Source organism: Podarcis vaucheri (genome assembly GCF_965113315.1).
Source record: "Podarcis vaucheri genome assembly, chromosome: 2".
Lineage (NCBI taxonomy): Eukaryota > Metazoa > Chordata > Lepidosauria > Squamata > Lacertidae > Podarcis > Podarcis vaucheri.
This window is the reverse complement of record NC_138760.1, coordinates 90,301,201-90,771,495: the sequence shown is the minus strand read 5'-3', so window position 1 is coordinate 90,771,495 and position 470,295 is coordinate 90,301,201. Positions and strand designations below refer to the sequence as shown.

At 42.9% G+C, this 470,295-nt stretch overlaps 6 protein-coding genes and 1 long non-coding RNA gene across 21 annotated transcripts; 3 read left to right on the top strand and 4 right to left on the bottom strand.

The window, feature by feature from the left end:
* Positions 1 to 10,257: 10,257 nt before the first annotated feature.
* CHCHD6 (coiled-coil-helix-coiled-coil-helix domain containing 6) lies at positions 10,258 to 206,002 on the bottom strand. 6 transcript variants are annotated; one of them, XM_082210660.1, is made up of 9 exons: positions 205,782 to 205,997; positions 201,337 to 201,460; positions 199,267 to 199,336; positions 198,420 to 198,564; positions 139,203 to 139,223; positions 135,015 to 135,098; positions 94,865 to 94,935; positions 70,021 to 70,156; positions 10,674 to 10,838 (listed from the first exon to the last, which is right to left on the bottom strand). In XM_082210660.1, the coding sequence occupies exons 1-9, from the start codon at positions 205,869 to 205,871 to the stop codon at positions 10,815 to 10,817; spliced, it is 765 nt and encodes a 254-aa protein (XP_082066786.1). In that variant the 5' UTR covers positions 205,872 to 205,997; the 3' UTR covers positions 10,674 to 10,814. The 6 variants fall into 6 exon arrangements, with proteins under 6 accessions (XP_082066784.1, XP_082066785.1, XP_082066788.1 ...); XM_082210658.1 differs by lacking the exon at positions 70,021 to 70,156 and having other exon boundaries at positions 10,258 to 10,838; positions 205,782 to 206,002; XM_082210661.1 differs by lacking the exon at positions 139,203 to 139,223 and having other exon boundaries at positions 205,782 to 205,994.
* A 7,794-nt stretch (positions 206,003 to 213,796) lies between these two features.
* On the bottom strand, positions 213,797 to 239,166 carry TPRA1 (transmembrane protein adipocyte associated 1). Its single transcript, XM_082210408.1, has 11 exons — positions 238,539 to 239,166; positions 230,361 to 230,563; positions 230,097 to 230,229; positions 226,233 to 226,319; positions 224,692 to 224,764; positions 223,443 to 223,522; positions 222,093 to 222,203; positions 221,832 to 221,892; positions 220,817 to 220,919; positions 216,760 to 216,840; positions 213,797 to 214,650 (listed from the first exon to the last, which is right to left on the bottom strand). The coding sequence occupies exons 2-11, from the start codon at positions 230,549 to 230,551 to the stop codon at positions 214,416 to 214,418; spliced, it is 1,155 nt and encodes a 384-aa protein (XP_082066534.1). The 5' UTR covers positions 230,552 to 230,563; positions 238,539 to 239,166; the 3' UTR covers positions 213,797 to 214,415.
* Positions 239,167 to 240,852: 1,686 nt separating this feature from the next.
* MCM2 (minichromosome maintenance complex component 2) lies at positions 240,853 to 259,017 on the top strand. The gene is made up of 16 exons (XM_082209429.1): positions 240,853 to 240,983; positions 241,681 to 241,868; positions 243,307 to 243,482; positions 245,252 to 245,512; positions 245,966 to 246,185; positions 248,106 to 248,313; positions 249,260 to 249,394; positions 250,152 to 250,343; positions 251,188 to 251,281; positions 251,829 to 252,079; positions 253,541 to 253,667; positions 253,908 to 254,020; positions 254,330 to 254,572; positions 255,938 to 256,120; positions 256,900 to 257,055; positions 257,946 to 259,017. Exons 1-16 carry the CDS (start codon positions 240,978 to 240,980, stop codon positions 258,054 to 258,056), a joined length of 2,664 nt encoding a protein of 887 aa, XP_082065555.1. The 5' UTR covers positions 240,853 to 240,977; the 3' UTR covers positions 258,057 to 259,017.
* A 6,927-nt stretch (positions 259,018 to 265,944) lies between these two features.
* Positions 265,945 to 322,379, top strand: PODXL2 (podocalyxin like 2). Of its 3 annotated transcripts, none has more exons than XM_082209754.1 (8): positions 265,945 to 266,372; positions 291,139 to 291,429; positions 299,789 to 300,714; positions 303,798 to 303,872; positions 309,943 to 310,099; positions 313,726 to 313,787; positions 315,587 to 315,766; positions 315,941 to 322,379. In XM_082209754.1, the coding sequence occupies exons 1-8, from the start codon at positions 266,321 to 266,323 to the stop codon at positions 316,148 to 316,150; spliced, it is 1,953 nt and encodes a 650-aa protein (XP_082065880.1). In that variant the 5' UTR covers positions 265,945 to 266,320; the 3' UTR covers positions 316,151 to 322,379. The 3 variants fall into 3 exon arrangements, with proteins under 3 accessions (XP_082065880.1, XP_082065881.1, XP_082065882.1); XM_082209755.1 differs by lacking the exon at positions 265,945 to 266,372 and adding an exon at positions 281,008 to 281,088; XM_082209756.1 differs by lacking the exon at positions 265,945 to 266,372 and adding an exon at positions 281,273 to 281,297.
* On the bottom strand, positions 291,918 to 297,455 carry LOC309525570. The gene is made up of 3 exons (XR_014216429.1): positions 297,374 to 297,455; positions 295,769 to 295,815; positions 291,918 to 292,030 (listed from the first exon to the last, which is right to left on the bottom strand). It is a non-coding gene; the product is annotated as an uncharacterized lncRNA (long non-coding RNA).
* A 914-nt stretch (positions 322,380 to 323,293) lies between the features above and the next one.
* Positions 323,294 to 361,960, top strand: ABTB1 (ankyrin repeat and BTB domain containing 1). The gene is made up of 12 exons (XM_082210228.1): positions 323,294 to 323,558; positions 326,141 to 326,203; positions 327,726 to 327,781; positions 331,489 to 331,633; positions 332,819 to 332,978; positions 334,007 to 334,052; positions 335,753 to 335,869; positions 346,247 to 346,362; positions 351,207 to 351,305; positions 352,035 to 352,202; positions 356,799 to 356,999; positions 359,023 to 361,960. Exons 1-12 carry the CDS (start codon positions 323,503 to 323,505, stop codon positions 359,227 to 359,229), a joined length of 1,434 nt encoding a protein of 477 aa, XP_082066354.1. The 5' UTR covers positions 323,294 to 323,502; the 3' UTR covers positions 359,230 to 361,960.
* An 18,609-nt stretch (positions 361,961 to 380,569) lies between these two features.
* MGLL (monoglyceride lipase) lies at positions 380,570 to 456,676 on the bottom strand. 8 transcript variants are annotated; one of them, XM_082210534.1, is made up of 8 exons: positions 456,392 to 456,674; positions 454,631 to 454,769; positions 435,678 to 435,784; positions 401,772 to 401,908; positions 396,864 to 396,974; positions 394,048 to 394,137; positions 386,799 to 387,014; positions 380,570 to 385,478 (listed from the first exon to the last, which is right to left on the bottom strand). In XM_082210534.1, the coding sequence occupies exons 2-8, from the start codon at positions 454,753 to 454,755 to the stop codon at positions 385,353 to 385,355; spliced, it is 912 nt and encodes a 303-aa protein (XP_082066660.1). In that variant the 5' UTR covers positions 454,756 to 454,769; positions 456,392 to 456,674; the 3' UTR covers positions 380,570 to 385,352. The 8 variants fall into 8 exon arrangements, with proteins under 8 accessions (XP_082066660.1, XP_082066661.1, XP_082066659.1 ...); XM_082210535.1 differs by lacking the exon at positions 456,392 to 456,674 and adding an exon at positions 455,909 to 456,031; XM_082210533.1 differs by lacking the exon at positions 456,392 to 456,674 and adding an exon at positions 455,378 to 455,888.
* Positions 456,677 to 470,295: the final 13,619 nt, after the last annotated feature.

Here is a 470,295-nt window from a genome sequence, read left to right as displayed (position 1 = left end):
CCCTGTTTACTCACTTTATAGTGGTCATAACAAGGAACCCATTAAAATTAATAGCTGTGCTTATTTTTAATGCTGTTTTGCTAATTCTGCCTTACTGTAGCACTCCCCTTTTGTCTAAGATAAAAACCAACTTCAGTTTTATAATGCCCATGCAGCAAATAAGAGGAATGGCTCGGTTGTGCTCCCTTAAAATAAATGGGAAGGGCAGAAGTCTCTGGGAATCCTGCAATGAGCATACCATTCTAGCATTGCAGGGGTTATGCTCGTAATCCATATATTGCTGTTATCAAGGGAATGGCACTGGACGTATTGCCACCCCCCTCATTCTAAGTCTTGCCCATTAATGGATTTTTGTGTGTGCCTTTTGTTTTGAGATCACCTGGAGCCACCTAGCACACCAGGTCAGCAAAGAAGGTCCTAGGCCAAATTTGGCCTTCTGGGGACTGCCATGAGGTTCCCAATTGTTATCAACCTAACCAAAGGCAAAATATGGGTTTGGATTACAGTGCCATGTCAGGCCAGATAACATTGCAGCAGGACATGGTGGGATATTGGAACTTTGACTTGACAACTTCCATCTTTTTCTCATCTTGGCCTTCTGGCGAAACTCACTGGAGATCAGGAATTTACACGAAACTATTTTCCCCCTTCCTTTTCAGTATTGTTGTGCAACTAGCTAGCCACAGACTGCCAACCACAGCTCTCTCACACAAAATCTCAATCTCAACTCTATTTTAGCACTAATGTTTCTGAACTTCATCACTTTCTGTCTGTTGAAGCTACTGATGCCTGTGAGCCTAGAAACCAAGTCACTTAGATCCATATTCTTCACTTTACATATCAGTACCAGTTAAGGATCTGTCCTTTTTATCTCAAAAAGGTGGTGCCGTTATGACAACTGTACTTCTCCAGGCAATGATTGACCTTTTGCTTGGCTTCCCAATTAGCTGACACATGTAAGAGCAGCCCTGTTGAATCAAGCCTAGTCTACCACCCTGTTCTCAAAGTTGGACAGCAGATACCCATGGAAAGCCTGTAAACAGGACACAAGTGCAACTAGTGGTGGCTGGTGCATTAGAGCAGGGGTTTTCAACCAGTGTGCCGTGGGTGCCTTGAATGATGATCAGGGGTGCCACGGGCAACACTGGGCTCTGTCCCTCTTACTTTCCTTCCCTCCCTCCTCTGATGCCGTCTCATGTCTTTGCCTCCCAAAGGCTTACACAGCTGTTTATTGCAGCAGCCCTGGCTACAAGCTCTGCAGGCAAATGGTGCCTCTGGGAGCAGGGGAGTTCCGAGGTGGGGGCGGGGCGGTCTGCCCCGGGTGCCATTCCAAAGGGGTGTGTGACAAAATGCTCGCCCCCAATTGGCTGCACCCCCGGGGCGCATGCCACTCGCTGTGCACCCCCCGGGACGTGCGCCACACCCCCGCGGGCGGCGCGTTACACCCCCTGGGTGAGGGCCACTCCGGATACCAGAGTAGGTTGCTCTTCCTCTGTCTGGGAGGCATCTCTCTTTGGAGGGGCAGCTCAGAGACCAGGGACGGCAGCAGTAGCTGCCTGGGACTCCCAAGGAAAGGGGAGAGGAGGCTGAGGGAAGGGTGTTGAAAAAAGGGTGATAGGCTGCCAGCTCTGCAGGCAAGGGGTGACATATTCAGAAGGATGCTGCCTCTGATCTTGGAGAGAGTAAATAGCCAGCATGACTAGTAGCCAGTGGTAACCTTATTCTCTATGAATTCATCCAATCTCCCTTTAAAGCCATCCAAGTTGGTGGCCATTGTGAAATCTTGTGGTAGCCAATTCTACTATGTACTGTGTGAAAAAAGTATTTTATTTCCCTCCTCCAGGTTACTCAGCACACTCTCTCTCTCTGTGTGTGTGTGTGTGTGTGTGTGTGTGTGTGTGTGTGTGTTTGCCAGTAGATGCCAATACGGAGCAAAGAAACAGATAATGTGATCACGTGGAACAAGAGTAGACATTAAAGCATACATGGGAGCATTCACCATGTGGAAGTGGCTGGGGTGCAGGTAAACTAATGCTTGGCACAGCTTTGAGTTACTTATAAACACATCAGCAATCAGTTGTCCTGAGGTGCAACTCTTCAGCGGATATTGTGCAGCCTATTCCTATGCAAGCAACTGCAGTTTAGAGATAAGATTGCAATGTTGTAATTACTGAGAGGTGTGTGTGTGTGTGCTGTGAGAGAAGGGCATAAATAACCTTAATTTATCCTCTTTTACAAAAGACTTGTTTAGGTGTTATAGCATTCAGTCTGGTACTTTGTCATTCTAGCATGACAGAAAAATCATGAGAAATCCGACCAAGCAGTGTAACTTGTGAACAAGCCCATTGCGGGTTTCATTTATTTTCCTCTGCAGAATTTAATTGCTTTGTAAACAAATGTTTCATTGTTATGGTGTTTCAAAGGCGATAATTTAGCAAAGGAAGGTTTGTGCAGACATTAGAGGGAGTCAATTGCTATGCTAATAAGGAACTCTACCCACAGGAGTGGTGAGAGTTGCCTGCAATTAAGTGAATTAGAGCACTGAAATTCCATTCAATCTGCTGGCTTCTTAAACTGCACTAAGCAGGGGCAATGTAATTGAATGAAAATTACTACAGAAAACTTTTTTTTATATTTTGGGGGTATGTGCTTAGACTGGGAGCATCATAGGCTGCACTGGAACTAGCTCAGTTTCATATGTCAATTCAGGGTGCTGCTGAAATTTGAGAGCCCAAAGGCCACCACTGGCTATTGTCAGGCTGCTGCCTAGAGCAAACAGCTTGGGCCTATTCCCCCACCCCAGATTGTTGTTCAATATGCCTATTTCTAGTCCAGGTTAAAGTGTTGGTGCTTCTTCCCTTTAAAAACCCCAAATGGCCTCCCTCCCAAGTAGTTTGACATATGAGGCTCTGCTCCAAATTCGCTTGCAAACAGGTAGTTACCAGGAGCAGGTGTTTTCCCCAATGCAGTGCAATCTCTGTTGGGTGCCCTCCCAAAGAAAGCCCACCTGTGCTGTTTTAGACTCCATTTTATCTATTTATACTATATTTATATAATTTATACCCAACCTTTCCTCCCAAAGGAGCTCAGGGCAGCACTTCCAGACGGTTGCTTTTTTGCAGGTGGTGTTCAGTTGCATGCCAACAAATTCAGGTTGTGTAAATACAGTGGATTTCTTGATGTTGCATAGTAAGTACACACACACACACACACACACACACAGCTGTGAATTGGATCTTTTATTATTACAAAAGTGACAGGGAAATGCATTAAAAAGGGTGAGATAACAACGATTTGACCTGATGTCACATAACATTCCAATCAAAAGGAAAGGTCAATAAACAGCTGAGGATGTACAACCTCCCTGCAAATGTTGTACAAACAAATCAGGATGAATGCCCAATAAACTGGTTGCCTGGAAGGGACAGAGAAGCCATTAGCACTGGCCGAAGGGTGGCTTGGATTGTTTCATTTCTTCTGCATTTTGTGTTGGAGTTGTTTTCTCCCCCTTTGAACTGCTGTTGCTTTAGTCATTTTTTTCCGTTATATGATTTCTTTCCACCACCGCCCCGTCCATATTATGCTGCTGCTTTCTTTACTGTTCTTTATTATTTGTAATTACACTTTTATTGTTGTGATTTTTCTTTTGGTTGTACGTCACTTCGGTTTCATTTGAAGAGGAGAGGGGCAGGTTTTCTTTTTAAAACGCCAAACAATAGTGTGGATGCGTTTTACAGTACTTGAGACACAAAAGGGCATGCAAGCACAAAGAGGAAGAAGTGGTGGTCAAATAACTGTGTATTTATTCTTTTTAAAGAAAAAGTTGTTGTTGTTGTTTAGTCGTTTCCGACTCTTCGTGACCCCATGGACCAGAGCATGCCAGGCACTCCTGTCTTCCACTGCCTCCCGCAGTTTGGTCAAACTCATGCTGGTAGCTTCAAGAACACTGTCCAACCATCTCGTCCTCTGTCGTCCCCTTCTCCTTGATCTTTCCCAACATCAGGGTCTTTCCCAGGGAGTCTTCTCTTCTCATGAGGTGGCCAAAGTATTGGAGCCTCAGTTTCAGGATCTGTCCTTCCAGTGAGCATTCAGGGCTGATTTCCTTAAGAATGGATATGTTTGATCTTCTTGCAGTCCATCGGACTCTCAAGAGTCTCCTCCAGCACCATAATTCAAAAGCATCAATTCTTGCCTCCCCTAATCCCACCAACTGACTTCTGCCTTTTAGTTTGTTTAAGAGTTAGTTTGTTTTTCAATCCAGCAAGTGTCAGATTACTGCTGTACTGGCTAATAATGAAGAAGATCCTTCTGCCACAGGGGAATGGTCCTAAGCACACTGAAGGCAAGTTCCAGTTTAGAGCGAGTGTGTAAGTCTAGGGTGCAAGACAGCAATAGGTAGGCTGACATACTTCCCTTACATATTAAAAGCTGCAACGTTTATAGACGGATGCGTGTTATTTAACAGGTACATTTCTGCTAGTGGGGGGGGGGTAGAGAGACTGAATGGGAATGCGTGGAGACTGTACTTTGTGTCAGTCACTGTGACAAGTCATCACACCAGCCTATGGATCTGCTCATGAGAGGGGGCTGAGCTCCTGCTGCTACCGCTACTCGGCTGAAGCTCAGCCCATTTTAAACACTTATTGTGTTGCAGGCAAGTACTTTTTAACCACTTCAGATATAAAAACAACACCATGGATACCTCAAAAACACAAAGCAGGGAGAAAAAAGAACTCTGGCTAGGAAAAGAGAACACAGCATGAGACTAGGGGATCCAGCCAACTGTAAAATGGGAAATGTCTCTTCTTTCCACCCTCCAACTCCAGCTACACACACACACACACACACACACACACACACACACACACACCCCTCTCTGAAAATTACAGACACACTCAAAAATTGCCGCCTTCTTCTCCAACACAGCAGAGCTGCTAAACAGCCAGAATGCAAAGTTTTTTGTTTGTTTGTTTTTCAAAAAGCATCTTACACAATTGCACATGAAATATTAACAAGAGGCAATTAGTTGTCTATGACTGCAAAAGGATCTAGTTGAGATTTCTGCATTGCAGGGGTTTGGACTGGATGACCCTTGGGGATCCCTCCCAACTCTACAATAATGTAATTCTTTAGGTCATAGCTTAGTGGCTGAGCACATGTTTTATGTGCAAAAGGTTCCCCATTCAACCCCCGTGTCTCTAGGTAGGGCTGGGAGAGACTCCTGCCTAAAATCCTGGAGAGCCTCTGCCAGCCAGGGCAGCATAGCTGCCAACGTTTCCCTTTTTTAAAGGGAAATTCCCTTATTCCGAATAGGATTCCTCGCAAGAAAAGGGGAAAGTTGACAGCTATGCAGGGCAGATGACACAGGGCTACATGGACCAATGGTCTGATAAGGCAGCTTCATGCATTCCTGCGCTTACAGTGCTATGTGCTTCCTGCTTCGTCCTTGGTGGTCTTTAATACTGTGCTGTTCACGTGTGCCTTTGGGTTGGCATGACGTCTGGCACGGACTATTAATTGCTGCTCTTAAATGGTTTGCTGCTATTTTGGGTGAATAGCTGCTGCTTTAGGCTGTGGGTTTTAAAATTTTGTATTTGCATTAAGTGTTGGCTGCTTTGTGGGTTTTTAAAATGAAAAGCTGGGATTAACATGTGTTAAATAAGTTTTTTTAAAGAAAAATGAAAGAAAAGAACAGATAATTTACTAGGGTGTGCACTCAACAACTCTGATCAGGGGCAGATGTGTGGTAAAAATAATAAGTCCTCAGTACTTGACAGGACAATATAAATTAACAGCTTACCAAGTGGATAGACACACACTGTGAGTGGTTACTTCCTGGTGTATTGTCATCCGTATGGATACAGTTTCTGCATCTTACTCAAACTGTTTTTTAAAATTTCAATCAGTTCTTTGTTTATCACGCTGGGGAACTTCTAAACTGTTGTGTTTAAATTAAATTCTGTGGGCCATTGTTTTCAATGAACTAAACCAGGCTTTGCCAACCTGATGCCCTCCAGATGTTTTGGACTGCAATTCCCAGCTTGCACCGGCTGGCGCTGCTGGGAGTTGTAGTCTAAAACACATGACAGCATCAGGTTGGCAAAGGCTGAACTAAACTGCCTGATTTATGTGATCCGGCCAGAGGCACATGACGAGCTCACATCTGCACCACTTCGGACTACAGGGAGTAGAATAATGCAGAGTGGTTCAGTCTTCCTTGTTTGTAAACAAAAGTCTCCCCAACCAATAGGAAGCTAGTATGTCAGGAACTGGCTGCTTGCTGACAGGCTGGACTCACAACAACAACAACAACAACAACAACAATTTATTTATATCCCGCCCTCCCCAGCCGAAGCCAGGCTCAGGGCGGCTAACAACAATAAAATAATACAACATTCTAAAACCATTTCATTAAAATTAATTCAACTCAAATTAATGGCAACCATTAGGCTAAAGTTCTATGAAGATTGCCAAAGGAGGGAGTCAGGCTGTGCCCTGACCAAAGGCCTGGTGGAACAGCTCTGTCTTGTAGGCCCTGCGGAAAGATGTCAAGTCCCGCAGGGCCCTAGTCTCTTGTGACAGAGCGTTCTACCAGATTGGAGCCACAGCCGAAAAAGCCCTGGCTCTAATTGAGGCCAGCCTAACCTCTCTGTGGCCTGGGACCTTCAGAATGTTTTTGTCTGTAGACTGTAAGTTCCTCTGTGGGACATACCAGGACATACCAGGACTTCCCACTCCTGAAAGCACCAGCAGAACAATTTGCCAACCAGGATTGTGCAGTTCTATAAGGCAGCTTCCTATGTTCCTAGCAAAAACATTAAAATAAATGGAGATGACAGGATTGAACCTGGGGTCTTCTGCTCGCCAAACCGTTCTGCTACTGACCTATGTCAGTTACTTTCCTGCAGATGAAAGTAAAGTGGGGTGGGGGGAGAGTGAGGGCTGCTGCAAGAGGAAGCATCCAACAGCAGAGGAGGCAGCTGCGTCCAAACATTGGCCTTGGGAAAATGCAGCTAATCAGTTCTGATTAATCAGATCTCAGTTTTTAATTTGCAACAAGATCCCTGATCAGTTAATCACACGGATTAATCTATCCATGGTTTGAGATCCACTTAAATGTATAGATAAAATGCCCTCACACATATATGGGTATTTACCTGTGCAATACGTAGAAGTTGGTTATTCAAGCATACATACTATTCTGCTGCAGTTGAGCATCTCTGTGGAAATTGAACAAGCCATCTCAAGAGAGATAGCTAAAACGTTGGCTGTTAGGTGAAATTGAGAAGAGGAAGCCACAGCTGGATTTACAGTCCTGCAGTGTGCCATTTTGTGCAGATGGAAGCCAAACCAACTGCCATCCCTTTGGTTCCAGTGTGAAAGAAGGTCTCTCACTTCTCTCTCTGTATTTCTTCAGGCTGACGTGCAGGTCTGTCCTCGAGGTTATTTTCATGGGTGCTTCAATCAATTAGTATCAGTTGTAGCTGCAATTACACCCTGGGGATATCTATCCATCACTGCATTGTGATCCGAATTATCTGAGGTGCTCAAGAGTTGAAATTGCAATTTATTGTTAGAACCCAATTCGGGCTCCACCCTCAAGACTGGAGCAGCCTGGAGACAAGACAAGGAGCTGGGGTCCAGGCATTCACCAAAGACTAAGTGCCAAGGAGGAAAATTAAATGGTGCCCTCCCATTAATTTGTGTTAATTCAACTATCTGGGTGCTAAAGGCTTTGTCCTCGGTATCCACCAACATAGCCTGTCTAGGGGGTGAGACATAAATCAGGCCTATGATGAACACAGTATATTTCAGAATTTTTTTCCTAAGCTTGCAAAAAAAAAAAAATCTTTTAGCTGAATATGTTGAAGCTCGGACCCTATGCATGTGTGCAAACAATGCACTCTGCAGCTGAGTTGTGCAGCAGGGTAGAGGGACTTGTGACTTCTCTCTCCCTCTCTCTTGAGAATGCCCCATGCCATTTCTGGGTTAGTACACTGAGGATGGATTGAACTAACAAAACCTTCCGAGGCCTTTAGTTTATGTGCCGATTCCGCATGATGTATCCCTTTCATATCCAAGACTTGTACTATGTTGTTGCAATTTTGCGTGCAGAGGCAACCTAACTGAGCATGTTTCTGTTCAGGCTGACTGTATTTCAATTATGCTCCCCTTCCAAGATTTCCAATTAGCCAGGCCCTTGGTGACAAAGAGCATGTGCAACCCTTTATTGAAGGGAGCTGTGTCACTGAGTTCCTTGGAGGCTGATGCTCTGATCACGACTGGGGCAGTGGTGCGCTTTGGGCACACCTTGCCCTTTTTTAGTCTGAACTGGGCTACATTTGAGGTTTTTATACCTAGATTAGACTCTTCTCCCATGCCCCCTCCTCCCCACTCTATTGAATTGGGTTCATTTTCTGAACGATCACATCTGTTTATGTTCCACAGACACCTGCATATCTTGAGATGACAGCAGCTCCTTGAATGCTGTAATCAGTTATTTCTCAACAGAGGAATTGCCAATTTGGTAAATAAAGCTCATTATATAAAGAACATGGAAAATGTATTACACTTGCCTGAGGGGGAAATTGTCAAAGGCAGCCAGATAAAGCAGCCCTGGCATCCTAATCCTTGCAATTTACAGCTGCTAAAATGCAAACTGTAGGTCAAAGCCGGCTTGGGCAGGGAGGGACAAAGGTAGGGGATGCAACTCCTTTTTAAAGCGAGGGAGCTGCGAAGGGACGTTGCCTCCCAACAGTGTTGTTGGAAAAGCGGAATATTGAATCAAGCATTCCTCTGCGCCACAGGTGGGCAACCTGCAGACCTTGACCCAGTTTCATGATGCACTCGGCTTAATTGAACGTGGGCCACAAGGAGGGCTAAATGAGGGGAAAGGAAGTACCAGAAAGAGAGAGAGAAATAAAGAGAGACGGCATCTTTCTGTTTCCAGGGCAAGAGTGAGCAGTCGTCAATATATATATATATATATATATATATATATAGTGGCTAGTATTCATAAGCAAGTCACGCCAAGAATGGAGGCAAGTTTATTTGCACCCACTGTGCCAGAATACCTGTTGCATTATTTTTGGTGCTTTAACAATGCAACCATATTCCTGTTTACTCTGGAGCATTTCCAACTTTGTTCCATAGGGATTGCTCTCTAGTCAGGGTGTTTGGGGTGCAGCCCTAGGATTCTACTGCACTTGTACGTCTCCTTCTGGTAACTGCTGCAGGCAAGCTAGTGCCAAACGTATTGCTCTGCTTTCCTTTGGGCCACATCAGCAACGCTGGGCAGCCCAGAACCAGGGATGGAGGAAAGGGGTGCGGTGGGTGCAGGCTGCCCTGGGTGCTACCACTGAGTGTGTGACAAAATGCCGGATGGCACTCAACGCAGGGCCTGCAGCGCACCCACGTAGTGGCTTGGGCATGCGCAGGCTCCGCGCTGCCCAAACAATCTGCCCGCTCCCCCACTCCCCAGCTATAGGGTGGCTGAGTGGGAGGAGGCAGGCAGACTCTGGAGGCCCCACGGTGCGCCCTACCCCGGGGTGCGCAGCCCCAGGCACCCGAGTGGCTTCCTCCACCGCTGCCCAGGACCTCCATACACATTGCCCAAGCTTGCGCCCCAGGAAGGTCACTTTGGTTTGACTTCTCCCCTAGAGGTACACTCCATTGTTTCTCGAGACAGGCAAAATGCCAGCTGCTACCACCAATGTATTAGCTAGTTTAAAGCCACCAGAAACAGGTATTACAGGCTAGAAAAGGTGGTTACAAAGCGAATGCAGTGGCACTAGTAAGAGCTGTCTAGCTATCCCTGGTTGGATTAGAGATACTCACTGCCAAACTGTTGGGGATGTCTTGGTTCCTGCGAAGGAAAGTTGCTTTACTCCAGCGATTTCTGAACTTCTTACAGGCAGCATGGAGGGGACAGGAAGCAGCACAGAGAAAGTTGCTGCAAGGGGTACAAAGTTCTGCTGAATTAAACAGCGTCGAGCCTTTCTGCTGTTTGACTTGCCACACCTAGCTCTCTCTTCCAGCCAGGACGTCTGCACTTCTCCACCTAATCCAGAGCTATCCATCCACCTCCTGGCATGAAACAAATGAGATTTTTAATTTACCAACAGCGTCTGGAAGAGTTTCAGTTCTCGACAATGACTGGAAGGCGGTCAAGTCTGACAGTCGGGGCAGCATAAAGGAGGGAAGAGAAGGGGGTTACTCTCAAACTTTTGGATCAGAAAACAACTGTCAGCACACAGCAGCCATTAAACACATTTTTATTGTTCTTAGGAGGAAGCTTGAGAGGGGAAGGCAGGAATGTCTCTGTTAGTGTCAAACATACAATCACACCTGCTTGAGTCAGTATTAACTCAATATACACAGGCTCTGGCATTTCCTTAGATTCCTTGTTTTGAAGGACAAAGGCAATGTCTTATAAAATACAGAGTAACAGTGAAACAAAAAACTTAACAGGCTTTTTTTTAAATAAAAAAATGGAGGCTTATCACTCATGTCCCCCACTAGAAACGAGATCTATTCATGGGAATTCTTCTCTCAGTGGAAGAGAGATAATGATGGCGGCGTCATACATTACGCAGAGCATAGCTTTCCCTCCAAACGCAGGGTCCTTCCCCCTCAAGTCCAAATCCATCAATTAAGACTGATACATGCAGGCATCTGGATATGGATTCATGGTGATTTTGTGGACCACCATGGACAGAAGGCACTCATTTGCATCAGCATGACTCCAAAAGAATGCTGGGCTTCTAAGAGCTTCTGTGGTCCCCTGCTTTCTGCACTTTGCCAGCAGCTGGGCTTTAATCGAAGTGGACCAACAGTTCCTGAGAAAAGAGAAATGAAGAAGAGGAGGTGCATCATTACTTATTCAGCTGCTGAGTGAACCATGTAGCAAAAAATGACTTCCAAAAAGATTATGGAAGAGCAATCTCAAAATCTGTTGGTTTTCCTTTTAAGAAAACATGTTGTCCTTTAAATTTGTGACAACAATTGGGATTTTTGCATATTTAGAGATTTCAGGCAAAAAGAATATCAACTGGCACATCTCAACAAATAATTTTTTTCTGACTTAAAACTGCCTGTATAGATCTAGTGATGAGATATGTTGAAGTTTACATGCAATTTGGTGAAAAACAAACCACAACTCCATCACAGAATTATCAGACAACAAGTACCAGTCCCTAAAGATGAATGAAAACAAGGTCAACCCCTGGCTTCCTAATCTGTAGCTCATATCCCAAAAGGTTTCTGTGTACAAAAGCTTCAGTTCATGGCACTATCAATCAGTAGAAGCTGCTCCCGATGGAAGCTTGATAAAATTACTTCTAGGCACAACATGTTGTGGATGGAATAATTGCTACTTTCCCTCTCCCTAAAAATGCATGTTGAGCTCCTGAAGGTTATGAGACCGGCGCTGCTTGGAAGCTGAAATGCTTTCAGTTCAAGGCTTGTTACAAACTACAAAGTCTACTGAAGTGAGGTTGACTGCAGCTGCATGGCATGAAGACTTTGTCCAAACTTTTTGCCTTGATTTCACCAATCCTGAGAAGATTGGGTCAAGAATCCACCCTACAAACAACTCCTTTCCTTGATTTCAACAGCAATGAAGACCTCTTTCTTCAATAGTATAACAAAACCTACCAGGATTCCAAAGAGCTATGTTACACAATATTCCCAACCTGCCTTGCCCTGAAAGAGGCAACAATTCAGACATACATAATATTAAACCCCAGATTAGCATTACATGTGCAAGCATGTCCCCTTCCCCATTCGTGGCACTTACTTTATAGTCCTCCCATGCCAGTCAAAAACCATTTTAAAAAATCGCAAGCTTTTTAGAAGCAAATTTAATTCTGCTGTTTTATGCTGCTTTTATGATTTTGTGGCTTTTAGCTTATATTATTTTTGTTTCTTTATTTTAATTTATATTCATTTTGTAAACTGCCCTGGGAATGTAATATAATAATAAAAACCAATCAAGAAAAATGCAGGCCATTTCTCCAGCAGCTTTATTGGAGAAGGTGTAATTTGCTTTTTTGCTATTTTTCCTGCGCACAACAGATGCAAATGGACACCTTGTCAAGCTGGCCATTGTGACAATTTCAACTGCTGTACCTTGCTTGCTACTAAAATGGGTTAAGCAGCGGAGCCTCCATACAAATCCTTCAACTCAATGGAGTACTGCTGCTTTCAGAACAGTATTATGTAAAATCGTCCCAGGGTTAGGCACATTATACATGTAGAAGGGCATAATAAGACGACATGCCACTTGTCACAACACTGCCAAGTTCTCTGCTATTTCTCCAGCATTTGTGGACTGTGTGATGCCCACCTTCACCCCCCACACTGTTCAGATGAGCAGTAGCGATGCTGCTGTCAGGAGGGTAGCCTCATGGCACCATGGCCAAACATGCTAGTGGTTAAGGATTGCTCTTGGCAGAAGACTATTTTATGGCACAGCCACATGAACTAGAGATGCTTGCCTACATTTTGATGAAAAACAATAGCCACAAAATCCATGATTAAGACTGGCGAGCAGCTACCTTAACAGTCAAGGGCTTAAGAGGCTCTGGCCATGGAGCCAACTTGCCTCTTAAGTGGGCAGGATTGATGCTACTTTTTAAAGAAGAATTTCCCTAGGCTATACTTGATCTGTAGAACAATTACTTTTCCTTCTCCAGTGCTGCTAACCTTTCTTCTCCAAGCCAACAGACACACTCGCAAGCAATTACAAATCCGCCCCCCTTGATATCTGCTAATCGTAAGCTGAATAACCCCTGCTTTCTTGGGAAGGTATGTCCCCTGCAAAAAAAGGGAATGCTATTTAGTGAATTGGGGTGTGTGCATGTGAATTATAAGCTTATATTTGAATAGGAGGCAAGGGAGGGTTTTTTTCTTCTTCTTTTCAAGGAGGAAAGCTAGCCGGGGTTGGCACAACCTACCCTGCAGCATCCCCTGGAGAGTAGGCAGAGACTGGAGCATGGGGCTTTGGGGATAAGAAAGTCAGGACTCTGGCTTCCTGAGAGGAGGGATTAAAGGAGACAAAACAGGAAAAAGGCAGGGGGGGCCTACGGGACAGGAGGGGATACTAAAACAGGAGACTGGAATGCTAAACAACCAGAGGCATGATGATACAGAATTCCTGCCACAGGATTGATAGGGCAGTCATAGGGAGTAAAAGTGAGCACTGCGAGCCAATTCACACAGCCACCCTAAGTCCAGACTGCAAGGTGCCAGTGGGGATTTCTTAAGAGCTATCCTCAAGAGCTGAAACAACTGTTGAAAGGGGCACCTTTGTTCTTGCCAGAGCAACATTAATGGCCAAAGAGAAGTGCATGTTTGGTGATTGCCAAATAGATCTGGGGCATAACCAGGCATTAGCACACACCCTGATCTTCTGCTCCTCCTAAACTACAAGGGTAAGTTTGTCTATTAAAGAAGACAGCTGAGGTATGGCCAAGGTGTGTGTGTCCCCGTCTTGTTTCCTACAGTCACCTGCAGAACAAAGCCAAAGGAGTTAAGGGTCATGTGCAGGGTGCCCACCAGAGCAGACTCCTGATAACCCACTTCTATTCAAAGATACCAGCGGCATGAGACACCAGAGCAACACTATACAGCGGTAGCTTGGCCCAACTCTGATGGACTGTGAGCACCATGTGTGGAGGTAGAAAGTGGAGCCAGCAGGAAAGTATTCCACCACTGCACCAAGTTTCTCCTTAAGACCTCTGATCAACGGTATGGCTGTGGTCTTCTCTCTAGTATCAAGTTTCATATGTGCTGCGAAAGGTTTTCTATGGAGGGGTGCTCCATAGTCTATATCTCTGGCTGCAATCTGAAGTGGTCTGTAGTCTGGCTACATGTTTAATACCTCAAGTGAGGGCTATCCATAATGTGCAGTTCTGTGCAAAATTCCACTCACACATAAAAATAAATAAAATTAAAGCAGCCACAGGAACAAGAATCTTGAATACTCTGTCTGTGGTGAAACAGAGAGAGATCCTGATTATTTTCCTTCCCGCTATTGCCCCTCAGCTGCTTTTCCCTCTACAAGGGAAAAAGATACAGCTCTTCCTATCATTTTACCCCAAAAAGAAAAGCCGTTCTGGGGTGAATTTTAGCTAGAAAACACCCCTCCTCACCCTACTGGTCCTCTACTTAAGATTACAGGCTCCCTCAGCCAATTTTTACTTTTAAAAAAAGCATGTAGAAATCTGTAGACAACTGCTTGAAAGGCAGTTTGGGCCCAAGTACCAGCCCAGAGAGGCCTACAGTTAAAAAAAAAATCACTTGGATCACAGAACTGAATCCAAGCAGACATGCAATATGCAAAAGGTCTTGGCTTTGTCTTGTCAAGCATGGATTGCCCTAAATGCATGAATGTTGTTTTGCCTGAGGTTGTGGTGATTTGGACGCCTGGAGGCATTCTTAAGTGAAAGAATCAACATACCTTATAGCCGTTATTTCAGCACATGGCGTGCATGTTCACCACAGAATGATTTCCACCTCCCTCTCATCCCAATGCAAGGATGCAATTCTATTGCTCTGAAGTCTGGGACCTGACTTTCACTCTTACTGTAACTTCTCAGCACAAGGCAACCTCTAGTACATCAGGCCACAAATGGGAGCTCAAGCAAATTAGATGGAGAACGCCAGCCGGACCCGGTGCTGGTTCTGTTGGTTCTTTGTGTTCCGAATGGCATAGAGGCCACCAGTTATAAGAGATGAGTCAGGATGCACTGTGACTTAACAAGGGGGGGGGGTGTCTCCCCATCCTACTGCTTTCACTTGCTCTGGGGCATAAAAAGACTAGAGCAATACCGTTTCCTTGTCACCTGTACTTTACAGAATAATTCACATCATCTGCTAATCTTTAGCTATTCTGAGCCTCACCTGTTTGTTCATGCATTATAACATATTGATTTACCTGGGACAATTGCTCTGATCACCGTTATCACCCAGAGAGAGCCTAAATCATTAGCCCATTCATAGGAAGTGTTTTTCACCAATTGCGAGCCTCCGCAATTCTGGAAAACTGTTAAAGAAAGACACCCAAGCCTGGACCCCAGTTCTCTCCCAAAGTGGCCTCTTCCAATGACTCATTGTAATGAACAAAACCTCTATTATGGACGCAAGCTGGAAAGCACTGGGGAAGAAAAGAATGAACATAATTCTGCAAAGGGTCACCACTGAGAAGATGACTGCTAATTAACATTGGCATCAATACTAAGGCTGTTTTTTGCTAAATTAATGTTAATTGCATTTAATCTTGCTTTCACCATTAAATGAAAGAACCAGGCTACAATAGCATGAAGATCTCACCTATGTCGAGCAGTGGATTTTATTATTATTATTTACAAAAAAATAAAATAGTGAAACTGTTTCTCTTACAAATCCATATTCCATATGTTCCCACTTTTAAAGAGCAGCAAGGGATTCTTTAGCATTTTCAATGTACAAACTACTTACAGAACCCTGTGTGGTAGGACATCAATGTTTTTATTTTACAATTGTAATAAAAGCCCAAGGTCAACCCATGAGCCCAGAGCCAAACAAGAATAGGCACTGAAATCTCCTTCTCTTGTCCACACCAGTTGCAAAGAACTTTACTGGAAGAATTCAAGGGCACATTTTTTCACTGATCTGTCAGCACAAGCATTTTTGCTTCCCGGACAGAATTATCTCCTCTCTCCTCCTCCTGTTCACTGTTCTGGGGGTTATCTTGACCCTCCAGAGTGGATTTGGGGGAGGTTTGGGGGTCTGTGGGAGGAGGGGCAAAAAGCCTCATTGTGTTAGTGGGAGCCCTTGCACTGATTTCTGCTGGCGTGGCAGGTTAGTTGGTTTGTGCAATTAAAGTGGGTTACAGGGTTCAGCCTTGCTAGTATAACAATTTATTTATTTATTTAATTTAATATTTCAATTTATATACTGCCCTTTAGCAAAAGATCTCAGGGAGGTGTACAACAATAGAATCACATTACAAAGCATTAATGATAAAAACATAGTAAAAAGCATACTTACAGGCAGCTCAATAGTAAAATAATCTTAATAATAACAGTCTTCTCTCCCCCCCCCACTTTATTCCTCTTCATCCGCCATAGGCATGGGTAAAGAGGAATGCTTTTGCCTGATGTCTAAAGACATGTAATCATGGTGCCAGGTAAGCACCACCCACTAGCATAGGAGCCACCACTGAAAAGGCCCATTCTCTTGTTGCCACCTTCTGGATCTCTCTGAGAGGGGAGACATAGAGAAGGGCGTCAGATGACTAGCACAGGGTCTGGGTCAGTTTCTATGGGGAGAGGCTTTATAGGTTAGCACCAGCACTTTGAACTGGGCCTGGAAACTAATCGGCAGCCAGTGCAGTTGTGCCAGGATTGGTGTTTAAGCTCAAACTGTTTTGTTCTAGTGAGCAATCTGGCCATTGCATTTTGCATCAAATGTACAAGATTGTTTCTGAACCGTCTTTAGAGGCAGCCCCATGTATAATGCACAGCAGTAATCTAACCTAGAGATTACAGAAATTAGGCTATCCCTGTCCCCAGATAGGGGAGTAGCTAGACCACCAGCCGAAGCTGGCAGAAGGCACTCTGGGCCAACAAGGCCACCTGGGCCTCAAGTGACAGGAGTGTATCCAGGAGACCCTCAAGCTACGTACCTGCTCCTTAAGAGGGTGTGTAACCCCCTTGAGAGCAGGCAATCTTCCACCTATCCGGTCTAGGGAACCACCCACTAACAGTGCCTCGTGTCTTATCTGGCTGGAGCTTCAGTTTATTGGCTCTCATCCAATCCATTACCGAGGCAAGACACTGGTCCAGCTCATCCACTACTACTGCACTTAAAAAAAAAAAGAATTTGGAATTTCTGTGGTTTGGAAAGGAAAGAGGAAACACAATGAAAACTGTAGGATGCATAAATGACATGTAAACACCCTGCAAGCAAATCAGGGTGCAGGATGAATGCTCACTGTCATATTAATGCCCTGCAAACAAATCAGAATCAATGTTCAATAAAGGCAGGATCTAAGCTCTGTAAGCTTTGTGCAAGCAAATCAGGCTGAATTCTCAATAAATAAGTTGCCTGAACTATTCCGCATTCTTCTACAAATGCACAACATAAACACCACCACCACCTAGCTCACTGGAATAGAAATAGTTTATAAAGCAGAAGAGAAAACTTTGACTATACCTTCCTGGTGCAACTGGATTAACCTCTACTCTTTTGCGAGTCCTCCTGGACCCCAGGAGGGATAAAGGAATCCAGTTGGTACATGATGTTTTCTAAAGTGGAATAATGAAAACCTGCACAGATTCCACTCTAGTTTTAAGGGGATTAAAATGGGCTTTAGTAGTGTTTATGACTAAGAACTCTGCTAGCAGCAACAATGAAAGAATACTCTCCTTTCCAAAAGTGAAAACCAACAGAAATTCAACCAGCAGCACAACAGAATCCCATTTATACAAAATGTAACCTAAAATAAGTTACAGAGAAAAGGGCAAGCAGAAATAGTGGGTGTGCAAAATACTACACATGCCACCTCTCTCTGTATCTGTTCACACAGGTGTTTGCAGCTTCAGAAAATGGAGACTGGAAGATGGTAGCCTTCCAAAGACCTAGAAGCATTCAAGTTGGACAACGACTGTCTGAAGTGGGGAGTGCTTCCTTAACCAATGAAGGGTAACAAAGCTAGTGCACTCGTCCTCGCTGCCTACCTGGAATAGAATTTAGAGAATGATGGCCATAATGAATCCCTGTATGTGTCCTCTGGAATGTGTGCCGATATCCAGAAGGTTCTGTTTGGATGGGAAGGCAATGTGTGTCTCCACCTGAATGTTGTCTATCAAGGGCCTTCTCCTGCTCATCTTCCTGAGTAGGAGCAGGGCTACAGTCTTGAACTGGCTTCCCCTTTTCTCCCATGCCCTCATTTACATGAAAGTGAGGGGGCCCATGTAAAAATAAATGGAAATGGGACCCCCGCCCCCACAAATTCTAGATCCCAAGTCCTGAATTCATTATATAGTAGCAACAGTGGAAGAAAATATTAGAATCACTTTAAATAGTCCCTTAAAAACTCCTCCCCTATTACATTTGAGTTACCCTGTTAAATTTGCTAGTCTGCTCAGTTAGTCTCTGTGTAAACATATTTGAAAGTCTCATGTGTTTCGTTTCTTGGCTCTTGCTTCATTTAAATTTCTGAACCTTGAAGCAAGACCAGCCATTTTTGCTCTTCAAACTCATCTAGTGAATGCACTGGCTCTGGCAGCGGGGGTGGGGGGTGGGGAAGAGATAGTCTCGAAGAGGAATATCCTTGGAAGATGTTCCTAATTCTATTTCTGCTCCGTGATATAGTGAAATTTCACCCAGAAGTATTATGAGCTCGACTGCCTTTATTTGTTTAACAGTTCACATTTTCATTAAGCTGTTGCCATTCGGCAGCCAGTAATTTTATTTGTATGATAGCCGTATTCATCTCGTGCCTACAGGTGCTGATGTTGCTCTCTCTCTCCTCCTTGGCAGAAAGGGAGCGTGCCGGCAAATGTGGAAGCAATATGAATCTGAGAGAGATCATCCATCTGTAGGTACCCAAGAAAGAGGACCGTCAATATGAGCAAGATGGCAGCCCCAGGCTCTGCCCTTTGGGTGAATTTACATATTGTATGAAGAAAACTAATTTTTACTGTGCAAGCGAAGCCACCAGAACAAATGTTTTCTCTAAGTGGACTTAACTACATCAGGCCACTGTTGAAATCTTCATTCAGCTCCACAGGCCTAGCAACTGAACTGCTTAAGCACATTTCTCCCTCCCAATCTGACATACCCCAAACACAGAAGAACAGCATAAAAATAGGGAATGTGAGTCAAACTGCCGTGCCTGCCAGTGCTCCAACTTCCTGCCTGACGTGCCCTGAGAGAGGAGAGCCAGCCTAGGACAGGACTGCAGCAGACTGATGCTGTCAGGATTACAATGTGAGCAAGATGACAAACTGGGTTAGTGCTAAGATTAAACACCCTCTCTTTATGAAGAAACACACAAGCTACACTTCTGAAACAAATGTCTCTCAGTAAAGATTTTGACATGTAGAGTTTCTTTTTAAAGATACGGGTGCAGTACGGCAAGTCACACCAAATGTCTGGAGATACGTGAGTTATGACATGGATACGTCTTTGAAAAAAGCCTTTTGAACTTTGAAGCTGTTCCTGGAGTTCTTTTACTGGCCTTCTCTCATCATCATCACATTTGCATGTACTTTCCAAATCAGGCATGATTGAAAAATGCCCAATATCTCTTAAAAGTAAGTAGGCACAGTTTTCACCTTCTGAATAAGGCAACCTCGGGTTACATATGCTTCAGGTTACATACGCTTCAGGTTACAGACTCTGCTAACCCAGAAATAGTACCTGAGGTTAAGAACTTTGCTTCAGGATGAGAACAGAAATCGTGCTTCAGCGGCGTGGCAGCAGCAGGAAGCCCCATTAGCTAAAGTGGTGCTTCAGATTAAGAACAGTTTCAGGTTAAGAACAGACCTCTGGAACGAATTAAGTACTTAACCCGAGGTACCACTGTAATGCCAAAGAGCAATGACAGACAAGGAGGAACCGACAGGTTTAAGTCAGAGTCAGGCCAGAGGCTCAGGAGGCCGGCCCCTGCATCTGACACCAAAGTGCAAAACGACAATTTTAATGGCTTACTATGAAGGACGAACAAGAAGGATTGTAAAGTACCTAACGCAAGAAGAGAACCATCTAAATGAAAATGAACAGTAAGCAGCAGCTTCTACAGTGCAGGAAGATGGGAAGAAACATATTCACAATCCGCAATATAATCACACAGTCCTCTCACAAAGACCCTAGCCATTGCAGAGAACAACTAGTTTCCACTCCTCGATACAGGTGCAAATTTCTTTTCTGTGGTGAATAACGAACCACTTACGTGCAATCATATGCAATACAACTAAAAATAATAATGGAGACAGAAAGAGAAGGGGAGGCAGGGAGGCAGCCTTGAATAAAATGCTAAGCAAATGGGAGAGAATGCAGTGCCAAACCTACAGCAAGATAACCAGTTCTCTGTTTTCTCAAAACATACAAGGACCCCCAAGCTTCTTCCCAGCACTAACACCTCTTATTCCACTTGCAGTTATTCCATCCCCTCATGCCAGCCTAGACCTGGACACTGACTCCTTGAAGGATGAACTGGACCTTCCACTGACTGAAGACTTGGGGGGCAGGTAGAGTCCATGTCACCAGCCTAGTCCAGGGAGGAAGAGTCTTCCCAGGGCTGCTTTCAGGGACCACTGGGATGGGTCTGAGTCCAAGTGTAAGGCAAAGAGCCCCTGGGGCAGTCAATGGATAGGTTAGGCCATCCCCTGGCTCTTCAGACCATACTGTGCATAGAGTGTTTGTTGCGTAGTGGTCAGAGTGTTGGGCTAGGAACTGGCAAACCAAGGTTCAAATCCTTACTTGGCCAAGAAACTCACTTGAGCAAAAGGCTCAAGCTTGGGTTGCTGGCCCACAACAAAGTATGGACCTAAGAGCGCAAAGTTGCCATGCAACTGAGCAAAAGACTCCTTATGAGGAAGGTCTCTCAGATCATCCTTAAACATCGGCACCTGGGATTATGTGTGGCTTGGGAGGACAGGCTATGTCAGTCCTTACTTTGAGCTTGCCAGTTGCTGCAACTACACATCTCCCTTACTCACTTCACCTCCATTGCCAACCCCTGGATCTTCAGCTGCTACCCTTGGATCACGTTTTGGACTCCGACCAGATACTCATGCCTGACCCTGCACAAGAGAGGGTCTTCACTTCCTTGTGTGCGGTCTTCGCTTCCTTGGACCCTACCGTCTTGGGCAGACCCACTGAATACACCTGATGGAGCAGAAGACATCCCTAGTTTTGTAGCGTATTACCTTCCCCAACTGCTTGGATCAACCATGCAGGTAAGTAATCACTCATAGTCATCTCCTCTTTTCCTTGATTTCAAGCCACTAATTAGAGAAGCATGACTTGGTAGAAACTGGCAGCCATTAGTCTAGGAACAGTCTTTTAGAAACAAGACCGGAGGTTAGTTGCTTAGTTTGAACAGTTTAAAATACACAAAGAAAGACTTCTTTAAAAACAACAACCCACAGTTTTTATAAATGTGCTGCATTTGTATCTTCTGGACTTGGCTTGGAAAGATTTTTCTTCCTCCTTTTTTGACAAATGGTACTAGTTGCTTCTTGTAATTTCCTTCACTATGCAGCATATGTCTGTTTGTGATAGATACCAGCACAACTGCTTGGGTGTCCAGTTATCTGCCAGAAAAGTATTGTTTCTTTGGAACCAAGTCATACTGAAGCAAGAGCCCCAGAGGCAGAGAGAAGGAAGGGAGGCAAGGAAGTTGTCAGCTGGGAATATATCAATGCTACTGATTGAAAGTCTCTACCAAAAAACAGGCCCCACAGTCAGTTTTCGATTCATCCTTTCTGCATCCCTGCCATTCCTAAAGCACCGCTTACCTAGAATGCTTAATATTTCCTCACTCAGTTTTCTAGAAAGTATTTAACAACTTAAAACTACTGACAAAGCCCTTTCTCAGGCAGTATGGGAGCCATGTCCCAATGGTGCAATCCCATGTGGCTGTGGTGCACATTGGAACAATGCCTTAAAAATGGGGGGAGGGAAAAGCTCATCTTCCTTCCCAGGTAAATTACAATTGGATGAGGGATGTCATTGTGACTGGGCCTGCTAATGAGTTTCTGGCACTCACACATGTAGTCTAGGGGGATCTAGGGGGTCTCTGTCACCGCTTGAATGCCATTTACTATTTTGAATCAAGATGGCTGACTGACTATAGCCAGTCAATGGAAATCTTGCTAATCTCCCTCAGTTGATTATTGGATTTGGTACAGTCTGGGATGTAGTTCTCATTTAATGTCTCTCACATCAAAGACAAGTAACTAGGGGAGAATCTAAATCAGATCATTTTTATGCTATTTGGTGTAAATTTTTGATATACGTCAATACAAGAGAAACGGAACGTAGGCCTCCAGTGGTTCAATTAAGCTTGTGGAAGGGATATATTTTAGAAGATTAGAATGAAGTGATTTCTCAATGCCTTGGATTGTGATTTATTTATTTAAAAAAGATGCATCACATGAATTAATGTAGGGTTTTATCTTCCCTCTCCTTCCCCTGCCTTCTATCCCTGGTAGTTTTCCTTTCCCCTCTTTTGTATCAATATGTTTGATGTTGTTTGCATTTTGTCTTTATTTTAAAAATTAATAAAGTTTTTTTTTATGAAAAGAGAGATGGCTAACTAAAATGTGACTTTGGCATGGTTTCACTCAGTATTTTGCATAGGTTTGAATGCCACTCAATATATTGTTGCCAAACTCAGCACAAGGGTTTTTTTTTGTTTTGTTTTTTGGTGGGGGGGGGTCTTCATTGATAACTGAATCAAGATAGCAGACTAAAGATGACTTTGGTGTGATTTCACTTGATTTTTGGTGTGAGAGATCCAAACTCACAAATTACACTATCTGTGTGTAAGCAACCATATATCCTAAAAGACATCACAGTCTCTGCTGTCCCTCATTCCAAGGAAACCAAACCCTGGGTAAGTGCCTGGAACCTTACAATGCTGAAAGATTGGGGTGGCGCACAACACATGGGGGGCAACAGCACTGGAAAGAGTGAACAGACCAATATCATATGCATAGGCAAACTTGCATTAAGCAAAACAGAATCAAATTCAACTTGTACAACTGGGCGAGTTCAGCAAGGCAGCATCAGCATCAACACCACATGAAAGCGATCAGCAGTGATCACATTTCATTTCCAAGTATACAGGAGTGCAACCTTCTCTTCTAGCCCCACAGTTTCATCTTGAGCTGTGTTGTCTGGTGTTCATATCACAAGCTGACAAGATATGCCTGCTTCATTTCTGTCCTTGACTACATACTTGTGGGTGAAGACTTTTCTTTCAGCAAGATACAGGGACAATCAGGACAAGTGATAAGATTAAATGAGAACAAATGAAAAATGCAATTCACCCACCCACTCTGGAAAATGTCTCAGAAGTGAAATGCAAGCAAATTTAGACTGTTTAGGAGGAGCTGAAATTCCTCCTTTAGATCAAGTATTTTCCCAGCCCTGGGCGGGACAAGGAGAATCAGCACAAAAATGATGTTGATGTAGTTATTTTGTGGCCTTGCCCCTATTTTTAAATCTGTGTTTTAAAACACCTTTTAAAAATATGTAATTGTTTCAACCAGCTGATATTGACCTTGAACCACTGGAAAGAGGAAAGCAGACATTTAGATATTTTAATAACCTCACAAGTTCTGATGGATAAAATGAAGGCAGGATAATGAAGCCCAATGAGTCTCAGCCAAGGGCAGAAAGCACTGACTCCCCCCCTCTCATCTAAATAATCTTCCACTCCTGTGCCTAAATACCTACATTAACTTATATAACTACTGCCTTCATCAAGGAGAATAGGCACCTGGAAATTCCTGCTTCTTTTTAAAAGACTAATGATAGTGCTAGTTACACTCCCAAACTTAAACAAGATGAGGCATTCAGAATCTTGTGTTTCTGTTCGCTGCTACTAAAAGTGGAATAGAGTGTCTGAATGGAAACTTCCACAGACGGTTTTCCATTCAGTCTTGTGACATGACATGGGGAATGTTAACTCCCACGCTGAAGAATAAAGCAAGCAAGCATGTGGCTTCAAAATACTTATTGTTTTGAAAGATCTAATTTTGTGTTAATTCAAGAGTACATTAATCATTAAATGAGGCAAAAATTACCCTTGTTAACTAATGCAACTCCCTCCCCCCCTTACTTCAAGTCAATTAGCTTCTATCGCTGGAAGTCTCACCATTCTCCTGCATTCTTACCCAGTCTTTGGATCACACCACAATAGTAGTGTTGACAACTGATACTGAAATACCCTTCTGAAGTGTGTGCATGCATGTCACTTACGGACTCATTGTTAAAATCCGTGTTTATGGAAGACAATCTTACTCGGCTACAAGTGATCGCCAAAGAAGATGATCTATAGTTGCAAAGAGATCTCTTCCCGTCATTCCTCGTGTCGTTATGATAGGCGTTTTAGAGGAAAAGCTTGAGAAGAACCTAAAATGGATCCAAATCCTACAAACGCATCCAACGGAAAACTCGGCATTTGCGATTCAGCAAACTGCAACAGTGCTAGAATCAATCTAAGCTTTGCCTTGAACTCACTGGGAAATAAGTTACTTTGCCATAGCTTCTCATCTGTAAAATGGGAATAAAAAGGACACAGGGAGTGTCAGTGCTGCAGATAAGTTCAGAATATTGAGTGAGTGAGTATTTACAACAGATCTCTATATATGTACCAGAAATCACTGTGAGAAGGGAAGAGAAGAGAAGAAGGATGTTACACTATTTGGCAAAGTCCGAAGCTCCGTTCCCACCACCTGCTTGTAAAGGCAAGTTCAAGGATGGCCTTGAATGGATCTCCTTGGTTTCCAAACCCACTATGCCAAGGGTGTTACTAACTGGGGGCTCTCGGCAGGAGGCCTTGAATTACAGCAATCAAGGCTGACGGCATTGGAATAAGCAAGTCTCTGCTTTTTCATTGGTCTGCAAAGAAAATAATCAGAACACTGCCACCCTCCCTGCAAAGCAACCTACCCAACACAAAGAGGACAAGGCAGCTATTTGATTCAGAAAGCCTTTTTCATTTGTCCCACTCCACTTACTGTGGCGTTGGTCCAGACAACTTGCTCCCCCTTTCATGTGCGCCGCGGTGGCCGTTTCTCTAGAGCTGCCCGTCATTTCCTTATCAAGCAGGAAGAATGAAGGATCACTAGAGACACGACTCAGCCACACTGAGATTTCGCTCTCTCAGTGGGCTGTAAATGCCCCTATAATGTTGGCTTTTTAAATATTGTGCTATTATTACCCGCAGCTGCCATTCAGTCTGCAGAGAATAAAGCACAGGGGCTTTCAAGGCCCACACAATAACACTGTGCATTTGCCAGCAATTGGGCCACCGTGTATCAGCTATATTGGAAACCTTTATGTTGTGGGAGTCTGGCTGTGTATGTCCATGTGTGTGCGTGCAATACAGGCAGGTGAGTAATAGCGCCTATGAATGTGGGAGTTATTTTAGGAATGTGTGCCTAGGTATCTGGCTATGCGAATATGCGTTCTAATGAATACTTGCAAATACATCTCGGTGTGAACACATGCATGTGTGTACACCCACAGCTCTGGAACTTTTCAAAAGGGTATTCAGTGAAGTAGACGTCACTGAATCTACCTATCTAGTTGCTAGTATCATGGTGTACTCAACAGTGGTGCAGCTGTTACAGAGATCAGGTGCCCAGGAAGTGCCTTCCCTTACTATGGATATTGGCAGGACGATACTTGCTGCCTCTTTGGGCTCCAACCAATGTGCAGATATCGGCAGCATATGTTTTGTAACCACAGACTTTGATTCAGATCGTGTTTTGCTCCAGCACCAGATTAAAGCACTCTAGTGGAGTACTCGGGAATCCCAGGGATAGAGGAAGGCGTTGAAAAGTCTATATGAGTAATCATGACTGGAGGCCAAATCATCACATGCGGTGCAGCATGGGAAAGATATATCCAGGGACTTCAGGTGTCTCTCAAGATTCATTTCTGCAGAAGAGAAAGATTTAATCTATGCTTGGTAGCTATCAGTGAGCTTGGTCAAGGAAGTGATTTTGGTGGGATACAGAGCCCAATGCCCTTCTGCCAGAGAATGTATTATAAAGTTAGGGTATGGCACAATCTTTCACAAGTGTGAAAGAGAAGGGAATGGGTAAGCTGCATTTATTTACAGCCATTGGCTAGTGTAGCACCACCTCAAGAGTCTTCCTACCATATATAATGAAAGAAACCAATGTCACCTTAGCTGGTTTCCCCATTACTATATTCACTATGTCAAAGTCATCCTCTGCTCTGTAGTCTATCTCAGAGAAATGGATTCTCTAGCCCCAAGCAACAGCAGCAGCTGCACCTCCGTAGGAAAAGGTAAACAAAAATGCCACATTAGTTTTCCTGATGACTTAAATATATTCACAGAGCAATATACTCCTAATCCATCAAGCTTCCTAAGCGCTGACCATTTAAAAAGAACTCTTTAATTGCTTTTACAAAACATGAACAAACGTATCCTCTCAATCCTCTAGTGAGCTACTGGAGCTCAGATATAGCAATACATGCATAAGATGCCAAGCTAGAAATTAATGCACCACTTTAGAAATGGAAAAACGAAGTCAGAGGTGAACTAATTTTCCCAGGATCAAACAATAAATCAGAGACCTAGTAAATGCTTCAGCCAAGGTCTCCTGACATCTAGGTTTGTGCCTCAACCACAAAGACCATCTTTTCCTTTTCAATTGTTCTTCCTTCCTTGCCTGCATTTACACATTCCGGTTGCAAACTCCCTTCTGCTCCCAATACACATCAAATAGCACCTCTTCCTTTCTATAGTGCTCAAAGCTTTCACTGTGAAAGCTTCCACAGTGTCAATTAATTAACAAACAGATGTGACACTGTGCATCTACACCTCATTAGCAGCCACACTTTCTGGGCACCCTGAGACCTCTTTCTCTCACCAACCCACCAGTCTCCCTGGCCTGTCCATCAGTTTATTATGTGCCTTATGTCACCCTCTCCTTCCTCAGACAATGAAGCTACAGAGATTTTTAAGAAGTGAAAAGCAACTGTGAGGATCGCTCTTTACACAGCGCTGTTACTTAACATCAAAACATGGTCTTGGTCCGTCAGGCCATGAGGGCTGGTAATGCAAAACATTCAGCACATTTTCAGAGATAATACCAAAGAACTTTCAGATATTTATTAGAATTCTGTCTTGGCCTTCACATATGCAGTAGACTTGGTACATAGGAATATGTGGGATAATGGCTGCAATATACACAGTATACAAGTGCCTCTTGCACAGATGTGGAAGAATCACTCTGAACCCACGTTCACCAGGCTAATATTATGTTCAATCCCATTCGCTGTTAAAAAAAAATGTTTCAGTCACAGATCTACAATAAAGTACTCAACGTGATGCATGAAACAATAAAGAAACAATCTGGGGCATCACACAGTCCATAAAAACAGACAAACTAGCAGCAGGTCATTTTAAAACAAGACCATGCAGTAATATCAGCACTGTCCTACAAAAAGCCTGGGTAAATGGAAAAGGTTTGAGGATGGCAACAGAAGGCATATATGGTGTGGGGATACATGTGTCTCCCATACAGGGACGTTCAGGAGACAGAAGCTAGGGCTGGAAAAGGCCTGCTCTGCATCTCTACAGACTTCACTGCTGGAAGGCCGAGCCGAGCCTAGTTAGTTTACCTAAATGACCAGGAACGAAGGGAGACATGGAAGAAATCATCCCCTTAGGTAGCAGGTCCTAGGGAGAACAAGCACATCTAAATTCAGGTCCCAAACTAGGCTGATAGTGAGTGCAAATGAATCAAAATGAGGGTGAATACTCTTTTTTATTTGCATTTGCCAACAGAAAGGTTGCCGCTTTCTGTGCAAGTTGAAACTTCTGAACCACTTTCAAGGTTATTTATTTATTATTTACAGTGGTGCCTCGCAAGACGAAAAGAATTCGTTCCGCGAGTCTTTTCGTCTTACGATGTTTTTCGTCTTGCGAAGCACGGCCCGTCGCAAGAGGTTTTCGTCTTGCGAAGCAAGCCCATAGGGAAATTCGTCTAGCGAAGCAATGCAAAAACGGAAAACCCTTTCGTCTAGCGAGTTTTTCGTCTTGCGAGGCATTCGTCTTGCGGGGCACCACTGTACATTTTTATACCATCTTCCAAGGCTCTTGTGCTGGCCCCGGGGGTAAGGTACCGTGAGTGTAGCAGAGTCCACACGAAGAGGGGCGAGGTCCGATGCAGAGAGCCGGGCGGGGAACAGGAACACTGGAACAGAAGGCTGAGCAGGTAACAGGAATGCCGGATGGTCAGGAACAGGAGGCCGAGCAGGGAACAGGAGTACTGGATAGTCAGGAACAGGAAGCCGAGCAGGGGACAGGAGTACCGGATAGTCAGGAACAGGAGGCCGAGCAGGGATCAAGAACACAGGAAGGTCCATAGCCAACAACGATGTTGCTCCCGCAACCTGGGGCCGGCCTGACTGGGCTTTTATCCTCTTCTAAGGTCAGGGGCGGTCCCGACCCCCAGGAGCCCCGCCTCCTCTGGCCTTAAGGCGAGCACTCCTCCTGGGGGCAACCAGTTCCCTTCGCCTCTCTGCCCTAAGCCTCTGCAGATCAGGAGAGGCCGAAGGGTTACTGGGCCCTGGAGAAGGCTCACCTGTGGCCACTGAGTCATCAAGCCCCTCTGGGGCCAGAAGGGCTTCACCTGGGGCCAGCTCCTGATGCACTGCCACAGGTGCAGGCTCCTCAGCATCTAGGCCTTGCCCCAGTTCAGCCGGCCCTGGAGGCGGGGACTCCTGTGAAGGCTGGGATTCCTCTGTTTCATCCTCCGAATCGGAATCCCAGGCCATCACAGCTCTCAAGGTGGTGTGAATGGTTCTCCTCCTCCCGATTTCATTTCGTCCTCACAACAACGCTGTGAGGTAGGCTAGGCTATGAGATGGTCACTGGCCCAAGGTCACCCAGGGAGCTTCATGACTGAGTGAAGATACTAACCTTGCTCTCCCAGGTCCCAGCCCAACACTCTGACCATTAGCCTCAAGGGCATTACATTATAAAGCCCTCTCTGTAACCTTCTAGCGGTTTGACTGGGTTCCAACAACAACTCCCATCATTCCTAGCCATTGGCCATGCGTGTTAGGGCTGATGGAAGCTGTAGTACAGCAACATTTGGAGAACTGAAGGCGCTCAAATGCATGGATTATGGGAGCAAATAAGAGTCAAGGGGCAAAGGTTGACCCTTGTTTGCATTTAAGGGGAAAGCGGTGCAAATACCAGTTCCCATGACACTTCCCACTGGGCTGTAGCAGCCACAAGTCCCTGCAATGTAATATTTTCATTTAGAGACGGATAAAGGCAGAAGGCAGAAGTTAAACAACTTGTTCAAGGTCACCAGGCAAGCATGTAGCAGAGTCAGGAATCTCTAAACAGCCAGATAACTCTCTCCCCTTGAAACACAGACACAGAAGTTTAAACTGCTTATCCAGGTGTGCAGAGCTGCTGAATTCCACACAGCTCCAGTGAGCAGCAATTATTCTCGCTGGTGGCTCATTTGTGCTAAAAGGTATAAAAACCAAAAGCCTTTCACAGTGCAAATGCTTTCAACGAGATGCAAATAGGAACAGGGATTTCACATCTGGGTTAAGTCGCCACCTTCCACACATCCCATTTTGTCTGTCGACTTCCAAATTACCCACGATCCATTGACAATTTTAGTCTCTTCCCCCAAGAGGCAGAGATTAAGTAGGAATCGCTATGCAGAAATGCTGTCTTGTCTGAGTATGCTTGCTCTCCAGCAAGAGGAGCTTCCAGACTGCCTCCCTCCCCCATCTCTTTAAGAACCAAGGTGGGTTTTGAAAGTGGCTTTTACTGAAAGCAAGGTGGAGGGGGGAGAAGAGGATGAGCTGGGGAGGATGTGGCAGAGGAAGGAACAGGAGCGACGGAGAGAGAAAGCAGGAGCATGTCAAGCGTGTAGGTACTGCAAGGCAGGAAGCTTATCTAGAATGGCTTTCAAATCCATACCGCAAACCATGCTGTGTCTTTTATCGAACTAATTTTGTGCCTGGAGAATGGAGACTTGCACTTCGGGTCCATGCACTAATGCAAATGAGATTTGAAGGGAGGAGAAAAATACACGCACACAGACACACACCGAAGCTAGTATGTAAATATTAATTTAACAATCTACTTGACAATGCCTCAGCTGATTCTATAAATAGCTGCTTTATTAAAAAGGTGATGCTCAAGGCAGCTAAACCTGATTCCCGTTCCCACAATTCCCTGTGCCATCGTGTTTCCATTGTTCCTGGAGACACAGTCTCTCACTGCATGCTGTTTTATCCCCCTCCCAGCACCTGCAGAGTCGAGAGCTCATACCTACAGTACAATGCATATTTATAGAGCCCCTTTGCAAGGCAAGAACCCTGAGGTGCTATGCAGACAATGGCTCACAGAACTCAATTACAGGAGTAAGACAACAATTGGGGTGGAGGAGAAGCAAGTCCACCACTTAATCTGGTTTAAACACAACTAGCAAGGGAGCTGGCTGGTCTGATGTCAATACAGGTTCAACAGTTTGGGGAGCTACTCACTTCAAGGCTACATTTGCAAAGTGTGCCTTAGCAAGGTACAATAAGAAATCACCATCAAGGAAAACGGTTCCAAAAACATGGTGGGTGAAGTGAGGCAAAATAGCCAGAAGCTTGATCACGGGATCATATTACAGGCAACTCCCCATTTATGCAGGGGTTACAATCCAAGGCATCGCACATTTAAGTGAAATCACATATACTGAGAACACCACTGCAAATACCCTCTAAACCAGGGGTCAGCAAACTTTTTTAGCAGGGGGCCAGTCCACTGTCCCTCAGACCTTGGGGGGGGGGGGCTGGACTATATGGGGGGGGTGATGCAAGAGCATCACACGCTCCGGTGGCTGCTTACCTGTGTCTTACGAGTGGCAGGGGCTGGCGGCGGGGGGGGGGAGGGCGGCACAATGAGCAGAGCGCCAAAGGGCTCCAGAGAGGGGCTGCTTAAAATGGCAGCCGCTCAAGCACTGCTGCTGCTGGCACCAACAAAGCCCAGCCCCTTTCCTCCTCTAGGCAGGGTGGAGAGAAGCCAGGAGGAGGGAGGGAGGATGCGCTGGCGGTGCCGCCGTGTGAGGGAGAGGAAAAGAACACATGCGCTAGCAAACCACGCGGTGATTCACGGACCGTCTACAGGCCGTATCCAGAAGGCAATTGGGCCTGATCCGGCCCACGGGCCTTAGTTTGCCTACCCATGCTCTACACCTCTGGAAACCCTTGGAAAACCCTTGAAAAAAACAAAACTCCACTAAACTCCACCACTATCACTCCCTCCAAACCTCTTTGCTCAAACTCTAGCTCTCTACACGCCTCAAAGGTCGGTGCAAAGGCTCCTGGGATTTGTAGACACTATTTTCATTTTCAGACACATTTTTTGCCATTTCCACACTCTTTTAGGGCTGTTTTTGCCCCTTTTTGTGCCACTTCTGGGTCGGCGGCAATGCGGTTGTGTGCGTGCCTTGAATGCGCAGAAACGGGGAGTCACCTGTCATGTCACCAGTGTACTAGTCTGGTACCAACGCTGTCAAAAATATCAGCATTCAATTAGTTGTCCAAAATGGAAGCTGCAGCTTCACCTACTAGTCATTTTAACATGATGACAAAACATAAGTGTACTGGACAAAAATAAATACCTGAATGCTGACAACAGACTGAGAGTTTACCAGTGTCCCTAGCATGTGGAAATGAACATGGGATGACGGGCTCATCGTAGGGAAGGCCTGTAGCTCCATGGTAGAGCATTTGCTTTACTTGCAAAAGGTTCCAGGTTCAGTCCCCATTAGTTCCAAGCAGGGCTGGGGAAAAACTGCCTGTCTGAAACAATGGAGAGGTGTTACTAGTCATCGTAGACTGTGCTGAGCTAGATGGATTTCAGTAGCCTGGCTCAATATGAGGCAGCTTCTTGTGTTCCTGAACAGAGAAAGGTGGAGCCTGGTGTGATTGCACAGTAGAAGAGGGTAATCTGTCCAACAGGTGAAGTAGGGCAAAACTTAATGAAAGCCTGGAATCGTCAGGGTGCATGAAAAACAAAGACTGCTGGAAAGTAATGTTGGGACTAAGGAAGGAAGATCCAACAGCAAAGTGAATTTAAAGGCAAAGCAGGAAACCAAGGTGCTAAAACGAGAAAATCGAAAAAGCCAGATCACAAGAATTTTACAGCTACCTATTGATCGGAAAAATAGAAAGAGCTGACACATAGAAACAATCTCCAGAGAAACAGGGATAGCTTTGCACAGGATAATTCCAAGACAGGTATCTATCCTTTGGGGTACTGTCCCATGAATGTAACTGGTTAGAGTGTATGTGTAGCTTGGGTCATTTGAATACAGGCATCATACACTTAAGATGTATCTAGTCCCAGAAATCTACCTTATGCAGATGCATCCTTAATATGTGGCTGGGGTGAGCCAGAACCTAAAAACAATTGGGAGTGAAGAGAAGATGCCTCTATTATGTTCCGGCTCCCATTTATCTTGGAGCCATGCTCACTCCAAAATGTGCCAATATATTTTTTAAAAATGAAAAAGTATTACTCATTATATTTCTAAACATCATGCATTATTTAGTTAATACAATAATTGATTCAGATATAGCCTTAACATTACGTGATTGTGATGCCTGTAACTACTTAACAAAAAATATCTCCAGTATTACTTGATGCATTAAGAATATGTAAAAAATATTTTATTTGGACGGGGGGGGGGGGATAGAAAGACTCCGCAATGATAAGCTATAGTGTAAACACAAATGTAACTATCTGTCCCAAAGAGTTTTGAGCTTTCAAAATTTAAAAGGTAAGAAGCAGGGGGAGGGGGATAACTTGCAATGCTGTGTGTTGAAAGCCTAGAGAGCACAACAGATAGAATAAAAAATGGTTCAGAAAATGCCATTTATTATACCAGAGGAGACTGAAGGGTGGCAAGCTTTCAATAGTAGTAGTAGTAGTAGTAGTAGTAGTAATAATAATAATAATAATAATAATAATAATAATAATAATAATAATTTATTTGTACCCCACCCATCTGTCTGGGTTTCCCCAGCCACTCTAACTTAACAGAGTTCCTCATCAGGATTAAGCTCACAGGCACTGTCCAACTAGGATGATCAGACTCCAGCAAAATGGCTAGGAGGACTCCTAGTGACATTATAGGATGTGATGTAGTATGTAAATGGAAGCAAAAGCTGAGCAGTTGAGTAGGCAAATCAGTATCTGCAAATGACCTTGCTTGTGTTTTGCATTATTTATGCAATGGGAACTGGAGTTTTGCCAAGCAAGATAAAAACCAAAAGCTGCATAGTGAGAAATTCTCAGGACTTTAAGGGGCAAGGAAATCCTGCAGGCATCCTAGGCAGGTCTACAGTTTTTATCGCATTAAAGTAAAAGAGATCAATTATTCTCCATAGTCGACACGAACATAAACACGAAGTAATGCACTTCACCGTTGCATTTGCTATGCTATTTATTCCAATAAAAGCCTTCATAAAGCGAACAGCAAAAGACTGTCGCCACAGCAAGGAAACCTCCATAGGAGCTCTGCAATTAAGGACAGCACAGGTGATTGAACAAGCTGCCAAGAGAATGGCTTTCCCTAGGAAGACTCAAGAAATAAGTTAACAGAGCAACCCTATGCACTTTTACTAGGAAGTCAGCTAAATTGTGGGGATCATTCCCAGGTTTTTCATGCAAAGGACTGTAGTCTAATGCTCTTCCACAAATGGCACAATATTGAGGATAAGCCTGTGCAAATTTTAACCCTAACAATTTCAGAATGGTTCTTTCCAATCATTACATGCAGCACTGCACATCATCCCTTCCTCCTCCCCTCCCCCCTTTATAATACTGCTTATTTTGAACATGTTCATCCAACTATATATCCAGTAACTTTAAATTTGGACAGTAGCACAAAAAAAGTCAGGAAAAGCTTGCATCTTCCTAGTTCCCGGAACGTAGTCGGACCGAACTTTGCTTTCTGAGGCAGAATAAATCCTTTATCCTGCAGGTTTCTTTCTACCTGGACAGGCAGCCATCCTCGTGGCTTGCAGACTCTGCTGTGCTACACGGAACAAGTTCAAGAAAGGCCCACATCATATGGGAGCAGAGACAAGGCTAAAATCCTTCAGCTCAGGTATGAAAAGATCAAAGTACTGGATGGGCCCCTCTTCTCTCAATGGATGCACTGACTTTTTTTATCAATGGAAAAACCAATTAAAGTTGATAAAGACACATTCACTGCTGATTTTCCTTACTGCCCACTACTCTGTGCTAGAATAATGGATAGTATTCTGCCTATGGGTGTATTTTTCTAAGATCTGTCAGTTCTGACAGCATTTTGGCACCTGAATAACTCAAGATTTATGCCAAGGGTCTAGGAACACACCATTTCTCAGTAGATGATGGGTACATTTTTCAGCAGGGCTTCCCTAATTAAAGAAATAGAGAGAGATAGGGATCAGATTGATAGGTTTTGCAGTCAGATATTTCACGCTCAATTTGATGAAATATAAATCACTCACAGAACGTCTCTTAACATGCACAAGTGGAAGAAAAGCCGTACTGTGAGGGGAAGAGGGTGCCGGAATATAGCAATGGGGTCCAAACAATCTGTCACAGCAAGTTGTTTCCAACTTTTATCTACAGAAAGCTCTGGGCAAGAGATGCTTGGGCAGCTTGTTTGTCACAACAGCGAAAAGGAAGGCAGCAACTAGAAATGTTGGGTTGCAGGTAGCCTGGCCCAAGCAGCTTACTTGGCTTGTTCAACACAGGCAAGGAAATGGCAAAAATGCTGAAAAGAGCAGAACACTGTTGCGTCTTAGAATTCTTTTGGCAGATTAAGGCGCATATTTAGGCAATATGGGATTGCACAAGAGAACATGGGTGCTGTATTCAGAGCTATAAGCATTTTAGATTTTAGAAGGCCTTAAACAGCTCAGGACCGCAAAACCTCAAGGACTGCCTCTCTCCATATGAACCTCCCCAGACCCTGAGTTCATCCTCTGAAGCCCTTTTTCATATGCCTCTTCAACGAGGAGTCTGGAGGGTGGCAACACCAGACGGGGCCTTTTCTGCAGTGGCTCCCCATTTGTGGAATGCTCTCCCCAGGGAGGCTCGCCTGGTTCCTTCGTTATACACGAAAGGCGGGTTATTGTTTTGGCCTTGTTCTCATTATGTATTCTCTGTTTTTATCTTGTATTTTAATGTTGTGAACCGCTCTGAGACCTACGGATGAAGGCTGGTATAGAAATAACAACAACAACAACAACAACAACAACAACAACAACAAGGCATACAATTTAGCATATAGCTCTTCATTCTGAATACAGTGGTACCTCAGGTTAAGTACTTAATTCGTTCAAGAGGTCCATACTTAACCCGAAACTGTTCTTAACCTAAATCACCACTTTAGCTAATGGGGCCTCCTGCTGCTGCCACGCCGCTGGAGCACGATTTCTGTTCTCATCCTGAACCAAAGTTCTTAACCTGAGGTACTATTTCTGGGTTAGCGGAGTCTGTAACCTGAAGCGTATGTACCACTGTACAATGCTATACAGTATGCTCTTAACCTGTTGGATTTGTCTGATATAGAACTGATGATATGAAGCCAGCTCCACCTTCCTCCATCCATTACATAGGGTAATACACAGAAGCATGGTGACCCATCTTTTCCGCAAGGCCAAGAAGGCTACCGGCGTGTTCCTGAGCTTGAGATTTGGGGCAGTGTGCCTGTGTTACCTGATAAGGTACCAGTCATCATGACTGGATCTGAAGTATCCCCCTCCCCAAACTCTGGCAGCAAGCCAGTATTGAGGAAAGGATGGCTATACTCTCTACCGATTGTTACGCAGCAGGGATTTCAAATTATTAGGGCCCTACACTGAAGTGTAATTAGCATAAAAGTTAATTCAACCCTGGGGTAGATGTATACATTAGTTGTTTTTGTCACTAATTAGCTACCTCTTTAATTGTGCAGGGAAGGTAGGTCAAGACCTGTCCTAAATGCTGACTGTTAGAATAAGTAGACAGTGATACAGGATGTGCTGCAAACTATGGCAAAGCTGAGTGCCAAAACCCCAAGTGCTGTTTAAATTCCTCAGAAAACACCTAAGCAGTATGGTCTATTTTTATTTATGTATATGCAACATATACATATCCCGTTGGTCACATATGTTACCAAGGAACTTGGCCTGTCGTATTATGTATGCCCCTAGCAGCTTCATTCTGAAACTTCCAGAATTTGGCCCAGGAAAATACTTAAACATACATGAAAAGAAATGTGCTAATTTGATTTATACTTTTGCACTCCCAAAAGTGCAAAAACTTAGATCCCAATTGTATGCAAACTTTAGGAAACTTAGATCCCAATCAGTTTCATTCCTGGCCTAGATTGTTCCAAGTCAGCTTCTCCTTTCCTAATCTTCATATTTGTCTTTCTGCTTTATACTCTGATTAGTAGGGCCTGAGAGGCGCAAAGGACATGTACCATCCATGATTGCATGAATAGTTCCCTGCAATATTATTTACTTATTGCATTTACATCCCACCTTTCTCTCCAAGGAGCTGAAGGTGGCATCCATGATTCTCCCCCTCCTTATTTAATCTCCACAACAACCTTGCGAGGTATGTTAGAATGAGAGATAGTGACATGCTGAGGGTCAACCAGTAAGCTTCACTGGATTTGAACTCTGGTCTCCAAGGTCCTAGTCCGACACTCTAACCACTGCATCACACTGGCTATCCTGAGACAGATGTGGGTGACTGGCAAATGTTATCAGCATACATGCTTTCCCCCTTATATATGGAAGCAATGCAGGCAATTCCTCACTTGCATGGGAGTTGCATTCCTGGCCGCTGCGAGTGTCAGTGGGACATGCGTAAGTCTGCCCTGCCCCATTCCATTCCCGCTCTGCCCCCTTACAGTGCTGAAACAGGCACGCCAATCGCATATGAGTGTGGAGTTGCTTGTATTCATGTAGGAAAATACAGTATTTTTTGCTCCATAAGGCGCACCGGACCATAGGGCGCACCTAGTTTTTAGAGGGGGGAAATCAAGGGGGGGGGACTTATTTTCCCCCCAGCCCCAAAGAGCAGCAATCTATCCCTGCCGGGGGGGTTGCGCACGACTATGGCACAAGCCAAGACAGCGAGCGAGATCCCTGCTGGAGGGGCTGCATGCGGCTATCCCTGAAGCCTGGAGAGCGAGAGGGGTCAGTGTGCACTGATGCCTCTCACTCTCCAGGTTTCAGCGAAAGCAACGCAAAGCCTCTGGAGCTTCAGAGGCTTCGCGTTGCTATCGCTGAAGCCAAGGAGTCTGCATTCGCTCCATAGGACGCACACACATTTCCCCTTAATTTTTGGAGGGGGGAAAAGTGCGTCCTATAGAGCGAAAAATACAGTAACTGTGAAATGGCAATCATTTGCACCACAACTGGGGAAGGGCTGTATCTCAGTGGGAGAACATCTACATCACAAGCAAAGGGTGCCAGGTTCAATCCCTGTCATCTCCAGGTAGGGCTGGGAGAGATCCCGGTCCAAAATCCTGGATTGCTGCTGCCAGTCATTATGAACAATTCTAAGCTAGAATTCTGGCTCAGTAGACAGCAGATTCCTATGTTATGTTAACTGCAGGGGCAACTTCTGGTGGCAATGGCTAGCCTTAATTTCTGTGCACACACTCACCCCCTGTCCACAATTCATCAAGTGGATTTCACATTTTAATTGATGGAATTATTTTTAAACTTGTTACCTGACCTAAACATTTCAGATCCAGGAAAGCCAGGAACAGAAATAAATCTACAAATAAGTAAGTTAATATCTTTTAGGCTGAGGTCAGAATTACCAGCACCCCAGTCTGTGTTCAGACCACCCAATAATCTCAGAGGCAGAGAGAGAAATTCACAGCACAATTTGCTTGGGAAGAGGGATGGGGTAGGGTGGGGGGAAGCTAGCCTCAAGAGCTATAAAAATGAAATGGAACAATTACAATGCAGACCGATGGGGATGCAAAAAGCACTAAGCTTTCAGGCACGGAGAGGTTAAAACAATTATTTGAACAGCTGGGAAAATTAAAATGGTAAAATAATAGCTACCCTTCAAAAATGCTACAGATGCAAAGAGACTCTTCAATGAATAACTGATAAAGAGGAAAAAACATTTTACAGGAAAACCATTTCATGCATGAAGGTCGAACAAGTAACAGCTTCTCTGATGTACCTGGGTTTTCAGACTTTCTACATGATATGCAGGATCTGGAGGTGCTAATACCATAACCTTCAACCTCTCCAGGTCAATCACAGGAGGTCTACAGTACACTAAAAACTAGACATTCTGGTAGGAGCTGGAAACCTTTACTTTTTATGAGGCAGATTCAACATGCATGCTCACTTTCCCACACCAACCCTTGCACACTAATCTGGATGCATGGTAAGAGGCTGTTTAATTACTTTTAATGGAGCAAGGAGGGGCCCATTATTTAAACACACACACACACACACACATTTCGCATGCAAGGCATGGAAACGGAATGGATACACTTCAAAGGGACAAATTCAATCTGATAAAATCTGCACAGCCAATACTATACATTTCTGTATGTGTGTGGGGTGAATCAAAAGAGGTTTCCATATACAATAGCAATAACATGCAACTTGCCTGCTATTTCAAGGGATCTGGGCCTGGGAGAACTAAAAAGGGCACTGACCACATGCCATTCTATTCATACAGAGAACGGCTCCTATTTCAAAACTGCTCGGTGAGGATGTTATTTTATTTATTTAAATCCACAACTGTACTAGAGAGGAACATGGGAAGCTGCTTTAAACCAAGCTATACCCCTTGTCCACCTATCTCAGTACTGTCTATGCTGACTGACAGTGGCTCTCCAGGGTTTCAGGCAAGAGTCTTTCCCCCCTCCTTCCTGGAGACACCGGGGCTGAATGTGGAGTTGTTTGCATGGATAGCATGTTGTAGCAGTGAGTTACAGCCCATCCTCTGCGGTGGCAGCAGAGACTGGCACAATATATTAGCAGCAGTAACAGATGTTTATAGAAACTTCAGAGAGGTCAAAGCACCTCAACTACATCATCTCACTAATCAACCTTACAACTGCCTTGTAAGATGGGTCAATACTATCACCTCCATATGGATGCCATCCTTTGCCTCCTCTGACAGGAATAATTAAATCTTGGCTTGTCGGTGAGTTAATTCAGATTCCCACCCAAAAGGATACAAGCTGCCAGTTCCAGATTCAAAGCGTGAAACTCCACCTCCATAGAATCATAGAGTTGGAAGGGACCCAAGGGTCATCTAGTCCAACCCCCTGCAATGCAGGAATCTCAGCTAAAGCATCCATGACAGATGGCCATCCAACCTCTGCATGAAATCCAAGAAGTTCCCCCTCAGACTCCAGAGCATTCAGCTAGTACAAACCTTGTGGGCTGCCAATTTTTTATTTTCAAAAGTTTTAGATCATTTTCTTTAATATTTCTCCTCTTGGGGTGAAGAAGAAGAAGAAGAAGAAGAAGAAGAAGAAGAAGAAGAAGAAGAAGAAGAAGAAGTGTTGCCATTGTTGTTGATGTTGTGGTTGTTGTTGTTGTTGTTATTAATCCCACCCATCTGGCTGGGTTTCCCCAGCCACTCTGGGCAGCAGTCATAGTTAAAATGACAGAATATAATATCAAAACTGTATACACACACATAGTAGAAACTGTCAAAGCTTAGCAATGAAAGTATAGCTATACAGGATAGAAATTATTCAGAATTTCTTTTTCTTTTTAAAATATCTTTTCCAGGAGAACTAAAGAGGAAAGAACTCCAAAATGGCGCTCTCTCCAGTGGCCGCCCACCTCGCACCCCAAGTGGCAAGGGCAGGTGGAAGGGTATCCAAAGATTAACTTAGTATATGAAAAGGTTTGTGTGGGGAAAAGTCATTCCTTCACCTACCTGGCTCCCAAACTGTATAGAGCTTTAAAGGCAAGACTTTGAATTGTGCCTGAAAACCCAACATCCCAGAGTTCATCTTTCCTTGTAATTTTATATCTACAAATTACAGAGCAGACTGAGAAAGCAAGTGAACTAGAGATTCCTTTGTATTTAGGCTATTTTTGTGGAACAATTTTTCTTTCTGCCTGCAAACTCTTATCTCTAATCAAAGCACCTTCTGCCCAAGTTTTGTTACAGTGTAAGGTTCTTAGGTAAGCTGGTGGAAAATAGGCCACCTGAGAGTGGAACTTGGGCTCTTTTCAGCTGTGGATTTTGTTCTAGTTTTTGGAAAGAAACTGCTTACAAAGGGCACCAGTGTGCAGTAAAGAGCCAGTGTGGTGTAGTGGTTAAGAGCGGTAGCCACGTAATCTGGGAAACCGGGTTCGCGTCTCCGCTCCTCCACATGCAGCTGCTGGGTGACCTTGGGCCAGTCACACTTCTGTGAAGTCTCTCAGCCCCACTCACCTCACAGAGTGTTTGTTGTGGGGGAGGAAGGGAAAGGAGAATGTTAGCCGCTTTGAGACTCCTGAAGGGGAGTGAAAGGCGGGATATCAAATCCAAACTCTTCTTCTTCTTCTAAAGGCTAAAGTATTGGACTAGGACCTGGGAGATTGGTCCTCACTCTCCACAAAGCTCCCTGGGTGACCTTGGGCCAGTCACTATCTCTCAGCCTAATCTACCTCACAGGGTTATTGTGAGGATAAAATGGGAAGGGGAGAACCATGCACACCACTTTGAGCTCCTTGGAAGAAATGGTGGTATATAATTGTAATAAATAATAATAACAACAACTAAGACTGTGAATATTAAGTGTTGGTGTGAAATCTGTGTCAAACAAACCCAAATTCTGCTAGCTGTCTTTTCTCCACCACCGAAGATTTCACCTAGCATTGTCCTGAAATCTGCTTGAAGACTGCATGTTAATAGTAATTCTGCACATTAGTTCTGCACATATATGTAATTCCTGTGCTTGCATGGTACTGTGATGAAATGCACATAGTCTTGCAAAAAGGTCTCGCAGCATGGTCTGAATGCAACTAACGTTGCAATGCAAAGCTGGTCTGGTCAGTGTCTGTATGGGAGACGGCCTGGGAACTCTATTCCATCAAGTTCCATGATGAAAGAAATGTGAGATATAAAGGATTCTGTCCAATGTTAATCATACTCAGAGAAGACCCACTGAAATTCATGGACAGAAATGGCTTAGGTAAATTAATTTCAGTGATTCTACACCAAATATAACTTAGTTGGAAACAACTCAAAGGATTTAAAATAGAATATTACAGCAATCTCTCTCTCTGATCTTGCAGTCAAAGAATGATAGCCTAATGAGAACAGATCACTGGGAATTTCATAGCAGACTCTCTAAGTCTGCTCTAAAAGCATGCAGAACAAGCATAGTATTTCTGCTGTCCCCAAATCCACAGAAGGCATCTCAAATGGTCTGAGTTAAGGCTTTGCCATATTTTGCAAGAGTCAAAACATTGGAATCTTCCTAAATTACAATTTGTATATTTACATTCAGCCAAATTGAAACCTATTCTGCATGTTAATGCAATTTATTCATGACATTATATCCCACTTTTCCTCCAAAGAACTCAAGCTGTACACAGTTCTCCCCCTTCCCATTTAATACGCACAACAACCCTATGAGGAAGGTTAGGCTAATGCAGTGAGGATACTTTTCTTACGCGTTGTAAAATGTTGCACGGATCCACCATGCAGCACTGAACAAGGGCCCTGCTGCTGGGGAATAAACACATGGTTTCTGGAGTTGCCAACCCAGATTTGGTCATCTGATCAAACTATATATGACAAATGGATGATGATGATTTAATCTTAGTTGCATGGTACACAATCAGCCCAATAACTAGGGAACACAACTGTGTTACTACTAGCCATCTTTAGTGCACACAGCCCTTTTCTTTGCATTAACTAGGAGGACAACAAAGGCATAACAGGTGTTTTACTGCTTCCAACATGGCACACATTTTAAAGTTTTAAAATTTATTCACTAGGACTAGAAACTTACCGTCGAAAAGACTGATTTGCATCCAGTGTAGTGCTAAGAAACTGCCCCATCAGCGCCAGGATTTACTCATGTGATGATGCTTCTCCCCCTGCGCAACCCTAAATTTGTTCTGGGGTTTTCCCCAATTATCCAAAGCAGATCTGGAGAAGGCATGGCAGGGAGTCGTATTGCACAAACGTTAATCCTTGCGCTGATGGGATGGTTACTAAGAGCTACACTGGATACAAGTGATTATCTCCCCATCCAACATGCCCATAATTTCAACCATAATTTTTATGAACAGGGTGCACAGAAGAATGGAAGGCAACCTTAACGCACAAGAATGCAAATAAAAACTTCAGCCGTTGTAAGCGACCCAGTGCCCCTGTTCTTATGGATTTTTTGATATAAAGATGGGCAATGTATTCACCCCATGGATATTATATATATGGGTATAAAGAGGATGGAGGCTCAATAAGGCATCTGGCCAAATTGGTTACTGTGTTGCAAAACAGAACACTCTGAACAACAACACGTTGGCTAACGATATACTGACAATATTCTTATAACACTATAATATATCAAAATTCATAAACAGAAGACATATAATATGTGCGTGGAGTCACAAACTAATAAGAATCAGATAAATAACCAGGAATGGTGGGATTGGTAAATCACTGTCAAGGATCACTGAAATAGAGGCAGAATGCCTTTCCACAGTCAATATCCTATCCAAAATGTAGTTGGAAGTAAGTTGGAGCATGGTGGTGCTATGGGCACAACACTACAAATGTGAGATGATGGGTGCTCCAAACATTGCAATAGGGTGCTCCAAGCACAGCAGCAGATAGAACAGTTCTTCCAGGATAATGAACTGTTTCAATGATAAACCAGCAAATTAATAGTCCCCAAAGGTACATCAAATGGCCATGGATCAGCCATCACTCAAAAGTGTAGTAAGCTGACTACACTTACTACACCTCTGTTTATGAATTTTGATACAGTATAGTGTTATAAAAATATTGGCAGTATATTATTAGCTGATGTGTTGCTTGTTGTTGTTCAGAGTGTTCATTTTTTATATATAATATTTTTATTGGTTTTTACACATATTTTCTAGCATAACATTTCATAAACATCAAATCAAATATTTGGCTATCACAATCTAAGACTTCCTTCAACCTCGTCTATTGGTTTTCTATAATCATTTCTAATTCTACATTTTATTACTATAATTATTGCTATAAATCCAAATCCTAAATAAACTCCTACTTAATCCCTTTTGCAGTAATCTATATAATTCTCCTCACAAAACTTCTTGTAGCCCTACAAGTGATGTCAATTGATTACAATTGTCTTTCAGATACATCATGCACTTCTTCCAGTCCTTCAGGAAAGTCTGGTCCCGCTGGTTCTGAATTTCCCCCATTAATCTCGCCAACTCGGCATAGTCCCTCAATTTTGTTTGCCACTCTTCTTTCATCGGTATGTCTTCCTGTTTCCATCGTTCGGCTAAAAGTATTCTTGCTGCAGTAGTCGCATATAAAAACAGTTTTTTTTTAATCATTCTTGGGTATTTCTGTACCCATGATGCCAAGTAGAAGAGTTTCTGGGGTTTTTTTTTCAAATGTATATTTCAATATTTTAAAATTTTCATTATAAATCATTTCCCAGAAGTCTTTTTCTTTTTTACATTCCCACCACATGTGATAAAATGCGTGCTCAATTTGGTTACTGAGCATGAGGATGAGGAAATCCTGCTGCAAAAAGGACTATAAAGAGCTACAGTGGCAATGAAGGAGGATACCAGAACAAGGTGAAAGCTACCCATGGAAACATGCCTGGAGAAGGTGAGTTCTGTTCTCGGTCCTCACATATAAAAAACCACTCTCTCTCAGCCTTAGTCCCTCCTGCCCAGAGTGGCTGGGACAACTCAGTCAGATGGGCATCATATGAATATAATGATGACAACTACAGCAACTTAACACTACTACTACCACCACCGACTACTAATATAACAACTACTACTTATTATTATTAACAAGCATTGCTTCTTTTTGTGTGCTCGTTTACATTAGGCATGGGAGGGATGAAAAATTATACACGGTGTTCTCCTGATCCAGAGTTCAGAAATTTCTTTGCAGGGAGGTTCTCCTCAGCCCCTAAGGAAACAGAAGCCTCCTCTTTCCAAACTGCCAGCGATGTGTCAGTTCTAATGTCAGCCTCCACACAGATATATCAATGAAAGGCAGAAAAGGAAAAAGGAGCAGAAAGGGCAGGACAGGGAGAGAGGAGATATAGAGAGAGGAGGATGGCAGGTGAAGTGCAAAGGACAGCAGAGGCGTAAACAAACAGAGGGGGAAACAGTGCACTGCGCTTGAAAATAAGTTGGAAAATCTGCAATGCAGAATGCAAATCAGTGACCCTGGAAAAAAAAAGTGGCCCATTTCAGTGCTCTGGCAAAATGCTGCAACATCAAGGTAGAGGGAAGTGATAGAATTATGATGCCTGGTACATCATTCTAGAGTTTTCAGCACATTTTTTATGTTTTATGGAGTCATGATGTTCTCTATACAACATACTAGGGTTGCAGTCTCTAAGGGATGTATGGTGACCCCAATTACCATCCATCAATGTATTTTAAGGATACTGACTAAATGACTCTTTTCTTCACTGGAAAGGACAATTTGGGATATTTATACTGCTAGAGAATAAACCAAAATACTTTCCGTTCCATGTGTTCAGCTATCATCACAAGGATTTAGGTTTATGAATATTCTCCTCCTCCCTCTCTGCACACCCCCAGTCATGGATTGTCTCAGTTAAGACAACATGTCTCAACAACAAGCTACCAAGAAACTGACATTTAGCTGACAGCTAGCTGTGAATCGTGCTGATCAGCAGGAAAAGGTGCTCTGCCCTGCTACAATCAGCAACTACACTGGTTTTTGCTGGTTCCAAATGCATACATCACCCGAGCATGAAATAATGAGGCCGGACACCCTATGAAGGGCATAGGGTGGCCGCTTTCAGAGGCCGCTTTCAACCCATCAACATCTTTCCTCTTAACACAATGAACACTGGCAGGGTGGCTCATATTTCATAAAACAAAAAAGCTCCCAAGGTCGGGTTTTGGAAAGATCAGCAACAGTTTACACCAGGCATCCCCAAACTCAGCCCTCCAGATGTTTTGAGACTACAGTTCCCATCATCCCTGAGCACTGGTCCTGTTAGCTAGGGATGATGGGAGTTGTAGTCCCAAAACATTTGGAGGTCCGAGTTTGGGGGTGCCTGGCTTACACAGAAGGAAATGGCTGGTCATAAACAGTCATTAAAAACAAATGAAACAGGATCTGGAAAAGAAGAACAATGAATTGCCATATTTTTAAAAGAGCGAGGCAAGAAGATGTTTGAGTCCTCTCTCCTCCCCTCTCCCATGCACACCAGGATCTATATTTTCTACAGCTCCATTGATCTTAGTTTATTTGGTGGGAACAAAGATTTATCTTGGTCAAAGCTACAACAGATGAGTAGAAAAAGTGGTAGTGATAACAGAGAAGAAACCCAGGCTTTTTGCTCTGCTATCACTACCTCTTTTTTCTATCCATCTATAGAAGTGACCAAATTGTCTCCTCATCCCAAACCTGGGAAAACCTCCAGTGATGATACTGTGACTTGCATGCCTTAAGATAAACTAGCATTTTTTGGTGGGAAGATCACCTGCTGGCCCACTCTATCTCCTTGCAACCCATTCAGCCAGGGATTTACTTCCACGCAAAGGGAGAGCCAGCTAAAATTCTACAGGAAAATTACAGCTCTTCAAGAATCTAGTATAACCAAACTACCATAAAAACCAATCAGCGCTAGAAGAATAAAATAATTGATCATAAATTCAGGTGAAATGCTGGGCATAAACTTGCAGTGTTATTATATCTATTATAGACAAATGGATAATTCATTTTTCTTGATATCCATGCCCTCTTCCATGTACCTGGATGAAGAGAATGTAGTGGCTATACTGAAACTTCAAAGAATCCCTACTGGATTATATTATTAGGGCAACTTCAGAGATTAACTATTTCATTTCTGCAGCACGCACATATTTCCTTTTGAGAGTAAGCTACTCCTGCATGCTCCCACAAGGATAAAAAAAATATTGTAACTATCACATACTCCCATGATTACCGGGGAGCACAAAAGATGCTGCCTTTGAAAACTCAAAAGTGGCACCCAACCAATTATTATTTTTATATGTCTGGGAGAACACAAGCAGTCACCCTGTATCCTGGAACCACCTGCACCGGCTATTTAATGATTGCTTTGGGATGCTGGAAAAACACACACATTACCACTCAAAATTCAAGTAGTACGCCAATGCAGTTTAACAATAAACTACAACCGGAGGAAAGCAGATCCTAAACAGGTTGGGACATACCGTAACTGGTATTAGTTATAGTAGTTCTGTGTTACTTGTGCAGGCTGCTTAGACCTTTTTGCTGACTCAGGGACATCTGTGTGAGACTTTGGCATTTTGGAAAAAATCATAACATCAGAATAACAACAACATCACAAAGGATGTGACGTTATAGGTAGTGCTGGAATCAGGGGCACCATCTAGGGAGGCTGAGGGGCCAAGCCCCTCCCCCAATTTTCAAGGACGGGGCCAGTCCCCTCAATATTCCATGGCGTTGTGTTCCTTTGGCGATCATTGCTCTGGTGTGTCCCTTTGATGGCAGTGAACTGAGGTAAGGTGGCAGGCGATGAGGGGGTGAAGGATGCTGAGCCGAGATAGCCTGGGAGGTGGCACAAAAAAATGTGGGGCGCAACTTGGTTCCTCTGGCTGGAATGTTTCAAAGGAAGGGGCTAAAATGTGTTAGATAAGCAGTTGTGACGCTTCCCCCGACACCTGAGATATTACGTATATCCATGGTCTATATCTGACATAGGTTTGTCTATGTAAAGAGTGAAATTGATTCAAAAGGTAGAATATTCAATCTAGCATAGCTAACTCTTCTTCACATGGATTCATCTGGCTGAAGGACACAGGATCCTGGCCAACAGCTCTTAGCTGGTAAGCCATGAACTTTATTCCAAAAGGACAGGATGCTAGGACACTCAGAAGTTAGATCATGCTAGGGAACTCAGAAATGCTGTTTAGCAATTAGATGAGGATATGAAATAATAAACTCTTACTGACTGCTTTGTCAGTGCAATTCCTATGATATTCTTATGCCATTTTCAATCTATATTATTTCCTAGGTACTATATTACTATCTTACATTACATTACCTTTCAGTATGTTGATTCAAGGTTCAGAATATCATTAGCTTTTGTATGAAGAGAATAATATGCCTTACTTTAAGTACTGTACACCTATAAACGGACTGGTTTGTGTCTCTTACAGTCCTGAGTCTGTGGCCTTTTATCACTGGTTACGCTTTACTTCCAGTCTCATTGGGCTGCTAAATTAGGAAATCTGAATCCAGATTAGATGACTGAATTAACACCACAGAAGTACATATGTAAAGTATAGTGTGGAGGTGTATAACTAAGAGATCCAACAAATAGTTCCAGGCATAATAACAAAGTAGGGGCTTATTTTGTGGAATGCTCAACATGAGGGCTCCAACCCACTGAAAAACACACACACACAAACACCGCAGGCCAAATTGATATGCAAGCTCTCTATGAGCCCCTTCTATGCAACTTGGCACTGTGGCTCTGTTTACACTAGAGCCATGTTAACTACTGCTATGCCAGCCACAGAGCTGTTTATGGGACTTTTTAGTTTAGAGAAAAGGCAAATAAGAAGCAACACGATAGAAGTTTATAAAATTATGCATGACATGGCGAGGGCATCCAGTGAAGCTGAATGCTGGAAGATTCAAGGCAGATAAAAGTACTTCATGCCGCACATAGTCAAACTCGCTTCCCCATGAGGCAGTGACGGCCACCAACTTAGATGGCTTTAAAAGAGGATTAGACAAATTCATGGAGGGCTATCCATGGCTACTAGCCAGGATTGCTATGCTCTACCATCACAGTAAAGATAAAGGTAAAGGACCTCTGACAGTTAAGTCTAGTCGCAGACGACTCTGGGGTTGCGGCGCTCATCTCGCTTTACAGGCCGAGGGAGCCGGTGTTTGTTCGCAGAGTTTTTCCGGGTCATGTGGCCAGCATGACTAAGCAGCGCACAGAAGCACCGTTTACCTTCCTGCCAGAGCGCTACCTATTTATCTACTTGCACTTTTGGGTGTGCTTTCGAACGGCTAGGCTGACAGGAGCTGGGACTGAGCAACGGGAGCTCACCCCGTTGTGGGGGTTTGAACCGCCAACATTCTGATCGGCAAGCCCAAGAGGCTCAGTGGTTTAGACCACAGTGCCACCAGCGTCCCGCCACCATCACAGTAGGAGGCAGTTGCTGGTATTCCAACAAGTACCAGTTGCTGGAAACCATGGGAAGGGAGAGGGCTCTTTGTGCTCATGTTCTGTTCCCTGGTTTCCCACAGGCATCTGGTTCTCCACTTTGAGGACAGGAAGCTGAACTAGATGGGCCATTGGCCTGATCCAGCAGGCTATTCTTGAGTTCTTATGTTATTGCATGGTGCAAAATGGATGCAAGTGCCATCATTATGTTAGCTGTAAAATTAAAATTATTGTCCAAAGCTGAGACAATGAAACCCTTGTACCAATTCTCCTATGGCTGCTAAATGCCATTAAAAAGCACACTGATTTTTTTTTAATGTGAGCAGGTTTTAACCTACCTAGGTGATAGGTACTATCACAATGCTACTTGCCCGCATTAAGGCCTGCTGATAAGTTCACTGTATTTCCAAAACTGGGTCAAAAAGTGGGACATGCTTCTGTAAGTGTGGGATGTGGCAATACCAGAGCCATACATCCCTATGTGAAATACAAAAGTTCGTTCTAGGGCAGCTGCATGTATCCCTAGCAGCCTGTGAAGTTGTAAAATGAGAGCAAATAAAATAAAGATGACACTGTCATGGGTAGGAAACAATGTGAAGGGAATTAAGCAGAATTAAAACACACCACCAGCGAGGCTATTTTGAATTAAGAAAGCACAGCATGCCAGAGGCAGTTAACATCTTGCTATTTTTGAACTTCAATTTTGTTCAGTTTGCTTATATTTTTCCACAGAGAACATTCAAATCCCTAGAAAGGGAAATGGGAGGCTCAGCAGGCTGCAAGGATGCAAGCATCTGAAGCCCATCAATTCACTGGAAGAAATCTGGCTGGAGATCATTTATTTTTTGACAGCTATGGACATGTTCTCAGAGAAGTTAATAGTAAACCCCAGCTTGGAAATCTGGTTGGAAGTGGCACATGGCATAATAACTGAATGGGCAATAGAGAAGAAATCTCCTATTTTCTAGTCAGTCAGTCCTCCAAGCCAAGTCAGTCCTCCAAGGACATGCTGTGCATTGTGGGGAGCAAAGGAAACTGAAAACCCAGTGATTGTGTTTTATACTCTAATGGATCACCTTCCATCAGAATTAAATCCAGTCTTTTAAGAGATGCGGCAGTCAAGTTCTTTTAATTAAAACAGTTGCAGGAACATCCACCGTAGATGAATGTTTTGAAGGATATTGAATCACCTGCTAGCTCAGAAAGTCTCCTCAGTAAGAAAAATAACAAAAACCTAAGAAAAACAAAAATCAATTTCTCTGTTTTGGTCAGGGTTTACCCAGTATGGCCTTTTTGTCCTGGTTATGTGACCCAGTAGATGATCTGCTTGATGAACTAAACTGACTTGCTCCTTGGGGATGATGGAATGGACTGATAGTCTGAGTGGAAAAATTCAGAGCCAGATGGGTAGAAGGTAATTTTAGTGACAGAAAGATAAGCTTGCAGAGAAAAAGGAAAAGCTTAAAGGACAGAAGCAATGGAGCTGAGGTTTTATAGGGATAAACATGATGTTTAATTGAGGAAAATAGAAGGTAACAAAGTCTTCAATGCATAATTTTTAGCCATTGTCTAAGAAGCCACCCTGCATAGCATCTTGCTGGCAATTTGCTACACCACTCTCTTCAAATTAGTCTATGATCTTAAAAAGAACATCACTTTACATAGTGATTTGCACATTGCACAGATATAACACCTTATTTTAAAATATTTACTTTCTTTACATTCCTTTGCACTCCAACTCAATCACCACACAGATAAACCAATCCTTTGCAAAGACGTCAATGCATATTACAGCATTAGGTTACTAAAGACTCTGCATCAGAAGTTTGGTTTCTTTTCTGAAAGGTATTAAGTTCACATCCTAGCATGTGGGCAGAATTGCAAGTAAAGTATCAGAACACTTTGCATTCATTATGGTTCTTTCACAGGTCCTAAAAGCACTCTAGAAAGTGCCCTGCTGAAGGTCACAGAAAGGCAACAGAGCCAGCTCAATGGTTGTACATACCAGCCCGTGGGGGCTTATCACCTACCTCAAATCTTTGTATACCTGCATCTGAAGAATTTTAACGTTAACTTAGAGGAATGTTACTTGAGGGTAGTCCAAGAGGATGCAGCTAAGAGTAACAGCATGAAGCTACTTAGGGAAATGTCAGAGGACTGTTAGAAAATACCTCCTAGACAGCAGTTCATTTGGGTGGTTCAGCAGTGTCATAAAGTGCTGGAGGACTCCACTACAGAGATGCAGTCAGAGAAACACAGATGTGTATCTTCTAACTAGAGGAGGGAGAGCCACCAAGAGAACGTCATCACAGATTCTCCAGGAAAACACAAATGTTTGGGCTATGCTATGGTTTAAAGTGCCTGGGAGGATAGGAGGGCTGACGAGCTGACATTGCCATATGGGAAACTTAGAACATGACTACCAGTCTCCCTGGATTTCCAATAGGCACCTGGTCATCCACTGTGAGAACAGGATGCTGGACTAGATGGGTCACTAGCCTGATCCTGCAGGCTTTTCTTACGTTCTTAAGACAAGCCACCCAACTGCTAGTGGGCTACCCCATTGGCTGGTGCTGGAGCACAGTGTTACTATCTGTTCCAGGGTGGTGCTCTCTAAGTGACTGAAGAATGCCCATGCTTAGTGAAATCAAGATCAATTCAGAAATGGATGTAGTTCTTCTGCAACAGTGAAGAAAAGTTACAATTAATACAATCTAATGGGATAATTATGGAAATGAACATTTTTGGAATGGCTTAAGAACAGCTAGCCACTTCCTAAACAGTACCCCAAAGAGAAATTGATATGAATCAATAACCAAAGAGTTTAAAGCCTTTTTATAATCCCTTAACACAAGCTGGCCTATCTGCTTGGAAAGCTGAAGCTTTCAGATGTGAGAGAAAGGGGAAGACAGATATTCCAGCAAACAATTTTGCAGAGGCCTCTCAAGAGGTGAACTATGAATTCAGCATATTTCCAATTTCTATTTCTTGTGTTACAGGGACTTAAGAAGCTTGGATGCTGCTTTCTGGAGTTATAGCAGAATTTAGCTTCATTTTACAAGAGCAGTAATAACAATAGGCTGAACACTGCAGGGCTATGTTCAAATATCAAGGAAAGGTAATGCCATTTCGGCACTGAACTTGTGCTTCTAAAAGTATAGTTGATACCAGCAAAAAAAAACCCACCCTGGAATCTGGGGTTATTTAATATATATAAAGACAACAAGAGGCCTGCAATGTTCAGGATGGACTGAAAGCTGTTTCTGGGGAGAAGCAGGAGAAACTGCCAGGTAACCACTACTATGACTTCTCCAATTCTGCCCTTAGCTACAGTGTAGGAGAATTGACATTTCTTCTTGTGGATGGGTGGGTGATGAAGCTGGGGGGGGGGCAACAGGCATGTACAGCAGAGATGAATATTTGGGTTCTTCTTGCCATGAAAAGCACTGTAGCAATAGATAGAACAAATAAAAAAGGCTCTGTGGGCAGGCAATCTATTGTTTCCTGCCTGTAGCAACATAATAAACTATCTGCTGAAGGCTGGAATTCATAGCAAAGGAATGGTGAACCTGTGGCCTGACTCCAGATACTTAGGGATATGAATGGTTTCCAGATAGCTTTGGGATATTTTTTTAACTGATTGTTCTGTTGAAAAGCTTGCTGACTCCTGGAATAGGGAATCCAAGTGGTTGGAATCAACTGAATCTGAGGGCTGGCGGAAGCCTGGTAGGCTTGTACAGACTAAAGCCTGGTAGGGACTAAAGCCCCTGCTAGGTACAATAATTCCTGAGCTAGACCATCTCCAGATAAGACAAATTCTTGGAGGATAAAGCTATCAGTGGCTGATAGTCACAATGACTATGCTCTGATTCCATGGCTGGAGGCAGTATGCTTCTGAATACCAGTTGCTGGAAACTAGGAGAGGGGAGTGCTCTTGTGTTTGGGTCCTGCTTGTGGGATTCCCCCAGGCATCTGGGTGCCCACTGTGAGAACAGGAGGCTGGACTAGATGGGCCATTGGCCTGATCCAGCAGGCTCTTCTTATGTTTTTAATTGTTTCACTTGTTGAACTGCCCTTAATAAATTTCTCCTAAAGTTAAATCAAAATATACTCTTATGTAACTTAAAACCCACTAGATCTAGTCCTGGGGACAGTTGAAAACAAGTCCTGCCCTTCTCTATACAAAAGCTCATCAGATACTGGAAATGTGCTATCATGTTTTCCGTCGGTTTACTCTTCTCCAGGCTAAACATACCCGGTTCCTTTACCCATTTCTCATGGGAATGGTTTCCCATATCCCTGACCTGAGCTCCTAGGCATTCTTTCCCCTGTGGCTTCACAAGGGGTTGAGGGCAATGAGGCAGCACGGATGACAACAGGGAAAGGAATGCAAATTTGCCTAAACTGGAACCAGGCTTGGATCTTGCAGCTGGTTAGGGTGGGGAGTGGGAGGCATGTTTCACTTCCTTTTGACTATCAGGAAAAAAAGGAGAAAATTTTCCTTTTGAAGGCTGGCTGCAGGTGAGGGCAGGTCAACTAAACAGCCTGCCTCCAATCCTGTTCCTTTCCCCCCTCCCCATCACTTGCTCCAAGAAGCAGGCAGGAAGAGAGACCTCACTTCCATCTCACTGGCGCTGCCCCAGTGGACTGGCAGGTGTGGACCGGAAGAACAGTCACAGCTCAAAGCAAGGCTCACAGGAGCAGAGTTAGCAGAGAGAATGGGGTGCTGGCAGGTCTTTCAAGGGCTCAAGCCAGTGGCAGAGCTTCATGCTCTGGCACAGGGGGGGGCGGAGAGCAGGGGGGTGGCGTGCTGCCTGTGGGGGCGTAGTGCCCAGCATGGGGGGGCATGAGCCGCGATGGCACCCCATTGGGATCATGGTGCCAGGGGTGGTGCGCTCCCCCCATCCGCCTCTTCCTCCACCAGTGGCTCAAACCCTCCCATCCGGAATGTGCCTGCAGCTATGACCTGAGTGGAGGTGCTGGAAACTCATGGTCAATCTGATCAGATATGGCTTAGGTTTATGCCACAGCAGAGAGCTCAGCAAAGAAATCTTACTTCTCTGCCACCATGGCATCTGCACAATATCATCATCCAGCTGATCTTATTGTGGGTGGTCAAGATCAAGGGTCTCCCTCAGGGGAGTGACCCCAAGCAGTCTTTATGGCAGTCTTTGCTTGCAAAAACCAGCATAAGAAAATGAATTATCTGTGCTCCACATGGATTGTGCAATGCATTTGCAGAGCATTTGTTTGGACAGGTTAATAATATTGCTATGCTGGGTTATGGAAACACTAGGCCTCTGCAAGGCTTAGCAATAGAGAAGAAAATGAAGAACTCATGCCTCCAGCTTCGTGAATGCAGCAGCCATTTCCATTTTAAGTAGGCCAGCATTTTACTCTTGGACATGCCTCATATATTAAGATGGCAGTTTATGTCCTTCCAGGCAGCTCCATATTTTTCGTTTATCCATCGATGAACATCAGGGCATATAAAAAGCTTTTGCGTATGGACTGATTGGAGATGCTTAGGACCTAGGAGTCTCTGCCTTCAAGAATTAAACACTAACCCATCCCCAGCTCTCCATCCTTTACAATAATCCCACAATGCGGATTATTTTCACCTCTGCAAATAAACAGGCCAGGAGAACGCCTGGGTACAGTTAATCCAGTAATGCTCTCCTCAGTGTTTATGACTAAATAAACAGCAGCTGCTTGCTGCTTGCGGCCTCTTCACTCATTCCCTTGTGGGGGGGCCATTTATTGAGTCATAAACTCCTCCAATAGTGTTATCACCACAATGTTTGCCCAAATATAGGGCGGAAGGAGGAGAGGGGGGGGGGAAACTCAACAACTTAAGAATCCACAGAAAGCTGACAGCAAAGTTCATCTAAATAATCATATTGCAGTACCTACCCAGAAGCAATAAGGTCAAACCTATGGGTAGATGATGCCCCAAAACAAATTGCCCTAGGAAAGGACCATTTTTTAATGTATCGTGTTTTGCTTACTTTTTTATATGACCCTCTTAGCAAACACATGCAAACAGGGTATGCTGAAATTCATTATCTACAAGCGAACTTCCTAAAGCCAGCGTGTGAGGAGCAAATAGTATGCTGGAAACTTCCCAAAGTAACCTTTCCATACTGAAGGATCCAGGTTCAATCCCCAGCATCTCAAGGTAAAAGTACCCCAGATAGCAGATGATGTGAGACTCCCTCTGTCTGACGTGCCACTGCCAGTCAGAGGGCTAGAAGGACAAACAGCATGACTATGACCTGGCATAGCCAGCTCCCAGAGTTGATTTATAACCAACAGGCCAGACTTGCTGTTTCCTTATTGACCCAAAATCTTCTAAAAACCTTCCAAACTCATGAAGCTGCTCAGCTCCTTTATGGCAGAGCTGGGGAATCTGTGGCCCTCCAGATGTTGTTTGCTTCTAATTGTGTCCCATCAGCCCAAGCCAGCATGGCCAATGGTTAGCGATGATAAAAGTTGTCATCCAACAACATCTGGAGGGCCACAGAACTTTAAGAGATCTACTGTGTTTTTGTTAGAGATCAGGTGCTTCGGCTGTGATATTTTCTATGAGGAAACCACTCTAATTGTAAGAAAACTGAGTAAAGTATCACATTTGATGATGACACATACGTGTAGTCTATTTCAACGCACAGAATTACACAAGGAAGCTTCACTGAAATATACCCTTCCAGAGCTTGTGCACAAAACACACATGCACTGAAAGAGACACACAAGCAATCAAACATCATGAGCTAAACTAGGTTATCATGCCTTTTCCTACCCTGTAATGTTTTCTCCATATAGCAAAATCTACAGCGCAATTAAAATCAAAAGTGCGATCAGTAGCCAAGATGAACTTAAAAATCTTATATGGCAGGCATCAAGAACAAGCAAGAGCCAAGGTAAGAAATGTGCAAGATCTGAAGGAGAGTCAAAGTTGCTAGAGTGTGTTGACATTATACAGTAAGAAATGTCTGTGAGTTGTTCTACTGTACTAACCAGCTATTTAACAGTTGCTATTTTTGAGTCTTACTAGATTCGTCTTGAGGAATGTGATTTCAGAGCGAAAATTCATAACATTGGTTGGAATAGTCATTTCCTCAGAGAGTGAAATAGATGGTTGGGTGGTCAGGCTCTGATGTTGACAATTTAGTCCCTGTGACTCAGCCCAGACAGGTGGCTTTGGATTCCGATTATAAACTTATATAAATCTTATGTGGGGACAATATTGATAGCAACTTGCTACTTCTATCTACTTGCTCATATCTCCTTATCTCGTTGGAGGAAAACGTGGCATATAAATATAACATATTAATAAATAATTTTTTCAATGCTAACCAAGTAGTTGGCAGTTTCTATTTAGTGAGCATAGGGATTTTATTTGAGAGATGGCATGCACACAAGCATACTTTTGCAAGGTTCTTGCTGTTACATTTTGTTACAGTCAGAGAAAGGAGGAAGGGCGTTGGTGGAATGATGGTCTTTGATAGACAGCTTCAGGTCAAAGAGGTAGAGTAATGCTCTTATTTTAAACCACTTCCAGAAAGATTTATTCTGCAGAGTCTTCCTTAGTCTGACAGAACAGAAAGTCACAAAATTTTAAAACAAAACTGCAGCTGTGCAAATTATGCAAGCATACAAATTGCAACAAAATCTATTCAAGACTGCCCAATTTGCATAATTCAATAGAAAGCCTATTTGGGGCTTTGGTTACAGAATTTGCGATTTTCAGAGCAGAACTCCAAGAGCTTTTATCAACAATCTGGGCTTATTACTCTGAAATTAACTATCTTTTTTGCACAGTGTGGGTGTTTCTCATGTATGGCTTTAAAAAGGTTGCATTTAAATATTACATATTACAAGCACTAAATTAGCTATATGCATTCTGGTCAACACAGGGAGAAATCCAAACAAGATAAAAGTGACTGCCAATGAAGTCATATTACAAACCTTAATGACTCTTTCCTCGTTACAAAAGATGGAACACAGAGGGGTAGGGATTGAGCCCTTAAATGGATCCATATTTACATAGATGGACTCGGGACCATATGCTAAAGGAGTATTCTAAACCACACACCTGCCCCATCCACACTTGTAAGGTACTACCCCAAATCCTGTGATAATACTGTATGATGTTCTACTCACAAGTGGTAGATTCAAGAGAAGGGGTGGCGGCTTTTCACTCCTGTTAAATAAAAGCTAGTGAGGTTTGCATCGTATCTCAGGAGAGGAAGAATGCACAGCATCCAAAAGGTATGAGTACTGAGGGTGTTGAAAATACAGACAAGAGAATAACAGCAAGAGGGAACAGTGGTTGGAGAAGTGCTTTCTCTGTGTCATCTTATTTTAACAGGACCTGCTTAACGCATGGCAACACTGGCAGAGGATGTTTCCAGGAGCCTCAGGGCACCAATAGAGACAAACAGAAAATTGTGAGCAGAATTTCCCAATGTGGTTTTCTTTACATTAAAAGCAGCTGTGGATGTCTGTGGCTCTCACCTGTGGCTCCTAGAAGCTATCAGCACGGAACAGCGGCCAAACCAGGTGAGGGTAGCCACTGGGTCTCAAACCCTCAGTGAGTTATGGACTTCCCCTGCCTGCAAAGACAGGCTCCGACAAGATTGAGCAGACAAGAACAAGTGGGTCAAATGGTTAAGAAGGTAGTTTGTGCATGTCCTGTAGAGGAAAGTGAGGGGCAGATGGGGCTCGCCACCCTAGGAAGGTAACCCATGTAGGAGAAGGAAAACTCTAATCCGGGCATAGGCAAACTCGGTCCTCCAAATATTTTGGGACTACAACTCCCATCATCCCTAGCTAACAGGACCAGTGGTCAGGGATGATGGGAGTTGTAGTCCCAAAACATCTGGAGTGCCAAGTTTGCCTATGCCTGCTCTAATCCCAAACCTCTGCTGCCTTGCAGTTATACTCATTCATGAGAAAGGCTTTGGGTGTGAAACCTGAGGAAAAATCTGTACCTGCTGGCTTATGGGACATCCTTGGGAGAAGAAAAGGCTAAGGAGTAAACTCTACACAAATCAAGAGTCCCTAAAATGGTTGGATTGCATCCTGTGCACCTCCTTTCAGCACCTCCAGCAGCCAAGCTGATGTCACATGTATTGCTCTGCTTTCCTTTGGTCCACATCAGAAAGGCTATCTTGTTCTCTGGGCAAGCCAGAGCGTCCATACACACTGCCCAGGCTTGCGCCCCAGGAAGGTCACTTTGGTGCTGCTAACACAGCAAAAGCAATGCAGGAGGCAACAGCTAAACGTTACCCGTCTCTGCAGCCACAGCAGGCGCTGTGATTGTCCAGCAGTTTGACTTCATACCCGGAGGTGCACTCAGTTGTCTTCTGAGGCAGACGGATGCCAACAATGCTTGAGGGGGAAAGAGATACTTGGATCCACACTGGGAGTGGTAGATCTGCATCGTGCCTAGGTGAGGAAATGCGTATTTTCCCTATGTGAGGAAAACACACTGGCAACTTTAATGGACAAAAAGAGCTGATGAAGAAATTTCATCTGCAAAAATGCTAACATGAAGGCCCTAACAGCAACTTACTGGCAATGATCAAAAAGCTTGACCAAGTGCTACATACTAGTATACCTTTGGCTGCTTGTGAAGACTTTTACGGCTTTGGCTATCCAGTTCTCTATTATTAAGAGTTTATTCACATGTTGGCTATTGATAGCTCTGCTTTTAATTACTTCAACTTTATAAACAAGAGGAAAGTTGCCTAAGAATAGGAACACAGATAAAAATCCTGTTCCTTTTAACAACAGGACAGGGAATGCAAGATGAGAGAAGAACAGTGGATGATGGGGTAAATGTGTATGAGTGTGTATATATAAAATCTTACACACCTTATCTACTTTTTCTTAACATTTTAATATTTTAAATCACCCTTCCATGTGTCAATATTATTTTCTATTAGAATAATTTGTATTCACATCATTTGATGGGCTTCGATATATAATTGCAATTAATGCCAGCTAGCTGATTCTTTATTATGATTTATATCCCAACCTATACCAAGATTGAGGGGACATACTAATTACAGCATCTTAAAAAGCAGAGACATTACCTTACCAACAAAGGTCCGTATAGTTAAAGCCATGGTCTTCCCAGTAGTGATGTATGGAAGTGAGAGCTGGACCATAAAGAAGGCTGATCGCCGAAGAATTGATGCTTTTGAGTTATGGTCTGAGGAGACTCTTGAGAGTCCCATGGACTGCAAGAACATCAAACGTATCCATTCTTAAGGAAATCAGCCCTGAGTGCTCACTGGAAGGACAAATCGTGAAGCTGAAGCTCCAATACTTTGGCCATCTCATGAGAAGAGAAGACTCCCTGGAAAAGACCCTGATGCTGGGAAAGATGGAGGGCAGAAGGAGAAGGGGACGACAGAGGACGAGATGGTTGGACAGTGTTCTCAAAGCTACAAACATGAGTCTGACCAAACTGCGGGAGGCAGTGGAAGACAGGAGTGCCTGGCGTGTTCTGGTCCATGGGGTCACGAAGAGTCGGACATGACTAAACAAATAAACAACAACAACACTAATTGCTAGTTAAAGTGAGATGAATCTCTCGCCCCAAAATGTACACAATCTAAATTAGATGGGTATGTGGGGATTTATAAATTGTATGTAAAATCCATATTATTTCCCCTTATTCACTGGCTTCCAGTTGCCACATCTAACTCACATCACTGTTTTGGGGATGGGGAGAGGAGGAAGTGTATACTTATTATTTATCTTAGACACACATATTTCCCTTTTTGGTATCCAAGGAACACATTAAGTGAAATTCTGATGCCCCCCGTTGGCAGGAAAGAAAATACTGGGGGGAAGATTGTAGCATCAACTTTCTATCCTAATTGCCGACAAGCTGTGGTACACTCCTGATAAATCTTGCAGTCAATAAACTACAGATAATTTGAAAAGCTACAAAAGAAGCAGCACCTCCTACAGCAGCACTATTATCCTAGCTTTTATTTAGACCTAAGAGCAGCAATTTTTGTGCTTGTGTCTGAAATCCGGCAGATATGAAACCAAACCCCAAAGACAACAAAGAAACCCCCAAACAACAAAGAAACCCCAAACAAAGCAGTGAAGTTAGTAGAGATAGTTAGAGAATCATAGAATTGTAGAGTTGGAAGGGACTCAGAGGGCCGTTTAGTCCAACCCCCTGCAATTGTATTCAACAAGATAACTGCAAACTCATGTTCTTGGCAAGGTTCTTAGAAGTAGAAGTAGATGGAAATGGGCAATATGAGCCTGATTCACATGAACCTCCATGTACATTAAGGACCATCTTGCCTCCCATCTTGCCTCCAAGCCTACATCACATCCATGTCTTGAACTGTGATCATCTCCCCACATTGGATGGATGGATGAAGAAATGATAGACTCATGGATAGGGTCTAGGGATGTGGCACTCCTTGCATCTAACCTACGTCCAATATTAAATCCAATGCATGTACACAAAGCCAGTCTGAAGGTAAGAAGTATATCCAGGGGTTGAGAAGGGGCACAAAACTTCTGCATTACATACAGAACCTACAACATGGATGGCAAATCTGCAGCACTCCAAATGTTCCTGAATTCCAACTACTTTCATCCCTGACTGCTGGCCATGCTGGCTGGAGCTGATGGGAGTGGGAATCCAACAATATTTGGAGGGTCAGATGTTTCCTGTTCCCTACTCTATATACGTTGTTCTGCTTAAATTAAGTGGTTAGTTTCAAAGTTACTGGATTAAATGGAACTCTGAATTTGACTCTCCACATGAAAGTAATTTGCCTGTCTTTGGGCAAGAGGCAATATTCACATTCACAAATTTGGATTCCTTAAGAAACAGCCAAATGAAACATAGACTTCAGATTTCATTACATATTTCTGTCCTATCTGATTTCATTACCACTTTCCACCCTAAGGTCAAACCAGCTTACTATGACATCTACAGGAACCATACATCACCCTGTCAAAACTGATACAGCAAGTCCTTTCAAACATAGTGTTGTAGTTGAGCCAGACTCTCCCACACTTATAATGTCAAACAGGATTTGTGTTTCTTTGGGTGTTCACCTTAGGTTTAAAGGACTTCTTTGGCTATCCCACTGAATCACCAAGCTGAAGACCAAAGCCAATCCTGCTACCTTCAGAGCCCATGCTACTAGTTTATTCTTTTAGTCAGCTGACTTAATCCTTGTTCTTGGGCTTGCATCTAGTGGACTGTAAAAAATGTAAGAAACATCCTTGTCCCAAGACATAGACTCATGCATGTCCACCTATGGACACTGCCAGATCCTAAAGGCCCATGATTTGCAGCGAACAGTAGAGTAGTCGTGATGGACCGAAATGAATTTTGAGAATTCGAAGTCATTGCCATCTTTGCCTTCAAGGAAATAAATTCCTTCGTTGGGACACCACTACAGATAAGCCGCTACACAAAAAGATACACACATTGGTGGGACCACATGTATGACCCTCTGCTGATCTTATGGCTGAGGTTGGCTGGCATGGAGAGAGGTGCTTCATCAAATACTTAGGCCCTAAATTGTTTCAGATTGTGAGCATCCTGGACAATATACTTCAGGTAAGATCTAATCAAAGAGTAATACCATTACATATCATAATCTGGACAACATATTTCTGTTACTGTAATTTAGAATTGCCTTAGTTTCTCTCTCTCTCTCTCTCGTTTTGCTGCTGACTCATGCTTAGCTTGTGATTTACAAAGCCTCTTTTTACATGTACTGTGATCATGTCAAGGGTCATTTAATATTTATTTGTGCATCTGATTCTTCCTAGACAAATGTAGAATTTTACAATTATCTCTGTTGAAATTCAGGTTGTTAGTTTTGATGCAGTTCTTTATCCAGGCAAGACAACCCTGGATAATTTTTCTGCCTAATGTGTTAGCTGCTCCACACACATTAGTGTCATTTGTAAATCTGTTGAGCATCCCTTCAAGCCCTTTGTCTAAGTCATTTATAGAGATGTTAAACATACAGGGCCCAGGACATTATCTAATAATAATAATAACAACAACAACAACAACAACAACAACAACAAAATTATTTAAACCCCGCCCTCCCCAGCCAAGATCAGGCTCAGGGCGGCTAACATCAGGTATAAAAACAATTGATTAACTTAAAATGCAGCTGCATTTCAGTGGAAGCCCAGATGAAAAACGGTTTGGGGGGAGAAAACGTCAAATCTTCACCAAGGCCAAGTATCCAGACTGGTCCTACATGGGCCAGAAAAAAGCCAGGGAAGGCCCCAAATAGGGGTTCCATCACAGAAGGAAAAAGAAAGAGGAGGAGGGTATCAGGCTGATTCCAAGCCTAAGGCCAGGCAGTACAATTCTGTCTTACAGGCTGTGAAGAAAGAAATCAGATCCCGCAGGGCCCTGGTCTCATGAGAGAGCATTCCACCAGGATGGAGTGTTGCTATTTATGGACCTTAAGGTCCTCCACGGGGCATACCAGGAGAGACGGTCATATCTCTGTAATTTTCTGAAAAGCCTTGATTAGCACTGTTTGGGTACTGTCTACCTACCAGCTACAAATCCACCTAACAGTAGCATCATATTTTTAACAACTTGTCACAAAGAGTATCACTGGGGACCTTGTTGAAAGCTGTGCTAAAATCAAGATATACTATATCCAGAGCATTCCCCTGCTCTACTAGGCAATAAATCAATCAAAAAAGGAGTTAAAGTAATCTTGCATGAATTAAAAAAACATTATTTTTCATAAATGTACACAAATTGCTTAATGATCTGTTCTAGAAACTGTCCAAGTATCACTGTCAAACTGAACAGTTGGTGGTTGCCTGGATTTTGTTTTCCCCTTTTTGGAAATCGGGAACATTTGCTTCCCTCCAGCTGCATGGCACTCCACTGTCCTCAAATAATTTTCAAGAATTATAGACAAAGGCTCCGAGATTACAGATGCCAGTTCCTTTACATCCTAGAATACAATTTTTCAGGCCCTGAAGAATTAGGATTCATTTTGAGAGGACATGCACTCTTGTACCAACTCTGTCTGTCATCACTATAACTCCTTCCCTTCACCATCTGATTTATTTATTTTTGCCAGATTAAGAACAGTTTCCCTCATGAGAGAAAACTGGGACATAGTAGGAGCTCAATAGTTCTATCTTGTCATCTACCCTGTAACATTTCTCCACCATCTCCTCTCCTGACCAGACTGTCACCTGGCCTATACATCTGGGACACTCCCAATGTGCTCAGATTCCTTTAGATCAGGGGTCAGCAAACTTTTTCAGCAGGGGGCCAGTCCACTGTCCCTCAGACTTAGTGGGGGGCCGGACTATATTTTTTTTGGGGGGGAATGAACAAATTCCTATGCCCCACAAATAACCCAGAGATGCATTTTAAATAAAAGCACACATTCTACTCATGTAAAAACACACTGATTCCCGGACTGATCGCGGGCCGGATTTAGAAGGCGATTGGGCCAAATTCGGCCCCCGGGCCTTAGTTTGCCTACCCATGCTATAGATAAACTCACTTAAACCAGATTTACATTATCCAACATAGAACAGACAGACATTTCATTAACATATTCTATTTTTCCACCACTAATATGATATTCAAACAATATTATTTGAATCCACAACAGTAGGAGATGCCACAAAACACTCAGGATTTTTGAGCTCCATTTGAATTAAATCAAAACGAGGGGAAAATTGTCTTCTTGATGACACTGATTAAGTCTCCGTTCCTACTGAAATCCACCCACTCACAGCAGAGATTGCTAACGCCGGTTTAAAGGTGAGTGTGTGAAAGTGGGGAGGGAGAGGAACTAGAATAGGACTGTTGCCTTTACTTCTCCTTCCCTCTCCCTTCTGCCATCTTGACAGATTTTGCTTCCCACAAACCTATCATCGCAGATGGTAGGATGGCCCAGGAAACCTGCCACAAGTTTTTGAATAGTAGGAGAAAAGAAGGAATTCATGGCATATTTTTGGCTCCTTGAAATGGCAGGTTGTGTGTTCAGCTCTGAATTTCGTGGTCTTTTGTGGCATCCCTGCAAAGAATGCATCTGATCTCACCCAGTTACCTGCTCAATAGTAGCCACTAAGGGAGGAAAAACAGAATCCAAAACAACAAAAGGTTTTCCTGCCATCTTGCTGTCCCCTACAGTAAATCAGTATGAAATGCCCTTCAATATAACATCCTTCTACTAGTTTTGTTGGAAGTGGGGTGGGGAGGGCTCCAGCAGGGTTTATGGTACATGAACTAGCCTAGCCTAGGAGTTGAAGTGTGTGTGTGTGTGTGTGTGTGTGTGTGTGTGTGTGTGTATCCTCTTCAAGTTAATAGGATATTTCAGTGCCCTCTGCTGTTACCAGTCACTCAGCTTCCAATTTACTCTATAATAATGTCAGGTTGGGGCTTCAGGCTGGCTGGCAGCTTCCCAGCCCCCTTTCTCAAATGGGTTGGAGCGGCAGCCTGCGAATATGCAGAAGTTTAATGCAATCTGTCTTCTTTGGTAATCACATTCCTCCTGTACTGTGTGCTATAAAGATGTATTGGTAAATGCATTTGCTAAAGATATACTTCCAAAAGAGAAAGTGGGGGGGGAGGCTACAAGCCTGATTTACAGGAGCGAAGGCTTGCATATCGGAGGTTTGGCAAGGGATGAGGCGAGTTCTGCTTGGGGGGAAAGGATTGTTCAACAGCAATGCAGAGCCTGCTTTACTTTAAAGTCATGGAAGAAAAAGAAAAGCACACGTTTGGGGAGCTGGGGACTTCAGAAGATACCAGAGAAAAGCCCTTTCCCTGGCAGCCTTAACCTTGCTGATTTGCAGACATACAAAGACCTTCTTTGTAAACAGGAAGGGGGGAAATCCACCAGGACTTGCAACAGCATTTGAGCTAATATATCCTGACAATTTCCCCATCTCCTTCTGTCGGGGCTTCTTCTGGGAGCTGGTTGGCAGTTTGCTTCATGTTATACTTAAATCAGGCATACAGCTCCCCCCACCTCTCACAAATTTAATGGAAAGGAAAAAGGTTCTCTTCAGACACCCTGAGCCTCTCTCCCTGTCACGTGACTGCCCCCACCCCAACGAAATCACCTGAACCTGCCTGCAAGCACATGTCTCTTCTTTGTAAAGCTGAAGTCCCATGATCCATGACAGGCTCCAAGGAAAGGCTTGGTCAGCCTGCCATCATACACCGAATCAGATTATGCTCTAAACCTTTCTTCTCCTGCACACTGGAAACTTCACAGAATAGTTTAAATCCTTCACCAGCCTGAGATTATTGTAATGCTTATGGGAGATACATTCTGTGCTCCTGGTCTATGCAATCCAAAGTGCCCGAAATAAGGTCGATTTCAGGCTAATCCATCCCAGGCTTTTACTATGACTATTTGATATGGGAATATGAATTAAGATTGCTTTGGCTGTGTCTCTGCACTGGAACTGAGACACTGAATCCTCCAGTCTAATTTTGAAACATCTACTCTCAGGATCACATCATATGCATTTTTTTTCTGACAGAGAAATTAATCTTTGCACTGGGAAAACACATGCACCTTTTAGTATGTGCATAGCACTGCAAGCATCTTTCAGCTGTGCTGGAGTGGAGGATGTGAGATCAGGACACCTACCTCGTTGTTTGTGGATACAAAACCAAAAGACACTTATAACACCATGCATAGGAGACAAAGTTCACGTATCACGAGAATGCTAGCAAAGGCAATCTATTTCCCAAAAGATAAGGAGCCCTGTGGCATCTGAAAATAACTAAGCTTATTACCAAGGCTCCCAGAATTCTGGGACCCAATGCCCATCTTTGCATGTCATGTTAGTAACTGGGCCTCAATGAACTGAAGCACAAATTGGACTAGAATCGCCTCACCTCTTCTCTTCCTGTACAGCTGGGAGGACTTCTGCCAAGTTTAGTTTTCACTTTTAAAGAATTTTGGCTTGGTGTTACATGTGAACCATGAACCGGACTTCCGGGGTGGCGCCATCGGCAATGGCGGACTCCCTCTGAATTGGAGGGACTAGCTCCGCGTGAAACGGGTCTTTTCCGCTACGGTGAAGCAGGGACCCTTTAAAAAATCACAGGCGGACGAAGCCTGTGACCATGGGACTCGGCGGGCACCCGTAGCGCCCCCCAACCCGCAAAGGAACCCACTAACGGGCTCCGAAGTGAAGAGGGGGAAGTGGCGCGGTGCTGTGAGTCAACTGCTATTTCCGTGGAGCGAAGCCGCACAGCCGTTGCCGGAGAGTGCTGCCTTTTTCCTGGGACAATTTGGCTTCTAAAATAAGCACCCGTGAGTACTTAAACTTTGAACAATTGGACTTTAAATAAGGACTTGCGAGCAGAAAGGAATTGGACTTTAAAATTTTACTTCAAATTGGTACTGAAACGGGAAGGTCTAAACAGGAAGTCAGCCTTCTGTTTCTTTGTAGACAGAATAAAGCAAAGACAACGTAAACTAGAGCTCAGAAAATCGCTTCTAAAGGATTGGCTTTCATCATTTAAAATTGTTGAACCCCCCCTTCGGCAGCAGGAGAAGAAGGGGGATCTTTTCTGGACTGTTTAAACCTGCAGAAGTGAGTTTAAAGTAAAGTAATTTTCCATCGTCCTGATCCTGGAGCGGGGTGTCAGGTCTGACGTTTGAAGCTCATTGACCAGAGACAAACACTTTTGACAGATAGCTAAAAGAAGAGAAACATAGTGATTCCATTGTTTCCTTTCGCACCTTAAAGGAACAAATATTGACAAAATATCTGAAAAAAGGAAACTCTGTTGCTAGACCTGTCTTTAAAAGAAAGATCAAATAGAAGTTTTCCCCCCTAGAGGGAGACTGTGAAACTGTAACCAACTCCTGGGAGCTGGCAGCTGTTACAGATTACAATTGTGGGAATAGACATCTGACCTTCAGGACAATGTATTCAGAAGCACTGTTGTGTGCTTTCTATAAAACAAATGCCCTACTGGAACAGCTACATGAGAAGACGAATTTGAATGCTGATTCGATTAGAAATTTTGAGCAGGCAGTGGGAAATTTTGAACAGGCAGTGGGAAAATATGTGGAGTCCACCCAGGAATTAAATCAGGAGTGTGCCCTGACAGAACAGGCCCAACAGGAATATGAACTTTTGGATTTGACAAATGAACTTGGAAAAAGCCAGATTTGGAAAGAAAAAGTTTGGTTTGGTCTGGAAATGGGGGGATGGATAGACCCTCCTATGCAGGGATGTTTGGACTTTTCAAGTCTGGCAATGGGCAGTGAGATGTTTGGGATTGTGGGGGCTCTCAATTTTGGAGGGATTTTGAAACATGTCTTTAAATACCACATGGAATTTAGTGTCGATTATGGAAAAGGGGCTGATCTGTCGAGAAGGGTCAAAAATATTGTTAAGCTGGAGTTCCCACGAGTGAAACGAGCAGGAGACAAGGGAAAATACAGTTACAAATATGAAGAAGAGCTGTGGAAGGGACATGGAAGAGACTTAAGGGCCTCGGATATTAGGATACCAGGTTAATGCGCCAGATCGATGGGATAATGAGGACTGACAAAACCCGGGACCAGGAGGAAGGGACGCTGGATGAAGATTGGATTTGTTTTTATTTCCTTTTTTCATTACTAGGACTGTTTTACAAAATTGATGAATGTTAGAAAAAGGTTGGAATGAAATTACTTGGCTTTAGTAAAAATGTTTAAAGAATTATGCAAGAATATTATGGTTATGAGAAGTTGGTAAAAATAAGATTTAAGTTTTAAGTTTCAAGGTTTTTTATAGTAAGATAAGATTAAAATAGTTTAAGGTAATGTAATGACAGAATATTATGAAATATGGAAAGGATTTGCTGTGACAATTAACAATCAGGATACAAGGAAGGGGAGGAGGAGGAGGTCAAGGAAAGACGGTAATGATAGTTGAGGAGTTGAGAATAATGGATTTGTTTTTAAATGTTTTTAAATGTTTGTGGTGTATTTTTGTTTTTTCCCCCCTCTCTTATTTTGAATTTGTATATGTATGGTTGGAAGTGGCTTGTTTTTTCCTTTTTCTACTTTGTTTTTCTTTTGTAACTTTAAAAAAAAATTCCCAATAAATATCATTTTAAAAAAAACCATGTGAACCATGAACCTTGGTCCAGAACAAACTGTGGCTAGCTTAGCAAACCAGCTCTTTATAACAATTGTTTAAGCATACCTTATATCAGGCATAGGCGTGCTCTGGTCCATGGGGTCACGAAGAGTTGGACACGACTAAACGACTAAACAACAACAACATATCAGGCATGGCCAAACTTGGCCCTTCAGCTGTTTTGGGACTACAATTCCCATCATCTCTGACCACTGGTCCTGTTAGCTAGGGATGATGGGAGCTGTAGTCCCAAAATGTCTGGAGGGCCAGGTTTGGCCATGCCTGCCATATATGATAAATAGTCCTCCTGTTCACAGTGTAATATCACTAACCCACACCATGACATCATCCCACACATCATTTGATTGTGGGAGCAGTGAAGCACACATCATCAAGGCAAACACAGGGTGATATTGTGCATGTGGGGGGCGAGGGAAGCACATGACATGGGGCATGGTGGTTAAAAATCAATAACTTAAACAATTTAAATTATTCTTTTCTTTTAAATTTCAGCTTTCATATGGTTCTTTAAAATTAAATGGTTTAATATGAAATTCAAACTTAAGGCCAACATGTAAGTCCCAGTTTTGTGTTTTTAAACTTTGGCTAATAAAAACCAGAAGCAAACTGTGATGTGATATCCCGATTCTTTAATTAATGATTTATATTATAGCTTGATACTGCAAGTCAGAAGCTAGCAAGCCATAGCAGGTACTAGAATTGGTGTGATTCCTCCTTGTACCCATTGCATTCCAATTTTACATCCAAATACCAGAGATTCAGAAGGTGTTGAGTTCTGAAATATTAATATTTGTGACTTACCAAACAGCATAGATATTCCACCTCATGGAAAAACACTATTTTGCTCAATAGCCTTGCTTCTAGACCCCAGGTAGATCTCAATGTTGTGCATGATTACTTGAAAGCAAGTTTCATTTTATTCAGCGAGACGTATTTTCAATAAGGGTGCATAGGATTAAAAGCATAGTCTTCAAGTATGTGATCTCTTTGGAAGTGTACAATACCTTATCTATAAACAGATATAATTTAGGCATGTGGCTTCATGGCTTTATGTTACTAGTTTCATTTGGTTGCTGTGTGTATTAATTGCACACATTAAAAATGCATGAGTTTCAAAAAGGGAAATTTGATTTAAACTGATAATTTAAATTGGTCTTTTTTCTTGGTAGTTTAAGCCATGATTTAAAGCTTGATTTAAAATCAAATCCCCATGACAATGGGCTGTTTTTTTCAGCGTAAGTCATGCCCAATATAATGTCCAGTTCCCTCATAAAACCAGAAGGTTGTTGGCTCTGTGGGTAAAGTTGCATAATTGGAAACTCATATTATCCTAAGAAGCAAACCATTTGGTCTTTATTAAAGGATATCCTATTATCACAGCAACAGCAAAAAGACCCATTCCCTTTGGAGACACAGAGACAATTATAGAGTACCAAAGCTGATCAATGCTATGTTCTAATGATTATATATATATATATATATATATATATATATATATATATATATATATATATATTTGCTTTCGTAGATTTTCACGGGTATAGGAATGCAGGTTTTGGTGTCTTCGGGTGTCTTCCCGTGTAAGAGTCTCTGTTCCAGTAACAAGAAGCCGAAAACACCAGCCTGAAGATGACGAGTGAGACCTCGTCGAAACGTCGCCCAGACACCCCGACTCTTACACGGGAAGACACCCGAAGACACCAAAACCTGCATATATATATATATATATATATATATATATATATATATATATGAATGAGAGAAACTGTGTGTTTGCAAGATAAAGGGCATGTTGAAGAATGCACAAGTCCAAGCAAAACCCAATAGCAGCTGGTTTAATAATATCAAATGTCGGCCAATTTGCCAAAACCATTCAAAGTAGAAATTATCAAATGAACAGGTCATAACTTTAAGCAGCAAATGAAGTACTGATTTTGGTTCCAGGCCAAAATTAAAGACCAAATGTGAAGCTCACTGAGTAGCCTCGAGTAAGACTGTATCTTCTTGGCTTAATTTACTTCAAAGGGCTACTGTAAGGATGGACAGAACAAGACTTATTAAGTTTCAGAGTGGTACAGAAGCTATTAATAATACAAGCTTGCTATCAGCAGCTTATTCCATGAATGAAAGCAGTTCTCTGTGACAGCCAATACTTTCAGTACCTCAAGCTTTCATGTGATTGTCAAGACTACAGTGACCCAGTAGTCTGTATGAAACGCTTAAACCAGTTTATTTTAAACTATGGTTTAATGTGCACAAGTGCTTTGCTCCTCTCCTACTTCTGATTGCACCACACAAGGGAGGAAACGAGAGCAAAACAAACCACATACTAACCTGGGCTTGTGGTTTACTTTGTCCAAACACATCAGAAGAAGTGACTCAGGGTTTACTCCCCCAGCCCCACCGGGAAAAGGCAGGAATAGGGGGAAAGCAAAGCATACCTGTATATTAAACAATAATTTATTATAAATTATGGTTTAATTTGTATGCAACCATATCCAGTATGTAAATCAACCCTCCAATTATCAGTGCTTGGAGCTGCAGGAAGATTTGGCTCAGGGAAAGGCCTTCTGATTGACCATGCCCACACCAGTAATAAGAAAAGAATATTCACCTGGAGTAAAAGTGAATCTGGCAGGGAAAATGTAGTTACCTTTTGTGCTAGCCTAACACAACGCTGATACTCCTTGACCAACTCTGAACAGTTGAGGACTTGGTGTTTGTTTTCACCGTAGCATGTCAGGATTGCTGCCTGAAGGTTGGCACATATAGGTTGTGTGTTTCTCCGCCTGTAGGGACAAAGAAAGAAAGAGAGCCTTGTGACTGTCCCAGCTCATCAGTGCAACCCAAAAAATGGTGCTGGCGATGCGAGTGCCATTGGTTCAGCCTCACTCTGGACAATCCAGAGTTCCCTCTTTTTAACCTGCAGCAGGCTCACTGGCTAGGCCCTAGCTTCAAACCTGGAGATCCCTGGTTCAAGCTCTGGCATGCCTATGTCCATAGCAGTGATGAGCAACATGTCTCCTCCTCCTCCATATACATACCATGTTACCGAAGGGCCATAGCTCAGTGGCAGAGAACATACTTTGCAACAGAGAAGGACCCAGGTTCAGTTCCTGACATCTCCAGTTTAAAAGAATTTTCTGGAACTGGGAAGGCTTCTGCCAGAGACCTTAGGCTAGAGAGAAGCAGCAGGCAGAACAGACCTGCTACCAGGCTAGTAAGGACCAGTAGTCCAACTCAGTATAAGGCAGCTTCATATGTTCACATACACTTACACTGCTAATCCCTTCCTCTTGATAAATAAGAAAATCCCCCCAAAAAGATTCTATCATACAAAAGGGTGTCAGATTCCTGAGTGGACATGCTACTGTCCCAATGCAACATCATAAGCAGCAGAGAGAACTCAAAGCTGAAATTGTTGATCTAACAAAAACAGGCAACTTGTCCCTCAGGTAAGCCCCCATACCTGAGGCCTAGATGGTAGCCAATGTTTTTTTCAAAAGGGATTGGAGGGGCAGGGTGGGGATTCTGGAAATTGCAGGTCAGTTAGTTTAATGCCTGTCCCAGGAAAAACTAGTGGAAAGTTTGGTCAAATATAAAACAACCACGCATATAGAAGAACAAGTCTTCCTGTTCCTATTTTATCTGTAAGCTGACTTGAGTCCCTGTCAGGGAAAAAGGTGTGGTATAAATAACTATATAATAATATATTTAAAACAAAACAAAACAAAACCCTGAAGCAGAGCCAGCAAGGCTTCTGCAGTGGCAAGTCCTGTCTCATTGACATATTACAGTTCTTTTGAGACCGTAAACAAGCATATAGATGGAGGTGATCAAGTTGATATTAGTGTACAGTGGTACCTTGGATTACAAACGCTTCAGGTTAACCCAGAAGTAGTACCTCGGGTTAAGAACTTTACTTCAGGATGAGAACAGAAATCGTGTGGCGGTGGTGCAATGGCAGCAGGAGGTCCCATTAGCTAAAGTAGTACCTCAGGTTAAGAACAGTTTCAGGTTAAGAACGGACCTCTGGAACGAATTAAGTTCTTAACCAGACGTACCACTGTATTTCAAATGGAGGGATAAAAGGTGGACCCACCCAAGCATCAATATTAGGACATGTGCTTTTAAACCTATTCACAAACTATCTAGAGTTAGGGGGTGAGCAGTAAAGTAGCCAAGATTGCAGTAGACACCAGATTATTCAGGGTTGTTAACACAGAAAGAGATTGCAAAGAGCTCCAAAGGACCTTTCCAAACTGGCGGCTCGTCCACACTTCACTTGTCCCGTGCCTAGAAAGCATGGATCCTGCCACTTTCCCTGGGAAAACCCACTCTTTAATGCTGAATGTTTGCTCTGATTCAGTGGTAGAAAGCAGGTTTTCCTTGGGGGAAGCAGCAGGGCAAGCTGAGGTGTAGACGTACCCCGAGTGAATGGGCAGCAAAATGGTAAATGTAATTCAGTGGAAACAAGTGTATAGCAAGACATGGTGGCGCAAAACAAATCTTAATTTTACATATACGCTCATGGGGTCTGAGCTGGTGGTGACTGACCAGGAATGAAACCTTGGGATTACAGTAGATAGCTTGATGAATACGTCAACCCAGAGTGTGGCAGCTGCGAAAAGTGTGAATTCCATTGTAGGAATCATTAGGAAAGGAACAGTAACAAACTTATAACTGTAAGGTGGGTGGGAGGTCACCCCTAAGCAGCAGCCCCCCAAAACTGGAGGGAGCTCATCTTTTTCCACAGGGATAAAATACTATGAAATACCTTCCAGAACCTTGGAACAGGAAAGAACTTAACAAGGAGCTTCAGAAACTCATAAGGTTGGCATTTTGTTCTGTCGCTGAAATTTTAATATCGTTCTAATCATCCGAATGAGCCCCCTGGAAACAATACCAAACAGAACTAGGTCAGGAAATACCACAAAATCCCTCAATTCATTGGGAAAGTTAAGACTCTTAAAATTAGGTTTTTAACTCAGAAAGTTTGTTTTAAAAATCTAGCAGAACATTTTATAACTTCAATAGAAGCTGGGAATGTGATGTTTAATGTCAAGGTCAATGATACTGCCCCTATTCTATAACCATCTGATTTGTGATCTAGCCTGATAATCTGTAAGATACAAATGGTTCTCTTTTTGCTCTTAGCCTGGGCTTCACCCACCTGTTATCCGAGAGATAAGCTTCAACTAGAAGTAAATTTCTCTCTCCTACCCTCCCTCTCTCCTTCTGAGAGCTCTTTCACCCAAAGTATTCAGTCCTCTGACATTTTGTGCTTGGAAACTTAAGAGCAGGAGTCAGCAAACTTTTTCAGCACGGGGCTGGTCCACCATCCCTCAGACCATGTGGTGAGCCGGACTATTTTTTTTTGGGGGGGGGAGGGTGAACGAATTCCTATGTCCCACAAGTAACCCAGAGATGCATTTTAAATACAGGACACATTCTACTCATGTAAAAACACGCTGGTTCCCGGACTGTCCATGTGCCGGATTTAGAAGGCGTTTGGGCCGGATCCAGCCCCTAGTTTGCCTACCCATGCTTAAGACAGTAGTTAAAAGCTGGAATGTCTTCTTTAAAGCTTACCTAGCTTACTATGACTTTTGTGTGGCAGAGACTTTGGATTGTATCCAACACTACATGCGCTGAGTTCCATTTGTGCAACAGGATTTCTCCCTTCTCTTCCAAGGCACCCTCAACATCTATTCCAGAGTGTCCTCCAAACTTCTGGAGGAGATTTTGAGGGTGTGCAGGGGGTTGCAGGGAGAGGAGAGGGCTTTCAGCTGCACTAGTAGAAGTTGCAGTGGAAGAAAGGCAGCACTGGAATGCAAGCGCTTGCTTCAGTCATCATGTGCTTCTGCAGCCTTAAGGGTTACTACTGCAACATGCAGCAGTGGGACATCTATGGGGAAGTTATATTTGATCTGTAATGCTGATAGCTTTACATCTGTTGCAGTCATGAAGGGAGTTTCTGCTTTGCAAGTTTCTAGTTTGTCCTTTCTGGTCTCCTGTAGAATCTTGCAGACTCTGTATAGAACATGGCAGTTAAGGTTGTTGAGAGAGACTCATAGTCTTCCTACATTCAATGCATTCCAACATCTAAGCCACTTCACAATAATAAGGGCAGTGATGGCAAAAGGATGAAGGACTGTTCCAGTTCCTGAGCTTGACATCCCCCTGCTGTAGTGCCTCCACCTTCTGATCGCAACTCATCAGAAAATCAAGCAAACATTCACCTGCCAGACATGGCTTCATTCTGTCCTCCATAGGCATGGAAGCTACTAACCCATTTTTCTTTTGGTTGCAAACAGGCCTTGTCATTGTTATGTACAGTGGTGCCCCGCAAGACGAATGCCTCGCAAGACGGAAAACCCGCTAGACGAAAGGGTGTTCCGTTTTTGAGCTGCTTCGCAAGACAATTTTCACTATGGGCTTGCTTTGCAAGACGAAAACGTTTTGCGAGTGTTCCGATTTTTCCCCTCCCCCCCTTTTCTAAGCCGCTAAGCCGCTAATAGACTTTTAGCCGCTAATCCGCTAAGCCTTTAATAGCCGCTAAGCCTTTAATAGCCACTAAACCGCTAATAGCACTAAGCCGCTAATAGGGTTGCTTCGCAAGACGAAAAAACCGCTAGACGAAGAGACTCGTGGAACGGATTAATTTCGTCTTGCGAGGCACCACTGTAGTAATGAAGGACCATGAGCTCCTTTTGACTAAATATTGTGTGGTTTTAATGAAATCAGAGTTGGGAGGTGCCCAGTGAACCACCTAATCCAATATCCTGCCCAACGAGCCACCTAATCTATTCTGATGCTAGTTGTGTAGATCTGCTATACTGCTTTGTGCTTTAACAGGAGCCGGTAAAACACCTGCCAAGGTTGAGTTATACACATCCTTCCATTTTGTATAACTCAGATCTGTCAACAGAGCACTCTTTCTCAAGCTCCCATCTTGCCTGTTTGGAGGCCATCTTGGCAGCAGCATCCATGTGTTGGTCATAAGTGATGCTGACATCCTAAACATCAGTTTTGGATGGAATACCTTTTTGCCCCACACACCATGGCTCTCAAGGGAAAGGGCTTTTGGCAGGATTTTCCTTCCACCCAGTGACTGACCACCCATTTAGCATTTCCTTATGAAAAAGTAAAACATCCATGTCAGACCAGGCACATTCTGTTCATCCCAATCCTCGTTACAAAGCTTCAGAAGTAGAAGTGCAGGTCACCTGAGTTTCTGCTGGTGATGCTTTTGTTTCTTCTCTGCTATCAAGCAGAAAGGAAGATTGAGATCCTAAATGGTAAAATCTTCCCTTCCTCTTGTTACCAAGTCAGCTAAATCAGGATTTTGCGTTTATTTTATTCAATGCTATTCTATAAACAGATATTAAGTCTTCATTTATTTAGTAATTGCTTTATATTGCCCTTAAGGAATATAGGATCATGAGCCACTGTGGCCACTCAGAATGGCTTGGGCAACCCAGTCAGATGGATGGGGTATAAGTAAAGAACAACAACAATGTAGATTTAGAGCTACATAGTTCAAATCCCTATTTAGCAATGAAGTTCACTGTGGGACCTGAGGTAAATCACTTTTTCTCTGCTTAATCTGGCTCTTTCGGCTGTTGCAAGAATAAAAAAGTGGCAACCACATGCATGCTACATTGATATCCTTGGCAGAAGAGCAGGATGCAAAGGTGACAAAATATAAGGAAGAGGTTGTGCCTTCATGGATCTACAGGTTTCTTACTGTCAGCCACCCCTTGAGATAAGCACAGAGCAAAAAAGTGGTCTCACTGCATTTTGATACACCGAGTTACCAAATCCTGAAATCCTCCCTCCCTCTCTCCACACATTCCCTTTATTTAATAAACGAAATCTCATCAACTTATCCTTCTTCTATTATCACTGCTGACATCAATCTGATAATATTGGCTTGGCGTGGAATCATGCTATTATATGTCCTCCTGATATTTAATTTAAGAGAAACGTCTGCAGTGGGGTGAATATGTGAAGCAAGCTTTTTATTACTGGCAGCAGTAAGGACGGTGGGAGTGAATTAGACATTCATCTTAGTCAGGGCCAATGTAGTTTTTTTCTCTTTTTTAACCCTCTCCTGAATGCTTAGTGGGGACAGGTAATGGCAAGTCTAGCAAAGGGCTGCATTCATTTTTCTCAGATGATTTGTCTTGCTGCATAGATTTAAAATGCGGGGAGGTAGCACAAAGCACCTTGGAAGTGAAAGCAAGAATCTTCACAATCAATTCCCAACTACTGCATATTTGGAAGTGCTAGTCAGATGGTTCTATCAATCAAGAGCATGTCGCTTCATCCCAACATACACAGAGGCAGCCTGTATTTGCAATTTCTGGCTAAAACTAATTTGTGGCAACCACGTTTTACAAGAAGAGGAGCCAAGATGCAGCCACAAGACAGAGCAACAGTTGCTTGCCAGAAATTCTGCCAATTGTGCTTGGCTGGCTGCCTGCTATGGAAAAGAAATCTTGGATTTGGGAATAGGAGACAGGGTGGGGAGGGGAGGAGAGAAGTGCCAGCTCCATCAGGAATAAAAGCCCGAGGGTGTTCAGCACAAAGGAGGGCTAGACTGAAAGAACACTTAGCAAGGGCTTTTTTAAATTTAGATTTGTAGAGGACAGCCTACAGAAGTGCTGTTAATTATGGCTGAAGGATACAGCGTTTTGACACATCTCCAAGGAAGGGAACTCCTGTGATGAGCACAGGCCATGGGGTGGCAAACATTATGGGTGGGATTGCTCATCACTGGGAGGTTATGCTCTGTGGTATGCAAAAGGGAGTCTTACACAGGCAGGGATTTAATAATGCCTTAGTGCAGGGGTGCCCAAACATTTTTCAAAGAGGGCCAGATTTGATGGAAGTGAACATGCATGAGGGCTGACCAAAGTTGAGCTTTTTTTTTAGGATTGAAGAGCTTTTGGGGGGATGTCCCCCCAAGGTTTATTGACCTTTTTAAAGGATTTGACAGCAATAAATGAGTGAACTGCCACAGGGGCCTGATAAAACCGGCCGGAGGGCCGAATTGGGCCCCAAAGCAGACTTTGGATATGCCTGCCTTAAGAACTAGCACAAAATAACCCATATATAAAACACAGTACTTGTTGCTTCTTGTTATGTGTTACACCCACACCCACACACACAACACGGTACTTGTTGGTTCTAGCTCCTGAAAACTCTATCTTAAAAGACCTCCAACCCCTTTGCCACCATCTATTTCCCGAATTCTTCCGTTGTCCCCCTGTTGTTGTCTTTTTATAATATAGCATTCATCAAGAATACAAACAACAATTAATGGATACCGGTCACCAGCTACACGGCGAAATGAGGTGGAAAATAATAGCAGCATGCTAAAATTGTACCTTGGCTTCAGGATCAGTGCTACAAATTTTTCCACCTCTCTGACTTCCTCCTCTATCATATCTATATCTATATCGGGGGAGGCAGCCTCGCCTGCACAATAAGCGATAAAAAGAAGGGCGCTGCTGCTGCTGGGCTTTTCTTCGCGGGCTTTCTGCTGGGGGGCGGGGCAGGCGAGGCGGAGAGTGCTCTGCACATGCTCAGGAGACCCCTTAGCCCACAATAAACACCCTCCCCCCCGGACCCTGAGGAGGCAGCCCAGCCTCTCTTGGCGGCTCCCCACCTGCGCCGCTCCCGGACGAGGCTCCGCCGTTCTCATCCACAGGCATCGCACCGCCGCTTCCGACTCGCGCCGGGTTTCGAACACCTCGCAGCGCTTCCGGCGGAGTGGGCAGGGGAGGGGGGAAACCGCGCGCTTTCCAAATATCACGAGATAAAAGCGGCGGCTTCGTGTGAAACTGCCGAGACAACAACAAATCCCTAGACTGGTGGCCGGCGGCGGCTACACGGGCCACATGACGAGGTCTGGCGGGCCGGATTCGGCCCGCGGGCCTTGTGTTTGACAACCGTGCCTTAGTGCATGACCTTGTTGTACATACTCTTGCCACACAGTCAGAGCTCTCCGTTCTGTAAACTGTTCTAACTGTATACCTGATAAATGGAGCTCAATCTCCATTGACCTGAATACTTGCACTCGTAAGAAAAGAGGCTGGAAACTTGGTTTTCATATGTAGTGTCACTTACTTTTTTTTCTACTTGCAGCATGACTAATCATAAACTAGAACTGCATGTGCAGCAGTTAAGCAGGGCTCTGAAAGGAAAGCATTGTACCCTAATACCTCATGGCAAAAGCAGCCACATCTCTCAGTCTTTCAGCACAGCAGGAACTGCAACAAGTGTTGTTCATACATATGGGTGAGGAGAGAAGTAGCCAGTTACAAATGATCAATAAATCAGTGCCTGTTTTCTGAACTGTTTCCAAAGCCAATATTTTTTCAAAGGCATTTTTGTTGTTCAGAAAAGATGTCAGAAGTTCTGTATGAATTTCAAAATATGTAGGTGCCAGCTCTAGAATGTAGGTCTAGATGTCCCTTGGGAGACACTGGGCTTCGAAACTGGACAAGGGCTTCACGGTGTTCTTCAAGTAAAGCAAAATAATCAACTGAGGGACCTAAAGGTTAATGGATTTTCAGGGGCCCAGTCATTCAATTCCTTGATTCTGTACTAAGATATAAACACTCAGAGTGAAGGACAACTAAGGACATCATATGCAGGAACAAGGAAACCCCATGAACGAAAAACCAGGTTTTCGTTAACAAATTATGTATTAAGTAATGAGATCGTGCACAAGATAGGGGTGATGCCTTTGGAAGTCTGTGGGAACAATCAACTGAGAAAAGTCTCCTTCACCATTTGAGTGCATTTAGATGGAAGCTTTCTGGTATTTCCAACTAAGCAATGTTGGGGAAGGGGGCAATCTTCTCTCTATCCCCATCCCTTTGTTCAGTCACTGATCCCCTGCTGGTCCATAGCGTTTCTTAAAGGTAAAGGTACCCCTGCCCGTACGGGCCAGTCTTGACAGACTCTAGGGTTGTGCGCCCATCTCACTCAAGAGGCCGGGGGCCAGCGCTGTCCGGAGACACTTCCGGGTCACGTGGCCAGCGTGACATCGCTGCTCTGGCGAGCCAGAGCCGCACACGGAAACGCCGTTTACCTTCCCGCTAGTAAGCGGTCCCTATTTATCTACTTGCACCCGGGAGTGCTTTCGAACTGCTAGGTTGGCAGGCGCTGGGACCGAATGACGGGAGCGCACCCCGCCGCGGGGATTCGAACCGCCGACCTTTCGATCGGCAAGCCCTAGGCGCTGAGGCTTTTACCCACAGCGCCACCCGCGTCCCTATAGTGTTTCTTACACAATACCTTTTTGAGGTAGGAAAAAAAGTGTCAACTGTCAATGCATGACAAATGCCAATGAGTCTAGTTTGTCATTTGGTGAAACTAGTGTGATTATTGGTCAAATTCTGCCACACACACGTGACAAAATAGACATATGCATTTGTTGCATACTACAAGTGAAGCTGGCAAACTGTTTCCCAGCACATGGCAGAAGTGTTATCAGTGTGATGCTGCCTTAAGTGGTAAAAAAAGATGAGGGGGCTTTCTTTCATTACGACTACATAAGTGTTCTAGGGCTGAGTCTAATACTGAAATCAGGTTGCAGGTGAAGCCCTATAAACAAGGCTCATGAAATATTTAGCTGGATGCAAGACAAGATAGAAGACAATCCAAACTGTTTCCATGAACTGCTAATCACTGGCAATTCTGACAGCAAAACAGTGAATGCTCTATGCTAGTGTTTCTCAACTCGGGTCCCCACATGTTATTGAACCACAACTCCCATCATTCCTGACCACTGGCTAAGCTAACTTACATGGTGGGCTTGTAGTCCAAAAACATCGGGGGACCCAAGGTTGAAGAACATTGCATAGTATATAGCATCTCAGAGACACTTTGATGTTCCGTGGTAGAGATAACTCTGCAGGTAAACTCTGTTTAGAAATGTGCTCTTTTCATATCTTCCCAAGAGACTGCATCACCTGGAAACTAAGTGTAAATGGGGATGTAAAAAATTCAGCAGCTGTTGCAAAAAGAAAGCCTCAAAGAGAAACTTGATTCACAGCTCTTCTTGATTCAGCACTAATTTAATGTAGAGACTGCAATGGACCTTGTCATAATACTTGACAAAGGCTATAGAGCAGACGAACCTTTTGTTCCTCATTATGCAAAGTTAAAGATAGAAGCGTGTCAGCACCCTTCTTCCCAAGAGTCTCCCAACTGGGCAAAAAGAGTCCATTAGCAATCACTGTTGGTATAAAAGCAAAGCTGAATGCTACAAGAAAGTCTTTATTTTCATTTTGACACAGAATTAAAATTCCTATCTGTAGACATTCATGCAGCAGTTCAAAACTGGCAGGATTCCTACATTCTTATATTCTTAAGAGGAAAAGAAAACTGAAGCTTATTTATTTTTATGCCATAACAGCATTAACAGAATCTCTCTACAGGTCTACAAGCATCACATATTATTTAAGCCAAAAACAGTAAGTTCCTAAGGCTGACTAGCAAAGATGAGAGACCTAAAGTTAGCAACAATATGGACTCAAACTACGTTGGAAGTCAAATAGGAGTGAGTCAGAAACTTGTTGTTTGAGAGAACAGTCTGAATCACAGAAGGAAGTTGGCTAAAATTCCACAAAGCAGAGAAGAAAAACAATATAGCAAGCAAGGAGACAAATGGCAGAGACATCCTGAAGACTGTTTGGTTGAGGCATAAGCTTTCATTGCCAATAGCCTACTTTGGCACTTGTGTCTGGGAAGGCACACATGACAGAGGCTGAGGTACACTGGATGATGCATCAAGTTAACAAGCCACAAACTAAAGGGAGCAACACCACATCTTTTGGACAGAGTACTAAATAGGAACATGATGCACATGTTTGTAAGGAGGAATGGAGTGAGCAGTCACATCAGTGCTATTTTCACCGTGTTCTCTTATAATGGCAATGGCAGAACTGAGTACCAGTGAGTTCTGGCTGGAAAAAAGCCCTGAAGTCACTGTGGATGAAACTGAACATTAGTCCTATAAATGCCATTGGCAAAGCATAGACCACCTCCTCACCTCAGCAAGATACATTAAACAATTCAAAATGCATACTTAAGGGTGGATGCCCTCTTCGCTGCATGGTTTTCAGGTGTATCTGGACACTCCTCTCCAGAAGAGGGATGGCCACTGGGATATACATGCAACACCATGTTGATGGTCTGCATCTGTAGGTGATGCACATTTCAATGTGGATCCTGTTTAAGCTGTGGTTCCTGATCTGGTAAATTAAAGTTATATAGAAGCTTGCTTCTGTGAAATGAACTAGCCCTTAGCTGAACTAGCACGCTTGTATTGTTGCACTGTGCTGGTAGTTTCCTTTCCTACCAGCATAGCATGATAAAACAAGAGCATCTGCTGCGCTGTCTTGGAAGGGAACCTATGTATTTGTGGGCAACTTACACCCATGAGGAGGGACAACTTCCACATGTGCTGCGTCAGGAAGATTCTGGGAATCACATGGCAGGGCAGAGTCTCAAACAAAGATGTGCTCTCCCAAGCCCACTTTCCCAGCAAGTTCACACTTCTATCTCAGCGATGTCTACTCTGGCTTGGTCATGTACACAGAATGGCAGGATCCCCAAGGATGTGTTTTATAGGGAGCACCGGGCCTGTTGGTGTACCAACTCTGTGTTACAAAGATGCCTGCAAACTTGACGTGAAGGCTGGCAACAGTGATCCCTGCTGCATGGGAATCCCTGGCAGATGACCGCAGCACCTGGAGACAAGACAGTCAAGTGATTCATGCACAGCAGTGACCAGAGGAAGAATGACCACTGAAAGAAGAAACCTCATGGTGCACCTGTAGCAGCTAAGCTGGATGATTTCATCTGCCCCAGACGTAATTAAAATATGCCTCTTGCATATTGGTTTTTACAGCCATAGCAGGTGGTGTATTTCTCCAATGGTTTGACTTTACCCCCGAAGGCACACTCTTCCATTCTCTCTGGAGACAGACAGTTGGTAGTCTAACATTTTTAGCTTCTCCTCAGAAACCCCTATCCCCGCCCCCTCACAAAAAATCTTTACTCCCGACCATTCAACAAAGTTCTAGGGAAGAGGTATCAGGCTGGCAAAACTGTATTTTGGGATTGCAGGCTGCTAGTACTGCCTGCTGTGTACTTGTTTCTATTTAGCCTCCTCCAACACTCTCCTCTCAAAAGGAAGCTGGCATTGAAAAAGGGCCATCGGTTTGGAGAGGAGAGGAATGAAAACATATTCAAAGAGAGAAAATATACATTTAAAAACAGACTTAGAATGTAATTGTTTAATTTAACAAACGGTACCTGCACCCAGGTAAATCCAAGGATTTTTCTCCTGTTGTCACTGACTTTGGCAACCAGACCCAGCCCATACAGGAAGATAACTCTTTCAACAGGAAAAGAAACTATGTAATATCACAGTGGGTTACACTTCTGGACTTTTAGAAACGCCTCTCACGTTTCAGTTTTGCCAGTCTAGACCAGGATCTAGAGCACGAGTATTCTCCACAAAATAAATAGCATTTTCACAAGTCAGCACAGGGCTCAAGAGATGAACACAGAAGACTAATCCAAATGCACTACATCCAGCAAGTCTTGGCATGCTGAGTTCAGACTGAAGATTACCATTTGGGGTAGGGAATCAAGAGCTTTCAAAAACTATATATCACACATTATTTTACCTAGCAGTAGGCTGCCAGAATCCCAGATCTTACTTGCCAACACTCCTAGAAGCTTACTAATGACATTTAGATTTTTTTGTGGCAGAGGGAGTGGCAAATAGCAGTGCTAAATCTGAGCTGGATCCCCAAAATGAATAATTGGTACTTCTGATTATATACTTCTTGGCTAGCCTGAAAGGCTTTATTTGTTGACCGAAAGAAATAGTTGATCACAGAACCAAGATACTATTTTCCTCAAGAAGAAAAGATAGGTTCTAATTCAGCCAATTACATAGCACCTGCACAGTTCCATAGGGATAGCTACTCAAGAAAGTCATGTCATCTTGACAAGGAAATCTTCAGGGATACTGTCCAGGAAGTCATAATTTTTCTAGCAAAATTTCTCTGTTAAAAGCCTCATGACTTACCTTTGATCTTCCATCCGCTTTAACCCTGCCCCTTGTGGGGGGGGAAAAATCACCCTCCATAACAGAAGCTGTACCCATGCAAACAGAGGGTATAATTGAAAAGCATAAATACCATTACTGTTCAAAACAGCAAACAATGCCCTTGAAACCAGTTATTGCTGAATTAATGACCAAATTGTTAAGAATGTTACCTCAGCTTTGCCTTGGGCTGCTAATTAACCAACAGTCCATTAATTCCCTGGTAACAAGAGGTTTCTCAGGCCTTATTGCTTTTGACATCTTTAATTTTGCCATTCCTTTTGGAAAGCATTCCCACGATGATTCCAGCTTCAACATCAACCTTCAGCATCACCACAACTACACCCCATCTGTAAAATGCATCCACTGGGGGAAGAAAGCTGTGCAGGAAAGCGAAGGGCTAGCATACAAGGGCAGTTTTAAAACACAGCTTACTAAACAGCCCTGAAAGGAAGAATTCCCAACATAAACTACTTTTCTGCTGCATAACGTCCAAACCGGTACATTCTACAGGGACCAGGATGTGGTCTGAATTTTTTTTTCGTCTACATGAGCCACAGTAAACTTCCACTTCTCCTTAGTGGTTTTCACAATTTTTGATGTCATTTTTCAGTGCAAAATATATTTACTTTACACAGTGTCTATCTCTAACTCAGAAGACCTACCAAGCCATGTTCACGGTGGCCTTCATGAGGTGCCATAAGAGTGACCTGTTTGTACAATGCACCCTCTTTGTCATTTGTAATCCACAGCTGCAACCTTCAACTCAAATCACATCAATGGTACAAACACAGGGTGCAGGCGTTATTTGACAAACTGGGATGATAAGTATTCAGAATAGTAGCAGGTGTTAGGGCATGTAGCACAGGCGGAAATTACAGCAGTTTAGCAGGAACATGCTTTCTAGAAATACTTCACTGGGGCAATGCCTGTGTATGGATGGAGAAGCATTCCCCAGAAGAGTGACTGGGTTATGTTTAGGCACTTGCACGTCTAAAAATGTGCAGATTCCAAAGTGCTCACTCATGCATTGGTATCCCAGCATGCAATGTTAGGGGAGAGACTTATTCCTATTGTGGCATGGGCTGGGTGTTAGAGAAACACTTTAGTTCTGCAAGGCTCAAGGGACGCTGAAGCCAAATATAGAGACTGCAGTGGTTGAAGTGCTGCACAACTGCAAACTTTGTTTTAATATGGCTTGCAGCACTGCAACGTTTTGAGGACTGAGGCTGAAGTGTGAAAATAGGTAAGCAATAAAACATGTAAATCATCCATTTGCTTTCTTGCCTTGGCGAATGGTTCAAGGTAGTCCATCTGTGACCGGAAAACATCACGCTAGTCCACCTCACTATCCCCAAAATTGTTATCTATCATATCTAAGGTGCAAAAACTACTCTTTGTTTTTGAGAATTTCAAACAGAAATATGTTCTTGGTGGTGCAACAGTAGACCCCCTTTTCAGTGTTTTTACCCCCCTGTTATGGCCTATAATAACCCTTGGTTGGGTTGGACCAGGAAGATCTACTTCATTCCTAAATGACCATTACTTAAGTATAAAAGTAAAGCTCATATTATGGAATTAGCTGTGTTTCAAAGTTTGGTCACATATTGTGGCCAAATTATATACCGTATTTTTTGCTCTATAAGACTCACCTTTTCCCTCTTAAAAAGTAAGGGGAAATGTGTGTGCGTCTTATGGAGTGAATGCAGGCTGCGCAGCTATCCCAGAAGCCAGAACAGCAAGAGGGATTGCCGCGCAGCGATCCCTCTTGCTGTTCTGGCTTCTGAGATTCAGAATATTTTTTTTCTTGTTTTCCTCCTCCAAAAACTAGAAGAAGAAGAGTTTGGATTTGATATCCCACTTTATCACTACCCGAAGGAGTCTCAAAGCAGCTAACATTCTCCTTTCCCTTCCTCCCCCACAACAAACACTTTGTGAGGTGAGTGGGGCTGAGACTTCAAAGAAGTGTGACTGGCCCAAGGTCACCCAGCAGCTGCGGAGGAGCGGAGACGCGAACCCAGTTCCCCAGATTACGAGACTACCGCTCTTAACCACTACACCACACTGGCTCTCTAGGTGCGCCTTGTGGTCTGGTGCGTCTTATAGAGCGAAAAATACGGTATTTCCAAGGTATAAAATATCATTCGGGAAAAGCCTGATTTTTCTGAAGTATTCACAGGCAGATATTTTTCTCTTTGTGAACTGAAGTCTTATTTCCCTATCAGAAATTTCCCAGATATTTCACTCCCCTTACAGTCTTGTTGGATACATGATGTTTATCCAGCCTAGTATTTAAGAACTCACCTGGCAGTCACAGGCAAGAAGGAACTGCTTGCAGGCAAGTAAGCAGGTTGGCAGAGGAGGGGCAGAATATACCATATTTTTCGTCCTATAGGACGCACTGGCCCATAGGATGCACCTAGTTTTTTGGGGGGAAATAAAGGGAAAAAATTCATTCCCCCCCCCCCAGCCGCGGATGTCTGCCCGAAGCGCAGGGCTGCCTAGGCTGCGGATATCTGCCTGAAGCGCGGGGCGCGCTGCTTCAGCGCGCCTCACTCTCTGGGCAGCAGGCTGCTATCCGCAGCCTAGGGAGCCCTGCGGGAACTCCCGCGGGCTCCCCAGGCTTGCTGATAGTTTCCTGAAGCCTGGAGAGCGAGAGGGGTCGGTGCGCACCGACCCCTCTCGCTCTCCACGCTTCAGCGAAAGCCTGCACTCGCCCCATAGGACGCACACAGATTTCCCCTTCATTTTTGGAGGGGAAAAAGTGCGTCCTATAGGGCGAAAAATACGGTATTACCCCCCCCCCCGCTCTGCCCAGCACAGAGAGCAAGGAGGCTGGCAAAGGAGGGAGGAAGCCCCTTTGTCTGCACCCAACACAGAAATGCAGTAAGCTCCACTCCTCCCAGAAGACAAGGGTTTTGCCTTTTTGGCAGGAGAGAAACTCATGTAGGCTTATTAACAAGACACTTTCCCAAGGCACACTTTGGTTAATGCTACTGAGACATCTGAACTATCCTTAAATAGGGAGGTGTTTTTTTCCCTTTTTTCTTTTAAGACTCTTAGGCTTCTCTACTTCTTGAGGCTCCTCTTCAGTTGTGACATTCCGGCTGCAGGATGGTGGCAACCATCAAATGAATTTCTATAGAACAATTTTTTGTTTGTTTGTTTGTTTGTTTAAGGTCATTTTTATATAGATCACTAATACATAAAGTTTCAGAGTTGTAAACAATGTAATAGAAAAGGATATAACGCAACAGAAATAAAACCTACAAATGTCTCTACGAAATCAAATAAAAAGGCAGCATTGATACTCCTAGGTTTGTCTGAATAAAAACATGCACTGGAAAAGCCAATTTCCTGGCACATGTCAAACATCAATGTCCATGTTAGTTAAAAAAAAAAATCAATCCACTAGTTAGTCTAAAAATATGATTTTATCAACTACCTCCTATACCTCCTCTTGCCAGTGCCATGTATTGTGTATCAGAATACTGCTCACCTCCTCAAAATACACTATGAGAAGAATCCATTTTACATTTCTTGTAAGTAACCTCCAGTAGGAGCTATTTTCCTGGAGCAATGAAGGCCATAATATTTGAGGCTTCATGAGACAGATGGAAAAGAAATCTCTTTTTACATACATCCAAGCAATTTTTTCATAAGTGACATTTTTGGATACTCTCAGATCCCAAAGAACAAAATTCTTCTTCTACTCTCTCTCTCTTTCAACCATCTACGGCAGGGTTAGTAGTACACAAGGGTACTTTTTCAGTAGTAGAAATCAGCCATAATTCACTTTTTCAGCTTCATAACCTATCAAGGAGCCTTTTACCTTATGCCTGTGTGTTAAAAGTCTGTGCAATTTTCCTTTCTGTAAAAAGCCCATGGGGATACATACCACATGCCAGTTTCTCCAACATAATAATTTTAAATACTCACGCCTATTAAGTTTAAGGATCCTACAATCATTAAATGGAACTCAGAGATATGGGATCCCATATGGAGTAAATCTCTCTGGCAGCCTATTCACTGGAACGCTGCCTTGGATTCAAGGCTGATCTCTAGTGGGACAATAAGATAAAGGGCATTCTTTAAATGAACATTGATAAAAAGTGCACAGAGTGAGTAACACCCTCAGCCAGGCATGCAAACAACAGAGCTCTTGGTAAACAGCTTCAGAAGCTCATAAAAAGGAGTCAGGTCTCCCAGGAAAGTTATCTTTTAACAACTTTCTAATCCTCCGAACACCATCATGCTTGTGTAGCTTTACGCTTTAGAGAAAGTGTCATATCCCAACACCACACTCCTTCTTGGTGCTACCATTAATAATAATAATAATAATAATAATAATAATAATGACAATAGTGTCAAATTTCACAAAAGAAAGTTTTAAACCAGCCTTTAGAGGATACATCAGGAACACCTGCACTAAGCCTCAGCATCTTCACTGATTTTCCCTTCACTCCCGCCCTGCCACCCCTTAACAGATTCAGAGACTGTAAAAACATTTAATCCTCAGACACTAATCTAAATGTAACACTCAAAAGAAGACAAAGACGATGCAGAAGGAGGAAAAAATTGGCCACTGCCTTTTGGGAGTCTCGCTTTATCCCAGGAGCGAGCGCATTAATAGAGCTTGGAATGAAATGCCATTTTATTCCCTGTAGCGGGGAGGGGATTAACAAGTTGTCTTCTCTAAACCTAGTCTGCGTCATGGCTCTCTGAGCAGCGAGAAAAGGACAGGGAGTGAAGTAAAAGGTGGGGAGCACTGGCCTTTTATTTACACGCATCTCCTTTTGTGGATGATCACTGATGTGAAGAGTTTGCTAAACAGTGGAATGTGTGCAAGCGTGCGGTGTGCGTCTAGATCTAAGTCCCCAGCCTTTAATTCCACTGGCTGACACGTACACATACAAAATAACGCAGCCTTTGTAATAAAATAAAGCAGGCAATGCATTTTGTGGCGGTTCTCCAAGCCAACACAACATGCGCAGAACGAGGGCACAACAAGGAAGGTGGCAAAAGAGCTGCTAGTTTTCCAAGCTCTGATCAGTAAGGCTCCTGTTGCTAGGCGGCTCTTTGCTGGGAAAGACAGAGGGCTGGGTAATATCCAGCACAGAATGAAAGAGGAAATGTAGCAGGGAGGATATTTCTTAATGTGCTGCCAGCAGTTCAGATGTGAGAACGAACAGTCAAGTCACAGTGGATTGATCACCTCTGGGTCAATACTGATACCCTCCCTCCAGGTGAGGCCACAGGATGAAACACCTACCACTGCTTTGCTATGTCGCTTGGCACAAACCAGTTCATCCCCTTTCCTGTACAGATTTCCTCTCTTCTGAGAAAAAAAGAGCCAGACTTGTCCACTAACCTCAAAGGAACATTTTTTATTGTGTGGCCTTGTTAGTGAAGTTCCGCACAACACTCTGAAATGTTGAAGTGCTGTCATAAATACCAGTTAGCATTATTCATTCAGAGGAAATAAAAAGCCCTTTAATGCACTAGGCCACTTGTGCCAGAGCTGCAGATGGTCGAGAGGACGAGAAAATGAATGGAAAGGGATGCAACAGAAGCTTAGCAATGCCAAGGAAACAGCCTCCATAATTCGTGCTTCTTCTACTCATGCTGCCATTTGGTTTCTGAAAAGCAGGAGCTGCTGCTCGCAGCAGAGAAAATTCTGTGTCTCCGGCTTATCCAAACACAGCAAATGACACGCATAAAAGATGGTGTCTGGCAGAAGGTGACAAAAAACGGAAACACCTTCAATGTATATATGTAAGGGAAGGAATGAGGGTCTCGTTCTAGTAATTCACCATGAGTAATGGCAAGTGGGTGGTAACACTAGAACTGGAGAGAGAGGAAATCAATTTCCTATCACACTTTTTGTAAAAACAGCTGTGTTTATGTGAACTGAGCATAAGGCTGAGAGATAGCTCCAACTTTTCCACGGAACAAGAGACACACAGAGGGCAATTCGGTGAGCCCTTTACACTAGTACAATCTTGGAAAAACCAGTGGGATACACTATTTTAATGAGTCAGCTATAGACATCTAAGAGCCGGGTTACACTATGAGTTATCCTGAGACAGCAGCTCCTGAACGGCACTTGCTGTTTACACTTTGAAGAAGTGACTCATAAGCTGAAGAAAATTTAAAGACAGAGTCAACAAGACCAGAGGGTTTTGACTCAAATCAAGTTAATCAAAGTGTAAAGTGATGATGTAAACAGCAGCCAAGTTACGATCTGTGGTAGGTGCAGGGTGGAGTTCTCTATGACCCATCAGCAACTCTACGCAGTTAGTAAAAGCATCCAGGAACTCCTTGGCTACCAAAGAAGAGCACATAACAGAATTAATCAAGCCTGACATTTGCTATTCTCAGTCTGAATAAGTCAGACAATGGTGAGGCAATACTTAAGCATGGCCACTTCCGTAAAGTGCTCTCCAGTCCAAACAGTATTATCAGATGGTTAAGACAGGGTTTAATATTGTGCCTTGTGCCAGATTACTACTTTCCATATTTGAAGGTGTGTGTCAAAAGGTAAGAAAATGTGCATGCTGACAGCGCTTCACAAGTAATGAGCAATAACAAGATGTGCCTGTTAAGTCCTACGGATTTGCATCTCAATAATTCACCTAAGGATGGGGAGGAGAAAGCTGCTTGCTCACTTGACCCTGCCTAAATTGTGCACAGAAGTCAGGATACACTCAAGGATGCCAAACTAGGATTTCCAACCCTGGCATTGTTTAACGACAATAAGCATTGATACGGCTCTTTTTGAATGTTCAAAGTGCTTTACAAACATATGCTTTATTAATCTTTACAACAAATCTGCAAGGTAGACCAGTATTACCACTGCTGTATTCACCCGGGGAGTGGAGACAAAAGAGAGTGACTTGCCTAAGGGCAACCACCTACCGAGTCCATAGCAGAGCATGAGACTTTTAATCACAGGGTTGTGGGTTCGACCTCCACATTGGTCAAAAATTCCTGCATTGAAGGGTGTTGGACTAGATCACCCTTCGGGTCCCTTCCAACTCTGTGAGTCAATTCTGTGACTTCCTGACTCATGGGTCTCTCAAAGCTCATACTCTTGGTCACCACTCCATCTTAAATTAGAATTTCCCTCTCCCTCAAATGTAAAACTCGCCTGTTCATAACAATGAAAAAACCATTCCCCATAGAATATAAAAAGAGCCTGCTGGACCAGATGTCTGTGGGAAACCCACAAGCAGGACCCAATCACAAGAGCCCTCTCTCCTCCTATGGCTCCTAGTCCCTGGTCTTCGGAAGAGCTACTGCCCCTGACCGTGGAGGCAGAGCACAGCAATCATGGTCAGTAGCCACTGATAGCCATATCCCTCCATGGATTTGTCTAATCTTCTTTTGAAGTCATCCAAGTTGATGGCCATCACTGCCTCTTGCGGGAGCGAGTGCCACACTTTAACTATATGGTGTGTGAAGAGTCCTTTCTTTTATCCGTTCCAAATCTTCCAACATTCAGCTTCATTGGGTTGTCCACAAATTTTAGTGTTATGAGAGAAGGAGGAAAGCATTTCTCTCTCCACCTTTTCCATGGCATGCATAATTTTATATAAACATACTTCTATCTTAGCACCTCTTATTCACCTTTTATCTAAACTCCACTCCCCGTATCATTTTGGTTGCCCTTTTCTGAACCTTCTCCAACTCTACCATGTCCTTTTCGAGGTGAGATAACCAGAACTGAGGACAGTATTCTAAATGTGGTCACAATACAGATTTGTATAACAGCATTATGAACGATCCACCTGCTGCTGCACACTGGGTCAATGTCTTCGTCAAGCTATCCACTATGACTCCTAGGTCTCCTTTCTGGTCAGTCACCCCCAGCTCAGGCCCTTTAGGTGTATAAGTGGAGGAGGGGAGCTTTTTTTGCACCAAATCTCTTTCGCCTGCAGCTTCTTTCTTTGTAGGAGAAAGATGTGCAAAGTAACAGCTATCTTCGGTAAGTCAACTGCCAAAACCCCACACAAAGGCCTCAGTGGGGCACCATCTGGAAATATAATGATGGAATTAAAGAATGAGTTGGCAGTGCAAAACAATGAAGTGAGAATAATTACAATGTGGTATTAAGTAAAATGGAAAGCATTGTTCAGGGGCACGTAGTAGAGAAGGAGCATGTAACAACTTCAGCCAAAAACAAATAGAGCAGGGTGCGGCGGAGGATGCTTCCTAAAACCTTGCTTGAAATATTCTGGCTAAAACCACCAGGATGGAATTAACAGCAGTCTTGACTTTTTGAAGAATGCCTCATAATACAAGAGGCGAATGTGTGCCGCTGGTCCCTATCCAGTAAAAAATGTGGAGGGATAGGATGAAGCCCCAAAAGGAATGCACTGAAGATAAAGGAAATATTGGCACAACTAAAAACAAGACATATAGGACACAACCGCTGATCTTAATCTCTTCCTGCAGGAAATCCCAAAGAACCTGCATATTTCTAATTATTGCTTTCTTGCCAACTAGAAACATAGTTCTGGAAACATATTTGGCTTTGATATCATCTTCCTGTGTTCTAAGACAACTGAAGAAAAGGCTGTCATAACTTAATTACTGCTTTCCAACTTTTGAAATATTTATTCCAACAGCAACTTATTTCTAAGAGAATGTACTCTACAAATATATGCAGCATGTTGGCAACTCTGTTTTTGTTGTTGTTTGCTTGGTTTGGTTTTTTTTTTTTTTTATGGAACAGCAACATGCCCATGCCTGTTGACAGTTGTTGCAGCAAACTCAAAAGTGAGACTTTTAAGAAGTCAGCACCAATAAGCAGCAAATGCAGTACAAGTAGTAGACATATACCACGCTGCAACCTTCCACATTATTGTTTGTCTGTATGGGAAACCTGTCCACTTCTGCTTTATGAGACATATTGCCCAAAGTGTCCCAGGTTCCATATATATATATATATATATATATATATTTGCTTTCGTATTTCTAGGATAGGATAGCTCCGCCAGTAGACTTGTAATCTCATGGTCATGGGTTCGAGTCTCATGTTGGGGAAAAAAATTCCAGCGTGATTGAGGGTTAGGCAAGGTGACCCTCAGAGTCCCTTCCAATTCTACCATTCTATGATTCTGAATGTATAAAACAAAGCATGCCATTACGCCATATAAGAATAGAGTGCTCCGTTATAGATCCCATTTAGTTATCCAGCATCGAGATCCAATGCATTCCGAGAAGAACAGATCAATAACAAAATGTTCTGCCTTCTACTTATTGTTCCAAATAAAAGTGTACTGCAGTGGCATTAGCATACCAGTGTCTTTCTTATCAGCAAAAGAAACAAAATCATGTCATATTGCATAAAAATAATCAATTTGTGACTGGCCTCTAAGAATTCAAAACTGATGTGTTACCTTTTCCATTACTACAACATAGCATAGCTTTTCCCCTACCAATTACCCATTTTTAAGGCAGGCATGTTTCCAATGCTGGGATGCGGTGAGCCATGCTGCCACAAGCACAAACTAAACTACCTCTTGGGGGGAGAATCTGAGTTTACATCAGAAAACAAAGAGAACAACCTTAATATTGGACCCACTGCTGCTATGTGCTTTGTAATGTTACCAATCTCTTTTAGGAAGTCTTTCCAAAACCTTTCTACCACTGGGTCAATATGTTGCCAATATGTTCCTTTTGAACTGTCACCTCTCCAACTATCTGCTGATCCCTTCCCCATCATTCTTGCTGGTTGAACCAGAATGTATCATCACTTTTGTAGTATTTTTTTTGAAAGTTATCACTTGTATGAGCAGATAATGCCCCCCCCCCAAAAAATGGGCTCTTGTGTATCATTTCGCCTATATCTGTCTTTTCCATGGATTTGATATTTCTTAATCTGATCATAGTAACATCTATCTAGAGGTAGTTTATTTTTGAGACCATGCCATTGAAGCTTTTCTTAACAGCCAGGTAAACCTTTCAAATGGTATTACTGTCCTGGTGGCCTGCTTTTTAGTAAGATGCCTTTGGGATTAATAGAGGTATTTAATAGATGTTTTTGTGATAAAATGTCAAGCATCATGCAGTTCTAGCCAATCTGCTGGTGTATCTTGTAATTTGTGCCTCATTTTGTCTTCTGACAGGGGTCTTCCTTACAAAATAATAATAATCTCCTAATCAATATAGTTCCTGCACCTTCCATCTTGCAAAGCATTTTTCTTTTTTATCTTAGCTATATTCCCAAATATATTCCAACTTAGAACGGATAAGCAGCTAACTCCTAAACTACAGAGGTCAACTCATCTTTGTTAATTGGTCTTCAGTGCCCATTATTTTCTGATCTTTCCTGGGAGGAAATCATCAAAGCCCTCTCAATGCAAGGAGCTGAGAAGGCAGCTCCCTAAGCATCATCTCTTACGCCTTGGAGATTCAAAGTCTTCTCTAGACTGCTCTGCAACACCCATACTCTCATGTAACCTGTGGAAAACCCAGGAGAAGCCTTCTGTGCCAAATTTTAAATGCCTGCTGAAAACTATCTGACTTTTGTCATCACTCCCCCTGGGTATCTCATCGTAGTATTCGGTTGCTTACTAGTGTGGATTATTATATCTGCTCTAGCATTGTCAACAAAAAAGAATCCTCGAAAGGAAGAATTCATTTGTTTATTAAAACATGGGGAATACTATGCTAGACATCTCCATCCTATAAATGGATTTAGAATATGAAACATGTATTAAAGTGACAAAAAGGAGGCATAAAATATCATATACATATTGGCTTAAAGATAAAAATACTATTTTAAGAAATGTAGCACATGCTCTGTTAATTAACACCTAACGTCTAATTTGTCATCATTTATTTGCCTGTTGCACAAAAAAGCAACTCTTAATCATCTAATTGATATATTTGCTTCAAGGGCCATTGCACACAATATGGCCCAATTATACACATTTTCTAATGCAGGTACATTTTGCAGGTTGCCTCAGCCAACTGGGAGCGCCTCGCAATGTGTCAGAAGCATGTTAAAATGCATGTTTCTTTCAAGCACTATATATTATTGACTTTTGTGTATATGCTAAACATGCACAATGTACTGCAATTCTTATGCATTGTCCTTTAAATTTCACGGAATGTATTAACTTAACCCTTCCGTTTACGAAAGAAGAAGAAGAGTTTGGATTTGATATCCCGCCTTTCACTCCCTTAAGGGATTCTCAAAGCGGCTCACATTCTCCTTTCCCTTCCTCCCCCACAACAAACACTCTGTGAGGTGAGTGGGGCTGAGAGACTTCAGAGAAGTGGGACTAGCCCAAGGTCACCCAGCAGCTGCATGTGGAGGAGCGGAGACGCGAACCCGGTTCCCTAGAGCCTAGATTACGAGACTACCGCTCTTAACCACTACACCACACTGGCTCACAAAGCAGTGTGTGTGTGTGTGTGTGTGTGTGTGTGTGTGTGAAGGTAAAGGGACCCCTGACCATTAGGTCCAGTCGTGGACGACTCTGGGGTTGCGGTGCTCATCTCACTTTATTGGCCGAGGGAGCCGGCGTACAGCTTCCAGGTCATGTGGCCAGTATGACTAAGCCGCTTCTGGCGAACCAGAGCAGCGCATGAAAACGCCGTTTACCTTCCCACCACAGCAGTACCTATTTATCTACTTGCACTTTGAAGTGCTTTCAAACTGCTAGGTTGGCAGGAGCAGGGACCAAGCAACGGGAGCTCACCCCATCGCGGGGATTCGAACCGCCGGCCTTCTGATCGACAAGCCCTAGGCTCTGTGGTTTAACCCACAGCGCCACCCGCATCCCACACACACACACACACACACACACCAATAGCTATTTGGCTTATAGGGTAAATGTAGATTTCAATGCTTCAGGGCTTCCTATAGCTCAGGTCATGTTCATATACTCCTCCTTAACTCTAAGAGAAATGCCTCCCTGACTGCAGCAACATACTTTCCCCATATGGCAACTACAAGAATATTTGTATTTCTGGTCTGTCAGACTTGGCTCCTATCAGGTTTGGGACAGGGTAGAAAGCAAAGTTGAGGAAGGAGCTAAAGCCAGGCAATGGACAGAGCTGCACAATCCTGGCCTAAGATGGAGCAGAACCCCTGTCCTTCTAATGTGTGAGGAAGTGTGACCTGGATGCACAGTATCTACTCTGCTCTACTATGACACTTCTTGGCTGGTTTCCATGTAATTCCCTGCTTTGGCCAAAACTTGGTCAAAAAAACTTAAGAAAGAAACTTAAAAACTTAAGAATGCAAAGTGAATCCCCCTCAGGACCACATTGAGCCAGCTCCTTCTGGAAAAATAATATTGTTTTTAATCTGTCAATGGGATAACAATTGCATTCTTACCTGATCTGATCTTCTGCATTGGTAACTGCCTCATTGTATTGATCCAAGGTCATCTTGTAGATTTCAGAATTCTGAAAGTTTAAAAAGGCATCACCCAGCATTACAAATTAATGTTTGTTAAGCAGCATAGTCCAGTACAAAGGCTCTTAAACTGATAAAGGCAAGCGAGACATATGCTATACATTAAAGCACCAAAAGGGAGGGGTAACAGGGATGAAAATGCTTGCAAAAATAAAGGATTCTGAAGCTCATCATCATCATTTATACCCTACAGATAAAATAATAGCTAAAAACAAACCAGTGAGCTTCACCATGTATGATTTCATACATGAGTGAGAATATTGCACTGAGTGAGAATGAGCAAATTAGCAGCACACCTCCAATCCAAAGAAAATATACTCAAGAATTGGGTTTTCAGGTATATGGGAAAAGTTCTCCTAGCAACTGCTGGTGCCCTTCTGAGAGATAAGCTTCAAGCTTGGAGATCCACAGGTCTGGCAAGGGCAACGTCAACCAGTCATTATTGTAAAGGTATAAATAACCAAATCAGAAACAGAAAAGGCAGGTTAATTGAAAAGCAAGTATCCAAACATTAGCCTTTTTCAAAATAAAAAAAATTCCTTCCAGTAGCACCTTAAAGACCAACTAAGTTAGTTCTTGGTATGAGCTTTCGTGTGCATGCACACTTCTTCAGATACACTGAAACAGAAGTTGCCAGATCCTTCTACCTATCTGTAACATTAGCCTTTTTATAAGTCAGGGTTGGGGAAAAGGATCCAGTCCATAGGATGGATTGATGGGTGGAGCTGCCCATTAATCGCCTGACATCACAATAGTATCAGGTGACCCAAAGTAAAAATGTTCCTGTGTGGTACAGCTCAAATTTAATGAGACAACACAAAGAAATTTTTGCACTTACATCAAGCCATACTCTGAGGGTTTGCCGGGAGTGAAACATACCTGCTCTGGACAGCAATCACACCAGAACTTGCTGTCAATGTCGATCAGCTGATCAGCGCTGACAGCAAGCCTCACTCACAAAAAATATTTGGGATCACACTTTAAGGTTCCCAATTGTTCCTTTGGAGCAGCAGGGTGTGGTTTGTGAAAACAGCCTCATGGGCCAAATTTGACCCAAAAGCCAAAGATTTTACACCCCTGTTATAAACAATCTCTTGACAGCATCCTACATTTACTTTGATTAAACTCCACCTGAACTCAGACACCACAGCAACTTTTCAAATATAGTAACTTCACTTTGTGAAGTAAAGCAATGTATGAGATTTTATCCAATTCAGGAGAAAGCTGATCTTCCCTAGCCTTCAGAAATAAGTCTTAAGACTGCAAATAATGCACAAGATATTCATTGCTTTATACTTCAGCTGTAAACTGGGACTAAAGTTGTATGCCCCAGGCACTATGCAACCTAAACAACTTTGAACAATTATTTCATTCCACCAACCCACTGGGGAAAGGAATCATTTCCCAACTATATTGTCTACCCTTCCCTTATTTCTTTAATACTAAAATGGGGGGGGGGGGAGAGAGATTTTGGAGAAGAACTAGAGGAACAACTTTGGAATTGTTTTTTTTGTTTGGATCTGTCTCAAATAGGAATTGAGAAAATGCTCTAAACATACACCGCTGGTATATGTGCCCAACAAGATTGAATAAAATTAACAGCAATACATCCAAACTCCGCTGGTGGGAATGCACTTTGAGGTGTTTTTGAGGAGACCCAACGGCATTTTATGCTGTCTAGTGGGGAGCAATGAGTGTAAAATAAATTCTCTCACCTGGTGGCAGTGAGAGGTTTAACAGGAAGGAAGAGCAGACAGAGGGGTACACTCTTGGCTGGAACTCCCTTCCTCCCCGCATCGTAAGATGCAGAGAAGATGGGGTGTCATAACACCATCATACTCAATGGGCTGGTAATGTTCTTTACAAGGCTCTTGTGAGGAGAAAAATGGAAAGAAAACAAATCATGTACACCACCCTAGCTTCTTGAAGGAAAGGTGCAAGACAAATGTGAGAATGAAGTCCTATTAAAGAACAGTTCCACACATACAGCAAATTGTGCTTGTTATGGATTATCTGCAGCAAATATACAGTGTACATGACAGGCGCACATCCCAAAATATCCAGATATAAACACTGATGAACCTTGGCCCAAACATGATTGTCACATAAAGCATGGAACGATTCCTAGCCCTTTCATCTATGCAACATAAGCAAATGGCATATGGACACATTTCCTCTGTAAACTTGCTGATTAACAGTGAGAGGCTAAATAGATAAACACAAATCTAAATAATCAATTCAAATAAAACAGTGTGTGACAGAAATTTTTTACTGTGTAATTCCCTTTCTGGAGGATCCTTGCCCTTTTCAGATTGTATCATGATTCTCTCTGGTGTTATTTTCCTTCCATTTCCTCAGGACAGCAGCTGAAACAAAGTTTTATTCCTGCATTTACTTTTATCCTCCAGCAATGTCTAGCCACAAAGCTTAGGGAAAATGGAACTTAAACAGAAAAAAGACCACTCGTTATGCGTACAATCTTGCCCCTTCTCAGATAGATTTGTATTTCTGTGCACTTCCCTACCACTTTCCTTGCAGAGTTCATAAATTAACAGGTTCATATAAGCATGCTTTGATATTCCTTTCAAATTTGCTATATGAAAGCATCATTGTTAGATGTATCTTTATGCATGACACAAAGAAGCCCAGCAGGGAATTGTTTTCACAGGTTTGCAATAAAAAAAAACTCTTTCAGGAACTGACAAATTGCAGATGAGGCTTCACCTCAAAATGTCAGCTATCTGTCAGTCTGTCTGTCTATCTCAGTGTTTCCCAAACTTTTTTGGGCAACGGCACACCTGTTTACTGAAAAAAAATCTCGCGGCACACCACCATTAAAGCCCCGCCCCGTGACATCAGCGCGCAGCGTCACACCGGGAGGGACGCACGAAAGTGAAAGTTTTTTCCCTCCCCCTTGCCGGGGAACCTCCAAGCTTTGGGGGTGGGAGGAGGCAGCAGAGCGAGGGACTGAGGGACGGCGGCAACTGAGGCGGCGGCTGTTGTGGTGGTGGCGGCGATAGCGGGCGGAGGAGGGGGCGGCGGCGGGGCTTGAGGAGCCGTCGCCGGGAGTTGCTGCTGCTGCTGTTGCTGCTGCTGCCCGGACATGCCGGCCTCCTCCTCCTCCGCTGTCTTGCGCTCCTCCGTTTTGCACGCGCTGCCCCGCCGCTCGGCACCACCACCGCGGAGCCGCCCCCGGCTCGACGCGGATCCTCGCCGCCACCGCCTCTCACCGCCCGACTCGCCCGCCTCCCTCCCACGGCACACCAGCCAATGTCTCACGGCACAGTAGTGTGCCGCGGAACACCGGTTGGGAAACACTGGTCTATCTATCGATGTGTGTTACATAATGGTTAATTTTATTTCACTTTAGAACTTTAAAACACTCTGTCCCCTCCCTCTCTCAGGTCACCAGCTTGGAATGCAGATTTTAATAGCACCTTCCCTCCCACCTGCACTGCACAGCCCTGCAACTCCCTGCTGTTCCTCACTTGCCTCTGAAAAACCCAAAGACCTGTGCCTCCATTAATTAAAATTGCCATTAAAAATTAAATATTGTGAATAAGTAGGTGTGAGCATTATCTCCATGGGTTTCATAAATCTCACTGTTTCTCCAATTACTTCTCAAGCAATTTTCATATTTCATACTGTCTGATTTCTCATAGGACCTGGATTTGCAAGATCAAAACGATGACAAAAAGTAGAAAAAAGCAAGCAAGTGCGGAAGGTAGCAAAATGAAACATTTTGCAGGCAACAGGAAGGAGCCCCATCAAATTCTATTAGCCAGCAGTGATCTGCAACGAAGGAGCAGCAGGGATGGAAAATAAGAACAAATATGTTGTACATAAGGCTCAACATGAAGCTGGGATTTAACCCTAACCCTAAGACTGAAAACAGAAAAAGAAATTGATTAACAGGGATGTTTTCCAGGTGTGTTTTATAAAATGATTACAGAAGAATCTTTGGCTATAGTAAACACATCAACAAGAGGGCAGTACTTTAGTGACAAGTTTGTTAAAAAAAACATGCACACAAGGCTATCACCATGTATTTATCCTGCACAAGTCTCAGTTAACTTTCCATCAGCTACTCAAAACAACATGATAAAATCAAAGTTCACTATCAAAACCCCAATACAATGCAATACAGTACAAAGCTACAACTTAAAAGTCAGAATTAAACTTCTTACTTTCAACAATAAAAAGAAATACAGGCTAGAGTGTCTTACAAAAACTGATTAGAGTCTAGTGGAACAAAAGTAGTTGTAATGGCTGGCAAGTCTGTTTTGGGAGTGTGTTTCCACTCCCTACCAAGAATGTCCTACTCTATTGCATTAGCAGATTGTGCCCTCCCTTCAAGTAACTTGAAGAGCATATTTTCATCCTTGGTTCTAAGAACACAGGATACAATTTCTCCACGAAGACCTTCTTTGTGCACTTTCCTGTTTGCTCCTCAAAGCTGTGGAACAGCTTTGCCCTCTGTAAACACCAAGGCAGGCTTCTCTGTCAAACAGCTCCACTTCTACAAAACTTCTACTTGGAGAAGGAAACTGAGCTTCACCTTTCCTTCACCATTACCAGTTAAGCTTCCCTTTAAGACCAGGAGCTTCCTAGACACCATACTGGCCACAGAAGTCCTTCCTTGAAACTTGTAGTCCATAGAGCAACCAGTTAGGAAGAGGCCTCAATAAGTCTTTAGTTGGATTTTAATCATTTATCTTAAGTGTGTCTATGCGATTTCCCTTCGGACTTGGGACTACAGATTTCAAGCATGGTTAGCTGCTCGTCAACTTTGCTAATAACTTCCAGCAGATAAGTCTGAAATAAACTGAGAGATCTAAGGACCAGCCAGTTGATTATAAGTGTCAGATATTGAATACAAGGCCTGAAATCTGAGATTATAGGCATGTGCTTAATTTTATGTTTTTTTCTAAGCAAACTCTTATTAGCATAAATTTACAGGAGCAGAAGGAAAAGGATTTGATGTCCAGGATTTTATAGCAATTCATATGCTGCCATTTTAATGAACGCTGGAGCGGCTCCGAAGTCTGAATACACAGCAAAAATGCAATGTGTGAAGTAGCAATGCACTGATTTCACCTACTGAGAGGCACGCACGCTGTATTCTTCCTGTAGGCAGCTGTTGGAGCAAATTTTCCATCTGGAAAAAAACTGCACTTAACATCAGGCACTTTTAAAAAGTGTTATGAAAATAGTGAGTAACTGCAGTGTTTCATATAAGGTGGGAAAGCTGTGACCAGTCCTGCATTATGCTGTGCAGATATGTGCCCCCCCCCAAGAAATATAACTGATATTTTGGATGGGGAATGCCAAAAATACACAAGCTATGTAGGACATATGCCTGTTCAGTTCTGTAACATGAATGAATTATGGGAGAAACTTTATAGGGGGTGGGTGGGGGGCTGGATTAAATCCTCAAACCCCACCTCCAGCTCTCCTCAGCTTTAGGCAAAGTATGCAATTCAAGGATCATTTAATCATCATTGAGGGGCTGGACTTTAGGTACCTTACAATTCTGTAGAATCTGTGATTCTATGGAACAGGAGATACGTGGAACTACTTTTCCAGCTCATCACAAAGGCTGCTTCATTTCACTTGCCTAAACTACACATTGGTCTAGGTGAGATATAAGATGCCTGACTGAAAAACACGGAAGAGAAAGACAAAAACCAGAAATTAATCATTTTTAGGAAAGGTCCTTTCCTGGTGTTAAAACAGCAGCAAGGGGAGTGGAGGTGAAAATACCTCAACAACCATATTAGGCTGAGAACTGGGTCAATGGATCAAAAGCTGCTTCCTTGTTTGTTTTTTAAAGAAAAGCAGAACAATCGCAGGTTATATTGAGGTATGTTGACATGGCAGTGCCTAGAACCTTGTCAGTGGTCATAGCGCTGAAAGATACAAAGAGGATTAATGGCTGTTGAAACATTGCCAGCCTAGATGAATGCTAGCGATCCCCGTGATGAAACAGAGCAGACCAACAGAGGAGGCCTTGACAAATGCTGCAGATGACAGCTGCAGGATTACATGGTGCAATCTGCCTAGCACCTGACAGGAGCATCACTTAGAATCCCTCCTCCCTTGTCGCTGCAAGTTCTCTCCTGCGTTCAGAACGGGAGCCCATATCCTGCTGGAAGGAATGTGCATCCCACAATGCATGTCAAAAGGCAATAACACCACATTTTTCGCACCATGCAACAAAACAAAAGGGAAAAGGCAGCAAAAGGAAAGGGGATTGAGCACCGGCTACCTCTGTCGCGAGACTCTCCTGTAAGGGTTTTTTGGGCCGCCTGGTAATAACCAGGGCTATTTAAATTGGAAATTAAGAGCCCTTATGACCTTGTACAGCTGTCGCTCTCTTCCACTTTGACACGGAAAACTAGTGGGATAAATATAGCAGTATTTCAGGAAACACAAATATCATTCATTGAAAAACAAAGCTAGGACAAAGCCTCAGCAGCAGCAAATGCAAAATGCAGCTGCCATTATCCTTTTGGGGTGCCTACTGCAAGGAGGATTTGTGTTCAAATTCCAGAGGACTAACTAGGCTTATCCATTTGTTATTTCAATGTGCTGTTTGCCTCTTGCAGTCATATAAAGTTTAATTTTAAAAAACTAAAAAAAAATCCACAGCAACATGGGAACCTGCGTATGCATCCTAAACCTCCTTGATGATTTTCAGTTAATCGGTTAAGATGCGCAATATGACGAACCTCTACAATGTAGCTTTCTGGACAAATTACATGTTGGAATCACTCCCCGCGTTCACTAATGTTTTAGAACACAATCCCGTGCCTTGAGTATCCTGAACACAAGGGAGTTTCTACCCATTTATAATACGTTGATGATTCTGTTGATTTTATATCAAAAGTGTGTGTAAATAAACATTTCAAAGCTGTGAAATAAGGCTCTCAAGGCAGTTATTATTGGTATTAAATGTAATTTATACCAAGTCTCTCAATGTAGCTATTATTAACAACAGTAATTCATCTAGAATTGTTAAAATGCAGTATGCTTTACAATCACTAACTCCCATAAAGAATCTGGTGTGCGTATTATTACTACTCACTTGCAGCTGAGGAACTTGGCCAAGATCATGACTTGACCAAGAAGGCTTGGTTCAACATTCAAGCACAGGCCTGACAAACTTGACCTCTGAAGCCAAGCATGGCCCAGCAGCTATAGATGCTTAACAGTTTCCCTCTTCACTTTTTCAGGCTCACAAATGCAAAGTCAGGAGGTTTAGCAAGCCCTTCATGGGCCCCCACACCAAGCTGGCTGGGCTGAGATCAGCTTGATGGGTCATAAGTTGTGCAAGCCTGCAATCTGTGCTTCTACAACCGTGGTTCCCAACATGGGGCACATGCCCCACGGGGGGGCAGTTTGATTTTTAAGGGGGGCAATTTGAGAATGAGTTATCAACAGTGAATTTTTCTGCATTTCTTATACTTCTAGGGGCCTCATATATAGTGTATAAATATATATTGTGACATACACATTTTTAAAGTGACCAACTGCTTTCCATGAACTGCTTTCCATAAAATCAGCTTGTTTAGACCACGTTAATGGCCTTTTAGGCTTCTTCCATGTGAACAGGAGTTCACTTTTTGAATAATAAGAATTATATGTCATGGGGGGATCAGGATTTTAGAGATGCTTAGGTGGTGCATGGCCAAAAAAAGGTTGGGAACCACTGTTCTACAAGTACTCCAGTGTGGTAATGCTCACTACTATTCTGATTTCCTTGTCCTTTTTAGACCATCCCTTTCCCTACTCTGGGAGCCATTTCAAGGACTCTAGAGCTAAAACTCAGTTTGTTCTTTGATGCAAGTGGACGAAATGGAGTGTACTAGAGTGAAGAAAGAAGGGTAGAGCTGTTAGATTTCCACATATTTTCTGAACAATGCTATTCAGGGTCAGCTTGACCTCAAGCATCAAAAGATCAGTTACTTAAGGTATTTGCACAAGACCTTTTATACAGTTATTTCTCAGTGCGGTTCACTATCTAGCAGCACCTACCCACAAGCTAGAAACAATTCTCATTTCTCTTCAAACTGGCACATTCAGTGCAGCTGCCACACATGCAACCTGGGATTGGACGAGGGTGCAGGTACTAGTTTTAAAAATTTGTGGATGTCATTTATTTAAGTCATGCAACACATGCGGACATTTTCTGCAGTGATAATTGGACCAAATCTAGTTCCCCTGTCTAACCAGATCGCTAATTTAGTAAGCTCAGAGGGATGTCTGAAGCCAGATGTTGCTAGAGGCTTCATACTTCTCTTTGGGGTGCTCTAGAGGTATGTGCCCCCAAATGGCTATCTCCAAAGTTCTTATACTCTCTGTTATTTTATTCCCTAGCATAAATTGGGTATTGCTGAAGATTATGTCGCTGGGTAAGTTGGCTGTTATTTAGCAGCAGCAGCAGCAACCACAACATAGCCATTACGATTTCTAAATGAAGTCCTGGTAGCCCTGTTCAGGCATGGGCTTACCCATCCCCTCCCTCCTTCAATGCATGCAGTGAAGCCAAGTGTGGAATGTGACCATTCTGCTCATTCCCTCGTCAATAAACTGCAAAACCATAAATGCTGAATTAGAATTCACTTCAGAGAAGAGAGAGATAGCTGCAATGCTAGGAGAAAAAGGGGTATGTCTCTCTGGGTGAAATCTTTTCACATTTCCTGATTCATGAAAGGGGACAGCAGCAGAATAAGAGCCCCCTAAATCAGAATTGGTGTTTGGTACTAGCAGGAGGATAAGAACAATATCTACAATGGATGAGTAGCAAAAGTAGAGGAGGACATAAAACACAGAGGTGCATGGTGGTGATGAATACTCACCAGGAGCAGAGGAAACCAAGTTCTACATTACAGGCATCCAGATAAGCGAAAAAACCTGTGACCAACTGCTTTCCATGATGGGCTGTGAGCAGAAGTAGAACACAAAAGTTCCCAGACTGTGGCATGCCCCTTCCTACTGTAGAATCCAGGAGTAAGGGGAAATCCAACCTCTTTCCAGCACCCCACCCAATTCTCCAGCAGACGTACTGAATAAACTACTGACCTTTCTGACTGCACAGGTGGACAGCAGAAAAGGGTTTACCATTTTACTGTCAGTTGTGCAAGCCACCAACACCATCAAAGGTGAAATTACATCCAGTTGCTCTGAATATAACCGGTTATAATTGACTTCTTGATCTGAGAATGTTGTAACTGGAATTTTTTCATTCCCGTTTAGCAAAAATGAACCCAATAATGATATCTAACATATTGACAGCAGCAAAATTGATGCTAAAAACCTGAGGGGGCGGGGTTTGAAATAAAAGTACACAGAAGTGCACAGCCCAATGATAAAAATTAATAATATCATGAGGTTGAGAGACAGTATACCAGGATCCTAAATTTGTGAAAGTCCTTTTACTAAATATTAGAGAAGAGATTAATAGGTATTCATGCTTTAGTACTCTTAACAATTTAACTACTTTAGCTTTAATAATTCTGTATATACTATATATGAAGTTCTGATGTGAAATATATAGAGTATTTACTATCCTGCTGATCTTGTATTTAAACAACATCCATATTCCTGCTCCTTCCTCACTTTGTACAAATGTGGCCTAAAACCTTTAGGGGGTGAGGAACTTGAAACACTACTGTTGCAATAAGAATTGTTTTACAACTCTCCGTTAATTTTTTTGTACATTTTAAATGCAGCTTTTAAAACATTTAGACTTATTTATTTTTATGAACATGGTGCCTTCAAGGACACAGAAACACAAAGCTGTACAAAATACAATAGTTGACAGAGGATCAACACTTGAAATGTTAAAAATCCAGCTCCACCCCCAACATGCCTACAAAAGCCAGCAATGTTTTGTGAACAATGGCAATTCATGATGGATCAAGGAAGAAAAGGAGCTGTATGTCATTCTATTAATTATTCTGAAGTCAGGCACACACCGTTTGTCAATGCCTGCATTAAAGAAGGGTAGGTAACATCTCAAACAGGGGTGGGGAACCTGTGGTCCCCCAGATGTTGTTGAACTTATATCTCCCATCCCCATTGACTATGCTATCTAAGGCTGGTGGGAGTTGGACAGCAAGAACATCTAGACCAGAGCTTTTCAAACTGTGTGTCACAGTATGTAGGTGTGTTGCGTGAACGCTCTCCATGCTGGAAAGGGGTTAGTTTAACGTCCAGTTTGCTAGCAAAACTGAATTACTGTGTCGCGAAATGATGTATGTCTAAAAAGTGTGTCACCAACATGGACAATTTGGAAAGCTCTGATCTAGAGAGCCATGGTTTCCCCCATCCTTGATCTTAGAAAGTGGAAACAAAGGGAATGAAAGATAACTCAAATGTGTGAGGAATACACGAAGAGACAGCTGAGCACAAGGCCAGCTAACATTAGGAAAGAGAATAAGAAGGAAACTATTTAAAGTGATTGTTAAAAAGTAAACCATGGCCCAAAGTGCCATCCACCCCGCTTCATTTTTATTATCCAGACGACTGCAAATTACTGAGTTGTGCAGCACCCAGCCAGTCAAGCTTTGCTAAATAACCCTGGTAAGGGCAGGGCTGAATGAGAAACAGCCAAACAAACAATTATGAGATGTCCCAGACAAGATCAAGGGAAATGTGGCAAACCTTCCAGGTTATACATGCAGCCTGTTACAGTTTCCCCTCAGCACACCGGCAAAGCGGCAAGCACTGCTTCTAAAACTTCTGATATTCAAAGGCTCATTTGGTTGACAGGAAGCCTGTGGATTTGTGGACAGATTGTCACACAAACTGTCAAGTTTTTAGAGAAATGATCAGACCTTCTTTTGCCTGCGTTACGGAGCACATCAAAGGCACATAAGACAAACCAGACGCAGACTGCATGGATCTAACTGGGAGGTGGGTGTACATATTCAGAACAGGGTGGTGTGCAACAGAGGAGTAAGACAAAGAGTTTTGAGGGGGCTCTGTAGAAACATGAGTAATAAGGGCTGAAAGTTCCAGAAACTTGACAGATTCAGGCAGCCACTTCCATATCTCTCTCTCTCTCTCTCTCTCTCTCTCTCTCTCACACACACACACACACACACACACACACACACTCGCCGAGGGCAAAGAAAATAAAATTATAAATGAAGCAATTTATTTTTTTCACTACTTCTTGATTCCTTACAGCTATGTGGGAAGATAACTTCTCTGTCAGGAAAAAGTGTTCTCTCTCTCTCTCTCTCTCTCTCACACACACACACACACACACATACACTGCAAGTGCTTTTTTCCCATTCACTCTGCTGTGGGGGGAAAACATGGCCTAGAACAGTGATTTCACTGGTGAGCGCAGCTTGGATGTTGGGTCAACAGAACATGAGGTGTTCAAAAGAGTCTCATTAGAAGGATGGGAGGAATTGAAAGCCTGCCTCGGATCAGGAAGTATTCTGTCAGCTGGACTCCTTACTCAAATGCTTGGGGATGGCTAGATAACTGGTCACTTCTAGGATGCGAGAGCCAAAATTCATGGGATGCTCCCCATACGCACTGGAGCATTGGCTATTATACATAAAACAGCTGCTATGCAGAAACCATTTTAAAATGGCCTGCTGTGAAAATTGCTGTGATCCAGCCAAGCCATTCATGTGCAGCAGACGGCCATGCGACTGGGCAATTTTCTTTACATTACTGCAAAGCTGTAAGAGATTGGAGGGGTGGGGATAGGGAGCTGCAACACAGAGAGAGAAAGAAAGCTTGCTGCATAGGAGGGAGCTGCCATGGGGGGCAATTTAAAATTAGCCTCCATGGGGCATTACATTGTATGTGCTATGTGAGCGAAGAAATCATTTGGAACCAGTGGGTTCCAAAACTCCCTGGCATACTTTGGGATAAATGCTAGGAGGAATTTGGGCTCTGCCTCCTGGCCCTTGGAAATTCTAACCAGGCAAAATGGAAATCCAGCATTCCCTTGAACAAAACTCCTGTCTCAAACAGAAAGGTACTTCATCCACAGAAGCAAGGGACTCGTTTAAACAAAAGAAATATAGCAACATCTTCATATTGACCATTCTCAGTAAATTTCTGGCTTCTGCAACAAGCTGGAAGGATGGAACAAGGACTCTTTGAATAACAATACTTTTCTCCCCTCTCCTTCTCCTGCACGCCTCCTAAACCCATTCTGGAAGTTCCCAAGGGTGTGTGCATAATGTTGTGTGAGTGGACCTTGTTCCATGGACCTTGTTCCATGCATTCAACTGAATCCTGTCCACTGCATCAAGGAGGCAGAAAACACACTCTTTAGCCCATATAAATTTTCTCCTGAAAGTTTTGCTCTCAGACTTTGAATGCCAAACTCTGTGAATGCACCAAAAGCCTTCTCCTGGGTTGGCTCGTACAATAATTTCCCAGACCCTTAAAACTGAGATACAAAATAAAATAAATGTGAAGAATATTTTTACATTGACAAATTAACAAAGCCTCAAATTCTGATACTGGCTATTAGACAAACAAAACAGTCATTCTTGAACAGCAGGCACCATTCCATTTATTGATTCTACTATGCATTTTGTTTCGACTGAAGTATGTGAAAAGCAAATTGACAAGAAACTAGTTAAAAGAAAATTGCATGCAAGCTAGCTCTTTTTAGAACTTTACCCCCATCCTCTCTCAGTCATTCTTCCAACATGGCAATTATGAATACACTTGGATTCAAAATAATTAGCGCTTTCTAAGCTCTGGGGTTCAGCACTGAATTAGGCAAAAATATCCCAAGATCCTCTTCCACTACCTGAAAGACATGTCTTCAGCTGTAACAATACCATATGACTTCTCAATTCTGTTTCATGCAGCTGTACTTGCATTCCTTATAGTGTACTTACAGTGGTACCTCGGTTTACAAACTTAATCCATTCTGGAAGTCTGTTCTTAAACCGAAACTGTTCTTAAACCGAGGAGCACTTTCCCTAATGAGGCTTCCTGCCACTGGTGCCCTTCCAGCATTCGGATTCCATTCTTAGACTGAGGTAAGTTCACAAACCGGGACACTACTTCTGGTTTTGCGGAGTTCTTAAACCGAATCGTTCATAAACAGGACTGTTCTTAAACTGAGGTACCACTGTACTTGGCGTCATCTGCTTTTGTAATGCCTCTTTATCTAACACATATTAGCTTTTTTCTTGTGTCATTACCTGCTAGGTTACCCCAAGACAGCACTGTTGATCCTTGGAATGTGTACATGAGGTCTTCATGTTGATTCCAATTTTGATAATCTTTTTAAATTGAGTAAGTTTCATTGAACTCAATGGGATTTACTTATAAGGATTTACTTACACATAAGGTTGTGCTGAACTAAATATTTTCCTATTGAAGTGACAAAATAACATGATATGCGTGTGTGTGTGTGTGTGTGTGTGTGTGTATATATATATATGCAGGTTTTGGTGTCTTCGGGTGTCTTCCCGTGTAAGAGTCGGGGTGTCTGGGCGACGTTTCGACGAGGTCTCACTCGTCATCTTCAGGCTGGTGCTTTCGGCTTCTTGTTACTGGAACAGAGCAGAATCTGGTGTTTGAGTTCCTATAAATACTGTTGAGGGGTGTGGTGTATAGCCTCCAACGTTCTGGGCAGGGAGGAAGTTCCTAGATTAGTGTGCCTTTTCTTCTTTTGTTCCTTAATTACTTGAGGGATATCTTGGGTGATTTCATGAGTGATATTCTGAATACCACTGGGTGGGTCATTAAGTGTAGATTAGTTGCTAAAGCTTTCGTGTCTTGACCTCTTGAGCTTGTGAAGAGTTTTTCTGAGAAGATGGCTGTGCTGCATTTAGTTGTGCTCTGGCTTGGCTTCGTGTATAGGGGCGAGCTGTGATTTTGTGCCTTGTGCCAGCCAGATCTGTGTAGGGATTGCAGGGGGGTGCAGCATCCACAAGAGAATAATCATGGAAGCCATCGAGATAGAGAAACACCCTCACAACATGAACAAGCGTGACGACACGTCCCGCCTGCCAGACATCTGGAAATTAGCCCTCCCCACAAAAACCGACACCAGAACCAGAGGCACACAGAACGCCGTCACCAATCAACCACACCAGACCCAAACCCAGACCCTCTCCACAGACATATTACAGACTCCATCCAGTAGCCAAACTATAGTGGCACCTCCGGATGCTGCACCCCCCTGCAATCCCTACACAGATCTGGCTGGCACAAGGCACAAAATCACAGCTCGCCCCTATACACGAAGCCAAGCCAGAGCACAACTAAATGCAGCACAGCCATCTTCTCAGAAAAACTCTTCACAAGCTCAAGAGGTCAAGACACGAAAGCTTTAGCAACTAATCTACACTTAATGACCCACCCAGTGGTATTCAGAATATCACTCATGAAATCACCCAAGATATCCCTCAAGTAATTAAGGAACAAAAGAAGAAAAGGCACACTAATCTAGGAACTTCCTCCCTGCCCAGAACGTTGGAGGCTATACACCACACCCCTCAACAGTATTTATAGGAACTCAAACACCAGATTCTGCTCTGTTCCAGTAACAAGAAGCCGAAAGCACCAGCCTGAAGATGACGAGTGAGACCTCGTCGAAACGTCGCCCAGACACCCCGACTCTTACACGGGAAGACACCCGAAGACACCAAAACCTGCATTCCTGTACCCGTGAAAATCTACGAAAGCACACACACACACATATATATATATATATATATATATATATATATATATATATATATAATCCCCATCTTGCTGGGGTGGGTAAAGGAATTCAAACCAGGCAAGGAAAGAGTTGGGCAAAAGAGGCATGAGGAGACAATGAGCTCTGGCCACATGATGCAACAAACCCATCTATGGACAGAGTTATAGGGTTCACAGAAGAATGGGATCCATATTGTGCTGCCACCTGATTCCTTTTCATCCTTTTCATCCTGGGATAGTTAGCATTGGGATTTATCCTAAACCACAGCTGTGTTCTGAGAAAGTGCTGAAGATTAGCTGCATGCTGAAAATTCATATAAAAAATTAGGTTGACAGGAAGGCAAAAATCCAGACAAAGCCTGTAGGATGCATTCTTTTGGGGACAGAACTTGTCTTGTGAATCTAACATTGCAGAAAAAATGAAAGTGTGATCAGGGCAACCCCATTATAATAAATGTGTTATAAATAATGGCAAAAGGTGAACTAGTTTATATTTTTATCTGACAGCTATTTTTGGAAAGTTAAGTGGAAACAGAACCATCAGAATTAAATGATTTAAAATAGTATTTTCTGTGTCTGACCACCAAATCTTTCTCTGTATCACAGGTATTCCCTCTTCTTCTTTGATTCAATGTTTAGATTCTAACTAACTTACTCTAATAGCAATGAGACAAAGAGATTTTTTGCTGCTAGCACAAGCATGAAAATTTCCATTCAAAAAGCCAAGAGCACAGAAATTACAGCAGCCTATCAGATCAAGGAGAAACACACACATGCATATATACACACACACAAGGAATAGTGTTATTGAGATGTAACCACAGAGTGATTATGCAAATCAGACACCCACAGCTGGAGTTCAGACAATTGCATAACTGAGGAGGAAATCCGCAATCATGCAGTCAAGCTGAGACAGTTCCATCACTGAACATTGTTATTGCAATCTCATTGCAAAAGAATATTGTTATTGCAGGACATCATCAGTGGTCATGGATCCTTTTGATTCACCACATATTCTGTTTTACACAGAGAAAAAATGCAGAGCAAACTGAAAAAAGTCTTCTAAGGAGACTAAATGCAAATAGTTTAACTGTACTTTATATTTTAATACATTTAAACAGAAAATTCCTATAGAATTTAAAAACAAACAAACAAACTCATTTCCCAAGGACATCCTAAGAGCATGAACAGAAGACGACAGCAAGACAAACAGTCATAGCAGAGACACAAATTCAAGCTAAACACACCACCCTATGAAGAATGTAATTTTCCCTCTACACTCAGAAGTCTCATCTCCCATAGCAAAGGATACTTTATACAGGAAGCGGCTGAACTCAGCCCTAGGGTGAAACAAGGAAGGTGTGAAGCTATTAAAAGCACCTACTATTGTTGCTTTAAAAAATATACGTACACGAAGCTTCAGATGATAAATAATTTGAAAAGGAAGGCAATGCATTTTTTGTGTTTTTAAATCTAATAGTGCAAAGCAAATGGTGTCAACCTGCCAAGGTTCTTAAACCTGAAACTGTCCATGCATAGAAGAGGAAGGAAGTGCAGCCTTGACAAACCCTTGCCCATTGGTCCATTGGTCCCTTAGACACCTTCCTTTCTTGCTTGAGCTGGGGTGAGAAGGATTCTATTTTTGCCCTGCAACAGGTGATGCAGCACCCACTTGCAACCTGCCACTGTGCCCCAGAACAATTCAAAGGTATGGGACTGCCTCCATTACAAGGGCACATATGAAGGTATTCCTGAGCACTGTTCTAAAGTTTGGAAACCCCTCCGTTTAGAAACTAACCAAAGCTTAAACATGTAAGCACTTGCCCATTGACATTGGCTTTTGATGGTAAGAGGATGGTGCTAGTATGATGTGGAGAGGAGGGGGTAGTTGCTGGAGTTCATAATCTTACACATTTTATTTATTTCACAAAATTTATATACTGCTTTATCGTAAAAAACAACCCAACAACCTCTAAGCATTTACAAAAATATAAAATATTAAAATGATCAGCTAAAACAATTGCAAGCAGGTACTTAAAAATGTTCAGAGATGTTTAAAATCAAGAGTAGCTAAAAATAAATTTTACGTCCTGCAGAATCTGACTTTAGCCTTCAGGCTTTTTATTTCATATATTTACAGAATTTTTCTCTCACCTCTCCTCACTTCTGACACCAATGAAGGCTAAACTTCCGAGTTCACTTATCCCCTTGATAAGCTTATAAAACTGTCATTTACCCCGGCCCAAATTCTTAGGAATGTAAATGAAATAAAGTCAACAACTATCAATATATAATCAACATTTATTAAACATGGATCACCATCACTAAAAATAATAAAATGTGAAAAGGAAGTAAAAGAAGTGAGAATAATAATAATACCATGTGACCTGACTGGGAAATGGGCATGGTTTGGGGGAAATTGCTTTGTGGGCCAAGACTTGCCTATGGCCCCTGGTCTTGCTGGAAGGATAGATTGTATGTCATAGGAGCCCTGCTGGATGAGGACAAAGGCCCAACTAGTCTAGCATCTTGTCCCCACAGTGGCCAACCAGATGGATATGGGAAGCCTGCAAGTGGGACCTGTCTTCTTCTATTTCCACATTCCTCTTTAATGGCTCTCAGTCCATTCTCTTTGTTGGGAAACTTCCAGGTACTCAATGCTCAGCTGTATTTTGGTATACCTGTATCTACCCAGTGAACCATATTATTTCCTCTGCAAGTACATATATGTGTGCTCACACATATAGAATGACTGGGGTCTGTTTGTTTCACACTATACCTGCTATGATTAGAGCAGCCAATATGTTCTGCACACAAGGCAAGTGATTGATATTCAAAGTTTCCCAATAGCAGGACACATGGTGTGGTTCTGCCATCTGAAAATCCTGTTCTATACAACTGAAGACTTTTAGATGTGCCCAAGGACAAGCGGGGCCAGAGGGGAGAGGCAAGCAATTCATCTGTCCCCATTTTTTAACATTCACATGCCAGTTTGTCCTGTTCAGAAGCGGTTTCACAGAATCTCATCCCTTCTGCTTCTTTCACAAAATTATGGGAAAACCTTGAAATCCCAGATATCAACTGGAAGTCAGCCAACCTACACTGCAGAGATGCAACCTGAAAGAGAGGCGAAGAGTACTGCGGCTTCAAGAATGCTCAAATTTTGTACCCAGTTATTCGCTGCGGTATAGCCCAGTTTTCATAGCAGACTTTGTCAAGCCATAATGTACAAATGGAAAGAAAGTTGGGAGGTTATTTTTCAAGCAGCGTATTTCTTTAGGCTTTTCTTTAGTACAATATATATCAAACTATTGGACCGACAGCCAAAAACAGTGTGAGATTCCAAGAAACAAGGTGGCACTAATGCTGTCACATTAGATCCTGAAGCTGTTGATACTCATGTTGAAGAAGTGATGATGATATATATAATCACTTTCATACAACATATTTAGCACTTCTTCTCAGTGTGGCTTACAGCCAAATAACCTTCTGGTATACAAATTTCAAGACAGTTCAACAAACAACCTTTTCAAAATGCTAAGAGCCCATCTTCTGCGAGTTTCAGGAGTGTTGCTTTTTGAAACTACGTCCTCGTTCTAAATTGAAAATACTTTGACAGCATGTTTTATTGTTACTCTTGTATTTCTACTATCTTACAGTACCCTAGCCTGGGGGCAGGTGATCCTTCAGATAACTGGGATCTGAATTGTTTAGGGTTTTAAAGGTCAAAATTTACACTTCTAATTTAGTCCAGAAACAAGAATGTAGACAATGCAATTGGCACATGATATGTACAAAATGATCGAAACACATGAGCAACTGGTTGCATTCTGCACTGGTTGAAGTTTCTAGACTGTTTTTAAAGGCTGCCCTGTCATAGCATTATAGTACTTTGGATGTAACTAGGGTGTGTATAACCAAATCATGGTTCGCTTTCTCCAGAGAGGGTTGGAGCTGGTGAATCAGTCAAGGATAAAGAAGTTACTGAATGTAGCCCTATTCAAAACCAGTTGCAAGCCTTGATCTAAATAGGCAATCTTCCCAGTCACTAGTACTTCCATTTTATCTGGTGTAAGTTTCAGCCTCCAGACAGTGATACAAAATCTCCACCACATTCCTATGATTAGTAAATAGAAATGAGAGGTAGAGCTGTCTGTCATCCACATGTTGATGACTTCAGACCAATCCTTCTGGATGCTAAAGATCATGGGGGATAATGCCAATTGGAGTGGAGAAATTCCCCATGAAGACCTTTTGAGACCTGATCCTCCATGAAGCATTAGAGATATCGCAACCCTGTGCCTTCAAGCCCCACTTCAGAAATGGGCTCAGAGGAATGCCATCGTTGATTAAACGAAAAGCCTGCTTTCCTTTTGGGTGAAGACAGAGGATAAGCAGGTGTTGAGCAGTTCCATCTTCTCTCTGTCACCCAATAGCATTTCTCCATCTTCTCCATGTGGAGGACCTACTACTTGCTTGTTCTTCCTCTTGCTTCGAGCATAGCCAAATAAACCTTTATTATTATTTTAAACCTCTCTTGCAAGCTCAAGCTCATTCTGAGCTTTGGCCTGCCTGACCTTCTCCTTGCAACTGTTGGATACTGGTGTATACTTTTCCTTTATGATTTCACATTTCTTCCATTTCTTATACATGTGCTTCTTACATCTCAGCTCATCTGTCAGTTCCTTATGCAGCCACACTGGTTTCTTTAGATGTCTCCCACTTTTCTTTCTTGTTAGAACTGGCTGAATTTCACTCAATTTCAATACTTCACTTTTAAGAAACTCCCATTTATCTTGGACTCCTTCTCTTCGAGTACTTCCAACCATGGAATCTCACCCAGTAGTTCCTTTAGCTTTCTGCAATCAGCCTTCCTAAAGTGTGAATCAGATTACAGTGGTACCTCAGGTTAAGTATTTAATTTGTTCTGGAGGTCCGTTCTTAAACTGAAACTGTTCTTAACCTGAAGCACCACTTTAGCTAATGGGGCCTCCTGCTGCTGCCGCACTACCGGAGCACGATTTCTGTTCTCATCCTGAAGCAAAGTTCTTAACCCAAGGTACTATTTCTGGGTTAGTGGAGTCTGTAAACTGAAGCGTATGTAACCCGAGGTACCACTGTATACTCCACTTTCCCTTGCCTCTGTATAACGAAACCCAAGAGAGCATGATCACTTCATCCCAAGGTTCCCAGTACTTCCACTTTGTTGATCAATACCTCCCTGTTGGTAAGGAACAGGTCCAACAGAGATGATCCTCTTGTTGCTTCTTCCACCTTCTGACAAATGAAACTGTCAGCAAGGCAACTAATGAATTTGTTGGACCTTAACATTTTTGGAAGTTTGCATTCCAACAAATATTGGGGTAGTTGAAATCTCCCATGACTCCCATTTCTGAAGGTTTGGTAATCTGCTCTAGGAAGGCATCATCCATGTCTTCAGTCTGGCTTGAAGGTCTATAGCAGACACAGTAAGTTCACTGTTGTTTCCCTCTCCTACAATCCCTGCCCCCATACTCTCAATCTGCCTTCCATGGCCAAGTCATTGATCTCTTCACAAGTGTACACATTCTTCACATATAATGCTACTCTTCCGCCTTTCCTGTCTGGAGAAAAGCAAGCATGAAGTCAGGCTGGATCTGCTTATTTTCCAGCTGAAAATGTCAAGATTAAAATACTTCACTCACTCCTCCAGGAATTATTTGCCTCCGTAAAACTGCCACTCCAACAAAGACTGGATATCAAGGGAGAACAACAAAGACACAGCTCATACTAGGATATCCAAGAAGGCTCATTTACATGAAAGACAAGGGGCTAACAATTAAAGGCTGAAGGAGGCAAAACCCCAAAGTGATTCTGGAGAATTCAGAGACAGGAGAGGAGATTAGAAAGCATAAAAACAAAGTAAATCATGGGACATCAGAGTGATGAATTAAAAGGCCAACATCCTTCAAACCTTTGCAGCAAAGGAGCTACAACATACAAGCCTACCCAAAGAGATAAACAAATAATACTGTAAGCCATGAAAGTTATATCCCTTACTTCTTCCCCACCATGTTAAAAACTGGCCAGCTGTAAATAGCTCAATTTGCCTAATCAAAGACCACACATACTGTATAAAAGCCCATTAGTTCACAACCACACAAGACACCTTCTGTGAAGGCAACAGGGCCACCTTTTTTCAGATCTGAAGCACCTTTGGCATGATGACATGATGTTCCACTAAGTCTTTTTAATCATTAGAATTGTAACTAATTAGGAAATATCTGATCCAAAATGTTAAGTTTCATTCATTTTGTGGTTGTCAGAACAATCTGTACCAGTTGCAAAAGGACAGGGAAGTTATGGCATTCCCCTTTGCAGCACCTGGGCAGCGCTGTAAAGAGAAGAATTTGGAAGGGCCACATAGCAATGCCCATGATGATGGAACAAGGGTAACCCTGTGCTCCCAAAAGTCATATACTGTATAGAGGTGTAAATAGGATAAACTCTTATCCCTTACTCCATGATTGGAACTTAACATGGGAATACAGATGAAGGACCCATGTCATTTAGGTCCTGATTGTTTCCATTTCCTCAATAAAGAGTCAAGGACATGGCCTGTAGGCTACTAAGTGGCATGTCCAAACAGACAGACCTTTAGACAAGAGTAGGAGCATACAGAGAAGATGAAAACGCTGTGCCATGTTAAACCTGTCGTTTTCTTACAGCACTAAGCAAGAGAATGGGGAGAATGTACTGGGGAACAGAGGACAAGGGAAGTCCCCAGCTGAGTTAAAAGCATCACCTGACAACTGATGAGGCAAGGTTCACCATTTAGCAGACCATGAGCTTCATTTTGATGATCCAAGGTAAAAAGAGAGCAAACACTGACACTCATCTGGAGGCCACAGCTAATTACAAGAGACAGGAGCTTTGTGAGGAGTTTATACAAGACTGTACAAATCATCCAGCGTGGGGAGCCCGTACAAATCTTACTTGTTTTTAGATTTGATTCTTCCCACAACTAATACTGTGGAATTAAGCTATTTGTAGCACTATCATTTGGAACAGGAACAACAACAATGTTCAGATGCCACTGGGTCTGACTTTGTGTGGTGACAGGCATGCTTGCAGGAAGCAAGTGCTTGGCTGGTTAGCTGCCCAAGTTGCAGCTATCATACTGCAGGCTTGTTGCCACTGATGTGTCTCCTGTTGCTTTCACAGGCTTTATTTATAGAAAACCGGAGGGGAAAAGGGGGGGGGGAGATGGAAGTGTTGAGGACTATAGCCCTTACAGATGTTCAAACAGGGCTCAATGAATGCATGTGGGTGGGTGGGTGGAGGACAACCTGCCATTGCAATGCTGCTCCCTGCTCCCACACTTTCATTGAGTACTGTTTGAACATCTGAAAGGCATTCCAGAATCTCAAACCAGACATCCCGGAAAGGAATGTGGAGGGAGGATGGAATGTGGGAGTTGCATTGCTCATGCCACTAAACTCCAAGGCACCTGCACCTAATCCATCCACACAGGTAAAATGGAAAGCAGCTGAGTTCATGGCTCAAATGAGTTGTAAGCAAAGCAGAGATCGGCCTGTCCATTTTGTTGCTACATGAATAATGGTCCTAAACAAGTCATGGGTTGCCCTGCTTTGATGAAACATGTTGTTTAGAGTGACATTTGGGGCTGTTTCTGTTTGAATTGGGGGGAGGGGAAATTGCATGCTTTTGCCTCCCATCCCACTCCTCCGATTATCCAGCTCTAACCTATAGGTTACATTGCTGTTGCTTACTGTCCTTCGCCTGCTGCCAGCCTTGCACAGATTTTGTGTGACTACCAGGGTAGTGAGCTTCACTGCCAATTCTGCTTTCAGGTTCCATACACGGGCCTAAACCATTTTACTAGACGCCAATGCTTTATTCCGGATGCAGTATCACCTCAAAAAGGTGATGAAAGTGGGAGAGCATCCTTACGTCAAGTTAACAATAGCATTCTGTGTGTGAATTTCTCCTTCCCTCATCACGTTTAGAAGCTGTAATATTATCTGCTGTTGTGCTCTCAAACCAGTGTTGTCAGATACATCTTGCTCCTTAGCCACTACTGTCATTTCTCTACTTCTTGTAGAGTAGTTGTGTGTCATCATGTCTATTTATATAAACTGAGGTTTGCTCTATACAGTTTACTTCAATAGCTGTCATTATAATGTTATGTGGGAAATACCATGACATACTCAATTGGAAGTGGTAAAACACAGTAAATTCTGGAATCATCTGCAGTTTTAAACAATCTGAAGCTCTGCTTAACACCATCTATATATTGCTAGGGGAAAAGAGGGAGCAAGAATTCTTCAGCTTGGCTTACTTGTAAAGGCCAAGGGATCATGATCAGCCGTGGCCCAATTCGCTGAGCTGGTAACACCATAGTTTTATATCACCTGTTTTACAGATATAACAGATGTCCTAGTTGACCTTCTTTGATTTTTTTAATGTGATGGAGTAACTCTCCCTAATCTTCTCATGTGAATAAAGACACAAGTGATGTTGCCAAAGTTCTTAGTTACCTGGTTCAACATATGACTTGGCCTTGCCATAATGCTCAGCTGTACGGCTTGCTTCCCTTGCCCTTGCACGGAAGAAGACCCTTTTCCAGTGGCCAGTTACCTGGGATTGCAAAACCAAAGAGACGCACACTCAGGCCTCTTCCACCAACTTGGTGACCTATATCCACTTGGAGGCTGCATCCCTGCCTCCCAGGAAGAAGATAGTGTGAAGGGAGAGGCACGTGACCCCACCAATCAGACAGCGATGGAACAGCTCCTCCAGTAATAGGTCTCTTCTTCCCTCCCCATTCCTTTTCCTTTCTTTATTATGCATGTTAGATTGTGGGCCTGGTAAGCAGGAGTGGGAAGAGAAAGGGGACTTATTCCCTTTTCCTTCCACCCTGGGTTTCCAAACAGCAAGAAGGAAGAAGTGTGTCGCTGTCACGTTCTTCAAAACTTTTTATTAGAGGTCGTCAGGCTCCAGCATGTTGAGCAACCTCTGTAAAAAAAAAACCCACGCTGAAAACAACAGGGACCTAATCCTTTCATCCCACCTTTGAGCATCCTGGTTGGTCTTCCCCCATATCAGGTGATGCAAATCAACACAATGTCTTTCCTTTAAAAAAAGGAAAAAAGGGGGAGAGAGGGCACACTGCGTCAAGAGTCCTATATGGGGCACAGCATTCTCGGAAACAAAGACTGTTAAGTGTTTGCAACTTTCCTTCACACCCACCCTGTTGAAAAGAACAAAAAGGAAAGTCATTGTGGGTGAATGTAACTGACAAGGGTGTTTGATGGGGTGGGGGCCTGCCCCATGTCTTCAGTGGCACCTCTGTAAACACCCAAGCACGGAGCTACCACACCACACCACTTTGCAACAATGCTAAGTTTATTCCACAAACAAATCTACGATTATTTCATTCACACTCCAAGTACTATTCCTGCTTTGCACTAAGGTGTCTAAACCAGGAGAATGAATATGCTATGAAACTCAGGCAATTTTCCCTTCAGTATATAAGCACCAAATGCTTCTTCGCACTAATCACGCAGACCAAAAGGGAAGCAAACACTTTAGTTGCTGTTTGCATAGAAGCTGTTTGTAATTTGATGTAATACACTGTACATCAGTCAACACAGTACTTAATACTGAGCATACACACACAGGCAACAAGAGGCAGGCAGCAATGACATCTAGCGCATTTTATTTACCCTAATATAAATGTTCTTTGAGTTCATCAAATTACCAATCAATTTCACTCATCTTTGAAAGCAGGTGCAGTGAGGTATATTAACAACGAAACTTTACAAGCTTTTAGTGAAACAGCCATTAATGGGGAAATCAAGCAGAGAGCTTTGAAAGCCAGTGAAAGCCAAGCCAATGGTAGAACACAGCAGTCTTTCCCAGCAGACATGGTGACTAAGTGGAGGGGGCAGGGGGAGAACTAAAATTGCTTAATACAACTGCTCCTGGACACTGACACAACTTTTGAAACTAATGCAAGAGAGATTGTCATGCATGGCAATAGAAAAATATTGGCAAAAGCAAAGCTGAGAAAGCAATATTGAGCTGTGGGAGCAACTCTACAATTAAGATGTGTCACATACTGTTAAAAACATGAAAATTCTATCCCTTATCGATTGGTCCTATACTATCATTTTTTAAAAACGGAGGATAAATGGCCAAGTGATACCAGCTTAAAAACTGCAGGCAGTATTTCCTATTTGTTCTTTACCCAATGGTTACGGAAACAGACCACCACCAGCATAGCCAATCCTTTGCCCCCCAAGACCCTCTCTATAAAGAGTTGGAGGGCCTTAACAGCATGGAATAATTTCTCAAAATTGAGCTGAGTTACCTTGAACAAGCTTTTGTAACCTGAAAAATATAGCTGCCAGTGCTCTGGCTGTAACTCACTGACTAAGACAATCTGCAGGAGTGTCCTTGGTCATTCCCTGAGCTGGCGAGGCTCACTGGGCAATAACAAGAAACCAAGCCCATAATGTCATTGGCAAGTACCGTGGAAGATTCTGCTGATAAGAGAGTCAGCAGGCACCATCTTTTTCAACACCCAAGGAAAACCTTTGTTCCTTCAAGCTTATTCAGGTATCTATTTATTTATTTACATTTTTATAAGACCCTTCAATCCAACGATCACAGGGTGGTCAACAACATAAAAATACAAAATGAAAAACACAAAATACATAACAAAAACAAAAGGGAAACAGACCAATAACCCACCCCCAACATATTTAAAAGGCCATAGAATGTTACTCAGCCAACGCCTGGTTGACAAGAAATGTATGTAATGAAGGTGAGCCTCTTGGGGAGAGCATCCCACATATGGGGAGCCACTGCAGAAAAGGCCCATTCTCAGGTTGCCACCTTCTGGACCTCTCATGGAGGAGGCACACAAAGAAGCGCCCTCAGATGATGGCCTCAGGGTCTGTTCATATGGGAGGAGGCAGTCCTAGAGGTATTGTGGTCCTGAGCCATTTAAGGGTTTTATAGGTCAAAACCAGCACTTTTAAATGGGCCCAGAAACTACCGTATTTTTTGCCCTATAGGACGCACTTTTTCCTCTTCAAAAATGAAGGGGAAATGTGTGTGCGTCCTATGGGGCGAATACAGGCTTTCACTGAAGCCTGGAAAGCGAGAGGGGTCGGTGCACACCAACCCCTCTTGCTCTCCAGGCTTCATGAAGCCCTGTGCAACCCTAGGGAGCCTGGCATGAAGCCGCACCGGGCTCCGGAGGGTTGCGCAGAGCTGCATGCACTCCGAAGCCTAAAGAGCGCTCCTGGGCTTCGCGCAGCTCTCCGCAAGCCTGGGGAGACCGGCGCAGCTCCCTAGGCTTGCGGATAGCAGGCTGTTCTGGGGGCTGGGGTCGGGGGAAGCTCGGGCTTCCCCCGCACCAGCCCCGTGCCTGGGGGGGGAATAAATTTTTCCCCTCAATTTCCCCCCCCCCAAAAAAAACTAGGTGCGCCCTATGGGGCGAAAAATACAGTAAGCAGCAGTCAGGCCAGGATTGGTGTAATATGTTCAAACCTATTGTGCTAGTGAGAAAGCATCCTTCCATAATATAGTTAGCTGACTTCAGATTTTAACTTTTCATATGGTTTGTGTGTGCTTGTATATATAGTAATAGTAATAATAAAAATTATTACCCACCCTTCACTCTGAGGTCCTAGGACAGGTTAGAAGATTAAAAGACAAAGTTACAAAACAATATTAAAACCATTTAAAAACAATTCAAAATTATAGAAATAAGGTGGGTTCTAAAAATATACATCTCAAGGGTCAAAACCAAGGGCAAATCACTGTTATTTTATGGTATTTAAATATTTTTTTTAAAAAAAATGAATAAATAAACCTGTCCTGATGTGCAATGAGTACATTGAAATTTAGAACAGGGATTGGAGTTCTGTTAGAAAATGTTTTTTTTTTTTATAATGATTTTTATTGCATTTTTTTCCAAATTACAGATAAAACAGAAAAAAGAAATAACATAAAGAGTAGAAAGAAAGAAAAAAACAGAAAATCACAACCATTTCAACAACTTATTTCAGATTTCCATCGGACTTCCCCACATCTCCCACATAGTGCATTCTTGACAATAAAGTTATCAGCAAATTATAACCTTATTTCGTGTGTTTCTTTGTATTTTCAATTGCAGTTTAAGTTTAAATCTCTTATTTTCCATTTACTCTAAAAATATAACATATTGTCATTTTTACCCATTTAAACTTTGATTCTTTCATAAATATTAACCAATTTCATAAATAATTAAACTTTCGTTGCTGGGGCTAACATTCCAAGTCATACGGCATCTTAAGATTCATATAACTTATAATACTTTTGCAGATAGTCTTTGAATTTTTTCCAGTCCTCCTCCATTGCCTCTTCTCCCAAATCTCGGATCCTTGCAGTCATCTCGGCTAGTACCATGTAGTTCATCAATTGCGTCTGCCAGTCCTCCAGTGTGGGCAAATCTTGGGTCTTCCAGTGCTTAGCGATAAGGATTCTTGCTGCTGTTGTAGCATACATAAAAAAGATTCTATCCTTTTTTAACACCTTCTGGCCGACGATGCCCAGAAGGAAGGCCTCCGGTTTCTTGGGAAAGGTGTACTTAAACACCTTTTTTAACTCGTTATAGATCATTTCCCAGAAGGCCTTCAATCTTGGACAAGTCCACCAAAGGTGAAAGAATGTCCCCTCAGCTTCCTTACATTTCCAACATTTATTATCGGACAAATGGTATATCTTAGCCAGCTTGACCGGGGTCATGTACCACCTGTATACCATTTTCATAATATTTTCTTTCAGAGCATTACATGCAGTAAACTTCATACCGGTGGTCCATAACCTCTCCCAGTCCTCTGACATGATATTATAACCAATGTCCTGAGCCCATTTTATCATCGCTGATTTAACTGTCTCATCCTGAGTGTTCCATTTAAGCAGCAAGTTATACATTCTCGATAATAACTTGGTCTTTGGTTCTAACAATTCTGTCTCAAGTTTCGATTTTTCCACCTGGAATCCTGTTTTTTTGTCTAGCTTAAAAACCTCATTAATTTGGGCATAGTGTAACCAATTTTGCACCTTATCCTTTAATTTTTCAAAGCTCTGCAACCTCCAATTACCTCCAATGTTTTCTATTATTTCCCAATATTTCGGCCAGTAGGCCTCCATATTGGGTTTTTTCCGAGCCTTGGCCTCTATTGGTGATATCCACCTCGGAGTTTTGCTTTCCAATAAGTCTTTGTATTTTTTCCAGACCATATATATTGCTTTTCTGACAATATGGTTTTTAAACATTCCGTGTGTTTTTCCCTTGTCATACCACAGATACGCATGCCAACCTAGCGAATTATTAAAGCCTTCCAGATCTAGGACATCAGTGTTTTCTAATAGAATCCAATCTTTCATCCAGCAGAAGGCCGCAGCTTCATAATATAACCTTAAGTCTGGCAGGGCAAACCCCCCTCTCTCCTTTGCATCAGTTAGTATTTTAAACTTTATTCGGGGCTTTTTGCCCTGCCAGACAAACTTAGAGATGTCCTTCTGCCACTTTCCAAAACATTCCACTCTGTCCACAATCTGCAAGGCTTGAAACAAAAACAACATTTTTGGCAAAACGTTCATTTTTATAGCTGCAATTCGGCCTAACAAGGATAGTTTCAATCTTGACCAGATTTCTAGGTCTTTTTTAACTTCTGACCAACATTTCTCATAGTTATCTTTAAATAAGTTCAAGTTCTTAGAAGACAGATTGACCCCCAGGTACTTCACTTTTTTGACAATGTTTAGTTCTGTTTCCTTCTGAAACCCCTCTGTTTCAGTAGCTGTCAAATTTTTCCCTAACACCTTAGTTTTTTGTTTGTTCAACTTAAAACCCGCCACCCGACCAAATTTCTGAATCAATTCCAAAACTCTTTTTGTACTAGATTCTGGCTCCTGTAATGTTAGAACCAAGTCATCTGCAAATGCTTTCAGTTTATATTGTTTCGCTCCGACCCATATTCCTTGTACCTGCCGATCCTTCCTTATCATGTTCAGCAAAACCTCCAGGACTGAAATAAACAATAAAGGGGAAAGGGGGCACCCCTGACGTGTTCCTTTTTCAATATGAAGTTCTTCTGTCACCACATTATTCACTATCAACTTAGCTTTTTGTTCTGAATAGATTGCTTCTATTCCATTCTCAAACCCCCTTCCCACTCCCATCCCTTCCAAATTTTTCTTCATAAATTTCCAAGAAATGTTGTCAAAGGCCTTCTCCGCATCAATAAAAATTAACACTGCTTTAGTGTTAATATTTGTTTGTAAGAGTTCCAGAATATCGATAATATTCCTAGTGTTATCAAACAAATGTCTACCTGGGAGAAAGCCAGCTTGGTCCTTATGGATTACTTCATTTAATACTTTTTTAAATCTATTTGCCAAAATGTCTGCAAATATTTTGTAATCCACGTTTAGGAGTGAGATGGGACGATAGTTCTTAAGTTGAGTCTTTTCAGTTTCCACTTTAGGTATCAGTGTGATGAATGCTTCTTTCCACGTATCTGGTGCCCTCCCTCCCCCCATAATCTGGTTGCAAACCTCCATTAATGGTTGTATCAAGTAGTCTTTTAACATCCTGTAGTACTTGGAGGTAAGTCCATCAGGGCCTGTTAGAAAATGTTTTAAACCAAAATTGGTCTTTCATGCAAAAAGAACAAGCAATCATTTTATACACCATACCTCATTAATGGACTCAAGACATCATAGCCTATTTTATGGAGACAAGTAATCAGAAGCTTTACTAATGTGCATAAAAATAAGAAAAAGCTGAATTGAAAAGCTCACATATATGATCACAGACCTTAGTAAAGACAGAATCCTGCAGAACTCCCAAACTCCATGGCACTAAACAGCACTCCCCCAACTCTATGTCCTAGGACCAACTTTCTTAAGACTGGCGCCACCAGGGATCAATTTAATCAGTATCAGCAAAAAAAGCAGAGAACCTGCAAATAGTTAACAGTGGATGCTTACCATGTACCAGATGAACCTGTGACTGGTCTGGGAACTCCCCAGCCCAGGGAAGTTCTAATTGTTCATTGAAATACATGTTCATTGACAATAAGGTTTTGATCAATGATACAATGTAGAAAGATTTTTTTTTCATTGCTCCTCTTGTACTCATCTTAGAATTACCAAGAACTTCCTCTTTTTCAAGACAAAATGTCCCCTTTCGCCAAAAGAAGAACGCTCAGACCATCTTTCCTAGGAACTTCTTGTGATTAAATGTTTCACTTTTTTTACCACCTCTAAGGTGCTAATTTAGTTTTGCTTTCCAGATAAATTTCCCTTGTGCTCCTTTATACTGCAAAGCATGACTCTGCAAGGATTTCACAGGTAGAACACCAGAATGACATCTCACAAGTCGGGTAGGACCCTGTGTGAGTATATTATGAAATGAAAGAGCCCATAAGCTACTGACTAATAATGATTGAGATTCAGCAGTCTCATTAAACTGGATAGAACTTACATTTGAGCTTACATGCATAGGACTGAGCTTTTAGCAACCAGCACATCCCCTGTAGCCATATCTGGTACATCCACAAATTATACTGTACAATACCTAAAAAACTTTTCTCAGTGCATTCAAACAGTGTTGTTGGTAAATGGTATTAACTGCACTCTAATTCTTAGTAGCCTATGAACATAAGCCTTGGGGGTCCTCTCTCAGCATAAATGATCTGCTGTTTCATCTGTGCAGCATGCTCAAATTTGAAAAATATTTTGAATGGAAGTCTTTGTGCATTACAAGGCTGATACAGCAGATGGTCTCAATATTTTCCTACAACAAGTATCAGCATCTGCTTACCTTCAGGCCCAACCTCCATCTTTCATTCTAGGAGAAGTGAGAATGGGATTACCCAGTTTCAGGAGATGAATTTGTGTTCAAAATTCAAAATGGGCGCAGTCAGGCACCAAGGATTACAAGGCCTGACATCTGGGGATTCCTTGCAAGCTTCCCTAGACCTCAAGCATCCTGAATCCCTTGTGAACTATTTATTTATGGCATTTATGTACCGCTCTTAAGGCATAACTACCTCCCATAGCAGTTTATGAACACTTTAAAACAAACAAAAATAAATCCATACACAATAAAATCAAACCATTAATCACTCCTTTGGGCCTACCATAGATTTGATTGTTTTATATTCTGTCTCCTCCACAGTCAAGTGGAATTTGTATAATGAGTAAGCCACCAAAACTCAGACAAATTTGCGCTGAATACTCTTTTTCTACCTTAGTGGGCCCCAACCAAGGAAGATTGTCAGGTTGAACATGGGACACTTCAAGGCCATATTTCATTTGCTTAGGTGGCTATTAGAAGGAAAACAGGACAGTAATATATCCCTTGGTGCCCAGCTGCTAACAGGGCTGCCAACCTCTCTCCTGCCCTGTCTCCACATTAGAGTCCCTATACATGACAGGCAGGAAAGCAGCAGCTGAAGGTTTCTCCCTCATCAGTACATGTCCATAGTGAGCAAATGTTCAGCTACTGAACTTCTTCCTATTATGCTGCAGCTAAAGAGACAAGCACCCTGACAGAAATCAAGAGAGTTAGCAATCCTAGTCACCATAAATTAATTGTATCACTAAATCAAGCTATAGGTACAGGCAGCACAAATAGCCCCAGATGGTTCAGTGTCTAAAGAGGGGTTCAGCATTCCCATTAAAAAGCCCTTTTAATTATTTTCTGCCCACTACCCAGATTCTAGAAAGACAGCAGGCATTTTAAAATACAAAGAGAAATATGAACAGACGTCACTGAAAGTGCCTTCTTGCGATGAAATATTATAAGCTTTTTTAAACAACAACATTGTGTAAGAAAGGTAAAACTGCAAAGAGTGTTTATTGGAACTGCTCTGCTTGCCTTGATTGCCCAGAATGGTCTATACCTGCTTGTCTAGACCCTATAAAATCGGCAGCCACTCCAGTATTTGTCCCCTCTTGTTCGGAAAAAAAGAAAATCTGTGTATTTTTAAAAAGAAACATCTAAGTGTAAACATCTAAGGGACGCGGGTGGCGCTGTGGGTTAAAGCCTCAGCGCCTAGGGCTTGCCGATCGAAAGGTCGGCGGTTCGAATCCCCGCGGCGGGGTGCGCTCCCGCTGCTCGGTCCCAGCGCCTGCCAACCTAGCAGTTCGAAAGCACCCCCGGGTGCAAGTAGATAAATAGGTACCGCTTACCAGCGGGAAGGTAAACGGCGTTCCGTGTGCTGCGCTGGCTCGCCAGATGCAGCTTTGTCACGCTGGCCACGTGACCCGGAAGTGTCTCCGGACAGCGCTGGCCCCCGGCCTATAGATGTGAGATGGGCGCACAAACCCCAGAGTCTGACAAGACTGGCCCGTTCGGGCAGGGGTACCTTTACCTTTACCTTTAAGTGTAGATTTGCCTTCATAAATTACAGTATTTGTAAATAAGAGAATAAGTTTGAAGCGTTGTTGTTTTTTATTTTAAAAATACACATATCTTGAGGGAGTCAACAGCTGCAGGCCTTAATTTGCATCTATATTCAGATTCAGAACCTTTCCCCCAACATATTAAAATAGATGAAGTATCTATATTGAAAACTGCCTCTGAGCATGTGCCAAGTACCCTTCCCTCATTATTAAATAATTACAGCTTGCTCCAACACATGCAGCATTAAGGTGCAGTGTGCATTGCATAGCTTCCTGGAATACCTTAGCCCTGGGACTCATCTTTTTCTTCAGAAATGAAGCACCATCACCAAGTAGCTAGCAGTATGATTCAGAAGCATTTGCAACCACAAAATCATTCACAAAAGATCATTCTACCCACAGAATAGGTAGAAGAATCAAATGTTTTCCTAAGGAAGCTAAGGCATTTCCCAAGTGCTATCAGTTAGATCAGACATGCACAAATTTGCCCCAATTTAGCGGGGGGGCCCTCCCCCCAAAAAAATTAGAGCCCCTTTAGGTAGTGTATACTAGATTTGTTTAAACAAGCCTTAATACAGAAGCATTAATTTTCAAGGGAATGCTAAACCCCTAAATGCACTCAACTCTACTTGCTATGCTATCTCTGCAGATTATCTAACTCCTCAAGAGATACTGCTTTTAACCTATAAACTGTGTGATTTTTCCCCTCTCTGCAGATTAATTAGTTGCTTTTAATGTATATCCTTTTTTCATCTCAACATGAAAAATGTACCTGCTTTTAGGCAATATACTTTTATTATGTGATGATTAGGGTTTCCTGGTCCTAATTAGCATGTTAACAATGTCACCTTGGCATTTGCTAATTCAATTTAGGTTTACCTAATATCCCACCCTTCAGCACTTTCACATTAGCAACTTTTGGTCTTGACAGCTCCAAAACAAGAGCAAAGGAATAGCACTGGTAACTCTCCCTCTCCAATCGCACTCAAATATACACACTTCCAGAGAAATAAATCAGGGAGTACAGAACGCCGTCTGACACACAATAGGAACGTTACTCCATAAGTATATTCGTTTTTATCTTATTTAAAGCTTTTTTATACTGCCCTTCATAAATATATGTCCCAGGAAGATTAAGTACACCAACCAGTGGCAATAATAGGCAGCTGTTATTCCACCTCCATCCTTTACAGGAATTAATTCCAGGGATGGTATATTCTAGTGGTAATTGTTTATATGTGTGTGTTGCTTTATGTAGCAAGATTCATAGGTTGTTTATTTAAAAAAAAAAATCTGAGGTTTATGTAAAATGGTATAAAAATATTCTTTAAAATAATGATTAAAACACACTTTTAGAACAAGAGACATACAAGTTACCAAAATATCTATGAAATCAACCATAACAATATATACATAGTAACATTAAATGTTTTTTTCTAAATAAGTATATATGGTGCTATTTCTTTAACCACCAGTGAGAAGTCAGCGTCCTTTTTAGTTATGGCAACACTTTTACAGATATGGAAAGTCCAGCTATGACTACTACAGCCGATCACTTACTGCAGTGCATGACTGGGAATATACTGTACTTCCAAGAGAAATGAATACTGGCCATGTGCCACCAGAGTTAATGCCACTGTCAAAAGCAACATAACAGAGGCCTTTGGATGGTACCAAACAGCAAGGTTAACTGGAGTGTGTAACCAATTGGAAGAGATTTTTGATCTATTGAAAATACACCACAGGACCCTCTTGTAACATTCAGAAGCAACTGATACAACAACAAAGTATTTTCTAATCCACCAACTTTGGAAATGCAAGTTTACTTTCTGTGAACAACTGAAAAGAGGTTCTCTCCATGGGCATGCAACTGTTCAGTTATTTGTAGCAGGCTATGCCTCCAAATAAATATTCCCACTGACAAAATGAGACAAGATCAGCCTCTCTGCAATACATCTTTTCTTTTGGCACACTGTGACCAGTAGTAACTGGATGATCCTGCATTGGAGGGTAGATAACTAAATGGTATAGCCGTATCTTAAAACTCTGATGACATAAGGACTGTTTGGGACCTCCATAAAAGATACCGTACCTCTGCTAGCAACCAATGTTCTCATCCCTGACACAGAGGCAGGTGGATCACATAAATGAGGCATTATAGGCTCAAACTGTGATCCAAGTCCACTGAAGAAGAAATTCCAAGAAGCAAACATCCCACTGACCAATCAACATTATGAGTAAGCTAAATAAACAAGGACCACATGCACAGTGACTGAGCAGGACAGCAGACTGCATTGTAGGCCAATCATGAGGCATAAAGCTAGACTGGAATAGTAAAGGTAAAGGACCCCTGGATGGTTAAGTCCAGTCATATTTGTCTATGTGATGTGGCACTCACTTCCGCTTTCAGACCGAGGGAGCAGGCGTTTGTCCACAGACAGCTTCCCGGGTCATGTGGCCAGCATGACTAAACCGCTTCTGGCGCAAAGAGACACCGTGACGGAAACCAGAGCACACAGAAACGCCATTCACCTTCCCACCACAGCAGTACCTATTTATCTACTTGCACTGGCGTGCTTTCGAACTGCTAGGTTGGCAGGAGCTGGGACACAGCAACAGGAGCTCAAACCATCATGTGGAATCGAACCGCCAACCTTCCAATCAGCAAGCCCAAGAGGCTCAGTGGTTTAGACCAGGAATAGTACAGGAATAGTAGGTAGGGAGGAAATGGTACTTCACCTCTCCTCTATCTTACACTTTGAGAACTGTGGCACTAGGTGCACCCACTGGGATGATTTCTGAAGGGCATTTTCTAAATGGACCTATGAAACCAATGTCCTCTGGCCAGGAGAACACAAGAACCCCCCTTTTGGATCAAGCCCAAGGCCCCTTTGGTCCAGCACTCTCTTCTCACTGTGACCAACAAGATGACCACGGGAAGCCAGCAAGCAGTGATCTCAATGTCCTAATGGCCTCCTGAAAAAACAGCTAAGTCTTTATCGGTAAACAGGCAACAAGCATCATGTGTGTATTAAGAGAGTTAAGAAAGTTGGGAGGGAGTGTAGTTGAGGCCTCAGTCTCATAGGCAGCAATTTATGTGAAAACAACATCCTCTGAAACGAATAAGCTTGCATATTATAACTGGAGGACAACCTTGATAATCCACGTGGACAGGGGTCAGAGCCAAATCAGTGCCTTAGAAACAGCACAGATGGGGTAAGGGGGAGACTGTTCTTGGAGAGGTTGATCTGGGCCTCTCATTTTCACATTGAATCACCACCTTGCTTTTCGCCCCCCATCCAACTTTCCCCAAATGCCCTGAAGAGTCTAACTTTGTAATTCCAGAACATCCATCCGTGACAATCCATCCAAACAACAGCTGTGCAGAAGTTTCCCCCTCAACTTGTCTCCCACTAAATCTCATTAAAAAAAAAAAAAGATTTTAAAAGTTCTAAAGCAATGACTACAGAAGGGAAAAAAGTCAAGGTCTGTGTGTATTCAAGAAATGAAAGCAGAATTATATAAAAGCAGCAGCTAATATAAAAGATTGTTCGGTGCTGCGTTTTCCATCTTTCCAACCATTATAGGAATAAAATTATCCATGGAGAAGATCGAAAATCTTTTTCAAAACTAATACAATTAAGCTTTATTACACTGTTTCAAGTACATTTCTTTCCTCTGCCAGCCCCCTCCATCTCCAACTCTAATCTAAGCTCATTCTACGACAGTTGGAAGCATTCTTCTATTTTATTACCAGCAAAATGTTGGTGTTTAAGGGTCAGAAAACTATCTAGTGCCATAAAATGATGAAACAAAACCTGCCCTTAATATTGACTTCCTATCGTGCACAGGCGACTGGGAGAAAGGGAGAAAATATCTTTCAACAACATGCAGTGGAGCTGAGGGTTTAAAATACCAGCTCCTGCAGCTAGAACATCTATTAATCTTGTTTTAAAAGCCTAATTACAGCCCAATTCCAGGTATGTTTCCTTAGAAATAAGACACACTGAATTCAGTGGGATTTACTCTCAAATGAAACGTGTGTAAGGATTGCAGCTTTGGATTTGCAGAGAAAACACAACTGGGAAGGGGGAAAGTAAGATATTTAAAAATAAACAAGCAACAATTCTGTATACATTCTCTCTGTAGCCAATAAACAACGGATACATACATAAATATTACCAGTCATTTCCACTTTAAGAAATACAAATATATAGAGAGAAGCACATTTAGAGGAGGAGAAATTATATATATATATATAAATCCCTTGCTTGTGAACATATGGACAACTGCGATAATTAGAGTGGATGACTGGTGGATTGTTTGAGATTTCATTGCACAATCCCCATGAAACATAAATGGAATTTAAACGCAAGCAGCAGCGTTGGGCAGTAGCTTAAATCGTTCTTTTTTAAAATTAATTACACAGATTAGATGTAGCTAAGTGTGCAAAGGCAACTTGCTATGAATATGTTTTGCCGAAAATAAAATGGAAATGGTGGCACTTGGAAAGAGGTCTGCCTTTTTTCTACAGACTAAAATTGCATGGTACTCTGAGCTACTGTCAACCAGATTTATTTCTCCATCTAGCCCAGGATTGTCTATGCTGACTGGTAGCAGCTCTCTTGGGTTCTTGGCAGAGGTCTTTCCTATCACAGACTACTTGAGATCTTTCTTATTGGAGATGCGAAGGGCTAAATCTGTGATCATCATCTGCACAACATTCAAAATGTGCTCTATGGTCCTTCTGTTAACGCTATGGTTGCCAAAGTAACACAACATACCAATGCACAAAACCCACTGTTCTTGGGACATTTCAGATGCATGTAATGAACGTCTGCAGCACTCCTGCGTCTCCAACACTATCCTGCTGTATAATCACTGTAAACTGAAAGTTAAACCAGAACAAAGCAGGAGGGGGAGGCCTCTGGTAGTAGAGCAACACTGTTTTATACTTTGGACAGAGTAGCTAGGGAAACCCAGACAGATGGGTGGGGTATAAATAATAAAATTGGTATTATTAGTAGTATCCGCCCTTGCCAAAAGAAGTCCACCTACCACTGACTCCAGCCCATCATCAAACTGACTAAATCAATCTGGGACTGGGGCTAAGAAAGCCATACAACTAAAACACTTGGTGGAAGTTATTAAGCATGACAGCATTTGCAAGTTAAAAGACCATGTTGCACAAGTACAGTGGTACCTTGGTTTATGAACTTCATCCGTTCCGGAAGTCTGTTCTTAAACCAAAGTGTTCTTAAACCAAAGTGTGCTTTCCCATAGCAGCAGGGGACTCAATTTACAAATGGAACACACTCAACAGGAAGCGAAACATGTTCTGCTTCCAAGGCAAAGCTCACAAACCAAAACACCTACTTCTGGGTTGGAAGGGTTCTTAATCCAAGTTGTTCATCAACTAAGCTGTTCTTAAACCAAGGTACCACTGTATTGAATTGAAATAATCATGAGTTGTGAATTACCTGTAACAACAAACCTCACAGATCTTGCAACCATATCACACTCTACTCAACTAGGCTATGCACATTATCACATTTCACAGCTGTTTGAGTAAGGCAGACAAAAAGGTTACATGAATGAAGCACATGGTTGGTGTGATTCTTTGTCACTGCATCAACAACAGAGATGATGCCTTCCCCTTCTCTTGGTATAAGCAGTGGCTGCCCCTACCAGTTCTGAGGCTGCCTTTCTTGAAGTCCCAGGTAAACTGGCTATATGTCTAGATCATGGATTCTCAAACTTTCTACCCCCACCCCCAGGGTGCAGTTGAGATTGCTGAAAATTACTGAGGCCCACCAGTCACAAATCTGTGGTGCAGGGGCAGAACCAGTCACAAAATGTGCCTTGGCTAAACCCCATGTTTTAGCAGAACAGTGTAACTTGTTGCTAGTTTCTTAACCACAGTCTGGTCTTCTTTTTGAGCTTCTTGGGCTCCTCCCTCCTCTTCTTCATTTATGCCTGTGTCATAAACATATGACATTTTGGATTCAGAACACAACCAGAGTTGTATGCCATACTTTGTGGGTTTGGATACTGCCTCATTTGACAACTTCCTCTGGATGGCAATAACGGTTCATCAGTTGAAACCTTCTCATATGGCACAAAGCATTGTGGGAGAATCTTGGTAAGCATATCCTAAAGGTCATGTACAGAGGCAGGCTTGTCTCCAACACTAGTGGTTCAGGATGGAAGCAGATCATCAAGTCTGAGGACTTTATTAATTCTTCTGAAAGTGGCCAGTGACATTGGCACTGTGCTCTGGAAAGTGTTGAGGGCAACCCTCAACAAGACATTATGTGAAGCTCTTTCCATGAACAGAGGAAAGTGGTCAACTAAAACATCTTTGCCTGAGAGTAGTTATTAAGTCTGGCCACTTGCTGAGGTAAGAGTGCAGGTTGCTTGCAAGCATTTGCAGATGCAATTGGGCTCACAGTGACCACAAAAGCTGAATTAGTCAGCTTTCTGCAAAATGCTAGCTATGATGAAAAAAGTTCCAATTCAATTTTGCTGGTTCTAACTGGAAAAAAAGTTTGAGAAATCAGGTTTGTAAAGGGGTTTTGTATACCTATGGAGGTACTATTGACCTCTAATACAGTTTGCAGTGATATTAAAGAAAGAGTGTAATTTGTCTATTATGAAAATAGACATAATATTGTTTTTCACCCTCTACTCCTTTTCTCACAATAAATGGAAAGAAAAGACTGGCTAAGCTTCTGAAGACATGATGAGAAACAAATTTAAACAGCATTCGCTAGGCTAAGGACACTTCTCTTAGCACCTTGTGTACCTGGTTTCTGAGTTGTGTCAGTCAGTTTAATAGGGGTAGAATAGAACTGAAAAGCCATTCAGAATAAAAACATCAAAATGTCATTAAATTAAGAAAGGGTGCCTCTAAACCACCACATAGCAAATCACACCTCGCCATACTGAGAACTACCTGGAGCATAGGTTGTGGAAGACTGACATTTGGGTACATTTCACCCCACCTTTATAAACATTAAGTACCCACTTTCAAAAAACAGAAACAACACCCCCCCCAAATTCAGAGGTACCAAGCCTGTCAAGAGATTTAATTGCTTTAAAATTATGGAATATTATTCTTCACACATTTTTAAAGCTATTGTGAGCATTGCTTCATTTAGCTAGGAATTGAAAAGAACACATTAGTTCCTAAGAAATAATGTGGTTGCTCCAATTCTTATGCCATCAATTTTTAAAACTCATCCTGGTAAACAATTAAACAGAAATGCAAACCACACATTCAGGGGAGAGATTCAAATCCCTAAATGGATTTCCAAAGGTCATTTTAGGCTGAAAAGATGCTTGATGGTATCTCTTTAAATCATGTTCATTTCAAAGGCTTATCTAGCAAAGGAGCAGACAACATTTTGCAGCAACACACTTTGATCTGTTGGTTTCCCAAGAGATAAATTAATAATAACAACTTTAATTCATATGTATGGAATGATCTGAGGTTATTTTCACAGGGTTTTTTTTTTAAATCCACAGATTTTTTTTAACAAAGGGAATTTTTAAAAGGTGACATAGCTTTCAACCAAACCCATAGTATGGGGTCGGGGTGGGGGACTATGAATTATAAACGAGGTGGCTTTTTTAAATAATAATAAAAAAGAAAATCATCCAGTTAAAAACCAATTATCCTTTAAAATGTGAGCTGCTTAAAAGGTTCAGCTTGTGAAGCAGTTTAACAGTGTGATGAGGAGGAGGCCTCAACAGATACATAATAGGGGCTGGCAGTCCCAGGTTTCAGCACAATGGTTCTCATTTCTCTTCTCTGCTGATCCACTCAGATAGATGTCTGATCTTGTTAGCATTCAGCCACTGCAAATAAAAGACAACACTGCCTCACCTTCTTCTCAATGTGGGCCAACTGCTCCTTATAGAAGGTGCCTCTCCTCTTCAGTTCTTCATCCTTCCACTGCAGTTCCTGGGACTGCAAGGAAATACAAAACAAGGTGTTCACAAAAGAGAAGGAAGGAAGGAAGGAAGGAAGGAAGGAAGGAAGGAAGGAAGGAGATAGCCATGGATGGGGGAAGGCTTGGGATAGGGTATAGATTGAAAGCAATTCCAATATGCCACACCACACCAGAATGCTTGCAAGGCAAATGTCGTTTATCTCCGAATGAATTATTTCAGCTTGACATACTATTTAATGCTTTCATTTTCTGTGCCTCATAATGAAAAGGTTGCCAAGATAAATACTCTTGAGGTGCTTCGACCTGGAGTGACCAGATGTCTCTACCATGCTTACAGCAAGTAGAACTGCTAGAGCACAATGAAGTTTTAGAGTCTTGGACTAGTACAGGGTATGTACCATCTCAGACTGCAGGTTGGAGGCTTCCATGTCTGAATGCTTTCTACATTTTAAGAAAGAAACCAGGACCTAGATAGGTGATGAGATGCATACCCACTTAGCTTCAAACCCTAGATCACTGGGGGCTCCCAAATCATTGTCAGGAACCAAAGATGCACCGATGAGCTTCCAACTAAGAATCCTGCAGGTGCCAGATATCACTTTGAACTCCACAGGGCACCTTCTAGGCTTTCCTCCTGTTCACCACCCCACCATTCCTTAGCTGCATAATAATCAGGAGGTTCAGAGCGAAATTGAGAATAGTGATAAGGGCCCCAGAACTCAGATTGCACTGTCACAACAGGACACATGAATCATTGCCTAAAGCATGTAGGCCAATGATAAGGGAGGGGGCTATGACAGATGTAACATAAAATGAATTGCTATCCCTCCCCCTCTCCAGAACTGGCTCTGATTAAGCAGCCCAGTCAGAAGTGTTCCCTGTGGGCTCAGAGCTGTCATTTTATGGCCAGCTGCCATCCCAAGGAAAAGAAATAACAGAGAATAATAGAAATCTGAAAATGCAAGTTGTCAGTCTTTTCCTTCTCCATTTTTCTCTGGTGGAAGACAAACCATGGGGTCACAGAGAGTTGGCATTTGACCAGTCAACAATTTTGCCTAGCCAAATCCCTATAAGCAGAGAGGATGTTGAACATGCTAAGAGGAGGATGCTTCACAGGTAAGTAAATCCTGTTCTTACCAACACCAGAACCCAGCAACCTCACTTCAATTGCCATGCACACATGATGCCATCAAGGATACAGCTAGCAGTTAATTCAAATAAAGCACCAGGCACATGTATAGCTTTAGAGCACAGGTAGGTCGCATGGAGCCCCTAGCCCAATTTAATGTGAGTGGAAAGGAGGAGAAAACAAAGGAAAAGGTGGTAGCAGAAATGAGTAATAAAGGATGGCAGAAAAGGAACACTGGAGAGATAGAAAGTGGGGTAACCCATCTGTCTTTGGCTCTGTCTTTTCCCACTACTGACCCCGGTCCCACTGGCATGCTGCCCCTGGCAGATATCCCCTGAGGCAATGGGGCCCTACATAGTAAGAAGGTTGTCTACCCCTACTTTAGACCATGTTTGTTTGACTAACATGTCCAATGAGGCTTTTCAAAACCAATTAAAATTAGGCTGGCAAATTCTTCTTTCTACTTCCCACTTCCTCCCAGATCAGGATAATTAAAAGGTACACCCCCAGGCCGTAGCAAACAGGGAAAGCAGAAGCTTTCTGCTTCTGATTCCCATCCTGAGCAACATACTTTGATTCTTCCAGCTACTATGGGAGAGACCGAAGTACATCCTCACATGCCTTCCTTTGGTGTGAGAAAGAGTTGCTATGAAAGATGAATATCCTTAACTTTAATACATACTAATCACAGCTTTTCCTCAGGATTTAATGAAGCAACAAGAGACTAACATCGTATGCAAAGCTTCCATTCCTGACCGATGAAGATCTAAAACAGAGAACCTGAAATGGTTGGAGTATTGACAAAGCAATGCCAGAATATTGCTGCTCAGCCTTCCCACTAGCCCAATAGTATGACTTCCATTATAGATTAGAGGTGGTAGAGGGAGGGAGGGAAAAGTTCTTGCAACTTTAAGACTTGTTCTCAATAACATGTTCATTTCAAAATGATACTCATGAGAGAGCTAAGGCAGAAAGGAAAATGAACCTCAAAACATTCTGCTCAGCTTAAAAAGATGCTTTTGGTTTTTAACTTCACCTCCAGCTGTTATTACTGCGAACTGAAATACGCATTGTTGTTATGCTTGAAATATGTATTGGTAAACCCAGAGAGGGTGTCATTTGAAATATCACCATATCAAACATTACAAAACTGGGTTAGGCAATCAGGGACATTTTGTATGAATACAGGGTATTTATTAAGAGCTCACTTTATCCTGCTACTTATTCCCCACCTGAAGTCAGAAGCCCTGTGATGTCCCAAAGCAAGCTGGCTTCTGTGAAAATTGCAATTTCAGAGAGTATGGACACCACAGGTAGCCAACAAAGTTTCAGACACTGCGAGTAAAATGCTTATACCAGCAGAAAAAAATGAGAATGTGATAGGGAAATGTTACATACCAATTCTAATTAGAAAGTTTCCAGTCTCCTTCTACAGCTTCCTGTGTACTCCCCGCCCTTTCCAAAAAGAGCTGAATCCTGCCCCTAACAGGGCCGGCCCACTCATGAGGCAAGGTGAGGTGATTGCTTCAGGCAGCTGGATGTATGGGGGTGGCAGATCCCTTGTTCCTGATGTAGATCTTCACATACCCCTTCTTCTCTGACAGGGAGGAGGGCGCCATTTTGTGGTTCGCCTCAGGTGCCAAAATGCCTCGGGCTGGTCTTAGGTCCTGGACAATATGGGGTAGGTTGTGGGTATGTGCGTAAGAGAAAGGAGCGGATTGGAAACTTCTGTGAATTTCCTTAAGTTATCTACCTCTAGGACTCAGTTCTGATTTGGGGTAATTTCCCCTTATCCCAGCACCCTCCTACACTCCATCCCATATTCTTCAGGAACAGGCTCTGAACCCTCCAGAGAAGGTTTTTTTGTTTGTTTTGTTTTTTTGAAGGGGGGACACAAGTAGCTGCAGGAGGAAAGAGGTGATGGAAAATATTCCTGCTGTTAAGTTATCTTAAGATCCAAGTCAACAGAGCTTGTTGGATGATCAAAGACAAAGCCACCAGTATATTATAGAATGGGATTTGCTCACAGGGTAAATCAATTAAATTATGATGAAACTATAGTCTTGATTTATTTATTTATTTATTTTTATACTGAGCATGTACAGAATATCTCTTCATCTCTACTGAGTACTCACAACAGACAGCACCCATTTGATTAGTTCCATCTGTTCTTCTATTTCTTAAATTTTCCCTTGGCAATAATGCTTGTCAGTAGTATATTGTGCTACGTCTGGCCCATTTAGAAAATAATGACTAGCTAGCAGTACAAAACTAGACCCAGTCTGTAGACCTGTCTGCTGGGTTACCAGACTGTCCTCTGCATCAGGAGAGCTAGAAATCTGTCTTTTAAAAAGGATGCTAAATAAATTCCAAACTTGCAAGGTACACAAAGTGAATATGGTTCTTGGCACACAAGGCTGAAAGAAGGCAGAGGACTACAAATAAGGATTACACTCCATTAGTTTGCTTTTTGCCCTTCAGAAGTATTTGATAGACTTCTCACTTATTACACCAGGCTTCTCAGGCCTGCCAAGTCTTTCTAAAGTTCTTTGTCTTCTCTATTTCCCATCAGCATAATTCATTTAGGTCTCCAAACCATTTTGAAAGAAAGAAGAAAAAGGAAGATTTTACTACAGGGTAAGGGAGCACCAAATGAGTTCTGAACAACCAGCCACCAAGACAACTTTATATTCCATTCATTCCATTCAGTTACCTGAAGGTTTGGCTGGTCAACCCATCTTATCAAGTTTGGTACCAGCAGCTGCAAGTATCACTATACCCCTCAAAACTTACAGAAAATATTTTATGAATAAAATGTGATTTTCTGGCTTAACATCTTTTTAAATTGTAAAGACAAAAAATAAAGCCGTGCATCAGCAATGACAATTGTATATGTGTAGTAACGACGTGATACTCTGTTATTTCTTTACTTTATCTAGCAGCTAATCCAAAGGGGAAGATTATATGCATGCAGGGGAGAACAGGAGCTTACCCAGGCATCCAAATCCACAGGCTGAGCAACAGAGTGAAGGAAGAGAGAAAGGGAAGAGAGAACAAGTCAGTGATTTATGGAGAACACCTATTGCTATACAATAAAGCTCTTAATAGGACCCCCACACGAGAGGAAAGTGTATTTTTAAAATGACAAGCATTTTAAACAATGACGTCAAGTCTCCCTGTTGCTACTGTCCTGTAAGTGAATGCCAAAAAAAATACGACTGAGATGGGTGGGTGGGAAGGCAATCTCAAGGAATGATTCTTCATATCAGTAGAGCACACTCTAAGCAAAGGTAGGTACCTTGGAGTCATACAAGGCACTGCACACTCTTACAGAGACCAACAAAGGCATCTGAAACTGGGGGTCATGATATGTATACTAAAAAAAAATAGGCACAGCATGGGGGGCAGGGGGGAGAGAGTACCAGGGTGATTTCCCTGGGTGCAAAAAAAATTAGGGGCACGTCTCTGCAGCTGCCGCCCCAACCAGAGGTGCTTCCCATCCCACCCACCCGCTCACCTGAGCAGCATACCGAGGAGCTGGGAAAGTCGAGTCCCTTGCATCCCTTAGCTGCGTGGCGTCCCTTGGCCGGACAGCAAGTCTTAGGGAGGTGGCAGTGCCCCAGCTTGAGGAAGCATGAACACATGTCCTGCTGCTGCTCTGCAGCTCTGTCCGGCGGCAGCAGCAGTGCCACATGGAGGCACCAGTAAGGGGATGCAATACTTGCCTTACCCTGGGTGCTGGCAACCCATGCTACACCACTGGCCAGAAGGCGTGATGCTTCCAATTTCCCCAAGACAACTTGTTTTTCCCCTGCCCAAGGTTGGCTTTACAATGATAATCGAAATATATGAGGAGGGTGAGGAGGAAGAGGAGGAAGGTAAAAGGACAAACCTAAAGCTGGAAGGAACCCTGAAATTGTCCACTCCAACTACTTGCAATTCCAGGACACCCTGGGCTTGTAAGCCTCCTCAGAAAGAAGTGATTGTCTACTAGGAAGGAGAGTCCATAGCCTCTTTTGACTACCCTGCTCAACTAACTTCTGGAGTAGAAAAACATTTCTGGATAATACATCTAAGGGTACAATCCTATGCACACTTACCTGGAAGAAATTCCCATTGAACCCAATGGTGCTTGCTTCTGAGCAGACATGTATTACACTACTGTATAGGTATGTATTGCTGCAAATTGAAGCCATCAGTCCCTGCTCTGTCCTCGTAAGCAGCTGCTTTCCTACTTCTCTACCACAGCCTTTTGCTGAAAATGGGACATGTCTCTGCAAAAAACTTCTCTGCAAAAAAACTTCTCCCTAAAAGGCCAGTTCACACTAGCAAACTCTTGCACAAGACTGTGCAATTACACCAGCACACAGTGTTGGGGGATGAGTGCTCAGGCCCCTGGGCTTTCACTTGTAGGATGCCTCAGGGTTCCATTCTCTCCCCCATGCTTTTTAATATCTATATGAAGCCGCTGGGAGAGATCATCAGGGGGTTTGGGCTGGGTGTTCATCAGTATGCAGATGATACCCAGCTCTACCTCTCTTTTAAATCAGAACCAGTGAGGGCAGTGAAGGCCCTGTGGGAGTGCCTGGAGGCAGTTGGAGGATGGATGGCAGCTAACAGATTGAGGTTGAATCCTGACAAGACAGAAGTACTGTTTCTGGGGGACAGGAGGCGGGCAGGTGTGGGGGACTCCCTGGTCCTGAATGGGGTAACTGTGCCTCTGAAGGACCAGGTGCACAGCCTGGGAGTCATTTTGGACTCACAGCTGTCCATGGAGGCGCAGGTTAATTTTGTGTCCAGGGCGGCTGTCTACCAGCTCCATCTGGTTCGCAGGCTGAGACCCTACCTACCTGCGGACTGTCTCGCCAGAGTGGTGCATGCTCTAGTTATCTCCCGCTTGGACTACTGCAATGCACTCTACGTGGGGCTACCTTTGAAGGTGACCCGGAAACTGCAATTAATCTAGAATGCGTCAGCTAGACTGGCGACTGGGAGTGGCCGCCGGGACCACATAACACCGGTCCTGAGAGATCTGCAATGGCTCCCAGTACGTTTCCAAGCACAATTCAAAGTGTTGGTGCTGACCTTTAAAGCCCTAAATGGTCTCTGTCCTGTATACCTGAAGGAGCGTCTCCACCCCCATTGTTCTGCCCGGACACCGAGATCCATCACCGAGGGCCTTCTGGCGGTTCCCTCATTGCGAGAAGTGAGGTTACAGGGAACCAGGCAGAGGGCCTTCTCGGTAGTGGTGCCCGCCCTGTAGAACACCCTCCCTTCAGATGTGAAGGAAATAAGCAGCTATCTTCTTTTTAAAAGACATCTGAAGGCAGCCCTGTTTAGGGAAGTTTTTAATATTTAATGCTGTATTGTTTTTAATACTTGATTGGAAGCCGCCCAGAGTGGCTGGGAAAACTCAGCCAGATGGGCGGGGTATAAATAATAAATTATTATTATTATTATTATTAGTAGTAGTAGTAGTAGTATAGTATAAACCAAGTACACGGTTTCCAGCAAATGTGATCATGGAAATGGCAGCCAGCTCCCCACAGTTCAAAGCAGCCTTTCTTCACACAGATAGTCAAGGAGGAGTGTGTGTGTGTGTGTGTGTGTAGTAGTAGTAGTAGTAGTAGTAGCTTCAAGGTGAAGACCCAGTTGTTTCACTAGTATGATTCCTTCTGGAGCTGTGCTGGAGGTTTTTTTTACTTAATAGGGTGATCCTTGTTCTAGCTAGACGTACATTATACAGCCAGACCAATGCCAAGCTGTTTTCCTCTCTCCCTTTTCTTAGCAAGCAGATTATTTAAGGACTTCACAGTGAAGCCACACAGACTGCAGGGAGCTCAGTCTGCTCACAAAAATAAACTGCAACACACACACACACACACACACACACACACACACACACTTATTATTATTATTATTTTGACTTAAGCAATAACCCAGCAGCAGCAGAGTAAGTACAAGACAATAAACATCTCTCATACCCATAAACTTCCTGGCTTCAGACTGAGGTGTTTATGAGGAAGCCAGCGCACTCATTTGTTGTCAAGGGCCGCTGAGTCTCCCATACTTCTTGGGGCTACACTGGCTTGGCAGCCTATTCTTTAAGTGGTAACTTCTTCTGAGGTCTGGCCTTTATTATCGTGATTATTTATCTGAAGGGGGTCCGGTGAGGTGGGACGAATGTTCTTGTTGGCCATAGTTCAGAGCTGAAGCTGACAGAGAGACAGAAAACGGCTCCCCATTTATATGAGTTGCTGTCATTTTAAACAGCACAGATAAGTTACCCAAGGAGGTGGAAGGATTATGTGAAATTGGCTGCACATTGCCTGCCTAACCTCCTGCCCCCTCTTGCCAGTGCCCTGGATGGAATTAAATGTCTACAGGTCAGGCAGGTGAGCCAATTTCCTCCCTCCTCTAGGAGAACAAGGATAAGACTGTCATTAGCCCCCAACAGCACACCACACATGCAGCATGTTCGCTGGCAATCAATAACTTGATCATGACAACAGTCTGGTTCAAGCAATGCTTTCTCTCTGCAGTAGACTGCAAATACAGGTAGAGAGAGAAAGCATTGTTTGAAACAGACATACGCTATATTTATTCACAGCCACAGTATGTGTGTGTGTGTGTGTGTGTGTGTGTACAATCAGATGTCAGCATGACAGGCGATAAAGTCAGAAAGTACTATGGATGGCATATTTACAAAGGAAATGCTCTATCTCCAGTGAATCATCGATCTCAGGCTAGGATGACTATAGGCAACACTTTACCAAATGGTAATCTACTACAGTGTTCATATATTGGCCTTTCGGCAAGCTGGTTCTACTGAACAATGAGGAAAATTCTACCAGACTTTCCTGCAGCTGTTCAGAAATCCAGGGGAGTGGTAATACTCTCCACAACATTGGGAAAGGTGTTACATTAAAACGGCTTACTGTGTAGTAGCAGTTGGCTGGCATCTGTCTGTCTCAGGGACAATGGAGTGTGCCTTTGGGGGTGAAGTCAAACCATTGGAGAATAGTAAATTACTACTTGGGAAGTGGTAACTATATTCACCCTTAGCCTGCCACATACAGCTGTTATTCTGCTTGAACTACACCACCCGTTCTTCCATCCACACAAATTTGTTTTGTGTAAATACTGATTCTTTAAATCACAGTGCTCATAGCTGGCTCAGAAAATGGGATATTTGAACTCTTTTTTAAAAAATAAGAAGAATGGGATCTCTCTAGATTATTCATAAAACGAAACAGTTCATGATTCTTCATTTGTTATAGTTATTACATAAATACTAAAGCCTCATTTTCTAAAGCTGTAGGCTCACACCTTCCACAGAGAATAAAATTAGAGGGCAATAAAAATGGAAGAACCTTATTAAAGAGATTAGGTGTAAAAGAACACAATATATTGCGAGAAAAAGCCAAAGGATACTGATTAAAGGACAATATAAGGAGGCAAACATTACAGAGGGGTTTCATTGCCATTATTATTCAGAAGGCACAATGTCCAAGCTGCATTAACTAATATTGACTGATAACACATTCAGAGAAGCAAGTGTTGGTTTTCAAGCTTAAGTTGCTTGGCTAAGAGTAAAACACCATTTTCTTTTTTTATTCTCTGCCGAAACAGACATGGCTTTCAACTCTGCCAGTACTTGAGCCATATAATAACTCCTGGCCAAACAGTGCTAAAGCAAATAGTACAAAATCAACTTTTCAACAAGCATTGTAGGGAGACATTACAGCAAACCATACTAAGGGAGACTTATTCCTGTATGGTCTGTGAAAGGGGGGGGGGGACAGCAACCCAAGAACAGCTTGATTTTGGCTGCAAAAGGTCACTAATACCATAATATTTTTAAATGTTGGGTGTGACTTTAAAAATGATTTTAAAGGGCTGTAACTCAGTGGTAGAGCACATGTTTGGTATGCCAAACTGCCCAGGTTCAATCACCAGCATCTCCAAATAGGGCTAGGAGAGACCCCCTGCCTGACATCTTGGAAGGTCACTGCCAGTCAGTGTAGACAATATTGAGCTAGATTGACCAGTGGTCCAATTCTATATAGGGTAGCTTCCTGTGTCTCTTTATAGTTAACAATCATTTCCCAAAGGATAAAATGATGGAATAAATGCCTTATACTTCAATGTCCACTTGAAGCAAACTCTTAACACATATGGGATGCGGTCAGAAATGTGTGAACATGGCAGCTTCCTCGTCCTGAGCCTGAGCGTTATTTTCAGCATTATGCAGAGGTAAACTCAAGTTTGCCACTAAGTGTGTACTAAATGGAGTGGCAGCCAATCACACATTCCTGTCAAGCATACCGGTATAATATATGAGTTTTGCAAGCACATTTATCACAGTTACTCTTCCCACTTTTTCAGAGGTACACTTAAAAGTATCTTCAGTTTACCAACCAAAAAAATGAGATGTCACCATTGATAGACCAAAGAAACGAAGGGAGAGCAGCAGGAGGAGAACAAGAAGAAACAACAACTCTAGGTGAATTTTGGAGTCACTATAAAGTAACTTGTATTAGATAATTGCTGCTAGAGGGGTGTCCCAAAGGAAGAATTTCTGCCAAAACTGTGCTGGGTCTGGCATAAACCATCTTTCTAGCACCTAGACATTTTTCTTCTTTATTTGTCTGATCTGTAGGTTCCCACATTAAAAAATGTGATGTATGAAGTCACATGTGAAAAGGCAGAATAGATGTTTAACAAAATTCTATTGGTAAACTGACATTTTTGCATTAGGTTGGCATTGTTATCCCAAGCAATAGTATCTCCATTCCTCCCAATATGGAAGCTGCTCAATGATCCCAATAAATTTTGCTTAACTGTCCCAAGTTCAATTGCAATTCATCAGAGATGGGATGATCAAATATTGCACAGAATCAGTCTGATCCAGTATAGGGATATGAGTGTGTTTTACACATAAAATGTTAGCGTGCCTGCCTTCAGGTTGAACAGGAGTTGGTCATGCTGGCTGGGGCTCGTAGGAATGGAGAACTTCATTTTCACAAATGAAATTTAAGCTTGTTTAGTCATGCAGGACTTTTGAAACCACACACACCAGTGACCTGACCTATACTATACACTAATCCCTTTGGCAGAAGTGATGAAGTGCTCCTACCCCTTACTGAGAAGCAGTACCCCCAGGGTGAGCAGGGGGTCATCGATTAGTGCTTCTCTCACCCCCATTTCAGCTTGATGGCAGCAGCTGGTAGGGGACCTGAAATGTGCTATATGATTACCTTTATTCAGACAGCAGCTTCCACTTCTTGTTCCAGCCGGGCTTGTGTGCTGGAGAACCTTACCATAGAGGGGCTAATCCCACAGCCAAGGAAACACAGCTCCATGGGACACAGGGCGGTGCTCTCTTCCACACAGAGAAAGGGTCAGCAGAAGACAACACACTGAAGACTGGCATAGTACAAATTTAGAAGAATGGAGGGGAAGTTCACAGTATCCCTGAGTAGCTCCCAAAACTTCTAAGCGAAAGCATCAGAAGTATCTGTGTCACACCAGACTACCTGTGGGTCAGACCTCATTTCCTAGATAAGGGAAGATTGGGGTGTTTTCTTTTCTTCATGAAAAATTTACATAGCCCAAGGTGTTTCTATGGTGATGTGTATTAGAGAACTTCAAAGCTGCAACTAGGTCCTTATTTTCTAGGTCTCTTTCCTTTTCCCCTTCACTGTCAAATACTTTTTCTGTAATGGGAGACTGAAGCCAGCATCAGTATTAAATGTAACAGGAAGCAGAGATGCAGCCACTTCAGCTGACAAGAGGAAGAAGCAGGGAGAGAAGGAGCCGACAGCAGTAGGATCAATTTTGGAGAACGGCTCTGGTGAAAATTGCCCATTCCAATGTATCCCCAATGTATACATTTTTATAAACACTGTAGATGAAAAGCTGCAGTAAAGATCTGTTCTCCTTTGTGATTCAAGGGCAACAACACTCCTAATACTTCTGTAGTGCCTGCAAATAGGCTTGCTTTGCCCAAAGCTGATACTGTTACTTTTGTGGTGAATGAAGACTGGCTGAAATGCCTTACAAAACACCAAAATAAACCAGACCCTCATGGTTTTCTTTAAACATTTAACCCCCATTAAAGGGGTCTCCCTTTCCCTTCTTCCAACTCTTGAAAACAAACGCCTGTCAACAAGAGAAATACTAAAGGCCTTAAAATCGAGAGAGAGAGAGAGAGAGAGAGAGAGAGAGAGAGAGAGACCAAGCAATGCAGAATATTGCCTAAGGCCTTCAGATGCCAACAGCTGCTACACTGAAAAATTCAGGCAAGTCACTCTCATTCCAGAATTTTTGTACTTTTCCTATATATACTGTTCCTATTACAGTCAGTTCCACAGACCCATGGGGTTGCCTTCAACTTTAAAACAAAGGCCCTCTGGAAATATATATTCCCACCCCACACAGAAACGTGCCCCAGATTGTACCTATGAATTGAGCATGGAAGCCCAAGTTCATATACACAGTCCTTTCCTGGCCTTCCAAGCTGTATGGCCAAACCAGGAGATACCCATGATTAATTGCTGGACTTCCCTGACCATGAGAGATAAATCACTTGCTCGATCAGGAAAAATCTCCATAGGATTTCTCCATTCAATAATTAAATATCTCCCTACAATAAGTGGAAGAGAAAAGTGAACAAATGAGCATGAGGCCTATTCTTTGTTTTTTGTTTTGTTTTTCTTCCTGGTGATGAGATCTTTTGAACAGGGATCATCTTGTTATTGTTAATATTAATCATTACTATTAGCAGTCATGGGGAAAGTTGGTGAAAACTTCCAACTAATTGAAGTTAAAAGTTAGCAGTCGTTTAACTTAGCTCAAGTTAATTTTAAAGCTAAATATATCCCATCTCAAGTAGTTTAAAACTCAAGATAACAAAAGGGTGGCTAGATAAAAGCTGATTTGTGAAAACAGCGTAAAACACAGTGAGTTGCCTAGTAGGATCATTATTCATTTCCAAATGGAGTGAGTAGGTTTCTTTGCCATATGCCCACAGAAGCACAATAACCTACTTGAACTTGCCTGGTTCACCTGAAAACATTATACGTGCACAAAGAAAGTTAGCATGTCAGAGAGATGGGTTCTGCTCCTATTTCTCCCTACACCACATTAATAAATAAAATAAAATAAATAATAATAATAATAATAATTATTATTATTATTATTATCATCATCATCATCATCATCATCATTTATACCCCGCCCATCTAGCTGGGTTTCCCCAGCCACTCCAGGTGGTTTCCAACAAAATACTAAAATACAATAGTCTGTTAAACATTAAAAGCTTCCCTAAACAGGGCTGCCTTCAGATGTCTTCTAAAAGTCTGGTAGTTGTTTTTCTCTTTGACATCTGGTGGGAGAGCGTTCCACAGGACAGGTGCCACTACCGAGAAGGCCCTCTGCGTGGTTCCCTGTAACATGATAGAACTCTCCTACATGGAAGCACAAATTACTCTTACACTTCTTAAAATATTGAGTCTAGGTACAGCATAATAATTAGTAAAATAGAAAGCTGCTTTATACCATCCAACTCTAACTTGCCTACACTAACTGGCAGTAGCTCTCCAGGATTCAGGCAAGGGTCTTTCCCAGCCCTAGATGAAGATGCTGGGGACTAAACCTGGGACCTTCTCCATGCACTCTATTGCAGAGCTAAGGCCTCTCCTCTAGTTATTATATTAATGGTACAAACACTATTAAAATGGTATATTATGACTATACTGGCACAATAGGAAGAATGAATCTCAATCTCTCTCCCTCTCCCTCTCTCTGACACCCCTCCTTCCAATGCAACATTATATACGTAATTGCTGTTTTCCTGTTCTGATACTTCAGGTACTAGCAATTCCCAAGCCCAAGACTCTAGAGAAGGAAGCCCGGTGGTATAATCCACTACAACAAATCCTCGGTTTTTGCCAAACTAGCTATCATAAGATTAGAAATCTAATTTCTCTTCATTTATGAGGCTTCTCACAAGCACTCTTGGGGTCTGAAGAGAACGCACTCAGCTTTGGGGCTACAGTTTAATAAAGGGCAATATGGTTTTATTATCTGCAGTGCCTGGGTAAGGAAATCCTATGAAATCTTCAGAGATCATGGCTCTGCATTACTTCTTGTTCTCTGGAGTTGTAGTTATCTCCTCTCCTGCTGCAAGGTCACACTGCAGGCTGAAACCTGTCCTTTAAACCATCACCACCACCACCACACATACAAATCAGAGCTCTACTGCCTATTGCCTCAAGGAATCCTATTGTTTTACTACTGGTTTTCTGAATGCCTTTAACTGCATGGCACTTCTAGTCTGCCAATCCTTTCCAGCTGGCCTTCAGAGAGTGTCTACTTTCTCCCTCCATGACCTCCACAGCATTTTCTGCTGCTCACTGTGGCTTTTGACACCTCAGCCCTGCCCTGACTGCTACACTCTGTTACAATACTGCGTACATACCTGTACTGCGCTTAGATGTTCCTGAGAAGCCTGATTCAGCTGCAACTCTGCACGTGCCCTGAAACTATGTGTCTGTTTAGCTGCGCTTTGAGCAAAAGTGTGATTCAATTGCAATCTAACAGAGAAAGCAACACTGGTTTAAGTAGAATACTCTATGGTAGAAGCAGTTATGGTATGGGACAGAATGTAAGTGCCAACCTAATTAGTCCCCAGAACCTTTGCAGTGTCCTGTGAAAGAATACACTCCTATTAACTCTCAAGGGCTTCCACTGGCAAACATCCTCCACCAGTAATTGGATTAAGTCTACATTTGCATTTCCTTGGAAACCCCCTCACAATGGACAACTGAGTTTTGATTAGCCAGAGACCCCCTGTGACCTCCCGGCCACTCTGTAATGGAAGACTTCTATTAATGTCTGGTAACAATTCAGTATCTGAATTACTTAGCGTTCAGTGACCCTTTTCATCTAGTCCCATAATCCTTGTATAGAATACCACTCTTCAGGAAGTATCTTCCCTGTAACTGGACATTGTGTTAATACCCAAACTGTTGAGTATTTTCAAATTCTCTAGAAGGCTGTGCCATACCTCTCTTTTCTTCAAGCCTACTCTAACTCGGTGGATGCCTGCAGCAGCAAGCCTTTTCTCAGCAGTGTTTGTTATTCTCTTCAGGATTTGTCAGGAACCTTGCAGAAAGCCTGTGTTAGCCCAAAAGGAAAGCCTTTTCTATTTTGGGACTCTAGTAGAAGGGTTCTAAGGAACCCAGGATGAGCACTGTGGTTTGGCTCAAAAGCCACCTTATCGCTCATACTGCCCTGCCCTGATCCTGTCAGGTACATTTTGAGTAAGAAGAGGTAGATAGCTGTATCTGCAAACTGTAAGGGACCCACCACTCACTCACTGAAAAGCTGTCAGGAACTCTAAGCTCACTGCCAGAATGCGGCAGCTAGACTGGTGACTGGGAGTGGCTGCCGGGACCACATAACACCGGTCCTGAGAGATCTGCATTGGCTCCCAGTACGTTTCCAAGCACAATTCAAAGTGTTGGTGCTGACCTTTAAAGCCCTAAACGGCCTCGGTCCAGTATACCTGAAGGAGCGTCTCCACCCCCATTGTTCTGCCCGGACACTGAGATCCAACACCGAGGGCCTTCTGGCAGATCCCTCATTGCGAGAAGTGAGGTTACAGGGAACCAGGCAGAGGGCCTTCTCGGTAGTGGTGCCCGCCCTGTGGAACACCCTCCCTTCAGATGTGAAGGAAATAAGCAGCTATCTTCTTTTTAAAAGACATCTGAAGGCAGCCCTGTTTAGGGAAGTTTTTAATATTTAATGCTGTATTGTTTTTAATACTTGATTGGAAGCCGCCCAGATATAATATATTATTATTATTATTATTATTATTATTATTATTATTATTATTGATGGGCCATCACAGGTCACTCAGGAAAGTGCTTCTCTTACTCTAACTTCCTTGGACAGGTAATTATTAGCATCTTGCTTCACCCGCCTACTTTTAGTTTCCTATTTCCCTAATCTCACTTTCTTTCAACCCGCCCATTATTCAAACCTCAGGTAATTTGCATTACTGCTTTTCCCCCTGATGGGTTTAGGCTGGTTTGACAACTCTGCTGGTTCCCTGGTTCCCACTCCATTTAAAGCCACTCCTGAGTTTGGGTTGCCTGTGTAAATTGTGGCTACTAACCATTTTCTTATTTTATATTTCTGTACTGTGGCTTCAAGCAGCAAAGCCATTTTACTCAGTGTACACACCATGTTATGTAAACAAACACTATATATTCATTGACATTAACCGTTGTTGGTTCTTGCTAATTCTCCCAAGGAAGCAAGACAGTACTGGCATTTCTAGGTTCAAAATGGGCCCCTTTGATAGCAGGGGCAAGACACATGTTTACATTTACATGAGAACAAAGTCCCGAGGAGATTAAAATGCAGAAGGTACAACTGCGTTGACATTTACCTTGCTTAAAACTGGTGAAAGTGTTGCTTCACATGGCCTAGACTGCAGCTCTATTTGGTCCTCTTTTCCTGTTTCTAATGTGCATTATCTTCTCTGAATGTTCACACAACTTTTGAGCCCCTTAATACTACTACTACTACTACTACTAATAATAATAATAATAATAATAATAATAATCACTCAAAATGCATCAGTGAAGGGGCTGTTCCTTTTCTGCCCTCTTAAGACCAAGTGTTTCTGGTTCTGTTACTGTGCACTTGTTCAAATAAACAAAGAATGTAAGAAGAGACAGACAGAAAACTGGCCACTGGGGTCCTACACAATCCACTCTACCCACAGGTAACATTATTTCCAGCCACACACATTTCTGTAATATAATAAATATGCCACTCTTCAAATACTAACAGCCTGAAGACTACACATTGCATTTCTTTTCACTGCAGAGCTTCAAATCTACTCAGCCGCACCGTGAACACTTCAGGGAAGGTCTGTGACTTCACTGCTAATGCCATTTACTTCTTGTATGGTCGAGCTGAGCCCAAACATGCAATTTGGCAACCTTTATTTCTACATTTGCTCCCCAGTCCTGACTTTTAGCATTTCAAAATAGTCCTTAGTGTTTGCTACCAACACAGTGTGGTTCTTACAGGGACTGTTCACTAGGGACTTGGATTCTTGCACCTGGGGTCTTGCTTCCAACTGTGCATTTTCAGACACAGTGCCTTAGTTCTTGGCTGAGTGCATTATCAACTCCCCGCTAACCTCTGATCATAAGGAAATGCTGCAAGGAAACATCTTTTAATGAAGCTAAATGTATCCTAATGAAGTCACAATGAGTGTAGATTCAGCAAGGAGCGGATTGCAGGCAGCTGTAGAGCCACAATCTTATTTTTACAATGTGTTCTCCAGGGCATGCTTGTATCAAGTGAAACTTGCAAATCTATGTCACTGCCAGCAAAATTTTGATTTCCATTTGATAGCACAATTTGCAAACAGCAGTTTTCCATGTTATGCGAGTGCTTAACATTTTTAACAGCTACAAGAATTCGATGCCAATTTATGTTTGCTGGGAGATGTACAATTTCTCCTGTACACAGTAGCACAGATTAGGGTCTGAGGAAAGTGGTTTGGGATGACTGCAAAGCAGAACTGTTCCAAGATCACTGTCAACTATGGCAACACATAATTAAACAGCAGCAGCAGCTGCAAAAAAACCCAAAAAACAAAACCTCACCCCATCCAATTCTTAGCTTGGTTAAGAAGAAATGTTACTACAGTAGTTAGCTTCAAATCACTCGGTGGGTTAACTCCACAAGTCCATGGAAAAACCCTAAAGAGCAAAAAAACACCAAAAAACAAAACCTCACCCCATCCAATTCTTAGCTTCAAGTAGCTAGCTTCAAATCACTCAGTGGGTTAACTCCACAAGTCCACACAAAAACCCTAAAGAGTAAAAAATATATACAGATCCTTAACATGGGTCAATGATAAACACACCTGGGATAAAAAAATTATTTGAAAACATAAATAGGGTATTTCTTTTAAAATCTGATAGAGGAAGGCCTCTTGATTGCAGCTTTTCTTTTTCAGTGAATATATCTGGATCTAAACATGGCATGAAAGCTCAAATTAAACCCCTACATTTATTATAGTGGGCACTATTTATAACATAGCTACATAATTTCCCTCTAATTACAGTTGGGGCTCATAGGTATACACTCACTACACACAGACACAGTTCTCTTCCCATGAGCTGCTTTTGTTCCTTGCAACTCTCACACAGTCAATAACAGCCACTGCAGGTACGTTCCAATTGATGTATTGTTGAAAGACGTTTACCGAAGGGACAAATACAAGGATCCTGCCTACATACGTGTTCCTTTGGGTTCCTGTTTGTAAGAGGTACAAGGAAGTCCTTATGCCGTGATTGGCATAACCTGCTAACTCGGATATAAGGCAGGATTCTTGACCACAGGAGGGGATTCTAAGTGTGTTCAGTTGAGCACACTTAGAATTCCCCTTCAGACCTTTCCTCTCAATGTAAGAAGGTCTGAAGTGGGTGTATCCCTCCCTCCTCCACACTTTTTGGCCTACATGAATTCAGGAGAACTGCTGAAATATGGCAAGCATAATGCCTAAATCTGAATTAAGCTCCTGCGTGATCATCCAGGAAGTGTTGGTGCTGACCTTTAAAGCCCTAAATGGCCTCAACCCAGTATACCTGAAGGAGCGTCTCCACCCCCATCGTTCAGCCCGGACACTGAGGTCCAGCTCCGGGGGCAACCCAGTAAAATGGGCTGGGTACAAATAATAAAATTAAAATTATTATTATCTAGGTCTATGGTTTAAAAAGGCAGCAAAAGAAACAAAACACTTGATGGAATTTGGGAGTGAATTGAAGCAAGGGGGGGGGACCCTGAGGTGGCACAGGATGTGTAACATTAGCAAAGCAGTCTCTCTTATTTTTGGCTTCAACCATTTCATAAATTACACTCATCTACTAAATAAGCAATTCAAAAGAGGGGCTCCTCTATGAAAGGTGCCCAACTTTTCCTGAAAAGAGTGAGGACAACAACAGAACCTGCAGAGAGTAGGCCTAGACATTAACAGATTCAGTGGAAGGAAGTTTTAAAAAATCATGAGTTGAGATGATGTTATAAGCAAAAGAACTTTAAAGGACTGAAGTAGCACAAGAATTAAGAGAATAACAAATACATCAAAATAAAGCTATCACGTCTCAGAAAATGCACTAAGTTGTTCAGTGGTCAGTGTACAATACTTATTATTGAGGGCAAGAGAAAGACTTCCTCATAGATACAAATGACAATAGTACACTGGTCACAATAACTCCACAAACCTTCTTTCAGTCACCCTGAGTGTGACATTACATTTGTCTCAAAATGACAGCATCATGAGAAAATACATGAAAGACTAATTAGTTAGTTTAGCCTCAGGTCATTAGTGACTGAATTGTTGCCATATGATAAATGTTGTGTGGCCTGTTCAAAGTAAGTAGGAAGATGTATTTCCGTTTGTTATGAACAGGTGCCCACATCAAAACAACCATTACCACATCAGAAATCTTCGCTAAAAGCCCTGTGGAACTCACACTCGCTGGAAAATTTGTTTCAACTCAACTTTCAACTAATGAAAGACCACAGTTCTGCTCTCAAAAGCGGAAGGCAGCCTGCCCTTGGTCACCGAGCCATACAGCTTGGGTACATGCCGTATCATCTAACCACAAACTGTTAAAAGTTTAGTTTAAGCAAGGCTTTTAAATACATGGACAACCTCAGTTTGCGAGCTTTTGTGGTATGTTTAGTTCGCCAAGAGATCACACTGACCTTTCTAATGGAAAAGAATGAAAAGACTCTACTAACCTAGCTTCTGGACAGGTAGCTCCTAGAACTATTAATCATTGCTCTTCTGCTGTATGTTTGCAAGTAGAATTGTAATTGTCTTTGCACACAAACGGGGATAGTGCCCTTTTTCTGTATGTTCATCCCACCAGTTGGTGTGACATTAGCTGGAAAGATCCAACTCAGCTCAGCACACACATTCAAGATAAGCTTTACACTGAGCACCATTCCTCTGCTTAAGGCCTTACTACTCACTTCTTATTCTGTTTAATTTTTAAGATCAATTTTTGATTTAGTGCTAAAATGCTTTCCTGGCTGTAATATTTTCAAGATGCTAAAAATATTACTTAAATACAACTTAGGTTAAAATAATGCTGTGGTTCTAAAGTTCTAATTAAAGGGAGAATTAAAACGGTGCCTACTGCAACCATTATAGCAAATTTGGACCAAGCTACAATACATTCATCCGCCTGATACGTTGCCTGCCCTCTGTCACACCCTTGTAAAAGGATTAAATAGTAGCACTAAGGGCATCTATGCCTGAGATGACTGTGCTACCCATCTGGAAAAAGGCAAGACTTGCTGTGAGCTGAGAAAAGACGGAAGGCAGGGCAGGAAAACAATGTTCAGATAATAATGCCAAGTGGGTGCCTCACAAAGAGTGAATAAATGAACCAGAGCAATTCCACACTTTCTTTGGTATGGTAGCACCCTGAGGAGGGGCAAGAAATGCTGGATTTAAAACTCCCTTTAAAAAAAAACGCCAGTACTACCCTTATCTCTGAACAGTTTGTTCATCTGAATTTTACTAGGGTAGTGTGTATTCTCACCAAAAAGAGCAATTTAGAGGTTATTTATGGAGGTGTGCCTCATTTCTGTTCACACCTTCTTTATGTACATTTCCTACTTCCCTCACAATGATTAGTAAAGTGTTTCCCACTTTCAAGAGAGACAAAATACAAGAATGAGCAGACGTTCTTTCCTTTTTTTAAAGCTTTTTTTTTTAGTTTCTGCATACGAAAACAAACAAACAGAAACAATATTCAAGACAACGAGTCAGGGTAATTTACATTATCATTGTGCAAGCTTGATGCAGAGAAGAGTAGGGCTACAGCAGCCATGACTGGCAGACAGAGATGATCATAAGCAGACATGGAGATGGAGTAGGCCCTCTTTTGGCAATGTTCCCATGAGCAGACGTACACATCAACACATTTGCTTCTCTCCACTTAACCTTTCTCTTCATAAGAATAGTACAGGAGTCTTCTAAAGCGTGTTAAAAGTTTGTTAAATTGAAACAGCTATTAAAACGAGTGTGGTCAGAGACTGTTGATATTGCAGAGTCCTTTGCACAACGGAATGATGAACAGTACGTGCCACATGCTTAATGTTGCTTTATTTTCAGTTCAAAGTGGAGAAATTACAAACATGCATCTTGCCTCTGCGGGAGCAGAGAAGCAACCGTCCTTCTCCTCGGAATGAAGAACACCGAGAGAACAGTGAAAAACAGGAAACCAGTGTACGTCACATCCAGCTTCCCATTCCCGTGGGAAAACCCAACAGTACTCTGACTGTGGAATGTAAACATTGTCTTGTGACAAGCACTTCGCTGCACAGTGAAGGAAGCAGAAACCAACATCCTCCCCCTTTCTGTGAACATCACTGGGCAGCGTGTTCGTACAACATCAGTACAAACCCAACTTCTGTACCTAGGTACAGTGTTGATCCCTTGAGACAATCTTGGACAATACATCAGCAGGAATTTCATTACCTGGCATATAGGACACCGTTACGAGTCCCTTCTGAATATGTTCTCTAGCATGTTGCACCTTCAATTGCAAGTGCTTCGTGCTTTGCTTACAACCTTCCGAATTCTGCAAAGCCAAACATGCTTTGTTGTCCTGGTAAACCTGGATTGGACATTTGACAGGAATTTTCATGTCTTTGCACAATTGTAACAACCATTCACAATCCTTAAGTGAATAAGACAGTGCATTCAGTTCAGCTTCACAAGTACTTAAGCTAATTGTTGTTTGCTTCTTGCATGACCAATCAAATAGACCCTGATTGTACATGTAGCAAACTCCAGACGTACTTTTCCTGTCTGTAGTGTCACTTCCAAAACTTGCATCTGCAAAAATCTCAAGACCACCAGACTTCTGATTGTTAAATCTCAGTCTGTAATGCATAGTGCCTTTCAAATAGCGTGCTATGCGTTTCAGAGCTTTCCAATCCTTAACAGTAGGATTGTTGACTTGTCTGCTTAGCAAATTACAGCTAACAGCAATGTCAGGTCTTGAACATCTGGCAATGAAGTTTAGCTTGCCTAGCACACTTCTGTACAGTGTAGTGTCAGAAAATGCTTCTTCAGTGTCTTCTACCTGATAACCTGTTGTCATCGGTGTGTCTACAGGGTTAGCATCCATCAGGTTCAGTTTGCTTAACACATCAGCAATTTTCCGTGACTGGTGTACTAGAATGTTACCACTTTGATCTTTCTCTATTTCCAGAGATAGGTAGTTGTTTACCTCACCAAGATCTTTCATGTCAAAGTGCTCTTTCAGTTGAGCTAGGGCATTATTGTACATTGTGACATCTTTCCAAAAGAATAAAATATCATCAACATAAAACAAACAGTACAGCTTCTTTTGCCCCTCCTCTTTGACAAACACACATGGATCAGCTTTCCCTTGCTGAAAACCTAGAGAAAACAATGCTTCAGTGAGTTTTGTGTGCCAACACCGTGCACTTTGTTTGAGACCATAAAGGGACTTTTTCAGAGCACAAACAAATCCTTGTTTTACCTGTACGCCATCAGGTGGAAGCATATAAAGTGATTCACCTAGAGATCCGTACAAAAACGCTGTATTCACATCGTGGTGACTAATGTGTAGATTCTCCTCTGCAGCTAGCTTGAGCATAAGCCTGATGCTCTCATATCTCACAGTGGGTGAGTAGGTCTCATGATAGTCTTCACCTGGTACCTGTGCAAAACCTCTGGCTACCAATCTGGCTTTGTGTCTGACTATCTTGCCATTTTGATCAGTCTTCGCTTTGAAGACCCATTTGCTTCCAAGCAGTTTCATTCCTGGAACTACTGGAACTAGCTCCCAAGTTTTGTTCCTTTCTAAGGAATCAAGCTCAGCCTTCATGGCATTTAACCATGGCTCAGCTTCCTTAGAATCCAAATCCTGGATTTCTTGGAAACTTGAAGGTTCAAATACCTTCTTGGAGCTTTTAACAGCTGCTACTGCTGTCTTAGCAAATTCATCAGCAAATCTCTTTGGAGGTCTGCCTTTTGTGGCTCTTTGTGACCTGCGAATCAGCCTTTGGTCTTCAACACTCTCCTCTTCCTTCTTAGGAGAAAAGTGACCTATTGTGAACAATGGTTCTTCCAATTCCTGATCAGAGCTTTCAGAGGGTCGCATAGAAGCTTTCGCACTCTTGAAATCCTCTGAATTATCCGATTCAGTTTCAGACTCAGAATCAGAACCTTCATCAGTGGGTGTGGGTTGTTGTTGCTTATCCTCAGTCTCATCACTGTCATCAGGATAACATTGAAAAATTCCCACGTTCTCCCCCCACTTGGCATTGTACTCAACACTTCTTGTGAGCTTAATTGTCTTAGAGTCAGTCATCATTATTCTGTAAGAACCTTTCTGATAACCTAGAAAGATACCATGCAATCCACGTTTGCCTAACTTGGAGCTTTGTGGCGAGTGAATCCACATGTCAGAACCAAAAATTTTCATGTGTTTGATGTATGGTTTCTTGCCAAACATCTTCTCATAGGGGGTACAACCAATCGCTGAAGATAACCTGCGATTGTAACTGTAAATAAAACACGAGAGAGCTTCGGCCCAATAACTCTCTGGAAGATTGGCATCATGCAGCAAGGTTTTTAACCCTTGAAGCAATGTCTGATTTGCCCTTTCGCAAAGTCCATTCTGCCATGGCGAGCGAGGACTGGACAAATCGTGTTGAATTCCTTTCTCAGTCAGAAAAGCTTCAAACTGCTGAGAAGTGTATTCTCCCCCGCGATCTGTGAAAAGAATTTTTATCTTCTTACCATGCACATTTTCCAACCAAGCACAGAATTCCTTGAACCTTGGAAAAGCCTCTGATTTCTGCTTGAGATTGTACACGTAAATATATCTAGAAAATGCATCAATGAGAACCATGAAGAACCTATTTCCACCCAAAGAGGGCGATAGTGGACCAACTAAATCAGCATTAACAACCTGGTATGGTTCTGTAGCTTGCCTACTAGACACCTTACCTTTCGCAGCCATTTTTACCTTGTTTGCTGCGCATGCCTTGCACTTCATGTGGTACCTGCAGGGTTTTATAGTCATACCTTCAACCAAGGCAGGCATTTTAGATACTGCCTCAAAATGCAAATGACCAAATTTCCTGTGAAAATCATGAATACATCCTGCATGCAAACTTTTGTTAGAACCTGCAATGCAACAAGTATCATTCTGCACAACATCATCATAATACAAAACAAACAAACGATCAACACATTCAGCATGCAAAACATAATCGTCTTTCTTTGTGATGGTGCATTTCTTGTTCTTGAAGGAAACGTCAATGTTCCGTTCATTCAGCTGCATCACACTTAGAAGATTGTGTGTGGCATCTGGAACATAAAGTACATCCTGTATCTCTAAGTCCAAACTGTGAAGAACAACAGTTCCGTAGCCTTGACTGGGGATCGTGTGGTCATCCGCCTGGTGAATCGCACCTTCCTGCGGTGTAAAAGACACGAACAGTCTCTTATCGTTGCACATGTGGTGGGTAGCTGCTGAATCAACAACGAAGAAAGATCTAGACGTCTTCTGGACCTTTGCGACGTTTGGAGTGAAGCGTGAGACCATTGCCTTGTGCTGCGTTGTCCTGGACACCGGACCTTTGCCTTTGCTTTGGCCTTTTCCACGCGATGAACTTCCGCTGCGCTGCTCTGTCTTGGCCCTGGGATATCTGCATTCCCTCTTCATATGGCCTAGACGTCCACACGAGTAGCATTTCACTGCCTTCAAAGCTTTGGTGCCCTCTGGTGGTTCCACTGCACTCTGGGATGACGTCTGTGAAGACTCCCCCTTATCCATGCAGCTAGCACCCCGGCGATCTGCTTCATTCTGGATCACGGCAGTAACATAGGCTACTGTGAGCTGAGCAGTTGGTTGAACAGCAATCTGAGTGGCAACGGACTCCCAACTTGGACCCAAAGAATGTAGTATCATAAAGGAATACACAGCCTCTGGAAAGTTGAGTCCTCTCTGTTGCAACTCATGTCTCAGATTCTGCATCTCCATCAGGTGTGTACGCACATCTCCACCTTCAGCAAGAGCCATACCATGCAGCTTGGCATAGTAGTGCATTGAGGAACCAGCTTCTGTCCTCAAGTGAGCCTCTCTTAAAGTGTTCCAAATTTCTTTGGCTGTGGTCTTTCCATGCAACAGACAGAGCTCTTCTGGGGATACTATCAATGTAAGTGTTCCCCTTGCTTTGGAATCCTTAGTAGCCCATTCAGCTGTAATTGGAGCTGGGGGGTTGTCTGTAATAACATTAAACAGACCCTCTTTCCGCAGAACAGCCTCTGCATAAAGTACCCACTCCGTGTAATTCTTCTTATTGAGCTTAGGAATCCCAAAAGCATCAACCAGCTTTGCATTATCCATCATTGCTGCTTTAAATAAGCTGCGTCACATGTACAGCAGCTTCCAAAAGCACTGTAAAAGTTACTTTCGCTTTTCCAGCCATCCAAGCCTTAAACTAGAAGCTGGCAGGCTGCCCGGAGCATGAGCACATACCTTCATCAATCAAACTTGACGCGCAGAGCAGATAACGCGATCCGTTCCTCTGTTCCTCTGCCGGCATTCCGACTCGACTGCTGGAGTCTTTAATCCTCAGTTTGATTTACGTTTTTCTGGGCCCATAACCAAAATGTTGATATTGCAGAGTCCTTTGCACAACGGAATGATGAACAGTACGTGCCACATGCTTAATGTTGCTTTATTTTCAGTTCAAAGTGGAGAAATTACAAACATGCATCTTGCCTCTGCGGGAGCAGAGAAGCAACCGTCCTTCTCCTCGGAATGAAGAACACCGAGAGAACAGTGAAAAACAGGAAACCAGTGTACGTCACATCCAGCTTCCCATTCCCGTGGGAAAACCCAACAGTACTCTGACTGTGGAATGTAAACATTGTCTTGTGACAAGCACTTCGTTGCACAGTGAAGGAAGCAGAAACCAACAGAGACAACGAGAGAATGAAGTTCGCAGCGCTAATACTGCTAACTCTATAGGAGCATTATTGTTGTTTAGTCGTTTAGTTGTGTCCGACTCTTTGTGACCCCATGGACCAGAGCACGCCAGGCACTCCTGTCTTCCACTGCCGCCCAGAGTTTCGTCAAATTCATGTTGGTAGCTTCTATAACACTGTCCAACCATCTCATCCTCTGTCGTCCCCTTCTCCTTGTGCCCTCAATCTTACCCAACATCAGGGTCTTTTCCAGGGAGTCTTCTCTTCTCATGAGGTGGCCAAAGTATTGGAGCCTCAGCTTCAGGATCTGTCCTTCCAGTGAGCACTTAGGGCTCTGATTTCCTTCAGAATGGATGTTTGATCTTTTTGCAGTCAATGGGACTCTCCAGAGTCTCCTCCAGAACCACAATTGAAAAGAATCAATTCTCCAGCGATCAGCTTTCTCTGTGGTCCAGCTCTCACTTCCATACATCACTACTGGGAAGACCACAGCTTTAACTATACGGATCTTTGTTGACAAGGTAATGTCTCTGCTTTTTGAGATGCTGTCTAGGTTTGTCATTGCTTTTCTCCCAAGAAGCAGGCGTCTTTTAATTTCGTGACTGCTGTCACCATCTGCTGTGATCATGGAGCCCTCTAAGAAGATAAAATCTGTTGCTGCTTCCATTTCTTCCCCTTCTGTTTGCTAGGTGATGGGACAAATGGCCATGATTTTAGTTTCATTGATGTTGAGCTTCAGACCATATTTTGCGCTCTCCTCTTTCACCCTCATTAAGAGGTTCTTTAATTCCTCCTCCCTATAGGAGCAAACATACAGCTAAACTGGAATGTATAAAAGCATGCATGCATGCATGTTGCTAAACTGGAAACAAGAACATGGGAAACTGTCTTATACAGAGAGAGACCACTGTCTATCTGACCCATCGTTGCTAACACAGACTAGCAACAGTTTTCCAGGGCTCCATGCCCTATCTAGAGATGCCAAGGATTGATCCTGGGATGTTCTGGGTGTAAAGTATGTGTGCTGTCACTGAGCCACAGTCCTTCCCTGTACTGGATAGTGGTCCTTTTATGGGTGGGGGTACGAAGTCTGCGTCAGAACAACAAAGATAATAGATATAAGGAGGTGAAGGCGGGGGACGGGACCTGTGTGGTTGTACACAATAAATGTGGAGCATGAAAGACTGCTTTTGAAGACTAACATTCACAGTTTGCTAATTAATAAAGAGCCATATTTTACTACACAGCTCCTCTGAGACTCTCATGAGAGAATGCCTCACATATCAAAACTACCTTAAAATTAAAAGGCTTTAAAGGCTCACCTTCTTCACTCTCTAAATATACATGATCAAAAGCAGACCCACTTAAAGAATTAACACTCTTTATTTTCCATTTTCTGCTAGTGCTGGAACATCCTCCCCACATAAACAACTTAACTCTTTGCCTTGAGATATTAAAGCTTTGCCTTATCTTTACCAACCACCTCATGTTGCCCTGATCTGTGGCTGTATCAGCCTTCTGCCCCAATACGTTCTTTTGAATCAATCTCCCCAGGCAACTTCTGGCACAGCTCTAAGCTCTCTCCCTTCCCATCTCGCTCTTCTTTCCCTCACTAATTTTGTGTGTTCAGAACTGTGAAGCACAAAATTAGACATTTCAAATTAAGAGGTGGGGGTGGCAGAAGGAGAAAGGAAAAAGAAAGTGAGGGAACCTTATTAAATCAACATTAGCACCAATAGAAAGCCTTCAAAAGTGAAACTTAAATTGCAAAATATTACTTGCTTCTGCAATGCCCTTTTCATGCTGGCACAAAGGAAAGGAAACAAACCCAAGCAATGATTATTAGCAAGAGCCTTTCCCATTACAGCAAAGCTTGTCTTGAACCTAGAAAATTAGGAATTGCTAGGTCTGCTCCAAACTGGTTTTTTGTCCTTTTAGCAAGTCTCTTTCTTCAGTGTAATGGAACTTTTATTTCTGAAGGGCTTACTAAAGGTAGCTTAAAGGTTCTCTAGATTTTTTAAAAAAGGTTCTAGATATAGCTCCTGCAACTGCAAAAAACACACACCATGAGGATGCTATGATAACTGCTCAGAATTCTATCACCATTCTTTGCCTTTATATGATGCTACAGAAAATATTGGTGGATATCTATTGTATCTGTCATTATATGCATATGTGAATGGATGCAATTAAGAGAAATTATAATTTCTAATCTTTGAAGTGATTTTTCAGATCTGACTCATTAAAGGAAGAGTAGTATATAACTTAAATACTTAAAATTAATTACCCATACCCTTTTGTCTGGGAACCAACAAATGCATTTGATGATATCACCCAGGAATCCTTGCACATGCACAAACACAAATCGCAGCAAACCACCAAGATAAAAAGACCCCTGAACTTCCCCCACAAATAAATGTTGTTAATGGAAGACCACAGTCCACTTTAACAAAAGCACACAAAGAGTCTTATCAGAAACCCAGAGGTCCTGCATTGCCCTTACCTTGACCAAATAACTTGGGCAGTCCTTATTGTCAGATGTTTTGCTGCTTTTTTAAGTGGATAATATTCTGCACTGACTGTAGTGATTTGCCTAGACATGTAGAGAGCTTTGAATAAACTCCTATTGCTATACTGCTACAGCCTGCAGAGCACATCATTATAATGCAGGGAAGAAAAACTGGGTTGTCTAACAATGACCCCAGCAGAAGCTGCAGAAGAGAACGCCCCACAGAAACTGCTGCAGCAAATGTTCCAAACATGATTTGGTGAAAATCAGAGACGAGGAACAACAAACTGAAAGCAGTCATCACGCTGCACAGGGTGACATACGAGAGGAATACAGTGGTACTTCTGGTTAAGAACTTAATTCATTCTGGAATTCTGGAAGTCCATTCTTAACCTGAAACTGTTCTTAACCTGAAGTACCACTTTAGCTAATGGGGCTTCCCGCTGCCGCCACCGCCACGCGATTTCTGTTCTCATCCTTAAGCAAAGTTCTTAACCCAAGGTACTATTTCTGGGTTAGCGGACTCTGTAACCTGAAGCATCTGTAACCTGAAGCGCCTGTAACCCAAGGTACCACTGTATAGGGAAATGCAAGGAAGAATTCAGGGAATGAGGGTACACTCAGCACACATCTACTACCATTTTAAGCAGTTTAGACAAGTATTTTAAAAAGGCTTTCTTCTGACTTGCTTCCTGTATTATCATTCGGGGGGGGGGGGGAATTGTCATTCTTCCCCAACATAGAAGCCCTGTTCCTTCAGGTGCACCTAAGATGACATCCCACTTGCAACAGTGACCAGTCAGATGCCTCCAAGAAACCCAGAAGAAGGGCACAAAGACAGAAGCCCTCCTTTGTCTCCTGTGATTGGTACTCAGAACTATACTGCCTCTGTCTGGGCCATGGAAGTTCCACTTAGTTGTTATGGCTAATAGCCACTGACAGACCTGTTCTCATTGAATCTGTCTACTGCAGTTAATGGCCCTCACCACACTGGGTGGCAGGGAATTCCACAGCGTGACTCAATCTGACTGTCAAAAATGTTACCTTGAAAGTGCTCTCACATGTAAAGATGAGGTAAAAAATGAAAAGACGCAGGTTCTATTACTGACAAAAAGAGCGCCATTACGCTTCATCAACAGTAATTAAAGCACAAAAACACTTTAATTAAGCTCTACCAGAAAGAAAGAACAGCGTATTTTGATGGGGGGCGGGGAATGTTACAGCAAGCCTCCTTGAATACAGCAGCATTAACTAAAAAGCATCATGCAAGAAAACCTTGTGTTCCTCCCCAAAAATTTCATTCTCACAGTGGATGGTGGCTTAACTTGGTCAGGGCAGCTAGACTGTTGCCCTCCAAATCTTACTAAACTCCACCTCCCACCCTCTCTGACCACTGGACATGTTGGGTTGGGGTTGGTGGGCGTTGAGGTCCTGCATATCACTCAGCTTAGAAAGCTCTGCTTTGAAGAATGAGGATCCAAATGTCTTTTGCCACCCATCTGCCAGAGGAAAGCAGACATATCAGGGTCTAGGGAATGAGATCCCACAAACATGTTGAATTACAGGATCTGGATACAACAAAACATCAGGCATTTCCCTATTTTGCTATTAAAATGGATGCTCCCTTGGCACATGTGCTTTGGTGTATGAAGGAATGGCAATATTACTGCCAAATCCTCTGTCTACTCACCTCAGAATGCCAAAGTCTGGTAGGGTCCTGACTGCATTAAAGTCTTGATCAAAGGTCAAAATCTGCTATCAAATTAAAGGCCACTTCTGCACCTGCCCAGCAAACAAACAGGCAATCTTGCCTCTAACCTAGGGTTTGAGCTCAGGTCATCTTAAAATGCCTGCTGTTAGCTTGATTTACACACTGCACAGTCATGTAAATCATTTTGCCTGATCCGGAGCATACAAATTTGCCAACAGTAGCATGAAGAACATCCAGCGATGCCTTTTAAATGCATTAAACTGGTTTAATTAAATACAGAGTGTTGAGTCTATAGAATGTGTGTGTGTGTGTGTGTGTGTGTGTGTGTGTGTGTGTGTGCGCGCACACACACACACACACACACAGAGCGAATGGTGGGTGGGTGAGAGACAGAGTGAATAAGCCACATTCTCTGTGTGAAAAAAAATCTGGTGACTTTTCACAGGTTTCCACTTGTGTTGAGCTTATTTGCCAAGCTCCTGCATTCAGACAACTCAATACTCATGATAAACAGGCACTAAGCTTATGTAAACAGCCTTACCTAGAAATGGCCAGTGCGCCTCTGAATGTCTGACATAGTACTGAATGCAAGGGTTTGGAGTAAGAACAATTCGTCATTGAGCTAATAAGGCTGAAATGTCAGGCAGACAAAAGAACTGGACTGTTCACCTAATAAAGAACTACATTTTCAGCCTTAATGCAGTCCTCAGACCTCTTTTAAACCAAGTCAGAAGGTCTGAAACCATAATTAATTTAGAAGTCATAAAATGGACTACGTATCAGTGTTCCTTGAGAACATCAATCTAAACTAAAAACTAAACTTGTCGTCTTCTCTCATTCAGCAAACACTGCCTTCATTTAGATCCAAAAGTTCTGTTCAGGCTGGAAGATTAAAATGTTTTCCTGATATTTGCTAACTTCACATCACATTCAGTTGTTCTGAAGGGGGAATCACTAACAAAGAAGAGTAACTAGTATTTACCAATGTAAATCACTTTCTTGTGGATGAGTAGGACACACAATAATAGATTTAGTTTCCACAGTAACTGAGACAACACACATTTTGGGAGGGTATTTCAGTATAGATTGACTTTTTTGGTTAACTCAATCTAAACGGATAAGGAGACATATCAGGTGGCCAAATCACCAGCCCTCCTGCCAGTATCTTTATGTAATTTTCATGTACGAGCATCCATAACGGTACTGGCAAACTGAATGCATGGGAAACCTTTGCAGGTGACCTGTCAATGTGGCCTAATTCAACTGTACTGGGAGGGAACCTAAAAACCATCCCACATATACACAAAGGCTGTGTGAATTAGTCCACATACTCTCCTGTCCTGTTTCTGAAAACTCTCTGAATCCTCAATAGTGTATGAATCACACATAGACTTGTTGGCACAAGCCAAATGGGCATGTGAATGAAACCCCCCTCCCCCAGCATGCTGGTTACATAGGAAACACACATTTCATGGACATGGCACAGGCATAATTCTAAAGCTTTCCTGGCTGAAGCTGATGGGAGTTGTAGCCCAACAACCTCTGGACAACTCTAGCTTGGCAAAGGCAGGCCTGGAGAGATTAAACTGTCAAACTTGCTGTTGAAGATGTTAATAAGCTACAAAATGTCCCTCAACTTTCCAGAACACCTGTTTAAAAGTTTCCAGAAGTGGTAGCTACACAACTCAACAATTCTCCAGGCTAAGTACTTCCAGAGAGCTGTCAATGTTTCCTGTGATAACAAGTATTCACAAAGTGCTGACCATATATACAAACTGAATTGATTCATTCTTAAGAAAGGAGGAGCACAAGACTTTCTGCAACCAATTCATAAGGTTGTATTGTATATTGTATATTTCCGTGTCTGAGTAAGCTGGAGAACAAAAGTTTTACAAAGCTGAGTAAGCTGGAGAAAAACAGTTTGACAAAACAAAGTTTCATTAACTCTAGAAATATTTTGCAATGGGGGGGGGGGAGAGAAGAAGGCAGTTTATCAATCTATGCCCTAGAAGGTGTTAAACAAAGTCACCACCACAAAAATAAAACGAAGTGCACCACTGAGTTTGCCACAAAAACTAGAAAGCGCTTTTCTTTTCAAACATCACCCAGTCCTGCTTTTTGCATGCCATCTGCCAGTTCCTTACAATTGTTGTCCTTCCATAATGTGCCTGGCTTCATTCTCATATATACATCTGCCCAAGGGATGAAGGGATTATGCAGCCATAGAAGAGAACATACCACAATGCAGCCTTGAAAAATACACATATCATTTATTTCTAAAGCCATCCATATTTGATCTACATGAAAGCATTTTTTAAAATATTGAATAGTTGAGGGGGAGATATAGCAATATTAGAAAAGTTTGTACATTATACACCCTATTTTTTGTACTTTATACTATGAGACAGCCTTGCCATCGCTGATTTAAACAGACTATAGCCCAATCAAAGAAAGCAATAACCCCCACACCCCAACTTCAATACTAAAATGGCTCAGGAGGTCTATGATCCAACTGCTCAAATCACAAAGCCAAAATTTAACACCAACCTTTTAAACAATCACAATAAATCAATTATTCATATGCTACACTCAGCTATACTAGGATGCAACTGCTGATTGCAATGGGAGTTCTAAAATGATGGGTGCATCATCTTGAATTTCATAGCCCTACCCTTTATGCCAGGAGTGGGTAGCCTTTCTTTTGCTGTTGAGGGCCTCATTCTTTCAAGGGTAACCTCTTAGGGGACACATATTAGCAGCAGGCAGGACTACCCCAAAATTAGTTGGCGTCACACCTTTTTCTTTCTTTCTTTCTTTCTTTCTTTCTTTCTTTCTTTCTGCCTTCCCGTTTTTCAAATTTCTCTTTCCTTGCCACCCGCATGAAAACAGTCTGTCTTATATTATGCTAATATATTAAGCCCTTCATAAGTGGTAAGGCTAGAAAAAGGGAAGATGATGCTCCACAGTATTTTAGAAGGACCATGGCTATCAGGAGATGCATTTCAATAAATATCTAAGAGATTAGACAATAAAGCCAGAAATCATAAGAAGGAGGCGGGATTCTTTTAAGGTAGCAGGTGTTGTAAACAGGGAAAGCTATCCACTCTCTTAGGCAGCTTTTCAGATTTTGGCAGCAGGGTCCATGAAGAAACTTTAAGTTGGGGGAGGAAAAAAGGGCTCTTGAGAAGGATACATATAACATAAAGAAGACCATACACACACACACACACACACACACACACACATATAGTGGGTAGCTAGTTTGAGAAGAATTCAATTCATCATGCTAAGGCTTTATTTCATTTTGCTGGTATCCCTGAAGTGGGGCAAGCCCAGCAGTCTAACAGCCCCTCATTCTGTTTAGTTCTTCAGGCAGCAAATCGGGAATTAATGTTCACGAGTTCTGATGAGTGACATAATTGCAATTTAAAAAGGGCAATTAATCATCAGCCATGCTGCTGGCTGCCTTGTCAGACTGTGATATTCTCTCATTCTGTGAACGTCCACACACACATGCACACACACACACACGGAGCAAACAAAAGACCTGCTTTCTCTCTGTGTCTGCACAGTACGGTCCCCTTGCCACAATTTAGAACTTTCTACAAAAAGGCAAAGCATGCCTGCCTGCCTGCCGTTTCCTCCATCTGCTGCCCTTGGCCCTCTAAAGTGCAAACCATTAGCACTGGTGAATGAGTGGCAGAGAATTCACAGACGTTACTGGCTCACACAAATATTTTACTAGCCTGCTACTGCACATATGTGTTAGCCATTTGTGAAACAGTGATAGCTCCCCACTGCACCCCCAGCCAATCTTGTAATTTATAAAAAGGCTTTCCTGATTGGATGCCTACAATAAATCCTTACTCCACTAGGGTGACCAGGAAGGTGGCTATCTACAAGCTAGGACTAACATGTTGTATGGGATCAATTCCAATCTGTTACCTCCGAGGATGTGGACAGGCTGCTGGGACGAGTGAAACCGACCACCTGTCTCCTTGCCCATCCTGGCTTATAAAAGTGAGCCAGGAAGGGCTGGGCAATGGGCTCCGTGGGGTGGCGAATTCTCATCATTTCACTCAATACACTTCAAAACATCCCTTCTCCTGAAACTACTTTCTCCTGATGCTCTAGATATGCCTATCCCTACTTTGGATTATAGCATTTTTGGGAAACTACTACTTTTTGGCCCCTCACTACTACTTACAAGCCTGCACACAACAAGTATCCTCCCCCCCCCAGGTCCCCACAGTGGCAAAAAGTATACTGAGGCTACCCACCCAACACATCATCTTATTTTCTCCATGAACTATTTATTATTATTATTATTATTATTATTATTATTATTATTATTATTATTGGTTTACAAAGCTATGCACAATGTCTCTTTTTTCAAGTTACATTTTCGACAGGTGAGTTTCATTTGTTGGGACATTAGGGTTACATTAGGAAGAAAAGGGGTGGAGGGGGCCATGGTGGGTGGGGGTGGGGCCGGGAGGCGATGTTTCTATTTTACTTAATGCATGTGTGGGGTTTTATGTCAGCGTCACCTGTGCGGGTTCTCTTTACTATTCGCTTGTGTTCCTTTGGTGGTGAGAGGTTGCGGTTGGCCTAGGGTGTGGTTGTTTGCTTGTGAATGGCTGTGGTGAACTTTATTTTTGTGTGTGAGTGGGATGAGTGGGTGTTTTGGACCAGGTTAGCCATATTGATTCGTATGCTGCTGGTGGATTCTTGTCGTTGTCTTGTTGGGCTGTGTATGTGATAAAGGGGAGCCATATTGGGATGAAGGCATCGTCTTCTATTTATCCCCATGTCAGTTTCAGTTTATTGGTTAATTTTTCTAGTAGGGCTGTTTCGCATACTATTGCTATTCTTAAGCAGCAGCAAAAAGTTACCAGGAGGAAACGAAGAGAAAGGCTCGTTCTGCTACAGTAGCAGATGTTGCCATGTATCTTCTTTGTGGACATTCAATTTTTAAAAATGTCTGAAGCCACAACTGCAGAGTATTTGTGGAGGGAATCACAAGGAACACTTTACCATTAAGTAGCCTGTCATTTTAATGATAGTTCTGTACTGCATTAACGGGTATTTTTAATGTCTTTGTATTTGTACACCACCCTGATACCTTATGAGGAGGTGGCAAACAAATACTTTTGTAAATAAACTGTGCAGTTTCTTTGCTCAAGCCAATAACTTATTAACAAACAAGACAGACAGAGGAAGGAGATGAAGTATTTGTGTTGCCGGGAAGGGAACGGGAGGCACACACAAATCAGACAGAATAAGCTATGCACATTTTTCCACCCAAACTCTCTGGCTGTCCTTTGGAAGCTTCTACTTCCTCTCAGATGATATACTGGTCTGAGGTTGTGGTCTAAAGCATGGAAAGGAAACCTGTGGTCTTCCAGTTGTTGCTAAACCACAACTCCCACCATCCCTGACTATTGGGCATGTTGATTGGGGCTAATGGGAGCAGGAGTTCAACAACATCTGGAGGGTCACAGGTTTCCCATCCATGATCTAAAAGCACATGAGACTGCCACTTTACTGAAGCTAAGCAGATCTGGGTCTGCTTCCCTGGTAAGTGTGCATATGTGGTGCCAGAGGTCAGATTGTACACTCTGGTGAATACTTAGGAGTGCAGCATGCCCCCATTTTGTGAAAATGTGTACATAAAAGGAGATAAAAGATTAGCAGAGGGAAGTTCATCATAGTACTCTTTAAGTTCTATCCCACAAAGGTTTGGAAACTAGTCTCCATCGTGAGCCTCCTGGGTTTTCGAAGCAATCACAGAGATGCTGCACCCAGATGGAGTGACTCAAGCCGACAGCTGTGCTAAATGTCAAGGTTAGCTGTTGGCCAACCAGTCTGGGAGCTTTTAAAGAACAAAAAAAATATGCCTCCCATTCCTCCAAAATAAGAAAAGAAGTGGCAGCAACAGATTCATACCTGACGGGCACTCTTCACATTCATTCTCTTCAACAACTGTGGTAGAACAGGGAGGTAAAGAGGCTTTATCTGTACTCCTCAGCTTTCTATAAACACTTAGAAATATATAATCACTTCCATTTGTCAATCTAAATCTGCTTTATAACAGATTAAAGGAGTCAGAAGCTCCAGAAGCTTCCCTGTTCTACAGACAGATACACACAAAATCAGAATGAACTGTGTCTCTTAAGCTATAACCATATCCAGAGGAAAAAGGGGGGGAAACCATGGTTATTGAGTCTCTGTTAATTCAGGAAGTACAAGACTTTCTTCTATGATTCCTCCCTAGATTAAGACATTCATAAAAATTAAACTTCTTCATTCTCTACTCTTTAGATTCACTACAGCAGAGACCACAACATTTCCTCTTAACCTGAACATTTCATTAGCCTGAACAAAAAAATTACTTAATGGAACCTTGTAAGGTTTGTTTCAAAACAACTCTTTATTGCAACTCTGTGCAGATGATTAGATGAAGGAGCTTATCAACACATGGAAGGGGATTATGCCTACTAGTTCCAACCCTGACCTCCATATGTTAATTCTGTACAGAGCCTTTTGATGTATAGGATGTATTCACTCGTATGGTGTGAACTATATGGTGCCCCTTTCCTCATATAGTTCAAGGTGGCTTATAAGAATAGGAAAAACACACAAACATAATAAAAACTGCAATATATAAAAGAAACAACCGCAATAAGAGCTTGCAATAAAACAGTCTAAAAGCAACAGCACTCAAAATCATAAAAACATAATAAAAACCATAGCAAAAACAAACAAACAAAGAAGGCTTAAATATAATTACGGTGGGCAGCAGCTGGGAAGGGTAGAAGCCAATAAGGTTTTTTAAAAAACCAAACGTTTTCAGATGGGGAGTTGCAAAGAATCCCTTGACCCAACCAAATATGGGTTTGGGACAATAGCAGATGATCCTGATAAGCAGGCAGGGTTGTACAGGAGAAGGCAGTTCATCAGACACTATGGTGCCAGACTGGAAACCAACAGAGAGCCAGTGCCATCATTTCAGCACTGTGGTGACCTGGCTGTATTTGCACAAGTTCTCTTCATGCAATCTCCATTTTTCAGGGTACTGATGACACATGTACACTTTGCATAGAGTCTATACTGCATAGCTGATCATTGGATAATTGTCAGGATTCAGACCTGTAGATGTGTTCCTACTCACCCTTCTTGTGCATTTAGTCACCTGCAGTCAAATGTTTTCTGGGGGACAAAGGATAAGGAGGCTGACTGCAGAGTCCTTTCAGAAACAAAAACATCCTGAGCCTCTTTTTTTCCTAGAAAGCATCTGGCCCTTCCTTTTAAAAATGCACATTTGTCCTATCCCGCATCATTCTGGATTACAGGAATCGTCTGAACATCTTCTTATACAAGCTGACACCTCTTTCTCCAGTACTCTTACCTATGTAATTATCACTAGCTAAGGGTCTCATCAGAAACATCTGAATATAAGCCCTCCAGTGGGATTTGTAAAGGAATATTTAGGGTGCATGTATGGTATCAACTATTTGCAGTCAGGTATAAAAGAACACCAAAATCCTCCGATTTAATCTTGGATTTGCACCAGTTCATAAGGCTGGGCAGCATCCCCAAAGACTCCACTATGATCCATCAGCAACAGTATCAACAGAATTTTTATTTAATTTGCATCCCGCCTTTCAGTTCCAAAGATCCCCCCAAGGTGACTAACGCTGTAAAACCAAAACAATTTAAAAACATCAAAACATCAATAAGAGCAGAGAGCAAGAGCTAAAATCCAGAACAATAAAACAGCATCCAATTGTCCAGCAGAAGCCTTACAAAAAAAAAGAAATGTTTTCCTTGCAGCTTGCCTATCATGAACATTACATTTTCAAGCATTTCTCTGGATTAGACAAATAGGATGGAAAACCATTTTACAGCATTGTTATGCTTCTACAGCCTCCCGATTTCTGCAATTTCAGTCTCTTTTTCTAATGGCACTCCTCTGCCACTCTCTAACTGTTCTCTGCAGCATTGTTCGATAAATGTTTTCCCTTGCCCTTTCCTAATCCTTCTTCATTCTACACTGCACTAGTAGCATTTAACATGAGACCCTCCCCATTGCCTGTGTACATCAATCAGCAACTGACTAGGAATTGGGGTAAAGCCCAAAGTGTGGCAATGTTAGTGCATGCTTATCTCTGCCGAACCATCCTGCACAAGAGACAAACCTTCCTCAGGGGGCTGTGCTACTGTGTGATAATTAAAGCAAGACGACTGTCGTGGCTGTAGATAATTATGCAGTAGTGAAATTACTTAATGGAATAATAGAAATTAAATCAAACATTTTATCTTAGAAAGAGGATTTAGCACTTATATACTAAGGTGCCAGGTGGACAATCCTGAACATTCCAGTGCTCCGCTGATAGAACTACCCAGGTTGAACAAACTCCTTCTACGCCACAAAATCTAGAATGAGTAAGGGATGCAGCTTGTGACAAAAAGGTTCCAATCTAGTAACTGTTTAAAGATCCGAGTCTCCATAACAAGATGAAGGCCTAATCTGTATGGAACATTTTTTTCAACTGAAAGATTTAGTAAGATTTTAAATACAAGATTTTAAAAAGACAAAGATATACAGCAAATCATTCTAACTCACACTCACAAATAAACACACAGGAGATGGTGTAACTGACTAAACTGACGTTTAGGTCCCTTGCTTCTGGTGTAAAGATCCACTGTCCCCCCACATTATGCTACTGGTTAGAATTCCCTTGGCTAATCAGGGTGATGTCTATCCAGCGCTATATAGACTCATCAAAGATATACACAATTAACTTCTCCATATTGATACTTGCTCAACAAAGCACTTGCAGAGAACATGCATGACAAGCCTTGTAGTCATGCCTGTAGTCTTCTCAACGCTCCAAATTGCACACACATAATACAAGGAATTAAAAACAAGGATGAGGACTCTGGGTTCTACTTTGAGTGCGCTATGTGACATGCTAAGAAGACATGGTGAGTTGACCACATGGCAAACACAGACAGCTTCCAGTATAGCCAGGCTCTTATCTATTACCAGTTAAACAACTATTTTGATTCCATGTATATAGTGACAGAGTGGGTCCTTTTATCATTCAGATCCAAGAATGTCTGCAGGCTTGAAAGCTGAACGCCTTCATGGCCTGCAAGATTAAATGCAATGTTCAATATGCCTGTAGCTCATTTTTGATAAAATAAAAAGTGGATGCATAACCCTTAGAAGTAACATGGATGAACATTCCTGCATGATAGATAGAGATAGATAGATGATAGATAGATGATAGATAGATAGATAGATAGATAGATAGATAGATAGATGATGTTGAAATGCTTCTAACCAATAAAGCCCTAAATTATCTTGAGAAACTAGTGGAGTGGTTCACATTGTTTCAGGGCTCTGGACCTGTATTGAGTCTGGGGAGGGAGCAGCCAGGCTGACTGGAAATGATGGGGGTTGTTATATAGTTGGGTGCATAATAATGATTTGTTTTAAAGTTTTGTGTATTTTACCGTTTGATAACAACCTTGGGTGCCCCGTTTGGGATGAAAGGCAAGCTAAAAACAAACAGTGGATAATACGCAGGTGGCTTAAAGCCTTCTCTTCCATCAAATCCGTTTTATTCTTCTCTTTTCCAAAATAATCACACCTGAACTTGCCCCCTTTCCCTTTTGCTCTCATCAAGATCAGCTCTCAACAGGGTTTGCCGGCTTGTTAAAAAGGAGGACTCTCAAGGTCAGTCAGAATTTATAAGGCAGCCATTTCATCTTTCCTGCCTCTCTGGCTAGTTTCCTCCATAAAAGCTGCTGAATGCTGGAGATTCTGCTGGGCTTGAAAGGCCTGCCAACACTAAGGCCAATTAAGAGTTTTTAGGACGCTGCACATTAGGGTTATTATAGGCGACAGTTATGCAGCCAGAATTAATCTTAGCTAAACCTTTCAAGTGCTTTCCCTAACTCTGCTTTCCCTTTCCAGCAGAAGAGATACCGTAAGACAGTAAGAAGATAGACCTTTTCCCCAAAGTAGCCCAGATCCAGTCACACAAAACAGCCACGTCTCCCCCAGCTAATATCTTTAGGGGAGGATAAAGTTTACAGCAGCTACAACACAAAAGACTCTTGGGTGTATATGCACAATGATTACCTGAAGCTCCCTTATACGTTTTAAAATATACAGCCGTACCTTGGTTGTCGAACGGAATCAGTTCCGGAAGTCCGTTCGGCTTCCAAAAATGTTCGAAAACCAAGGCGCGGCTTCCAATTGGCTGCAGGAGTTTCCTGCACTCAATCAGAAGCCACAGAAGCCGCATTGGATGTTCGGCTTCCAAAGAACGTTCACAAACAGGAACACTCACTTCCGGGTTTGCTGTGTTCAGGAGCCAAAATGGATGAGTACCAAGACATTTGACAACCAAAGTACGACTGTACGGTAATTCCATGACAATCTAGAGCAGGGGTCAGCAACCTAAGGCCCATGGGCCACAAGTGGCCCACGGAGGTCGTTTAACCAGCCCACGAGCCACCCCCGAACCGAGCCTCCCGCTTGGTGAGTCCCCGCGCGCTGCACTAAACCGGCAAAGCGCAGGGACTCGCTTCTGCGGTGCCAGAAATTGCATCTGTGCAGACACAGATGCCGGAAATCACGGGCGCACACGTGATCCGGCCCACGGAGAGATCTCCACTGGAGTGAACCGGCCCAGGTGAGGTAAACCTTGCCAACCCCTGATCTAGGGCATCTCAGAATTCATGTTGCATCGCTCAATGGTCAATCATGAATTCATAAGGCAGATTCCTTGTCCAACCACCTCCAGCCTCCTGTATCAACACGAAAGAAGATTATGTTGCAGTGTATAACCACCATAAGGATAACAGACATGGAGCTTTAAACATGGAGCTTTACTATGCCAACACTGTGTACATATAATGAATTAATCTGTGCTTTCCTCAACTCATCTCCCTTCTGCCATCTCCCTTCTCTTTAGTTTATTCAGGATACTATACTCTGGCATTCTGGACTGTAGCATTGCCATATTTCCAGCTCTCTTTCAAGAGAGCCATGGTTCAGCACTCAGCATCCCAAGCTGTGACCCCCATCACCTCCAGTTAAAAGGAATGCAGAAGACAGGTTCAAGAAAGACTTCTGCCTGAGGGCTCCATAGAACTGCCAGTCAGAGTAGACAATGCTGGCCTCAATGGAACAATGGTCCAACTTAGGATACAATAGTTTCAAATGTTCAGTCCAGCTGAAGAGCAACCCATACACTGCCTGATCAGCACGGGGTCACATGGTGACTTGCCTACACATCTGGCTGTAACAAGAACCACGGCTACATGGATCTTACTTTGTGGAATGTTTTGACAACACAAAAGGAATGTCCAATACTAGAATGGAAATATCAGCCAGAAGGATGTATGAAACAAGCTGCACTTGGTTGGCATCTGTCTTTGTCAGGTGACAATGGAAGAGTGAGCCATTGCAGGTGAAGTCAAACTATTGAAATGTTACAGAGCCTGCTGTGGTGGGAAAGACATGTTTTGTTGCAGCTGGGGCAGATGAAGGCATCTGGTTGTGTCGCTGCAGATGTACCATGGCGTTTCATCTCTCAGTGCTCCTCCCAGCAGTCATTCCTCCTCTGGTCACTGTTATGGATGCACAACCTGATTGTCTGTCTCCAGGCCCTATCCCCACATGGCAGGGTTGATGTTTCTACCCTTCATGTCATGTTTGCAGACATCTTTGTAACGCAGAGTTCGTCTGCCAATTGGCCTGGTACCCAAAGTTACCCATGGAGCACATCCTTGGGAATCCTGCCATGTTCCATTCTATGGACAAGCCAGCGTAGACATCACTGAGACAGGAATGTGAACATGCTAGGAATGTGTACTTGGGAGCGCATATCTTTGTTTGAGACTCTGTCCTGCCACATGGTGCCCAAAATCTTCCTGATGCAGCACATGTGGAAGGCACTGAGGCATTGCTCTGAGTGGTTGTAAGTTGCCCATGACTCACTTCCATAAAGCAGCATGCTCAACACACAGGCCTGGCAGACATTCATATTGGTATTAGACATCACATTCTCCCATACCTTTTTGGAGAGGCGAGCCATTGCTGTAGCTGCCTGTCCAGCTCAGCATCAATGGAGAAGTTATGGTGGAACTTAGGTAGAAAAAATTATCTACCACCTCAAGCTTGTGGTCACCAATGCTGATGTCCTGACCTAGAATGTTGGTCTTCATCAGGCTGATGATAAGGCTGAACTCAATGCAAGCTTGGATAAAATGGTTGGTGAGTCTCTGTAGAGCTTCCTCAGCCAAGTCTCCCCAGCTGTCAAGGCTGCATCATTTGCAGACAACATCTCTTGGATAAGAACCCACCACACTTTTGTCTTGGCGCGAAGATGTGCCAGGTTGAACAGACTCCCATTGCTCCTTGAATGGATCTCTACAGCGTCTTCAGTTGAGCTGAAGGCATATGAGAGCAAAAGGGAGAAGAATATGCCAAAGAAAGTTGGGGAGAGAACACAGCCCTATTTCACACTGCTATTTATAGGGAAGGCATCTGAGGATGAGCCATCATAATGGATGGTACCGCGCATGTTCTCATGGAAGGACTAAAAAAACTTGCAGTAGAGTTAAAGTATTCCCTAAGAAGCAACTTCCCTCCTGGATAAATTAATATGTAGAAAGGCTCTGTATTTATTCTTTTATTTCTCTTCTCACCTTCTCCATTCAGGCTTGATTTTACTCCCCTTTGTTCTCTTTCCTCCCTCAAAACTTTAAATCCAATTTCTTCCACAAAGCCTTTTCTGCAACACTGTCAACTACAGCTCCTACAAGCTGGTCCTCAACCAGCCCATCCTCACTACTCCTTTATTAAGCTGCTCCTCTTTTTTTCTGATGGTCTTACCTCCCAATATATACGTAAAAAAATATAAAATGTAACCTGAGTACTTTTATTGCCCAAGACTGCAAGGCTGATCAGGATGCTGGGAATTCTCTCAACACGCATAGCAATTAAGGCATTAAAAAAAATCAAAAGAAAATGGTCAGACCAGAAGCTGAAGCAAAGGTCAAAGACAGAGTTACAGAGAACCATGGGCAAAGCACAGTATAGGAGAGGAGGCATGGAAAAGTCACAGACAAGAAAAGAATTGAAGTCAGGTCTCCAGAAGATGCGTGTTTGGCAATGAGGGCACCCTGCATCCATCTCAAACCATCTCCTAAAGAAGTCCAAGGGGGAGTGGGGAGTCAAACTTCTCCATGATCTTTCCAACCTTCATAGTATGGCTCTGATAGGCTCAGAAGGCAGAGTGCAAATCCCGAATCCATCCCTTACCCATTACTGCTATGAGCGTCACTTCTTACACTGATAGTCAACAGTGACAATATCTCCTTTTTACTTCCCAATAACTTAACTGTTAACTTCCCAATAATATTTCCTATTCTACCCCAGTGATGTATGGAAGTGAGAGCTGGACCATAAAGAAGGCTGATCGCTGAAGAATTGATGCTTTTGAATTATGGTGCTGGAGGAGACTCTTGAGAGTCCCATGGACTGCAAGAAGATCAAACCTATCCATTCTTAAGGAAATCAGCCCTGAATGCTCACTGGAAGGACAGATCCTGAAACTGAGGCTCCAATACTTTGGCCACCTCATGAGAAGAGAAGACTCCCTGGAAAAGCCCCTGATGTTGGGAAAGATGGAGGGCACAAGGAGAAGGGGACGACAGAGGACGAGATGGTTGGACAGTGTTCTCAAAGCTACCAGCATGAGTTTGACCAAACTGCGGGAGGCAGTGGAAGACAGGAGTGCCTGGTGTGCATGGGGTCCATGGGGTCACGAAGAGTCGGGCATGACTAAACGACTAAACAACAACAACAACATTCTACCCTGGCCCCCTCCCATTTTTAATGTGTTTGCTCCAGAGTCAGAAGACAAGCAAAATGTCTATTTTGGCTGAGTTACATACAGGAATATTTTAATAATATCTATTAAAGTTTATGAGGGGGACGCGGGTGGCACTGTTGGTTAAACCACAGAGCCTAGGACTTGCCAATCTGAAGGTCGGCGGTTCGAATCCCCGCGATGGGGTGAGCTCCCGTTGCTCGGTCCCTTCTCCTGCCAACCTAGCAGTTCGAAAGCACATCAAAGTGCAAGTAGATAAATAGGTACCGCTCCGGCAGAAAGGTAAACGGTGTTTCCGTGTACTACTCTGGTTTGCCACATGACCCGGAAGTTGTACGCAGGCTCCCTCGGCCAATAAAGCGAGATGAGCGCCGCAACCCCAGAGTCGACCACGACTGGATATAATGGTCAGGGGTCCCTTTACCTTTACCTAGATTTCAAGAGGAAGAGTGCTCCAGAGCCAGGGAACCATCACTGAGTAAGCCCATTCACAAGCTATAGAGGTACAAACATCACTTGAAGATGAATTAACAAACAGGGCATTCCAAACAGGTCTCAAGGCCTAAATGGAATGTTACTGAGAGCAGTGCTCCTTCATTTTGGGCTCTTGTAAACCTGTGTTATGGGACGCGGGTGGCGCTGTGGGCTAAAGCCTCAACGCCTAGGGCTTGCCGATCGAAAGGTCGGCGGTTCGAATCCCCGCGGCGGGGTGCGCTCCCGCTGCTCGGTCCCAGCGCCTGCCCACCTAGCAGTTCGAAAGCACCCCCGGGGGCAAGTAGATAAATAGGTACCGCTTACCAGCGGGAAGGTAAACGGCGTTCCGTGTGCGGCTCTGGCTCGCCAGAGCAGCGTTGTCACGCTGGCCACGTGACCCGGAAGTGTCCCCGGACAGCGCTGGCCCCCGGCCAATAGATGTGAGATGGGCGCACAAACCCCAGAGTCTGTCAAGACTGGCCTGTTCGGGCAGGGGTACCTTTACCTTTACCTTTAAACCTGTGTTAGAACCTTGAGTGGGGCTCAGTAGCACACAGGAAGACAGTTCAGACTCTTCAGAACTGGTTTAATTTGACCGCAACTGTCAATATTCTTGCCACAGCATTCTGCGCCATCTGCAAATTCCAACCATTTCCAAAGGCAGTCTCACACAGAACACATTAGATTAATCTGACCTAATCAAATCCAGAGGTTACTAGAGCATGGATCACTGTGGCCAGGCTATCTCTGTCTTCGTTGAGAAGAAACTAACAAATTGGCCAGAGTCATAAAGACTAGGAGGAGTCCTAACTGATCATTTGTGTTTTGATAAGCGCCTCCAGATCTCCTACTCCCTCGATATGCTGCCATCCTATTTCATACCAAAAATGCAAGCTGTATGTAAGACACATACGTATCAAATTTCAGTTTGGCATTTCCCCCTGCTGTCCATGAGCATATAACACATTTCAAGATGGCTGTGCTGAAAATGGAAACAGGGAGCCAACACTAGAACTGAAATGAAAGGTGAGACATGGGACGGGCCAACACCACAATGTTCTCTCTCTCTCTCTCTATATATATATATATAAACCTAATTTTACAGGATCTTTAAGGACACAAGTTGGAAAAACATGGTTGTACAGGGAAGTATATAAAGCAACATAAAATTAGGAGCTCCCAGGCAGCCTAAAATAATATTTATAAAAGCCACTGGCCAATTAGAAAGTTGATGCCAAACTTGCCCAATCAACCATCAAAGTTTGTTCACACATTAGCTCACTGCTCCTGGTGATGGCATGACAACAGAATTATGGATGCCTAGAATGCAGTCTTGATCCCCAATAAGGACACCAACAACTGTATACTAATCTCTACCAGAGGCAATTATTGTATTGGAGCACAGCTAAATGACTGCATCCTTTAAAAATATCATATAAGCAGCTAACCCTAAAACATAACCACAGCACTCACACTTAATAAAACCGGCAATACTGATGTGCATCAGGAAAGAAATCAAATGGATAGTGGGCAACACCATACATTTTTTGATTTCTATTCTGGATCCACAACTCCGCAAGAGAGGGATGGATTGCCAGCACTGTTAAGAAAGCCTGCATTAGGATTTAAAATATGACATATACTGCAACACCCCAAGCCCCAGAGAACCCAGCACTAGACAAGCCTTTGAGGTGGTTCATTGGTATGCAAGAGGATTTGAGATGCAATTCAGATACTTCAGCTAGAAAGCAAAATTCCACATTGTTGTTCTACTGCCACCCAGTGGAATGTACCTCAGCTTGAGCAAAGAAAAATGTTCAGAAGACATCAGAAAACAGATCGGCAAAGGAAGGGACACATCCATCACTAATGAAGGATTTGTCAAATCCTTCAGCCTGGAAACAAAACAAACAAAACACAAAAAAGTGACACAGTCAGGAAGAACTGCATTTCAGTTACAGCCTGAAGCTTCCACAGGAGCCATACAGAGAAGACTGAAGTTGTGCAGCACTGATCAAAAAGGGAGAGAGAGAGATTCTGTATATTCCAGACACCGCAGGTCAGGTAAACACAATCAGTCACCTGGGATTCACTGTAGCGTTTAGGGATCACCTGCTGGGAAAGACGGACAGTACAAGCACCTGTTATTTTGATCCTGCTTGTATAGCTTCAGCTGCAACACCTAATTTTTCCTGCAGTTATCTTATTGGGAAAGAAAACAAAGCTTCCTAATCTCAGATGTGCCACAGAAAATCTCTTCACTGGAGGCCTAAACCAAACTTGAGGCTGCCTTAGGAGAGGCATCACGTATGATCATTTGCCTTGTCACCACTGGGCTGAAGACCACTTCCAGCAATGGCATATATAAGCGGTCACTTCTGAAGGGTCACCCGAGTGATTTCCCCCAACCCTCTCCACAAGCACACAGGACAAGAAGCTGTTGAGCACATCAGCTGACTTGTCTGCTGGCAGCAAAATAAGCCACTTGCACCACCCCTTAGAAATTACTATACAAACGTTTTCCCCTACACACAAAGTTGGGTGAGCATGTTAAGTTGCCCCAAAGCAGCAGCGGTTTATTTCATTAATGCAAGAATCTGAAGACGCATAAAATAAAGCTGTATGTTTGCAAAGCAAGTGCCATCTACCCAGCCTATATAGGTAGGTGTTGACGGCTGGCCTTAGATTCTAGCCTAAGCTTGCAGCCTTGAGTTAGCCAAAGGAAATACAGTGGCTGGGTTTCCTTTGTCAGATCATTGCAGCTCAAGGGCAACACCTGCAGGACAATTTAGAGAAGTAACATTACTGGGAGTTCAGTTGCCAGGTACTGAAAATTCTGTTTTTATGTGATCAGAAAGTTTAAACTGCAGCATATAGGATGCCCTGGTGCAGAGGAGGGCAGGGCCCCTTTGCTATCAACTGCTGTGCAGAAGAGGGAAATTCCAGCAGGTCATAAAGGGAGAAGAAATGCTACACCTGGTGAAACATGCATTTTTCTACAAACTATAAAAACGGATAGAAACCTTGTTTACCTTGCATGAGGTTGTACCGCCTGCGGCATAAATGTATCTTGGGAACATTTCAGCCCTGGACGCCACATGCATCATTGCAATATGAGTTTATCATACATTCATCTATGATTGTAAGCATCTACCACACTAATTCTGGATCAATCAGGAATTCACCTGGAGCATGATCTCTGGGGAAGTTAAAGGATCTCAGACAGCAGAGCTTGGAAAGCCACCTTCTAGAGCAGGGGTAGGCAACCTAAGGCCCGGGGGCCAGATGGGGCCCAATCGCCTTCTCAATCCGGCCCGCAGACGGTCCAGGAATCAGCATGTTTTTACCTGAGTAGAATGTGTTCTTTTATTTAAAATGCATCTCTGGGTTATTTGTGGGGCATAGAAATTCATTCATGGTTTTTTTTCAAAATATAGTCCAGCCCACCACATGGTCTGAGGGATGGTGGACCAGCCCACAGCTGAAAAAGGTTGCTGACCCCTGTTCTAGAGTCACTGCCTATCAATATTTGGCTAGATTAACTTGATATGAGGCAGTTTTATGTGTTCTTCCTCTCCCCCCCCAACCAATCTTTACCTGAATTTTCCCAGCTGTACCCCACCCCTTACAACTGCTTTTGGAATACCCCAGGCCATCCTGCAGCACTGAAGCATACACCAACTAACCTTACCCAGGCTCCAAACAAAGGAAGCCAAGAATATTAAGGCTTCCTTCCCTCGAGGCACCTTAACAGATTTCTCATTAACACCAGAAAAGAACCTGTAATGACAAACTTCTTTTATTATTGCAGCAGGGATATGGCTAATGGTGTTGCTTTAATTGGGACATGGAAGAAGTTACTTTTTCTTTTTTGCTGGAATCATTACCATGAAAATTAAACATTCAACTTCAAATTTTCTGGACTTTGCCTCAGATGTGTAAAGCATGGCTGCCCACGCAAATTACTTATAAATCTCTTTTGGAGGAAAATAATGGGGCAGGATAGCTCAGGTGCTTGCAAATCGGATAAAGAGCTCTGCAGCTCCAGAGGAAGGCCGGAGGAACTGAAAGTCGTTTTGCACAATCAACTTGGTACGTTTTGCTCAAGCAGAATTAGTGGGCTCCCTTCCCCACTAGTTATGAGCAGACAGGGCCTACCCCACATACCTGCCAAGATGATGTGGATTCAGAGTTAAACCAAGGAAGCAGCTTCTGGCTTGCTAGCTGTAATGAGGGAAAAATTGTGGGACAGAAATCCTTGACTGTCAGAAGTCTGCTGGCCTGAATCATGTTAAAAATGCTTTCCAACTACACCTCTTCTTACAAAAACCTACAGTGGGGATATTTAAAAATGAGCTTGGGTTGCACCTAATGACACTCTGAAGGAAGACCTGTTGAAGTTGTGTTCAGGGCAAATGGGATTAGTTTGCGGCCAATATGGAGAAGTACACTTTGGCTGGTGTCAATTAGGAGGAGCCAGGTACTCCTGGGGGTGTGGTCTTTATGGTGGGGACTGGCCACCTGTGGTCATTTGTTTTTTTTTAAAGTAATACTTCCAGCTGTAAGAACATCGAGGTTTTTTAAATGGGAAATGAACTGTTGAATTGTTGCCAACGCAGATTTGCAAGTAGAGAGCAAGGCAAGGCTTCTTACATAGACCCATATCTGCATTTTTCTACACCGCTCAGCTTTTGCAGTGTCATTTGACTAACCATTCATTCCTGAGCCACAAAACACCTTGCATTATAGAAGAACAGGTGCTCCCTGACACTCCATAGTAATTCTAAATATTTAAAAGGCAAATCCGACCATTTTCAACTTTGCAAAGTGCTTTTAAAAGATGAGGAGCAGTTACGGAAATTACTAATGGGTCATATTATAAGCCATCCTGTCTTGATAACTGCCAAATTACACCTTTGAAATATATTACCACTGATCTATGAAAATGTGTGCAGCACCCCACCCAAATAAGGGATCTGTCTGAAGTCAATGCAAAACACATTTATGTCCCCCCCACACTTTTTTTGAACAAATTCACAAAAGAAACCCAAGGACAGGGCAGACTGAATTCTAGCCTCCAACAGAAGAAAGGTTCTAAATTACAAATACGGCTAGAACACCATGCTATCCTAATTACAGACCATTTCTTAAAACACAGACACACTCGGCAAGGAGTATTCAGAGGGGTGGTGGGGTGTGCGAAATCTGCAGCAGAATATCACACGAGGAAGGCTTGCAGCTCACACAGCATTTCATGATCTGCCACTGTGCAGTTCTCCATGTCTGGATTTTCTTTCATCACACTAGAGAGATAGGTTTTATCTTGTGCTATCCTTCTTCCTGGCCACTGTCCCAATCTTTTGTTATTATCAGACAGTTTAATTTTTTATTTTTTATTTTAATCTACTAGCAGATGAGTGAACTGGCATAGTTCAAGGAAACAGTAAAAAAGAGGAACCATAGACGACCTGGAAATAGTTGGCTACTATTGTATGATGGAATTTTTTTAAAAAAATAAATTATTATTTTTAAGAAAAGAAACAGTTAGCTACGACTACCAGTACAGCGAAGAACAGAATTGAAATAAAAGTAAACAAAAATGCTTAATCTGGATACCCAAAGTAGCACCCATGTCTCAAGATAAAGCAGCGATGTTATTTGCACAAGACCTCTGGAATGCTTTTCAAAGTTTAACCATACATGGATCTTTTACTGGAGGTAACTAGTGTATAATATAACACGGGTACCCTATATGTTGCACCAGAGTCTAGACTCAATTAATTTCCTGTCAGCTATATCGGCCATGTGTTCCCTAACACATACCTAGCCCTATCCAGGAATTTATACAAATCATTCTGACAGCTACTTATATATTGGTATAGAGATTCCTTGAACTCCCGAACACAGACATAGTATACGTAAGCGGGCAAGTGCAATTAATCAGAAAGTAAGTTAAGATTGTGTGTGCATGCGCGCATGCACGCACGCACGCACACACACACACACACACACACATTACCCAGCCATGAGAGAGTTAACATTCATTTCTCACCAAAAACCTCTTCCAAGGAGGTTAAGCACACAATAGACTATCTAAAGCAACAGCTAGAGAGGCTGCTTGAAATTCCACACATGTGCCTCAGCAATGTATTTCTATTAATGTCCAGTGTGTGTCAGCATGAAGATAAGGCACCAACATCATGTCCAACCAGCCTGCTAGAGAATGGGACGCCGTGTAAAACATTGTCTGATACTTAGAATCCCAGAGAACGGTGCCGCTCACAATCTCGCCCTCCCTGCACGCACCCCCCTCCCGCCACGGCTGATAACACCGCCAGTGAAGGTGGGGTGGATCCGCACAAGGAAACTATTCTACAGCTTTGGGGGGAAACAGAAATTGAGAGGGAGGGAGCAAGAAGCTAATAAGAAAGAAAAACTTGATCAGCAAACAAGGGCAGGTATGTGGTACCAGCTTTGGCAGCTGTGCCAGAATGATAGTCTGTGCTTAAAATTAACTGTGAGGAAAAACCTAAAGTGGAATTTTCTCTTCAAATCAACTTACTTTAATCCTACCAAAAAAAAAAAAAGTATTTTCCTTTCATTCCACATGCAGCTTGATCTCTCCTGCAGGCCTGCAACATATTCTTCATATCCTTGATTTGACAGAGGGAAGTTATTCCCATCTCAAGCATGGAATAATTGCTATCATCCATTGCAGATACTCCACAACTTGAAGGCAGAGTGTTCTGGAAGGGCTGGGCTTTATCCCCTTCAGAGATGGAAGAACTTTGCTGCAAATTAGATTATATCTAAAGCCTATAAAGAAGCAAACACATAGATTATAGCACTAGTGTGTTAAAAGACTTATAGTATGTATATGCATTTGCTTTTTGCAGCGCACACATAACTTCACTTGTAAGAAGAGCTTGGAGAAGCATCTGCAGAGATAAAACCATGTTTTTAAAAGTGGCACACTTCAACTTTTCCTTCTCTTCAGTCTTGAAAGCACTGCCCCCTGAGTACTTAACTCCCTCTTTTATAAAGTTAGGGTTGGGCTTTTTTAAAAAGCTCCACGTACAGTGGAACTGTTCAATGGAACAAGGCAGGCAACTGAGAACAAATAATAAATGGCCTCTTTGCAAAGTGTGATTTTATTTTTTAAGTGTACCCTTAAATATTCCCTAAAAACATGAAGAAGTGTGCATGCACACAAAAGCTCATACCAAGAACTAACTTACTTGGTCTTTAAGGTGCTACTGGAAGGAATTTTTTATTTTGCCTAAAAACATAGAGTGTGAAAAGAAGAAATTCAAGTTTATTGACATGCTTTCATAAAGATCGGCTCATCAGGGGGCTGTGATTGGCTGTGCTGCCATGTAGTGTATGGAAGAGGCCCAAAGGAATCCATTAATCAGGGGAAGGGCAGGAAATCAGAATGAGCCATTGCATCAATGAAGTGTTTAGGAACGCCTCCCAAGCTAGGCTTGAGCAGCTTTATGGCTTTCATGCAGTATTCATCAGAAGCAGAAATCACACTGTAAAAGTAAACTAGACAACAATGGAAAGGAAGCACAGGAGGCAAGAAAAATATTAAAGGCTCCTTTACACATCTGTACTTCCAGGCCATGGGGGTTTCATCCAACAGCATCCATATGCAAGAGCAAAAAACTTCCACTCATGTGATGGGACTTCCCATTCCTCTCCTTGTGTGCCCCTAACATTGGCTTGGGAAGATTGGGGGCACCTCCAGAGCAGATTATGGGGGAGTGCAGGGGGGAAACAGAGGAAAGGGATGCCCCGTTACATGATGAAAGTTCACTCACAGGACACTGCAGTGCTGTGAAGCAATAGTCTCTAGGCTTATTGAGGAAGCTTATTCAGAACTCCCTGGCTCTGAATCAGCAAAAGAAGAAAACATTAATATTTTTAGATGTGCAGGTGGATCAATCCACAATGAAATGCTTAGTTTAAAGAAGCCAGGTTTACACAATGACAATTGGCTGCCCCCTTGAGGAATCCTTAACAAGCCTCACTCTAATCCCTAATATAGCTTTTCTTTTAACAAAAGGTTGTGGTGGTTGTAACAATGACAAAATGGAACAGCAGCTAAAATGCACATACATTGGTGCAGCACTTCTAAAACTGTAAAGACATCCATTGACCAAAGACCAAGAGACAAGCAAGACTGGCACATAAGCCACTGTTCAATTTCCAGGTTCAGAGAGACATATCAAAGGTGCCAATGAAAGCTGCTAAGAACAGTCCTGTGTGTGTGCATGTCTCTCTGTGTGTAAATGTTCACAAGTATCATGGAATGGAGAGAACAGAGCAACCTTCCTCAGCTGATGCCACAATTCCAATCCTCCTTGCACGTCCCCTCAACTGTTATTTTGAGACTAAAAGAAGAAGCAACTTACATGCACTGAACATCACATCTGTTTTTCATTGCTGAGGGAAGCCATACATAATTGCATCCATCCATCAGGTTGTGGGTCTATTGCACAGAAGAGTTTTCCACAATACCCCAGAATATGGGACCCCTTTTCTGCATACCTGCAGATGAAACCCCATGTACATAAAACTATTTTTGGTAGGCTATGAGTTAAATCATATTAGTATAGGAATTTCCCAAAGGAAAGCTGTGTTGAACTGAGGACTGCATTGTCCCTTTTACACTAAAAATCAGGTGGTTACAACTCTTAAGACATCTTCATTTTCTTGATTAACTTATGTTATTAGATTCTTGTATTTCACAGGGCTTGAATTGTGGAGTTTATTGCAAGTTGACATTGTGAATAATTTAACGCTGCTGCTTATTATGCATTGCTCATTATGTACTATTATGCATTATCTAATATTATCTGTCTTTAAGAATTCCTTACTATGAATTATATGCATGTAACTGTTCTGTTGTTGTTTTTTACATTGTATGGATATTATGTTATCTATTTACCTTGTTTTTATGCTACTGTGTTGCAAACTGCCCTGTGGTCTTATGATGAGGGGCAGTTTATAAATTTCTAAAATAAAAATAAAATAAAGGAGCTGGAAACCATGGTGCGAAATGTTACAGAATTCTACTCTGGGATGCAATAATGCTCCCTTATCCGGCATACATAAAGTAAATTGCAGCTCTCTAAAACAGACCACATACATTTCACTCATTAAGAAGGCCCTGTAAAATTCTAAGTTGACAGCAGATTTCAGAAATTAGTGAAAACCGCAATCAAAGACATATGCAGAGGAGGCCAAATTGAAGTAAAGGAGAGAGCTCCAGAAGCAGTTTGTTTCAGTTCTATGATTTTTTTAGAGGGGGGGGAGGTGGCAAGGCCCCGAGATAGCATCCTCCAGCTCAGGCAGCTATAAAAATTGGAAGCTCACGAGACCATCAGCTGCTGAAATCTGCACAAACCCTCCAAACACAAATTAACCTTCAGAGTCAGGAGATAAGAGGAGATGAGAGCAGCAGAACTCCGAAGGTGTTTTTTTTTCCAAGGCAAAGAAGAAAGATTGCTACAGATGTCTGACAAATCACACTCTTTGTAGCTGGGAAAATTAAAAGCACAGAGGCAGTTGGAGTGGCAGCCTCTTATCCTCAGCCAGATAATGCCTTTGCTTTCCCCTAGGGCAAGAGGGGAAAATATGCTGAGTTTTTAATTTTTCAGGTTCATTGTGGCACATTAAGGCCGTGTTTTAAGCTCAGCCCCCCACCCCCACGTATTTCCCCTTCCCCAGCAGCTCTTCCTTTGACAATCAAGCTGTTTTCATGGATCTGAAGTTGTTCACTACCATCCTTTGCTGGAGCCCTCTAATAATGAGGGCCGACAGCACTGCGCTTGCACTAAAGCAAAGGCTGCCGTAGCATGCTCGTTTAACACCGCCTGAGCACTTTTCTTCCTAATAGATCCCTTAAATGTTTAAGAGGCTGCATACAAAGAACACTGAAGTGTGCCCAACTCCCATGACAGAAAGGGCCAACTGCAAGGATAGCTCATTAGCAGGGGAATGGAAGGAAACGGTCTATCCATAATTGTCACACAATTAGCCCGACTCCTCTCTCTCCTCCGCTCAGCAAAATTAACATGCTTCCCGCTCCTTCCAATGCGCTACAATCACTGTGCATTGTTTCGGGATTTAAATCTTCTCACCTGGCTGCCCCTGGCACACCAGAATTGCTTCCAACAAAAACCATCATGGAAACTTCGGTGGAAACAATTCAATCTTACTGGCTCGATGTGTCAAATATAACTAACTTTGGTATGTATGAACAGGTGGGATATCACCTGCTCAGATTTACTCGCAGGACTGCGTTATTGCATCCAAGGGCACAATTCTATTATACAGTGGTACCTCAGAAGTTGAACGGAATCCGTTCCAGAAGTCCGTTCGACTTCCAAAATGTTCGGAAACCAAGGCGCGGCTTCCAATTGGCTACAGGAAGCTCCTGAGGCCGATCGGAAGCTGCGTTAGATGTTCGGGTTCCAAAGAACATTCGCAAACCGGAACACTCACTTCCGGGTTTGCGGCGTTTGGGAGCCAAAATGTTCAAGTTGCAAGGCGTTCGTCAACCAAGGTACAACTGTACTTTGAATGAGTCTTAGTAGCAGTAACCAGAATTTGCACACGACACAGTCCTGAATCTCATATAGATCTTTTCAGGAGAATCACATTCTTTGCATGGCTCATCTTTTGGTCATGTAGTGTTTAAAAATTAAAATGTTCCAAATCCATAAAGGTTCTCTCATGTACAGGTATAAAAAGAAAAGGTTCCTGTATTTATTACTGGAGGAAACATCACCTGTGCCTAGCCCTATTCAATCCTCTCTCCCTCTCATGATCACTCCACGCGAGACAACCCTACACCTTTTGGATACGAGCTGCTGACTTGGTTAAGCTAACAGGCAGTTTTGACCTGCTGAAAATAACTGAGCTGTGTGAAAGTAAATTTTGCCTTTCAGAATGGCACCTGGTAAAAAAAAAATGATTTAGTGAATCAATCAGCTTCCAAATTACAGCTGCCAGGGTGAAGAAATGCCCAGCAATCGCCCAAGGGGACTCTCTTCTCATTAGCTGGCATAACATAGAGGGGAGAATGTCACAACCAGCCAGTGTACCATAGGCCAGCGCAAGAGGCCTGGAAGTCCTCATTCAGAGCCTGTAATTACAGTAGGCATGAGTTCACTTTACCTGGCTTCATTCTTAGATAGCCTAGGGCTGGCAGCTTCTTCAGGTCCTCTATACTGCACTTCAAATAATATATGAGCCATTAATCAGGAAAGATGCTGCTGTCACCCGTTTGCCCAACAACCTCAGCAGTTAATAAGAAACTGGGGCCTGCATCAGCAACTAAAACAAGGCGACATTCTCATTAGTTATTCAGATCTCCTCCCCACAAAAGAATGCCAATTAATGGAGAAACATCTCGCAAAATGGATGTGCCAGCTATATTTCTCATGTGAAGGAGTAAAATTCACATCCTTCATTAATATTATCCACAAATAGTTCAGTTTTATGCCCACATCAACAACCTTTTCCTTAGTGCATACTAATACTAATAAATGGGTCAATACCAATAAAATTGTGTAACTACTTGCTGCACCTGGTTTTCAATCTGATATTTTGGATTTGGTTTTTAATCTGCTGCTGTCTCGAATGGTGTATTGCTACATTTCCCCCCCCCCCTTGTTCTAATATGGTTATTATTTTTACATTTTGAAAGCCACTTTGTGCAGGATAAAAATAATAAATCATCCCAATCTCTGAGCTGCAAATGTAATGGTCAGAAGCAGGAAGATGCTCATTTTGCTGTTCAAGATAGGTGGAGAGGGTCAAGAGGCACCTCCCAGTGATGGCTCAGTACAGATGCAGGCCTTTGGGGGGGGCTACCTAGAGACCCTGAATGGGCTATGGAGAAGGAGCATAGCACAAATCCATCACATAAAAACTAAAATATTCATTTTTGCCACCCAGTGTGCTTCTACTCACAGCAAACACAATTAGTCATTTTGCCATTCTCCTAGTTGAATAATTCTATGCAGTTCAAAAACTTATGTGTTTCCTAACCAACTGAAGCCAAATGAATAAGAGGTAGCACACATTGCATGCAATTACTTCCCAAAGCGATAGTAAGGAAGCTTTAACTTTAGACAAAGAAAAACACACCAATATGATTGCTCCTGAAATGCCGCCAAACAAACTTAACCACCCATAACATGGCCATGGCCTAATTCTAATTCCTCGTGAGAAAGACTAGGGACAGCATTTCAGCAGCCACAGGAAAGAAAAAAACCAATCAGCAAACACACATATTAACTCCCTGGTGACACCACTACTCTGCTTCAGTCTAATTGCTTTCCACAGGTGACCCAATACCTTCCTTCCCTTAGGATAGTTATGAAACTTTCCCAGCACCCAAATTACTTTTTTGGAAAGACAAAAAATGGGGGAAGGGGAAATTAGAGGGCTTTCTTGGTCAATACATCTGACAAAGCTATTATCCTAGGGGATTAAATGAGATAAGAACTTCAGAGCTTTGAGCAAATCACATTAGACCAATTCCTAAATCCGGGTAATGCTTCTTTTCAGGGTATTAATTTCATTTATTCTATTTGCTCTCCCTCTATCCCAATAACACCGCCATGCACACACCCCTCTCTAAATGATATCCTCCTATTTTCTAGGCTATAATCCTCCTTTTCTAGAGCTGTAATGAGATGCCTTTGCTTAATCGCGTTTATTTCTCCTCCCTCCCACTTCTCTCACTGATTTGTTTCAAAGGTTTTGCTTAAACCCATTAGGCCTTAAAAGCTGCTGCTACTGACACACGAGCTCACCCATGCTCATATGCGCAACACAATGGAAGGCGGGATACACAAAAAGAAGGTGTCCAAGAACCTTGGAAGGCAAACACCGAGATCCTCACAAAACAAGGAAGCATTGGATTGGACAGGAGTTGGAACTCTCTGCAGTTATCAGAAAATATGAAAAGCAGCAGTTGCATGCCTCCCAAATTAAGAAGAGCCCTGCTGGACCAGACCAAAGACCCATCCAGCCATGTATCCTGTTTCCAACAGGGGTCAGCCAGATGCCTATGGGAAGCCCTCAAGCAGCACTGTTCCTACTTGGGAAAAGTAGGCAACCAGTATTCAGAGGCATACTGCCTCCGATTAAACTGCAAGCTTCACAGTATTAAATATTGTACACCAAGTCCTAGCTATTTGGAGGAATACACAATTAAGTGAGAATCTCTGCTTCTCACCTCATTTTTATCTAGTTTTTACAGCAAAACATTTTAAAATAGACCCCTGAAAATGCTGTTAAAGCTTCAGGAGGCAAAACAAAAAAGAAACAAAATTAATGCGGTAACACTACTGATAATGTTTTGGTATGCTCAGATGAAGACACGAACAATTAGAAAAACTGGCCTCAGGATTTTCATGTAAAGATAAAACATGTTTGGTCACTATTTACCACCTGAAGTCAAACCACTTTCAGCACAAGTATTCTTTAGTAGCAGACAGAAGTGCTAACAGCATATAGACTTTAACGTGACTTTCACCCTAAAAAATAGGCAGTCAAATAAGCAGTCGCAGCAGAAAGGCTAACACTGTGATCCTGTGAGTGTTTTCACAAAAATACACCACACTGTGTTCAATGGGATGTTAACTGAGCACAGGATTGTAGGCCAAGGTTGGAACTACACACCAGATGTATTTGGACATCACTGCTAAACTTCCGTTCCTGCTTTTGCTTAACTGCAGGTCGTGGTGTGGTCTGGATCGACAAACTATGGTCCACATTAACTATGGATAGTTTCAGACAAGCCAACTTCAAACTGTGGTTTCTTAAGCAATTTATTTAAACCAGTTACTGTTAACCACAGCTCTAGCAAGTTCTGATTAACCAAAAGCAAGTTTCTAAATTTGTCCTTGCAGGTGGACACCAGACTTCTTCATGTTTAGCTCATGTTTAGTGTCAGACAATGCATCTGTGGAGTCTGAGAGAGCTATCCCCTGACAGAGATGGGGAAGCAGGGAAAGGAAAGTGACCTATGACTGAGTAGCATTTTATGTAAAGTCCCTGAGGCGTCATAGTCCAGGACACATTCAGCCTTCAACAAGCATTCTGGGGAGGCTTTAAATACCCTTTCTTTCTGAGCAACGGTAAGAGGGCCTGAGCCTTTGTTTCCCTTTTTATTTGTCCACTTTTTCAGCAACAGCTTTTCTTATTTTTCTCTTCCCATTTGCCATTTTCCTCTTCCCTCCCTCCCCCTTTCCATTGCTTTTCTGCTGTCCTTTCCCTGGTTTCTTTTCCTTCTGATTCCCCCCTCCTTCTAACAGTTTAGACAACTAGCTATAAACAGCAAGAACCCATCACTTATTTTAAAACATAGGGCAAAAGTGGGGAACTTGTGGCTAGCCATATGTCGTCGGACTAAGATTTCCATCATCCCTAAAAATAAGCTGTGCTAGCTGAGGCTGATGAGAGTTGACATCAAACAACACCTGGAGGGCCATAAATTCTCCATCTCTGGCACAGAGCAAAATCAAACCACTTTGCCACACTTGGAACCAACCCATTAGACTTTAAGTCCATTACTTCAATGAGTCCACGTTGAGTACAGCTAACAAGGAGCATCACTGGTAGACATATATATATATTTCTTCTTTGATAAAATAGTGGTTATCTGAAGTGGCTGGATATCTTTTTTATGCTGGTACATCCCTCTGTAAGAGGGGTGGGAGGGAGATAACCTAGTTAGTTCACTGTTGTGAGTGCTCTTATAAGGGAAACAGAATTGTATCACTTTGTCTTTCTTTCTTAGATTGCTTTTAGAGCTAGCTTTTCTGCTTCTTTACCATCATCATATTTGGTTTTGGAATGCCTTTGATTGTTTTTATTATTCTTCTGATTTCTTCTTCTGTAATCTACCTTGGAATCCTATTTCGGGGGAAATATGGAACATACACGTAGTTGTTTATAATATATCACTGCTCATTTGAAAATCTTTTAGATTTGTTTTTAGTCAATTTCACAGTGGTGAGTTGCCAGCCTGTGAAATGTTTGAGACTCCTGTTTCAAATTATTGCTTTTTATTGAAATATGATACTGGATTCTACTGTTGCTCTTACATAAGCTGCCTTGTGAGGGACTTGCCCTAAAAAAAAAAACAGCCGAAGAAACAAATAAATTAAATTAAATCAGGTTCCTGGATGTCCTCGGGATGAAAAGGAGCGAAAGCATGCTCAACTACCTCCCTTCAGTTCTAAACCTATTGTGAGCCTGGGCTTTTTTGGTTCTGACAGGAAAGGAAACAGAAATGTGTGATGAGCCAGCCTCTCCTATGGCTACTCTCCCCAAAAACCCCTATGGGACAATCAGCCATCCCTTTTGACTTCCCTGCCATTGCTAAATAAGTTTACAAATCTATTCAAGCACCATGGAAACAAAGTTATCCAAAGGAAAATATAAGCCAATGATGTGCTTCATTTGCAATGTTGATTCTGAGGCACAGAGCTGGACCCTTTCAGAACTGGCAGAGAGGAAGAAGGTCAGGGGTGAACATAGGCAAGCCTGACTAAACCTATAGTGCATTTGCAGAGCACTATTTGTATTTGGCACAAAAAGAGTATTCTGTATGGTTAATGCTGTGAAAGAGAACCCTGAAGTACCCACTTTTCTGGTTTTACCCCAAATCAGCAACAGAATCTGAAACACAGAGAGTGCCTTAACATAGTCTCACTGCTTCTCTGACTTCCAAGCTAGCTTTCTTCTCCACCTGTTTTCAAGCAAAGGGCCTCTTTTATGAAATAAGTAATTAATTATGCCCAGACGTCTGGTGGCTTTCAGTATGCAGCCTATTCTATGATCCCAGGGAAGCACACAGGGCAGTAAGACTGAGCCATCGCTTTGCACAGATACTAATAATAATAAAAGTCAGTGGATGAAAACCGTAAAGAACACAGATTAAACACCAAATGGCTTTCAATACAATCAAAGCAAAATCGTTTAAAATATACAGCCATTGTATTCAGATTTATGGCCCGAGAGTGGCAAAGTGAAGAAGGAATATTGCTGCTCTAACCGAGGTGCCTGTTCGAGGCGAGAGTATTAATGACTGAATTACTGTTACAGCAAGGGCACAGGGTGTCTCCAGGTGACCTTTCCAATGATACATGGTATGACCTTCAACTCCCAATAGTTCAGAAGAAGCCATAGGCTGACCACTGACATATCATTCTTTCCCAGTGCACCACTATGCACAGGGCACCTAAATGCCTGCTGCTTCTGGCTTTCACATTAATTTTATTTAATTTATTTATTTTATTATATCCTACCTTCCAGGATACCCAGCTGCCCTCTGCACAGGCTTGCTGTAGGGTATGGCTTTGATCACACGGCAAAGCAGAAACATGAGAACTGGTAAAGAATACTTTCTTACCAGAACTCCAGGATAATTTAAGACTTTTGAAGGTGGAGAGTAGATTGGACAAATTTTCATCTTAGAAAAACAGAAGGGCATTAACTCACTGGGAATGTCTTGGCAAGTCTCATCAAAATGGACAGCAGTAACAGACAAGCACAAGATGTGAATTGTGTCTTAATCAGCAGCAGCCCTGAGTGCTCACTGGAAGGACAGATCGTGAAGTTGAGGCTCCAATACTTTGGTCACCTCATGAGAAGAGAAGACTCCCTGGAAAAGACCCTGATGTTGGGAAAGATGGAGGGCACAAGGAGAAGGGGGTGACAGAGGATGAGATGGTTGGACAGTGTTCTCGAAGCTACCAGCATGAGTCTGTCCAAACTGCGGGAGGCAGTGGAGGACAGAAGTGCCTGGTGTGCTCTGGTCCATGGGGTCACAAAGAGTCAGACACGACTAAACGACTAAACAACAACAACATTATTTTGGAGGAGCAACTTCCCTCTTGTCAGAATAGTAGATAGAGGAAATATGACTAGTTTACTAGTCCTGACCCAGCATTGTGTAACTGTAATAGGGGCATGCAGTCTTGCTATGGGGGAGGGGGAGACTGAGTAATACATTCTGTACAAGAGAGCCTGACATAATTAAAATTTAAATGATGTACACTGAAGTTCTGACCATCCTTCTGGGGGTTTCTTTCAGCTTCTACGGATTGCAACCTGAGTTGCTGTAAAAATCTGTGAAACCCACTTGACCAAACACTATGGTAGTAAAGCACGGATACGGATACAGACACACAAACACACACACACAAAAAAACCCCTGACAGCTCTATAATACTTCTTCCAAATCACTGAAAAGCCCAGCCAAAGTCATCAGCTTAATGAATGACTGTAGGGTATTTGAAAGAGGTTTGAGCAACACCAACATTAGCTTGTCTGAATAATGTATGCATCCAATTTTCATTAATTTCAGCGTCATCTTACCAACGGTCTCTAAATACAAAGAAGCATTCATTGACACTGTTCAATAAGGACGAAAAATGCTTTTTACCCAGCGTTGAGTTAAAATCCATTTGATTTGCATTAGGAATTCTCACAGCAGAGAATTTTAAAATCCATGTTAGTTGGTCCGTATTTCACTTAAGGCTGTGGTTAATATAAATTAGGTTAACATACTTTCCAACATTCCAAGCAAGTGACTTTTCACTTTATAGCCTCCACCTCCCTGACTCAATGTGAACATTTAGATTGTTTGGGATGCCTGAGAGAGGAACGAGCTGATTAAGCACTTCTGAAATTCAGGATTCGTACCCTGAAATTATTTATCTATATACTTATATAGCATCATCATCCACATACAGAGCACTTTATAAAGAATGAAAGGATATTCCCTGCTTCTAACATGCAATGTCTAACTATGCCTACTTTATTACACATTGTACTATCTGGTTCCTATGCCTACTGGTTGCTGGTTGTGTCGAACTTCAATGTCCTACAAGAGTTTAAGTGTAGACTCTTATCACCTTGCTTTAAAACTGCAAGAACATAATTAAGACAGTGTGTGTGAAGCCTTTACAATACTCAAAAATACTATATAAAAGCACCAGCTAAAATAATTGTTACTATATGCTAGAAAGACTTGAACCTTGAAATTCTTAAAAAGTGTTCCTATTTGGAATGATACAGATACACTTGTCTGTAAAAAAAAACACCTTTGTATTCTTCCTTAGAAGAACATATTTTGACATGAAATTTCAAAATTATTTGGGACAGCATGCTATTAGCCACCAAAGCTCTTATGTCGGCTTGTTGATTTTTCTACTGCCAACACAAGTTCATATACTCGCATCTAGGCTCCTCCACCAGGTGTTCAAGGATACACCGAAAGTCAAAGCTTTCTTTATTCCTGATTCTTTTCAAGGCATCTCTTTGGTCTAAAAAAGATGGCTTCATTTTCTAACTCTGCTGCCTGAATTACACTTACACAGCTCAGAATGACAGTCACAGCAGGTGCTGAAACTCTCCAATGATTTGACTTCAGCCCCAAAATTATACTCTTCCATTGCCTCCTGAGACAGATGGATGCAAACAATGCAGGACTGCATATGTTTGCCACTCCTCCAAGCCCCTCACACAATGTAACATGGCAGGGTTTAGAAGCCTGCCAGCCTCCAAGAAAACTGTGGGTACTACCAAGAAACTTGAAAGGCTCATCAGTGGTACCCTTAATTTCCTTAGAGGCAGGTGTCTCCTCTTCTTGAACTTTCTTCTCATTACTTATTAAGAGAATTTCCACAGAGGCAAGCAAGAGCACTCCACATAACTGTGGAGCCAACTCTCTGAGACAAGACTGCTCTGAATTTGGAAATAATTCACTGATTCCCCCCCCCCCTTACAATAGCCTGATAATTACATTTCACAAAAAAAGAAATTATCACCTCTCCAGAGCTGTAACAGCACTAACACTGCAGCTGCCAAGCATGATGTCTCACCCACCTTTCACCTGCCTCAGACATTCACTCCCTTCTTTTATTTAACTCCTTGTCAAAACTGCTCCTTTCAGATTAGACAGGAAAGATGCCATAAAAGAGGTGGGGAAACCAGATGTTGGGTTTCAACTCCCTGCAGCCATAGTCTACATGCCAATGGCCATCCCTTTTTAGTGTATCTTCTTCCTGCCTTAAAGTCTTCTTATGAGTTATACAACTCAAGGAGGGGCTATGAAAAAGATTTTAACATTTAACTAATTAAATAAAAACCTGCTTATAGACTAAACTGTATATTACACAAATTATACCACTTAGTATCATAAGAAAACTTTAAACAGTTTGCAAAGAATAAAAACACAGCAATCAATAAAATTCCATAAAAGCATGTAAAAAAAACCTGAAGAAAACAATGTATCATAAATAAAACTGAACCGTAAAAAAAATAGGAAATCAAAAATTAAATGTCAGAGTCCAAGAAAGTATGGCTAAACTTTTTAAGAAGTGCTTATTATTGTCTTTCCCTCATGAATTACTTGAGGAATGGTATTCCAGGGGGTGGGTGCTACCTCCCAAAAAAGCTTTTGTGATACTCACCAGCTGGGCTGCTTTCAGCTTCTCTTCATTGGTGGTATTCCTCTCCCGCTGGAGGCTTACATTCAGACTCTCGTTGGCTGCCTCCCGCTCTCTTTTGGCCAGTCGGAGTAGCTCCTCTTGGACCATTGCCTGCTCTTGCTCATACCTGTTGGGAGAAGGAAGGGCTCAGCAAATCCCTTTGGACTCCCAAATTAAGATGCAGCTCTCATGGCCGGAACCATAGTGAACAGAGTTATGTTCTATGTGGCACAATCACCAGCTCATGGGACCAGGTCACCATTTTAATTTCTGGAGCACAATGGGCTATAAATGTAATTGAGCAATGAGCAATCCAATCAGAAGGTGATGCACACACAATTGGCTCATAGCCAATCATTCCAGCATTCAACTATTCAGTGACACCACCACTAAACCTCCTCACCCCTGCTCAGGGAAGAGAATAAATTTTAATATGCCATCTTATAGATCATACATGCCCAAGTACTCTGATACTCAGTAATACCAGGAGTGAGAAAATTATTCATTGCCTTAAGGCTGGGTGGAAAACTTGTGGTTCTCCAAATGTTGCAGGACAACCATCCATCAACCCTGCGCATTGTCCAAGCTGCTTAGGTCTGATGGAAGTTGGAGACCAATAACATATTGGTCAGGATCACAAGTTCTCCACCTCTGTCCTAAAGGTTGGGTTGGGCCTGTGGTAGCAGAAAAGCAAGAAAAGACGATTTCAGCTCTCCCGTCCACTGCATTGTTTCCACCAGCCACAAAACAGTAGCACTGCACAATGAAAATGGCCTCAAAAGAACACGAGGAATCTGGATGATGATCTTATGATGCAAACATATCTCACCTCTTGTACAGATCCTCCTCTGCTTCAGAGGGTTTTCGGCCCAAGTTGTCAGCTGTTGGTGGACGGATCTCTGGAGAAAAGGAAAGAAGAATACAACTAATGTGGAATAAAAAGTTGCCTCTCATATATTAATTAAAATATATGATGTATAAAAGGACAGAGGTGTAACATTCCAGCAAGTCACTGAGTTAAATTAGCAATGGTCTACGATTGAGTGAGAAAATCTTTGTTAAATCATGAAGACTGAATAAATTGTTCCTGTAACTATGACACGGAACAAGGCAGGTGGGAGTAGTGTGAAGTTCATCTTTAAAGCAGAGGGGCTCTTACAATTATTATTTTTTTACCCCCATTGTGGGGGAAAGCTAATCAGCTCATTTTCAACCAGCAAAGAACTGATTCACTAGCTCACAAATCATTCCAGATCCCTCAAAACAACAAGATTAAGGCTCCTGAAGGGACAACTGACAGATGAGCCAAGAATGCTTGTTTAGGGACTACAGAGGAAATCAGGAACCAGCTGATTTAGGTAAGCAAACCACTCACGAGAGACCATTCTTTGAAACAAGCCATTAAGCAGAGAATGAAACAGCTGAGCTCCATCAGAATTCCTCCACTTCTTTCTCACTGGTAACATCTGGAATAGGTTCGTGAACCTCTGAACACACATAACTACACTACATGCTTATGGTACAATCCCTAAGCACCAAATATAATCAATCAAATATAACAGTCGTATTATGGTTGCTTTCCCCTACATTTTACTCTATTTATTAGTGCATTTATATCCCACCTTTCTGCCAAGGAAACCATGGGAAAGGAAATCCCCCCCCCATATATTATCTTCATGACAACCCTGTGAGCTAGATTAAGATTAGAGTTGGTGACTAGCCCAAGAGCACCCAGTGGAACTTATGGTCCAGCAAGGATTTGAATCCTAGTCTCTTCAGTCCTAGGTCAATACTAAACCACACGGGCTCTCAATGCTGTAGAGTAACAAAACATTTTAGAATTGTAGAGTTTGAATGAACCCCAAGAGTCATCTAGTCTAACCCACTGCAATGCAGGAATCTCAACTAAAGCATCCATGACAGATGGCCCTCCAACCTCAGCTTAAAAACCTCCAATGAAGAAGAGCACACCACCTTCCAAGAGAGTCAGTTCCACTGTTGAACAGCTCTTACTGTCAGAAAGTTCTTCCTGATACTTGATCTGAATCTCCTTTTTTGTAACTTGAAGCCATTGGTTTGGGTCCTGCTGTCCGGAGCAGGAGAAAACAAGTTTGCTCCATCTTTCATGTGATAGATATATGGAGATGGCTATAATATCTCCTCTCAGTCCTTTACCCAGGTTAAACATACTCAACTCCTCAACCATTCCTCATAAGGCCTGATTTCCAGACCCTTTATCATATTCGTTGCCCCCCTCTGCACATGTTCCAGCTTGTCAATACTCTCCTTAAATTGTGGTACACCCAGAACTGGATACAGTACTCCTGGTATGGTCTGACCAAGGCAGAATACAGCAATACCCTTACTTCCCTTGATCAGGACACTATATGCAGTCTAGAACAGCAATAGCTTTTTTTGCTGTTGCATCACACTGTTGGCTCATGTTAAGCTTGTGATCCACTAAGACCCCTGGATCCTTTTCTGGCAAGCCAGATGTCCCCCCACATCTTATATTTGTGCAGCTGGTTCTCCCTACCTAACTGTAGAACCTTCTATTTTTCCCTAATGAAATTCATTTCATTACTTTGGACCCAGTTCTCCAATCTGTTAAGGTCACATTGAATCCCGATTCTGTCTTCTGCAGCATTGATTACCCCGCCCAGTTTGGTGTCATCTGCAACTTGGATGAGCATCCCCGCCACTCCTTCATTCAAGTCATTTATTAAGATGTTGAACAACAATGGACCCAGAACATGTGCCCAGCTAAATGGAAATAGAATGTACTAAGTCACTGTTTACCTTAAAAATGCTGATGCATTGATGAAACTCAAGTGTGCTGTGAAAAAGGAAGACAGCCATATGTCACCCATATGAGTACTGTAAAAATTCAGCACTATACCTGTAGAGGTCTTACGTTTCCCTTCTGTAGATTGTGACAAAGGAGGCGGAGACAAGGACGGAGATCGCTGATCCCTTTTAGGTTGGAAAGGTTCCTTCATTCGTTTCACCACATCTTCAGAAAGCTAACACAATTTTAAAAGCAGAGAGAAAGAAAAAGAGAAACTAGTTGTATTATAGCAGGCACGTCCAACAGGTAGATCGTGATCTACCAGTAGATCACTGAACGTCTGTGGTAGATCACTGGTAGATCTGTGGCTCCTCCCAAAGAAGCTCAACAACTTTGACCTGAACCCCCCAAAAGTGGGTAGATCACTGCCAGTTTTTAACTCTGAGTAGATTGCAGTCTTTTGGGAGTTGGCCATCCCTGTATTAGAATTTGGATGAATCCCCAAACTAACTGTTGGAGATAAAGAAATCATAATTCATGTGCTGCTGCCTTTATCTCTCTATCTCATGTCTGGAAATTACCAGAGATGCAACACCTTACCCTTAATAACAAAAGAATGACAAGTACTCTAGAGGAAAATAATTATTCACTAGTCAAAATTTTAGTTTGCTGTCTGCTGCTAATGGGCTGTTATGATGTGTAGGGTATATAGTGATTTAAAAACAGTCCTAATAAGGCAGATTATTTTGTTGTACAGTGGTGCCTCGCAAGACGAAATTAATTCGTTCCGCGAGTTTTTTCGTCTTGCGGTTTTTTTCGTCTTGTGAAGCACGGTGTCGGAAAAGTTTTGGAAAAGCTTCAAAAATCACCAAAGTCTTCAAAAACCTCAAAAAAGGCTACCACACCGCGTGCTATGAGTTGCTCCTCGAAGTTAAGTCGCAACTGTATTAACGGTTTTAAGAAAAAGGAAACAAACTTACAAGACGTTTCCGTCTTGCGAAGCAAGCCCATAGGGAAAATCGTCTTGCGAAGCAACTCAAAAAACCAAAAACCCTTTCATTTTGCGAGTTTTCCGTCTTGCGAGGCATTCGTCTTGCGAGGTACCACTGTATTATTTTTCTGTAAGCTACCGTAAGTATACCCGAAAGGTATACAGTACATTCCCCCAAAATACATTTAGGCATGAATAGGAAAGGGATTGCCTAGCAGGTATTAATTTGTCATTTTGACACTCCTCAGGCAATGCTGTAAGTGTAACGTTACCATCTTTGAGAATGTCCCAAAAAAGGAACTGAATATGCTAGAAAATGATTTTCTAAAAATTATTTTTAGAATATATTTGGAATTCTAGCCCACCCTATTCCTAAGGGTCTACGCACATAAGGATAAAAACAGCAAGAGACAAGAATATCAAATAAACATATCGTGATTACAGATATTACAAATTATGTAATTTAATTTCATACAGATAGTATGAAATTAAAAAGAAAAACCTAATCCTTTTGCTGTAGATTACTTAGGCTTCTCTAATAGAAAGCAAGAACAGGATTATCAAATCGTCCTTCCCCAAATAAGGACTCTGCTGGATCAAGCCAATGACCCAGAAAGTCCAGCATCCTGTTCTCACAGTGGCCAACCAGATGCAGATGTCTGTGAGAAGCCTGCCAGTAGAACCTTTAGCTGTGGACGTGAGCATAGTCAGTATTTCTTTTAGGGGGCAGGCTTTACGTTGGGGGGGGGGTAAAACTGAGTTATCTGCCATGCAATTCATCAGTTAGTTGAATATTTTATTTATTTACCTGATTGAGGGGCAGTTGCCTGGCTATGCCCATGGCTGTGGAGCCCGAGCACAGCCATCCTGGCTAGTAGCTATAGCTAGCCTTATTCTCCATTAATTTGTTTACTCCTCTTTTAAAGGCATTCAAGTTGGTGGCAATCATCCCTTCTATAGGAGTGAATTCCATAATTTAATGATGTGTTGCATGAAAAAGTACTTTTTTTGTTGGTCCTGAATCTTCCAACATTCTTCTTTTGTTGAGCTTTTGTTTCTTCTCTCTCTCTTTCCTCAGCTGTTTTCAATCCTTATCTGATCTCTGTTTTATACTCTTTAATCTACCACATTGATTAGTCTTCATGACAGAACTGCTTGCTAAATCAATGCACCTTCTACAAGTTGCATACTGCCAAAAAGCTTTTTATATATATTTTTTAAGTTGCTTACTGTACTTGGGAAGCTGATGAGGCTTTAAAAAAAAAATCCCTTAGCTAGTAATTTTGTGATGGAGAGCAGATACTAATCAATTACAACTAATACAAATAATATTACTTGAAACCGATCCAGTGTTTTATGAACACTTCCACACTTAAAATTGTAAACTTGCAATGTTTAATGGCTTGCGGTTTGGTTCTTGTCATTCTGCACTCACAAGCAACAGAGTACTTGGGGCCTTGTAAAATGAAAAGATGCTTACGGTTACAGAGAAATTCCCTTGGATCGCCTCAATTATTCAAAACATACACACAGATACAGTGGTACCTTGGTTTTCGAACGTCTCAGAAGTCAAACGTTTCGGTTTTCGAATGCTGAAAACCCCAAAGTAAATGCTGCCATTTTTGAACACGCCTTGGAAGTCGAGCAGCTTCTGGTGAGTTTTTTTTCAATTTTCTCTACTGAATTTGCAGACAACCCTTTGCGCCTCGGTTTACAAACGTTTCATAACTCGAACGATCTTCCAGAATGGATTACAGTAGTACCTTGGGTTAAGAACTTAATTCGTTCTGGAGGTCCGTTCTTAACCTGAAGCACCACTTTAGCTAATGGGGCCTCCCACTGCCGCCACTGCGTGATTTCTGTTCTCATCCTGAAGCAAAGTTCTTAATCCGAGGTACTATTTCTGGGTTAGCGGAGTCTGTAACCTGAAGCGTCTGTAACCTGAAGCGTCTGTAACCCGAGGTACCACTGTATGTTCAAAAACTGAGGTACCACTGTACCACAATGTGAATTTTATACCAATTTGTTTTGCATAGTCCAGATGTCATACTCTGAGACTACACTTCTGTTGGCCATACTGCCATTCTCTAAGTTTGGATGCACATTAATAATAATAATATCAAATGAGCTTTCTATACAGAAGCTATTGAAGACTGTACTGTAACATGTCAGAACCCTTTTCTCCCACATACAATGATTTAATTGAGTTGACAGCTGTATGCATGCATCTGCAGTGCTGTTAAATGGCAAGGCTATCCCTACTTGCCTACAATCCCATATTGCTTTTATGAGCAGGAGTAGCATGCTCTTTTTCCTCAGCTGCCTCCTACATTCAACAAATTATTCTGGGTTTGGACCTGGGTTCAAATCCCTTTTCACTCACTAACATGACAAGTAGAGGTCAACAAAATCATTCTCAAATTAAACACGACATATATAAAATGGGATTTTTTTAAAAAAAGTACCTCACAAAACTGCTGCGAAGTTAAGTAAGAATTAGAAAGAAATTTGAGCACTTAAAAGAACACTAGAAATCTTTATTAATAAAAAGGCTACTAGGCCATCTGCCTTCCTAAGCCACAAGATGCTCTTCTGTTAAGAGTATTGCGATAATTGAAAGACTAGCAGTTTTAAGAATGTAAGAAGAGCCCTACTGAATCAGATGAACATAAGGACCCAGGTGTCCAAAAAGGTTATTTATGTATGCAACTACGGTGGCCTGTGTTTTGTTAGCCCAAAAATGGAAAACAAGTGAGGTCCCAACCAAAGAAGAATGGCAACTTAAACTGATGGAATATGCACAGCTTGTGGATCTAACTTACAGAATATGAGAACAAGAACATTCGTTTAAAGAAGAAAATGTTTACTTGAATATATGGGGGAAAATTGTGTACACTTGGCAGCATTAAGATAATTTGAACAGTATAAATAAGTTTTGATGGAAGTAATAATGGAATACTGAATGGTCTAGTTTATATAAAATATGTGGGGATTTATGCTATGCAAAATGAATCATGGAAAGAGAAAATATCAATGACTTCCCTTCTTAAGGTTTAAATGTATATTCTAAATTGTAAAACAGAATATATACTGTATATATATATGGCAGATATAAGGAAAGCCATGCTGGGTCAGACCAGAGGCCCACCCCATCCAGGATCCTGTTCTCAGAGTGGCCAGCCAAAAACTTATGGGAAGCCCACATGCACACTCTCTTCGCTTGGGTTCCCCAGCAACTGATATTCATGGGCCTATTAAACGTGTCACATTAAATGAGTCGTGGGCTTTAAGAAGAAATGTAGGTGGACACCTTCAGGGAAACGGGAGTATGTTTTCCCTACCAAACACACTTTATAACCTTGGGAACCATTAGCACTCCATCCAGAGTAGCCCATGACCCCTAGATCCCGTGTCCCTGTTCCCCAGAGACATCCTCTCAGTACTCCCATGTCCCCCTCCACCACCACCGGACTTGCCTAGTCCCCCACCCCGTCCCCCGACTCCTCCTCCCCCCAGCCCTTTACCCGGCAGGCGCCCGCCACCCCGCGCTCGCCCTCCTACTCACCCGGATGCCCTGCAGGACTCGCACTCGCTCCTGCTCATCCATCTCGAAGGAGACCTTCCTATTGCCATGGCTACTCCCGCCACCCCCCATAGCAACAGCAGAAATAACCACCGCGGGCGGGAAAACCAATTCCCTCGGCTTCCTCCCTACGCGGGATGGGGCAGAAAAGAGCAAGATGTACACACAGACGGAACACACCGCTCTACCAACCTACAAGCCCGCGTCTGGTTGGCGGCTGTCGACGAAGGAGCCAATGGCAAGGCGCGGTGTTGGAGGCCGGCCGCAAAGCACGCTGGGAATTGTGGTCTTCCTTATCCGAATGCTGCCGGCCGAGGATGCTGCTTACCGGCTGAAGGTGGGATGCAATGGATCGGGGAGGCAGGAGGTTTCTTTGCCTCCTGCGCCAGCACTCGATGGCCTCAGCTGTTGGGCCAAGACCTCACCTGGGACCTTGGGCCTCTTTTAGCTAACAGGCGCCACTTTCACTACAGAGATGCAGTTTAGTCCATTCATTTTAGAAGCCCCTTAAACACAGGGTTGTGTTGGGGTTTTTTTTTTAGGATGGCGGCAGGCTTGCTGTTAATCAAGATTGATCCATTGCCCTTGCCACTTCTGTATTCTTACTTGCCCATGGCATTTTGCACGCGGTTTCAACTGTGATGAATGATAGGTTTTGGGATGCGCAGAATTTTAATTTTTCGAGCGTCGATTCCTAGCAAGGAGCATAGTTAACAGCTTCTCTCTGAAACTGCAACTCTGGAATATGCACATTTGCTTGGTTGGTGGACTGAGTAAGCCCACTAAACACAAGGGTACGTACTTATGTAAACGTGCTTAGGATCAAGCTGCCCTAGAACATTGTATGAAGTTAGTTGCTGACTAGATTTTATTGCTATTTATTTATTGCTATTTTGGATTGTGAGAATTCACAAATAGCAGACCAGACTACTTTTCAAACTTCAAGTACAGGGCAGTGGTTTAAGTTTTGTTTTTAATAATTCTTTTAGGAGTTATAATAATAATACCAGGACTAAATTATTTTCTAATTCCCTCTTGTGGTATGATCCCTAATCATTAAGCCAGAAGCATAATTAGGGCTATATAAGCATTAAAATCATCTGGTTTAGATGTGGCCAAGTAAGTGTGGTTTTTCTCAACCTAACTGAAGCTAGTTCCACTGAAATATTTGGGACAGCTCCGTAAGTCTGTTTTTAAAGCTGAGAGTTCCATTAAAAAGAAAAAAAGGGGTGGAAGGAATGGGAGTAAGATCTGGAGAGAAGAAAGAAGGGGAGCTGCTATCGAGCACACAATATTAAATTCAGTGTAGCAAAGTACTTACAAGGAAAAAATATCAAAATCCTGTGAGATTTATAGTGGCTGCATTTATGAATGAAAAAATGACTGGTGAGTAAAGTAATGGGGGGGCGGAACTCTTACTAAAAATTGCAATCTCTCATTCAAAGGTGATTTTCTTTTTCAAAAAGCAGGTTGGGTCAGGGCTTTGTTCCATGCAATGCAGCCTCAACTGTCTTGGAACTGGATACAACTGCACAGAACATCAGTGTTTCTAGCACTGAACATATGAAGCACAAATGCACATCTCTAAAGTGATTCCCCAGCAGAATCCAGCAGCTGGGCTGCTTTCACCTAAATGTATGTTCCTAATAACAGGTATTATCATTTCTGTAAGTACATCAGCCTTCAGCCAACCAAACAATTGACTGTAATAACTTGATATGTCTGCTTTGGCCTAATGTGGGCTGGTATTTTATTTTTTTCTGTGAGTAGATTTTAATCTAATTTTAATGTATTTTTGTACACCCCCTCACTATATTTACGTGAAAGGCATTTATTTTAATAAATAAGAATTTTCTCATTGATTTTTATTTTGTCAGAGTAGATCCACTGAAGTTAATAAACCTAAATTACTTGTGTCCATTAATTTGCATGTGTTTACTCCGATTAGGGCTAGCAGTGCAATATGTGAGTAATTTTGGTAAGTGAGCAAAGAAGACTTATTGGAAGCAAGAATAGGCTTCTGCTTAAATGCATAATTTTTGTTGGAAAAAAACCTGAGGTTATTCTTATAATTGTTGAGCTTCCCAGACATTTAATAATTTATGCCAAAAAGGGGACTGCCAGACTTTCTTTTGTTTTTTGGGTGGGACACAATCACATAGTGAAATCAGGTTGCATAATTAAAATGAATTTGGCACATAACAATGCAGTGGAAAGTGTGGGATAATATTTTCCTGACACAGTGTCATCTAGCCTCCCTGCAAATTTTGTGCAAACAATCAGGACGAATGCTCAATACACAGGTTGTCAAGTGAAAGAGGAAATTAAAATGGGCTCATAAAGTTTGGAGACTGTAAAATTAGCTGTAGATGTCTATGTTGAGATAAGCCTGGAGGAGGAAAAACTGCCTGTTCCAGACAAAATAATTGTAATGTTTTTGTCATCATACAGAGTGCGGGGAGGGAAGGCAGGCTATCGTCATGTAGCTGATGCCACCCACCCTAGGTACCCTTCCCTCCTAGGAAACAATAAAGGAAAACACACTTATAATTGCACCAACAAAAGCAATTAATGATAAGTGAACTTTCAAAATACAAGGTGCATCCAAATCACAAATATTTTGTTGATATGCTATGATGAAGGCGGGCCGATGCCAATACAAAATAATAGAACAGTTGTTATCTATTTAAAAACATGAAACAGCTAATTGTAGGCTCAGGAAGTTTTTTTGAAAAAAAATCTGTAAAGGGACTTTGGCATGCATTACCATAGCAACCACAATAAAGAAATCCTCCAGTGTTTATTAAACACGAAAAGCATAATAAAATACAATTATTTTAATCCAACATTTAAAAGGCTATCCATTCCACCCAGGGCACATTGATTTCAATCAGCAAGAGAAAAGCCCAGTTTAAATGACAGGTTTAAATCATGTTTCCACATGAAAATGAATGCTGTGTTTTCAGAACAAGGAAGCTTGCCGGCTGGTTGCTAGAACAATTAAAACACATCCGGTTTGCAACTAATTAAGGTCTTTATACTACCTAGAAGCATACTTCACGCGCCTATTGCAGTAAAGAATTATATCCGCTTGCAGGCAAGGGAGTCCTTGTGAAATTAATTTCTCTCCATCTTTCAATCCCTCTGTACAAATGCAGAGTCACAAAGCAAATTACTAACTTGAAGACAAGCCAAAGGAGTATTTACTCAACAAGGGTTTAGGATTTCCCTCCTCCCCTCAAACAGACCCTCAATGCCTCATGGCAAACTGTTTTCGAGACTGAAGGGAATTTCAAAACTCATTTCATAGGGATCCCGTGTTCAATTCCAGGCAACTTTGAGTAGGACTGGGAATGTCCCCTTCCTGAAACCCTGAGAAGTCGCTGCTAATCAATGTGGCCAATATAATACTGACCTCAATGTCTCCTCCTTGGTGGAGACAGCACTTCAAAGCATGTGGGTGAAATCAAGATATCCTTTTGGTTTAGCTCAGGGTTTCCCAAGCTTGGGTCTCCAGCTATTTTCAGACTGCTATTCCCATCATCCGTGACAGTTGATAGGAGTTGTAGTCCAAAAACATCTGAAGACCCAGGTTTGGGAAATCCTGGTTTAGCTCAAGAGGCCTAAGCAAAACTTTAGATTTGGGACTTTGAGCCCAGAACTTTCCAAAAGCAGGTATTGATTGTTGCTGCCTAGTAATTATCCCTACATGAAATGGAAAAAAATCCTGTCCTTTTGGTCAATCGTACATTTTTTTAATATAAATTTCTCCCATAATAAAAGACTGTTCTGTTGGATCATATATAATGGAACACCTGAGTGGTGCTGCCAGGAGCTTAAAAAATCCGGCGCATGGGTATATCACCAGATTTAAATGAATTTATTTAGATGTATAGCTACGGATTTAGAATATGGATGTCCAAAGCAGCAAGCCAACTAATTTCCCATCTAAATAACCTTTGATAAATTCTATAATTTGTATCCTTCCCCTAATCAGTTTCTTTTCAATTCAGCAGTGCCCAGCTAATTTTCCAACAGATCTTGTTTCAAATCAGTTCAGTGCCCCTTTTCAGGTAACTGAATTCATTACCCCGAATCTTATCTCAAAAAATTCACCTTGATTTATTCCCCCAAATAATCTACCAAGTAGTTCATGGGCATATCACCACAGATTTCACCTCCCAGTTGAATTTTCCCCAAATTGCCCGAGAAGCACTCAGGCAACTCAAAACTTGATTCAGGGCCCCCACTCCATGGGCACCTCCAAAAAGCACAATCCTTTTTTCCAGCTCCAAACATGGTGCAGGGCAGAGATAATTCCTGGGATTGTGCTGCGGGTTCTATGGTGCTCCATGTGCTTCAGAAGCACAGCATGAGAACAAGTCCTAACCTTAGCCAGTGTGGTGTAGTGGTTAAGAGCGGTAGACTCCTAATCTGGGGAACCGGGTTCGCATCTCCGCTCCCCCACATGCAACTGCTGGGTGATCTTGGGCTAGTCACACTTCTCTGAAGTCTCTCAGCCCCACTCACCTCACAGAGTGTTTGTTATGGGGGAGGAAGGGAAAGGAGATTGTTAGCCGCTTTGAGACTCCTTAGGGTAGTGATAAAGCAAAATATCAAATCCAAACTCCTCCTCTTCTTCTTCTTCTTCTTCTTCTTCTTCTTCTTCTTCTTCTTCTTCTTATCTCTAGGACACTTGCAGCTTGCCAGGCTTGCAAGAGGGGATGGAAGGGCAGAATACTGGCTATGAGTGTGACAAGTGGGACTGCGGACCCCCAATTTACACCAAGCCCCGATTAATGCATTGTTTCTGGATGATGTAATGTCATCACATCAACCTGCTGAGAGCTTGGATACCATTCCTGATAAAAACCAACAAAAACTGGCATTTGCTCTGACCTGCCACTGAATTCACACTCAGCAAATGTAATTCATGTGATTTATGGAGGTACGGTTATAGTCAAATCAATGGGTTCTATTTCAGTAAATAGCAGTGGCAACACTGTTTTATTCCAATAGTCATAGGATAGCAACAAAGAGCAAACCTGAAGGCTACAAAAAAAAGCCAAGATACATCTTGGAGCTACAAATAAAGGAGGTACCATAACTTTAGTAATAATTATAATAATTTCTAAAATTTACTTCCTTACAAATCATCCTTCAAAGTCAACAACTTCAACCAGGTGACTTAACAGCAAAATCCTATACCTGCCTACTCAGAAGTAAGGTAAGTGGGTGTAAGACTGTTACCTCAGTTATGCTGAACTACTTGGGGGGGGGGATCCTTATCACTTCTCCTCTTCCAAGACCTAGTCAGGTAAAGGAAAAAAAACGCACAACAGTTCTTTGCTTTCCCTCAGAATCTGAGCATTTCGTTATTGATCAGGGTCTTCTTTTACTCTGAAGAAAACAAATAGTGCAAAAATGCAATAACACATATACACAGCCTCTATCGTGAGAGAAAGGATACCTTAATTTATGTCAAAGTTCATTTATTTTACAGACAAAAATATACATTACTCTATTTTTAATCTCTGTTCCAACACCACATGGTACATGCCGTGGGACACACACCCAGGGACACACAAACATTTGTCTGCTCATGGACAATACTGTGTGCTCAACAGGGAGGTTTTTTTTTATATACACACACATAGATCACAAGGCTTGTAAGGAGGCAGTTCCTTCACTTAGTGCAGATACTCCTCAGCAGCAAAGTACAATGCAGGTTGTACAGAGGAGGTGCTTAAAATGTCAGTGAAAAGGGGGCAGGGACCATTCTGTCATGGTAGATCTGATCACAGCTCACTGACTGGCCAGCATTTGATATAGATTGCTAATACAGTAAACACAGTAACTCCAATACCACCTCATCCTGATTCACATCACCAAAGGAGCCCATGTTCAGGTGTTTTTTTTAATTTGATGAACTAGGTGTACACTTTTTAAACGAAACTGTAGGGGATCCATGGAAATTACAAGACACGTTCGTTTCCAAGGGTCCCTACTTTGGCTGGTTAGCAGTATTTAACCATCATGCAGAGAGCATCTATAATTCCAGCTGAGTAAATATTTTTTTGGGGGGGAGGGCAGCATCAATTGTATGACATCTTATATGACATCTTCGCCAGCATTTGCCCTGCAGCCAATTGGGATTGCCTTTCTCGCCTTTCACAGAAAGCAAAGAAGCTACAGCACCAGCCAAGCATGTTCTTTCGATAGATTAGATAACATTAAGGTCACATCACAGCTCCCACGACTGCCTCTTTGTCGAATTTGGGGCATCGTATGTTGGGGTATGACTAGTGCCATAAGCATTACGGAAGCCTAAACTACACAGTACATTTGTTACCTCCATGGTGAGATGTCTATGCAGCTAACAGCAGCAAGTCTGAATGAATGATTGTGTCATCAAATTCAAACAACACTCAGAAAAGGCTAACCTGGGCGGTAGACAAAAACTAAAGGCAAAGTGCGGGTCTCTACCACAACAATTCTTGATCTGCATTCACAACTCATCCAAAACAGAGATATAATTAAACATGTATTTCTTAAAAAGCAGTTTTAAAAGTCTTAAAAGTGAAGTCAAGGATCTTGTTGCCTTTTAAATCCTGATGTGGCTCGGCAGCAGAAAAATCACAAACAGCGCAAGTTTCAAGCCATGAGGAGGAAGGGATGTTTTATCAACAAGAAGAAAGCCGAGTAGTTTTTCCTGCTTGCACCCCCATTCTAGAGAGGTTTACTTGAAAGCATGTCCTATTAATTCCAAAGCAACTTTCCTCCAAGGATGTGTGCTTATATGCCTTGATCATCTGCACCTTGCACATTGGGTGCTAAAATTAATCCCAAAATGGTAGCAGCAAATGAAAGTAAAGAAACCTCATTTTTCAGGTGTTCTTGCTTTCTCAGCCTTAGAATTTGGGATTGTATTGACTGTAACTACATTTGCCTTCTGGATCAACATCTGTTCAAGCAAATGTTCCAGCATTTTGCACAAGGGTAAGTGTTCCCATTTTTGCATTTAGTAATAAAAACATGAAAATGAGAAAACATTGATTCCAATATAAGCTATGCACACAAAATGTGCATGCTTCAAAAGCAGTTTTTATCATTTTCCAATTCTCCCATTTTGTCTTACAAGGTGAAGCCAACTTCCTGCATTAGAATGGGTCTGCCTCCTGCAAAGAACACCCTCACCATTCCTAAAGGATAAACCAGGCATAGGTAAACTCGGCCCTCCGGATGTTTTTGGGACTACAACTCCCATCATCCCTAGCTAACAGGACCAGTGGTCTGGGATGATGGGAGTTGTAGTCCCAAAACATCTGGAGGGCCGAGTGTGCCTATGCCTGGGATAAACCTCTTTCACTGCTGATCTCGGAAGATCAGCTACTACCACCACTGTCAGGGGAATAGCCAGCTATGACTTCGGCGTGACGTTCTCTTCAGTGCAGAAGAGATGAATGAACCTCATGCTAAGTTCAAGGAAGTATCACCTGGTCTTAAAGGTATACTGGACAGAGCTTGAATCCAAGGCACAGAGTCCAACAGCCCTCCTTCACACTAGACATCCAACCCTGTTTTCCACTTTGGTGCCATCCCAAGCATCACTCACAATTTCTCACACACAGACTACCAGATCATCTCCCATTCATCTTCTGCCTTGTCCTAGCCCATGGACCAATTTTTTGGAACTGCCCATTTGAACCACAGTTCTCAACACCCCTCCCTCCACTGCTCCCCAGGACCCATTTACTCTGGAGTTCTGCTACTATCACATAAGCAGATCCTCATTCTATAAGCTCTTTGCTTGGCTAAGTTTTCATTCTAAAAACTCAGACCATATACAGTGTATGCAACTCACAGCTCCTTCTCAGCCAGTCACAGTAGTTTAGTTGCACAGCAACAAGTTCCACCAAAGCATTTCCCAGCTGCCTACTTTCCTGCCCTCTTCTTCGAAAGTCAGCATATATATATATATATATATATATATATATATATATATATATATTACAATGCACACACGCAAACACACACACACACAAGCGCACACTTGCTCCCAGATTCCCTGCGAAGAATTCTGGAAACATTTAGCAGTTCATTCTTAAGTGTTCTTTCTATCAGGAAGCCTGTGGAGGTCTCTCACCCTACAATTCCCACCAAACTGCAGCTGTTGAAGGCGTGGGGAGCAGTCCCACCTTCCTCTAGTTCCTCTAGTTCTTGGAAGCCAAAACATAAAATAAAAATAGAATGCAAATAATGTATTATATAGCTATCTATATATAATGCTATACAAGAGCAGCCAAGGCTTCCTAGCTGCATGTGTGGCTTATCACCAAGAAAACGTTGCAGTCATGTCCAACCATGTGCACATGGAATGCTCAAGGACACAAAGATCCAGCATTTAGAAGCTGATCTGGTTTGTTCTCCTACAAAGGTAAGAGCTATTGTCCTGGGAAGACTGATTTTTATGCTCCGTTCAAGATTTAAATTTTTTTTTAGAAAAAAGAAAAAAACTTGAAGGAAAGAAGGCGACACACTGAAGCGTCCCAAAAGGGGAACTGGTGATGGAGCTTCAAGGCTGCAAGAGAGACCCATCTTTCCAAAGGATCGCCTTTAGGAGTTGATGGCTTTCCAGCGGTCACTGTCAATGCTGTTGATGCTGCCCACGTGGTAAGGCATGGAAGCAATGTCATCCAAGTACGCTGCAGTGTCAATCTGAGTGCTGGAGTAAAAGCTGGAATCCAGGCCTTCTTTCTTGGCCACACCATAGGCATGCGGGAGGTGCACATCAACGTCCTCGGGCTCATCCACCTGGCATTTGTAGGAGAAGAGGATCTTTGGCTCGGACCTGGAAATTATTTAAGAGACAAGGGGAATTTTTTTCAAACAAGTTACTTTCTTGAAACACGGGAAGCTGCCTGATACCGAGTCAGAACACTGGTCCGCATAGCTCAGTACTGTCTGCATTGAAACCTCCTGCGTGCACAGCAGATGCTTTGCTCCAAGCACAACTCCCTCCATCCCATTTCCCAGTAAAGAAGGTTCAATTCAGAACAGGGCAGACGAAATAAAAAGCAGCCAGCAATGCTGTTCTTTTAGTTCAGGCCGTTCAGGCCGTCATCATCTGGAGGAAACCGGAACTAAACGTAGCCCAAGATATACTGTCATGTTTGTCTATCATTGGGCTTTACCTCTTCCCTTTGTTCTCTTACCCGATCCTGCACTGCCTGACCTTGGATTGAAAACTCTGTGGATTAAGACCCAACCTTTTGCTTTGCTTCATTCACAATGATGGGACTCAAAAGAAGAAAAGCAGGGCAAGTAAGAATAGAAAGAGCCACTGTGTTCAAAAATTAGCCATGACACCTAAATGCTTTTGGGAGGTGTGGAAGGTAGGTATGGGGGCTTGTGTGTGTGTGTCTCATTCATTATCTCTCTCATATATACAGTGCTTTTTTTCTTTAAAAAAATGTTTAGGGGTACTCTCATTTTGACTCAAGAAAATCACCATTTTATAGTTCAAATCGGGGGAAATAAATATAGTACATGGACAAAAGTACAAAGATTCACAAAATGTTTAGGGGTATGCGTACCCCTGCCAGAAAAAAGCATTGCGTATATATCTACACACACACACGCAAACACAGTCAGTTCCATTTGGAATCAGTGATGAAGTTAGAAATAAAACAAGTCATTTTTGAGCATGCACAATTTGATGTTGGCATTTGGGAGACTATTTGTTTACTGCTTGTTATATAGCTTTGCTGCTTTTATATCAGATATAAAATGTGAGGTGGCTAGTTCCTCACAGTTGCGGTTGAAATCCATCCGAATTAATTGCAGCAACTGTTCCTCAATTAGAATGGGTATTTCCACTGCATGCCACACGGTGGCACTCAAAGCTGAAAAAATTACGTAGTCAGAACAGTCACAAGGGAAGTGGTTACTCAAAAGGAATGCAACTCCTGAGCTGCAAATTTAGGCCAGCCTCCCCCAACCTAGTGCCCATTTTGAACTACAACCCCGTCAGCATGGCCTATGGTCAGGGAAGATGGGAACTGTAGTCCAATAACATCTGGATGGCAATAGGTTCAGGAAGGCTGGTTTACATGCTTTGCTCAACTGCTGGACAATCTATTTAAGCCCCTTCTTAAAACTCAAGAGCATTAAAGGGGGGGGGGGACCTATCTACCTAATACAAGCTTGGCCTCCACAGCATTTCACATTAATCATTTTGTCACTAATCCAGAAAAAAACTCTAAGAGTAGCTCAGAATTTAATGAGGCTTTGCGCAGATATTAGGAGTCTAATCTTCCCGAATCCCTGTGATGAAGTCAAATACCATCTTCATTTCACAGATGGAAGAACAAGAGTCACTGAATTGATTTTTAAAAAAACCAAATCATAACGAAGCACACAGAGAGAATGTGTGGAAGAGTTAGCCTCTTTGTAGGCCTCACCTGAGACCACCCACTTCTGAGTCTTTGTGGCCTAGATGTGAGGAAAACCAGCCTATTGCCTCGTTGCACTTTATACCATTTTATACTTTTACTGTTGTTTTACTTCTATTTTAATTATGTTATTAATCCTGAAGGTCACCCTGGGCATTTTTGTTGTGGTTACTTATTGTTTATTTAAAGGCTGAAGTTTGTTTTGCTATTAAATAATTGCATTAATATCCCAGTGGGAGGCAAGTATTGTGCTTCAACGTGACCTTTGCTAGCAACGCCTGCATGATTTAAAGCTCTGAAATGCTCTCCGTAGGGAGGCCCGCCCAGCACTTATATTGATGTTCTTTCAATGCCAGGCCCTTTTGTTTTCTCACCCTTCTTAACTTAAATAGTCTCAATCTGCTGTTCTAGAATTGTTGCTCTGGTCCATCTTAAAACTTTTTCTTATTATTGTTGTTGTAAAATGCCCTGGGACTGTGCTGCAGGCTACAACCTTGGATGCTCACCCAAAGAAACTTTTCAGGAACGCCACATAAATGAGCGGAGCAAAGAAGCTGAAATAGAGGAAGGTGGTGGCATCGACACAGCTGTCAAGACAGAAGAGAGAGACACAAGTCATTAGAAATCTGTTCCTGGCCAATTCAGATGTTTTTGGACTACAGTTTCTTATAATCATTATTATTATATAATAATAACAATTATATGTATTATATAATAATTATAATTATATAATAATTATTAATACATTTTCTACACTGCTTAATATATACAGTCGTACCTTGATTATTAAACGGAATCTGTTCCGGAAGTCCGTTCGGCTTCTGAAAACGTTCAACAACCAAGGAGCAGTTTCCGATTGGCTACAGGAGTTTCCTGCACTCAATTGGAAGCCATGGAAGCCGCGCTGGACGTTCGGCTTCCAAAAAACGTTTGCAAACTAAAACACTCAATTCAGGGTTTGCGGCGTTTGGGCGCCAAAACGGACGAGTACTAAGGCATTCAACAACCAAGGTACGACTGTATCTATATTTACTCGAATGTAACGCGGACCTTTCTTGGCCAAATTACATTGCGAAAATTAGATTTGATGTGCACTAGATTTGATGGCGCCAGCAAATACTTTGTTGGTTTCATTTTGAAAATTGAGGTGCACATTAGAGTCAATGGTGCATTAGATTCACACAAATACAGTGAATAATATTCTCTAAGCAGTGTACAGAAAACTAAAAACAAATGTTACAAAAATGTGCAATACAATCATTAATGCAGACTTACTAATAAACATATATAGATATCAGTTCCTTCTCCTTCTGACACATCTCCTCACCTCTCAGTCTCCTGGCTCTTACCCAAGACTCCCCCCATCCTCTCTGGTTCTCACCCAGGGCCCAAACAAACTCACAGACCAACCCCAAAATCTCCCAACAAAGAGTTCCTGGAACCTGCTGACAACACCCTAGTCTCTCACTCCAGGGGCTCATCCAGACTTCCTTTTGCGCTGCGTTTCTCAGCACAGGTCTGTGCTATAAGGCATCGTGTTTGAGTGCTTTTTCTTTCTGCCATTTTCTAAGCCTTTTCTCTTTCCATCCTTTGGACCCCCTGGGAAGTACTTTCCCCTGAAAACCTACTTTTTTCTGCCCAGCCTTGGTGCCAATGGATTAAGCTTCCTCAAGATGTCCACAGCTGTATCCCCATTTGTTTTTTTTGTTTTTTTAAATATTTTTATTGGGTTTTCACATTTTATATAGACAAAAACAAAACACAGAACACCAAAACAAACATAAAAGACGACAAACATGTACAATTTCCTAACATCTTATTTTCTAACCCTAGTCCTTGACTTCCCCCCACCCCCACCCTTGCCTCCCTATTCCCAAATTTATGTCAGTAAGTTGGCATTTCCTTTTCCATCTTAATATTAATCCTTTTATAAAGAAAAACAAAAATAAATTTTCCCTAAGTTGGACCCCAATTCTCTTCCCTCGATTTCTCATTTTTTCTTGAATAATTTTCTTATTAACTAAACCCCCTGGTCTTGAGTGTTGTTTGAATTTAAATGCTTCCCTCCCTCCCATCCCCGGTTTGCGTCCTTTCCCAAGACATGTCCAAAATAACAGTTTTTAGCCTGGGTTCCGCACATCCGAGGTTCTCAAATCTCTTTCAGTCCCTCTCCGCCGGTTTTGTTGGTAGTCCTTTTTGTCGGTCATCGAGTCTCGAAAGAGCTCCTTCACAATCAAACCAATCAGTCCATAGTCTCTTCCCATATTTAGAAACAACTGCTGAAGAATTTCCACAAGGCCTGAGTCTTGATGATAATCAAAATCAAAGTCTATGTGGAGGCCCCAGTTGTACTTCTTTATTTCAAGTTCCTGAATTCCATAAACTCCCGGGGCCTCCACTTTCGTCTTCTGTATCTTTCGTAGGCTTAAAATGGGTTTAATCCAATAGTCTCCTTGCTTGTGTTCTCCAGATGTCGGCTTCTGGTTAGTATTTTCCCACTTAACTTGTTCTCTTTCTTGTTTTGTCTTCTCCTCTTCTTTGTTTATTATTTCGAATTCAGCTGTGGGTTCTTTCTCACTCAAGTCCTCATTACATTCAGCAGAACTACTTGTTTCAGAATTCAAGGTCATCAGTTGTTTACTCATAGCTGTAGTCTGCTCCTGTATGGTTCCCACCAGTGAAAACATCCTTTCGATTTCTCTCAGTATCTTTCCACCCACAGCCATTGTAATTCCACAGAATTCCCCCTAGAGGGAATCTGGTTACTTAATGTTCTTTTCTCCAACAATCCTCTGTCCTGTTATTGTTTCTTTGTTTCCAACAATTTTGATTCAATTGTAACTCCTTTTAATCCGGAGAGATCTTAAATAGCAATTTTTCCACTGTTAACAGTCCATTTGACAGCTTTGACAGCTGTCAAATTCTGCTCCTCTATACAAGCTCCAAAGCAGGTCGCTCCCGGGCCCGGGAGGGAGGGTTGTTTACAACAAAACAAAGTCTCTTCCAACACTCCACTCTCCTGCTCAAATTTGCCTTTCCAAATCTTGGAAGTTACTGTCTTTTTGAAACTCACCCTTTACAGGGTAGGCACTCCAGCTTAGCTCTTATATCGTTGCTCTGGATCGTCTGCAAGGGGGGGGGTGGGGACTTCCTTTTAGCACACCCCCCGGTCGTCTCAAATTCAGAAGGTAAAATTTTTAAAGTTCAGTTCCAGATTACTCACGGGTTCTTTTTTTTCAGTCCAAATTTCAAGGAAGGAAGTCAGCGCTCTCCAGTTATGGCTCGCGGCTTCGCTCAGCGGCGGTAGCGATCGACTCTCAGTGCCGCGCCGTCCCCCGTATCCCCTCCGTAGCCTTTAAAAAGGCTCTTCGCGAATCAGGGGGGGCGCTTAAGGCACCCGCCGAGTCTTCAGTCCGCAGGCTTCCGCGCCTGCGGTTTTTAAGGGTCCCCGTGTCGCCGGCACGGCAAAGACCCATCCACCGCTGAGCCGATTCCCTCCGGAGCTCGGAGGGAATCCGCCATTTCCAGATCGCGCCAACCCGGAAGTCCACAGCTGTATCCCCATTTGGCTGCTCTTCGCACACCCAGTTCCCAGCTACAGCAGGTTTGATCTGGTGAACATCCCAGGGGGTCCAAAGTAGGCATAGGCAAACTCCAGCCCTCCAGATGTTTGGGACTACAACTTCCATCATCCCTAGCTAACAGGACCAGTCGTCAGGGATGATGGGAATTGCAGTCCCAAACATCCGGGGGGGGCGGAGTTGGCCTATGCCTGGTCCAAAGGATGGCAGACAGGACACTCCATCCATTTGCACTTCTTTCCTTGGTCTCTGCACACCTCTTCTCTTCTGGCTGCATTACTGTCCTATGGCAGGGCTTGCTTTTATGGTTGATGGCACTTCCTCAGGCTGCCCATGCAGCTGTGTCCCTTGGTGGGAAGGCACCAAGGTTGACAGAACTTCCTTCCATACAAGGACCCATAGTTATCATTCTCAAAAGGGAACAGGGAAAGTTAGAATGTACTCACCACCAAGAAAAGCAGTTCCCTACCCCACCCCAAAAGCTGTTCCTCCCTGGAGTAGAAGGCCCAGCTTCGCCAAGCAGAACGCTACTCTGAGCAACTGTGTCCTACTGACTCCTTTCAAAAGAAAAGGATCAAAAGCAGGGAAAGAGATATAGGCAATAAGGACTAAGAGTTGGATCAGAACAACCATTCCCAATTCGCTGAGCAGAATGCACCCCCTCCCTGCTGCCTTCCCCATTAGAGAGGGGAAATGTCAGGAGATAGGCACTGAGTTTGTAATTCTCAAGGAGTAATGAGATCACCAGTCCCAGGTGGAATATCCAGAAAGGCATCTGGAGGCAGATGTGGTACAATGGAGGGGAACACAGCATGATGGGGGCAGTGGAGCTGCAAATTCCGCAGCCGTCAACAGCAGCACCCCTTAGCAAGTTTGCTTTGGTTCAAATGCGTTGGAAGCTCTTTGTGCTTCCTTCTCAAAGCACTCGGTGATAGCACCAGGAAGACATTGAGCAGAGCTATCCAGCCACAGGGATACGTACCATAGTCCTTCTATGATACCTGCACAGAGGAGACCACTGCCAATGCCCTGCACCAGGTTCAGCACAGCAAGAATCCCAGCATAGATGTAGAAACTCTTCCTTGCTGAAAAAGAGAGGCAAAGACACTGGGGTCAAATGTAATCACAGGCACTTCCTACACTACAAACCATTTGGTGGAAAAGACACTTTGGAGACCCGGAAAAAAACAGTATTACAGGAAGAAGAAATATGCTCGGGAGCTACATATTGCAGAACAATCTCCAGCGATGGCCATTCCACCTAGCCGTTATGTAACTTAAGCAAACCCTCCACTCTCCCTTCTTCCTAACAGGTGCCTCTTACGAGGGGTGGGGAACCTTTTTCAGGCTGAGGGCCAAATTTCCTTCCGCACAACTTTCCAGGCGCAGACGGAACTAGAGGCAAAAGCGGGCAGAGCAGCTAATGTAAATCTCCCATAGGCCAGTTTCTAGACACACCGTCACACTCTGTCCTCTATACAGGCATTATCAGAATTCAAGGGCACATTCCAGCCAGGCAAAAACAAGGTGCAAAGCAGGGCTGGTGAAAGGTGTGTTTGAAAGATGGGCGTGGCCAGAGAAGAATCCTGAGGGCCAGAGAGAGAAGCCTGGAGGGTCGCATTTGCAGTCATAAGCTGTTGAATTCACTCCCACTATACGTAGAGAGGGTCACAAACCTGGATGACTTTAAAAAGGGGACTGGACAAATTCATGGAGGATATGGCTATCCATGGCTATGAGTCAGGATGGCTACGTTGCAGATCCACTCTTGGGAGGTAGTATGCCTCTGAATAGGGAAAGAGGAGTTGCACTTGCTGCCCTCTCAGGGGCAATTGGCTGTTGGCCATCAATTGCTACCTCTTTGTCGGAATGAATTCCACAGCTTAACTATGCGAAGAAGGACTTTCTTTTGCCTATCCGGAATATTCCAAGTGGCTTGGCTTTTAATGCCTGCAAGAAAATCGTATTAGCTAGAAAGGGAGAGGCGAGTCACTTACAAGGCAGGGAAATACGATCTTTCAAGGGAGTTTTGGGAAGCATCACCACCATTGAATAAACCTGTTAAGGAAGAAAGCAGCAGGTGAGTTGCTGAGGGCAGGTGGTGGAAAACAGTAACAACCCTGGCTTTCGTTGATGTGTTTAGAAGATGCCACGAAGCACATTGAAATGAAAAGAATGGAAAATCATCAAGGAAGAACCACCAGTGTTTTAAACTCATGGTATTCAGATCAAGCAAAACGGATATTTATCACACTTACCAGAAAGAAGAAGCAGGAGCTTGCAAGCCAAAAGTGCCTTCCTCCATGACCATAGATATTGAAGTCTTCTGCAGAGAGCCTGGCGTCAGGATAACTGATCTCCAGAGTTCCCTGAAAGATTGGTGGGGAACAGTGCAAGGGGGTCATCAGGGCATGAACTGCTTACAATGGTGCCTGTGTTTCCTGCATGAGAAGCTGAGGAAAAGGCACTCGGTCTCACTTGGAAGCCAGCCCTTTCCATCGTCACACAACAAGATCCCCTATCCAGTCCATAAACTGTGATTTAGCAGAGGATAACAAATTGCCCTAAGTGCAGGAGGAAAGATGTGCCAGATGGTCTCGGGATTTAGCTCTGAGCCTGAGAGTGGAGGCAGGTTACAAAAAAATGGCACCTTTCCTCCTCTCGCGGCCTCCTGCCAACCTACTGGTGCTATCCCTATCCCTCCCCACATGCTTAATGCCTGACCTAAAACTTCTGCCAACTACCCTCGTGATCTACATGGTTCCTCCCACATCCCAATGCACTACACTTCCAACAGCAGCCCGTTATCTCCAAAGGCAGAGCTGAGAGATCAGCAACCTTTGGTGCCTCCTTTCCTTGAGTTTTTCTACCTCAACTGACCATTATAAGAACTTGTAACTAAGAACTTGTACTTGAGTTTGCTTATTTCTTTCCGCAGGGCCTGTAAGACAAGAGTTGTTCCGCCTGGCCTTTGGCTTGGAGTCAATTTGATTCCCTCCCCCTCTTTCTTTTTTCCTTTCTCCTCCTGTGATGAGGCTGCATTTTAATGTTTTCATGTTGTATTTTAATCTTGTTTTTAAGTTGTATTCATTCAACTTGTTTTTATTATTGGTTGTTAGCCGCCCCGAGTCTGGCCTTATTATTATTTCCTCATCCCTCCCAAACCATTTTCCTTTTGTGTTGTGCCTTTTCAGATTGTACGTCTGAGGGAAGGGACTGTCTTCACAAGCTGCTCTAGGAGCCTTTTTTGCCTGAAGAGCGGGATTAAAACCAACCAACGTGTAAATAAATACATAACAAAACTCACATGCAGTACCTCTAAGTTCACTGCATCTGATTTTTTAAGAAGATGCCTGAAGAGTGGACAATGATGTTCCTGTTTAATACTGGGGCTTCCCAAACCAAAACAAGGCATAATACTACCACTATAGAAAAGGAGAACATGCTTAAACTTAACAAATGCTGCACTGTTCAGAGTGAGTTACTACACTGAGCTGTTAAAAGTAACTCAGAACCTCTTGAGGAGCAGCTGCTTTCAGTTCAGGAGGAAACAGTTGAATTGAATTTGCCTTACTCTGTGCAACTGTCCTGTTTCACCAAACACTTACCTGGGTGACAGAGTAGGCCAATGACAGCACCGTGGTAATAGCCAATACCCGCTTAACACTGGATTTGCTCTCCAAACGACCTGAATGAGGTGGGAAACATACCAGGGGTCATTTCTTTGACAAGTGAAAATGGCTGGTCTTCTGTCAGGTGACTAAAGGCTAGAAATATACTTTCCTGCTCCTGACCAACCTATGCATGCTTGGGAATGCCGTTAGGAGTTAACCAGCATAAAAGACCCATCATGCAACAGGCCATGTGCATCTAAGATTCTGCTGTAAACCTGAGGTTATTGACATCAGACCCGACATCCTGGGCAAAAATCTGATGCACTGACTCAAGACCTCATATAGGGGTCTCGCCTATGTTCGAGGTCCTGCCTAATGCCATTCCTGTCCAAGCTGTGACAGGCTAACAAAGCCAGATTTCTTTTAAGAGAAAGGCAAAACCTCTCAACTGAGGTTGCAGTTGAGAGTAAAACTCGTGCCCTGAGAACTAGAAACCACTTAAAATATGCTGCACCATGGGAAGGTGGGCTGGGAAGCTTAACGAAAGAAAGTCTGAGAAACAGTGGCTGCTTTGCATGCAGAAGATTCTCAGTATATCCAGGGAGGACTATGAGAGCATCCTGAAGGAGGGTTGGGTTTTTGTAGAATAAAATACAGTGGAGGAGAATTCATTGAATTATTGAATAGATTTGTTTGTTTTAAAAGTCACGAAATGGGACACATGCACACAAAAATACAGAGGGGTTGTGTCCACTGGTGAGAGCTATTATTGAATAGAGGCTTGCAAACACCTGCTTCATGGGTGCTGGGAAAATGAGATACCTCCATCACAGAAAGGCTGCCTTGAGGAAATGCAACTGAATCCTATGCAACAAATGGGTAACAACTGCACCTTTAACACTGGAAAGTGGGTTGGAAATGCCACTATTATTATTTATTATTATTATTATTATTATTATTATTATTATTATTATTATTATTATATCAAGCGTCCTTTCTTCACAGACAAAAGTACCCTACTGCATACACAGTGAAAGCAGATGGAGGGTGTAAATAAGGGGCCTACAATAAATGGAAGCTTTCGCCTCCAGCACGAGCATTACGTGTATCTGGCTGAAGTCCTATTTGTGCTTGGTAAGATTTGCTCTTTCCTACCGAAAGCAGGGCACATTCACCACGCTCCAATGGCCTCGTCAAGGAAAAAGGTTAAGTGCACCAAGCAACGCTAAGGAGGAATCCTTACCAAATGCAAGGCCCAGAATCACCATGCTCAGCTCAATAGCCAGAAGGAAGAATCTTGTGATTTCCCACAGGATCTAGAGAAGACAGTACATGCCACAAAATCAAGATCAGGGAGCAAACGGAATAGGTCCTAAAAGAGAAGCTTGCCCAAAGGTTTTCCTCCTATCGTTTCTTCCATCAGAAGTTCCTTCCATCCATGAAAATAAAATTAAAAATACCATCCTAACATCTCCCTCACTGGCTAATGCATGGTGCTCACTTGAATTTTCAGAATTAGTTGCCTCTCAGGCTACGAGTCTTACACAACTGTTTGTACATTTGGCATTGTGCACAAAATCTCAACTATCTTGTTACTTCATCGCAGGGGGTTTCACCCTTCAGTTCCATTGCAATCATCCTGTTTCCTCTGTTGTTCCAATCCAGAGCCCAACTGACCTCACTCCAAAACCATGCTGGCTTAAAGGGCTGTAGATTACAACTACTGTCTGCCCCCCGTTTGTCAATACTGACCCTTGGCACAGCCTATCTCAAGTGTTCTGATTGGTCCAAATGCTTAGTGCTCTTTTGGACACCAAATCTAACCCAGATACATAAGGTGTACTTAAGTGGCACAGGTAATGTTTCCTTGCAACCAGGTGCACAGCACAATCCCCTGGCATAAGAAAGCACCATGGGAGATAGGCCTCAAGTTTCTTGTCAACAGCAAATACTCATCTTGGCATCAAAACATCTAGTTAAGGGCTATCATTCTTGTGGCGATTGACTCTGTTGATCTTCATCTGCCTAAATGAAGAGCCACATTGTTTTATGCAAATCCTGAGACTGGCTGTCTCGATGTAAATGCAACCAAATACGGCTTGCAAAAAAGAAAAAAATGCAAAACTGAAAAACAATTAGACAATAAAAACATTTGTTCGAGTAGGATTAGAGACTAGAAAGGGATTTAGCATTGAGCCAAGCAAAGCATGGGAGGATGGCAGGGCCAAAAGTCAATACTGTTCAAAGAGTTAAAAGAGAACCACACCCTCCAATCTACCAGACAGCCAGGTGCAAAATAGTGGTTCAGGTGAGGGTGGGGAGGAAGCAGCCAAGGTCCATTTAGAATGAAGGAACAGGGTGTCTCTGAGCACATGCTTGGTCCAAGATTTTGTTCCCAGGGACTGAACTGAGCTCACAGTCCTTTCACCCAAAACTCCACTTCTGGTTTTCTCCTCAAGATTTCTTTGTTTGAGCAGCCTACGTTTGGGGGTGAGGAGGGGAGAGATAGAAGAAGCCTTTTCTTTGTTGCTATTGTTGAACAACTGGGGCATCAGAAACCCTTGCTGATCCACCACAAAACCCCAAAATATGGGGAGGAGTCCAGGGGGTTGCACAAGCAGACCTTGTTCCATGCACACGTACCCCAGTCAGTGGTACAATGAATTCCACCAATTATTGTAACTGATGACTAAATGGAGCTCAAATCTTTTTACATTCCTGCCCCAGAAATGGTGAAGAAGGGGCCAAAGCCACCCTCGCCTCTGGTATCAAACCCACACTCACCTTGTCAGTAACCGTAGCGGCAGTGGAAGCGCTGACTGTCATGGAGACAACCGCTCGAGCAATCCCAACCACAGCTACCACAAACACCTAGAAGACAATGGCAATTGTTACGAATTAAGGCAGAAGAGAAAATGCCTAATGGGCTTCAGGGATCGGAGACCAATCAACAAGGTCCCCCTTTAACATTTTATTTTGTTTTTGTAACAGGATGAATTACAGAGGAACAGAAGAAAAAGAGGGGGAAATAGTTTTCCCTCTTTGTAAGGCTGAGAAGGAACAAGTTACTTCAGCCAGGTCACCTCAGCAAAGAAATGCTACAGAATTTGCCATGCAAGACCCACATCAGAAATGGGGAACCTGAGGCCCTCCAGATGTTACTGCACAGCCAGTAATCAGGGGTGATGTGAGTTGGAAGTCTGGCAACATCTGGACTAAAGGTTTTCAAGGCTTGAAATATTGATCCTTATTATCTCCTCCATTCTCTGATTTTAGTATCATAATCACTTCATATTCTATTGGTGCCTGCCTGGTGCATGTAGAATTTTAAATAAACAGGCAGCCAACACCACAGGATATCAATTAAGGAGCCTCAGATCTGGGAAAGACTCCACAATTCATTTGCTGAAGCAGCGGCAGCAAGGGGGTGGGGGTGGGGAACACAGTAAAAAATGCTTAAGGCACGAAATCAGCTCAGAAGATTCTGAAATATAAAGTCTTTCAAAATCCTTGGCACAGGAACATTAGGGATACTGTACACAGTTTCCAATTCTAGCTGGAAAAGATGCAAAACATGTCAATACACTAACTGGTTATCCTATCTCAAATGAAGCAGAGTTGTATTCCCTAGCTTCAGCATATTTTGTTTAAAATAAATGACCTGCAAGGAGCTACACTAGTTTTTCCCAGCATTTGTTCATCTCAGTGCTACATGCAATGTACAATGCTACAACCCTACCACTACTGGCCACAAAACTTGGCTTTTTGAAATGCTAAACTTCATTAAACAACTACTCTTCAGCCCCTTCAGGAAATAAATTGATTTTTGTTTTGTTTGAAGTGTGCCATATTCAGTCCTTACGACTGATATTAAGAACACAAATATTCATTGTCTCCCTTTTCCAGAGGTCACACATATTCTAATCTACTACATGCTGGGCTCTATACAGCTGACATATATTAATCCCACTGACAGATGCTGTAAAGAGACTGGGACCAGAAGGCCAGAGTAAACAGGACTTCAGATGCCACACTCAACAACACCACACAATGATTTCAGCAAGACTGAACCAGGTTTTAGCACCACCTTGCAGATATCCTCTTAGCCTGTCGAGAAAAGTGAATGAGCATTTGCTGTACTGTATTTGTTTGTGGATGTCCTGCATTGTAGCAGCCCTCTGGGACGGTTCCCTGTACATCCTGTTACCACCCTCCTATGCTGCATCTGTAAAATATATCTACTTCCTCTCCAAGATAAAGCTCCTGAAATAACCAGTTTCTTTCCTGCCTTCAGAAATATTATTTAACGTGCTTGGGAGCTAAGCAGTGCTATTGCCACTACACTTTGCACCAACCCCAATATGGCAGGAGCCTCCACTTACAACAGAACAAAAAACAAACATTGATTCATTACATTATTCCCTCAAGCGTGCCCTGTGGGACACAATGCATCCAGAATTGCTATTTGCATAGGGGAAGGCCTCATATGTAAGATGCATATGCACACTTCAGACTAACATTGTAGGACTTGTTACACTGGAGGCAGAAAGATTTTATCAGCTGCTGCGTCAAACATTTCAGCCCTCAGGGGAAGGGCACTGGTTTCTGTAAAAGCAACGACCACTGTACACACTTTCAATATGTGCACGATCACGAGCATCGCCACAACCCAGAAGTGGCCGGAAAAGGGGGTGGGGCAGGGGTGGAATGGGGCAGGGTTATGATCACTCTGCCAACACACACAGGGGTCAGGAACGTAACCCCCATGGAAAATGCTTGCTGCCTGTAGTTATAAAGGAGACCAAGGCAACATTCACACTATACTTTTCAGAGCATGGGCACCAGAAGGGCCAAACCCATGCATGGGATGATAGACTGTACGCCTGAGAAACCAATGTCCCTGTTTGGCTAAAGCAAAGAGCTTCTTGAGAGCAATGACTCTCTGAGGGGAAAGGGCTCTGATAGCAGACTCAAACATCTGCAGCTGGTGCTGGGCATGGTCTGGGAACCTATCAGGCTTCATTTGGAGTCTGTCAAGTTCACAGCTGTGACGTCCCCGAAGACCTCATCCACCAACCTCGCTCGGCTTGTTCAGGTCAGCCGCCTCGGCCTCAAGGGGAAAAACTTGTTTCTGGAGAGCCAGGAACTCCCTGCACTGAGGCTATACCCATGACTTCTGTGCAACAGACAGTCATACATCTGACAATGCAATACACAAGAAAGCCTGCACAGGACATGACATCTTTTTTAAACAACCCCACAACGTCCAACTTCCTCTATTGCCGGCATGCTGCACTCTGCGCCCATCTCCTGCTCCCAGCCTGAGAGTCAGCCCAGGCTGAGTCACCCATTGGCAGAAATCATGGCACCACCATGTGCTGCCCAGGGCTGCTGCCACAATCCTCCGCCTCCTGGGAACAATTCCCTTCCTTCCTCACTCCTTTCAGAAGAAGCCCTTTTGCTCATGCAGTAACTGAGAAGAGGCAATGAAAGTGGAAGTGGGTGCAAATGACAGCACAGCGGAGATTTAAAAAACAAGCAGAGGTTTTTATTTATAAAAACAACAACAACCACCCACAATGCACACACACACACACACACACACTAGGCTGGAGGAGGCAATCTCCAAAAAGATACTGATAATCAGCTGACTTAAAGCAGGAGGAGACACTCTTCTCCTCACACATCTGCTTTTTCAGAACTCCTTACAACTATTGTTTATAAATGGCTTCAAGTGCGCCCCGCCCCCCCAAACCAAGTAATTATGAAAATACAATGAAATTGCACAAGTAAATGATTATTTTTTTTAAAAAAAAGTCTAACCACTGCTAGATTCTGACCTAGAACCCTTCCTTTAACTCTGTCTCTAATCCTCTTTCAAATACATTTCTGTGGACAACTGCTGCATTGGGGGTTGGGGGGTTGGGCTGGGACTGCTGTCAATGAGTGGCTCAGGGTGGGCTAAGCTGTTGGGAAGGAGGATGGACTTCAGAGGCAGCAGCTACCCCTCACTCCACCCTAAGGAGAGGATTCATTTGAACACATTCCTGATTCTAAAACACAGCGATGCAGTTTAAATGGAGAGAGATGTTTCTCTCAGGGTAGGATATTGCAGGGCGGTGGGGAGTAGGCAAAAAGGGAAAATGGATTACAGTTATTCTTCCTCACCCCGTGAGCCCTCTCTTGAGCAAGGAGCAAGAAGGGCAGGAGGTGCTGGGTACTGGACAGAGCAAGAAGGCAGATAAACAGGAGAAAGGTTCAGATCACCCAGCCAGATACATCAGCACAGGCTTCCTCAAACTCAGTCCTCCAGATGTTTTGAGACTACAATTCCCATCATCCCTAACCACTGGTCCTGCTAGCTAGGGATCATGGGAATTGAAGGCCAAAAAACATCTGGAGGGCAAGTTTGAGGAAGCCTGCATCAGCACATGTGTCCAGTAACACCTGGAGGGCCACAGCTTGCCTATTCCTGTTCCAGAATTGCAGCTTGTACTGTGGAAGCACCCCTGGTGCACAGATTTTTTTCCGGGGTGTCATTAGTGAACATGCCACTAGGTTCGTGAGCTTAAGGGAGGCAACACCACATGGGCCAATTTCCCACTGGCCTGCTTTTAAAAAAACTAAAACAGAAAGACCTGTACTCACCAGTATGTAAAAGGTGGTGAAGATGGGACTGGAGGTGGCGTGGATTTTGGCCTTGGCAGAGGGCAGCTTCCAGAGGAGAAACGCAAAGAAAAGCACATTGGGAACCAGCAGCAGAAGGTCCCAATAACGGACCCTAGAAATAAGGCACAAAAGATAAAACAGTTTTTAAAATGCAGGAAGTGGAGGAAGGAAGAGAAGAGGAAGAGGAAGGAGAAGAGGAAGGAGAACAAAAGCCACACACGCCTACACAAAACAGCATCTCACCTGGATGTCCCAATGTCTTCATACAACAACAACAAGCACTTGTGTGGCACAGTAATGTTGACGTCAGCCCGTGCAGTTGTCAGGGGTGCAGAAGTTACATTATCCAACGCCGCCACTAATGTGGTAGAAGGTGGATAGGTGGCATTGTCGTACGCTGAGAACCTCACTAGAGGTGTCACTATAGAAGACATCCTGCCACAGCTCTGGGGGGAAAGAAAGTGAGAGAAAAAGGGCAGCCTCATTAGGAAATAGATACACACACATCAAAAGGGCACTCTTCATGAGGAAAGTCACACCTACAATGCCTCTTGCCTATTCCAATACTCTATTATTGAAGTAAATCCTCATTTTGGGTCCCAGAAACTAGGGGAGAAGGCACCATTTATTACCTAATTGTGCTCCTTTTCCTGTAGTAAATCAAGTTTGCAGCCTGGCTTTATTTTAGATTTAGCTTTGTCCTTAGCTGCTCAAGTAGGAAGTAGCAGCAACACCAAGTACTTTACACACACAACTGGAGGCCAAGAGCTTCAAAGTTATCATCCAGACCTGTAACCTCTTGGGACAGACTATTACAAAGCATTCTATGTGGCCCTACCATTGGAAGTGTATTCAGAAACTTCAGATGCTGAGGAAGGCTGCCTCCTCTGCTTTTTATTAGTTCTTTTATTACGACAAAAAAACTTTCAGTTTGTGGTTCACAGGCAACGCTGCTCATTTCCCGTTGTAAGCACATAGTACTAAATAGTTAGGAAGGTAGAAACATGAGAAGCTTGCTTATACGAAGTCCATCTATGGGTCCAGCTAGCTCAGAATTTCCTACACTGGCAGAAAGTGGCTCCCCAGGGTTTCTGGCAGGGCACATTCCCAGTTCTACTTGGTGATGCCGGGATTGAACCTGGGACCTTCTGCATGCATAGCAGATTATCAGAGTTTTATTGGAATCTTCTAGGTCTGTTGGCCAGGGTTTTCTCCCTGTGTACACCCAATTATCACTTCTGCAAAACATGACACACAGCAAGTTAGAACATATTACCATGCCGCTCATCTATTACACATGAAGTTCTGGCTTACTAGGCTCTAAAAAATTGTCACCAAGAATGCTCTATAAAGCCACCACAGCATGCATTTGTTGAAGGCCCACAGCGCTAGAATGCAGCCAAGTAGCATCGGAAATGCCTTTAGGTTTTTTTTAGCTTAACAGCTAATTATCTCCCCATCTCCTGCCAAAAGAAAGTCACCACCAGACAGCTTTGAAGCAGGTGCTCTAGATTTGCTTCGGGAGCTGTGTGCTTCAGCATGGTCAACAGCCAAGGATGATGAGAACCGTAGCTCAGCATCATCCAGAGGACCAAAGGTTCTCCACCCATGCCTTAGGAGCAAAGCCTTTTAAAGTGTTTCAATGCATTCAAAGCATAGAAACCAAAAGGCTTTAAACAACATGTGTCAATATAAATTTGCAAGAGAATTCAGTGACTGGAGGCCAAAAGACCTAATTCACCCTCCTAAGGAATGTTTCCTGGTCACCCATATTGGCAAACTAGACAAGAGAGAGGAAGGCGAAAGGACTGACATCTGTGGTAAAAGTGTTTGCCAGCAGGGCACTTTTGGGGCCTCCACTCCTAGTACTAAAAAAGGGGGTGGGGGAGGGGGGGAGGTGTTCCAATCCATAGTTGTAAGACCCAACATGCACATTATTAGAAAAGCCAAAGTAAAATAAAGTTTACATAGTACTGTACTAAATAATTGTTGTGTATAATAGTGCACTCTCTCTTTAAGACAGAAAACATTTGCACAATGTTTTGTAATAAACAACACATTCCTTGTGTATTCTTAAGACAAGTTTTATCCGTTTTAATAAAGTACCAAACATAATGATTATGCCTTTATAGATGTCATGCCAATTTTAAATATATTTCATTCATTAATGGGAAAATACATTTCCTTTGCCCAGAAATGATAGTACTTTACTTAAAGCGTACATTTATAACCATCCTCTTTTAAATTATGAAGGGGAAAAAGGCTCCCATTCAAAATCTTGGTAGCAAGTAACCTAAACAATGGCCAATCATTACCTCACATAATCTACTGACCAAAACTGGTACTCTTTCTAGGCTGTAAATATTTAACATACTGCTAGACAATGTGTAGGCCACACTTAAACCTATAGGCACATGTAACACTAATTTTTTTCCTACATAAAAAGAGGTGTAGCTCAGGGATAGAGCACATGCTTGGCATGCTGACAGTCCCAGGTTCAGTCCCCAACATCTCCAGTTAGCGCAGGGAAATATTTCTGCCTGGAGAACCACTGCCAATCAGTGTTCGCCAACCTCATGTCAGTGTTTTGGACTACAACTCCCATCAGCCAACCTGGCGTCAACGACAACGCTGAGCTAGGTGGGGCAGTGGCCTGACCCTTAGTTAAGACATAAATATCACAGCTTTGCGGCATGTGCAGTGACTATTGTTTTCCATATGGATGTGTGCGTGTGTGTGTGTAGTACACACACAGAGCTTCCCTCCCCCCTAAAAATATGTTTAAGGGTACTCTCATTTTCCTACTCGTATTGAAATACTGCCCCTCAATGAGGCCAAACTTAGATTCACAAAATGTTTAGGGGTATGCGTACCCCTGCATACCCTCAGAAATAAGCACTGTGTGTGCATGTGTGTGTATTATTGATCCTGGCTTGTTTCAAATGTAGGGGCCAGTTCCCTGGTTTGGACAAAACAGGAAACTATGGTCAATTTGAGACTTCCTGACCTCTCACAATGCACCAATAAGGAAAGAGGTGCACAAAGAAGAATTGCACAAGCACCAAGTCTCGTGCATATCTCAGCTTATTAAATCTAGATATGTGTGTTCATACTGGGCTACCTAGTATAAGGCAACTTATATGTGCTCACGACTGTGCTGTAAGTGAAGGGAAAAGCCAAGCCTTGAGCAGATACAGCTGTGGTAGAATACAGGATCTCTGGCTGAACAAACGCACAGAAGCCTTACCCAAGAGAACCACTCCTCTTGCTATCGGCTCCTTTAGACAAATAAACTTTGTCCTGTGTCTGCAAGTTCACACCGCAGCCCTTGTAGGGACAAAGACTGAAGGACACTCCTCAAGCACATTATAACAATAAGCCATGTAGGACCAAACAGCACATGCAAGCTTGTTTTTTAGAGTTAAAAGAAACACTGGAGTTGAAAATCAGAAGTAGGGAGTAAGTTTTAACTATGTTTTTCAGTTAAATCTATATGAAATACAGTGATTATGCATGAGGCACGTGTTAATTTCAATTAGAGCTAGACTCTAATGTTTGTTTTTACTGTAAAGTTGACTCCTTATAAGGCAGCCTGGGAGGCTGCTGGAAAGCAGGGTACAACCTCCTGCCATTAATAAATACAGATTATAATAGCCCTCTCATCCTGGGACCCTCCAGAACCCCCATAAACCCTGTCACTTGCCTATGTTGGCTGGACTAATGGGAGTTATAGCCCCAAACATCTGGAAGATACCAGGTTGCAGAAGGCTGAACTAGAAAGCTGGCCTGTATGTTTTTTTTATAAAGAGATACAGGGAGAGAATGCTTCTCTGTCCAAGACTAGTACTGCTGCAAAGACTCTGACCAAGACTAGTACTGCTGCAAAGACTCTGACCAAGACTAGTACTGTTGCAAACTATGACCTTTTGCACTAGGCACCATGTAATAAATCTGCAAAATACTTCCTGAATCCCTGTTGAACTCAATAGGACCTAATTCTGTATATGGGATTTTACTGTTAAAGGGTGTAACATATTGTAGGCTAGGCTTCTACCAACAACATTAATCTCTCTCTCCTCCCTGCCAACCATATTTCTTAAAAAATAATAATATAAAAAAAATCAAGGCTTGAATGAAGTTCTATAAAATTCGAAAGCTGGCCTAGAGCTTTTTGATGTTTTGGTTGATCCTAATGAAAGGTATTATACCGTACACACACCAAGATCAACAAGTTGCTTGCATTCCCTACATGCATTCTTCAGCAGTATTTCCAAGGTATCTCCTTTATTCTACACAACCATTATATCCTTTGCCCTACAAATGACACATGCACTTTAATCAAAACAAATGAGAGCTTCCACAGCTAGCTTCCAGGAGCGCAGGAACCTGAACTCAAGCCTAGCAGAAATTAATGTAATCTGCTCTATAAACTCTTGTCCCATCTCAGTTCATAAATGCTGTATACAGTGGTACCTCGGGTTAAGTAGTTAATTCGTTCCGAAGGTCCGTTCTTAACCTGAAACTGTTCTTAACTTGAAGCACCACTTTAGCTAATGGGGCCTCCTGCTGCCGCCATGCTGCCAGAGCACGATTTCTGTTCTCATCCTGAAGCAAAGTTCTTAACCCGAGGTACTATTTCTGGGTTAGCAGAGTCTGTAACCTGAAGTGTATGTAACCTGAAGCATATGTAACCCGAGGTACCACTGTATTTCAAACAATGAGCTGTAACCACTTGTCAAAACGCAGCACTCTGCACGCGCTCAGTACTGTTCTCACAATTGTACTTCACATGCTCCACAGCTAAGCCCTGGCCCACAAATCAGATTCCATATCCACCATCTGACAAAAACTGGATCCTAAAGAGTTTACAAAATATTCAAAAGCTAATCTAATCCTCGCAGAGTCTATCAGAATGTGAGTCTTGGAATGCTGGGAAATATTTCATTCTCTATACTTCCATGGTTGGAGTAATTTAAATCACACAGTTAACAGAGTTAAGTTTCCTGGACTGAAAAACCTATTCTGAGAAACACAACAATTCTTTGTTTTAAGAGACTGCATTTTTCACTAACTTATCAGCACTCTCCAAATATAGAGAGAGAAAGAGAGAGAGAGATGGAGGCCTTTTATCTAGCCAAGACATTCTTGCCCCACCCTCTCATATTTACTTTCTCATTTTACCCAAGGACAAGCTTGTGAGAGTAGGGCTTTCAACGGCACTACAATAAAACATCTGTTCAGTTCATTTATGCCACTAGAACCTTAAATTTGGGGCGAGATTTTATGGGCTATAAAAATAAGCGGCAATGGACAAGCAGTACGTTATCACGACAGTGACCTTTAACTGGACTCACTTCATATCTTCTCTTAGCCCAGGTAACTACTGTACTACATTGCCCTCCCAAGCACATACAGGGACAGCAAATATATGTATGAAAAGGTAGCAGTAGAAGCTGTTAGGCTGCTGAAAGTCTTAAGCTTTTTCTTTCTTTTTTTGTAAACAGCACAGAACTAGAACTCAGGGGATCTAATTCAGCTGTTGATAACATACACAGTACTCAGAAGACACATTGGGATCAGTTGTGTTTTACTCCATAATACAGTACATGCTTTTAGGATTGTAGCCTTTGGGAGTTTTGATATATCATTTTAGTAGTACTGTAGAATTTAGGCACTTTAAGACTGATTGTAAGAACACTTGCTCAGTCAGAACACAATTCTAGCTGAGCCAACAGGGTACTTATTTTAAAGTATATGCATTTAAGAACTGGATCAGTGTGCATATTCTATTGTCTGTCAGGGAAATCAGGCGGGTACCAACATTATGCACAGCTTTTGCAAAATCTCATTCTGAATATACCAGGTCACATTCTCCAGCTGCAAAATCCACAAAGTAAAATGCAGCGTGCATAGCTCTAAAGCTTGTCACATATGCTACGTGTTGGCAAACAACTTGTCATGCCTTAAAGCCTCAGCTTTATCTCCTCCAAGAGACACATGCCAAGCACCCTCTTGAGCAATAACTTGCTTAGAGTATTTGCCTTAATAATTACGAATACCTTTAGCTTGATTACAATGAAACCAGCACCATGAAACACTCGCAGTCAACAACATAATCATGGCATATGTCATGTTACGAGCTCTCTCTCTCTCTCTCTTTAACAGAGGTGTCATAATCGCTGAACTTCTTGTCACACAGGACACCAAGAAGTGAGCTTTAAACCACTCAGGGTAACAACATTTGGTCTGGACAGGTCAGAGTTGGCCCTGCCATTAGAGGCCTGGTACCCTACCACTTGTAGGCATGGCTCCCCACACCACCGCAAAAAAATTATCAGAGTAGTTTAGCAGTCAATTCCTCTTCCTATAGAACTCTGAGAATTATAGCTCTGTGAAGGGAAGTGTTCTCCTAACCACTCTTGGCACCCTTAACTACAATTCCAAGGATTCTTTGGAACTTAAGCACTGACTGTTTAAAGTGGTATGATATTGTGTTAATTGTATAGTGCAAATGGGGTCAGAGTGAGACAGCCATTTTGGATGGCAAATGCTTGGGGACAGGGAACGGCAGCAAAGCATTTGGAGGACATAGCTGTGTGCACTATGCAGCCTACCCTGATGCTCTGAGCTAGCCTGCAGGCCTCAGGTGTACAGCAGGATGTTGTTACATCAACAATTTTGGAGTACAATTCAACTGTCAGTACACTGGAATGTAGAAAGTGGGGTATTATGTTGTACGGTTACACCCAAGATAAGCAGGTAAAAAAATTATTTTACAGAGGTTGAGTTGTGGAATTTATTGCTTGGGATGACATTGTGCATAATTTGACATTGCTGCTTGGTAGTACCATATGTTCATTCCGCATTATATACTACTGTGTGTGATTACTATGCATTGCTTATTATTATGAATTGTTATTTATATAGCCGTTTAAATTTTTTGTATGGATATTATGCTATGTATTCTTTTTTATGTCCTATGCTGAAAACTGCCCTGTGGTCTTTGACAAACTGCATTATATAAATTTTAATGATCTTCATCACATCATCCTGTTCTTCAGGAAGCAACATGTCTTGGGTCAATTTCGGTTCGGTCTCTCAAATCGCCTCTGCACACTTCATGCCCCAACCTTAGCTGCAAATTCAGTCTTGGTGAAATCATACAAGGTCCTGTGTCTAGTACAGAGCCAATAAGAAAAGGCCAAGAAAGCACTCATTACCTTGGAAAATCAAGACTCTGTCCCAAGAAACAGGAAGAGGGGAGGAAATGTGTATGTGAACACATGCGAGAGAAAAAGTGTGTCATTTTAGCAACAGATCATTCACAATATGCAGCAGGAGTTGAAAGTGGGAACACATCAAGTTCAAAAGCTAAGGGCAACTTTGGATCTGTGGCTGACAGTCCTTGCAATGTCAGAGGTCTGAACAGCACATCATTATGCTGGGTTACTTATAGATTTTAACCACACAGTCTTTATCATTATAAACCATCATGCTAACAACGGTGTCTCTTATCTTCCTTATTTAAAGACATCCCCTGCATGTACTCACACACCACTGAACTTTCCAAAAGGCTCGCTTCCGAAATACACAGGCAAGGTGCTCAGTGGTTATATTGTTAACACTTGGTTATTAGGTGTATATACCAGAACCGGTTAACAGAAAACCCATGAAGAGCACAATCAGGATTTACTATACACACAAGTTACCAGAAGTTACCAGTGATAAAACAGTTGAGTATGGACACAAATCTGTAGTCACAGAGGGCGATAGGAGTTTTCTAATAGGGAATAGGCACCAAGCAAACAAGCTCGGAGGATGCTGGAAACGGCAGTCATCCCTTTTATGTCCGAGGCCCACGCCTGACAGCAAAGGGGCCTTGGGCTGAGTGGTGGAAACAAACCCTCGGTGCCGTCGCCCTATTTAAGGAAAGAGAGCACGCGCGCACCCCGATACCATTAGGAAAAAGAAACTACCGTATGGATCAAAACCAACGACAGGGAAACTACGGTATTCAGAGAAAGGAGGAGGAAGAGGAGAACTGAATCCTGAAGAACGATCCTGCGACTGAATGTTTTAAGAGGCAAACAAACATCTGCCCATCCCATCCCATTAGTTCGGGAAAGGGGGGGGGAGGAGGAGGATGCATTTAAGGATCCCACATCTAACACAGAAGTGGGACTGCGTGCCAGGGAATCGTGGCTACTAGAGCGAGGGGAGGAGAAGGCACGGCATCTTAAAACGGGGCAGCAGAAAAAGGAGCCGCGATGCTTTGCTTTTCCGTGCCAGGAGGACAGCAACTGGAGACTCGCGCCAATGGAGCCTGGCCATCACTAATAACCGTGCCCGGGTGATCCCCGCTCCCCCATATGGGACCACCGGGGATGCTCTTCGGAAGGCGGTGGGGGAGATTCCTCCTACCTTCTCTGTCTCCTTCTCTCCAGCCGGAGGAGAAGCCGCTCGCTGCCCGCCGCCACCTGGTTACAGCCGCCCGCTGGCAGAGGGAGGAAGAGGAGGAGGCCTCTCCCGCTTTCCCTCGCGCCGGTGGCTCATTCCCGGGACTTCGGCCCGGCAGTCCCCGAAGCCACCGAGATCCTGTCCCAGGTCCAAAAAAGGGGAGGAGGCTGCCTGCGTGTGGAGGGCGGGCGGCGGGGGGCGTCGCTAGCGCACCGTGCGAAGCCAGAGCCGCAAAACGCCCAACCCGTCACTTCCCCGCGCTCTGCGGCGTCGCGGGGGGGGCTTACAGCCCGCCCGGATTTAGCAGCCTCTTCCAGCCGAAGGGGCGAAGGCGAACAGTTCCCTGCGGGAGAGGAAAAGGCAAATAAACTCTTCGGCTGTCACTTCGCGGGGGAGAATTGAGCGTCGTTCCCTAAGCCTCATAGCCTTCAGCCAATCGCGAAGCGCCTAAGTAAAGAAGCCGTACTCAAAAGCGAAACAAAAGGGCCGAAGGAGCCAATGAGGAAAGCGGAGGGGCGGGGGCAGAGGGCAGGACGCGAAAGGTCTTAAAGGAGCATATTGCTTGACAGCTAAGCAGCGAGGAGGCGCGGCGGGGGGGGGGACGACCCTTTGAAAGAATTAATATCCATTTGGCAACGTCCGTTCGTAAATAGCACAAAATGCGGTCCTACGTGTTTCAAAGGACTCTCGTCTCCTAAAACGATTCACTCTTACCAACCTGTAAACCACTTTGACAGTGTCAAAGAGCTAATCTGTATTGACAGAGCAATTGTGTGTGTGTTTACTTGGAACTATGTCTTACTTTGTTCATTAAGACTCACTCTCAGGTGCATAGGATTTCAGCCGGGGTGATCTTGCATATAAACTCTATAAAATATCTGGGTACCTTCATACTGCTGGTGTGGGTTTTGCAGTCATGGTTATTTTGCTTTTTCACCTAGTGTGTGGCTTGGCTCACTTGCTTGAATAGTAGGAAGTATTGCGGGTCACCCTGTACTTTGTACTTTGGACTATATGAGCTGATGAGTAACAAGCTGGCATGCCATGTAAATGATGCTATCCTCTGATGAGTTCCTTAAATTACAGTTCTGCAAGAGAAAAGCAAAGCAAAAAGGCATCAGCCTAAGTTAAACATTTACATAATGCCATTATTTATTCATTTATTTATTACATAATTAATCCATAGAAGTGATTGAAGGTACAAAAGAGTGGCAGAGAGACAGGTCAGGGAAGACAGGTCTACTAATGGCTGCGTTCCTAAGTAAATTTGCTTGGCAGAAAGCCTAACTCAAAAGACGGTAAAGTTGACACCTGTCCGATGTGTAATGGGACAGAGAGTTGTAAAGGTGTTGCCACATTAAAGGTCCGATTCTGGCTTCCTTGATGAGATAGTATGTGCTGGAGGTTTTAGTTGGGTATTTAAAGGGTCAGCAATATCTCAGAGATCCTATAAGGCTTCATAGACCATTCAGCACTATAAACCTAGGTATCTAACACATCATGAGTTTAAATCCTGGGAACTAAAGTTTTCCCCTCACAAAGCTGCAGTTCCCAGCACCCTTAACAAACTACAGTTCCCAGGACTTGTGTGCGTGTGTGTGTGTGCTTTAAGTGTATGGTGTGCATGTATCGTTAGCCTGGGAACTAATTGGCAGCAAATCTTTGGGCAGAGGTGTAACATGTCAGTGAGAACTGCGAGATTCTGCCCCAGCGAGCAGTCAAGGCCCCTGTATTTTGAACTAGCTATAAACAAAATTCATGAACAGGGTGTTCCCCACGTAAACCTCCAACGGATTAAAAAGTGGAAAACAATGGGAAGTCACAGAACGCTGCTTCCTCCTTCAATTCGTCATATAGGGCTAATGCAGCTAAGTAGATGGGAAACGAGTTTTTAGACCCAGCCGAGGAAAAATCTTGATGAGGGAATGCCCCGCATTAACGGAACCCTCACCCCAGGCCCGGCATCTCCATTTCCCCTTCCTCCCGCCGGCCTAAACCATGTGTTAGGGAGCACCTAATCTTATTAGAACCAATTAATTTAACCCTATGCACAAGGACAACCCAATTTTCTGCACATTTCCTCCAAATCAAATCTCACTGAAGGCAATTAAGTCCCCTCCCCCAGCCCAAAATGCACAGGGTCGGGCTGCATGCCTCCTGCCCTCCCTCCCGAGCAAAAGCTCCACCCAATTTCCTTGGGAGCTGATTAATAGGCGCAGCACGCTCTCCCCTATTCGCTCACGAGGAGGCGGTGCCACTTTATCTGCATATTCATGAGCTTATTTATTATTCATGAGCTTTCGCGGGCTTTTTGGCCACGTGATTCATCCATTTCGCGCGGAATTCGGGCTGCGTCCGGCGCTGTGAGCAGGAAAAGGGGAGAGGTGAAGAAAAGCGGCAGAGATGGCGGTGAGTAGGCGCTGGACTCGGGGGCTGCACACGATTGCATTGCGGGGGGGTTGGGCAAGATGACCCTGGGAATCCCTTCCAACTGATTCTATGGTTCTCCCGGTTGACGCTGATAAGAGTTTCCTTCCCCCCATCTGAGACCTCCGTCGGGCCTTTTGTCTTCTTCCCATTGTGGCCGGCCTGGGGTGCTGCGGAGGAATCTTACTAAAAGAACCACCCATTTGCTTGGGAGGGTGTTTGTAAGCTGACGGCGTCTGCACCCCAACTATGTTCTGTGGTGGAGGGAGGGAAGGAAGTGGACTTTTTGTCAAACGCCAGCCTGCAAAATACCCCACCCCACGCACGAGCCCAGTCCTCGCTTGGAAGGGGCGAATCTGTGTCCCGGCTGCACCACTTCAGAACGCAGGGGCAATTTGCGTGTGGAATTAAGTTTCCTTTCAAAATCTATTCCCTGCGTGGAAACAAGTAACCCTGTGCACGCTTAGTGCAAGCCTGCCCTGCTGAACTCTGAAGGATTTACCTCTGATGAAGCATGTGTATAATTGCACTGCACTTAGCAGGGGAATGATTCTGCTTCCTGACATGGGATAGTGTACATACCATATGTTTAAAGCACATCCCTTCATACCCCAAGAATCCAGCTTTTAAGGATATTGTTTATTGCAAATTTTACACTTGGCACCATGTGTTTTCTTAGGATTCCTCAGAGTCTAATGTGGCAACCAGCCCTGCGCACAGCTCTCGTAGGGGAGAAACCTTCACTTCTAGTCCTGGGAGAGATCTGCCCCCCTTTGAGGATGAATCTGAAGGACTCTTGGGAACAGAGCAGCTCCCTGATGAAGAAGAAGAAGATGGAGAAGAGCTGTTTGGAGAAGGGATGGAAAGGTAGGAGACTTTCTCTTCGGTGGCCAAATCCTCCTGTGAGATTTCTTTTCTGTTGTGGCAGAATTCAGGTGATACACCTGCATTGATGGAAACTGGACCTCCTTGAAATAAGAAGCTTCTGAGGTGCAGGTGTTATACATTTGGCAAATTTACTCTTTTCTACATGGATAAGTAATTAGGATTTATTTCAAAGGATCTCAACTTATGGAGGATATTGGATTTTTCATCCTTTAAGTGTTGATGGGTATGTGAACATGTCTGCAAAATATATTATTGCTTTCACCAGGATTTATTGCTGAAAGTAAACCAAAATCTGGCATGCCTTCTAGTAGCATTTCTAGTTCAGAAGTTTGTAAATATTGCTCCCCCCCCCAAAAAAAAGAATACAGCTGCTTCTGTGGACAACTACTCACATGTAACATCTTGACTGTGTATGAATTTGCTCTGTTTGCATCAATGACACTTCTGGCCAGACTGACAGGTGATCATCAGGATAAAGGTGGTGGAACTCACCCAGACGCATCTGCATTGGCATCATGTGCAGAAGACAGATCTCCCTTGCTGTGTGACCGTGATATTGTCTAACAATCTTGATCGTCCATTTACACCTTCTGTTTGCATCCTGTTCTGTGGAATTGTATTTTGGGATAAATTCAGAAAATTGTTTTCTATTTTAATTCATTATATATCTGCCTTGTCCTCTTTATCATCTCTTCCTTCTGATGTATTTTCCTTCAGTAGGGTTAGAGAGCATACTATTGTTTCAGATCTTGCAACGTACCGTGTACACTGATGGTGCTAGGTAATTTAATAAAGGCCCATGTATATGCTCTTGTTTATGTTCTGCATGCTCTTCCAAGGGTCAGAAAAACCCATTGTTACTCTTTGGTTGCTGGGCAGAGGAGTTAACTTCCCACCCAGTGCAGCTTCTGACAAACTTACCAGCTACATGTGGTCGGGGAGTCTACCCAGCCCATGGCAAGATAGCTGCCTTTGGGGATATCTGTACTCCTGTATCTCATTTTGCACAGCACAGCTTTGTGTGTTTCATTTGCACAACCGTAGCATGAGTGCTCTGCTTCCACTTTCGGAGGCAGCAATGCTCTTGAATACCAGTTGCTGGTAACCACAGGAGGGGATAACGCTCTTGCATTCAGGTCTTCCTTGTGGGCTTCTCACTGTGGTTGGCCTATGTGGGAATGGGATGCTGTGCTAGAGGGGCCATTGGAATAACAACTGCAGTTGTTATTCCATGCAAAAATGGCAAACATCGTACAGATTGCGCCAAGGTGCCTTGCGTTTTTCCTGGGTAGGTGCTGTGCAACAGACTCCTTTAACATGTTAACAGGTGCTTGTGTCTGCTGTAAATTTAAGTGAGGTATGCAGATGATTCACTCACGCTGCGCAGGTTGATTAACTGAAGAATGTGTGTGTCTAGGGACTACCGCCCTATTCCAGAGCTTGATCGCTACGTACCTGAAGGCATAGCTACGGATGATGAAGATGTGGAGGAACTGACTGCCAGCCAAAGGGAAGCAGCAGAGAGAGCAATGCGGCAGAGGGACCGTGAGATGGGCCGTGGCCCGGGCCGCATGCACAGCGGCCTGCTTTATGGTATGTATTTGCAGCTTAATAGCATAAGGAATGTCCTGCTTGATCAGAGCAAATGTCCGTCTGCTCCAGTTCCCTTTTCTGATAGTGGCCACCCAGATGCAAGAGCCCATGGCTGCCATTGCTTCCCCAGCAACTGGCATTCAGGAGTAATTGTGACTAGAAGCTGTTGAGAGCCAGTGTGGTGTAGTGGTTAAGAGTGGTAGTCTCGTAACCTGGGGAACCGGGTTTGCGTCTCCGCTCCTCCACATGCAGCTGCTGGGTGACCTTGGGCTAGTCACACTTCTCTGAAGTCTCTCAGCCCCACTCACCTCACAGAGTGTTTGTTGTGGGGGAGGAAGGGAAAGGAGAATGTTAATAATAATAATAATGTAATAATAATTTATTATTTATACCCCGCCCATCTGGCTGGGTTTCCCCAGCCACTCTGGGCGGCTTCCAACTGAATATTAAAAACAGTACAGCTTCAAACATTAAAAACTTCCCTAAAGAGGGCTGCCTTCAGCCGCTTTGAGACTCCTTAAAGGAAGTGAAAGGCGGGATATCAAATCCAAACTCCTCTTCTTCTTCTTCTTCTTGATACTGTTGGCCTCTATGAACCTGTCTAATCCCCTTTTAAAGTCATCCAGATGGGTGGCCATCACACTGTTGTATCTTGTGGTGAGTTCTATCATTCCATTGTGCACAGTTTGAATAAGTACTTCAACTACCGTTCAGTTTCTTCAGATGACCCCAGGTTTTAGTATTATGAGGTGGGGAAGAAAACCATCTATAAAGCTTGTTTCTATTTGCTCAATAGCTTATACCTGTACAATGCATCTTCTGAAAAGCAACTGGCTGGCACTTCTATTTGTACAAATTTATATATTAAGAATATTTGTAGGTTGCCCTTCGGCAATGCTTTCAAAATGATTTACGGTGACTCAGTTCACGTGTAATGCAGCAGCAGCAATACCAGAGAAAGGAGCAAAGTGGCTGCAGTCTCCTCTCCTGGAGGCCATGCAATAGTTTGCGTTTAGATCTTTCAGATAGTAAATATTTTTAAAATGATCTTTAAAATTCCAAGAAATTGAGCAATAGAGCAATTTTAGGCTGTAATCCAGTGTGCACTTAACGTATTGAGTGCACCGAGACTTACTTCCACAACAGGTGGCACTGTGGTCTAAACCACTGAGCCTCTTGGGTTTGCTGATCGGAAGGTCAGCGATTCAAGTCCCCACAATGGGATGAACTCCCGTTGCTCTGTCCCAGCTTCTGCCAACCTAGCAGTTCGAAAGCATGCCAGTGCAAGTAGATAGATACCGCTCCAGCGGGAAGGTAAGCAGCATTTCCCTGCGCTCTGGCACTCGTCACAGTCCTCTGTGCGCCAGTCGCGGCTTAGTCATGCTGACCACATGACCCGGAAAACTGTCTGTGGACAAATGTTGGCTCCCTCGGCCTGAAAGCGAGATGAGCGCCGCAACCCCATAATCGCCTTTGACTGGACTTGACCATCCAGGGATCCTTTACCTTTTCACCTTTTACTTCCATGTAAACATGCATAAGATTGCACTGTTAATATTGCATGTCTCATTTTGTAAGCATGCAAGGCATGGGTTCTAATCTCAAAATGGGATGTGAGGTCGTTAGGCTTGGAGCTGTATCTTGTCACAGAGATTGGTTCTCCAGAATTGTCTACATTAACTGGTAGCATCAAAAGCCTTATGTTCTGTCTGATCTGTCCTTTTTTTAAAAAAACAACACAAAACCTTTACCCCCTCTGGAAACTCCAGATAGCGATGATGAGGATGAGGACCGTCCTTTGCGAAAGAGGCGCCTTGCTGAGCGAGCTGCTGATGGTGAGGATGAAGATGAAGACATGATCGAGAGCATTGAGAACCTGGAAGACATGAAAGGGCACTCTGTGAGGGAGTGGGTGTCTATGGTAGCGCCTCGGCTTGAGATCTACCACCGCTTCAAGAACTTCCTGAAGACTCATGTGGATGACCATGGGCACAATGTCTTTAAGGAGAGGATCAGTGACATGTGCAAAGGTACAGCTGTGTAGGAATATGGGGAGAGGATGGGGAAGAGCACCCATTTCCTTAGTGTTTTCATCGATGACTGAAATCATGTTCAGATGCATCTCCTTCCTGATCTGGAAGCCACTTTTTGTGTGTTTTTATTCCCAGCATCTTCATCAGTGTAACTGATTAGTGTAGTGACTAACCTGTAGGGCTTCTGCAGCCTATGCCATACCTGTATAGATATTATAGATTTATAGTTCAGAAGTGATCAGATAACAAGAGGAAGAGAAGAAGGTTACACCTGATATTCAGAACGGTTCATATGCTGTTAGGTAACATCATGTGCAATACATTTATATGATGTAGAAGAAGATTTGTAAGATTGTAGTGCTTAATGTACAAGATATTTAACACTTTTTATGATGGGTTGGAAAAACTGAGCCATCATTTGTCAAAAACATACTTGTCCTTGTGCCAAAGAGAACAGAGAGAGCCTGGTGGTGAACTATGAAGATCTGGCTGCTCGGGAGCACGTCCTCGCCTATTTCCTTCCAGAAGCCCCAGCGGAAATGTTGAAGATCTTTGATGAAGCGGCCAAGGAAGTAGTGCTAGCTATGTACCCCAAATATGACCGGATTGCCAAGGAAATCCACGTCCGCATCTCCCATCTGCCTCTGGTGGAGGAGTTAAGATCACTCAGGTGAGGAATTGGTTTGGTTTGGGTGATGAGCAGTCCTTCTAAGACTTCTGGTGGATAAGCTCATTAATATAAATGGCCAGGATGTGTAGGCAGCCAGGCTTGCAAACAGCTACTTGCCTCATTCCCTGTGACCACAACAAGTAACCATTTAGTAACAGCATTAGGGTAGAATGTTATTTGAGTGGTTGGGGGAAGCTCTGTGTTTGTTAAATCTTCCCTAAGCAGAAGCAAACCTCTCCTTTTCACGTTACTCCTCCAATCTGTAACATATTCCTTTAGAGGATTTACTGTTTTCAGTCAGATTTATGTTGAAACAAATGTTTAGGATTAGAATTGTAATTTCAGATTCTGTGCGTGTTTAAAAAGAAATTGTTTGGATCCAGTGCATTGGACCCAGGCTTTAGAGTAGACCCATTGAAATCAATGGGACTCGAGTTAGATCATCTGATGCCTCCCTGATTTCAGTGGGTCTACTCTAAACCTGAGTAAGTCTGAATCCAAACCTAGGTGGTGCAGAAAACACAAGTTGTTGTTTAGTCGTGTCCGAATCTTCGTGACCCCATGGACCAGAGCACGCCAGACACTCCTGTCCTCCACTGCTTCCCGCAGTTTGGTCAGACTCATGTTCGTAGCTTCGTGAACACTGTCCAACCATCTCGTCCTCTGTCGTCCCCTTCTCCTTGTGCCCTCCATCTTTCCCAACATCAGGGTCTTTTCCAGGGAGTCTTCTCATGAGGTGGCCAAAGTATTGGAGCCTCAGCTTCACGATCTGTCCTTCCAGTGAGCACTCAGGGCTGATTTCCTTAAGAATAAATACGTTTGATCTTCTTGCAGTCCATGGGACTCTCAAGAGTCTCCTCCAGCACCATAATTCAAAAGCATCAATTCTTCGGCGATCAGCCTTCTTTATGGTCCAGCTCTCACTTCCATACATCACTATTGGGAAAACCATAGCTTTAACTATACAGACCTTTGTTGGCCAGGTGATGTCTCTGCTTTTTAAGATGCTGTCTAGGTTTGCCATCGCCTTTCTCCCAAGGAGCAGGCGTCTTTTAATTTCGTGACTGCTGTCACCATCTGCAGTGATCGTGGGGCCAAAGAAAGTAAAATCTCTCACTGCCTCCATTTCTTCCCCTTCTATTTGCTAGGAGGTGATGGGCCCAGTTTTTTTGATGTTGAGCTTCAGACCATATTTTGCACTCTCCTCTTTCACCCTCATTAAAAGGTTCTTTAATTCCTCCTCAATTTCTGCCATCAAGGTTGTGTCATCTGCATATCTGAGGTTGTTGATATTTCTTCCGGCGATCTTAATTGGGATTCATCCAGCCCAGCCTTTCGCATGATGAATTCTGCATATAAGTTAAATAAGCAGGGAGACAATATACAGCCTTGTCGTACTCCTTTCCCAATTTTGAACCAATTACCGTATTTTTCGCCCTATAGGACGGGGCAAATGCAGGCTTTCGTTGAAGCCTGGAGAGCGAGGGGGGTCGGTGCGCACCAACCCCTCTCGCTCTCCAGGCTTCAGGAAGCTCTGTGCAAGCCGCAGGAGCCCTCCCACGGCTTGCACAGAGTTGCCTCTTATCCCGAAGCCCCGGCGCGCTGAGCAGTTTCCCAAACGCCCAGCAACTAGTTGACTGCTGCCTCCTCAGCTCTAGTATCCGCCTGTGATGTTGTAGCTGCAATTCTTTCCTTCTCACTCCTTGGGTGGCAAGACTTCTGATGGTTGTGGTGTGTGTTTCATTAGGGAGCTGCTATGAATAAGAACTCGTTTTCGTCAAATAATCCATTCTAAGACAGTGAACCTGTTTTAATTGCATTTCGGTTGCCATGATAGCATGCAGACGACTGCGGTTATTTTGCACTTCCCTAAAGTACGGGATCTATCTCAACAGTTCTTTATTTCGCTTTTTCTCTCAGGCAGCTGCACTTGAACCAGCTGATCCGGACGAGTGGAGTTGTGACGAGCTGCACAGGGGTCCTGCCCCAGCTCAGCATGGTCAAATACAACTGCACCAAGTGTAGCTTCATCCTAGGGCCTTTCACGCAGTCCCAGAACCAGGAAGTAAAGCCAGGATCCTGCCCAGAGTGTCAGTCCGTGGGTCCCTTTGAAATTAACATGGAAGAGGTAAGCAAGGATTAGGGTGATTTTAGGAGTCTAGCGCCTACTGTTTTATGTCTTAAAGACATGCATATGTCATATATAGCTGGGACAAATTAGCCCAGAGCTCAGCTCTTTCTTCTTTGCTTGGAGGTATTTAAGCAGAGACTGATAAGACATACTATTCCATTTGACCTAGTCCAGCTTACCCAGACTGCACTGCTGCAGGCAACCCTATACATCACCTTTCCAAAGAGCAGTGGACTTGTAATCTGGTGAACTGGGTTTGCGTCTCCGCTCCTCCACATGCAGCTGCTGGGTGACCTTGGGCTAGTCACACTTCTCTGAAGTCTCTCAGCCCCACTCACCTCACAGAGTGTTTGTTGTGGGGGAGGAAGGGAAAGGAGATTGTTAGCCACTTTGAGACTCCTTAGGGTTGTGATAAAGCGGGATATCAAATCCAAACTCTTCTTCTTCAGTGGCTTCTGCAGGGAATCTGGCATGTGTTGGGACCTTGAAGGGTGATGCTTTTGTTTAAAGTATTCTGAACTTTGTATAGTGGTGGTTTGGGGAGTGATAATCTGCCTTGTGTGGACACTTCACAATGCAGTAGATACTGTCTTTTTGCAGCTGCATACTGACATGGCTACTCTCCTGGAGGCTTCTTGTGTGGATGTAAGGGCAAGGGGCCTGTCCTTGCATGAAAGCATAGAATGCCATACTAGTCCTCATAAATTCAGTGCTGATACATAGAAAACATTTGTACCATTTCTTTCCCTATAGAGCCAGGCCTTACAAGGCTTTGGGCTTGTAAACGTAACGGGAAAATGATCTAGAGAGACCTGTTTGCAATGCCTCTTTTGATATTGTGGCTTCCTTCTTTCCATTCTGAAATGTTGGTTGGTGTGTCTGTGTGTCCTTGTCCTTTTTGTTGCCTTTGACCTGCTGGCTGATTAATATTGTTTCCCCACAGACGGTCTACCAGAACTACCAGCGCATCAAAATCCAGGAGAGCCCAGGGAAAGTGGCAGCGGGCAGGCTCCCTCGCTCCAAGGATGCCATCTTGCTTGCCGACCTAGTTGACAGCTGCAAGCCAGGAGACGAGATTGTGAGTACGATGCCAGAGGAAGGAGAGTGAGAAGTCCAGAGAGACTACCGCACTCACAAAACCATTAAGAAAATGGTCTGGTGTATAGAATTTGAGAAGGGGGTGGCTTGTCATCTTGATTAAAATTGTACTGTGTGTATGAAGCATGCGCCTTAAATCTGTCAGAATGCTAACTCAAGGCTTCTTAAGCCCCCTCCCCCGGTGGTTTTGTACATTATACTCAATAGCAGAAAATAAAAACTTGGGTCATTTCCATATTTTTGCAGATACTTTTTTTATCTGCATGATGACACACGCACCTGTCTAGGCTTGTAGGCTGCCAACTCAGGTTTTACATCTAGATTCCTTGGAAATTAAGACTCTTGGCATGCTGTGCAGAACTTCAAAGAAGCGAAGGCGCTGTTGTCAGCAGAATAGTTTAAAGGAAAACAGATGATGATGGGTTTTTTCCAGGTAGAAGTTGCAGATGTTGTGTTAATATGTCATATGCATCACATCTATTAAACAGAACAATAGTGTCCACGCCACGCTGAGGAAACTTCTTCAGACACTTAACTATGCTTCGAACAGCATCAAATAGAGTTAGCAACTTGTTTCTAGAGCAGCTCAGTCACGCATATGTCACCAGGATGCCAAAATGCATCTATCAGCTTGGCTTTTCATTATCTTCAATGGCTCCTTCAGTTGCAGGGATTTGTCTTGGTACCAGTGACTAAAGAATCTCTCTCCGCACCCCCGCACCCCCTTTGCCTTTCAGGAGCTAACTGGAATATACCATAATAATTATGACGGATCTTTGAATACTGCCAATGGGTTTCCCGTCTTTGCGACAGTGATCCTGGCAAATCACATTGCCAAGAAGGATAACAAGGTAGCCGTTGGGGAGCTGACAGATGAGGACATGAAGGTCATCGTAGGCCTGTCCAAGGATGAGCAAATTGGAGAGAAAGTGAGTTTGGAACCAAATTCACCTTTGGGTTTTTTGTTTCCCACTTGAGGACAGGGAATGGGTTAACCAGTCAGAAACTGCATGGAGGAACATGGCATGTAGACTATTCCAGTGGGTTGCAGGTACTCTCCCCAAATATTTTCTGTCGCCCCATTTGTTCCTCCAGCGTTTAGCTACGGTGTGTTTGTATTTCATGTGTGCAGGAGAATTATTGCTCCCCTGGTAGCAGGCTTTACCACCCCTTCACTTCCTTAGTCTAGCTATTCATCCAAAGGCAAGCAGCTTTTTGATTCCAAGAACAGAAAGGCCCACAGGCTTCAAGTAAAAAATAAATAAATTTCCCTGCTACAGAACTCTTTTGGAGCGGCCAATGTGGTTCTCCAAAAAAACCTTTACACAAATTCAAAAGGTATGCTCACAATGTGCAGTTATAAGGTGCTGAGTGTTACCTGGGTCCCCTAACCCTTTCCAAATTAGCACATATAAATATGCACATTTGTCTATTTTATATCCCACCTTTCCTCGAAGGATCTCAAGGTAGTGCACATGATTCTACTCTTCTCTATTTTATGCACGCAACAGCCCTGTGTGGTGAGTTGGACTGAGAGACTGTGATCCATTGAGCTTGTTGGCTGAGTGTCTCAAACCATAGCACCACGCATGCAGTCATGCACACCATTGTTCTCTCTTACTGCTGCATATGGCTGATGTTGCTATGCAAGTGGAACAAGGGCTGCACCTCTAGAGCCTTTAAGCAGCTTTTCATTGTAACATGGCTGCTTCTCTCGCTACCTCTTTGTCATCCAAGATGGCGTCCTGAAAACAGCTGCTGCTTCCTTTGCAGATCTTTGCCAGCATTGCTCCTTCTATCTATGGACACGAAGACATCAAAAGGGGCCTGGCTCTAGCCCTGTTTGGAGGAGAACCCAAAAATCCAGGTAGGTCAAAGAGCTTGTTACCCAAAGAAGCTGTCTGATCAATATTGCCTTAACTGCTGCAGAGGTTATCTCTATAGTGCAAAAGGAAATTACACCAGAGAGGTGTGACTTGACAGACAGTTTTGAAAGGCCACTCTTAATTTTCAGTGCAGTTCATTCATCTCGTTGCAATCAAAAGAAATTGGTTAGTCTCCACTTTGAACGTTTTGCAGAAGACCTTTCTGCCCAAAATGTTTACAATATATGGCATGATTCTAAAGTTCCCAGAGCTTGATTGGGAATTCTGTCCATTGTCCAGTTACCTGGTGGCCTGGTTTTTATTTCCAGGTATCTGTCCTTTCCAGTTTTATGGCCCTTGTGAAAGGATACCAGCATAGCATAGCATTCTGCATTGTTTTATCTTTTTATTGTTGAAATACCTCCTTCAGTATTATGTTGTTCCTCTAGAGGGCAGCACTTGAGTTCTACATTTTAGCGAACAGTGCTGTACATGAACGATGAGCTTTTAGTTAGACTCGCTTTTTGTGTGTGTCGTTAAACGCTTTAGGAGGGAAACATAAGGTCCGTGGTGACATCAACGTCTTGCTTTGCGGAGATCCTGGAACGGCCAAGTCTCAGTTCCTCAAATATGTGGAGAAAGCGTCCAGCAGAGCGATCTTCACCACTGGCCAGGGAGCTTCCGCTGTCGGTCTGACCGCTTACGTGCAGAGGCACCCCGTGAGCAAGGAGTGGACCCTCGAGGCAGGAGCCCTTGTGCTGGCAGACAGGGGGGTTTGCTTGATAGATGAATTTGACAAGGTGAGTGTTGATTTGGGCACCAGGACCAAGGTAGATTTTGAATAAAGCTGCCTGGGCTGTCCAAGGCCTGTGAACCTGCCCATAGAGGTCAAGGTTGCAGACTCGGATCTTTGACCTGGAAGCAAAGGAGACACCAGTCCAGCAAAGCATTTAGCTTATTTGTTTGTTTTTATTTTGCAAGGTTCATATGCTGCTTCATTGTAGTAAAACCTCAAAGTGGTTTACAAAAAAAATAAAAGAATAAAATTAGCAGTAAACACCAACTATTTAAAACACCAACTATTCCCCCCCGCAAATTTTTTTTTTAAATTGCATAAGCAGTGGATTACTGAAAGATTTAATGGTAGCGGAGTTTAAATAATTACAGTGGTGCCCCGCAAGACGAATGCCTCGCAAGACGAAAAACTCGCTAGACGAAAGGGTTTTGCGTTTTTTGAGTCATTTCGCAAGACGAAATTCCCTATAGGCTTGCTTCGCAAGACATAACGTCTTGCGAGTTCTTGCAATTTTGTTTCCTTTTTCTTAAAGCCGCTAAGCCGTTAATAGCCGCCTAAGCCGTTAATAGCTGCTAAGCCGCTAATTGCCGTGCTTCGCAAGACGAAGAGACTCGCGGAACGGATTAATTTCGTCTTGAAAGGCACCACTGTAAAAGGAGCTAATTAAAAGGAGTAAAAAACATCAAGAAAGCGGTGGGAAGTCAAGAATAAACTTTGTATGTTAAAGAAGTTGTATATTAGGATAAATACTTTGAAATATTGTTGGAGACTTAATAAAAATGAGATAGATAAATAAATTAAAATCAATAATAAGCTGAAAAACCACATTGAAACACATGTCAGCATTCGACCTGTCTGGATAGCCTTGCCTAAACAAAAATGTTTTTAGCAGGTGCCAAAAAGTGTACAGTGAAAGTGTCACCCTGTTGTCAATAGGCAGAGAGTTCCGAAGAGTGAGTGCTGTCAGTTTCTTATTATGTGGTACCTGTAACAGTGCCAGGTCCGCAGATTGAAGCGGTCAGTGGGCATATATGGGGTAAGGGTGGGATAGATTTTAAAAATATGAACAATAAGTAAAATATAAACAGGTAGCACAAGCTCTTGAATTCATGACTCTCTGGGAAAATGCTTCTCTCAAGAAGTTGGGAAGAGAATATAGTGCAATGGCCGGGCACATGGATGGTGCTAGGTACAGACCCAGGACCTCTCCAGGTTGTTGTTTTTTAATGTAGCAGTTGAAAGGAAAGGCCTTCTGCCTGAGACTGTGGAGAGCCACCAATAATCAGAGTATGGTGCTCAATGAAGAGATAGTCTGGTCTGCTATGGGGTTTTCTGTCCTAGAAAATTCCTAAATAGGTAAATAGCTAAACATAGTTGCTTGGAGGCTTCTGGTGATGTCACTCTTTATTATAAGTGTTCAGGGGCTGAGTTGCTTTGATAGGTGAATGCCTTTGTCTTTCTTCAGATGACTGATCAGGACAGGACCAGCATCCATGAAGCCATGGAGCAGCAGAGCATCTCCATCTCCAAGGCTGGCATTGTCACATCTCTGCAAGCTCGCTGCACCATCATTGCTGCTGCCAACCCCATAGGTATGAGTCAGGGGTGCAGGAAGCTGTTGCTATTCCACAGTTGCTCGAAAAGACGCACGCTGTTGGCTTTACAGCTGCCTTGTTCTTTGGATGTTCTGCTGCGTGTTTGTAGGTCTGGCGAGGCGGAAAGGAGTCTGTGACTGTAATCAGGGGTGCAAAGATGAATCGGTACCAGGAAATGGGGAAAGCACTGGTCTTTGGGTTCATCAGCTCTTTCTAAGCCGCTATCTTTCCTTCTAGGTGGGCGCTATGACCCTTCCTTGACTTTCTCAGAAAACGTGGATCTGACTGAGCCCATCATATCTCGGTTTGATATCCTCTGTGTGGTCAGGGACACAGTGGATCCTGTTCAGGTATGAGGCTTTGCAAGTTCTTTATGACCTGAGCAAGGCTTGAGGACTGATTCGCCAAGGGGCTACCAATTGGCATAGTTTTATGAAGGAGCAGTGATAAATTCTGCATCCCAGCAGCCTTGTCCACTGAGGACACTTTGGATGAACGCAGCTGCTTAGTAACACGGTCCAGCTCTTGCATATCTTCAACCCAGGGTTGCCCTTTCTCTTTTCCTCTACGTTGCAAGTTGCTTGGTGTAGGTTTTTATTTTTGGGACTTCTAAAAGACGGGATTTCATTGCCTGTTCCCTCTTCAATGACTCGTTGCAGGACGAGATGCTAGCTCGGTTTGTTGTCGGCAGTCACATCAAACATCACCCCAACAGCAAGGACATGGCGAACGGAGACTCCCAAGAGATTGTCCTCCCAAATACTTACGGCGTAGAACCCATTCCACAGGAGATCTTGAAGAAGTACATTATTTATGCAAAGGAGAAAGTCCACCCAAAACTCAACCAGATGGACCAGGACAAAGTTGCCAGGATGTACAGTGAACTCAGGAAAGAATCCATGGTAAGCAGACATGGCAGGAAGTAAGGTGATAACACAGGGCAGAGGCGCCTCCACGCCTTGCTCTGCTCCCTAAAGATGCAGGAAACTGAATTGTTGGGCCTTGTGCAGATGATACCCCTCTCACCTGACAAGTGAAGCAGCTCCAAGGCAGCCCTGGAGCTCCTGTGTCTTTTTAAAAGAGTTTTATCTGCTAAATCATCCAGCTGGGAGGTTGCTCATCTTCTGCGCATTGCAGTTTGTCTGCCAGCAGATGGTGCACTCTATCTAGTAGTCGGTAGCATTGAACTAAGGCAGTGTCTGCAAAACCCACCTAGGGGGTCTGCGGCTCCATTCACATAACAAAAAACTACCATAGAAATAGCCCCCCCCCCAAGCCAACAACAACCCCCCCCCCAAGAGGCTCTGCAGGACAATTGGGAAGTACTGAACTGAGGTGTGCTGGATGAATTCGTTCGCTCCATGTTTTTAATCAAAGCCCTGTTCCCAGAGGATCTTCGTAGAATGGGGTGTTACGGCTCAGTCAACACTTTGCCAGCTTTTTTTCTTCTGTCAGCTTACAGTTTTGCACAGCGATCAAAGGGCTGCTTCTCAAGTTTAAATGTCTCCCTGCCCACCTTGCGGGTGACAGCAGCTTCAAGCAGCTAGGAAGCCTGATGATATGATTTCTGCTCAGGCCTTCCAAGTGGCGCCTCAAGTGATGGCTAATTGTCCTCCCAGGATCTCTTCCCCTTCCATCTCTTAAGTGGGATTTCCTGCAATTGGCCATCTGTTTTGGAAAACAGGGAGAACAGTGCATTACTGGCCCCAGGGTCACTTCTGGGCCACATTTGACACACCTGTGGTGACCATTGGCCTTCTCTACTCGCTTGGCACTGCTGTTACTTGTGAGGGAAAAATTATTTTTTGAACTGAAAAGTTGTGTGTGTGAAGTTTAATTTCGCTAAAGTTTATCTAAATCTACAGCACGTGAATAATATTTTTGAGCATGCAGCTCAAGGGCAGCTTGAAAGGCAGCCCTCTGGTCATCTCATAAAACAGTTAGTGTTACTGGTTTTATTTCTGTATTTTTTTGTGCGGGTTTTTAAAAAAATCTCAAACTGAGGGACTGAATGGACAAGAGTGATGTGGAACACGCTTGTTTTGAACCAAGCTTTAATCCTCCTTATTCATTATATTTCTGCTAATCTCCCTGTGCTCTTTATATGTCTTTCTCTGTGTTTTAACTGAGTTTGTCCAGCTTCTACAATATACCACTTCACAGCGGGCAAAAGGGGCTTACAAACTGATACGTTGCTGACATACATAGGCAACGAGGTCAGAAGCAAGCTCTTTGCAAGTTGGGACGCTCCTTCTCTCTCCCTGCAGGCGACAGGAAGCATCCCCATCACCGTGCGTCATATTGAGTCCATGATCCGGATGGCCGAGGCCCACGCCCGCATGCACCTGCGGGACTATGTAGTGGAGGACGATGTCAACATGGCCATCCGGGTGATGCTGGAGAGCTTCATTGACACGCAGAAATTTAGTGTCATGAGGAGCATGCGGAAGGTATGTGAGGCTGCGCTTGTGGGCTGCGTAGATGGGAGGTCATCCTTTCCTTTCCTTTTTAAAGGAATATGGGGTCAACAACTGACAGCTCCAGAACTTCAGTGTAATTGAGATACAGGGCTAGACCCAAACAGCGGCTCAGTTCTTTGGCCTCATTGGACCTACTAACTAGGCAGACTGAAAACAGCTAGGTGTGGTTAGACTAAAGACCCTTGTTATTTTTCTTGAGAAATCAAAGCCCCTAGAGCAGATGCACTGATTTCCTGTGTCAGTAGCCTGAGCCTATGAAACAAAAGAACAAGAGATCCCATGCAAGTGAATTTCTCCATTCACCATCCTTTGCAGTAGGATATATATACAGTGGTACCTCTAGTTGCGTCACCTCTGGATACGTATCCTTCAGGTTATGCACACGGCAAACCGGGAAGTATTTTTCCAGGTTTCGCCGCATGCTCAGAACAGGCACCTCCAATTGCGAAAACCTTGGGATCTGACCGGAGCTCCGGAAGGGATCCTGTCAGCAACCAGAGGTACCACTGTAGTCCCCTTTTACGTTGCTTTCTCTTGGTAGCACTCAGTAAAACTCAGTAGCCAGTCTTCTCCAAAAAGTCCAGCATTTTCTTCCTCAGAAAGCCTGTTCTGAGGTATTTTTCTGTGGTCAGTGGATGATTCCTTTACTTAAAATGTCGTCATCACTGGAATGTACCCCCCCACTCCTTTCAATCTGTGTGATGGTCTTGATGACTCTCCAAACCTTGCTTCCTGTTTTTCCTGCACAGACTTTCTCAAGGTACCTCGCCTTCAGGCGAGATAACAACGAGCTCTTGCTGTTCATTTTGAAGCAGTTGGTGTCGGAACAGACAATGTACCAGAGGAATCGCTACGGGGCTCAGCAAGATACCATTGAGGTGCCGGAGAAAGATTTAGTTGATAAGGTATGTGGGTGACTTTCCCCCAACGTACTTGCTGCTCTTGGGAGCCTAAATACCCTTCTGTGTTTCCTTTCTAAGCTTTGGGCTGTGAGCATCAATTGTTGCAAGGGGAAGTATAATACAGTAGCACCAGGCAAGCCTTTGGGCTTCAGCCTCTGCAACAACTTCTCTGGACATTGCACACATGTCTTGAAGCTTTAATGCAGGGGATGGTGAAGCTGTGACCCTCTAAGGTGTTTCTGAACGACGGTTCCCACCAGCCACAGTTAAGTGTTGCCCAGTGGTCAGAGAAGTTGCAATCCAGCTATCCTTGGAAAAAGGACCTTCAAGATCAAGGAAACTATCACATTCAATTTAGTAGCATTAAATCCTTGTGGATAAAATGTCCAAGTCCATCTAATCTGCCAGGTGTTCCTGTGAGAGAGGAGCTAAAAGTCTGCACCCCTTAGGTACAGCTGTAGCGATCACAGAAACAGATTTAATGTGAAGCAGAGTCTTAGTGGCCACCAGCCTGGTGGGCTGTGTGCTCCCTCCACTGCTGGAGACAGCAATGCTTCCAAATGCCTGTTGCTTGAAACCACAGGAGGGGAAAACGCTGTTGCACTCATGTCCTGCTTGCAGGCTTCCCATAGGCATTTGGTTGGCCACTGCTGGATTGGCCTTTGGCTTGATCCAGAAGAGCTGCTCTTCAAAGATGAGGCAGATACAGTTATTGTGTCCTTAACTGTTCAGTCATCTCCATTTCTGTTCTCCTGGTTGTTGTTGCTTTGCTAGACAGATAGGCATTCATTATGAATCTGTTCTTGATTAAACTATTTGGAGCTTGTGGGAAAGTCTGGCAAACACACCTCTTTATATTATTCTCCTCTCTCTGCCCCCCACCCTTCTCCCAGGCTCGCCAGATCAACATCCACAACCTTTCTGCCTTCTACGACAGTGAATTGTTCAAGATGAACAGGTTCAGCCGCGACGTGAAGCGGAAACTGATTGTGCAGGCATTCTGAGGCCAGCAAATTCCTGAGTGGCTCCGGATAATAAGAATTTAGAACTGTGCTTCCTCCAGTGGTGCAGTGGTACACAGGCTGTTGCAAAGCAGTATCACAGGGAAGATCTGGATTGTCTGCTACGAAGGGCTTGTGCATAGAATAGAATGGAGCCAAATACTCAAACTCCTAAGCTTAATTGTAGCTGAGCTTGCTGGATGAAATGTTGCAGGAATGGTTTCCTGCTGCCCCCTAAGTTTTTGAAATTTGACTCCACTTGGGCAGGTTTTTCTTCTTCAAATTACCTTCCTAGATTGATTAAACTTTAGCGGGTAGGGGTTGGGCACCCAGTGACCAGACACAGTTGAATTCTAGCTCCCATAGTCCCTGACCATTAGCCATGTTATCAGGGACTGATGGGAATTGGAAGGCTACACTGGGAGAGCCACAGGCTTGCCAACCTGGTTGCAAGGTTCTGCCCTTCTGTAACTGGGAATGACTTTGTTTAGGCTATCTAAACAAGCAGAGGGAACGTAAGCGCAAGTTGTACTCCATCTCTCTCCATTTATTATACAGTCCAAAGCTGAGCGCACAAACTTTTCACACCTTGAAGAAATGTGTTGTTTCTGCACATGAAGATGGCTCATTAATCTTCTACAAGGTAGTGGTGTGTAGACCCCTCTTCAGACACATGAAAACAAACAGGCAAAGCATTTTCCCTCTTGATTTGAACGTATAGATAATGTTCATAAGTCTGTCATTGAATTAACAGTTCTTGATCTATTGTATGTATGAAAAACCCAAGTGGTGTGTTCAGAGACAGATTTAAACTAGAACTTCTCTTCAGACTACAGTGTATCTTGAAGTACTTCTTTCCTATTTTGTAAGGCTGCTATGCACTTGTCTAGCAGGAGGCAGGTTTTGTGAAGTTTGTTTTGAAATGGAAAATAAAAGGTTTTTCCTTCTGTAAGAGAATATTAAATTCCTAAGTCCTTGTGCATCAACTGCATGTGCTGCTCTTCATGGAATGAGAGAATTTGCTGGTCTCTTGCTGCCTGAGCTTTCTGGCAAATTGTTTGTCTGCCCACTCAGCCTGCCTGTGGCAAGCTTAGAGACCCTTATTGTCTCATCAAAGACTGAATTGGAGACATTTAAGCTAGACAGAGCTGCACCTCCTTCATAGTCATTGACTAGTGGCAAAAAACAAACCAACTCAACAACCACCACTTCACAGCTGGCTGACTTGCTCCCTATTACATTTTCAACACTATGTAATTTGGACTTCTTTATTTAACCCCCTGAGTGTTTTTCTGGGTGTCTCATTGCATTACGTAAAGATGTTTCGGAGCCAGTTTTATATCTGTTTTTGGCTGGAGGTTGCTCCTCTTCTTCCTGAGGTCAGCTCATAGACAGTAAGTGCTTTTTAGTGTTCTCTTCCACCATATTTTTAGTGCACTGAATGAAAATGTTAAAGAGCAGAGCACTAGTTGTGAAAATTCAAACCTAGGCCTCTTCCAGAAGCAAATATACTTCTAGAAGAATAACAGGGGTGTGCTATATGCCAATTTTTCAGTGCCTGACTTTTACATACTCTAAGCTTTTTAAGACAGGACGAATAATCTAAATACATTGATGGCTGTGGGGCTTCTGTACCATACTTAGTTCTGGCAATACTGATAGTAACTAGAGCTTAGACTCAAATGTTCATGGAAATGCAGCCAGCTCTTCCATCGCCACTTCCCACTTAGTGGACATGTTGCTTTGTCTAGTCTCCTCTGCCATCAGCCAGCCCCCTTCCTCCCTTGCCAACCTTTGTGCCTTAATGTCTATTTGTAATGTTTCCTGATTCTCCAGAGGTTAATTTGTTCTCTTCTGCAAGTCTGCCAGTCCACAGTTGGTCCTTCATTAGTATCCTGTATTATTTTACTCCGTAAACTCCCTGGCCAGAGATGGTTCTAAACATAATTATACAAGATCCCCGCTGCCTATACAGGATCTAGTACCCTGTTTATTCTGAATGTGTTTAATAATGAAGGGCAAGAGAACTACCATTATCTTCTGGAGTACTTGGCATGGCAAGTTGTCTTGCCCATGCTGATTAAATATTTAATGATAGAATATCTGCTCTATGCTTCAATAGGCAAATGCTTTCTCTGGAAAGAATGGAAGCACAGTCCTGGATATCAGCAATCATCCCTACACTAAAGCTCGCTTTTGGCTTACTGATGCTGACTAAAAAGAAAATACTTAGCAGGTTTGCTAGAAGCCTTGCATTCTCTCTCTTCTGTGCCCCCCTCCCCTTCTTGGTTATATATAGAAATATAGTGTTATATAAATCGTGTTGGTTAAACCTTTGATCTGCTATCTTAAAGTTTTGATGATTTTATTGCACTGGTTTGTCATTTTTCCTGTACACAAAAAGTAATCCAAAGGGATTCACAAAATAGTATTGAAGGTTAAAACCAAAATACCATAAAAACTCATTTCTTCCTATAAAAGCCAGGTCTAGCATACCCCACCCACTGAAGAGACCACAAATACCTAAAATCTTCCAAATTAGGGGCCAGATGGAATTCTGGGTAAAGAGAAACTGGGGTCTGTACAAGAGCCCCCCCTCCCCTCCTGCAATTTCCAGCAACTGGTTTTCAGAAGCAGCGTTTCCTCTGCCGATGGAGGCAAAGCCAAGCCATCCTCCAACATACCTTTTCTCTAAACTAAAAAGATCCCAAATACCACACCCTTTCCCCACAGGGGAGTTGCTCCATCTTGCCCAGCCAATCTTTCAAAGAGAGTAAAGTTTAAGATATCCTCCCCCCCCCCCATTTTTTCAACTTCAAATTATAAGCTAGACACAGTAATCATGTAAGATGCCAACTCTTAATGGGTCTGATCAACTGGTTTATTTATACAGTGGTACCTCAGGTTAAGAACTTAATTCATTCTGGAGGTCTGTTCTTAACCTGAAACTGTTCTTAACCTGAAGGACCACTTTAGCTACTGGGGCCTCCTGCTGCTGCCGCTGCTGCACGATTTCTGTTCTCATCCTGAAGCAAAGTTCTTAACCCGAGGTAATATTTCTGGGTTAGCGGAGTCTGTAACCTGAAGCGTATGTAACCCAAGGTACCACTGTATTAAGTAGAAGAAAAATATTGAAACAACAATTCTTCAGTCCCTGGAGCAGAATGGGCACAATTCCATCTCCCCAACCATGGTCTGGTCTCAAAGCAAACCTCTCACTATTTCCCCACCACCACCTTTTTGAGTGGGAGTGTCTGTGGGGCGGTAATAATAATAATAATAAATTATATCCCACCCATCTGGCTGGGTTTCCCCAGCCACTCTGGGCGGCTTCCAACAGAATATTAAAAACACGATAAAACATCAACCATTAACAACTTCGCTAAACAGGGCTGCCTTCAGATGTCTTCTAAAAATCAGATAGTTGTTTATATATGTCTATCTATAGTATGTCAAGTACAAAGTTCAACAGTCAAGAAACAGTCCCATAGAAGTCCTGGAACATCCACGCAAGGTCCATCAACTTCAGCTCTGCTTCCCGTCTGCACTTTGCCTGCTGACTGCAGCATCTGGGCTTGATAAGGCTGTGACCCTCACCTGTTCTGAACCTACTCCAGCTGAGGAATTGCACACCTCCTCCTTGAGCTAGTGAGCCCCACCTGGTCAGCCTCAGCTTCCCAGAGCGTTCTCTCACTGCTGCCAACACTTCGAAGCCTGCCTTGTTTGTGGAGATGGGTCTCTCTGGTTCTGATGTGAGGTCCTGCTCTTCGGGTCCCTGCACATTGACCCCCATCCTCTTGTCATCCCGTGTGTACTTTCCGCAACCCCAACCTCTCTTTTCCTTTTTTAAAAAAGTAATATTTATTGAAGTTTCATAAACAATCAAAGGCTTCAAAATTTAGACATAGAATACAAAAGCCAAGAAAAACTACAAAAAAATACAAAACAAAACACATAAAAAAGTTAACAAAATAGAAGAAAAAAGAATAAAAAACGCCAATAAGCAAAACAGAAAAAAGATTAGTACTTTCATATCTTATATTTCATTCACTAGTTTCTTGACCTCCTCACACCTCTCTTTTTGTATTCCAATTCAGATATTTAGTTCAGCAAATCCTTACCCTCTATCATTTAACCTTACTCAGCATCTTAACCTATAGTAAATATATATTTTCCACCATTATCAATCCATATTTACATATTCTTATTAATCTCTTTACCAACACCGCTTGTTTTCATTCCAACATCCCTTTAACATTCATTAATTTTACAGTATTTCTGTAGATAGTCTTTAAATTTTTTCCAATCTTCTTCCACCGACTCTTCTCCCCCAACCTCTCCTTTTCCATTCCCAGCTTGCCCCAGTGGGTCCCAGTCACAGCTGCACCCCTCGCCAAGATCCTCTTCCTTCTCCCCTTTGTCTTGCCAGCTCATGACAGCGAGTCTTTTATCAAGAAATTGGCATGGAGTGGTTAAGACCCACACCGTGTCTTTTCTCAATTATGCAGTTGTTACTGCCATGATTTAATAGCTCTCCATTACGCTGAGCAAAAGCTTCTCTGCAGTGTTGCTGCTTCAGCACAGCCCAAGCTCCATCGGGAGCTCAGCTCAGAGCTGCACTCTCTCAACAGCAAGGAAGCTGCATGTTGGCTAAGTAAACCCACAGAGGTTATGTCTGGCCATCTTCTTACTGTTCACCTTGCAAGACTTCTGGCTGCACATTCAATGTATTTGTGCAGCTGGCAAAGAAGGTTAGAATATTTGTAAATGGTTGAGAACGACAGTATCTGCAAGTTGTGTTACTTAAGTGCCTTTCCTCCAATTTGGCCAAAACCATCCAGGAACTTTTTGCTACTGTACTATAACAGTTATACAGGCACACATGGAGCTTAATTATTACAGCTAAGACTCTGTGTTGCCATGCATGATGCCATAGTGGAAATGCTTTTCTTCCAGTGCATGCATGAAGGCAAACTGGAAAAAGAACAGCTCTGGATTTGCTGGCTCAGCTTCAGAACCAGAGGTTTGCATTGACACCCAAACAAGATTGCTGCCCACACTCAAGATGAGCCCTGCTTTGTTGTTGTTTAGTCGTTTCCGACTCTTCGTGACCCCATGGACCAGAGCACGCCAGGCACTTCTGTCTTCCACTGCCTCCCGCAGTTTGGTCAAACTCATGCTGGTAGCTTCGAGAACAGTGTCCAACCATCTCGTCCTCTGTCGTCCCCTTCTCCTTGTGCCCTCCTGCATCCCCCTGCCAAGTTATGCACCTAGGCTTATAGTTGTACAATTGCAGCTCTTGGGCTGGCCCTGCTGCCAATATTTATGCCAAGATTGTCAAACTTGAACAATTGCCATGTTGTTGGAAGTAGGTGGCAACTGGTTCCTCTATATTATTGCTTACATGGAGTGTGTCTCTGTTTTAATTGCTTCAGCTCAAGATAAAGAAGCCATAACATGACAGAGTATGTGCTTTATGTGCATAGTCTCAGGTTCAGTTATCAGTACCTCCTGTTAGGAAATGCCTCTCAGTAGCCTGGAGGGCTGCTGCCAACTGCAGTATAGGAAGAACATAGGAAGCTGCCTTACACTAAGTCAGATCCCTGGTCAATCAAGCTCAGCATGGTCAGCAATGACTCTTTCAGCAGGGGTCTCTTCCAGATGGAGATGGAAAGGACTGAACCATGAACCTTCGGTATGAAAATCATTAGCTCCACCAACAAAATGCAGCCCTTCAAATAATCTTCCCAATAATATTATATGCCAAAGTCCAAAATTAATATAAATTATTGCAAGGGTCTTCCTCTCTTAAAAGTGTGGTAGTTTTTATAATTTGTGGTCAAGGGACACGGTGCCTTTCTAATGTCCTCAGAAATGCATAATTGGGATGTGCGATGCAATTTGAAGCATGTTGATGCAAAGGTTCTTTTGCAATGCTTCTAGCCAACAGGACAAAAGAATTATCTTCCACCACATATAATCTGCAGTTAGTGAGACAGATAAGAGGGCCATCAGAGCAGAAGCAAACTGGAATGCAGTATGATCTAAGCAAGCCCACTTCAGTCAGGATTTGGGAATCACGTGTTAAAATGACAACACAGGTGACAGCTTATCCTGGTGAAGCTCCACCAGAGGAATCAAATTGTGTCCCTTTTACATTGGAAAGGTTGTAAGATTCAAGGTCCTTTTCTACCTCTATGCTGGGTGACCATTTGTGAATGATTTGTGGACAAAGGTGTTGGCAGTAATCTCAGATACATTAATCTGACACACTCCTCTGTATTTAAGAATCCCCCCCCCAAAAAAAAATGGATTCCCCCCCCCCACTAATGTCATTACTAGCACTGAGGTGACTAAAACCAGCATGGGGTACTAAACCAGTATCAGTATGCTAGTGTTTGGCAAGTAGTGTTGCCTGAGGAATTAAACCTGCCCCTGCAGAGAAACTGGGGGGAACAATGGTTCAAGACCAATGTCTAGAAAGATGGTTTCCTTTTTCTCTCCTGCATGAACCAACTGATGCAAGTCTTTAGCCTCAGCCATCTTTTGCCTGCCCTGTGGTTCTTTTCATCCTTTGAATAGGTAGTACTCTTTATAAATCAAGACTCATCAGAACTCAGACTTGTACTCTTTTTCTTGTTCATTATGTTCAACTTTGATTTAAAGATAATTTTTATGGGCTTCTAAAGTTCTCTTGTATGTCATGCAGGAAGAACTGTTGTTCGGCAGCTTATGAAGAGAATAAATGGGGCTTACTCCCTAGAAAATATGTTTGACCATATTTAGCAATACTTCTTTGTTGATTAAGTTTAATATCCTGCCCTTCCTCCCAAAGGAGCCCTTGCATATACATGTATGCAGATTTAGTAAATTGTTTAATTGGTTGAGGCCAAGATGATTAATTCCCTAATGCATGGATAAACCTATTTCCCCCAATATTATTGCAGCCTCCAGGGCTGCGCATTGGAGCTGCAATTAGGTTATGGAGGCGAGCCCTTGTTATTCCTTGCGCCAGTGCTTTTTTTCTAAAAAAAATATAAAATGTTTAGGGGTACTCTCATTTTCCTACTTTTAAATGTATTTTTAATCTTTGTTGGAAGCAGCCCAGAGTGGGTACAAGATGGACGGGGTACAAATAATAAATTATTATTATTATTATTATTATTATTATTATTATTATTATTATTATTATTATTTTATTTTATTTTTATTATTATTACTCAGATTGAAATAATGCCCCTCAATGAGGCCAAACTTAGACCAAACCTTTCCAGTTTCCGCCCAAGCCCACGCACACACAGAGGCTTCTGCCACCTCCAGGGGGTCGGCACCCACAATAAGATATCTGTGGGGGCTGGGCCTCCCAAGTCGATGGGCAAAGTTGAAGCCCTTCATTGCGGACCCCGCAATCTTCAGGGCGGGACCCTAGGGCTGCTGCAGGTTCTTCCCCGCAGGTTGCTCGCTGAATAGGGGGGTGCGCACCCGCTCCGTCTCCCTCTAGGACCCCGGCGGAAGCTGGAGCCCGGCCGCGGCCGGAATGCAGACCACTGCGCAATGCACACGATTTCTAATTCAGCAGCGGGGAGATCCTCGGTCGGCGGTAGCCGCCGGTCCTGGCGCGGGAGGGAGGGGGCGTGGTGGAGAGGCGAAGGCTCCCAGGAGCTGCTGCTGCTGCTGCTGTTGCAGCAGGCGAATGAAAACGGCTGCGGTTGCTGGAACCTGAACACCCGCCGCCCCCCTGCCCATTATTATTATTATTAGCCTTTGCTCCTTGCATTGGTCGCCGCCTGCGTTTGCTCCTTGCGCACACCCCTGAGAGAGAGGGGCGGGAGAGGCGCACGCGGCGGGGTTTGCAGAGGGAGCCTGGGCAGCGGCCAAGGCAGCATCTCTGGCTGGTTTTGGAGCAGAGCCACTCGCTCGTCTGACTGGCCGCGCACTGCAAGCAGCTCTGCCTCTGCCTCTCCTCGTCGTCGTCGTCGTCGTCTGCCCCCCGCCTTCCCCCCTGAAGCGAGGCCGCAGGGAGGGGGCGCCCGGAGAGCGGGGTGCTGCTGCTGCTGCTGCTGCTGCGGGGAAAGTTGCCGCTCGCTGGCGGGGAGGGAGGGTGATGCCTTCTGAGCGCGAGCTGCCGCAGGGGGGAGAGGTCCTTTCTGCGGCCGGGAGGGGCAGAGCCCCGCGGGCGGCGGCGGCAGAAGCAGCAGTAGCAGCAGCTGCACAAGCCGAGTGCGACTGAAGAAAGAGGCAGGCGAGCAGGAGGACGGAGAAGCACCATGCCGCCCTTCTTTCCGCGCTGGGCGCCGAGGCTGCTCCTGCTGGCCTGCGGTGAGTCGTTTCCTTTCCCAGGAACCCGAGAGGGATGCATCGGGAAGCGCAGATCCTGCGGTCCCCAAAGGCAGCCCCGGACAAAGGAAGGACCCCCCCCCCGCTGGGGATCCGAGGCTGCCTGCAGCGTGGGTGGGGATCGCCGTGGGGGAACCCCACGCTGGGGGTGGATCGGCGGGGCGGAGGATCTGGTCCTCTGAAGCAGCCCGGAATGGATGGTGGGGTTCCTAACTCGGGGGCGAGATCGCAGCTTGGGCGATTGAGGTGGGGGGCAGAATGGAAATCGAAGCCGTTTTCCTGGAGGTGGGGCTGGGTCGCGCAGCGGGAGGGGGCTCGTACACCTTGGCAACCTCTTAATCTGGGAAGAAATACACAAATAAAGGGGGAGGGGTTCGTATTAACTTTATTTCCAGTGCCAGTGTTTGAAAAGGTACACTTTGCGCGGGGGAAGGTTATTTATATTCTTGGAAGTTCCCGCTGTTGTTCCAATTCACCATGGTAAAGTATATACCGTACAGCTTATGTCCTTCCTTCCACATTGCTTTCTGCCTCCCTTTCCTTCAATGGAGTTTAGGTGCTTCTTATTTTAAGTGCCTTATCCTGTAGCAAGGCTAGTTGCCATTCTAAAGGCAACTATTGACTACCATTGATGTTTCAGTCAGTGGGGTATCTTCCTATGAGGAAAGGTGTTTCTGTCATATGGGGCCACATAATACTTACCTGTAGAAAACAGCCTGGTGAGAGTGTCTCAAAGGTAAGCATTTTGCTGTTCCACTTTAAGTTTTACTTTATGGTGCCATGGAAAGTCGTGAAGCACCTGCCCTGGCACTAAATAATGGCTTCTTTGTGTGTTGGAGCAGGGAGAATGTCAGTCTAGGCAACCTGGAACTCTCTTGTCACGGAACAAAACTTTGCAATTCAGAGAGTTCTAGCCCAGTTTCAATGCTGTGAAATTCAATGCTGCTTCACACACCATATTGGGAAGTGGTGTTATATCATGTGGCTACAAGCAGCAGGGAGCTACAAGAAACTGCAAATTCACTGCAGCCTATAGCCATATAACACAGGGACGCGGGTGGCGCTGTGGGCTAAAGCCTCAACGCCTAGGGCTTGCCGATCGAAAGGTCGGCGGTTCGAATCCCCGCGGCGGGGTGCGCTCCCGCTGCTCGGTCCCAGCGCCTTCCCACCTAGCAGTTCGAAAGCACCTCCGGGTGCAAGTAGATAAATAGGTACCGCTTACCAGCGGGAAGGTAAACGGCGTTCCGTGTGCGGCTCTGGCTCGCCAGAGCAGCGATGTCACGCTGGCCACGTGACCCGGAAGTGTCCCCGGACAGCGCTGGCCCCCGGCCAATAAATGTGAGATGGGCGCACAAACCCCACAGTCTGTCAAGACTGGCCCGTTCGGGCAGGGGTACCTTTACCTTTACCTATAGCCATATAACACATGGTGGGGGGTGGGATGGGGGTGGAACATCAAATGTATTTATTCAGTGCCCACACTGCAAACAGTGGGTGATATTTTTCCACTGCTGTTTCTCTCCATTTCAGGGAGGAGGGGGGGAATTGCTATAGATTTCACTTGTACATTTGCGTGGCATAGTTGTGATGGGCATTGTGAATTAGCATGGAATTTACTAACGCCAGCAAAAAAATAAATTAAATATAGTGGTTAAGAAATGTAGTAATTCAATTACCCTTTCACTGAAAAAAAATGGCTAGTGAAGATTTGGCTGAAATGACAAAGTTAACTGCATAGACCCGTTTAAGAGATGGGCAGCAAGTAGAGACATTTGAGGGAAGATGGTTTCCTTTCAGTGACTTAATGGACCTAATATGTGTTTGGATATTCAGAATGTTGATCTACTGAGAGTTGTTGTTAATATGGATTTGTATGTTTCAGTAGTGTTGTTTATTGTTTTAGGGGTTTTTTTAAGGGATGAAGAAAGCGTCCCTAGAGATTGTTGAAAATAGCCTTGATGTAGTACAGTTTCTGCGTGCCAAAGCTGAGTTAGGATTCCTGCATACTGTATTTTCCTCTAGGGACTGCATCCAGAATTACTTTGTACTGCACTGAGAATCATTTAACCCATAACATTGTCCTGTCACCTTTTTCCCCTTAGAGTATTTTGATTGTTTCTCTTTCACCAAAAATATGCTGTCGAGAAGTCCTGATACCAAATTAGACTCTAGTTCTAAAGAGCCTAATCTGTAAATTTTGAAAAGGGGGGTGGGGTATTAATTAAAGCCGATTAAGTACAGAAGTAATTATAATTAGAATAGGTAGGAGGCCTGTGCTTCTAATTTTGTATAATCTCATTGGAGATATTTAAAGATGGAGACCCCTTTCAAAAAAATAAAACGAAGAATGTTGGAAGGGGCTATTTTTCTTAATAATGTGAGTGAACAAGCTCAGTTTGTAATCTTGGTGAACAAAGTAAAATGGAACTTTGTAACAGGCCATTAAATGTTTTCTTAAAAAATATAAAATTAATCAATACTTGGCAGGAATCGGCCTGGAAGAATGAAGACCATCTGGTCATTCTGCCAGTGATGGGATTGGAGCAGAGCATGGTCACCCTTCTGCTTGTAAATTGTGTTTCATCTCTTAAGTATTGAGAATAGATCCTTCTGTAAAGAGACGCAAGTAAAGTTATGCTAGCCATGTTGGCCCCTAAGGGGAAAGAATCCATAATTCATGTTAGAACAACATCTTTCTCAGGCCGTTCAAAATATCACAAAATAGTATGCCAGCTTTAAAGTCCTGCAGAAATATGTTATCAGACTAGATTGTTTATTTAAAAAGGGGGAAAAGGAGAGAAAACCTGGCTGGTGGTAACACCGTAAGTCTGCAGCTGGTAGTGGCTTTAAAAAAGAATATGGGAGAAGGTAGCAGCCACTCAAATGACTGCACTTCTAGGGGCTATGCAGGCAACAGGCTTCACCAAGGCCTAGTGGGAAGAAGAAACATAACTGGCTGGTTCTCCATTTCTGAAAATACAAAAAATTGGCTGTTACCCAGGTTTATCTCCATCCATTAATGAAGCAAACAGGTTCCTTGATGGGGGGGGGGGGGAGAATGACAAGAAACTAGGGCAGGACCACAACAAAACTAGGCATAGCACCACCACAGAAAAGGCCATGTTCCCACCAGCCTAACCTTTTTTGGAGGAGGAGTATACAGCAAGACCTTGCAGCAGATATTACACTACAGGCAGGCTCATACAGGAAAAAGATTTCATAAATTCTCTCCCCACTCACTTAGGGCTTTATAGGTAAGAACCAACACCTCAGGGGGTTGGACTCGATGGCCCTTGTGGTCTATTCCAACTCTATGATTCTATGAATTTTCTGGTCACAAATTGGAATACAGCAGAGTTAGTGAAAGGCCAGTGTAATATTGAAGCACACACTAGAAGACATTCTGCTCTAGCTGCAGTTTCTGAACCACCTATTATTTATTTAAATATTTCTATACCTTGATTTTGTAAAAAAAAAAACATACAGCCTATAGAACATTACAATAAAGTCTTAGAGAACCCAATGTAGCCATTTGGGATCCAACTTCTATCACATGCTTCTTGGTGTGATCATAGAATATGGTAGAACTCTGGGACCTCAAACTGTTAGTTCATGTGGTGTTACAACAAAGCCTTTAAATAAGTATAACTGATTCCTAGCAATAGGTGCTTTTCTACAGGGGAGGCGACAGGACATCAACAAAACTGCTCAAAGGTTTTTGATGCTGTGTTGTGTACTGTATAGGTAAAGCCATGTCATATTTCTTAGTCCTCCTACAACTCATGGCAGGTGATAGATGGGCTAACAAAACACAAATATATGCTTTCCATAGATGGCAGCAGGTTCTAGACAAGACTGATTTGAAAACTCGGTGGGCAATCCAGTTATAAAATGGTTGATACAGTCCTTGTGCCAAGTCCTCTTTCATTTAGTGAAAGTCTATTATTATTTAAAAAAAACCGAAAGGCAGAAGTGGAAGCCTGCAAAAAAAATTTCACAAATCCTTTCTATTTGCATGCACACACTTACTCTTTGTATTCATGCATCCCTATTCACTCCATTTACATGTTATAATACTTGACTTCTTTCTCTGCACCCATTTCCAGTTTTCTGAGACAGCCCCCCTTTTCTGAAAATTAGAGCCATTTTTTAAAAATTGTGTTTTGCATACTTAATTTGTTTTATTATTCATTTATGTGATTTTAGGCTTGTAAAATAAAACAAATGAAGATAAAATAATAAAAAATACAGCAAGACAAAATGCAGCATTAAAACAAAATCAAATAAGTTCAAAAGTAGATAAAATAAATTTGAGAATGTGGGGGGGGGGGAATCAGCAAAGTTCAATTAAATGATTTAATGCAAGGATGGTTACATCCTAGTTCAATGGGCCTAATTCTATCAACCAGTAACATTTTTCTGCCCTGATGGGGATGGAAATCGCTCCCTCTCCTGGGAGGTGAGTGAGTGGAGAGGGGGTAATAACTACCCTTTAGCTGGTCTGTATGGATGGATTCCCTTGAAGCCCCCTAAAGTCTTGCTGCCTCTGATTTAAGAAGCTTGGGAAAATAAAAGGTCTTAGCACCTGACCCAGAAAAGTAATCACAGTTGGTGGCCGAGTTGACTTCTCTTGGGGGGACATTCCACAACTGGGATGCCACTACTGAAAAGGCCCTTTCATCTCATCCATCTCTGTCTAGCCATAATTAAGTGCTCTAACATTTATCCAAAGCTTGCTTAACTTCACAAGTAGGCAAATAATAAATGTGGACCTGCAAAGAAACTCTGAGGGGGGCAGGACAGGGCAAAGGGGAGAAAGGGCTTTCCATCTTATCCTTCCTCTCCCTTTTTTCTTTTTTTGGCCAATTTTTATTGCTTTTTAAAAAAATTAACAAGTTCACATCAAATTACAGTGGTACCTCAGGTTAAGAACTTAATTGGTTCTGGAGGTCTGTTCTTAACCTGAAACTGTTCTTAACCTGAAGTACCACTTTAGCTAATGGGGCCTCCTCCTGCTGCTGCGCTGCCACTGCACGATTTCTGTTCTCATCCTGAAGCAAAGTTCTTAACCCGAGCTAATATTTCTGGGTTAGCAGAGTCTGTAACCTGAAGTGCATTTAACCCGAGGTACCACTGTAATTTGAATTTAATGCATACTTAAAAGTTGACGTCCCACCCTTGTTCTCCCTATCTTGCTGCATTATAAAACATTTATTTATCTGCTTACCAATTTATGATGCTGCTCATCTCACTGGCTTAATCCCTAAATCCCCATGTTAGCTTCAAGACTGTAAGGTTTGAGCTCACTCCTTTTCCCATTTGGACCTGAAATGCATAGTTTTGCCTTGGACTCGGGATCAATATGGCAGGCTGCATTCATCTCTTGCCCACAAGGCACTCTGTGCTCTTCAGTGGCATAGGAGCCAAAGGAAGAACTGAGCATCCTTTCTCTCCACTGTGGCCTCAAAGAAACTTTGGGGGCTTCTGCGAGGCTGAAGGGAAGCGAGTGATGGGCTGCATCTGAATTTCAACCACTCTAAACAGCCAAGTGTGACCAGCTGGGACTAATGCCTGTATGCCATCATCTTGTGGTCTTCCAGATGTGGAACTCCTATCAACCCCAGCTGCATGGCTGATAGTCAGGAATCATGGCTGTTGTAGTCTATCCACATCAGAAAAGCCACAGGTCCCCCCCCCCCATGTATATAAATTTGGCCTTCACAAATCTTTGTTTGTTTATTGCAAATTGGGGGGGGGTGGCTGAAATAGTGGTACAGACCATTTCTGTCCCTAAGTTATTAAGAGGTTGGGGGGTTGCCTTTAACATATGAGATTCACTGAAGCAACAACTGGGTATTTTAGGTGTAGTTCAATATCTAACATAGTTTTGAGGTTGCCTTTAAGTTCAGCTCCACAGTTATGGGTTACTGAGATGAGGAAAGCTTGTTCCCATCCTTGGAACACGGTGGCCATACTGAAGGAAGTGCTTTCACTAGGAAACATTGGCACGTCCTTCTGGAACGGAAGCCCTGCCAGGCTGGAGGAACAAGACCATTGTAACATTATGGTAGAAAGAGTGCATCAGACATTAAGTGTTAGGACATGTAATTTCTCCTGCCTTGCCCCATAAGCTTCTCCAAAATCTTCATTCCTTCCAATGCCTACAGAGGCATTGCAATAACCTCGCAAACGCTAGCCCTGCTTTTTAATAGGGTTGTTAAATTCAGCAAATTAAAAAGTCATAAAGCACTCCGCAGCAGCTGTTGTTTTAAGACTCCAGATGTATAAGCAATTGGGAAATTGTAGCTGTGTTTGGACAATGATATTAAGCCAATATTGACAGGTGTTTTGCCCATCCATGCAGCTCCTTCACTTCTCACTTTGTGACATGAGCAATCAAATCAGGAAGTTTCTATCCATAGCAGTAATGTGGTTACCATGTTCAGAACAAACGGGATATTATACCATATTTGAGCCATGGTTTTAATATCCCAGCTTGTTCTGAAGCTGCTGACCATAGTTTTCCAGGTTGGCTAATTAGATATTTCCTTGTTTAATTGTGGCTTGTGTGAAGGGGCAGAAGACTCGATCATATTTAAGCTTATTAAATTGAGAGATATCATCCCTTTCCCCCCTTACTTCTGACCATGGAAAGGAAAAAGCAATGTGCCTGGTTGATGGGACACCCAACTGTCATGTTGTGAATGAAATACTTTCATCAGCTTTGATCAATGGGAATTGTTCTTAAGTAAATGGAAATAGGATTTCTCCATAGTTTCTCTGCAATTCCAGGCCAACACTTCTAGACTGTAGTAGGACATGGGTAGGCAAACTAAGGCCTGGGGGCCAGATCCGGCCCAATCGCCTTCTAAATCCAGAATCAGCATGTTTTTACATGAGTAGAATGTGTCCTTTTATTCAAAATGAATCTCTGGGTTATTTGTGGGGCCTGCCTGGTGTTTTTACATGAGTAGAATGTGTGCTTTTATTTAAAATGAATCTCTGGGTTATTTGTGGGGCATAGGAATTCGTTCATTCCCCCCCCCCCGCCCAAATATAGTCCAGCCCACCACAAGGTCTGAGGGACCAGCCCCCTGCTGAAAAAGTTTGCTGACCCCCTAATAGCACAATGCTAGAACTTTGTTGCAATGTTACTAAATAACTAGGATGAATAACTAGGATGGTTTGCCCAGGTTCATCCCATCAAAGGTAAGAGTCCCTTCCCTTAAAGTAGTGCCTTTAACTTCCCATAATGAGATCTTCCATCTGCCAGGCACAAGATTGATCTCGGTCCTTGAGACTCCCTGGGGTTCTCATTCACGTAATGGCTCCTAAATAATTTTATGGTGATGAGAGGTAGCAGATGCAATCTGCTGCTAACTAAATTCTTAGCCTAATTAATAATCAGTGAAGGTTGTGGCCGTTCAAATGCTTGAACTGATTTTCCTGCTGCTACTGGGAACACGGATTTTATTTCACCAGAGGTCACATCTACATCACATTTTGAATACACATTTAGAGCACTTTACTCCCCCTTAAAGAGTCCTGAGAACTCTAGTTCCTAATCCTAGTAATTGCAGCAATATAAGAGGCAAACTACAGTTCCCAGAATTGCTTTGGGGAAAACCATGTCCTTTAAATGTATGGTGTGGATGTGATCTATAGTGAGGATGGGTTCTATTGCCACAATAGGTAGCCTCAAGTTTTCTCTGGGAACTTAAGTTTATTTCTGGAATTAGCGGAACAGGAATTACACCGCTATTGGAAAAGTTATATTGGAAACTGAGGGTAAAAATGTGCTGCAGGCTGTTTTTAAGCCTGACACTGTGTTTAAGCCTGACACTCCGATGGCATAGTAGCAGACATTCCTCAGCTAAGCTACATGGAAGTTGATTATGTTTACTACACAGTTTGGATGAATGAGTGCTAGAGATGAGATCTTTCTACAGAAGGACATCTCTTTTCCTTCCTTGGTCACCCTGTTCTTTTGTGTGTACAGTGCTGTGAGATTCCAGAGGGTGTTAAATGCATCTTCCTCCCTTCGGCTATCTTGCTTGACTAATTCCTTGTTAGTTAATCTGCTCGACTTCAGCAAATTGGGATGGCTACACATCCAACGCAGTCAATCTTTCTAAGGAACTGTTTCTTTAATTATAGGCACCCGAGGTTTAAATAACTATATTCATACTCCAAGGGAGAGCTCCAGGTGACAGAGTATGAATTAGAGCATACTTGTGCTTGAAATGAGGAACAGCCTTGTAGGATGTTGTGGATAAATAGGCAAAATGGGAGCACTGAAATTGGCCAAAAGGAAAACTATATGGTCTCCTAGAGCCCAGAGGCTATGCGATTTGCTCTCAGTTCTCAATGGTACAGTAATTTGGATGAGCTGTCCCCAAAGAATAAGGCTAACATATCTCATTTACATGAATATAGCTTGGGTGGATTCACACATGAGGCAAGGGGTAGCTGGGATTGCAAATCTTACTGCTTCTGGATTGTGCTTTTCACTTGCAGAAGCATTCATATACTTTCTCTTCACCAACTCTCCTTCATATGATCTGACATAGTGGACAAGAGGACCCAGAAAAACACTGTGCTGTGGCTGGGACTATTGCCTTCCCTGTAGCTCCCTGTGTTGTTTGAGCAGCCTAGCGTTAAGCTTTTCCTACCGACTACTCTGCAGGTCTAGGAGAGGACCATTGCATTGTTCTTCTCCGTCAGAAATAGGGAAGGGTGCCTTCACAACCCTCTGTGGGCACTTTAGTGGAGGTTGCTCATTGGCTGTGAGTCCTGGAAGACCTGCTCCCTGGCCTTGCAGGCCCCTGCCTGGTCTGGTGAGGTCCTGACTGACACCCAGTTGCAAAAGCTGAGGCTGCTGAACAGACTCTTGGGTTGGGGTATTTGTGTGGGGGGAGGGGGGTGTTACTGTTGCTCATACTAATTTTTTGTGTCTCTATTTTTAGAGCTTCTTTTGATGTATGTGGAAATTGTTCAATTTGGTTGTGTACTTTTTCATGTGTTTTATTTATTATTGATGACTACTTCTCCTATATTTGTAATTATGTAATTTATAATTTTATTTCATGTTGTAAGCTGCTTTGAGCATGGTTTTCACTATGAAAAGGTGGCGATGAAAATAAAATGATGTATGTATGTATCTACGTATGCTCTATTTTCCTGCAAGTGTACGGTATCTCTGCAGCCCTCACTCATCTTTAGGTTCTTGGGATATCCATGCATAGACATCCTACTTAGAAACAAATAGTTTCTTTCCATAGATTGACAAAGAGGTGGGATTATAATTCCAAAAAAACCCAGGATTTTTTTAAAATGCAAAATTAATTCTAACAATCTGCTGGTTTACAGTCTTGTGTGCCACTAGTCAATATTCATGTGTCCCCTACACAACATCATGGGTCGTTAAACTGACATTTGCTTCCCTGCTTTTTGCTACTAGCCCAGAAAATATACAGGGCTCCTGGGAATGTGGGTGTGCTAGAATCTCTGTGGGGTGCCTGCCTCTTTCCCGGCTTGGTCTGTGCCAGAGGAATGCTGACCTCTCGCCTATGTTTTCTGCAGTCCTAATTAGAAGTGATTGCTCTGCTGGGCTTCCTAATCCTGCATTCAGAATGTTCTACTAATAAATGAGAGACTGGCAGCAAAAGTCGTGGGGGGGGTTGTAGATATAGGGGTGCAGGACTCATTTCCTATAGAGAAGGAACCAGGGTCAGATGCTTTGGAATAATCATGGGGAGATAGACAAAAGGGCTCTGTCTGGGCTCTGAGCTCTCTCTGTGTTCACAGGCGGAAGCCACTGAGATTGTGGCTTTCTTGGTGCAAACCTGCAATCCTGGTGAGCCTCCAACATTGTGCGTGCAATCTGCACTACGTCCTGCACCGCCAACGTGGAGCAGCAGGATGTCAGCCCAATAAGCACCACGGACACGATTGCAGGAACCGCTTAAGCGTGGAGTTGCCTCGTACTGCACCATTTCTTTGTCAAGACAAACGGCTCATCAGGCACCTGCTTTTTTTGACTGCGGAAGAAGCGTGTCAAATCACGATGGCACAACATTTCTGCCGACTCAGGGATTTTAAAAATATATAGTTAAGCTGTGATAAACTGCAGGAAACAATAGCTCGGAAGAAGGTGCAAGGATCGTAAAGCCGACAGACAGCTCCTCACTTTTCATATAGCCAGATTTTCTCCTTTCTAACCATTAGAAATGTTCCTCTTCTACTCAGTTGGGAATAAAATGAAACTCTCAATCACCCTTGCTCTCATTCTGTATGAAAGAACACAGATAATAGCATAGGAAAGATGATCATGGGTTGGCAATGTGTTTGTTTTTAGCGCTACTTCTGGATTGGATTTGCAGCCCTCTGCCTGTAAGAATTGTTCTGCTTGATGGTGCTAAAGATCTGTCTGTGTGGAGGCAATGTACTGGGGCAACGGGCCAGATACCACCATAAAGTTCACAAATAAGAGCACAATGGGTTCAACCACCCCATTTTTTCCCCAGCTTCTCGTAATCAGTTATACTGCCTTTGGACATGGAAGTTCCATTCTTCATTATCATGTCTGATAGCCATTGACAGACCTTCCTCCACAACCTTGCCTAATCCTCCTGGGGGAGGGGGTGGGTGCAAAAATCTAAACATCCTGTGCTAATGGATTCCATAAGCCAATTACACATTTGCGCAAATAAGTAGTTTGTTCCATTTTTCCTGTATTTTTTGCCTGCCAGTTTCACCAAATCCGTGGGGAGCCACTGTATTTTCTAAAAATGATTCACTATTTCCCCACTGTAGCTTAACTCACTGCTATCCTGCCCTCAAATTTTCTCCCTGACAATGTGTAACAGAAGTTCCTTGGGATCTCTGCCTTCCTTTTTCCACCAGTAGCTTGTACATCAGGGGACATCAGCGGCAGATGCTTCTTTCAGCTGATCATTGTTCCCCTGTCTCAAGTGATTATCAATAAATGACCGTTTTGGACCGAGGTCCCTATTTTGAATAACATCTGCTGGACAGATGCTTGGGCACAAATTTGGAGAGCCTCTCAAATGAAAGCCAGATATAAACTGAAGCAGGTTAGCATGGGGTCCTTCTATGAGGTCCTACCCCCCAGTTGGCATAATCTTCACTTGTAGTTTGTTCTGAATGAGGTATTTTATCTCAAGCAGCAGATATTGAGGTACTATAAAGAACAGGAATAGCTGTTTGAGTTCATTTACACAAAAAATTGTGCCCCTCAATAACACTCAAGTATGGCAGTAGTTACCGCCTGCTGCCTCCACATTTATTCTTCACTAATATATGTAGGAGATAGCCACTGTGTCAAAATCTGAGTGGACCAATATTTGTATTTCCCATCACCTTCATTAAAGCTGCTGTTCCTCAGGCAGTCAAACTGGGACAATGAGGCCTGCATCTTCTGCCTTTCCTAACTCTTTGTCTTGTGAACCTAGAAGAATAACTTTTATTTTGTACTGTGTATCTGTGTGGCAGGAATTTGCCAGAGGACAATGTTTTTACTCTGGAAGGAAATTCCTTATTTATTATATGTATTTGGGGCAGTTTAATTACACTTGCTGCTCTGACATTGCTCTGGTTCGTAGGCTAAGTTGGTAAAGATGTGTTGATTTCCTGGCTAAGGGCAGAGAGGCCTAAGTGCTTCCACACCAGCCTTTTTAATAAATAAATAAATAAATAAATATTATTATTCTTTTTTTCCTACACCAGACTTTTTATCCAGTGTTGCTCATTCATCTCTGAGACTCCAGATTACATTCCTTCCAAACCATTGCATTCCTATCTCTCTCCCCTATTTGTTTTTTTTTAAATGGCATTAATATAGCCTTTGTTTGTCATATTTCTTTCCTCCTAAACATCGTAGACTCCACGTTATCCACTTGAACCTCACAATTATCCAAACTGCTTTGTCAGTCTTTATATTCTAAAAAAAGGGGTGGGGAATCTCAGACCTGGGGGCTGAATGGAACACCCCAAGCCAGGCCACACACCCTCCCCGGCCATATCTCCTATGAGTCCTTATTTGAATCTTCCTTGGGTGTTTTTGCTGGCCTGGAATGTGTTCTTGAGTTCCGATAATGCTTCTTGGTTGCATAGATGGCAAGATGATGGAGGTGTGTGAGTGTGTGTTGGAAAAAGGCCCTGGTGTACAAAGGTAACATTTACCTTCATTACTCCACCCACCTTTTCCTCTGGAAGGATGCTCAGCAGGTTCCTCACCCCTGTTCTAATACAGCTTAAATAAAATTTGGATCCCCATTTTCTGCACCTAAGATAAGCTAAATGTTCCCTGCTCATTTTGTTATATGTAGCAGGTACTGGTATCTTCTCCCCCTCCGCCCATGAAAGTGTGATTCAGAAGTATCCTTACAGACCATGAGTTTGTAAAAAAAAAACCACTTCTTTTCTCAGTCCCTTAACCAACAGAACTCCTATTAGCAGAAGACTCAAATCCTTTGTAAGAGGCAGTCCTAAGATTATTGGCAGCTCTTGCAATCGGACTCTTTCAGTGTATATGGGAGTCCCTGCATGGTGTGTGTTGAGTGAGCTCACTGAGCGGGGAGCAGATGGAACTAACTAGCAGTGCCCCAAAAGTCAGCTCACACCCTTCTGGACATACCTTGATATCTGTGAATCCAGTTGAACATGTGAAGCCCCACACCCCTCAAAAAAAGTGTGTGTGTGTCGAGGAGCTTCTCTGCAGTCAAAAGAACACTGCACGAATCAGGTGTGACCCTGGGAAAAGTAGGAAGGCAGATGGTTTCAAGGCTTCCAACCTCATAGGCATTTCTGTTACAGGTCATCATCTGTGGCTGTAGGTTGGAGACTATAGGTGAAAGTGCCCCTCGTCTTCCCCTAGGAAAAGGACTTGTCTTATCCTCATTCCAAGCTTTCGGAGGGAACTTGCCCCCTCTTGCTCGCTGGCTCGTGGCCAAATGAGATTTTTTAAAATGCCTTCTGCTTCCCTCATACCCAGGACATGTTGTTAGCACATTTCATCCTTACATTATTATAGTTGGAGGTAGTGTGTGTTGTGTGTGGTGGCATTCTCTCCAGTATATGCCATAGGACTCCTTTCATTATTTATTAATGCATTGTTTATTATTACATCCACCTTTCCTTGAAGGTAGTCAAGGTGGGGTGCATAGTTTATTTATTTCCATTACGTCCTCAAAACAGTCCTGCAACCTGGGTCAAGCTGGGAGAGTGCCTGATCACTCAGTGAGCTTCCTAGCTGAGTGGGAAAATGAACCTAAGTTTCTCAGGTCCTGTTTGTTATTACTTTGATGGCTGTATGACACATTTCACTTGGAAACAGAAAATCCATATAAGAGAAATCCAATTTAGCCCCACATGTCAGGGAATTCAGCAAGCTAGGGGGAGAAGCTAAATTTGGGATATAAGCAATCAGTATTGGGGGTGTATTTTAGTTAAGAGGTTCAACCATTATGCCATACTGTGGGGTTTGGTTTTGTCTTGTCCTGGATGCTGGCTCTGAGAGTACCATTGCCTTGGTTGGTGGCTATGAAGATAGTCAGCTAAGAGGAGGAATTTGAGGAGAGGATTATGATGGCACTGCCACATGATAATAATGCTGGGGTTTTCCCTGCCACAACATAGCCTCTGTGGATTAAATGATGCTTTCAGACACCCCCATTGGCAGGATTGGATTAGATGACCCCTGGGGTCCCTTCCAACCCTACAGTTCTATGATTCTTTTTATTTATTTAATTGCAGGCTTGGGGGGGGTGGTTGCCTGTTTTGGGAGAGTGCCTACCTTTTTTGTCTGCAATTTTTTTGGTTTTTGCAGGGGAATGGTATAGGTGTTTTGCCTGGGGTGCATTCTAAGAAACAGATATTTCATGGTTTCTGTAACAGATTTTCAGATGCAGCCCCCAATCTCAAAAAGGTTGGGGACTCGCACAGCTGGGCCCAGGAGGTTTCAGGGCAAGAGTGCTAAAGTTGTAGAGAGGAATACAGTGCCAGATGCCTGTGCGTGTGTCTGTCTTTATAATTTCGCAGGGAAACTCACTTGTCAAAGGCCCTCCTGCTTTTCAGCATTGTTCTTTGTGTAACCTCGTTTCTTACGTTCTAGTCAGTGACACTCACGTTCCATTACACTGAAGTGTTTTCCCCATTCTGGGGTTGCCATATGGCAGGCTGTAAACCAATTAGTCCCTCTCTTTTGGCTGCCTGGCTTGGCTTGGCTTGTTTGCTTCTTTAGCTCTGCTTCAGTGTTATGCCATGGGCAATCCTAATTATTTCAAATGGAAAAGTTAACACAGGCATTGGCAACCTCAGGTCTGTTTTCATCCCTCTGTGCTTAGGCCTTAAGAGGCTGCCATGGTGTGCTGGCAAGTGTGTTTTTCTGCGCAACACGTGGCTTTTTCAGCGTAGGCCTGCACACTATATAACACTTCTAGGCCCTTTGCCCATACATATCCCTTAATGATGTTCAGTTTCTAGCCTATTGGCATCCTTTCTACAGGCTTTTAATCAACTTGTCGTCCCCTCCCCCCCCCCCAGTGCCCTGGACTTTCTTCCATGCCTTTTCTGGATTCTTGAGCTTAGTCTCACTTTGCCTCCTCGGCCTAGACCAGGCCCCTGACATGGCTCCAACACTAAGCCTCCTGACTCATTCAGTCCCCCTGCCCAACAGGTGGTTCCTCCTGATAGGTTTCCTTTTGGCTTTACAACTGGCCTAGTGTTTCCTTGGAGTTTTGTCCTTTGCTCTGTTAACTGTGTCGCTGCTTTGGGGATAACCTGCATCTGCTGTCCTTTGGGAATGGGCTCCCCCCCCCCACCATGCCACAGCTGTTCATCTGAGGAACAAGTCTCCCTTTCTTTGACAGCCATCCTGTGTAAAATGTATGCTACAATCCTACCGCTGTAGTCTTCTTGCTGCTGTTCGCAGAATTTTGATTTCCTTTTTATTCCCTGGTAGCTTATTTTTACAGAAGAAGTGACCTCGGCTGCACCCACTTTGCCAGCTGAATTCTGTGAGCGATTCCCACAATCGCTAAAACTGTGATAAAGCTCCTCTCATTCCTGTCTTCTCCTCCTCCCCCTAACTGTGCCGTGATATGACTTTTAAATAGTTGGAAGGCAATTTGAGTCACACATTCACCGCCTTTTCATGCCTTGCGATAAGCTTCGCCTATGCTGGCCATGATGGTTAAGGTTTGGCCAGCTTCACTTTACTTGGTTCCATTGTAAAGGCACAACCCTCCATGTTGTGGTCAATCCAACTGTATATATATGTTTGTGTGCGTGTTGTATTCTGTTTGGTCTGGTTTAACTCTGCCAGCTACGGTGCTTCAAATATCGAGGGGGAAAGTTTCAATTAATGAAATCCATAACCCCACCTCAGATTTCTCTCCAATTTACAGTCAAATCATTGCTCCCTCACAGCTGTCTAAACTAGGATTGCCATATTTCAAAATGTGAAAATCCAGACTGAAAAGTTGTTGAATTTTTGTGGGGGGTTTTGGGCCAAAGTTGTTGAGCATATTTTGCAAAATCTTTAAAAAAATAAAAATAATTGAAGTTTTTGAGCTATTTTTAAGGAAAATTGACAAAAACGACAATGCCGAAAGGGGTTGCCGTACGTCTGGATTTTCCCAGACATTTCAGCGATTTCCGCCGGGACACTGCTTCTAATGGCCGATTGCCGGCTAAACTGGCCTGAAAGGTAAAGTGGGCCAGGCCAGCCCCCCTGGTCTGCCACTCAGTGAATAGCTTGTCATTCCTGTAATTCACTCACTAGGCCTTCCAAGGAAGTGAATTTCATATTCCATTTTTGTCTGGTCTGAGAATATGAGCAAATTTGATGTTAATGTACTTTGTCATCTGGCAGAGATGTGATAGTGCGATTCCAGCGCATGATGATTATCATGACTTGCCCAGTTCTGCTTGGCCCAGGGCTGTGGAGGCAGACAGGTCTGATCTGCTTGGCATTTTAGGCTTCAGAAAGAGGCCAGAAAATTCTCTTGTCCGCTGTACTGCAGTGTAACTGATGCTTGCATAAGGGCATATGGCTAGGCTTGAGGCGCTCTGTGTTGGGGCTAGCGTAGAAACCACACAACTGGTGCCATTTTGGATTGTTTGGTATGCTGAACAAAGGATCAAGGAATTTATAAACTACACACAAACAAAGCAGTGAAGAAAGAGCATGTTCTAATTTTGTGCCGTTTCTCTGTATTAAATACTTGATGCAACAAAATTGTTTTATCTGTTAGATAGCTAGAATGTGTTTTATACAAGAGACTTTTTAGATTGCTCTGCTGAATGCTTTCTTAGAAAAGAACATTCTGCCCAGATTAGCAGAGGAAGCTCAGGACACAGATTGGAACAGAGAAGTCTTGGGCCTTAATGCAGTTATTTCCCTGAGGCTTGTGTTTATTTTCAGGTGTCTCGATGGCTGTAATAACTTGTTGGTGGCAGCTGTTAAGAAGCATTCCTTGCTAGTAAACTGGAGACTGCACAGCAGCCTTCCCCAACCTGGTGCTCTCTAGATATTTTTGACTGCAACTCCAGTTAGCCCAGTTGATGTCAGGGGTGCCAGGAGTTGCTGTCAGATTGGGAATGGCAATTGTGCATGCTTAGGCTGAGTATTTTTCTCCTGTACAAAGGCACCAAGGAGTCTAAAGAAAGGGAAAACTAGAGCAAACTCCTTGGATGCCTGAAGTCAGGAGGCCAGGCTCAATGCAGAAGAATTAGTCAGGAGTCTTTCCTTCTTGTGGAATCCGGAAAAGGATCTGGCCAGGGCCTAGAAAATCCTTGGTATCTGGTTACCTTGGATCTTTTCGTGTTGGCACCCAGGAATTTGCTTGGGTTTTAATTTCTGAGAATGGAACAAACCTGTTTTAAAATGCGCTGTGTAAGTGCAAATGATGTGTAGACCCAGTCATAATTGTAGGTACAGTCAGGAGATCTTTGTCTTGTTCCTATATCTCTTGGAGGCTACAAAGAGAATAAAAGGTAACAGTACAGTACACTGAGTCTTCACTCAGTTTTCTATCTGTCTTTAAAACTTCCCTGAACAAGTCCAAAGAGACAAATATCTCTGTATAATTGCACTGGCGCCTCTCATAAAGCCTCATGTCTTATATGTCCTTGGCAGGACTGAGATGCACTCTAGGCTGAGGTACGCATATACAGGCCTATACTTGTGTTTTGTAAGGACTTGGTTTGTTGTAGGCAAAACATGTGTGGATATTGCTCAGGGCAATGGTATTAGTAGTATACCAGAGGTTTTGTAGAATTCGTGTGGCTCCTAGTTGACAATGATAAAGCTGAACCAGAGTTCAAATCCCTGCTTTGCCATTACCATTGCTCAGTGAGCATTAGACATCTCACAGTCTGTTAGTACTTTAACCTGCTAACTGGGAAGAATATTTGAAGACAGGTAATGAAGATTGTAAAGCATAATCTTTACACATTGATACTTGCATATAGCTAGTGCTGTTTTGTTAGAGCTATGTACTTCTTGCAGGACCAATTTGAACAATAAAATACCAAAAGGCAGGGCTGAGTTTGTTTTGCATCGGTGGAAGTTTGCTGTGCAAATTAGAGTTACAGTAGCGCAAAGCAAATCCAAGAACTTGGCTCTCAGATCCACCAAGTTTTGCAAAAGCAAATTTTCTGCAGCTCAACTTAGCTGAGGTCTTGAAATTCCCAGGGTTAAGTTCATACTCAGTGAGGGAAGTAAACGTCAGACTGAGCCCACTGCTAATACTTTCACAACTGCTAATTCTTGTGCTTTGGCTAGCATTTCTTTTCTTTGGTTGAGGATAGTAGCCCAGCCTGGTAAACCGGATCATGAATCTTAAAGGGTTTAAACTGGGTAAACAGTTCAGTGTTAAATGAGGGTAAACAAACTGCTGGGAACAACCTCTTGCACTAATGGGATTAGCTCCCCTGAAGGCCAGGCTCCTCACAGGTGACCGCATTTTTAAGCTTTAGGACTTTTATAGAGAATGCGTGGGGAAGGCAGTAGACATGAGAGACGTTTCCAGCACAATCCTGTATATGCTTACTCGGAAGTAGTCCCCACTGGCAATTACAGAAGAGGAAAAAGAGGTACAGTGGTACCTCGGGTTAAAGACTTTGCTTCAGGATGAGAACAGAAATTGCGTGGCAGCGGCGTGGTGGCAGCAGGAGGCCCCATTAGCTAAAGTGGTGCTTCAGGTTAAGAACAGTTTCAGGTTAAGAACGGACCTCCAGAACGAATTAAGTTCTTAACCCGAGGTACCACTGTACTTAAAAATCTAAAGGTAGGTTTTTCAATAGTATTTTATAAAACATTTAAAGATTTAATGGTCCCATACATATGTCTAAACTGTACAAAGATACCTTAGCTGGAGGTTTATTGCCACCAACCTGGAAACTATCAAGAATTGTATTAATTCCCAAACCTTATAAGGTAAAGGACCCCTGGACAGTTAAGTCGAGTCAAATTTGTCTACATGATGTGGCACTCACCTCCGCTTTCAGGCCGAGGGAGCCAGCGTTTGTCCACAGACAGCTTTCTGGGTCATGTGGACAGCATGACTAAACCGCTTCTAGCGCAATGGGACACCATGACAGAAACCAGAGTGCACAGAAACGCCGTTTACCTGCCTGCCACAGCGGTACCTATTTATCTACGCCCACTGGTATGCTTTCAAACTGCTAGGTTGGCAGGAGCTGGGACAGAGCAATGGGAGCTCACCCTGCCATGAGGACTGCCAACCTTACGATTAGGATCGCCCAACAGTTGAGTAGAGAACAGCCATGGACTGGCTGGATGCAGAGTAGTAATGGGAAGCTCCAGCTAGGGAACCCCCAGAGAAGAAGAAGGGGATTGGTGATGAGATGACGATGAGTGGTCAGAGGGAGAAAAGAGAGCAGACTGGAAGGAGGAGGTGTCAAGCTGAAGAAGCAACAGGGTTTGGTGAGCAGGAAGAGGCTGGGGCAGTAACATTCTAGAATCAGAGGCAGGAAGGGGGTGGGCAGGAGACAGAGATTATGCAGAAGAATCCAAGGAGTCTCCCTCCCCTTCCCCCTGGTCTCTCAGAACAGTCAGAGAAACGAAGAAGGTGGAACAAAGAGAGACAAGATGAAGGAGCCTTAGGCTGCTGGGGAAGTAATGTCCATTACTTTAGTGGGTCTGCTCTGAGTAGAAATAACATTGCATCCAACCCATAAAGTTTGAATTGGTGCCAAAGAATTGGATGAATGGAAATTAAGATTCATGAGACCACGTTAATAATTATTTGTATCCCTCCCTCTTCTCTCACTGAGGGAGATATACTTTTCTATCCAGTATACTGTTGGATGGCACATGAAACTGTATAAGGCTTGCCCAATGTGTAAGAGTTCATGCTCCTCGAGTTTCAACCAGGTTAGTAAACCACTCCTCACCTTTCTTGGCTGAGGCTTCAATCCGAAACTCACTTACTATTGCATTTCTGTTGAACTCCATAGAATTTATTTCTCAGAGTAAACATGCTTAGGGTTGAATTGTAAATGTAGCTGTGTGTAATCTGGTAATAAATTGACTGCTGTTACAGTAAAAGCCAAAGAACCACTGGTTTAAATATAGAATACATTATGTTATGCAATATGGCCAATTGGTGTCTCTCTAGTTCAGCATTCAAGGAATAGAACATTATTTACCTAATAAAGAGATATGAAGCAACCTTGCCAGTCCCCCCCCCCCCAGGAATCTGTATTGGCTTTCTTTGTAACACTGATGGGAGTTCCTCAAGAAGGAAAGAGAAGGTGAATCTTGTGTCTAAGACGTTACCCTGTTAGGCATTTTTTACATGGTCTTAGCAATCCACACTTTCATTTTTTTAACAGATATATGCACAGCAGATCTAAGAGGGCCTATGTACTAATAAAACTGTTACATATGTATGCAGTAAACGTGTGCTTTTTAACCATGTGTATCTTACAGGTACATGCACCAGGGCACTGTGGTTTGCCACAGCTTTGTCACATGTACGCATTGTAGCAAATACATCTTTGGCTGCATAGCATATAAGGTTGCCAGTTTTACACTTTCATTTCTTTGTGCCTCTGTACCTATCCCATCCTATGAACTTGTGCACACAAGCAAATTAACACAACTAGGCAATAGGGTCCTTAGTACTAGGGCCTTCAAGGCCAGCGCTAGATTCTAGCACCACCAGCAGTGCAGCATAGGCAAACAGTTACATGGCTTGGATAGGGAGGTGGGTTGGATGGCATTCTGCTGCCTGTCAGGCCCATTGGAGTCTCTTGTTACGTTGAGATCATGGATGAATTGGGAGTGGCTGGTAGTTTTACTCAATTTGACAATCAAAGGCTCATGCCAGTCATGGCAGCTTGCATATCTGTCACCACAGCAGATAAACAGGATTAGTCTATTCTGAGTGCAGCTAGTGTGTGTTTGTTATCTCACTTGCATATGTTTATAGTCCAAGCACAACAATTTTTTACACACACACACACCCCTCTCTTTTGGGGGGTCTCAAGATGCTGCTGTAGTTCTAATAATAGCTCAGTGACAGCTGCTGTGTGAAGGCATAAAAATCCTAGACACAATTCTGTTCTATCTCTCTCTCCTTTAGACTGAGCTAGGAGAGTATTCAAGCAAGATATAATCTGACCTGCAAAGGCATGCTGCATGCTCTATAATGGAGCATGTTTTGGCTTTAGTGACTGACTGACTCAGCTATGTGCAAATAACTCTTGGTGAGAGTTGTCCATCCCTTGGGATGGCCAGAGAAGCCTTGGTTGGCTGCTTTATGCTGCAGTGCACTTCTTTTCAATGCTGCTTGCTCCTGTCATACTTTTGCTATCTCTGGTATTTGCCTTTGTCTTAGTTGATCTCCTTTAGCTAATTTTGTTTTATTGATCTAAAATGAGAAAGCACACAGGGCAATAAAAAGTCTCCAAAAATAAGGATGAATCAGTTGTGGAAAAGCTCTTGCAGACCAAGCATTATCCAAGGCTCAAAAAAGGCACTCCCTTTGATTTCAAGTTTCTGGAATGAATAGTGTGTAAGTTCTCCCTTCTGTTTTCATGTTTATGGAGTCCCAATCCAAAGACTGCTCTGGGTACCAAACCACCCCCTCTTAATACTTGCCCATTTGCTTACATGCTAATCTAACTTGGGTAACTGCTGCCACCCACCCCTCTGTACACTCTGTACATCTAGACAGATATGGTCTCCTGGACCATAACAGCCATGTAGTACATGCACACCTTGCTTGCTTAATTCACATGACTTTCCAACTACAGCACTACTTTTTCTCCCTATTTTAATGAGTAATGTGTATTGAGCAATAGCAAAGTTTTGCTGTTTGATATAGTTTTAACACAGGAAATAGGATCTGGCCAGTTAAGTGTGCTCTCAATTCGCTGCTCAGTATGACAGAAAAAGATGCCCATTTCAAAAAGTGCTGACTTTGACACAAATGAAAAATTGGGAGCGCTCCAGGTTATTCTTCCTTTTAGCTGTGGCTTGAAGTTTAAAGCTGTGGCTTAAAGTTTCCATTCCTGGCATGATGCCAGGCTCAGGAAAAGTGGTAGTGGTTTGCCCAAAATGGCCCCATGGACCAGCCTCTGTCGGGTGTCATTAGGCCCACAGCCTATAGGTTCCTGACCACTCAATTAACATAAACTCTTAAACGTAGACACATCAAAAACAAACAAAATCAAGACAGTATAGCTATTTAAATGTCATGGGTCAGGGTGCAATTCTTAGTTCTACAGAGTCTATTTTACAGAGTTAATTCTGTCTCGGCCTGCAGAGATAAGCACATGCATCTCTAGAAACTTGATATGTCAAAATGAGGGAAAGCCTTCTTATCAAAGCGACAAATTCTTTTGCAGTGCAGTGAAAACACAGTCCCTCGTTCATAATGAAGGATCTCTCTTTAGAATATTTTGAAGTTGGAATGAACAGTGAGTGGGCAGTTACTGAGGGTGTAATTGCTCAGGGTGACTTGGAAAACGGAAACTGGACTTTAGAATTCCTATTAGCATAGTGACCAACCAAAGATCTCACAGGAAGATGCAGTAAAGGAGAATAAATAATTGTGGTCAATGTAGAATCTGTCCTGTTCTTATTGAGGGACCAACGCATAGGGCAAGGCTAGTCGGTTGTTACAGCACCAAGGACAGCTCTTAGTGAGCAACTTCCCACAACATGGGTTGCATTGAACGGAGCTCTTTTGTGGCTCTGCCTCCAGTCCACCTCTCCTAGGCTTTGTCCCCTTGTGGAAGACTAGGGCCAGCCTTTTGGTCAAAAGGTAGGCAGTTCTGTGTATCATAACTTTCTGTCTGCTGTGCTCCTAGCAGCACTCAACTGGCAAGGTACGGTATGGGGGCGCACTTGCTCCTCAAACCTAGGTGAAAGTGCTCATGAGGGTCCTAGCTCCAGTTCTGTGGGCTCTGGTGCTGTGAGAGTTGGATTAGTGGATTCCTGCCTGCCAACCTGAGGTTCAGTGGTCCCTCAATCATCAACATAGTGCTCAGAGCCAGGAACCCAATTTGACTCCTTAGCTTGATAATACTGTAGCCTCAGAATTGGTGTCTCAGTCACTGCTAAACTCCATGACCCAGACTCTGGAGGAATTTGAGGCGGGGGAAATTATCTGGATTTGCAAGGGTGTACCTTTTTTCCTTAGTGGATTAAATATATCTGTTTCTGAATATATCAGAATATCACTCATGAAATCACTCAAGATATCCCTCAAGTAATTAAGGAACAAAAGAAGAAAAGGCACACTAATCTAAGAACTTCCTCTCTGCCCAGAACGTTGGAGGCTATACACCACACCCCTCAACAGTATTTATAGGAACTCAAACACCAGATTCTGCTCTGTTCCAGTAACAAGAAGCCGAAAGCACCAGCCTGAAGATGACGAGTGAGACCTCGTCGAAACGTCGCACAGACACCCCGACTCTTACACGGGAAGACACCCGAAGACACCAAAACCTGCATTCCTGTACCCGTGAAAATCTACGAAAGCAATATATATATATATATATATATATATATATATATATATATATATATATATATTCAGAATATATATTCTATTTCTCTATGGCTATGAAATGAATACGCAAAACAGACTATTCCCCACCCCACCCCTCTGTTTGCAGATGAGAATGGGAAGCTACTAGGTTCTGTCACTGAGACGTCTTGCATTCATCTGCAGTATTTCAGCTTTTCTCTCAAAAAGGCTTAAGGGCTTTCTAGGCAGTCACTTTTCAATGCAGATACATGCATAGTTACCCACTGGTTTGTGCAGCGTTAAAAAGGGTTCCTTCAGGTTGCTTCAGTTGCAGCAGTATCTAATTTTCCCTGCAGTGGATGCATTGTGGTTTTCATACCTGAATATCATGTTCTTCCCCCAGAGAATATATTCATCACTTTTGTGTGATTGCTTTGGATAATGTAGCTATACCAAAGTCAGTACAGTCATACCTCGGGTTACAGACACTTTGGGTTGCGTGTTTTCGGGTTGCAGACCGCGCTGAACCCAGAAGTACTAAACTGCGCTTTGCGCATGCACAGAAGCGCTGAATCACAACCCACACAAACACAGACACGGCGCTGCGGGTTGCAAATGTTCCTCCCGCACAGATCACGTTCGCAACCCAAGCGTCCACTGTAAGAATGTTGCTGTAAAGGCAGAGACTGTTCTTGAGAGAATGTATGGACAGCGTGATCAGACCAAAGGCCCATGTGGTCCAACATTCTGTTCCCACAGTGACTAACTGCGTGGTCACAGGAAGCCTGCAAACAGGACATTGGAATGCAACAGCACTCTCCCCAGCAACTGGTATTCTGCCAGATTATAATTCTGCTTCAGACATTGGAGGTAGAACATAACCACCGTGGCGGGTGACCATTGATAACCCCCACCTCCATGCATTGTATAATCCAGAGCCAGTGTGGTGTAGTGGTTAAGAGCGGTAGACTCGTAATCTGGGGAACCGGGTTCGCGTCTCCGCTCCTCCACATGCAGCTGCTGGGTGACCTTGGGCCAGTCACACTTCTCTGAAGTCTCTCAGCCCCACTCACCTCACAGAGTGTTTGTTGTGGGGGAGGAAGGGAAAGGAGAATGTTAGCCGCTTTGAGATTCCTGAAGGGGAGTGAAAGGCGGGATATCAAATCCAAACTCTTCTTCTTCTTCTTCTTCTCTTTTAAAGTCATCCAAGTCATGGGCGTAGCCAAGGGGGAGGGCAGCTGCCTCCCCAATAAATAAAAATCAATAAAAATGCATAGCTAACTGAGGTTCTCCCCCCCCCAACAAATGGCCTACCCCCCCTCAAATCCTGGCTATGCCCATGATCCAAGTTGATATCCATCACTAACTCTTACGGGAATTAATTCCATAGTTCAACTATGTGCTTTGTGAAGAAATGCTTCATTTAGTCCGTCCCGAGGCTTCTAAAATTCTGCTTCATTGGCTGGTTGTCGGTTCTAATATTATGAGAGAGGTTTTAATATTATCTACCTTTCCCCCAAATGCATAATTTTATACACCTCAATCATCTCCCTCCTTACTCGTCTTTCCCTGAAATGTTGTAACATTGCTCCAAACCTTTGATCATTTTGGGTGCCCTTTTTTGAAGAGAGATAGCTTCACTACTTTTTTTTTTCTTCTCCTTTGAGGTTCTGTATGATTACTAAAACTGATATTGCTCTCATTCTTGTTTGTAGGTTCTTTGTGCATCTACTGTGCAGTTTCAGAAGATCCTGGTACTGAAGGACTGACCTCAACCTCCTTCGTGGATTTCTCAGCAATGTCTCACTTAGAGTCTCTAGATACCAGCAAACAGCCAAACTTGGAGGTGTCAGAACCAGACCTTGTCCCCAATGCCCTGCTAGCCTCACCTGGTTCGGGCTTTTCCAGCGAGGAGAATGAAGATTCCAAGATCCTTCAGTCCCAGTATATTTGGGATGATGGTGGAGACATAAATGATTCCAGCTTGTATGTGGGACAGTCATCAGGTAGTCTGTTTTATCCCTCCCCCCCCCCTTTGTATGTTGTTGGGAAGACCTCTGTTCTCTCAAATTGATGTGATTTGGGCTGAAGAAAGATGGGATTCATTCTAACTTCATATCTGTTTCCATTGAGTTGTGTGTGCAAAGCTTAAGAGTCCCATGAGATGGAATCCTCTCATGGGTGCTTCCAGGCAGGCATATTCCAGGACTTTCTAATAATTGCTCTTCCACTGTTAGCTACAGGGATAATTTCCATTGATTTTCCACACTTTGGGAGGTATAGAGGTGTGGGTGTAAGTATTATGCTATAATACAGATCTGAAGCTCAGAAATGGCTGAAATTGTGGCAGCAAAGTGTTTCCAAAATCACTTTTACAATTAGTGCATTAATAGTTAGTGCTAATAAATAATAAAAATCACAAATTTTAAAATATTGATAAAATGGTGTTAACCGGAAAGGAACTAGAGAAGGAGCACCCAAGTATCAGTAGATTTGCTGCCAAAGGTATTACTGCATGTGTAAAAACTATGCCTCTTGGAAAAGACTGAAGATTAGCAATCAGCCGTGGATATTGTGCTCCTGTTCCATTCTTTACCAGAAGGTTTTCTGTGGTAAAAAAAAGAGAGAGAGAGAGATAGAAGTAGCATATGGAAGACACAGGTGAACAACAATTTGGCGATGACACTATGTAAATGAAGAGTGAATTGTGGCCATTCTACAGTAAGCCTCCACGGTGGGGGAAAATGTAGGTTGAGTTGGGTAGGTTTGGGATGAGGGAACAGATGCCTCCTTGGGATTAGAAGGAAGAGTAGAGCTGATGAGGCTCCTGATCATTGCCATGCAAGCTGGATAGTTCAGGGGACCTGTGGGACAGCTTCTGAACAGGAGTTTCTTGTTAAATAAGCACTGCACATTCTGCAGATCTACCACCAATATTATGTACGAGTAGAACACCGTAGTGATATAACTAATGCATGGAAGCTGCTGCTGCGTTAGGACTTGGCAGAAATAGTTGCTAAAATCTTAATCCTCCTCTCTCCACTCCCAGTGTTTTATAGAAATATTGCCTTTCCTCAAAGCCTCATTTTTCAAACGATATCCCTTGCAAAAAAAAAACCCCCACAACCCACCATTTTAAGAGTGTGCTTTTGATATGCCTGCTGAGTGAGATATGAGGTGAAAAAGGGTGTGAGCGTATTTGGTTTTTCTGCAAAGCTCATGAGATTATCTTGTGCAATCTTGACCTGATTTTCAGGCATTGCTTTTTAAGTACAATGCAAGAAGTTGACCTTCATCCTTTATTGTCACCCCTACTGCCTTCTGTGCTTTCATTTTTCTCTCAGTGGATACCAGCCTAGTTTGAGTTTCGTCTGTTAGTAGAACACTATATCCTTTCAAGTTGTCTCTTTCTATAGACACCTGCCTGTAAGAGAGAGAGCGGCGAGGGCAGGGAGGTTCTGGCATAACTGTAAGGAATCATGAGCTGTGAAATACAGCATTTATCAAGATGTTTGTTATCTCCCCTGTGTTTTAATTTAGTATTACATATTTACTAATGGGATAGAAAGGTTTCCTGTCACGATATTTAGACAGTGCTGGTGTTGGAGCTTTGGGCAGTTTAATTGTGATTCTTCTTATGTGCAACGCCACAAAAAGCTCCCCTGTTCTGGTGTTCCGTGCAACTGTCATAGTATTTTGACAAGTTCTTGCCATGCATGCTAACCCAGTACCTGAAAAATATGCATATTACTAAAAATACATGTAGAAAACTGAATATAACTTCATGTGCTTTGAATAGACTTGGACTGCTTAGGTACATGCTTTCCATTTCCACTTGTACATAAATACTTGCACGATTGTGCTCCATTTTGGGCATTATGTCCTACCTATACCCATTTTATTTTCTAACTGTGAAGCATTTGTTAAGGGCTGCATTCTTCCAAATGCCTATACATCCACACACACCTGGATGCTTCAGATATCACATATCCAGTCCCAACATGCTTATTTCACAGTTTCCCTTATATGATCACTTAAAAACACACACACAAAAGTTATTCTTTTATCAGGAAGCCCCTAAACCAAACAAACCGGTCAAACAAACTGTGATTTATAGCCCAAGTCTGGAGGGCTCACACAAACTATGGGAGGATCAAATGTTCATTAAACTGGTCCCGTAAGGAGTGTGAGGAGAGCATGTTAGCAAAGGTCTTGCTCTTGATCCTCTATTGTACAGTCTACACCATGATTTGGAGGACTGGAAACATGGCCCCTAAACCAACTCAATGTCTTTATGGCATTTAATTTACTTAGTTTGTACAACATATTGAATTATTCAACAGGTTGAGTGCTGATTTCTGTTTAAAAATTAATTAGAAACCCTGCTGCTTATTATCTTGCAATGAATTATGATAAGTGGTTCTAAATCAGAAATTTGTAACAATGACTTCCATAAGCAGAGCAAGACAGGTTTTTAAGCACCGCCTATATGCCAGTGTTGTAGCAATAAACTGGTGTTTTTCCAACACACCACATGACAGTTCTTTTAGGAAGTACTAAACAAAAAATGATTGTTGTCCCCCCCCCAATGACCTAAGGATATGAGGGCACAGAGCAACACTTCTCCCAGCAAAACCACCCCTGCAGTGCCACTAGTCATGAACTAAAATTGGTGGGAGAGGCTTGTGTTTCAAAGGGCTCTTCCAGAATGCTATTGAAAATTGTCATTTTCCAATTTTTGTTCATTGTAGCCCTCCATGGCTCTTAGCGCATACATAGACAGAGGAATAGCACATTGTGTGTTCTGAAAGGAAGAGTGTCTCACAACAGCCCCCATTCAGTGAATAGAGGAAAATCCAGCCTGTGTTGCGTACTGACTAACTAAACTAACAAACGCAGTTTCAGGCACTTCTACTCAGCAGTAAACCCAGTTGGGTGCAAAGGGACTTCTCAGGTAAATGTGTTGCTTCCTGCCTGTACCCCTCACTCTGGGTTGCCTCTTCCTCATAAGTAAGCCCCACTGAGTGTAAGGGGGTTTCCTCCCAGGTTAATCCACCCAGAAAGAAGAGAAAGGAGAGAAATGTTCACCCAGAAAGGAACAGCAGCAACAATGAAAAAGAAATGAAGCAAGGAGGGGTGAGGTTTGGTGGGTGAGGTTTGGGGAGCAGCACAGAAGAGGAGCTAAGAGACAGAGGGAAATGGCATAGTCCCCAAACTATGATATGGCAAATGCATGTTGCACGGCACAGTGGCATGTAATCATTTTGGAAAACCTTTCTATGTTACTACTGGTTAGGAAAAAGCAGGTTTTAGCTCCAGGAAAAAAAAATTGAAATGTCACCCAGGCAATGGAAATGTCATGTGGTTCATACCTCAAAAATGCAGGAACAGGAAATCTGCAAGATGAATTTGGAGACGGTGCTGATAAGCCATTGGTTGCTAATTGCAGCCACTTTCTCTGCTTGGTTCCAGATATATTAAAGGAACATTGAAATTGACTGTGGGTGAATCTACACTGGTTGGTTATAATGTTAAAAATGCATTATAAAAATGTGACACCAGAGGCCGCCACAGAGCAGTGATCTGTCGGCCATGGGAAATTGCATTGAGAGCTATATATCATGGTTTTTAAAATAGCCTTTAATAGCATTTTTACAGACCTGTGTAGATCCAGCCTAGATCACATTCTACATAGCCACTGGTCTAATCAATGTCATTCCCAAAGGGAAATGTTGAACTTACTCTTTATAAAAGGTTATCTGACTGTATACATGGGCATGTGCTCTGAGCAGAAGGAAAAGCGTATTACTTCTCATGAGCACTATCCGGTAGGTGCCTTCAGCAACACTCCTTCCCTCGAGCTTGTACTGAAAGCATCTGGTTTCTGTGCACAGACTGACAACAAATTTACATCTTTTAATCTCATCTTTAGCCAAGCATTAATGAAATTAAGTGTCTTGTAAAGACAACACCTAAGAGGCTTAGTGCTGAGCAGCACTCTGGCTGGGAACTGCTGGTGTGTGTCCATAGTTTCTTTTGTGCCCTGGGTTTAAATGGACAATGGCATTTTAAATAGATCATTCTTGTGCTGGGTTCTTTCCCTATGCCAGCATGGTCCAATTTAAAGGTTAAAGTTCATTGATGACCAAAAATTGCAGTTGCTGATGGAACACTTGTTTCATTACATAGATGCTTCTTCCAGAGGTCCTGCTAAATGAGAGGTGGGTAATCTCACTCATTGCTATTACAGATCCCATAACACAAGATTAGAGTGTGAGCACTAGCTTTCTGGCCAAATTCCAACTTTGATAATTGCTTTCTGTTTCCTCAATATCATCCACTCACCTGTCTTCAAGGCCTCTTTACACGTGGCATTTTTCCTACATAGGAATCTGTGAAGAACGGAACACAAACTGTTGTTTGCGTTAATAATTGTGAAGGACAGCACAAGCAGCATTATTCTATGAGCAGATGTGTCAAGAATTAAGCATGCCTTCCTGGATTGTGTGCTTACCACAAAATGAATATTTCTGATGTACTTTACAGGTGTCAGTATACATTCTGCCCCCACACCATCACCACATGGAGATAGTTTGTGTGTCAGCAGTGTCATGTATGAAATGGCTCTCATTCCTCCTCCATTTGTGTAGTATAAATGACATCGGTACTTATTTGATCCTATAATCAGATAAGTGTTAAGAAGTAAGCATACTGACTTTAGAATTGTTTTATGAAGTTGATGGACCATTTTGGAAGCTGGTTGTAATAGAAATGAATGTTCTCTTGATGGAAAAGCAAGAGAACCCCCTTTTTTTTTTAATAAGATGGCTTCTACTTAGCAGTAATTCAATTGCTAGTTAATATAATTTCCCTCTGTTTAATCAGATAAATCTGTTACAGCCAGATTGCATCTCTTAAAAGTAAGACAGTGGGTCCTCCCTTTTCCAAGTATGGCTTGGTTGTTGTTGTTGTTGTTGTTGTTGGTTTGTTTTAAACTTACCCACAAATATACATGGGTGGTTAGGAAAAAATAATTATTAGATTAGCACTACCATGTGGGCAGTCTTTGTATCGACTGCAGACAAAATAGGTGGAGCTTGAACATAGGAGAACTGCTGCATCAGACCAAAGGTTTTTAAGTTTTCTTTTCCCATAGTGTCAAACCCAGAAGCAGAACATTAAGGCGCCAACCCACTCCTGTTGTTGCTCACCATCAGTATGCCTCTGAACCTAAAGATTGCAATATTCATTGTGACTCATAGCCGTGAATAGCCTATCCTCCATGACTTTGTCTAATCCCTTTTTAAAGCCATCTAAGCTAGGACTATCATTATGTGTTTGCGCAGTGACTTCCATAAATTAATGATGCACTGTGTGGAAAAAAAGTGCTTCCTTTGTCCTAATTCTCATGCTGGGCAAGGAGATTACCAGCATGAATCACTTCCACACTTCAATTTATGATCAGTTGTTTGCATTTTTACCAGATTCTGAACACCTTTTAGCTCCTGTATGGAACAGACTTTACACTGAAGTGTTTCTTGGTGGGTTCCAGGTGGCTGCTTGGTTGCCATAATATATGTATGGCTGGCTTTTCCCTTTTTTAGAAATAAACTCTTGGCTTTAGTGGTATTAGATTGGGACACTGTTTTGTGCCTCTTATATTTAAACTATTAAGGAAGATTAGGAAGCAAGAAATGGCTGGCCGTACCTTGTGAATTTTCCTCTTATGATCTAATTTATCTAATAACTGGTAGCCTGTTTTGCCCTTTATGCATTTGTTTTAGTATCTCCATTCACTCAAAGATAAAATGTATTACGAGTTGCAAAAAGGAACACAAGCAAAATCTTGGTAGGGGGTTGGACTTGATGGCCCTTGTGGTCTCTTCCAACTCTATGATTCTATGATTCTATTCCTTTCACCTACCCTTTAAATCATTGTCTTTGCATTACCTTAGGCAGGGCTTTCCTTCCCACTGGGGACAGGTTATGCTTTGGTTTTTTTCCAGCAAGCTATCCAATGTCCATCCTGAGGACCTTAAAACAGAGTACATCATTTCCTTAGGGAGAGCATATAATGTTCAGTTCATGATCTGTGGCTCAGACTTAGGATAGTTACTTCATGAATCGCATCTGGCCAGCACTGTTTGGTTTAAGATTTTCATCTGAAGTTAGTAGGCCATCTGAATGAAGACTGGCAGGGGCAGCCTTGGATAAGGCAGCAGGCTTGTGTGTGTGCCCGCCAGCTCAGAGGACTAAACTAACATGCTGGGCCTGTGAGCTGTGTAGCTTGTTGAGGGGAAAAAGGAAGTATGGCATGTGAACAGCACTGAAGTGAAGACAGTAGCTTGCACTAAACGAGATGTTGAAACACCCCAAAGGTAGGTTGTGTTTACGTGACACATTTTGATTCTGGTGCAAATGGAGCTGCTTTTAAGGCAAAATATGATACTAAAGCTGGTTTAGAGTTTTCAAATACAACAGCAGAGATACAGCATATTAACATAGTCTAGAGAGATCAAATGACCACAAATAGGAGCCAACAGAATAGAAACCATTCTCTTCTAAGGTATCTAAAGCTGCATTCACAATAAACACAAGTCAGCAGCATTTGTATTATGATGTTGTTGTTACATGTCTTTTTATCCAGGGAGGTGGTATTCACTGCCACACAACAACACCCCAGAATTATGGGATATGAATTGGACATCATGGCAGCAGTCCAGCAACATGTGCACTTAAGCCCAGGTCAGATACTTAGTGATAGTGCTGATCAGCTGTTGTTGGGGAAACTAAATCAAGCCCCCTGCTGCCCTTTGAGCAGCTGTTTGGCTGCATCACTTCTTCTTTTTTCTTATTCACTTGGGCTATGTGCATTCAACTTGATTGGGGGAGAAACCCTACCCTCCTAAAATTCCATAAAATTGGAATGTGGAAAGTAGTGCTGAGGGGAGTGTGTGTGTGTGTGTGTGTGTGTGTGAGAGAGAGAGAGAGAGAGAGAGAGAGAGAGAGAGAGATGCTGTGGGATTCGCCATGGTGTCAGAGTTCCTTCGCCATGAGTATGTAGTGCCATCTGAGATTCTCTGTATCTTCTGTGTGAACTTATAGTATATCAACATTGGCTGTGCATCAGGGATTAGGTACGTTGATTAAATGCAACCCACCCCCCTTACTCATCACCCTTTCACAATGGACTTGCTTCTTCTATGTGTGCAATTGGGGGAAGGAGCCAATGTGGGCACTGCAAGGGGTTGCCTGGCTGGAGCTAGTCATGGGTGACAAGGCTTTGGATGGATGCTGGGGTGAAAAGCTGCTTCTTTTGCCCACTGGTTGACAGGAACTTTACTCTTTGCAAAACTTGGTGGTCATGTAGTGAGGTTTTCACCCTCATCGTAGAGCTATGTAAGTTGAGTATAAGCTTTTGCCATAACTTTATTTGTTGGAAAGGCAGGTGACTTGGGCAGGATCTGTAGTCAAATGGAGGAACCACATAGGGGATCTTAGGTTGGGTTTCTCCAAAGACTCAGCTCAAGCTCATGGGACTGAGTGAGGGTTATCATTATGCACACAGGTTGTGGGCAAGGGGCCTGTGCCAGGGTGGGTCCCTGATGCCTATATAACTCTCTTCTGATTCCCCCAGCCTCTGGGCTGGGGAGGGATGCATCATCCAGCAGTTGGGCTGTCCAAAAACTGGATACTTGATCTAAGCTATACCACCTGGATTATTACCATAATCAATAAAAGTTGTGTCCAGTGTGCAATTAAACTGACTATGGACTATTTATTTCACTGTAGGGTGAAGGTTAGTAATAAATGAATAAAACAAAACAAAATAATCAATGTCTATATTTAGAAACTCAGCCTGTTGAGCGTGAAAGATTGGCAATGAATCATTTTTAAGGGTTGGTGACCAATGTACATTGTGCTTCATAAATGGAGTTTTTTTCCCCATACTCTGGGGAGTGTTTTGAACAAAGAAGAAGAATGTCAAGGGGAAAAGAATGAATGTTTCTAATGCGGGTGAATGAAATTTGCATGTACCATCTACATGGGAATGTAAGATTTTAAGCATTGTGTAGCTTTGCTGGGAAAATGGGTTTTGACAAGCAATTTGAAGTAAAGTGAGAGGATAAAGCTGCCTGGGGAAGTTCAGCTTGAAGGAGCTGAGAGAGAAAATTGGTGAAGTCTTTTGAGACAGAAGGAAAATTTCAGGTGAAGAAGGATGGTAGATCAACTAGAATAATTGGTTGCTAACCAGACATCTATGCAGTGTCATATAAGGTAGAAGAAGATTTCAGGAGTGTGTTTCCTATTTCCCAGTCTCCCTGGATTGTTTGTTCATGAAACCTCTTCTCCTCCTCTCTTTAGATTACAGTTTTCCACTAGCCTCCCAGAAGGCCCTGCCTAAACGAAATGGGACACAAGCTAAAAATCCTTGGGAAACATCCACTCTCCATCATCGATCTGATTCCCTTGAATCTGACTCTGAAGCTCCTTCCACCAGTGTCCTTGAGGAAGAGGAAGGATTACTTCCTATAAACCAGTCAAAGGGACCTCCTCAGAGCAGCCAAACACCAGACGCTTTTCCTGAAGCACCTAGCCAGGACTCCTTGTTCTCAATTCTTTTCTCCACAACAACCAGCAGAATGGGTCCAGTGACTGAAACAGCTGCAGACAGGCAAGAGGAAGAATCTGCTCCTGAACATGTTTCCTCAGGCTTTGATCTAGGGAGCAGTATGGGACCCAGCCTCTTGCCTCTGTCCTCCATTTTGTCAGCCACTCCGAAAGGACCTCAGCTTGTCTCAGAGGTCCCTGTCGAGGTTTCTTCAGAAGGTACAGTAAGAGGAGGGGGGGAACTCAGAGAACCCATAGCAACAATAGGTACAGTGGGAGCGGATGTAAAAGAAGTGGAAACCACAAGAGGGGAGAGGCAAAAGCCCATAGCAGGAGCAGAAATGGGACAAAGAGATTCCATAGAAGGGACAGTGGCCCCAGAAATGTCTGCAGCGGAGAAGACAGGAGATGATTTTCTAAGAGCAGGATCGCATGGGGACAGCACTCTTGTTGCTGAGACGTTTTCTAGGTCTTCTAGCAGCCCATCAAACCCCAGCTCTTCAGTGGGTTTCTGGGACTGGACTGATAACCCAGCTCCTACTTCCACTTCTACTCCCAGTCAGAATAGAACAAAACTTCCAGTTGCAGCAACTACTGCAGCAGAACGGAGCTTTGCACTGCAAACTGAAGATGTCCACATGGCTGTGCTGTCCACAGGAGTGCCTTGGAGTTTGACACAGGTAATATTCCTTTGTGTGTGTGTCTGTGTGCATGTTGAATATTTCAGTTATAACCCAGTGTTTCAAAGGCAAGGGCAAACAACTTGCACACAATTACTTAAATTTCCTTCATGCTAGTACGAGTGTGAAATGGCCTTTAAATTTTTAAGCAGCAACATAAAAGGCATGAACCTGAAATGCTGTAGAAGTATAGCCGTGCTGAGATGCTGAGGTTTAGGAGTAACAGCTCTTGAGTCCAGGTTTTATAGTCCAGGAATTTTCAGTTCCTGAATTGTAGGAGACATCACCTCTTCTTAACAATTTTATTCCATTGTTAAAGGTTAGAAAAATAATGCTGACAAACAACTGTATTTCAACCTTGAAGTTAGTTTCAGGGGAATTAATTCTGGTGAACACGCAGTATTATTATTTTTATACAGAAACTAATATTCTAATCTGCAAAATGAGAAAGTCAATTGGTACTAAAAGGTAGACAATAAGAAAATGCCATGAATATGAGTCACTTGTGGTGTATTGTGTAGAAGAGGTTTTCCCCACTGGAGCAATGTGGCCTTCAAGTGCATAGTTGTGCATAAGAACAATTAGTGCTCTATGATGGGTGTGTAGCTTTATGTGTGGATGGGTCTTTGAGGACCCCATAGTGAGAATGCATTCATTCAAATGGGCCACTCCTGTGATCAGGCAAGGCATCCTAGCATTTAGTTCCATCTGGAAAATAGCAGAGTAGATTTGTCTCTGTCAAAAAAGAAAAGGAGGTGGTGGTGGAATGCCACCCTGGCAATTAGCACAAACTGCCTCATCATCTTATTGTGTTCGGTAGAGCCAACCAAGGATAAGTTGCGCTACAGAAATAAGTGATACTCCTTCCCAAAGGGGTAGTTCCAGTCTTTCAGTTAAAGTGTATGTTCATGACAAGAAAGGAGCAGAGGACGCTTTCTGCTTTTGGAGACCATGAAGAATTGTGTCATTTTCCCTGTTAACAAACAAGCATTTATTTTAAATATTTGTAAGCTGCCCTTCACTTTAAAAAAACTCCTAGGTGCTCATAGCCACAGAAGCAATAATTGCAACCATAGGATAAAAACAGCAGAAAAATTAAAAGCATTTCATACAATACAGCTAAAAACCAGCAGCATCAATAAAAAAAAAATTCCCACAGTGTTAAAAGATGCTGGATAACGTTCTGGAAAGCTGGACAAATAAAATAATTTTCACTCACACTCAGTGCTGGTAGGACATGAGGTTTGGCCCCAGGGAGTTTCCCTAGGAAGGGAATTTTAAAAATATGCATTTTGACTGAGAAGTCCCTCTTCCTGGTCATCACAACCCTAACATTACAAGGCAGGGGGACCTGAAGAAGGTCTCTGATGATGAGTGTAACATTCAGGCAGGCTTGTGTGAAGGTGGTTCTTTAGACATTTCTTTTTAATGCATGCTGCTGAACGTGGGAAAGAATAGACCTTAACTCACTTCTTTACACAGAATTTAGGCCAAGATTTTGGGAAACAAGATTACTTTCCTATATGCCAGCAAATGCTTGTCACATATATTATTGCATGCGACCCCAATCTCTGAGTGGTGAGAGATTCCAGAGGTGCCTGCACTTTACCTAATGTTTGGTTTCCTTAGAATGAAGTGGAGGCTGTGGTGTCTTTAGAATATATGTCTTTATTTATACATATATACAATCTGAGCATAGGATGAAGGGTCTCACAGTATTAACACCCCAACAGATCTTGCTTCTCCATTAAGTTTTCACACAAGCTCCCAGGTCACAGATCCAACACAGAGCAGATGTGTGTTTGTCTCCAGTATCAGCCAATCCCTCATACCAGCCAGGTGAGGGGAGCAGAAGAAATGCCTAACCCCTCCTGGACAGCGCCATCACTTAGTTATAGCTCTTGCAACGTAGCTCATTCTTTGAGATCCTGAAGAGAGCACTTAAATAGTCAGCTAATACCATTATATTTCAAACTAGTAGCCTCTTCTACTAGATTAGGGCGGTCCAACTTTTCATACCAAGTGGCCACAAGAGAACTTTGACATGAAACCTGTGGGCTGCTCACTGCTTTGTCACGGGGAGTGATGCCAAAATTTGGCTACAACACTCTTCTCCCCCCCCCCCCGCCCCAGCGCCAAGCCGAATAAACAAGGCGCCAGGCTTTGGAAAGGCAGCATGAGTTTCTGGCAGGGTCCTAGAGCCCTCCCACCTCCTTCCCAAAGCATTTTAAATATCTCAAAAAACATTTGATCAGATAAACATGCCGGTACTTGAAAGAAGTGGGTAAGCTTGACTGAAGCATGTGTGGGAAGGGCAAAAAGGAAGGGACAACCATGATTTGATCCATAATCTGTACTAGTGTCTTCAGAAATGAAGGCAAGGGGGAGTGCAGCTTATTTGGCAGCCCACTGGAGCCACACCTGCCCCTGTTCAAACATACATCTATCTTCACTCTTAAGCTGTGTACACACAACATTTTATTCTAGAAACAATGGAGAATAAGCACTTGTTTTCCCCCACACAGTCCACACCGAATCTATGTCTGTTGACCTCCCCTCCACACGCCCCGCAGCACTTCTTGAGAAACTGGTTTCATTCTGAAAACAAAATTTCATTGCAGATTGATTCAGCATTACCCTGCAGAGTGTGTCCATTTGAAAAGAGATGTAAGCAAGGAGTGTGTGTGTGTGTGTGTGTGTGTGTGTGTGTGAACACCTGCCCAATGATGTTGTGAGTAGCCGTTTACCAAGATCGCAATAACTTCTTCATTCACCTGGGACATGTGCTGGGAGGAAAAGGCATGGAAGGTTTTCAAACAAGTATCAATCTAGATTGAAAGCAGCATTGTGAGAATGAGCATGAAATATTCTGGATTGAGGAGAGCTACATTTTTGTGCTATAAATGGTTTAGTGGTTATACAGCCTTAGACGCCTCATGGTTTCAGCATGAAACCTTGGAATTATGCTGCCAGTTGGAGAAGTGGTCTAGAAGCACAAGGCAGTTTCATATGTTCACAGGTTTATACTACTTCCCAAATAATTTCCTGCTAAATTCATGGAGTTCTCTGTGTGTGTTTTTCAGGTGACCTGCAAGGACTGGAGCAACCTGGCAGGCAAAAATTACATAATCTTGAACATGTCTGACAACATTGACTGCGTGAGTGGCTTGCTTTTTTATTAACATTATTTACTACATTTCTGTCCTCTTTTCTTTAAAGCTAAATCCAGATGGCCAACATTCAATGCACTGTGAACAAGTACTAGAATAATAAGTTATTGATACTAGCAACTCCACGTGAATTTTTACATGGAAGGAAGTCCCATTAACTTAGTAGGGTTTTGTTGCCAAATAAATGTGCATAGGATTGCAGCCATAGTCACCTGTATCTTATTGGAGTAGCATGGGATCCAGCCTTGAGGAAGTGGCAAATACACCCCTCTGGGAATACATGGATCAGGCTTTTTGAAATGTTGATGTTGATGAGGTCTCTGAAACAGAGACGTGGATCTTGGCTTTCTCACATCTCATAGGTGACACATAACTGAGATTTGAGAGGGAGCACTCATGTCTTTTTGAAGTTCTGTAAGAAGCAACCCTGCAACTTGTCTTTCTAGGTAATTACAATGATGTCACATCTGATGCTGCCAGAGGAGATATTTGATAGGCATGACCAGATAACTAATTTAGGCTAATATGCAGTAAGATTCTGCTTTTGTCAAGCAAAGCAAACATTTATTTCAGTAAACATAATGTGTAGAATAGTTGATATACCATCTCCAAACCACAGGACTCCAAACTTTAAGCTGCTTATGTACCTGCAAATAACAGTTGCTGCAGATTATTCCCATCTTCACAATATATGTACAATATATGTTGCAGATCTGGCTGCATGCAGTGCCGATTGGCTTACAGTTGTAGTCCCTTCTGACCCCCTCCCTGGAGCAGTTAAAAACCTACATTGTGCTTTTCTTTCTTTTTTAAAAAGGTGCTTCTTGAAAATTCACACAATTATCTGTTCATCTGGCACTTTTTTTAAAAGCACAATCCATTTGAGAACATTGTTAAATTGCTCCCAGGAGGAAGGGCTACAGCTGTTAGCCAATAAATGCTGTGTAAATGAACTCTGCTGCAAAACCCACAGAACTGGTTTACCTTATGCTTTGACCAGGAGGGGAGAAAGTCTGTCTTTCATCAGTGCTGTCAGTATACTTCCAGGGCACAGCAACTTCAGTTTCTTCTGTCTGTCTCTATGTGCCCATAGAATGAATTTCTGTCTCCACCTTTAGTCTTCTTATACAACAGCAGAATATTAAGAAGAGGAATAAGCCCATCTGTGAATCCAAGCAACCTATCTTGTATTTCCTGTACCCAATGGCATGCAACATACAAAAGCATATTCTTGTTTTAATGCAAACACAAACAAGACATAATTCATCTTCATGTGATTTCACACACATACACATGAAAACATTTGACCAGTCCTGACTGGACGGTTGGACTTAACCATTATTATACAGTAGTTCCCAAGGATCTGGATCGGGGTAACCAGTGCTTTTGTAAGTTATTTAAAAATGAGGTGATTGTACTTCTACAATGATAAAAGTGTTGTGGGTGCCAGCACAAAATGGCTGCAATGGTCAGCAAAAAAATAAGTGCCGGTGCTCTGGGGGTAGCCAATGTGGTGCCTTCCTTATGTTGTTGGATTCCAACCCTCATCAGCATGGCCAATGAGAGGAGTCGTGGTCCAGTATTAAAAAGAAGGCACCACACTGGCCACCCTAAGCCAGATGAACCAATAATATATGGCCCTTGCTCCAGTCTCCATCTGTACCTAGACATGTTAATGCCTTGGCATCTTAATGCCTTGGCATAGGTGGACCAGAAGGCAAGACACTGACTAAGTGGTGGTGGGTAAGCATAACTGGTGAGTGAATGAACTCGACAGCTGGCTGATTGAGCTGGCATAGCAAGTTAAACTTACTTTGCTTATTTATTTACTTTTATGGTTTTTTATTCTGCACCTTCATTACTACAGTAGCTCATAAATACTAAAAATAAAATAAAATGCAATATTCATAATATGAAAACATACAAAATAAAAACAGGAAAGGACATATCAGTTAAGAATTCAGTTCAGATAAAACCATTTAAAATTTCAGGTTTTAATGATTCTTAAAAGCCTTGGAAAACAAATATGTTTGTGCCCAAAAGGTGTCACATAGGTAACAGACAAGCCTTGGGAAGGGTATTCTAATGGTGAGGAGTCACCAACTCCCATGCCTCAGATGGTGACAGCACCTGGAACAAGGCTTTGGATGACAATCTTAAAAGACTTGACAGAACTGCTAGATTGGTGGGCAATTAGCTAGGTGGGCTACAAGCTTATTCAGCTAGTGAAGTTTTTATTAATAAAGGTGGATCGCCTCCTGTATGAAAACCAGCAATTTATGTGTTTGGGCTTACACGTAGGCAGAAGCCACTGGAATTACATTACTAAAATAACACTATGATGATGATAAACAACAGTAACACTAAGAACAAAATTAATAATAATAATAATAATAATAATAATAATAATAATAATAATAATAATAATAGCAAGCAGACATTTCCCCCGAACCATCCAGAAGGAGAAAAAATATGGTTATTAGTCTTTTCTATTATTTTAAAGTTGTTTCTCCTACTTGGGGCTGGTTTAGTATTTGAAGTTTATATAAATTTAAACTATTGAAACACAAAGGAGATGTTAACTTAGAGCTCTATTTTTGCAGAGTTTTAGTTAGAGAAAATAAATAGTAATCAGCTGTTGATTCAGAACAAATAGAAAACTTCTGCAGGCATTCTGATAATTTTAAATTCACATGATGGAAGGATACCAGGTATCTGTAGTGAGAGACAGAGAGAAAATGTGCATTTACTTGGCTGGTTGTAATAACTGGCTCATTAAACTTATTAAGACTTAGCTAATTTTGTTCTAATAGTTATAGAAAGAAACCTGGCTTATTTTTCTCTGGTAGTTACAGAAAAATCCGATAATGTTCTTTTTTACACATTCACACTTATGCGCCAAAGGGTTAAGGTATTCCTTTATTGTTGCTTCAATGATGCTAGAAATAAAAGCAAACCATTCCCAGTGTGAGTAGTTCAGAGTTCCAGCCTGCTGCCACTAAATCTTCTTTAAGTGCCTCTTTTGCTTCCCTGTTATCTTGTTTACTATCTAGTGTCTGTTAACCAGACACATTCCTCTAATCCATTACTCTTCCATCAATCCCATAAAGCTGCAGTTAATTGATGATCTAAAGTCCCTTTTCTGTTAAAGATCTCCATTCATAAGAATGTGTAATGGAGCTGTTTATGAGAAACCTTTTTCTTTTTATAGTAGCGGTGAGGAAGTCCTTTAAAAAATTGTGAAAATGAGAAGGTCAAAACTGTATTTCATAATTTTAAAAATAGAACACCCCTTATCTAACCCACTCTAGAGCAGAAATATATTTCAATTTTATTATGCACATGCTTTATTTTCCCTGGCAATCTACTATTACTGTGTTTAAGGGCCTTAGAAATCTGCATGTCATATTTAGCAGCCTGCCACAGAATTGAGTCATATATACAGAACTCTGACTATATTCAGGTTTTTTTAAAGTAGGGACGTTCTTGTTCTCATGGTTGTGAAGAATAGCTTGAATAGATTGGTGCGGGTCCTGTTTAAACTGCCTTTTCTGCCAAGGTTGTGGCTGCTGCCGATTTTGAGCTGCTTGGTAGAAATGAAATATCTTATTTCTCAGTTATCATATCTCAATCCTGATAGAAAACTCAGTTCTTAGAGTGCATATATACACACAGGAGAGAGGTAGCAGCAGGTTTTAGAGAAGCCCAAGGTTTGCAAAAGTGGAGAAAAATTAGAAGTTGGCCCCCCTTCCCAAAACTGCCCAAGGAGAACTGAATATGCTAAACAGAATTTGTTTGACTGCTGGATGGGAGGGAGAAAAGAAAAACCAGGGGGTGAGGTGGAAAGACATGGAATAACCTGAAAGGAGTCATGGCTTGCTGGCTAAAACAAAATGAACTTCAAATCAAGATGGTGTCTAAAAGATGGAGCATTTCTGTCTTTTCAGTACATGTCATATGGAGCTAGTGGCAGTAGACATTCCTTTTTAAAGATCACCAAATCCGATTGAACAATTGTTCAGTTACTTTCTAAGTACATTATGCTGTCTGAATATAACTGTGCTTAGCACCATCCTCATGCTGTCTGATATATCCTGGGCCTGACAGCACTAGCTGCCAATTTGTTTCTGGGCCTAATTAAAAGTGCTGGTTTTGACCTATAAATCCTTAAACGGCTCAGGAACGCAATACTTCAAGGACTGCCTCTCTCCATATGAACCATCCTGGACCCTGTGATCATCATCTGGGACCCATCTTCATGTGACCCCCTCCATGAGTGGTCTGGAGGGTAGCAACACGAAAATGGGCCTTTTCTGTAGTGGCTCCCCATTCGTGGAATGCTCTCCCCAGGGAGGCTTACCTGGCACCTTCGTTACATATATTTAGGCGCCAGGCAAAAAGCATTCCTCTTCTCCCAAGTCTTTGGCTAATTAAACAACCCAAGGCCTTTTAAACTTTTTCTGTGGGGGTTACTGTTTTTCTTTATTGCTATGTTATATATTTTTGTGTTTCACCCTGTGATCCTTGGGTGAAGGGTTGCATAGAAATGTAAATTAATAATAATAATAATAATAATAATAATAATAATAATAATAAATAATTCGACATGTATAAAAGCACTGGTGCTTTCCCCTCGTTTCTTTTTGTGCAACTCATGTGAATGGAAAGACTATTTCCCTGTATGCAAAATTTTTTGACTCATGCTAAATAACTTTGCATGGTTAATCTGAACTCTGGTCTGTTGGGTGGCTGCTTGGAGAGGCATCATTTATGCTATGGTTATAGTTGTGTGGCCCCAAGCTTGTTGCCCCTGAGGGGCCTTAACACCTATGTCCTCTCTCCATTCCCCTTTTGACAAGTTATTTGCCTGGCCATGGCAACATAAGTTTTCCTCAGCTGGCGTCCTTAACCTTCGCCTTGTGAGGTGCGGTGCTGATGGGTCTTTGTGACTCAGGCCTGACTCCTTCTTGTCTTTCCCAATTAGGCCTATGCCTGCCCTGAGCGCTTGAGGTTGCCATAGCAACCAGCACTGCTAGCTCGTATTAATAATCTGGGTGGCCTTTAGGTTGGCACAGCAACTGAACAAGAATAGAAAGGGAGAAGTGGGAGAGGTGCTGCCAAGCGATGTGCATCATGTCAGTAGAAAAGGACCATTCCTATTTGACCTACAATCTGAGCTGAATGATGAGGCCCCTGGACTTTATTATAAACACTTTTATTACTCTTTGTATCTTTCCGTTCCTCCAAGGAGCTTGGTGGGAGATGTACATAGGATCCAAGTGATTTCTGACCCCGGCTTGTTTACCTCAAAGCATCAGGCACCTCTGGATTATTATACATTTACTGTGATGCTATTTCTTTCCTTATAGTGGGGGCTGAGTTTTTAAGGGTTGTTTTTTTTTTCTAAAAGAGGAAAGTTGTTGGTTTTCTGTGTGATTTTCCTTCTCCCCAACATTTCAGGTGACAATGTTCCATTTTGATATAAAACCCATTTCTGCAACTGGAAAACTAAAATTAATAAGTAAGTAAGAAAGAGTTTGAATTTTCCAGTTACAGAAATGGGTTTTATATCAAAATAGAATATTGCCACCTGAAATATGACTTCAAGGTGAATAAATTCTCTTCATACAGGAAGCCAAGATTACGCAACCAGATAGTATGAAATGAATTAAATGAATTTTTGGTGAAATTAGGACTATGAAACTGGGTTGCAAGTAAATCTGCATTTTGAAAATGGCAGCAACTAAGATGGACATACCACGCGAGGGCATTATTAGGGAGCACAAGAGAAAAATATTTGAACAGTAGGTGTTTGCAGGAAGAAAACGGGAATTGTAGTAAAGGAGTGGTTTGGTCTGCAAAGTGTCATTGCTGTTATCCAATATCCTCCATAGGCTTGGCCTTGAGACTGACCTAGGTCTCCTTTCCTGAAAACCTTCACCCAAACCCACAGGCTTTCCCCCCCTGCTGACAGGTTTGGTAGGGTGGGAGGAGTGTCTGCATTCAATGGGATGCACCGGCTTCTGTTTAAGAGACTGACAAATGTCCTTTTTTGCAGGAGGACTTCCGTGTGGAGAGGGGCCTTCAGTTGCTGGCACTGGTGGATGATGCTTTCTCCAGGTATGAAAATGGATTGCAAGGCCAATGGTTGATCTCCTTAAGCAAACCCAATGAGAACGACAAACATCTGCTAATGACCTTGGCTGGAGAACATGGTAAGTTGTTATAGAAGGGCAAAAGATCTGAAGAATGTCTCACTATACTTTTGATGGCTCCAATCTTTGTGTGCTATTCTCAATCTTCCTCCATGTTTGCTTCTTATTTCCTTTCCTAGGGCGACCTGTGATTCACAGATAACACTTTTGTCTCTCCATCCAAGTTTCTGAACTCTGCTCGATGCATTTAAAATAGCTACCACTTCTTTAGAGAGGAAATTATTATGCTGATAATGATTTTTTATTCAGTTTTTATACCACCTTTCCTCCAAAGAAGCCCAGAGCAGCAAATTTGTCAGTATTAAAACATTACAATAAAAATTCTAACAGTTAAAAGCAACCTTTTAAAAACAGTTTAAAAATTCTTAAAGCAATCACCTTGGCTCAGTCGGTAGAGCATGTGACTGAAGTTCGTTGGTTCGAGCCCCGTGTTGGGCAAAGATTCCTGCATTGCAGGAAGTTGGACTAGATGACTCTCATGCTCCCTCCAACTCTACAATTTTATGACCTACTCTCACAACTAACAAAAACAGATTCTAGAATGTGATAGCTAACACCCTTCCCTTAGTTATATGGTGCTGTGGTTGCCAGAAGTTTCTTATTTAAAAAAAAACCCAGTTGCAAAGACATATTGATAGGCTCACGCCGAGTAGGCATCCAAGCAGGGAGAAGATAGCTAGCGCTCACAGCAGTGGCAATTGGGTATGCAAGTTTGGAACATGTTATGGTTAATATATGAGTGGCACCACAAGCAGTGTCCCGTGTCACTTTTTCTCTATAATCTCCCCCATAACATTTTAGTAGGGCAAAACAGTGGAACATGATGTCAGTGTTTCCCCACTGAAAGACGGCTGCAAGTACAGTGGTACCTCGGGTTAAGTATTTAATTTGTTCCGGAGGTCCGTTCTTAACCTGAAGCTTTTCTTAACCTGAAGCACCACTTTAGCTAATGGGGCCTCCTGCTGCCGCCGTGCCGCCGGAGCACAATTTCTGTTCTCATCCTGAAGCAAAGTTCTTAACCTGAAGCACTATTTCTGGGTTAGCGGAGTCTGTCACCTGAAGCATATGTAACCTGAAGCGTATGTAGCCCTAGGTACCACTGTATCTGTGTGCATGTATGTATAATTCTTAATGCTTTATTATTTCAAATTTGCAATGGGCAACATTTCAATAAAACTGGCACCATTACTGCCACACCAAATGCAATATCTTGGTTCAGTGGAACTGTCGCAGTGGTGGGTCTCTGTGAAACCATTTAAGTGAGCAGAGGAAGAGTTTCTCTGCTTTGCTACCCCCACCAAGTTGATTACTTCCAAGGCTACTCAACTTAGAATATTTCAGTCACTCTGTTGCGCTACCTTTCTTGAGATTTGTACAGAGAGAGACCAAGCAGCCACCAGTGCTGCTACTCAATCTGAGAATCCCTGTTAAGTGTCTCGATGCCTCTTGGCCTGAGGCTTCTCAGTCCACTTTGGTCTCTATGGAAACAACACACAGTAATGTGCTTCCTTTGCGGCCATAAGCCTAGGATGCTCTAGGACATATGGTGTTTATTTTGTTTTATTCATTAGAACATTCCATCCGTTTTGAGACAGCATACAACAAATACTAAAGACATAACATCTACATGAAAATAAAAACATAAAAAGGAAAATGCAGCAGGTGATCTGTGTGAAATATATAATAATATGTAGTAATATTGAAACACACTAGCCTTGGGCTGCCAAGACAGTCCCTGCATCCCTGCCTTGAGGCAGTTCAGGGGAAAGAGAAGCGTTGTTTAGATCCCCATTAATCATAGAATCATAGAGTTGGAAGAGACCACAAGGGCCATCGAGTCCAACCCCCTGCCAAGCAGGAAACACCATCAGAGCACTCCTGACATATGGTTGTCAAGCCTCTGCTTAAAGACCTCCAAAGTAGGAGACTCCACCACACTCCTTGGCAGCAAATTCCACTGTCGAACAGCTCTTACTGTCAGGAAGTTCTTCCTAATGTTTAGGTGGAATCTTCTTTCTTGTAGTTTGGATCCATTGCTCCGTGTCCGCTTCTCTGGAGCAGCAGAAAACAACCTTTCTCCCTCCTCCATGTGACATCCTTTTATATATTTGATCATGGCTATCATATCACCCCTTAACCTCCTCTTCTCCAGGCTAAACATGCCCAGCTCCCTTAGCCATTCCTCATAAGGCATTGTTGATTTTTGTCTATAACTGGGCAACCTTCTTCCTGGAAACATGCATGGCTTTCCTTATGCTGCTGAAAGTGGCTGCAGAAAACTTTGATAGAAAACTGTTGCAGTATCTCTAGAATTCTAAAATAATTATCTCAGGGCAGCTTGGAATGGTCTCATCTGTTTGCCTAAGAAGATTTGTTGTTTTTCTTTTCTTTTCATTTCATTTCATGTCATGTCATTTATTTATTTATTGAACAAACAAAAGGGGGGAGGCAACTTTTAAACAATAGTACATCATGTGGTATTTTACTTTTCATTTTTTAATACAAATCACTAAGATTGAGTCTAGACATTTACCAGTGGTAAAAAGGATCATAAAAGTATATCACAGTCATTGTTAAATAAACTACCTCATTAAATGATGACTTTCTGCACAATTGATACGAAGCCATTTGTTTTTCCAATCATATATGGTTGGTATTGAATTTTCAATGGAATGTAAATTAATCGTTCAGTAAGGGCATTTCTCTGTAATCAAAAAGGGCTTGCCACTCTAGTAATCACTGGTGATTTTGGCAGCTCCCAGAACTGGGACTATGTGTCAAATTATAGACCTTAGCAATATTGTGAACTAAAATAATCTCCTCCACAAATTGATGATCAGTTGGTATAAAAGAAGCAGAAAAAGAGATGAAGTTCAACACACCTCCTCTTGTCCACATTCTCCTTGGCTTATACCCAACTGACTGGGAAAATAACCATGTTTGACAAGAAAGCCATGTAAGAGCTGACAAATGGTTTTCTAGACATTTCACTGTGTGGTCACTACTACAGATATTGCCAGTCTGGGAAGAAAGCAAAGCTTATAAGCCATCCATCATTTTCACTGGGATACCCTCCCACATTTCTGAGAATCATAAGCTATGGTTGAGGCACTGTCAGATTTGGCAGTGGAACAATCAGTGAGGAAAGAGTGGATTCAGCAGATCAGATTTGAAGTGGAAGCACTGATTTGCGGAGGGAAGCATTTTATATTTCCTGCTTTCTGGATTCCTTTATTCCTCTCTTTCATCTGTCTCTGCTTACATACTATAGCTGTCAACCTTCCCTTTTTTTGCGGGAAATTCCCTTATTCCAGCGCCATTTCCCGCTGCTTCCCACTGCTATCCCGGATTGTTGGATATCCTATAGACTGTCCCCGGGACAGGTGAGGCTGCTGATCCCTTATTTTCAAAACTGAAAGTTGACAGCTATGTTACACACATTGTAGCTGATGCTCTTGAGTTCTGAAATTGATCTAGTGCTCTGAAAGGTGTATCCTGTATTATTATATACTCAGGAAATTCTTCTTTAATACAGGTATTCTTCTTCTACGGAAATGCAAGTGTATTAAAGAAGAGCACATTGAACTAATGTTTCTATCCCCCCCTCCATGTGTTTCATCCTCTAGGAGTTGTCCCAACAAATGATGTTCTCCTGGCACTAGGTGACATGCGGAGGAGCTTAGCTGAGGTAAGACCATGTTCAGTCACACAGCAGACAATGCAGTTAAATTGCCCACCTTGAAAATTAGCCCCATGCTCTAGCCTAGCTGGGCTCTGAGCCCGGAATAGCCAAAGCAATAGCTCAGCATTCAGTACAGAAATCCCTTCTTTCCTGTCTAGTAACTGCTGAGTCATCAAATGCCAATTTCTGTTAGCTATGACTGATTCTGTGGATTGTCTCTTTACACTGTGCACTTTTTTAAAAGTTACCATTATAGTCTTTTGAGATCCTGCTTGTCCTTGCTGAAAAGCATAGAGAAATGCAGAAATGATTTTCTGCATCTGTCACACCAAAAATCACTTGGAGCTTTCTGAAGATGTTCCTGTGGGGTCTTTTGAAGGCATGGTGAACCTATAAATCTCTTCTATTCACTGTGCACGGGGATTCATAGTTTTCTTGTTTGGAGCAGCTGAACTTTCACATTTGATCTCTGAAATGCCTTTGTCGTCTAGGAAGCTTATCTCATTCTCTGTTCAAATGAAAATATGACCTTACATTGTCCTTGGGCATGCTTTGTACCCAATCTACCGTGTTACATGGACAATGTGAAGCTCTACAGAATTTTAATCAACGTCACAAGAACTTAGAAATTGGCTGAGGGCCTTTCTGCATGATCACATCAGCCAATGTGTAATATACTCCCAAGTGACTTCTTAGTGATATCGAAGTGATATCCTATATATTTTGTGTGAAATAACCTCACTGTATTTGGATAGCTGTGTTGCTGTTTGCATCTTTTTTTATATAAAAAAAATCTTGTTAGTAGATAAACATAGCTTTAAAAGAACTGAAGAAAGAACAAACAAAAATATCCCTAAAAGAAATGACTCATAAAATGCTTTAGACATTGAGAAGAGGTTTGCTCCCACTTGCAACAAATTTAATCACAAACACTATCAGTTGATGTCTGTAACTTTCCACCCAATAATCACAATAACAATGGACTTGCTGCCTGGAGGAATTCATTTCCCCCAGTATTGTGCTCTGATTGTTCAGAAAATGTGACATACTACTTCTGCACTGTATAAGGCAGAGACCAGTGGAATGATATCTGTGAGCTGGAAATTACCTACAGAGTTCACAGAACTCACTACAGGTGAGATCCACATGTGTCTGCCTACACTGTAGGAATGCATAAGCAGCAGACTCAAAAAAGAATGGCTCCCCTTTGATCAGTTCCTTTGAACACCAAAACCCTTCAGCAAGAAGTCTTATTGCTTGATTCCATGGCGGCCAATTCTGATGGCTCATTAGAAAGGCTCTTCTTTGGGAGCAAAATTGGAGGGTAGGGGCTAAAAGGAGCCCCCAGTGGATGATCTGTCTCACAGACCTGAGCCTCAGAACCTGTTTTTAGAAATCAAAAGAAGAACTGCCTCTTCCTTCTTTGCTAACATAATATGCACCCCATCTTCTGTTAACAACTCCTGATTCCCCACAATCTAGCAGAATTTCCTCCTACAACACACTGCCTCCATCTCCGAACACATATGCCCTCCATTCATTGTCCCCATCCAGGGCTACGCTGTGCTAGAGCTCAGGCCAAGAGTCTTATTTTCAGTAACCAAAGATTTGAGTTTATTGTGGTATGCAGTATTCATAATCCATTTTGACTTAGTCATCTTCGGAGATAAAATATCACATCTTACTGCAGTGATTCACTTAAAACATTAGCCTAAAGATTTCTAGAACAAGTTACCTCTGAAGAAGACAATTTATGCAACAAAGTCCTGAGAACAGATTGGAAATGCATCTATTTTTGTTTTTAGATTGGAATTCAGAACTACACAACTACTTCAAGTTGCCAGTCACGTCCCAGCCAGACCCATAATGACTATGGAAAGCTTTTTGTGGTGCTGGTCATTATTGGCTCCATCTGTGTCATCATCATTATAACAGGACTGATTTACAACTGCTGGCAGAGGCGCTTGCCCAAAATGAAGAACATGGTGAGTCCCAGTGTGGCATCTGACTTGAACTCTTATTCTTCGAAGGATGGAGAAGGATTGTAGGAAGTGCTTCCTGATTTGCCTACCTTCCTTCCTAAATGTCAAGCTTTTGAATAAATAAATAAATAAATAAACATTTTCTCTCGCATCTTGTTTGTCCCATTTCTTTTTCAGTCACATGGGGAGGAGCTACGGTTTGTGGAGAACGGCTGCCATGACAATCCGACCTTGGATGTAGCCAGCGACAGCCAATCAGAAATGCAAGAAAAGAAGCCAAGTGTGAATGGTGGGGGAGCTGTTAATGGACCTGAGAGCTGGGATGTCCTCATTAACAAGCGGGCAGGCGAAGAGGGAGATGTGTTTGAGGAAGACACACACCTTTAAAAGAGGAGTCGGGTGTTTCTGATTGCACTCTTGTTTGACTTAAGGGCCATTTGGTGAGGGTGGCTCCTCAGGAACTTATTTTTTCAGGTTTGGAATGGATCTGCCCATCACGGTCCTGAGGCACCATCACAGTCCTGGAGTCGGAAGGGCCACCCTGAGCAGAGTGGGTGGGGGGTGGGGCGTGTTTGTGTGTTGCTGTCAGTAGCGCCAATGTTTAATCACTTTTAAATGCACTTGCTCTAGTTCTTTGGTAGGAGTGGAGGATGGCCAGGTTTGAAAAATAAATGGTATCAAGGCTTAGCATTGCCCCAGAGTGGTGTTTACTGAAGGATTCGTCACAGAGGCAGTAGGCCAGTTCCGCACAGGAAAAAGTGGGTTCACAACCTGTCTCAAAAGGTACAGTGGCAGCAAGGAAAGACGGCATATTTCTTGTCTAGGCTTGGGATATGATGCATTAAGACAGTCTTGCAATTCACCACTCACCTTGTTGCCCAGCATGAGAAACTTTTCCTTCTAGTGAATGACCAGCAGGATTTTCTACTCAAGCTGCAAAGTGGTTCATAACTGTTAAGTGCTGGGCTGACAGATGTATTGTGTGAGCTGGTAATTTAAAAAAACTTCTCTGTAAGGTTGCTATTTAGGCAGAACAAATCTATTCTGCTCAGGTACCTGACAGAGCCCTAATTTTAGGTGCTAGCAGGATATTGCATTGCCCCTTCCCTTACTATGACATTTTGCAGTAACAGCACCTTTTGTGGATCCAAACCTAGTGGAAACTGAACTGATCTAGCTTGGTTGATCTGAATCCAGAAAAGTATTTTTTTAATATAGAATGAATTCCTGCTATCACCTTCACAAGTTTTCTGGACTGGCAATTAGAGATCAGAATTTTGGGGCAGCAGTGGGCAGGGAAGCCAGCTGGGAAGTCTCCTTTACTTTAGTTAATGCACTTACTATAACAGCTACGCTGATTGCTGCGCAAGTCTTGTTTGATTGACCTTGAATGAAACAGATGGAAAACTTAAGTGTCCTCTTCTGTACCAGTGGAGTAAATTTTGATTTCATCTACCCAGCTATATGTCAGGAATAGGTCAGTTTAAACAAATGAGGTTAGTACCTTAGTACAGTAATACCTCTGGGATCAAAACTAGGCTCAAGGGCTGCCATATGAATGCTTTGTTAGCATGCCTTGGGCAAACTAGAATGCCCCAGGCTTCTTTGAGAAGCACTTGCATATGCAGAACCTCCCGTTTTCAGTGCTGATGGCTGGTCTCAATATATTTTTGCTTCCTTTTCTCCAGAATGTTACTCCGTTACACACATCTCATGGCTTGTCTCACTTCAAAAGGAAAATGACCAACACAAAAACTTGTTATGATTGCCTGTCTGGCTCAACCGAGTTGCCATTAATAATATTTGCTCTTTAACAGAACCATCACACACAAAGATTCATGTATATTTAATGGAGATTGCTGATTAACTTGTAATGGAAATTTGTTAGCATCCAATCCATAGCTCTCTATGAGCACTGAAATCTGATCTCCCAAAGACATAAAGCAATCTTGTCAGCACAGTTTAATTTCACATATAAATATTGCATAAATCTTACATACAGTATTGCAAGGATTCTTTTTTAAAAGGGTTCAGATGTTAGGCAACAGTATTAGTTCCCTAGCCAAATTCCAACTAAAATATTCAATTTATGTGAATGTCAGGATTGCATTTTCTCTCTGCAGGGGAGATATGTGCCAGGAAAACTATCTCTAAATGTTTATTCTTTTTCATGGTTTGGATTCTATGCAGTCAAATCCTGCACAGAGCTCATTCAGGATTTTAGAGATCTTTTACATCTTCCCCTATTTATTTATTTTACTCCATGGCTTCTTCCATTTTGTCCTATCTTAGGGTTTATGAGAGCAGTTAGTCATTATCTTTTTGGCTGTAGTTTTTTACTTGTTTAAGATTTAACACACACATACACTATTTCCTCTCTACAATGAGTTAGGTTTGTACTCATCTTTGTTATATACATGGAGCCAATATACATGGAGCCACACTGACCTCTGGTGGTGGCTGAGAAAAATGGATTAAAGGAAAAATAGTTTTGTTCTAGCGCCGCCTTCAAACACACAAAATACCATGATTTCAAGATGGAACGGTTAGAAATGAAACTACAGGCCAACTCTACTCCAAAGTAGATGAAAGGAAGCCAGCAGAGCACTTTCCAATGACATCTAGAATTAAGCTTGTGGGAATAGTGATGATAGACCTTGAGTCTTTAAGCGCATGGATTTAAAAATTAGCATAGAGCAATAATCCTGTTGGCTTCACTACTCGCCGTAAGAAAAAATAGAGGAAAGGGAGCAATCCTTAATTTTTACTAGAGATATGTTTTACTGGACCAGCTTCTTTTGTTGGTGTGAGAAGTATGCAAGCTTTTGAATGACGGTAAAACTCTTTAAACAGTTAGAATGACCTCACAAAACTTTTTGAGTCACCTTCTGATTTAATGCAAATTCATGCTATCATAAGATAATTCTTTGTAAGCCCACCATTTTGAGGACTGTATCATCTAGTACTGTAGATGGTAAACCACTTTCAGACAAGGAGATGTGTGTTCCTACAGAGATGAGAAATTACCATGCCCCTGGATGTAGGGTACAAGCGAGAGACATTAAAATAAATGAAGGGACTATATAGTCTTAGTCCAGATACTACACCACACAATTATCTATGCTAAGCATAAGTAAGAACCCACACTATGGTTTCAGCTTCCAAATATACAACTCTGCCCTCAGCTTCTAAACTTCACAAATTCGCTTCTTTAACCATAGTGCTCCATAGAGCAATGTCCTTAAGTGATTTGTCAGTGGTTTGTGAATTCAGACATAAGGGCAAATTACAATTGGTACAAACTATGGTTTGCAAACCAGCTTCCAGTGTTGGTTTGATATAATGGTTTACAAAGGATTTATATTACGTCTGAATATAGCCAAATAGTCACAAAGAGAGATGCTTCACTCAGCTTCATGGACTACTGCCCTTACTTGATGCATGGTTATGACATTCTAGGTCAATATGTAAGGAAATGCAGGGAGGATATGAGAATTCTTGGCAACTCAGCATGGTCGTGTGGTGACAGCCTTGCCGTTTGAGAACCACTGACTCAGAAAATATCTAGGGGCTACCTAACTCAACATCTGGTGCAGAAGCTTCTCTGCTGATTGTTCCAGGAGTGGACAAGAGTACAGATTGCTACACAGATGTCTCTCAGCAGGACTTGCCTCGGACACTGATTTCTCATGAATCTCTGATTAAAATAAAGCATACATTTCCACTCTCTAAAACCAAACACAACTCCCTCCTCCCAACTAAAAAAACTAATAAAGGCTGAGGAATCTGCTGTCCTAGTTCTTTTGTTACATGCTTGTGAAGATAAAGCCTCCGATACTACTATTAGCCTTACTATCCTGGCTCCTACACTGCTGTATTACATTAAGGATATGAATGGGATAGTGTGGATCTCCAAATCACTGCAGTGATTCCCAAATGAGGGATTGAGAATCAGCTGGATAAGAGTGGGATGGATAGATTGCAGCAGAGAGCTGCAATGGTTGGGGAAGAATTATAAATCAAATTATTCTGATTGAGATGATCCCATTAGAAAGACAGACTGCAACCCTACACCCACATAAAATTAATTGAACTTACTGAGACATATTTCTGAAAAAACATGCACAGCATAAAATGTACTGTTAAACATTTGGGAAACGCTGCACGATTGCTTCCTCTCATCCCTGAGTCTTATTTTTCTAAGGAGACTGAGAAAGTTGACCTTCATTTGGAAAGTTTCCTTAATATACATAAAAGTAGGGTTCTTTTCTTGATGGAAATTTTACATACTCCAAAATGTGATGGTTTTATCATCTGTCATTTCACTTGCTAGCAAATGTTCCTTAGTCACCAGTAGCACTTTTTGAAATAAAGTTTCTGGTCAAAATACAGAATCTCCTGTGTTCATTTCCCCAGCATGTATTAATGACTTAAGCCTCAGCTTGAAGAAAAAGATTGCTATGTTGTATGGGTGCAATATTTGTACATGCACAATGCATATGTTATGGTGAGGGTTGAAATTTGGTAAGGCATACTGAACATAGGTTTTGGAATTAACTGAGGGAACATTACATTTATTTATCAATTTATATCCTGTCCTTCCTCCCAGAAATATGGAGTGATATTTTAGTGGTGAGAGGTAGATTAGGTTGAGAGAAAGTAACTTCCTCAACTGTTCTATCAGCTTCATAGTGCAGCAGAGTTTGAATCTGGGATTTGATTAGTTGTGTTTCTTCAAACAAAGACCTCCTGATCTAATTGGCTGCATTAGCAGCTGGAAGAAGCTAACCAGGGCTATAAATGTGGAACAACCTAGCAAGGGAGTCCCATCTAATGAAACATTTTGGCCCCAGTGATGGCATCAAGGTAACAAATTATTAAGCAAACAGACTAATGCCACCCATTTAATCAATCAGTCAAGACCTCTGTGCTAGGGCTAAATCTTAGGGGTGTTAAGTCTATAAGAGACTTAAGCTAGTTTTTAGCTCTGCCCAAGCAGTGAAGTTTAGAGGGGACATGGTAAACCAGAAATCTAGACTAAATCCCAATTTTAGAGAAATGTTTTAAAAATATATAGTTCCGTACAGTACAGAGTCAGCTTTAGATTATAAGGTAGGCTTAGCTTTTAAATCAAGTTCAGTGTTGCCATTCTTTGAGAAGTGGAAAGTGTGAAGACGGAAAAGTTCATTTTTCAAAAGTTGCTTTATTGCATGTGGGGCACCCCCACACCACCCCCAGGTTTGAATCTTCAGGAACAGACACTTAATAAGAATAAGTTAACATTTCAAAAATGGAGGATTGAAACCCTACACTATCAAAATCACTCCATCAATGGATCTGTTTAATGAAGACAGTAGAATTTTTGTTAATTTATCGTTTTAACATTTGTAATGCTAAGTATACCAAACAAATAATTTCTATGACTCACACTATCTTCAACTGCATGTGCAAGAAAGGTGACTCAAGCTGGGTTTTTTATCTTATGTTGCCCTGTCCTGTTTTGCCATGCAGAAAAGACAATCATGGTATACTTTGAACCAAAGAACTCACTTTGACTCAAACAAAAAACCTGTTCAATATCAGGACTGAGTTCTGCCACTAATATAAAAACAGTGTTTGCCAAGAACAACAAGTGTTTTATCTTCCTATTTTATACTGGGAGCTTGACTGTGGCATCACCTATTTTATTAACTAAACTGGAGATAGATGCCTTGAAAAAAGGAATTTTCTATAGAATTCAGAGGACTCTTACTACTGAAAGACCACCAGTCCCTGCTTGCCTGAAGCACCCCATGCAAACTGATCCATCCAAAACTCACTAGGTGGCTCTGCCCCATTACCACCAAAGCTCACCTGCTTTTGGCTCTGTACTGAACAGGTATTTTAAAGGCACAAGTTGGTAACTTATGAGCATATGTATAGCTATGAGCATATACGAGTGCTATTTGCAAAACCACAAAGGCTAGTTAAAGCCTCCTGGATGGACCTATGGGAAACTCAAGTGTGGGGGCATGAGCACAATAGCCCTCTCACTGTTGAATCCCAGATTCAGGTAGGTGTTGGTCTGACGCAGTCAAAATAAAAATTGTCCAGTAGCACCTTAGAGACAAACTAAGTTTGTTCTGGGTATAAGCTTTCGTGTGCATGCACACTTCTTCACACTTCTTGAATCCCAGTAGCTGGTATTGATCCTGGGGATACCATACACCCCAATGACTAGTAGCCATTTGATTAGCACTCTCCATGAATTTGTCTAACCACTTCTTTAAATACATTCAAATTGTTGTCCATCCCAACTTCTTGTGGAAGTGAGTTCCAGAGTTTAACATACACTGTATGAAGTAGTACTTCCTTTTGCCTATCCTGAAGCTTTAACCACTTAACTTCAGTGGACGACTCAGGAACTAAAATTATGAGAGGGAGCAAAACGTCTCTCTATTTACTATGAATAATTGTACACACCTCTATCACGCCTCCTCTTACCCTAGTTTTTTACCAAATTAAAAAGTCTCAGGCAATTAGCAGCTTAAAATGCAACAAAGCCGTCGCCTCCACAACTCTTATTTGTGAAGCTGTCAATGGGCAATGGGCGTCCCAAATGTACACGCGGTTTTAAGATTGCCTTTCGGATTAAAGCTGGTTTGAGGGGAAACACATCAAGCGGCAGTATTTCTCAAGAAACTACAAGATAGCTCTGGATTGCGTGCACACGGATTCAACAAAATCCTGCATTGGAAAGACAGAGAAAAGCATAATGTGGTAAAAAACACAAAAACTGCACCAGCTCCTTGAACACTTCCGTCGTCCCTTTCCGCATCTTTTCTAGCTCGACAACATCTCTTATTTTGGAGACGAAGAGAATTGAACCGAACAGTCTTCCTTCCATACAATAAAAACTTGAGTAGGAAAGCGCACGGATGGCTGCCTCCCTTTTCTGCTTCTCCTACTTGCTTGCGGCCCTGCAACGAGAGACACGGGGGGTTTTATTCCTCCTAGTCTCCTGACATTTTTTATTTTCTTTCCATTCCTCTGGGGAGAGGCCACCACGCGAAGAGCACGGCGTCAGAAGTAACCAGGAAGCTCCCTTCCGCGTGCAGACAGAGTCATTGTCCGCTTCAGCCTCGCCTCCGACCGAGGCTTCCGGGCCACAGATTTGCAGGCGGCATGGGGGGGGGCGCTGGAGGAGCCCGAACTTTTTAAAAGCACGAAGCCCTAACCCTTTTGAAAATAATATATATATATATATATACAGACGCACAAACGCCGCTCTTGGCACCGGAGAGAAGGAGGAGGTGGCGGCATCTAATGGCGGGCGAATCACAGAACGAAGCGAGGCGGGCTCTTGTGCAAACGGGGCGCAGTAGCAGGAGGAGGAGAAGCGCGCGCGGCGCCTGGAGCAGCAGCAGCTGGTGCTCGCCCGTCCGAGGCTTTGCCAGGCGGCAGCGGCGGGAATTAAAGCTGCACACGCCCGACGCCGGCCTTCCGCAGCCGCTGCCCGGTCTTCTAGGCTGACCCAGGCGAGGTGGGCGGGCCTGCGCGCCGCCGGGTCCCCCAGGAAAGGGCGGGGAGCGAGGCCGGCCTCCTCGCTGGTGTGGAGCAGCCTCTCCGGCGCCGTGTTTACATCCGGCGCCGCTTGCCCTGGGCTGCCCTGCTCCTCCTCCTCCTGGGCCTGGGCCTGCTCCCGCTGAAGCCGCCTTCGCTCCCCTAGGCCGGGTCAATGCGGCGCTTTCCGGCGGGCTATGGACACCAGCGACCTCTTCACCAGCTGCAAGAAGGGCGATGTTTTCCGAGTGCGGTGAGGCCCCCATGGGGTGGGGGGTGGGGGACCCCCGGGAGAGGGCCACACACACCCATCGGTGCTGCGCCTGGGCAGAGGCTGGGGCTGGGGAGCTGAATAGGAGGCTGTCCCTTGAGGTTCCGGTTTGGGGAGCACCTGAGTGGCAGGTGGAGGTTTAGGGGCTGCCCTGGGACTTAAGGTAAACTCGTCTATTTCCCCCCCTAGCTTTCCTCGAAGTTTGTTGTGTGTGTTTAGGATGTTTAGATGCCTCTTCTAGACAGCAGCAAAAAGTGCTGCCTGAGAAGTAAAACTGGGAAGGTATTTAGAACAAGCTTCTGGGCTTGTTTGCACACCTGAAAGCAATAACCTGGGTGAGAGGGCTCCGGGCATGTACAAAGTGCCTTCGGTAACCCCAGCTAATGCCTTCTCCGCCCATCTAGGCTTAAAGGGAGGAGAGACTTCCAGATAGGAGCTTCGAAGTTCTAGGCAAGGCGGATTTCTGGCACACACTACTTTTAGAAAGCAAACGTGGGGCATAGGGGGAGTACTGGCTGGGGCTGGAAAAAATAGAATGGAGGATATTGGGCACAACCAGGGATATTTTGGAGGGAGAATGTCACAGATCTGTGAGGGGAATAGGGAACAAGCATGGACTGGATAACTTAAGAGTTCTGTTGGGTGTGGCAGCTCTTTGGTCTTCAACTGGTGGGTTGGAACCCACGACTGTCACAGCCTGATCTAACATGTTGCAGCAGTAGCAATACCATCATACAAATATGTGGTAATTTTTTTTGTTTTTTAAAAAAGGTTTCCAAATGCATGTTTTGGTTAAAAGTTGAGTCCTAGGTCTGGGAACATTGAAGATTATTGTGGCAGAGAATAAGTTAGGGGGCAGATAAATAGTTAGGAAGCAAAATTCTTTGCAGAAATTCTTTTCACCTGCCTGTATTTGCCAACCTTCCCTCCCCAAGCTACTCATATTTGGCAGTAGAATGGCTGCTACTGTGTTGCTTCATGTCCCTAATGGGAGGCCCCAAGTTCTTGCTGTGTTTTTAAAAAGGAAAACAACTTTTGCCTCTTCTGCCTATCAGCTCAGCTTCCTGTCCTGAAACAGCTGACTACTTTAGATATCCCCTGAGAGCAGGACCAAAAAGAAACACACACAAAAAGGCAAATGGTATTTTAAGGCTTTATAAACACATTTTCTCCTTTTTTAAACTGAAGATGTTGTAAAATATAAACTCTATGCTGCTTTTCCACACATGTGTGCCCAGTGTGACTCAACAGAATACAAGCACTGTCACAAAACACATCATTACAAAGACAAAACAGTTAACATGACAGTAATTCATGAATACAAGAATAAATATATACCAATCGTATATTTAAAAAAACTATCAATTAATTTCCTGATTCATTGCATTAAGATGTAGTAACAGCCAGAAAAGTAATGTTGATCACAATATTATATCAATTCAAATTCATTGTGATGTGCATAATCACCATAAGTGATGCTATCCATCAATTTCAATGTCAATCTTAAGAACTAGTAAAAATCACAACACTTACAGCTTTCAGGTGCAACACAGTTTACAAGCAGAAACACAAAAAAGGACAACAGTAGCAACATACTTGGAGAACATCAACCAGTTGTTGTTTTAAGGTTTTTAAATAATGGCTAATTTTTGCTCATGATTTTAAAATGTCATTTATATTTAAATTCATTCCAACCTCCCTCCTGCCCTTTTATTTTATTTTTGCAACCACCCTGTGAGATAGTCTAAATTTAGAGACTGACTTTATCCCCAGTCCTAGTCCAGTACTCTTAACCATTGCACCATACTAGCTCTGTTTTTTTAGGGCCTTTCCAGAAAGCAAAATAGAAACACAAACTATTTTTCTTTGTGTTTTCTGTGCTCCTGATAATCTGCATATGCACTGTTGTGCCCCCATAGAATTGGTGAGGATATTTGTCACTAACTTTTTAAAGAAAAAAAAAAAGAGGGGAGGTGTGTGCTGCTGTAATGTAGAGCCAGAGTAGCCCATGTGATGCCTCCAGATGTTAGACTAAACCAGGCTTCCTCAACCTCGGCCCTCCAGTTGTTTTTTGGCCTACAACTCCCATGATCCCTAGCTAGCAGGAGCAGTGGTCAGGGATGCTGGGAATTGTAGTCTCAAAACATCTGGAGGGCCAAGGTTGAGGAAGCCTGGACTAAACTGTCCATCATTCCTCAAATGGCCAGGGCTGATGGGAGGTGGAATCCTAAAACCTCTGGAGGGCAGCATGTTGGTTTCTTCTGATATTTAGGAAATTACACATACTTAAAAATCAATGGTGGGGGTAAAGGAGAATAAATGTAATGTGGGGGAAAATAGCCTTGCTGTTTTGTGTCCCTTCTTTTAAAGGTTGCACGGGCACTCCCAAACTTTAGTATACGGTGAACTGCCCTGAGATCTTATGAAGTAGGGCAGTCTAATCTGATAAATAATAATTAATAATAGGGAAAGGAACTTTAAAAACAGATAATTTCTGAAGCTGTAGCTGAAGTGAGTTAGATGAATTCTTAAGTGCTAAAGCTGTGCCCTTGTTTGTCTTTCAGATACCTTCTTGAACAGAGAGATGTTGAAATCAATGTCCGGGATAAATGGGACAGTACCCCTTTGTGAGTGCTTTGGCCTTGAGACATACATGCTGTTTGGTAACTTATACAGGATTTAAAGAAATGCTTTCAGGCATTGCAACGGTTCCTCATTTTACTTCTGTTGTTGTGTTCAAAAAAGAAATCATTTTTTCTTATATCCTTCTCCTACATTCTGCTCCCCATTGTCTCAAGTTTTCAGTGTTCCCATGCTGTTTTTTGTTGACAAGACCTGCTGTTGGAAATAATTGTCCTCATTCAGAACAATATTCTGGAAGGCGAGTGAATGCCTGCCACTGCTTTTGGGATAATTTGTGGCAACCATTTTACTAGCATTTACTAGCATTCTAAGAAGAGGCCTGCTCCAATTGTGCCATTGGCTCATCTTGTCTAGCTCTGGTTAGCCGTAATGTTCTGGGAAGGTTGCAAACAGGGCATGAAGACAATAGTCTTCTCTTGTTTGTCCCCAACATATGTTCATCAGCACTGTGCTACGTCTGTCATAAAAGAAAGTATAGAATGGGAATCCCTGGAGTTGTACAATGTGTCCTTGGGATATTGTCATGTCAGCATTTATATGATTGCATTAGCTGCTGATCTATTTCCACATAAAATTCAAGGTACTGGATTTTATGTTGAAATCCCTAAGCATCTTAGGACCTAGGTTACTTTTCCTGCATGAACTTTCCTATCACCTGTGATCATTGCTGGAGTTCTATCGCCTTCTGAAGTGAGATGAGTGGGAATTGGGAAAGGGATATTTTTCATTTTGCTGTCTCCAGGGAGGCCCACCTAGCACTAACTAGCCTGTCTTTACAGTGACAGATAAAAGACTTTGCATTCACCCAAACCTTTTAGTGTCAACTTTTAGAAGTTTTCAAAAATCTGGGATTTACGTGCAAGTTACTGCTGCCTTTATCTCGCTAATGGAAACTGCTCTGAAAGTCTTGACTAATAGAGCAGGCTATAGATACTTGCAATAGAAATAATAAGCATGTACCCTAAAGTTCTTGTTGGTAAAGCTATCATACAGTGTGGGGCTGTGTGCAGATTTCACCTTTCTCAATGCTGTCCCATAGAACTTGATGGGAGCACTGAAAACCAAGGCAGCTCTGTTTGCATAGTCCCACCCCTTCATCTGCATAGCCCTAGTCCGCATCTCTTTTTCTCTACTTGCACATGAAGCAAGTGCGTATCTCATCACTAGAAAAAGAGTGGGAAAAGACCCTTGTTATCCTTGTCACAGCAGAAAGAAGTGAGAATGCTATGGAGAGGACTGGATCAATTTATTGTAAGGAGTTAACACCATGGGGGGAGCCAACGTGGTGCCCTCCAGATGATGTTGGACTACAACTTCCATCATCCCAACCATTGGCCATGCTGCTGGGGCTGCTGCGAGTTGCACTCCAACAACAGCTAGAGGGCAACACATTCGCTGTCCCAACCTAATGTGATTTTAGGATCTTAATTAGATTGCAAAGTTGGTGCTGTGGGAGGACTTTCATTTCTAAGTGTCTCTTTCTTAACTCCTTCCTTGTGTTAACAGGTATTATGCTTGTCTCTGTGGACATGAAGAGCTTGTGCGGTACCTTTTAGCCAATGGTAAGAAAAACCTGATATGCTTCTTCTCCTGGAGACTGTGTGCCCAATATATATGGTCACCTGTGTGTCTCTAGAATTGTCATTGAAGGTACACCAGAATTAAAACAGTATAACCCTGCTCTGATGGGAAACTGCATAGTTGCTTTTGACTTGTTAAGCTAATCAAACAGCTAGAATCTTATTTTGCAAGGAAAACTTTTCCTCTCATGGTAGGGTGTTAGTACAGGGCTCAGTTTTTTACAAGTTTGTAGTACTAGCCCTAGCGTGACATTAAAATTGGATCTTAGCTTATTATTTATTTATTTATTTATTTATCTCATTTTTTACTTAAAAAAAGAAAAAGTTAAGGCTCCTTGTTGGTACATTTAATATTTCTGTTCTCATCATAGCACCCAGCAGGGCAAAAATAAATGGATTTAGTGTTTGGCTTTACTAGAAGGAATAAATTCACCTGTAATACACTGAATCAGTAGCTGCCACCATTTATTGAGTGACTAGTAGGAACAGTTATCACCAGGAATATGTGCTTTCACTTGCAGATCTATCTAGGTTACCAAGTAACAAGTCTGCCAGCATCCATTCTTGAACCACCCAGCTCCCAAGGGCATTACAGTATTGCGCTGTTTCTTAGTAACTTGCTAAAAGAACAAAGGCAATAATGTAGGGCAGAGCTTTCCAAACCTTTCATGTTGGTGGTACACTTTTTAGACATGGAAGATTTCACGACACAGTAATTCAGTTTTACTAGCAAATAAGAGGTTAAACTAACCCCTTTCCAGCCCTGGGAGCACCGTGGGGAGCATTCGTGTGACTCACCTACACACTGCAGCCAACACACTAATGTGGAAAACTCTGATGTAGAGTGAGATACACTTAGTTCTCTCACCCGCACCTTCAAAATACATTGATTTCATTTAATCAATGATAGGTCTGTTGTTTAACAGATACAAAGAATATAAATCCAGTCAGAGAAATAAAACAAAATCATGGTTTCTAACTTTATTTATCAGAATATTTATAAACCACCAACACAGTTATTGTTGAGATGGTATAATAATAATAATAATAATAATAATTTTTATTTATACCCCGCCCTCCCCAGCCAAGGCCGGGCTCAGAGCGGCTTACAAGCAATAATAAAAACAAGTTAAATGATTACAACTTAAAAACAAAATTAAAAATACAACATTAAAATATTGAAACATTAAAATTTTTAACATGTAGCCTCATCGTAGGAGGAGAAGGAAACGAAAAAAGAAAGAGAGGGAGGGAATCAAATTGGCTCCAAGCAAAAGGCCAGGTGGAACAACTCTGTCTTACGGGCCCTGCGGAAAGAAATCAGATCCTGCAGGGCCCTGGTCCCATGAGGCAGAGCGTTCCACCAGAGTTGAAAAGGCCCTGGCTCTGGTTGAAGCCAATCTAACTTCCTTAGGGCCCGGGACCACTAGGGTGTTGCTATTTATGGACCTTGAGGCTCTCCGTGGGGCATACCAGGAGAGGCGGTCCCGTAGGTACGAGGGTCCTAGGCCGTGAAGGGCTTTAACGGTCAAAAGCAGCACCTTAAATCTGATCCTGTACTCCACCGGGAGCCAGTGCAGCTTGAAAAGCACTGGGTGAATATGCTCCCATGGCAGAGACCCCGTGAGGATCCTCGCTGCAGCATTCTGCACCCGCTGGAGTTTCTGGGACAGCTTCAAGGGCAGCCCCGCATAGAGCGAATTACAGTAGTCAAGCCTGGAGATGACCGTCGCATGGATCACTGTGGCCAGGTCGGGGCGGGAAAGGTAAGGGACCAACTGCTTGATGCAGCAAAGGTGGAAAAATGTCGCCTTGGCTGTTGCTGTAACTTGCGCCTCCCTGGAAAGGGAGGCGTCAAGGATTACACCCAAACTCTTAACGGAAGGCAATGGCACTAATTGGGCCCCCGCAAGAGAAGGGAGTTGGTCCCTCATCCCCGTGCCATCCCGACCCAGCCATAGGACCTCTGTCTTCGAAGGACTTAGTTTCAATCGGCTCCCACGAAACCATCCAGCCACAGCTTCCAAGCATCTGGTCAGTGTGTTCGGGGCCGAGTCGGTGTGGCCATCCATCAGCAGATAGAGCTGAGTGTCATCAGCATATTGGTGACAACCCAGCCCAAAGCTCCGGATAATCTGGGCAAGGGGGCGCATAAAGATGTTAAAAAGCATTGGGGAGAGGATTGCGCCCTGCGGCACTCCACACACCAAGGAGTGGCGCGACGACATTTCCCTCCCTAGTGCCACCATCTGTCCCCGACCAGAGATAAAAGAGCACAGCCAGTTACAGTAATTGAAAATAACAAAATTGTACAGTTATAAAATCATAAGATGACCCAGGCTGAATCAGATTAAGTCTTTAAAAACACTTGGTGAACCGAATATATTTTCAGCAGGTGACAAAACATCAGGATTGCAGGCGCCTTTCAGATTTCCATAGGAACAGCATTCCAAACTTGGTATTAGATCATAATTCATAGCTTACAGCTAAAGCAAATAATAATCCTTCTAGGTATAAGAAATCCAAATCATGCTTTGGTGGGGTAATGTTGAATTTGGTAAGAATAGCTTGTCATTGAACATGCAGCTACATGCAGACTCCATTAGAAATGGGTATACTCCAACCAATGCAGGCACAGACTTGAGAGAGTATTATATTGAATTTGGACAATAAATTTTATATTCCTAACCGTAGTTAAACACGCAATCAAAAAGTTTTAATTTTTCTGGGAAGCTTTTTAGCTTGCTTCTAACTTGTATTTACTAAATATTTACAGTGTACTTTAAAAGAGATTCGTTTCTCTGTTTTTTAAGTTGTAATAACTTCTCTCCAAGGAGCTCAATGTGGTGTTCATGGTTCTCCTCCTCAGTTTATCCTCTTATCAGCCCTGGGAAGTAGACAATGACTGTCCCAAGGTCACCCAGCAAGCTTCATGGCTGAGTGTGGATATGAACCCTGATCCTCATCCAACACTCTAACCACAATCCAGCTCAGAGTGTAGCACACTGGATCACAGTGGTATGGGTGTAGCAGAAATGTTTTCTGTGAAATATTGTAGAATGTATTCAGCTTCAGACAGCCATTTTCTTTTAAAACTGAGTAGTCTTGCAGTTGTCCCAAGGCAGAAATTAAGAGACTGGATACAGTAGTGCCTCGCAAGACGAAATTAATCCGTTCCGCGAGTCTCTTCGTCTAGCGGTTTTTTCATCTTGCTAAGCAACCCTATTAGCGGTTTAGCGGCTATTAAAGGCTTAGCGGCTATTAAAGGCTTAGCAGATTAGCGGCTAAAAGGCGCTTAGCGGCTTAGAAAAAGGGGGGGGGGAGTGGAAAAAAATTGGAACACTCGCAAGACGTTTTCGTCTTGCAAAGCAAGCCCATAGGGAAATTTGTCTTGCGAAGCAGCTCAAAAACGGAAAACCCTTTCGTCTAGCGGGTTTCCCGTCTTGCGAGGCATTCGTCTTGCAGGGCACCACTGTATTATGGTTGAATGTTAATTTTACTTCATGAGCTCTGTTTTAGACCAGAAGAACATATGAAAGTACTTGTAACGAGGGATGAAGGTTGCTCAGTTGTTTAGTGGAAGCAGTTCTTAGTACTGTTCTGCAGAGAAAGACAATATCACATATGTAAATGATCTGTCACTTGTAATATGGCTTCAAACCTAAATGCCAGTTGGTATTGGTTTACAGGTGCCAAATGTGAAGCAAACACCTTTGATGGCGAGCGTTGTTTATATGGGGCCCTGAGTGATGCTATTCGGCGGGTGTTAAAGGAGTACAAGCAGATCACAGCAAAGTGCATGAAGAGAGACTACTATGATGTCTTCCTTCAACGGTAAAGAGAGAAGGGATGCCTTCATTGCAGGCGGTTAAGCATTAAAATGCATCTGTTTCCATTGGACTGCCACGCCCACTCCTTGGAGGGCTGACCCCTCTTGTTTTGTTTCAGGAGATTCAAAAGATTTATTATGTTCTTGTCTTATGGAGGCTCACTTGTGATAATGACAAGTCTGTCAAGCCACTGTTAGTACATAGTAATTTGAAAGTTTATATATATATATATATGCTTTCGTAGATTTTCACGGGTACAGGAATGCAGGTTTTGGTGTCTTCGGGTGTCTTCCCGTGTAAGAGTCGGGGTGTCTGTGCGACGTTTCGACGAGGTCTCACTCGTCATCTTCAGGCTGGTGCTTTCGGCTTCTTGTTACTGGAACAGAGCAGAGTCTGGTGTTTGAGTTCCTATAAATACTGTTGAGGGGTGTGGTGTATAGCCTCCAACGTTCTGGGCAGAGAACGTTCTCTGCCCAGAACGTTGGAGGCTATACACCACACCCCTCAACAGTATTTATAGGAACTCAAACACCAGACTCTGCTCTGTTCCAGTAACAAGAAGCCGAAAGCACCAGCCTGAAGATGACGAGTGAGACCTCGTCGAAACGTCGCACAGACACCCCGACTCTTACACGGGAAGACACCCGAAGACACCAAAACCTGCATATATATATATATATATATAATTCCCTCCCCACTGAAAAGCTTCTCATACAGTATACATGATAAAACTGATTAATCACAATCTACTGTGTAGGTGGCAGAAGTAAATAAGACTACTTAATATGTGTGTGTGCGCACACAGTCCTGTTTATGGAATGCTGTCCCCAGGGAGGCTCACTTGGTGCCATCATCATATAGCTTTAGGCGTCAGGCAAAAACATAACTTTTTCTTGATGGCGTTGAATCATAATTTCCTGTGGCCTTCTTGAGTGGTTCAGATTCTGCCTTTTTAAGAACAAGTTTGTCATTTCATTTTTTCATTGTTTTTCTTTGTGCTGGTTTTAATGTATGTTTTTCTTTGTTCATATATTGTAAGTCACTTTGAGTTACCTTGGTAAGAAAGGGACCAATTAATAAATAATAAAGCATTATTTTAGAACCTTGATTTTGAAGGAACAAGATTCTCGCAGTTGCTGAGTCCTCCAGTCCAGTTTTTTCAGACTTCTTGTTCTCATTCTCCTTGCAGACTTCTGGAACAGGGTTACCAGAGTGACATTGTATTCATTGTGCATGGGAAGTCTTTCTGTGCCCATCGCTGCATTCTCGGTGCCCGGAGTGCATATTTTGCAGAAATGTTTGAGACCAAGTGGAAGGGGAAGAATATCATAGCACTAAAGCATCCATTGGTGAGAAGACTCAAGCTTTGTTTTAACTGGAATAGTGTCTGCAGTTGGTGCTTGCTTTATGGTTTCATGTGCCAAGTCTAGACCCTGATTTACGCATGCATCAGAATGAGACAGTAGAGTGGACTGTACCACTTAAGACTGTGGGTGAGGATGTTATTTCAAATACATTAACAAACATAAAAATCAACTAACTAAAAAAAACATAAAAAGCAACTAACTCCCTGAATTAACTAACTCTCCACTTCATTGAGAGGAAGTGGTTCTGGGCTAGTCCTCTCACTGCTATTCTCCTTTTTTCTTTTTTTCCTTTTTTATTTGCAGTGAATATTGTTAAATTTGGAACACTCAAAATGGGCTTCTCCTACTTGCAGTCTGAATGGTACAGTCCATTCTGCCACTTTATTCTGCTACACGAGTACCAAGCCTGATGTTCCTAACTAATCAAGTATCAAGCTTCTTTAAAACAGTTTTACTTGGATTATCTCAGCAGTGTTGATCCGGAACATCATATTGAGATTTCATTGTGACCTGCTGTATTAAATCAACCCTGCCTGTTCCTACTGGTAAACATAACACACAAGCTATTCAACTTCTCACAAAACAGGTTTTTGTTTTTTTAAGCTAACTATATAAGTGGTTATCACAACTTGTGGTCAGTTCCACAAGTTAATTACTTTTTGAGTGACATTATTTAATGTTGTCACATGGTGCGAACGAGCTGGCATTGAGGAAAAGGGAGATACAGCTAAAATCTTGCCCTTTTTGTTGCTTGCCTCTCCAGAGTTAGCATTACTGCAGAATCTCATGGGCCCTCATTACCTTCTAGTTTGAATATAGCCAATGGGGTGCCCTCTGGAAGTTGTTGTGGACTTCTGATCATTGACGTGACAGTCTGGGGCTGATGGGAGTTGTAGTCCAAAACACCTTAGCTACTGCTGTTCTAGCTTGTTTCTCACTTACATCAGTGTATAGTTCAAGCCACGGCAAAATGCAACCTCTGTAAATAACCACTTTCATTCATTATATAGATCAACCCAGCTGCCTTTGGTTCCCTTCTCCAGTACCTCTATACAGGTAAATGTGGGCATGTGCTGCATTGTAGTGCTTACAAGTGCTGCATTTGGATTCAGAATAACATCTTGCGTATATCTATATACTTTGCATAATTATTTCAAAACTTAGCTTGTCAGAAATGGCTCGGGTGACGTACTTTTTCTCTTTCTCTTGCAAAGACTATACTGATGGAAAGCATTAGATACTGGGGCATAGAATAACAGCATTGATGGAGAGGCATGGAGCTGCACAAGTTGCGTTGGACCTTGCTAGAGTGAGATTATGGGGGATTCAGGTTCTTTTCTCTACTGTCGTGTTTTTGCTTTGGGGTTAGCCACTCACCCACCCAAGCAACAATATTTTATTGCCCAAATACATTGTCTCCCACCACCCAGCTGATGGGTTTGTTTGTTTGTTTTGCAAGTGCTGTATCAAATGCAATAAGGGCACTGGCATTGCTAGTAATGAGTGACACAACTTTGTGTTTGGACATATTCCCGGTATACCACACTGTTGCTCTAGTTACTTTTACGTCTAAAAGCGCCATGGCATTAATCCCCTTTATTTCATCAACAGTTACTTGAAATGTTGAGGCTTCAATTCTAAACACACTTGTTTGGGAATAAGTCTTTCTGCAATTCAATGAGACTTACTCCTGATAGACGTGCAAAGGATTCTGCTGTCTAGAAGATTTGTTTGCTGGTTGGGCATTCTAACCAGGCATAGACTGTGCTAACATGTTTTTCTACCTCCATTTGCATATGCCAATAGGGTTCCTCCCAATTCCAGAGCACAGCTCTGGATTGGAGCTACCAAAGGAATATCAAAGAATAAAAGTTTGTCTTATTTTTGTTTGTTTTTAGTGAACAAAGGTCCTTATCCTTCACTAGACAATGGCCATACGTTTCTGGATATTTGTACTCAGGAATATGTATGAATCTGGCTATTGAAGTTGCTCCTCTTTTTGCTTTTATAAGACAGGAGTACCTTGAAATACAGAAGGATACAGAAAGTGAGACATGCATCTTTATTTAACATGTGGGACATGTGGATTAAACCTATAGAAGGGTTTCTGGATTAGCCTTCTCTACATTTGCTCATTGCTTTGGGCAGATGTATGTGGGAAAGTGGCATACCAATTGAAATAATAGCTACATTATTGTAGTTATCAGAATTGACGGACTTGTATGTAACATTTCTTGGCTTTGTCATATGTAGACATGTGCATCCATATTTTATTTATTTGGGTGATAGTCAACCAAGTTGTGTATCTATAGTCTATTTGTTTACTTAGGGTGGCATGCATCTCTGTCATATTCTTTGTAGACTCATTGCAATTAATGGACTCAAGTCCACTGATTTTAATAGGCCTATAGCGGTATCGCTAACATTGGATGTCACCCTTACTACAATTTTGTACTGTTAATCCATTCAAGATGGTTTGCAGTCTAAAATAATAAAGATACAAAAGGTAAAAAAATCAGAATTTTCTCAGGACATATATCTGAAAAGCAACATGCAATATGGCTCAAAAGAAGTTGCTGTACTAGCTGTACAAGTGATGTTCTCAAAAATATAAATGCAGTCCTTCCTTAAGTCACAGGGGGGTGCTGAAACATAAATTTGCAGCTGTGGATGTAAGGATGAATTTTACGTGTTGGTGAATAAATAATAGGGAGAATTGAAAGGGTCATTTGCTTTCTTTTCTTTTCTTTTGCCAGGCCGTTTAGACATAGATGTAGAATATGTGAGCGACTGCAAAAGATTGGCAAAGCAATGTCGGCTCCAGGATCTCATTGAAGACTTGGAAACCAAGTGTAAAAAGGTGCATGAATTTGGTAAGGTCCAAATTGCTCAGACTGGCATTTTATATAAGAAAGTGGAAAGCTGCCTTTTTTTCTGAAGAGCTTATATTAATTAGCTAAAAATTCTAGTAATAACTTTTTTCTGTTCCGCTGTTCTCCTAAAGTGCTCAAAACAATCACAGTACACCATGCAGATAAGCAATTAACAATATGAAATATTCTTTAACATGGTATTATTATTATTATTATTATTATTATTATTATTATTCTTTCCATTTCTATACTGCTTTATAATTTAAAGAAAAAATTCTCAAAGTGGTTTACAACAGGTTAAAACATCAAATAAAACAATGCAGAATAAAGCATTAATGAAGAGAGTAAAAAAAAATCACGTATACATTCAAAGCAATGTAATTAACAGGAAACTAAAATATTATCTGAAAGATTTCAAAATAAAATATTACAAAAGAAGTCAACTACAGAATACACATTTAGTGTAGTGAAGTTAACAAAAAAAATTATCATAGAATATATGAATATTTGGAAGGGACTCAACCCACTGCAATGCAGGAATCTCAACTAAAGCATCCATGACAGATGGCCATCCAACCTCTGCTTAAAAACCTCCAAGGAAGGTGAGTCCACAACCTCGCGAGGGAGACTGTTCCACCTTTCAAAACTTAAACATTTCAAAAGAAAGCATTACTATAGGAAGTTAAATATAATATGCACATTTGAAACTGCATAATTAGCAAGAGAATAAAATATTGTTTAGAACATACCTGCTGCTATTGCTGCCAGTCCTGCCCATGGTGGTTGGCAGGTGTTGGAAGCTCAGGCTTGATGACTTGTACTAAGAGACAGCTATGATGGTCTCTGGCCTTTTCAGCAGCCCTAGCTTTTGTAGCTGGAGTCAGTCCTCCCTGCCCTCCCAGGCCAGGGGGGGGAAGGCCTGCAAGGCAGGGAGCAGGTCTTCCAGGATTCACAGCCAAGATGGGTCTCCAGGATGGTAAAGTCAGTCAAGAGCAAGATCCAAAATTGCACAGTGAAAGCCCAACCAAACAAAAATGTCTTCAAATACATAGTGAAAAGATTTCCTGATTGAGGTATTCTAGAATTGTAGCACCCACAGAAAATGTCCTGCCTTCTGTAAGCTACCCAATGGATATTTTGAAGTGGTACAGAGAAAAGGAACTTCCAAGCTGATTTTAAAGCCCATGTAGGCAACAAAGTAAGTGTTCCTAATAGTTATTTGGTCTTAGGCCATCTAGGATCGTCTTCAATGTCTCACATGCTGTACTGCAGTAGTCTATCTGGGAAGTAATTTAAGTGCAAATAACAGGCCAAATCTGTTGCTTTTAGAAACTGTGTAGGTCTTGCACTAACATAGGCAAGATCTTCAGGCTTATAGGTGCAGTGACTAAGGAGAGGTAGGGTAGATTCATGTGCCCTTAATTTGGTGACAAAGTTCTCTCTCCATTGTACATCAAGTTACTGTGCTATGCATATACTAGTGGGTGAGCACTCTAATGGGACATTTAATTGTGTTTAGCATAAGCCTTTGCAGCATTCTTGTTTTCTAGAAAGAGTTGTGATATGTCATAACAGGGACACATGGGTATGGTCCAGCAATTTGCTATTTGAATATTACCTGCCTAAGGACCATTCCCATGATCTGGAATATAAATACTTGGAATAATAAGCAACTCACTCGTAAATAGCTTAGTTATCCATCTTTGTACGGTAGTGCTATATTCTGAAATGGTACATTATTTGACACTCATGGTTTTAAATGTATTCTATTGCTGTAACCCACCCTGGGATCATGAATCAAGGAAGAACAGACTAGAAGTCAAACTTAAATATTTAGTGGGGCTCCAGGCCATTTCTAAACTGGATGATATAGGTTGCAGAAAATGAGGCAAGCAAAAAATTCGTCTCTAAACCAGATACGATTAATCTTGAACTGGATACTTGAGGAGCTCCCTCCCAGGCTTAAATATCTAGGTTGCTTGCTTGTTTTGTAAGGTTAACTGTGTAGATATCAAACAATAATGTATTGTAGTAATGCTTGATAGATGCAGATAGATATTTCACACCCTGTAGTGTATGTTTTCTGCAAGTGTGTTAAGAATAGTTGAATTTCATAACCTATGAGCATAGTTTAATAAAAATCATGCTCTCATCACCTTAAAGAGATAATGAATAACTAATTTAGCTATATTTGTGTTAATGTTTGATTATATTTCAGCATCTCTAATTACACAGTTTTTCAGTTCTTTTATTTGAGGTTAAGCTGATTGATGCTAATAAACTCTTATTCCCAGAAATGCATAGTTATGATTTCTTCACGGATGGAAAAAGTCAGGTGGTTAACACAAGTTGCTTTACTGCCTTGGTTGTGTACTAAGACTACCACCTGGTGTCATCCCTGCCACACACACACACACACACACACACACACCAAGGTCCATTGCACCAGTGGAAGTTGCTTTCTCTCTTGGACACTTTGAAAGGCTAAGGCTGCCGTTTGTTTCGCAGCACTCATATTAGACATCAGAATTTAAATAGTTGGCCAGGCAGATCATAAATTTACACTTCTTTAGGATTATTTTGTACTCTGCTTCTCACCATTTGTGAGAAACCCTTAAGTGATGAAAGGAACAGTTTAGCTTGCTTCTATATGCTGCTGTCTCCAAAACTGAAGGTGCTAGAGCATCCTTTATTGACAATCCCCTCTTAACATCTTTTTCTGCCACTGCTGCCTTTAGTACTGGTAACACTTAAGCTTTGACCCTGGCATAGCTAGCCATGTTGCAAAAACTACAAAATGTACTATACTCCATTCAGCTTCCCACTTTTCCCACTGGGGAAGAAGGAAGCATTTGGACTGGTGTCCTAGAGGCACAGGGGACGCGGGTGGTGCTGTGGGTTAAACCACAGAGCCTAAGACTTGCTGATCAGAAGGTCGGCGGTTCATATCCCTGCGACGGGGTGAGCTCGGTCCCTGCTCCTGCCAACCTAGCAGTTTGAAAGCACGTCAAAGTGCAAGTAGATAAATAGGTACCGCTCTGGCGGGAAGGTAAACAGCATTTCCATGTGCTGCTCTGGTTCGGCAGAAGCGGCTTAGTCATGCTGGCCACATGACCTGGAAGCTGTATGCCGGCTCCCTTGGCCAATAAAGCGAGATGAGCGCCGCAATCCCAGAGTCGGCCACGACTGGACCTAATGGTCAGGGGTCCCTTTACCCTTTACCTTTTACGTAGAGACACAAGTCCCTTACTTTCATGCATCTGGACCATTGTTGGTGCTAAATGAATGTTAATTGTTGCTGCTGGCTTGTCCATTTTCTTGACATTTTATAAATGTGAGTTAATCTTACTGACGCTCCTGTCACCAAAAACTATTTACTTTTGACTGACCACACTCACATTTGTATTACATCTGTTCTGAAATCTTAATTAGTACAATATTGCTGTCATAGATTGAAAGATACAGCCCATCATAGTGGTCCATTTCCCAGAAACTTGTGATAAAGTGCTTTACCAAAACTCATGACACAAATTGGTCTTTTAAAAACTCTCTTTGCCATAGAAAACACATCTGGAGGGGGGGCGGTCTTGAGAGGAGGAGGCTGCCTCACTTAGCTGTTCTGTTCTTCAGCTTGCACTTCATCTGCGTTATCTAAGCACTTCAAGCAGAAAATTGCTATCTTCTAAATGAGCTAGAAACTTCAAACAAAAGCATCTCCATATACAGCCCTCTGACAATGTTCTTTTTCCTCTTCCAGAAAAGAATATCTTGCTGCTTCTTAGTGTCTCCTGGATAGGAAATATAGGCTGACTCAGTCCTCCTTGAAAGCAAATTACATATGCTTTTGGCTTCTGAGTTTAAATTGGCACCAGGCTGCCCGTTTCTCTTTGGAACAGTTCTGTGAATGTACTTGAAACAGATTCTACAAGTTAAAACTACAATAAACAAATTGCATGCACCCACCAAGTAGGGGAGAAATCTGTTCCTAACAACACACACATGTACCCAAAGGCTAGGTAATCTGTTAGGTTGATGACTGAAATAGTGCTGAGCCTTAACTTTGTTCGCATTGAGCCTGTCACAATTGCAAAGCATAAGGAGAGGATGTTAAGGAGAGGAACCAGACTTGCCACTAGGCACACAGGCGTTCATTTCAGTCTCTTTGCATCCGTCTTAAGAACATGCTTTGTCAGGCCAATAGTCCATCTAGCACTACAGCATATTTTCCACAGTGGCCAGCCAGATGTTTCTAGGTAGTCCGCCAGCAGGATGTGAAGTCAACAGCTGCCTTCTGCCTAATAATAATAATAATAAACACAATAGTTTTATTATTTATACCTCGCCCATCTGGCTGGGTTTCCCCAGCCACTCTGGGTGGCTCCCAACAGAATATTAAAAACACAATAAAACATCAAACATTAAAAACTTCCCTAAACAGGGCTGCCTTCAGACATCTTCTAAAAATCAGGTAGTTGTTTATTTCCTTGACATCTGATGGAACGGCATTCCACAGGGCGGATGCCAGTACCGGGAAGGCGCTCTGCCTGGTTCCTGTAGCCTCACTTCTCACATTGAGGGAACTACCAGAAGGCCCTTGGTACTGGACCTCAAGTGTTCAGGCTGAATGATGGGGGTGGAGACGCTCCTTCAGGTGTACAAGGCCAAGGCCGCTTAGGGCTTTAAAGGTTAGCACCAAAACTTTGAATTGTGCTCGGAAATGCACTGGGAGCCAATGAAGATCCTTTAGGACCGGTGATATATGGTCTCGGCAGCCTCTCCCAGTCACCAGTCTAGTTGCTGCATTCAGGATTAGTTGTCGTTTCTGGGTCACCTTCAAAGGTAGCCCATGTAAAGCGCATTGCAGAAGTCAAAGCGGGAGATAACCAGAGCATGCACCACTCTAGTGAGACAATCTGTGGGCAGGTAGGGCCTCCGCCTGCGTACCGGATGGAACTGGTAGACATCTGCCCTGGACACAGAACTGACCTGCGCCTCCATGGACAGTTGTGGGTCCAAAATGACTCCTAGGCTGCTCACCTGGTCCTTGAGGGGTACAGTTACCCCATTCAGGACCAGGGAATCCTCTACACCTGCCCACCCCCTGTCCCTGCAAAACAGTACTTAGCCGCCATCCTCCAACCGCCTCCAAACACTCCCACAGGACCTTCACTGCCCTCACTGGTTCTGATTTAAAAGAGGTAGAGCTGGGTATCATCCACATACTGATCAACAAACACCCAGCGCAAACCCCCTGATGATCTCTCCTAGCGGCTTCATATAGATGTTAAAAAGCACGGGGGAGAGGACGGAACCCTGAGGCACCCCACAAGTGAGAGCCCAGGGGTCTGAACACTCATCTCCCAACACCACTTTCTGGACACGGCCCAGGAGGAAAGAGCAGAGCCACTGTATAACAGTGCCCCCTGCTCCCAGCCCCTCTATCATCCTGCCTCTGAAATTTGGAGTTTCCAGTTACTCATCGTGTTTGTTTAATTGCCTTCTGAATCATCACTACATCCTGTGGCAGTGAATTCCATAAACAATTCCTTGTTTTCCTTTTTCTGTCCTGAATTCATTGGGTGACCTTGAGTTCTAGTGTTGCATGGCAGCAATAAGTCCTTGTGTGGGTATCTGTCCAATATCTTTTACAGTGAAAAATTCATGCAGCTTCTTTGAAATTTCCCTATACTCCTCCTAGCGATCCTTTCACTCTTCTGTCATCTAGTTGCCCAACTGTCTCCCTAGATTTTCTGCTCCCATTTAAAAATATGTCTTAACACTTTTATAATAAGCTACAAATTCTCTTTTCTGTGCCTCATCAACTTCCACTTGTTTTGCCTAAGTTTATGCTGTCCTCATTTGAACTAGACACAACTTCTTAAGGGAAGCCTTAATCGATCAATCTATCAGTCATTCAATCAGTCTGTGTGATGTGCTTTCCCCAGTGCTTCTTTTAATGGGGATTAACATCCTAAAGAAACTTGAGCTCCTTGATTTTTCCTTCCAGTGAATACCCCCATTTTTGCAAAATTAAGCTAATTCATGGTCTGATGTATCCCCCAAGAACTTCAGGCAGTTTACTCAGTTTAGACTCAGTTTAGAAGTGGACATGGGATCATACTTGACAGTATTTGCTAAATAAAAATGATCCCAGTACAGAATGTGTTTTACCGTTAAACACATGTTGCTTGAGTGTCCACACTCCTCAGCTGCTTTCCAATTTTTAATGCTCATCCAGACACATCATAGAATCATCTGCACCAGGGTTTCCCCTCTCTGTTTCTACTTGAAAATATTCATTTACATGTGTTTATAAGTTTCAAAACAATAGGTTGGTTGGGGTTATTGCGACTTTATTGAGGACTGAAGGAAGCTTTTTGTAGAGATTAAGTCTTCAGTACAATATGATCTAGTGGAGGCATAGGCAAACTCGGCCCTCCAGATGTTTTGGGACTACAACTCCCATCATCCCTAGCTAACAGGACCAGTGGTCAAGGATGATGGGAGTTGTAGTCCCAAAACATCTGGAGGGCCGAGTTTGCCTATGCCTGATCTAGTAACTCTGTGCCAGCAGATCTAATCTATCTCCCTTCCTCTTCTGTCTTCTACCATAACGTAACCCTGATGTAGCTCCTCACAATTAACAAAAGGAGGGGCAGGGAATTGTCATTTCCTGAGATTCCTGTTGAGAAGTTGGTAGTCTCTCATGTGAAGGAAAGAGTGAGAAAGAAACAGTCTTTCCTCCTACCCACCACCTTCGTATGTTGGAGCAAAGTTTCAAGTGGCAAAAGGTATAATTTCATTACCTGCTGACAGTAATGGTGTATCTGTTGAAAGGCATTATATTGCCTGTTTAGAATCACACTTCTGAGGCATATACAACTCGTTAATTTGGGGCAGGAGGGTTGGGAAGAAAGATATTGTACTGTGGCAGTCTTCTTTCACCCACCTCTCAATGTTGTGGTAAGATGACATCCCTGTGTAATCTGTAAAATGTCAAGAGCGGCAATTTATTATGGCAATGTGAGTCACCTGAGATTTGGAGACAAGTTCTAAACCCATTGAGTCACGCTTATCGTACCACCTCTTGTTCCGATGCAGAGTTAACTTAGCCAGCTCAGGAGTAACTTCCTTTTCTTGCTGAACTCCCAAGTGTAAACCAATGAAGACTTTTGGTGTATTTCTAAATAGTTTATCATGGCATGAGCTTTCAGCTCTTGGTTACAAAACCTCTTTCCACGATAAACCACTTATAATACCAAAGGTGCTGAAATAGCAGTTGTGTTCATATTATTATAAACAAGTTCTCTGTATTAACAAAAGATATAAATAACACTCCCTAAAATAAAGACCATTTGAGCTGGGTGTAGGAGGAGGAGACAAATAACACTGTGTAATAATCACAAGCTGAAATCAATATGGCATCATAAATACATACTACTTGTTAATGATTTAGTATTGATCACAGCAGCTTGCTTTACTGTACCAAGCTATTCAGGTGCTCCTTCTTCATACAGCAAGGCTTTGGAGACTTATAACATGTAGGTAGCACTTACAGTAAGGAACTATATATGTGTACATGCCAACAAGTGCCCAGACATGCACTAAACAACGACTTCTTCATCAACAGTTATTGATCTATTCCCTTACTTTAATTCTTGAAATGGCTATGTAATATGAACAACAAGGAAATATTCATAGATGATGAACGCAGATGATGGCTGTGTTAATATGAGCAACAAGGAAAAAGCAGCCATGAGCCTCATACTTGCATGCTCCCTTCCCTCTCTCATAGCAGAGAGGTGGATTTAAGCAGAGCTTAGTTTCACTTTCCACAAAACATGGCTTGCTTTTATGAGCTAGAGATTGTTCTTTAAAACAAGCTCTGGTTAGTCTTTGAACAAGCCAGCTTCAAACCATGGTTTATGAAACTACAGTTGTGTTATACTATAGTTTCCGGTTCATAGGTAAAGGTAAAGGTACCCCTGACCATCAGGTCCAGTCACGGACGACTCTGGGGTTGTGGCGCTCATCTCGCTCTATAGGCCAAGGGAGCTGGCGTACAGCTTCCGGGTCATGTGGCCAGCATGACTAAGCCGCTTCTGGTGAACCAGAGCAGCATGCGGAAACGCCGTTTACCTTCCCGCCGGAGCGGTACCTATTTATCTACTTGCACTTTGATGTGCTTTCAAACTGCTAGGTTGGCAGGAGCAGGGACCGAGCAACGGGAGCTCACCCCGTCGCGGGGATTTGAACCGCCGACCTTCTGATCGGCAAGTCATAGGCTCTGTGGTTTAACCCACAGCGCCACCCATGTCCCTTCCAGTGCCAGTTTCATTAACTGTATGATTTGAAGTTGGCTCAGAGCTTGTTTTAAACCATTATTTCTCATCCGTTCATATTGCCAAGTCAGGTTCCCTAGAAATGGAAACTTAATGCTGATGAACTCATTCTCCAAACCATGCAGGAAAAGTGAGCATGGTAGCTCAAGGCAAGGGGAGGGGAATGTCTGATCGTCCCAATAGATCCTTCCTGCTCTTGGATTTTATGCTGAACCATGCTTTAGTGTTGTGTGCAAATTGGGCCATTATTTCCATATTTGTGAGACAGGCTTCCTTTAGGAGATTCAGTTAATTGCCAGGACAGTTACAAGCTCTGTTCTGATCTCGCCCAACGTTGTTTTTTTGGTGTATTCTTCCCCCACCCCTTTGGACCATAACATCAAGTGCCAGCTTGTTTTCATGCAGTGCAGTGGAGTGGCTTGGTGCTCATACAGTAAAGCAATCCTTTATTTCCTAAGAGTATTTGATCCCCTCAGCATTTATGAAGGCCCATCCAACCCTGAGCCACCCAGAGTTTGGGAACGAGCAGCACCACTTGACTTTTTTATTATGATTATTTGTTGTCCTTATGCTAGGAGGGTGTTCAAGTATTTTTTCCTCTTTTTGAAGAGAAGTTCACTATAGTAGTAATCCTACTTGGCATTTATATAGCCTTTCTGAGAATTTAGAGCACTCTGTTTTACATTCCTTCTGCAATCCTTGGAACAACCCCGAAAAGTGAGTCAGTGTGAGCCACCACACTACAGAGCTGAAGGCAGTGGCTTTTTCAAGGCCCCCATAGTGAGGGCTGACGTAAAATTGTAGCCAGAGTTTTTACAGCTTGAATGTTTAACCAGTGCACATCAATGTGGTTTTAGCATGTAGGAGAGAGATTGGGAGCGAACAGTGTCCTTCCCAAAGAATCATGCTAAATGAGGATAAGCTGCCCGATTTCTCTCTGCTCCCTGTAGATGTTGGATCCCGAGGGTAGATAGAGGAGTTCTGTTTAAAGGCTTACTCCAGAAATGACTAAGTGGTTGCATGGCAATTACCAGGTCAGATGTGTTAGTGTTTTTCTCTGAAACCATTTTCACATGTCCGTGAACACCTCCAAAGAGGTCACTATGGAACAGGGATGCGAGGAACCTGAGGGCTTCCAGGCGTTGTTGGACTTCAATTCCCATAATCCCTGACTATTTCACATGCTGGTTGGGCTGATGGGAGCTGGAGTCCAGCAACATCTGGAGGGCACCCATTGGCTCTCCCACTTCTGATCTGGAAGCAGTTTCATATTGATTAACCATATAAAGATGCGGAATTTAATACCAGCAACTTAATGGGGATGTGAATGCTGCTGAAGAGAACCATTTTTGTTTGTCTGCCTACCTCATGTAATCTGTTTAATGTATGAATGGATGATGGGTGATATCAATAGAATTTGCCATTTTTAAAATGCACATGTTCAGTTGAATTACTACATGTTGTTGGGCACTGATAAACTCCCCCCCCCCCTCTTTAGCTGTGGTATTGGTGGTGTGTGCATTGGTGCCTGATCACAGATATTAATTCGGCAGAGCATGTGCATACTCTCTGGTCTTGTGGGGAAGATGGCAAATAAGAACTTGCCTATGCCTCTCAAGATGCCTTTTTGGCCAACTAGTAGGCATGATTCCCCCCTCCCCTCCCCCCAGTCGTGTAGTCATAAATCTAAATCTCAAAATGCATGCAAATCTCTTACAAAGGAAGGCCTACTGCTCTGTGAAAGCAGTAACAGAAGCAGTCATGAGCATGAGTTTTGTGTGGAAAAATTCTACTTGTTTTTCTGTAGCCAGAGCTTTTCAAAGGAGGAGGAAAACATAATGCTTAGCAGTCTCTTCCATAATTTTTTTTTAAATGCTTTATTTATTTGCCTAACATTTGCATATAAGGGGTGTGGGCCATCCTTGAATTTTAAAAACATCCCCAGATAACTTTATCCATCACATTCCCAAGAGGATGTCCATATAGTCTTCAGGATTCTATACTTTGGAATATATTTTTTTTTTGCCTCTTCCAGTTTCTTCCAAGCCAGGGACCTGTGTGAAGGTGCTGACGATTGAGCCCCCAGGTAACTCGCGGCTACAGGAAGACCTGGCTCTGCTAGCAGACTGCGCCCTGCCAGCTGAACTCAGGGTAGGAAGTATATGTTTTTCCCTCCCTCTTCTTACAGGGTCCTTCCAGTTAAGCCCTCAGGAGTCCTGCACTTCTGCAATTCGTTCTGGTTTGCTCTCTTTAGGCTGTGCAGCAGCCACTCTGCTAGAGTTGAATGTTGTCAGCTCCTGTTTCCATGGTGTCAGGGCACCAATCTTGCTGGATTCCCTTACATCTACTCCTTTCGGCTCCCTCTCAGGCATCCACGTTGCTGTGTGAAAGAGGAGATAGTTGCGTGGAATGTCTGCATGGGAGCTTCCATGCGCCTCTGTACTTTTGGTACATGACTGAAAGTGTGTGAGAGAGGTTCCCCCAATAAAATAAAAAAAAAGACCGGGGTGGTCTGCTTTGCTATGTCTGGGCTATTCCACTCTCTTACAGCCTGTTATTCTCCTATATTTGGTAGTGTGAAAGAGAAGTGGCAAATGCCATGCCTTGTTTGGTCCTGAAACAGCCATTTGTCTTCTTCGCTCTTCTTTGGGAGTCCAACACACTGTGGTCTCTCTCCATGAAGTAATACTCTAGATTTGGCCTGTTCCATTGTTGGTCTTCTGTAAGAACGTGGCTAAACTATCTTGACTGTCACAGCTTTCAGGAGAGCCTGTGACCAGAACATGAAATGTGGTGACATATAAGCTGGGCATTAATTAATAGCACTGCTCAGATCATTTTATTGTAGAAGTCCTCAACTTTTGGTCAAAAGGTCTTATTTTCATGGGAAATCGTTCCTGGCCTCTAATGATATGAAAACAGTGAGGTGGGGGAGATAAGGGTGTGCTGCATGTATCTTGATCTTCTGGTTCTACTTGCTTTGGTGTTAGGAATGTGATTCCTGGATATTTTGGATTCTTAGTGCCAGATTGTCCTGCTTTATTGTTCCCTGGTACAGCATGGTTGCTTTTTTATGGCTTGGCACTTTGCCCATTGCAACATGGTGCAGATCATGGATGCAGGAAGTGCTCTTCTGCTTAGGCTTTCTGTTGCACATTCTCGAATTTCATAATGACCCACAGGGAAATTTTTGGACACCCAAATGAGTTCAGTCCAGTGCCCAAGGGGAAGATGCCTGATTTCTGTTTTAGATTTGTGACAGATAATTGAAGCATGTCCATTTGCCACTGTGGTGAAACCCATGAGCAGATACCCTGTGACTGCATGTGGACTGCACTGATCAGTGTCTTAATTCTCAGGTTTTCTGCGCACATATGTGCGATTTATATGTAGAACCCTTTTTCAAATTTTTATTTGTTTTAAATGGGTTCAGCCCTTTTATTGAATTTGTAACTAAAGTAAACTAATATAATATAGCCCTAATATTAGGGAGTTTCTGTGCATATAAATCTGAACAGTTTATTAAAACCTCCTGCTTTCCTGTGCTTAAGACAATTCCCTGTGGTAAATTCACACCGAGGAAAGGGAGCTCTCTTCTACTGGGTTGTCTCTTTGGCACATGCCAAGTTACCACTGTGCTGCTGCCACTGGCCATAAATGGAGGGAATCTTCTCTACCCCCTCCAAACATTTGCTGGTAGGGAGGGGGAAATGCCAAGCATAGGAAAAAATTGTCACTAATTTTTTCTGCTCCCACATCAGAAGTATATAGTGAAGCAAACCTGCCCATTTCACTGCTTGTTCTAAAACACATTTTCATTCATCTTGCCTTGGACAGTTTTGTTTTATCTTCCTGGTTTCAGGACAGCTATACATGTAACACAGCTGATTTGGTTAAATATAGTTAAGGCAAATTGGGACTGCACTGCAGAATCATTGGTTCCCTTCACCTACCCTCTCCCTTTCGGAACCCAAATTCACCTCTTCTCTTCCCTGCCACCTGCCCAAAAGCCAAAGTGTGGTTTGAAACTGGCTTCAGACCCTGGCGAGCTTTAATTATGGTTAATGTCACTTAAGAAAATGTTGATTAATGACGTGACAGTTAATTATGGTTAAGAGCTACTGGTGGAATTTGGGCTCCATAAGGGAGGGAGTAAGAAAAGGAACATAGGTTCCTGCACCCTCACCCTCAATGTGGTCAAAACATCATTACTCTTACTATTTATTAAATTTATATATCACCCTTCACCCGAAGGCTAAAGCGTGGTCGACAACATAAAAATACAAAATGAGAACACAAACTACAGAATAACCCCCCCCAAACAAACCAATAACCCCCCTCCCACAAACAAACATTTTCTCCTGGCACCTAGAGATGCATAATGAAGGTGCCAGGCAAGCCTCTCTAAGGAGAGCACCCCACAAGCGGAGAGCCACCACAGAAAAGTCTTGTTCTCATGTTGCCACCCTCTGGACCACTTGCGGAGGGGCCCATGAAGAAGGACCTCAGGTGATGATTGCAGGGTCTCCGACAGTTCATATAGAGAGGCAGTCATTGTGCAGGTGTACCCTCCCTCAAATAGTCAACCTCCTGTAATGTTTTTTCCCTAAAAACAACAACATCGGGTATAATATTCCCTGTTACAGGATTATAGTTGTTTTTAGCACTTTATATATAAAAAAAGAAGTTTGTTTTTCCACTCTTGGCCAAAATATCGAACATCAAAATTTGGCATATTTACCCGCCCAGCTTTCTTTCAGGAGCTTTTGGTACATACGCAGAATATCATGTTTCCTCAAGATTAGTCATTACAGTGGTGCCCCGCAAGACGAATGCCTCGCAAGGCGAAAAACTCGCTAGACGAAAGGGTTTTGCGTTTTTTGAGCTGCTTCGCAAGACGAATTTCCCTATGGGCTCGCTTCGCAAGACGAAACGTCTTGCAAGTTCTTGCGAGTTTGTTTCCTTTTTCTTAAAGCCACTAAGCCGTTAATAGCCGCTAAGCCATTAATAGCCGCTAAGCCGCTAATAGCCGTGCTTCGCAAGACGAAAAAACCGCAAGACGAAGAGACTCGCGGAACGGATTAATTTCGTCTTGCGAGGCACCACTGTAAATATGTTGTATTTTGGTTTGTGCACAGGTGTCTCCCACCCTTTCTTCCTCATTCACCCCGCCTGTCCCCGCCAACTTTCCTTTCCCCTCTCGCAAAAACACGCCTTTAAATCCCACCCATGAACGTGTATGAAGCTGGTGAGCACCCACGCACCCCCTCCGTCCTGTATTGGAAGGGACGTCCCATCTCTCCATCCCCATTGGCTGAAAGTTTGGGAAAGGGGCGGGGTTGGGGAATATTCCGCTTCCCTAGGAGCCGGTAAGTCTCTCTTTTTTAAAATGTGCGGTATTTTTTCCTCGCATGTTTCCTGGCGATGAATTCCCATCCCCTTTTCTTCACGGGAGCCAACAGCCTTCACAGTAATGAAACACTCCCACCCAAAATTTCTGGCTGGTTGCTCCAAGCGTCTGCCAATGAATTCGGAATTCTGCAAGACCTCTTGTCCTGCACTCCATGAAACAATATGAGTTGTTTCATAATTCAAGAGAGGAATGGTTTAGCAATCATTTTTAAAAATCCGCTTTAATTTCTTTTTAATTCAAAAACCGCACTTTTAATTCTGGCTTCAGTCACCAGTCACTCCTACAAACCTATTCTTTCTCAGTCACCTGTACTTACTTTTTCCTGTCAGTGCTATACTTTATGCAGACAAGTAGCAAGATGTCCACCTAGCATCTGTAGAAAATGATGTGATTCCCCCCCCCCCCATGTTTATCTCAGATTGCTGTTTGAAGTGGGTGGGTGGGTTTCAGAACTGTTTGATTATAAGTAGAGTTTGTGGCAACATTATTGACTCTTACAATGCAACTAATGACTTAGGCAGAGAGAGCTGATTGCCTCAATAGACACATGCCTTCTGGCTGTGTCCTTCTGCTGGGGGACAGAGTTACCTATTCCAGGCATGTCCAATGTCTGTTTTGGGGGGCCTAATTCAGCCCCCCAAATCTTGGGATCAAACCCAAAAAAAGCTCAACAACTTTGGTCGGCCCTCACGCATGTTCACTTCATCAAATCTGGCCCTCTTTGAAAAAAGTTTGGGCACTCCTGGGTTTGTGTGTTAATCTTCACTGTATAAAACAACAGGAACAAGGAGACAAAGCTGCTGTTTGTCCCACAAATTTTGTTCAGTGAATAACTGATAGCAGTATATCAGTAATATTTGGGAACGATCGATAATCTCCTAAGACTAAATGTAAATATCCCTGTCCTACAGTTTACTTACTATTCTTTAAAAACAAATCTTTGTAATCTCAGTTCTCTGCATTTTACTATGTTAGCCTGATTTGTTTTTCAGACCCCATCAATAGCAAAACACCATGGTGGTCAAATTATGCACTGAAATTCCAAAGCCATCTTTTCTCTCCCCAATCCCCGATCTATAGCTATTACAGCTCTACCTATTAGGAAAATAGGTATACATGTGTTTAATTTACTACTTAAGGAATTGTCATGTGTTAATTTTTATGCCCTTTACTTTATCTCTTAATGTAATAAATCCTGGAATCAGGATGCAGGTTGGCAAAACTAAAGTTCTGCAGATTTAAGAGAGATTTGGATATTGTAAACTTCTGTATATTCATCTTCTTACCCAAATTATTGTTTACATCCTGCTCTGCAGCTCTAATGTTTTGAAGTTGTTATTACTGATGGCTTTATTTGCTAGATTCACTGAAATGAAATTAAAAACTTTTTTAAAAAGTAGAGGTGATCGTCTGAATGCATCCTCAGTCTTACAAAGCTTGGTTAATGCCTTGCGAGAATACTTTAGGATTTATTGCTTAAGTATAGAGGAATGTTTCTGTCTGGTGATAGGTATTTATTTTAAAAGGGTTACTAATACAGAAGGTGTCATAACATTTTTTTTTTCTGTTTCTGTATGTACAGGTAGGTTTTGGAGAGTTGCCTTTTGACAGCACTGACAACTTTAGCAGCTGTCCTGACGTTTGTTTCCGGGTGGCAGAATACAATTTCTTGTGTCACAAGGTATGTATTCATATTGACTTAATTTACTAGGGCAGCTTTTTCGCTTGCATCTTCCAATTTGGCACATACCAAGGTATATTTCTAAAGCCAGACAGATTTGTAACACTACGTTGCGGGAGCAGGGGGAGCAGGGATTCTAAGGAAGTCCTCACTGCAATTCATGAGCATGCTGATTGTCTACTACACAACAGAATCCTATGCCTGCCTTCTCAGAAGTAAGTCACACTGAGTTTTGTGGGACTTAGTCCTTGGTACGAACTATCCCACTATCTCTTGGAGGTGATTGGTATTAAATGTTTCTGCCTGACCGCTTTTCTCAGCCACATGGCTGCAGTGCTGTGTAACACTGAATACAACAATTATAGAGCCTCCAGCTGAAAATGAGAAGCTCACCGCATGCTTTTTCATGTTCCCAGGTCTACTCAGTGAGCTAGTGTGAACTGCCAGTACCTGCTATGCTGAGGCCAGCAGTCTGAGCACATGTGTAGCCGCATAAGTTGAGAATTGTCTGTATGTTTCTACGTTCTTTAAATGTGTGGGTTTCCTAAACTGTATTATATCACTGTTAGGTGAGCTGCCTTGGACTGGGAGGTAGGGCAGGATGTAAATGTAATAAATAAACCTTAGAAAGCTAGGAGGGTCAATAGAAATCATTCATATCTGCTTGCGCTCCTGGTGTGCAGGGCAACGCTGAGCCAGGGAGATTCCTGCTTTCTTCTCTCCTTGCAGGCATTTTTCTGTGGCCGCAGTGACTATTTCAAAGCACTCCTAGAGGACCACTTCTCTGAAAGCGAGGAGCTGCAGACCCAACCTAGCATCCCTGTAGTTACCCTCCATAACATTTCAGAGGAAATCTTCATCAGGGTCCTCTATTACATCTACAGTGATGACACAGAGGTGAGTTTTCAATTTTCACCCTTTCTGAGCACAGCCCATTTCTGGAACGTTTGTTCTAGCAAGGACTGCTGTGGTCCTGGGAGAAAAGTGCCTGTTAACTTGCAGATGTCCCAACCATGGGATAAAAGAACCCTATCTTTTCCTGTGAAATCATAGAGTTGGAAAGGGGACCCTGAGGATCATGTAGTCCAACCCCCTGCAATGCAGAAAAATGCAGCTGTCCCATATGGGGATCAAACCTGCAACCATGGCGTTATCAGCACCATGCTCTAGCCAACAGCTATTCAGCTTACCCTGGATCTTTCGCTTATCTTTCACTGCATATTAATACATCACCATAAAAAGCCATGCAGCAGTCCCTTGCTGGTTCAATAAACATTTCCCCCATTTTCTTGCCTTTTCTAGTGGGTCTTACGTCCCTCCCCCCAAAATGCTTGAATTTTATTTGAGGTTAGACGTGAACATTATTTACAAGACTGCAGTGCAGCCATCCGTAAATGACAAGAAACAACCACCATGGATAAAAATATATCCTCTAAGTCAACCTGTCTCTCATGCTGACTGCTTTCTTGCCCCCATGTGGTCCATTTTTTCTGATGCCAACTGGGAGTACTCACTCATCTGAGGAATTCTGTGACAGCACTAGAATACATAGGGTGGTCAATCTGCCACTAGGGGGCAGTGCCAATACACAGTGAACTGGCTAGAGATGCACTGTTTTCTCCTGTTTGTACCGCTGCTTGTCTCATTCAGAACAAAAGGCGTGGTTGCACTTTTCCCAGAAGTCCTAATCTAGATTGAATACTGGAGTGTGTGAATCCTGCTCTTGTTGCACAGGACTTGGCATAGGATGCTTAAGGAATTGTTGAGTGTGTGTTGTGTTTTGAGTAACCAGAGGGTCTGCAAATGTAGGAGATGAAAAACTTCAGGGTGGTGTCCATGCTGTCAAAATGGTTACAGGCATTTGCCTGTCGACCAAAAGTTGACGCAGAACTTTTGGTCACTGTGGAGCAAAAGTGTTGCCGCTGTCAACATCAGCAGCCTGTTGTGGTGCTGTCTAAGCAAGTGAGTGGCGAATCTGTGGGAAAAGGAACACGGCGGCAGCAACACTCAGCAACAACGGTTTGGGGGATGAAGCCATCACTGAAAGAAAGGCTTGTCAAATGTCTCGTTAATATCCTGAGAAGTGCATATGCATTTTGGCTGCAGTCTCCCGTCAGCTACAGGACTGACAGGTGAAGTGGGAGGTGGTAATCTCATTCCCAAGGAAATTGAATCCCTGTCATGCAGTGAGCAAGCTCCAGCTCACTGCTCTGAGCTCAGAAACGCAGCAAACTGGAAAGCAAGAGCACTTTCAGAACTGAAAAATAGCTGCAGCTTTCCCTCTCCTCCAGTGGAATTATACATTGGCTGGCTCTCTCGGAGCTGCCGTTTGCCTTGTTTTGTGTGCTGCTCCTTTAGAGAGCAGGGCTGGGGGACCAGATGTTGCTGGACCCCATTGGTTGTGCTGGCTGGGATTTTTGGGAGGGTGACTGAAGGCTATAGGTTCCCCACTCCTGCCTTAGAATACTTACATGTTGTGCTGGGGGTGGGGTGTGTGGAGAGACTGAGAGCCATCTTCAGCTAGTTGTTGTCAGACTCTTACCCCTAAATCTCATTGCATCTGGAAGGCATTTCACACTGTAGAGAAGTGAGATGCTAAAGGGTAGAATGTAGTGAGAGCACACTTCGCTCCGCAGAATACTCTCTGAGACCATGAATCTCTCCCCCCCCCTTGATCTGTCGTCCTGCAGGGCAAGAAGCAAAGCTGCCAACCAAGCCATCTGTCCTTGTTTTCTTTCAAGCTAAGGAACTCTTGAAACAATTATCTTCTTCTTGACACACACACACCCATCTCTTGCTTTAAGGCTAGGGAAGTTTCTTTTAAAAATCATGACCCATAGCACAAGCATTCCTGTTCTTGAGTAATTCCAAAATTTGGGTATGGATTACTACTGAACTTCTTTGCATTTCAGATGTTATTTTTATTAATTACTTCCCCTTCACCATAACGTCCCAGGGCAGGTCACAACAATTTAAAATAAAATACTGAAAACAGTTTAAAGCAAACAGGATGGGTCTTACAAATACATATATCAACTGTCAAAGGTCAGAGATGCATCTTCATCAGCATATGAAGAAAGCAGCATAGCGAGGACACCAGAAAGACCACTGTGAGGAGGGTATTCCACAACTTAGGGGCTGACACAAAAAATGCCCTCTCCAATTCCCCACCCCTGCTGAACTTCTGAAGGCAGTGGAACAACCAAGAGGGCCCAATAGAGTTTGTAGGAAAGGAGGTGACATTTCCGATATTTGGGGCCTAGGATGTTTGGGGCTTTAAACACTGAAATGAGCTCCTTGACTTGGGCCTGGAAATGAAGTGGCATCTAATGCAGCTGTTTTAAGACAGGGTTCTACAAGTTCCAAATGCGACCCCAGCCAGTAATGTGGCTGATGCACTTGGGCTAGCTGAAGTTTCCAAGTGGTCTTCAAGGGCAGCTGCTTGTAGAGTGCAATAATCCAGTTTGGAAGTTACCAGATGTTGGTACAGTGGCCAACATCTCTGTTGCAAAGTTAGCTGTAGCTGGCAAACCAGTCAGAAACAGCTGGCAAGCCAACACCCCTAGCCACCGAGGCCACCTGGACCTCTAGGTGACCCAGGTATAGACCCAAAGTACAGAATTTCTCTTCCAGGGAATGCAAGCCCATCCAGACCAGGCTGTCTCACATATTCACTACTGTAGATTCACTGCTCAGAGGTATGAATCTGTCTCCCTATATACTCCACTTAGAAGTGGTATCTTTTTTTGTTTCTATATTTTCCCACAGTAATGCCAAGGCTAGTGTTCATGGGAATGCCCTCCAAAAATGTCCAGAAACTTCTGCTGGTTTAAAAACTGGTGACCGGTGTTGTATCTGCTCCTTGTAAAAGGGGGTATGATAGAAGTGTGAATAGTAATAACCAGGGACAGGGTGTCATGAGCATTTTATGCCCCTGCCAAAAGAGCTGTATTGCCTCCTCCTTGGTTACTTGCTTACTGGGCACATTTTTACCTATAAAGTTCAGCACAACCTGGGACTGGGGTGTCTGAAGCAACATGCTCCACATGAACTCACCCAGCAGTGAATTTCCTTGCCTGTCTGAGACCCTTTCCTGCCTTCTCCCTGCCTTCTGAGGTTAGGTGATTGGAGAGAGATTGCTTTGTCAGGGTTGACACACACATTCTAGAATTACTCCCTGATTTGTTTCTGGCACTTTTTGCTATTATCTCTTAAGCACTAGATGAAGACTTTCTTGCTTTGTTAGGCTTTTAATGACACCTGCCTTGCCTTTTTATGCTATCTGCTTCCCCCGGCATGTGTCTTTGTTTTCAATGGCTCTTCGTTTTGCGCCATCTGTTGCTGTTTTTATTTCATGGTTGGCCACCTTGAAACAATTCTTTTTAAAAAGGTACACAAGTTATAGTGCTAAAATGTGGCCTTTACATCTGTACTCTCCTTAGGTTCGCTTCCTGCTGACTTTGGTTTTAGTCCTCCTCCTAAATCCTTTCTTTCTTTCTTTTTTTTAAAAAGACACATCTCTGGTAAATGTTTGCCATGTGAAGAAGTTTCAAAATGCAGTGGCTGAGGAGGGAACTGAACAGTGCAAACTCTTCATCCTTGGAATAACAGTGAAATGGGCAAAAGCAATAGACCTGCATATACAGACATTCAGGATTTTCTCCCAACACTTTTTCGAAGAAAAGAATAGGGAGATCTTCCCCTCTGAGCCCAGTACAATGTTTAGCTTGTTAACACCAGACTTCATAATACCTACAACAATTGGGGCTGGCTCTGCTTTGAAGCAGAGTGAAGCAACATGCTATAGGTGGTAGTGGTAGAGAAGAGATGAGACCATAGTTTGGTGTCTGAAGGATGCAGAAAGAAATGTTGGTGGGTGCCATTTAGGCTGTTCTTCAGGCAGTAGAATGCTCTGGGTTAGCACTGACATAATAGACTCAGCACTGGATTTAGTGCAGGTAGTTCCCCTGCACAGGGCGCCAAGGTGAGGGGGCGCAAAATGATGATAATAATTTAAAAACCTATATTTATATGGGTGCTTACTGAAAAGATCCATTAAAAAAGCAGGTGTAGCAAAATGAATTATTGTGCAAATAATCAATATTTAGATACCCAAGGCTATTGTAGAGCATCTTAGTGATGACTTCTGTGCATTGTCAGGAAATATATCCAGACAGAAGTGCACTTGGTGAATGCCCTGCAACTGAAGATTTATCGAGGCCTGAGAATTTTTCAGAAGTGGTGTTGTAAAATATTTTCACTGGTATGGGTTTGAGCTGGCAAAGCTAAGTCTTGTGTGTGAGTATTTGATTTGGTTGTGCTTGTGCCTAGACTTTTAAACTAGTTATGAACTTCAAGTCTTTGGGCAGAATATAAATAAATTGCATTTAATCATATAAATGAGTGTCACTGTTGCAGTCAGATGTGATTTCCAGACAGGGTTTTAGTTTTGATACCGAGCCCATTTTGATGGATGCCCTTTTGTCACGGCAGCTGTCTCCTGATAATGCCTATGAAGTGCTTTGCGTCGCAGACATGTACCTGTTACCTGGGCTCAAGCGCCTTTGTGGGAGGACTTTGGCCCAGGTTCTCGATGAGGAAAGTGTTGTCAGCATCTGGAAGATCGCAAAGCTGTTTCAGCTGACCCGGCTGGAGGACCAGTGCACGGAGTACATGGCAAAGATCATTGAGAAGGTAAGGAGGGGAGATTTCCCTAGGGATGGGTTGTATGCAGCAGCCAACAGGTAACCAGCATTCATCTCTCTCAAGGCCTTTTAAGCCTGGTGTATGCATAGTTGCCCACATTTCTTAAAAACAAGGCATCATGTTCTCTGTAGAAGAGAGTGCCTGTAGGGATCTTTATATGGAGGACTGTCGATCAACTGCTTGCCTGAACTAGTTGCTTGGTTAGTTTATTTGAAATGTGAGGATTTTCAGGTTCAGAAGTAGCACACGAAAGAGCTCAGTATCCTAAGTAGTCCTGAAATATGGTGGCACAGTTTTTATTTTAGAGAATGTTCTCATACATTCTGTTGATTTGTATCAGCTGTGGCAGATTCAAGAGTCTATTACTTTGCTGTAAGCTTCCATGGAGGAGCATTGGCCTAATAGTACAAGCTATATCTTCTTGTACTGAATCTTGGTTACAAAGATCAGTTTGTCCCACAACCCCACCAGGTTGTACCTTAAGCATTAACTGCTACATGCAGACCTCAGTTATGTGCAGAGTACATACATCCTGCTACTTTAATCCCATATTATATCATGCCGTATCCCCAAGAAATGCTTAGGTAAGGATTATTTGAAATATCTCCCAACTAAATGGGTGCAGAAATCTAAATTGTGCTTTAACTGGACAGTACTAACATGCATTTATGCCAATGTTTGTCCCAGGAGAAAAGCAAGAGTGCTGCCTTCTTTCCATCTCCTCTCCTGCTTGACCAGTTGTAGTATTGACAGTCCCATGAACAGTCCCATGAACACAGGTTCACAGTCTTGTCTCTGCTGGGCATTTGGGAGCCCAGTCAATTCACTGATTTTTTTTTTTTTTAATGGCTCTAATTCGCACACCCACACAAGTTGCAACTGTTCTTAACAGGCTTTGAGAAAGATGTGAAATTCTTTGACTGTGAAAGCACATTGAAGAAAATGATTTCTTAACAGATCCACTTATACAAAAGTTCCTCTCCTCCCATTTTTTCCCAGTGAAAACAAGCAGGAAGTGGTTCTTAGTGGGGAGCCTTTTGTTAGCCAAACAAAAATCAGGACTTGCCATTTAACTGCACCGCTGTTAAGAATTCTAAAGGATTCTGTTTTTCCTGCACCTTCGCCGTGCTAGTACAATAGACCACCAATAATTTTTTTAGATGATGAATTTATATTGGAATATAGAGGCACAGGCCTGTTTAGATGATGAATTTATATTGGAATATCGAGGCACAGGCCTGTGGAACCATGCTTTTTGTAGCCTTTGGTGGGTATCGTACTTCATCAGCCTTTTTTGCTTCTGTGAAAAATTGTTACAAATGCCTATTCCTGCTTTACAGGGTATGAGAATCTTTGTTAAATGTTTGAGGAGTACCCACAAAATCAGTGGACTGGGACAGCTAGTGAAGAAGTTGACTAAGATTGCTTAGATTAAGTGGGTGCTATGTAATGGCTAAAACACCAGTTCTAGAGTGACCTTGTGTTGGGTAACTTTTTGTTTCTGAGGTTAAATAGTTCAGTAAATGGTGGGATGGAGGGAGCAAGAGGGATGGGTGGTTCCAAACAGAAAGCCTTTATGTAGCAAACATGTTTTTGGTTTTTTTAAGGTTTCAAATAGTTGTGCTGCCATTTTTTAATGTCAAAGTTGCATCCCACTCCTAGGTCTGCATTTTTTAAAGGAGATGCTTTTCTTGCTTGCCAGGTCTTCATCAAATTATTGAGCTGAATTAGGCCTCCTTGTGGAAAAGGTGGTCTCTTTTGTGTGGTGTTACAATAGAGTGATTCTTCTTCCCACTATTCTGAAATTTAATATTATGCTTTCAGTGTGAATCTTTTTTATTTTGTTTTTTTGGTAACTCATGTCCATGTGATGCATAATTGTACACACTGAATCAGAATTTCTTCTGTACTACTACCGCTGTTTAAAATTCTAAATGACATCATTATGCTGAGGACTCTAATATGCTTATCAGCCTGCCAATTTCCTTCACCACTTCTCTTTCCAATCCAGCTAGTGGAGTTTGAGGAGTTTGCTGTGGCAGTGAAGGAGAATGCTGAGGCAGTCGAAGAACGGCAGGAGACAGACTCAATCCCTCTTGTTGACGACATCCGTTTCCACATAACCAGCAACGTGCAAACATACAGTGCAATTGAAGAAGCCAATCAGAAACTGGAAGCTCTGGATAATCTTCTGGCCAGCATAGGACTTGAATGCTAATCTGGGACATCACCCTGTGTGACTTCACAGTAGATCACAGCTCAGAGTTCCCTCTCCTCACCCCCCTGGGTTTTGTAGCTGCTTTCCCCTTTTATGCATAATTTCAGTTTCTAACTTAACATTCTGACAATTGCATACTGATCTACCTTTCTTCTCCTGAGAACCAGGTCCCCGGAAGCAGCTCAGATTTGAAAACATTGCTGCTTGTACATGATAGTGCTGACGGGTGATCTGCAAACCAAATTTAATGAATGTATTGATTGGCATATTGTGAGGCTGCCAGATGTTGCAGGCCAGCGATGCCTAGTGAAAATTGGTGCAGCCTGCAAGAACATTGGCACAACACCTTCCTGCAAGCAGATTAAATTCAAGGCAGTCGCTGGTTAAGGAATGAATCAGACTGCCTTTCATGATCCATATTTTACAGGATAATTAGGGAGATAGGCACTTTTACTTCTACAGGGCTACAGAAATGTTGTGCTTGTGCAGTGGTATCTGCATTTGCCTGCTGCTTGCCTTGCAGAAATGGCTGTGTTTATTCATCCTGCAGCCTTATCTTCCAGATTTGCACAGTGGGGGCAGAGCAGAACCTTGGCTTTCTAACCCAGATGCCTTATTATTCAGCAAGCTCCTGTTCAATTCAGGTGTCCCATTTGTTTTTTATTCCCCATTTCTGCAGTTCTTACTGGAACACAGTAGTACTCTACGAAATTGCATGGCTCGACTTTTGTCTCAAGTCAAACACACTTGGCCACCTATTCTTTACATGTTACTTTTGTAGAGGATGCTCAAATGCTGATGTTTAGCAGGAACTTTAGTCATGTGTCTGTTCCACTTCAAGCATAGTTGTGACATTTTGTAGATATTGCTGGGCTTGGAAGTTTAGTTCAGGTGGTTTGCAAAGTCTTCAAATCCTGGTTTGGAGTATGTGAGTGTATGTGTGGCATGCACTTCCTCCTTTCTCATGGAAGCATAACTTATCGCCCTATTCAGGTAATGGTATGGGGTGGGGTGGGGTATAACTGTCATGCAACCATCTTCACCCCATGACCGCCCAGTGCCAATACACTTGACCTCACATTGGCATAGATCCAAATAGCGTGATCAACACGTTGCAAATTTAGGGTCTATGAATCACATTACTCTGGTATATGCATGTTGGTGTACAGACAAGAAATGCAGTGGCTCACCACTGCTCAAGAGTGTGTGGTGTGTCATCTCCCCCTGCCCCTCCCTTTAGAAATAGCAGGAGTTGGAGGCAGCTACAATCTGGGCTTGCTTAGTGCTCATCCCACCATCACTAAACTCTACTGAATTGAGTGAAACATCTGCTTGTAACAAAGCTTACCAAGGCATGTCCTTTAAGGCTGCCACAAGTTAGTAGGTTTTTTAACACAAACTCCTCTTAAAATCTTCCTAACAAGCGCTACTTTGAGAATTGGAAAACATTTTGGGAGGAGGTGGGGATGTGAACAACGCAGGAAAGGGCTGTGTTGCCTAACATGGAAACTTTCCTAGCTAAGATAATGCAGTGGCTCTGTACCACATACCCTTAAGAATTATGTGCTGTATAAATATAAATATGACAAGGAGGCCCACTTTGGATTATCCTGGCAATGTGAGGATGATTATTCATATATACAAATACTATTAATCATGAGTACAATTGCATTAGTAGATGCAGTTGCTCTGGCTGATGTAATACTGGGCCTTCAGCTTTCCACTGATAAGTATTCACAATCAAAGCAAGGTCAAGAACTTGTTTTTTCACTTTCCATTGATGGGTGTGATGAGGTGAGAAACTTACATTGGGTCTTTTCCCATTTTCCTACCTGGTTTCTTGACTTGAACAAGATAATGACATTACATAACCATGTAAGCAGAGTCAGGGCTTACCAGAAGTTACTGCCTGCCATACTGGAGATTCATCTTCCTTTAAATGTTTTGTGATAGAATGGGAAATGGTAGGGTGGGGGTGTCCCAGATTCTACGCCTGTAGTTCATGTCCCTAGAGAGATACAGTAGCAGGACTGAGTTTTTTGTGTTCTTGGCTCTATCTCAAGGCATATATATCATCCATATTTATGTGATGTTATTCCCATGCAGGCTCTCTTAAATGAGGCACTTAAACTCTGACTTATTTCAGTCTCTGCTTTGGAATACACAGCCATCCCAGTCTCTAAACAAGCCCCCTTTGAGCCGCCACAAGTCTACAGTAAGGGTCCATGCAGTATTTGACAAATGAAACTAACTTGATGTAGAATTTGACACTTCTGACTCCTGATTTTGTGCCAAGGAAAGCACATCTCTTAAAAGAATGGTACTTGTTCAAAATCATGTGGAACAGTTATGTTACGCAGAGGCAGCAAACTAAAAAACCTGGCCAAGGTATTATTTTCCCTATTTTTCACCAAAAGTAGTCACAGAAGTTAAGTTTGGTGCTAGTGTGTTTGGAACCTGGATTGGCTAGGCATAATTTCTCTCCATCGTGTTATGGCGACAACTTGGAAGGGCACCTCACAGAATAAAAGGGCATCATATTGAAAGGGGCACAACTTTATTATTGAGCTGCTGATTTCATTCTGTTCCGCAGTCTTCCTGTTATCATGAAAAAGGATTCAGTTGGCTATCTGCTGAATTTAGCAAACAAATGATGTTTTAACCTTTTAGAGTTTATGCCAATACTGAATTATTGGGGCAAAAACAAACCAGAAGCACAGAAAGTTTTTTTTTTAAAAAGGCATACTAGTATTTCTTCTTTCAAGTGTCTGGTAAAGTAAATGTGAAATATAATTAGTTAATTGTCAAGAAGCATGGCACCTGGGTGCTTCTGGTGAAATGACTTCTGACTCTTTTAATTGTAGAGCCAGTGAAAGAGTGTCAGGGTGGCCTTTGTTTTCTTGCCTAGTAACAAAGGTTTGCCCAGACTGCTAAATATGCTGGAGAAATTAAGAATGGATTGCCAGTGTGAATGAGTTTTATAGTTGCATTTCTAAGTTCAGCACATTGGTGAATTGTCCTATCACTCCCAACTAACTGTCTGGTAGTATTTAGATTCTTGCCCTTTGCAAGAGGAAACAGATACTAGGAGCCACACTTACAAGTGAAAAATTGCCTATTTAAATAATTAAAAAATGAAATTAATGGATTTCTAATATTTATTGAACTTGTTTTTCTTGGCTATTGGTTGTAGTTATATTGCAAGACAATTTAAATTTAAATTGTTTCCTTTGTTTACATTGGTTCTGCCCTCTGCTACTTGTTAAAATAAAGAGAATGTAAAGCTTTTCAGAATGGCAATATAATAATATATTTAAAAGCTTAATATATAAGCATGTGTGCAGCAATAAAGAGTTTATTTCATTAGATCTGGTTTGGCTGTGTGTCATTAATTCATTATATGAATGAGTGCTTAAAAGGGTTTCTTACATGCTCCTCCCCCGCCCTTCCTAGGCAGTAGCTGTGGTTGTGATGACATGGACCTGTCAAATGCCACACAAATGTTTTTCCACCCTGGCACCATCTTCAGATTAATAAGTTATGCACGTTATAAGCAAAGAGCTGGGTGTTTAATAGTGGTGACTTGACACCATTTAATTCCATGCTTCTAGTAATGATCCTGAGGTAAACATACTACCTATATTGCATAATTTCATAGTTCCTTCCTGAAATTCTAGTACCTCATGAAACTCTCCTCCCATGACTCACAGCCTGTGGTAGCTATCAGGGTAGGAGTAAGAAAACAGGTTGGTGTGAGTGACTCAGAGGATTTTACAATACAGTGGTACCGCTGGTTGTGAACGCCTTTGGTTGCGTACGCTGCGGGTTACAAGCTCCGGTGTGAGCGGAAATCACACACCAGAGGCGCGTGCACAGCGGAAGGCACACTTTCACTAATGGCGCCTCAGGTTATGAGCCATTTCTGATTACGAACGGATTCCAGTCGTAACCAGAGGTACCACTGTACCTGGTCCTCTCAGTGAAAACATTTAGGCCTAATATATGGGATCACATGTCACTGGTGGTCTGAACACAGTACTGACGGTTCCGTGTGACCCCCCTCCCCCCGCCTTGAACAGTAGTTTATTTTCTCAGTCCTAGCACATATGGATTTGCCTAATTTTATTTTAACAGCAGCATTGAATTTGGCTAGTCTGTGAAAGCAACTTGCCCATGAAAATGCAGGGACTTCATGACTGGGGAGAGGGGAGAAGGGAAGAAGAAACGTCCGCTTATTCTTGTATATTCTAATGCAACTACTAAAAAGGCATGTACTGAAACAGAAGGGACAAAACATGGGCATTGCAATGAGTCTTCCAAAACACTGTTAACATATGAGAGTTGCACTCATGTATTTCTTGTATTATTATTATTTAAATTTGTATGCCGCCCTTTATCCGTATATCTGTAGAATGTGCTGTTTCAGGGAAGCCCTTTTAAGTTATGTCCTCTTGTTCTAACTAAAATTATGTCTCCAAGGTGGATTTGAGATAATCCACTGGTTAACCTTTTTAGCAGAAAATGAAGTGTCCAAAATGGTGTTACTCAGATTTTCAGTGTACAAGATCCTACGCAAACTGTTTTCATTGTTTTTTGGTATTTTTCGGAAGAGGGATATTAGATAGATAGATTAGATATAAAACCAGGAAAGTTGAACGGATCCACCTTCAGGAAAAGGGCTAATTACCTGAGTGCTTCAGAAAGGTCAAAACCGTGAGACTGCTGTGGAAGTAACACGAATGAAAGAGAAAAAGAAAAGTAAAAAGAAGAGTGCTGTTGCTGATGCTGTCTGGTTGGTGGGCTGCTAAGTAGGTGAAGGCACTTCCATTATCGCTGTCTTTTCACTCAAGGGCTTTATAGGAACAGCGCTAAAACTAACATGAATAATTAAATGAGCCGGAGGTGCCTGCTTTAAAAGGGCACCAGTCACGAGACTTCAAACACTGCCATCAACGTGGCACATTTTTAAAAGGGTATTTCAATCTCTTGACTTCATGAGCTGAATGAAGACCAGGAGTGAAAGTAAGTGGTCACAGGAGGATAAAGAAATTGTTTGAGGGAAGAAAGTGTAATGCCTACGAAGTCAGGCAGACTTAGTTCCCTCATTAATAAAAAGGGCGATAAGAAAAACCCTGCCAATTATAGACCCATTGGTTTGTTAGATGTAGCCTCCAAACTATATGCCAGGCTCCTTCTTGGGAGACTATAAGAATGGGCAGATACAAATAAGGTGATATCTGAAGTCCAGGCAGGTTTCCAAAGAGGGAAATCCACATTGGACCAGTGCTTTGTGCTGAACTTTCTGCTATGTAAATATATCCATAATTTGAAGCAAAAATTATACGTTGCTTTTATCGATCTAAAGTTCCCTCATTATGAAAGTGGTATGGCGAGCTTTTTAGCAGGAGGAATAAGACATGCAGTTTACAGAGGTGCAGACAAGTCCCAGCCACACTTTAAAGCAGGATACTGAAAGTACATTATATTACTGGAGAAGAAGAAGCAAGGGAAGCCGAGAATGTGTTCTCTTAACATGGATCATGGTAGGCAGTGATATCGTTGGGCATTTTGTTCCATTGCAAAATGGGGTGTCTCTTTTGAAGGATCCTTTTGAGAAGAGTGCTTCAAGACAGCATTGTGATGCTCAACTGGATCCCATTGAGAAGGTTTGGTGAATCTCTAGAGCAGGGGTGTCCAAACTTTTTTCAAAGAGGGCCAGATCTGATGAAGTGAATATGCGTGAGGGCCGGCCAAAGTTGTTGAGTTTTTTTTCAGGATTTAACCCCAATGTTTTTGAACTTTTTAAAGGATTTTACCTCAGGACATATACTGCCATGGGGGCCAGATTAAATCGACCGGCGGGCGGGATTAGGCCCCCGAAACAGACTTTGGACATGCCTGTTTTAGAGGCAGATAAGGCACATAAGTGGTCTTGAGTCCCTTCAGGAGGAAAGGTGGGGTATGTATGAACAAACAAACAAACAAACAAACAAACAAAGGACTCATGTTCCCATCTGGCACAACCAGATGTTGACTCCCTAGAACTCTTGCTTGACAAGGCCCCAAATATTTTGCAGCCAGTAATATTAGTCCACTCAGGTTTTAACAGCAAGATAAAAAGATGTGTGAAGGCTTCAGGTAACTGCCTCCTCCCCCTACACACACAAGGGACATGGAGCTTGACTTGGTAAGTCAGAATGTAATACATAATCTAGTCTACCCAGTTTGCATTAGTGGTGGAAGCAATTCCTGTATTGCTAAAGAAGACAAATGAGAAATGTGCCAAACCTTTTCTATTCTATTGTAATCCAATGGCACTACCTGTGTCTATGATTCTCTTATACCTGTGGAACTCCTGAACAAATGCATCTCCTAGATTGTTTTCCCCCAGTACACATTCTCAGCACAATCCCTTTAACATGGTATTCTAGCTAGTCTCAGCTAACAAGTTGTGTAAGTTCAGAATTATTAAGAAGAATTATTAAGAAGATGGAACCAGACTCAGTTCTGATTTGCTACCTTAGACCATTTGCATCAGAGATGGGACTTCTCTCACCATTGGTTCAAGCAACATTCATCTGAATTAAGAGGTTGGCTGTTACTAATCTCTGATTTCCCCTAAAGACAGGAAAGCACCCCAATATTTGTCTGCTTGTAATCACCCCAAATTAAGAATCAAAACATGCTCTCATATTCATATCACCTTTCATGCAAGGAACTCTGCACATGGTCTGAAACCCATTATCCACTTCAACCAGGTAAAATATAACTAGGTAAGTTTGAGTGATTTTATTTGTGTTTGTGTGTGTGTGTTGCATTTCCTTGAAATAAATATATGGCCATTTAGGTTCCTTAGATTAAAAGGAATTTAAACATCTTCCCCATGTGCTAAACTACACAGTTGTTAAACTACCCCTCTGTGTTTTAAGGACAATTCACAAGGTTCTGTAAGATTTGGTATCCTCTGGGCTTTGAAAAGAGTCAGTGCAAAGCTTATTACTATTTAATATTTCATGGGCTGGGCTTAAGGGAAAGGGTGCTGACCAGCTGTATTTAGGATTTTTATCAAATAGCGTGATAGTTTTGCAGTTGTTCACAAGGCACGGTGAGCCTGTTGTAATTCTTTCAGGGAAAAACCTTTATAGAAAGAGTTGGCCCCACCTATAGGGGAAAATCTGCCCCCCTCCATAGATTCCTCACATGGCAAATGACTGTAAGAAATGTGTTGCCATTCTCCAATGCTATTTTTATATCACTTCCAAAATATGTGAAATAACTATTTCCAAACTCTACCATATTTGTATCTTAAATTTGCATTGGGTACAAAGTCTGCTGCTAATCTGGATCCCCCTACAAGAACGCAATCTGTAGATCCATCTTCCGCGTAGGGAAAGGAAGCCAAAATCTAAATGGAGACATAGCGCCTGGGGAAATAAGAATTAGACAGGTGCTGCCAAACCTGAAAGAGAGGCTTATGGCACTGAATTTTACATACAGAAGGCTAGACCCAAAGGGGGGGGGGAGACACACAATAAATTAAACATGGTATCTTTTAAGCATTCAGTATTGTTTAAAGCTTCTAAGTGTGAACTTATTTAAACAAAAACATTTCAGACAGTGCTGTGCTTGTTACTCTGGGACCAGGGCCTGCCTTGAGCAGAAGGACTGCAGTGGTGCATTCCTAAGGCTGCCATACATCTGGGTTTTCCAGGACACATCCAGGAATCGGGCTGCAAAATGGCTTCTGGGCAGATTTTGGCTGAATCGGCCAAATGTCCAGGAAAACCTTGACATATAGCAAGTAGGGCGATTAAAAAAAATAAATGCTATGCATTTCCAAGGTCCAATTCTTCCTACAGTTCTTTTAAATTATGCAACATTCTGCCTCACAGTCTAATACAGAGGTTTTCAACCTTTTTGAGTCTATGGTTCCCTTGACCAACTGCATTCTTTCTGCGGCACCCCAGTGGGGCTCAGGAGCCCAGTTATGTCACCCCTTGCCTGCAGAGCTGGCAGCCTCTCGCCCTTTTTTGAACACCTTCCCTTATGGAGTCTTCCCTCAGCCTCCTTTCCTCTCCCCTCTCCTTGGGAGTCCTCTGGGCAGCTAAAGCTGCCGCCCCTGGTTTCTGAGCTGCTTCCCCTGTCCCAAAGAGAGGTGCCTTCTCGCACTGCCCCACAGGGCAGCCCCAAAGGCACCGTTCGCCTGGGGAGCTTGTAGCCAGGGCTCCTGCAACAAGCAGCTGTGCAAGCCTTTGGGAGGCAGAGATGCAAGAGGGCATCAGAGGAGGGAAGGAAAGAGGGACAGAGGCCAGTGTTGCCTGCAGCAGCAGCACCCACCATCATTCAAGGCACCCTAGTTGAAAACCAAACCACTGATCTAATAGACCCAGGGTGGAGAAAGGGGGAGGGGAATGGCCACTTTGTTTGCCTTTGAGCTCTGTTCCAGCAGTGACTGCCTGAGAGCTCAGGCCAGTGTGCTGGCCACTCCTGCCAAATTTTTGAAGCAAGATGAGGGTCATGTTCATACTCAGCTGCTGACTCCAGCTGGCTTCAGGGAAAGGTAGGAGTTGTAATTTTAAAACCCTTTTCCTAAGTGGTTTTGGGTGTTTTCCCAGTTTATGGAAACCAGCCCTGATAATGTTCTTCCACCTGTCTGGATGCCTGCCCCGCCAGCGGGGGATATGAAAGGGGGGACCTGCACATTCATGAAGAAAAGCGCATCATGCAACATTCCTTAGACTGTACTGCATCAGAATGCAGGTGGCAAATGTATGAATAAAAGATCCTCCATGGCAGAAACTTTCCGAGTCAAAAACTTGCATGTCGGCAGACAAGAATCCCCACCCCCCACCCCTCTGAATGCACTAGTTTTCTGTGCAATCCTTCCTAACTGTATCTGAAATGCTGCAATATTGGGAGGACTACACCCTGTGTATTTTCTTCTTCTTCTGCAAATGTAGATTTTTATTTACAAGCCACTAACTCACGGGGCTGCTAACATACCTGGCAGTGTGCAACAAAATCTTCAAAGCTTCATAAAATTATTACTTAAAATAACAACAATTATACCATTAAATATCTGCCTTAGTTGCCCATGACATTTGCTAGCCAAATGTTTCTCACCCTGGTCAGAGCAATAGACTCTTATTTTGGGTGGCATTCTTTCTAAAAGCTTATCCTCATCTGAATATGAAAATGAGCACACATCACATGGCTCCTCCATTCACAGTTCAGCTGCGATATGAGACGCCAGGTGGGAATCTCGGAGGAATCTACTGCAACAGTGCATAACCCTGAAAGTAGTAGATAGTGATATACAGTGGTTGTTGTTGTTGTTGTTTAGTCGTATCCGACTCTTCGTGACCCCATGGAAGTGCAAGCCAGGCACTTCTGTCTTCCACTGCCTCCCGCAGTTTGGTCAGACTCATGTTCGTAGCTTCGAGAACACTGTCCAACCATCTCGTCCTCTGTTGTCCCCTTCTCCTTGTGCCCTCCATCTTTCCCAACATCAGGATCTTTTCCAGGGAGTCTTCTCTTCTGATGAGGTGGCCAAAGTATTGGAGCCTCAGCTTCAGGATCTGTCCTTCCAGCGAGCTGATTTGCTTAAGAATGGATAGGTTTGATCTTCTTGCAGTCCAATGGACTCTCAAGAGTCTCCTCCAGCACCATAATTCCAAAGCATCAATTCTTCGGCGATCAGCCTTCTTTATGGTCCAGCTCTCACTTCAATACATCACTACTGGGAAAACCATAGCTTTAACTATACGGACCTTTTTCTCTGCTTTTTAAGACACTGTCTAGGTATACAGTGGTACCTCGGGTTAAGAACTTAATTCATTCTGGAGGTCCGTTCTTAACCTGAAATTGTTCTTTACCTGAGATACCACTTTAGCTAATGGGGCCACTGTGCCGCCGCTGCACGATTTCTGTTCTCATCCTGAAGCAAAGTTCTTAACCTGAGGTATTATTTCTGGGTTAGCAGAGTCTGTAACCTGAAGCATCTGTAACCCGAGGTACCACTGTATTCCAGTTCTCTTCTGAATCTCCGGAAGAAAGGCATTCCCCCAGCTTCCAAACTGATCCATGTGGGGAGCCGCTTGTGTAAATAAGTGCTCGCCATTTGCATCTAGTGGTTTTTGTTCTTGGAACTATACTCCTTTTTTGTTTTGTAGTGAAGCATAATTACAGTGATCTATATTGTAAGTTGCTTCATGCAAATCGCTCATCTAGTTGAAGTGGCTTAAAGTGATATAATATAGCCTCTGTAATAAGACCACTTAGTCTAAAATGACCTGAGGGCAAAGTGCTCACATAACTCTTGCTTTTCCAACTGACATTGAGTTAGGCAAATTTTGGTCCAGAAAATTGAGTGTAGATTCTTTTCTCCCCACTTGTAATGTTGGCTGCTAGAGCAACCTGTCAAGCTTAAGTAATTTGCACAACTCTGTGGGATTCACTTTCACAAGATAAACTGATACATTTCACACCTCAACTAGAGAAGCTCCTTGCAGAGGGATTACAGCCTCCTATATAAAAAAAATGTTTGAATAGCCAAGGACATATAATGTTTGGAAGATATACTAACTTCTGCATGACGTGTTATGACCACATGGGCAGAATATGCATTTCTGGTCTACTACAAGCTGACTCCCAATAATCTCTCATTTTCATTTAAAAGTTGCAAATCCTCATAGTTGCAAATAGAAGCGTTCTAGAAAGATGGGCTTGGAAATCACAATGGAGACCAGTAATTAAGAAAGAGACCTTTGTAGTTCTGAGAATTGCTGTGCTGTGCGTTTGCCACTGCCTCTGCCTCGCAGTGCCCTTCACCACCATCTTTCCATCTGAGAAGAATACATGTTCAACCCCTTCTTGACTCCACAGAGTAAAAATAAAAATAAAGTACATCATTCTAGTTTGCACAAGATGCATTGACAATGCAATTTGTGTTTCCAGAATGCAGAAGTTTTGAATGGTAGTCTGCACAAAACTCAACAGCTATCGCGATAGTTAAAAAAAACAGCCTTGATCGTTGCCCTGTTAATTTATTATTGTAGCATGAATGCTTTTAATTCCACCTCCTCACATTCAGATTTCTGTTTCTGCTCTGCTGTTGCCATATCCTTTGAAGCAGAGGAAATAGCAAGTTGAATTATTACAGTTCAGTCCAAGTACCCCCTTCCTCCCCAATTTATTTAAGCTGAATGTCAGCATTTGAGGATAATCTAAAAAGCTAGTGTAGGGAACCTACCAAATTTGGTCCACAGAGCCAACCCAACCCCAGTCTAAACATGAAGCTTTGTGGGAATTTTGTTGTTGTTTCCCTAAATTATCAGAGTTCTTTGAAATATCCGAAAGCATTCCATGCCCAGTTTAGCTTGCTCACTAATGTGCAGATCAGAATAATGGGTTTTGCATACCTTGGGATGTTGTGACTGTTCTCAGCCTAAAAATGCACTCTTGCATATTTTGGGGGAAGAAAATCAAATTTAGATACATAAAAAAAATGTTTAGATTTTGAGAAGTGTTTTTAACCATAGATTTATGCAGAAACAATGGAATTGGGGTTAAAAACATGCAAAAGCAAACTAGGAGAATCTGCCTATTGCTGGTCTGAACACAGAACCACAATTTCTAAATAGCACTGGGCAATTCCATTCATACACATAGGGGCCATTTCCTTTATAACTTGACACTATGCCTGTGGATCTTTGCACATTTCAAATTGCATTGCCATGGCTCAGTGGCAGAGTACTGTATATGCTTTGCCTGCAAAGGGGTCCAGGTGCAATCTGCAACATCTCCAAGTAGGAATGGGAGAGACCCCGACTCCCCATGTCGGTCAGTACTGAGCTAAATACACCAAAGCTCTAGTTCAGTAAAAGGAAGCTTCCTGTGTTCCTATGCATTTTAGTTTTGCAAGAGCAGACTATGCTCAGAAAGTAGCTGAATGATATCTGTACATACACATACTGTTTATATATTCTAACTCAAGCATTTTTGACTAGACCTTAACATTTCAGTGCCTAAGGGGGATTGTCCAAATGACAGCCTTCCCTCTTCTTCTCCGTCACCTTTGGTGCAAGCAGCATAATAGCACATGACAGTTTTCTGTCCTTTAATGGTGTTCAGATTATTCTGCCCGAGGCAGCTGCCTCGCAGGGCCTAATGGCACGGCCAGCTCTGTCTACAATACACATTCATGTTTATAGGAATATTCTGCTGCCAAAGGTCCGTATTGGACATGCTCATAGATTATTCAGGCAACTTGTTTCTTGAATGTTATGCAAGTATGTTCTGCATTTACATTGTCTCCAGCACAGCTCACAGTGCTTGCAAAACATTTAAAACAATAATAACGACGACCACATTTCTTGCCAAAGCAATTAAGCATCTCTCTCTGCCTAATGGCTGGGGGTGCAAGACAGAATTTCAGCAGGTGCAATTTGTCCTGCAGGACTGAGGAAAGTTGTACCTATTGACTAAAATGCCCCCTGACATGAACTGGCAGAACTATGGGAAGGAGGGAAAGGATACTAGTGAGGGGTGTAGCCAGGACTGGGACACACCGGGGCAAGCTGGGGATGGGAAGGGAGACGTTAGTGTAGGAGGTACTCACGGGGTGATGGAGGATGATGAGGGGGTGGGGGTCAGTGCACAGGAACCAAAGCAGCAAGGACCCATCACTAGAGCCAGACGGGCCCCTGCCTCCACAAACAGGGTGGGCTCTGAGGTGCAGGGAGCAGCACTCTAAGAGGCAAAAGCAGGCAAGGGCCCACATCCCAGCTTCCTAGCTGGCCAGGTGAGGCTCGCTAGCTCTGGAAGGAGGTGTGTGATTCCTCAGCTGGAGTAGGTTCAGAACAGGTGAGGGTCACAGCCTCATCAAGCCCAGATGCTGCAATCAGGAGGCAAGGTGCAAAAGGAAGCAGAGCTGAAGTGATGTGTCTGCTCAACTGCCCATTTTGAGGGACCTTGACTTGGATGCTCCTGGACCTCTATGGGACTGTACTTCAGATTTGACTCTGGACAGTATCTTGACTGTGGAACTTTAGACTCGGCTACTTGGATCGACCCTGAACCTTATTTCCTGACCTCTGGACTTCACTTGTGTGGATCGACCCTCAGATTTTGGACTCGGCACACTGACTTGCTACAAGGTAGGCCAAGGGATCAGGACACTCCTCTACTATATATCTGCCAACTCAGGGGTGGGGAACCTGCAGCCCACCAGATATTGTCAGACTGCAACTCCCAGCAGTAGGGCCCATGGTTGTAATTGAAGGGTATAAGTTTTCGTTCAACAAATATTTGGAGGGTGAAAAGTTCTCCCATCCTTGTATTTACAAAAACCCACCCTGAGCAGCACTGACAGATGCCCCAAAAGTGTGTTGTGATAGCTACACTCACTACAATACCCAGTGCTGGAAAAGTCATGCATTATTCCTAGGGCACTCGAAGTGTCTAGCTGCGTAACCTAAGGTCCTCTGCATACTACAGCCACTCTGCCATTGACAACTAGAGTGGCCAAGCTAACTCTGGAAATTAATGTGTAAGTCCTTCAAAGCCATGCTAGTGTTCTAGTAGTTTTGGTGTGAGTGACAAGACCAGAATGGTGTTCAGCTGCTTGTTGGCACACGGAAAATTAGTATAGGTATAACGAAAGGTGAATTCCTGGATCCAGATTTGGGACATGGTTGATGTGTTGTGAGTTATGTTTTATGTGTGATGTAAAAAGCGTAAATTAATAATGATAAAGAATTCACAGAAACAAAAACTCAGCACAGATTTGAAATAAGTGGCCAAAAACAGTGCACTTTTGAAATGTTTGGCCTGTTATCTCAATTTAAAACAGCATCCAGATGTATCCAGAGACAAATCTGCTCCTTGATCTTGGGAACAATCATGAGAGATTTGGTTAAGAAGTGTATCCAAATGCATAGCAAACAAACAACTTTCCAAAATATGTAGTAAATGAGTCTTCACCACACTCATCTTGCTAACTAAACCAAAGGAGTTCGAAGGACTGGAATATGAAGCAATTCATAAGACTTGCAAGCAGAAGCTGTTGCAGGAAGTGCTGTTTCCAACAGCTAAAATACACTAGAGAAAGTGAATAGAAAGAGCCAATCAAGCTAAGGAGTCTTTATTTAAGGCTGTATTTAATGCTGCAATCTGTTGATATTAATGTTGGATATAAAACTGGATTCCCTGTTGTGGCTGGTATCAAGTGGCTGGGAGCTGGGAGGTGCCTCCAAAGAAACAGCTTTGCTCTCTTCAGCCTTTGCCCCCAGCTGCTTCAAAGGACCTATTGGGGCATCTTGTCTGTGAGGCGTGCAGATGTCTCCCACAGGGCCTTGCACGCAGAGGAAGCTTCCCAGGAAGGGAGCCTCACTAAACAGCTGCCAGGCGGGAATGGCTCTTCTGCCACAGCCCTAGGAAAACGTTGGCTGCCTGGGTGTCCTGTCAGCAGCGCCTTAGCAGTTCTGTCACACACAGAGCTCTCTCAAACAGCAGTTTTTTAAAGGAGTGGGGGGAGAAAGAGACAAAGGTTGGAAGCAGAAAGCCAGTACAGCACCACCTCAGCCGCTACTATGCCTGCGCTGGTTTATCATGAAATGAAGGCAGCACCTTGGAAAGCCATTAACCTTGGAGGAACCTCTTTTGCTTACAACAGGATTTCTCCTGTGAATGGAATCGGAAGCTTATGTGGAAATAAATTAAGCAGCTTGGGCCCTTATTCTTATTCTTTCCAGCAAAAGAACTCCCCCCACCCTGCTCTGTATAAAGGACTGGAAAAGCCTGGATCGAATGGTTTCATCCTTCTCTCTTCTGTGCTGCTTCTGCACATGTCTGTGTGTGTGTGTGTGTGTGTGTGTGTGTGTGTGTGTGTGTGCGCGCGCGTACACACACACACACACACACACACACACACACACAGGCACTTCAGGAAGCTCTGCTCTGGGAAGCTCTCACATGTGCACAGGTGGTGGTGAGGAATGAAGTGGATGCTTCACATCCCTTCAAGAGTTCATTTCCCATGTCCCTCCTTCTTCCCTTTAAGGGGGGCTTTATAATGATCGTGCTTCAATAAGGGATGGACAAAAGAAGCCACCTGTGCTAGGGTGAGCAGGACAGAACAAAAATAAAATAAAATGCGCTGATCAAGTAGGTCTATGATCCTGTTAATTAACAAAGACATCCTGGGCCTTTAAATGCTACGAAAAGGGTGGCGCTTTTCTCAGCGTGGAGATGTATTGCTGGGAAAAGCTGCACCTGTAGATTTTCTGCAGCTGTATCAAGGCCCAAGGCTTCTATCTCAGCCTCAACCGATGACAGACGCTGCTTTGTTCTTAGAGGTGTTAAGGTGGTTATCGTTCCTTGTTCTACAGGGCTTTTGTTTCTTTAGAGCTGCTAGTAACTAATTATTTTATTTTTTGTTAAATTTATTAGTTTCTTTCTTTTTTGACACACACACAAACCAACTTTTCTTTTAGCTGCACTTCCCATTTCCAACTCTCCATACAATAATGGAGATGTACTAAAATGCATGTGGGGTGGGTGGGCTTTTAAATTTGTATCTAGTTTGTATTCATTTGGCGATGTTAAAAATTATGGAAAATAAATTTAAAAAATAATTGGCAAAAAAATAAAATGCATTTCAGGATCAAAATCTTTGGTGCACAGCTTAAAACCTACCTTAAAAAATAACAAAGCAGAGAAAACGTAGAAAAGGACATCCAGAACAATCAGGTTGGAGATGAAAGATCTTCCTTGTGTGGGGAAGGTTTAAGTGGATCTTATAATGCTTGACGTTTTGACAAGCTTGCTAGAAGACTGAGAACAGTGAGGATGGATTGAAGAAATAGATTTATCTCATAATGCTAGAACTTGGACCACCTAATTAAATGGATCAATAGCCAGTTTAGAGGGCGATTCCCCCCTCCCTCACAATTTGATAACAGCTGCTAGTTTAAACGGCTTTTTAAAAAATCGTAAGAAGTAGGCCAATCAATGTGTATTAGCCATGACAGCTAAAAGTTGAAATTCTGTATTCAGTTGCTACTGGCCTCTCATTACCAGATGCTGAGAACTAATAAGGCAGGATCATGCTCTCTGCAGGTGGGCTTCCTAGACCATCTGGCTGCCTGTTGCTAGAGGCAGCATTGGACTAGATGGTCCAGTGGTCTGATCCAGTTAGGCAATGCTTTGTTCTTATGGAAAATAGTATAATGGTTGTGGTGTTGATATAAAGGTTCTGAACTTCTTCAAAACTCTCAGGCATATAGGTGGAATATTTGTGCTACCATGCACAGAATCGCTCCACTTTCTGATTATGTCAACACTGCACAGAAGACAATGCCATTGGCTGTCTCTTACAAGCTTTATAAGAACGCATAATTGTACTTCTGAGATTGTCACTAGGGATGAGGAAAAATTGAGCATGTTCACATTTAAAGACAAATCTACCTAACCTTCCGAAACAATACTTGAAGCAAAACACAACCATTCTTTGAAGTTCGCGCTTATCTGAATTTTGCAATGCAGATCTCTAGCCAAGTAATGTGTTAAAAAATGCATATATTTGTGAAAATGACACACAAAATACAAGAAGTTGCTTTGGGAAAATGTGCCTTTTAGGAGGGGTATAAACTTTATTACAGTCGCAGACCAGCATAATTCCTTTTAGAATAACTTTGCACTAAAATGCTAAAGAGGTCTAAAAAAAATCATGAACAGGTGTGGAAGTATGGGGAACTGAACTTAAGAATGGGAAAGTGAGAAACAGAGGGAAAACTGAAATTGAGAGATTTGCGTATGCACAGTTGTTACTAAAGTGCAACTTGGAAGTATGTGGAAACAAAGGATACCTGAAGGAACTAGGCTCCTATTTGCTTTAGTAAGCATGTGGTGCTGGTGAGCAGACCGTAAAATGACTTCATCAAAACATTCTTTGCAGTGCAAGAAATTTCTGACAAGATCTAGGTCATGCTGTCTTCATCTCAAAGCTGTTCTGTGAGTTGTACTCAAACTGATTTATCCACTGATAAACAGCAACATTTGTAATTCTGGCTTAAAGTCAAATGAAACATACTACCTTAACACGTTGCAGCCTGCATCTGATTAGATGCTGATGCAAATGTTGGATTCCATGCTTCATTCTCAATTCCACATCTGACATTTCTAGGATAGCTGTAATACCGGTTCCAGACAGGAGGGGAAAAAACCTGAGTTAGAAAAACCCAGAGGACTTAATAGAAGTGGTTTGCCAACATCAATTCAGCTTTTGTAGAATTAGCTTCAGGTGTGGGGTGGTTATGCGGCTTTGTTTCTCGAAATTGTCCCCTCCACCCAATATTTGTGCATGTTTTACACAGAGACATTAGCCACAGTACACTGCACAACTGTGTGCATTTAAACTCGCATTAAAAGAAGTGGCATTAAGATCACCTACTTCTGTGTTGCATGCAGGCTCTGATTTGTAATCTGTTATTGGGCAAGCATACAGCGTGAAGAGGCTTGAATTTGTCTTTGATACTCAAGTATCGGGGACGCGGGTGGCGCTGTGGGTTAAACCACAGAGCCTAGGACTTGGCGATCAGAAGGTCGGCAGTTTGAATCCCCACAACAGGGTGAGCTCCTGTAGCTCGGTCCCTGCTCCTGCCAACCTAGCAGTTCGAAAGCACGTCAAAGTGCAAGTAGATAAATAGGTACCACTCCGGCAGGAAGGTAAATGGCATTTCCGTGCGCTGCTCTGGTTCGCCAGAAGCGGCTTAGTCATGCTGGCCACATGACCCGGAAGCTGTACGCCAGCTCCCTCAGCCAGTAAAGTGAGATGAGCGCAGCAACCCCAGTCGGCCACAACTGGACCTAATGGTCAGGGGTCCCTTTACTGAAGTATCATGGTCAAATGCATAGAAGGGCAAGCAGTTTCATAAACCTTAATAAATAAAAGTCCAAGCGAACCAAACTGTACCTTTGCTTTCTGTATTATGTATGGCATATGGCCAACACCATCCGAGGAAAAGACACAGAAAACCCAGATCATCCAATAAATAGCTATTGTGATACCCTATTCGGCATTAGTTCAGGTGCAGAGTGCCACATTCTTTTGCCAAAAAAAAATTGCATTGTGAAAATAATATTCAAACCAAAAACCAAAAAGAATTTAGTGAAAATAGAGAATGACATGGAAAAGATAATTTAAGGTGCTTTGACCATATAAACCCAAATATACTGGACCACCAAATAGGATGCAGAAGTCTAAAAAAACACACACAAAAACAGCTGACCAAATGTTCCCATATTTATCTTCTTCGTGCTCATGTTTATACACGGCCAGTTCAGATGAGGATAGGGAGTGCAAATCATGAATCCATCATTGTATACAGGGCAATGACGTCGTCTTCCAGTGTTAAAATGCAATGTGTTTGGCTAAGTGTACTGAACGCATGGCCTATAGGTCATGGCCTCACAGTAAATTCCAAATAGTGGGGTTATATTTCAACAAAACACGCATATCTTTGATATATAGCAAGCCTTTCAGGAAAGCTAAATTAATCATTACCAGGAAAACATCACTCCCAAAATGGCTTGCAACTGGACAATTCCATATCATGTTGATAAGGAACCCAATTTCCACCTCATATCACCAAAACCTCAGAGAGGGAGACAACATTGTATAGTGGAGACTATGAGGTATCCACTAACTCTAGTGCACAAGTTATTGTCAAGGGAGGACCTTTTGATAGTAGTGCTTTGGAGCACTCCTTTTCTCTTCGTCATGGAAACAGGATATGTCCACCTGAACTCTGTCAAAGAATCACTGATATAAACAGGCCACTGGTCTTCAGAAGCTTGTTAACCCACCCAGGTCTTCTAGGTGCTCTGAGAGTGCAGATAGTCCAAAACAGACTGAAGGAGGTGTTTAAGTAGGAAAAGTTCATGGATTTGTAATGTATGAGGCTAGAATTCTTCCTCCTGTTCAAAAGTTGCCTTAAGTCATAGCCCCGCAGCTTTGTAAACTTGTACATCATTACCAGGAGCCTGAGATGCTTTCAGGGTGGACACAGCAGGTTAGCCACTGGTCAAATCAAGTTTGACTTGGACTAAGTAATGTGGACAAGCCCACAGTTCCAGTTTGTACCTTGAGACACCTCCGCTCACCATTGTTTGCAAGCTTGTTGCCTTATGCCCAGGTGCAGCAGTAACCGGGTACTGCATCCCATATTTGTTGGCTCTCAAGAGAAAAGCTGCGTTCTTGCTGCTTGCCAGCAAGTTGGCTTCATTCTTGCGGATTGATTGATAGTGCAATGAAGCTGTTGCTGTATGTTTAGACGCCTGGATCTCGTCCTCACAGGGCTGGGAATTTGGAACTGAGGTCTGTGGAGTTTGTGCTGCCTCCAAAACTCACTCCCCCAATCTTTCCCCAAATTGTTGCCTGCTTCCTTGCATTAATTCCACCAGACGAAAGTGCATGTCTAGGCTTCACGGCAGAAGCAAGTGTCCCATTGGATGGGCTGTAGTAGACTTTCATCCGCCCTGAGCAGCATGCAAAATGATGAGTCTCTCACACCTACTTATGAAGTACTAAAGCTTCAGAGTACAGAGGAATAGTTAAAACCCGCAAGCACCATTTGCTCTAAATGTTGCCTCCTGCAGGGTTGGCTAGATCTTCTAGCTATGCTTGCATTCTGCTGTCTACTTGTCATAAAACCCCACCCAATTAATTTGCTTGGATATTCCAGTTCCCCTCCCCCCCTTCACCTTACAGTGGAACTGAACTGTTGCCTTGGCAGCTTGAAGCTCTCTCTGAAAACACTTGGCTCGCAGCCTCCCAGCTCTACAACCCCAGCAAAAAAAAAAAATTAGGATGGATTCCTGATAGGAGATAGCAGATGCAAAAATGTGGCAGATGATGAGATTTTCTTAAGAGCACAGGTGGTTGCCTTTGTTACTGAAGATATGTGATGGCTGGCTGAGATATTTAAAAGTGAGTGTCAGCCAATGCTAGCAAAAATAAACATTAGGTATTAAGGGCAAGGGTCCCTAGCGCAGCAGGGGGGCAAAGGGGATTCTATCTTGCATCTCTTATTGGTAACAGGTTTTATTAGCTGTTCGAGGTTCAGCGTTTCCAAGGATGTAGATTGCAAGAAGCCTCCTAAGGGCCTCTCTAGATGTCATTTTTAATGTGCATTCATGATGGATCTGTGCAAATACTAGTATTGGGATGGTTATACGTGATCTTTTTTTCCACAGTTTGTGCCTGGAAAAGTTTTGGAGTGGACACATTGCTTTGTAATTGGGAGAATGTCCCGTGGTTTCCTGCTGAATTACTGATACTTTCCATAATGCTCATAACTTTCCATAATGTTCAAGAGTTGTGGTTGTTTTGTCCCACTTTTGTTGTGCTTTATAGTGCCCCTCCCAAAGACAGTAATTCAGTACAGCAAAGTAAAAAAAAAAAAAAAAGTGGAATGTCCAGTATAAATCCACCACTGATTAATTCACCAGTGATGTTGCAGAATACACGTTTTTTAAAAAATCCATTTGGAGAGGCCCTAAAACAGCTTAAAAGGATATAATTGGGATTCTAAGCTCTGGTGTACTGTGGGCCTTGTTCACTCAGGCTGGAAATGAAATGGCTTAAGAACACCGGCATTTAAGAGCAAAGAAGTATGACGGGAAGTGTACGTGCATTTCAGAAGCTGAACAGAGGTTGAAGTGATGGTGCAAAGTGAAGGAGCGGAAGCTAGGCAGGTATACTCAGTGAAGGCGCCATATTGGAGACATGGGAGCTCTAATAAGCTTAGAAGAGTCTGCTGGCCCATCTACTCCAGCATTCTGTCCTCCCAGTGGCCAATCAGATGCCTGTGGGAAGCCCACAAGGGGAAAATGAGTAAACATTTATATGAGCAATCAATGGCATTTTAGCATTTATTCTTTGTGCCCATGCTCTTTCTTTTCAACCATGTGAAAGTGTACACTGTACTGTAGTCTTCACCCATGTGGTGTTCCCAGCCTGCACTTCAAAATGGCTCTCAATTGCCCTCACTGACACAACCCAGGGCCATCAACAAAGAGAATGAGCACGTGCCAGTAAATCCTGTTCTAACCTGGGTTTGCATTCTCAAAGGCCCCAGTCTTTAGAGTGTGGTAAAGACTTGAATTATCATTTGCAGAATGTCCCTGAGTTACTCCCCTTCGGTTAACGAGATCCCTGGTCTATTTATCAAATATTAACTGGGTAAAAGCACTGTTGTTGTTTACAAAAGAGCAACAGCCAAACACCTCTGCAGCTCTTGATATAACTGGGTAGGTACAAATTCTCTCAATCATGCCATACTCAAAAAAACATATCTTTATTATTAGTGTTCATATACATATTATTTTTCTTTTTCTCTCAAAAGTATCTAAGTTGTACACATTCTCCTCGCTGTAAATACAGGCATTTCAAGTGTGTATGTATGTTGAGTGTCTAGTACTGTGTGAGTTGGAGCACAAATGAAACGAGCAGAAACAGTGGCACAGGAATTACTTGGAAAAATAAGTTATCTTGGTAAGATAATGTCATCAAAGTGGTAAGGTGACTGATATAAAAAGAGCAGGCTCATTATAAAACGTTGTGCCAGACATGTTATGGGAAGGCTGGTTGTCATGCCACGTCCGGTGCATATGATGGCGGTTATATACATTAGTTACACACAACTATTGCTCTGTCATAAAGGAACTAAGTTCTCAAAGAGGGGGAAACTCCGTTGGTCCCCAGCACAGCAGTCTGGAAGCTGATACAAGTTCTGGAGAACTTTGCTCTCCAGAAACTGCATGCATCAAACAAGTTAAAATTGTAGATGCTTCTGGTGAACTCTAGTTTGTGATTTTAAGGTAGGGCAGGCCTGTGCAATTTGTCACCTGCCAAGCTGAATAACAGCTCACTCACCAATGTCTGAAACTCTGTAAGACTCCCACTTCTGCTGCATGTCTAGGATTGTAAAAGCAGAAGACTTTGCAGCCTACAGGCGAGGTTGTAGTCAGTTTGGTGGGTCACAAGTTGTGCAGGCCTGAGGTAGGGCAGCCCCAAGGAGCTTCAGCTGGTTTAATGTTGATTAGCAAGGCAGGCTCCTGAAGATCACCACTACAATCTCTCTCTTTTTTTCTCAGGGCTATGGCCAAAATGCAGCCTGTGGCTCTGCCCTTGTTTTCCTGCAACAATCCAAACGCTGCCCCTGGCTGCCAACTGTGGTTGCTCAGCAAGTTACTTTCTTTAGAACACTGCAGAAGTCCAACTTCCCAGCATGAGCAAGCTTAGACTTGACAGGTTTAACTGCAGCAGAAATGATTTTTTGTTTTAGAGCCTTCACTGGTGTTGATCCAGCACAATTCAGTTTACGAACTGTTGTTTATTCTATCCCAGCAGGAATATAAGTCTTTTTTCGAATTCCCCAACATCTAGCAAATGAGTATTATTTAAATTGCCCCTCCCTCTTTTTGAAAGCAATACTTAAGTAGTTAGTTCTATTCTTTTAAAAGCTCCATGGCAGACGGAAGCTCAATAGGCCTATGCGAAGGTGGCCAGCTTCTATTTGCTCTTAAAGGAACATAACCTCTCTAACTCACTCCCCGGGTTGCATTTCCCCAAATGCATAGTCCTTAGCAAAATGAACAAACAGTAGCTATCACTTTCCCAATAACAGTAGCTATCGCTTTCCCATTCAGTGTGGTTTTTCAAACCTATGCATGACTTTGACAGTTGAATATGGTTTCCAATCCATTTGTCTCCAACCTGTGATCCTGAAGGTCACAGCTACTCCTGCCAGTCCCAGCTACCACTGGCAATGGTCAGGAGGATGGGGACTATAGTTCAAAACATCTGGAGGGCACCAGCTTGGGGAAGTCTGTTCTAACTCTTCTTTATCTATTGCTTCAAAGCTCAGGAGTTACAGCAGGCTTTCTCTGGACAAATTTATTCAAAGGCACTGAACTTAGAACCTCTTTTGGGCATGTATACAATAGAGGCCAGCACAGCAGTGCTCATGTGTGTAGGAGTTAAATGCGAAAAAGCACTTCTCCTCCAAGGCAGCCAGCATTGACCTAGATTTCTCACACTGTGGCTAAACTCCCAGTTGATCTGAATAGGTGAAGAATTAAGCTAACATGCACATCTTTGGAATACTCTCCACCTTGATTGCCGTTTTAATGTGCAATATGCATTTTGAGTGCTTCTACTTCTGTGCCAACTGCTGCTTATCCATGCAGCTTACCTGATTTTTTTTTAAGGCTTATAAATGCAAGGGCATTCACCTTAGCTAGTCACCACCCTTGCAATATTGCCTGTTCCCTCAGCTCGTGGAACAGGAAAAGAAGCCTATTATGAAGCCAGAAGAACAATAGTGTATCTAATTCACTGGGCTTTTGCTGCTGAAATAATTCCCACCACCCATATGCAACGGCAAGCATGCTGCTCTCCCATAGCCCAGTCTCCATTTTAGTAACTCACAGGCCACAACTACAGCTGCACTGGTTCAGTCAGCTGAGCTCTTATGGTAGGGCAAGTCCTCTGTGATGTGAAATGACTGATAAAATCTGCAACCAATAATTAATCCGAGGCCTGTCAAAGGAAATTTTAAGCACCCTGAAATGGTCACAATTAATTCTATAACAAAAGGGGGCCTTTTTAAAAAATCTGGATGAACTGCTAGGAGTTGCAAAAGTCTGTGCAAACCAGGCGACTGTTACTCCTACAGTGCTTCTCTTGCTGAGGTCTTGTGATGTGTTAAGCTTCTGCCTCTCACACCCTTATTAGAGAACAGATCAGAGCTAATTAAAGTTAGATTCGGGGGCTGTTTGTTATTACACAAAGTTCTCTTTCACAGTTCCCAAAAGGAACTGGCTTTGGAGGTGGGAAGTGAAACTGTCATAATCTGGGTGGTTTTGCAATACAGACTACTGGTCCAGCTGAAAAATCTCGACAGTGGGGAATGCTGTGTTGCTTGCCCCCAGTGCAAAGCTGAAAGACCAGCAGGTGAAAAGAGTTCAAACTCCTGCTGGGCATCTATTATATAAAGTCCTATCCACTATCCATACACCTCTAGAGCAGAAATGCATGGAAAAAGCAGGACTGGCACTCTTGTAGAAAGATCATGGTAGGCACCCAATGGAAAACTTTTAAACTGATTCTCTTTCCAAGTCACTTTAACAGGAGACTAGCTCAGCAGTGCTAACTGGGTTATTCTAGAGGGGGAAATAGTAGTAAATAGAAGAATTCTGCTGCAAAGCAAAGTTGGCAGGCACCTCATAATCCTCACATTGGTTAGGGTGGAGGGGGGCACTATTACACAGACTTTCAACAAACATGCCAATTTTGGGCTGCCTGAAAACACTGCTTCATAGCTAGGTGGCATGTTTTTGGCTAGCCATGGGCTGCTCCTTCATATTTCCCTGGTGCAGATGTGTCTGGGCTGGTCAAGCAGCTAGTCTCAGTGAAAGCTAATACCCCAAAGTTGTTGCGATTAAGAGATTCCACATAACTATCTTGCTATCAAATCCCCTCCCTCAGAGATGTGTACCATAAACAGCCCATTGTATCCATTTCCTCACCCCTCTTCAATATCTTCCTCATATGCAACAAGCACTTTCACCCAACGGGTGGCTCTTTTCAATTCTTAGCACTGCCCATTTTCCCCTCCTCAAGTAAGTATTGCCAAAAAATGCTAGCCCAGTACTCTGCTAGTCAAGCTTCCAGGGCCCCCACGTACCACGGACTCTTGAGAATCCAGTAACTTTTACAATCGCCTCCTGTCCCCGACTCTTCCATTACTTTGGCTTCTTTCTTTCACTCCTTCCCCTTATTTCCTTCCAACCATGGATAGAATAAAAGAATAGGGAGACAAACACTACCCTACCCCAAAGGCAAGTTGTTTCTGTCTGGTCCATCCTAATTAAAAGGAGGAATAGGAGTGTGAGAACTGGGGAAAAGCAACGGGTGGCTACTCCCTGGTTTTCAAGTGGCAATTGCATTCATATTGCAACATGGCAGAGTTAAACTTGTGCTGCCTGGAAATCCTCTAAAGGGACACACGTTGCAGAAGTGACATCCCCTGCTTTCATTCTATACTCTGTTCCTCCTCCTCCTCTAGATACCTCTGAATGACCTATAGAGACATTATATATTATATTTAATATTTTTCTTTAAATATAACTTTTGACTTTACATCTTAAGTTATCAGTTAACACAAATAACAAGAAAAGCAGCCCCTACGCGTATTTACAGAATACAGTTCTTGCACAGAAGAAGGATTTGGTTTCTGGAAGCAGAAGTAACATCATCAGCATCTCTTTTGTGTGCTTAAGAGTCTACGCCTTAAGGCTTGTAGACTTCTATGTTAGTCCTGTTCCTCAGTGGCGTCATTTTGGGGGCTGATCACTAAACAGCGCTACATCTAGAGTGCTGCTTGCGCTGTTCCTGTGGTCTGCTGGACTCCTCCTTATTCTCGAAGCTCTGAGGGCTGAGAGGCCCTTTCGGCCTGGCCAGACCCTAAATCTAAACACAGTCATGGCCTGAATTCACACAGGAAGAGACTCTGCCAGCAGCCTAACTTCCTTCCTAGCTCCATCTCCATCTGATAAACGACGTTTCCCTTTGGGTCTGTCTTGTAGCCTTGGAAGTAGAGGAGGGAGGAATTGTCACCTGGCAAGAGTAGAAACTGAATGACAATTATTTTTTAAAACCTTCCGAAGATTATTGCAATATTAAAAAAATGGAAAAAATACCTCAGCACCTCAGGAACTCCCTGGACAACAAAGAACATGTTTAGAGAGTGTTGTGGGCTTTGAGGGGGGATTCAAGGAAGTCCCTTAAAGCAGCACCCCCAGCCGGGAAGTCTGTACTGATACAACATTCCCATAGCTCTTTCTCCTGGGAAGAAAGTGCCCTTTGAACGGCTGCGTGGCAACCCCCCTCCCCACAACCCCACAGGAAATGTCTGTTTAAAAATAACGTATTTCAGGAGTCCCTTTAAGAGAAACATTTTTGCCCCCGAAAAGAGGTTGTAAAAAACAGAAAAGGAAAAAATATCTTCCCGGAATAGCCCAACAACCATATAAGAAGGTCTCAAGCCAGCTTTTCTTTAAGAGTGACGGGCTTCTTCAGCTGCTGAGGGTTTCTGACTAATCCACAACTGTATTTCTTTAAGGACAGATGCAGTCACCTCAGGAAGCTCTTTGTGGAGGGCATGGTAAGCCTCGTCATATACCTGCAAAGAGAAGGAAAAAGCACGGTTAAAGGCACAAAGCCATAGCTATGCAGACCCATCAATTTCAACAGGTCTTCTTTGAGTAAAACCTAGTTGAATACGACCCAATGCATCCAAAGATGTTGGCACCATGCATCAAAACGATCCATTTGGGGGCTTTCTGCTGCCTACTGACAGTGGTAGCTTCCTGTCTGCCAGGGCAAAGGTTAACCCACCACCACTGGCACCCACAACTCCTCTCTGCCAATGGAGGTCCAGAGAAGAGGACACTATGTGCCATCCTAAACCCCTGCTCTCACCACCATCAACAGCAAGGGTGGGGGTTAAGATTGCACAACAGGCACTGTGTAGTATATGAATGAACTCCACAAGCTTACGATAACACCCTTTGCATCCTGCAAGCAACTGTGGCCGTCTGTGGCCTGCTAAAATAGAGCTGCACATTAGACTAGCACTTTAACATGTATTAACAAGCCATCTTTCCCCTAATGCTCTGATGTACACAGAGTGGTAATGCTAGCGTCACAAAACCAAACAGTGATTGAAAAAGAAGCCCCACATCTCTCCCTTGTTCAACTGATCATCACTACTGTTTGTAACCATGGACTGAAAGCAGGTGCCGAATTTCAGCATGCACCATCCCTTTTGTACAAAACTACACTGCATGCACTGTAATTCTTCATAAATACTTCAAAATGGCTCGAAAGGCAGCTTGTTTCAAGCTGCTCATCAACACCTGATAAAAATACATTCTATCCCTCTTTTTTGTTTACTCTCCTATTGCTAGAGCAGATGTTCACTCAAACATCGAATGAATAAAAATTAAGTGTAATTTAAATATTTTATGGCTGTGAAATCCTAGTAGGTATTGCACTCCCCGTTTTTGTTTTTCTGCACATGCTTCCCATTACTAACAGCATCAAGGGAGAGCTGGCTAGCCTGTTGTACTAATTGCTACCTCTTCATGTTAACTTCCTTGTGTTTTGGCTGAAATCAATAGAATGTTCACGCTACTCAGAACAGACCCAGTGAAATTAATGGACACGGCTAACTGGGTTCATTAATTTTAGCAGGTCTACTCTAAGTTAGCTGGGTGCCTTCCGGTGGTATTTATTTCCAAATAAATGTGCTTAGGCCTACTTAAGTATTGCCCCAGAATTTAACTCATTTCACCCTGTGGAAGATAGAGAAGTTGACACATGCCTCTCCCCTAGGTGAGGTTTTCCTCTACAGTGCCTTACATCAGTCGAAAAGGAGCCCAATCGAACTGCCAAGCAGTAGACACCGATCCCTTAATCCTACAAAAAAAGCCAAGATAACCTTGAGAGTTTTATCCTGGCTTGGTGCCGTATCCATCAGCAAATAAGAGCCTTTGATATCGCAGAGTTTGTCAGGTGAACCATGGAGCACCAGCAGAGGAAGAGTCAGTTTGGGGAGTGCACGCTCTATTTTGGCAATGGCATTCAGCAACTGGATGACGAAGGAGACTTTCATGCCACCATGGTAAACCAGCGGGTCTGTGGTGTAAGAGTCAACCTGTTGAAATAAAAGGGACACTGAATGAACATTTTATGGCTTAACCAACTCAACGGATACTTGCTTTAAAGGCAGCACATTTTAATGTACAGACACCCTCTTCTCATGTGGTGAAGCCTCCACAAAGGTTCTCAGTTTTGACTGCAGTCACATGAGGTTTTAATTTATATGCTGCCTTCTACAGAAAACCATGTTCAAAGCAACAAAAACAATACAATTCATTTTTTGAAAAATCAACACAAAGTATCAATAACCATCTCAATTCCAAAATATTTCAAAATTAAGCAGGACATAGTGATACATCAATTATATTAACAATAAGAGAGTATCAACCTCCTTTCTCTTTTGACTCATCACAGAATTCCATGGACTCTGCTGTGAGATTAGCTCCTTCTTCCCTCAGTTGGTAGCAGCCATTCCATCTCATTACAGTAGAGGGGGGAGGAGATGAGGGCCACCACTGAGTCTGGTGGGACTCCTGCTGCCCCCACTCCCTGTAGTAGCCCTTGGCACAGCAGGGGCCCTCCTCTTCCCTGCACAATAGAAGGCAAACACAGCAGCAAAAAATAAAAGCCACTTTAGCCAGCATCTATCGTTTTAATTCCCCCACAATACTTCTGGAGCTCTATGTACTATTGCTTTAAAGCAGCGCAGTCTTGGGGCCCCAAAAGCATTGTGGGGGAATTAAAATGGCGGCCGCCAACCACCGCCACCTGGGCTTGAGCACTGGGCAAAGGAAAACCAGTGGACCAGCAATGAGAGGAGCAGGGTGGCTGGAGCCAGCATGTGGGGTACGTGGTGTGCCCTCCTGAGGGTTCAAGCCATTGGAAACTGCCTGGCAGTGCTTATCTTCGCAGCTGTGTAAAGAGTAAGTATGAACAGCAGATAACATGGTTTTTCTGAAATGGACTTTGCTCAATACTCATGGGAGATGCTGCATGTGCCGGAAGTTCAGTTTCTTGTTGGTTTGGGGTGGTTGCTTTGATTTTTTTTGAAGGCAGATATGCTTTCTAGTCAAATACTGAAACACAGTTTGGGTGCAAAAGTGTTGTTGGGGAAATGTGGGACACAGTCATCCTGTGCCTCTATTTCTCCGACGGAAATATGTTTTTCTTAGAAATGCTGGGTTGTGTCCCTGTGCCTAAAGGGAACGTGGGGAGGTTGTGGGGAAACCCAAAACAGATTTTGTTTGCCTGGATGGGGGAAGAGAAGAGGGAAAGGAAATTCTTCTGTACAGGTGAAAGTCCCTAAGTCCCTGCACCAATGGGATAACTTGGTTGCAAACAGTCCACTCTAAATAAGTAGCCAAGTATGAATCAAGGCATTTCTTCCCTTGCCTTTAGGCATCTAAACCATGGATAGGCAAACTAAGGCCCGGGGACCAGATCCGGTCCAATCGCCTTCTAAATCTGGCTTGCAGACCGTCCTGGAATCAGCATGTTTTTACATGAGTAGAACGTGTCCTTTTATTTAAAATATATATCTGGGTTATTTGTGAGGCATAGGAATTTGTTCACCCCCCCCAAATATAGTCTGCCCCCCCGCAAGTTCTGAGGGTCAGTGGATAGGCCCCATGCTGAAAAAGTTTGCTGACCCCTAAACCTTGCTTCTTCACTGTCCTCCTCCCATTTCTGCTCAGGAGAAACCTTGCTTTAGAAAGGTCTGGCTTCCAGTTCAATGTGCTTTCAGGGAAGAAGAGAAAAGAGATGGCTAACGGAACAACTGAGGCGAGTGCACGCAATTTTGCCAACTCCCTTTCTCAGCACCTGGGTGTGCTCTGACATTTTCACCCCGGCCAATTTGACTTTTCTCCTCCAATTTAAACAAAAGTGCTGGGTTGCTCTGGCTACTTAGCAACTGGCTGCAGACTAAAAGCTGCCAAGTTGTTTGTTTGGTGCTGTGACACAGCACTACGTACAGGCTGCCCAGCCTCAAGCTGCTTCCCCGACAAAAAAGCAACAGATAAAGAATTATTGGGGGAAGAAAAATCACAAAGAGGTGGGCGGGCGGCGTGACAGACATCCTCTTCCCACAGAATAAAATAATGTAGATAAATTCATATGACGTACCACCTTCGCCACCCTCATATGCAAAGCCACAAATGCCAGGAAATAGCCTAATGGGATTTTCTTTGTTTCTTCTTCCTAACCTTGCTTTATGCTGATTTTTTATTTTTTAATCCTAATGCAGGAGAGAGGTGTGTTGTTTTTTTAAAAAAACCTAACCAACTTTTGCTGGGATCAAAATAAAAAAATTCCTTCCAGTAGCACCTTAAAGACCAACTAAGTTAGTTCTTGGTATGAGCTTTCGTGTGCATGCACACTTCTTCTTTTGCTGGGATGTTAGTGACCAGGGCAGCTGATGTGACCATGTAGAATGGGGCATATAGAGAGGAAGAACGGGCAGAGATGATTCGTCCCAAAATGGATGCTCCTCAATGCCTGTCAGTTTCCCTTAAATGCTTGTGTTTTCCTTCTAATGTTAGTAAACAGGATGGAGTCAAAGGTGTGGTTCACACATGACCTTAAACCAGTGTGGTGTAGTGCTTAAAGTGTCAGACCTGGTTGAAATCCCCACTTGGATGTGAAGCTCACTGGGTGATCTTGGGCCAATCAGTCACATCTCCTAACCTACCTCATAGGGTTGTTGTGAGGATAAAATGGGAGGGGGAGAACTATGTATACCACCTTGAGCCCCTTAAAGAAATGGTGGGATACAAATGTAATAATTCACCCATCCACTAAATAAAACCATAGTTAACGTTTAGCTGTTGTTTAACACAAACAAGCTGTGTGCTACTCCCCCCCCCCCATTTTACTCCTCCCTCCCTCCTGGCAGTGCCTTGACAGGAGCAAGAAACCACAAGCCCTGGAATGGCATCTTGAGTCAAAATGGTGACCAACTGTATCCAACCATAGACAAAAACCTGTTGCTCGATATCAGGAGCCATCATGCAAAATTTGGATATAATATCCTATTTCTAAACACATTTTCAAATGCATAATGAACAAACAAGTTCCTAAAACATATAGTAAATTAGACTAATTTTATGAAAACCTCATGTTGTTGTTTTTTATAAAAAATGCAGCTATAAAATGATGCAATAGCAGCAGTAGTAATATGCTGCTGGCTCTTGAATTTGCTCTGTGATTCAGGGAAAAGAATGTGCCCTTTCTAGCATGTAATCAGTGGCAATCTCACAACATGTTATCACTAAATTAATATTTGATGTAAGTGGTAAGATAAATAAACATGCACTTATTTGAAAACGTTCCTGTTTATCCAGGCATTCAGTGACTGAATAATACTGTCCCTAGCAACCCTGAGGTCACTGGAAGAAATAAAGGTTTTAACCACAACTGTCTTTTTAATCGAAACCATTTTTAACTGTTTTAGGATGCTTCTTTTTTTAAAAAAAATAATAACTGTGGATGTGCTTGCCTCCCTGGGCTCCTTTGGGAGGCAGGGCAGGATATAAATGAAAAGAAATAAAAAAACCAAAACTATGGTAGAAAAGTGGTTAAGTAAGTACAGTAAAGCAAAACAAAGAAGAAAACACAACAGACATCACTGGAACATTGTGAGTTGCTTTGATACTGCAGAGTAATCATGATGCATGCAACCCCCTCCCAAGTTTCCAGCAGAGAAACTATTGGTTCATCTAACTAGTCCTGGTAGTGAAACCACAGAGAAGGACTACTTACTGCTAGTGAAACGGGGCAGTCAGGGGAACCCCCAGAACAGGGTGCAGGGGGAGCACTTTCTTCATCAGGTAAGCACAAATGCTTGCACCAACTGAGTGATCTCCTTAGCACTATGTTGAATTCCTCCTAATATCCTGATCCTTTTCTGATACAGTTCTTCAGCCCTAAAATTTGGTTTGATGACCTTTTCAGAGATTGGGAGGGAAAGACTGGTGTGTGGGAGAAGGTTGGATTCTGGATTCCCATCTGCTTTGTAATGATCCCTCAGGTCCACTGAACCAGCTGGATGTATCTTAATGCAGATGCAGATGCACATTATAATATGGGACCAATAGGGATTGTTCAACTAGATTCAGGGGCTATTGCTTTTTAAGGCAGGCAAGGCCCCGCCCCCAACAAGTATAAACCTATAGCAACACAGCCTTTGCATCAAACACATTTTAGATTATGGTGACAGCCTTGCTTTCTTTTGAAATTGCACCCCAACACATCTGGAGTTTTGCATCAGATTTAACAAGCAAGAATTTTTTTTTGATCAAAATGTCTCAAATCCACCATTTACATTTCAGTTCCTGGTTTGCAAAACCAAACTGCTATGAACACAAACAAGTCAGGAAATTCTTGGAGGACATCCCAATGATATTTATAGAGACTAGAAATTGGTCTGGCAGATGAATACGTGCAGCATGTAAATAGTGGCTGTTCCCAGTACAATCTAAACTTGTATTCTGCAGGTTTTGAGTGTAGATGACACTAAAATGCTGGGGATTTATTTCTGTCAAACTACAGATAGGTCATTTTTCAAAAGTAACCCAATGTCAGCAGACACGGCAATGTTTTCAAATTGCTTGGAAGTTCTGGTGCACATAGCAGAGACGGACAAACTTTGGAGTCAGAGATCAGCTGTGACTCACCTTGGGCATTTTTGCATGGCTGGGCTCTGTTATTGCTACTGCTACTACTACTATTTCAATTTATCATCTGCCCTTCACCATAAGTTCCCAAGTTGGGTTACAACAACTGAAAATACAGCATTAACAAGCTTTTAAAACAAACTATAGTCACAATAATAGGGTGGGTCCCTATAGGTGTCGGGAGGTGTGTCTTGAGAGCACTTGTGCAGAAAGAGCCCCTAGAAAGGCCTGGATGAGCTTTTAATCTCATACAGTCTCATGTGCATATCAGACAAATCCCCATGCTGTTCCCAGCAGATTCTAAATTCGTATTTAGTAGATTCTGAGTGTAGGTGGAACTAAGAAACTGGAGACTGCTCTGTGTGTGTGTGTGTGTGTGTGTGTGTGTGTGTGTGAGAGAGAGAGAGAGAGAGAGAGAGAGAGAGAGAGAGAGAGACTGTACAAACTTTTATAGGTAACATTTCAGAAGAAATCTAATCTCGGCAGACTAGACAATATTTTCAAATTGCTAGGTATTTGCAATGTATGACAACACATCAAAGAGGTGTTGCTGGTTCCAAGCCATTTGGTAAGAAGTAGTGGTCAGTGCGATGGAACAGCATCACAGAGTTGCCTGGCCAACACCAGTGTTGCTACAGGTTAACTGGGCGGTGCTGGGGCAGGACTGCATGGCCTTACTGGTGGAGCCAATCCAACATCTGCACAGTCCTACCCACACCATTGCCCTTCCCTGCCCCAGCACTGTTCAGGTATGCTGTGCCAGTGTTGGGAGGGTGGCTACACAACACCACCACTCCATGCGAGCTGCTACTGCTAGTACAGGTCCAATACATTGCACATGTGGACTATAAGGATTGGATGACTTCCATGAACACTTGCCAAAAGCTGCCTTCCGGAGAGGCAGCCCATTGTTTCTTCCTAGTCAAATATTGTCTAGCCTGACTGATAATGGCTCTCCAGGCTCTCTCAGGCAGGGATCTTTCCTAGCCAGATCTGTTATCAGAAGGGCAAACTACAAGTTACACTCACTATGTAGCTGTGCCTTTAAGTATTTGATTTGTTTTCTACACCAATTGCTGGGACCCTAGCATGGGGATTTGGAAGGCTTTAACCCTTTGCCATCTGCTGTGGTTCTGATCTGGATTATTGCCCCTGTGTGTCTGTAATTTGGGGGGGGGGGACACGGACCATCCCATACATTTCAATAAGAGCATTTTAATTTTTTTTTTACTATGCAAGCTACAGGTATGTTGAAGCCCCTGTGCCAGCAATTTAAGTTAAAACATCCCTGTACTGAAAAGCCCAGAAACACAGGAAATTTAGCATGCAGTCTGGCTCATGGACTCTTCAGTGAAAGATACCAAAGATTGAATCTGAGACCCTGAATGCGGAGCATGTGCTCAATTACTTAGCCACATACACCCAATCCTCCTTTAAGCTGCTATGCGTGGACCTCTCTGTTAAGCACAAGTGTTGTTGACAATGTTGACTACAACAGGCTGGATGTGCTAAGAAGCATTTTAACCTTGCTGCATTGCTGGCATCCTGTTGGCACTTTGCTGTCAGACACCTTCTTAGCATTTCCAGGGTGAGAGCTCCAGCAGCATGTATTAATCATTGCAATGCAGCTTACCTAGCAAGTTAGCAGCATTCAATATATTTACAGTGCATCTGAGAGAAATCTGAGCTGGTAGGAATGTGCATTCACTAGCATTCTATAGTCTCCTGCTTTTTTCAAAATCCCAGAATGCCATTTCCTGTCAGTTCAGTTGATCTTTACAATGAACTACAACCCCGTCTAGCAATCCTTTGTCAGTCTCTGCTTACATTCATTCCCCCTCCCTGTATGCCCACGATTGTGTTCTCCTTTAAAGAACAAGTACATTTTTATTTGTTACTGTTTTGATGCTAAAGCTGCTGTGGACATCTCTGGTTTTACTAGCGACTGCAGATGCAGGTTTGCATCCTTGTGCTTCAGGAAATGTCTGTAAGCAGCACAGAGGTGCTTGGCTACAGAGCTACTGCAAAATGCAAGGTCTACTATTGGGCAGCCTCCACCACTGGTGCATCATGGCAACTATGAAGTCAACCCATTTGCTTCCATATTAATATGAAGAACAGGGACACAGAATGACAGAATGAATTTTCCCTGCTTCACAGTACTGATGCAAAACATATGAGGATTAAGTCATTTCAGGCTGGATTAAATTTTCTCCTCCTAAATGCCGTATGAAATTCTCTCATTGTCTATACAGAAAAGGTCCCATCCCTTTTCCAAAGGCATTTCATCAGTTTGCACCAAGATGCAACTTGGCACTTGTAGTTCAGTCAAACTGCTGAGGCAAGAACAAATGGACAAGACTGGGAAACAAGAACAGACACCACAGTGATTTGCAAGAGCAATAAAATTCTCACCTCTTTCTTATTCCGGGAAATGACGTTTGGGTCGATAGATCCCAGGGACAAGTTTGGCAGAACTAAGTTAAGTATTTTAGCTGCAAAAACCTGAGGGAGATGAATGTAGTTAGTAACTTGGACAGCAAAGAAGAGAATTGCAGGAGCCAGATCGGCAGGTGGCAGAAATGTTTTGAGGTTCTCTGTTGCTGTACCACCACATCAATGTTATATTCCAGCTGAGGATCCGGTCTTAAGTGCCAACTAACAGCTCTAGTACAAATACACTGAAAAGGCAGGAAAAGTTCCCACGGCCATTTACAAGGACAAGCATGATGCAACAGGCAGTGTTCCTCAACACATCTTTGTCCAGCTTCAGGACTCCTGCATTTCCTCCTGACACCAAAATAAGCAAGGAGAGTGTCCTTGCTGAAGAAGCTAATACTGAGGCAGCGTTTCACTTTTCAATGCAGTCCAATTTTGTCTCATCACCATTTACTTCTAATTTCAGTCTGTTACAATGCAAATTGTCGCCTGTGCAATCCACCCAGTATTTGCCTAGGCTGCAACTCTTTCTGCGAAGCACATTCTCTAGGGGGACACAAATAAACAAGAACAAATGTGCAGGCATTGACTAAGGAAATCTATTGCATACCTGCCCTCTGGGAGTTAAATGCAAAAGGTCTGAACTTCCGGAGCATACAAATGCCCACAGAAGAGAAGGAAAATGTATTTCTTTCTCCCACTAAAAGCATTTTGCAATCAAGCCCAATATTTAAAATTCTCCTCTGATCTTTTGAAAATTACCTTCTAATTAAGTGGTGATTGCTTGGAAATGTTGACAACCAAGAAAACAAATAGCTGGGCCTTTGTTTTATAGTCTCTTTGAATGTCAAATACTGTATCCAGAGATACTTCCTGCAAAGTATAAAGTGTGACCTTGCTAGAGTACAAATCCATTAAGCACACCCAGTCACATAACATTCTCTCATCCTCCTTCATCAAAGTTGCTATGGACTGGGAAATTATACTGTATTAGAGCAAAGATAAAAAGGATGAAATGAAGAGTTTCTCCAAGGTACCAAATATCAAAGCAGTCACAGATTTCAGAGGCATTTACAGGCATTGCAAATGCCATTGCCATGGAACACTCCTTTTGTACCAAAGCTTCATGAGCTCCATTTAGCACATGGGCCAAGAGAGAGATGTTAGGACATAAATGTATTCTCCAGAAATGCAAATGTGGTCCTGGAACTTCAAGTCACTTGGAAAAGTTCACCTTTCCACTGGCACTAATGCATATATTTCTACACGTTAGGAGACCCCCTCACAGAGCTATATTTCCTATCACCCTTAATGAACTACAGTTCCCAGTATTCTTTTTTTTTTGGGGGGGGGGGTGCCGCCATGACTATTGAAGACGTATAAGAGTGCTTTAAATATATGACATGAATGTGACCCTGTGCTTTGTTTGTGCACTACTACTTATACTCTGCCTAGTGTGTTTTGTCTAGGCTTAGTTCCTAGCACTGGCCTGAGGAGATGAGTTGTCCTGGCTTCCTGGGGGATGATACTAAGTAAAACAACAGGCTTTTAATTAAACAGCTTTGTGTAACAAGTACCTTGATAGATAAAATACCTGAGGAAAAGCTAATGAACTCATCTGAGCAGGTTATTGCACAGTGTCTTCTGCCAGGAGTTGTGGTTGGTAGATTTAACTCATTATGTCCATATCCATCTACATCAGGGTTTTCCAAACTTGGGTCTTTAGCTGTTTTTGGACTACAATTCCCATCATCCCCAAGCACTGGTCCTGCTAACTAAGGATGATGGGAGTTGTGGTCCAAAAACAGCTGGAGACCCAAAGTTTGGGAAACCCTGATCTAGATGATGGTACATATAAATGCATTGCATGCACTCTTAACAAGACAAATAAGGTGGGATTCAACTATGTTTTATTCAGAGTAGACTAATGAATATGTCCAAGTTAGGGGCATCCATTTCAATAGATCTTCTCTGAGTAAAACTTAGCTGAATTCCACTGATATAAATAATGAAGATTAAGATATGTTCCCATTCTAAAAATCTAAATTTTACCATTATAAAGTCTGAGTAGAGCATCAACTGTATGCATGCTCCCATGCTTACCATTAACAGATGACAGGACTGGCTATAGGGATGGAGGCTACTTTTCCAATCTCAGGGCATTCCCCCCCCCCCACAACATCCACTTAAATGTAAGCAAATTCAAAATTGCTTGCTGTGTAATACTGAGACTAAACCTATGAAGCTAAAGCAAACCAGGTTGAACCTCGTCTCCCAAGCCCACTAATCACATAAATATATGTCATTAGGCAGAATTATAACTGTCAAGTGTCCTTCCACTCATAGTGACTTTACAAAGGTAAACATGAACCTGGAATATGGAAAAATCTGGGGAGGGGGAACTGTAAAGGTAAAGTGACAGCAAAAGCCAATTGTTAGGTCTTTGCAGGTTTCTCTGCTCCATATCTCTCTCTCTCTCAATGCTGCCTCATGTGCTTTCCTAAAAGGCAGCCAGTGGGATTTTGCTATTCACATGTTTCCAACACATATTTAGCCCCATAGTCTTCGTAGTGACCATGAATTTTCCTCTGAAAATTTCCTCTGAAATTCATTTAAAATTAGTAAGGACCTTAAATCAATCCTTTCTCCCTTTTCTTTTCTTTTTAGTGCAAATTGACATGTACAGAGAGGAAGGACTGGTGGGGAAAAAAGAGCTACTGGCTGGAGCCAGTGTGACGCTCAGCTGACATTTAGCTAGTGTGTTGGAAATTAATTTATGCCTGTATTTTTACCTTGATCGGTGTTGCTACATCTGGGCTTGCAACTACTAGAGGAGAAATTAATACCATGCCTGAAAAGTCATTTGGTCTTTCGCACGCAGTGAGGATGGAGATGGCTCCTCCCTGAAATGAAAAAGCAAGCAATATTTTGAGTGAAAACACTGGCAATTACAATGAGTATTATAGAGTCATAGGACTGTAGACCTGGAAGGGACACCAAGGGTCATCTAGTCCAACCCCCCCCACAATGCAGGAATATTAATCCCAATAGAGCAAAGAGGGATTCTAAGTATTTTATAGGCAAGTACAGTAACCAGGTCTGTTACTGTACCCAGGTATCTTGTCGATTTGCTCTAGTGATGCGCTACAATTGAGCCAAGGTAGTTAACTTGAATTTCCTTTTACACACAACAAAAAACAATTTTAGATAAGTGTTTCATCCTCACATGCCACTGAGTTCAATTGACAACTATTTTTCTGAAGTGCCAACATGGGATCACAATGCCTGTGAAGCTGGCAATCTCGATTTTTATACCATGGATACAAGTGTGTATCACAGGTGTGATTCACCTGCCAATCCCAGCAGAGCAATTTTTGTGCTTCAAAGGGGGTTCCGGTGCTGCTGCTGCAGCCACTGCAACACTCAGAGGCACAATTATATGAAAGAAGGCATCCTGTCAGTCTGCACGGAGCTACTCTGTGATGGTTACAGCAAGCTCAAGCTCACCCAACAAATCTTAAGTTATGCATAGTTTAGCAGAGAGAAATGAGAACAGTAAACTACTTTATTTACTCCCCTCCCACCTATGGAATTTTAAACAGTAATTGGGGTGGGGCAACTAGGGGCAAAATAAGGGTATGGTTGTCCCGGTGGTGTGGAAAGGAAGGATGCCTCTGATGTGCATATAAAGGCAAAGAATACGGAGGAAGAACTGACAGAATCAAAGGGGCACGAGATGGTTGTATGTTATTGAGAAAGACAAGGTGAGTTAAGGAGCCATGCAACTGGAAAAGGAGAGATGGCAGGAAAAAACAGGCTGGCCAAAAAAAATCCAGGATACCAACAAAAGACAAAGAGAAAACTGAATGAGTAAGAGAGTTGTGCAGCTAGACACTGAGTAAAACCTCAACTATTAAACACACACACACCCAGGCAAAGCTAACTGTTTTCTGACATTCAGACATTTCTCAAAACTTTCGGGGGGGGGGGTTTCCTCCTCCAGAAGCTCCAGCTCGAGGTCACGATGGCTGTACACAACCTCTGGTATCAGTATCAGAAGCAGTATGCCTTTGAATGCTAGTTGCTTGAGAGCTCAAATGGGGGGAGCGGTGCTGCACTCATGTCCTGCTTGTGAGCTTCCCTCAGGCATCTGGTTGGTCACTGCGAGAACAGGATGCTGGACTAGGCGAGTCCTTGGTTTAATCCAGCATGGCACTTCTTAAATTCTTGTGTGTGTGTGTAGGATTCCTTTGCTTGAGTGGGGGCTCTAACTGGCTGCCTCACATAGAGCAGCCAATTTCATGTGTGAATGGCCTGCAGGTACCTTGGGATTCAGAGCACAGCTCTCAGGCACAACCCCTACCTTTCCCTTATGCTTATGAGCAGTGGTGTAGCGTGGGGGGTGCGGGGGGGCCGGCCGCACCGGGCGCAACATCTGGGGGTTAGGGTTAGGGGGCGCAAATCCACGGGTTAGGGGGCGCAAATTACTTGCCTTGCCCCGGGTGCTGACAACCCACGCTACGCCACTGCTTATGAGGTGTCTATGAAAACGAAGGCTGAATCATTTGGGCCTGGTTATTCTTACCGCCCAGTTATCCTAGCTGGCCAGAGTGGCTGGGACAACTCACTCAGGTGGGCGGGGTACAAATAATAAAAGCATGTCTGGACTGAAACACGAAGTTTAGGAAGAAGCATGAAGCACACATATGCGAGTTTTCACCACAGCGGCACAGGTCACAAACACCTAGGTAGGAGCTGGGCTCAACAGAGAAAGAGAGTCCTTTACATTTGCTTTGGGGAGGAAGGCCTAGTGTGGTGGTCTTTAAAAATCCTGTGAAGGACTGGACTCTGGAATCTTCTTGGAGACAGGGGCTTTTGCAATTAGAGACTAAACTAAGGCTTTAAATACTTGAGTATTGTTGGCTAATATTTGACCAGTCTTTTAACATTGTTTCAACTAATCAAATGGCAAGGCTATCTTGGATCACAAATCAGTACAACCAGGACAGAGGCACCAATAAGCAGGGAGTGCTCAGTAGGAATTACAAATCATTAATTGCCTTGGTGAAATTCTATGGCGCTGGAGAGTCATAATCCTGTTTACATGTAGAAACGACAAGAAGACTATGTAAGACTTCATTTTGATGAGGATTTAGGAATCAGACTATTGCTATAGTCAATTTGCCTTTAAAGGTATGCTATGAGCTTCAAACCAAACATCTTCATTCAAGTAGGTCGCATTCGGACTAGTGACGGGTGAACTCAATCAGCTTGTCTCAAAAATTACTTTTGTTTTGCTTTGAACTTTCCTTGGGAACACTCAGAAACTTAAAATTAATTATTTTTTGTGTGCTGAATTCTGCTACTACCCATTCCAAACAAAGAAAAGTCTTTCTAGAAACAGGAGAAGGCTGCCTAGCCCCTACTGAACCAAAAATGATGGTCCTGAGCATGTTCAAAGTTTTCATTTTCCTGCCAGGGAGCATGGGATTTGTAGTCGTCTCTGTTTCCTAAGGCAAATTCAACTGAATTAATTAATAGGGGTCCTGTTCAAAGGGGAGTGAGGCTTTTAGAACTAGGGGAGTTCATGTTTCAGATTTCCCCGGTTGCAAAACTGCACCCACTAATCCTGACTCAGTATTTTCTTTTTAAACTTAACAATAGGTAATGCACTTTTCATGTGGCAAGTCTTTGAAGCATAATGCCGTGGGATATGGGGATGGCTAACAGCATGGTAGTAATGCTAGATAAAAGGAGGGGGCATCATATTGGCTTAGAAGATCTTCCAGGGGCCTTAACTAATGAGCTGATCCTACTGGTTGCCACTCTATAGAAAGGAACAACACACTGAATTACTATCCTGTTCCTACTATTGATGCAGGAGTGGACACTGGCACTCCTGCAGCGCTGACAGCTGCCTCCAGCCCTTGCTTAGCTGTGCCAAGCAAAGGCAATTACATAGCAAGGAAAGAGCCAGGGCCAGTTTTATGCCATGGGATCTGGCTCAGAGGTCAGAAGTCTGGGTTTGCTTTGCAAGTAAATGCAACACTGCAGGTAAATAAACCAACCCTTAATGACTGGAGATGCAGATTAACAGGGCATGTATCCCCATAATGAAAGCTGTTGCACTGCATGTTCTAGAGCCCTATACTGGCATACCATTCCTCTGAACTGTCTGGCAAGTGGCTCAAACAGACTACCTTTTGTATTTGCATTCCTGATCCTTTTTATGTTTTGCTTATATACACAATAATAATAACAACAACAACTGAACTAAGCTCCTATGAGGGTTGTGCATATTCTCTGTTTTAAAACTCAGTATTCCCATTCATGCAATAAAGAAACAAAAAGTCTTCATCAAGGAAAGCAGAATTCGGAGTTATGAGTAAATTGTGCATATTTGTATATATTCGCTTATTTTGCATAATTCATGCTTCTTTTGTTGAATGGCAGAGGGAGCTATGCTGAAGCTCCCATTCCGAGATCACAAGTAGTCCTGCTCAGCATTTACTTTGGTTTCTGAAGTTTTCTCGAGGCATTATCCATTTTTAGGTTATCTCTAGCTTATCTCCACAATCACAGGGACTAAGCACCTGGGGGAGTTAGCTTTGTTTTGGAAAAGAACACTGAGATGCCCAGGTCATTATTACGTGTCTACTATGAACTTCCATGCTTGCATGGTTTGTGAACAAAGACAACACATAACTCTGGCTCAAAGTGCCACATTAACAGTCACATGCTTTTTCCACTTGCCTTCTCCTGGTGCTGAATCTCTCTGACCATAGCTTTTCCCTAGTGTAGGCTAGCTCTGCTAGGAACCAACAGACTTCTACTGGGTAGTTTCTGCTTCTTTAACTGCCATCTGATTTACAGTTAAAGCCATGTGCCTACCCAACATTTCAGAGTGCCTGAGAAGAAATTGAATGGGAAAGCCACAACTCTGCATAGAGTGGGACATCCCAGAAGGCAATGGGCTTACTTCAGTTCCTCATCCTTTAACCATTAATAGTAATTAATGGAGTAACAAGAAATAAAACATACCTAGCTTTGGAAAAGCTGTGTCTTCCCTACTTACTACCTCAGCCTTGAGCTTGATTAGTCTCTCAAACCTTGGCCATATTGTGGCCAGTCATGTGGGTTCTCTTTCTCTTGCCTCTCACAGCTTCTCACCAAAAAAGCTCACCAAAGTGGCTTGTTTAGTCACTACACTGGTGCTCCATTGTTACACTGACTACGGTCCTTGAGTTGTAGAGAAATGTATTGGCCAAAAACAGTAAGAGGGGAAACAGCTTAACTCAACTTGCAAAGTGGTGTGTGTGTGTGTGTGTGTGTGTGTGTGAGAGAGAGAGAGAGAGAGAGAGAGAGAGTTAGTTCTTGGCTTGGTAATGTTGGGGAAAGACTGGGGGCCTTTCAACTGTCTTACATTTCTGGAAGATCTGTTTGGTCTTTGGAGCCCAAAGATCAATAAGAGTTGGGAGTGCCGTGTGTGTGAGTGTGACCCCCATCCCTCATGGTCATGCCTGTTTGCAAGTAACTCTATGGGTGCAATTACTGCTTTTAGCAATTATCCATGTAAAATGAACATAAAACGAAGAAAAAGGGGTAGGGAAACAGAAAAGACCAGAGTGGGGGAAAGTGTCCTCTGCTCCTGGGTAGGAAGCCGAGAGTCCATTAAGGAGGGATAGAGCAGGACTGCTTACCATGGAGTGCCCTAGAAGGAACACAGGGAGGCCTGGGTGGTCTTTCTTCATGAGGTCAATGTGCTGCAAGCTGTCTCTGACAAACACATGGAAGTCTGACACAACCATACGGTCTCCTTCACTCTGCCCATGGCCAACTGTGGAGGGGAAAGGAAAAGTGACCTGCTACATCAAAAATATTCAACACCTTTAATGTAAAGATGCTCGAGGCAGCATCGTATCTGAAATTCAATGGAGAAGGGGGGCGCTAGAGATGTGCAAAGAGCTCTTGTGCATTGTCAGGGATGACCAATGGCAAAAACATCTTTCTGGTTAGCTGTAATCATATGAAGATGTAAACATAAGGCTAAACCACCGTGGCCTGGACCCAAATAATGCTGCAGCATGCAAACAGATCTGCCCCCACACTCTTGCCTGGATAGCTAGCTCTGTTTGCTCTCAGTGTTGGGGACCTGGATTCAGCTGCCCTCCGGAATGTGCTTCTGTGAGTGGCTCTCCCTTGTTAGCTTGGGGGATGCATCTGCCCACAGATGCACAGAGTGAGGGACTCATCGACTGGCAGCCTGTCAGAATGTCTGTCAGTTATCATGACTACACAAATACCTTCATATGAACGCACGCAGAAAGAAATTTTCCAGGAATTACACAAAGATTATTGGCACCCAACTATGTGCTGCCAGTGTCTAAAGCATTCAGCTTGAAAAGAGATGTTGATTGTGCTGGGAACAGCTAAAAAGGCATTTCTGATTCAAAGGCAGCAGATGTCTTGATCCAAACCTGGATACTGGAGTGAGTGAAGGAAATGGCTGACAGTTAAGGAAATGATGAAAAGGGTGGCATCCACAACGCAGAGAAAGAGGAAATGCATGAGCAACAGAAGCTGGGAAGGAGACACATCAGCTCTTACTGTAAATTTCAGGGTTAGAATCTAACTTTAGGGGGGTTGGGAAATGCAGAAGTTAAACATCATATGAGATGCAGAGGAAAGAGGAAAAAAAATGAAATTTCCAAATTTTGTCTATTACTTTTCAGCAAGGAAATTTTATGCCCTCATCAGACATTCAGAAATCATCTTTGGGGAATCTCAGAGCCAAAAACAGACATTAATTTAATTGCATGGCTAATGGTCACATCTGTTTTGTTTTGTTGTTTTAAATGCAGTATCTGGAACAGTGAGGGCGAGGCTAAGTCAACTTTCATCAGGACCACCGCATGTGGGGTGAGGCATTTATCTCTTCCTTCTCATTCCCAGTCCAAATGAAAATCACCCCCTACACTACAATTAGTATTAGGAAGAACATTTCCCATTGGCACAAATGGGAGGCAGCTTTTTCTCTCACGGTAATTGTGGCACGGGGTGATTTTTATTGGGATCAGGACTGGGAGGGAAGGATGAAATCTCCACTCTCGACATGCTTTGGTCCCAATGAAAATTACCCCTTCTACACTGGTCATTACAGTTAAAGTAGCATCTATTTTGATCCACAGGCAGCCCATGTACTTTAATTCTTGAACCCATTCCTCCCCTACCAAATTCTATAAAAACTCAATAGCTCCCTAAAAGATAACAGATAAATTAAAAATTACAAATCTCCTGATAACTATTCAGAAACATCAGTATGAGTAACTGTACAGAGGTGCATGGTGGGGCAAAAAACTCTAATTTCACATTTGCACTGAAGGGGTCTGGATGTGGATGCCTTTAAAAGGGGTCTGGGCAAATTCAGGGAGGATATCAGTGGCTATGAGCCATGATGGCTATGTCCTACTTTCGCTATTGGAGGCAGCGTGCATCTGAATGCTAGTTGCTTGGAATCACAAGTGGGTTGCGCTCAGGTCCTGGCTATGGGCTTCCCATAGGCATCTGTGAGAAGAGGCTGCAAGTCCAGAAAAGTCTTTGCTTTCTTATGCTCTTAGGTAATCTTGGAGGAAACTGGGTATGTGGCAGCAGTGAAAAATTCAGATTTCATACTACAGATCATTAAGAGAGGGACGGGAAACAGTGCTTCTTGCTTGGTAAAAAGAACAGCAGAAGGGGCTTTGTAGAAACTAGCCTTCCTGCACAAAGGCAAATTTATCATCTGTTGCTCCACCCACTTTTGCCTATGGCTCCACCCACCGCTGGCAGGTGACCCCTGGAAGGTTGCCTAGGAGGGAATGTGGCCCTTGGGCTCAAAAACATTTTCCATCCCTGGTTTTAGTATGACATGTGAATGTGAAACTGAATCACAGAATTATTTGCAGCAAGATGCAGGGCTGGCTACGATCTATGGTTGCTTTTAGAGGAGATTAGACAGATTAATGGAAGATGTGTATATCAACAGCTATTAGCCGTAACAGCTGAAAGCACCTCCACTGCTGGGACGAAACAGTGGCAGAAGGCTTTTTGACCCCTTTTCTGGACTATCTCAGAGGTATCTGATTTGCTACAGCAGGGGTCTTATGCTGCTCACAGCCTGAATGAGAACTGATTGCAAATTGTAGGAATATGGCCCATTGCTCTTAAAAATAGAAAAATAATTATTAGCCTCCCCCAGTATCTATCTCTTGCCAGATAAGGATTGTTTGCGGCACTGGACTATTGAAATCCATAATTATCCCTTGAGGAACAGAACTAGAGCAGCAATAAGCACTGATGATAAACTGATCTGAATAGGTGGGCTGGTGCCATATCACTGAGCCAAAATTACAGCTCCTTCATTGTAGCTCTAATTCCCAAAGGGGGAAATGCTGAATAGCCAAGCTGGGAGAGGAGGAAGAATTCAGATCATTGAGAGACTTCTGTCACTCATCAGAGGAACATTTGGTATAAAGTGTTTCTCTTGTTGCACTGCAGGTTTTTATCTAGATCTGCTCATACAAATTCTGCAAGTGCTTCTTCAGTTCTGACACCTCTATCTAGTGAGATCTCACTCTTAAAATGAATTCGAAAACAGACACAACAAAGGCCTTTCTATTAAAACACTAATTCAGGCTCATTAGACAGCTTTACATTATCAACAGATTTGTAGGAAGCAAGAGCATTGGCTGAGGGAAGGGAAGCAGGTGAATTTTTAATACGTTTAAAAATCGAAGTTCTGCAATGTACCATTCCAACTCCTCAAAACAGATAATGTACTGGGCACTTTGCTTGACTCTAAGTCTCGTGGGACAATTAACACACAGCTTGGTATCTTATTTTGTTTACGTAGGATCAGAATAGAGGTGGAAATCACAGAAATGCAGAAGGTTGGCAGCTGTGCCATGTGGATTCTGGGTCATAGCTGAGTGGAGAAACAAGCATGCAAGCAAACATATTTTTTTACATGGATCTGCCCTTGGTTTGGCTGGAAACCAACAACCACACGTCTTCTACACATGAATGAGGTAGCTTTGCAAACAGTTTTACAAAACATACTAGCCCCTTGTACCCAAATGGATTGTAGCTGAAAAGGAAAAAGATCTACTCTCGTTTACTCATTGCCCTCCTTCACCTCCAGAACCCTGTAATAAAAAAAGGTCAGTTTGCCTGTCGCTTTGGGCTGCTTTCTTAACCTAACTGAGCTGCCTTGATTGAACAGAAGTCAGGAGGAGCTCACCTGCAGCAACTTCCACCATCACTGGAGCTCCAGAACATGCCATTTGAGTCTCAAAGTCTGTCACCCCAAGAATCTGTGAGCATTCAGGATTTTAAAAAAACATTTTTTAGGTAACTGAGACCATTTTCTGAAGGCTTCCATTAAACATAGTGCTGTGGTCTGTGGTGGGATCGTGGTCTGACCACAGTAGTAGTAAGAACAACAAAAAGGCTAGGGAGAGCAAAATTTAACACCTGAACCATCCCTCAGAAAGATGAAGCTGCCATATGCAGTTCTTTATTCTGACACACTTCACAGCAGGCCTCCTTGACTGCTTTGTAAGTAGTGAATTCCATCTAATTCCAGCATCTTTCAAGTTCAGAGGGAGCCGCTACAATAACACTCCAGTATCTTGGTATGCAGAGGCTGTGGACTTTCATCCAGTTTCTTAGGATTACTTGGACACGTAACTCAGCTCTCCTGTTTCCTCTGAGATTCTTTTTGAGAAGAGAGATAATTGCTAGCATTGTTTCTTCTCTCCCTTAGTTTAATTACATACACCAGATGATGATCCTTCTACTGCACCACTTGACAGATTATTCCATTGCCTACTGGATTCAGAAGCCTCGGCCTCATCTCTCCTAATTCCTTTTAAAGTAAGCAGTCCTCTCCCCGCTCTCTAGTGTTTACACTTCTCCAGTTGCGCAGATTGCTACTGTTGTTATTGTGGACATACTCCGGTTCCCTCAGCCTGAAAAGCGAGATGAGCGCTGCACCCCATAGTCACCTTTGACTGGACTTAACCATTCAAGAGTCCTTTACCTTTACATTTTTTTACCTTACTGTTGATATTCTAATAAACCAGGGGTAGGGAACCTTTGTCAACCCAAGGACTGCATTCCCCCATCAGCAACCTTCTGGGGTGGAGGCAACTGTCATGTTGTGGGTGGAGCCAGAGTCAAAATGAGGGTGGAGCTACAGCTGTGATTCTTACCTTTGGACAGCAGGCTACATTCCAGCCACACAAAAGTAAGAGGTTTCCACACACACACACACACACACACACACACACACACCCCTCCATCCTAGAAATCAAGACATTATCACAATTCAGTAACACATTCCACCCAGGCCAAAGCACTTAAGGAGGGTGCAAAGCACGGTTGGTGACCAAAGTGGCCTAGGGAGAGGGATTGTGGCATGCAAGAGCTGGTGCAAGGGGAATTGAGAAATTCCTGGAGGACAGAATTCTGTGGTGCCTAAAGGGAATCTTCATGTTCAGGGGCAATATGTGAATGACTTCAATATAGGGATGCAAGTAGGCAGCATTTTCCATTCCTCCCTGTAGCAAGCAGCAATGTTTCCATTCCGCTGCAGTTCATCTTTCGCCCAAAAGGACCTTATTCATCTTGCAGTCCGCTATGGCAAAATTATGTAACTTACGTAACTAATTACATAAATTATGACAATCACATTGTCATTACGATGCACCTCATTTCAATGCAAAGGAAATGCACCTCATTTCAATGCAAAGGAAACGTAATGAAATGTAATTGCTTGCTAACTGAAAGCAATACTATTTGTATTCACTGGATTTATTTCATTCTGAACAAAGAGGTGAATACCTGCAATTTACATTCTTGTATCCACTTTCATCAGAATTCTCCAACATTCCTACTTGCAGGTGCCGAAGGCATACAATGGGGAAGGGTTGTTGTTGCTCTTGTTTTTGGCTTCGTGCCCTGCTTGTGGCCTGTAGGTTTTCTAAAAGCATCTAGCTGGCCACTATTAGGAACAAAGATTTTGCTCCCATCAGACAGGTTTCTTCTCATGCTCCTATTAGGTTCTGGATCCTTTAAATGAATATCCAAGCTACATAACCAGGGAGCATATTATTTGCCTTTGGTTTCCAAGAGAGCCTTTATTTTTTTTAAAAAATCAAGATAATTGAAGAGTGTATTTCACCATTACTTCCTCATGGGAAATAATAGTGGCTAATTGTGATTTTCAGGTCATCTGAAATCTCTGAAAGGTAAACAAATATTTTGCCAAGCCAGAGAGAGCCGGGGTTCAGCAAAAGAAGTGGCTAGACCAGAGATGGGGAAAGGGCCATTTTAGTTTAGTCTTCTACCCAGCAAACAAGCTTTCCCATTCCCGTCTGTCCTCTGTTTGTACAGATGTTTACTTCAAGTTTAAATAAAGAGGGAAAATGAATATGTGCAGCATGACCTCTCTTTCCTGGATGGCCTGGGAGCCATGCAAAATATTTGGATAATGAGAAGTCTGGATAAACAAGAAAGCAGCTTCCTTGGAGTTATAATGACAATGAACTATATGGAACACATACACATTGGTGGTAGGTGCAGGAAGAGCTTGGGGTAGCTGAAGTTCATGGGAAGGGGAGGATGTATGGTAACTTAGCCACTGGTTTCAGCTGGATCAGTTCTGTACACATTATTTTAGACCATGTCAGAAGAATTCCCCACAGAATAAAAGCACGTAAATCAAGAACGGGTTTTTAGGAAGGGAGTGGAGCTTGTACATGAAACACTGGATTTAACAGAATACATGGCATTTAATTATTCATGGAACAAGCAACACAGCTAATTCAACCATTGTACCCAAGAAGAAGGAAATCCCAAGGGTGGGGCACCTCTTCAACATCTGGAAATTCAAGGGCTCACATCCTTTTGGACATGCAAAGTCAACATTGTTCTTACAGAGCACAGGAAGCACCTCAAGCAAGCACATACACAAGGACACATGCAACATCAATCTGGGAAACATCTTTTAACACTGAGCAGAAGAGAGAGCTTTAAAAAGCCTTAGTCTACGTGCAGCTGTTTAGTTTTTAAAAACAAGCAAACCACAATTTCTATATTGCTTTCCCTCTTTAACAAACACTATTGTACAAAAGAAACACCAATCTGGCAGCGGTGAAGATCTGGCATTTGGCTCCAAGAATCTGAGGACGGATCCATCCTAGCTCCGTACCAGGAAGCAATCCTACCCTTAAGCTAGGGACCATCAGTGCTGCTGTGTCAGCTTTGGATAGAAGGTGAATAATCTGCACCTTTGGAGCAGCCAGAGAACAGCCTCACTAAGTGGTTATAGCTTATTTTTAGAGACAAGTGGATCAGATCTGGTTTAGTACTGGGAACGTGTTGAAGCTTCAACTTTTGCATGTTGTGCTGGAGCAGCTTAGGCAATGGGTGGTTTCATTCTTCCCATGTGCAGAGCTACATAAATGTACACATAGCTATCATTTTAGTGGGTCTGATGCATTTTTAGTGCATCGTGTAGATGGAAGACTCTTTCATGGTTTCCCTGCAACAGACTAACATGCCTCTGAAAGGTGTTTCCCCCTGTTCTGTCCCCGTCAGTACATTTGGTTGGCTCAAACTTTTGCAAGGTTAGAATGGGCAGCGCAGCGCATGACTGACTTCCAGCTTTGAGTACGGGGGTGTTCTGGGGCTTTAAAAAATGGTATCCTGCCTGCAGCCTCCTAAATGCATTACAGCAGTGAAAAAGCAACAGATTAATCTACAACCTGGATGCATCCCAACCACTCCCATTCATTGCAAACCCAGAGGCCTGCTTCCCTAACCATTTCAACCTGTCAAAAACTAGCCCGTGCCAATGTTCAGTTATCAGCCTGTGGCAAGGCAGTCCTAAGAATTCTCCAATATGTGTGACTTTCAGCATGCTACTTCTAAGCCACATTTAGGGTCAGTGTGCCGAAGCTGAACTGCACAAGCACTGGTGAAAACCAACCACACTATGGCTGATGCTGCTGGAAACTAGCAAAAGCTGGCTTTCACTTGCAGTTACTATTGGCAGAGCTCATCTTCTATTTTCTGCAAAAGCGTGTATCAGTTCTACTTTTTATATTACTGATGTCGCTTGGCTGGAACACACAATCTTTGTTTCCAGCACGATCAACATCCATTTCTTTTCAGTGTTCGCAAGATTACTTTTCTTCTCCCGCCTCACACAGTACAACACATTGAGAAGGATCTCCTCCCACCAGGCTCACATTTTTGGAGAGCAGAGATATTTTTAGACTATTGCCTGCACAACACTTACATTATTGTTTTGTTGTCTTGGGAGGGAGGGGTGGGAAGAATAATTGGAAAGAGGCAATTTTCTAGGCTAAAATTATTTCTGCCTTATTGCTGTGCAGCAGAAAATCTCTCATCTGGTAAATCCACTGCAAGGAGTTCCCCCTCCCCTCCAGTGCTAAACAAAATGATCCCCGATATCAGAAGGAACATTAATTCCCATCGGATAGAACAGCTCGGTAAGAAAAATGACATGCCTCTGCTTTTATCAGTGCTGGGGGCCAAATTCAGACATGGGGAATCAGATATGCAACTCTTGCTAATATTTTCATAAATTACCTTTTTTCACCAGCAGTCTCTACAAAACCTTTTTAAAGCAAACAGACTGAGTGATACATTCTTGGTGAGGTTCACCTGTTAACAGCAACAGTACCACAGAACTGAGCGGGGCGGGGGGACCACACCAAATTATTTCAGTGAACAGAATCAGGGGCAACAGAAAGGCTGCAAGGCTGCAGGACAGCAAACCATATCCCTGAGGTTAATATTCTGCATTTTGAATGGCTCTGCTAAATGCACAACTCATGATTTCTTCTTCTCAGAATGTCCTCAGAGCCTGTTCATGCACTGGCTTTTGAGCTGAGGCTAGATTCCTGGATTGATCCAATTAGTGTATAAGCGTTCTCCAAGAATGCTTCCTGGATGGCTTATTCTACCATCCATGCACATATATTTCCATGCACATATATGGGGATTATGTCAAAAGTAAGCCTTTCCGTTGGAAAACATTGCAAGTTATATAGATTGGCATCCCTCTGTCTTGGGATACAATGGAAGAGCACAACTTCAGGGGTGGAGTCAAACCACTGGAGAGTTACAGCGCCTGCTGTGGCTGTAGAGACCAAAACACAGGAGAGAGATGTTTTGTTGCAGCTGGGGCAGATGAAGGTGTCTGTTGCCTTGCATCATGCCAATATAGGCAACCTCACCTGGCTGAAGGCATACACACTCCTTTTTCGCATAATGAGTCCTCAACAGGAATGCACAGGAAAGCCATGTGACTTTTTCACAAGTCTTCATGAACGAACTATTATCGCCTCTTCCCTTTGCTAATAGGCAGCATAAGGAGAACAAAATCTATCCAGGATGTCTCAGGTTCACTGAATATAATGAGTTTCCTGAAGAGAGACCAGAGACTTCTTACATGCAGACTAGTCAGCGCTGGGCCACGGGCAGCCATGTATGTGGAGAGTAGAAGGTACATGTCCTGGCAGGATTGGAAGCAGGAGCAGGATGAGGCACTGCACCAGAGCACCTCAGGCAGGGGTTAGGAGGCAGGTTAGCAGAGAAACAATACAGAAGGTCAATAGAAAGGAAGAACTGGTTGCAGGCAGGGGTTAAGATGAGGAATCTGATCAAAGGAGGCTGGAACAAGCAGGTTGGGAAGCTGTAAACAGGTGGATAAGGACACTGCCTGGCCAGCTGGCAAGACCAGATCTGACTGCAGCCGAGAGAGAGAGAGAGAGAGAGAGAGAGAGAGAGAGGCTTGACCTGCAAGTATCCATAGCCAGAAATAATCAACAAGTTGTCTGGGGAATGGCCAATAATGGGACTACCCCTTTCTTTCCCCTCTCTGTAGCCTCAAACTGCTCATTGACTGAAAAGAGACACTAGTGAATACATGACAGAAGTGTCTCTTGCTTTAGTGTGTACTTTCACTGTACACAATTTAAGGTCCTTATATATCAGAAGCCCATAAAGAAAACCCACATCACAATAACTTGTTCTCCATTTCTTTCGGGTCAACGATGTGACTATATGTGGACAGGTAGTCTGGCCATTTTTTCTCAATGCGCTAGTAAGCTTTGTGAACTTAGTTGCAATGCTCTCTAAAAGAACCAGGTTTCTTAACATCATTTACTGGAACAGGTGCACTGTTACAGTTTAATTAGGAAAACTGGTCCTGAGAAGGTCCAGATCATTTGCCAGAGCCTCCTATGAGGAAAAGTCTTTGGGGGTTTTATATTGCTAATTTCCTATGCTAGTCACTGCAACAATGTGGATAAAGACCACCGACTGAAATAATTTTAGCGCAGTTATTTTAGAGAATGGGTGGGGAACATTTTTCAGTCTGAGGGAAGCATTCCCTTGTGCACAACTTTCCAGGGCCCATATTCCAGAGCTGGGCAGGATCAGAGGAAAAGGTGGGCAGAACAACAGTTGTGACCTTTGTCCAGTAAGCTGAATTTCAACTACCCAAATGTGAGAGAGTTCTAGACAATCTCCCCTCTCCATCCTCTACCTGGGCATGAAAGAACCACTACCACAGTTCAGGGACAAGCGAGAAGCACTTGATGGTATGGGACAGGGACTGTGAGGGTGTGGCCTGGAAAAAGTGGATGTGGTATGGGGAGGGACATGGACCGAGGAGAGCCCTGAGTGACATATAGAGAGACCTATGGAGAACTGCGCTTGGCCCGTACCCCAGCCCCTGGTGTTTCCCACCAATTTCAGAGCTCCAAGATGTTGAACATGGTGCTATTCTGTTATGAGCACCACTGTGACAGCTTTCCCTTTACACAAAATCTTCATTATGGCAACACGTCTCAGGTTTTAAAGAGACAATACCTACCATTTTGCCTCTGTTGTTTTTAACTAAGAACATTGGAAAGTGGGGGGGGGGGGGAGAGAGAAAGAGGTTGAAGTAGGGACACAGGATTTACCTTTAACAACTCAAGAGTTTTAGAAACAGCTGAAGCACAGTGCCAGAGCAGTTCTGTGGTAGTGGTAGATTATTTGCTGATCACACCATGTGTTTTCACACCATGGGCATTGAGGGCATCCATGCAGCTGTGCTTTACAGCAGCACATGCTATTAAGTCCCAAATGACAGCTTGCTTAGCTGGAAAACATTTCCTTTTCAACAAAACTCATCCATTTCCAGCTCTTCTGTGGGGCTTTGTTCACTCTGCTCATGAGTTCTATATAACCCATTTGACTGGTTTCGATTCAAAGAGTGTTACTAAGCTTAAGTAAGACCTGTTGGTCAAGGGAGAAAGGAGGGGGTTTTCCGCAGAGGCACACTGGAGTACCTTCTCAAGTTCTGTTTATGTTGCAGAATCAAAGTTTGAGTTTCAAATAATTTTGGTGCCAGAGAAAACACAGAATTCTTATTTGACTTGAAAGAATCCTCTGTTTTCTAGCAGGAGCGGAGACTAGGCCTTGTGTGAGAGCTGGAGCACAGACTTCCTTTGATGACTCCTTTGTCACCCTTGGTATTCTGCATTCTTTTTAAATGAAAAATTCTTCTCAAAACACTTGCCCTGTCATGACTAGCCAATACAACTGCCATTCACCCAGTATGCTGAATAAATGCAGCTGGCTTAAAAATATATAGAGAGAAGCTACAGTTCCCAGTAGATTGCTTATAAAGATTGCATGGTATTTCAAAAGTATCTTCTGAGTTTTGCGTGCATTAAACTCTTGCTTAAGTCAATCACAACAGTTTGTGCTAGCTGTAGTTTAAAACCCCAACCGTAGTTTGAGCTTCCAAACCAGTGTTCCAAACTCCCATTATTCTAGTCACATTTTGCGACTGGGAATTTCATTAGCGCGAGCAGTTTCTGAGCTCTGGGCGCAGTACCGCACCTAAGATTTCAGATTAAAACTGCAGAGTGGAAGGAAAGGGGGACCTTTTTTCTACCTCACCACTTCCAGCTGCTCTCTGAAGACTCGAGAAGAGACCCTCTTAAGAATACTAGGGGGATGAGCAGGGGAAGGACCAGACCATGTATAAAATGAACATAATATTTTCAGCTTTGTATTCTTGTTATCAGAAAATCATGCCTAGACATTTTGTGGTTGAGCCCATAACCTAGGTTTAAGGTGTAATTTAGCTCCTAACTTTCATATATCAGTTTCTAACACTGTTCCAAATGAATAAGACGATCACGGCTTAGAACTCCTTGTCTACTTTCATTTCTGGTTTGTTCAGCAATGTGATTTACAGGTCTACTGCTGTCCTCAGGAAGAGAAGCTGAAATAACCATGGTTTGCCAATGGTTCTCACCCAAACCATTGGATGCCACAAACCAGAATTTGCTACTTCACTTCCAACCATGGCTTAATTGAGAATCACGTTGAAAGAGGCAGCCAAGGACCACATGTGTGGTCAAAAGATTTGTCCATGTCTTGGCTTAATAAGCTGACATAGGATTTTCCAAGCACAGCCTTTGTGTCCAAATCTACTTCAGCTCAGTTGGCACTTCCTTTTTTCCCATCAGACCAGACAGAGATAATGGTCAATGGAGTTGAAAGACACTGAGATGACAATGAAAACCAATAGGATCACACTCAACAAAATTCAGATCAACCAAGGGAGTCTCATTTCCATGCTCAGGCCTGAGCCCCACTAGTTGTGGATCTAGAAAATCAGTCTCATCCAAGAGTGCTCAGAGGAAGGGGAGAACAATAAAGGTATGAATTAAACAGGGGAATAATATTTTTACTATTTTTAAAATTATTGCTGCCACTTTTAATCATTGATACCAATGTTGTGCTAGGTGCTACAGGACCTGGAAAAGAGTATAATCCCTGACCAACTGACTTAAAATAGACAAACCTGAGTGGGACACAGAGGAGATTCATCCTCTGTAGGCACTGGGAGAGTACAGGAAAGTACGCTTCAGCTAATATGAAGCGGCAGTGCAATGGAAAATCATGGTTGTGTAAGATACATGTGGGTGGAAGATTTTGCCTGATCCAGATGCTGGGAAAAGCCTGTCCTTTGACTATATTCAGCCCACTTTCTTTGTGAATTGAGCCCTGTGTCTGCCTCTGAGCATTGCCTAGTCACACTGGCTCAGCTGCTAAACTAACTTCCATTGTCTCCTAACCAAAGCTCCCACTTCAGCTTCTCTTTGCTATGCTCTGTGTGCTTGTCAAAAATAGCACATTCCCTACATCTCTGTGTGTGATCTGCTGGTATGGCTGAATCTTTGACCTTAAAATTCCGGCCTTTGATTAAAAAAGAAAAAGATCAAAGCATGAGATATCTCTTAGCCTTCATTCTCTGTACTTACAACACTTATACTAAATTATAATGGCATTTATTTCAATGCAGGAGACAGCTCTGTGTGCACAAAGGGATAAATGTGCCAAACTATCCTGTCCACTGCTGTTATGAAAGATGCCTCTTGTGCAAGAGCTTCTTATGTACACTGGAGCATGCACAAAGCTCTCGACTGGTTTTCAAATTCTCTCTCTCTCTTAAACACACACACAAATCAAAAATATAATTTGCACAGTCAGAGATGAATCGTCTTAAGTAATTTAATAATAGAAATGTCTGAGGTGGGAGGCAAAATCCTTTTAATGGGATGGGACATATGTCATCGTAATAAGAAAGCAAAGTTTAAAATACTAAAGCTTTCTTTTTAAGCAGGGCTAGAAGCTTTTTAAAAGAATGCTGCAATGTGGGTAGAAAGCAGGGAAATGCTGAGCAGTTGCTTTAATACTATGGCGACAGGTTTGCAAACAAATGTACTTACATCACCAAGAACTTCAGATGATAAAGACCTGGGACCCAATGCAACCAAAAGCTGAACACTTTTTACCAAGGGTAGCCAACAAAGTGCCCTCCATATGTTGCTGAAGTACATCTCTCACCATCTGTGAACATTGGTTATATTGGCTGGTGTTGGTGGGAATTGCAGTCCATCAATATCTTGAGAGCACCATGTTGGCTAGCCCACACCACCCTCTTTTTAAAAAAATGCAAGCCTACTCAGAAGTAAGCCCCACTGAGTTCAATAGAGGTTACTCCAAGGAAACGGGGAGGCGGGGAGTAAGACTTCTCAGTAACTTGAAAACTGTTCTTGTACTCTTCTGTTCTTTCCAAAAACCTGTTTCCAAGAGGAGGAAATAAAAGGGAAGAAACTATACTAGCTCCAGGACTGAAGTAGCTTGTTCCTTGGTTTGAAGGTATGTTGGGCAACTAGGAAGGCAATGGATCCTTTTAGAGCCATGCCTTTCTCCAATCCCACTGAGGCATGCGTCAAGACCACTCACAGAACACTCTATTTTTGGCTATACTGATGGTGGAATTCTGACATCAACAAGCCAGGATTGTCAGGGAGCAGAAATTTGACACTGGGTCAATCTCTCTGAGGCCAGAGAAGGCATAGGCAAACTTGGCCCTCCAGATGTTTTGGGACTACAATTCGATCATCTCTGACCACTGGTTCTGTTAGCTAGGGATCATGGGAGTTGTAGTCTCAAAACTTCTGGAGGGTTGAGATTGCCTATGCCTGGGCCAGAGCTTTCTCTTCACCCTCAAAGTAGGAGATCTGATGCATCCTACTGTCCCTGAGATACTCTTCTGAACTGCAGGACCTGCCATTAATTTCACTGATAGAAAGAGGTTCAGCACATGTTCAACCATTTTGGCTCATCCTCTCTTCAAAATTGTCCCATTTCACAGCTGGTCATTTTTTTCCTACCTCCTGCAAAGCAAGAGTTTTGCAGGTTGTGCTTAGCTTAACTCATCACAGGTTTACTAGATTCCACATCACCTGGTTTCCTCAAAACGACAATGCACCAAGATGTGTGAGGTGTGAGCAACCACTAACAACTGCCTAATAGAAAAATAAAAAGCAACCTTTCTAATCAGACATCCATGGCAAGTAAACGATCTAGAAATCAGTTAGCTGATCACACTAATGAAATGCTGTTGCTATGGAAAAACACGGTCCTCATAAACAGTAAAACAAGGGGGGAACTCAGATTCACACTTTTGCATTTACTGTAGTACTCCTAAAGGATTAAATCTTCTGAAGAAGGGTAGGCCACAATCTTGGCACAATATTTTAGATAATCCGTTTATTTCCCTCCCAACATTTTCAGATTTAACTGTGTATAGCCAGATGTACCCAACAGATGGGAGTTTATGCAAATTTATATTACTGAGCACCAATACACAAGCCCCAGTTTCTCAAATGCCCTTTTTCAAAAATCCCAAAACTCTAACCCACAGATCCCTAGCTAAACTGAAGTCAAGGAAGATCTACTTATTCACATACCATAGGAATATGAAAAGCTGCCTGATGGTGAATCAGACAACTGGTACATCCAGCTCAGTTTTTCTATACTGACTAGAAGTGATTCTGCAGAACTTTAGCTAGCAGTTCTAGCCCTACCTGGAAATGTTAGGGATTGGATATAGTGGGATATGCATATAGAGTACATCTTCTGCCACTGAGCTACAACCATTTCCCTTCAAATCAGACCTCACCAGGCCATTCTTAAAGCAACATTGCTAATAACCTCTAGTGTACAGTAGGAACATGCTTGCAATGCTAAACCCCGCCCTGCTTTTACCTGCCTTCTTCTAATTTTCACAAAAACATTTGGTTGCAGACTCACTTTCTGCAGCAGGCCTTTACAATTTAAGACTCACACAAATTAGCTGTGGTCACTTTCCTGTTCTCAAGGAAAAAATGGAAATTGTGGGAGGAGTCATCCCATCTAATGAATGTCCTCCTGTCCACCCTTGCAAATTAAGTCACATCCACATCATACATATAAAACACACCCCTCCCCCGCCAAAAAAGAATCATGGGAACTGTTACTTGTGAAGAGTGCTGGGAATTGTAGTTCTGTGGGGGGTAAACTGTGCTTTACCAACGTGGATCTACTGACACTGGTGGCACTTCAGTGGAGTTGCTCCGGGTGACCCCAGCGTGGATGAAAATCTAATTTTCTTTTTCCTGTGGGAAGCGCTCTCTGGTGTGAATGATTGACAACCTACTGAAAGCATCACCAAGAGCTCTGTTTCTGCTTTGCCCTGCCTGTCAAAACCATTTTGCATCAGTTAATGTGCAACAGGGACATTTGTGATTCACAATGATGTTAAGTGGGAAGGAGCTCCTGCCCGAAACTCTAGAGAGTGGCTGCCAGTCAGTGTAGGCAGTCCAGAGCTAGTTAGACCAATGGACCTGACTCAGTATAAGGCAGCTTCCTGAGGAATACCTGAGCTTTCTGCAAACAATCAAATGAAGGCTGCTGAATTTAAACTCAGCCTCTGGCTGCAGCAAATGCACCTGACATGCTTCTGCGAAAGAAGACACATGCTTTCAAAGCAATGTGTCTTTTAAAACGGAATCGAGAAGATTGTGCTTCACCTACAGAAGGTGCAGGAAAGCACCATTGCTTAGGTGTCAAAGAATGAGCTATGCAGCCAGTAAAGTGAAACTTTAACTTGACCTACTTCTGTTGCCAAACAAAAGGTATCAGCTTACCTATGCCACATACAAGAAGGAAAGGCAATTGATCGGTGAACCTGCGTGGTTCATTTCTGAGGAGCACGACAGCAAGCATTCAAGAGACACTGATCTTAAAGCCAGGAGCCACAAGGATCTGTGGGCACTTATTTGGGGAGCTGCTTTGATCCCCCAGCACTATAGTAACAAATGCCCCCCAAGTGAAAGAAAGGGAGAGTTCCTCTGCTTCCCCCCTCAAAGCAATGAAGATCTCACAACCATACCTGTTCATTGTGGAAGTGTTACGGCGTTAACCAAGGAGGGGGCGTTTTAAACTGTGGTAACCTGGTTATAAAGAAGCATGGCTGGCGCCTTTTCCATTATATTTTAGGTGCCAGGCAAAAAGATTTTCTATTTCCCCAGGCTTTAAATGTTTTTAATATTTTTTAAAAGCTGATGTATAGCTCACTTTGTCATTTTTAAGTGCTTTTCATGTCTCTTGTATTTTGCTTCGTACATATGCAGTGGTAGTTTCACAATTAAAATAAAATACAGTGTATTTTTTTATTGTGAACCACCCTAGGATATGCATTAAGAAAGGTATATAAAAGTTCTACAAACAGATAAATAAAGGCTGCAATTCTATACAAACTTACCTGTGAGTGAGCCCATTGAACTCAATGGCAGTTACTTTTGAGTAGAGAGGCAAAGGATTCAACTGATAAGGAGTCTTGATATTAGCTGTTCAAATTCTAGAAAACATTTACTAAGGACCTTGAATGACTCTCACTGGATCTAAGCAAAGCATTTGTAAGGTATTTTTTTGTATGTGTGAGCTGCCTTGGCTATAATAGATATTTATAAATCTCCAAAGGTGGAATAAAAACGTTTAAAATCAGTATATTTGTTTACAAGATTGTAGCCTACCCTTCAACAGATTCCCAGGGCAGTAAGCAGCAGTAATGATGGCAGTGGCTGCCTAGGGTGCAATTCATCCACAGTTAAGCACTTTTTCAAGCCTATGGATGTAAAATAAATCCACTGAAACAGAATGCAAAACTGCTTAACTTTCTGGATCGTAACCATAGTAATTTGCACTTCACATACTGTGCAAGATAGCTGACCTCCTTTGCAAGCATTTTACAAAGTGCTGATCATCTTCCAAAGAACTATGCTAGGTTGCAATGTTTTATTAGGATTTGACAAACACAACTCTGGGAAAGCCTTGATTACAATAACATTGTTCGATACAGTCAAGCAAAGGTGAAACCAACTAGAATAAACGCAAAGTCAGGAGATAGGCAGATCATCCCTATAATCAGGGATTTGGTTAGCAAGCCAGTACTGAAGAAAATATGCATGCTACTTACACATAGCAGGTGTGTTTTGGTTAGGTTTTTTTTTTTACAAAAATGTACCAAATCTACAGCATGGTGTCACACCAACCCACATCATGCACATTAAAACATCAACTTATTTTTACTCCTAAAAATCCCACATCCACCAGTCTGCAAAGTGGGAGAGGCCACACCCCCAGGAGCAGAACATGGTAGCTATGTCTCAGGTTGCTTTCACCAGACTGCCACAACCAGAAGGTAGGATTGCACTGTCAAAGGTGTATATCCAGAGAAGGGATGGATAAATCGGTTGATTTCAGTTTATTTCAGTTTCCCAATTTTTCCAACTTTAAGTTCAGTTGACCCCCTTTCTGCATCGAGTTGATTTTTTTTCCTTTTAAAAAGTCACACAAAGCCATAAGCATTTTTTGTGCTGATTTCTCCTAATACGTGTCTTTTTGTATGCATTTTTTTCCTAATATATGCATTTCAGCAAGCAATTTCTCTTAATATGTTTTGTACACCCTCCCCCCCCCCAAATAAGTGCATTTTTGTGTGGAAAACCACTTCACGAGATTTGGAGAAGTGTGAATTTCTAAGTCTAGCTGCAATTTGGCTTCGGTTAAGGAAGTACAAATTAGGTAGAGAGTGAGTGTGATGTATTGTTTAGAGTATTACACTAAGACCTGGGGGACCAGGGTTCAAATACCCATTCAGTCACAAAGCACACTTGGTATCCTGGGGCCAGCCACTCACTCTCAGCCTAACCTACCCTCACAGAGTTGCTGTGAGGATAAAATGGGGAGGGTTCATTTCTGTTACCATCAGCAGTCTCTTACATCCCTATGTATCCCTCTTGACTTTGACACTGGCAGCTAGGGAACTGTGCTCACAGAACAGCCGCAGAAAAGCTTTATGGCTTCCAAAACCTCCCCACCCCGCCTCATTTTTGTTTCCATTCCAGATTTACTGGTGTCTGAAACAACACCTTCAGGGTGCTGTAATGCAAGAGCCAACAGAACAGCTGATGATTAGTTTACCTCATAGAATAATCCACTTCCCCCTATACGCATGCCTGCAGAATAATTATAAAATACACTAGGACCATAGCCAGGACTAACAACCTGTCATTTCTTTCCTCTACTGCTGTGGTTGAAGCAGGCCAGCTTCACAGCAGACCCACTCTTGGCTGTTCTGTGAAACAGAAGTGACTGGAGACTGAATTAAAAGAACAGCAAAAAAGAGAGAAAAGAATAAAAATTCCTTGAGGCAAGTGTATCCCTTGGGGCTCTTGGTGGAGCAGCAGGTCTTAATGTGGGAGGTGAGCTTTCCCTAGGGAGATCCTTGCTCCCAGAGCAGGCATTGACTGGGACTTGTCAGGACTGAGGGTGAAAAAGAAAATCAAAGCTTCTCTCTTTGGCATCTTAAAGGCTTCAGCAGGAGCCCCTGTAATCCTTCTCCTTCCTTAGTTGTTGTTTTTTAATCCCTTCACCTCTAAAAATAAGGGCAAGAGCAGGGCCAGTAAACCTACTTTCCCTTTTGCTTGGGCGTGTTTACAGAGTTATTTCAATCACTGCTCCATTACTCTTGTGGCAAAATTTGAATATTATTGTGAGTGAAGGGACATTTCACACACTTGATGGTCATGCACATGTGTTACTGTGGGATCAGAACTTGAACACTGCACTGTAACTTCAACTTGGTCACATGATCGGAGATTGCGAAGGAACAGACCAGTACATTTTATGTGCCTCCCTCCCAGTTTGGGATAACTCCTTTTTAAAGAAACTTTACCTGGAATCTTGAGTACTGATCTTACAGATGTGGCCGGAGAAATAACCAATGAGCATGTGTGGATTAATGTATAGTCAATGAAAAATGTTACCAATCTAACAAATGGATTGATCAGATCTAGGGGTTACCATATTTCAAAAATTGAAAATCCAGACACATAAGTTATTGAGCTTTTTGCCATTTTTAAAGGAACTTTGCCAATTAATAAACACTTCCGACATACAACATCTCAGACAATTTTACGATTTTCGGAAATTCCACCCATACACTATTTCTGATGGATGATCCCGGATATGCATGGCAGCCCCATTATATCTCAACTTGAAATGCTCTGAGCATTTTACACAAATGAGAGTTTATATGGAATGGGGTAAATTTTTCTGCAAGTCTTTGGAGAACAAAAAGGTCAGCCGGCTCCTACGGGGAATACAGCCCAAGGACTTAAATGCCTTGCTTGCGCATGCACACACACACATACACCTGAAGATAATTTGAATGATACTTCCATGATATAACCTAAATTAAGACAAATTGCAGTGGGCTTACCTACACTATTATTTCAGGGGAAAACTGATGATAGCAACTAATGTACTAACTTGTTTTCTTAACACATTCCAGGAGTTTAACCAAAGACTGATGTGAGTCAATTGCAAAAAAAAAAGATTCCCAGATTAGGGCACTCTGGACACATTTCTTTCTCACTTTGAGATACCTGATTGTGCCAACAATGCAGCAGTAAGCAAAATTAACAGCAAGCACATAGTGTCTTGAAATAAGAAGCAAGGGTGCAAGTTCAAGGCACCCCGGGATTCCATCTACCTGAACAATAAATTCAAACAGAAAAGTTGCACACCTGGTTATGAACCCTGATTTAGCAATCTTGGGCACTTCTGTGTTAAGAAGCCCATCATGTCCTACTATGCCCAAACTACAGTTCCTTCTTTGTGTATTCCAAAATGCAGGAAGAGAGGGATGGCACCAATCTGAAACAGACTGCAACCCTCAGCAAAAATCTAATCTATGGGACCTGAGTTTGAAACAACCTTACCAGACGCTTCCCAGTATATAGCAGTTGCAGCAATAAAAAGAAGCTTTGGACCTAACTTTAATGTGGACACATCCATTCCAACAGACCCCATTTGCTCATGTCAGCAATGATTTCCTTATAGGCATCCTGGGGATAGCCAATGTTATTGTTTCAATTATTTTATAACAACAGAATACATTAGATAGTTTCCCATCTTGTTGTTCTTGAATTTCTTGAGGTGCTTGCTCCTTTTTTTACCCTGCTGGCATAATAAAGTGTTTGTGCTGATCAAAATGTATTTGCTTTGAATGATAGATGTGCCATTCTATTTGATTACATTTATTTTGAAAGCAAGAAGTATTACAGGAGCTCTTTTCTCATTTTGGAATATTGCCCATATATCACTTCCAAACCAGAATTGCTCAATAGCACTCCTTTTAGGGAGAAGAATTAGTCCAGGCATGAAGGCACACTGATAGATGTGCTCAGAACCGAGGATGGATGGATCAGCCTATTTCAGCTCCAAATGCCTTCAATCCTAAATCCGTTCCATCACATTTTCTTTGGTTTTTTTTTAACCACGGGGAGGAGATGAATTTTAAATGTAGGAGTTTTTGTTAGCATACACAGGTCCCGCTTGTTCATATAACGAGCCCACAATTTCCATTATTTTCTATGGAAATATTTCTAATGTGGGACTTGCTCTCCACTCCCTCTCTCTGTGGTTTTTGCCTAAAAATGGATGTCACTGACCAGCGAAGCACAAACAAACAAGGAGTTATGGAGGTTGGTGGTTTGGATATCTGAATCTGCAGAGCGTGTAACAAGGTTCCGGCATAATTCTTTACCTGCAGATGACTGAATTTTGGGATAGCAAGCATGTGGTTAGCAGGATCTGCATGCACTTTGCTCTAGATTTTTTGCATGCATTTCCTCCTTAACATATGCATTTTGTGTGCTTTTCTCCGCATTCCCCCCTTTTTTTAAATAAATCAAAAAACTAGCATACAAATTCAAGGTGCACAATCTGATTATGAATTTTCTTCCAGACCATTTGTAACTGTGAACTATGTTAGCCTATTTGAAAATGTGGAATGAATGACATCCAAATACTGACTCTTTCTTCCTAGGCCATCAATCTTCTGCATCCATCTTTTACATGTTCTAGGAGTATTCCTATTTTCATCTCTGAAATGTCAAATGGTAGGTGGGAGTATGTCAGAAATCCATACATTCTCTAAGTTAGGTGAGAGGATAAAAAGGCTTGGTTGATCCAGTAGTTACAGCTGGGAACTTGGACTAAATGCTCAGCTTGGTGCCAAAAATAATGGAGGGGAGCTAAGACATGCCGACTAAGTCAATACTCCTAGCTTCAATGTCTTTGGAGAATTCATTCCACAGTCAGCTGCACAGGCTGTATGTGCAGCTTCATTGTCTTTTTATTTTTAGTTCTGTGTGGTCCAGCTGTTTCTTGGCTTGACAATGTTGCTCCGTTGAGCCTCCTGGGAGCATTACACACAGTGAGAAAAAGGCACACTTGTCTGTGTAGGACGCATCTTTCAGAGCGGAAGAAACTGCAGGTGATTTTGCCTCCAAGACTAATGCAGCTTTTTTCGCTGGGCAAAGTGAGGAACCAACAACATTCAACTTCCCTGTAACTGAAAAAAAAGGGGATGGGAAAATACCCGGAGTCAGGACAGAGGCGCACCACTGTGGAATCACAAAGAGGTACTCCAAAGACAAGGGTGGCTGTCATCTGCTTGACATTCTCCAAAGGAAAAGCCCAAAGGGTCTCCTTTTGAAGTTTGCGAGGTACAGCCTGGGGCTCTTGACAAACTGCCAACAAAGTCTTCTTCGTTTAAATGTTGTGTCTTGATCAAAATGCATCTCATGATGACTCTCCCCCAACCTTACATTTGAAGGCTGTCCCCATCCATGTTGACCGAGAAAAGTCGTTCCAACTGCATTCCATACCAATTGGCCTCTTCATTTCAGCTGCTGTAGCAAATTCAGGACCATAACTCCGTATCACCTGAGCTATGTAGCTGCTTTTTAAGTGCAGGGGGTTTAGTTTACTTTCACAAAAATTACCAGAGTGGGGGTCCTGATCCAGACTGGTACACCTGGATGGGGTGGGTGGGCTTTAACTCTTTACCTCCTTTGTGGAACTGATCCCGAACAGGTCCTTTGCACTTAAGGGGGGGACCTCAATTTCTCTATGCAAATCAAAACTGTGGGAGGCCCAACCTGGACTAAGTCCATAGAAGGACAAAGGACTTCCATGCTAGGGTCCCAAAACAGATCAGGGTCATTGTGCTGGCAATTCATGTAAATAAACCAAGAGTCGTGCACTTAAAATGAGACCTGCACAACTAAAGTCATGTGTAGTTTGGCCCCCAGCCACCCCACGCTCTTCCTGCTGGCTGCCTTTTGAGCAGCAGACTGAATTTTGAAATCAAGGCACTTAATGTTTAAAAGGACACAGGGACGTCGTTAGAAGTTCTTATTTTGTATTACCTGCAGTTTTATTGTGTCAATGGGTCCACAAATCTACTCTGCAATGGGCCGGACGCAGTGAGGCCAATTTAGCTATCCCTTCCCTTACAATCTGGGTTGTATTCAATGTAGCCTTAATTAATTAATTAATTAACTAATTAATTAATAAATATCACACCCTCTCAATGAAGCAACTTTTAAAAAAGCACTCTTAAAAACAGTTACAGCTGGATTGTGTAAAACAGTTACAGTCAAAACATTGTCTCATGCAGTGATCTCAGGGTTGCCAGGAACAGTGTCCTTCGGATATCAAATGCGTGAGTAAACAACAGTGTTTTCAAGCTCTTCCTGAAAGTTAATACTGAGGGAGGTAGGCTCACCTCATCAGGGAGGACATTAACAAACGAGGAACCACCACTGAAAAGCCCCTGTCACAGGTCCACATCAGTGGTGGCACCACCAAGTACACCTCACCTGCTGACTGCAGGATCTAGGATGGTTGATACTGGGGAAGGTGCCTTTTTAGGTATTTGGGTCCCAAGCCATTTAGGGCTTTGTGTGCTAGTACTAACACCTTGAATTAAGGCTCACTAGCAGCCAGTGCAGTGCTTTCAGGGCTCGTGACACATGGTCCCATTGGGCTGCCCCATTACCAACCTCGCAGCTGTATCTTGCACTAGTTGCAGCCTCCAGATCATCTTCAAGGGCTGCATCACATACAGTGCATTACAGGAATCCAAACAGGAGGTCACCAGAACATGGACAACTGAGGCCAGGTTAGTCTGATCCCAGGAATGGCCATAGCTGGAGAATCCACCTAAGGTGGGCATAAGCACTCCTAGTCAAAGAAGCCATTTGATACTCCAGTGACAAATTGGATTCCAAGAATACTCCCAAACTATGAAGCTGTTCCTTCAGGGGAAGTGCACCCCCTCCCAGAACAGGTTGTGCATCTATTTCCCAGATCCGGAAACCAATCAACCACAGTACTTCTGTCTTATCAGGATTCGGCCTCGGTTTAATTTTGTGCCCCATCCAATCCATCACAGCCTCCAGACACCTGTCCAACATCTTCAAAGCCTCTCTGGATTCTGATGAAATGGAGAGGTAGAACCAGTGCTTTCTTTTCTAGGGGTACGCATACCTCTAAACATTTTGTGAACCTTTGTACTTTTGTCTATTTACTGTATTTATTTCCCCCGATTTGAACTAAAAAATGCTGATTTTCTTGAGTCAAAATGAGAGTACCCCGAAACATTTTTTTAGGGGGGGAAAAGCACTGGGTAGAACTGATGGTGCCATGCTCCAAATCCCCAGATGGGAGTGCTCAATAGTTTCATATAGATGTTAAATAGCTTGGGGGCAGAATGGAGCTTTGTGGAACCCAACAAAGCCAAGAAGCCAAGCAGCAATCTTGAAGTACTGTACTACTTTCTGGAAGCAACCCTGCATGTAGGAGTGGAACTACTGTAACAAGAGTTACCTCCAACTGGGGTGCAAAAGCTGTGCATGAAACCAGGCATTTTGCCTGTCGCAAGGATTTCTGCTTCCACAATGGACCCTGCCCCCTTTACCTGCTAAATCTGTTCTAGGGGTTCCCACAACTGCCTAGAGCAGATTTGGGAGTGGTGTGGTGGGAGGAGAGGGGGTAAAGTCCAGTTGCATAAGTGGGAATTTCTGTGGCAGCTGAATACCGCTCTCTCTTTAGATTTAACACCCAAGCTCGAGTAGGTATCAGAGCTTTGCTGAGTGATCATAACCTGAGTGCTTGAATTTGTGAAACTGTTTGGAAAACCACAACCAAGTTATGCGCAATCTGTAGAGTCATCTGCTAGCCTTTCATGGGATTTTGTTCCTGGTTATTGTAGAGGGACCTTCTGTCTCTAGCTCTTCTTGGCAGGAAATGTATTATACAGTGCAGTGCAACATAAAGACGTGTCCTTTGAAATGCTTTGGCTGGAAGGTGAAAATTAAGACTTTAAAAGGGTTGGGGTGGGGAGGAAAAAACATAATCATTGGCAGTTTAATGGCCCTATCCCATTTCAGAAGTTAAAAGAAGATTGATTAGGGTGGGGATGGGGATTATGTCCCCCCCGGTGATATAGTAGATTGGTGGTTGAAATTATTTCTGATCCCCTGCTCTGTCATCTGCCTCAGAAGAAGGGGAATGTTTATAATTGCTTCTCCTCATACCCCCTACTTCTTCATGAAGGTAGATGAGATGCGGGTGAGAATTCCCAATAGGTCATCACAGCTTCCAGAGCTCCCATAAAACAGCCAAGATGCTTGTGAAATTACCTATCTAAAAGCTTTCTTTGCTGGTAAAATATTCTAATTACTACAGCTTAGGTTTAGGAGCTCCCTGTTCTGAATTCCTAATAGCTATAGGAACTGAGGATAACATTATTACAGTACTTCGTTAATCCATCCTGCTGTGATGCAGGGCATGAAACAAGGCTTTAGTCATGTCTTAGCATCCCCATCTAGCCCCAAAGATCGTAAAAAGATGTAGAGGAAGGTCAGAGCACATCTAATTTGAATGGTAATTTTGTATCTTCACCTTTTTATGATGGTGTTTGCAAGATCTAATCCAAAGGACCAAAGGTCTGGTTTCTTAATGGGTTCTGTGCAATGCAATTCAATTGGAGCTTGCAGGATATAAGAACAGCAGCTGCTGCCGGTAGTATATACAAAACCAAGCAAGGTCTATGAAGCTGGAGATGCTCAGATTTTCCTGAGCTAAGCCAAGAATTAAAACTACTGCTCAATAAAACTGAAAATTTGGGATTTAGGATAGGCAAATGGAAGTACTTCTTTACACAACACATAGTTAAACTATGGAATTCACAAAGTCACTTTGTGCTGACTGACCCCAAATTGGGCAGCTTTGAAAGAGGATTAGATACATTCATGGAAGATGAACCTATCAGTAGTTACTAGTCATGATGGTTACCTCCAGAATCAAGAGAGATACCACAGCAAGAGAGGACTATTGTACTTGTATCTTGCTTGTGGGCTTTCCAAAAGTTGGCCACTGTGGGAACAGAATGGTGCACTAGACAGGTCTTCAGTCTGTTAAGAAGTTATGTGAACTTCTTATGTGAACTTCTTAAGTTCACATAAGTAGTAGGGCTGCAATGACGGAATGAGCACATGGATTTCTGTGGTCAACAATGGAAGGAATAGACATCATCCCAATGTATTCTATATATTTTATTATGTACAAGCAACACAGCTATGCTAACTAGACCTCTAGAACGATTCATGCCTTACTACACTTCTGTTTGCATGGGGGATTTAGCTGAAAGGGTTTGTCCATAAAGATGCAAGGAGCCAATTGGGGCACAAAGCTATTGACCACAATGTTCATTCTGTTGTACTCTCTGTTTATTTGATTTTAATGCTAAGAGGTTGCCTTCATTCAATGGCACAGTTGCCCAATGTGCTCATTCCTCGCCCACCATTACAATTCTCAAGGAACTTGAGGCAGGTAGAGCACCTCACACTTAGCATGTACAAAGAAAACCAGAGGAAAATGTTTATTTTGGATGAATTACTCCTGGATTAAAAAAAAACAAAACCCAGTGTGCTTTAATGAATGCCTTCTTGGATGAATGAGTTCTGGACAGCGGGGAACCAACTCTATTGGGAAACTACCAGACCAGGCATCCCCAACCTTTGGCCCTCCAGATGTTTTGGGCTACAATTCCCATTATCCCTGACTACTGGTCCTGTTAGCTAGGGATGATGGGAGTTGTAGGCCAAAACATCTGGAGGGCCAAAGGTTGGTGATACCTGTACTAGACAATGTCTTTCCTATAATATTTTTGGACACAATTATCTTCTTTTCCCCGCTTTCCTTCCCTTTTTTTGCCACAAACCAACCTCACCATACCAGAAACAAATCTCTCCAAAAACTCTTCAGTAACTGCATATCTAGCCGTACTTCTTTCCTTCCCCTCACCCCCAACAAGAACAAACATACTCCATTTCAACTTCTTCTTGTAAATCATCCCTTTCAAATGCTGCACACCAGCACACACCACTAAAAGGTTTCTCTGCTTTCTGCAACAATGGACCTTGAAAGGCTTTGAGATCAAAACCCTGCCCCTGCAGAAGAATCCCAAATATTTTAAAATGTACAATTCCTACTGCTCCTGCTTTTCATGAAACAGAACGGAACAGTAAAGCCTTTGTTAATGACAGGGCTCTTTCCTGGGGAATGCAAAACGCCATGGTTAGAATGGGGACTCTCTGGAGGAAAGAAATGTGCACTTCAGTCGCAAACATCTTAAAAGACTTCTGAATAATAGGAAAGGAACAGCCTTTCCTTTTTCCTTTGATCTGACCTTCCAAGTGAATGGAAAACAACATTTATCTTTTGGTCCTCAGTATTGTAAAGGAATATGCAATGCTGCAAAGCCCAGCCTGCCCCATCTACTTTTTTGCTCAACCTTGAATAGATGAAGCACCTCAGGATCAACTTCTAAACCAAGGATGAGGAATCTTTTTCAGCCCAAGGACCCCATTCCCTTGGGTAACCTTTGAGGGGCCACATGGCAGTGGCAGATGAGGCCAGAGGCAAAAGCGGGCAGAACAACAAATGTAAAATTTGCACTCTGTGCAGTAGGCTAGTTTCTACACACACTCTCACAAAGCCCTTTCTCTCCTTCAGCCTGGAGTCATTAGGCAAAAATTATCGAGAGAGCAAAGAAGGGCCAGTGAGGGTTGTGGTCTGGGGAAGAGGTGAAACATGAGGAGAATCCCAAAGGCCAGGGAAAAAAGAGGCCTGGAAGGCCACATTTGGTCTCCTGGTCTAAGGAGTTCCTTCACCCCTGCTCTAAAGGGAGCTGTTAGGGATGGAGACATACGACAGCATCTTCCCACTTGATGGAAACTTCTGGCATTTTAACACTCCATGGCCAGGCCCCTTCATGGGAAGGAGCTAAGAAGCATCTGGTTATGTTTCATTATTGATTACTTGCTATTATTAAGAGCCAAACAGATGCTGGGCCTTTCACAATGCTAAATTCTGTGTGGCTGTCATTAAGGAGCAGCTGCCGGTAGCTGAGAGAAAACCACATTATTTGTTTTTAAAACGCTTATTGCCAATTTGGAAGTTTTCAAAGTTGTGAAGCAGGCTACAAGGTTACTGAAATCAATTATCCGGTCAAAATTAATAAGCACTGCCCACAGTGGACAAACAAGAAAGGACACATAGTTAATATGTATTGTTCCCTGGGCAAATACATCTTGTTGTTTCGTAATGAGATTCCTATTAAAGTTTTTCATAATACAATAAAATAGTGGCTAAAATAATACAAATAAAATAAGCAGAATATGGAGTCTTCTCTTAAAAGGAATTTTTAGCCCTTACTTCCCACAGAAGAGAGTAGCTCCTCCCAGCTCTCACCTGAAATCTTTCCTTTCTCCTCCCAACCTCTCACCCTAGGACACCAGCATTTCCCGATCTCTCACCTGGGGTCCTTCATCAACCCTCTACCACCCCCATGAGCATACAGCAGAAAACAGCCTCAATCAAAGCATTTGAGGTTCCTCCCAAATCACCCTTATCTTTCAGAGTGATTAATAATAGACCAAAAGCAGTCTCAGGAGGCCTTGAGCTTGAGATGAACAGCTTAACCCTTGTCCCTCCGACCTCTAGCTCAAAATGGCCCCTACTCCCCCCTTCCTCTTGTTGCCGCTCATGAAATGCACCACTTACACACCTTTGTATAAAACCAGCCCTCAAACTGTGAAAGAACATTAAGAGACTAGATCAGTGATGTAAGGACTGCAAGAATGTAGAAAAGAAACAATGAAGAAATTCAGACTTAAGGCTCAACTTCAAATAAATCCAAATATCTGAACATATGGAAGTGAGGAACAATGTCATCCAAGCAACATTAACTTTGCCGACTGCAGTGAACCTCGAAAGAAACCCAGATATTGGGAAAGCACATTATAAAACACTGCATAAGTGAAGAAAACAGTGGTGCCTCCTAGTTGTATCCGTGTGTTTTAAAATAAATCTAAAAATACTGTGAAGTGCATACGTGACAAAATGAAGCAATCTTGATCCACTTTCCTCTGCATGACTTTTCAATTGCGCGGAGGGGGGAGGATGTTACTACACAGAAGGCTTTGGTGACACATCCAAAAACATCTCCAAGACTCTAATGCCTTGATAATGTGTTCTGACTCACATAAACTAACTGAATGGAATAGCTTTACCAGGTGCAAACTGTTAATGGATTATTTTGGAAACTCAAAGGGATTTTTGAGTGTGTGTTTTTAAAGCATCTGTGGCTAAAAAAGCTATTCATTATTCTCCAGCATAAAAGACATTCAAGGGATACGGAGGGAGCACAGCCCTCATCATGCAGTGCAACAGAAGCCTCTTTGCTTCTATTTTCCACCCTCCCCAGTTTCCAGATGTGCCATTTCCTCTGAAGTATTTCCTCTGAAGAACTCATCTCTTTCGGGTTTAAACATATACTGTACATCCTGGGGATGTATGTGTCTCAAACTGAGGAAGATGAAGAACCAAAAGCATATAATGTAGAGGCCTCACAAGTCCTAACTGCAGCCCCAAACTCAAAGGATGAAGGCTTCTGAAGGCCTGGCACTCAAGCAAATGGCCTGGGTGCAAGCATGTCTACAGTTCCCATTCAGAAGGCATGAAATTGGTTTCACACAGCAGAACTCCACAGGAGCCAAAACATTTGTAACCTACGTGGATGCAGCCAATCATGTAGTGATACACCCAACAGGCCCAGTCAACATGGTAAGAAACTTACAACTGCTTTGGTCCCAGCCCACAATACGGGTATGCAGACATATTTCAACACCTTCACAAAGACACAGAACAACTGGTCCCACATCCTCCAGTTGTTGCATCTCCTCCCAGTCATTCCTGGAGATGCTGGGATTGAACATGGGGTGTTTTGAGTACAAAGTATATGTTCTGCCACTGACTTACAGCCCTTCCCCTAAAGGCGTGCTTGGCCTGACAAGCAACTCAGCAGCTCTTCTTTCCAGCTACAAATATTATCAATGGTGCAGGCACGAAAAAGTTGGAAGTCCATCCCTACAGTGCCCTTTTATCTAACATCACAAAAGGCCTACCAAGGACTATATTCCAAGAATAGATTTTGGATCTCTCATTAGTACGAACTTTCTTCACCTTCTGATAACCTATTGGGTATGATGTGAACATCTGAACAATGTATGATGTTAGCATGGGCATACAATGAGTTACTGCATAGTGAAACAAGGAGTTTTGACAGGTGGCTGTTGTCAGCTCCTGAAACACTAGGCCAGATACCTCAGCATCAGTTTCACTGAGATCCAATTCAAGATGATATTATTATTATTATTATTATTATTATTATTATTATTATTATTATTATTTACAGGAGTTGTCTCCATTAATAGACTGAACAAGGCCAGGGCCAAATAATACATTTTGTGTAATTCTATTTTGAAATGAATCTAAAAAATACAGCCAATGAAAAGGAAGGACACATATAAACAATAATACAGAACTTCCAGTACAATAACATAAAAGCTGATTTACAGTCCTTCGTACCGTAATGGCCCGAATATAAGCGGCACCCAAATACAAGCTGCAGCTTTAAAATTGATGGGGGAAAAGAAAAAAAATGAAAAAAAAATACCTGAATATAAGCCGCTCCCTTCCTCGCTGCTCCTGGCTGCATACCGGGGGGGGGGGCAGCATTGCATTGCCAACGGCCTTTCCCCTTCCTTGCTCTCTCCCTTCCCAACCTTAGGGAAGGGGATGGGGAAATATGTGTAGGGCGGGTGCCGCTTTGCGGCGCTCCTGGCACTGTTTGCCCCGCGCTCCTGGCTGCATATCGTAAGGTCGTGAATGTAAGTTGAACTTTTTAACTTTTCATGGTCAGAATTTGGGGGGAAAGAGCGGCTTATATTCAGGCCAATACTGTATATCATAAAACTGGCCACATTACTTTCTTTACAACAACAACATGGTACAGAGGGTTTTCATGTTGCTGTTTTTCCTGGGCTGGAAACCACACCCCAAAGCTCCTATTTGTTCCCACCACAGGTGTTACACCTTTGGGGGGAGGGGAGTGACTTTTGACAGGAAAACTGCAAGGAGAAGAGCCGAGGCCTATCCCAGCTATGCCATGGTCCCAATTCACCTCCATGGCTGAGTCTTTTCTAACCATGTTAGTTTAAAAAAATACTTTTAGCATAATGTGGAGTTTGGCCCTCAAGTTGGGAAACAAACTGTATAAAAAAGAACTTCTCAAATACTGTGCAACTAAATACCAGTATATTATTATTATTATTATTATTATTATTATTATTATTATTAATTGGATTTATATACCGCCCTATACCCAGAGGTCTCAGGGCGGTTCACAGAAAAGATCGACATAAAAACCACAATATAATCAAAATAAAAACAACAACCCAATAACACCCCTCCCAAAAAGAAAGAGCCACATTTTAAAAGGGCATATCGGATGGTTAAAAAGGAGGCTGAGCTATGGACTGCTCCTTGGCATGCTGCCAGAGATCCTGACAAGACAGAAGTACGCAAACATGTACACACCTTGATGTATGAACAATGGACAAAGAGAGAAATGCTTATATGCTTGGTCAAAACATTTGGTATTTGTTATAGATTAACTAGTATTTGCTATACATTGGTGTTTGTCATACATTAGCATACCTATTTGTCAATGCTTCATGTATCAAGGCAGGCAGCCAGCGGGACAGGAGATACACACTTCGCCTTCCAGCAGCAGCAGCACTGCAGCATACCAGAAGGAAGAGGGGCGAGTAAATGGGGAGTCAGCACTGTGGACACACCAGGGGGCTCACCAGCTTAGCTGCCAGTGTATTCGCACAATGCCAACCTCTCCACCACCCCTCCTTGCTGAAAAGGCACAGGAGGCCAGGTGTGTGCCATTGCCCCTCCCCTCCATTTGGTTCCACAAGAAGGTACTTTTTTGTGTGTGGCTTTAAAATGTTATATATTCAGTTGTGCAACAGCTGAGAAGTTCCTTTTAAAAACATTTCATTTCCTAGCTTGTTTGCAGTTTTCTTGGGGGTTGTGGCTGGGCTACATTGATCTCTCTGTGTGTGTTTTTGACTTTGGCCCTCAGTCACTGTCCCATTTCTGGTCTCCATGAAGAGCTCTGGGGCTTCAAAAAATCTCTTTGTATGATTGACTGAATATCGTCAGAGTCTTGCAAATACCAGAGAATAAAAACAAAACCAATGAATTTTCAAGTCCTCGTGACTGAAGAGATGAATGGGCAATATATGCAGCAGCAAAACCCTACAATGCAGCCCTCACGCCTTGCTCTTTTTCTAGTGAGAGACAAAAGAGTAGCAGAGCCCAAACAAATGCTTCACAAGGCATTTCTCCCTGTAGGTTCCTGATGGATCAGGAAACAGAATGTGTGTACCTTTCAAAGCATAATAGCCACCATTAAGTGTCATTAACATGGGTTGGGTGGGGGGGAGAAGAGATATATTCAACCCTGGATGCAGCTCAAGTGCACACTCCCAGATGGTCATTAGGGGGAATTATGAACTTAATTGCTCAAACTGCATGGCTTCAGCATAAGGCTGCCTAATGAAATAATTGGGGTTTCTTGGGAAGACAAACATGGGGACATGGCAATCCATGTGCCTTCCTTAAACCTGCAGAAACAGATGAGAACTTTCCCAGAAAACAGTGGGATCTGTCAGGAAAAAATCAAGCAGTGGGAGGGTGGAGAGAATGGAGCAAAGTGAAGTAGGGTCACTCTTCTTGTGTGAATTTAAAATGGGAGAGCACACTACAGATGTTGGCTCCAACCCACTTGTCCTCAATTGCCTGTTCTAATTAACAAGTCAAATGGAAGAACTTTGCTCTGCCTTTGGAAGGAAGCAAAATTTGGGTGTGTAGAAGAAAATCCTTAATAATATTGTCATTTGGGACGGGGTGGGAAGAAGGAGAGAAACATCTAAAAGTTATATAAAGTTTTGTTTTGTTTTCTTGAAGACAATATGGCTTCATAGCAAGTGGGGACAGACAGGAAAGCAGGATCTTCTGGCAGATCTGAGTATAGATTGGCAAAGGTCTTTGACTCTAAACTGTTTAACAATGGAAACAATGAAGTTGTTCTCCACCACCGCCTAAACTGCACTGCTGAAATGAAGAAAGCCAACCAGATGTGGACTTGTGTGTGACAGGATTATCTCATTTCTGTACTGAAAAGAAAATTTTAGGCTCAAAATGTGTGAAGACAGACACCCTGTGCTTTACCCTGACTCTTATAGGTAGATCTTGAGGTTCTAATAAAAACAAAGTAGGCCTGAAGAAGGCCCACTTCCTCTCGGGAGACAGATCCTTCTGTTTCTTCAAAGTTCCCTTCCCACCCCAGCTAAGCTAGTCAGAAAGGCTTTTATGAAACTGAGGGCTACAATGCATTTTTAGGACAAGGATAGGTCTATTTCATGGAGGATAGATCCAAGCAAGGATAGTTCTATCAATGGTTATTAGCCATGACAATGCTATGGAATCTCCAAGGTCCAGAAGCAATATGCCTCTGAACTGTAGTTACTGGAGAGCAATAACCAGGGAGATGCCCTGCTTGTGAGATTTCCAGAAGATGACTCTGATAGCTGGCTATGAAAAACAGGATGCAGGATTAGGTGGAACTTCGGTATGACCCTGCATGGCTTTTCGCATATCCTTATGACAAAAACATAAACATTTTCCTTCCACAGATGTCCCCATAATTCCCAGAATAGTTAGAATTATGGTACAGTAGGGGCAACCAGAATGAAGGGCAAATGCAACAAAAACTGAAACCTTCATATCTAAGCCAAAGAACCCAAGTGTGTCATACACCAAAACTTTTTTATTGTGTTTATATCTCATCTTTCTTCTGCCATGGAACCCAAGGCACAGTTCATTTGGTTCCCAGTTGGTTACCTGGTCAGGCACTGACCAGACCCAGACCTCCCTAGTTTCAGTCACCTCATGTGCCTTCATACTCTGGGACCACATTCCTAGAGCACCAATGTTACTAGAACACGTTTTCCATATTTCACCATCCCTCCCACACACACAATCTCAAGTACAGGTTGCAATGTAAACAGCATTCCAATCAATCCTCATATTTGATTATCTCAACATTTTGGATGTAAGCAACTGCATTACACATTCATTTGGCACTCAGACAAAATAATGCAGATAGGTGGAGCCACATCAGCTGTCTTACCATTGCTTAGAATTAATTCACGGTCTCTGTTTCTAAACACCGAAGAGCATTTGACTTCATCCCTTTTGCTATCTCAGCCACACACTGTTCTTTCAATGGCACTCACCATGGTCATGGGCAAATACAAAAAAGTTGATTCCCGTCAACATCTGGGCCAAGTCATCATAGCGACAGCAGTGTTCTCCAGCACCGTGAGCAACGAACACCAGGCCCCTAAATGGAGCATCAAAGTAGAATGTGTCAATTTAGAAACCAGGGAATATAAAAGCAAACAAGCTGTGTTTAAAAGAGCAAGATTTAAAAGCTTCAGTATTGTTATTTACAAATGTTGTTTTGAAGCATTTAAAGCCCTGGGACCCAGATATTTACCAGACTGCCTTCTTCTATACCAGCCCATCCATTTACTGAGATCATAATCAGGGGCTCCCCTCCTGCCTCTTGATTTATTTATTCATTTATAAAAATATTAATACTACCTATTACAATCCATCTCAAGACAGTTTACAAATGAAAATTATACATAATATAAATGCAACTGATAACATGGCATGTGATAACTGGAGAAATAGGATGGAATGGAACTAAGCTGATCGTTCTGTTATTACATTTCTGTTTGTTGGATGGAAAGATCCCCCTCAGCTCCCCCAACATGCTGTTCCAGGGGTTCTCCTGACCCACTCTGAGTCAATTTCTGGGTGTTTGAGGATCACCTGGGGAAAGAGGGGGGCGTCCTATTGCACAAGAAGTATTTGCATAGGCTTCCGCTGACAGGATTCATTACCTGAATCCTGCCCATAGCCTTTTAAGTGCAGCCCCTCAGGTTTATTGGCCCTCATCCAGCCAACTACTGAACATTGGTTCAGCACTTGTCCAGCCTCACCTGCCTCCAATGACAGAGAAACAGAGCTGAATGTACACAGAGCTCAGTATGCCGATGACACCTCACTCCAAACCCTCTGGTGGTCTGCCAAAAGCTGCTTCATTAAAAAGCACGAAGTGGTAGATGGTAGGTAAGACAGAACCATGCTGCTTCTTTCTGAAACCAACCCCACAGGCAGGAACAGAATCACTCTGCTACCATGCCCATGTTAGCCAGATGATACCGTGGACACTCACTATTATCAAAAAATTGCTAAGAGGACAAGCAAAATACCATGGTTCACAGAATCAAAAGCCGCTGAGAGGACAGGGAGAATCAACAGGGTTGTGTTCCCCCATCTTTCTCCCAACGGAGTTAACCCACAGTCCCTGGATTTACAAATCAGTCCCTATACAAAATCCATTGAAGTTGAAAAGCGTCCCCAGATTCATTGAAAAAAATCTGGTAACCTTATGTTAAAATCTCCCTGAGTAGCCACACAACTGCTTCATGACTCATGAGAGCTGACTGATCACAAACTGAATTTTCTCTTTTCACTGGTAGCTGCAGTACAGTAGCATTCCATCCATTCAAAACATCTGGAAAAATGTAAACACTATAAAGCAGGCCTGCACAGTTTGTTACCCACCAAACTGAATGCAGACCACTAGCCACATTTGGTGGCTCCTGATTTTTTTGCTAGGCATGCCTGAGACTTTAAAAAAACAACAACAGGCAGTTGCTAAGCACCTCTCAGGCCACTGCTGGGCTGTGTTCACCATGATGGCTCAGGCCTACAGAACGGCCAAAGAAACACGTCCATCTTTTGGACACTGCAAGACCCCACTAACCACAGTGCTTCTTTTGCAGTTATTTTCATCTCCAGATGCTACAAGTCTGTTAGCAAGAAACTCTGAAATTGACACGTTCCAAGAAGAAACCAGCACAGGCAGCATGAAAGGCTTCTCTTGCACATCTTTTTTTAAAAAAAACACAAACCTCATATAAGTAACAGAGCCAAAATAGCTCTCTGCACAGCCTGAAAACTGGCTCTGCATGAATGACCTGCAATTTCTATAAACTGGATTAAAACAACAAACGTAGCCAGGAGTCAGCAAATCCTAAAGACTGCAGTTTTAAGCATGCTGGCTTGGAAACAAATTCCATTGAATCCAATGGAGTAAATGGATTTATGACTGATATGCCAACCACATGCCTAAGTTTGAGCAAGTGAGTAGGACGGCGTTTTGCTGAACCTAGCAACGTGACTAACATCGCACAGGTGTTTTATATAACACACCATGGCTGTAGTATTAGCAGCGGTTGTAAGAATTTCCAATAAGCAATGCAATTAAGTGGTGCTTGGCTTAAAGTGAGAAAGGATCCCCACAATGGTATAATTGTGAGTTTTCCATCTCTCCCCATCCCCACCACTAATAATACTCTACCTTGAGGATTTTCTGTAATACTAATGAGGTGAAAGAAGGGAGAGTCACCTTGTGGTGCAATTTTCAGATTGCCAAATCACTGGAGGTGGGTAAGGAGCCGGCTGGGCTAGTTCTTGGCCGTCTTGCAACAGATCTGGCAAAATCAACAGGTATTTTCCTCCCCGCAGCACTAAGAGAGATGGTTGGCAGCTCAACCCACTGCTACAGGCCAAGGAGAAGGGAGCAATAAAAAAATTGGCTGTCTTAAAGGTTTGCCAAGTGCACTTATACTTGGCTTGTAACTTGCCACTTTCCTATGAGAATTAACAATTTCACACAGGGAACCAGGCAGAAAAGTTCCTAAACTGAAAGAGCAGGTTTTAAAAATTCTATCAGGCTATCCAAAATATTAACACGGATCCTTAGTTAGGTGGTGAACTTACACAAACCTAAGTGAGTTACATAAGAACAGCATTGCTGGATCAGGCCTAAGGCCCACTTAGTCCAGCATCCTGTTCTCACAGTGACCAAGGTTCCAATGGAGAGTCTGAAAAAAGGATGTGAGTGAAACAGCACTCTATGCACCTGCATCCCCAACAACTGGCATTCAGCGACATGCTGCCTTTGACTATGGAGCTAGAACATAGTCATTATGGCTTGCAGTCATTGACAGCTCTATCCTCCATGAATTTCTCGAATCCTCATTTAAAACCTTGGTGACCATCACTATCCCTTGTGGTAGCAAATTTCATAGTTTAACTATCCACTGTGTGAAGAAGTAATTTATTTTGTTTGTCCTGAATATTCCAACATTCAAGGATTCTGAGTGGAAGAAAAGCTTTCCTTTTACCACACCACATATGATTTTATACACCTCTATCATGTCCCCTTCTTAGTTGCCTTTTCTCTAAACTAAAAAACCTCCAAATGCTGCAATACTTCCTCACAGGAGAGTTGCTGCCTCTCTCTTGATCAATTTGATTGCGCTTTTCTGAGCCTTTTCTTATTCTACAATATCCTTTCCGAGCTGAGGCAATCAGAACTATGCACAGTATTCTAAATGCATAATATGCATTATGATATTGGCAGATTTACCGGCAGTCCATTTCCTAATGACCCCGAACATAGCATTCACCCTTTTCATCACTGTCGCCCACAGGATTCTGTAGGAAGAACTGGATTGTGTAGAAACTATATTATCATCATCATTATTATTATTTGAATTTATATACCACCCTATTTATCAGGGATAATTCAAATATTCTCCAGAAGAAATAATAAGGATGCTTAATTCACCTTAATTACTCTTCCTAAGATAAGAGTATGCATGCTGAAGTATTCCAATTGGAAGAGAAATTGCCACCATTTGCACTTTCACCTGAAGTCAGGAATGGAAACAACACAAGCAAATACAAAGCAGGATTTGCTATCATTTTTTTAGTCCATAAACGTTACAGAAATGGTTCTCCTTTCCCCCCCCCTTCATTTCCCCCTCCCACACCAATAAAATTAATTACATAATTACTTATGCTAGTTTCGGCCACAGCAGACAGAGAGATGAACAGTATAGGTTTTAGCAAGAGCCGAACTGTAGCAGAACAGAAACAGCACTAATTGCGATGAATGCAGGATGGAATTCAGTGCCTCCTTTCATTTCGAAATGAGGGCTGCTTAACAACTACGTAGAGGGTGCTGAAAACACATCTCCACACACGGCTGCTGTAATGTGTAGATGTAGAAGCAGTTTACAGTATGGACTGGTCCCACTGCACAAAGAATATCCACACCAGTGCTGTACATTCCTGGCACAGGAAAATACTACAAAATACAGTGGTCACCATTGTTGCAGCCAAGACTCCAGTTTCCAACAGTGGCTTGTCAAATTCCTCTGAGAAGCTTAAAAGTAGGACATGAAGGCAACAGTCTCTCTCCTTGCCACTCACCAAATGTTTGCCCCCAGCAACTGGTATACAAAGATATACTGCCTCTGTTTCTGGAGGTTTCATTTAAATTTCATAGCTAATAGCAACTATCCTCCAGCCACAGCATAGACTGACATGCATGCATTATAATAATTATTGCTTTCCTTTTAATCCCTTTCTAACAATCCTTAATATATGTACACAATCCATGCCCAGAACAGGGATGTTAATGAGCTAGTCTGTTGGTGGGAGGGGCGCGTGCTAGGCCAGAGCGTTTATCATTTAAGCTTATGAATATGTTAGGGTGTGTGAGGAAAATTACAGAACCTCTTTTACTTGAAAGGTTTCAGTGCAATAACTAGACCAGTTCTAAAATAGCATTGCTGACATACGCAGAGTGAACACTTGAAATTTAAATCCCTACAGAAAGATGATGTTGGGGGTGTGTGTGGAAATCAGCTAATAGAAACTGGGGATTGATTCTGAAGCAAACTCACATTTTAACTTGCGAGAGTGTGGGTTCTCTGCAGAAGCCAATCTGGGCCCAATTCATACATTTATCTTTAAGGCAAGATTGTGAGCACAGAGATGCTTACTTCCTATTGGCTCCCAAGCCAATAAATGCATAGTTTGATCACATTGTCCCACTGAGTCATGTGAGCACCTTCTACATCAGCAAGGATGGAGGGGTGACACTGTTGTGGGAAGTATCTACATATTCTTATGTTATGTGGGAACCAGCTACAGAGGAACAGTTCTGCAGTACCAACCAGATTACTATGTCAACATCTGAATTGGAGCTCAGGCTCAAATTACAAGCTATCCTAAACAATAGCCACAAACCTAAATTTCCCAGTAATGATTTGTTAAAGAAAATGAGTGATATGATGCTATTCAGCATTCCTGATTGCCCACATTAGAGAGCTGCATAGCTCCAAATAGCTGGACTGTGCATTTCAAACTCTGCTCACTGTGAAAAGCACCATACAGTCAATAAAGCACTATCTGTCTACCTGGAGTGAGAGAGTGCAGAAGGACAGAGGTACTGTATAAACATCTGAGATTCTGAAAAACTGGTAAAGGGATGTGGTGCAGTCTTCAAAATTACTTGCGCCTGGAAAAAGTGGAATGCTTCCAATTAAGACATGACATATTCAGGCAGCCATCCTGTACCTAGCTACAGCTTAAGCTAAATCTTATTGAATTAAGAGGTTCAATTGTCCATAGCAGAGTGCAAGGTTCAAAATATCTCTTGAGCATGGGACTACCCAAGATCATTTTTTTTTCTATCTCTGCATTCGTATTTCTCCAAGTCTTGAGTTTTCCAGAGCTAACTTAAAGCAGTATGAACAGCTTAGGAAATTTGAACTAGTGGTATCTGGGGCCATAAAACAGTTTTAGCACTACATAAACTAGCAATGTATGCGGCCATAAATACTGAATGTTTCCCACAGTGGTATTGCATACAGCCGAATCACAATCTTGAAGTCCTATGTGACAAGAATCAAATTTCAAGTATTGATTTCTTTCCAAAGAGAAAGGCAGTTGTGCATTTTTAAACTGCATAGAGAATAAGCACGACAGTGTATGAAAAACCTGTGTATGAAACCAGTGTATGAAAAACCTGCACTAAGACTGCCCAGCTGCATTCTGTGACTCTGCTGAGAAAGGGGGTATGACATGAGGAAATACTCTGCTGTTTTAGTGTCAGAGAGAAGCATAAGCCTGGGGTCTTAAAAGCATGTTCCTTTCATATTTCACAGACATACATATACAGGGCGAGTCCTTTAAAAGAGGCCCCATGGAGACAGAGTACACAAGTTTCACGGGGCCTCTTTTAAAAGACTCACCTGTATTGTGCATACACTGACACGTGAAAAGTAACATTAAAAAATGAACCCTGAAATACAACATACAACAATTCTGCTAAGTCAACCGTTAGAAGAACATGTGCTTTAAGGGCTGAGTCATGGTTTCATGTTGTTTTAAAGGGTGCAACAGATTTGGCAGTTATTCTTGCTTACGCTAGATGCTATGTTAGTCCACAGCTGACTTACAGTTAACTCGTCTGATTAACAATCCTTAAAAGCTGACAAATAAATTGGACTATCCACAGCGGAGTAATATTTTTAAAAATACCTAAATTATGTAAAACGCTTTAAAATTTCTGTGAACTGCTTAGAGGCTTTGATGATTGAACAGTATGGAAATCCTGTTAAATAAATATATACAGTGGTACCTTGGGTTTAAGAACAGCTTAGCTGATGAACAACTTGAATTAAGAATGCTGCCAATCCGGAAGTAGGTGTTTTGGTTTGTGAACTTTGCCTTGGAAGCAGAACATGTTTCGCTTCCAGTTGAGTGTGTTCCATTTGTAAATTGAGCCCCCGCTGCTATGGGAAAGCATGCTTTGGTTTAAGAACGCTTTGGTTTAAGAACAACTTCCGGAACGGATTAAGTTCATAAAACAAGGTACCACGGTACATACATACAAGGTACCACATACATGCGTACATCCATACATACCAAAAGTAGATTTGGTAAGATCTTTTGTCAGAAAAATAAATTTTGTCAAATTCAGTAGGACTTTATTTTTACATAACTGTATTTAGGTTCAAACTGCTAGCGGTATCATTGTGTATGTACTGTATCATTATTTACTTGAAATTCTCTCAGATCTTCAGCACAGATTTCTTTTTAAGGGTTAACAATGGCTGCATGCATATCAGGCAGAAAAAGAGAGTTAAGTGTCCAAAAGAAAATGGATTTCCTGAGCTGGATGTCTCACGGTCACTTCTGACCTACTGTGAGGGGAGGCCCATGGCCTAACGGCACAAGAGAAGACCATGTCTGAGGCAACACTTCAGTCATGGTATCCCCTCCACTTTGAGATAAGGCAGAGATAATTGTTGCTGATTTTCGGCACTGCCAAAAAAATACACCTTTTTGCCCAGGTTTTTGGGCACAGCAGGGGGAATTGAGTAAACACTCCACTGTCTACTAGTGATGGTCAGCTGCAATCTTATAATTGTTTTGTTATTTTACAGTGTGTTAAGATGTAACACACCCTTGGATCAATGGAACTGATGAAGGGAGGAATGCAAATTGAACAAACAAACAGATGAATACTGTATTATCTTAAACTGGTTCTTGACATGGAGCACTGCACTGAGGTTACACAAACAATCCTGTAACCTTTTACCCTATGTTCATTATTCTAGGGGGGGAAACTAAGAGCACTAAGAGTATCCAGTAGATGGATAGAACTAAGCTAGACCAAGCAGCCAGTGAGATGGGAGAAGTCCCCAAATATGGGATCAAAAATCAGGGAACATTGGAATTCATTTCTGTACCCAAACTGAAAACAGAAAAGGAAATCAATCCTCATTTGTAGCATAGCTGGCAACTGCTGAACCAAAACATACATGCACACCTACAACAATGCCAAAATAACGACTCTCGCATAAGCCTCAAGCTGTTATTCATTTATAGGAGAGCTGTGCTTTATGGGGTTCTCTTTCATCGAAGGCAGAAAAATTATAGCACATTTAAAAAGGCACTGCGCAGAAGCCTCAACATCCTATGAACTTCTCTAATTTTAACCCTGCCTGTGCTGTATCCTACAGCTTCCTTACACTGGGGATGCAAATGGTGAAAATGATAGTAATTATGTAAGTAATAGAAATGATTATACTACCGCAGTTATATGTATATATATCCCAGTAATTTAAAATGGGAAATACGTGCAAGGATGCGCACACAGCGTCATAAAAATTCCAGGGGGGAAACACACTTAGTTGTTACATCTCAAGGTAAAGGGACCCCTGACCATTAGGTCCAGCCGTGACCAACTCTGGGGTTGCGGCTCTCATCTCGCTTTATTGGCTGAGGGAGCCGGCATACAGCTTCCGGGTCATGTGGCCAGCATGACTAAGCCGCTTCTGGCAAACCAGAGCAGCGCACGGAAACGCCGTTTACCTTCCCGCCGGAGCGGTACCTATTTATCTACTTGTACTTTGACGTGCTTTCGAACTGCTAGGTTGGCAGGAGCTGGGACCGAACAATGGGAGCTCACCCCGTCGCGGGGATTCGAACCGCCGACCTTCTGATCGGCAAGTCCTAGGCTCAGTGGTTTAACCCACAGCGCCACCCGCGTCCCTCGTGTACATCTTACTGACATAAATTAAAAGTACATGCTCACAGCCTAACCCTACATGACAGGGGGTTGGACTATATGACTCATGTGGTTCCTTCCAACGCTACAATTCTAGAATTCTATGACAGGTACTGTGGATGGGGAACCTCCAGGTGTTGTTGGACTCCATTTCTCACAAGCCACAGTCGGCAGAGCGGTCAGAGATGATGGGACAGTAGTCCAACGACATCTGTAGAGCACCAGGTTCCCTGCTTCTGCTGTGGGGACTGTAGCCGTTATACTTATGCCATGTCTATCGTACAGCAGCGAACCTTCGGCCCTCCAGATGTTGCTGAACTACAGCCTCCATCATCCCTGGTGAGTGGCCATGCTTGCTAGGGCTGATGGGAGTTGTAGTTCTGTAACCTGTGGAGGGCCAAGGGGTCCCCACACCCATCATACAGCGTAGATGTGGAAAACTACCTTATACCTGGTCAGAGCATTGGTCTAAATAGTTCAGTTCTGTGAGCTGCTCTTCAGCAGTCCAGCTTGGAGATGCAAGGGACTGATCCCAGGAAACTTTGCATGCAAAGCCTGAGCTCCACCACTGAGCTACTGCCCTTCTCAAAACCTTCCTACTGCATGGCCTTTGTCCATGCATGTCCATCTGCAATCATGGTATAATAAATTTATTATTATTATTATTATTATTATTATTATTATTATTATTATTATTATTATTATTATTTCTGCTTGTTTTTACTAGGCCCACCAAGGCTAAAGAACGATGTGATGTCACAGGGATTGGCTTACAGCCAGGATGCGCTAGATGCGTCCTCAGTCTGATCCAAGACTGTTGTTTTTAGGCTTTCTAGGGTCTCCCTTCAACACAAGGAAGGACAACAGAGAAGGAAGTGTGTGCAGGAAATGGCAGAAGCTGAAGTGGGAGAATAATAATAATAATAATAATAATAATAATAATAATGCACATCAAAATGTTGGGAGGGGAATTTTACTTGTACCTGACTGGGCTCACTAGCTGAGTATTCTGCAGCCACATGCTCTGAAAGAAGCTTTCTGTGACACTTCTGTCTCTGCCTGCGGCATACTGTGGATTGAACACGCTAATCTGAGAAGGATGGTTCTGCTTGGTACCAGGGTGTTGAACTAAATAATATTTTTTGTCTCTCTTGTTTCTAATATTGTTTTATTACTCTCCAATAGGTATGAGAATTCTGTCTGGGTTAATAACAGCAGCAAAAATCAAGACTCTTATGTGCTGTTCTTCTCTGCCCCCAAATGTACAGATAATTATTTACAGTTGGGTAACTGATTGATTAATCAGGTGAAGCTGCCCAACTCATCAGCTAAAACCCCTTTAATCTACTAAGATTTCATTCTAATATCCCAGGCTATATGCTGTCGCCATGGCATATTATGAAGGTCAGGGCTAGGTTATATTCTAAAAATCTCAGCTGCTGTCTTCTTTCTTTTTCTCAAGTAGAATTCTGCATCTTGTGATTGGAGGAATATGACTGAAAATCAGAGCTCCCACAATGGACAGAGCTTCATCCACATCAATGGGATTTCAGCGCTGGGATATTAATCACACTGCTGAAGTGCAGAACACCACACTGTTATATACACTTACTTGAGAGTAAGTTCTACTAAATATAGTGGAGCCTGCTTCAGAGTAGATATGTAAAGGACTGGGTCACACAACCCCACTTTAAAATGACATTTAGGCATTCAGTTGGCTTTGAATTGTGGCCACTGTGTATAACTCTATTTTTCACATTTGAGGGCAACATTTTCATAATGAAGTCATAAAACAGACTGAAGTTGAATCCTGACAAGACAGAAGTACTGTTTTGGGGGGATGGGGTGGGCAGATGTGGGGGACTCCCTGGTTCTGAACAGGGTAACTGTGCCCCTGAAGGACCATGTGCACAGCCTCTGAGTCATTTTGGACTCGCCGCTGTCCATGGAGGCGCAGGTCAATTCTGTGTCCAGGGCAGCTGTTTATCAGCTCCACCTGGTACGCAGGCTGAGACCCTACCTGCCACAGACTGTCTCGCCAGAGTGGGGCATGCTCTAGTTATCTCTAGCTTGGACTATTGCAATGCGCTCTATGTGGGGCTACCTTTGAAGGTGACCTGGAAACTACAACTAATCCAGAATGACTGGGAGCGGCCACCGAGACCATATAACACCGGTCTTGAAAGACCTACACTGGCTCCCAGTACGTTTTTGAGCACAATTCAAAGTGTTGGTGCTGACCTTTAAATCCCTAAATGGCCTCGGTCCAGTATACCTGAAGGAGTGTCTCCACCTCCATCATTCTGCCCGGACACTGAGGTCCAGCGCCGAGGGCCTTCTGGCAGTTTCCTTGCTGCGAGAAGCCAAGTTACAGGGAACCAGGCAGAGGGCCTTCTCGGTAGTGGCACCCGCCCTGTGGAACACCCTCCCACCAGATGTCAAAGAGAAAAATAACTACCAAACTTTTAGAAGACATTTGAAGGCAGCCCTATTTAGGGAAGCTTTTAATGTTCAATAGGTTACTGTATTTTAGTGTTTTGTTGGAAGCTGCCCAGAGTGGCTGGTGAAACCCAGCCAGATGGGTGGGGTATAAATAATAAATTATTATTAATTATTATTATTATTATTATTATTATTATTATTATTATTATTATTATATGATATATGCTGTGAGCCACCCAGAATGCAATGGCACTGCACCGATTACAGGTAAGCATGTTACCCTCTGTGTCTGGAGGCTCTCACAGTAAAGATAAAAACATGTTTGTTTACAATCCAAAGGATTTTTAAATGCATGGCCCTACTAAATTTAATGCCGACCTGTCATCTATTGTTTATAAATGGACAGCATGAAGCAGAATTCTTAATTTGAAGTTTAACTATTCCATATGTACCACTAAGTCAGTGAGATACTGATCTCTCTAAAGTTTAATTACTTACCGCTTCCCCAATACCTTTTTCTCCCTCTGGCCTGGCACAACAAAGAAACTATGTCTCTGCGCATGTTTGACAGACAAGTCTAAAACCTTGCACTGAATAACAACGGAGGAAACGTTATTAAAATATTCCCTTGCAGCCCACAAACTGGCTAAAAGCACTGACAGACTAGAAAATTACATTTGCTCTCCATTTTCAGAAAGGACCATATTTTGCACCCTTGGAGCCTCCTAACCTGGGGCGAGGGGGACTTAAGATATATATAGTACTCACCTCTGTATTTCGCTAGATCAGGGACTTTCTTTAAAAGAGGTTACTAATCATTCTTATCTTTAAACCACACAATTTGTTTTCATCTGGCACCTTCTCCTTATCTGGCCGTCACCATCTATACGCATTAACGGAGTGCAAAATCTTTCTACAAATGGATTTACTACAAGTATTAGGACAAACCCAAAGCAAGAGTGAGCTCTTGGCCTATACTTAAAATGTGGTACATTTCCTTCCATTACTTGATCAGTATCATCATGCAGTAATTTCCAGCTGAAAAGTGGAAGTAACATTTGGAGTCACTTGGCAGAAAACCTTCCTAGAGGAAAATTTACTGAAGTTCAGCTCTTTTTGTATGTGGGCTGTTCGTTTTTCCCTTGCTGGGAAATCAGTGGCTAGCTTGTATCTTTTATTTGGGATTTGGCCCTTTAAGAAAAGAAAAAGATATGTGCATCTGAAAATCTACACTATATATAGTCACCTCCATCTTCCCTGTTCAACCCCTGTAACACTGTGCCCACAAAGGATTGCTGCTTTCCTTATTAGTAAAGAGACAAGCTGAGAACTACAAACACTCACAGTGGGTGGATACAGAAAAGGCAGGAGAAAGCCGGACCTGTTCCCAGCCCTTTGTCCCTCCACTTGTATGAGGTCCCTTTGCCAGCGTTCTCCATGGGGACACAAATCTAAGGGCCACACTACGCAAGATGTTCTGCAAGCCTTTAGTTCTATCTTATTGTAACGAATACCTAGCATATAAGGTGGGGAGGACAAAGCTTTACATCAGTTTCATTGCTGATTAATTTAAAAATGTTTTATTTCTTGCTAGCCACTGTGACAGCTTTGTTACAGGGCAACCTATAAATACTGCAAGCAAATAATAAACGAATAAAGCAAATAAGCTGGCACCAGGTCAAAATTTCCACCAGATGCTTGTTTGGCATTCTTGCAGAGTGGAAGGTAGAGCAAAAAAGGGCTGCATCTTTTTTTTGTTTCTAACCAGTTTTCCATTAGGAACCTAGGACGCTGCCTTGTAGTGAGTCAGCCCATTGGTCCAGCCAGCTCAGTACTGTCCACACTGAATGGCAGCAGCTTGTATAAGAAGCTTTGTTGTTGTTTTTTATTATTGTGAACTGCTCTGTGATCCTCAGGCGAAGGGTGGTATAGAAACTTGACTATTATTATTATTTTGGGGTGGTGGTTGGTTAGCATTAGAAAAGAAGGAGGAAGCAGAAGACTCTAGTCTAGTATCACTTTTCTTTTCTTTCTTTAACAACAACAAAATTGCCATTGCTTCAGTCAGCAACTCATTAGCATTATTTTCTTCCTTACAAGGGCCCAATGTGAATGATGCCATATCATTACATAATGCCATCTGCAGGGGCATTTTTTTGGGGGGAGGTGGGGAAGATAATTTTAAAAATGAAACTGCTACCATCTGAACATGGTTCTAGACGAAACAATTGTAATATGACTGACTGTTTGGTCATGGGGGGATTTCTGTCATCATGAAGACAGCCCCTGCAGAAGCATCCGTAAGTGGAGACTGCCTGCAAGGATTCCCCCACCTCCCAGTGTCTGTCATGCTAGAGACCTGTGTTCCAAGACATCTTCATGGTGTCATTAACCATGATTCATGGACCAGCTTGTTTGCCTTCTTTCATGGGTTTTCCCACTGCAAAACAAAGACAGATTTGTTTTTATGGAGCATTCTTGTGGCAACTGGGGAAAAATTATTGCACTAATGAGGCCTGTTTGAGCATCAACAGCGAGATGAGAAGCAGGACTTCTGTATGTTTTTAAAAAAATATCTTCTTATTTTGAAGCTGGGTTTTTTCCATCGTTGAGTCGAGAAAAAAATCATAAAGGGTGTCCCACTGAAAATTAACAAGGCAGTCGCCATGGTGCAGAGGAATGCAGTAACACTAAGAGGAACTGAATAGATAAGATGACTCCCTGGGAAAGAAGAAAGACTCAAAGCTACTCATGACATTGAGATATAGATGTGATGGGGTGCTGATTTGCCAGTGCTAAGTCTCCTCCTGCCTGCAATTATGTACTACTCCTAAAACACATAACTACTTCTCTGCAATATCTTCAGCCGGCCTAACACAACAATTTACATAGTATACTATTTCAGATTAAACACATTAGGAAGAAATCTAGCTGGACTGAATAATAAATAACAGCATACGTAAACACCTTGGTCTCTCCAGATGCCAAAAACCTTTTGTATCCCCCTACTTTCAAGGCTTCACTAACACTGGCATTGATCCAACACAAGCATCATTATCTCATCTTCAATTAATAGATGGTAGGAGACAAGGGACACTCAGATAGCAACCCTATCTACACTTAATAGGGAGCAAGTCCCATTGAACTCATTGGGACGTGTTGGGCCAGGAGCCAAGCCTACTCTCCTAAATGCTGCCACCACCCCTAGCTTTAGGTCTGAAGGAAAGATAGTTATCTTTACAAGAGATTTGTAGGTGAACCAGAAATTGCTCCTTTATCCACAGAGACGTCAGGCAGACAGTAGTTTATTCAAAGATTGTATGTTTATAAAGACCCCTTTCTCTAATAATAACATAAGCAAGTTATATAAGAAAAGGGTAGGCTCTCTTGATGGACAGTTCACCAGATGAGTTCAGGCACTGCCCTAAGTGCAATGCACGGCCTTCAAAGTATCAATAGCACACTCCTCCTTCTCCGAGTACGGAATGATTACGTTGTTATTACCATTAATTTATATACTGCTTTTTAAACCAAAGTGTCCCCCAAAGAGTTTAAACACACATGCAAACGCAAACAAATGATTCTATGAAACACACACACGTACAATAAAATGCTGTATATCAATTTGATCTTTTATTGTGTTTTTAATATTTTGTTGTGAGCCACCCAGAGTGGCTGGGGCAACCTAGTCAGGTGTGTGGCATATAAATAATGAAATTATTATTCTTATTATTCAGCAAGCAAAACAGTGTAAGACAGCAACATCACAACACAGGAGGATTAAACAGGGCTCTCCCTAAACCTACATAACTAACACTTAGGGGCTAGAAACTTGAATAGGCAATAATAAATAGTAAAAGAAGCCTAACCCACTTAGAAGAATTAAGGCTTCAGGGTGAACAAGTAAACAATGGAAATAATGGTAAAAAAGGAAATGCTTCCAAATATCAATAGCTGTCAAGTACAATCCTTCAAAAGCTTAGGACAAAAAAAGGACCAAAAGAAGCTTTGCTTCTTTAGAATGACCAAATGAGCCCTTACACAATGATTCTCTCCAATGCCTGCTGGTTGGTTTCCATGTTTGAAAGAAGAAATTGAAAGTTGCTCAGTTGCTCTACTACTACACCTGAAGCTAAGAGCCAAAGGCCCAGAGAAGGTCTCTACCTTAAATGGTGTGTGCTTGTGTTCAAAGGGAAAACCATTTCCAAAGACATTAAAAAAAACCAAAAAACGGTACTGTATATGATTCACTTTAGGACATTAAACATGAAAAGTGGCTGGCCCATAGTCTCAAAAAAGTAAGCATAATTTTTAACTCAGGAGACTCAGATGGTTTATGCAGTCATAAACAGTCACCAAAAAATGTAGCTATTTATGAAGCGCTTAACAGATTTGACTGATTTTCTAGAAGACCAGAAAACCAAATGCAACAAAATGAACATGGGAGGGGAGAAGAGGGTATTTTATTGTAATGTGAGGTGTATATTCTCTACATGTGGCAAGCAGGGGTTTTCTAGCCTTTATTAGAAAGACTTGGCTTAACTAATATTGAAAACCTATAGTAGGGGAATGTGCTTTTTCTCCCCTCAGCCCAGCCGCCCCTAGGAAGAGTTTACAATTTTCCTGCATTAATGATTACCTGAACTTCCAAACATTGCTGAACTACCTCGAACTTGTTCTTTCACTGTGTAGCTATAGCTTCAATTATATTGGGTAATTGTACCTACTTTCCTGCGAGCGATCTGTGTGCTGCTTTAATTAAAACAAACAGTGTTTCTCTCATTATTAGAAATGAAACAGCAAGACTAAATTAACCCAACCCAGATTACACACCAAACAGACTGCAACATAACATTTCAAATGGATTTTGACATATTTTCCCACAGATCAAGTTCAACAAGTTGAACAGCTTCTGCAATTGGAAAGACACATCTGCATCGCCCTGTTGAGATACCTGAGCAGTGAAAGCAAAAAACCACCCCACATCCTAAGTGAAAACGTCTAGTCTACCTTAGAGCCTACAGCCTGGTGATCACCACCTTCAAAGCAAAATTGTATTTTTCACTGTGGTTGTTGGCTCCTGGGTTTGTATACTGAATATAGTGGGAGATGGGGAGATACAGGTAAGTCAGCACTTCACTCAAGACAGGCCACAGGCATGTGGACCAACTGGATGAAACACAATTCCGCACAGATCCAGACATTATTCACTTGCACCTTGCACCAGTGTATAAAGTCCCTTCCTCTCCTTTCTTCCCTTTGCTCCAGAGGTTTGGGGAACCCCAAGAAGCAGATTTGAAGAACGCAAGAGAGGAAAGAGGGAGAGCGTGCAAAATCCTTGCACCACTGGAACACTTGCCGTAACACTACATGGAATTCTATCCTAAACTTCATGAGACTTAATGTTTCTATGCATGTGTGTCAAGTTGGGGAAGTTTACATGTGGTGGCTTTCTCATTTTATATTCACAAGGGGAGGTGTATGTGTGAAGCAATTGCCGCTTTAAAGATTCAAAAGTTGCTATGTCACAGAAAAATGCCTGAAACTTACCTAGCAAGTTCTAGAGTTTTTTTCTTATGAACACTTAGTCCAACCCTATACTCAATAGGATCAAGGTAAAGCAAAACAAAACAAAAAAAAGTCACAAAATATAACTGTCTTCCTTCTGGGTTTGAACCCCCATCAGATTAACAGAACGGTAAAATTGACCCAAGGCTCCTCAGTATTATTATAGTTTATCATTAATAATTAGACAAAAGCCGCAGTGCTTCTAAAGAAGAAGCAGGGAATTAAAGGATGCTTTGGAAAGTGTCCAGGAATGTGTTTTCTCCAAGTATCCTAGTATTTCAAGATTGTCCCATGAAAGTCGGATGCGGCTGATAAATTATTATTCAGCAACCTACAATTTCCCTCTCTCACACATAACTCACAATACATCAGAAGCTAAAAATAAACGGCTCCACACACTTAAGAGCCACTTGTAAGTGAGCAGCCCTGATCCTGTTTACTTTGTTGTCACAAAACTAGGGCAATCTTGTTCTCAATTAACCACTTGGTGTGTGCAGACACCAAGCTACCAGGAGGAACGAAATGCCAAGTTCTAACTTTCACTGCTTTGCCATCCTTTCATTTCTTGATCAAAGACTCATGTGAGCACCACTAATTTGCTAAGAAATTAAACATGAAAGGGGAATGCAATTCTGCAACTCACTGAAGAACACTGTGGGCAGTTAATGATTAATTAGCATTATAATACGTGACAGGCTGGTTTCACAGAAGCAGCTTGTTTTGATTCTGAATTTGTTCAGTAGAGGAAATCTTTAAGGATGATGCCAGAACTCCTGTGGCAAGCAGTGCCAGTAAGTTACCCTCAGGTTTGGCAGAACTGCCACATGGATCATGTAGTTAAAGTCTGGCCAAGGTAGATGCTTTACAGACAACTCCAAATCTTGTAAGGTTTGTCCACTGACCCTGGGAGGACTCAGGATAGAGCCTCTAAAATGAACACATCCTTGACTTACAAGTTGCAAAAACAAAAACAAAACAAACCCAGGTGCAAGCTGCTGAAGCAATTCATTTGAAATGATACAGAAGTACCATTTCGGAGGATGGCTTCTGTATGCTGTAAACAACAAAGCACAAGGATTCTACAGGTTTTGTTTCTAGGTGAAAGGTTGAAAGCTTAAGGTAGGCCTTGAATGATGACAAAATTACGCTAATGGATGCTTTTCATGAATGATATGGGACACAATGCACTAAAGACAGCAGCTTATAAGAAGAATCAGGAGTCCTTTTTATTCAAAGAACTGCTTTAGTATCCCCAGACTTCAGCAGTTCACAAGTTTTATATGCTAAATAACTGAAGGCAGGAGGAACATAAAACGTCCACAGTCAGATCAATAGTCCACTGAGCCTTGTAACCTCTCTCTTAGGCTCACAGGAAAACACTAGCCAATGATCTTCATAGCTTCAAAAGCTAATGGGAAAGATCACCTAGATCAATTACTTCGTGCTTGCCCCATTGCTGCTCTTCCCATTTTCTAGAAGTGCTGCTGGAGACAAATTCATAGTCTAGAATGGATCATTGCTCTCACACAATATGGAAGTTTTATGTTCCTGTCTTCAGCCAGGTGTCGCATCATGCAAAGCTTAACTACTGTAGTTGGGGTAGCTACAGAATCCACTGAGACAGGAAAGCTGAATTCCCTACTGTTCCTTGGGTAACCATTTTCCAAATATGATTTCTTGCCTTGCAATGTAAAAATAAACAGAGCTTATCCTGTTCGCCTGCAGAAAAGACAAATAGCAGAACAATAGTCTCACTCTTCTATATGTAACTCTCCTCCATTGCTGGAGCTGGCATTTATATTCAACAAGCCAGCTTCAGTAGAGAAAAAGGACAGAAATAACAAAAAATGAGGAAAATCCACATAAGTCCACCTAGAGTGCAATATTCATGCTTCCTGAAGGACCATATCCAAGAGGTCATTATTCTGCAGGGGATTATGAAAAGGGGATTATCTAAATGACTGATTATTTAGTAATTTTGACTGTTATTTGAGCCTATCTTCAGGGCTCTTGAGTTCCAGTAGAACCCTATGGCCAAGCTAAAGAGTCATCTCAGTACACAGCTACCATTAGGAAAAGTAAATAATCATGCAACATGTGGGCAAACTTGCCATTGAACTGAGATGTATAACCATTTTAACTTGGCTCTGAAGTTTTTACTTACTTGCCCTAAAATAATGGTAAGGACTGTGCAACCTGAAGCTTCACACAGCTCTGAAACTCAACAGTGTTTGATTAACATATTTATTTACATGTTGAATTTTCTCACGGCATTTGGTTTCACTGGGTTAAGAAACAGAACTGTTCCAATCTTCCAAGCCTTACTCATGTGAGTTGCTTTTAAGGCCTATTCTAATGAGTAGGAGGATGAATGATTAATAGACAGCTCCTCTCTTACCGCAACAGCATGCAATGCCTTACTCAAGATGGGCTTACCAATAGTTATATTAGTGCAATATTTCAACATGCAACATTACTCCATCACAAATACTGAAGGATCAAGGGTGTTACAGCCTTTGAAGTGAAGTTGCTTGGGGCAAGGATCTGTTTGACAAAGAACACATTCTTTGTGCTACTCTCTGTACAGCAGAACAAACAGGAGTGAAGCTGAATGAAAGGTGTCTTATTTATTTACACACAAGAAATGCTCCCCTTTGCAGTGCTCACCTTGGTGGGGTGGATGGCTTCCAGTATCTGCAGAAAAGGTACTGCCCATCAGCGTTGACCAAATGAGGAAGGTCCCGATATGGGACATTCTGGGGAGTCTTCCGTGGGGAACTTTCCTCTGGCATTCTAGAAGAGTGACCTACAAGGTGTGGAAAGAGGAAATACACACTTTTTAGGCATAATTGCTGGAAAGAGTCGGCATGCAAAGGAATCCGTGAATACCATACAAGGAAGAGTGTAATCCACAGATCAACTTGCACTATCCAAGTAAACCTCTTCCACTTTCCAAAGATGCACAAACCTAGGCTGGATTTCTTCTGCTCCATGCAACTGCTCTGCAGACTGAAGACTCACATTTTCTTTTTGCAGGAAGAAAATGCTCAAAGGGTAGAAAGGAGAAAGAGCACCCAACCACACTGCCTCATTATGGCTTGTAGTCCCCCCCCCCCCTCATCTCCCATCTGTGTTTATTTTCCATCAGTTTAGGGAAGCGGATCTTACACACACAAAAAAGATTTTAGCTGCAATCAAGTGCAAATTGTGAAGCTCCTGTATGGATACAAGAAGCCAGCTGCATAAAAGATTCATCGTCTCTCTTTTTTAAAAAAAACAACACACATATCTCCAAAGAACGGCACAAGAGACACTGTAATGAGGTGACTGACACTGCCTTGTTGCTATGATCCTTTCTGACATGTGAGGGAAGGGAGGGTAAAAGAAAAGCCCATACAGAACGTCGTAACAAACCTGATTTCATCCTGTGCACGGTTTGCCGGCATTGCAAGTCAAATGCAATCAAGGAGAGCGCTCTGCACGTCGCCGAGGAGCCGCAGGAACACCCCGCCTAACACCCAGCACCCCGCTAGTGGCTAGATCAATTCTTCACCGTTGCAAACGGCAGCTAACTGAGCCGCTACCAGCAGCAATGCTCACTTCCCACCCCTCCTTTGCAAGCTCCTGTGCTCTACAGGGGCTGGGCTGCCTGCGATCGGTTCTCGCTCTAGCTCTTCCCCCTCCCGCGCTCCTCTTTGCAAGCGCTCTCTCGCAGGAGGAAACTGGTCTTAATCAATTTACCACTTCTTGCTAATTTCAACACTCCCCCACCCCGCGCCGTTCTTCTTAAGCAAATCGCGCGTGTGGGCTGGTGGGAGGAAGAAGGTGGGTGATAAAGTGTAGCCGGGGTGGGGGGAGGAAGCAAGCAAGCAAGCAACAGTCCGCTTCCCAGAAGCTGCTCTCTCTCTACTCGCACACGCGCTCGTACACAAACATCAAAGGCACCTTGAACATTCAGCCATGGACCGATTAAACTGAAAGTTCCCAGGCGGGGCCGGCTGCAGGTTGCTTTCAAACTTTGCTGCCAATACGAGGTCAAGAGAAGAGATGGAAGGGGGAGGAGAGAGATGTCTTTACTGCTGCGACCCCGGTTGGAAAATACCTGGGGTCCCTTCCTATTCCTTTCCGCAAGATCTGCTTCCAAACACCCGGGTATTAAACCCACCGGGTTACTGCATTTGAAAAGCAAGCAACCTTCCCCCCGACCGCAAGCCCTCTGCTTGTGTGTTTTAGGGCTTTAGGAAAGGCAACGGGGAGACCCGCTTTCTAAATAAGCCCCTGTTGCGGAGCAGATTCGGATCCAAGCAGGCGCCCGCCGCGAGAGGACGCGATCCGCAACTCCGCCGAGGCGCGCGCGTTGCCTTTCCCGGCGGCGGCGGAGGCGGGGATTGTGGCGGGCGGGCGGGCGAGAGGAGAGGGCTTCGTTACCAGGTGCCGAGACGCGCCGGGCTGCTTGCCGGGGATGGTGCCAGGCGCGGAGCCGCTCGCTCCGTTCGCAGGCAGGTAGACCTTACAAAGCGGCCGAGGCGCCCGAGGGGTTTATTCTAAGGCCGAGGAAATAAACGCCTTCCCTTTCTGGTAGGGCAGGCGGGCGCACAGGAGGAGGAGGAGCGGCGGCAGCAGCAGAAGGAGCTCTTCCCCACCTCCCCCGCGCCTTGCTGCGAGAGATCTTTCCACTGGTGGCCACGCGCGGAGACCTGGCTTGCTGGCCACGCCTGGGGCCGGGTGACTCCCCTGGGGCGCCTGGGCGGAGCCCTTCTTCCTCCTCCCCCGCGCCGAACCCGGAATCTTAGCGCATCGCCTTGTTGGGTGTCAAGGAGGGCAGCGCGGTGTTATTCCTCCCTGGTGGCGCCTCTCGAGGAGGAACTAAGGAGGCCTCCACCTCCGCATACCTGCCAAGCACCTCCGCCCGAGGGGTAAAGCTGCCAGTGGGCAGGTGGTGCAACTTGGCGGGGGTTCTGAGGGCAGAAGGCCTGGGCCCCGCTCAGTGGCGGACCCTGAGGCTTTTGGGGGGTGCCTCTCCGCAACCAGCAACAAGGCCTGGGTAACCATTGTTATCATCTTCACGGGGGTTGCTCCACGACAGATCACCACGTGTGTGTTTTGTTTTGTTTTTAAAAAACTTTACTACTACATTCCAGATTTTGATTAAAATTGCTGCACTGGGTTGGCTCACATGAAAAAGTCACGTGTGAATTCCCACCCCCACCCCCAAATGCCTTTATAGTTTTCAAGTTATGAGGAAGATGAAAATTAGGGAAATGTTATATACGTGCGGGAATAAAGTCGCTTCTTTATTCATCCCTCCAGGATTAGGGACCCTGAAGATTTAAGCTTCATTAGTTTCATAATAGATCTGGCCCCATTTAGGGGAAGGAGCAGGTGAGGGCCTCAAATACAGCACACTTGGCTCATAGCATTGAGGCACCACATAATACTGCTATTGAAAAGGGGTGTGGGCTGGTGGTCACAAGACCAAAGTTTAAAATTGCCTAGATCAGGGGTCAGCAAACTTTTTCAGCAGGGGGCCAGTCCACTGTCTCTCAGACCATGTGGGGGGCCGGACTATATTTTGAAGGGGAAAAAATAAACGGATTCCTATGCCCCACAAATAACCCAGAGATGCATTTTAAATAAAAGGACACATTCTACTCATGTAAAAACACCAGGCAGGCCCCACAAATAACCCAGAGATGCATTTTAAATAAAAGGACACATTCTACTCATGTAAAAACACCAGGCAGGCCCCACAAATAACCCAGAGATGCATTTTAAATAAAAGGACACATTCTACTCATGTAAAAACACTCTGATTCCCGGAACGTCCGTGGGCCGGATTTAGAAGGCGATTGGGCCAGATCCGGCCCCCGGGCCTTAGGTTGCCTACCCATAGCCTAGATGCATCCCTGACTAGTTATTCTAAACAAGGGGAAGGAGCACCAGCACTGATTTACAGAGCCCCCTCCCCAATACATTTTGTGGCATCCTCTCTCAACCGCTCATTTTTGAAGGTGTGTGGTTTGAGTAAAATTGGTGGTAGATTGTTTGCGCTTTATGGTTTATTAATCCTCCACCACCAACAATCTCTGTAATTTTGAGCACTAAATCTGAGAGTAGCTCCTGGACCGTAGGTACACAGCTGTAATTTATTGTGAATTGCAGTTATGAGTGTTACTATTAATAGTGCCAAGCATAAATAATAATAGGGATTTTGTTTTGCATTCTGAATACATGGGCCTGACTGTGGAGGATACAGTCAGAATTGTATGGAGTATGAGTGTAAGGTTTGGAAAGTCTCCTGTTCAAATGCTGCCTCAGCGATAAACTCATTAGGTGACCTCAGCCCCACGGCTCTGTGTATAATAATAATAATAATAATAATAATAATAATAATAATAATAAAGTTATGCATGGCATACAAAAGGACAAACAGCAGCCAGTTGTCATAGGTAGTTAAAGGACCAAATATCCAGCTACATGAAAGTAGCTTCATATGCTTGTTCTGATATACCATTCAGAATTATTGAGTTTATCTATGTAGAATACACTGTACAAAGGCTGCTCATATATGCTGCTACTATTAATGGTCTCCTGAGTCCACTAAAAAATTAAAAAGCACAGAGAGTCGCTCAGAAATTTTTATGTTATATGGTGGCACACAAATGTCATTATTAAATGTATTATAAATATACATTCAAATCACAAACTTCAACATCAGAACATATAATCTCATATATTTATCTAGATATAGATGTATGGGACTACAGCTCCTACCAGCCCCAACCATCTGGCTAGCTGGGGCTTATGGGAGTTTTAATCCAGAATACCTGGAAGGCACCAGCTTGGCAGAGTCTGGCCTAGAATAACAGATGCAGTGGGAAATGCCATTTTCTCTAAAGGTTTGCTTTTCACCCTAGAAAGTAAAGTCCTTGTAGAATACAGTGAGCATCCTTTATGAGCTGTATTTGTGGTCAGATAACTATAATAAAAATGTAGGCCAACTTTGTTACGAACAAATTGAGTGAAAAGTTATTTATGGCAATTAACTTTGACTTAAGAGCCAAAGTTACTTCTTGATTTAATGAGAACTTCATGAACATGTTTAAAACTCTCCCATGAAAAACAGTGGTATATAAAGGGCTCAGTTTCTGTTAGATTGTGCCCTTAAAATAGTCTACTGCCTTCTACTTCTTATGAGGCCTAGATGGGCTCTCTCTTTGCTTCAAAACTGCTGCATTATTTCAGTGATTTTTGAACTGCTAAAATCCTAAGGCTCCAGCTGGATCTGAACACTTCTGGCTCATGAAATCAACATTCTCTCAAGTGACTGAAGATCTAATGGCATGGTAACAAACAAGTCAAACAAGTGAATCTTTCAGAGCATGTGCCAGTTTTTCCTAATCCCAACAGACTCTGTTGGGATTTTGAAATGTTGCCTTCATATTATGCCATTTCCTGTAATCCAGAAAGCTAATCAATGCCTTGAGATGCCACAGAATGTCTTGTCTGTTTTCAAGGATGCTTCCCAAATACAAAATGTCGCTGCTCACATTTTCAAAACAAAGGGATATACTAGCAAAGCTGATCAGAGCTTTATTATGTATTGGTTCTGCAGAAGAAATACATATAAAGCAAAGGAGATGGATAGCATTATTCACACAAAACAAGCAAGGAAGTGAAAGAAGCAAGCTGTTGGGCTGTAAAGAATTCTTCAGGCTGATGTGCATTATTAAAATGAGGATTCAGGAGCACTTCTAAACTGCTAGCTTGCTGTGTCGGGGAGTGCAACCTCATATAAAATAGGCTGAACACCATCTCCCTGGACATAACCAGGACATGCCCACAACACCTCCATCTTGTCATGATTCAACTGTAGTTTACTGGCACGCATTCAGCCAGCCTTTGCTTTTTCTTATATGATTCTGCCAAGACACGCTGTTTAAACACAGTTCAATTACATTCTGTTTAGTATAACTTTCCATACAGATGAAACATCAACAGAGTAACATGCCATCACCTTCCATTGGGGGCATTCTTCTTTGGAGATCCTTCCAAAGTAATTGTAAAGGCCAGCTCCTTCTGAACATCCCCAAAATTATGTAAGGAGGTTTTGGTTTGGTTCCATTTATGAACCTCTGGAATACACAACTGCCAAGGTCAAGATTAACTGAAGCTACTCTGATGCTGAAGTAACCATGGGAGGGCAATCACACAGGCATGTCTCTGGATTAAATATAGGATGGGACTGGCACCTCCAAAGATCCCCTGATGCTTGTTGAAGTAGTGCAATCATGAGCTATAAAATAATATCAGGTACAATGTTTTATTATGTTTCATACTTTCCTCTGAATATTTTATTTTGAGCACATTCTATGCAACCTACTGGGAAAATGGGTAGTCAAACCTTTTCAGTCTCATCCTCATAATGCAGCCAATTATATATATATATATTCTTTCAGATGCCTATCAATGTCCAATAGCCTCTAGCACCTTAAGAATTACAGTAAACAGTATCTGAAAAACTAGGCATTGTGCCCAGGTAAATTTCAAATATGGAACAAAAGCCAAGGAGAGGAAATGAAAATGCCAACAACAACAACAACAAATTGAAAAAGTACTCTCAAACCACATTAATAATAAAAAAGAAATCCAAAGCAGATTTTCCTCCTTTTATAGCTTATATGAAATCACATAAAAGGATTTTATTAAAACTTCAAATAGTAAAAAGCAGAATTACAGACTTCCACATATTGTAACATCTTCAGAGTCCATGAATTTCTTTAATAAGCAGAATGGAGGCCTCCAAACAGAGCAGGCAATGGGGGAAAGAGCCTTTTAAACTTTTAGGTATAAAATGTCTTTAATAAAACTAATAATTTAAATGACTTATTTGTCAACCAGCAGTAATTGCGTGATGTGCTATTTAAAAGATTCAGGAAGTGTCAAATCACCTTTCAGATTTATGTAAAACGTGCAATGAACTTTTGGGTTACAATGTGTGTTAATCAGTAGTTCCTGTGAAAGCAAATTCAGGGTGGTAAAAACAAAAATGAAATTGCAGAGAGCTCTAAAAGGATCTTGCCAAGCTGGGGGTTGGTTTCAGACTTCATTCCTGCCACTGAGCATCACCTGAGCAGAGTTCTGCTCCCAGGATGCTCTTGCCAGTGCTTTTGCCAATTCCCTCCTCTGGTTGGAGCCTCCACCAGCCAACTAGTGCCCTCTCACACAGTTCCAGAGGATCAGGGAACCTACCTGAATAGTGTGGGAGGTGGTGCTGGAGACTACAGCACTGGAACAGGGAAGAACAGGGAAGGAGCCTTTATATCCATCCAGGGAAGGCAAAGTCTGGATCCTGAGCAAATGGGCAGTAAAGGTGTGGTTCAATGGCACATGAATGCAGATGCCAGACTCTTCAATTCAGTAGTTGGGGCACTAAACCAGCATCACGAGAAGCAACCACAGTAGATACCTTGCAAAAGCAGGTGTCCTTTTCGCCCCAGAATTATACCATGACTCTGGCTGTGTGCATAACCCTGTTTAGCCGGGATTGCAACTGGCAGTGGTATAAAGAGGTGTGGGTCTGCTGTGTGCAGTACAATACAGGCTGTAAAGAATGTGCCACATGCACCAGCATCCCTGTTCAAAGCTGCCATGTGATCAGCTCCGTTGCTGAAAAATGCAGGAAGTAAAAAGACAGCACACCAGTAGAAGTGGAGAGTGCCCTGAATGAGACTTACATTTAAACAGAAGATGTTACTTGCTTACTGTATGTTTGGGATGGATCTAGTACCTGTGGTGCTAAAATGAAAATGTATGCCAATATGCACAAAAACCCTCCCATGGGAGGATAAAGGGCCATAGCTCAGTAGTACAACCCATGCTTTGCATGCAGACAGTCCCAGGTTCATTCCTCAGGGTCTCCAGGCAAGGCTAGAAAAAATCTGTGCCTGAAACCCTGGCGATCCACTGCCAGTTAATGCAGACAAGGCCGAACTAAATGGAACAATGGCAGCTTCCTGCACCCTAGGTTAGCCCATGTTCTAATAAAATGCCAAGATCTCGGGTTCGATCTGTTTACAGGCCACTTGCATATTCCTGAATTGCAGGGGGTTGCACCAGATGATTCTCGGGGGCCCTTCCAACTCTACAATCCTATGATACCTACCGTATTTTTTGCACCATAACACTCACTTTTTTCCTCCTAGAAAGTAAGGGGAAATGTCTGTGCGTGCATAGGCGCCGACTCCATGGGGCCTGAGGGGGCTCGAGCCCCCTCAAAAAAATTTTTGGGGGGGCTCAGCCCCCCCAATAATCTCGGGCACCCTTCCAGCAGAGCGCCGCCGCCATCCCCCGCCTCCTCCCCACCTGCTCCCTCGCCAGCCAGCCAGCCAGCCGTGCGCCCTAGTCGGAGAGCCCCGGCCGTCCCCCGCAAGATTAGGGAATCCCCGGGGGCGGGGGCTCCTGCCTCGCTGCTTCGCAGCACCACCGCCACTCCCAAGGCACTGCCGGGGGGGAATTTCCTTCCTCCTGGCGGTTTCAGCGGTTTAGGGCCGGAGCGGAGGGGGCTCGTCCTCTCTTCTCCGGCTAGCCCCACGTTTCTCGCATATCAGCTGTTCCGGAGCTGATTAATAGGCGCAGCACGCTCTCCCCTATTTGCTCACGAGGGGGCGGCGCCACTTTATTTGCATATTCATGAGCTTATTTGCATATTCATGAGCTTATTTACATTTCACGAGCTTTCCCGGGCCCCCCCAATATTTTTTATAAGTCCGCGTCCCTGTGTGCGTGTTATGGAGGAAATGCCTACGGGTGGCATGCCTACGGATTTTCCTTCTCTAAAAACTACGTGCGTGCTATGGTGGGGTGCGTGTTATAGAGCGAAAAATACGTATTTCCCATTTCTTCCTCGATAGCCCTGGGTATGCAAGGAATGCAGAATCACCCTCTGCATAGTTTGGATTAATGCCATTGCAGACACACCTCTTTGTACTCTGACACAACCATAGGAGAAATTAATGAGCAGCAGCTGGCTGGCAGTCTGCTGCTCATCCTGGTTTAGATCCTGAAATAAGAATGGCCACCTGAGGAAATTCCATAGTGAAGGAGAAAGGGATCCCAACTGTGCAAGGTCATGTCAAAATATAGATGTCCCGGTCAGCCGTGGCTGCTTGCTGAGAATTCCAAGCAGTTCTGCCTGTCTGGGAACAGCCAGAGGCAGGTGACCCCGTCTTGCTAAGGACTTTGCAGAAGCACACATGCTAAAGCCTGCAACATTTTCAATTGCAGCCTTGAACAAATGGCATGTTTACATATAATTGTTCTAGCAGGGTCATGTTTGCTTGTTGGTATACATAAAGGTTTGGTTCCCCAAAGGGAGTTCACCACATGACAGTTTCCATTGAGTCATAATGGAAATGTCATTCCCTTTTCTGGCAATGTTACATTACACCAGGGGACGGGGGGGGGAGTGGCTATACTTGCTACGTGAATAAAATTACCTTCTCTTTCTCCTCATCTTCCACAAAACAGGAAGTAAGAAATAAAAGTAGACACAGTGGCCTCTGAGATATGTACAAAGAATAAATACTTTTTGCCTATTTCCTGGACACATACCACACGCAGGCTTACTCATGAGACAATTACAAGAACTTCTAATTTCCCTGTCATGTAATGAAGGGTTGGAGCCCTTTCTTTCCCCCACTTTGAATCCCTTCCATTTCTGCCTATGGGATATACTGCTATATTTGGGTATTGCAAATATTTTCTAATGGTATATCACAGGATGCCTGCTCAAAACTACTTCAGGTGTGATAGCCCTTAATATTCATATTGAAAAGATGAGTTGGCAACCAACATTAAGTATATTCATCTCTCCATCTTTGAAGCCCTAGCACAAGGGTAGCTAACCCATGGCCCACGTTTGCCCCCAAAGTTTTTATGGTTCCCAAGACACCCTCAAATTTGTTGTTTTCTAATGAAGCTAAGAAAAAAAGGCTGTTTACATGCCCCCGCCCCGTGATGCCAAAATGTATTTTTGCGGCTCTCTAAGCCCTTTGTCCATTTTTCTTTCTTTCCTGAGTGACCCCACAGTAACCCCACTGTGATATTAAAAGTATTTTGGGAGGTCCCTGAAGGGCTCCCGAAAGTTATCCTTTAAAATAACAACTGTCTACACCCACAGATCCCTTGCTGCGAGTCTGTTATTCCAAAAGCTTTTTCTTCCCACCCCCAAAAAACGTGTGCTTTCAAAAACCCATGTTGATGTGCAGCTCCCAGAGAGTCCTCCATGAGTCAATGTGACCCTTGGCCCCCAAAAGGCTAGTCACCTCTATCCTAGCTAAAGATGATGACTTGTGCGTAATTCATGTTGTAATTTTGCTTGTTTACCTTATGATGCAATTGTTTCGTTGTTTTTCTGGTTGGCCACTGAGAGAAAAGGACGCTGGACTAGATGGGTTGCTCACCTGATCCAGAAGGCCTGTTCTTATGTTCTTGAAGACAGCTATCATGTCTCCCCTTAACCTTCTAACAAAGCCGCCTCTTTCAACTGGGCCATCCCCCGGGCACACACTAGGGCAGGGGGTGGGGAGACAATGGGGAGGGGTAAGAAGCAGGGGGGTTGTGTTCCAGAGACATCCCAGGAGGGGGATGAATGCTTGGAGGTGGGCGAGTCTGTAACAATGGCACAGCGTTTCAAGAGACTTCTTTTGTGTTCTCAGTGCCAAGGTTCTCAACTTAGTAAAGCCTGTGTATAAACCCATCATTAACCTAGAATCATAGTATCATAGAGTTGGAATAGACCACCATCAGAGCACTCCTGACATATGGCTACCTGGCTCCTGGCTACCTTCCTCTGGACTGTTAGTAACTGTATTGTATTTGCATTGTAAATGTATTTCACAAAGAATATATGCTGCTGGAGAAAGGTGATGGCAGTTGGCAGTTGGCTGGCTATTCCATTAGTTCATTCTTTGAGAATGTGGGAGTGTGGTGACTTCAAGCAGACACTTTCTGAAGGAGTTTGTGAGGACAGTCAAGTTGTGGATAAATAACTTACGCGCTGCTATGAAGGAATTTTGAAAACAAAAGGACTAAACCCTCTCTTGGACTCAGGGAAGAGAAACGCATTGTATTCATATATGAGAATATATGAGAATATTTGTTGTTCAACTACTGCCAACCTGACAAGTAAAGATTTATTTTCAAGTTTGTGTAAGGAATATGTCAGTTGGTAAAGTATGAAACTCTTAGGCTCAGAGCTGTGGGTTTGAGCCCCACGTTGGGCAAAAGATTCCTGCATTGCAAAGGGCTGAACTAGATGACCCTCATGGTACCTTCCAACTCTATGATTCTATGATTTTATGACGAATAGCTAACACAGACTTGCTCCAGTTTGTCAAAATCCTTAATATGCGGACACAGTACTTAATACGGAACACAGTACTCCCAACTCTTTCTATTTTCTCAATGCAAGCTGCCTGGGTAGTTTTGGGTCAGTCACTCTCTCTAAGCCTAACCTACCACACAGGATTGTTGTGAATATAACATTTGTTTGTATGTTTGCTTGCTTGCTTGTTTCACTGCATTTATCTCCCACCCTTTTCTCCAAGGAGCCTATGGTGGAATATATGGTTCTCCTCTTCCTCATTTAATCCCCATCACAACCCGGGGGGAGGGGACCATGCCCACCATCCTAAGTTATTCCTTGCAGGAAAGATGAGCTAAAAATAAAAACCAATCAATCACATAAAATGCACATTACTGCTGTCTGATTATAAATGCTTTTAGCGATTGTGAGCTTGGAACTTGGAGATGCTATTTATTTGGATTAACCAGAAGCAAGATCAGGGGAAGGCACAGTACGATTCTGTCTACATCAGGCTTGGTGGCTGCCTTCCCAAATTCAGAGAGTAACTGTAGAAAAAGTAATGTGTGCATCAAAGGAGCTTGGTTTGCTGTGAGCGTGATCTTACCTGAATATGAGAGAACTCCTGCCTAACCCAGCTAAGTACCCAACATTGCCATTTACTTAAAAGGCATGTATAATGCAAATGGGACCACTTGCGTCTTCTGTGTGTGTTAGGCAGGTGCTTAAGTGCTTTGCTGGAAGAAACTGTACTGGCTGCGCTGCATCGTGTAGAATCAAACCCCTCATGCGTACAAACGGCACATCTCACTCCCACTATATTTGCATGAATGCAATGAACCCAAGCTGGTATGTTGTTAAGAGGGTAAATAATGCCAGGGGTGTTTGGGGTGGGTGGGGGTGGTTTCCTTTTAATAGAGGAAAGAAATCAACTGCATATAATTAGAGCAGGGTATATAGTAGGTGTTGTGAGAACAATGGAGGAAAGAAGTAGAAATGAGTGGGGGAAGTACAGACTGATGAGAGAGAGAGACCATAAAAGGGGGGAGGGGTGAGAAGGCAGTGTTGTGCCTGCCGCTACACATTCACAGCAGGATTTGCAAAGGGTTACTTCATTTTGGCACCCACAGGTAAATAGAATTTATAAGATCCTTCTGCTCCACTTCACTGCAGCAACCTCTTTAATTGCAGAAGGGTAATTTGATTTGTGAAGAAGATTTAATCAGATGCATGTGCCAAGCCATTTGCAATTCTGCTGAATAGGCGCATGAAGATCTGCTTCACTGATGATGACAATGGCAATGTGTAGGAAAAAATTATGCAAGAAGCAGTATTAATGTCAAATCTGGGAAATATGGATAGGACAAAGAAACATTAAGAATGAGCCATGTCTCTAAGTTAAGGTATCAGGAAACTGCTAGGAAGAGCAGCAGACAAAGGAAACAAGGGGATATGAAGCATGAACAGGAGGAATTTGCATGTGTGTGGGAAATCCCACACACAGAGCACTCCAATAACATGCAAAGTGGCTTGAGAAAGGGACATCCAAAATGCTCACATGATCCAGGTGACCTGCTTATAAATGGCAGAGAAGTCATTAACCTGTCTCCTGGGAGAGATTGGACATTAAGGAGAGGACCAGGTTACTGGAAGAGATATGATTCTTGATACCCAAGGATGGATGCCAGGAGCTGTAGCACAAAGCATGGGTAAAGGCTGGAAAAATATCAACATTTAGCCTACCCTGCAGATTCACAAATACATTTTTGTGTGTGCATCAGATGCTTTGGCCCTAGAAGATAATGTCGAAAAGCACTGAAAACCACTGTGTTGGATTTTGGGCCACACTAGACTGGTGTTTTTTGTGGTTACTGTATATTCTGCAGCATATCAACAGTGCAATGACAGTGCATTAGTGGTGGGTTTATAATGGACACATCATTTGGCTTTATTAGTTCTGCAATGATTCGCCAATGTTACCACATTATTGCCATCTGGAAGGACACTCTTGCACTACAGCACAACAAAAGCTGGTCAAAAAAATAATCTGGATTATTTGTGGTATAAAAACATGCAAGATGTAAACAGGAATTTAAATGCACTGATTGGAAATGAAGTACAGTAGTGTGATTGCTGCAAAACTTTTGCAGACATAAACAGCATTGATGGTGGGATCACATATAACTGCCCCACTACCATCGTAATAACAAATCATCGGGAAAGCACAATAAAAATGGTGTCTGGAGGGGCTCTTTGTGTCATTGTTACCTCTCACTCTTGCCACCTCTCACTCAAGGCTACACAAATGTGTGGAATCCATGAATGTCCATGAAATGCTCTGGATTCTAGCAAAGAAAGGTCTCTGGGATTATATTATATTATATTATATTATATTATATTATATTATATTATATTATATTATATTATATTATATTATATTATTATAAATTCCTAGAGAAGAAAACAATGTAGAGAAATAGGAGCTACTCTCGGATTCTATCATTACTATAAATCAACACATATGAATGGCTACAAAGCAAAACAGGCACTCTAGTGCTTGGCCTAGACAGAGCATCCTTGAAAAGCACCTGGTCTTGAAAAAGTCCACTTGCACTTCATAAGTTAGGCTAGTTAACACTTTAAGAATCGTGAGCATAGGCAGCATTTATCTATAGTTGGGTGGTCCTTGACAAAGGTGAATGTGACATTTATCTTAAACAGATGCTGGGTGGTCCTTGGCTACAGCATACAGTGAATAAGCAAATCCTTATCCTTAAGCAAGAAACACATGTAGCAGGGAATCTCTACCAGGGCGTAGCTGACCCTAAAGACAATAAAGCTAATGGTAAAGCTCTTACTGGGGGTCTAATGACATGTCTACATGGCAGTGTTCCACACTATCATTATGGCACTAAACCAGAAGCAAGGGGAACACATGGAAATCATCTCCTCCAAAGCAGACATAATTTCCATCCCCTGTGAAAGTTGGTTGTGCAGATTGGGTGGCCAGTACTGATATCTAACCAATTCCTTTTTGCACTGTGACTGCCAGAAACAAAAGGGGAATAAGAGACAAAATATTGGCATCACTGTCCAGATACACTGCATGAAACATACAGTCAAGCCCTTTCCATGCCTCATGCCAGTATGGCACAATGGAACCCTTCGTGTGAGCATTAAAAACAAACAAACTATGCCCATCAGGCATTCTCACAGCTTCCTAATTCTTTCTTTTTATTTTTAGCATTGATATGTTGTAATAAATGGATTTCCTTTTTTCCTTCCTGTTAAAACTTTGCCAATGGTCTCTCATATCTCTCCCATCCAATATTATATTTTGTTGCATTAAAGGACACCATCCACTGGAAATCCACCATCCACTGGCCTAGTGTGCATGCTCAATCGAAATGAATGAGAGTGGCTCTAACTGCCAAATTTGCTTGCATAATCCCCATTTAATTGCATAATCCCAATTCAGGACCATAATACCACAAGGACCACCTGTCTCCATATGAACAGCCCTGGACTCATCGTCTAAGGCCCTTTTTTGTGTGCCTCCTACACAAGAGATCCGGGGGGTGGAAACACAAGAATGGACCTTTTCTTCAGTGGCTCCCTGCTTGTGAAATAAGCTCACCCGGGAGGCTCACCTGGCACCTTCATTGCATATATTTAGGCATTTCTCTATAACCAGACCTTTGTCTGATTAACATTATATGGTCTTTAAATGTGTTGAAGGGGGGAGGGTTCTTGGTTTGTGTTTGCTTTATTATGTATTTTGTGTTCTCATTTTGTATTTTTATGAGGGGAACCGCCCTGTGATTTTCAGATGAAGGTTGGTTAATAATAATAATAATAATAATAATAATAATAATAGGAACTATGCAATGTTGAGCATGTGCTCTTATGTAGCTTCCACTCCTTTCAATGAGGGTTGTATGGAAGGACTTCTTGGTGGGTTGTATTCAAAGTAAACTTCTGAAGAATCTTTGATATTACATTATAAATGTTCTAATATAAATAAATATGTTCATTTCAATATTTATATTTTATATTTTTATTTATATAAATAAATATTTTAGAAGCCGGAACCACACTGGGGCAAGAAGATATACTGTATAAGATACACTGTGTATAAGACGATGCTTTTTGCTTTAAAAAAAAAATTAGGCAAAAATTGGGTGTCGTCTTATACACAGATAGTGAATGCAGAGCGGGGGACATGCGATTAATGGCAGCAGCAAGCAGGAGAGTGGCAGTGGCAATTGGGCGGGTGATTGGTGGCTGCGGCAAGGCCTGCTGGCAATTGGCTGTGGCTGTGGCAATTGGGCAGGTGATTGACGGCTGCGGCAAGTGGATGGGTGGGCTGTTTGTGGCGGCAAGTAGGCAGACAACTGGCGGCTCCGGCAAGGTGTGTGATCGGCAGTTGTGGGCAGGCGGGTGAGCAATTGGTGGAAGTTACCTCCCACCCCCCAAAAAAGCTAAGCAACTTTATTTCTTAATTTCGGATTAAAAAAAATAGGGGGTGTCTTATACATGGGGGGCGTCTTATACACGGAAAAATACAGTAATATGCTTTGCATTTCCTCCCGCCCCCAATTGAATTTGCATGGGAATCCTGTACGTACCACTTTCAAAAGAATATAGATGCGCTACAGAGCATTTAGTACAGCATAGGGAAACAAGGCAAATACTTACTGTAGTTTTGAGCACTAGAGGGCAGAGTAATAATGACTTCATTTGCCAAGGGCATCCACTGACACCTTTGAACAACCTTTGCTTCTTAGAAACCTGCTCTGTCATGTGCCTTTTATTGTTTCCTTCCCCATCAACGGGTTTTGACTCGCCTCTGATGTCACTGTCACAGTCCTCTCTGCCCTGCTGTCACAACTGCTGTGAGAGGGAGCAGCACCCGTTTCCTGGAGCAGAGGAGGACTTAAATGAAGTGCCTGGAGGGAGATCTTAA

What these genes read in the sequence shown, in the direction of transcription:
- CHCHD6 (XM_082210658.1), bottom strand. Translation starts at nt 205,871, where the DNA reads ATGGGGGGTGGCGGGAGTAGCCATGGCAATAGGAAGGTCTCCTTCGAG. An exon ending in GAAACGTAAGACCTCTACAG is followed by an intron (nt 199,337 to 201,336) that starts GTATAGTGCTGA and finishes CCTTTTCTCCAG; the next exon opens with AGATCCGTCCACCAACAGCT. An exon ending in TGGCCCACATTGAGAAGAAG is followed by an intron (nt 94,936 to 135,014) that starts GTGAGGCAGTGT and finishes TTAAACTTTCAG; the next exon opens with AATTCTGAAATCTACAAGAT.
- TPRA1 (XM_082210408.1), bottom strand. Translation starts at nt 230,551, where the DNA reads ATGTCTTCTATAGTGACACCTCTAGTGAGGTTCTCAGCGTACGACAAT. An exon ending in TGGCCTACTCTGTCACCCAG is followed by an intron (nt 222,204 to 223,442) that starts GTAAGTGTTTGG and finishes CCAATCTTTCAG; the next exon opens with GGAACTCTGGAGATCAGTTA. An exon ending in AGATCGTATTTCCCTGCCTT is followed by an intron (nt 220,920 to 221,831) that starts GTAAGTGACTCG and finishes TCTCTTTTTCAG; the next exon opens with CAAGGAAGAGTTTCTACATC.
- MCM2 (XM_082209429.1), top strand. An exon ending in ATGAGCAAATTGGAGAGAAA is followed by an intron (nt 250,344 to 251,187) that starts GTGAGTTTGGAA and finishes CTTCCTTTGCAG; the next exon opens with ATCTTTGCCAGCATTGCTCC. An exon ending in AGGAGAACCCAAAAATCCAG is followed by an intron (nt 251,282 to 251,828) that starts GTAGGTCAAAGA and finishes TAAACGCTTTAG; the next exon opens with GAGGGAAACATAAGGTCCGT.
- PODXL2 (XM_082209754.1), top strand. Translation starts at nt 266,321, where the DNA reads ATGCCGCCCTTCTTTCCGCGCTGGGCGCCGAGGCTGCTCCTGCTGGCC. An exon ending in TGCCTTGGAGTTTGACACAG is followed by an intron (nt 300,715 to 303,797) that starts GTAATATTCCTT and finishes TGTGTTTTTCAG; the next exon opens with GTGACCTGCAAGGACTGGAG. An exon ending in TGTCTGACAACATTGACTGC is followed by an intron (nt 303,873 to 309,942) that starts GTGAGTGGCTTG and finishes CCTTTTTTGCAG; the next exon opens with GAGGACTTCCGTGTGGAGAG.
- ABTB1 (XM_082210228.1), top strand. Translation starts at nt 323,503, where the DNA reads ATGGACACCAGCGACCTCTTCACCAGCTGCAAGAAGGGCGATGTTTTC. An exon ending in CCCTGCCAGCTGAACTCAGG is followed by an intron (nt 346,363 to 351,206) that starts GTAGGAAGTATA and finishes CTGTATGTACAG; the next exon opens with GTAGGTTTTGGAGAGTTGCC. An exon ending in ACAATTTCTTGTGTCACAAG is followed by an intron (nt 351,306 to 352,034) that starts GTATGTATTCAT and finishes CTCTCCTTGCAG; the next exon opens with GCATTTTTCTGTGGCCGCAG.
- MGLL (XM_082210532.1), bottom strand. Translation starts at nt 454,956, where the DNA reads ATGGAGCAGAAGAAATCCAGCCTAG. An exon ending in TGTATTTGCCCATGACCATG is followed by an intron (nt 401,909 to 435,677) that starts GTGAGTGCCATT and finishes TCCCCTCCACAG; the next exon opens with TTGGCCATGGGCAGAGTGAA. An exon ending in TTTCCCGGAATAAGAAAGAG is followed by an intron (nt 387,015 to 394,047) that starts GTGAGAATTTTA and finishes TTATTTCAACAG; the next exon opens with GTTGACTCTTACACCACAGA.